The sequence below is a fragment of the Schistocerca cancellata genome, chromosome 9, assembly GCF_023864275.1.
Source record: "Schistocerca cancellata isolate TAMUIC-IGC-003103 chromosome 9, iqSchCanc2.1, whole genome shotgun sequence".
NCBI classification, from domain to species: domain Eukaryota; kingdom Metazoa; phylum Arthropoda; class Insecta; order Orthoptera; family Acrididae; genus Schistocerca; species Schistocerca cancellata.
Window position 1 is genome coordinate 126084327 of NC_064634.1, and position 498149 is coordinate 126582475.

A 498149-nucleotide genomic window follows, 5' to 3' on the forward strand; every position below is an offset into this window, starting at 1 on the left:
TCCGCTAGAACTTGGAACTACTTAAACCTAACTAACCTAAGGACATCACACACATCCGTGCCCGAGGCAGGATTCGAACCTGCGACCGTAGCGGTCGCGCGGTTCCAGACTGTAGCGCTTAGAACCGCTCGGCCACTCCGGCCGGCGACAAACATTATAGCATAGGCGAAATGGCCCCATACTTTTGCGAGCATGTCTGGTTTAACTACTGCTATGCACCGTCACAGAACACCCGGTTTGCTGAGGAGCAAAGTGCTCGTACATAGACGAAGTCATTTAGTAACCGAGAGCAAAACGAACTTACATACCGTGAGACTAGGCGACCTAGTAAGCCAGTGGTGGATTCGTGCGACGAACCAAAACCGCTGGTCTATTCAGCGCATATTTTCGACGAGTCCGACCCGAAGGTCAAAGACCAGTCGTTTCCCACTAATGTTCAGGCCCAGGTGGGAGGCTGGGTCCTTTCGAACGTGTAGTCAATCGGCGGATTTTTGTAATTTATTCACGGACGGTTGATGGCTGTGGAAGCTCGATAGGCCAAAGGTCACAGGTGAAGGACTTCAGCGGTTGTGACTGCGTCTCACCGAATGTGCGTTGTACCCTGCGGTGTTTGTAGCCATTGTATTACAGCACATTTTGCGACTTTTAAGCCGGCCGCGGTGGTCTCGCGGTTCTAGGCGCGCAGTCCGGAACCGCGCGACTGCTACGGTCGCAGGTTCGAATCCTGCCTCGGGCATGGACGTGTGTGATGTCCTTAGGTTAGTTAGGTTTAAGTAGTTCTAAGTTCTAGGGGACTGATAGCCACAACTGTTAAGTCCCATAGTGCTCAGAGCCATTTGAACCATTTGAACCGACTTTTAAATTCGCATCCTCGACATAAAGTAAGTATGGGCGATAGTAGGAAGAAAACTGAGGCAGTCGCTGCGGGTTTCTATGCTATGGACTTATTTCCCACGGTCCAGTCACATTAAAATATGACCATAGCCTATGCTGGACAGGAACGCGCAGTAACCACTCACAAACGGCAGTCGGCAGCACTGCATGTGGAAGGTATACAAAGCGTGTACGGTGGCCAGAAAACAGTGCAGTCGTTGTTATAATGCGGAAACGGAGCGTCCAAAAGGACGCAATCACTGGCTTTCGGGAGAAGAGCGGAATCAGTGCCGAAAGGGGTAAGTTAATAAACGGTTCGTGTGTTGCCTTGGTTGAAGTATACAGTGCGTGGCAAAATGGCGCACCTGAAAACAGCCGCTGAAGCAATTGTTGTGAACCATAGGCCTTAGATGACGGGGCTGGACGGCTGCTGAGATGTGTACGGGCGAGCAGGCGCGCAGCGGTTGAGGAACTGGCCGCCCGGATGAACCGAGACGCTACCTCAACAACCGTTCATCGAACGTTGTTGCGCATGCGCCTACGCAGCAGGCGCCTGGTTCATGCACCCATGCTGACTTCTGTTCATAGGTGACAATGCTGGAATTTGTATCCCACTACCGCAACTGGACAACCTCTGAGCGGCAATGCAGATGAATCATATTTTATGCTGCTGCCGACAGATGGTAAACATCCTGCGGCAATTGTTCGAAGGCTCCAGGCCGGAGGAGAGCGTTTCAGTCTGGAGAATGTTTTCGTGGCATTCCTTGTGTTATCTCGTCATTCTGCTAGGCTCAGTGGACCAGCACAAGTATGTGTTTGGCCTTGGGGACTAAGCAGTTTGTTTGTCCTCGGCGCGATTGCATCTACCATCTGGATAATGCAGCTCCACCTGGGCCCCACTTACCTGTATGCCAAGCAACACTTGAGGTAAAGGGCGACGCTAATGGACAGTGGATGACTGGAAACTAGTTAGTTGCAGTGGCAGACCATTCTATACCTTTGGCAAACAAATGGAAGGATTTGGATTTGGCGAATGCCTGGAGAACGTTACCTTGCGTCATGTGTAGTGCCAACAGTGATCTAGAGAGGTGATAGTGCAACGGTTGCGGGTGGTTTTGGTGGTTAGGGTACTTAAGAAACCGCTAAATTCGGAGGACTGTGCACAAACTTGAAGCACTGTGTACTGTATACAGCGGAGGAACAATGCGGAGACGATGAATGTATCAGTAGGACAATCTACCCTGTCATTAAAAAGAATCTGTGAGGCAACGGTTCGTGTGTAATAACATCCCTTAAATGGAGTGACACGCCTGGAATCCCGACCTGAATCCAACGGACACCTTTGTGATGCGTAACAATGTCGGCATCGCACCAAACTCCAGCGTCCAACATCATGACCTTTGGGTCTTCAGGAAAAATTGGCTGTCATTGCTCCACAGACATTGAGACACCACTTCAAAAGTGACCACAGCCAAAGTGAAGTCGTAATGAAGGCGAAGAATGGACACACGCATATCAGTGTGCACTAATGCGTCCGGATGCCTTTGATGAGATTGTGTACAGTAGTTCCAAAGACCCGCGGCGTGTTTGCCAAAGGTTGGTTTAGTAACTGTGAAAGCATCACCGAGATTCTCAGGAAATTGCAGAGCCAGACGGTAAGCACTGATTCGGTAATCGATGAAGAGAGGCTGAATGCTCGCCGGTATGTGACGTTAACGATAATACCAGTTGTATACCATTCACAAAGAGGGTGCCTAATGGCATATTCCAACAGGATATAGCAGTATCCTCGACCTGCAGTTCACTTCACAAAAGCCTAGAGGAGTTCACAAATCCACGACTGGCCTGCCTTGTTGTTGTTGCTGTCGTCTTCAGTCCTGAGACTGGTTTGATGCAGCTCTCCATGCTACTCTATCCTGTGCAAGCTTCTTCATCTCCCAGTACCTACTGCAACCTACATCCTTCTGAATCTGCTTAGTGTATTCATCTCTTGGTCTCCCTCTACGATTTTTACCCTCCACGCTGCCCTCCAATACTAAAATGGTGATCCCTTGATGCTTCATAACATGTCCTACCAACCGATCCCTTCTTCTAGTCAAGTTGTGCCACAAACTCCTCTTCTCCCCAATTCTATTCAATACCTCCTCATTAGTTATGTGATCTACCCATCTAATCTTCAGCATTCTTCTGTAGCACCACATTTCGAAAGCTTCTATTCTCTTCATGTCCAAACTATTTATCGTCCACTTTTCACTTCCATACATGGCTACACTCCCTACAAATACTTTCAGAAACGACTTCCTGACACTTAAATCTATACTCGATGTTAACAAATTTCTCTTCTTCAGAAACGCTTTCCTTGCCATTGCCAGTCTACATTTTATATCCTCTCTACATCGACCATCATCAGTTATTTTGCTCCCCAAATAGCAAAAGTCCTTTACTACTTTAAGTGTCTCATTTCCTAATCTAATTCCCTGAGCATCACCCGATTTAATTCGACTACATTCCATTATCCTCGTTTTGCTTTTTTTGATGTTCATCTTACATCCTCCTTTAAAGAAACTGTCCATTCCGTTCAACTGCACTTCCTAGTCCTTTGCTGTCGCTGACAGAATTACAATATCATCGGCGAACCTCAAAGTTTTTATTTCTTCTCCATGGATTTTAATACCTACTCCGAATTTTTCTTTTGTTTCCTTTACTGCTTGCTCAATATACAGATTGAGTAACATCGGGGAGAGGCTACAACCCTGTCTCACTCCCTTCTCAACCACTACTTCCCTTTCATGTCCCTCGACTCTTATAACTGCCATCTGCTTTCTGTACAATTTCTAAATAGCCTTTCGCTCCCTGTATTTTACACCTGCCACCTTCAGAATTAGAAAGAGATTATTCCAGTCAACATTGTCAAAAGCTTTCTCTAAGTCTACAAGTGCTAGAAACGTAGGTTTTCCTTTCCTTGATCTATCTTCTAAGATAAGCCGTAGGGTCATTACCGCCTCACGCGTTCCCATATTTCTACTGAATCCAAACTGATCTTCCCCCAAGTCGGCTTCTACTAGTTTTTCCACTCGTCTGTAAGGAATTCGTGTTAGCATTTTGCAGCTGTGACTTACTAAACTGATAGTTCGGTAATTCTCACATCTGTCAAAATCTGCTTTCTTTGGGATTGGAATTATTATATTCTTCTTGGAGTCTGAGGGTATTTCGCCTGCCTCATACATTTTGCTCACCAGATGGTAGAGTTTTGTCAGGACTGGCTCTCCCAAGGTTGTCAGTAGTTCTAATAGAATGTTGTCTACTCCCGGGGCCTTGTTTCGACTCAGGTCTTTCAGAGCTCTGTCAAACTCTTCACGCATTATCATATCTCCCATTTCATCTACATCTACATCCTCTTCCATTTCCATAAAATTGCCCTCAAGTACATTGTCCTTGTATAGACCCGCTATATACTCCTTCTACCTTTCTGCTTTCCCTTCTTTTCTTAGAACTGGGTTTCCACCTGAGCTTTTGATATTCATACAAGTGGTATTCTTTTCTCCAAAGGTCTCTTTAATTTTCGTGTAGACAGTATATATCTTACTCCTAGTGAGATAAGCCTCTACATCCTTACATTTGTCCTCTAGCCATCCCTGCTCAGCCATTTTTCACTTCCTGTCGAATTCATTTTTGAGACGTTTGTATTCCTTTTTGCCTGCTTCATTTACCGCAGTTTTATATTTTCTCCTTTCATCAATTAAATTCAATATTTCTTCTGTTACCCAAGGATTTCTACTAGCCCTCGTCTTTTTATCTACTTGATCCTCTGCTGCCTTCACTACTTCATCCCTCAAAGCTACCCATTCTTCATCTACTGTATTTCTTTCCCCCATTCTTGTCAATTGTTCCCTTATGATCTCCCTGAAACTCTGTACAACCTCTGGTTTAGTCAGTTTATCCAGGTCCCATCTACTTAAATTCCCACCTTTTTGCAGTTTCTTCAGTTTTAATCTGCAGTTCATAACTAATAGATTGTGGTCAGAGTCCATATTTGCCCCTGGAAACGTCTTCCAATTTTAAACCTGGTTCCTTTATCGCTGTCTTACCATTATATAATATATCTGAAACCTGTCAGCATCTCCAGGCTTCTTCCACGTATACAACCTTCTTTTAAGAGTCTTGACCCAAGTGTTAGCTATGATTAGGTTATGCTCTGTTCAAAATTCTACTAGGCGGCTTCCTCTTTCATTTCTTACCCCCAATCCATATTCACCTACTACGTTTCCTTCTCTTCCTTTTCCTACTATCGAATTCCAGTCACCCATGACTATTAAATTTTCGTCTTCCTTCACTATCTGAGTAATTTCTTTTATTTCATCATACATTTCTTCAATTTCTTCGTCATCTGCAGATCTAGTTGGCACATAAACTTGTACTACTCTAGTAGGCATGGGCTTCGTGTCTATCTTGGCCACAATAAGGAGTTCACTTTGCTGTTTGTAGTAGCTTACCCGCACATTTATTTTTTGTTCATTATTAAACCTACTCCTGCATTACCCCTATTTGATTTTGTATTTATAACCCTGTATTCACTTGACCAAAAGTCTTGTTCCTCCTGCCACCGAACTTCGCTAATTCCCACTATATCTAACTTTAACCCATCCATTTCCCTTTTTAAATTTTCTAACCTACCTGCCCGATTAAGGGATCTGACATTCCACGCTCCGATCCGTAGAACGCCAGTTTTCTTTCTCCTGATAACGACGTCCTCTTGAGTAGTTCCCGCCTGGAGATCCGAATGAGGGACTGTTTTACCTCCGGAATATTTTACCCAAGTGGACGCCATCATCATTTAACCATACAGTAAAGCTGCATGCCCTCGGGAAAAAATTACGGCTGTAGTTTCCCCTCGCTTTCAGCCGTTCGCAGTACCAGCACAGCAAGGCCGTTATGGTTAGTGTTACAAGGCCAGATCAGTCAATCATTCAGACTGTTGCCCCTGCAACTACTGAAAAGGCTGCTGCCCCTCTTCAGGAACCATACGTTTGTCTGGCCTCTCAACAGGTACCCCTCCGTTGTGGTTGCACCTACGGTACGGCTATCTGTATCGCTGAGGCATGCAAGCCTCCCCACCAACGGCAAGGTCCATGGTTCATGGGGGGTGTCATCAATATAGCAAGTCTCGGCTGCGTTGGGAAGACGTACACTTTCTTACCAGCCCCTAGCCAGCAATCTTCATAAACTGACACTGCGTGTGTTTGACATGGTAAGAAATTACCTTTCAAATAACTTCCGGGAATTCAGCCAGGTAACACTTTCAGCGACCGCCGATATTTCGGAGGGAGGACACCCCGCCATTTTCAAGGCAAACTGCAACGGACAGGCGACGTACATGCAAATTTAAAACCTCCGTTCTCGTACTGATGCAGGATAGATAACACACACACACTGAACACTAGTGCCACCAAAGATGACCAAATTCAGAGATATCGATAGTGAGACTACGAACTCGCAGGTGAGGTAGCATTGACTCTGACCCTCTGTTTTTTAACAAGGGAGAGAGCTGGATTCCAGACAGAGTTTAAACAAAAACCTGCAACCCTGTTAACTAAGTTGCTCGCTAATTTAACCTCAACTGCCATCTTAATGACACTGTCCCAATAGCTGGACATTGTATATGCCAGGAGACACTCAGGTATCATCATAAAATTGGTTAAGATGATATTCGGAGACTGACTGCTTCCACACCACAACGAATACAAGGATGTATTTGAGCCCTCCTCCTGACATCGATGATGAACATCATTTCCGAATAGAATGAAAGTTTGCCCATTTGATACGAGGTCATTTACACTACTGGCCGTTAAAATTGCTACACCAAGAAGAAATGCAGATGATAAACGGGTATTCATTGGAAAAATATATTATACTAGAACTAAAATGTGATTACATTTTCACCCAATTTGGGTGCATAGACCCTGAGAAATCAGTACCCAGAACAACCACCTCTGGTCGTAGTAACGGCCTTGATACGCCTGGGCATTGAGTCAAAACAGAGCTTGGATGGCGTGTACAGGTACAGCTGCCCATGCAGCTTCAATACGATACCACAGTTCCTCAAGAGTAGTCAGTGGCGTATTGTGACGACCCAGGTGCTCGGCCTCCATTGACCTGACGTTTTCAGTTGGTGAGAGATCTGGAGAATGTGGTGGCCAGGGCAGCAGTCGAACATTTTCTGTATGCAGAAAGGCCCGTACAGGACCTGCACCATGCGGTCGTGCATTATCCTGCTGAAATGTAAGATTTCATCCGAAACAATGACGTTTTGCCATTCGCGCATCCAGGTTCGTCGTTGAGTACACCATCGCAGGCGCTCCTGTCTGTGATGCAGCGTCAAGGGTAACCCCAGCCACGGTCTTCGAGCTGATAGTCCATGCTGCTGCAAACGTCGTCGATCTGTTCGTGCAGATGGTAGTTGTCTTGCAAACGTCCCCATCTGTTAACTCAGGGATCGAGACGTGGCTGCACGATCCGTTACAGCCATGCGGATAAGATGCCTGTCATCACGACTGTTAGTGATACGAGGCCGCTGGGATCCAGCACGGCGTTCCGTATTACCCTACTGAACCCACCGATTCCATATTCTGCTAAGAGTCATTGGATCTCGACCAACGCGAGCAGCAATGTCGCGATACGATAAACCGTAATCGCGATAGGCTACAATCCGACCTTTATCAAAGTCAGAAACGAGATGGTACGCATTTCTCCTCCTTACACGAGGCATCACGACAACCTTTCACCAGGCAACGCCGGCCAACTGCTGTTTGTATATGAGAAATCGGTTGGAAACTTTCCTCATGTCAGCACGTCGTAGGTGTCACCACCGGCGGCAACCTTGTGTGAATGTTCTGAAAAGCATCTTCTTCCTCTCGGATAAATTTCGTTTTTGTAGCATGTCATCTTCGTGGTGTAGCAATTTTAATGGTCAGTAGTGTATGAACACAAAATTTGGTAAATATTAGACTGACGGATTTCCGTCAATGTCTTTCGCCGTATCTAATACATGATATTGATACGTAACACGTGTCTATTTCTGTCATATTAGGTACACTTTAGGGGCAGGGAGGCAGGCCGGGTGGCGCCTCGTGAGCCTGTTAGGAAATTCCGCGGGTAGTGCCCTCTGGCGCCGTGACGTCACGAGGCCTTCCCCGAGACCAGTCCCCGGCGCCACAGGAGGGGAATTCCGGCCAGCTGGGCGCCGGCGCGGCTCGCTTTATTGGACTTTTTATCCGCGGAGTAGCGGCCGCGGCGCCGTGTTTGCGCGCCAGTCCCTGCTTACACACACACACACACGCTCGCCTGTAGCGGGCCTCGGCTGCTGTACGACCTCTCCACCTCGCGAAGTGGCCGTAGACCAAACAGCGGCATTTCCTGCTAAGTACCTCTTCACTTCCCGGGAATGGCACAGCACTTAGTTGCACCGCCCTGCTAATTTGGTGACATAATGCCAACAGACTTCGTTTCTTTCTTTATTGTTATCTCAAACGCTTGCAGCCGAAATAACTGATAAAAAGGACACACACTTTGAAGAATACATTTTTATTGACAACCGTGTTATGAGTCGCTTATCGGAAACCATCAGAACGTAATACTCATAAGGGCTGTAATAGAGCCACCAAATGCAACTCAGACAGCTGTTAACAAAAACGTATTTTTTGAAAATTCATCGCGTGCTCTTATCCGGCAATGTCACATTTCAGTAAACTTCCAATACTGGATTAATAAAAAACAGGGAAAAGTTAAGATGGTAGTTTCACGAGGGCTATTCGGAAAGTAAGGCCTGACTGGGCGCGAAGTGGAAACCACAGTGAAAATCCGATGAAGCTTTGGACAGATGTGTTCGGCAATGTCTCTGGTGCGCCCATCATCGCGTCACGTTAATCTTTCCACTTCTGAGCGCACAGTGAGCGCAATAAAAATGTCTAGCAAATAGTGTCTCCCGACAAGTTTGAGGGCCTAGTGACAGATTTCGTCTAATGTGTTGCAGCCCACATACAGTATGCGATCAAAAGTATCCGGACATCTAGCTAAAAATGACTTACAAGTTACACTCCTGGAAATGGAAAAAAGAACACATTGACACCGGTGTGTCAGACCCACCATACTTGCTCCGGACACTGCGAGAGGGCTGTACAACCAATGATCACACGCACGGCACAGCGGACACACCAGAAACCGCGGTGTTGGCCGTCGAATGGCGCTAGCTGCGCAGCATTTGTGCACCGCCGCCGTCAGTGTCAGCCAGTTTGCCGTGGCATACGGAGCTCCATCGCAGTCTTTAACACTGGTAGCATGCCGCGACAGCGTGGACGTGAACCGTATGTGCAGTTGACGGACTTTGAGCGAGGGCGTATAGTGGGCATGCGGGAGGCCGGGTGGACGTACCGCCGAATTTCTCAACACGTGGGGCGTGAGGTCTCCACAGTACATCGATGTTGTCGCCAGTGGTCGGCGGAAGGTGCACGTGCCCGTCGACCTGGGACCGGACCGCAGCGACGCACGGATGCACGCCAAGACCGTAGGATCCTACGCAGTGCCGTAGGGGACCGCACCGCCACTTCCCAGCAAATTAGGGACACTGTTGCTCCTGGGGTATCGGCGAGGACCATTCGCAACCGTCTCCATGAAGCTGGGCTACGGTCCCGCACACCGTTAGGCCGTCTTCCGCTCACGCCCCAACATCGTGCAGCCCGCCTCCAGTGGTGTCGCGACAGGCGTGAATGGAGGCCACAACAAATATTCAAATATGTTTGAAATCTTATGGGACTTACCTGCTAAGGTCATCAGTCCCTAAGCTTACACACTACTTAACCTAAATTATCCTACGGACAAACACACGCACCCATGCCCGAGGGAGGACTCGAACCTCCGCCGGGACCACTCAGCCACAGGTCGTGCATTATGAACAGGTGCTCGATCGTGATGAAAGATGCAATCGCCATCCCCGAATTGGTCTTCAACAGTGGGAAGCAAGAAAGTCCTTAACACATAAATGTAGGCTTGTGCTGTGATAGTGATACGCAAAACAACAATGGGTGCAAGACCCCTCCATGAAAAACACGACCATGCCATAATACTACCGCCTCCGAATTTTACTGTTGGCACTACACACGCTGGCACATGACGTTCACCGGGCATTCGCCATACTCACACCCTGCCATCGGAATGCCAAATTGTGTACAGTGATTCGTCACTCCACACAACGTTTCTCCACTGTTCAATCGTCCAATGTTTACGCTCCTTACACCAAGAGAGGCGTAGTTTGGCATTTACCGGCCTGATGTGTGGCTTATGAGCAGCCGCTCGACCATAAAATCCAAGTTTTCTCACCTCCCGCCTAACTGTCATATTATTTGTAGTGGATCCTGATGCAGTTTGGAATTCCAGTGTGATGGTCTGGATACATGTGTGCCTGTTACACATTGCGACCCTCTTCAACTGTCGGCGATCTCTGTCAGTGAACGGTCGAGGTGGGCCTGTACGCTTTTCCGCTGTACGTGTTCCTTCACGTTTCCACTTAACTATCACGCCCGAAACAGTGGACTTAGGGATGTTTAGGAGTGTGGAAACCTCGTATGACACCAGTGACACCCAACCGCCTGGCCACGTTCAAAGACCGTGAGTTGGCGGAGTTCCCCATTCTGCTCTCTCACGATGTGTAATGACCACTGAGGTCGCTGATTTGGAGTACCTGGCAGTAGGTGGCAGCACAATGCACCTAAAAAAACGTATGTTTTTTGGAGTGTCCGGATATATTTGATCAAATAGTGTAACTTTCAAGGGTTTTCTTCTTCATAACAATTCTCGGCCACATTCTGCAGGAGCAATGATGCTCCACCTCCTGCAGCGTTTTCGATGGAAACTATTTGATCACTCACAACGAAGCCCGTAACTGGCTCTCTCTTTCATCTCTGTTCGTATGAACCGCTGCCTTTGAAGACAACATTTTGGCACAGACAACAATCTGCAGACCAGCGTAGAGAATTGGCAGAAAGCACATGCGGCTGCCTTCCGTGACGAGGGTATTAGACACTTGGTACAACACTATGATAAATGTCTAAGACGGAGTGTAGATGGAAGTTGTAAGAACTGCCAAAAATAAAACACTTTTGCTTTTCACAGTGGTTTACATTTCGCGACCGATCGGAGCTTACTTTCCGAACATACTTCACTTAGTTCTTCAGGTGTTTGCATAGTCTCCTTTCAACGACTTGAAACTGTTTGAAAAGCCCTTCTTTGGGATATATTTCAACACATTGTCTTGGAGAACTATCAAAGATCCATTCTGCACTTTGCCGTTTTGTGGTAGTTTAGTATTGATAACACCAAGTCTTGTAGCCTGTGATGATATTTCCAGAAAAGAATTTCCGCAGTCTGCATTTCAATTAAGTCGCAGCATACATTCACGAACTGTTGTTTTTGTTAGAGAGTGTAGTTGTGCGGGTCAAACGTTGCACACACTTTTCTTTTCCTGTAAAAAAAAAAAAAACATTCTGGGGAATATCTCGAACGCTTCATTTGGCAGATCTGTTGTTTGTAGTTATTAGTGCATGCTATCATCGCAGTTACTGCGCTTCCGTCGCTTGTAAGGCAGAAATAAAATGACTTTCGGAACTTTTCTGATGGATGGTGTATGAATAGGCTTTCAAAATTATTAAAACACGGGGTGTATATGGAAGACTTTAAGTAAAACGTTATTTATAAAAAAAATAGCCAGGTGCCAACTGTCCTCGTGAAAACAGAGCAGTTCACTTTACTGGAATTATACAAAGTGAGAAGTAGATGAGGAGCATTTTTGGAGGGTGACTCGTTTTGAAAGTATGTGGATCCCAGAAAGCGTGTGGTAAAGGAGGTAGGAAAGAGAGATAGAGAGACTGGCAGATAGACAGAGACAGAGAGAAACTGTGTTGGGGGGGGAGGGGGAGGGGGAGGGGGAGGATGAGGAGAGGGAGGAGAGGTGAGGGATGAAGTGTGGGAAAAGCCGTGACGGAGAGGGAAAGAGGGATATTCTGTTAAAGCAGGAAGGGTGGGCAGATCGCTGTTAGTATTTCATGGTCAGCTAGGGGCGGAAGGATAAAGTTCCATTGAGACGGGGTGTGTCGGCGTAAAATTGGTGGGGCATGTGTTGGTAGGTACGCGGCAGAGTCCAAAGATTTCCATTAGAGAATTCTGGTTTCGAAAGAAGGGAAAATAATTACCTCATACCGGATGCTACAGTGCGTGCACATAAAATGGTTGCGTGATGCGTTCTGCGTAGCGAGGGAGACGGAGAATGCTTTGTGGCGTTGCCATTGTGCGCTCTGCGTCTGTCCCACGCCATACACTCCGACCATTGCCTACCTTAGTAACTGTCAATACCGCGGTAAGCGTTACATCGGGCCACTATTTCTATTTCTGAGTCACCTTAGTAGAATTTATATGTATCTCTATCGCTTCTTAAAGTAATACAGTGACTGACAAAAAGGTGAAAGACATAAGCGGATGTCAATGTAACTTCGTACATGCACACACCATAGGCAGGTATGTAAAACAGAGCTGCAGTTTTCTATGATAGGTGGAACGACAGTCACAGTGCATTAGTACTGTTCGTGTTTAGGGTTGTTACAAAGCTTGGTATGTTATACTGTGTGAATCCCCTAAAACATGCACCGAAACTATTTTGGAAATGGAAAGTGCTATTTATGTGCGGTTTTCACAGAATGGTTTGGTAGTCAAGAGCTCATATTGTTAACCAATAAACAGATTGTAATAACATTTATAAAGTGTATTTTTGTGCAGACATGCACTTTGTTAAATGTAACAATGCCTGTTGACATTAACAAACTGAAAGTCGTTTATGAGATTTGGTATTTTAAAAAGTTCTCACACCGACACTTGTGCCATTCAGCCTGCGTAGTTGCTAGGTGCGGCGTTCTTAAGTTTGCTTAAAGTGTGCTTGTGTGTTCCTTGAGTTCACTGTCACTTGCTGGTCAGTTACTGTGTGACAGTCCAAGCAATATGACGTCAGTGAACGATGAGATTTACCAATACAGAAAAATCCGACATTCTCATGGTGTATGGAGAGTGCAGGAAGAAAGCAGTTCGTTCTTGTACTGTGTGTGTGGCAAGATATCCCAATACACCTCAACCAACTGGGCAATTATCTATCAATCTCTTCAACCACTGAAAGTGGTTGGGTAACATCTCCACATCGTAACAGAAGGGAACAAGTGACGAGGCAGAAATTAATGTCCTTGCTGTTGTTGCAGTTTATCCACGCGTTAGCTCCCGCGCAATCACACGTGGAAGTGCCGTGGGTCAGGCAAATGCCCTACGCATTCTCAGTCGACATAGGTTCCATCCTTATCTCCATGAAGAGCTGCATGGACGTGATTATGAGATCCAGTTAACTTCTGTACATCATCATTAAGACAGGATACTCCAGATGTATCGTGTATCTTGTTTAGTGATGAAACCACATTTACAAATCACAGTCAGGTAAACCACCGAAACATACTCTATTGGTCTGTTGACAGTCCCCGTTGGCTTTGTCAGGTAGAGCGTCAACATCCAATGAGTGTAAATGTATGGTGTGGGATAGTAAACCATGATCTTATACGCCCGTTTTTCATATACCGAACAGTGAAAACGCTCAGGTATCGCAGCCTCCTAACAGACCATCTTTCAAGGATGCTAGGTAACATTCCTCTGTAGACTAGAAGGAATCTGTGCTACCAACATGATGGCTGTCCAGCCCATAGTGCACCAAGTAGTAAAGCATATCTGCATGAATTTTTTCCAAATCATTGGACTGGACAGAGGACCTGTACCTTGGCCAATCAATTGCCCAGATCTGACGCCTGTAGACCTTTTTTGTGGGGAAATCTGAAAGACGCTGTCTACAAGGAAATACCAACTACACTCGATGATATGCAATGACGTATTACTGCAGCCTGCTCGGACACCTCCGCTACTTTGCTATCAAGTGCGCAGCAGTCGTTCCATTGTTGTTGTTGTTGTTGTGGTCTTCAGTCCTGAGACTGGTTTGATGCAGCTCTCCATGCTACTCTATCCTGTGCAAGCTTCTTCATCTCCCAGTACCTACTGCAACCTACATCCTTCTGAATCTGCTTAGTGTATTGATCTCTTGGTCTCCCTCTACGATTTTTACCCTCCACGCTGCCCTCCAATGCTAAATTTGTGATCCCTCGATGCCTCAGAACATGTCCTACCAACCGATCCCTTCTTCTAGTCAAGTTGTGCCACAAACTTCTCTTCTCCCCAATCCTATTCAATACCTCCTCATTAGTTACGTGATCTACCCACTTTATCTTCAGCATTCTTCTGTAGCACCACATTTCGAAAGCTTCTATTCTCTTCTTGTCCAAACTAGTTATCGTCCATGTCTCACTTCCATACATGGCAACACTCCATACAAATACTTTCAGAAACGACTTCCTGACGCCTAAGTCTATATTCGATGTTAACAAATTTCTATTCTTGAGAAACGCTTTCCTTGCCATTGCCAGACTACATTTTATATCCTCTCTACTTCGACCATCATCGGTTATTTTACTCCCTAAATAGCAAAACTCCTTTACTACTTTAAGTGTCTCATTTCCTAATCTAATTCCCTCAGCATCACCCGACTTAATTTGACTACATTCCATTATCCTCGTTTTGCTTTTGTTGATGTTCATTTTATATCCTCCTTTCAAGACACTGTCCATTCCGTTCAACTGCTCTTCCAAGTCCTTTGCTGTCTCTGACAGAATTACAATGTCATCGGCGAACCTCAAAGTTTTTACTTCTTCTCCATGAATTTTAATACCTACTCCGAATTTTTCTTTTGTTTCCTTTACTGCTTGCTCAATATACAGATTGAATAACATCGGGGAGAGGCTACAACCCTGTCTTACTCCTTTCCCAACCACTGCTTCCCTTTCATGTCCCTCGACTCTTATAACTGCCATCTGGTTTCTGTACAAATTGTAAATAGCCTTTCGCTCCCTGTATTTTACCCCTGCCACCTTCAGAATTTGAAAGAGAGTATTCCAGTCAACATTGTCAAAAGCTTTCTCTAAGTCTACAAATGCTAGAAATGTAGGTTTGCCTTTTCTTAATCTTTCTTCCAAGATAAGTCGTAAGGTCAGTATTGCCTCACGTGTTCCAACATTTCTACGGAATCCAAACTGATCTTCCCCGAGGTCGGCTTCTACCAGTTTTTCCATTCGTCTGTAAAGAATTCGCGTTAGTATTTTGCAGCGGTGACTTATTAAACTGATAGTTCGGTAACTTTCACATCTGTCAACACCTGCTTTCTTTGGGATTGGAATTATTATATTCTTCTTAAAGTCTGAGGGTTTTTCGCCTGTCTCATACATCGTGCTCACCAGATGGTACAGTTTTGTCATGACTGGCTCTCCCGAGGCCATCAGTAGTTCTAATGGAATGTTGTCTACTCCCGGGGCCTTGTTTTGACTCAGGTCTTTCAGTGCTCTGTCAAACTCTTCACGCAGTATCTTATCTCCCATTTCATCTTCATCTACATCCTCTTCCATATCAGACCGGAATCGTGTATTGCCACTACGGGTTGTCATTTTGAGCACAACCTGTGATGGTCAATTGTCTCGTCACTGGCCAGACTACTCCTAACTAGTATATTCACTTGCGTTGTTTTTTAGTGTGTGTCTCCACAGGTATTGTACAGCTTTCTATGTGGGAACTTTTCAAAATACGATAACTCGTAAACATGCTGACATTCTAACTTGGCTCACTGTTGGTTTGTTAATGTCAATAGACATTGTTCCATTTGAAAAAGTGTATGTTTTCACAAAAAATACACATTCTAAGGGTTATTACAATCTGTTAGTTGACTAATAGTACGAACCCCTAACATTAGTTGAATCCATGCCACATCATGTTGCGGCACTTCTACTTGCTCGCGCGGGCCCTGCACGATATTAGGCAGGTGTGCCAGTTTCTCTGACTCTTCAATGTAGATCTACATTAACGGAGTTTAGAAATATTACACCATGAAGTGCCTGTCCGATATTTACCAAACTTGTAGACATCTTCATCACATAAATGATTAAACTTTCATTCCATCCGGACAGTTCGACCTTGAATATCAGTACGAGGTTTGACCCTTCTCTCTACCCCTCTCCCCCCCCCCTCCCTTCCCTATCTGTGAAAACCACACATCAATAGCACTTCCCACTGCTACAGTATTTTCGGCGCAAGTTTGTGATACACCTTGTACAAACAGCGTGAGCAACGTTAAATGTCGACTGATCATTGTGAAGGCCACGGAGATGCCGTGTACTCGTGATACAGCGTTAACCAACATTGGGCAGAGTTTCAAAGGGGCCTCCCTGTCGGTGTTCACGTGGTCGGTTGGTCGAATCTTGTAATATCCACATTTATGGGGCATTCGTATGTGACAGTGGCCTGATGTTGGAATCCACGCGAACATGAGAGCAGGCATACTCGCTGTCAAGAGTCCTGTCGACCATGTTTCACCATCACAGGGAAGGATCGCCATGCTGTGCATCTGCCGTCAGAGAAAAAGTAACGGACTCTCTGCAACATTGTTGCAGGGAATTATATAAGGTATCGTTACCACCACAAGACAAGAGGCTCCACTTGGAGTGCTACCACGGCCATGAAACTTGGAGTACTGATTAATGGCGTCTCTTAGTGTTCAGAAATGAAACGCAGATAACTATCGTCAGCGATTATGGCGGCGATCTCGGGAGAGGTCTCATTCTTCCAATTTTTTTGAGGGGCACGTCAGCGTCACTCTTGGCGACATTGTCTGGGAAGTCATCGGATATGACCTCACGTCATGGCTGGCAGTAACTGAGGGAAGCGCACGGCACAACGTTACGTCATGGCACATCCTGCGTCTTCAAGTGCTACCTCTCATGTTACAAATCGCGGTGTCATTTTGATTTAGGACAGTGCTCGTCCACTCACGGCATGCGCTCTATGAAATGTGTGGATGGTGTCAAGATACTCCCATGGCCAGGAAAATCCCCAGATCTGTCCCCAGTAGAACATATGTAGGACCAGCTTTGACATCCATCCCAGTGCCAGTATCCAGCATATCAAGTACTAATTAACAACCGCTGTAAGCCGCGGTAGAGAATGCAATATCAATGCATGGATCCAGGCTACAATGAATTCATTGTCATAACTGATTTGCCTTGATGGTCAGTGGATCCACCATATACAGTGCAGATTCCTGTGGGAATCTCTAAGTAGCTAGCATGGAGGACGGGGACGGGGACGTAAACGTGGACGTCTGTTCAAAATATATGAAATATCGTGAAGTTTACGACGACCGGTTGCAATCCCGTAAGCTCTTCTAACATTTAATTCGCAGGGGAAATTTTAAATTTCACAACGAAATAATTATTTTACCAAGGAGAAACCCAGTCCTACCACTCTCCCTAGTGGCACAATTTAAGTACTTATATTTTGGCTCAGTAAGAATCAATTAAAAAATAATTGTGGCAGTTTACTAAGAGTGTTTAACAGGGAAAAAATAATTCTAAAGATGAATCTTTGACATTTTCAATACATGGGCTTTGGAAAAGGAAAAAAAGAATTTAAAGATAATGTCTTTACACTCACCAAGTAGTAAGAGTTTGTGTGACAAGGTATTACTTTTTACAAAAGGCTTAAGAACAACTCGGGAATATTCTGGTACCCCTGTTTCTGATCGACACTGAGGTCTACGAGAAGACAATTATGACACTCCCTAATCAAGCGTGGAGAGCGTGGTACCCCAGAATTCAAATTGAATTTGCATAACAAGACTCCCTCAAAGAACAGGGGTTTTTACAAATCTGTCACACATATAGTAAATACGCATATGTATTAAATACTGGCTGTTCGGTATCCACAAACAAAGGCAGTAGAAATGGGAAATGTGCCGACTCTGAAGACATGAACCTGCGACCATGAGGGAAGAGGGAAGTCGTAAATATTCAAACGTTGTGTGCACGCTTTTCACAGTTATCGATCACCAACGATATTGTGACGAACCGGATCTGTCCTCAGTGAGCAATCCTGGATACCACGTGAAACAAGAAGCAAATGTTGAGACCTGGAGATAGTTCCCATGCGCTTACATCCCATTAGCGAGCGGCTGCGCCGCCTCTGGCACGACTCCAGGGAACCCGTCGCTGTGATACGAAGTACACAGAAGATTAATTAGCAACAGGAATCGGTACTAGTACACTCACATCACTATTAGTACTGAAACTTACATCTGTGAAGTTGATGCAAAAGTTCGTAGCGTTTTTCCATAAGTTTAATAAACACAACAAGTACACATAACAGAGACCAGTCATAAATAATATATTCTCCGTCACTGTTTACAATAATCCGCCAACCTCTGGGGTAAGTTTACGATTGCAGGGCTGTAGGAACCCATAGTTTTGGGGCAAAGAACTCGTCTAGCTATGTTCGGAGTGAATTTTCATCCGGAAAGAAAGTTCCTTGAAGGTTGTTCGATAAAGGGCGGAAAAGGTGAAAATCTGATGGCACAAGATACGGTGAATAAGGTGGGTACGGAATGACTTCTCAAGCCAGCTCCCACATGGTATTTTTTGTCAGTGTGGCAGAATGCGCACGGGAGTTATCGTGGAGTAGTGTCACTTCACGAGATCTTCCTTGTCGTTGTTCCTCGATTGCATCTGCAAGACGTTTCAGTCGTTGACAATAAATGTCAGCAGTGACGGTCACACCTCGGAAAAGCAATTCGTAGAACACTACACCGTCACTGTTCCATCAGATGCATAACATAATCTCATGTGAATGCGCGTAGGTCTACGTACGGGGAGTTGCTGCTTTGTGTGGTTTCAATCACTCCATTCTTTCCCTCTGTTAGCGTAAGGACACCATTTCTCGTCACCAGTAACGATGCAGGATAGGAATGGTCGGTGCTGTTCACCAGTCAGTCGGTGTACAAGCAGTGATGCACGTAGGGCCATTCGCTTGTGATTCTGGCTTCGAGCGGAACCCATACACCCGATGTTTGAACCTTCGCCGTCCCATGCAAATGCCGAAGGATGCTGAAATAATCACACTTCAACATATTTGCTAATTCTCGAGTACACTGAAGTGGAATATTGCGAATTAATGCGTTTAAACGATCTTCATCAAACTCTGGAGGTCTTCCTGAACGTGGAGAATCATTAACGCCAAAACGATCTTCCTCAAAACGAGATAAACTTTCTCTTGACGTACTGTAACGGTATTATCCTCAAACAGGGCGCAAATTTTTGTAACTGTCTCCGCTACCGTCACACGTCGGCTGAACTCAAACAGAAAAATATGTCGGAAATGTTCCGATTTCTCTACTTAGCACTCCATTTTCTAGCATCCAATACCACTATCTTCAGATAAAAAAATGACAACACATAAACTCAAAGAGAAAATGTGGACTGCATATAAAAAAAATAGCAATCCATAAATAAACCCTTAGCAATTGGAACACTAACACACGAAAAGATGCACCAACATAATAATTTGAACCTGCTTATTGTACTAAATCCTTCATCCTCTTCAATTTTTCTCTCCCACATTTCTTCCATTGTCAACTGATACCTTCTTTTTTGTCACAAATTTCTTTTCCGCTCAGTTCGATACAGTACCTCTTCATCAGTTATTCAAACTACGCATTTTGAACCATCTCCCGTAGCTCCACGTTTCGGAAGTTTCTGTTCTCTTCTTGTCTGAACTGTTTTATCGTCCGCCGGCCGATATGGCCGAGCGGTTCTAGGTGCTCCAGTCTGCAATCGTGCGACCGCTACGGTCGCAGGTTCGAATCCTGCCTCGGGCATGGATGTGTGTGATGTCCTTAGGTTCGTTTGGTTTAAATAGTTCTAAGCTCTAGGGGACTGATGACCTCAAATGTTAAGTCCCATAGTGCTCAGACCCATTTAGCCATCTGTTTTAACGTACACGTTTTACTTCAGTATGAAGTTCAACATTCTACATTTATTTACGTTCGGAGTTAACAGACTTCCGTGCATCAACCTATCCACTGTAGGTGTCGAATTTCTAACGTTGCAATTTCCTTTCCTATATCCATGATTAGTCTTACGGTGATTGTGAACCTAACATCAAGATCATTTATACACATTGTGTACAGTAATGGTTCTATAAAACTCCCTTGAGTTACTAGCGAATTTATTTCTACACCTGACGATTGCGCTCGTTTGGAACCAGACGTTGAGTTATAACTTATTGAAAGTCTTGAATTCACTCAAAAAGCTGTGTGATATACTTAAAACACGTATTTTGTTCGCGAAACCACAACGTGGAATTGTATCTAATGCCTTCCAGAAGTAAAGGCATTTGGCATCGACGTCACTCATGGACGAAAATAGCGAGCTCAGTATCATCAGTCACTTATTGCAATAACCCACACTGCCTTCAAGCTATTGATAAAAGTATACTGATTGTTTGCGAAATCAATGTTGCTTCCTATAAATGAGATTTCCCGTCTCGACGTTCACAACTGCTTTCACGTCCACGAAGTTGACGCCTCAGATACGTTACGACGCGTCCTCTGGTCTTGTGTCTTTATGTAGAGGTCCAACTGAACAAAATTAAATTGACATCAGAATGCAACAGCTTACTCGCTGTAGACCGTCGTATGTCACAGTTTTACTTGATAAATTGCATTATTCAATAAAGAACCCACACCCAAAGAAGAAAAAGGTTATAGTTTAAGTTCCTCTCCACACTGAGGTCACCAGACAGGCAACGCTAGCTGAATTACACAACCAGAAGGAATTCGGGTGTGGTCCTTTTAAAAGAATGTGTCCGTCACTCACCTAATGAAATGTAGGGAAGTGCACAAACCCTAAGAACGTGTAAGTGGGCAGAAATCTGTATACCACTGTCAAAAATACGAGTTATGTATCGTGCAAATTGCACCATACATCTGTGAAGCAAGTCAAATTTCTTTCGCCATGGCAGATATTACATATGTTGTGACTAGCATAAATCTAGGCTGATACTACTCAGAAACCCAATCTTTACCCCGGTTTTCCGTCGAAGACACCTATCGCAATAAACCACATTGTCTTCAAGCTACTGATAGATATATCCAGTTGAATATAGAAATTTTCTACCTCATTTTCGCGGTGGCTTGGCGTGGGTGTGCACATTTGAGTGACTGCAAATCGGTTGCTCCAAGGATAGCTGCGAGTCAGACAGCCTGTACCGTGCATTCTGTTGACTCCAACCATCGCCGTTTCTGACTTCAGTGGTGCAAAGCGAAAGCTCAGTGGAGGTCTGACTGGAGATCTGTTGTGCTTTCTGGTGAAACCTTGGCGTGCTTCGCCTCGGTGCCATCAATGACCATGTTTTGCTTAGGAGGAAGCCAGGTGAGCCCTGTAACCAATCTGTCTGGGGCCTTCACACATTGGACCTATACCTGCAGTTATGGCATGGGGTTTCATATTGTAAGGTGGCACAATAAATGGTCAGATTTGCACCTTACAAGAGAGCTTTATACATCGCAATGAGAAAGTGAATATGTCACCTAACGTAATTCGGTGTTTAGGAGAACATTTGCCTATCAGTATGTAATGCAAAAAGTGATGACAGTCAGTCGACAGTAATTAACACACCATTCCTATTCAATGCATGTCTTTGAGTCGAAGGTGGAACAGGCAACACGAGTCGTTTTTAGTTTGAAAAGCCAGGCAGACAATGGCGTAGCGAAGGCATGCTGTAGGGGTTACGACGGAAACCACTTAAAGGGGTGGCAGGTGGAAGGTCAGCGACCCCAACCAGGTGGTTCAGGAAGGAGAACCGTGTGTAGCAGCACATCTGAACATAGGACAGAGAAAAAGCTTTAGAAAGCTACGTTTTGGAATTCCAACGGGATACGAACAAAAACTAGTAGCACATCACGTGTCCACCAAGTGTGACACACAGAAAGGTCAATGTAGTTTAGACGTCTAGAACAGGCACAAAATGTTCGATTGGCGGAAACGCACTAGAAAGGAGAAAAATACTGAAGTTTCGACGCAGTTTGATAGAAGGGGCATTCTGATTGGTAGAGAGAGTTTCCACGAAATAAGAGGAACGCTCCTACTGGTCGAAAAAGACCGTGACATGAAAAATGAATGAATCCAAGTGGGGGAGGAAGTTCTGCCATGAGTAGGACAAGAGAGAAATTTTCGGGGACTCTTCTCTGAACTGGCATCAAGTGCAGAAGAGAGCGCTTAACGCTCTGTATGAGGCAGAGAGGAAATTTGTGTGGACACTGTGTTCACAGCGGCTGCTATCCAGCCAGAGATTAGCTGTAGCAACGTTTAGATCCAGCTGCGGAGAAACGAACCAGCCAAATTAGTTAACCGTTCTTGTGAGAACTGTGAGGGCATTGTAATATCCACGCTGCTCCAACCATGCGTGTGTATATCGCCACATACTATGACTAGGGCTGAGTAAATACACTCCTGGAAATGGAAAAAAGAACACATTGACACCGGTGTGTCAGACCCACCATACTTGCTCCGGACACTGCGAGAGGGCTGTACAAGCAATGATCACACGCACGGCACAGCGGACACACCAGGAACCGCGGTGTTGGCCGTCGAATGGCGCTAGCTGCGCAGCATTTGTGCACCGCCGCCGTCAGTGTCAGCCAGTTTGCCGTGGCATACGGAGCTCCATCGCAGTCTTTAACACTGGTAGCATGCCGCGACAGCGTGGACGTGAACCGTATGTGCAGTTGACGGACTTTGAGCGAGGGCGTATAGTGGGCATGCGGGAGGCCGGGTGGACGTACCGCCGAATTGCTCAACACGTGGGGCGTGAGGTCTCCACAGTACATCGATGTTGTCGCCAGTGGTCGGAGGAAGGTGCACGTGCCCGTCGACCTGGGACCGGACCGCAGCCACGCACGGATGCACGCCAAGACCGTAGGATCCTACGCAGTGCCGTAGGGGACCGCACCGCCACTTCCCAGCAAATTAGGGACACTGTTGCTCCTGGGGTATCGGCGAGGACCATTCGCAACCGTCTCCATGAAGCTGGGCTACGGTCCCGCACACCGTTAGGCCGTCTTCCGCTCACGCCCCAACATCGTGCAGCCCGCCTCCAGTGGTGTCGCGACAGGCGTGAATGGAGGGACGAATGGAGACGCGTCGTCTTCAGCGATGAGAGTCGCTTCTGCCTTGGTGCCAATGATGGTCGTATGCGTGTTTGGCGCCGTGCAGGTGAGCGCCACAATCAGGACTGCATACGACCGAGGCACACAGGGCCAACACCCAGCATCATGGTGTGGGGAGCGATCTCCTACACTGGCCGTACACCACTGGTGATCGTCGAGGGGACACTGAATAGTGCACGGTACATCCAAACCGTCATCGAACCCATCGTTCTACCATTCCTAGACCGGCAAGGGAACTTGCTGTTCCAACAGGACAATGCACGTCCGCATGTATCCCGTGCCACCCAACGTGCTCTAGAAGGTGTAAGTCAACTACCCTGGCCAGCAAGATCTGCGGATCTGTCCCCCATTGAGCATGTTTGGGACTGGATGAAGCGTCGTCTCACGCGGTCTGCACGTCCAGCACGAACGCTGGTCCAACTGAGGCGCCAGGTGGAAATGGCATGGCAAGCCGTTCCACAGGACTACATCCAGCATCTCTACGATCGTCTCCATGGGAGAATAGCAGCCTGCATTGCTGCGAAAGGTGGATATACACTGTACTAGTGCCGACATTGTGCATGCTCTGTTGCCTGTGTCTATGTGCCTGTGGTTCTGTCAGTGTGATCATGTGATGTATCTGACCCCAGGAATGTGTCAATAAAGTTTCCCCTTCCTGGGACAATGAATTCACGGTGTTCTTATTTCAATTTCCAGGAGTGTATTTTCTCGCATAACAAGAAACATAGGGAAGGTTTCTGCTGGAAAGTTTAGCAAAGGCCTGATTAGTTTTGTAGGAATTTCAATGGGAGAGAGCGGCCTTGGAGTCGGCAGCTCGTCGCAGCTTAAGGTAAATACCGCGTACAGAGGCGTAGTCTTTGTTAGTTCACCAGCTTGCGTCCACTGTAAACTCGAGCGGCCTTCCCTTATTTTATCGTCATGATCGTTTCTCCCTATGTAGGTCGGTGTCAACAAAATATTTTCGCATTCTGAGGAGAAAGTTGATTGGAATTTCGTGATAAGATTCCGTCGCAACGAAAAAAGCTGTTGTTTTAAAGATGTCCAGCCCAAATCCTGTATCATTTCAGTGAGACTATCTCCCATATTTCGCAATATTACAAAACGCGCTGCCCTTCTTTGAACTTTTTCGATGTACTCCGTCAGTCCTATCTGGTAAGAATCCCACACCGCGCAGCAGTATTCTAAAAGACGACGGACAAGCGTAGTGTAGGCAGTCTCCTTAGTAGATCTGCCACATTTTCTAAGTGTTGTGCCAGTAAAACGCAGCCTTTGGTTAGCTTTCCCCACAACATTTTCTATGTGTTCTTTCCAACTTAAGTTGTTCGTAATTGTAATACTTAGGTATTTAGTTGAATTTACGGCTTTCAGATTATACTGATTTATCGTGTAACCGAAGTTTAGCGAGTTCCCTTTAGCACTCGTGTGGATGACCTCACACTTTTCGTTATTTTAGGTCAACTGCCAATTTTTGCACCATTCAGCTATCTTTTCTAAATCGTTTTGCAATTTGTTTTGATCTTCTGATGACTTTATTAGTCGATAAACGACAGCGTAATCTGCAAACAGCCTATGATGGCTGTCCGGATTGTCTCCCAAACCGTTTATATACATAAGGAACAGCAAAGGGCATATAACACTACCATGGGGAACGCTAGAAATCATTTCTGTTTTACTCGATGACTTCCCGTCAATTACTACCAACTCTGACCTCTCTGACACGAAGTCACAAACCCAGTAACATAACTGAGACGATATTCCACAAGCACGCAATTTCACTACATGCCGTTTGTGTGGTACAGTGTCAAAAGCCTTCCGGAAATCCAGAAATACGGAATCGATCTGAAATCGCTTGTGAATAGCACTCAATACTTCATGCGAATAAAGATCTGGTTGTGTGTTTCATAAGGACGATGTTTCCCAAACCCATGTAGACTGCGTGTCAATAGATAGTTTTCTTCGAGGCAATTCTTTATGTTCGAACACAACATATGATCCAAAATCGTGCTGCCTATCGACGTTAATGTAATTAAGTGGATCACTCCTACTACCTTTCTTGAAGACTGGTGTGACCTGTGCAACTTTTCAGTCTTTAGGTACGGATCTTTCGTCGAGCGAACGGTTGTATATGATTGTTAAGTATGGAGCTAATGCATCAGCATACTCCGATAGGAACCTGAGTCTGGACCAGAAGACTTGCTTTTATTAAGTGATTTAAGTTGCTTCACTACCACGAGGATATTTACTTGTAGGTTACTCATGTTGACAGCTGTTCTCGATTCGAATTCTGGAATATTTACTTCGTCTTCTTTTGTGAAGGTATTTCGGAAGGCTGTGTTTAATAACTGTGCTTTGGCAGCACTGTCTTCGATAGTATCTCCATTGTTATCGCGCAGAGAAGGCATTGATTGTTTCTTGACGCTAACATACTTCACATACGACCAGAATATCTTTGGATTTTCTGCCAGGTTTAGAAACAAATTTTCATTGTGGAAACTGTTATAAGCATCTCGCATTGAAGTCCGCTTTATATTTAGACCTTCTGCAAAAGATCGCCAATCTTGGGGATGTTGCGTCTGTTAAAATTTGGCATGTTTGTTTTGTTATTTTTGCCACAGTCTTCTGGCCCGTTGTGTGTACCAAGCAGGATCAGCTCCGTCGTTTAACTTATTTGGTATAAATCTCTCAACTGCTGCCGATACTATTTCTTTGAATTCATGCCAAATCTAGTTTACACTTATAATATCAATTTGGAAGGAGTGGAGATTGTCTCGGAGATTGTCTCTCACTGGACTCGCATTCGGGAGGACTACGGTTCAATCCCGCGTCCGGCCGTCCTGATTTAGGTTTTCCGTGATTTCCCTAAATAGCTCCAGGCAAATGCCGCGATGGTTTCTTTGAAAGGACACGGCCGATTTCCTTTCCCGTCCTTCCCTAATCCGATGAGACCGATGACCTCGCTGTCTGGTCTCCTCCCCCAAACAACCAACCAACCATTGTCTCTCAGGAAGGCGTCAAGTGAATTTTTATCTGCTTCTTTTTTAAATAGTATATTTTTCGTTTATTTTTGGAGGATTTTGGTGTTACAATATTCAGTCTCGCTACGACAACCCTGTTTTCACGTATCCTTGTATCCGTTTTGATGCTCGTTATTAACTCACTATTGTTTGTTGCTAAGAGGTCAAGTGTGTTTTCACAACCGTTTACTATTCGCCTGGGCTCATGAAATAACTGCTCGAAATAATTTTCAGAGAATGGGTTTAGCACGATTTCGGATGATGTTTTATGCGTACCTCCGCAATTAAACATGTAGTTTCGCCAACATATCGAGGGCAAATTAAAGTCGCGACCAAGTATAGTAGCATGAGTCGGTAACATGTTTGAAATCAAACTCAAGTTTTTTTCTTAACCTTTCAGCAACTGTATCATCTGAACTGGGAGGTCGATAAAAGAATCCAATTATTATTTTATTCTGGTTGGCAACAACGACCTCAATGAAGTAACTCCTCAGAGGGCTTCACAAGGGCTGAGTTACCCCGCTTGTTAACAGCACTCAGCACACCCGGACGGTGACTGATCCAAGTACTAGAAAGCCCGACAGTGCTTAACTGCGGTGATCTGACGGGTCAGGTGTTAGAACCGCTGCAAGGCCGTTGCCCTAATTGCGCGATAGTAGTGTGTATTACAGACAGTCGCCAGACGAGCGTCTGAATACGTCAACGAATAGCGTGTCCGAACGTGACTCGTTCACAGACGGCTACCTCATCGGGCGTGACTAGCCATTACTCGTGAGACTGACACCCAGACGCCCGCATGAGTGTGCAGGTTGCGCGCAGACGTCCCTGAGAGGTCAAAGACTCACCCTGTTTGATGTCTGAGCTGCTACCGTGCAGCTGATCTGCAAGTTGCAGATCCCTCCTGAGTGTCCCAGGTCACTTAGGAAGCATGAAATCTTGATGCATTTTTAATCTATCAGGACATAGAGACCTACATCCATACTCTTTAAAGCATTGCGAAACGCATGGTAGAGAATACTTCCAACTGCTGCAAAGACGCTCCTGCAGCGTTTTCGAAGGGAAGTGATTGTCCGTCCATTATACAGCCCGGTCTTGTCTATCTCAGATCTAGCGTTTTCGAAGGGAAGTGATTGTCCGTCCATTATACAGCCCGGTCTTGTCTATCTCAGATCTTCATCTCTTTGCTCACACGAACTGCTGGCTATGAGGACAGTATTTTGGCACCGACTAAAATGAATGGCATATCAGGCTTTTTGACTTCAACGTCCACTAACAACGAAGGAATAAGTAGTGGACATTAAAACGTGTAATTAAGAAGCACAAACACCGTAAGTGAATTGTTTGCCAATTTTAAAAACAAATACTGTTTGAATATATATACACTAAAGTGTACGGACATGTTATGTACACCATATTTCTAAAATCACCACTGAAAATTCTTCATAAACAAAAGCGAAACCTGTAGAGTGAAAAATAATAAATTGCAGTAATCTTACACTGAAAAACGAATAATTTACACTGTAGAGCCAAAGGAACTGGTACACCTGCCTAATATCGTGTAAGACCCCCGCGAGCACGCCGAATTGCCGTAACACGACGTGGCATGGATTCGAATGTCTGAAGTAGTGTTGGAGGGAACTGACGCCATGAATCGTGCGGGACTGTCCATAGATTCGTAAGAGTATACGAGGGGACGGAGATCCCTTCTGAACAGCGCGTTGCAAGGCATCCCAAATATGCTCAATAATGTTCATGTCTTGGGATTTTAGTGGTCAGCGGAAGTGTTTAAACTCAGAAGACTGTTCCTGTAGCGACTGTGTAGAAATTCTCGACGTGCGGGGTGTCGCATTGCCTTGCTGGAATTGCCCAAGTCCGTCAGAATGCACAAGGGACATTAATAGATGCAGGTGATCAGACAGGAGGTTTAGGTACGTGTCACCTGTCATAATCGTATCTAGACGTATCAGGGATCCCATGTAACTCCAACTGCACACGCTCCACACCATTACAGAACCTCCACCAGCTTGAACAGTCCCCTGCTGATATGCAGGGCCATGGATTTGTGAGATTGTCTCCATACCCGTACATGTCCATCCGCTCGATACAGTTTGAAACGAGACTCGTCCGACCAGGCAATACGATCCCAGTCATCATCAGTCCAGTGTCGGTGTTGACGGACCCAGGCGAGGCGTAAAGCTTTGTGTCGTGCAGTGGCCCTTCGGCTTCGAAACCCCATATCGTTTGTGTTTCATTGAATGGTTCGGACGTTGACACTTGTTGATGGCCCAGCAGTGAAATCTGCAGCAGTTTGCCGAAGGGCTGCAATTCGATGAGGTTGAACGATTGTCTTCAGTCGTCGTTGGTTCCGTTCTTGCAGGATCTTTTTCAGGCCGCAGCGATGTCAGAGACTTGATGTTTCACCGGAATCCCGATATTCACGATACACTCCTGAAATGGTCGTACGGGAAAATCCCCACTTCATAGCTTCCTCGGAGATGAAACTGAAACTTCCTGGCCGGAGATGCTGTGTCCTCTCGCTCGTGCGCCGACTATAACACGACGTTCAAACTCACTTAAATCTTGATAACCTGCCATTGTAGCAGCAGGAACCGATGTAACAACTGCGCCAGACACTTGTCTTATACAGGGTGTAAATTTTAAGATGACAAACCAGAATAACTCGAAAAATAAGCTTCACACGAAAAAATGTGTAGAATGCAAAGTTGATTATCTTCGAGGGGAACATCTGCTAGTGCTAATATTAGCCCGCAGCCCCAGCCCCCTGGGGGTGGGGCGGGAGGCAACTTTAAAATTTCAAATGGGAACCCTCATTTTTTTTATTGCAGAATCAGATTCTATAGAAAAAGCTATGTGCATTTTGTCTTAAACATTTCTTTTGATTCTTGGTGGTTGGCGCTGTAATTCAAGAAAATCCATGTTCTCATTTTTGAGTGGAAAATGGTTACGTATAAATAAAAAATACTTACTTACTGCGTAAATTTTGATTCGCTAAAACTAAAATTCTCCCGCTTTCCCCATAGGGTGGTGTTTGAGAGAGAGGAATTACAGTTTTACAAATGTTGTCCTAAATATTAATTTTTTTCGCAGATTCGGATAAGTTTTGTTTGTTTCGTGGTCATGAGGCCACAAAACTTATAATTATCAAACAAATCATCTGACTAGCTAACTAACTAACGAAACATCCTACTTACTAACGCCGGCCGGGGTAGCCGAGCGGTTCTAGGCGCTACAGTATGGAACCGCGCGACCGCTACGGTCGCAGTTTCGAATCCTGTCTCGGGCATGGATGTGTGTGATGTCCTTAGGTTAGTTAGGTTTAAGTAGTTCTAAGTTCTAGAAAAATATAGTAATTCCAATCCCAAAGAAAGCAGGTGTTGACAGATGTGAAAATTGCCGAACTATCAGTTTAATAAGTCACAGCTGCAAAATACTAACGCGAATTCTTTACAGACGAATGGAAAAACTGATAGAAGCCGACCTCGGGGAAGATCAGTTTCGATTCCGTAGAAATGTTGGAACACGTGAGGCAATACTGACCCTACGACTTATCTCAGAAGAAAGATTAAGGAAAGGCAAACCTACTTTTTTAGCATTTGTAGACTTAGAGAAAGCTTTTGACAATGTTGATTGAATACTCTCTTTCAAATTCTGAAGGTGGCAGGGGTAAAATACAGGGAGCGAAAGGCTATTTACAGTTTGTACGGAAAGCAGATGGCAGTTATAAGAGTCGAGGGGTATGAAAGGGAAGCTGTGGTTGGGAAGGGAGTGAGACAGGTTTGTAGCCTATCCCCGATGTTATTCAATCTGTATATTGAGCAAGCAGTAAAGGAAACAAAAGAAAAGTTCGGAGTAGGTATTAAAATCCATGGAGAAGAAATAAAAACTCTGAGGTATGCCGATGACTTTGTAATTCTGTCAGTGATAGCAAAGGACTTGGAAGAGCAGTTGAACGGAAGGGACTGTGTCTTGAAAGGAGGGTATAAGATGAACTTCAACAAAAGCAAAACGAGGATCATGGAATGTAGTCGAATTAAGTCGGGTGATGGTCAGGGAAATATATTAGGAAATGAGACACTGAAAATAGTAGACGAGTGGTGCTACAGAATAATGCTGAAGATTAAATGGGTGGATCACATAACTAATGAGGAGGTATTGAATAGAATTCGGGAGAAGAGGAGCTTGTGGCACAACTTGACTAGAAGAAGGGATCGGTTGGTAGGACATGTTCTGAGACATCGAGGGATCACCAATTTAGTATTGGAGGGCTGCGTGGAGGGTAAAAATCGAAGAGGGAGACCAAGAGTTGAATACACTAAGCAGATTCAGAAGGATGTAGGCTGCAGTAGGTACTGGGAGATGAAGAAGCTTGCACAGGATAGTGTAGCATGGAGGGCTGCATCAAACCAGTCTCTGGACTGAAGACCACAACAACAACAAGTTCTAGGGGACTGATGACCTCAGAAGTTAAGTCCCATAGTGCTCAGAGCCATTTGAACCATTTTTTACTTACTAACGAATGAACTCATTAACTCTCAGAGTAAACAAAGTAAAAGACTAACTGAGGAAAAGACTAACCCACTCGCTAACTAAAGATGAACGTATTCGCGTTTAAGATTTGGTGCTCCTGAAAAGGGACGATTGGTTTCGTTTTATTGTTGATTATTTGCAAATACTTGGAAGTAAAAGAATTTCGGTGTGCTTGTTTCCAGTGAGTCCCTTCGCCTCCCACATTAAGCCTGCTTGTTGTCCGTAAATCCCTTTCATCTCACAGTTTTATAAAATCAAATGTTCAAACCTATAACTTCGATGCATTTCTTGACCCATGCTGTAAAACCCTGCACACATCTTGATAACATCTCTGGTGTAATTGCAGCTCAAGCCTCTCTTATTCTTTGCATCATGTTCTGGAGAGTGGTAGGTGTTCCCCGATAAACAACATCTTTTAGATAACCCCATAAGAAAAAATCTAAAGAGGAAAGGTCTGGCGATCTGGCTGGCCAATTCACAGAACCTGCCCTGCCGATCCAGCGACCATGGTAAAGTCGATCTAGTACATCGCGCGCTACTAATGAATAATGCGCTGGACAACCATCATTTTGAAACCAAGTTTTTTGTCGAATTTCGATGCTCAGGTCTGCTGGTAGATATGGCAGTTTATTTACAAGTAGGTTCCGATATTTGTTGCCGTTTAAATTACCGTCGATAAAACATGGACCGATCAATTTATCGCCAATTATACCACACCAAACATTAACTGACCGAGGTCGCTGATGGTTGACTTCTTAAATCCAGTGTGGGTTCTGTTCACTTCAGTAATGCATGTTATGGCGAATAACTTCGACGTGGTTTGTGAATGTTGCCTTACCGGAGAAAAGTACTCTGGCAAAAAAAGTTTTGCTTTGTTTGCATCCGCTGAACTGCCCAGTCACAAAAGTTAGACGGTTTTGGAGGTCATCGCCATGTAGTTCCTTATGCATGGATACATGGTATGGATGAAATTTGTGGAGCTTCAGGATTTTGCAACTCACGTGTGAAATTTCTGATTGCCTTGGTATTTCTCTTGTGCTCGCATGTGGATAATGAGCCAAAGCAGCTAGGACTGCCACTTGATTCTTTTCTCCACAACCAGTAGCCGCACGGATTCTTTTTTTCTGATTCACCCTACCTTCCGCAGTAAATTTTTTAATAACTCGAACAAAACAGGACCGTGATCGTACCTGGCCAGGAAAACGCTGCGCATAAAGCGCTACCGCATCGTCAAAATTTCTCCCACTTTCTCCATAAATGTACACCATCTCAATTTTTTCTTCCACATAAAGGTAGTTCATAATGACATAAGCCACCTATTAATCTCAAGAGAGGAAAGATAAGGGGCGACAAGAAAGGCAGGGTTAGTATGTCTATGAGCGAGAAGCGGCCCGCTCGGCTGAAATCCGCCTAGCAATACTAACTCCTTGTCAAACGCTACTGCTAGCGAGCAAAACCCGCGAACGCTGTCACACAAGGTAATCAAACATAAGTCGCCCAAAAGACAATCGTTACAAACGATGTATTGCTGTCTGAATGCTCAGATGGGTAAGAGATACAGTGCGTTTGTTACATTAGTACTTATAATTTCTAAAGCCCAGTCTTATTACGAGAAGGGGCGGATTTCTCGTCCCTGCGGTACCTATCGGCGGCAATCCGAACATTACGCCCCTAATCAGCAACGGCTAGATAAGAGCATAGATTATCGATCAGGCCTGTGTGGGATATGGATTATCGTACATGATTCTAAAAATGTAAATGACGTAACAGCCGCGATATTCCGAAATAAAATAACGGTGTGAACAATGTGATTTAAGTCAATAAATTTATGAATGTCGTTTTCTACGTTTTTCCACCCAAAACTAAAAGATTCAAACCAAGCAAGCACCCCAGCTGTGATACTTCTTGACATACAAGAGTGATTACTTCGAATGTAATAAAAAATTAGGTTCGTGTGTCAGTTAGATTTTTAGTTAATGAGGTCACTCGTTAGTAAGTAGGATGTTTGGTTAGTTAGCTAGTCAGATGATTTGTTTGATAATTAAAAGTTGTGTGGTCTCATGACCACGAAACAAACGAAACTTATCGAATCTGCGCAAAAAAATTATATTTGGGTCAACATTTGTGAAACTCTAATTCCGCTCTCTCAAACTCCACCCTATGGGGAGAGAGGGAGAGTTTTAGTTTTAGCCAATCAAAATTTATGAAGTAAATAAATATTTTTTATTTATCTGTAACCATTTTCTACTCAAAAATGAGAACATGGATTTTCTTGAATTACAGTGCCAATATCAAGAATCAAAACAAATGTTTAAGGCAAAATGCACGTAGTTTTTTCTGTAGACTCTGATTCTGCAATAAAAAATAGGGGTTCCCATTTGAAATTTGAAATTCGCCTCCCGCCCCACCCCCAGGGGCTAATATTAGCACCCCTCGAAAATAATCAACTTTGCATTCTACAATTTTTTTCGTGTGAAGCTTATTTTTCGAGTTATTCTGGTTTGTCAACTTATAATTTACACCCTGTATAGACGTTGCTGACCGTAGGGCCGTATTCTGCTGTTTACACTACTCTGTATTTGAATACGGATGCCTGTACCAGTTTCTTTGGCGCTTTAGTATACAGATGACATCTGCTGCGGAAGATGGTCATGGCCGGTCTGGCCTCAGAGGGGTCAATCGAGCCACCGTGTCGTCCTCAGCCAACGGCTTTATATGGGTGCGATATGGAGGAGCGTGTGGTCAGCACACCACTCACAAAATACAGAAAGGAAAGCAGAGGGCGGCTCCTGTGATTTCCTTGAAGCAGCGATCTTGATATTACCTGGATGTCGAACTCCAGTTGTCTGAACACTCCGGTCAAAGATGCTCGTATTTCTTTCGTTACCTAATTACAACATGGCTGCCACGAAATGTCAATAGAACGCAAAATGAAAATACTTCTCTAGTCTGCTCCCGCATCAGCCTACTCATCGCACATTGATATAAAGTTCAAAGCCCGAAATAATTAAAGATTTATTATTACTTAGAGACTGTTGAAGATTATTTTGCCTAATTGCAACATGGCGAACTAATCAGATGACAGGAATCTGCTGGCACGTCGAAGCTCCACGCTCTAAGGTCAGCGATGTACATCCAGCATAGAAATCTCAGGTACAAAGTGAAGCGTCGTGCTCGATGCCATATCGGAACCTGGTACATGCGAAACGACAACTGTTTTCACCTAGAACACGGAATGGACATTCTAACTAAATGGAAGTAATCTAACCCACTATATGAAAACATCTGCGAAAAGAAGCGCTAATGAAATAAGTTGTGATAAATCTTTAGCTAAAAACTTACTACGAAAACTTCTAAATTCGTTACAGTTCCCACGTGCAAGCTGTGAACAGTCGCTGTTCTTAGCTTCAGATGATAATAGTGCTGTTTTGTTTGGTAAATATCGGTTTGTTTCTTGCGGAAATTTTATTTAACTTCTTAGTTTTTCTTTTCTGAGGCTTTGACCTGATAAATGCATTTCCAACAGAAGGAGCTTTTTTGGGACACTAAGAGTTTCAGCGTTTGTAACAGAGGTAGAATTTTCATTCATATTTTCATTCTGAATGCAACAAATGGATACCACTTACTTGCATGTCTGGATGAACAGCTATTAACGACAAATGACAGCAATGCGAAAATAATTCGAAATAAACTGGCGTGCATGGGATAGGCGAGGTGATTAATGTGACCGCTTGAGATAGGCGGGACATCCGCTTTCGATTCCCAGTCCGGAACAAATTTGCAAGTGTCACTAATAGGTGGTATATCATTAACTAACGCAGCTGACGCCAAGATATTCGCAGTGAGAGAATTTATTTTTAATTAACGTAGGTATTACTCTAAATGAAGACAGTAGGCTGCATTAAAATTTAATCTACACGAATGTTTCGACTTATTCCCATACCTATATGTTCACTCTAACGCAATACGTAATCTTAACCATATACACTTAATAAATGACGATTGACAAGCACCGCAAAAAACTTTCGTCGAGCTTTGTCCTAAATATGAGATGTGTTTCATCTCTACATCTACATCTACATTTATACTCCGCAAGCCACCCAACGGTGTGTGGCGGAGGGCACTTTACGTGCCACTGTCATTAACTCCCTTTTCTGTATGTAACTGTTGGTGTGTGATTTCTTCTTCTTCTTCAGCAGTAACTGCAACAGTAAATCGCGATCACTGGTTTGCGAAGGGTGCATTTAGAGGCAGAAACTGTTCACGACTGAGCTGCAAGCTACAGCATGTGGTACCATCAGGCAACACACTCAAATAAAATTTAAAAATTCTGTTTTCTCCAGCTTAGTGAAATATTAATTTCCTTCAAATTTTAAAAGCAACTGCGATATGTTAGCTACATTTAGTACACACCAACGTATCACCTGCAACGATCGAAACGTGAAGTAGCCAGCTATCACATTATTCCTCTGAAAACCCTTATCATTTTATACCTCGGAGTACTAGGAAATTAGATCACAGTAACTGAAGAATAGCGAAAAAGTAGACATTCCATCCTCGAGCTGTGACCTGAAACTAGTATAAGATGCAAAAGAAATCAATGTTGTGGGCCAGTTAGTTTCCTCAAAATCGAATGCGAGGTATTACACAGAGTGGGCAGAAAAAAATTCGATACGTTGTGTCGTTTCCGAGTTATTTAGTATTGAAGTAAGCCAGTCAGGCCGTTAGATGCGCAAATTCAAGTGGCCCGCCAGAGACGATGTCGCCAAACATTTGGTTTTATTCTGTCTCCCTTACTCCTCCTCTCACTTTTTTACTACTCGAGTTAATTTTATTCGGCTTGTGGTTTTATTTATTTAGATATGATTATATACGTGTAGTAGCAAGTAAGTTGGTACACGGTAACTAGTAACTTTGCTTTACGATATTAAAGTTTGGATTTGCAATGTTCAGATTGATATAAAACTGAAACAGAGCTGATGGCAGTACACAAAATTATTTGTAACAAGTTGCCATGGTTTCGATTCAATGTTATTACACTCTCTTTACTTGGTAATTCTTTCTTCATAAAAGCAAGTAACTTTGAGTAATGTTGAGCAAATATTTCACTTTGGCTGTATGATTCACACTAGCACGCATATGTTAAGTTCAGACATGGGAGGGCGCTGATGACCTCGATGTTGAGCGCCCATAAACCCCAACACACACACTCAGACATGGAGTGGGAGAGGGAATAAACACTTTTATCATAAATTTGGCACACCGTGGATCAAATGATTGCATTACCACATCTGCTCTGGATAATCATGTAGGAAACATTCACTTGCTACTGTAACGTAATCAAGAAAGAAAGAAAACTGTATCTGAACTCACTACCTTGCATCGTATTCAGAAAATTCAGTAGTGAAATTCGAATGATCGTCACAGCACTGAATGTTGGTTACGTTATGCAGTGGATTTTTGAATACTATTAATTAGAACAGGCACGCGGCTATCCCGCGTTCTCTTAATCTCAGGGAAAAAATGTAAAATATTGCTTTAGTTTCACGGAGCAGACCTTGCCACAAAATGTGAAAATGATGAAGTCATAACACAGTTATTCGTTATATTTTTGTGATCGCATAGAACATGTCTCACAGTACCTTCCAAATCAATTTGAGAAATGCACTGAATAACATAATATAGTCTGCCGGCACCACTGGAAGCTGTAATAAAATGTTCAATATCATTATGTTACCTCGCTTTACCGGCGAGACGACTACGATGACTGAAATAAATATTTTTAAAATGTGCCGCGTCTGCGGCCGTTGACCTCGCAGATTGGTACAGCGGCTTCGGCTAAATTAAATGCTGAAAATGTCTAAATTATTTACGGGACGAATGGCTGGCAACTTTACAAATTATTTTAAAAACATATTTGCTCAAACTCTATATATTCAAACAAAAATGCATTAATTTTACACACCTTTTTACAACAACTCGCCTAATGGCGGAAAGCTTCATGAACAAACGACTGGCGGCCAGCAAGTACATTTGCTTAACACGCAAGTGTTACTCGTAACGAAACCCAAAGAGAACAGAGAAATTATTACAATGCTTTTTACTATTTATACATGTACTGAATTGTACTTTTTATCTGAGGCACAGATCATAATCACTAATTCATTTAACAAGAATACGATTGTCAAAGATAATAATATGTCATGCATTCAAAGTTAAAAAATGCATAAAACGCCAAGTAATTATCAATGTTCTACATACACACATAATATATTCGTGAAATGTTTACACAGTCTTGTTTTATTGCTTCACTTGGTCATGTTTATTCGTGTTTAAATTATTTCTCTTTCGCCGTGTGCGTGGCCCTATATCGATACATGTTAACTGGTCTTACACACACGGAAAAATTTCTGTCACACGCTATTTATGACGATTGGCCAGGAAACGCTACAGTTTCCTAAAACCGATGAAGAGAGCGATACAAAACCTGGACATGGGACAGCAGTAAGGAAAACTGAGCAGAAGGCTGATCAGTCTCGCGTTCGCTCATCTGCGTTATTACAACTGACAGTAACTTTATCTGGCAGGCAGTTTGAACCTGCGAGCTCAACAGCGTGATTCAATACTAATGAACTCGGGAACAGGGCAACATGTTGTTGTTGTTCTGGTCTTCAGTCCTGAGACTGGTTTGATGCAGCTCTCCATGCTACTCTACCCTGTGCAAGCTTCTTCATCTTCCAGTACCTACTGCAGCCTACATCCTTCTGAATCTGCTTAGTGTATTCATCTCTTGGTCTCCCTCTACGATTTTTACCCTCCACGCTGCCCTCCAGTACTAAATTGGTGATCCCTTGATGCCTCAGAACATGTCCTACCAACCGATCCCTTCTTCTAGTCAAGTTGTGCCACAAACTCCTCTTCTCCACAATTCTATTCAATACCTCCTCATTAGTTATGTGATCTACCCATCTTATCTTCAGCATTCTTCTGTAGCACCACATTTCGAAAGCTTCTATTCTCTTCTTGTCCAAACTATTTATCGTCCACGTTTCACTTCCATAAAGGGTACACTCCATACAAATACTTTCAGAAACGACTTCCTGACACTTAAACCTATACTCGATGTTAACAAATTTTTCCTCTTCAGAAACGCTTTTCTTGCCATTGCCAGTCTACATTTTATATCCTCTGTACTTCGACCATCATCAGTTATTTTGCTTCCCAAATAGCAAAACTCGTCTACTATTTTAAGTGTCTCATTTCCTAATCTAATTCCCTGATCATCACCCGACTTAATTCGACTACATTCCATTATCCCCGTTTTGCTTTTGTTGATATTTATCTTATACCCTCCTTTCAAGACACTGTCCATTCCGTTCAACTGCTCTTCCAAGTCCTTTGCTATCTCTGACAGGATTACAAAGTCATCGGCGAACCTCAGAGTTTTTATTTCTTCTCCATGGATTTTAATTCCTACTCCGAATTTTTCTTTTGTTTCCTTTACTGCTTGCTCAATATACAGATTGAATAACATTGGGGAGAGGCTACAACCCTGTCTCACTCACTTCCCAACCACTGCTTCCCTTTCATACCCCTCGACTCTTATAACTGCCATCTGCTTTCCGTACAGACTCTAAATAGCCTTTCGCTCCCTGTATTTTACCCCTGCCACCTTCAGAATTTGAAAGAGAGTATTGAATCAACATTGTCAAAAGCTTTCTCTAAGTCTACAAATGCTAGAAATGTAGGTTTGCCTTTCCTTAATCTATTTTCTAAGATAAGTCGTAGGGTCAGTATTGCCTCACGTGTTCCAACATTTCTGCGGAATCGAAACTCATCTTCGCCGAGGTCGGCTTCTACCAGTTTTTCCATTCGTCTGTAAAGAATTCGCGTTAGTATTTTGCAGCTGTGACTTATTAAAGTGATAGTTCGGTAATTTTCACATCTGTCAACACCTGCTTTCTTTGGGATTGGAATTATTATATTCTTCTTGAAGTCTGAGGGAATTTCGCCTGTCTCATACATCTTGCTCGCCAGATGGTAAAGTTTTGTCAGGACTGGCTCTCCCAAGGCTGTCAGTAGTTCTAATGGAATGTTGTCTACTCCCGAGGCCTTGCTTCGACTCAGGTTGTAACTGAACTGAAATAATGGTGGGCTGACAGTAATTTGGAGCCCGCGCGTCGGAAACGGGCGCGCTTGTGTGAGACTGCCAGGGAGTGCACCCTGATGCCATCTATTGGCGAAACTGGGAATTAGCGCTGCCTGTCAGACAATGCACTAAGCTCTCGGAGTCAAATGTATTCTTTTTCTTGGTAATTATAAGTTATTACTGTATAATTTAATGTTGTAAAGCGCTAGTAGTAAATTATTATGACTGGTATGGACTCCAGGGTAGTAAATATAAATATTCTTAAATACTAAATGATTTCGGTAAAAAGGTGGTAGGGGAACGCCCCCACTCTTGGTGATACGAGCGTAGCTAGGGGTAGCTGGAGACACAGGGACTGAACAATGGAATGGCCTGGGGAGTGTTGACGTGATCGGACGTGTGTAACTGTGCTCACGCAAAAGTGATTGTGCAACAGCGAAGAGGCGAATATCGTCGCCGTTTTTCGAGTAAAACGCGACGAATGGTTGTCGAAGCCGCCTCTATGCCACTGGGGCTGATTGTAAGAGTTCCTGTGCCCAGATTTTATGGCGGACGTGCAGTAGCTTATACGAGTGCTACAGCTCATAGTTCCAGCCGCCATTAAGGGCATGAGGCGTGAAGAGCTGCGTTAGCCACATGCATCTCACCACCAGCACACATACACGTCTACCCAAGGCAAGACTGCTTGCAATTGTTAAGTCGAACTTTGTATACATGTAATAGGAGAATACCAGTTTTCTTTTATGCAAGTGCAGAGGACAGAATATAGTAATGAGTAAAATTACGACGCATGTTGTTCATTGTAAAGTGTAGTAACCTCAAACATAGTATAGTGAAATCAGACTGAGGCCACCATCGCCTCTTTCATTTACAATTCTTTTGGTTGTAGAATACTTTAGCGTATAAGAATGTTGAAAAGAGCAATGGTCACACCAGAATGAGTCGCCTATTTATAGTTACTTAAATTTTTCTGAGCAACCTTTCAAGTAAAGTCACTTAACTAATTCTGTATCAATGGTCCAAAGAGTAATATCCAAAATCATTAAATAAGTTGAAGGATAGAATTTTGTTAACTGAAGTTGCATAAACTGTCTTGGTAGTAATTACCAAGCCAACTCACAGAAATTGAGAGAGTATTTGCTTTGTAGAATCATCTAGAATGATCAGAAATAGTAATATTCAGAATTAAGTTTAAATTCAACTCAAGTCATTTCACTTTGAAACGAGCCCAAAAATTGATTTATTCTTTTACTCCTTCAGAGCTGGCGACCGTAGTTATAAGTATTTTCAGGAGGATTCGACGGTAAGTCTGCTGCTCTCGTCGTGCTGATAGGATTATCCACTGCTGCTAGCAGTGGTGATTGGATACATAAGCTCACTACCAAGTTAAGTGGGTCAGGTAGGCAGTGTTACCGTGTGAACTGTAGGGCACTGTAGGCCGTGGATCGAACCCGTTCAATCGTCACAGCTCTTAGGGAAATAGTCCGGTTAGGAGTGTACTAATCATTAGGTAAATACTGGCGAGTAACGGTCAAAAATGTATACGCAAGTGAATTTAGCAAGGTCCACGTAGCACCTAGTTAATGTGGTGCAATGGCGAGGGTAGGAGTGGAGTAAAAGTGAGCTGAGCTTGTGGCAGCTGTGCTGGATTCAAATATTAACTACGTGAATTCACTACTGCCTCTTACCATTGGGACTGAGCTATTTACAGTTAAAATACGTAGCAGTAAGCGCAAAGGCGTGACAGCTACAAGTCCGTATTGGTTTTATACATACGGAATTGGGAAGTGGGTCATTCCGTCAGTGGAGGGGGTTAAAACAACCGAGTCAGTTGAGAACATACCCCATTTACTGATGGAAAGATTCAGCGGTTCGGTCGCAAGGTCTTTCAGTGCTATGTCAAACTCTTCACGCAGTATCATATCTCCCATTTCATCTTCATCTACATCCTCTTCCATTTCCATAATATTGTTCTCAAGAACATCGCCCCTGTATAGATCCACTATATACTCCTTCCAACATATCGAATTTCTTTCTTAACAGTTATTGCTCGGCAAAACCTACCCTGCAGCACTCTTACAAACTTTTCAGGCTGTTTCTGATCGTCATGTGTACAGTAGTTAAGAAAACGCGTCAATGCGAAACAATTCGTTCTTAATTTCATAAAGGGAGAGGAGCATCTTTATCAAGAAACTAGCTCGAAGACTTGGTGTGGGTTTTTTACAGTTTAACGAGCTTTTATTGTTAGCGGTAAGAAAATGGGAAAAGTGTTTTTCTCGTGCACTGCTACAGTCGCTGTGTGCTCATTGTACGTTTCTAACATCAACAGTAAATCAAACAACTGTTTACTTGTAGATAAGCCCAGCCGTTAAAATGCACTATTAATAAAATAAAATAAAACAAGCCTTTGGCTTCAGAAACAGCTGTTCACTCTGTCTCGAAATGACTGATTTCGCGCATGCGTACTAAATTTTGGTGCATCGATTGCAGGCGAGTTTTCATTCTGTACACACTCTGTTCTGTGCCACTATACCGACCGCTGTCGTCTCTGCAGACCTTGGAGCTGCTACGCCTCATTCGAGCAGCTCTTCAATTGGCGTCACCGGGCTGAGTGGACCTTGTTCCAGAACCCCCCCCCCCCCCCACCCTCCACCAAGGAAATTTCAGTGGCAGTACCACGAACTGAATCTGTATTGCAGTCGGCCGTGCTAACTACACAACTACCGAGGCGAATACATGCAAACGAAAATAATAGTAATTAAGAGTGACAATATTAAAAGAGGTGCCTTTCCTATTAAAATGGATCGGAAATGGCAGGGCCTCCCCTTTCACCACATAACGTGGATTTTGCTCACCCTTATCTAGAAGGGAGGACGGGGGTTGAATTTAATACAGATCACCACATACAAGAGTCGTCGGGGCATAAGAAAGGATTAGGGCCTGGCGCAAGGATCGTCTGACTGCATAAAAAATATCCACCACCATCAAACAAAAACTACTCATTTGATTTACAATCAATTTTATCATCTTAAGAGGAGCATTTTCAGTAGGGGGCCTTGAAATATTAGCGTTTCCTTATACCTCTACAGGGTGAAAAGTATTTAAACCGACAAACTCTGGGTGGTTGTAGGGGACATCTGAACAAATATTTTTCCCTAATGTCATTTTTTCCTATGAGGAGTATTTAAACCGGTAGAGGAAGATTTCTCTGGCGGCAATTTCATTAATCCAACAAACACTTTTCCCTTTTTTATGACCAAGAGACAACACATCTACACAGCCCAATTTCAATTACAGTAGATTTTCAAAAATGTCTCCATTGACACGTAAACAGAGGTTACACTGTCGGATCACGTTCTGTCTGACACGGGCAAAAACATCAAGAGTGTCCTGAATTGTTCCCCACACAAAAAAATAGGGATAGAGCGGGCCATGGTACAGGACCACCTTTGCTAATCCACGTTTCTGGGAACCGTCGGTCCAGGAATCGACGCACACGACGACTGAAATGTGCCGGCGCCCCGTCATGTTGGAACCACATGCGTCGTCTTGTAGGGAGCGGGACGTCTTCCAGCAATTCTGGCAATGCCCTGGCGAGAAAATTGTAATAGTGCCTGCCATTTAATGGCCTACGTAGCAGATACAGCCCATTAAACAGCTCCCAGCAACACCGACCCACACATTAACGAAGAACCGCACTTGATGAGCGCTAGTAACTGTGGCATGCGGGTTATCCTCACTCCAAACATGCGAACTGTGCATGTTGAAGATTCCATCAAGCCCAAACGTTGCTTCGTCGGTAAACAACACAGAGGATGGAAATGTAGGATGCATTTCACACTGTTCCAGGTACCACTGCGAAAACTGTGCTCTGGATGGATGATCAACTGGTTCCAGGTTGTGGACACGCTGTAAGTGAAGTGAACGTAACAATTGCTCTCGAAGAACTCTTCTTACACTCGTCTGATTCGTCCCCATTTTACGTGCAATTGCGCGAGAGCTGATTGAAGGATCCCGCTCGACATGCTGCAAGACAGCGTCCCTATCCAGGTAATCTGCTAAATGATCCAGTCTCACGTAGACATTAATAAACAGCAGCAAAGGTCGTATGATGCGGGATACAGCGATTAGGATATTGTTGCTGATAAACCCGCTGTGCAGCTCGTCCGCTGTGGTGCGCTACGTAGTACGCACCAACCATATCAGTGTACTCACTCCAGGTGTATCGCTCCATTAGTGAACCGAGACAATGCACTACTACACTGATGGACAGCAGTTTCCTAGAACTGAAGATCGTAATACGGCCTCTAACAACTGAAGAGCGTAATATGACCTCCACCGGTTTAAATAATCCTCACAGGAAAAAATGACATTAGGGAAAAATATGTCCCCTACAACGTCCCAAAGCTTGCCGGTTTAAATACTTTTCATCCTGAATAAACGGGTTAACACTTTTCATTGACAGTCGGGTTAAAAGCACCACATTTTATTATAAATCGAAATTACACTTGTACAAACGAAGTATAATTATTGAGTATACATACCTTGTTACCTATGGACGTTAATACAAGACTGGGGGGAGCGTAGGGGGATATGGCCTAAGTTCAGCAGTCACCCACAGTACTAGCGTTCGAAATGGGCAAGGAAAAATGGAAGCTGACCATTCAGAAAAGAATTTACTCTAATAACTAGTGAAAGGTAAGAGACGGGATCCAATAGCTAATATGTAAAGTCCTGGCGGAGGTTAGAGTCATCCCTCGGGCATGGGTGTGTGTGTTTGTCCTTAGGATAATTTAGGTTAAGCAGTGTGTAAGCTTAGGGACTGATGACCTTAGCAGTTAAGTCCCATAAGATTTCACACACATTTGAACATTTTAATACGTAAATATATGTAAAGGCAAACTATGAACTAGTTGTTGATGCACGTTATGAAAGGAGCCTCCCGTCCGTAAACTAAAAAAATTCATAAAACTCATTCTGCAACACCTTGATTTACGAATACGAATAACAAGAAACTCAGGCCATGCTACTTCTGGTTCAATTTAGATATCGTGTGCAGAACTACTCGCCACGTGTTTACCCTTGGCGACAAAGAAGGGAAAACCTAACACACAAAGGCCGTTATGAAATAATCACACGGAGTATTGAAGAAGTAAAGACATTCGTTGAAGGAGAAGTAGTTACAAGACAGGTTGAATTATACCGAACGTGGTGACAGAGTGTTCCACGCATGTTTTGCGTACTGCAACCGATCAGACTCTGACGCCAAGTCCAAAAACAAAATCGCAAAATAAGGATGAAATAAAATCAATGAGCCGTAAATCCTCCCGAAATTAAAAATCACCTAACACTTTAATATGTATTCGCGACTTAACCCACTTCTGAACCTAGCAAGAGCACGCATGCTTACCAGCTTGCAGCCGTCTTCTTCTGGATCTCGCCACCGACTCCTCATGACTGCTAACTGGCTAACCGCCTAACGGCCGTTGCTCCAGCGGAGCCGGGCCTTGTGGGGGTGAGAATTGGCGCACTTTTCGCCGGCCCAATCAGGGAGTACGGATCTGTCGCCGAACTAGCTGCCGTTCAAGCAGACATTCCTCACTTGGCGGAATGACTCGTGATTGGATAGAATTTAGTCAGGGAGTCGTCAGGGAGGCCTCTTTACATAGCCAAACGTGCAGGAGAAACTGAGTTTTAGGTTGGTTTTTTTTTTTTTTTTTTTTGGTTTGTTTGGTTTGTGGGGCGCTCAACTGCGCGGTTATCAGCGCCCGTACAAGTACCCAATCTTTTGCTCAGTCCAATTTCGCCACTTTCCTGGACGATGATGAAATGATGGGGACAACACAAACACCCAGTCATCTCGAGGCAGGTGAAAATCCCTGACCCCGCCGGGAATCGAACTCGGGACCCCGTGCTCGGGAAGCGAGAACGCTACCGCGAGACCACGAGCGGCGGACGTTTTAGGTTGGTACTACTACTTAAAAGAATAAGGAGGACTACTTTGGCTTCTCCAAGTAGTTCAAACTACCGGCCCATGCTTCCAAGCTAAAATGTCTCCGCAGGAAAAGTAAAGCCAAGATGGAGACTGATGAATATGGAAATACAATAAAAGTACCTTGCTCCAATCCTCCCTCCAGTTTCATTATGTTGTGATACTGAAAAAATCAGCAGAATAGCTGGCATGCTATTGCCGTATTAGTAATGCTAATAATACGAGTACAATATCGTAAATCGTAAATAAGTGAAAGAAGTGCAAGGTAGATGCACGTCTTTCAATATTGTCGTAATATTTATTGTTCCATAAGATACCCAATAATACACTGAGGTGACGAAAAAATGGGGGTAGCGATAAGCACATATATAGGTGGCGGTAGTATCGCGTATGCAAGTTATAAAAGCTGTCGTTTGTACTCTGTTGATTCAAGTGAAAAGGTGTCCGACTTGATTATGGCCGCACGATGGTAATTCGAGCTAGACGCATGGGACATTCCATTTCGGGAATAGTTAGGAAATTCAGTTTTCCGAGATCAACAGCGTCCAGAGCGAGCCACGAATACCAGAATTCAGGCATTAATTCACAACGTGCACAACGCAGTGGCCGACGGCCTTCACTTAACGACCGAGAGCATCTGCATTTGCGTAGAGTTGTCAGTGCTAACAGACAAGCAACACTGCGTTAAATAACCACAGAAATTAATGTGGGACGTACGGCGAACGTACCCCCTACCCCTAGGACAGTGGGGTGAAATTTGGCGTTAATGGGCTGTGGCAGCAGACGACCGACGCGTGTGCCTTTAGCAGCTGAAAGATATCACCTGCAGCGCCTCTCCTGGGCTCGTGACCATATAGGTTGGATCCTAGAGTGCTGGAAAACCTTGGCGTGATCAGATGAGTCCCATTTTCAGTTCGTAACAGCTGATGGTACGGTTAGAATGTGGTGCAGACCACACGAAGCAATGAACCCAAGTTATCAGCAAGGCTGTGCAAGCAATGGTGTGGGGGTCCGCTGGCCAATCTGAACCGATCATTGACTGCCAATGGAGACTATTTGCAGCCATTCTTGGACTTCATCTTCCCAGACAATTTTTCTGGACGACAGCACGCCATGCGACAAGGCCACAGTTGTTGGCGATTGGCTTGAAGAACGTTCGGGACAATTCGAACGAATGTGGCCACCCTGATCGCCCGATATGAAACCCATCGAAGATTTATGGGACGCGATCAAGAAGTCAGTTTATGCACAAAATCCTGCACCGGCAACACTTTCGCAATTGTGGACGGCTGTAGAGGCACATCGCTCAGTATTTCTGCAGTGGCTTACAACGACTTGTTGAGTACACGCCACGTCGAGCAAAAGAAGGTCCGACGGATATTGGGAGATATCCCGTGACTTTTGACCCCTCAGCAGGGTAAGTCCATGCAAAATGTCCTTCGTTCTTTTTTGTTAAAAGCAATCACGAAAGAACATGCGAAAGAAAATCTTAAAAATAAACAGCAAGGGCCTTACGCTCTTTCCCAATTCAGGCACCCTAATTATCAATGCGCGGCCACAGATTTAAAAGTTAATATGTATCACGTCTCATAAAAACCGATAAATTATACTAGAACATGAAAACCTACACACAAAATATCTCCTGTCTTTTCTCACGAACAGTAACACTAACAAAAACGCACAGATACTTGGTGGGCACGTAAACAGTAAGTTAACCAAAGATGAAGGCCTGCCTTCTATAACAAATCAGGTGTTTGAGTTACGAGAGATCGAAGGACATGATCGTGAGTTGCACACTCCCTCTCGCGGAATTTACGCTCCCGTTTCCATAACCCGTTTGTTAGCAGAGGTACTGGAAATTCCAGGTCGTCCGAAGATCGTTCAGCGTGTGGAACGGCGGGTTCAGTCGAGAGCCAACGGTGAGTCTTACAGCCGCTCTATATTCCTGCTCAGAACGAAGAACACCGAATACGAATAGCTCGTTTGTGGTATAAAGGAAAGAGGGGTGTAACGCAGCAGCGGTATAAAAAGAACGACCATCTCGTCTATTTGGGCCCAAACCCTGAAATATGTTCTGATTCCAAACGCTATAGCCTACGTGGAATAAAATAACTTCTCTACGGAATTCAACGAGGGCCCCAGAAACATTCATTGCACCAAAATCAAGTTGCGGTCTTGGCGCATTGTATCCTGATTACAGTGTCATCGATAATTACGAATATCCTTAGGTCAAAACAGTAAATTATTTGAAGACTTACATGCGGAAACTACGTATCCGGCGGTTCTGTATGTGCCTCATTATATCTTATAGCTGTACGCGTCTTCATGCCGTCCTTTACATTTTGCGGATTTTTTTTTTATGAAACCCGTGGGAAATTTTCAGGAGTTATGAATCCGATTTCTCACTGGTCATTTAGCTACGATGTGCTTCGTGGGATACCACTGTACTCAGGATACCAAGCGTGAAGACTACGACTTGAGGTGACTGCCTGGAGGCCATTTCAATGGGGCTGAAGATCTTACTGAACCCCACCCAATCCAGCGCCTTTGAAACTGTTCATGAAGAACCTTAAGGCACCTGAATAGCAAAGTGTGCTGGCGCTCCACAGTGCTGCAACCACACATGCTCCATGGCTCCCCCGTCTTTGAGTTGAGCTGTTGACCAAGTTTTCAACACGTTCAAATAAAAGTTTCCATGTATGTAAGTGCTTTAGAAAGCTTTAGAACGAGTTGTGAGGAAACACGAACTGGTACCTGCTGGGATCCCCCAAGAAAGCAAAATTAACGTGTTAGCATACGCAGATGACATAGTGCTCATTGGAAATAGTGAAACAGAGATCAGACAATTATTTGTGGAGCTTGCAACAGAAGCATCAAGACTTGTCCTGAAAGTAAATGAGGAGAAAACGAAATACATTATAGTTCAAAGACGTTGAGATCAATGGGATAACCAATCACATCTAATAGTTGGTGGACACAAATTCGAACGTGTTGAACAGTTCAGATTTTTTGGATCAGTGATAGATGAATAAAATCAAAGACAGATAGAAATAAAAGCGAGACTGCAAGATGCTAACAGAGCCTATTATGCAAGGAAAAATCTCTGGGTCCAAAATTCTGATTAGGAAAACTAAAATAAAGTTATATAATACAATCACCAGACCAGTTCTAATCTATGGGACACAAACATGGAGCCTCAGGAAAACAGAACACCACCATTTACAAGTGTTTGAGAATAAGGTTTACAGAAAAATGTTTGGTCCATATTATGACAATGAATTACAATGCTGGAAGAGAAGACACAACATAGAAATCCAGAGCTATTACAACAACCAACGACAGTAAACATAATAAATTCTAGAAGACTGAAGCAGGCTGGACATCTGATGAGAATGAAAGAAGACTAAATTGTGTTAAGAACACTCAGGTAGAAGCCATGTGGCAAAAGACCAAGAGGGAGACCCAGGAGTACTAGGCGCAATGAAATTGGTTGCATATGCGAAAGATTGGGAATAAATAACTGGCAAAAGGCAGCACAAGGCAGGGTCATCTGGAGGAATCATGTAAGATCGGCACGGGAGCTTCGAGTCCCTTAGAAACCTACTACTACTACTACTACTACATGTATGTAAGTAGTGGAGGTAGTTCTGCAACGAAAGCAGCTCCCCTTGTGTAAACAAACCAGCCACTAGACCTAGCTCCCCTTATATAAACAAATTGCTCATTTGGGCTTTTAGTTTTGTTTATTTACGTATTAATTAATGACCTATAACTGTCACTTTTAATTACAGTCGTAACAGCACGGAAGTGCTGTAACAAATATGTCTGAGAAGGCCGCGTCTTAAATTGCGTGTTTTTTTTTCTTTTTCTTCTGTCTTACTGTAGCTACATTCCAGTACATTAAGCAACGTCAAATCGGAGCTGATTCATTGGCAAATTGTTCGAATCTATTAATTACTTTTGCAAAAAATGTTAATGGGGCGGAAATTTAGGGACAGCTTATGGCACCATTTGTATTTGCACAGTTCGGATTTTAAGTGCATAAAACAAACTTCTCCGGGAAGTTTTCAGAATGCATTACTTCTACAGGTATACTTTAAACTTTTACGAATTGGTTCAAACTTTGCGCTGAGATAGACAAACGGATAGTCAAAACGTAATTTCTTATTGCACAGTATAGGGTATATCAAAAAGAACCATCCAGTTTTTAAAAAATCGTGACTATTACGTTACTTCAGATATGTGCGAGAGCAACGTAGTGTTGGAAATAGCAAACTCTCGAGTATTACATGTCCATAGGCACCATGCCACACTGGCATCTGGAAGTGCGGGAACTTTTAAATCAAAGGATTACTAAACGATGGCTCGGCCGAACTGGACCAAATGATTCAGCCTTACATTAGTGGCCTCCAAGGTCGCCGGACCTGACCGTACGCGAATATTTCTTGTGGAGGTTTATAAAAGACTCTGTTTATATACCTCCGCTAACAACAACAATTAATGAACTAAAACATCGCATAAGAGCAGCTATGAAAGCTATAACTCAAGACATGCACTCTGCAATGTGGCAACAATTTGAGTACCGCATTGACATATGCCGTCGATCTCAAGGGGGCATAGTGAACACTTATGAAAAGACATAAAAGAAAACTTTGAATTTCCCGCTCATCAACAGAACAAAATTCATTTTATATGTTCACTAGATTCAGAAATATAGACATGCCAAATCGGATGATTCTTTTTGATAGATCCGTACTTACGTTGTCCAACGACGATGGTTTAAAGTCGAGAAATGTAGAACGTAAAAATCATTCTACTGTGAATTGAATGTGCGTAAATGTTTAAAGTGTTTCAAGTAAATAAAAAACGCCTCCTTGCGATAAAAATGAAAACTTTCTTTCATTCGAATTTTCAGTGCAGAAAACACGTTTCTTGTAAGTTTTTCTTACACGCCCAACTTCTGTGCTTCGGACTTGTGCTAATCGGTTCGGATTTTGTAAGAAGGTAGACAAATACACATAATCAATCATAGTCCAGTTCTTTTGTAAGAGCTTTTTCTGTTGTCACGATACAAGCAACATGGTTCGAAAGACAATAAAAAAACTATACCGGATCAGTCGTCAGCCGAATGAACAAAAATCTAGATCGGCTGCCAAGCTATCGCGGGTTAACATCAGAATTGTGATAGGGTAATGAACCAGAAGGAAAAATGCTTCCATCATGGCACACAACAAGCGAATATGACCTGGGCAGAATTAGGGATGTAAAAGAAGGGAGCTACCTTTCCGGCTTATCTGGCAGCTTCAAAGACATTTAATTCAAATCATCTTAATTCAAATCATCTTAACCCTACTTCCCAGCGCAGTGAGCTCTGTTAGCTGCAAAATGTTGTCACATCAGTGTCTTGCAACTTATAAGTTAAAGTTCCTGATCTTGTGCCCAAAATCCAAAATATTCGCTAACAATGGTAAATAGTATACAGGGTGGTCTATTGATCGTGACCAAGCCAAATATCTCACGAAATTAGCATCAAACGAAAAAACTACAAAGAACGAAACTTGTCTAGCTTGAAGGGGGAAACTAGATGGCGCTATGGTTGGCCCGCTAGAAGGCGCTGTCATAGCTCAAACGGATATCAACTGCCTTTTTTTATAACAGGAACCCCCAATTTTATTACATATTCGTGTAGTACATAAAGAAATATGAATGTTTTAGTTGGACCACTTTTTTCGCTTTGTGATAGATGGCGCTGTAATAGTCACAAACATATGGTTCACAGTTTTAGACGAACAGTTTGTAACAGGTAGGTTTTTTAAATTAAAATACGGAACGTAGGTACGTTCGAACATTTTATTTCGGTTGTACCTTTGTGAACTTGTTATTTCTGAGAACGCATGCTGTTACAGCGTGATTGCCAGTAAATACCACATAAATGCTAAAAATGATGTCCGTCAACCTCAATGCACTTGGCAATACGTGTAACGACATTCCTCTCAACAGCGAGTAGTTCGCCTTCCGTAATGTTTGCACATACCTTGACAATGGGCTGACGCATGTTGTCAGGCGTTGTCGGTGGATCACGATAGCAAATATCCTTCAACTTTTCCCACAGAAAGAAATCCGGGGACGTCAGATCCGGTGAACGTGCTGGCAATGGTATGGTGCTTCGACGACCAATCCACCTGTCATGAAATATGCTATTCAATACCGCTTCAAACGCACGTGAGCTATGTGCCGGACATACATCATGTTGGAAGTACATCGCCATTCTGTCATGCAATGAAACATCTTGTAGTAACATCGGTAGAACATTACGTAGGAAGTCAGCATACATTGCACCATTTAGATCGCCATCGATAAAATGGGGGCCAATTATCCTTCCTCCCATAATGCCGCACCATAGACTAACCCGCCAAGGTGGCTGATGTTCCACCTGTCGCATCCATCGTGGGTTTTCCGTTGCCCAATAGTGCATATTATGCCGGTTTACGTTCCCGCTGTTGGTGAATGACGCTTCGTTGCTAAATCTGTCATCATCCCGTAATTCCTCTTGTGCCCAGTGGCAGAACTGTACACGACGTTCAAAGTCGTCGCCATGCAATTCCTGGTGCATAGAAATATGGTACTGGTGCAATCGATGTTGATGTAGCATTCTCAACACCGACGTTTTTGAGATTCCCGATTCTCGCGCAATTTGTCTGCTACTGATGTGCGAATTAGCCGCGACAGCAGCTAAAACACCTACTTGGGCATCATCATTGTTGCAGGTCGTGGTTGACGTTTTACATGTGGCTGAACACTTCCTGTTTCCTTAAATAACGTAACTATCCGGCGAACGATCCGGACACTTGGATGATGTCGTCCAGGATACCGAGCAGCATACATAGCACACGCCCGTTGGGCATTTTGATCACATTAGCCAAACATCAACACGATATCGACCTTTTCCGCAATTGGTAAACGGTCCATTTTAACACGGGTAATGTATCACGAAGCAAATACCGTGCGCACTGGCGGAATGTTACCTGATACCTCGTACTTACAGATTGATGGCTATTACAGCGTCATCTATCACAAAGCGAAAAAAGTGGTCCAACTAAAACATTCATATTTCTTTATGTACTACACGAATATGTAATAAAAATGGGGGTTCCTGTTTAAAAAAACGCAGTTAATATCTGTTTGACCTATGGCAGTGCCATCTAGCAGGCCAACCACAGCGCCATCTGGTTTCCCCCTTCAAGCTAGACGAGTTTCCGTTCTTTGTAGTTTCTTCGTTTGATGCTTATTTCGTGAGATATTTGGCCCGGTCACTATCAATGGACCACCCTAACTTTCCTACAGGATCGGGTATAAAGAGTGAAAGGCGTATTACTATATACAAAACTAGGTCTACTTGAGTTCTTAGAATCTATTCCACAATGCCAAGTCTTGTAAGCGATGACATCTCGATCGGCGAAGGATTCAAGTCCAGGAAGGGAAGCATTTTCATAGCGGACTACAGCAAGTGTAAACCACCCACTGCCAGCTGCTCCCGTGGCGGCGTCAAGTGAGAAATCTATTTGACAACCACGAAACAACATAGGTCCATTCAGAATAACAGACATTCCACATACACGCGCAGATCGATTCACTGCAAATACACCCTAACTCTATCACGCAGGTGAATAGTGTGAGTACAGGAGCATCCCAATCCCGTCCTCATAAATGAACCAGCTGTGACACAGTGAGTACCTCATACATTCGAATCCAAAATCTGCAATCCATTGACCTTGTCTTTCATCAGGCCAGTAACCTTCCTGTTTTCAGGTATAATGCCAGAGGATTTTCAACTGCATATCCAAAAAAAATGGCTCTGAGCACTATGGGACTTAACATCTGTGGTCATCAGTCCCCTAGAACTTAGAACTACTTAACCTAACTAACCTAAGGACATCACACACATCCATGCCCGAGGTAGGATTCGAACCTGCGACCGTAGCAGTCGCGCGGTTCCGGACTGCGCGCCTAGAACCGCTAGACCACCGCGGCCGGCCTGCATATCCAGACGTACCGAATACCTACGATGGTACCTTATTACTTCATATGGACCACAGCCATTCACCCTGTAGGTGAAACTGTCTGTATCCATATACATCAGCTTTGAGTCTACGAGACGAATTTTCTGAACCCATAATGAAACTAATCGATGTGGAGTTTGGAAAGGTGCAACATATACATACTGACATAAACAGGTTTTCTGACCTCAAGTGAAAACTTGTCCATTTCCTGAGCTACTAATGCTTGACTGAAGATAGCAATCTGTTTAAAATTTGGGCGTGTGATGCAACCCTGTGCACTGCAATGCCCCTTCCAGCAACAAAGCATATCGATTTTGTAACGGTCTCTCAAATTCTCCACTGTTTTCCAAAAAATACCATTATTCATTAATTCAAAAAAAGGATTTTCAGAGTCACATGTCGTGAGAACTCTCTGCTCGTTATTGACGTAAATATAAAGTCCCTCAACCAGTGAGTCTAATCAGTTCCATTCCCATATTGAGACATTGTGGAGGCGTCTACAGTGCACAAAGTATCTCCATTCCTGCTCCCTACAGTGTTGTCACGAGCTTCTGAATGGACCTGTTCCATGGAACTAGGCATGCCAGACATAGTGGTAAATCATTGGTCTGTCTCCATGATATATCTCCACCCAGAATTTCCCGCCACAGCCTTTAATTTATCTAATCTGACAATTTCCTCATTGAAAGAGCAACTAAACCCTCCAGCAGGCAGAGATTGTTGCATGGCTTGTCCATATAAATTGTTAACATCAAGATACATGACGTAACTCAAATCGTCAGATTTTTTGAACTGTCCAACCACCTGAGGATTATTTGGTTTGGCAAGTGTACGAACAAATTGACAGTTTCCCCAATGAACACTGTGTTCGAAAAAGAGCAGCATGCCAACAACAGTCAGTGAGACATACTGTTTTCAACATTTCGTCCGATGAATGCCTTGGTGCGGTGTAATAGAATACATGACCAATGTATATATGGTTACGCATACAGTGCAGAAGCTTTAGAGCTCTCTCTTCCCAGAGCAGGTACACACGCATGAAGGAGAATGGCTGGGACTTGGTAGTCTGGAGTACAGTTATGTATGTGGGCATACAAGACCCACTCCCCAAATGCCCCTGCAACCAGATTAAAGCTACTCGTATTTGTACAAATGACCTGTTGCAGTTCTAAACCAATAGGATGGATGAAGGAGCTGCTGCTAGCTGTCTGGTGACTATAACTAGCTATTTAAGGTCTTTGACTAAATGAAGGAGCCACTGACAACCCCAGATACGAGGAGTGCATCGTTCATGGCCCTGGACGAGGTAAAGGCACCGTTGACGACCTCAGATGTAGGGAGCGCATCGTTGGTGGTCCCTGGCGTGGTGAAGGTGCCAGGAGAGGCGAAGGCTCTTTTGTGGCCCCAGTTACGGTATTTATTGTTGTTGAGTCTGCCATAATGCTGCTTTGAACATCACCGTAGCGGCAGCTTTTGTACATAGGTTATCGCCTGTATTTGTCACACGTACGATACGGTTGGTTTGAAACCGGATACATGTGTTCGACAGTAGCCACCATCCATATATAACAAATGTTACTTCTCAATGCAACTTATGACACAGCTAGAACCATTTATTTCCATAAATTACCTTTGTCGCTGTCGTGTTGCTGTCTCAACAAGGTAACAAATCCACCATATAACAGGCAAATGAAGAACCAGCCTCAGCGCCAATATTGTTGTATCCGGTAGTGATACGTGGATTCCAAGGCAGAAAGCAGACAATGAGACACACAACATTTGGGTAAAAATCGTTTAGTTAACTCAATAGGTCGCTGAACACAAGTGCAATCAGACCCAATATCCAGAGTCTCAAGGTCCGAAGCCAAGTCGGTAATACACACCATTGAGGAAGGGGGGGGGGGGGGGGGGGGAGGCAGGCGGCTGATGATAGTTTGCTGCAGCCTCTAATACACTTTTACGGTGGCGCTGACTGATCGGTCGTGTAGGGCGTACCTGTAGAGCAACCTTACCGAGTGTCTGCCTATGGCGGCAGTATTCGTAATTTCTGGAGCCAACCTATGAATTACAAAATGACGCGCTGGGAGTGGTCTCAGTGGCGAACGATGCCATAGTCTATTTGAATTGGTTTTCTTTTCTCTAAAGATGTTTCATGTTATTCTCTTGTTGAGCCCTGACTCTAAGATCTGTTTTGGATTGTAAACTGAGTTACGATTGTTATCATTTCTCTATTGTCTAGAAGAATATTTATGTTTCACAAAATTGTTGAGGCTTTCGTGGCCACTTGTTGACAAACTGCCTATTGGCTTCTGTCTCGGGTTCTTCAGCCGACGTTCATCTAATGATTTTTCTGACGTTTCGCCAGCACGAGTGGCTGGCATTGTCAAAGCTTAAGCCTCCATTGCCGGTGGTGAACTGGAGCCGAGCTCGCGGGCGCAGACTATATGTACCTGGCGCGCCAACGTCCGAGGGCTTCTCCGCGGTCATTTCCGGTGCGGTTCTCCTCTTGTTACCTGCGACGGTCGTTCGCTGCAGTACGGGAAGCCAGGATCCGTTTACCTTAAGGCTTTCCTCTTTCTTGTTCAAACTGTTCGCGTGTTTTTGTATCTCTACAGCTTCTCTGAACAAGCGCGTGTGATAGTGCTTCTCTACAGCCAGAACTTCCGTGTCGGCGAATTTTATTACGTGGTCGGTCTCATTCAGTGCGTGCTCTGCCACGGCCGATTTCTCCACCTGCCCCAACCTGCAATGTCGCTTATGCTCTTTGATCCTGGTGTTAATGGATCGTCCAGTCATTTCGACATAAACTTTTCCGCATGTGCAAGGTATATACCCACTTGCAATGTCGGGAATATACCGCATACCATGCACATGCGGAAAAGTTTATGTCGGAATGACTGGACGATCCATTAACACCAGGATCAAAGAGCATAAACGACTTTGCAGGTTGGGGCAGGTGGAGAAATCGGCCGTGGCAGAGTATGCACTGAATGAGACCGACCACGTAATAAAATTCGCCGACACGGAAGTTCTGGCTGTAGAGAACCACTATCACACGCGCTTGTTCAGAGAAGCTGTAGAGATACAAAAACACGCGAACAGTTTGAACAAGAAAGAGGAAAGCCTTAAGGTAAACGGATCCTGGCTTCCCGTACTGCAGCGAACGACCGTCGCAGGTAGCAAGAGGAGAACCGCACCGGAAATGACCGCGGAGAAGCACTCGGACGTTGGCGCGCCAGGCACATATAGTCTGCGCCCGCGAGCTCGGCTCCAGTTCACCACCGGCAATGAAGGGTGAAGCTTTGACAATGCCAGCCACTCGTGCTGGCGAAACGTCAGAAAAATCATTAGATGAACGTCGGCCGAAGAACCCGAGACAGAAGCCAATAGGCAGTTTGTCATATTTATGTTTAACAAATTACACTCCTGGAAATGGAAAAAAGAACACATTGACACTGGTGTGTCAGACCCACCATACTTGCTCCGGGCACTGCGAGAGGGCTGTACAAGCAATGATCACACGCACGGCACAGCGGACACACCAGGAACCGCGGTGTTGGCCGTCGAATGGCGCTAGCTGCGCAGCATTTGTGCACCGCCGCCGTCAGTGTCAGCCAGTTTGCCGTGGCATACGGAGCTCCATCGCAGTCTTTAACACTGGTAGCATGCCGCGACAGCGTGGACGTGAACCGTATGTGCAGTTGACGGACTTTGAGCGAGGGCGTATAGTGGGCATGCGGGAGGCCGGGTGGACGTACCGCCGAATTGCTCAACACGTGGGGCGTGAGGTCTCCACAGTACATCGATGTTGTCGCCAGTGGTCGGCGGAAGGTCCACGTGCCCGTCGACCTGGGACCGGACCGCAGCGACGCACGGATGCACGCCAAGACCGTAGGATCGTACGCAGTGCCGTAGGGGACCGCACCGCCACTTCCCAGCAAATTAGGGACACTGTTGCTCCTGGGGTATCGGCGAGGACCATTCGCAACCGTCTCCATGAAGCTGGGCTACGGTCCCGCACACCGTTAGGCCGTCTTCCGCTCACGCCCCAACATCGTGCAGCCCGCCTCCAGTGGTGTCGCGACAGGCGTGAATGGAGGGACGAATGGAGACGTGTCGTCTTCAGCGATGAGAGTCGCTTCTGCCTTGGTGCCAATGATGGTCGTATGCGTGTTTGGCGCCGTGCAGGTGAGCGCCACAATCAGGACTGCATACGACCGAGGCACACAGGGCCAACACCCGGCATCATGGTGTGGGGAGCGATCTCCTACACTGGCCGTACACCACTGGTGATCGTCGAGGGGACACTGAATAGTGCACGGTACATCCAAACCGTCATCGAACCCATCGTTCTACCATTCCTAGACCGGCAAGGGAACTTGCTGTTCCAACAGGACAATGCACGTCCGCATGTATCCCGTGCCACCCAACGTGCTCTAGAAGGTGTAAGTCAACTACCCTGGCCAGCAAGATCTCCGGATCTGTCCCCCATTGAGCATGTTTGGGACTGGATGAAGCGTCGTCTCACGCGGTCTGCACGTCCAGCACGAACGCTGGTCCAACTGAGGCGCCAGGTGGAAATGGCATGGCAAGCCGTTCCACAGGACTACATTCAGCATCTCTACGATCGTCTCCATGGGAGAATAGCAGCCTGCATTGCTGCGAAAGGTGGATATACACTGTACTAGTGCCGACATTGTGCATGCTCTGTTGCCTGTGTCTATGTGCCTGTGGTTCTGTCAGTGTGATCATGTGATGTATCTGACCCCAGGAATGTGTCAATAAAGTTTCCCCTTCCTGGGACAATGAATTCACGGTGTTCTTATTTCAATTTCCAGGAGTGTATTTGTATAACTGAACCCACCCCTGTGCAACCTCTCCTCGAACTCCACTGCACCCAAATCCTACACTTCAACCTACCGATTTTACATTTCATTTACCTGTTAATGGGGGTGTTCCATGAGTCTTTTTCGAATTTGGATGCAATACTGCAACGAGTTACGAATTCTTTAAAACTGTCCAAATGAACTTGTAAAGCTTGATACGACTGTACGACTCGCTGCTCCAGTCCTTCAGTTATCCTCGGGAGTAACGTACACTTTTTAGATGACTCCAGACAGAAAATCCAGAGATCAGGCGATGTTGGAGGCCAAGGATCACGCCCAGCTCGACCATCCATTTTGGCGCTTAGGCCGATATTACACTATCATATTTTCTTGCCAAAGTTGATATGCCAAATATTTATGTAAGAAATTTGATGGTGTAATATCTCACCTGTCGACAAATATGATCAATTCCATGGCCTCGCCGTACATTTGATCATAAAAGTCATTCGTTGTCTGTTCACTGCAATGTGAAATGTAGCCGCTTGGAGCGCTGGCGTCGTTACAGCTATTTGATAGCTCTATAGTGTGTTTGTAAAGACGGCTTCAAAGTTGGTGTGTTCCTACTTGTTCGACTAGGATGGGGAGTGAGCAAGGGGCACAGTGCATACTTCTAATTGTGTCTTGATGGGCAGGTGGGATATGTTGCAGGCTACTACATGTCCAAAATCACAACTACAGTCATCCATCTGCACATCTGGAAATATCCAGGTACCTTTTCAGCAAGTCAGTATAGAGGATGTGGTCACGTTCTAAAATAAAAAATTCTTTCTTAGCTTTCGATTCTACTTTGGCTATTTTTGAGTTCTGTATGCCAGAAGTTACAAAGCGCTTCATCTGTTTCGTACTTTTTATTAACTTTGTAGTTGTTGAACGCCAATTCCATTAATTAAATTATTCAGAAATAGAAGTAGTTCTTATTGCCCATGTAGTGTACTAAATATTTACCTTCACATATTTCCGCTTCAGTGCTTTATAAATCGCTTCACACGTTTCTTGAATTATTTTGATTAATGTGCAATGTAGTATTCGAGAGCTGTGTTGTAAACTAGAGTAGCTGTCTCGTCTATCAAGAAATAGCAGTGTCACAGTTTGTCTGTCTTCTACACACATGGCATTTCTCAAGAAAGAGAGTATCCTGTTTGTAATATGAGAAGTCACTTTACTGAGCAAATACTGACATACATTCTCATCCATTAGTGAGTAATGTATATATTAAGACCTGACTTCCTCCACTTGCAGCTCTCGCAACAAATTTTGCTGAATGCTTTTTATTATCTCGACGTAATACCTAAAGCTTCAACCAAGTATGTTTCCTTTTTTTCCGCCGCTTTTCTTCCAAATACACAAACAATGCAACTGTGGTACTAGCAACTGCAGCGCATAATTACAGGTTGTTGTCAGTAGTCTTGAAATTTGACGAAAAATATGACAACAGTGTAATACTCCTTTTTAGCGCCACGTCTAAGATCTTTATAAAAGAAACGCTGCTGCTACGGTCGCAGGTTCGAATCCTGCCTTGGGCATGGATGTGTGTGACGTCCTGAGGTTAGTTAGGTTTAAGTAGTTCTAAGTCTAGGAGACTGATGACCTCAGATGTTAAGTCACATAGTCCTTAGAGTCATTTGAACCATTTTTGAACCAATATTCTCTTGTAGCACCACATTTCAAAACCATCTATTCTTTTCTTTTCTGAAGTGTTTGTTGCCCAATTTCACTTCTGTACTTCCAAACAAGTACATTTACGAAAGATTTAGTCATTTCAGTTTTCTAAAAACACTTTTCTTGTTGCATTGGAAGTATATATTAAAAAAAGCCTTCTGTCACAAATTTTTGTGTTTTATTAACTACACGATGCATTTCGGATCCTGTGCGTATATCTTCAGGTGCAAGGTGCCTTAATACAAGATTTATTTTTGTTCTTGAAGAATATGAAATGCATGTTCCTGTCATGAAAAGATTTGATGTTAGATCACGAATTCGGAAGTAAAATGCGGAAAATATGTGCGAAGCAGTGGGCAAAATTAACAGTGAAAACTTACCACATAATCCAATGAAAGCGTTTTTAACTTTTTAACACCATCATACATTGATTTCTCTGTCCCTTTCATGCATATCGCTTCACTCAAAAGGCACATTTGGTTGTACAATTTTTAAACGCTTCACTGTTGTTGTTGTAATGGTGTGATCAAAGACAGAGATATAATTATTAAACGATTAGCATATGCAGGGAATAACTTTATAATAGGTCTTTCACATACTGAAGTAACTGTGGCTTGCAAAATCTCTCTGTTCATTTAACACAGATTGTGCTTTTTTGTATTTATGGAGGTATATCTCCAGTTGTTCTAAAAGATTTAGGGTGTTGCCACTGGCAATGCCATTGGCTTACTGTTGATGATATGAAGCGTTTCCAACATGTGTTGCGCAGTAACTGATTTTTTGAAGTGGTTGAGCCTGAAAGCATTTGTGTGTCCTTGAAAACCAGTTTTGAAGTTTCTGTCTGTCTTCCCACAATAGTAGGCGGGACAATTGGGGCAAGATTTTGTACACTTCACTGCTGTTGAATTTTTGTGTATTTTATTTTATGGACGAGTAAGTTTCCTAACTTATTATTAGTTGAGAAGGCAACTGCTCCATTTGTTTTTTGAAGAGGTCATTAATTTTTTGTAATATTGGGTCAAAGTATGAGATACTGGCAAATACTTTTTTTTTTCTCTTTCATAGTGTGACAATTTTTGTCATGCCTTTGTGTATTTGTCAGTCTAAATTGTCAGTTGTTTTGGATGTATAGCCATTGTTTATGGCAATGCTCTTTACTGTGTCTAGCTCATTCCTGAGGCTGATTTCTTCTAAATCAATAGAGCTTTTCTTGCTGTTGCATTGTGCAGTTTATATCCTCTCTACTTCAACCACCATAGTTATTTTTCTGACCAAATAGCAAAATTCATTAACAAATTTTAGTGTCTCATTTCCTACTCTAATTCCTTGAACAATGCCAGATTTAATGCAAGAGCATTCCATTACTGCTGCTCCATTTTTGTTGATCTTCAGCTGATAACCTATTTTCAAAATGTTAGCCATTCAACTGCTCTTCGAAGTCATTTTCCGTCTATGACAGAACTACCATGTCAACGGCAAACATCAAATTTTTTTTTTTTTACTTCCTCATATTCGCCCTGTATATCATTTGAGTGAAGAAGGGCCTGTACCAGTGCCTTGCAAGCCTTATGAGAAAGGAAGATGGGTGTTAAATAATTTGAAGAATTGTTTATATTGTAAGTAGGCTGTTTATGTTTTATTATTGGCAACGTTACGTAGCGCTCTGTATGAAAATCACTGGCTGTGCTGTGTGCAATCTGTGGCTAGTTTGCATTGTTGTCTGCCATTGTAGTGTTGGGCAGCTGGATGTTAACAGCGCGTAGCGTTGCGCAGTTGGAGGTGAGCCGTTAGCAGTGGTGGATGTGGGGAGAGAGATGGCGGAGTTTTGAAATTTGTTATACTGCATATTATGAACTGCTTATGTGAGAAGTAGGGACTGTTAGTGTTTGCACGTGTGTTAATAATTCAACAAGGGACTGGATAACAGCATTGCTGGTTCTAAGGACAATTCCAAAAACTTTGTGAGTGCACAAGTGGTGTTTATGGACTTGCTGTATTATCCGCAAGACTCTTCAATGGTGATTGTGCACCTGCACAGTCACAACAGATGGCTGCTGGCCATCTCTACAAGGACTACAGTGGGTCTGCATCTTTGATGACCCACCAATACCATTATTTCTGCAGTGGGTCTGCACCTCTGGTGGCCCACCAATACCATAATCTCTATCAAGACTACAGTGGGTCTGCTCTGTAATGACCTACCTACCAATATTCTTAAAAACGTCGAATGACTCTGCTGTGGGTTTGCTCTGTTGTGGACCATTACCTGCCTGCATGTCAAGAGTCAGCACTGTCTTTCCGTTGGAAGGACAACACTACTTCTTCAAGACTGCATGGAAATCCACTACTTCCGTGTGCATTTTCTTTTACTGCTCAGACTTCGGGAAAAGCACTGCAATTTTACTGTGATGACCAATCTGGACTGTCTTTATGGACTGTGAGAAAATTTTAGCTTTTGAGCAACATTTTATCAATAAGTGTGTGCATTGGATATCTTTGTTATTGTATTATTATCAATAAGTGTGTGCATTGGATATCTTTGTTATTGTAATAATGAAAAATTTTATCAAATCATTATTGGCCACTGCCCAAAACAATTTGTAAATTTTTTTGTGGGGAGCATGGGGGCTATGTAAGTAGGCTGTTTATGTTTTATTATTGGCAACGTTACGTAGCGCTCTGTATGAAAATCACTGGCTGTGCTGTGTGCAATCTGTGGCTAGTTTGCATTGTTGTCTGCCATTGTAGTGTTGGGCAGCTGGATGTTAACAGCGCGTAGCGTTGCGCAGTTGGAGGTGAGCCGCCAGCAGTGGTGGATGTGGGAAGAGAGATGGCGGAGTTTTGAAATTTGTTATACTGGATATTATGAACTACTATATATATTATGACTATTAAGGTAAATACATTGTTTGTTCTCTATTAAAATCTTTCATTTGCTAACCATCCCTATCAGTAGTTAGTGACTTCCGTAGTTTGAATCTTTTATTTAGCTGGCAGTAGTGGCGCTCGCTGTATTGCAGTAGCTTGAGTAACGAAGATTTTTGTGAGGTAAGTGATTTGTGAAAGGGAATAGGTTAATGTTAGTCAGGGCAATTCTTTTGTAGGGATTTTTTAAAGTCAAATTGCGTTGCGCTAAAAATATTGTGTGTCAGTTTAAGCACAGTCTTATATAATTTTTCAAAGGGGACGTTTCAATATCACCTCAGTAACTGAACATTTAGTGTCAGTGGCTTTGCTGTTGAAGGACCAGAGTTCAATTCTCGGTACCTCCGCGGATTTTTCTAAGGTAGTGAGCTACAGATGGGGTCCGCTCAGGCTGGTGAAGCCAAATGTGGCCCTACTTGAATTATTCGTGTAGCTGCCTTTGGTGTGGAACGACCTCAGTTCGATTCCCAATGCCTCCTCTAATTGTTTTGAGTTATGGAGGTCCAGAATTGGTACCATTGAGTGTGTTGAGGTCACAGGACGACGTACTTTAATAAATAGGAAGTAGTATCATCACTACATCTATTGTCAATCACTGTTGGAGGGAATGGAAACAAGCTGCTCACATACAGAGTGATCACACTCTACTACTGCCTTGTAGGCAGCATTTGACTAGTCGCAATAGGCCTAGGGCCTAATCCCTGAGTGATATTTACGATTTATACAGAAAACAGTGTATGAAGCAGCAAATGAGTGGCTGTTCAATGTGGAGGTGAAGACTTCAATGGGACGACTTACGGGGCAGTGAGAATTTTAAGGATAAACCGAACGGAAGGTTCCAAATGATTGGAAAAGAGCACAGGTAGTCCCAGTCTTCAAGAAGGGTCGTCGAGCAGATGCGCAAAACTACAGACCTATATCTCTGACGTCGATCTGCTGTAGAATTTTAGAACATGTTTTTTGGTCGCGTATCATGTTTCTGGAAACCCAGAATCTACTCTGTAGGAATCAACATGGATTCCGGAAACAGCGATCGCATGAGACCCAACTCGCTTTATTTGTTCATGAGACATAGAAAATATTTCGCTTCCCGCGCCCGGGTTCCCGGGTTCGATTCCCGGCGGGGTGCCTCGTGATGACTGGGTGTTGTGTGATGTCCTTAGGTTAGTTAGGTTTAAGTAGTTCTAAGTTCTAGGGGACTGATGACCATAGATCTTAAGTCCCATAGTGCTCAGAGCCATTTGGACCATTTGAACCAGACAATATTAGATACAGGCTCCCAGGTAGATGCCATTTTCCTTGACTTCCGGAAGGCGTTCGATACAGTTCCGCACTGTCACCTGATAAACAAAGCAAGAGCCTACGGAATATCAGACCAGCTGTGTGGCTGGACTGAAGAGTTTTTAGCGAACAGAACACAGCATGTTGTTCTCAATGGTTAGACGTCTACAGACGTTAAAGTAACCTCTGGCGTGCCACAGGGGAGTATTATCGGACAATTGCTTTTCACAATATATATAAATGACCTAGTAGAGCACTTGCCCGCGAAAGGCAAAGGTCCCGAGTTCGAGTCTCGGTCGGGCACACAGTTTTAATCTGGCAGGAAGTTTCATATCAACGCACACTCCTCTGTAGAGTGAAAATCTCATTCTGGAAACATCCCCCAGGCTGTGGCTCAGCCATGTCTCCGCAGTATCCTTTCTTTCAGGAGTGCTAATTCTGCAAGGTTTGCAGGAGAGCTTCTGTGAAGTTTGGAAGGTAGGAGACGAGATACTGGCAGAAGTAAAGCTGTGAGGACCGGGTGTGAGTCGTGCTTCGGTAGCTCAGATGGTAGAGCACTTGCCCGTCAAAGGCAAAGGTCCCGAGTTCGAGTCTCGGTCTGGCACACAGTTTTAATCTGCTAGGAAGTTTCGACCTAGTAGATAGTGTCGGAAGTTCCGTGCGGCTTTTCGCGGATGATGCTTTAGTATACAGAGAAGTTTGAGCATTAGAAAATTGCAACGAAATGCAGGAAGATCTGCAGCGGATAGGCACTTAGTGCAAGGAGTGGCAACTGATCCTTAACATAGACAAATGTAATGTATTGCGAATACATAGAAAGAAGGATCCTTTACTGTATGATTATATGATAGCGGAACGAACACTGGTAGCAGTTACTTCTGTAAAATATCTGGGAGTATGCGTGCGGAACGATTTGAAGTGGAACGATCATATAAAATTAGTTGTTGGTAAGGCGGGTACCAGGTTGAGATTCATTGGCTCAAATGGCTCAAATGGCTCTGAGCACTATGGGACAACCTCTGTGGTCATCAGTCCCCTAGAACTTAGAACTACTTAAACCTAGCTAACCTAAGGACATCACACACATCCATGCCCGAGGCAGGATTCGAACCTGCGACCGTAGCGATCGCGCGGGACCAGACTGTAGCGCCTAGAACCGCTCGGCTACCCCGGCCGGCGAGATTCATTGGGAGAGTCCTTAGAAAATGTAGTCCATCAACAAAGGAGGTGGCTTACAAAACACACGTTCAACCTATACTTGCGTTTTGCTCATCAGTGTGGGATCCGTACCAGTTCGGGTTGACGGAGGAGATACAGAATATCCAAAGAAGAGCGGCGCGTTTCGTAACAGGGTTATTTGGTAAGCGTGATAGCGTTACGGAGATGTTTAGCAAACTCAAGTGGCAGACTCTGCAAGACAGGCGCTGTGCATCGCGGTGTAGTTTGCTGTCCAGGTTTCGAGAGGGTGCGTTTCTGTATGAGGTATCGAATGTACGGGGTGTTACAAAAAGGTACGGCCAAACTTTCAGAAAACATTCCTCACACACAAAGAAAGAAAATATGTTATGTGGACATATGTCCGGAAACGCTTACTTTCCATGTTAGAGCTCATTTTATTACTTCTCTTCAAATCACATTAATCATGGAATGGAAACACACAGCAACAGAACGTACCAGCGTGACTTCAAACACTTTGTTACAGGAAATGTTCAAAATGTCCTCCGTTAGCGAGTATAGATGCATCCACCCTCCGGCGCATCGAATCCCTGATGCGCTGATGCAGCCCTGGAGGATGGCGTATTGTATCACAGCCGTCCACAATACGAGCACGAAGAGTCTCTACATTTGGTACCGAGGTTGCGTAGACAAGAGCTTTCAAATGCCCCCATAAATTAAAGTCAAGAGAGTTGAGGTCAGGCGAGCGTGGAGGCCATGGAATTGGTCCGTCTCTACCAATCCATCGGTCACCGAATCATTTGTTGAGAAGCGTACGAACACTTCCACTGTAATGTGCAGGAGCTCCATCGTGCATGAACCACATGTTGTGTCGTACTTGTAAATGCACATGTTCTATCAGCACAGGTAGAGTATCCCGTATGAAATCATGATAACGTGCTCCATTGAGCGTAGGTGGAAGAACATGGGGCCCAATTAAGACATCACCAACAATGCCTGCCCAAACGTTCACAGAAAATCTGTGTTGATGACGTGATTGCACAATTGCGTGCGGATTCTCGTCAGCCCATACATGTTGATTGTGAAAATTTACAATTTGATCACGTTGGAATGAATCCTCATCAGTAAAGAGAACATTTGCATTGAAATGAGGATTGACACATTGTTGGATGAACCATTCGCAGAAGTGTACCCGTGGAGGCCAATCAGCTGCTGATAGTGCCTGCACGCGCTGAACATGGTACGGAAACAACTGGTTCTCCCGTAGCACTCTCCATACAGTGACGTGATCAACGTAACTTGTACAGCAGCAACTTATCTGACGCTGACATTAGGGTTATCGTCAACTGCACGAAGAATTGCCTCGTCCATTGCAGGTGTCCTCGTCGTTCTAGGTCTTCCCCAGTCGCGAGTTATAGGCTGGAATGTTCCGCGCTCCCTAAGACGCCGATCAATTGCTTCGGACGTCTTCCTGTCGGGACACCTTCGTTCTGGAAATCTGTCTCGATACGAACGTACCGCGCCACGGCTATTGGCCCGTGCTAATCCGTACATCAAATGGGCGTCTGCCAAGTTCGCATTTGTAAACATTGTACTGACTGAAAAACCACGTTCGTGATGAACACCAACCAGTTGATGCTACGTACTGATGTGCTTGATGCTAGTACTGTAGAGCAATGAGTCGCATGTCAACACAAGCACCGAAGTCAACATTATCTTCTTTCTATTGGGCCAACTGGCGGTGAATCGAGGAAGTACAGTACATACTGACGAAACTAAAATGAGCTCTAACATGGAAATTAAGCGCTTCCGTACACATGTCCACATAACATCTTTTCTTTATTTGTGTCTGAGGAATGTTTCCTGAAAGTTTGGCCGTACCTTTTTGTAACACCCTGTATAAATGACCTAGTAGATAGTGTCGGAAGTTCCATGCGGCTTTTCGCGGATGATGCTGTAGTATACAGAGAAGTTGCAGCATTAGAAAATTGCAACGAAATGCAGGAAGGTCTGCAGCGGATATGCACTTGGTGCAGGGAGTGGCAACTGACCCTTAACGTAGACAAATGTAATGTATTGCGAATACATAGAAAGAACGATCCTTTATTGTATGATTATATGATAGCGGAACAAACACTGGTAGCAGTTACTTCTGTAAAATATCTGGGAGTGTGCGTGCGGAACGATTTGAACTGGAATGATCATATAAAATTAATTGTTGGTAAGGCGGGTACCAGGTTGAGATTCATTGGGAGAGTCGTTAGAAAATGTAGTCCATCAACAAAGGTGGTGGCTTACAAAACACTCGTTCGACCTATACTTGAGTATTGCTCATCAGTGTGGGATCCGTACCAGGTCGGGTTGACGGAGGAGGTAGAGAAGGTCCAAAGAAGAGCGGCGCGTTTCGTCACAGGGTTATTTGGTAAGCGTGGTAGTCTTACGGAAATGTTTAGCAAACTCAAGTGGCAGACTCTGCAAGAGAGGCACTCTGCATCGCGGTGTAGCTTGCTGTCCAGGTTTCGAGAGGGTGCGTTTCCGGATGAGGTATCGTATATATTGCTTCCCCCTACTTATACCTCCCGAGGAGATCACGAATGTAAAATTAGAGAGATTCGAGAGCGCACGGAGGCTTTCCGGCAGTCGTTCTTCCCGCGAACCATAGGCGACTGGAACAGGAAATGGAGGTAATGACAGTGGCACGTGAAGTGCCCTCCGCCACACACCGCTGGTGGCTTGCGGAATATAAATGTAGATGTAGAGCGCCTTCTGTGGTGCCCGACATGTTTGAGATCACCAGTAGCGGCCCTCAGCTCTCCGGTTTTCCCAGAACCTCGCAGCAGCGCAAAGTAGCGGCCGCGCTCCGAAGGACGGCCACCGGGACGGGTTCAGGTTGAGGAAGCACGGCGTCCACGCCAGTTCTCGCCGCGGCCGCCAGGAGGGGGCAACCGCGCCGCAGTCGCGCTTGCAGTGTTGTGCAGGAATCGCGGCTGTCGACACGGGCCAACCATGGCGGGACACACACAGGTACGTGCGCGTCGCCCGTCGCTTCCCGTCTGCCAGCGTCCACTCAGCAGCGGAAAGGAAGCGCATCAGCAACACGGCAGTGGGCTCTATATAGTGTCGATGGGATACGTAAGACTGAGAGTGCGCTGTTTTGGCAGTGATCAACAGGTTGTCCAGCGCGATCACCCCAGTGGTTAGTTACGAATGACAGTATCAGAGCCGGCGTATTATAATCCTCTGGGCAGTGAACCAGGCAACGCATCAATCGACGAGGAAGAACCGGTAGTTTTACACGGATGCTGATACGTAGTTCCACATACAAGAAAAAGTGAAAGTTATTCCGTGAAAGTTATAGTAGAAAAACTTTATTTCATTCTAATTGCTCATGTCCCCTGTTACGTTTTTTGTGATACAGCTTTTGCTGAAGATGATGTAACCGTTGGACATCAAATACCGCCGTTACATAACAAATATGTAGCGTTTATCGGTCGAGAGTGAAAGGCGGGACGAAATACCCTCCCACACTACCCTGCCACCCCCGCCCCCTCCAACCCATGGAACATTCGCTCATATCTAATTAATTAACATGAATATTTGTTTCTTCGTCTTCTATACGTTCCTATTCAATTCATCAGATTACGTTGAAATCTCGCTGACTTGTGCTCACATCGTACCACCAAAAGGCGTGGGCGTGGAAACAGCGTGGTGAAGAAGCTTAAGAGGAACTTCTGGAGCAACCTCAGTTACATTTTGTGTATAAAGCACTCATTATTTGTATAACAATGTTGTGGGGGTAACATAGCATAACCTGTAGAGGTGGGTTGGGTGTGAGAAAACTTCATACGTAAGATAATTAGACGTAGAACGATAGTAGTATCAGTTTCACAGTTTTCGGGGTCTAGACTTGTTGGTGACGGTCACGTGTGAGGTTCCACTCGTAGCGTAAGGGGTAGGGAGGAGACTGCAAAGACAATGACATACCAAATTATCTCTGAAACGCCTGAATTTCTGTCAAAATTAGCTACACGTATCATTTGCTGTTCGGAAAAATTTACTGTGACTGTCATACCCCTAGCACCCCTAAAGCAGAGGCTTCAGAGTGAAAAGGTTTAACGTAAAATCATAAATCAAGAACACCAAGAGAAATTTCAACCACATTTGACATATACATGACTCATTATTTGTTTGAAAATACTGTGGGAGTGGAAACCCCTTGAAGTACCTAGGAATCCTGCCTACTCGATTTGCTAGACAAACAGTCAAACAACTCGTATTAATGAGTTTCATTACACAGAGACAACCAACGAATATTCCAAAAAGGAGTCGCAAAGTCTATGTGCACACGTTATCATGGTGATTGCTACTGAGACCAAGCAGACAATTTTTCTGGCGGAGTAGACTGATTTTCAGCACATGCGTGACATTGTGACGGTATCTGTTCTATTTCGGTGTCCATACCCTGTCAAGTACAGTGTCCACGTGATAACTGTTTCGTACGAACAATCCCCGAGTGTCCTTGGTGAAGTAACTGCAACACTTCTCTTTGACAAAAATGGGGGTCAACACACGTGACTGTCCACTGTTTTGAACAAGAATCACACCCTTGCTGTACAGCGAGGCTATGCCGACGTGCAAAGTATCGGCATGCTACAGACTTCTTTATGCTATGCAATGAGACGTGAAAGTGCTTCCACATTACCATGTTGAGCTGTCGGAAGATACACAATCTCGAACTGGTATTGAAACAACAGAAAAGCCCATCTTTGCAATTTTTGGGCAGTTCGTGCAGGAACAGACTTCATCGCATGAAAAAAGGACTGCAATGGCCTGTGATCCGTTACTAACAAGGGAACCTCCCCATCGCACCCCCCTCAGATTTAGTTATAAGTTGACACAGTGGATAGGCCTTGAAAAACTGAACACAGATCAATCGAGAAAACAGGAAGAAGTTGTGTGGAACTATGAAAAAAATAAGCAAAGTATACAAACTGAGTAGTCCATGTGCAAGATATGCAACATCAAGGATAATCTGAGCCAAGGAGCGCCGTGGTCCCGTGGTTAGCGTGAGCAGGTGCGGGACGAGAGGTCCTCGGTTCAAGTCTTCCTTCGGGTGAAAAGTTTACTTTATTTATTTTCGCAAAGTTATGATCTGTCCGTTCGTTCATTGACGTCTCTGTTTACTGTAATAAGTTTAGTGTCTGTGTTTTGCGACCGCACCGCAAAACAGTGTGATTAGTAGACGAAAGGACGTTCCTCTCCAATGGGAACCGAAAACATTTGATCACAAGGTCATAGGTCAACCGATTCCTCCGCAGGAAAACACGTCTGATATATTCTATACGACACTGGTGACGGCATGTGCGTCACATGACAGGAATATGTTGTCGACCCACCTAACTTGTACACTTGGCGAATGGGTAAAAAGATTCTTCTACCTTGCCCGATTTAGGTTTTCTTGTGGATGTGACAATTGTCTGAAAATAAAAAACTAAACTTTTCACTCGAGGGAAGGATTGAACCAATGACCTCTCGTTCCGCAGCTGCTCACGCTAACCACAAGACCACGGCGCTCCCTAGTTCAGACAACCCTTGATGTTGCCTATCTTTGGCATGGACTACTCACTTTGTATATTTTGCTTATTTTTTTCATAGTTCGACACAACTTCTGCCTGTTTTCTCGATTGATCTGTTTTCAGTTTTTCAAGGCCTATCCACTGTGCCAACTTATAACTAAATCTGAGGGGGGTGCTATGGGGAGGTTCCCTTGTAAGCAGAATTTTTCTGCCATATAAATAGTGGTGGAATTTGCTGACACCGTACACAATATCCAGTGTCTCTTTATCGATTTGTGAATAGTTACACTGGGCTTTACACAACACTTTTGAAGCGAAAGCAATAGGCCTGTCTTTATCGCCAAATCTGTGCGAAAGCACTGCATCGATTCCGTAAGAGGAAGTGTCAACTTGCAACACAACTAGTTTATCAGGATCAAAGTGAACCAAGCATCGATCAGTGAGCAGTGCGTCTAAGTTTTTGACAAGCTTCTTGGAACTCATCTGTCCAAACAAAGGGGACGTTCTTGCGACGCATGCGATGCAATGGAGCTGCGATTTGTGCAGCATTCGCTATGAACCGAATATAATAGTTCATTTTCCCTAAGACTGACTGCAATTCTGTGACACTGCAAGGAACTGGCAGATCGTGTATGGCTAACAAATGTGACTGAAGAGGATGTACACCTTGACTGTTTATGACATGACCAAGATACTGCAACTCAGGTTTAAAAAAATCACACTTGTCCAGTCTACACTTCAGTGCTGCACCAGATAACACACAAAACGAACATGCAAATTTGCAGTGTGTTCTTCAGGTGTACAACCTGCTACGACAATATCGTCCAGATAGTTTGAACAGTTTGGTACTTGAGCGGTCAGCTGTTCCAAATACCGTTGAAAAGGCGGGTGCGCAAGCACTGCCAAAGAGCAAACGGAGATATTTAAACAAGCCAAAATGAGTGTACAGAACACACGGTTTGAGATTCTTCATCTAGTGGCATTGGAAGATATGCATCGCTCAAATCAATTTTTGAAAAGTAACGACTAGCGCGTAATCTGTCGGTGAGATCCTCTGTTCGTGACAACGGATATCAATCTCAGTCTATGAATCTTATATAGACTTAAAGTCAACACAGAAACGAATGTGACCTGAAGGTTTCAGGAGCAAAACCAGTGGATTTGCCCATTGACTAGCTTGTATAGGCGCAATAGCTCCGCTATCTTGCAATTCTTTAAATTCAGCAGTCACTTTGTCCCGTAATGCAATGGGAACAGTTCTGGCCCGACAAAAGTTCTGCTGAGTATTGTCTTTCATAGTAACACGTGCAACAATATTGTTAGCCTTGCTTAAATCTTCAGAAAAGAGTTCAGGGAATTCTTCCAGCAAGCGAGCTACACTGTCGTTGGCATTGAATGCAATCAGTGGCAATACATTGTCCTGAATTAGAAAGTCAAGCAAATCAAGATCAAATGTGTTCTCACAATCACGTGACTGTAGCACAGTGAAAGTCATAGATCGTGCATGCGAGCGATACATGGCAGGCAAAGCACATTTTCAGAGAACAGGAATTTCTTGTCTATTATAAGCCGTCAGGTGCGTGCTAGTTTTAGACAGGCGTGGGGTGTGTAGCGGTCCATATGTGTTTTGATTCAGCAATGTAACAGAGGCACCCGTGTTCAACTGAAATTTCATACGTTTTCCACTGAGATGCAAAGGAATAAATAGTTTGTTGGACTGGTGTAGCACTGAAGAAACTGTTTGCTGGCTAGTTTTGCTAATGCCTGCAGCAGGCTTTGAATACACTGAGTTGATTACATGGGTTTTGTGACGAGATTTTTTGTGATTGGGCAGGATTCTTATGTTTGTTCCGTTGCAAACATATGGATTGTGCGTGACCTTTCTTGCCACAAGCGTTACACTCTACTTGTATGGAAGGGCTATCTTGGCGTTTGTGCCGTGAATAGCACCGAGGGCATGACTTAATTCTATTCACTGACGTAGCTGCCTGTTTAGAGAACTGTTTACGTGTCTTGGCGCACTCATGCTATTGCTACCTACTGGGCTGGTCGTGAGCAACAGACGACTCAACCCAACAAATCGGTGGCTGCTCAAATTTGTCAGCCGCTTTGGCACCTGAATCATACTGATCTAGAATTTGAACTATCCGATGAAATGACGGATCTGACTGTTTCAAAATCTGTTTTCTAAGTTTGACATCAGTTAAATGGTTCAAATGGCTCTGAGCACTATGGGACTTAACTACTGAGGTCATCAGTCCCCTAGAACTTAGAACTACTTAAACCTAACTAACCTAAGGACATCACACACATCCATGCCCGAGGCAGGATTCGAACCTGCGACCGTAGCGGTAACGCGGTTCCAAACTGACGCGCTTAGAACCGCACGGCCACACCGGCCGGCGACATCAGTTACATTGTACACGATCGCATCTCGCAACATAACGTGTGAATATCAAGCACCACAAGCACATTTGAATTTACATTTCCTCGTCATACCCTGCATATCTGTTACCCGCTCGCGATAAGTTTGTTCCTATCTTTTCGTGCAACGAAAGAATTGTTACCTAGCTGCCACCACATTCACTTGTTGGTCATAAATGGTAGTTACAGAACCTACAACCCGCACTCAGAGCGACGTTAGGGAACAATTTCTGAATGAGGCAAAAAACTGCACTTCCTACCGTTGACAAAAAGTAATTCAAAAAGTCTCTCCACAGTGTCGTACGATTGTTAGCCGCGCGCCGGCCAGTGTGGCCGAGCGGTTCTAGGCGCTACAGTCTGGAACAGCGCGACCGCTACTGTCGCAGGTTCGAATCCTGCCTCGGGCATGGATGTGCGAGATGTCCTTAGGTTAGTTAGGTTTCAGTAGTTCTAAGTCCTAGGGGAGTGATGACCTCAGATGTTAAGTCCCATAGTGCTCAGAGCCATTTTATTTTGTTAGCCGCGCGTGCCGTATAATTGTTCGCCTGCCTGGGTTACTTCCCTTCAAGTGGACTCTCCCCACATTCCTCTGTTTCGTTCATCTCAGCCAGCGTCAGTAGTATCGTTGGTGTGTGTCGTTACGTGTTGACCTGAACCTTTAAGTTTAGTTCCTCTGTTTGTTTCGTTTTTGTCACTGGTAAAATGCTAACCATTGAAGAACGTGTGTTTTTAGTCGAACAAGTGCTCAAAGCTGGCGGTAAATACACAGTTTCAGTTCGTCAAACATTTAATTCAGTTTTCCGGAAACAACACCCCCACACCGCGGTACTGTGCGAGATCTGATTAACAAATTTCGAAGTACGGGTTCAGCTACAAATGCACCGAGAAGTGGTCACCTAGCGTTTTGTCTGAGGATAAACTACTCGATATTTCCGATAAAACGTCCATGAGTCCGAACAAGTCAGTAAGAAAACTCGCCCAGGAAATCGATGTTAGTGTCCGGCCCACACAGCTATAACGAAAAAATTAGAACTTTTCCCATACAAAGTTACAATCGTGCAAGAACTGAAAAATACTGATCATGGCAAGAGGCGGCATTATTGTCAATGGTTCAAAAATGTCGTTCAACAAAATGGAGGGGAAATTCTTAATGAAACGTTTTTCACTGATGAGGCGTGGTTTCATTTATCCGGGTACATGAACTCGCAAAATTCTCGTATGTGGCGTACTGCAAATCCATTGTGCATTCATGAGGAACGACTTCATTCTGTGAAAATACGAGTTTGGATTGCAATTTCTAGACGTCGTATTGTGGGTCCTATATTTTTCAAGGAAACAATAAACGCACAATGATACTGCAGTGATATTCTGTACCCATTCATAGGAGAACTTGTGTTAAGTGAAATTCTGGAAGGTTATTTTCAACAAGATGGTGCCATCGCGCATGCAGCTCGCGTTTCAGTGTCACTGCTTGCTGATGTTTTTCGTGCTTCCCTGTCGTTCCCGGCTGGCATGCCGGCGCTGACTTGACGCCGTAACACCCCCCTACTGCCGTTAGGGCAATGTGTCGACCACACCGTGTTACGGACCCAAAGACCAAGTGGGGTAGAGCAGTGATTAGGGCGCTGGACGGTTCAGACCCGCGTCTAGTCATCCTAATTTAAGTTTTCCATGATTTTCCTAAATCGCTTAAGGTAAACGCCGGGATGGTTCCTTCGAAAAGGCATGGCCACTTTCCTTCCCCAATACGAGCTTGAGCTTGCGCTCTGTCTCTAATGACCTCGTTGTCGACGGGACGTTAATCTCCTCCTCCTTCTCCTCAGGGCTAAAGATCGTACCTCAAGGCTCAATACTATACATTTAACGGCATGTGTAGAGTCACATGTTTTAAAACAGAAGATAGTCAGACAGTTCCAAGCGACAGTCCTATTTTTTCTCGAAACGACAATCAGTTACTGGCAGAGTTACAAGGACAGTTCCTTCAGTTATCAATTGATATACTTTAACTTACATGATCTATTTCAAAGTTATACATACTCAGAAGCGAATAAAAAACTGTCACGGCTACAAATAAATATTTTGTGGCCAACATTCTTTTCTGTTCAATTTTAAAATATTTTATCAAGATCGCATATTCTACACGAGAAAATATCTCATAAATTAATTACACAATTTCATCCCCAGACGTGAATGTGCCACTTCTTCCAAAAAAATTTGGACATGAAGTGATTCATAACGTAACCACGTCCAAAATCAGTAGTGTAACTGTAATCATAGAAGATAATGGCACCTAGTACTGACTCTGCCAACTGAGATGTACTTAGGTCTTCCATCTCTAAAGTCTTTGACAAGACTAATTCTAACTTTCTTTCTTCCTGGTCATAGCCCATTATACCATCGACGACAATATGTTCTCAAATGGTGTTTCTTTGCACAAGTGAGGTTGCTATATCCAAAATGTTGCGAAAACTCAGATAAGGAAAGGTGCTTAGAACATCTAAATTTAGTCAAAATTAAATTTTGTGTACGTGTTTGTTAAGTCCATTGGACATACTGTACCGAAGTTTGTGGCAGTGATTTGATGCATGTATCAATCCTTACAGAGTGTTTTTTGAACCCTTTATGAAAGAAAGAGTTCCATGTGGTACTTTGGTGCGTTGCGCTCCTGTTTCTTCCCTGTGGTTAGTGTACTACGAAGGCCTGGTTGTATTCTAACAAGAAAATATGGCATTTACGGGGCTTGTCCCTATAACACATTGTCCCGAACGTCTGTCCATACATTTTTGTTGCACCGGTGTATACGGTTGTGTGCTGCAGTCGGAGCAACCTCATAATTTTAATGAACATACCATAGTAGCACCACATAATCATAACACATGTTTCAGAGCGTGAAATGCTCAAAAAAAATGGTTCAAATGGCTCTGAGCACTATGCGACTTAACTTCTGAGGTCATCAGTCGCCTAGAACTTAGAACTAATTAAACCTAACTAACATAAGGACATCACACACATCCATGCCCGAGGCAGGATTCGAACCTGCGACCGTAGCGGTCACGCGGTTCCAGACTGAAGCGCCTAGAACCGCTGGGCCACACCGGCTGGCCGTGAAATGCTTACAAGAAAGTTGATCCGCTGATGACATTGTAATTCGGCTTCAATTTTTCCGGAAAAAGAACCCATTCTTTGAAAACACATTCATCGCTCTTAGTTATAAATTAAACTTATCTGAAGTCTGGTTACTAAATTAACCACATGTCTCAGAACAGACCCACTTAACGGAGTTGAGTTTCTGAAGGAATGCTTCTACTCCCTTTCCCGCTATGCTGACTGGACAATTTTGGACTGTAACAATTGCGATGTCAAAAAAGATGTGATCTGTCCTTCTTTGAAAAAGTTATGGTAAGATAAATTTAGTATTACTGCTCATTTAGATCGTGTCGTTGATACTTCCCTGTTTTCTGAAATTAAAATGGTAGGCCTTCAGAAATATAACACTACTTTTTATTTGCGGTGTAGGAAAGTTAAATGTCTTCCCGCCATCATGTTTCCTGTTCAGTTTTCAACAGCTAAATGTATTTTTTTATGTACCAGAAAAAAATCTCTGCTTCAATTTTCTTACTGCGTCGGCGTAACTATTAACAAGTTGTCTTACAGAAAGATGAAATCTGATACGGTAGTAGATAGGGTACTTCCTTTCTCCCTAGTTTTTTGGCACCTTCTGAAATTTATGCCACATACTGAAAATCAAGTAGTAACTAAGAACGTTGTCTTAAACCGCGAATCGGAAGAACCGCGAGCCGTTACCAGTCTGCGCCCTAAACTTTTCAGTTACTTTTTTTGGTGAATATGCTATGCAAACCAGTGCTTATGTGATAAGTGGTACATTTGATGATTAAATAACATACAGAGCACATAACAGCTGATAAGAGATCATAAGAACACGTTATAAAACTGGTAATGAATATCATTATATTATATTATTGGAAGAAGAAAGCGAAGAAAATTGTACCAGTTATACGATGGTGTTGGCTAAAGGTTACACAAAACCTATGGTTAGCACTACATCCTTCCACTCGATGGCGTGGTACAGACGCTATCCGTGGGAATATGCTCATTTGTACGTGAGAGTGGCAATCTGTTGAATAGGCTATTAAGATCTTTTAATGTGCATATTCAGAAGTGGAGACAGTTGTGGTACTGGTGGACAAAGGGTGTTTCAACCCGTTTAAACTTGCTGGTCACCACACCGCTTACCCAAAAGGAATAGATTATTAGCTGCATGCGCTATGTGGCTTAACTATTCACGCTTTCTGGGAGAGTGTAATAGGCAAAATCCATTACATTAACTCCCATCAGCCCCCGCGCCAAATGCCAAGTCGCACGGTGCTTAAAGTGAATCTCATCTTCTGATGCTGCGCCGCCCGAACAAGTTCAAACTCTAGAAACAGCTTACCGAGAAACATTACATCACGATAATGTGATGCTGGAACTTTCCAAGTTAGCTAGATGCGCATTCTAGATTGCTAAATTCAAAGTCACAAATATCTAGAATGTTAAATGAGTACATACATATTCTTGGTATTACTTAGCGTTTTAAAAACGGACGAGATAGCAGTGGAGTTGCACATACATAATTTAAAAAATCAAGCCAACAACCTGACGAGGACGACGCTAAACACTCCTCGTCCCTCTAACTGCCTCCCCCTCATTCGCTTCCCCTCTTCCCCTCTTTCCCATCGTTACTACTGCCCCTCAGCGACGAGAGCTACATAATGAGCGCAGAATTCCTTCTCGTGTGTAAATACTTTCATAAAGTGCCCCCTAGATGGTCAATAGTATTGCGCAGTATTTTTGGGTCTCAGTAATATTGAACGTGTGGGGATGAGTTTGAGAAGATGCCCAATAATACTGAGCACATCAAAAATTTTTCAAATATATTGTGCTGCCTCGAAATACTGTGCCGCGTGTGGACAGTATAGACAACATCCTTACCAATTGTTGCTGCAGTCGTTGGATATCTTCATGTGTTTTGTTGTTGTTGTTGTTCCGCTGGAAAAGTGTTCAAAACAAGACAAAAGAGCGTTTTTATTAGAATGATCAAAATGTATACGTAATTGGCTCTGAGCACTATGGGACTTAACATCTAAGGTCATCAGTCTCCTAGAACCTAGAACTACTTAAACCTAACTAACCTAAGAACATCACACACATCCATGCCCGAGGCAGGATTCGAACATGCGACCGTAGCGTGTATAAGTCATTGCCGGCATTGTGGGTTGCTAGGAAAGATGACTACAAAAATAGAAACGTTAAGAATGAATAGTATGATGTGTTGTTCGAAAAAAAAAAACAAGTTACCGGACCATACAGCCGAGAAGGAAAATGTTTTAAAATATTTTAATAAATGCAAAGTTATGAATAAAAGTGAATACAGATATTTATGTGTGTGTGTCCCGGAATATACACCTTTAGAGCAAATATTATTGCATGACATTTTTCTATAACTATGAGGTGAACCTCCACTTGTAGATTTGAAATCTTCGAAAGAATTACCAGTAGCTAGGTAACGTAGCTTAACAGATAAGCGCTTTCCCTTTTCTTTTTTTACGCTTTCGGCTTATTTAACGACATTCTTTGCTGTATTTAACGCACGTCCCATCACGAACAGTAGGGCAAATTCAGAATATGTATATTAGATAATGGACATGTCTCCGAGTATTTTGATGCTGTTTATGTACGTATGTCCTAAATAAACACATATGTATTAAATAAACTGCGAAGAATTCAATGGGGGTCCACTACGTAACTTTTTACCCAAAAGCAAGTTATACTGCAGTAGCCAAAGCCATAGTATTGTCTCACTGTGATCAGCCACTTAGTGATACATAAGCCTAAACAAGAGGTTTAGCGATATCACGGGATATCACTTCTATAACTGTGTGAGAAATTTGAAATTGAGTAAAAACTCTGTACTCCAGATTCAACCGTCGGGGGAAAGGGGGAAGTGGCGATGTATGTGGCCACCTAAGTACAGAGCCAAACATTTCCAGTAGGGCTGATGTATCAAATATTGGACCATCAACACCTCTTCCCACTGCAATTCTCTCAACAAGTTTTCGTGAGTGACCTATGACGCTCTTTGAACAAGTTTTTCACCTACTTTGCATTCTGCTTGCAACAAAGAAGAGTAATTATCACAACAGTAGCGTCTTTATCGTCCAACATCCAGAACCACACCATGTTGTGCAATATTACTGAGCAGTCTAGGGAGAACTTCACTAATATTGTACAATATTATTCTGCATATTGTAGGCCGTCTAAGGGGAACGCTTAAGATAGTTCTGCGAGCATGCGACTAGGCTGCGTAAATTTACTTCGTTCTCAAAACACTGTAACTGTTCACAACGTGTCGAAGTGGGGTAGAGGAAGTCGTGACCTACAGTTTGCTATGGGATGTTTGTTGTCTATCAAGTCGGAAAACTCAACTGGCCTAGAAAAACCGGCCGAGCGGTTAAAGGCGCTACAGTCTGGAACCGCACGACCGCTACGGTCGCAGGTTCGAATCCTGCCTCGGGCATGGATGTGTGTGATGTCCTTAGGTTAGTTAGGTTTAAGTAGTTCTAAGTTCTAGGGGACTTATGACCACAGCAGTTGAGTCCCATAGTGCTCAGAGCCATTTGAACCTAGAAAAATCATCTAAGCTACAGCGTATGCACGTCGTGCGAGATGTTCAATATTTTCTGACAAACTATTAATGATAGAGGCAACGGCCTTGCAGCAGTGGATACACCGCTTTCCGTCAGATCACCGAAGTTAAGCGCTGTCGGGCGTGGTCGGCACTTGGGTAGGTGACCATCCAGGTCTCCATGCGCTGTTGCCGATTTTCGGGGTGCACTCAGCCTCGTAATGCCAATTGAGGAGCTACTCAACCGAACAGTAGCGGCTCCGCTCACAGAAAACCATCATAACGACCGGGAGAGGGGTGTGCTGATCACACACCCCTCCTATCCGCATCCTCAGTTGAGGATGACACGGCGGTCGGATGATCCCGATGAGCCACTTGTGGCCTGAAGACGGAGTGCTTATTAATCATAGAGAAAAAGGGACTATGACTTTTTTGTAGGAAACGCAATGTAGTTTAATTTGGTTCTAGAATACGTTTCAGACTTGTTCAAGGATAACGCACTAACGTAATCTTCAAATGCATCGCTACCCCAACACTCACTCCTCACCGGTCGGAGTTTGTGAAGACGGTATCTGTTCTTTCGGACATGTCCGAAAGAACAGATACCATCTTCGTATAGTTAAGGCTAACCGGCCATTGACCTCCTTCTTCTGTGCGGATGCATACGCATTGCCCGAAATCTTACAGGACTCGGTAAGATTGTCTGCCGCGAGTAATGAGTGTAGTTGACAGGGACACTACGAATGTAGTGTGTGGACATTAAGTTGGGAATGTGGGTTTCACGGGGAGCGTGCAAGGGATAAATCCCTGCAGTCGCACTATCCTCTGTGCCCTCGGGGCTCAGATGGATAGAGCGTCTGCCATGTAAACAGGAGATCCCGAGATCGAGTCCCGGTCGGGGCACATTTTCAACTGTCCCTGTTGATGTATATCAACGCCCTTCGACAGCTTAGGGTCCTGAGTTAATTATCATTTCGGTCGGAGTATGAGTTTCATAGTACTTTCTCACAAAATTACGACTACACAAATTATCTCTCATGTTCGACCTTTCTCGGTGTTCATTGACTGGGCTATTACGCTACCGACTTAGTCGTGCACTAACTGATCGTAAAACTGACGTTTTACCTCACAGTTTTGTGGATTTTACCAGCATTAAATTAACATATTGGTTTGTTCGACTGGTCTTCTTGCTACGAAACTACTGTGCTTGTAAGTTAAATTTGGATTAAATTGTAAACATAACTAGTTTTTGTATAATGTTCGCAGAAGTCTTTTTCTCATTTCATTAATCTCGCAGCCAGGTTTAAATTAATAGCCGGCCGCGATGGTCTAGCGGTTCTGGCGCTGCAGTCCGGAACCGCGGGACTGCTACGGTCGCAGGTTCGAATCCTGCCTCGGCCATGGGTGTGTGTGATGTCCTTAGGTTAGTTACGTTTAAGTAGTTCTAAGTTCTAGGGGACTTAAGACCTAAGATGTTGAGTCCCATAGTGCTCAGAGCCATTTGAACCATTTTAAATTAATAGTGTTAAGGAAATAGCCGACAAAGGCCTGCTGCCATGAAGACGACCACTCTGACTTCCAGGCAGCCACAGACTTGAAAGCGCTGGCTTACAGGCTTGTCCTTCCCTCTCGCTCGGTTACGGTCAAGATTAAAGAAGACTCACTCTCTCCTCATACATGGAATTATTCAGCAAGGTTTTACAATCCGGCTGAAATCTCGTCAAGCAGATACAACTATGAGCTTCGCGGTTTGCTACGACGGGCCCATTGGAGTCATTAAGGGTCACTTTGCTCTAATCGCCAGCAGGCGTTTCGAGCAGCTGCCGTGCCGCGGTCCAGCGTACGCGAACCGGGAGGGGACGGTGTCGTTACTACCATATCACGCGAGGCACCGCGTACTCAAAACATCACCTTGTCAGCTCTCATATCGTTGCTTTACTTTTTTATTTCTCCTCGATACCCTCATTTTAATGCCAACCTCTTTCGTTATTCCATTCCGCTTGTCCTTTCACCTGTGGCGAGTTTTTCTAGCCCTTCGCGAATTATTTATCGTTCCTGGACAATTGGACCTGTTAAGCTTTCGCATTTTGCTGCACCTAATCGCAGATGGAGGCCGGGCTGCGGCTGCTCGGAGGACCAGTGATATTCCACAGGAAGCGGTCCATCAAGGCGAAGCCGCGGAAACCTGTCCTCTGACGTCACGGACCGGCCCTGACCGGCACACCGCGTTTGTTTACGACCAGATCTCTCTGACGTCAACGTTCTGCGGGACAGGGCTCACTGTGTAATCAAAATACTCCATCTTCAAAGTTATTTGCAGCTCCTCTGTCATTAGAGCTAGGTTTTATTTTTAATTTCGTCGAACTGGCTACCAGAAAGAGAGACAAGCTATGCACGTTGCCTGTGGGTAGAGTTGGTTGTGCTAGACGCCAAATCTCGCCACTGACAAGTGAGAGCCAAGCTCGGGGAATAACACAAGATAAGTGATATATATAATTAATTCGAGTGCTGTTAGAATTTTACCAGCGCAACACCGTACAAGTAGTTACGGAAACGTAACAATTATTTCAAGAAATACAGCAATTAGTCACTTTTTAAAAAGTTGTATATCAGATGAAAGTATAAATTACTGTAACCAGTAACACTTTACTTTATTTGCACTATGTATTTCGGACGGTTGCACCTCCATTGGCCGATGAATTTACACAGGGAAAAGATTATAACACCGAGAAGGAGTTATTAATCATAAACGAAAGTTGGTACGCGTGTTTAGCCGGCGAGCAGTTCTAGGCGCTTCAGTCCGGAACCGTGCAGCTACTACGGTCGCAGGTTCGAATCCTGCCTCGGGTATGGGTGTGTGTGATGTCCGTAGGTTAGTTAGGTTTAAGTAGTTCTAAGTCTAGGGGACTGATGACTTCAGATGTTAAGTCCTATAGTGCATAGAGCCATTTGTACTATTTGGTAGTCGTGTTTACACATCTTAAAGAATATGTCTATTCAGATTTCTCACCAGTCGCATAGGAGTGACGCTAGTAGCGTAACTATGACAGTTCCCCTTGATACTGGACTTGGCGAGTTGTTGTTAGTCAATAATGCCTTTAAGTCGACAAAGACGCCATCGTCAACACCTCCTTGAGTTTGAACAAAGTCGTGTAATAGGTCTAGGAGGAGTTTGATGTTCCTTCTGCGGTACCCTGGGAAGACTTGGCAGGAATAGAGCCACTGTACCTAACTTGGCGGCGGTGGTCACGAGAACGTACGCTCGCAAGAAGCCGGGCTGTGGGCGGTCACGTGGTATTACCGAGAGGAAAGACCATCGACTTCGGCGCGCGCCTGTGGCGCACAGTACTTGGCGCATTGTACTTCATTTGCAGCAACGACCTGAGAAGCAGTTTGCCTCGATCTTATAGTCTCTGCCAGTTCAGTAAAACTGTGGTCATTACTGTTGCCCTTCCTCACTTGATCAATACTCCAGTATGGCTCACATCAGTGTTTTGTGAGCATTCTCCTTTGTAGACTGACTGCATTTCACTAATGATCTACCAGTGAACCGAAGTCTACCACATGCTTTACCTACGTCTGAGCCTAGGTAATCGTTTCATTTCACGTCACTACAAACTGTTACGTCCAAGCATCTCTATGAGAGTTGACCAATTCCAATAGTCATACCATACTACATTGTTTTCGTTTTGTGAAGTGCACAGTATTACATTTCTTAACATTTAAAGCAAGTTGCCAATCTTTTCAGCACTTTAAAATCTTATCAAAATCAATATTTGTGCAGCTTTTGTCAGATATTACTTTTTTATAGATAACTAAATCATCCGCAAAAAGTGTGTTACTAAATAATTGTCTCCAGGGTCATTAATATACAATATTAACAACATGGATGCGAAAACACTTCCCTGGACTACACACGAAGTTACTTCGACGTTTGTCGATTACTCTCCATCCAAGATAACTGTGTCCTTCCTACCAAGAAATTCTCATTCCGGTTACAATTTTCGCCTGATACTCCATACGACGGTACATTCGACAGTAAGCGTAGCTCTGGTATTGAGTCAAGAGGTTTTCGGAAATCAAGAAATACTGTATCTATCTGACTGCCTTGATTCGTGGCTTTAGAATGTCATATGAGAAGACTGCGAGTTGGGTTTCACGTGGACGATGCTTTCGAAATCCATGCTGTTTGGCATTGAGGAGATCATTCTGTTCCAGATACTTCAATACGTTCGAGCTCAGAATATGTTCGAAGATTCTACAGCTAACGTATCTTAGGGACATTGGACGCTAGTTTTGTACTTCGCTTCTGCAGATGCATGTGACCTCTGCTTTGTTTCAGCAATTCGGCAAGGGTTTTAATTCTAGTGATCTATGGTAAATTATGAGAAAAAGAGAGGCTAAGTTAGCCACGAATTTGGTATTCAGTCTATTAGTGATTCCATCGGGTCCTGTTGTCAGTGGCTCAGAAGGGAATTCAGTATGCAGCAACAAAAATCTTTTGCTCATTTACCCAACACCAATACGTGTCTGCCAGCTAGTAAAGCAAGTTTTCAATCACACATCTTTTAAACACGGCTGATACCAGGAACCGTACACAAACTTTCATTGAATGATACAGACAACCGGTTGAAAACAGTTTGCCAGCTGTTGTGACCGAGCAGTTCTAGGCGCTTCAGTCTGGAACCGCGCAACCGCTACGGTCGCAGGTTCGAATCCTGCCTCGTGCATGGATGTGTGTGATGTCCTTAGGTTAGTTAGGTTTAAGTAGTTCTAAGTTCTAGGGGACTGATGATCTCAGATGTAAAGCCTCATAGTGCTCAGAGCCATCTGAACCATTTGAAGGCACAATCAAAGAGCAACGACCAGGAAGGCTTCGTGAAGCGATGCTATTCCACGATAACACCCGCCCGCATTCTGCTAGCCACAAAAAACACTATACAGGAATTGATTTCGGAAGTTAGTCCGGACCTCGCTTATTCACCTGAACTTGTGGCCTCAGATTTTCTCTTTCTCCACTCTCTATCGAACAGTCTTTAAGGAATTTCCTTTCTGGATGAAAATGAGCTCCGAACATGACTCGACGAGTTCGCCGCCTCAGAACCACGTGTTTTCTACAGTGGCGCAATCGAACAGTTACCCCAGCGTTGGCAGACAGTTGTGAAGGATAATATATTATTGATGACTGAAATATCTGTTGTGTTTATTGAACTTAAGGAAAAACGCTGCGAAGTTATGCATCAGCCCAATCGTAGCAATAGTCCTCGATAATTGTGCACATCATTGTCTCTATTGCCAAGTCAAGAAAAATGAGCATTATAAAATGCCATAGTAAGTCAAGTAAGATGTATTCTAATAGGGCAGAGTCTTTCTTTCTTTCTTTTGCTTGTACCGTTTTCCCGCAACAACGCAGGGTCGGCATGGTTAATCGGATTTGGCAAGGTGGCCAGATGCCATTCCTGCCGCCACCCCGTACTCCCCGGGACGAAAGTAGTGTACCCCAATGTACCCCAACTGTCTGTGTCGACTGTAATCCATAGAATAGTGCGAATGTGGTCAGATGTCTGCGAGTCGTGTAACTGAGGCGGGACATGCGGACCAGCCCGGTATTCACATAGTGGGACGTGGAAAACCGCCTAAAAACCACATCCAGGCTGGCCGGCACATTGGCCTCAGTCGTTAAGCCGCTGGGCGGATGTATTCTAATAGGGCAGAGTATTCAACACAAAATAACGTACGTAAAAAGATAACAGAGGAGCTTAAGATGACAATGCGTAACAATTTTTTCATGTTAGGACAGAATAAGCACCATAAAAGGAGAAAAAGGAAGATTAAAACGTTAAAACAACTAGGACGAGTTCTGAGAAGGCATATCGTAGAACATTTATGTCGAGAACGGGTGGCGCTCTTGGTCTTCTCCTGCCCGCAGGATATTTTGTTTAAATCGCTGGTCACTTGGATGGCAGCACCGGCGCGACTCGGACACGGCGGCACAAAGCCACATTGCGGACAATGGGAGCGCGTCCTGCGTAGGATGATTCGGGGTGCAGGTGGGTCGTGAGGTAGTGAGCAGGTAGCTTCCAAGAGTACTGGGCACAGATTTCTGATTGGACACGAATTTCACTGGGTGCAGTTTCCGTAAGTCCTCTATAAACAGTGCTTAACAAGATCCATGGAGTCGTAGCAATGAAGATAAACAAACACAGCACAAGAGAATAGCCATTGCATTTGAACAAAGACGGAGACAGTAAGTGCAAAGCTCTAAAGAACGACTTCAGTATCTGTTTGTACTTTGATTAAATGTTTTTTCTATTGCCAATGTAGCCTGAAGATCAGATATGTGCACTAAAAAACGACTTCAGTATCTGTTTGTACTTTGATTAAATGTTTTTTCTATTGCCATTGTAGCCTGAAGATCAGATATGTGCGTCGAAGCATGTGTTGCTCTATTAAATAATTTAAGTAAGTCAATAAAGTTATGTTACCTCAAGAGAAACTATCGGTTTCTAACTTTTATACTTGTCTTATTGTTATAAGCCTTTAACGGGAGATTATGCTTCCTAGTAGATTATGACAGCGTTTTGATTTCTGTCAAAAATTACGCGAGACACTGAAAATCAAATTTTTGTTGGGCCTGTAAGGCGTTCGATAGGCTACCAGCAACTGGTATTGGGTTCCGGGATGGTCGCTTAGTAATATACACTACTGGCCATTAAAATTCCTACACCACGCAGATGACGTGCTACAGACGCGAAATTTAACCGACAGGAAGAAGATACTGTGATATGCAAATGATTAGCTTTTCAGAGCATTCACACAAGGTTGGCGCCGGTGGCGATACCTACAACGTGCAGACATGAGGAAACTTTCCAACCGATTTCTCATACACAAAGAGCAGTTGACCGGCGTTGCTGGTGAAACGTTGTTGTGATGCCTCGTGTAAGGAGGAGAAATGCGTACCATCACGTTTCCGGCTTTGATAAAGGTCGGATTGTAGCCTATCGCGATTGCGGTTTATCGTACAGCGACATTGCTGCTCGCGTTGGTCGAGATTCAATGACTGTTAGCAGAATATGGAATCGCTGGGTTCAGGAGGGTAATATGGAACGCTGTGCTGGATCCCAGTGGCCTAGTATCACTAGCAGTCGAGATGACAGGCATCTTATCCGCATGGCTGTAACGGATCGTGCAGCCACGTCTCTATCCCTGAGTCAACAGATGGGGACGTTTGCAAGACAAAAACCATCTGCACGAACAGTTCGACGACGTTTGCAGCACCATGAACTATCAGCTCGGAGACCAAGGCTGCGGGTACCCTTGACGCTGCATCACAGACAGGAGCGCCTGCGATGGTGTACTCAACGACGAACGTGGGTGCACGAATGGCAAAACGTCATTTTTTCGGATGAATCCAGGTTCTGTTTACAGCATCATGTGGTCGCATCCATGTTTGGCGACATAGCGGTGAACGCACATTGGAAGCGTGTATTCGTCATCGCCATACTGGCGTATCACCCGGCGTCATGGTATGGGGTGCCATTGGTTACACGTCTGGGTCACCTCTTGTTCGCATTGACGGCACTTTAAACAGTGGACGTTACATTTCAGATGTGTTACGACCCGTAGCTCTACCCTTCATTCGATCCCTGCGAAACCCTAAATTTCAGTAGGATAATGCACGACCGCATGTTGCAGGTCCTGTCCGGGCCTTTCTCGATACAGAAAATGCTCGACTGCTGCCCTGGCCAGCACATTCTCCAGATCTCTCACCAACTGAAAACGTCTGGTCAATGGTGACCGAGCAATTGCCTCGTCGCAATACGCTAGTCACTACTCTTGATGAACTGTGGTATCGTGTTGAAGCTGCATGGGCAGCTGTACCTGTGCATGCCATCCAAGCCCTGTTTGACTCAATGAAAAGGCGTATCAAGGCCGTTATTACGGCCAGAGGTGGTTGTTCTGTGTACTGATTTCTCAGGATCTATGCACCCAAATTGCTTGAAAAAGTAATCGCATGTCAGTTCTAGTATGATATATTTGTCCAATGAATACCCGTTTATCATCTACATTTCTTCTTGGTGTAGCAATTGTAATGGCCAGTAGTGTAGATATAGAAAATATCGAAGGAAATACCACCCACTTGTAGATAGTAGTTGCTCTTGGGTGATAAAACTGAAAGCAACGCCAAGTAGCCAAAGGTTGGCAAACCGGTCAAAAGCAAACGATTTACAAACATGTGCGCCACATCAAATCTGCTGTGAATTCCATTAACAGCCCGCATTTAATGAAAACTTGAGCACCCTTTCAGTATTACACTCTTTTAACATGCTAAGAAGTTGCAAACTTTGTATATAAAACCGTCAGTGTTTGGTTGGTTGAATTCGGCCCGCCACAGATTCCTCTCCTGTGCCAGCCTCTACACCTCAGAGTAGCAGTTGCTTTTCTTCTATTCCGGTTTTCCCACAGTCCATGTTTCACTACGAGACAATGCTGTGCTCCAAACATACATTTCAGAAATTTCTTCCTAAAATTAAGGCCTGTGTTTGATACTAGCAGACTTGTCTTGTCCAGAAATGCCCTTTTTGCCAGTCATCCTTGCTCCGTGCATCATCGATTATTTTGCAGTCCCTTAACTTCATCTATTTCGTGATCACCTATTCTGATATTAAGACACTTAGACTCCAAATACACTCCTGGAAATGGAAAAAAGAACACATTGACACTGGTGTGTCAGACCCACCATACTTGCTCCGGTCACTGCGAGAGGGCTGTACAAGCAATGATCACACGCACGGCACAGCGGACACACCAGGAACCGCTGTGTTGGCCGTCGAATGGCGCTAGCTGCGCAGCATTTGTGCACCGCCGCCGTCAGTGTCAGCCAGTTTGCCGTGGCATACGGAGCTCCATCGCAGTCTTTAACACTGGTAGCATGCCGCGACAGCGTGGACGTGAACCGTATGTGCAGTTGACGAACTTTGAGCGAGGGCGTATAGTGGGCATGCGGGAGGCCGGGTGGACGTACCGCCGAATTGCTCAACACGTGGGGCGTGAGGTCTCCACAGTACATCGATGTTGTCGCCAGTGGTCGGCGGAAGGTGCACGTGCCCGTCGACCTGGGACCGGACCGCAGCGACGCACGGATGCACGCCAAGACCGTAGGATCCTACGCAGTGCCGTAGGGGACCGCACCGCCACTTCCCAGCAAATTAGGGACACTGTTGCTCCTGGGGTATCGGCGAGGACCATTCGCAACCGTCTCCATGAAGCTGGGCTACGGTCCCGCACACCGTTAGGCCGTCTTCCGCTCACGCCCCAACATCGTGCAGCCCGCCTCCAGTGGTGTCGCGACAGGCGTGAATGGAGGGACGAATGGAGACGTGTCGTCTTCAGCGATGAGAGTCGCTTCTGCCTTGGTGCCAATGATGGTCGTATGCGTGTTTGGCGCCGTGCAGGTGAGCGCCACAATCAGGACTGCATACGACCGAGGCACACAGGGCCAACACCCGGCATCATGGTGTGGGGAGCGATCTCCTACACTGGCCGTACACCACTGGTGATCGTCGAGGGGACACTGAATAGTGCACGGTACATCCAAACCGTCATCGAACCCATCGTTCTACCATTCCTAGACCGGCAAGGGAACTTGCTGTTCCAACAGGACAATGCACGTCCGCATGTATCCCGTGCCACCCAACGTGCTCTAGAAGGTGTAAGTCAACTACCCTGGCCAGCAAGATCTCCGGTCCGTCCCCCATTGAGCATGTTTGGGACTGGATGAAGCGTCGTCTCACGCGGTCTGCACGTCCAGCACGAACGTTGGTCCAACTGAGGCGCCAAGTGGAAATGGCATGGCAAGCCGTTCCACAGGACTACATCCAGCATCTCTACGATCGTCTCCATGGGAGAATAGCAGCCTGCATTGCTGCGAAAGGTGGATATACACTGTACTAGTGCCGACATTGTGCATGCTCTGTTGCCTGTGTCTATGTGCCTGTGGTTCTGTCAGTGTGATCATGTGATGTATCTGACCCCAGGAATGTGTCAATAAAGTTTCCCCTTCCTGGGACAATGAATTCACGGTGTTCTTATTTCAATTTCCAGGAGTGTACAACGAAATAATGCTCAATATGTTGTATTCGTGAAAAATCAGAAATAAAATTATATACGTTTATTAGTTTGCAGTTGTTTATTAACACACATAAAATGACATACTCTTATTAGTTTGCAGCTGATGATTTACACGTACTGGGGCGATTATTTACAAATTCCTCATAGACGCTCTAAGTACAATGCTTTCCTGTAAATTTCCCTTTTCATACCTTTTCTGAAAATTGTCAGCATTGGTTCGGCTTATTTAAAGTGTAAATAACGTATAAATTGCCCGCCCGGTTAGCCGATCGGTCTAACGCACGGCTTTCCGGAGCAGGAAGGAGCGCCTGGTCCCCGGCACGAATGCGCCCGGCGGACTTGTGTCGAGGTCCGGTGCGCCGGCCAGTCTGTGGATGATTTTTAGGTGGTTTTCCATCTGCCTCGGCGAATACGGGCTGTTTCTCCTTATTCTCCCTCAGCTACGCTATGTCGGCGATTGCTGCGGAAACAAGTTCTCCACGTACGCGTACAGCACCATTACTCTACCATGCAAACAAAGGGGTTACACTCGTCTGGTGTGAGACGTTCCTGGGGGGGGGGGGGGGGGGGATTTCCACCGGGGGCCGAACCGCACAGTAACCCTGGGTTCGGTGTGGGACGGCGGAGGGGCTAATAGGACTGCGGCTGCGACGGGGACGGAGCCTCTCCGTCGTTTCTAGGTCCCCGGTTAACATAACATAACGTATGAATTGAAAATGGAAAAAAAAAATTTGCATAGGGCCTCGGCCACATGACCTTTGGAATACCGTTCTCTACCCTCTCCGCTGCCGAACTGCTGCCTAAAAGTAAAAAGAAAGTACCAGCTCCTCGCCAAGCTTTAAGGACCGTGGAATGTCTACCGGCCGCCATGTCATCCTCTGCCTTGCGGCGCCCAGCACACTGCAGACCGTGGGCCCGCTACTACTCGGTCAAGCAGCTCCTCGGTTGACGTCACGAGGCTGAGTGCGACCCATACCAGACCTTCTGTCAAGGAAAAACCCATGGCAGTACCGGGAATCAAGCTCGGGACCTCCTCGTGGCAGCCGTGTACATTGACCAATCAGTTACAGAGGCGGACTGTCTGGGAAGTACGCTATCATAAATGGCTCGTGCCTCACACGACCCTTGCCAACATTACAATTTTTCTCTGGCTGGAGCTTCCAGTTCCGTTAGTTCAATTTCTGGCGGATCTCTGCATGAACGCAGATTTGGACATCGGTAATGACGAGTAGGTGCGGTCCACTTCTTAGATACGACATAGTGTCCCAACTACGGATGCCTTAGCAGAGACTTTGTTTGTGGAAGTCTGCCATTTAGCTCTTCAGGACACGTCACACGTCGGAGGTCACCTCATCGTCGTTCTAGAAATGCCTAACACGCAGTGGTTTCTTAATCTGAAGAAAGACGTCATTGTTGGCCATCTCAGGAGAATACAGCGGTCAAGGCAAATTGCCGTACCCCACAAGAAGCAACATTTGTCACGCTCTCTGTGGCGTGGAGGACGAGCTGGGGCGTTGTCACGAAGCAAAAACACACCTTGGACAGCTTCCGAGACGCTTCCTTCTCGACCGCTTCCCTTAAATATCGTCAAGAGATCCCGGTAACATCCTTCTGTGGCGGTCTGCCCCTCACCAGTGGCCGATACATATCCCCCCCCCCCCTCCCCACCGCCATCCCTTGCATTATCACCCGCGCTGCCCTCGCCAGTCAGCCCGCACGCTACTCGTTCGTTTCTTTCGTCAGGCGACTCGAATGAATCGCGTTATCGAATAGTTGTACTTTCCTATGTAACACGCGCGTCCGCGTCATCGTATTTTATACATTTCTGTCTGTCAAATCGATAGCTAACACATACGTACGAGAAACGTCGCGGTCGTCCTAGTGATCTCGATACGTTATTCTGTCTGGCATTTGTTAGAGAAAAGTCGCGAATATTCTACTCTTTTCTTGTACACAGATTTTGTGATAGTGCACAACAAATCACAATGAGGTAAATAAGAAATTTCAGTTCCACAACTTACAGTTCGTGGTAAAATTTGTGTTCCACAGCTTAGAAGTTAAGCAGAGAGCAAAATGGAAATCAGAAACTGATAATTAAAACCACAGTAAAATATACTAATGATATTCAAAGTGAATCCTCCGAACAATAACACACGGAGAAAGTGGCGCAAGCCAGGCAGCTCGTTTTGAAGCGGACAACTCATGTATCGGACACACGCGATGCTCATCTTTAACAAACAGCAGCTTCGGTCAATAATTTCCACAAAAGACCGCCTCATCTGCGGCCACCATACTGCAGGAGTGTACCAGGTCACACCTCGTCCTGAGATGACCAAGTACGTTCGACGTCCAATAAATGCTTCACCTGTACCAAGACACCATTACATCTCGTAAATCACAAGGGATGCCGGTCACGAGGATACATAGGCTGCCGGTAGCTGAGTGAGAATGAGATTTGTCCCTCGCACGTAGCAAACGCGGACATCAGCGTTACCACGGCTGCGCCTATTCTCCTTAAACGGACTCTGCGCGCAGGTCATGCATAAACATTGATGTCGACAACACGTTGCAGCCATGGCGCAGCACTTCCCTGTTTCACTTCACAGGCCAGCTCCTCTCGCACGCCTCAACTCGCCGCTAGAAGAATCCTCGCCAAAACCCACGACGGCGCCGCCAGAGAAACCGCCGGCCAGTGTGGCCGAGCGGTTCTAGGCGCTTCAGTCCGGAACCACGCGGCTGTTACGGTCGCAGGTTCGAATCCTGCCTCGGCCATGGATGTGTGTGATGTCCTTAGGTTAGTTAAGTTTAAGTACTTCTAAGTCTAGGGGACTGGTGACCTCAGTTGTTAAGTCCCATAGTGCTAAGAGCCATTTTGAACCAGTGAAACCGCTGCCAACTTTAGGCGAATGACATCACACGTAAAATGAAATCGACTATCGCACTAGAGATCCACCCAGCACCAGAATGATTCAGAGAGACTTCGTGCTTCGTCATTTACACTCGATTGACCACAGCAGTACCGTTTGCACCACTAACCCCTGCGTCATACGATTGTGCTTTATTGCTCCACACCTCCCCTAACTGAGAAGATTTTTCCGAAAAACTAAGGGGACGACGCTTTGTTGGGATGCTCTCCTAAATATGGTTTGTCTTCGTCAAGTTTACCTCCTGAAGCACTGGGGAACGTTCACTCTGAGGACGACCTCGATAATATAATTAATCAAGTGAGTGTTAGCAGTGACAAAGGGACCGAAACTTTGCAGGAAAATCGTATAGCAAATCTCCGTAATTGCAGAGATATACCAACAGGAACAGAGGTTGATACGAGAGAGAAAGACTGTGTTCCAGACAGCAGTTAATACTGCCTGACTTATTCAGACGAGTCAACTCGTGCTATTAAAAAAATACAGAACTGAGGACTACAAGTACTTAGAAGAACAAGCCCAAAGAATGCAACAGTGCTCAGGTCGTCTTTTTGCTCCAGTGGAAAAGGGATGTACAGTGAGAATTATGGTTGAACCCCCAGGGTAGCTGAGAGCTCTAACGCGCTGCTTCCTGGACTCGGGTAGGCGCGCCGGTCCCGGATCGAATCCGCCTGGCGGACTAACGACGACGGCCAATGTGCTGGTCAGCGTGGATGTGGTTTTTAGGCGGTTTTCCACATCCCGCTACGTGTATTCCTGGCTGGTTCCCACGTTCCACCTCAGTTACACGACTCGCAGACATTTGAAACATTCCATGGCTTACACTAGACGCGGACAGCTGGAGTACACTGATTCCGTCCTTGGGGGGGGGGGGGGGGGGGGCGACAGGAAGGTTACCCGGCCACCCCTTAAAATTAACATGCCACATCCGTTTAACCATAGCAGCAGACTTCGCAAGTCGGGATTAATACTTGGAAAGAGAGAGAGAAAATTCCGGTTCCCGACTTCCATCGAGGAAGAGGAGATTCAAGGTTGATCCTCTTCCTCGAAACAACGGCTGATGATTTCTACATCTTTACGCAAGGTAATTAACTGATTGTTTTTAAACACTTCGGGAAGAGACGATACAACATGCGACTACGACAACATTTTGTCTCAGGACCTAGTTCAGAACTTGCCCACTTACACCCAGACCTCCAGATGTCAGACTCTCAGATCGGTAGCAAACACTGTGTGCCGATAGAGTATCAACCAAAACACCGATTTAGTTAGTGCTGTGTGCAGTTGTCCAGTAGAAGGTGCGTAAACGGTAATTAAAAGTAACACCAGAACAACGAATTATACGCATAGCGTATCTGTAATTTCTGAATGCGAAGTTCTCTTGAAGGTGAGTTGGTAGAGCGTTAGATGGACGTGCTATGTGTCATGAGTTCGAAACCCTCTGGTGGTGATTTTTCTAATTACATTACGCTTGAAATTGTTATATGGGAGAACCTTTTTCTGCAATGTAAAAGGACGTTTCGGAGTTTGTAGAACTGTTCTTTTGGCAGTCTGTTTTCGCTTCGTTCGTTGAAAGTAACAAACGTACAGTGTACATTTGTATACATAGTGTGGTGTTATCTATACAAATGTACGCTACATGTTTGCTACTTTCAACTAACGAAGTGAAAGCAGACTCCCAAAAGAACAGTGCCACAAACTCCGAAATGTCCTGTTACATGGCAGAAAAATGTGCTCCCATATAACAATTTCAAGCGTAATCTGATGAAAAAAATCACCAGCAGTGGGTTTCGAATTCGTGACCCATAGCACGTCCATGTGACGCTCTACCAACTCACCTACCAGAGATCTTCGCATGCTGCAATCACAGATACGGTCTGCGTATACTCCGTAGTTCTGTTGTTAGTAAATGTAAATGTCTTGTGGCTAGGGCCTGCCGTCGGGTAGACCGGTCACCGGGTGCAAGTCTTTCAATTTGACGCCACTTCGGTGACTTGCGCGTCGATGGGGATTAAATTATGATGGTTAGGACAACACAACACCCAGTCCCTAGGCGAAGAAAATCTCCGACCCATCCGGGAATCGAACCCGAGCCCTTAGGATTGACATTCTGTCGCGCTGACCACTCAGCTACCAGGGGGCGGACTCTGTTGTTACTACCGTCTAAGCACCTTCTACTGGACGACAGCACACAGTACAAACGAAATCGGTGTTTTGGTTGATACTCTATCGACACACAACGTTTGGTACCGATCTCAGCGTCTGACATCTGGAGGTCTGGGGTGTTAGAATAATATCAGAGGAGTAAGTTCCAGCAGTGAAAACTGTTGTTCTGAGGACAGTTGCAACGTCTCAGTCGATGGGATGCGACCAGAGATTCTTCAGACGCAACTGCCAGCTCAAATGCCAGACTCAGATACTTTCGCAAAACGAAAAATGTTTTTTGCAATTCTAAGTGCCATGGTGCGCGTCCTTACGGCAATAAATGAATTTTACACAATACGATTCCATTTTCACATTGCACGTCACAAAATGCCATTTTCGAAATATAACTATGTTTCGTTATTGCTACCATGGTTCACCCTCCTTACCTCTTGGCAGTGAAGGCAAACGTTCACTAGCGCTGGTACACTATCCCCAGTGAATGTGAATTGTTGGCAAAACTGGAGTGAATAATCCACTGTAAGGGTAGAGGAAGTCTGGGCTAGAGGTATACAAATACTTATGTATTTCAGTACCTATTAAAGTTTATAGGTTAAGTTGTCCAACTTTTGTACACAGGAGCTCAAACATTTTAATGTATGTGGATGCAGTTCATCCTGCGCACCGTTCGTAGCTCGACATATATCGAAACATTACTCCACTTCTCGCCGCATTTTCATAAGCATGACCGGTGTTACGGCCTCTACTGCGGCGTAGATCTGTTGTCTCAAATCTACCAGAACTCATACTCTTTTTCAGTAAACAATGTCCTTAATAGCCCAGATGCACAGAACTCCAGTGGAGTCAGATCGAAAGACTGAGAGGACCAGGCAATGGGACACGCCCCCCCTTCCGATCCAACGTTCAGGAAACGTGACTCGTGGTGAAAAGTGGTAACATCTCCTTGATAATGGGGAGGGGAGCGCCATCCTGGTGAAAAATGATGTCGGGAGACATCTGTTTTTTGGAAATTTGCGGTAAGTTCCTATGGGACCAAACTGCTGAAGTCGTCATCGGTCCCTAGACTTACACACTACATAATCTAACTTATTTATTTCAAGTTTCTGCTACCACTCACTTTTTATTTTATGCTTAATCTAACATAATGCAACGCGTTTCGAACATGTTCTGTTCATCTTCAAGCATTTATACATACATACATAGAAAAATGTTATTTAAAAATAAACAGTCTTAACCTAGATTAATCTAGAACACTTTGTGCATTGTTTTCTACTATAGCTGCTGGTGTGGCATTTGGAGGGAAGGAGGGGGGCAGTGTATATCTAGAAATCGAAATCAGTGATGTCTTCTGCTGGTTTTCTTCTTTCTTGTTGATTATGTATATCACAGCCTGTATCGGATGCAGATAGATTTGCATCAGTTATGTGTCACGAAAATAGTGTGAAAGGCTTTTATATGACAGTTGATCACTTACAATTTGATTATAACTCATAACTGATGCAAATCTATCTGCATCCGATATAGTCTGTGATATACACAGTCAACAAGAAAGAAGAAAACCAGCAGAAGACTTCACTGATTTCGATTTCTAGATATACACTGAACCCCTTCTTCTCCCCAAATGCCACACCAGCAGCTACAGTAAAAAACAAAGTGTTCTAGATTAGTCTAGTTTAAGACTGTTTATTTTTAAGTAACATTTCTCTGTGTATGTATGTACGTATAAATGCTTGAAGATGAACAGAACATGTTCGAAACGCGTTGCATTATGTTAGAGTAAGCATAAAATAAAAAGTGACTGGTAGCAGAAACTTGAAATAAATTATTATCCCACACAAAACGGTTTAAATGGCTCTGAGCACTATGGGACTCAACTGCTGTTGTCATAAGTCCCCTAGAACTTAGAACTACTTAAACCTAACTAACCTAAGGACATCACACACATCCATGCCCGAGGCGGGATTCGAACCTGCGACCGTAGCGGTCGTGCGGTTCCAGACTGTAGCGCCTTTAACCGCTCGGCCACTCCGGCCGGCTATCCCACACAGTCAAGGTTCACAAACATAGCCATTATGGCTGAAAATAATTCATCTAACAACTTATGCTAAGGACATCACACACACACACACGCGCACACACACACACACACACACACACACACACACAGCCGAGGGAGGACTCTCGAATCTCCGGCGGAGGGGGGTGGGAGGGGGGGGGAGGGGGGGCGGAGTCGATCGAACTGGCTCCTTAGACCGAGCGGCTACTCAGCGCGGTGGAGATATCTGTGAAACTCTATAGTTCGCCAACATTTCAAGATAAAATTCCCAACAAATTTGACAATTTGAGAAGAATAATGGCGTCCATATTTACAATCCTAGAAAAAAGCTTTATTACTCATTATTAAAGCTGTCAGTGGCTCAGAAAGCAGTCAACATTTCATCAACAAAAATGTTTGACCATTTGCCCAGTGTAACATGTATCACTGGTAGTAAAGCAAGTTTTAAATGTAATGTTGAATTATTTCTTCTGTAAAACTTCTTCTATTCCACAGACGAATTTTTATTCAAGAATTGTTAGCTCATAAAAATATCTAGTTTTCAGTGTAAGTTGCATGAGTTGAACTGAAAATTAGTTAACTTTAGGCTAGTATACCATTTAGGAACTTACAAATGGCCAGCACGTAGCCATTCAGTAACACCAATCATATATACGTATCCTGTAAACTGACGCGTCCCACATGGATTTTGTAATAAAATCGTTCAATTGTTCTAAGGAACATGTAACTGACTAACGATCTAAATTTACTGCTTAAGCAAAATCTTACAGCGACTGTAGTCTTTCGTCAATGTTTTCTTCAAACGCGTGCAGCAGAATATTGTAAAGCTTGTTCTGAGTCTTAGCGAGTTCTGAACCCAGGTGTCGCTTTCTTGTAGCTGGGAACGACGAAGGAGAAGATTCAGCTCACTCAAGCTGTCGCTGTGGTTTTTACATAACGGCTGCGGGCGCACAGGCACTCCAAGGCTGTGACGTGTTTCGTAAACATCACGGAGCACAGCCACGCTAATGCTTATTAGTCGTAAGTAAGAAGCTGCACAAAAAAGCTATCATTACTGCTGTTGGATACTTTTCTGGCTCTTAAATGTAATTGTTTCCTCACTGTCCGTCCTTGGGCGGGGAATTAGTCGCGTACTCGTATAAGACGAACTCCCTCAACAACCTAAGGTGCATTACGTACAAAACATTCACTTTAATGTCCTTAGTGGATGTTGTTTTATGGATATCAGGCCTTGATCCAAGACAAATTTCTGTGCGCAAAGTTTCGTCGCCTAATACAGGAGACATAGTCAGGGGCTATAAAGACTCAGATAGCAACTTCAAACTTACACAAGCTCAGAAGGTGACCATACGAGCTTCCTCTCGCCGATTTTATTTATATTGAAAAACTATTTAGGGCACGACTAGGACTTAATATGTAAATAGCAAGACGCATCTCTCAACCGTTTGAACATTTTACGCGTGTTTACACACTTCATATGGACACTAGTGCTCAAGGATTCTGCAGCCAAGCATGTAAGCAGTTACTTTCATTAAGTACGAGGTCTGTGGATCGAATATCGCTTCCGATACTTCTTTTATTTCAGTCCGAAGTAATTCCAACAATAGATATGTGTGCCACGCCGCAAAACTGTGTGATGACCGAGAACCACTTTCAAATGTAACCGAAGTTTGTTTTCTAATTGACTTATTGAAAAACCATGCACATGCGTGAGATTCGGTGTTCACTGCAAGTGCTGTATTCCGCAATGATTATAGTTTCCCGTGTTTCTGTGACCATTGTCATCCTGATTCGTACGGTGCTCCATAGGTTACACATCTCAGTGTCTGATATCTGGAGGTCTGAGGTGTTAGAATAATCTCAGAGGAGTAAGTTCCAGCAGAGAAAACTGTTGTTCTGAGGACAGTTGCAACGTCTCAGTCGATGGGATGCGGCCAGAGATTCTTCAAACGCAACTGCCAGCACAAATGTCAGACTCTGAGATACTTTCGCAAAACGAAAAATGTGTTTTGCAATTCTAAGTGCCATGGTGCACGTCCTTACTGCAATAAATGAATTTTACACAATATGATTCCATTTTCACATTGCACGTCATAAAATGCCATTTTCGAAATATAACTATGTTTCGTTATTGCTACCATGGTTCACCCTCCTTACCTCTTGGCAGTGAAGGCAAACGTTCACTAGCGCTGGTACACTATTACCAGTGAATGTAGATAAAATAATATCTGATTCAAAGCTCTTGTGTATCCATTTTTCCAGTGTCATCACGAATTTTTTTTCTCCTTTCTTCATGAAAAGCGTTATGGAAATATAAAAAGATGAATCATTCAACAATGAAAATTTGCACAATCATAACAATTACGTGGGAAAGAAAGTGTAAGTAGGCTGTTTAGGTTTTCTTATTGGTAACGCCACGTAGCGCTCTGTATGAAAATCACTGGCTGTGCTGTGTGCAGTCTGTGGCTAATTTTCATTGTTGTCTGCCATTGTAGTGTTGGGCAGCTGGATGTTAACAGCGCGTAGCGTTGTGCAATTGGAGGTGAGCCGCCAGCAGAGGTGGATGTGGGGAGTAAGATGGCGGAGTTTTGAGAGCGGATGATCTGGACAGAGACAGTAAATTTGTAAGACTGGATATCATGAACTGATATATATATATTATGACTTTTGAACACTATTAAGGTAAATACCTTGTTTGTTCTCTATCAAAATCTTTCATTTGCTAACTATGCCTATCAGTAGTTAGTGCCTTCAGTAGTTTGAGTCTTTTATTTAGCTGGCAGTAGTGGCGCTCGCTGTATTGCAGTAGCTTGAGTAACGAAGATTTTTGTGAGGTAAGTGATTTGTGAAAGGTATAGGTTAATGTTAGTCAGGGCCATTCTTTTGTAGGGATTATTGAAAGTCAGATTGCGTTGCGCTAAAAAATATTGTGTGTCAGTTGAAGCACAGCCATGTATAATTATTCTAAGGGGACGTTTCATAAAAGTAGTGCAGGCAGAGATACCACTTCGCGCTCTTGAAACTAACCGCTTTAACTACACGGCTGCGGACTTCTTGAGCCCTAGTTACCATGCCAAACATATAAATACGCGTAAAATTTTCAAACTCGAGTTTCTCGAAAACGATGGAGCGTTGGGTCTTCTTGTTTATTTACGTTGAAGCGGTAGTTGTGCCCTACACATCCTGTCAATGTGAATCAAATTCGGGAGGGTAAGTTCGTGCGTTCCCGTTGTCAACAAAATCGAACTGTATACTCGTAGACAAGCAGCGGTCGGGTCATCACGTCATCAGACAATTTCCTATGATAACCGAATAAAAAATGGTTCAAATGGCTCTGAGCACTATGGGACTTAACATCTGTGGTCATCAGTTCCCCAGAACTTAGAACTACTTAAACCTAACTAACCTAAGGACATCACACACATCCATGCCCGAGGCGGGATTCGAACCTGCGACCGTAGCGGTCGCGCGGTTCCAGATTGTAGTGCTAGAACCGCTCGGCCACCCCGGACGGCCATAACCGAATACGCCGACGTATGTTAACATAGTGTGTTAGCGTTGTCTGCTTCATTTACTACTAAAACCCACAACTTTTCTAATTTTAATTCTTTTTTTCTTTTTGTTAAGGTCGTTTTTGTACTTTTGAATTTCTACGGCCTCTCATTACATCCTAGCGTAGTAAATATTCGACCTTGATAAAAATACAGTCTTAGAGAAACGTATTTGGTCCCAATGCATCATCTGGCCCTGGCGTTTTGTCAGTGTTTCCCAAACGACTGTTATTCTTCTGATCCTCAAGACTGTATTCACATGACGAATACATGACGCGCGTTTTTGAATCGAGCATTTAGACATCTAAGATTCAACTTACAACCGAAGACATGAATCGTGTTACTCGCTTTAACGTTCACGTGCGTTTGGCAAGATAGCAGCCGTCTGCTGATCAGCAGACCACGCGTTTCCGTAGTGACCAGACGTATTTTGTTTGTGTTTCCGTCTTTTTTTTTTTTTTTTGTCGTTGCGAAAAAAGAGCTACTAATTGACGAAGTTCAAGAAAAGCCAGCAGTATGGAATATAGCGTCGGAATCATAAAATTTCGAGACGGCGAGCTGGGGATGAATTGGTTTTGATGTTCTGAAATCGAAAATACTCAAGAAAAAAATATAATTAAGAAAGATTCTTGAGTTTCTCCCGGCGTATTTGATAATCAAAATATCCACGGGTATGCTGCCGGTCTATAGTGTCCAACGGGCACAATATTTCGGCGATCAAACATGTCGCCATCATCAGGTGAACTGACGGACTGAGCTCCTGTGAACGTGCCGGCACGGAGATCCGTACGCTATGGCTGCTCAGAGGGAACTGGGTTTGGTCGCGGCGGCGGCCGATTTAAATACCCTCCGCCCGCGGCGCGCTCCCTCCGCCGTCCGCGCCCAGCGCCACGGTCGCGCGGGGGAACAGATTGCGACGGCGTCTGAGATGACGTCGGTGTGATGGCTCTGTCCGCCGTGGTCGTCACAACTATACGTCTGCTCGATTTACTCTTGATTAACCCGATCGCTGGTTCCCAAGCCTTGCTAAGATTATAGCCACAGTCCCGGTTTATGAGGTTGTCATTGGTGCGAATTTCGATGGCCTCTCTAACAACGCTGTCCCAGTATCTCGACGTCTGTACCAGAATCCTCGTGCGGTCATACTCCATGGCGTGATTTTCCGACAAACAATGTTCAGCGACCGCCGACTTGCTCGGATACATCAGTCGAGTGTGCCTTTGGTGTTCACGGCATCGATCCTCGACGGTACGCATCGTCTGACCAATATACGACTTGCCACATTGACACGGAATCTGGTACACGCCGGCCTTCCTCAAACCGAGGTCATCTTTGGCGCTCCCCACCAGTGCACGAGTTTTATTTGGAGGACAAAACACAGTTCCGACCCGGTGTTTCTTCAGAATGCGGGCGATTTTCCCCGAGAGTGCGCCTGTGTATGGAATAAATGCAATGCCTACCTCCTCCCTCGTGACTTCATCCATCTCAACAGGTTGTGCTGCAGTGGGTGGGCGGAGAGCACGTTGAATCTGCCACTCTGAGTACCCATTTTTTCGAAATACAGTTCTCAGATGTTCCAATTCCTGGGGTAGACTCTCTGCGTCAGAGATAGTGCGCCCCTATGTACTAGAGTTTTAAGTACCCCATTCCTCTGTGAAGGGTGGTGGCAGCTGTCTGCATGCAAATACAGATCAGTGTGCGTAGCCTTCCGATACACCCCATGACCTAGGGTGCCGTCAGCCCTTCTCTTGACCAAGACGTCAAGGAAAGGTAATTTACCCTCCGTTTCAGTCTCCATAGTGAATTTGATGTTGGGGTGTATGGAGTTTAGATGTCACATCTAAACTCCATACACCCCAACATCAAATTCACTATGGAGACTGAAACGGAGGGTAAATTACCTTTCCTTGACGTCTTGGTCAAGAGAAGGGCTGACGGCACCCTAGGTCATGGGGTGTATCGGAAGGCTACGCACACTGATCTGTATTTGCATGCAGACAGCTGCCACCACCCTTCACAGAGGAATGGGGTACTTAAAACTCTAGTACATAGGGGCGCACTATCTCTGACGCAGAGAGTCTACCCCAGGAATTGGAACATCTGAGAACTGTATTTCGAAAAAATGGGTACTCAGAGTGGCAGATTCAACGTGCTCTCCGCCCACCCACTGCAGCACAACCTGTTGAGATGGATGAAGTCACGAGGGAGGAGGTAGGCATTGCATTTATTCCATACACAGGCGCACTCTCGGGGAAAATCGCCCGCATTCTGAAGAAACACCGGGTCGGAACTGTGTTTTGTCCTCCAAATAAAACTCGTGCACTGGTGGGGAGCGCCAAAGATGACCTCGGTTTGAGGAAGGCCGGCGTGTACCAGATTCCGTGTCAATGTGGCAAGTCGTATATTGGTCAGACGATGCGTACCGTCGAGGATCGATGCCGTGAACACCAGAGGCACACTCGACTGATGTATCCGAGCAAGTCGGCGGTCGCTGAACATTGTTTGTCGGAAAATCACGCCATGGAGTATGACCGCACGAGGATTCTGGTACAGACGTCGAGATACTGGGACAGCGTTGTTAGAGAGGCCATCGAAATTCGCACCAATGACGACCTCATAAACCGGGACTGTGGCTATAATCTTAGCAAGGCTTGGGAACCAGCGATCGGGTTAATCAAGAGTAAATCGAGCAGACGTATAGTTGTGACGACCACGGCGGACAGAGCCATCACACCGACGTCATCTCAGACGCCGTCGCAATCTGTTCCCCCGCGCGACCGTGGCGCTGGGCGCGGACGGCGGAGGGAGCGCGCCGCGGGCGGAGGGTATTTAAATCGGCCGCCGCCGCGACCAAACCCAGTTCCCTCTGAGCAGCCATAGCGTACGGATCTCCGTGCCGGCACGTTCACAGGAGCTCAGTCCGTCAGTTCACCTGATGATGGCGACATGTTTGATCGCCGAAATATTGTGCCCGTTGGACACTATAGACCGGCAGCATACCCGTGGATATTTTGATTAATTAAGAAAGACTTTATCTTTAACAAAAGCAATTTCGTCCATATCACACGGTCTGCATTTTCAAGTGTACCTTTATTAATAAAGTAGTAAAGTTAGCCTGAACGGTATCTGGTGATGAAGTGGCTCGTCCCTAGCGGCAGCATTCGTACTTGTGACATTTCCTTGTGTTCGACACCGATATGTAATGGTGATGTAGTATTCTCCACTTATTACACGCTTTACCAAAACTACACTCAAAGTAGCTACGAGCTAAAGTACCTGATAGTTAAATAATAGTTCGTTCATAGGTCAGCTGTTATACGACGTGACGTAGAGTCTCATTAGATTTTCCATCAGACCAAATACTTCATCATCGACGATCACGTAGCGAAGTGCCATGTCAAGGTTTTGTGTTAAAAGGTTTTTATTTCGGTATGTCCTACGATTTTCCAGTGAATTTTTCGTGTAGAACGGAATATCTGAAAATTCTTGAGTGGCTGTCTTACCCATAATCGCAAATGTCGACTCATTAATGTGGTAGAATCAGCCAGCACCAAGAGCCCTTGGGAAAAATCTGTAAGTGAAGTATAAGAAAAATGTACCGCATTTTATATTCTGACATTTTAGCGTAGGGAGCTCCGATGTAGTGATGAGAAAACATTGCGCACTATTCATATCCTCGAGATATTTCAGTCCATTTTTCTTCATCTTATGTTAGCATCGCAATCTCTGTTAATTCTATCCAGATAACTTTGCATACATACTTGACGAATTATCCCAGGAATAATCGATTTCCCAATTTGATATGGGGGGTGTACCTCTGCCACTGAACAACAGCTTGCAAATTATCCGAAATCAAACACACTGCTAGACACTGCAGCTACTGGCACGATCTACCGTTCGTCACCTGAATTATCTTGAGATTCGATCGCGCGTTAACGTGCGACTAGCACTTCACATCTGAACTTCGCCTGATCAAAAAATTAACGCTTCTTTCTGTGGATCCTATGTACGAGGGCACATCAAAAAGAAGTTACACATGTCGCTCCACGCTAACGCCATAGCGCAACAACTGTGTGCATAGTCAGCAGTGAGTATAGACATATTTCTGCTACGGGACGGATAACAGGGCATCAATGTGAGAATGAAGTGGCGCAGCAAATGGAAACGTTAAGCTAAGTTCAAGTACGCAGACAGTACGAACCTTGTGTGCAAAACGTCTAAATTGCACACAAACTCTCCGTGAAATTACAGTCTAACGTAGCAGTGGCGACAATCTGTCTCGTTTTTGCTCCACTATGGCGATAGCAGCGCTCCAAGCGGCCATCATGGTACACTTCTGAATACTATATCGGATGAGTGCGACTAACATCTATATTAATTTGTATCATAGTTTTACAATAAAAACGTATGTAGTGCCATAAAAGTCGACAATAACTAAAAAATGACACCACATTTGTCATTATTTAGTTTCCTAAAGACCCTGGTGGTACGAAATTATACAGTACAGTACTGTTTTCTTACGGTTGTCTTCTACAGACATTTATTGAATAATGTCATTTTCCTTTAATACAAGGAATTGCTAATAAACTCCACAACACCTGATCTCTGACAGAAAGACGTTGTATGTCTACCCAACAACGCACGAGTTTTGTTCACTACACTTTCAGTCAACTCAGTGAATATGTAACGTAGGAAACCTACATGGAACTTAATAACTACATTTCTTTAAATTGCCAAATAAGCCATCATAGCCACAGCTTAAGGGAAAACCACCCAGACGTGTTAATGAATCATCAAAAGCAGTAAACTGTTTCCCAATACGGAAGAACCAAATTCCACAATTGTTGCTAAATCTGAGCAGTAAACGTCAAGTATCTTCAACACATTCACTTTTGAAGCGAAAGTACTTATATTTACAAAAACATTCGCGTGTTAGAAAGTCGAGTGAAGTGTAAGAATGGGCGAATTATTAGCCTCCATAAAAACAACAGAAATATATATGTCTCCTGCCTGAAATTTGTATCTATAGCTTTCAGTGGAATTAGCTGCAAATATATACATATTCGAAAGTTTTTGTCCATGAATCAGTTGTACCGCATATTATTTAATCAGTGTGATTTAGCTGTTTTTACATATATTTCACGATAATTCATGTACCTTTGGTAATTTAATAACGCATGGAACGCAGAAATGGGTAATTTCCAAGAATAATTGCCTTTCGAAGTCACGGGGCCCAAAAGATACGTATCGAACGCGCAATCGTAAATCGATCACGCGTCTCTGGTGGCGGGCGTTATGAGTATGTTTACGGTGGTCACTATAGCAACGACAAAAGAAGAGCGTCACAAAAATACTTGTAATTACAAAGGAGACGACTTACCTTACTCGTCGTCGGTGTTGTCGTCTTGTGAAAGTCCATTACGCTGGTCTGGATGGATAATTTGAAAGAGTCGAACCATGTATTATTCCTGATATTCGTTCGTTTTCCACACTGTCCGCAATGGAACTGTAACGGTATTTCAGCATGGAAACTGTTCTTACGGAGATTTACACACTTCGCACCACCACAGTCTACACAGTCTCTCCTTTCCTCGTCTTTATCTGCCTCGTGATGACTGGGTGTTGTGTGACGTCCTTAGGTTAGTTAGGTTTAAGTAGTTCTAAGTTCTAGGGGACTGATGACCATAGATGTTAAGTCCCATAGTGCTCAGAGCCATTTGTCCTATTCCTCGTCCGGTAGTACTCCATATTTGCGACAAAAGTCTAACAGTTTTCTACGCTGGATAAGCATGGAATTAGATTTTTCTATGTGAGAGAATTCGCCAAAGAAACGTCAAGAACACCAGTCATCCCATTCACTACTGACATAAATCGTCTAGGTTTCCCTAGCAACTCACAAATAATTCGCGGAGGTATGTAATTTAGAGCAAGTAAGGGAACGACCGAAAAAAATTACGATCACAAATAATCGATCATAACGCCCGTTACCAGAGTCGCATGATCGATTCACGATCGCACGTTTGATATGTATCGTTTGGACCCCGCGACTTCGAGAGGCAACTATCCAAGAATGCAATAAATATTTCGTTAATTAAGTCAAAATAATTAAATAGAAGCATTATCCCTACGACAACTTAATCATAGCAAACACTTGGTTTAAGAATCATAAAAGAAGGTTGTATACCTGGAAGAATCCTGGAGATACTAAAAGGTATCAGATAGATTACATAATGGTAAGACAGAGATTTAGGAACCAGGTTTTAAATTGTAAGACATTTCCAGGGGCAGATGTGGATTCTGACCACAATCTATTGGTTATGAACTGCAGATTGAAACTGAAGAAACTGCAAAAAGGTGGGAATTTAAGGAGATGGGACCTGGATAAACTGAAAGAACCAGAGGTTGTAGAGAGTTTCAGGGAGAGCATAAGGGAACAATTGACAGGAATGGGGGAAAGAAATACAGTAGAAGAAGAATGGGTAGCTCTGAGGGATGAAGTAGTGAAGGCAGCAGAGGATCAAGTAGGTAAAAAGACGAGGGCTAATAGAAATCCTTGGGTAACAGAAGAAATATTGAATTTAATTGATGAAAGGAGAAAATATAAAAATGCAGTAAATGAAGCAGGGAAAAAGGAATACAAACGTCTCAAAAATGATATCGACAGGAAGTGCAAAATGGCTAAGCAGGGATGGCTAGAGGACAAATGTAAGGATGTAGAGGCTTGTCTCACTAGGGGTAAGATAGATACTGCCTACAGGAAAATTAAAGAGACCTTTGGAGAGAAGAGAACCACTTGTATGAATATCAAGAGCTCAGATGGCAACCCAGTTCTAAGCAAAGAAGGGAAGGCAGAAAGGTGGAAGGAGTATATAGAGGGTTTATACAAGGGCGATGTACTTGAGGACAATATTATGGAAATGGAAGAGGATGTAGATGAAGACGAAGTGGGAGGTAAGATACTGCGTGAAGAGTTTGACAGAGCACTGAAAGACCTGAGTCGAAACAAGGCCCCGGGAGTAGACAACATTCCATTTGAACTACTGATGGCCCCGGGAGAGCCAGTCATGACAAAACTCTACCATCTGGTGAGCACGATGTATGAGACAGGCGAAATACCCTCAGACTTCAAGAAGAATATAATAATTCCAATCCCAAAGAAAGCAGGTGTTGACAGATGTGAAAATTACCGAACTATCAGTTTAGTAAGTCACAGCTGCAAAATACTAACGCGAATTCTTTACAGACGTATGGAAAAACTGGTAGAAGCCGACCTCGGGGAAGATCAGTTTGGATTCCGTAGAAATGTTGGAACACGAGAGGCAATACTAACCTTACGACTTATCTTAGAAGAAAGATTAAGAAAAGGCAAACCTACGTTTCTAGCATTTGTAGACTTAGAGAAAGCTTTTGACAATGTTAACTGGAATACTCTCTTTCAAATTCTGAAGGTGGCAGGGGTAAAATACAGGGAGGGAAAGGCTATTTACAGTTTGTACAGAAACCAGATGGCAGTTATAAGAGTCGAGGGGCATGAAAGGGAAGCAGTGGTTGGGAAAGGAGTAAGACAGGGTTGTAGCCTCTCCCCGATGTTATTCAATCTGTATATTGAGCAAGCAGTAAAGGAAACAAAAGAAAAATTCGGAGTAGGTATTAAAATTCATGGAGAAGAAGTAAAAACTTTGAGGTTCGCCGATGACATTGTAATTCTGTCAGAGACAGCAAAGGACTTGGAAGAGCAGTTGAACGGAATGGACAGTGTCTTGAAAGGAGGATATAAGATGAACATCAACAAACGCAAAACGAGGATAATGGAGTGTAGTCAAATTAAGTCGGGTGATGCTGAGGGAATTAGATTAGGAAATGAGACACTTAAAGTAGTAAAGGTGTTTTGCTATTTAGGGAGTAAAATAACCGATGATGGTCGAAGTAGAGAGGATATAAAATGTAGACTGGCAATGGCAAGGAAAGCGTTTCTCAAGAAGAGGAATTTGTTAACATCGAGTATAGATTTAAGTGTCAGGAAGTCGTTTCTGAAAGTATTTGTATGGAGTGTAGCCATGTATGGAAGTGAAACATGGACGATAACTAGTTTGGACAAGAAGAGAATAGAAGCTTTCGAAATGTGGTGCTACAGAAGAATTCTGAAGATAAGGTGGGTAGATCACGTAACTAATGAGGAGGTATTGAATAGGATTGGGGAGAAGAGAAGTTTGTGGCACAACTTGACTAGAAGAAGGGATCGGTTGGTAGGACATGTTTTGAGGCATCAAGGGATCACAAATTTAGCATTGGAGGGCAGTGTGGAGGGTAAAAATCGTAGAGGGAGACCAAGAGATGAATACACTAAGCAGATTCAGAAGGATGTAGGTTGCAGTAGATACTGGGAGATGAAGAAGCTTGCACAGGATAGAGTAGCATGGAGAGCTGCATCAAATCAGTCTCGGGACTGAAGACCACAACAACAACATCCCTACGACGCATATGAGTGTCTACTTCTCACCGCTTGGTGCGCTAGTGTGTCCAGCTGTTAAACGGTAAAAACTTTCCCACCAGAGAGTGTCGTGACTGCATGTATCGGACTGTGGTGAAATGGTTCACATGGCTCTGAGCACTATGCGACTTAACTTCTGAGGTCATCAGTCGCCTAGAACTTAGAACCAATTAAAACCTAACCAACCTAAGGACATCACACACATCCATGCCCGAGGCAGGATTCGAACCTGTGACGATAGCGGTCATGCGGTTCCAGACTCATTTATAACGGAGCTACTCGAAAACCTATGTATGACCGTCCTCGCACGGCCACACCGGCCGGCAAATTAAATGTGGTGAAATCCTGGCGATATGTGGACCAGATGGGATGTCGCGTCCGGCCGTAGTGAAAGGATGCCAATAATTTGGCAGAGGCTGCACAGACGTGGGTCACGCTGCGCCAGAAGGAAGGCCACCAACATCGACCGCAAACGACAATGTCCAGGCAATCGAAGCACTGATTCGCAGCAGTCGCAGATTTTCTGACGGCGAGGACGGTCATACAGAGGTTTTCGAGTAGCTCTGTTATAAATGAGCAGATTTCTATCGTGTCCACAATGGGATTTTGTAGGCGTCTCTATGGCAACGCCTCTACATAGCTCTATAGATGGCTACTGTTTTCGCCTACAGCCGTTTGCGCTCCGCAATTGAAAGCTGTCAAAAGTGCTGCCTGGTTTCCGTGATTTCTTTAAGCTGACTCGTCTGTGTAAGTGTCTTAGTAGTAAAGAATAAATGAATTAAAAAGTTATTGACGATGCGGCGTTTTATCACGCATCGAAGCGTGATGTCATGTCTCTTGAATTATGTGTCGTACAATGTAGCTGCATTTTAGGGTACTGTGTGTACAGCAGGCTGCGAATAAAGTTAGTAGCGAAGAAGTAATGAACTTAAATATCTTACATGATGAGCAGTTTTTCAGGCATATTAGTTCTTATGACACCATATCTCTTGAACTATGATAACTAGGCCGTTCGTAACCCCACGGCAGTGGTTGCCTGACAGTAAGAGATATATGTACCAAGTTTGGATGAACTTGGTCCAGTGACTTACGAGGAGATGTTAAACATACATATGCGTAAATACATACATACATCCATTTTTATAAAATGTATAATGTCCAGAATTTCCTTGAATCTATTTATACTTTCTTCTGTCGTCGAACAGTTGACGCATTTCCTGTTACCTTGAACTTTTTTTACTTCCTTCTTTCATCGGTCAACTGATCTATTTCTCCTGTTACCCATGGCTTCTTCTCAATTACCTTCATTTTGCCTACGTTTGTCTGTCTAATTTCTGGTATTGCCCTTTTTAGAGGTGTTCATTTCTCTTCAACAGAACTGCCTACTGTGGTGTTCATTATCGCAATATCTGCAGCATAATAAATCTCATTATCACTCAGTATTTCAGTATCCACCATCTTCCCACATCTCTTCTTCCGCACGTCACTCTTAAACTTCACACTACTTTCCAAGTTTACCCCACGCTCTTGTGATTTTTGAACAGTGTGTGCTCTATTACAGGCTGAAATTCATTGCAGAAATCAGTCTTTTTCCTCCCACTCCTACTTCCAGCCATATTCTACGGTGACTCTTTCTTCTACTCCTTCCCCTACTACCGCATTCCAGTCCCCCATGTGTATGCCTTTAAATACTGTATAACCGCTCAGTTTCCTGATAGATTTTTACTATCTCATCTTCTGCTCACTACTTCGGCTTGTATAGATGAACTACTGTTGTTGGCGTTGGTTTAGTGTCAATTCTGATGACAACTACCGCATCACTGAACTCTCCACAGTAATTCAGTCTCTGTTCTATTTTCCTCTTCATAACGAATCCTACTCCCGTTATATTATTTTCTACTACTGTAGATACTACCCTATATTCATCTGAGCAGGAATCCTTGTCTTCTTTCCATTTCACTACACTGACCCGCACTGTATCGAGATTGAGCCTGAATACAATTACGAAGAACCAAAACTGGAGCACCGCACAGAAAATGTTGTGAGAAGGCGAACCAAAGACTACATTTTATTGGGTTAACACGTAGAAGATACAACTCTACTAAAGGGACTTCCTACACTAAGTCTATCTGTCTTCGTCTGGAATATTGGTACTCGGTATGGGATCCTCTACCACATAGGAATGCCGGAGCAGAAAAAAAATCAAAGGAGGACATCTCGTTCTTTACTATCGCTAAATGGGGGGAGATGATACGCGAGTTGTTGTGGCAATGATTAAAACGCGTTTATCTTTGCAGCGAGATCTTGTCACAGAGTTTCAATCACCAATTTTCTTCTCCGAACGCTAAAATTTTCCATTCTTCAGGGACAAATGACCATCGTAATAAAGTAATGGAAATCAGAGTTCGCACGAAAAGATTTAGGTGTTCATTTTACCCGCACAATATTCGAGAGTGTACGGTCGGGGAACAGTGATGACGATGATGATGATGATGATGATGTTTAGTTTGTGGGGCGCTCAACTGCGCGGTCATCAGCGCCCGTACAAAGTCAAAATTTTTACACAGTCTAATTTTGCCACTGTCACGAATGATGATCATGATGGTGATGAAATGATGAGGACAACACAAACACCCAGTCCCCAGCCAGAGAAAATCCCCAACCCGGCCGGGAATCGAACCCGGGACCCCGTGATCCAGAGGCATCGGGGAACAGTTTCAAAATGGTTCTACGAACCCTATATCAAACTCTTAAGTGAATCCTTAAGTGTGAATTGCAGAGTAATCATGTAGATGTAATGTAGACTTCAGAGTCCGTAGCATCTGCTCACAGAGCTGTGTAAAAATTAAAATAAACCTGAAGTAACGGTATTAAAGTTGCTGTTGCTTCATGGCGCGCTGGGTAGCCCTGCGGTCTGGGCGCCTTGCCACGGTTCCCCCGTCGGAGGTTCGAATCCTGCTCCCTTGGAAATGGGTGTGTATGTTGTCCTTAGCGTAAGATAGTTTATGTGGTGTCACCGCCAGACACCACACCTGCTAGGTGGTAGCCTTTAAATCGGCCGCGGTCCGTTAGTATACGTCGGACCCGCGTGTCGCCACTATCAGTGATTGCAGACTGAGCGCCGCCACACGGCAGGTCTAGTCCAGAGAGACTCCCTAGCACTCGCCCCAGTTGTCCAGCCGACTTTGCTAGCGATGGTTCACTGTCTACATACGCTCTCATTTGCCGAGACGACAGTTTAGCATAGCCTTCAACTACCTCATTTGCTACGACCTAGCAAGGCGCCGTATTCAGTTACTATTCTGAATAGATAATATTGTGAATCATGTACCGTCAAGAGCGACGTTCATCATTAATGGATTAAAGTTAAGTATGAAACTAATGACGTCCGCTTTCTGAATGCTAATTCCTTGTCATGTTCCAGACCTCACGTCAGTATAGTTCTTCCCTCCTCACGCCAGCCTGCGTGAGCTAAAACGCGTGCATTTCGGCCTCCTCTAGTAACAAGGTGTTGGCTCTTCAGCCAACACACCAGTTTAAATTAGATTAAGTAGTGTGTAAGGCTAGGAACCGATGCAGCTTGGTCCCATAGTAACTTACCACAAATTTGCAAAAAAATGTTGCTTCACGTCAGTGGTTGCACAGAGGCTCTTGGCATAAATAATAAGGATTTTAAGAAATCTGACCCAATAAAATGCAAGCATGCTTCACTAGAAGCAAACAGTATTTCAGGATCCACCTCTGCATCACGTATTGACTGCAAGAACAGTAACTGTTACGTCATTTATCTGAATAAACGTGTCCTAACGATATAATTCGCACACTAAAATAGTCACTTTACTAAACAACAAAGAGAACTGTTGTCTCAAATTATCAAAGGCAATTAAATTTAATAATTTGATATGGTATGCAGATAATCCTTACGGTAATAGTTAAATGGTCAGCTCTCTTCGGTACACTCAAAATTACGCTACCTCGCAGTAACGTTTACATACACAGGTGAAACTCGTCAGCTTCATAGACAAAAGTTATGAGATTCCACTGTTTTATTGATTTGTAACACTATGTATGAAATTGAAAAAAATCAAATTCAGCGCAGGTGCAAAGTTGAAATACGAAGCACCAAGCAAACTACACAGACACTTTCGGAAAGCAAACCATGAAATAAAGAAAGTTCGGGAAAATTAGTTCTGGTTTACCAGTATTATTCCATTAGAAATCTTTTTCTGTTACATTAACAGCACTTTCATTGAAATTATATTTATTTTAACTGTCTCCCTTAGTTATAGTGAACAAAGTGACTGACGAGACGTTATTACTGGACAGTAGAGAAAGTAGCTGCAAGAAAGGAAATGACACTATTATTCAAAGATAGTAACTGCAGTGAAATCACCGCTATTCATGCTCGTCTCCTAGATGTTACAAAAGGCCGGACATCGTTCTTAGTAGTGTGTCTCATCACCTTTGAGGGCAATGTATGCTCCCATGCTGGCCACAAGTTTAGTAAGGAGTTCCCTCGGTAAAGCGTTCCATTCTGCCACCAGCCCCACTGATGACCGCTGATGGCCGTTGCTACTAGAGATGGGCAAAACTGTTCTTTTCAGAGATTGGATCAGAACTGTTCACTCCCTGAAATGAATTAGCTCTTTTTCATGACTCACCACTCATTTACAATAGAAAATAAATGGAAGGCACATTGCCCTTTAAACTTGGTTTATTCCAGTACTACACCTGTATTTTGATCTTATTTGATCCTATTTTGAAGTAACACAGATAATGAGTAAGAATTTTGTATTGTTTATTGAAATTTCCACGATATGACAAAGTTTTTGATTATTGATTTATTTTGCACTATCGTGGTCTTTTGGGTGATCGGAAAATGTTGTAATTTGAGATTTACATTAACAATATATTTGGCTATAATGTATTAAAATTTCATTAACCTCATACAAATACATCGCAAGCCATATATTTTTAAAGTGAACGTTTCCTTCCGAAGACGCCTAAAATCGCAAAATCCGTACCAGAATAAGAAAAAAAAATATAAATTTGACTGTAAAACGAAAGTGCTGCATATAGCCTTACGCAGAATAAAACAAGGAAAATATTGGTGTATCACATTTTGCGATACGTTTATCGGTTCGCTCGTAATTAAAGCGTAAATTCGAGTGTCCATAATAAAAATCCTATAGTAAGAGGAGTCATCAGGAACCTAATCTAATCAGTTTAAACAAATAAAAATAAAATAAAAACAATTGATGTATACATAACATAATAATGTAATATACATAGCGGTATTACTACGAAGAACAATATCCAGTAGAGACGAACTCCGATGCAGAGGCGCTGAGTCGAGCAGGTCGAGCCGCGAGCTGTATTACTGTGTGAGCTGAGACCGCAGAGACCACAGTGACACCTGAGTCGCTTTGCTCAATGCTCTGGCTAGAGACGAGACAGTGGGGTGAGCGTTGAGCGGGCGAGTTCCGAGGGTGGGGGGAGCGGTGAACTCACCCGCTCCGAGACAAATCGTCCGTTCCCTTGTGAGCAGGTTGTTGCAAGTAGTTCTATGTTATCCGCTAGGTGGCTCTCTGTCCTGTTGCTCGCATCAACTGCCCAGAGGGCAGGACGTGCGACTGAAACGATCGCTGACAGAGTGTGATGCGAAGTGAAGCTGCGCCAGACACTGCAGGCGGCAGACGACGCACAGAGACGGCACGGCATGTGTGAAACACAAAATCCAATGGGGCACTGCACAATGCAGGCAGCCAAGGTAGAAGCAGGGCAGAGGCCGGCGCTGGCTGTGTTGTGTGGCGTGCACTGTGCTCTGACCAGCAGAGGCGCTGCTGATATGCTCCGTCTCTCTCTCTCTCTCTCTCTCTCTCTCTCTCTGCCGTGGGAAACATTTGGAGCTACCGTTCTTTTTTTCCAAATCACTGCTTGTTCACTCCTTTGAAAGATTCAACTCTATGAATTAGTTCAAGAGCGGATCCCCCATCTCTAGTTGGTACAGGTAGACGTGCTGAAATAGACTTCCCCAATAAGTCAGCGGGACAGGGAGCCCAGTCCCAGTAGCCGAAATCCTCTCCTTCCAAGAGTTCCTCCACTTCCGCCGTTCAATGCAATAACTCATTTTCACCCATTAAATGAAAACACCTCTGAAAAGACGCCCATGGGGAAGGAACACAGTGTCACAATAACGATGGTCGGTGAATGTACCGTGTTCAACGATTTGGAGGTCAGTACGTCCATGCAACATTATGCCTGCCTACACCACAAAACCTGGACCACCGAAACAATCATGTTCGACAGTGTTCCTGGGTGCATTAACTGCTCTCATCTCTCGTCTTATGGGGATACCTCCGGAATCACTACTCATGCCGTATCTGCTCTCATTCGAGAAGTGCATCAAACCAATCCATAGACTAAAAATTTCATTGGGATGCTCTCAAGATTTTCGTTGATATCTTTTCTCGGCGGAAAGGAGAATATGCAGATTTCCGAGTTTTCAGTCTAATGAATGTTAGTACTCTCTCCCTCTCACAGTACTACGACAGCCTCCCTAGCAGCCTTACTCAAGTGCAGATATGGGTTCCTCCAACTAACTCCAAAAAAGAATGCTGTGAAGGACATCAACGTTAAGCTCTACAGCCAACCATTCTCCGAGCAATAAGATGAAATACATAGATCCCAGAGTTTCGGTGTATGCCCTTCAATATCTGCGGCGATGTAATAATGGATGCGATAGAGATTAGTGTGTCGGGTAATTTAACCCACAGTGACGGTGGCTTTAATTAAAGTGAAGCCCTGTGTCAGACCCTCAACCTTTTGCTATCTCGCAGGAAATCATGTAGATCCGACAGAGGCGCCTTGGGAACACAGTTGCAACACTGTTTCCCGGCACGGGCAATAGTCGTTGTTATAAAAGCCACCTCGCGCTTTGTCCTAGTTTTCCATCTCCGTGGCACGCATTTGGTGCTTATCCTTACTTCTCAATTTATTCAATTTCTCCAGAAAATGCACATCTCATCAATGGTTACTTGTCTTTTGTAAATAATTCCCCACTGCTGAATATCATTTAGATGTTCCTGTAGTTAGTGCGCCGTGAAGCAGATTTTTGCAATATTCAGCTATTTTATAAAGCTGTAGGTAGTTTTTTTCTACTGTCCTTATACTGAGGTAATAAAAGTCATGCGATAGCGATCTGCACATACACAGATGGCGTTAGTATCGCGCACACAAGGTACGAATGGGCAGTGCATTGGCGAAACTGTCATTTGTTCTCAGGTGATTCATGTGAAAAGGTTACCAGCGTGATTATGGCCGCACAAAGGGAATCAACAGACTTTGAACGCGGAATGGTAGTCTGAGCTAGACGCATCGGGCATTCGATTTCGGAATTCGTTAGGGAACTCAATATTCCGATATCCACGGTACCAAAAGTGTCCCGAGAATACTACATTTCAGCCATTACCTATCACCATGGGCAACGCAGTCATGGTTACTAAGGCTCAGTTAGTACAACGCTTGCTTGCGAAAGGCAAAGGTCCCGGGCTCGACTCCAAGCCTGGCACACAATTTTAATCTGTCAGGAAGTTTCATATGAGCTACATAGTGGAAAATTCTTCCTGCATTTCTTACAAAGTTAAAAATTGTTACTAAATTAGTTGTAGAATACCTGAACAACTTTAAAACTATTTTCTTGTGCCATGTTGTTTAATTTTTTGTCTAGCTTAATAAACATTAGATTTTTTTGCAACGCGATTTCTCTGATTCAAATATGCGATATTTTTTGTATGATTTACATATCGTTTTTCTTTTTTGAAACTTCTTACTTGAGACTTGTTAAATGTCCTTCTGCATTCAGTAATTATATTTAAGTAATTGTCAAACATACTTTGTTTTGTATCATTTGCATTATTTTTACATAAGAAATTGTGAATTTACATCCCTTAAAACAACGAAGTATCCGCCACTTTCATATGCTTGGTCAATTGCTATATTTAGATTGACAATGAAACAAAATACTCATATTCCACAAGATTTCGGGATTGCAGCCGGATCTCATCGACTTCTTTCCACGATATTTCGGCTGACAACCTTACAGCCATCTTCAGGAGGCGAGTGTTTGACACTGGAGATTGCTATTTTTTTTTTTTTTTGTTTATTGAATTTCAATTGCCCCCGAAGGGGGCGGGCTGGCAGCAGCTTAGTATGCCGCTCTTCAGCCTACAGACTTTGTGAGAAAGATGAAGAGAATAAATAATAAAAACAGGCGATAAAATCGGAGACTTAAAGAGTAACATGGCGAAAAGAAATCGTGAAACTTAAAACAAAGAACAGAGGGATGATGATGCAAATAAAATACATACGAAGCAGACAGGTAAAACAATGGACAGACAATTAAAAAACACGGCGACAGTCTGGATTCTGTTCGCAAAAGACATAAAATTCACACCTAGCGACAGCATGGTTTCTGTTCGCAACACGAGAAAGATGAACAACACTGAATAGTCTCTGGAACACTGCACTAAGAAGTTGGCAAATGTGACATACCACAGCCGAGGGCAGGTGGGGGGAAACTGGACAGATGATGGGAAAACAAAAAAGGGGGGAAAGGAGAGTAAAAGCGAAGGGGGGAACTGGGAAAGGAGCTGATGGAGGATGAGGACCCCTAAGAGGGGTGGGGGGTAGACGCGACAGGGAGTGGGGTAGGCAGAGGAGGGGAATACAAAAGGACTTGGGGGGGAGAAGGGAGACAGGGAGAGGTTTAGTGGGGAGAAAACAGGACGGAAGGGGGGAAGAGGGAGCCCAGGGAAAGGACAGAGGAAAGGAGGGGATCAGAGTTGATAGGAGGGATAAATGGAGGGAGAGAGGGCATCGTCCGGGAGGGGGAGTTGATGGAAGCCACCTTGGGAAAGGAGATATAGGGTGTAGAGATGGAGGGTAGGGGGGACACAATGGTGAAGACGTGGCAGGGGGCAGGGATGGGAGAGGAGAGGAGCAACCAGGGGGTGAGGGGGTTCAAGACGGCGGGAGGTGTAGAGGATGCGGATATGTTCGAGGAAAGGAGCAGATGGGGGAAAGGAATGAGATCATAGAGGATCCGCTTGGGGGACGGGAGGCGTATAAGGAAGGCGAGGCCGAGTGCATGACACTCAAGGATCTGGAGGGACTTATAGAATTTGGGGGGGGGGGGGCAGATATCCAGGCAGGACTGGCATAACAGAGGATGGGACGGATTAAGGATTTGTAGGTGTGGAGGATGGTAGAGGGGTGCAACCCCCACGTCCGGCCAGAGAGGAGTTTGAGGAGTCGGAAGCGGTTGTGGGCTTTGGATTGGATGGAGCGGAGATGAGGGATCCAGGTGAGGTGACGGTCAATGGTGAGGCCAAGGTAGGTGAGGGTGGGGGTGGGGGTGAGGCGGACAGGACGTGCGCAGACAGTAAGGGAGAAGGAGATTGCTAGTGCAAGTCGCTCTATTTATACGTAAAAGTGCCGCAGGCGCGCATGCGCAAGTTACCGTAGCATGCGCGCCACCTGTCGATTCCAAGGCCCTCTACAATATTACTGCATCTATGGAGCGCCAAAGAATGCGTGAAAAAAGTGAAACCTGCACGCAGACGTGTCCAAAACAATAAAATGCAAAATTTCAATATTAAAATTAAAATTACTTGTCGCTCGACAATTTTAATATTGAAATTACAGGGTATATAAGGAGGTTACATTTCAACCCTAATCCAACCTGTCCCGCAACCACTACCACCGAGGACGAGAATAACTACAATTTCTCGTTCATTGACATGTAGTACTTATAATAGTAAATATTTTCGTAACTGATCGACAATGGGAATTTTGTGCAGCATCGGAGCAGCCATTCCTAGCCCTTTAAGATGCATTTAGCTGTTCGCCGGGAAGGACGGCGTCGATCCGCAAACATGGAACTGGCGAATTTAGATGTCACGTCACTGGAGTGGATGCGCGCCTTAGTATGCGGGGCGGGTGCCAGACATTTGCCTTTCAGTGGAAGCAAGAGAACACGCCGCATTCCGCGAAGCTGCTGCAGTGGAAAACTACATAGCGGGAGCACAGCTGTGTGCACGCTTCTTTCTGAAGACTATATGCATTTAAATCTCTTTGTGTTTTCAAACCTAACCTCTTACGTCTAAAATTAGCATATCGATCAATCTGAAACAGCTATTATTTCTTAGGGTTTTCACAACACAATCATATTAGCATTTCACAATGCCGTAACCGGTTTCGATCAGCCAGTGGTCATCTTCAGACTAAAGGCACATGCTGCCCGTGGTCTCCACTGCATTGTCAATAGTGACAGTGCATTATTGTCGATTGGGCAACGGAAATCGCTCGCAGCATGTGCTTTTGTTTGTAGATGACGACTGACTGATCGAAACCGGTAACAGCATTGTGAAATGTTAATGTGATTGTGTTTGTCAACATCTATCAAATAAACGAACACAAGTCAACCACTTTATCTCCAACACATTGTTTTTTCTTTTTAATAGAGGAAATAGAGGAAATGTCGGTATCACATTCGCTCTTTCCAAATCATTAGGTGCATGGGACTCAAGAGGGATGACAGTCGGTGCACCTGTGCATAAGCACATTACTTTTTGTTTTACTGTAACAGGAAATATGTTGAAGGAGGTAATGTACTTGTTGGGTCGTATTGGAAAATGGTAAACAGAAACAATCTGAAACGATAATGGCGTGTATTGAACAAAACTCTTTTTTTGAGGAGACACCATTCTCTTTTGTTTAAGGTGGCGAAATAAAATTGGCACTTAAGATATTTCGTGCACCTTAAGATAGGAAACCTGACTTACATTCTCAGCCCTTATTAGCGATGATGTTGGGTTGCCTATCTTAAGGCGTATGAAATACACTGTGCAACAGAATTAAAGGAATACTTTTTCGAAACCCCGTACTTGTCTCCCAGTGCGACGCATAAGTTTGAAATTTCACTCAAAAGTGTCCACAATCCTCCTTTGCAACGGTGCAAAAGCATAGCGCTCTGTGACGTCACACTCGGGTTCGAAGACGTTTCAAATAGCAAGGTCTTCATGAAAGCGAAGAAAAAAGACCAGAGCCTAGATGGGTGGGTGGATGGCGTCGTGGACCTCTCAGTCATTTGTGTGTCGAGTTGGGAATGGACCCCAGAAAGGAAGAACACAAAAGGAAATTCCCAATTAACATAATCGTGCCCGAGAATCAAGAAAACCAAGAAAGAGAAGCAATAAGAATTAATAGAGGGTTAAAACAGTGAAGATGGGAGAGATGCTTCCCCAGAAAGTAGCTGGAAGCCCCCCAGGCACATTATGCGTCGGGTGACGCACCCTCTCCATCTGACCGGTGCATCCACACCTTTCATTACCACAAGGAAACTAATTACATGAACGAGTCGATAAACTCTCAGAAAGGAGAAAAATGGTTCAAATGGCTCTAAGCACTATGGGACTCAACATCTGTGGTCATAAGTCCCCTAGAACTTAGAACTACTTAAACCTAACTAACCTAAGGACATCACACACATCCATGCCCGAGGCAGGATTCGAACCTGCGACCGTAGCGGTCACGCGGTTCAGGACTGAAGCGCCTTTAACCGCACGGCCACACCGGCCGGCTCAGAAAGGAGAACTAAGACGACGAGACATCAAACTAACAACAGATGTAAAAGAATAACAAGAAGTAAAAAGATGGGAAAGGCAGCAGCCAGGCTGGACCACCGAGCAAGTACACGGGCTCACCTTCTGGCGCGATGATAGTGGTGCCGCTGGGTACACAACACAGACGCCTCTGATCCTCATAGCCGGTACTTTAGCCAGTAGGGGTTACGTTTCCCCCGTGTCCTCTCCACCCGTTTTCAACAAGCTGACGGTGATATCTTTTCCACCGACATATCGATATCTAATTGGAGGAGTGCCGATATTTTTATTTTACATTATATTTGTTCAAAATTGCGGTAAATATTTGAAGTTGTTCTTCACTGTGTGAAGGAGTTTCACTATTTTTTGAGCTGTCGTCACGTCCAACCTTTCTCTTTCACTATGTGAAACATGACTATATGGCACAAAAAGGTAGTCCGATTGCACTGGGCGGGGGGGGGGGGGGGGGGCAGGAGTTTGCGGAGTGAATAGAATAACACGATTTCCCATGTCCAGAAATAGCACACCAGATGCATTCTTCAGAAACAGTTGCTGAAAACTCAGAACAAAAATCTAAATGACAAGAGTGGTCTTTGCAGTGGTGGAGAAATGCTGTCGTTATCGGCGCTCGGCGCTACCAACAAAAACTGAAACACTTAACTTCACCATGCAATTTTGACGCTACAACTGCTGGTTCGCTGGGGTGACGTGTTCCGGACAAACCGATACGTGACGAAACCAAACTACGGACCCAACGGACACCTTTTATTGTGCCATTACATACAAGTACTACAAGTACCGTTGTTACAAAGTGGTTATCGCCAAGCTTCAATGTGCATTGTTTTTGTTTCAATTCTTGTTCTAAGGTGGATAGCCAGACTGCTAGCTTGTTGATGTAAAGAAAATATATAATAATAAATCATTGCTTGGATGTAAACCTCTAAAACCTGCAATGTACACTCCTGGAAATTGAAATAAGAACACCGTGAATTCATTGTCCCAGGAAGGGGAAACTTTATTGACACATTCCTGGGGTTAGATACATCACATGATCACACTGACAGAACCACAGACACATAGACACAGGCAACAGAGCATGCACAATGTCGGCACTAGTACAGTGTATATCCACCTTTCGCAGCAATGCAGGCTGCTATTCTCCCACGGAGACGATCGTAGAGATGCTGGATGTAGTCCTGTGGAACGGCTTGCCATGCCATTTCCACCTGGCGCCTCAGTTGGACCAGCGTTCGTGCTGGACGTGCAGACCACGTGAGACGACGCTTCATCCAGTCCCAAACATGCTCAATGGGGGACAGATCCGGAGATCTTGCTAGCCAGGGTAGTTGACTTACACCTTCTAGAGCACGTTGGGTGGCACGGGATACATGCGGACGTACATTGTCCTGTTGGAACAGCAAGTTCCCTTGCCGGTCGAGGAATGGTAGAACGATGGGTTCGATGACGGTTTGGATGTACCGTGCACTATTCAGTGTCCCCTCGACGATCACCAGTGGTGTACGGCCAGTGTAGGAGATCGCTCCCCACACCATGATGCCGGGTGTTGGCCCTGTGTGCCTCGGTCGTATGCAGTCCTGATTGTGGCGCTCACCTGCACGGCGCCAAACACGCATACGACCATCATTGGCACCAAGGCAGAAGCGACTCTCATCGCTGAAGACGACACGTCTCCATTCGTCCCTCCATTCACGCCTGTCGCGACACCACTGGAGGCGGGCGGACTGCGATGGAGCTCCGTATGCCACGGCAAACTGGCTGACACTGACGGCGGCGGTGCACAAATGCTGCGCAGCTAGCGCCATTCGACGGCCAACACCGTGGTTCCTGGTGTGTCCGCTGTGCCGTGCGTGTGATCATTGCTTGTACAGCCCTCTCGCAGTGTCCGGAGCAAGTATGGTGGATCTGACACACCGGTGTGAATGTGTTCTTTTTTCCATTTCCAGGAGTGTATTTACAATTTGCAGCCGATATATTTATAGGCAGGTACGTCGACATTTTTCTCGTCGATAGGTGGAGATACGATAATGATATTTTTTAAATATCGATATACCAGACTCCCGATATTTTTAAAAGTATCAACAGGCCTACTACGAACGACAGCGCTAGAAGCAGGAATGACGCGCAGGCATTTTAGATGAGTTCCAGTTCTATGTACAGCATCACGATAGACGTATTCCCGTCCGGGGGCTCCTACAAGAACGAACTTCGCCAGATTGTATCTTTGTTGTCATGCAGACACAGTTGCTACCGTGATAGTGTGTGGTACCACCGAGTGCGGGGGTTAGCCACTAATACTGATAGCAGCCACTATATTTCTCGCGAGTTAATGCCGGTGGCTGTGCCCTCTGTTTCAACAAGATAACGCAAGACTGCATGTTGCCAATGTGCTCCTGATCTATATTGACGCAGAAGAGACTGTTACCCTGGCCAGCGAGTTCTCCATATCTCTCACTTAGTGGAAACATGTGGTCATGGGCTGATGAGGGACTGGCACACCACCTCTACGATTGATCACTTCTGTCATAAAGTTGAAGCAGCATGGAATGGCATAGCCGTACTGTTGATCCAAGTTTATTTCGACTCGATGCCGATCCGGGTTAGAACAACATTGCCGCTCACCCTGTATCCCCGAAACAATCTACTAATTAAATTTATAGTCTCTTCTCCTTACTGTACTCCAGACCCGCCATAAGTAAAATACTATTTGCTATCCTTACTGATGTTGCTATTTTAATGCCAGCAGGGTATTACTTGAAGTCCAATACGTATAGTGGCGGAGTGAGTGACAGAATCGCATTCTTATAAAACTGCGAGATTGCAACGAAACCAAGGCTCAGTCGTACTGGTACAGTTAAACCTCGTATATCAGGACTAGGTGAGACCGTAGGTCGTTTGGACGATCGAAAATCCAGATAACGCATTATTCATAAAAAATGGAATGATGTGGGTTAAATGCGATAAAATACATGTTATATTTAGTTTCACATAATGGTACATATTACAAAACATCAAAAAAATTTTGCACCGCCTCGGTTCCCAGAGTTCCGGAAGCTGACATAAAATTGGAATAGAGATCAACATAAACATCATTTCCGCTCTTTTTATTGCTCACCAACACCACACACTGCATGTTGTACCACCACACAGCGAGACCTTCAGAGGGGTGTTCCAGATTGATGTACACACCGGTACCACTAATAACCAGTAGCACGACCTCTTACTTTGATGCACGCCTGTATTCGTCGTAACATACTATCCACAAGTTCATCAAGGCACTGTTGTCCAGATTGTCCCACTCCTCAACGGCGATCCTGCGTAGATCCCTCAGAGTGGTTTGCGGGTCACGTCGTCCATAAACAGCCCTTTTCAATCTAACCATGTTCGATAGGGTTCATGTCTGGAGAACATGCTGGTCATTCTAGTCGAGCGATGTCATTATGTTCAAATGTTCAAATGTGTGTGAAATCTTATGGGACTTAACTGCTAAGGTCATCAGTCCCTAAACGTACACACTATTTAACCTAAATTATTCTAAGGACAAACACACACACACCCATGCCCGTGGGAAGATTCGAACCTCCGCCGGGACCAGCAGCACAGTCCGTGACTGCAGCGCCTCAGACCGCTCGGCAAATCGCGCGCGGGGATGTCGTTATCCTGAAGGAAGTCAATCACAAGATGTGCACGATGGGGACGCGAATTGTCGTCCATGAAGACGAAGGCCTGGCCAATATGCTGCCGATATGGTTTCACTGTCTGTAGGAGGATGGCATTCATGTATCTTAAAGCCGTTCCGGCGCCTTCCATGGCCACCAGCGGCGTACGTCGATCTCACATAATGTCACCTCAAAACAGCAGGGAACCTCCATCTTGGTGTACTCGCTGGATAGTGTGTATAGGGCGTTCAGCCCGACAAGCTTGCTCCAAACACGTCTCCGACGATTGTCTGGTTGAAGGCATATGCGACACTCATCAGTGAAGAGAACGTGATGCCAGTCCTGAGCGGTCCATTCGACATGTTGTTGGGCCCATCTGTACCGCGCTGCATGGTGTCGTGGTTGCAAAGTTGGACGTCGCCACGGACGTCGGGAGTGAAGTTGCGCATCATGCAGCCTATTGCGCACAGTTGTAACACGACATCCTGTGGCATCACATTCAACATGGTGGCGTTGTTGTCAGGGTTCCTCCGAGCCATAATCCGTAGTTAGCGGCCGTCCACTGCAGTAGTAGCCCTTGGGCGGCCTGAGCGAGGCATGTCATCGACAGTTCCTGTCTCTCTGTATCTCCTCCATGTCCGAACAACATCGCTTCAGTTCACTCCGAGACGCCTGGATACTTCCCTTGTTGAGAGCCCTTCCTGGCACAAAGTAACAATGCGGACGCGATCGAACCGCGGTACTGACCGTCTAGGCATAGTTGAACTGTGCCGGCCGCGGTGGTCTAGCGGTTCTGGCGCTGCAGTCCGGAACCGCGGCACTGCTATGGTCGCAGGTTCGAATCCTGCCTCGGGCATGGGTGTGTGTGATGGCCTTAGGTTACTTAGGTTTAAGTAGTTCTAAGTTCTAGGGGACTTATGACCTAAGATGTTGAGTCCCATAGTGCTCAGAGCCATAGTTGAACTATAGACACACGAGCCATGTACCTCCTTCCTGGTGGAATGATTGGAACTGATCGGCTGTCGGAACCCCTCCATCTAATAGGCGCTGCTTATGCATGGTTGTGTACATTTTGGCTGGTTTAGTGACATCTCTGAACAGTCAAGGGGATTGTGTTTGTGATACAATACCACAGTCAATAACTCTCTTCAGGAGTTCTGGAAACCGGGGTGATGCAAACCTTTTTTTGATGTGTGTATATGTCGATCAAATAATCAATAAGAGACAGTTATTTTATACGCTAAAATAACCAAGAAGTGACTTTTGAGCCAGGTTCGTATGTTTTTTCTGTGCAGCACCACCACGTAGGCGTATCACCAGCAGCAGTTTGGCAGAAGTTGTTTCCGCCTATCGTTCCAAATTAATAATTGTTTTGCCCAGCTGCGTTTTAGTCTTCAGAATGAGTGCCAAATTTGTCAACTAATCTATCAGCACTATCGTCATTAGCCACGCAGAGTGGCCGCACAGTTAGAGGCGCCATATCACTGATTGTGCGGCCCCTCCCGATGGAGGTTCGAGTCCTCCCTCGGGCATGGGTGTTTGTGTTATTTTTTATCCATCATCTATCAGAGATCATTGGAACAGCGTTAAGTTCCACGGGACTGAAAGAAGGCCCAAGTCATTGCAATCTATACAAAGGGTAGAAAATCGGATGCACATAATTACTGGCCAATTTAACTGACATTGATGTGTTGTAGAATCATGGAACATATTTTGTGTTCAGACATAATGACATTTCTAGACTCTGAGAAGCTAATCTGCAGAAACCAGCACGGTTTTAGGAAACAGCGGTCATGCGAGACACAGGTGGCCCTCTTTGTGCATGATATACAACAGGCTCTAGATACCGCCTCCCAGGTTGATGCCATATTTCTCGACTTTCGAAAGACGTTCGACTCAGTTCCGCAATGTCGGTTGCTCCAAAAAGTGTGCGCTTACTGCCTATCCGATGACATATGCGTTTGGATAGACAGTTTTCTCACAGACAGGGAGCAGTATGTCGTCCTGAACGGGATGACTTCAACAGAAACAAGTGTAACTTCAGGTGTGCCCCAGGGCAGTGTAATAGGTCCACTGCTTTTTACGATTTACGTAACGATCTGGTTGATGGTATTGACAGCATCTTTAGACTGTTTGCCGATGATGCTGTAGTCTACAGGAAAGTAGTATAACACGAAAGTTGTGAACAAATCAATAAGTATTTGCAGAAAATAACTGCGTGGTGTAATGACTGGCAATTATCTCTCAATATTAATAAGTGTAACCTACGGCGTATAAAAAGGCGAAAATCCCCATTAATGTACGAGTACAAAATAAATGCCCAGTCTTTGGAAGCGGCAACATCTGTGAGGTATCTGGGTGTGACTATTCGAAATGATCTCAAATGGAAAGATCAGATTACACAAGTAACGGGTAAGGCGAACTCTAGATTGCGGTTTATTGGTAGAATCCTGGAGCGATGCAGTCCTTCAACAAGCTTACAACACGTTAGTTCGTCCAGTCTTAGAGTATTGTTCGTCTGTATGGGACCCTTACCAGTTGGGTCTGATTCAAGAGACTGAGAAGGTCCAAAGAAGAGCGTCGACATTCGTGGCTGGTACATTTAACCATCAGGAGAGCGTTACAAATCTCATAGAAAGTTTGAAATGGGACACACTTGCAGATAGACGGCGCGTTAAGCGGAAGGGGCTGCTCACTAAATTCTGAAATCCGACCTTCGCCGAGTATGTAGAGCGTATCTTATTACCACCAACTTCCAAATCGCGCAATGATCACCGTTCGAAGATAATGGAAATTAAAGCTCGTACTGAGGCGTTCAGACAGTCGTTTTTCCCTCGCGCGTCCGCAAGTGGAACAGACGGGGGGAAATATGACTTTGGCGCGGATTGTGTTCTCCGCCATACACCGCTTGGTGGCTAGCGGAGTATATATGTTGATGTAGATGTAGCATAAGTTAGTATAAGTAGTGTGTAAGTCTAGTGACCGATGACCTCAGCACTTTGGTCCCTTCGGAATTCACACAATCATTTGAATATCGTCACTGTCTGCAGACGAGCAAACAGCTATCATGTCATGAGAAATTATATTGCATGGAGGTGGCTCGCAGCCAGTCAATTACGTCATTAGCACCTCTGTCTGAGCATCCTCGGATTTCTGGAAATGTATCTACAGCAAATTTAACAGCAATGTTTTCCAACATTTAGACTTTGTCCATCTTGCGCAGCGCATCTAACTTTCTGTCCTTGGTAATTTCTCCCTTCTTCTCCTGCTCGCTTGCTACAGAATAGTGTGTTTTCTCAACGTTAGGGGTGAGTCCACTTTCAGAAAACTACAGGAATTCTTTGTAAAATATTAGCAATTTCTTCTGTTGCTTTCTTTCTAATGAGATTTATTGCGGCGCTAGTGTCGTCTGCAAAATGTACGAATTCCGCTTTATGAACTTTAAGTGCAAGGTCATATAGAGTGGACCCAAAATTGAACCCTGTGGGACTTTTTCTTTAATTCTCCTCAGTCCCTAGAATTTTATCTCCTTCCAACATTGAATTATTCAGCACAAAGTTCTGCTTTCCGTTTGTTAAGAAAGATTCAAACCGGTTGTTTTTCGAAGCCATCATAAAATTTCCATTTTTCTAAGAGTGTTGCATAATCTACACAATCAAAAGCCTCGAATATATCACAAAAAATACTAATTGGCGATATTTTATTTGCTAAGGCTTGTGAATGTGAATCACTCTCAGTCGAGGAACCCTTCTGGAATCCCGACTGTGATGTGTCAAGTCAACCATTCCTCCTTCCTCTGGGTTCTGACTAAAACTTGTTTTTATCCGTTAGACGTGCTGTGGGAAGGGTTTTCTGCACTAGCTGCTGTTTGCACGGCGCCTTCTCCTCTGGCGACCCCTTAGGACCCCATGATCTCGGTAGCTTGCTCAACCGGCCCGCGTCGCTTCACCTGCGCCTTACGCAATCGCAGCCGGCGTCCTTCACCGGCGGCCGACACGGGACAACGGTCACTGCGCGAAATTATGCCCATTGCCGCAGCCGGCGCTCTATTATAGTCCCGCCTCTTAGCCGGCTCTGGCATTTGGTTTCGTGCTCTATCAGAGGAATCAATTTATTTTGAACTCTAGGAAAATGAGCTCCTCATCAAGGCTTAATAACACGCTAACTCACTCAGTCACGATAATCTTGTTGTATATCTATAATTATAGGATTACTCCGCATTTCACAGTTAAGTGCCATGCAGAGTGTTCATCGAACCACCTTTATTCTTCTTCTCCACTCTCGAAGAGCGCGCAGGGAAAACGAACACTTAAATGTTTCCGTGCGAACTCTGGTTTCTCTTATTTTATTATAATCATCGTTTCTCCCGATGTAGGTGGGCACCAATAAAATATTTTCTCGCCTGAGGACAAGGTTTTTAATTGACTTTCAAGAGAAGGTGTTGCCTCAGAAAAAAACATTTTTTTTAATTCGTGTATCGTGTCCGTTGCACTTTCTCGCCTATTTCGCTACAATACAAAATGAGATACCCTCCGAAATTTTTCGTTGTCCTCCGTCAATCCTGTCTGGCCGGCCGGTGTGGCCGAGCGGTTCTAGGCGCTTCAGTCTGGAACCACACGACAGCAACGGTCGCAGGTTCGAATCCTGCCTCGGGCATGGATGTGTGTGATGTCCTTAGGTTAGTTAGGTTTAAGTAGTTCTAAGTTCTAGAGGACTGATGACCTCAGATGTTAAGTCCCATAGTACTCAGAGCCATTTGAACCAATCCTGTCTGATGTGGATGCCACACCGCACGGCAATACTCCAGAAAATGGCGGACAAGCGTAGTTTAAGCGGTCTCTCTAGTAGACCTGTTACATTTTCTGAATGTTCTCTCAGTAAACCGCAGTCTTCGGTTTACTTTCCCTACACCATTATCTATATGATCGTTTCAACTTAGATTATTCGTTTTTTGTTGCTCGTTGAAGACGGTACATACTTCGATTACCAATATTGCTCCCAATATGTGGTATAAATATTTATGTTCTGTCAATAAAACATGTCCTGGCAATTGTACTAAAAGTTTCTGTATCGGTGTTCCCGTGTGACACCAAAGTATGTATGTCTCCCACATAACTGTTAATATAAGACAGAGAGATACTCTAAAAACCGTGTCGGTAGTACAGTTAAAATCACTGTATTTTTATTCTCTGGCAGTTAAGATTTTCTCATGCAGTCATGCACGTGTAACAGTTAAACGAAGAAGTGTATGTAGTGTGATTTATACTAAATATTGCACGTTTGTCTCTTAGTTGCTTTTGGCAAGATGTGATACTCTCATAACGTATTAATTGCTTTCGAAACCACTTTCATGTCACACATCATACATTTTAGACGATGACCGTTGACGACTGTACTACGCACAAATATGCACGAACGCGATTTTTTAACGAATCGACAACGACGTATTCACATCTGTTACTGTAGAGGATTACTCTGTTTAACGCTACTTTCGGTATGGATGTAAGAGTTTCATGTTCTACAGTAGCTCTCTTTATTTAAGACGTGTTGTTAGGTTTTTTAGATGTACTTGGGAATGGACAGTCGCAAAACTATCAATAAAATATTTTAAAGACAGCCTGATGGAATACAGTCATTCTTCAAATTTCTTGAGACTGTGGGGCCCATCCAGAAGAAACTGTATCGGGAGACTTCTCGGCTGTCTCGGAAGTTCGTTCGCCAATGTTGCCAACGCTTACCTACATTTTTCAGAATCAGAGCAACGAATGATTGCAGTGTGAGTTGAAAACATGAGTGCACCTGATCATCTGTGAGCACCACGCTGCGGATCTAGAACGAAGTGTTCTCTTCCGGAACGTAAGTAGTAGTCTTTGCTGTGCATGCTCCTGCTGCAACCTCTCTTTTCTCCTAGCTTTCCCTCTTTTTGTCAGAGCATACTTTAGATCACCAAATGGAAGATCTTACGAGTGCCGACCAATTGGATCTGTCCTAGTGAGCCAGTAGTTCTCTTCCATACACAATTTATTTATCATTAACGAGATGATTGCTGTCCTCTTCTGTAGCTCAATGGTGGGCGGTCGCTTATCTCTTTCATGAGGGACCTAAATCCCGCCTCGACTTCTGGACCTATTTACGAACAGCCCATGCAGCTCTCGAAAACACGCCACGTTGCCGAACATTATTTGCTAACTATCTTCGAGCGGTCTTTGTTAGACCTCCACTGAGTTGGGGGGTGCCTGGCTCAGAGGACACCCACCCCTCCTCCCCCGGCGGTGTCTGAGTTTCAACCGCCTACGATCTATTCTACTTCTGACCTCCGCGGATGGGAGAGCGCGTCGCAGATTGCGCGGATTTTATTTCTTTTTGCTTTTCCTTTTTCCTTTCTTTTTCTTTAACCAGAATTTATATTTCTTTTCCATTTCGCATATGTTTTCCCATAATTTCATGATATTAGTGAATCTTACAAAAACACATGCAAATAAATAAATAACAACGCCTTCCACTACTGTCGATACCTGTGTCTCCCACTTCCCTAAGCACCACAGGCTCGGTGGTGGTGAGGGGGACACTGTGGCCAGGCCTCAGGTTTCGACCCCTGCCCACTTTGCCCCCCGAGCCCCCACCGGTCCACTACATAACAAAAAAAAGGTATTAAAAAAATAAAATAAAAAACAAAAAAACAAAAACAAAAAAACAAAAATACAAAAAAACAAAAAAGATGGATAGAGCGTAAAAAAAAGTGGTCAGCGTTAATGGCTGCCATGGGAAGGACCCGGGTTCGATTCCTATTTCTGCCAAGGTTTTTTCCTGGTGTAATAACTGGTACCGGCTGCATTCAGCCTTGTGATGCTAATTCAGGAGCTACCTGACGAGTAGTAGCGGTTTCACGGACTAGAGAGTCCAGGAGAGCCGAGTGTTCACCATGTGCCCCTCCATACCGCATCCGCATGACGCCACAAGGCATAGGATGACACGGCGGTCGGTCGACAACCTTGGACCTTCACGGCCTGACAAGGAGCACGCCTAAATGAGTGCTGGAGCAGAGAGATAGCAAGAAAATTGCTGCCATTCCTTGCTCCTTCTCATGTGTCTGCCAATGAAACTTCATGCGTGTGGGCACAAATAAATCTCGTTCTCCCACTGCTTGCTTGTTTTGGTAAACCAATAGTGTCTGCTCTTACAGAATTTTACGTATCAGTCGAATTCTTGGGGAGGCCTTGACACAAAAGGTGTCCTCAGAGCATGGAACGTCGCCTCCTCCCTTAGCAGAGCTTAGTTTTTGGAAAGCATCGCTTCTGCTGCTTTTCTGAATACAGTTCTACAACCCTACCCTCTGGTCTCCCACTATTCGTGTCATTCTGGTGTGGCACGTAACCGTAAAACATTCTACCATAGGCCCTGGCTTTCAGTGCTAACACTTTCTGATGTGCTTGCGTTCTGGCTCTGTGGCCCTCTGTGTTGCCTTCGTCATCAAGCAAACTCAACCTCAAGGAAAAATTACACATTTCCTCTCGCCACAGGAAGAAATGAAATAAAACGCACTAGTTGTTTTTGCAACCACTGGTATTTATTTTAGTTACCTACATACTCTTATGCGTTACTTGGACATAGCTATAATTTAATCCTCTTAAATAAATGAGTGGGTTGTTAATTGGGGGCACATGATGGTTGAGATTCACTCTAAGTCTAGAATAATGCAGAAATAGATAATTAAAGGGACTCTTTGCCTTCAACGACATATTCACCTGAATTTGCACACTGTGATCTACTTTTTAAAGAATGTAGCTAGTTCTAACATCACATCAGGGGAAACGTGACTGTTGGAGGGCAAAATTTACGCTAACTACGGAAAATGCAAAACCAGACAATTAATGGTAATTTCTGCCTCATGCAGATATCCATCTGAATCTACAAATTGTGATCTATGTTTACAACGGCGCAGCTGTATTATTCCAAGCAACCTATGAACGCGTGCTGAACTGCCGAGTGGTACCGCAATGATACACAGAGACAACTCATCAGAAATATTCGAAAATTACAATTCTCAAATTTGTAACTGAAGTTCAGGGGAAAACCAATGGATTATGAACAATTATACCATGGGTAGAACAACATCCTACAGCATAATACACACATCCAGTCGAGGCGCTAACAACACAAAAAATGGCTCTGAGCACTATGGAACTTAACATCTGAGGTCATCAGTCACCTAGAACTTAGAACAACTTAAACCTAACTAACTTAAGGACATCACACACATCCATGCCCGAGGCAGGATTCGAACCTGCGACCGTAGCGGTCGCGCGGTTCCAGACTGTAGCGCCTAGAACCGCTCGGCCGCCAAGGCCGGCGCTAACAAAACAAATTTACACCAACACACGGAATTAAACAAATATTTCGGCAAAATGCTAAATAGTACTAAGATGACGGAATATCTAACCTTACAGCACTGCCGAAAGAAAAGCGTAACGTTTCTCTAAGAAGTACCTTTGTTCCTCCCTACTAGTGGCTTCTGGCAGGCAGACGTGGACCATTCACCCAGACACACAGTGGCCTGGTGGACGGTGGGGGGGAGGACGAAGGGTGGCGATCTTCCGTTAGGCCGTTGGGGCAGAGGGTGAACTGGGCTACCTCTCGCCTTGCCACTGCTTTTTGCCAAACCCTCTGAATCCTAAGACTCGCTACTAGCCGGATAGCATGGCAATAAGAGCTTCAAAGCATTATCCTGTACCGAAGCTTTCACACACACACACACACACACACACACACACAGAGAGAGAGAGAGAGAGAGAGAGAGAGAGAGAGAGAGAGAGAGACAAGGAAAACTAGGTACAAAGTGGGCTGTGTAGGGGTATATAAATAAACAGATAGTTTCTCCAGAGACTCGGTGTGGTGGCGACAAAGCAAAAATGAAAGAGAAACAAGACACTGCTTGCGTGCTGAGACGCTAAATGCTCTTGACATGTGTGATACTGATTCAACTGCCCCATTTCACCCTTTTTAATTTTTTCGTCTTCCCTCTTACGCTTTTGTCCAGTTTGGTCCATTGATCAGAAGTAATATGTCTTTATGTTAATAATGGAAGCTGTTATTCCTAGTTTGAGATAGTTTCTTCCTTCAAGATTTTAGCGATCTCTTTACGTCAAAACATTTTGCTTAGGTTTCACCTGGGCATCTAAAGGAACATCCTAGGCGTTGTCCGTCAGTTTCCATGCGATATATACACTTAAGCGCCAAAGAAACTGGTGTAGGTATGCGTAAACAGGCAGAATACGGCGCTTCGGTTGGCAACGCCTATATAAAACAAGTGTCTGCCGCAGTTGTTACATCGGTTACTGCTGCTACAATGGCAGGTTATCGACATTTAACTGAGTGTGAATGTGGTGCTACAGTCCATGCGCATGAGCGATAGGACACAGCATCTCCGAGGTAGCGATGAAGTGGGACTTTCCCGTACGACCATTTCACGAGTGTACCGTGAATACGAAGAATCCCGTAAAACATCAAATCTCCGACAACGCTACAGCTGGAAATAGATCCTGCAAGAACAGGACCAACGACGACTGAAGATAATCGTTCAGCGTGACAGATGTGCAACCCTTGCGCAAATTGCTGCAGATTTCAGTGCTGGGCCATCAACAAGTTTCATCGTGCGAACCATCCAACGAAACATCATCGATATGGTCTTTCGGAGCCGAAGGCTCGCTCGTGTACCCTTGATGACTGCACGACACAAAGCTTTACGCCTCGCCTGGGCCCATCAACACCGTCACTGGACTCTTGATGACTGGAAACATGTTCCCTGATCGAACGAGTTTCATTTCAAACTGTATCGAGCAAATGGAGACAACCTCATGAATCTATGGACCCTGAATGTCAGAGGGAACTCATCAAGTAGGCGGAGACTCTGTAATGTGGGGCTTACGCATTTGAAGTGATATGGGACCCATGATACCTCTAGACACGACTTTGACAGGTGACACATACGTAAGAAACATGCCTGATTACCTCCGTCCATTCATTTCAACTGTGGATTCCGACAGACTTAGGCAATTCCAGTAGGACAATGCGACACCAGAAAGGAAGGACACAAAAACCAAATCCCAATTAACACAATAGTGTCCGAGAACCAAGAAAACCAAGAAACAGAACGAATAAGAATTAAGAGAGGGGTAAAACGGTGAAGCTGGGAGATTTACTTTCCCAGAATGCAGCTGGAGGCCCCCGAGGCACATTATGCGTCGGGTGACGCACCATCTTCATCTGACTGGTGCTTCCATACCTTTCATTACCAAAAGGAAACTAATTAAATGAACGAGTTGATAAACTCTCAGAAAGGAGAACTAAGACGACGAAACAGCAAACCAACAACAGATGTAAAAGAATGACATGAAGTAAAAAGATGGCAAGGGCAGCAGCTAGGCTGGACCACCGAGCAAGTGCAGCCATGACCATCTGGCTCCGAGCAGGCGACCGTGCACCCCCCCCCCCCCCCCCGATACCTCAAACGGCCGGCGATGCTAATGTGCGCTACGTCACAAAGAGAAGCAAAAACTACTTTCATGAATAAAACGTAAAACGTAAGCGTAGGCTTCCGCGGCCGTTGTCATCTTCAATAAAATTCTTCAGGGTATCAGACCGCATCGTCATAATTTAAAATGCGCCAACGTTTCGGCCAGCGTTGCAGCTAGCCTTCATCGTCCGTCTCCTCCAATGGGGTGGATTAATATAAAGACCAATAGAAAACAGCCATTTCAGCCAATGATAGATAATAAAGGAAACACCAATAAAGCATACCTTTCACCCCTCCTCCTTCCCCCTTCTACAGCCAATCAAGTAACGACACGGTTTTCTCGTGCAGCTATTTAAGGAGTCAAGCGTGTTTCATTTAGCAGTTTAACGTAAGGCCCTGATGAAGGCTAGCTGCAACGCTGGCCGAAACGTTGGCGCATTTTAAATTATGACGATGCGGTCTGATACCCTGAAGAATTTTATTGAAGAAAACGTAAAACCTAGATCAGTCGTTTTGCCATCACCCATGAGCACCAGAGGTAATGTGTCAGAAAGTTTAATAAGGTGGCGAAATTAGGGCAGTCCAGTAGGATTCGGGCCACTGTTAGATGGGCACCACACCTACAATGGTATGTATCTTCACACCGCAGGATGTGGCCGTGGGTCAGCCAGGTGTGGCCAGTAAGATTTCCTTTTGGCAGGAGGTCTTTGGGACGACGGCCATTTACTGTTGTGACACAAAAAACACCTACAGCCGTCCTTATGATTTTATTTCATTTTGTGGCAACCCGTACTGCATCAACAACAGCCTGAAGATGGCGCATTGAAGCGCTGAAACTGGTTGCAACAAAATAAAATAAAATCATAAGGACAGCTGTAGGTGTTTTATTTTATCGCAAGACTGACACATGGTCGTGGTCTTCTTTTATGGTTGGCAGTTTTTTTCGAAGAAATCAGGGCGCACCAATCACAGTTCCAAGCTTCCAACAACTGGGGGCGAGGAGTGGACTGAAGTTCCAGTTCCGGTACCTCCAACTTCAAAGTCGGCATCCTGGTAGCCAATTTGGCCAATCGGTCCTTCACTATGATCTTAATGTGACAAGGTGTCCATAGCAGCATACAAAGACGGTCATAGATGGTTCAAATGGCTCTGAGCACTATGGGACTTAACATCTATGGTCATCAGTCCCCTAGAACTTAGAACTACTTAAACCTAACTAACCTAAGGACAGCACACAACACCCAGCCATCACGAGGCAGAGAAAATCCCTGACCCCGCCGGGAATCGAACCCGGGAACCCGGGCGTGGGAAGCGAGAACGCTACCGCACGGTCATAGAGACGGTGGAGGTCGTAGAGGAGGTCCTGGGTAGTGACAACCAATTGGTTTCACGGGTAGCACTGGTCGATAGCCTGAGGACTGATAATGGAGTCAGTGCCGATTAACAAAGTTTCACCAGTGCAAGAACGAATGTGGCTGAAAGCTCGAGCAGTGGCCACCAATTCCGTAGTGAATACAGTGAATCCGTTCGCGCCGGCCGGAGTGGCCGATCGGTTCTAGGCGCTACAGTCTGGAACCGTGCGACCGCTACGGTCGCAGGTTCGAAACCTGCCTCTGGCATGGATGTATGTGATGGCCTTAGGTTAGTTAATTTTAAGTAGTTCTAAGTTCTAGGGGACTGATGACCTCAGAAATTAAGTGCCATAGTGCTCAGAGCCATTTGAACCATTTTTTGAATCCGTTCGCCAAGGAGAGTAGTTCACTGTAACTTGCATGTGTCTAGGAAAAAGCATTTCGCCCGTGAACCATAGAGCTATCAGAGTATACCGCTTCTGAGCCTGGAAATGCGTCACGGACGCCCAGAAATGATTGGCGAATAACCGCAATTCCAGTAGAACAATGCGACACCCCACAAGTCCAGAATTGCTTCAGAGTGGTTCCAGAAACACTGTTCTGAGTTTAAACACTTACGCTGGCTACCAAACTCCCCAGACATCAACATTATTGAGCATATCTGGGATGTCTCGCAACGTGCTGTTCAGAAGAGGTCTCCACTCCCTCATACGCTTACGGATTTATGGACAGCCCTGCAGGATCCATGGTGTCTGTTCCTTCCAGCACTACTTCAGACATTAGTCGAGTCCGTGCCATGACTTGTATCATTTCTCCGTGCTCGCGGGGGCCCTGCGCGATATTTTAGTTTATACTAGTTTCTTTAGCTCTTCAGTGTATATCCGGTTACAGGAAACTTAGGCTATATCTAGTATCATTAAGAGCAATATAACACTGCTGAGGCTATATATCACACTCAACAGCGGTTATCTAGTGCGTCTATATTTGTTCACGCTAGAAACAGTTTCAAGAGGATGAGAAGATGTTTGCGATTGCTGTTAGCTCCTGAAGCTTTGTACGTTCCTCAGGCAGGGTGCACTCAAAATACGAGTAACTTGGCCCGTACCTGGACAAGTATTTTTTATTTTTTTACTATCTTATCAACTAACATACTTAATTCAACCTAAGGTATTTCGAGTTAATTCCTAACAAGTCTTTAAATTCCATATTCAGGATCCTTGCCCATTCGTGTAGTTCGCAGACGGAAATTCTTTGTGCGTGGGTACTCCTAGGAAGTCAATTTAAAGTACTGTACTTCGAGTTAATTCATGAGAAATTCACGATCGTTGCCCATTCGTGTAAATCGCAAATGGAGATTCTTTGTGCCTGGGTATTCCTAGGAGACCAGTTCAACGTAATGTATTTCTAGTTAATTCATGACAAGTCTTTAAATTTCCATATTCATGATCCTTGCCCACTCGTTTAGTTCGCAGCTGGAGATTCTTTGCGCCAGGGTATTCCTAAGAAACCAACTCTGTGTAGAGGGCTGACTCGTTCATCTGCAGCTTTCTTCCTTCCCACGTCTTGAAACGCTGGGTTGCAATCTTTTTATGTTGATAGCTAAATAAACATGCTAACTAAATAAATTTAAAATAAGAAATATGGTGCTATTACAAATACGGTACTATTATTACCTCTTACGTATTTTACGTGGTAAGAGACTGTAGATATTTTATTTTGTTATAGCAACTTCCTGTGTGAAGCACAACATATTACTATGATCTCTGGATATTTTAAGACTCGATGGAGTAAACATATTTCTCATGTCTGAATACCATTAAATGCTCTGACATTATATTTTCTTACACTGCATTATGAAAGCTGAACACTGAATAAATTATCATCTCACTAGATGGCTAAACTATTTATTAATATAAATGACCGATTGTGTCAATTCTCTGTTGCCATCTTCGGATTTGCTAAAAGATGGAACCAGAAATGCTAGGACAGAGCAACTGACATAACAGCACACATAATTGCATTCAAGATTTGCATTACATGCAACAGCAACGTAACTCTGATTACATCATTACACAGTCTTCTCCTTCAGTACAGTAACCGGTGCCATACAGTGTATGCCCATGTTGGTAACGTGAGCTGTACTAGAATTCGGCATGTCAGTTCTAAAATAACAGGTATGTAAACAGAAATTAATTCATAAAAGATAATTAATTCATAAAACTTAATCCGTACATAACCTTTTTATATCATTTTAGAAAATTTTTAGAAAGATATGAAAATTCTTTGTAACCCTTTACCAAATTTTTCTTTATACAAAATCACAGCCAAAATGATAACGTACAACCACTTAAAACCTCTCTATGTACAGTAATGGTATCATATGTAGGTGGATTTTAATGCATTCCACAATAGTTCGATATCTACAAGCACAGATATGATATTTCATCAAGAATAGATTCAATATATATATACTATATTAGTGCTTTTATTGTTAATACCGATATTTACTTGAGCTTATCCATGATAATACGTCACTCGAGGTCTAAGTGGAATCTTGTCACTTGATGGTTATGTGCAATCTGATCTCCCTATGTCCAGGTGTGTTTAATATACAATTATTACACCATGTGGGATATCAGTAGCTCTTAAACTGAGCCCATGATCTAGCATTACCAGCTCACTCTCGCATAATTATGGCTGTGCTTGAACAAATATGTAGAATACTAACTTGGCTTATATTTTATGATAATAATTTAGAGATACATAATTATATGGAATAGCAGATCCATGCCTTAATCAAATGTGAGATCATAATATCGATGTGTACTACCACTGCGGCATCTGATGTACTTATCTGTCACTAAGACTCTTTACACTGCGATCTCTCAGGTGCAAAGTGTTGATGATGAATGTGAGCAGTTGTAATCAGCGCAGTAACATGTATGTACATAGCTGTCATTCTAACATTGACATGCCGACTTCTAATATAACTCACTATACCAACATGGACGTACATTGTACAATATATCACCACTTACTGAACTGAAGGAGACCGTGTAACGATGTAAACATAGGTATGTTTCTATTGCATGCGTTGGAGATCTTGAATATAATTATGTATGCTGTTAAGTTAGTAGCTGTATCTCAGCAATTTCGGTCCCATCTTTTTGCAGATCCGAAGATGGCAATAAGGAACTGCAGAAGCCGGTCATTTATATGCATAAATGATTTTAGCAATCTTGGCAGTTGAAAATTTATGCAATGTTCATAATACTACAGATCGCTCCCACGGTGACGATGTCAGAAGTACATGTTATGAAAGCTAATGCCTTTTGTGCCTAACAGGTCAACGCCAAGCCTAAATTTGAGTAATCGCGGCTTGTGAGATTCCTTTGAAATTACAAAATGCGTAATCACCGTATCGCGCGTAGAAAAACCATCTAACTTCTGTAATGTAATTTGGAAAAGGTGCAGATTCTGTTTAGCAGACAAAATTGACTCAGTAACTGTCCAGGAACTCGACCAAAAATTTCTCCCACGATAGCTTCAGTTACTGCAGTGCTGAAGACCACTGCTGCTGATTATCAAAAATTGAAATATGACTCAAGATATCTAAATAATTAATATGACAATGAGTAATACTTTTCTTTGAAATTATTTTTAAAACTTCAGTGGATTTACATGAATCATTATCGAACTGTTGTATGAATAGCAATCTCAATAGGAATCTCCAGTGAAGAAGTGAAGTGAATGATTTTGCATTATTTCGTCGTATTCATACTTTCACAAAAAAGAACAATTTAAGCGCGTTATGGCGTATTCTGAGTTATGTCTCTGGTTAACTTATAGTTCTTTGCTCTGGTACATTATAATCTTAGGCATCTCCACTCTTTATTAATTATAATTTAATACTCGTAAGAAAGGAAACATGAATAAAAATACAAAAATTTACTCAATTCTAGAAAAGAGGCACCACAAGGACCGTCGGTATGGTGTTATTCTTAGCGGCGATATTACACCATTATAATTCTTTGACAAAGAAATATGATCAAATATTCGTCAAATAACTTTGACAAAGATCTTTGACGTAGCGCTAAAAAGGTGTGTTACACTGTCGTCATAGTTTTCGTCAATTTCAAGATGGCGGACCACAACTTGTTATTATGCGCTGCAGTTGCTTGTACCACAATTGCATTGTGTGTGAATTTGGAAGAAAATCGGAGTAAAAAATGGAAACATACTTGGTTGAAGCCATAGGTATTACGTCGAGATAGTAAAAGTATTCAGCAAAATTTGTTACGAGAGCTGCAAGTGGACGACGTCAAGTCTTGTATATAAATTACTTACGAATGGATTAGAGCGTATTTCAGTTTTTGCTCTGTAAAGTGGCTTCTCATATTACAATGCATATATATGTACAGAACACAGGCAAATTGTGACACTGCGATTTCTTGATAGAGGCATGAGCTACTCTAGTTTACAACAAGTACTTGACTATCAAATTGCGTATTAACCAAAATAATTCCAAAAATGTGTGAAATGATTTATAAACCACTGAAGTGGATTATGTGAAGGTAAATAACCGTTTAGTACACTATATGGGCAATAAGAACTATTTTTATTTTTGAATAATTTAATGGAATTAGTGTTCTAAAACCTACAAAATTAATAATAAGTACCCCATAGATGAAGCGCTTTGTAACTTCTGCCATACAGAGTTCAAAAATATACAACGTAAAATGGAAAACTATAAAAGATTTTCTTTATTTAAGAGCGTGACCACGTCTTCTATTCCGGCATGCTGAAAAGCTGCCTGGATATTTCCAGATGCAGAAATGGATGGCTGCATCTGTGATTGTGGACATGAAGTCGCCTGCAGCATATTCCATCTGCTCTGCCCAGACAATTAATAGCATGCACTGCGCCCATCATTCATTCCCTCTCGCCCCGCTTTTATCGAAACAAGTTCAGCATAAAAACAAGAGTCTAAGGAACACACCAACTCTGAAGCCATATTTAGAAACACACTACAGAGATGCCAAATAGCTGAAATTGACATATCAACTTCGACAAAGAAATTTGATAATGTAATACCTGCCTAAGCAGTTCGTTAGCCCGCCTTATTGCTGACGTTTACCACAAGTTTTTAAAGGCTGTGCCAAATGCAAAAAAGGTGGCGCGGCATGGATGGGGACTATGGTAGTGGTGGGGACTATGCTGTGAATGGAGGCGGCGTAATAGTGTAGGTGCTGTTGTACAGATGAAGCCTCACATGTACACACACACACACACACACACACACACACACACACACACACCACACAAACGCATAAACGAAGGACCAGCGAAAGTAAAGCAAGTCCGGTTCCACACTACCAGATAACACAAGAAAGCGATGAAAAGTATAGCGGAGAGGATAATGTCGCTTAATACGGTACTGACAATTCACAATGAAGAAGCATGTGCCATGTGTAAATTATACGTCAGTCCGCTGACAACTTGTTCGTCACTATTACCTAAATACACACATTAAAGAAAGTTTTGCACCACCCCAGCTCCCAGAACTCCTGAAGATAGACGTTACTGTGGATATTGTATCACAGACACAGTCCCTTTCACTGTTCAGAGATGTCACTAAACCCGTTCAAAGATGTAAGGACCCATGCATGAGCAGGGCCTATTAGACGGAGGGGGTCCGACAGCCGATCAGTTCCAGTCATTTCATATGAAACGTCCCCTTAGAACAATTTATACAAGACTGTGCTTAACCTGACACACAATAATTTTAGCGCAACGCAATCTGACTATCAAAAATCCCTGCAAAAGAATGGCCCTGAGTAACATTAAACTATACCTTTCAGAAATCACTTACCTCACAAAAATCTTCGTTACTCGAACTACTGCAATACAGCGAGCGCCACTACTGCCAGCTAAATAAAAGATTCAAACTACTGAAGGCACTAACTACTGATAGGGATAGTTAGCAAATGAAAGATATTAATAGAGAACAAACAATGTATTTACCTTAATATTCATAATATATATACAGCAGTTCACAACAAATTACAAAACTTTGCCATCTCTCTCCCCACATCCACCACTGCTGGCGGCTCACCTCTAACTGTGCAACGCTACGCGCTGTTAACATCCAGCTGCCCCTCTACAATGGCAGACAACAATGCAAACTAGCCACAGACTGCACACAGCACAGCCAGTGATTTTCATATAGAGCGCTACGTAACGTTGCCAATAAGAAAACATAAACAGCCTACTTACATAAAGAAAACATAAACAGCCTACTTACAGCATGAGCAGGGCCTATTAGACGGAGGGGGTCCGACAGCCGATCAGTTCCAGTCATTTCACCAGGAAGGACGTACACGGCTCGTGTTTTCTGTAGTTCAGCCATGCCTATATAGACGGTCCAATACCACGGATCGATCGCGTCCGCATTGTTACTTTCTGCCAGGAAGGGCTCTCGACAAGGGAAGGGTCCAGGCGTCTCGGAATGAAACAAAGCGATGTTGATCGGAACGGAGGAGATACAGAGAGACAGGAAATGTCGATAACGTGCCTCGCTCAGGCCGCCCAAGGGCTACTACTGCAGTGGATGACCGCTACCTAAGGATTATGGCTCGGAGGAACCCTGACAGCAACGCCACCATGTTGAATAACGCTTTTCGTGCGGCCACAGGACGACGTGTTACGACTCAAACTGTGCGCAATAGGCTGCATGATGTGCAACTTCACTACTGACGTCCACCGCGAGGTCCATCTTTGCAACCACGACACCATGCAGCGCGGGGCAGATGAGCCCGAGCAACAAGCCGAATGGACCGCTCAGGATTGGCATCACGTTCTCTTCACAGACGAGTGTCACATTTGTCTTCAACCAGACAATCGTTGGACAATCGTGTTTGGAGGCAACCCGGTCAGGCTGAACGCCTTAGACCAGGGCTTAACAACTGGCCGGTTTTGAGCGCGAGTACTCGCGTCTGCTCAGGCACGTGCTGGCGAGCAGCTGCAAGGTCGTGGAGTTGGAAGGGAGGGGAGGGAGGAGAAATGCGCGCGCACGTTTGAATAGGGCTGCAGCGTGCCTATCGAATTCGCGCCGACTGTGTAACGTTTAAAGTACTACGATCAGCTCTTAACAGTCACTTCGCTGGTTAAGAATCATGTGAAGTCGCCGTTGTGTAACCCCAACCATGCTTTCGCAGTTCAACCCCCATTGGGAGGAATTGTATGTGTTTACTGAAAAAGATGTTGTTGCAAAATGTTTAGTATGTCACTAAACGCTGAATTCTTCTAGGAAATTTAATTTGCAGCGACATTATATGTCGTACCACGCGAAAGACTACGGACGTGGAAAATGTGATTGACCAGATCGTGCACAGGAAGTTATTAAACTTAAAAGGAAGCTATTCGAAGAAGATCTGGACGACGAAGAAAAATCAACTGAGGCAGCTCTCAGAGTGGGTTACAATATTGCTTTGCTTTTAGCAAAATCCCTGCGCCCCTTAACTGATGGCGATTTAATAAAAAAATGTTTGATGGTTGCAGCGGAACATTTGTGTCCATCTCAAGTTGAACAGTTTCGGATTGTGCCATTATCTAACATGACCATTATGCGTCACATACAGGACATGGCAGACGACGTCCAGAGCCAGCTTGCAAATATCTGTAAAGATTTTATGGCGTATTCTCTAGCTCTGGACGAAAGTGTTGATATCACTGGAACAGTGCAGCTTTATTAGAGGTGTTAATAGAGATCTTCAGGTGAGGGAGGAGCTCCTCGATGTAGTAGCCATGAAGAACACTACAACCGGAGGTGATATTTTAAGTAGTGTTGAAGAAAGTGTAGAAAATATAGGATTGTCGTGGAATTTTTTAGTTTCAGTGTCTACAGATGGTAGAGGCATACACTAAGCTAATAAAATTATGTGGCACGTGTACATTCTCCTTTATTTGTTTCATTTGTCGCAGTAATAATTCGTGAATGATATCCCTGCAGGTGGCCGCGGATTTACATCGACTTGCGGCAGCTGTTGTGTGCCCCACGTGACTCTCCCCACTCTCCGCTCTGGTCGGGTAGTGGGGGTAGCGTGCTCGCGCTGCTCCGTGCTTGCGCCTTGCTGCTCACAACTTGCTCCGCGAGCACGTATGTTGTGAAGCCCTGCTAAAGACCTACTGTCCAGCGGGTACAGCAAGGTGGAAGTTCCCTGCTGTTTTGGGGTGGCATTATGTGAGGTCGACGTACGCCGCTTGTGGTCATGGAATGCGCCATAACGGCTGTACGATACGTGAATGCCATCCTCCGACCGCTAGTGCAACCATATTGGCAGCATACCGGCAAGGTATTCGTTTTCATGGGCGGCAATTCGCGCCCCCATCGTGCACGTCTTGTGAATAACCTCTTTCAGGATAATTACATCGTTCGACTAGAGTGGCCAGCATGTTCTCCAGACATGAACCCTATCGGACATGCCTGGGATAAATTGAAAAGGGCTGTTTATAGACGACGTCATACATCAACCATTCTGAGGAATCTACGCCGAATCGCCGTTGAGGAGTGGGACAATCTGGACCAATAGTGCCTTGATAAACTTGTGGATACTATGCCATGAAGTATACAGGCATGCGTCAATGCAAGAGGACGTGCTACTGGGTATGAGAGGTACCGGTGTGTACATAAATCTGGACCACCACCACTAAAGGTCTCGCTGTATGGTGGTACAACATGCAATGTGTGGTTTTCATGAGCAATAAAAAGGGCATAAATTATGTTTATGTTGATATCTATTCGAATTTTCTGTAGAGGTTCCTGAACTCTCGGAACCGAGGTGATGCAAAACTTTTTTGATGTGTGTATATTGTTACATAGATTTATGGTATATACACGACTGTGTATGTGTATGTGTGTGTGAATTTTAATGTGAACTATTGTGCCACCTGATGCAGGCTCAAACATCTTGAGATATGTTGACAAGCTGTATGCCAGTCTTCCACCAGCAGGTAACATGGACCTGTAAGCTAACGTGGTACTGGCTAAATATAGTCTAAGGCGAAAAAAGAAACGACGCATTTCGAAGTAATTATCCGAAAGGGGAGTAAAACGGTAGATGTGATGCACGTGCACAGACGAACAAATGATTGTAACTTCAGAAGGAATTGGTTTATTCAGGAGAAATAACTTCAGAACTGAGCAAGTCAGTAACGCGTTGGACCACCTCTGGCCACTATCAGAGCAGCTATACGGCTTGGCATTGATTGACAGAGTTTCTGGATTACCTCCTGAGGGATGTCGTACCAAATTCTGTCCAATTGGTGCGTTAGATCGTCAAAATCCCGAGGTGGTTGGAGGTCCCTGCAAGGGTTCTCAACTGGGGAGAGGACTGGTGACCTTGCTGGCCAAAGCAGGATTAGGCAAGCACGAATACATGCAGTAGAAACTCTCGCCGTGTGCGGACAGGCGTTATCTTGCTGATATGTAAGCCAAGGCGGGCTTGCTAGGAAGGGGCGTTGAATATCCTCGACGTACCGCTCTGCTGTAAGGGTGCCGCGAATGACAATCAAAGGGGAACTGCTGTGAGATGAAATAGTATCTGGTTGCCAGATCGTATGATGGGCGACATTATGGTTGGTACCCCACCGCTGTGCAGGGGCGCGTCCAGACATGTCTTCGCTATTCATCGGGGCTCTGTTCTAAGCGGTACTCATCACTAAAGACAATGCTACGCTTGTCAATGAGATTCCAGGAGGTAGCTGCACCACTAACAAGGAATCCTTGAGTGCGAGGTCGCAAAAGACCAATGATGTTTACGGCATTCGACGCTGCACATATTGCCTAACAAGCAACTTCAATATTGGTTGCTAATAGCAACAGGGGGTTGATTAGATTAGATTAGTACTTGTTCCATAGAACATGAGTACGACACTTCGTAATGATGTGGAACGTGTCAGGTTAATAAAAGGTGTCTGCTGTGTACATAGTTCCGCGTAGTCAGCATGTACACAACTTTTCCACTAGAGCGTGCCCCGCTAGCACAACAGTGCAGGCGCAGCGCTCATCTGTCTCCGCACTGCGAGATGGCGCTGCCTTAGAGACAGACCAAATTCTGCTTCCGCCGATCCGCGCATTAATATGTAACACAGCCAATGAGATTGCTGCTAACATAGAACCTTTTCTCCTCGCGGATCACAGTGATACCTGAATGCGCGAGGTATTATAACGAGAGTACAGACGTCCGATTAGTCTGTCTTCATTAGTCTGTACCGGTCAATAGTCAAGTTTCAGCCTGCGCCTGAAAAGATTACCATATTCCTGTATTTAGCCATGAAGATAAATGAATAGACACTTTGTCAAGTATCAGAGATATGGGAGAATAAGATTAACGTACCAAGACTAAATGAACTTAGATTGTCAATTGTAAATAGCATCCAGAATCAAGTTAAGTAAGGTTTGTGCTTGTTATTATTTTAATAAATGTGTGTGAAAGTTAATCAAGTTCTGTTTAAAGTTCGTCACCGTCAATCGGGTACTCTAAGCGTGGAAGTGGCATTTCTATCATCTGACCTAACGGCAGAAGATAAACACGCCACGATAAGACCACGAGACATATTGCTGACACCCGCCTACTTCGTTAGAGCGACAAGTCAAATAATCTGATGGTGTGGGTACCAAATGTCTTACAGTACGCACACCACAGTGTCTAGACAAGATATTACATTACACAAAATATTACATGACGCTCAATTTTTTTGTGTGGGGGGGGGGGGGGTGGGAGGGTGGAAATTATCTACTTACTATATCCAAAAATTCATCTAATGCATAGAAGGAGTTGTGATTCAGAAATTCCTTTAATTTCCTTTTAAATGCTATATGACTATCTGTCAGACTTTTGATGCTGTTAGGTAAGTGACCAAAGACTTCTGTGGCAGAATAATTTACCCCCTTCTGAGCCAAAGTTAGATTTAACCTTGAGTAGTAAAGATCACCCTTTCTCCTAGTATTGTAGACATGTAAACTGTTATTCCTTTTGAATTCGTTCGGATTGTTAATAACAAATTTCATAAGTAAATATATATATTGTGAGGCTTCAGAGAAGATCCCTAGCTCTTTAAATAAGCGTCTGCAGGCTGATCTTGGATGAGCTCCAGCAATTACTCTGATTACACGCTTTTGCGCAATGAACACTCTTTTACTCAATGATGAGTTACCCCAGAATATGATGCCATAAGAAAGCAGAGAATGAAAATAGACGTGGTAAGCTAATTTACTGAGATGTATATCGCCAAAATTTTCAGTGACCCTAATAGCATAAGTAGCTGAACTCAAAGGTTTCAGCAGATCTTCAGTGTGTTTTTTCCAGTTCAACCCCTCATCAATGCATACACCTAGAAATTTTGAATATTCTGCATTAGCTACCGATTTCTGATCGAAGTCTATATTTATTAATGGTGTGATTCCATTTACTGTGTGGAACTGTATATACTATATTTTATCAAAGTTTAATGAGAGCCCATTTGCACAGAACCACTTAACGATTTTCTGAAAAACATCCTTTACAATTTCATCAGTTAATTCTTGTCTGTTGGGTGTGATAGCTATACTTGTATCATCGGAAAAAGTACCAGCTTTGCATCTTCGTGAATATAGAATGGCAAGCCATTAATATATATTAAGAACAGCAGAGGACCCAAGACCAAACATTGCGGCACCCCATTCTTGATTGTTCCCCAGTTTGAGAAATCACCAGTTTTTTGCATATTATGTGAACTGCTTATTTCAACAGCGGGACTGTAAGAATCCAATGGTGAGTAAAGCATGAGGCTGCGGAGCGTAGTTGAACTGCTTAATCGAGAGTAACTCACAACATAGGATGAACGTAAATACAGGAATCATCCGTGTAACAGTGGTAAATTGTCGTAGCTCTGTTGGGAAAGTACCAGAGCCCCAAGTGCTAATAGAAAGGACTGATACTGAAATCGTTATAGGCACTGAAGCCGGAGATAATTTCAGCTGAAATTTTTGCGAAGAACCTAATCATGTTCCGCAAGGATAGGCTAAACATATTTGGTGCTATCGTGTTTGTTGCTGTTAGAAGTAGTTTATCATGTATTGAAATTGAAGCAGATGGTTCCTGTTAGTACAGGCAGAGGTCATTCTTGGCAATCGGAATAAAATAATGATTGGATACAATTTACCAACCTGAAGCGTTGAAAGAAAACTTGAGTTTAATTTCAAACACGTATCCGACACATATAATTATAATTGGTGGTGACTAATTTACCCTCGATATGTTGGCGAAAATACGCGTAAAACCTCCGAAATTGTGCTACACACATTGTCTCAAAATTATTTCGAGCAGTTAGTTCATGGGCCCACACGAACAGCAAACGGTTGTGAAAACATACGTGACCTTTCAGCAACAACTAATCCTGAGCTAATAACGAGCATCAAAACGCATACAGGAAGTAGTGAACACAGGATGACGTAGCGAGACTGATGGTGATGGTGATGTTTGGTTTGTGGGGCGCTCAACTGCTCGGTCATCAGCGCAGTCGAATCTAGCCACTATCACGAATGATCATGAGGACAACACAACACCCAGTCCCCGGGCAGATAAAGTCCCAAACACGGCCGGTAATCTAACCCGGGACACCGTGATCCCGGGGGAGCGACGCTAGCCACTACACCACAAGCTGCGGACGTAGCGAGACTGAATATTGTAACCCCCAAATCCTCCAAAAACAAAGGAAAAATATACTTATTCAATAAATCAGATGAAAATTCATTTGACGCCTTCCTGTGAGACAATCTCCACTCCTTCCAAATTAACAATGTAGATGTACACCAGTGTGGCTTGAATTCAAAGAAATAGTGTCGACAGAAATTGAGAGCTTTATACCAAATAATATTAACAGACGACGGAGCTGATCCCCCTTGGTGCACAAAACGGGTAAGAACACTGTTGCAGAAACAACGAAAAAAGCATGACAAATTTAAAAGAACGCAAAATCTCCAAGATTGGCGATATTTTACAGAAGCTCGAAATTTAGCGCGGACATCAGTGCGAGATGCTTATAATAGTTTATACTTCATCTCGAAATCTGGCAGAAAATTCAAAGCGATTCTGGTCGTATGTAAAGTATGCTAGAGGCAGTACAAAGTCAATGCCTTCTCCGCGCGATAGCAAAGAAAATACCATCGACGACTGCGCTGCAAAAGCAGAGTTACTAAACACAGCTTTTCGAAATTCCTTCACCAAAGAAGACGAAATAAATATTCCAGAATCTGAACCAAGAACAGCTGCAACACGTGTAACTTAGAAGTAGACACCCTCGGAATAGTGAATCAACTTAAATCACTTAATAAAAGCAAGTCTTTTGGTCCAGGTTGTATACCAATTGGGTTTCTTTCAGAATATGCTGATGCATAAGCACCATACTTAACAATCGCACACAACAGCTCGCTCGACGGAAGATCCGCACCCAAAGATTAGAAAGTTGCACGGGTCACACCAATATTCAGGAAAGATAGTAGGAATAGTCCACTAAATTACAAGCCCGTATCATTACCGTCGATATGCAGCAGGAGTGGGGAACATATATTGTATTCGAACATTATGAATTACCTCGAAGAGTCTATTGACACACAGTCGACATGGACTTAGAAAACATCGTTCTTGTGAAACAAAATTAACTCTTTACACACACGAAGTGCTGAGTGCTATTGACAAGGGATTTCAAGTTGACCGTGTATTTCTAGATTTCCAAAAGGCTTTTTAACTGTACCACTCATGCGGCTTGTAGTGATATTGCGTGCTTATGGAATATCGTCTCAGCTATATTACTGGATTCGTGATTTCCGTCAGAGATACCACAATTCGTAGTAATTAACGGAAAGTCATCGAGTAAAACAGAAGTGATTTCTGGCGTTCCCCAAGGTAGTGTTATAGGCCCTTTGCTGTTCCTTCTCTATACAAACGATTTGGGAGACAATCTGAGCAGCCGTCTTAGTTTGTTTGCAGATGACGCTGTCGTTTATCGACTAATAAAGTCAGACGATCAAAGCAAATTTCAAGACGATTTAGGAATGGGGTGAAAATTGGCGATTGATCCTCAATAATGAAAAGTGTGAGGTCATCCACATGAGTGTTAACAGGAGTCCGTTAAACTTCGGTTACACGATACATCAGTCTAATCTAAACGCCATAAACTCAACTAAACACCTAGTAATTACAGTTACGAACAATTTAACTTGGAAAGAACATATAGAAAAAGTTGTGGGGAAGGCAAATCAATGACTGCGTTCTACTGCCAGATCACTTAGGAGATGCAACGGAGCTACTAAAGAGACTGCCTACACTATGCTTGTCCGTCCTCTTTTAGAATACTATTGCGCGGTGTGGGATCCTTACCAGGTAGGACTGACGGAGTACATCGAAAAAGTTCAAAGAAAGGCAGCACGTTTTGTATTATCGCGAAATAGGGAAGAGAGAATCACGGACATGATACAGGATTTGGGATGGACACCATTCAAATAAAGGCATTTTTCGTTGGGACGGAATCTTCTCACGAATTTTTTAACCAAACTACTCCTCCGAATGCGGAAATATTTTAAGGACAACTATCTGCACAGGGAGAAACGATCCCCATAATAAAATAAGGGAAATCAGTGCTGTCGCGCAAAGATATAGGTGTTAGTTTTTTCCGCGCGCTGTTCGAGAGTGGAATAATAGAGAATTATTGTGAAGGGGGTTCGATAAAGCCTTTGTCAGGCATTAATGTGTGATCTGCAGAGTATCCATGTAAATGTAGATGCAGAGAACAGTGTTACAGTGCTAGTGGTGTTGATACAGAGCAGACAAACAAAGCAAAGCGATAAACAAAGCAAACATTGCGTTATATCTGCAACAGTAGTTTCAGAAGCTGATACTTCGTCAGAAAGGAATCCAACGAATTTCACAGAATGAGAAAGAAGTGGTGGATGAAATATCAGCGTTTCTGCAAGATGACTCAGTGGAATGTGCGATCTGGTATACGCTCGACTGTGCGAACAATGTACATGATGATTACAATGATGACGATACGTGCTTAACAAGTGAAACTGATAGTGAAACAGGTGTCTAGCCAAGTATTCATCATCCTTGTCGGACAGGAAGCCACAATCTCTTGTCTCCAGCGCAACATAGTAAAGGACAATCGTTGTAGAAGGAGCGGGTAATAAACGTAATAACCTACGTGGAAGATCGTCCGCAGCACAGAAAAATGTCAGTTGTGAACAGATTTCGAATAAGTCTGCAACAACATGACCGTATGGTTCATAAGAAAAACTACGGTCAATCAGGGGAAAAATAGGAAAACTAGTGTTTGCACGTTTCAAAGATGCCTGACTCAGTTTGCAGGTGAGCATGTAGTGAGCTACTACGCTAAGCACATCAAACTGTGCGCGACATAGATTACAGTGATTTCAAGGCAAACAGTGGATGGTTGTATGACTTCAGACAGTGCTACAGAATTGGAAGGCCTAAGATAATGAAATTTTAAACAAAGCACCAAGTTGACGATGCACAGCGAACTGTGTAATCGGACTGAAAATTTGTAGACGGGATAAACAAACTTATCTCGTCGTTCAGCAAGGAATTTGTTTTCAACTCCGATCAGTCGGGATTTGAAGAGGAAATACAAATGAAGGGAACTCTTGAAATTACAGGTACCAAGAAAGGTGTATCGAGAGCAACGAACATAAAGGCCTTAATGCTTTCGCATACAATTATTCCGGATGGTAAATTGTCTGGAAAGTTATTTATTGTTCTGCGAGAAGTTGGAGGTGTTCGTAGTGAGCCCGTCAAAGAAAGTACTATCCCCTAAAATAGTTTTTCTCCATCAACTGGTGAGATGGAGGGATGCCAAGTACGTAGCAACGCTTCCTTAGAATGCTGTCATAACTGCTGACATTTATTGCCAACAGCACAGGTGCACTGCAGCTGCAAGTGAAGTAAAACAAACTAAAAGTCTGCATAAAATCCTGCTGCAACAAGATAATAAACACACACACACACACACACACAAAGCCAACACTTTCTCCTTTATTTTCTTTTTTTTTTTTTCGCGACCACTTTGCATCTGTTTTCTTTTCCTTCCTCTCTCGGAAACCCTCCGTTTTTAAACTACTCCTACCCCCTAAAAGTTTCTCATTCTATTACTATATCTCATATTACGTTGCCTCTTCCGGGTCTTTCTTCACTTCTTGAATCCATGTGATCGATGACCTTTATTTCCAAAAGGTATTTGACGATAATTTTGGATAGTCCGTCGTCATCCTTTCCGTAAATTTGCAAGAGTAGCAATCTCGTCGTCCTCATTGTATTTATTCTGGGCATTATTATTATTATTATTATTATTATTAAAGGTCGTTTTATTGATCATTGACATACTGCCATCCATCGCATTTACCTAATACCATTCTTAGCCAATATTTCATTATTTATCTCATTAATAAGCAATGATTAGTTCAAAAACCAACGAGAATGACGTCGACTACATCTGACATAATGAGATTTTCACACTGCAGCGGAGTCTGCGCTGATAAGAAACTTTTCTGGCAGATTAAAACTATGTGCCGGCCCGAGACTCGCACTCGGGAGCTTTTGGCTTTCGCGGGCAACTGCTTTACCAACTGAGCTACCCACGCACGACTCACGACTCGCCCTCACAGCTTCAATTCTGCCAGTACCTCGTCTCCTACGTTCCAGACTTCACAGAAGATCTTCTGCGAACCTTGCAGAACTAGCAAGAGCAGTTGCCCGCGAAAGGCAAAGGTCCAGAGTTCGAGTCTGGTTTCGGCACACAGTTTTAATCTGCCAGGAAAATTTCACATCTGACAGGTGTAGTAGATATTAGTTCCTGTGGGGATTCCATTACCGATTCTCTGTGAATTGCACAGAAACCTATAGGACGAACCAAATAGAACTGTGAGAAGCTCGAAAACCTGGTAATTACGTGTAAACTGTCCTTCAACGAAAGTTTGCGTGCTCGTCATTGGCAACAGTTTCATCCCGAACATTCGAATCAGAATCCTCTTCACTCATAGCATCTAAAATATTGTCTTTTTATTTCTGAATATATTCTCCGACAGGTACCGAAAGAAAATCAACGAGTAGCTTATCTCATGAAACTGTATCTAAAGCCATTCTCAATTCAGTCATTTGAAAGATATTGCTGACATCCAAGTTCTGGTCACGGCAGACAGTTTCATCCGTCGTGTTATTTGTGACGTACGTAATGTGTTCAAAGCAGAGCCCAATTCTGACGTATTCGCAGAAAGTTTAGTCTGAAGTCAACATCTGTTATTGAAAAACTAGACAAAAAAAATGGCTCTGAGCACTATGGGACTCAACTTCTGAGGTCATTAGTCCCCTAGAACTTAGAACTAGTTAAACCTAACTAACCTAAGGACATCACACACATCCATGCCCGAGGCAGGATTCGAACATGCGACCGTAGCGGTCTCGCGGTTCCAGACTGCAGCCCCTAGAACCGCACGGCCACTTCGGCCGGCGCAAAACTAGACAGTGTTTCACCTCCTGTACTTTGTGTGTACATCGTCAAGACCAGTTCACTGACTACCGAAGCATCGACTGAACTGGACCAGTTGGGAAGGCATCAGACTCCTGTTCAGAAGAAGTGCGTTTAGATTATTGTCCATCCGTGCTGTGGTTCGCCTAAGTCAATTCCGGGGAACTGAGGAGGGATGGATGGTTCCTAAAAAATGACACGGCAGATACCCTTATCCATCTTTCTTCAGCACAAAGGACTTTTTGTTTGTTTTCGAGAGCAAGTATGTTCCAGAATGGGTAGTGTTTAGTTGACTCAAGGATCAGTCTGTTCTGAGAACAACGTGCTGTCCAGTGGTGGTCAATATCATCATCCTCAGCGGCCAACATATATATTTCTTGTGTGTGCGGCAGGTGAAAAGAGCGCGTTTTTTCATTGGGAGAGGAGCCATACGCCATACGTGTTCACACACGACGGCCATCGATTTTTGCGTCTGAACAGGAGACTGCAGCAGTCGGAATGCCATTAACAAGTACACAGAGCGTTTCGGGAGGAACATTATGGACTAATGCGAACACAATATTCTGTACAAAATGTGTTCAGTTTTAATTGGATACGGAGATACAGCTGGTCACAGATAGTCCTTCAACAAACACACGTGTCGATATTCCACGTACAAGCGGATTCAACACCTTCAGGAAGGAGACGAAGGGAGACGATTGTAATTTTGTCGTTGGCTTACTGCAAGTCACTGAGTAATCTCATTAATACTCTTCAGTGATGAAGCCACTACCGCTCGTGACAGTGTAAATAATACTGGTAACTCTCATCGGTTGTGTTGCGAAATTCGACACGCGTTTGTGGAAACATATTTTCAAGAACGCTTTCCTGTGAATATGTGAGTGGTATGGTATGACGCCCACCCGGTTAGCCGAGCCGTTTATCGCACGGCTTTCCGGAGTTGGAAAGAGCGCCTGGTGCCCGGCACGAATCCACCCGGCGGACTTGTGTCGAGGTCCGGTTAACCGGCCAGTCTGTGGATGGTTTTTAGGCGGTTTTCCATATGCCTCGGCGAATGCTGGTTGGTTCACCTTATTCCGGCTCAGCTACACTATATCGGTGATTGCTGCGCAAACAAGTTCTCCCGTACACGTATACCACGATTACTCTACCACGCAAACATAGGGGTTACACTCGTCTGGTGTGAGACGTTCGCTGGGGGGGGGGGGGGAGGGGGGGCACGGGGTCCGAACCACACAATAACCCTGCGTTCGTTGTGGGGCGGCGGAGGGGTGAAGTGGACTGCGGTAGTCGTCGTGGGGTTGTGGACCACTGCGGTTGCGGCGGGGACGGAGCCTCTCCGTCGTCTCTAGGTCCCCAGTAAACATACAGCACAATACAACGGTATGATAATCAGATGACTGGGCCTATTGCGTTACCGTAGTTTTTTATGGGGCCGAGTTATACAGGGTGTTACAAAAAGGTACGGCCAAACTTTGAGGAAACATTCCTCACACACAAATAAAGAAAAGATGTTATGTGGAGATGTGTCCGGAAACGCTTAATTTCCTTGTTAGAGTTAATTTATTTTCGTTCTTCCACCTACGCTCAATGGAACACGTTATGATGATTTCATACGGGATACTCTACCTGTGCTGCTACATGTGCCTTTACAAGTACGACACAACACGTGGTTCATGCACGATGGAGCTCCTGCACATTTCAGTTGAAGTGTTCGTACGCTTCTCAACAACAGATTCGGTGACCGATGGATTGGTAGAGGCGGACCAATTCCATGGCTTCACGCTCTCCTGACCTCAACCCTCTTGACTTTCATTAATGGGGGCATTTGAAAGCTCTTGTCTACGCAACCACGGTACCAAATGTAGAAACTCTTCGTGCTCGTATTGTGGAGGGCTGTGATACAATACGCCGTTCTCCAGGGCTGCATCAGCGCATCAGGGATTCCATGCGACGGAGGGTGGATACATGTATCCTCGCTAGCGGAGGACATTTTGAACATTTCCTGTAACAAAGTGTTTGAAGTCACGCTGGTACGTTCTGTTGCTGTGTGTTTCCATTCCATGATTAATGTGATTTGAAGAGAATTAATAAAATGAGCTCTAACATGGAAAGTAAGCATTTCCGGGCACATGTCCACATAAGATATTTTCTTTCTTTGTGTGTGAGGAATGTTTCCTGAAAGTTTGGCCGTACCTTTTTGTAACACTCTGTATAGACTTTCTTGAATACCATTTGCATCTTTGGTTAGAAGAATGCGTATGCTCTTCCAGCATGACGGGGTCCCCGCATAGCCTAATCGCCAGGTGACACCTTCTAAACCTAACATTCCCCGTAAGATAGACTGGCTAAACTTGTCACGTTCCTTGACCACCAAGATCACCGGACCTCACGGTAGTGTTGCGAAAACCGACACGCCTGTGTAGAAACACATTTTCAAAAACGCTTCTCTGTAAATATGTGGGTGGTTTGGTATGATAATCAGGTGAGTGGGCCTGTTGAATTACCTCATCTCTTTATGGGCCCGCGTTGTCTAGACTTTCTTGAAAACCAGTTGCATCTTTGGATAGAAGAATGCGCATGTTCCTCCAGCATGACGGGGCCCGCGCATATTCTAGTCGCCAGGTGACAACTTCTAAACCTAACATTCCCCGGAAGACTGATTGGCTGAAATTGTCACGTTCCCTAACCACCGAGGTCACCAGGCCTTACGTCTTTAGATTTTTGGCCCTGGTAGCGGTTAAAATACGTAGTCTACAACGTAAAATAAACACGAAAGAACAACTGATCGGATTATGGACCGTGCTGCCTTCGTAAAAGAACGCCGAGGCATCTGAAGGGCTATTGGTGGTGTTGTTATGAGGTTTCAAAGGTACATTGATTCGGAGTTTCAATTTATCAAAATTTAATCATTTGCCTTTTTTAAGTACCTTCTGTGTACATTTATTTGCGACATGTTCTAAAGGTTGTATCTTTATAACCAGTAAAAACTAGACACATGTTGTATGGGAAGTTCTATTCTAACTGGTCTGTACTACTACCTCCTAAACTATTTACCATTCCTCCTGAATAGGACAGTATGTGAAATTAAATCGCGTTTGACAAAAATACCGTTTTCGCGTATCTCAATCGTCAGTATAATACTGCAACCTTAATTTCATTAAATTAAAGCTTGTACAAAAAACAAATGAAAGGAATGACCGAGTGTGGAAATAGTGCTCTCCGATTGGCCAATTTTCAGCAGCTCAAAGAGAGAGCCCTCAGGACGTATAATCTTTGCAATCTGGTTTCCATGCAATGGAGAATAAATTCGAGTGGTGATTTGTTTGTATAATTTGACTTAGAATTTTGCTATGAATACTTTTGATTTCAAGGAGTGCCAAATAGTTTAATTGATAGTTCTGCGTTTCTCTTAAACGAGATCTAATGAATGTACTTTTTTATTGTCATTACACTTCATCATGTTCTTATTCTGGATACGTCCCAATGTCAACCCGATAGTCCAAAGTTCCCTCATTTCACAGTTCTCTCTTCGGTGAGATTGTTGTTAGCAGCTAGAATACTGAAACCAACAAACACGTCCCTCGTATGCCCCGTCGCTGTTGACGTGGCTGTTGACAGAGCACAAGCAGAAGAACTTTCGCCTTGTCACAGGAGAGAGAACTTAGCAAAACTCAAGGAACGTTACACATAATGTCAATTCTTTACGAAACCTTTGCTGTCTGATAACCTCCATAAAATGATGAAAGGTAAAAAGTTTATTGCTTACTACATTTTCACTGTTCCTGCAGTAAAACTACAGCATCAGGTATGACGTTTTAATTTATTAGTCCCTTAACTTTGTTCGTAACACATTTAGCAAACAGTGACTTACCTTAGATGATAGGTTAATGAAAGGCAAACCTACATTTATAGCATTTGTAGACTTAGACTTTTGTCAGTGTTGACTGCAATACCCTCTTAGAAATTTTGAAGGTGGTAGGGGTAAAATGCAGGGAGCGAAATGCTATTTACGACTTGTACAAAAACCAGGGGGCAGTTATAAGAGTCGAGGTGCATGAAAAGGAAGCAGTGGCTGAGAAGGCTTGTAGCCTACCCCCGTTGTTATTCAAAATGTACACTGGACAAGCAGTAAAGGAAACCAAAAATAAATTTGCAGCAGGAATTAAAGTTCAGGGAGAAGAAATAGAAACTATAAGGTTTGCCGTTACGTTGTAGTTCTGTCAGAGACAACAGAGGATTTGAAAGAGCAGCTGAACGGAGTGGACAGTGTCTTGAAAGACTATAAGATGAACATCAACAAAAGACTAAAAAAGGTGTAATAATCCAAAATACACAGTTCTTAGGCTACCTGAATGACGGTATGACAATAATACGTAGATTACATGTTATTTTTTTGCAGATAAGACAGCAAAAATAAAGTAGAAGTTTTAAATTTTGCATTTAAGAAATCGTCACGTAGGAAAACCATACAAATATACCGTCGTTTGACCAGCGCACAGACACTCATATGGAGGACATTGTAATAAGCATTGATGGTGTAAGGAAACAACTCAAAGAATTGAAGGCAAATAAGCACTGCCGGCTTACTTATTTTCATTTACCTGTATCACGAACCTCTCGCCAAGTGCAAAGTCCCAAACGACTAGAAAAACGCGCAGGTGACTCCTGTAAATAAGTAGGGTAGAAGAACGGACCATAAGATTACGGACCAATATTTTTAACATCACCTTGCTGCAGAATCCTTGAACACATTCTGAGGTTCAATATAGTAAATTTCCACAAATCAGCACATTTTACTCACATACGATTCCATGAACAATGGAAGAAGGGCAACAGGTGGATTCCATATCCCTAAACTCCTGTAAAGCATTTGAAATGGTGCCACACTACTGACTGTTACCAAAGGTACAAGCGTACTGAATAGTTGTCCAAGTATGTGAATAGCTTGAAGACTTGTAAAGTAACAGAACGCAGTAAGTTGTCCTTGATGACAAGTGTTCATCAGGGACAATGGAATCATCAGGAGTGCCACACAGAAGAGTGATAGGTTCGCTTTTATTTTCTATATACACTACTGGCCATTAAAATTGCTGCACCACGAAGATGACGTGCTACAGACATGAAATTTAACCGACAGGAAGAAGATGATGTGATATGCAAATGATTAGCTTTTCAGAGCATTCACACAAGGTTGGCGCCGGTGGCGATACCTGCAACTTGCTGACATGAGGAAAGTTTCCAACCGATTTCTCATACACAAACAGCAGTTGACCGGCGTTGCCTGGTGAAACGTTGTTGTGATGCATCGTGTAAGCAGGAGAAATGCCTACCATCAGGTTTCCGACTTTGATAAAGGTCGGATTGTAGCCTATCGCGATTGCGGTTTATCATATCGCGACATTACTGCTCGCGTTGGTCGAGATCCAACGACTGTTAGCAGCATATGGAATCGGTGGGTTCAGGAGGGTAATACGGAACGCCGTGCTGGATCCGAACGGACTCGCATCACTAGCAGTCGAGATGACAGGCATCTTATCCACATGGCTGTAACGCAACGTGCAGCCACGTCTCTATCCCTGAGTCAACAGATGGGAACGTTTACAAGACAGCAACCATCTGCACAAGCAGTTCGACGACGTTTCCAGCAGCATGGACTATGAGCTCGGAGACCATGGCTGCGGTTACCCTTGACGCAGCATAATAGACAGGAGCGCCTGCGATGGTGTACTCAACGACGAATATGGGTGCACGAATGGCAAAACGTCATTTTTCGGATGAATCCAGGTTCTGTTTACAGCATCATGATGGTCGCATCCGTGTTTGGCGACGTCGCGGTGAACGTACATTGGAAGCGTGTATTCATCATCGCCATACTGGCGTATCAGCCGGCGTGATGGTATGGGGTGCCATTGGCTACACGTCTCGGTCTCCTCTTATTCGCATTGACGGAACTACACTCCTGGAAATGGAAAAAAGAACACATTGACACCGGTGTGTCAGACCCACCATACTTGCTCCGGACACTGCGAGAGGGCTGTACAAGCAATGATCACACGCACGGCACAGCGGACACACCAGGAACCGCGGTGTTGGCCGTCGAATGGCGCTAGCTGCGCAGCATTTGTGCACCACCGCCGTCAGTGTCAGCCAGTTTGCCGTGGCATACAGAGCTCCATCGCAGTCTTTGACACTGGTAGCATGCCGCGACAGTGTGGACATGAACCGTATGTGCAGTTGACTGACTTTGAGCGAGGGCGTATAGTGGGCATGCGGGAGGCCGGGTGGACGTACCGCCGAATTGCTCAACACGTGGGGCGTGAGGTCTCCACAGTACATCGATGTTGTCGCCAGTGGTCGGCGGAAGGTGCACGTGCCCGTCGACCTGGGACCGGACCGCAGCGACGCACGGATGCACGCCAAGACCGTAGGATCCTACGCAGTGCCATTGGGGACCGCACCGCCACTTCCCAGCAAATTAGGGACACTGTTGCTCCTGGGGTATCGGCGAGGACCATTCGCAACCGTCTCCATGAAGCTGGGCTACGGTCCCGCACACCGTTAGGCCGTCTTCCGCTCACGCCCCAACATTGTGCAGCCCGCCTACAGTGGTATCGCGACAGGCGTGAATGGAGGGACGAATGGAGACGTGTCGTCTTCAGCGATGAGAGTCGCTTCTGCCTTGGTGCCAATGATGGTCGTATGCGTGTTTGGCGCCGTGCAGGTGAGCGCCATAATTAGGACTGCATACGACCGAGGCACACAGGGCCAACACCCGGCATCATGGTGTGGGGAGCGATCTCCTACACTGGCCGTACACCACTGGTGATCGTCGAGGGGACACTGAATAGTGCACGGTACATCCAAACCGTCATCGAACCCATCGTTCTACCATTCCTAGACCGGCAAGGGAACTTGCTGTTCCAACAGGACAATGCACGTCCGCATGTATCCCGTGCCACCCAACGTGCTCTAGAAGGCGTTAAGTCAACTACCCTGGCCACCAAGATCTCCGGATCTGTCCCCCATTGAGCATGTTTGGGACTGGATGAAGCGTCGTCTCACGCGGTCTGCACGTCCAGCACGAACGCTGGTCCAACTGAGGCGCCAGGTGGAAATGGCATGGCAAGCCGTTCCACAGGACTACATCCAGCATCTCTACGATCGTCTCCATGGGAGAATAGCAGCCTGCATTGCTACGAAAGGTGGATATACACTGTACTAGTGCCGACATTGTGCATGCTCTGTTGCCTGTGTCTATGTGCCTGTGGTTCTGTCAGTGTGATCATGTGATGTATCTGACCCCAGGGATGTGTCAATAAAGTTTCCCCTTCCTGGGACAATGAATTCACGGTGTTCTTATTTCAATTTCCAGGAGTGTATAAACAGTGGACGTTACATTTCAGATGTGTTACGACCCGTGGCTCTACACTTTATTCGATCCCTACGAAACCCTACATTTCAGCAGGATAATGCACGACCGCGCGTTGCAGGTCCTGTACGGGCCTTTCTGGATACAGAAAATGTTCGACTGCTGCCCTGGCCAGCACATTCTCCAGATCTCTCACCAATTGAAAACGTCTGCTCAGTGATGGCCGAGCAACTGGCTCGTCACAATACGCCAGTCACTACTCTTGATGAACTGTGGTATCGTGTTGAAGCTGCATGGGCAGCTGTACCAGTACATTCCATCCAAGCTCTGTTTGACTCAATCTCCAGGAGTATCAAGGCCGTTATTACGGCCAGAGGTGGTTGTTCTGGGTACTGATTTCTCAGGATATATGCACTCAAATTGCGTGAAAATGTAATCACATGTCAGTTCTAGTATAATATATTTGTCCAATGAATACCAGTTTATCATCTGCATTTCTTCTTGGTGTAGCAATTTTAATGACCAGTAGTGTATGTAAGTGATCTGGCAAAAAGAGTGAGCAGCATTTTCGGCTATTTGCTGATGATGCTGTGGGGTATAGAAGGGCGTCGTCGTTGAGAGACTGTAGAAGGTTACAAGATGACTTAGACAAAATTTCTAACTGGTGGGATGAATGACAGCCGTCTCTGAATGTAGAAAAATGTAAGTTAATGCAGATGAGTAGGAAGAAAAACTCATGATGTTGAAATAGGGTGTTATTAGTGGGCTGCTTGACACAGTCATGCCGATTTAATATCTAGGCGTAATGTTTCAAAGCAGCATAAAATGGAATGAACATATAAGGATTGTAGTAGGGAAGGCGAATGGTCAAGTTTGATACATTGGTAAGTTTTAGGAAAGTGTGGTTCATCTCTAAAGGAGGCCACATATAGGACATAAGTGTGAACCATTGTTGAGTACTGTTTGAATATTTGGGATCCATACCAGGTTGGACTAAAGGAAAACATCAAAGCGGTTCAGAGGCGGGCTGCTAGATTTGCTATCGGTAGGTTCAATCAACACACAAGTATTACAGATATGCTTTGGAGAACTCAAATTGGAATAACTGTAGGGAAGACGATGTTCTTTTCGAGGAGCAGTACTGAGAGAATTTAGAGACCTGGCATTCGCGGCTGATTGCAGAATGATTCGTTTGGCCATCTTCTGTGCGGATGCATTCACATTGCCCGAACTCTTACGGGAATCAGCAAAGCCGCGAGTAATGAGTGTAATGGGCAGGGGCACTACGAATATAGAGCGGGACAATAAGTTGGGAATGTGGGTCTCACGGGAGCGTGCCAGAGATAAGTCCCTGCAGTCGCACTATCCTCTCTGTCCTCGGTGGTATAGATGGATAGAGCGTCTGCCACATAAGCAGGAGATCCCGGGTTCGAGTCCCGGTCGGGGCACACATTTTCGACTGTCCCCCGTTGACGTATATCAACGCCTGTATGCAGCTAAGGGTATTCATTTCATTGTATTGATTTAATTGTAATGACGATAAGATTAGAGAGATTAGTGCTTGTACGGAGGCATATAAACAGTCATTTTCGATTCGCTCTATTTGTGAGTGGAACAGAAAATTCAATGACGAGTAGTGATACAGGGTACCCTTTGCCATGCACCATACGGTGGCTTGCGGAGTATGTATGTAGATGTAGATGAAATCAAAATAAGGATAATGTAATGTAGTCCAATAAAATTAGGTGATGCTAAGGGAATCAAATTAGGAAACGAGAAACTTAAGAAGTAGGTGAGTCTCGCTGTTTGGGCAGTAAAATAACTGATGATAGCAGAAGTCGAGACGATATAAAATGTAGACTGGCAATGCCAAGAAAAGCATTTCTGAAAAAGAGGAACTTGTCAACATCGAATGTAGATTTAAGTGTTAGGAAATCTTTTGTGAAGGTGTTTGTCTGGAGTGTAGCCATGTATGGAAGTGAAACACGATGAACTGTTTACATAGAAAGAGAATAGAAGGGTTGGAAATGTAGTGCTGTAGCAGAATGCTGAAGATTAGGTGGGGAGATCACATAACGAATGAGAAGATACTGAATAGTATTGGGGAGACAACTTGACCAAAGGAAGGGGTTGATAGGACACATTCTAATGCGCCAGGAGGGAGGTGTGGGAGGTAAAAATCGTAGCAAGCAGATTCAGAAAGATGTCGGTTGCAGCAGTTATTCGCAGATGAAGAGGCTTGCACAGGATAGAGTAGCATGGTGAGCTGCAACAGACCGGTCTTCGGACTGAAGACCACCACCACAACAACAACAACAACAGCAACAACAACAGCAGAAACATCCACATATAACACTGAATGCACTTGCAAAATTGTATCACTGTACGACACGTACTTCAGGAGATATTACGTTTTATCCATGGGAATGAATCAGGGGTAAGGGTTTACTGGTGTCTACAGACCCAGTAGGCGGGAGCTGGACGTTCATGGAAAACAGGCACAAAATACTTAGGTTGACCATGGGTCACAGACTTTCTTTCCGTAAATACACTCCTGGAAATTGAATTAAGAACACCGTGAATTCATTGTCCCAGGAAGGGGAAACTTTATTGACACATTCCTGGGGTCAGATACATCACATGATCACACTGACAGAACCACAGGCACATAGACACAGGCAACAGAGCATGCACAATGTCGGCACTAGTACAGTGTATATCCACCTTTCGCAGCAATGCAGGCTGCTATTCTCCCATGGAGACGATCGTAGAGATGCTGGATGTAGTCCTGTGGAACGGCTTGCCATGCCATTTCCACCTGGCGCCTCAGTTGGACCAGCGTTCGTGCTGGACGTGCAGACCGCGTGAGACGACGCTTCATCCAGTCCCAAACATGCTCAATGGGGGACAGATCCGGAGATCTTGCTGGCCAGGGTAGTTGACTTACACCTTCTAGAGCACGTTGGGTGGCACGGGATACATGCGGACGTGCATTGTCCTGTTGGAACAGCATGTTCCCTCGCCGGTCTAGGAATGGTAGAACGATGGGTTCGATGATGGTTTGGATGTACCGTGCACTATTCAGTGTCCCCTCGACGATCACCAGTGGTGTACGGCCAGTGTAGGAGATCGCTCCCCACACCATGATGCCGGGTGTTGGCCCTGTGTGCCTCGGTCGTATGCAGTCCTGATTGTGGCGCACACCTGCACGGCGCCAAACACGCATACGACCATCATTGGCACCAAGGCAGAAGCGACTCTCATCGCTGAAGACGACACGTCTCCATTCGTCCCTCCATTCACGCCTGTCGCGACACCACTGGAGGCGGGCTGCACGATGTTGGGCCGTGAGCGGAAGACGGCATAAAGGTGTGCGGGACCGTAGCCCAGCTTCATGGAGACGGTTGCGAATGGTCCTCGCCGATACCCCAGGAGCAACAGTGTCCCTAATTTGCTGGGAAGTGGCGGTGCGGTCCCCTACGGCACTGCATAGGATCCTACGGTCTTGGCGTGCATCCGTGCGTCGCTGCGGTCCGGTCCCAGGTCGGCGGGCACGTGCACCTTCCGCCGACCACTGTCGACAACATCGATGTACTGTGGAGACCTCACGCCCCACGTGTTGAGCAATTCGGCGGTACGTCCACCCGGCCTCCCGCATGCCCACTATACGCCCTCGCTCAAAGTCCGTCAACTGGACATACGGTTCACGTCCACGCTGTCGCGTCATGCTACCAGTGTTAAAGACTGCGATGGAGCTCCGTATGCCACGGCAAACTGGCTGACACTGACGGCGGCGGTGCACAAATGCTGCGCAGCTAGCGCCATTCGACGGCCAACACCGCGGTTCCTGGTGTGTCCGCTGTGCCGTGCGTGTGATCATTGCTTGTACGGCCCTCTCGCAGTGTCCGGAGCAAGTATGGTGGGTCTGACACACCGGCGTCAATGTGTTCTTTTTTCCATTTCCAGGAGTGTATAATGAGAACGTCACACGAAAAGGGCTGATCCGGCCGCTGTGGTCGAGCGGTTCTCGACGCTTCAGTCCGGAACCGCGCTGCTGCTACGGTCGCAGGTCCGAATCCTGCCATGAGCATGCATGGATGTGATGTCCTTAGGTTAGGTTTAAGTAGTTTTAAGTCTAGGGGACTGACGACCTCAGATGGTTCAAATGGCTCTGAGCACTATGGGACTTAACATCTGAGGTCATCAGTCCCCTAGAACTTAGAACTACTTAAACCTAACTAACCTAAGGACATCACACACATCCATGCCCGAGGTTGGATTCGAACCTGCGACCGTAGCGGCCGCGCGGTTCCAGACTGATGCGCCTAGAACCGCTCGGCCACAACGGCCGGCCCTGACCTCAGATGTTAAGTCCCATAGTGCTCAGAGCCATTTGAACCTTTTTTTTTTTTTTTTTGAAAAGGTATGAATGTGACAAAAGCATTACACCCTTTCTTCATTAGGAAAGATTAATGGCCGGAAACAAAACTCCATCTCTTCAAACCGATCATACTGCCAGCACTTGTTTGTGGGTGCACCGTGTGGGCGGCAGGCAGCAGAAAGAGGATACAGGTTTTACAGTGAATACGGCATACAATTCTACGCCAGGGTTTACCGCCAGTAACCTGGCTTACGACATTGCATGAAGTAATGAACATATCTCTGCTGAAGAATAGCTCGCCAGCTGCATCAGAAAATCGATTCACTAAGAGATACCGTCAACAACTTACAAAGCATTGAAATAGCGAGACCTAGAGACAGGCACAGATTCTTAGAACGGCTAACCATACTAGAAAACTCGGACAAGTATCAGCGTTGAACAATACATTTAGTACGTTTTACAAGAAGCAAGAAGCAAAAAGCAAAACTATCGCTGAAAACGCGCGGCGAATAACTAAAAAGTTCCACAAGGCGTACCAACAAAATGCAGGAAATAAAGCAATGAATGACAACGGATACAGTCAGACCGGCCATGGTGTTGGTACCATACACAAATATAGACGGAGAGAAAAAAAAACTGCAGCCATATCGTCCGCCGAATGAAGAAAGTACACATTCCTACATATAAGGTTGTCAACCGAGAATTGTGTAAAGAAAATTATTTCCAATGTCAACAGATTCTGTGCACTCAGAAGAGTTAGTTGAAATTTTTAAAGATAATTTTAAACAAAAACTTTTAGATAGATAGCCCCTAAGTTCAAAAACACAATGCTGCACCAGTTGTGTAAACTATATACTGCGCTTGTGGACAGGTACTGACAGGCAGTTACAGAAATTTTTCCGACATTTAAATTCACACCACAGTAACGTTTGGCTGGGTGGAAACTCGGTCAGCTTCTTAGACCTTATCACTGACATTAGCAAGCAAAAACATTTATGTAAGATATACAGCAAAGTAACTTCTACACACACGGTAATAGCAGCCAATTCCCAGCTTTCTATAACCGTCAAACATGCGGCGTCCCAGTGTGTGGTGCCTGTCTGCTATTTGCTGAACAATTCGAATCAGATTTTTAAAATGAATTAAACGTAACTATAGAAGTTGTATGCAGTAATGGTTCTAGTCGCACTCTACTTAGTAACATAGAAGAAAGAAGAGACAGAGGATAACAGCAGAACTCCTTCATTTTAATCAGAAGACAGTAAATCACACTGAAAACTAATGGGTCCACATACCATATGTAGGTAGGACTTCACAGGTGCTTGCCAGAAAACTAAAATCCAGGAAATATACACCGGATTTGTATTAAAGGAAACTAAATAAAAAATTTGGAGTGGGGATTAAACGTCAGGGAGAAGCAAAAAAACCTTGAGGTTTGCTGTTGACATTGTAATTCTGTCAGAGACAGCAAAGGACTTGGAAGAGCAGTTGAACGGAATGGACAGTGTCTTGAAAGGAGATGAACATCAAAAAAGCAAAGCAAGGATAATGGAATTTAGTCGAATTAAATAAGGTGATGCTAAGGAAATCAGATTTGGAAACGAGACACTTAAAGTAGTAGATAAGTTCTGCTACTTAGGGCCTAGAATAACTGATAACGGCCGAAGTAGAGACGATATAAAAAGTAGACTGCCAACGGCAAGAAAACCATCTTTCAAGAAGAGAAATTTGTTAACACCGAATATACATTTAACTGTTAAAAAGTTGCCATGTACGAAGTGAAACACGGATGATAAACAGTTTCGATAAAAAGAAGATAGAAACGTTCGAAATGTGATGCTTCAGAAGAACACTGAAGATTAGATGTGTTGATAACGTAACTTATGAAGAGGTCCTGAATAGAATTGGGGAGACAAGAAAGTTGTGGCAGAATTTGACCAAAAGAAGGGATCGGTTGATTGGACACATTCTGAGACATCAAAGGATAACTAGTTTAATATTGGAGGGAAGTGTTTGTATGGGGGTGGGGGTAAAAATCGTAGAGGGGAACCAAGAGTTGAATACAGTAAGCAGATTCAGAAGGATGTAGGCTGCAGTAGTTATTCGGAGATGAAGAGGCTTGCACAGGATAGAGTACCATGGATATCTGCATCAAATCAGTCTTCGGACTGAGGATCACAGAAACAACAGTGCTATCAACACGCAAGTATTACGGAGATCGGGAAGTGAAATGGGAATCCCTGGAGGGAATACAACGTTATTTTCGAGAAATTCTATGGGTAAACTGTAATAGAACTGACATTTGAAGCTGACTGCAGAACGACCCTATTGCCGCCAACGTACATTTCCCGTAAGGAGCACAAAGGTAAAGTAATTAGGACTCGTACAGAGGAACGTAGACAGTCGTTTTTCCTTCGCTCTGTTTGCGAGTGGAACAGGAAGGTAAATGACCAGTAGTGACACAACGTACCCCCCACCATACAGCATACACTGGCTTGCGGAGTATGTATGTAAATGCAGATGTAGCCTTGTCTGAGGACGACCTATATTGATGTGTTGTTGTTGTGGTCTTCAGTCGTGAGACTGGTTTGATGCAGCTCTCCATGCTACTCTATCCTGTGCAAGCTTCTTCATCTCCCAGTACCTACTGCAACGTACATCCTTCTGAATCTGTTTAGTGTATTCATCTCTTGGTCTCCATCTACGATTTTTACCCTCCGCGCTGCCCTCCAAAACTAAACTGGTGATCTCTTGATGCATCAGAATATGTCCTACCAACCGATCCCTTCTTCTAGTCTAGTTGTGTCACAAATTTCTCTTCCCCACAATTCTATTCAATACTTCCTCATTAGTTATGTGATCTACCCATCTAATCTTCAGCATTCTTCTGTGGCACCACATTTGGAAAGCTTCTATTCTCTTCTTGTCCAAACTATTTATCGTCCACGTTTCACTTCCATACATGGAAACACACCATACAAATACTTTCAAAAAAACTTCCTGACACTTAAATCTATACTCGATGTTAACAAATTTCTGTTCTTCAGAAACGCTTTCCTTACCATTCCCAGTCTACATTTTATATGCTCTCTACTTCGACCATCATCAGTTATTTTGCTCCCCAAATAGCAAAACTCATTTACTACTAACCACCTCATTTCCTAATCTAATACCCTCAGCATCACCATCTGGTTTCTGTACAAATTGTAAATAGCCTTTCGCTCCCTGTATTTTACCCCTGCCACCTTCAGAACTTGAAAGAGAGTATTCCAGTCAACATTGTCAACAGCTTTCTCTAGGTCTACAAATGCTAGAAACGTAGGTTCGCCTGGTCTTAATCTATTTTCTAAGATACGTCGTAGGGTCAGTATTGCATCACGTGTTCCAACATTTCTACGGAATCAAAAATGATCTTCCCCGAGGTCGGTTTCTATCAGTTTTTCCATTCGTCTGTAAAGAATTCGTGTAAGTATTTTGCAGCCGTGGCTTATATTTTATTTTTCAGTTTTTAATAATTAAGAAAAATTGGGGCACTTACAGTGACATGTTTCCCTCGCTCAATACACGTATGGAATGGCAGAGAAAATCGATCGTATTTGAACAGAATATCCCCACTGTACAGTGGCATTGATTTAGAAATCTACTACATACCACAAAATTATCAACAAGTGTCTTCAGACGCCGAAATAAAAGCCAACAATGAGTTGCTCTAGGAATAGAAATGAGGGTCTTGTCTTATTGACTCTTCAGCTGTGGAACTGTGCTGTAATGTTTGTATGCGTACGGCGGAACCTGAACACAGTATCAACAGCAGGACTGCACGCACGCCCGCCGCCGCTGTGGTAGCTATTTCGTTCTTATGACGTTCATTTGTGGAATTTGAACAGAACAGCGCAAACAATAAAGGTATGGAATTTCGCCATTAACATGAGATACGCTAACACATAATTAGCCGGAGCGGGGCGTGCTGTTTGCGCTGTAAACGGGAATTGGATGCCATCTGTTTTGTGCGCGACCGCCAACGTCAATAAACTGCGCGCGCCCGGCAGGAGAGCTCTGAGCTGGTGGGATCACTGCGCTTCGTCCGGCTCTCTCTGTGGCTGGGTCGACGTTTCGAAAGAGCCGAATCCTTGGGTGAAATCACGTCTATCGATCGTGAAATGGCCATAAATATTTGTCAGTGCTCTTCACACACCAATACGACTACGTTTTTATGTCCGCTTCGTACAATCACTAGCAGTGGCTTGTTCTCGTCCAGCCACTTTTTTTCCTTCACCGTAGAGTTGGAGCATTACTGTACCCCTCCTTTGTACTTCCACCGTCGGAGGGTGGCACGGAACTTAAAGTTCCACCGCCACTCCTTCAAAGTGCTACGCTCGGCTGTTATTCAGCCGTTGCTTTGAGTCGCCTCTTTCCACCGAGACAGCGTGGACCGAATCTGAACCGGTGACGCTGTGTAATAGTAAACTGCCACAAAAAAATTCACACACTTACTTCGCCAACACACGTGATGTACTCTGGTACAATGCACCCTCCGCCATACGGCATGCAGTAGCTTTGGAAATGTAGTGGTGTAGCAGAATGCTGAAGATTAGGTGGGGAGATCACATAACGAATGAGAAGATACTGAATAGTATTCGGGAGACAACTTGACCAAAGGAAGGGGTTGATAGGACACATTCTAATGCACCAGGAGGGAGGTGTGGCAGGTAAAAGTCGTAGCAAGCAGATTCAGAAAGATGTAGGTTGCAGCAGTTATTCGCAGATGAAGACGCTTGCACAGGATAGAGTAGCATGGTGAGTTGCATCAGATCGGTCTTCGGACTGAAGACCACCACCACAATAACAACAGCAGCAGCAACAACAACAGCAGAAACATTCACATATAACACTTCATGTATTTGCAAAATTGTATCACTGTACGGCACACACTACAGGAGATATTACGTTTTATCCATGGGACTTCGATTCTTTAATGAATCAGGGGTAAGGGTTTACTGGTGTCTACAGACCCAGTAGCCGGGAGCTGCACGTTCGCGGAAAACAGGCACAAAATACTTAGAATTGACCCTGGGTCACAGACTTTCTTTCCGTAAACATAATGAGAACTTCGCACGAACGCTGAAGATTAGATGGGTCGATCACGTAGCTAATGAGTCTTCGGACTGAAGGCCACCACTACAATAACAACAGCACCAGCAACAACAACAGCAGAAACATTCCCATATAACACTTCATGTATTTGCAAAATTGCATCACTGTACGGCACACACTACAGGAAATATTACGTTTTATCCTTGGGACTTCGATTCTTTAATGAATCAGGGGTAAGGGTTTACTGGTGTCTAAAGACCCAGTAGCCGAGTGCTGCACGTTCGCGGAAAACAGGCACAAAATACTTAGGATTGACCCTGGGTCACAGACTTTCTTTCCGTAAACATAATGAGAACTTCGCACGAACGCTGAAGATTAGATGGGTCGATCACGTAGCTAATGAGGAGGTACAGAACGGAATTGAGGAGAGGGGGAATTTGTGGCACAGCTTGACTAGAAGAAGGGATGAGTTGGTAGGACACGTTCTGGAGCATCAAGTGATCACCAATTTTGTATTGAAGGTAAGCGTGCAGGGTAATAATCGTAGAGGGAGACCAAGGGATCAATGCACTAAGCAGATTCAGAAGGATGTAGGTTGCAGTAGTTATTCGGAGATGAAAAGACTTGCACAGGATAAAGTAACATGGAGAGCTGCATCAAACCAGTCTTGTATGCATGTAAATGTAGATGTGGCCTTGTCTGAGGACGACCTATACAGATATAAAATAAATTTTACTGTGGAACATTAGAAATCTACTCTGTGGGAATCAGCATGGGTTTCGAAAAAGACGATGGTGTGAAGCCCAGCTCGCGCTGTTCGTCCACGAGACTCAGAGGGCCATAGACACGGGTTCCCAGGTAGATACCGTGTTTCTTGACGTCCGCAAGGCGTTCGATACAGTTTCCCACAGTCGTTTAATAAACAAAGTAACAGCATATGAACTATTAGACCAATTGTGTGATTGGATTGAAGAGTTCCTAGATAACAGAACGCAGCATGTCATTCTCAACGGAGAGAAGTCTTCCGAAGTAAGAGTGATTTCAGGTGTGTCTCAGGGGAGTGTCGTAGGACCGTTGCTATTCACAATATACATAAATGACCTTGTGGATGACATCGTAAGTACACTGAGGCTTTTTGCGGATGATGCTGTGGTATATCGAGAGGTTGTAACATTGGAAAATTGTACTGAAATGCAGGAGGATTTGCAGCGAAATGACGCATGGTGCAGGGAATGGCAATTGAATCTCAATGTAGACAAGTGTAATGTGCTGCGAATACATAGAAAGGTAGATCCCTTATCATTTAGCTACAAAATAGCAGGTCAGCAACTGGAAGCAGTTAATTCCATAAATTATCTGGGAGTACGCATTAGGAGTGATTTAAAATGGAATGATCATATAAAGTTGATCGTCGGTAAAGCAGATGCCAGACTGAGATTAATTGGAAGAATCCTAAGGAAATGCAATCCGAAAACAAGGGAAGTAGGTTACAGTACACTTGTTCGCCCACTGCTTGAATACTGCTCAGCAGTGTGGGATCCGTACCAGATAGGTTTGATAGAAGAGATAGAGAAGATCCAACGGAGAGCAGCGAGCTTCGTTACAGGATCATTTAGTAATCGCGAAAGCGTTACGGAGATGATAGATAAGCTCCAGTGGAAGACTGTGCAGGAGAGACGCTCAGTAGCTCGGTACGGGCTTTTGTTAAAGTTTCGAGAACATACCTTCACCGAAGAGTCAAGCAGTATATTGCTCCCTCCTACGTATATCTCGCGAAGAGACCATGAGGATAAAATCAGAGAGATTAGAGCCCACACAGAGGCATACCGACAATCCTTCTTTCCACGAACAATACGAGACTTGAATAGAAGGGAGAACCGATAGAGGTACTCAAGGTACCCTCCGCCACACGCCGTCAGGTTGCTTGCGGAGTATGGATGTAGATGTAGATGTAGAATCGAACTTTTGAGTAGAGTTGCGCGCTACGAATCGGTAGTTTTGGTGCAGGACATAAATGAGCAGTAAGTGGTAGGATTATCGGCAGTATTGGTAGCATTGGGGAGAAAGAAACTTAAATTAATGTGTGAGAGAGCAAATGGGAGTCGACGACTTCTCCTTGTTTGTTTGTTTTGCGCATAATTAGAACTCTACCTCGTTCAGCGTCCGCCCCCGGTAGCTGAGTGGTCGGTGCGACAGAATGCCAATCCTAAGGGCGCGGGTTCGATTCGCGGCTGGGTCGGAGATTTCCTCCGCTCAGGGACTGGGTGTTGTGTTGTCCTGATCATCATCATTTCATCCCCATCGACACGCAGATCACCGAAGTGGCGTCAAATCGAAAGACTTGCATCCGGCGAACGGTCTACCCGACGCGAGGCCCTAGTCACACGACATTTACCTCGATCATTGTCTTGTACGTTCTTACAAAACATAAATTGCATTTTATAAGTAATAAAAACTAGTTGAGCGCCTAAAGTCTGCGGTTTTATATAACCAAAACAATTATTTTTCAAGAGTTTCCAGGTATTACTGATAAGTGCAGAAGTTGTTTATGAATAACAGGAACATGTTTTGTATAAGCTCGACGAAGCATTGAGGCAATGTTTTGACATCCTTTTGTTTTGAGCCTTTTTTTTTCTTTTTTTGTATGACCTTTTTTTGAGGAAATTGCATTTTCCGGCGCTTCACGATATATCTGCATTTTTAAAAAATTTTTACATCATTCATCCGTTTCATGTTACAAATCAACACTTTGCCAATAAAACCTGAATTAAAGACTGAAAATTTCTATTTTGTAATAAATGCTGTTTTCTTAAATAAGATACAAGAGGTTAACTAGGTAGAACGAAAATGTTTCGTAGGTTACGAGGCCCTTTATGTGTCGTCACTCAGTTTCTAGAGACTTCGTCGCTTCCGGTTTCTAGGGGAAACGACTAACACACTGATCGCATACACAAACACATCGATAAAGCCCGATTGATATGCAACAGACCTAACGTACAGGTAACGCGGCTACGATAGTAACTGACCAAGTCTACTAGGAAAACTGCTAGAGTCTACGCTTACTTATGATAATCTACGGTAGCGTACCGTAGTTTTACAATTCTACTCTTGAGTGAACTGTGTGTGAATAATTTCTCTTGTTTGGTCACTTCGGTCCTTACGCTACCCAAGGAGGGTGTATGTGATTTAATTTTCACACGCTCTGTGTTCTTCGTAGGCTTAGTAACAAAGCAAGCAATATTCCTGGATGAATCCACGATCATTGTGACTTTCTTTGTGAATAAATCACCCTCTATCGCTTAAGATATGTCAGCATTTATAAATGCGGCTTGACTAATGTCATCATCAGATCAAAACGTAAAACTTCTAAAAAAAAACGTTCAGTGCCTGGTGTCAGTAAAGCTACTCATTTGTTTGTCGGCATGGCCCAGAAGTCGAAAACCAGTTCTAAATAAAGAAATTAGTGGAACGAACGCCCAATTTGTTTTTCAACCTTAAATAAGAGTTTTTTCTGCGAATAACTGACGGAAGAATCCACAATTATGAGTCTGGGTACAGAATTATATGTTATGGCTTTCTTCAGACTGATACACATTGATATGTCAGTCTGTATGGCGAGGCAAGATAAGTATTTGGTTTTCGGGAGAACATGTAGTGAGTGGGGGGGGGGGGCATGGTTACTAACCCTCCCTCTTCCCTCGCTGGGTATGGCCTTGCAATAAATAACTACTTATTGTTCAAAAATGTTCAAATGTGTGTGAAATCTTAAGGGACTTAACTGCTAAGGTCATTAGTCCCTAAGCTTACACACTACTTAACCTAAATTATTCTAAGGACAAATACACACACCCATGCCCAAGGGAGGACTCGAACCTCAGCCGGGACCAGCCGCACAGTCCATGACTGCAGCGCCTTAGACCGCTCGAACCACTTATTACTCGCAATTATCGCAGGATTTACGAGGTACATTGGCACCACAATGGTTTGAAGATTAAATCTGTGTTTTAGAAATAATGCTACAAGATGTCTACAAAAGCAATCAAAACTGTCCATATATTCTGTCACACTGTCAAATATGGTTCTTGAGTATCAGCAACTCAGAAGATAACACCAGTAGAGGCATGGAACCTTTTTATGATAATGGTGCTGCATATAGCGAGTCACAACATCATAAAATTGTAGAGAAATGCAGGAAGGCTAACGAATGTATATTGTAACAGGTGGAAAATCCATTGGTTTTGATTATGTGATTGGCGACAAATCAATGAAGACAATCACAACCGTCAAATATATGTATGTTTGTGCTTCCGGGGTGGTTTTAAATTAAATTGGCTCGTTAAGTGACAGAGTGAGGAGGAGAGAAGGATTGCGACAGAGTGGGAGGTGGAAATCGACAGAGAGAGTGTGTGGTGGAGACTGACAGAGGAAGGGGGTGAGCTGGATAGAGAGAGGACCGAGGAGGAAATCGATAGATGAGAAGAGGAGATGGACAGAGAGATGTGGAGGAGAAGACTGACAGAGAGAAGGGAGAGAATGAGAAGGACAGAGGCAGGAGGAGGTAACGGACAGAGAAAGGCAGATGAAGAGAGACACAGAGAGAGGGAAGGAGGAGGACAGGAGCAGGAGATTAGTGTTTAACGTGCCGTCGACAACGAGGTCATTAGAGACGGAGAATAAGCTCAGGTTAGGGAAGGATGGGGAAGGAAATCAGCCGTGCCCTTTCAAAGGAACCATCCTGTCATTTACCTGAAGCGATCTAGGGAAATCACGGGAAACCTAAATCAAGATGGCTGGACGCGGGTTTGAACCGTCGTCCTCACGAATGCGAGTCCCGTGTGCTAACCACTGCACCACCTCGCTCGGTGGAGGAGGACAGAGAGAGGGTGGAGGAGGGGGACAGAGACAAGGGGAGCAGGAAATGGACAGAGAGAGCAGAAAGGAGGAAATGGACTGAGAGAAGATTGGAAGAAATACATACATTGGAAAAATACGTAAGTCAGGTACTCAGCTAGTACATAAACATTATAAAAATAGATGAACATACACTGTGTATGTATGTCTGTATATACGTTCCGCAACTCCTCCTAAACCAATCGACCGATTTCAACCAAAGTAGGTACGCATAATATTTACTTTGCGGAAAGATTCGCCGTCGGGATAAGGATGGGGTGAAGAAGTAGCGTAGCTGACTACACGTAAATAGCCAGACTATATTCAACCAGTACTTGAGAAGGAGAGCACTTAGCGACTTGCAACAAACCTTACACATAATTTGAAACGGTTACTAAATTTTTTCTCGCTGACAACCCCCAAATAATGATGAAATGAAAAAAAACTTTATCCCTTACTACATTTTCGCTGCTCATGTAGTAAAACTGCCGCATCAAGCATGTTTATTGTGTTATGGACATACGCAGCGTACACCGCGTAACAACAATGTAGCTCACTGTAATTGGTGAAACTGGTGACCGTCAGTCTCAATGCATGCATGACAGTGGCGCATGCCACATAGGCAGTTTGGACCCTAGAAACTAGGTCTTATCCGTTTCTGCGGGGATTTCATATACCGACGCCTTGTCATAAACCCAGAGGAAAAAATCCAAAGGTGTGAGATCCTCCAGTCACGCTGGATGGGACAGGACCACTGATGGGAGTACGTGTTGTTCTGGTCTTTGTGAACATTAACATCGAAGTTGGTTGATGCACCGTCGTATTGGAACTACATTCTGTCGTGGATAACAAGAGATACAAGCTTCAAGAACTTGGCAGCATCTAGCGGGAAACCAGGTAACATGGACCAGTCAAACATCGAGGTAGCAAATAAAGTAAAGAGCTACGAATTTGTTACACAATGTATGCTGTGTATGGCCATAGCACAATAAATATCCATTTCCGACCATTGGTTCCCTGTTGTATAATAGGTTGTGGGCCCACTATCATCTGTTTCAATTTTACCCAAAAGATTTACGACACTATATTTATGTGAAGTATATTTGGCATGTGTGTGCAGACAAAGCCATGGGAAAAAAGCTCCACCTACACCCTGGTGTCGATTTCAATCAAATTTGGTACACATATTACTTACTATCTGAAAAGAAATGCTGTGGAGGTAAGAAACATCAGCTTCTTTTGGGTGCAGGTGATAACTTCGAGAGAGTAGAGGGGTGGAGCAAATGAACAAACAGAGAAAGGGAAGGAGGGGATTGAAAAAGGTAGGGAGGAGGAGGGGATGGACAGGGAGAAAGGGGGAGAGGGTATGGACAGAGAAAGGGGAGGAGATGAACAGAGATGAGAGTTGAAGAAATTGGCAGACAGAGGGAGAGAAGGAGATATAGAGGTAAAGGGAAGAGGAGAAGATGAAAGTGGTAGAAGGAAGGAGGACATACACAATAGGAGAGGGGAAGAAGATATGGTCTGGGAGAGGTGGAGGAGGAGGTGGACAGAGAGAGGGGGACAGGAAAAGGACAGAGGGGGAATGAGCCGATGGGCAGAGGAGGAAGGAGTAAATGGACAGAGAGAAGGGAGAAGTAGATATGCAGAAAAAGAGTAAAGAGGAGAGCGAATGAGAGAGGCACAGGAGGAGATAGACATAGAAGAGGGAGAGAGGATGAGATGGACAGAGAAAGGCAAAAGGAGTGGAAGAGGGAGTAGGAAATGAACAGGAGGAGGGGGAGGAGATGAACAGGACGAGGGGAAAGATGAGAGCGACAGAGAGAGGAGAGGAGGAAATTAACATAGAGAGGGGAGAATGACAGAGAGAGGGGGAGGCGGAAACAGAGTAGGAGGAGATAGAAGAGGGGAGGAGGAGATGGGTGAGAGGGTGAGGAGCCGATGGACAGAGAGGGGCAGAAGGACAGAGGGGCAGAGAGAGCAGCAGGAGGAGATGAACAGGGAGCAAGTGGACAGGGAAAGAGAGGGAAGGAAAGAGGAGACGTACAGGGAGAGGGGGAAACAGGAGATGGATTAATAGAAGACTGGAATAAGTAGATACCCAGGCATGCTGGGTACTCAGCTAATTAGTATATAAAATGATCGCAATCTGTACTGCTATTGTTGTAGCAGTTCTGCATCTCCCTAAGATTTTTTAAATTTTCTTAAAGTATCATCACATCTGTTTTCGTGCTCGTAGGAAGTAACTTCCCACCTATCTTTTTTTTATTGCTGTCTTTGTAAACATTACTTTTCACTTCCCAGTAACTCTAGTCGTAGATGTATCAGATTTACGAAATTCACAGTTTCCTCACTATACTCGAGGACAGTAAAATATTAACATAGATATTTGATTGTTATTTGAAACTAGCGTAATAAATTCATTGAGCACTTCCACCAACACGTTGTAAATGTATGGAACCGCGAGACACATCGAGGAGAAGTGCACTTTAAAGAGCTACATCGAACTTCTGAATGAATCACCAATAACCAAAAACTGGAAAATGATTGTCAATCCGGTTGTGTCCGGTTTGCCATTTTTCATATTGATGTTGGTCTTGTTAATTCTCGGACGCATTTTCTTGTCGGCCCGATTCGCACTTTTCGTAACAAGTCCAGCAGCGGCTGCAGTGGTCGCTCGTGACCCCCTCCTACGCCAGACTTGTGTGGTACAGAATGCGCTTTTGCCGGCGACCCTTTCTTCGCTTCCTCGACCTGCTTCCCTGGCCCTTTAAATTTTGTATCGCTCCTCCGCCCTGCGGGCTGTGTGCAGAGCCCAGCGAACTCTAGACGTCTAGACTGCACAAAGCGGCGCTGCGTCTTCCAATTACGACCGCGACCCTCGGCGCACATTTAGCAGCGAATGAACCGGGCCATCTCCAGACATGGAATTATAAACCTCGGTTCTTTCTATTAACTCCCACTACTTATGCTCGCTTCGAAGTCTAAGCGCAAATAAAATTTATTTCTTCAATTTTTCCACGCTGAATTGAACTCGTAGAGGTCTCCAATTCTATTACGATATTTATAAATTAACTCTTTATCAGCAGTTACGTCTGCCAGAAAAGAATTTTTTAGTACTTCATATGAGTCTGTAATTAACAACTCACGCATACATGACGAAGTGATTGAAGTATACAGTACCTGTTTTCCAAATCTGTAGAGTCCAATAGCGTCTGTGATTGCAATTTTTGTCCTTTATGTTAATATCGGTTTCGATCCTTGGGATCATCATCAGGTATATCTGTCTTCCCAAACTAGTAATTTTGTTAGATCATAGAAGAGGAGGAGATTAGTGTTTAAAGTCCCGTCGACAACGAGGTCATTAGAGACGGAGCGCAAGCTCGGGTGAGGGAAGGATGGGGAAGGAAATCGGCCGTGCCCTTTCAAAGGAACCATCCCGGCATTTGCCTGAAGCGAAGATCGTAGATTAGGTTAGATTAGATGTACTTTTCTTTCCATTTGATCCATAGTGAGGAGTGTGGAACATTTCAGAAAATAAGAACACATAATAAATATTTACAAAATAAGAACAGACATGGTAATGTACTTTCCACAGATCCCAAATGAAATTGCCCTTGTGGATGTAGGCTGCGATTTTTTTTGTTTTGTTTTAGTTACTAGCTTAGAAAGAGAGAGGTAACTGATGATGATCACAAGTGTCGAAGCTGGTATCAAAATAAAGGAAAAAAAATGCTGACAATTTCAATTCGACAAATGACGTATAAATAAAGGAATATTATGTCAATATACTGCCGAAACGGGTTCCACCAATAAACACTGGAACATAAACGTGACTGAATCTCATAAAATGTTAATATACAAAAATTTATTTCGATTGGGTTTTTACATTTGGTTACACAGTCATTTGAAATTTCTTGAAACACAACGGCGTTGCCACCGAGGTTTTATGTTTCCATATATTAGTGTTGACGATGACTTTGATTACAATGATGTTAATGATGATGACGATGATATTGATGACGTCGATAGAGTTAATGACATTGACATTGGTGGTGGTGGTAGTGGTGGAGACTGATGACGATTGATCGTGACTCATGTGCTCTGTGCGACTGGTAGAACCAGTCAATGCCAAGTTCAGCATTGTTCAGTTCTCGTCACATTCCAGTACCCTCTGCGTACGGTGCATTTATTTTGATATCAATTATCTGTTATCTCCTCTGATTCTGATTCTCTTCCCAGTCACCATTCCTTCTATTGTGCCCTTTATGACACAGTCTGTTTTCAGCTAGTGCCCAGATCTATTTTTTTTTTCTCATTTGCCCTGTGCAACGCAACCTCATTCCCTATTTTATCTGTGCATTTCACAGCTTACATTATTGCCCAAAGCCACATCTCAAAAACCTCAAGGCATTTCAAATCACTCCACCGCAGTCTCCATGATTCGACACCATACAGGCAAATATTCCATGCAAAACACTTCACTAATAGTTTTCTTAATTGATTGTTTAATAGTATGCAGAAAATATTCATCCTTGTGTGATACATTTCTTATTTTTATTGCATGCTAAGTTATCGGCCATTTTCCATCATAGAAACATGAAGTTATCAAGTTATTCTACTGACTCATCACAAACGTTCATTTTTATCTTCTTTGATTAGTTTATTTCAACTTCTATCGTCTAGTTTCAGCAACATAACCCTTTTCAAGTAGACAAAATTGTGGGATCGCTGATAGTTAAAAGTGGAGCCATCCCCCTCTTTACAAGTGTAGTTTCTGTACGTGTAACGATCACCGAGACAAATATTTGCAGTTCAAAAGAGTCGTCACCGAGCACGTTCTGGAAAAAAAATTTATGATTAAGTGGCTTATTTTAAATACTACAGCTGAACATGGTTGAAATGAATCTCGAAGGGTATCATTCTTATAAACTTAATTTGTCATATTAATGCTAATGTAAATATAAATTTTCTCAATAAGTTAACTTGATCCCGAAAGGAAAGTTTATCGATTCTATCATACGGTAAACATGGTAAGACTTTCTGCTCAAATGTCCTTTCCATCCGCAAATGATTATCGCTCGACTCCTTGTGGTGTACGCAGGCACCAGTTGATCCAATCGTTAAGTTTCCTTGCGACTCTCGCCATTGCCAGACAAGTTTGACAGATCTCTTACTCGGACATCATAGTTAGTTAGCGACGATACTATGCTAACATATGGTAGACATGACAGAGCTTTATCTTTACAACAGTAATTTATTCACGACTTTTGAGTCCAAGAATTCTTAGTTGTAAACGGTAATGTAACGATAACTTCCGTGAGTATTTGTGACTTCCGGAACTTATTTGTAGAGCCTTTCAGATTGTCTTGTGTTTACGTGTGTTTATAGAGCGAGTAAAGATTCTACGACTGAAAGTAATCTCGACATTAAAGAATATATCCTAGCACCAATTTTTCGGCGGTTTGCAGTGACGTTAGTCAAAGTAACCCAGACAGTTTCCCGGGCTGGCTACTGCACGATTCGATTAGGGGTTCCAGCTCTCGGGTATGTACCCGCTGTTCTCGTCGTCAGCTAAGAAAGCGAGTGTGTCGCTATCTAAAATGAGATCCACTTGTCGGGCAATAAACCGCGCTCTCTTAAAATGTGGCGCTCGTAAATTCAACGTTAATTTAGAGGATGTTCTGCAGAAATGAATTAATCTTCAGAGCCATGAAAAGGAAATAGCCGTGCGCAGTCCTTTTGGTACTTTATCCTATATTTATATCAATAACAAAACTAGTACATTCGCTATACTGATGCTGTCGACAGTCAAACAATGAAAACATACAGAAGTGAGTGTATACGAAGAAATGTGGCTCTGATAGCCTTAGACGTGTTTGCGTAGCGAGAAACCATAGAGAAATGATGAAAAATATTCACCGGCTGACACTCTAAAAGCAATGCTTAATATCATTAGATTATATTGTGTTACGAGTCCTTTTCGTTACAGATCCCAAGTGAGGAGATCCTCCAGATTGTAGAGCATGTCAGAAAGCAAGTATAATTACTTACAAGGAAAAAAGATACGCTAATGTACTTTCCATACATCTCAAGTGAAGTGGTCCTTATGGATGTGGCATAAGTCAAAAACGTTTAAACATTTTTTTTTCATTCAAAATGTAATCACAAACTTTTCACAAAATATGTGAATATTCATTACACTGAGATGCATAGGATAACTCTTAGGTTATCTTACTTGTAGCCACACATCATCAAATACAAAAATCATTTTATAGCGCTTGCTTATTTGATCGCATTACTGCAGTGAATTTGTATAGAGCTCAGGCTTCGTATTATTAATAACACACACACATTAATCAGTTATGCCGAGGAATTCATCAGTAAAGTAGGTGGAGTTGGTCACCAATAAATCTTTTCGGCTCGTCTTGAAACTGAACCTTTATCGGTTGTTAGACTTTTTATGGATGCTGGCAAGTTATTGAAAATGTGTGTTCCTAAATATTGGACACCTCTGTGGACCAAAGTTACTTACTTTAAATCTTTGTGATTGCCCGGCCACATTAATGTGACCACGTGGCAGGGGCCTGAATAACAGTCTTTGGCAGCGCGGCCAGCTGCGAAACGTGCAGGGGGACAGTCAGTGAGGTCCTGGATAGTGCCGACAGGAATGTAGAGCCATTCCGCTCCAGTGGCGTGGTCAGTTGCGCTAGATTCCTCGGCTGGGAAGCCATGGCGCGAATAGCCGGACGGAAGTGGCCTCACAGGTTCTCGAATGTGTTTACATCCAGGGGAGTGTGGTGGCCAGGTGGTATGGTAAACTAATTCGGGTGCTGTCTCAACCACGCACGAGCACAGCAAATTGCGTGACCCATTGTATTGTCCTGCAAGTAGTTGCCATCGTGCCGAGGATAAACAAACTCCAAGTAGGGATCGACATGGTCCACAAATATAAAGGGTGGCGCACGAAATCTGTTACCAATTGTTTGTTTCACAATTTACGACGCACATTAGATACCCCGCTGGGATCTCTACAGCAGTACCAGCAGAGCTTGGAAAAACAAATGAGTTACGAAATGACGTGTTATTCACGATACTGTCGCTAGGAGACTAGTAAGCAGCAATGGCTGACAATGGAAGACTGACGACACAGCAACGATCGGCAATTGTGTTACTTTTTCATGAAACGAAAAGCCTTGTTGTGACTCAGAGGCGTTTTCGACAACTGTTTAACACACGATGGGTTCTTTGCAACAAGACCATCCACAGGTTGTACGACAAAATTTGTACAAGAAGGAACAGTATTGAAAGCGAAGCGAACTCGGCCTAAGCCTGTTTGTTCGCCGGAGAATATTGAAGCGGTACGAGTTGCTGTACAGAGAAGTCCCGGGAAATCGTGTAGAAAGGGAGTAGTGCAACTGGGAATATCTAGCCGGTTGGAGTGGCCGTGAGGTTCTAGGCGCTACAGTCTGGAACCGAGCGACCGCTACGGTCGCAGGTTCGAATCATGCCTGGGGCATGGATGTGTGTGATGTCCTTAGGTTAGTTAGGTTTAAGTAGTTCTAAGTTCTAGGGGACTGATGACCTCAGAAGTTAAGTAGCATAGTGCTCAGAGCCGTTTGAACCATTTGGGAATATCTAGACGCTCCGTTCAACGCATTCTTAAAAGTGACCTCCATATGTACCCATACAAGATGACCTGTGCACAGAAGCTCACTGAAGAACACAAACAGAAGAGATTACTGTTTGCTCAGTGGGCGGAGGATAGGGAAGAAACTCGCAACAACGTTTGGTTTTCAGACGAGGCGCATTTTCATTTAGACGGTGCGGTTAACAAACAAAATGTACGCTTTTGGGCCACTGAAAACCCACAAATGTTTCACGAACGACAACATTATGCTCTGAGGCTTACAGCGTGGGCAACAGTTTCCAGCCGCGGACTTATTGGACCCTTTTTCTTTGAAGAAACTGTCAGCAGCGAGCGTTATTTAAGCATACTTCGCTATAGCTTCATTCCACAGCATCTTGCTACTGCCTTGCCCTTCAACACGCAGTGGTTCATGCAAGATGGAGCAAGGCCACATACTGCAAACACTGTGCTGGAGGTTTTACACGAGCATTTCGACATGCGGATCATTTCAATCAGGTTTCCAGGTCGCTTCAACGGACAAAATTGGCCCCCCCAATAGTCCAGACCTCACTCCATGTGACTTTTTCCTTTGGGGGTACCTAAAGGAAAAAATTTTCCCGAAACGTCCACTTGATTTAATGGAGCTCAGAAGACTTATTCTTCAAGCTTGCAGTGAAATTACGGAAGACATGTGACGTAGGGTAATCACTAACTTCAGTGTTCGTTTGAAGAAAGTTAGGAAACGAAATGGTGGACATATTGAGCATGTACTGAGTTAGAACAAATCTCCATGGACGGCTTTTCATTGTAGTAATGTGCCTTTCAGATTGTATTGCCAATAAAGTTTATATTCAAAAACAAAATGGTAACACATTTAGTGCACCACCCTGTTGGTGCTTACTTGTGTTGGTCCATTGTGCCTTCCACAATGACGATATTACCCAGGGAAGGCCATAAAAACATTCCTCCGGGCTGGACCCTTCCTGTCACTGTTGTGATGTGTTTGTTTAAAGATGTTTGACGCCATACACATCATCGGGAATCAGTCAGATGTAGCCCAAAACGTTATTCAGCTGAAAAGGTCATCTGTCGCCACTCGGCGGACATTTAACTTTGGTACTGGTGTGCAAATTCCAACCTTTGTCGCCGGTGAACGGCAGTCAGCATGGGTGCATGAACCAGGCGCTTGTTGTAGGGGCCCATACGCAGCAACACTCGCTAGGCGGTTGTTCAGGAGACACTGAGTTAGCCGCTTGGTTGAGCTGGGCGGTCAGTTGTTCAACATTTGTTCATCTATTCTCCCGTACACATTTCTGCAGCCGTCGTTCACCCCTGTCATCTATGATCCGTGGCGCAACACAGTTGTCTCGGCGGCGGTTTTGGGCAGTTCCGTTTTGCCATCTACACCTACATCTCCCACCATGAACCATGGACCTTGCCGTTGGTGGGGAGGCTTGCGTGCCTCAGCGATATAGATAGCCGTACCGCAGGTGCAACCACAACCGAGGGATATCTGTTGAGAGGCCAGACAAACGTGTGGTTCCTGAAGAGGGCAGCAGTCTTTTCAGTAGTTGCAGGGGTAACAGTCTGGACGATTGACTGATCTGGCCTTTTAACACTAACCGAAACGGCCTTGCTGTGCTGGTACTGCGAATGGCTGAGAGCAACGGGAAACTACAGCCGTAATTTTTACCGAGGGCATGCAGCTTTACTGTATGGTTAAATGATGATGGCGTCCTCTTCGGTAAAATATTCCGGTAGCAGTTGAACGGAATGGACAGTGTCTTGAAAGGAGGATATAAGATCAACATCAACAAAAGCAAAACGAGGATGATGGAATGTAGTCGAATTAAGTCGGGTAATGCTGAGGGAATTAGATTAGCAAATGAGACACTTAAAGTAGTAAAGGAGTTCTGCTATCTGGGGAGCAAAATAACTGATGATCATCGAAGTAGAGAGGATATAAAGTGTAGACTGGCAATGGCAAGGAAAGCGTTTCTGAAGAAGAGAAATTTGTTAACATCGAGTATAGATTTAAGTGTCAGGAAGTCGTTTCTGAGAGTATTTGTATGGAGTGTAGCCATGTATGGAAGTGAAACATGGACGATAAATAGTTCGCACAAAAAGAGAATAGAAGCTTTCGAAATGTGGTGCTACAGAAGAATGATCAAGATTAGATGGGTAGATCACATAACTAATGAGGAGGTATTGAATAGAATTGGGGATAAGAGGAATTTGTGGCACAACTTGACAAGGAGGGGGGACCGGTTGGTAGAATATGTTCTGAGGCATCACGGGATCACAAATTTAGCATTGGATGGCAGCGTGGAAATTAAAAATTGTAGAGAGAGACCAAGAGATGAATACACTAAGCAGATTCAGAAGGATGTTGGTTTCAGTAGGTACTGGGAGATGAAGAAGCTTGCACAGGATAAAGTAGCATGGAGAGATGCATCAAACCAGTCTCAGGACTGAAGACCACAACAACAACAACCTACATCTACATGGATGCTCTGCGAATCATACTTACGTGCCTGGTAGAGGGTTCATCCAACCACCTTCACAGTAATTCTCTGTCATTCCACTCTCGAACAGCGTGTGGAAAAGAAACGAACACTTCTATCTAACCCTCCGAGCTTTGATCTCTCCTATTTTATTATGGTAATCGTTTCTCCATACATAGGACGGCGTCAACAAAATATTTGCGCATTCGCAGGATAAAGTTGGTGATTGAAATTTCGAGAGAACATCCCGCAGCATTCTTTAACCACTATCGTACTCTAATAGTTTACGAACCTGGCCGTTTTGGAAATGCTTCCACTCTTAGCCCGAAAGCTAACGATCGTGCTCTTTTGAACATCAGATAAATCGCTCTCTTTCCACATTACGACAACGATTATATTGTTTTCTGCGTCCCCCCAATGCGCTTTATGAATCCTCCACTGCCAGTGCTGCTGCCTTTCGTCTATGAGTGGTTGTTGCACGCCGACGTCGAACTTAGGCGATGGTCACGTTAATGTGACTGGACCGTGTATTTTTATAGACAGATTTCCTTAGGGAATAAATATATCGGGAAGTGGTAGCTGGCTTTCCTGATTCCTTATACGAGCCTCTGCAGGACTTTCCTGGCTTCACATCACAAGCAACTTGTATTACAAGTTTCTAGACTTGGAACATTTCAGCTTGGCTTGATGAATTACCCCCCAAAATGATCCTGTATTATATTATGGAATGGGAGCATGGCTTGGCTCTGAGCACTATGGGACTTAACATCTGAGGTCATCAGTCCCCTAGAACTTAGAACTACTTAAACCTAACTAACCTAAGAACATCACACACATCCATGCCCGAGGCAGGATTCGAACCTGCGACCGTAGCGGTCACGCGGTTCCAGACTGCAGCACCTAGAACCGCTCGACCACACCGGCCGGTGTGGAAGCATGCAAAGTATACTAGTTTTTCCTTATTTTTATAGCTCCAGTGTCTGACAACATCCATACTGGAAATAGATTTGTTTAGACGTTTCAGCAGTTCTGTGGTATGCTCATCTCAGCTCAATTTATTGTCACACTGTAATCCCAAGAATTTAACACTGTCAACTTCTGCTATCTGCTTGTCATATTTTAGACATGTGCAGTGGGAGGGAGGGGGGGATATTGTGAAGATAAAATCGTGCTGTCGAGACGGCACAGAGGCACATAAGCAATAATCCTTCACGCTGTGATAGCTGAACTTCTCCCGGTATTACGAATCTTCAGTTAACTTGTGGAACTGCAGCCAGGTAACATCATCGACAGCCGACGATATTTCGACAGGCGAACACGCCATCACCTTCAACCACAGTTGCAACGAGAGATTGCTGTCCAAGGATATTCAAACCTTCCGTAGGCGTGGCTATGCTGACAGAGCCGTAACACGGCGTCTGGAGAAAGACAGCACACACAGCGTAAAAAACCAGCTCCACTTCACAAGCAAAGACCATCAAAGCCAGAAATTGTCGTCAGACAATATTGATTACCCGAAGGTGAGCAAGCGACATTTTCTCTGTCACTGTGAGTAGGGAGTGAGCGCTCCAAGCACAATTTAAGCAAAAACCGCCGTTTCTATTTACTAGCGCACTAGCTAATTTTATCTGAGCTGCTAATGTAACGTACTCGTACTTCGTTACTCCACAAAGTCCTACGAAATATACACATTCTGTGAAGGAAACATAACACACCCCCATGTTAAGAAGATATGCGACCATTTATTTATTACAGAGACACGTCTACGTTGAGGTAATCAAGGGCGGTCAAGTAGCTTGGGTAGAAAAGAAGAAGGGATGGAATCAGTCACTGTCTTTTCGGATGAACCGACCCTGCATTCAAAGCTGTTTTGCGGAACAAGAAAACATCTAAATCAGCAAGCCATTATGTAGAAATAAATTGCACTTCTCCTATACATAAAGTTAAATGGTAATGTATAATTTCATTCTCTTCTTGCTGCGGATAGTTTCTTCTCCCATAGCACTGCTCGCCATCCACCTACATACCTTTTACCGAAGCCATCTTGCATACCTTGAAGTAATTCTCTTTTCCATCGGGAAATGTCACATTCGAGGAATGATACTGACTGGGTAGAGAGCGAGCAGCTGAGGGTGGAAGGGACAAGCCCAAAAAATATTTAGCTCAAGAAACAATTTTTTACTTCAGACTACGGCTCCACTAAAGCCCATAGAATGTCCACAATGTAGCTGCCATGAGGCTTCAGTCACAAAGACATACAAATGCGATGCGAATTAATCACGTACTCGAGCAGCAATTAAAGTTAACCAAATCGTGGACTAATGTACGGAATATACAAGGTGCGTTTGAAATGTTCGGCGAATAGTACCAGAAAATGAATGAAACAAAAGTTACTAACAGAATACCTTTAATGGCCTTCAAAGTAATCACCATTGGCTACAACACATATTTGACATCGGTTGTAAAGCTGTTGGAAGCTGTTAGCAAACGCTTCTAGTGCCATAGCTCGAAGCACCGAAGTCTCGCGCAACGTCTGCGAAGCGTAAGCCTTTCAGCCCTAGCTTTAGGCAGGAAACAAAAAGAAGTCTGGCGGCGCCAAATATGTACTGATAATAATTGTGTAAAACTGTCTGTCTGGACACGCTTCTCCAAAAGGTGTAGGCAAATTTTCATGGCGCTTTCATAGGTAATTTGAGCATAGGTTGGGGCACCGTATAGGCTTTAGTTCATCAAAATCGGGTCATGAGAAAGAAATGTTAGAGTTTTACTAAAACCGTCTTATCTGTCTCTTTGTCTGTCTGTTTGTTTGAACACCCTGATCTTCAAAATTACTAGACCAATTTTCGTGTTGTTTCCGCAGCTAACTTGGCAGGTAGCTTATGGTTCCATAAAGGCTTTATTTCATGAAAATCGAATCACGAAAAAAAATATATCCATACAGTTTATAAAAATATACTTATGTTCCACATCTCCGATAACGCTGGACGGATCCGAACCGAACTTGGTACACACATTACTGTCTAGAGAGACTGCTGTGTGAGTAATAACCACTTACTTATCTCTCATCATAACAAACCTGATATGAGAGTGGAGTCACGGGTAACAGCTAGTTATAAATAAAAGAGCCATTTACTTTATACGAAAACACTTTCCAAACTCCATTAACAACAAACAATGTTAAAACCACATGGTATAATAGCTTATGCACATGAAGCAGCTAAACCAATGATAACCTAAGACGTAAAAAAAAACATGTATTTTCTCTACGACAATGACAGAAGCTGAAAAAGTGAATTAAAATTTGTGCCATGGCCGCGACTTCAATTGGGGTCTCCTGGTTATTAGGTGGACGTGTTACCCATTACACCACCATAGCAGCAGAGGTAACACAGCTGCAATGCCCTTCCTAACACAAACTTCAATTGGCGCCTCCAGCCTATTTCCCCCTTCTTAAACCGTCAGTATTGCCGAGGCTGTCCGATATTGGGATAGCACCCCAGCTGTGTACGAAATGGGGCAATCCTGCCTGTAGCTCAGCCGTAGGCGATCTATAGACCTTATATAACTAAATTTTCCTTGCGACGCATGAGCCTCAACTTTACTACGACAATTTGTTCTAGTAAGGAGGCTATAACAATTTAATAAATTACGCTCTATATACTACACTCCTGGAAATGGAAAAAAGAACACATTGACACCGGTGTGTCAGACCCACCATACTTGCTCCGGACACTGCGAGAGGGCTGTACAAGCAATGATCACACGCACGGCACAGCGGACACACCAGGAACCGCGGTGTTGGCCGTCGAATGGCGCTAGCTGCGCAGCATTTGTGCACCGCCGCCGTCAGTGTCAGCCAGTTTGCCGTGGCATACGGAGCTCCATCGCAGTCTTTAACACTGGTAGCATGCCGCGACAGCGTGGACGTCAACCGTATGTGCAGTTGACGGACTTTGAGCGAGGGCGTATAGTGGGCATGCGGGAGGCCGGGTGGACGTACCGCCGAATTGCTCAACACGTGGGGCGTGAGGTCTCCACAGTACATCGATGTTGTCGCCAGTGGTCGGCGTAAGGTGCCCGTGCCCGTCGACCTGGGACCGGACCGCAGCGACGCACGGATGCACGCCAAGACCGTAGGATCCTTCGCAGTGCCGTAGGGGACCGCACCGCCACTTCCCAGCAAATTAGGGACACTGTTGCTCCTGGGGTATCGGCGAGGACCATTCGCAACCGTCTCCATGAAGCTGGGCTACGGTCCCGCACACCGTTAGGCCGTCTTCCGCTCACGCCCCAACTTCGTGCAGCCCGCCTCCAGTGGTGCCGCGACAGGCGTGAATGGAGGGACGAATGGAGACGTGTCGTCTTCAGCGATGAGAGTCGCTTCTGCCTTGGTGCCAATGATGGTCGTATGCGTGTTTGGCGCCGTGCAGGTGAGCGCCACAATCAGGACTGCATACGACCGAGGCACACAGGGCCAACACCCGGCATCATGGTGTGGGGAGCGATCTCCTACACTGGCCGTACACCACTGGTGATCGTCGAGGGGACACTGAATAGTGCACGGTACATCCAAACCGTCATCGAACCCATCGTTCTACCATTCCTAGACCGGCAAGGGAACCTGTTGTTCCAACAGGACAATGCACGTCCGCATGTATCCCGTGCCACCCAACGTGCTCTAGAAGGTGTAAGTCAACTACCCTGGCCAGCAAGATCTCCGGATCTGTCCCCCATTGAGCATGTTTGGGACTGGATGAAGCGTCGTCTCACGCGGTCTGCACGTCCAGCACGAACGCTGGTCCAACTGAGGCGCCAGGTGGAAATGGCATGGCAAGCCGTTCCACAGGACTACATCCAGCATCTCTACGATCGTCTCCATGGGAGAATAGCAGCCTGCATTGCTGCGAAAGGTGGATATACACTGTACTAGTGCCGACATTGTGCATGCTCTGTTGCCTGTGTCTATGTGCCTGTGGTTCTGTCAGTGTGATCATATGATGTATCTGACCCCAGGAATGTGTCAATAAAGTTTCCCCTTCGTGGGACAATGAATTCACGGTGTTCTTATTTCAATTTCCAGGAGTGTATAACTGAAAACACCACCAATAGGAGACAGTCCTGCAAGAACGCGGACAAATCAAATTATGCTTGGCAATTTAAACAACTTAGCTGAAGTCTACAAAGTTGAATACATTTGCTTCAAAATGTCACTCACCGGCTTCATTCTTCTTTGGTGCTCTTGTCGCTGTGCTGTGAACAAATGAAGCCCCAGCTAACGTTATACTGGCTGGACCTTTAGCCTGCGATTAGCACGAGTCTTCAGATGACAATATGTTCAGGCTGGGGTCTCCTTCAGCAGTGGCTCAACTTGACAGAAGACAGAACAAAATATTATCCATCGCCTCCAAACACAAGGCGAATACTACTCTGTCTCAAGGGCATTACTTGATTCAGGTGGCTAGTTAGAGTACACATCGCTCTGAGGAGGCGAGATTGCGGCCGTCGGGGCCTTCCGTGCGCTCATGAGAGATGCCACAGCATTCGTTGCCCGGCAACGAGGTTCAAAGATAGCATACAGGGAAGGCCTCTATGTATAATCTCTGGTAATCCATCAACAAAAGTGGGTCTGCAGTCGGACACGAAGTACTTGAACAATAATAACAAAACCAGCGGGTGTATTTGAATCTACGTCGTTTATTCCTTTTATGACAGGCTACCAGTTTCTACACCAAATGGTGCCGTCTTCAGGTCTCAAAGCGTGGTCAAACGACAATTGTAACTCCAAGGCACATGGGGTCAAGTCAAAAATCTTTGACTTGCCTCCATGTACCTTGGAGTTCCAGTTGTCGTCCGATCATGCTGGTCTTGTTATTGCCAAGAAAGGTACGAAATACTGTTAGTTTTGGCCACTGTATACGATTCTGTTCATTGCATATGAAGAGAGCTGTGTATGGCAGGTTACTCTTCGAGCCTGAAGATGACACCATTTGGTGTCGAAACTGGTAGCATGTTGTAAAAAGAGTAAACGATGTAGATTCAAAAACAGCCGCTGCTTTTGTTATCATTAACCAAGTACTATCTATAATCGTTCTATGAGGCGATAAACAGCTTAGATATAAAAAGAGATACATACTGAAATTCCATTTACTTTTCAAAAAAGCACAAATAAGTCACCACCAGGAGATGGCCTAATATTGCATAACACCGCTTCTAGCCTTGATAATAGCCCCAATTCAACTGGTAATTGTGTCCACAAGTATCTTTTGGATATACTCTATCCAGCTGAAACCACACTCTTTGATGGTTACTAGGGCGAGCTAAGAAATAATGCCTCCGATTTTTTTTTTAGGTGAAAACTCTTGAAGCTTTTTAAATGGAAAAAAGACTTATCAATGTGAGACCTGAGTTTCTCATAGCGTATACAACTTTCAAATAACTTCCGGGAATTCAGCCAGGTAACACTTTCAGCGACCACCGATATTTCGGCGGGAAAACACCCCGCCATTTTCAAGGCAAACTGCAACGGACAGGCGGCGTACATGCAAATTTAATACCTCGGTTCTCCGACTAATGCAGGAAAGATAACACACATACTGAACACTAGTGCCACCAAAGATGACCAAAGTCAGAGATATCGATAGTGGGACTACGAACTCGCAGGTGAGGTAGCATTGACTCTGTTTCTCGACAAGAGAGAAAGCCGGATTCCAAACAGAGTTTAAACAAAAACCTCCATCCCTGTTAACGAGGTTGCTCGCTAATTTAATCTCAACTGCCTCCTTAATAACACTGTCCCAATAGCTGGACGTGCAGTCCAATATCTCGGTGTTATTATATAACATGGGGTGACATGCAATGTTCGGCAGTAGCAGATCTACTTGGCTGCTGTAATCGCGTGTGCCGTTTATGCTCAGTACATCGGTCCTCCACGGTCCTGATAGTTTGACCAATATATGCCATGCCGCAGCTACAAGGAATGCGATATGCACCCGCGTTACGCAGACCAAGATCCTCCTTAACAGAACTCAAAAGCACTCTAATTTTCGATGGAGGTCGGAAAACACATTTCACATCGTATTTCCGTAAAATACGACCGATCGTCTTGGAAGTGGTTCCTACGTAAGGCAAAAAGGCAGTAGACTTAGGTGTCGACTCAGAATTATAGTCAATCACCCGACGTACAGTTGGTCGATAGCTCAACGCACGTTCAATCTGATTATCACTATAACCATTTTGACGAAACGGAACTTCAATATGGGACAGCTCAGCTGGCAAAGTCTCAGCGTCGGAAACGACATGTGCCCTGTGTACCAAGGTACGAAGTACCCGGCGGGCCGGGTGGCCGTGCGGTTCTAGGCGCTGCAGTTTGCAGCCGAGCGACCGCTACGGTCGCAGGTTCGAATCCTGCCTCGGGCATGGATGTGTGTGATGTCCTTAGGTTAGTTAGGTTTAATTAGTTCTAAGTTCTAGGCGACTGATGACCTCAGAAGTTAAGTCGCATAGTGCTCAGAGCCAATTGAACCATTTTTACGAAGTACCCCTTACGATGACCCGGACAGTTACAACTATTAGCTGTAAGTACAAGTCGGTGTGAGTACGTTTCCTGTAGACTGCACGTCCCAATGATCCATCATCCTTCCTCCTAGTCAACACGTCAAGAAATGTAAGGCAACCATCCTCTTCCACTTCCATCGTAAAAGGAATGTTCGGGAGTATCGAGTTCAGATGTTCCAGAAAGGCGTTCAAATTTTCCCTTGTCTTTGGTCATCTTTGGTGGCACTAGTGTTCAGTGTGCGCGTTATCTTTCCTACATTAGTCCGAGAACCGAAGTTTTAAATTGGCATGTACGTCGCCTGTCCGTTACAGTTTGCGTTGAAAATGGCGGGGTGTTCTCCCGCCGAAATACCGGCGGTCGCTGAAAGTGTCACTTGGCTGAATTCCCAGAAGTTATTTGAAAAACTTATCAACATTCTACATTTCTTTCGTCACGTCTACATTTATTTTATTTCTCAACATAGTGACCCCGGTGACGAACAAATTTCTCGCAACGAGAGACCACTTTGTTGATCTCGGCACTGTAGAATGTTTGACTTCGCTGACAGAGCCACAGTCTCACCTTCGCTTGTACCACCTCATCACTGTCACAGTGAAGTCCACGAAGCTGTTCTTTAAGTTTTGGAAACATGTGAAAATCATATGGGGCCAAGTTGTAACTGAAACGGAGGCTAATCGATGACAGTGAACGCTAGGCATCGGACTGTTGCAGATTTCCCATCGCCCGTGTGAGGTCTGCCAAAGTTATGCTGAAGGAGAGAGTGCTGCATGTATGGGCGAACTCTTGAAATTTGTGTGAAGTTTATGATGCTACCTTCATGCTTCAACTGCAAATGCCCCACACCTTGAACCTCCCAGAACACTACGAGCAAGACTTTGGCTGCTGATGGCATGGCCTTGAACATTTCTGGCATCGGTGATCCTTTGTGGCAGAACTCCATTGAAGCTCTCTTGTTTTCGGGATCAAAACGGACAACTCAGTTTTCATCACCTGTCGAAATGTTGTTAAGGAACTCATCGCCGTCACCCCCAAAGAGCAAAAGAAATTGTTGGCAAATGTCCAGTCTCCTCTGTTTCACGGCAAGTGTGAGGCTTCAGGGCACCCACCGTGCTCACACTTTTCTGTACTGTACTTCTGCAATGATAGCCTGCACACACTGCCGTGACATGCCACTCTTACACGAGAGCTGTGCCTGTTTATCAGACAGTTTCCTCTGATGACTGCACCGACCCGCTTCCAATGAGCCTTGTCGCCTGCTGTACGCTGCCACTCTATCTGAGCTCTGCGACACACGTTGAGGTCAGCACCACCGCTTCCTTCGTTACGATCATGAACAAACCAACGTCGCACGCTACTAACCTCAGTACAATTATCTCCGAACACAGCTATCACTCTTCGAAAGATTTCATTTGAAGATACGTTTTTTTGCGGTTAGAAACTCCAATACAGCATGCTGATCCTTAAGCACCGACATATGTTGTTATCTTACACACCTCCATGTTACACGCTACAATTCGAAGCCCTCTAAGGACAGAGGGCTTCAGCTTGCATCTGCGAAATAGGAAAGTCGACTGAGTGATGTGCATGACGTTTAATACCTCAACCGATATTGAGAACAGAATGAGACATTCGGAGGTATTAATTTGCAGCACGCCCTCGTAAATCCCATAGAGCTGCAAAAACTGTAGGAAAGTTGACTGCTACGTTTCAACTGCTGTTCCAGATAGCCCCAGATATTTTCTGTCGGGTAGAGAAGAGATGGGGCCCCTCCACGCCCGCACCAACGTGGTGACCAAACCAAAAGTTCTACTGTCACCTCCGTAAACATGTTAGTTATCTAGTAAGTGGATCACAGGATGCTGGGCTGTGATGTTGTCCGTGCGTCTGGGTAAGACTACGCATTAACACGGTCCATCAGGTGATAGATAGTGGACGAAACGCGGGTGAGGGTAGCGATTTGAAGAGCAGAGGGAAAAAAGTGCCATGGCTCGTGCCGTGGGAAAAAAACCTCTGCGACAGTGGGATGGGTAGTAAGAGCAATAGTGGCTTACTAGCTGCGATAGCTCATGCAAGGTTGGATTTGTTAGTATGGGTATCATGCATCATTACCGTGACAAGCCATGGCGATGTGTCCCAGTTGCTGCAGCTGCTACATTCCTGGAACAATCAAGATCGTTATACAGTAGTGGGAGATCGGCCATAGATCATCTCACTGTGTGGGGAATGTGTGGAGCTTGTTTGCATGCAGTGTACGGCACGGCTTCCCTGTGTGGTGCCAGTTATTCGGCAGTATATTTTAGCTGGATATCCAGTAATGCCGTCTGATTAACAGGGGCTCGCCTGTGCCGTTATGTTTGCGTATGCTTGGCCATAGTTGTTATGTCCTTACAAGTATGTCTTTTGGTCTTTTATGTTTCCATCTATAGTCGTGGTCGTAGTTCCCCAGATTCAGAATAAACGGGTTCTGCGAATCTCTGGAGTTTCTGTATAGTCTTGTGGTGAGTTTGTGGATTACCTCCGTGAGAGTCTCAAGTCGGGCGATTTACCGAGGACGAATGCGTGCACCCTTGTGAACACGACTGATCTCATCTTCGGAGGGGGGAGTGCCTGCATCGTAATCGTCATGAAGATGTAGATGAAAGGTCACTGACTTACGAAATAAGCATCCTGGCTCTTAGTAAAGGTAACTTGAATAAAGGATACCTTGTCACGATAACAATAAAACTCCCAACACATCGCAAAACCATCTCTAGCCTGAATTACATCCTCCCAAACAGAGGACTGAACGCCTTATTCGGCGGTCGCTGTCGACGCCTTGCATGGTTCTTAACAGAGGCGCAAATCGTGTGCTCGTGTTCATTACATATTTTTAGATTTCCAGAAGGCTTTCGACACCGTTCCTCACAAGCGTCTCCTAACCAAACTGCGTGCCTATGGAATATCGCCTCAGTTGTGCGACTAGATTCGTTATTTACTGTCAGAAAGGTCATAGTTCGTAGTAATAGACGGAAAGTCATCCAGTAAAACAGAAGTAATATCCGGCTTTCCCCAAGGAAGTGTTATAGTCCGCCTATTGTTCCTGATCTATATAAACGACATAGGAGACAATCTGAGTAGCCGTCTTAGATTGTTTGCAGATGATGCTGTCATTTACCGTCTTGTAAAGGCATCATATGATCAAAACGACTTAAAAAATGATTTAGATAAGATATCTGTGTGGTACGAAAAGTGTCAATTGACCCTGAATAATGAAAAGTGTGAAGTTATTCACATGAGTACGAAAAGAAATCAGCTAAATTTCGATTACGCGATAAGTCACACAAATCTGAAGGCTGTAAATTCAGGTAAATGGTTAGGAATTAGAATTACAAATAACCTAAATTAGAACGATCACATACATAACACTGTGGGTAGAGCAAACCAAAGGCTGCGATTCATTGTCAGAACACTTAGAAGGTTCAACAGGTCTACTAGAGAGACTGCTTACACCACGCTTGTCCGCCCTACTCTGGAGTACTGCTGTGGGGTGTGGGATCCGCATCAGGTGGGACTGACGGATGACATCGAAAAAGTACAAAGAAGGGCAGCTCGTTTTGTATTATCGCGAAATAGGGGAGACAGTGTTACAGACATGATACGTGAATTGAAGTGGCAATCATTAAAACAAATGCGTTTTTCGTTGCGACGGGATCTTCTCATGAAATTTCAATCACTTTTCTCCTCCGATTGCGAAAACATTCTGTTGGCACCCACCTACGTAGGGAGAAATGATCATCACGATAAAATAAGAGAAATCAGGGCTCGCACAGAAAAGTTTAAGTGCTCTTTTTTCCCGCGTGCCGTTCGAGAGTGGAACGGTAGAGAGACAGCTTGAAGGTGGTTCATTGAACCCTCTGCCAGGCAGAGTGTGAATAGCAGAGTAATCACGTAGATGTAGATGTAGAAGGGAGCCGCCAGGGTAACTCAACGTGTTCGGTCAGAGGGTTAGCTGCCGTCTGTAATTTAAAAAAAACTGAGTGTATGGATCCACAATGAACCTGACCGGGTGCCATGGGACGTCCGCAACGAACAAATGCAACGAACAAGAACGAACAAAACGAGATTTAAAAAATGATAGCATCGTCGGTTGGTAATAAGACCGTAGTCGGTCCTTGTTTCGAACCACGACACTGCTTAAATTTTGAATAAAAACTATCAGCAAAGGCGGCTGAAGACTTCCGGCGTAAGAAGTCGTCCTTGTTCTACCAACGGCCTTGTCAAAGGGGGTGGAGGAGCGCACACAGATTCAGAGCACTCTCTTGCCCTTGGGCTGGATAACAACTACCCCTGAAGGCGGAAGAATCAACAATGATCAACGGCATAACAGTGCAGAAGGCAATGGAAATGACTGCATTAAAGACACAATGTCTATCCACATGACAATTGGCGTGTAATTGAAAAAGTGTCGTGATGATTCCGGAATAGTCCCCCATTTGGATCTCCGGGAGGGGACTGTCAAGGGGGAAGTGACCACGAGAAAAAGAGTGAATAACCAACAAAAGGACAGCGTTGTACGAGTCGAGGCGTAGAATGTCAGAAGTTAGAACGTGGTAGGGCAGTTAGAAAATCTGAAAAGGAAAATGCTAAGGCTCAATCTAGATATGGTGAGGGTTGGTTGAGTGAAATGGAATGAAGACAATGATTCCTGCTCAGGCGAGTAGAGGGTACTATCGACAGCAGCAGAAAATGGTTTAATAGGATAAGGATGCGTACTGACTGGAAGGTAGGGGGCAGGGATGGAGTTACTATGAACAGTTTAGTGATAGGTTTGTTCTATCAGAATTGACAGCAAACCAAAGCAACTACTATTGTTCAAGTATGCTTGCTGACATAGCAAGTAGATCATGAACATCTAGAGAAAGATATGAGGATATTGAAAGTATAATTCAGTACGTAAAGGGAGTTAAAAATCTAATAGTTATGGGGATTTGGAATGCAGTTGCAGGACGGAGTGGAAGAATAGCTTACTCTGGAATGTGGGCTTGGTACTAGGAATCAGAGAGGATATAGACTAATCCAGTTCTGAAATAATTTTTAGTTGGTAATTCTATTCAAGAATTACAAGAGGAGGTGGTATATTCGGAAAAGGCCGGAAGATACGTGAAGATTACAGTTAGACTACATAATGGTCAGGCAAAGATTCCGAAATCAGATAAAGGATTGTAAGGCGCACCCAGGAGCAGATATAAACTCAGGTCACAATTTAGTAGCGATGAGGAGTAGGTTAAAGTTTAAGAATGCTGAACGGAATAAACAGTCTAATGAGTTCAGAAAATGGATTAAGGGTAAATCGAAGAAAGACGAAAGTAATGAGAAGTAGCAGAAATGAGAACAGTGAAGAACTTAACATCAGGAATGGGGATCATGAAGTAGGTGAAGTTAAAGAATGTTGCTATATGAACAGCAAAATAATCCATGACGGACGGAGCAAAGAGAACATCATAGACAGGCTAGCATTGGCAAAAATGGTGTTCCTGGCGAAGGGAAGTATCAGATATAGGCCTTAATTTGAGGAAGAAGTTTCTGAGAATGTACGTTTGGGGCACTGCATTGAATGCAAGTGGAACATGAGCGGTGAGAAAACCGGAACAGAAGAGAATTGAACTATTTGAAATGTGATGCTAGAGACGAACGTTGAGAATTAGGTGGACTGATAAGGTAAGGATTGAGGAGGTTCTCCGCAGAATCGGCGAGGAGAGCAATATATGTAAAACACTGACAAGAAGAAGGGACAGGTAATAGCTTCCATGGTACTAGAGGGAGCTGCAGAGTGTAAACACTGTTGAGGTAGATAGAGATTCGAATACATCCAGCAAATGATCGAAGAATTAGGTTGCAAGTGCTACTCTGGCATGAAGAAGTTGAAACAAGAGAGGAATTCTTGACGAGTAGCACCAAACGAGTCAGAAGACTGATGATTCAAAAGAAATCGCAACTCGTCGAATAACACGACACGACTCCAATCGGCTACAGTCCAGTTTCTGAGTTGTTTGTCCCATTGAAGTCGTGTAGCTTCATATAACGGTGTGAGAAATGGCCATGTCCAAATACTCAACTCCAAACGTCCATTGCAATTAGTTTCTTTCGAAAGATTCGCTCGGAAACAAGTAGAAATGGACATGTATTCGGTGACAGCAACATATCGTAACAGATTTACAACCCATTTTCATTGATAAGGCTGGAATTACACTATCAAATTTCTTTGTCAAAGATTTGATCAAAGATGTGATGAAGTATTCGTCAAATATATTTTACAAAGATCTTTGAAATGGCGCTAAGAAGGGGTATTACACCGTCATTATATTTTTCATCAAAGTTCAAGGTGGCTGACAACAACAATTTGTTATTAACAGCAGCAGTCGCATGTACCAACGGGGGAAAAAAAGGAAACGTGCCTGGGTGAATCCGTGGGTTTTACGACGACACGATAAAAGCTTTCAACAAAACTTGCTACGTGAGCTTATAGTGGAGGACGTCAAGTCATACATCAATTACATAAGAATGGATGAGCACACATTTCTGTATGTGCTCATTGAAGTGTATCCCATATCACAAAGCACAATATTCACTTACGAACTGCTACATCTGCAGAAGGCGGCCTCACTGTAACACTCCGATTCCTTGCTACAGGAAAGAGTTTGGTTAGGTTAGGTTAGGTTAGGTCTCCAATCTTCTTAATCTATTTTTGTATTTAGGGTGCCTCGTGTTGTAAAGCGCCTCATCAGCTTCACACATCTCTGTTAATTTTGTAGTTGTCGGTACACACCAATTGTATTTACCGATAATGTTCATAAAAACACTACAGATGACAGACTGCTGCAGCGATGCTAGCGCTCCACGTGGTAACATGTCACGATGTAGGGAACAAAAGACAAACGACTTCTTTGATCAAATCTACAGCGCGGCCCTAGATTTGATCAGATATTTGACGATATTTGACAAAGTTCCCTAATACATCATCAAATTTCTTTGACAAAGATATTGGACAAAGATAGTGGACAAAGAAATTTGATAGTGTAGTACCGGCCTAAGACGTGACAGTTGTTTCCAGTCTCTTTTGGTTAGGATCTTCTTACGATCACTTTTCTTACCCAGCGTGACATGGTTGTGAGTGGTGCACCATTCCTTGTAACCAGTTTGGACAGCTTCCGCTGATAAAGCAATAAATCAAGCAACTTCATTCGCATTTTGAATGAAAAGGTCCGCACTGGCTGTAAAATTCTTTTTATTAAAATTCACGACTGGTTTCGCGCCAATTGAAGAAGTATCCTCGCTTTATACAGATTCCTTTTAACTAGTCATTGAATGAATTAAAGCCACTCCTCGCCATTCATTTCAGGTCGTACAGTTCGGCTATGCCCTTCATTTTGACTATGGTTTAGCGCGCTATAACTTGATGTGAATTATGTACAGTGGCTCTAAGACAGTTACATTTCCGCCATGACCTGTTAAAAGGAATCTCTGTCACCTGAGCAAACGTCTTCAATTGACGCAAAAACGGCCGTGACTTTTAATAAAAAGTACTTTGGAGCCAGTGTGGATCATTTCATTCGAAATGTGGAAATTTGGCTGCGGTTGTCAGCAGTTTACCATTCATGGTGTAGTCATGGATACGTACAAAGAAGACCGTTCCTTTCTACAGCTCTACACGTCAAACCATCTTACTGCGCTGATTCCATACAACCGATTGGCATACATAATCGACTTTACTTCCATAACTTATGTCAGCAGTGGAGGATCGCGTGACCACTTTGTACAAATTTTGCTGCCCCTCAAAGCGACTAGTGTACTGTTTTAGGGGAGCTACTAATACATGTCCAGTGAGATTATGGTCTAGCACTCCAAGAAGAATTGCTCAGTTAGGGGCAGTTATTTGCTTCCTTGCCATTGCCAGTCTACATTTTATATCCTCTCTACTTCGACCATCATCAGTTATTTTGCTCCCCAAACAGCGAAACTCCTTTACTACTTGAAGTGTCTCATTTCCTAATCTAATTCCCTCAGAATCATCCGACTTAATTCGACTACATTCCATTATCCTCGTTTTGCTTTTGTTGATGTTCATCTTATATCCTCCTTTCAAGACACTGTCCATTCAGTTCAACTGCTCTTCCAAGTCCTTTGCTGTCTCTGACAGAATTACAACGTCATCGGCGAACCTCAAATTTTCTATTTCTCCTCCATGGATTTTAATACCTACTCCGAATTTTTCTTTTCTTTCCTTTACTGCTTGCTCAATATACAGATTGAATAACATTGGGAGAGGCTACAACCCTGTCTCACTCCCTTTCCAACCACTGCTTCCCTTTCATGCCCCTCGACTCTTATAACTGCCATCTGGTTTGCGTACAAATTGTAAATAGCATTTCGCTCCCCGTATTTTACCCCTGCCACCTTTAGAATTTGAAATAGAGTAATCCAGTCAACATTGTCAAAAGTTTCCTCTAAGTCTAAGAATGCTAGAAACGTAGGTTTGCCTTTCCTTAATCTTTCTTCTAAGATAAGTCGTAAGGTCAGTATTGCCTCACGTGTTCCAACATTTCTACGGAATCCAAACAGATCTTCCCCGAGGTCAGCTTCTACCAGTTTTTCCATTCGTCTGTAAAGGATTCGCGTTAGTATTTTGCAGCTGTGACTTATTAAAGTGATAGTTCGGTAATTTTCACATCTGTCAGCACCTGCTTTCTTTGGGATTGGAATTATTATATTCTTCTTGAGGTGCGAGAGTATTTCGGCTCTCTCATACATCTTGCTCACCAGATGGTAGAGTTTTGTCAGGACTGGCTCTCCCAAGGCCGTCAGTAGTTCTAATGGAATGTTGTCTACTCCCGGGGCCTTGCTTCGACTCAGGTCTTTCAGTGCCCTGTCAAACTCTTCACGCAGTATCGTATCTCCCTTTTCACATTCATCTACATCGTCTTCCATTTCCATAATATTGACCTCAAGTACATCGCCCTTGTATAGACCCTCTATATACTCCTTCCACCTTTCTGCTTTCCCTTCTTTGCTTAGAACTGGGTTTCCATCTGAGCTCTTGATATACATACAAGTGGTTCTCTTTTCTCCAAAGGTCTCTTTAATTTTCCTGTAGGCAGTATCTACACTCCTGGAAATTGAAATAAGAACACCGTGAATTCATTGTCCCAGGAAGGGGAAACTTTATTGACACATTCCTGGGGTCAGATACATCACATGATCACACTGACAGAACCACAGGCACATAGACACAGGCAACAGAGCATGCACAATGTCGGCACTAGTACAGTGTATATCCACCTTTCGCAGCAATGCAGTCTGCTATTCTCCCATGGAGACGATCGTAGAGATGCTGGATGTAGTCCTGTGGAACGGCTTGCCATGCCATTTCCACCTGGCGCCTCAGTTGGACCAGCGTTCGTGCTGGACGTGCAGACCGCGTGAGACGACGCTTCATCCAGTCCCAAACATGCTCAATGGGGGACAGATCCGGAGATCTTGCTGGCCAGGGTAGTTGACTTACACCTTCTAGAGCACGTTGGGTGGCACGGGATACATGCGGACGTGCATTGTCCTGTTGGAACAGCAAGTTCCCTTGCTGGTCTAGGAATGGTAGAACGGTGGGTTCGATGACGGTTTGGATGTACCGTGCACTATTCAGTGTCCCCTCGACGATCACCAGTGGTGTACGGCCAGTGTAGGAGATCGCTCCCCACACCATGATGCCGGGTGTTGGCCCTGTGTGCCTCGGTCGTATGCAGTCCTGATTGTGGCGCTCACCTGCACGGCGCCAAACACGCATACGACCATCATTGGCACCAAGGCAGAAGCGACTCTCATCGCTGAAGACGACACGTCACCATTCGTCCCTCCATTCACGCCTGTCGCGACACCACTGGAGGCGGGCTGCACGATGTTGGGGCGTGAGCGGAAGACGGCCTAACGGTGTGCGGGACCGTAGCCCAGCTTCATGGAGACGGTTGCGAATGGTCCTCGCCGATACCCCAGGAGCAACAGTGTCCCTAATTTGCTGGGAAGTGGCGGTGCGGTCCCCTACGGCACTGCGTAGGATCCTACGGTCTTGGCGTGCATCCGTGCGTCGCTGCGGTCCGGTCCCAGGTCGACGGGCACGTGCACCTTCCGCCGACCACTGGCGACAACATCGATGTACTGTGGAGACCTCACGCCCCACGTGTTGAGCAATTCGGCGGTACGTCCACCCGGCCTCCCGCATGCCCACTATACGCCCTCGCTCAAAGTCCGTCAACTGCACATACGGCTCACGTCCACGCTGTCGCGGCATGCTACCAGTGTTAAAGACTGCGATGGAGCTCCGTATGCCACGGCAAACTAGCTAACACTGACGGCGGCGGTGCACAAATGCTGCGCAGCTAGCGCCATTCGACGGCTAACACCGCGGTTCCTGGTGTGTCCGCTGTGCCGTGCGTGTGATCATTGCTTGTACAGCCCTCTCGCAGTGTCCGGAGCAAGTACGGTGGGTCTGACACACCGGTGTCAATGTGTTCTTTTTTCCATTTCCAGGAGTGTATCTTACCCCTAGTGAGATAAGCCTCTACATCCTTACATTTGTCCTCTAGCCATCCGAGGTTAGCCATTTTGCACTTCCTGTCGATCTCATTTTTGAGACGTTTGTATTTTTGCCTGCTTCATTTCCTGCATTTTTATATTTTCTCCTTTCATCAATTAAATTCAATATTTCTTCTGTTACTCAAAGATTTCTACTATCCCTCGTCTTTTTACCTACGTGATCCTCTGTTGCCTTCACTACTTCATCCCTCAAAGCTACCCATTCTTCTCCTACTGTATTTCTTTCCCCCATTCCTGTCAATTGTTCCCTTATGCTCTCCCTGAAACTCTGTACAACCTCTGGTTTAGTCAGTTTACCCAGTATAAAACTCTAATTTCGCTTCAGTAAAATACTTGTTGCTAACGACTTAATTAACATAGACACAGACTCTCAGCTCAGCAAAGGATGGGATCCAGTATAGCTGGACACAGACAAATGAAAAAAGGGATAACATTGATGGGGAATCGAAGCCAGGACAGTTGGTTCGGGCATCGATAGCCTACCTGCGTTCATGTGCGACTTGCGACAGGGTCTTCCGGCGCCGCGCATGAGGAGTCAGCGGTTCGTCTCTCCGGGAAGAGTTCTTGATGTCAAGATCTCATGTTATTACGTTATAGCCCCGTCTCTTGGCTCCTGAGCTAGTTGGGTAAGCAAACAGTGCAAACCATAGAGGAATAAATACCATAGAGGTGGCAGGCATGTGTGCTACCGCGATGCCCTCTGTGAGGGATGCTGAGTCGCAAATTTTGGCCCGCAGGGAACATTACCGGTGTCTATGAGACCTCCACTATGGTTTGTCGAGTACGCAGCTGAATTTCCACAATTTTACGGATCAAGTAATATGCCATGAGAACAGCAAAATTCGCAGTTTGTGACTTGTTACCTTGTCTATATTGTAAAATTGCGCTGTGACTTAACTAATGAAACTTTTACGAACAACTACCGTGTTAACAACTGAGTTATACGCGTCATTGATGTGGATCGCCGACTACGGTTGCGTGTGAAATCTATAGACATGTTTCACTGGTAAGCTCGTCATTCAATTAAAACCAGGAGTCAATCAGTGTCGTTTCAAAAATGAATCATCATGCAGCGGAGGTGCGCTATTTTGAAATTTCCTGGCAGATTAAAACAGTGTGTTGGACCGGACAGTCACCCGGAATTTTGCCATTAGTGTCATTTGGAAAGTAAGCGAAATGTATTGGCAGGTTTGAAGCTGTCAGAGTGGTCCGTGAATCGTGCTTGGATAGCCGTCGGTAGCAGCATTGACCACGACTGGCCAGATACCGTCTTCGAGTTCCGGTCCGGCACACAGATTTAAGCTGCCAAGATTTTTTTAAACAGTGTGTAACATCCCGCAAAGCGAAAAATTCGCTCAGGAACCACTCCTAGGCTTTGTTAAGTCATTTCCTTCCAACAATGCCGTTCCGGAGAGGTATACATCAAAGTTCCTGGAATGTTTGAAAAATGAGACAGAGGGACCGGCAGAACTGAAACTGCGAACTTACGGATCGTAAGACGAGCCTGAATGGCCCAATCAATAACAATACACCCCAGGAAGAAACGGCAACTTTTTCACGTCCTGGTCCAGCCCACAGTTTTGATCTGCAAGGATAATTCAGTCATTGTCGTGTCTACCAAAACAGTCCGGCAAAAACTCCAGCGTATTGGACTGTAAATCGTGGGCGGCCGCAGAAATTTCTCCAATACGGGACAAAATTCTGAAACGGGTATTTCTGATATAACTGCTTCGGCGAGTTTCAAAACATAGATAGGCAACCATCTCAAAAAATTATTATGATCCAATTGAGTTGGACTGACATTGAAATTAAAAACCTGAAATATTAAAATTCAGAACGTCTGAGAAAATCCTGTTGAATACCGACAAAAATAAACAGAAAAATATCACTTTAATGCTACACGAAGTGGAGAGACAGGGAATTAACTTTCAAAAACATTATACTTTGATGCCACCTATAACACTTAGTTTCTTTACGAAATTTCACACCTGACCACCTAATGGATTAATTACATTATTTTCTTGCTTTCTATCTTTAATCTGGAGAGGCGTAAATAAAGTTGAGTAAAATGTCTTTGAAAAGCTACATTTTCTAGGATAGCTGGAAAAAGCATAATCCGGGGCCACCATTCGATTGGATAAATGAGAGGAATCTCCCAAAAACTACACTCAGATAGGCCAACAGAATAGACTTTGGATAGCCTAGGCAGTCCTCGTGTCTCCAGGTTTCACACTACTGTGCAGTCAGGAGAAGCAGTTCTGTCGGTTACCGCCTGGTGGACGAGACGGACAAGAGGAAGGTCATCCTGCGTTTTTGACATATAGTGTGATACTGTACCGACTCGTCGCTGTGTACGAACCCCTTCTATCCACTGGTTCCACTCGCGCATCACTGCCATAGAAGTGTGCCCTGTACGAGCCGCAGTGCCACGAACCGACAAACCTTTTTCCTAGAGTGAAGTCGTTTACCTCATGCACATGCCAATATTGCTCTCGTTGACGTGACGAGGAATACCGGCACTCTCTTGTACATTTCCACCTCGTCTGACGGCTCTGTTCCGACTGACCGACGACTAATACAAACCCGTTCGGTCACACAAAAGACACCGCCGCTGGGCTTATGTGCGCCCCACCTCTATGCAGTTTTAATCACTTATTAGCGTTCTACGGTTCTACACATTCTCTGGCTTCGTTGAGGTTCCGACAATTCCTTCTGGTGCTGCAATTTTCACAAGCGGTAGTGCATTCTCCCAGGTATTCCATCTGTAGCATGGTGCCTTCTGGTGTTCTCTAATCCCCGATAGTATTCAGTGTCATTGTCTTGTGGTAGGCGATCCTAAGTCCTAGCCTTCTGACTATCTTCCTGAGCGTGTCCATTTGAGTCTTTGCGTCTTCTTCTGGTTCACTCACTATCGCCATATATTCTTCAAAGACTAGGCAGCTCACATGGGCCCTATTGCCATTTTGTCCGCCTCAGTTCGTATTTGATATTTCCATTTTCTCGCTTATTGCTCTCCACTGACCACTTCGTCCAGCGCAGTGCTGAACAAAATTGGTGACAATCCATCTCCCTGTTTGACACCCGTCTCGATCTAAAACTCTTCTGATAGCGCTCCTCTGAATCTCAAAATTTACTGTTCTCAGGTAGCGCTGTCTTTTCTTCTGTTCGTCAAGAGCCGGCGGTGTGGCCTCGCGGTTCCAGGCGCTTCAGTCTGGAACCGCCCGACCGCTACGGTCCCATGTTCGAACCCTGCCTGGGGCATGGATGTGTGTGATGTCCTTAGGTTAGTTAGGTTTAAGTAGTTCTAAGTTCTAGGGGACTGATGACCTCAGATGTTAAGTCCAATAGTGCTCAGAGCCATTTGAACCATTTGTTCGTCAAGATCCTTGCAGGATCGCCAATGGAGTCATATACCTTCGTGACGTCAACTAATGTGATTACAGTCTTTATTTTTCTTTAAGGCCCAATGCTCTACTATTGTTTCATGGAAAATAAACTGATTAGAAGTAACGTCTAAGTAGAGCGGAATTGTCTACAAGACGTCAAGGGAGGAGGACCCGCCAGTATAACATGAACTCTACTAAACTCCGTCCGAGCAGGCCTTGGGAAGGCCTAACTGTACCGACCGGCCGCCGTGTCATCCTCAGCCCACAGGCGTCACTGGATGCAGATGGGCATGTGGTCAGCACACCGCTCTCCAGGTCGTATGTCAGTTTCCGAGACCGGAGCCGCCACTTCTCAATCAAGTAGCTCCTCAGTTTGCCTCACAAGGGTTCAGAGCATCCCGATTGCCGACAGCACAGCACTCGGCAGACCGATGGTCATTCATCCAAATGCTAGGCCAGCTCGACAGTGCTTAACTTCGGTGATCTGACGGGAACCGGTGTTACCACTGCGGCAAGGCCGTTGGCCCAGCATAACAAGAGGTGGGGAGTATTGTGTTGGCAGCAGAGAAGCGGGAACAGCAGAATGGTTCGCTCAGGAAACCTCAGTGACTTCTAACGTGATCATCTGAGTAACAAATCCATCAAGTATTCAAAAAAACAGTCGTAGGTTGCAGAATGTTCTTTATTAAGAGCGACGCGTTTCGCCCGGATAGGGCATCATCAGGTTACGTTAAAAGATCAGAAATCCTGCCTTCTTGACACAAGCTTTTTGTCAGACAATTTCTGATCTCTTAACATAACTCGGTGATGCCCTGTCCGGGCGAAACGCGTCGCTCTTAAGTTAATAAAGAACATTCAGCAACTTACGACTGTTTTTTAAATAGTAGCAATAGAAGGATTCTGTACCATCGCTCCAAGATGGAACTGAATAATTTTAAGCCGTTCAAGGACGTTTCAACCCTTCCAAACCTGCCCAAGTCGACGGTGGTGTGATTGTGGAAATGCTAAGGACAACCAAAACTAAACAAAGGCAGGGCAGACCTCTTGTAGTGACAGACAGCGACAGTCGATTATAGCGGAGGATGGCTGTAAAAAAAAATCGCATGAAATCATCGTAAGAAATCACTCGTGAGATCCAAAGTGTTACCAGCAGTCCATCTGACACAATGACAGCGCGTAGTGAGTACAATAGTATAGGATACGGTGGTCGAGTAGCTCCTCGTAAGCCACAGATTTCTGAAACCAGAGGTAAGCAGCGCTTGATGTGATGTAAAGAGCGACATCACAGGACAATGAATGGCTGGAAACGAGTGATCTGGAGTCATGAATCACGCCATAAGCTGTGACAATCCTATGGAAGGGTTTGAATGTGAGGAATACCTGGAGAAAACTCCAACCATCATGCGTAGTGGTAACAGTGAACTACAGAGGAGACAGTGTTAAGGTGTGGGGGTGTCCTCGTGGTTCGGGTGTGATCCTCTTAATGTGGTTAAGACTACACTAAATGCAGAAGGACATAAACACGTTTTACACTATTGTATACTGTGTACAGTAGAGGAACAGTTTCAATCGGCACGACAGCGCTCTCTGTCATAAAGCAGCATTTGTGGGGTAAAGGATGTCAAATTAAGCATCTTTCAGCCGTCGATTTTCAACCTTATTTTATTAGGCAACCAGTTTCAGCGCACTGTTACGCCATTTTCAGGCCCCTGACCGACGTCTAGGAATAATCTCCCTCGCATGTTATCGAAGCAGGGGCCAGCAATAGTGGTATTAGTAGATCCTACTACTGGCCATTAAAATTGCTACACCACGAAGATGACGTGCTAAAGACGCGAAATTTAGCCGACAGGAAGCAGATGCTGTGATATGCAAATGATTAGCTTTTCAGAGCATTCACACAAGGTTGGCGCCGGTGGCGACACCTACAACGTGCTGACATGAGGAAAGTTTCCAACCGATTTCTCATACACAAACAGCAGTTGACCGGAGTTGCCTGGTGAAACGTTGTTGTGATGCCTCGTGTAAGGAGGAGAAATGCGTACCATCACGTTTTCGACTTTGATAAAGGTCGGATTGTAGCCTATCGCGATTGCGGTTTATGGTTCCGCGACATTGCTGCTCGCGTTGGTCGAGACCCAATGACTGTTAGCAGAATATGGAATCGGTGGGTTCAGGAGGGTAATACGGAACGCCGTGTTGGATCCCAACGGCCTCGTATCACTAGCAGTCGAGATGACAGGCATCTTATCCGCATGGCTGTAGCGGATCGTGCAGCCACGTCTCGATCTCTGAGTCAACAGATGTGAACGTTTGCAAGACAACAACCATCTGCACGAACAGTTCGACGACGTTTGCAGCAGCATGAACTATCAGCTCGGAGACCACGGCTGCGGTTACCCTTGACGCTGCATCGCAGACAGGAGCGCCTGCGATGGTGTACTCAACGAGGAACCTGGATGCACGAATGGCAAAACGTCATTTTTTCTGATCAAATCCTACATTTCAGCAGGATAATGCACGACCGCATGGTGCAGGTCCTGTACGGGCCTTTCTGCATACAGAAAATGTTCGACTGCTGCCCTGGCCATCACATTCTCCAGATCTCTCACCAAGTGAAAACGTCTGGTCAATGGTGGCCGGGCAACTGGCTCGTCACAATACGCCAGTCACTACTCTAGATGAACTGTGGTATCGTGTTGAAGCTGCGTGGGCAGCTGTACCTGTACACGCCATCCAAGCTCTGTTTGACTCAATGTCCAGGCGTATGAAGGCCGTTATTACGGCCAGAGGTGGTTGTTCTGGGTACTGATTTCTCAGGATCTTTACACCCAAATTGCGTGAAAATGTAGTCACATGTCAGTTCTAGTATAATATATTTGTCCAATGGATACCCGTTTATCATCTGCATTTCTTCTTAGTGTAGCAATTTTAATGGCCAGTAGTGTACTTGCTACAGTGACCACTTCAAACATCACCCGCCGTAATGGTGTAATATAGCGCTAAAATTGGTTGCCTAATAAAAGAAGGTTGAAAATTGACAGCTGAAAGGTGCTAAATGTGACGTCCTCTATCGAACAGCCGAGTCTAGCGACCATCGCTAAAATGGTGGGCATACAGACTTTGTGAGGTAACTTTTTGTGGACAGTAACATTCCCGAACCAGACTGGTGGACCCACAGTCCTGACCTCGACCCAATGAAAGACGTTTGGGACGTATTAGAATGTCCAAACCCCACCATCAAACATCACTATCTTCTGTGATTTCGGCTCTTGAGGGAGATGGGCTGACACTGCTCCACAGCGCCGGCACGCCAGTCGGGAACGACAGAGAAGAGAAGGCTGTGAGAAGAGGTCAGCCAATCGCACGCTAACCGACCTCCCTCCATGACGATAATGCGACAGCAGCGGTCCCCAGGTGAAGACAAGGTAAGCACCACGCCCGACTGGGGGCAGCCACTCCGATAGCAGCTTTAACGTTAGCCACTTCGTTAGCTGACGCATCATAGCCTCTTCATTAGCAATCTCTGCATAGCTCAGTTGCAGATCAGCAGTCACTACAGTTCAGTTGACTGACTGTTGTTAGTAGCAGTCGAGAGGACCAGAAGTGCTACTTGTTTTTGTCTATTTCAAGAAGACTGATTACTTTGTATGCTGCGACACATCTGTGTAATTGTGGATGATCATGTATAAAGGACAACAAGAATTCTGCTCCAACCTCACCCACTCACCATATTGTTGCCCGTCCGCCTCTGGGGCGCCTTTTTTCCAACTGCTCACGAGCCACGATGCCGGTAGGGATCCGTGTGCAACGTGTGCTGGAGTCCCTCGGTGTGGAGCCCGTACAGCCCCAAATCCAGGGTTTTAACCGCCTGCCACCCTGGTTACTGGAGAGGCCCAGAGTGATTTTAGATTTGGTGCATTACAAGAGAGATTGCACTCCTACCACCGTTTTTAATGCAACATTTTGTGCCATTTTATCCGAGCACCAAGACTAAGTAGCTTTTTTTACGGATGCGTCGAAACAAGAGGATTCTGTTAGTTGCTTTGTTGGTTGTCCTCAAGGTCCGACTGCCTCAAGCATTTACTGTCTTTGATGCAGAATTGTCTGCGATGTTGTGGGCACTGGAGCAGATGAGATGCTCTTCCCGTCCTAAATTTCTTGTCAATTCTAATTCACTATGTGCCCTTCACTCATTGCAATGTTTGTATCCAGTAGATAGAGCTGACAAGTGCAAGAATTATCGCACAATCAGCTTAACAGCTCATGCATCGAAGCTGCTTACAAGAATAATATACAGAAGAATGGAAAAGAAAATTGAGAATGCGCTAGGTGACGATCAGTTTGGCTTTAGGAAAAGTAAAGGGACGAGAGAGGCAATTTTGACGTTACGGCTAATAATGGAAGCAAGGCTAAAGAAAAATCAAGACACTTTCATAGGATTTGTCGACCTGGAAAAAGCGTTCGACAATATAAAATGGTGCAAGTTGTTCGAGATTCTGGAAAAAGTAGGGGTAAACTATAGGGAGAGACGGGTCAGATACAATATGTACAACAACCAAGAGGGAATTATAAGAGTGGACGATCAAGAACGAAGTGCTCGTATTAAGAAGGGTGTAAGACAAGGCTGTAGCCTTTCGCCCCTACTCTTCAATCTGTACATCGAGGAAGCAATGATGGAAATAAAAGAAAGGTTCAGGAGTGGAATTAAAATACAAGGTCAAAGGATATCAATGATACGATTCGCTGATGACATTGCTATCCTGAGTGAAAGTGAAGAAGAATTAAATGATCTGCTGAACGGAATGAACAGTCTAATGAGTACACAGTATGGTTTAAGAGTAAATCGGAGAAAGACGAAAGTAATGAGAAGTAGTAGAAATGAGAACAGCGAAAAACTTAACATCAGGATTGATGGTCACGAAGTCAATGAAGTTAAGGAATTCAGCTACCTAGGCAGTAAAATAACCAATGACGGACGGAGCAAAGAGGACATCAAAAGCAGACTCGCTATGGCAAAAAAGGCATTTCTGGCCAAGAGAAGTCTAATAATATCAAATACCGGCCTTAATTTGAGGAAGAATTTTCTGAGGACGTACGTCTGGAGTACAGCATTGTATGGTAGTGAAACATGGACTGTGGGAAAACCGGAACAGAAGAGAATCGAAGCATTTGAGATGTGGTGCTATAGACGAATGTTGAAAATTAGGTGGACTGATAAGGTAAGGAATGAGGAGGTTCTACGCAGAATCGGAGAGGAAAGGAATATGTGGAAAACACTGATAAGGAGAAGGGACAGGATGATAGGACATCTGCTACGACATGAGGGAATGACTTCCATGGTACTAGAGGTAGCTGTAGAGGGCAAAAACTGTAGAGGAAGACAGAGATTGGAATACGTCAAGCAAATAATTGAGGACGTAGGTTGCAAGTGCTACTCTGAGATGAAGAGGTTAGCACAGGAAAGGAATTCCTGGCGGGCCGCATCAAACCAGTCAGCAGACTGATGACCAAAAAAAAAAAAAGATAAAATAGTCCATATCATCCAGGATGCCCTCCTCTGACTACAAAGACTGGGGAAGGGGGTGACTTTCTGCTGGGTTCCAGGGCAAGTCGCCATTGCTGGGAACGAAAGGGCAGATCTCGCAGCCAAGGGGCATGTCTCGATCCGCAAGTATTTCAGTGTGCCATTCCCCTGCACTGATCTCGCTATTGAGCTCACGAGTCATGCGTCGGTGGGAGGATGAGTGACTGGAAATGACTGACAGTAAGCTTCGTTTAGTCAAGCCCACAACGCGTGTGTGGTGTACTTCTTTCCAGCCCCGTAGACGGGACGAGGTTCTCCTCTCTCGGCTTCTGATAGGACACAGTCCTATGACGCATGGCTTCCTGCTGCGGCGAGAGGACTCTCCAATGTGTGGTACTTGTGGCGTCCAGGCCACTGTGCGCCACGTTTTATTGGATTGCTTTTTATTTTCTGACCAACGGGCCGCGGCTGACTTGCCCGCAGATATGCCATCTCTTTTAGGAAATACTCGAACGAATGAGGTTAAATTTGTGACTTGTCTAATGTTTTTACCAAGATTTTATGGAGAGAGTCTTAATTTGTTCACAGGATGACTGGCTCGCCCATATTTTATGTAAATGGCCAGCCAGTGAGAATTCCCTGTGGCATCCTTGACGCTCCTTTCTCGTTTTCCTTACGTTCTATTTTCTTACACAGCATTTTGCATCTTTTCCCGCTTTCTTTGCGTGTATGCTTCCATTTTACTAAATTTGTCAACATTCGTTTCTTTTAATGTGTGTCAGGGCGCTGATGACCTCGACGTTGACCGCCTGTAAGCCCCAACACACACACATACACACACACAAGAATTCTCACACCAAAGTTAAGTATTTGTACTTGTCTTGTTGTAATAAAACTCATTAATACGAGTTGTTTGATTGATTGTCTAGCGAACCGAGTATGAAGGATTCCTAGACAAAACACAGACACATCATTGAAAGTATTCCAGGCAGATTTTGAGCCGTCATGAAAGCGAAGGTTTGGACACACATATTAATGTCCGCTAATAGATTCAAAATGGCTGAGCCCCATGGGACTTAACTCCTGAGGTCATCAGTTCCCTAGAACTTAGAACTACTTAAACCTAACTAACCTAAGGACGTCACACACATCCATGCCCGAGGCAGGATTCGAACCTGCGATCGTAGCGGTCGCGCGGTTCCAGACTGTAGCGCCTAGAACCGCTCGGCCAATATGGCCGGCCACCATTAGGTGTCGGGATACTTTTGATCAGGCAGTATCTCTGTTCTTCCCTGCCTAAATTCCGCTTCCTGAATCGTGACTTAAACACAGTTTATAGTTTTCTAGAACTGATTGCCATTTTCCAGAACATTAATTTTCGTACGACATTTTCAGAGTATTCGTTAAAAAATTTGAAAATTGATATATGTAAAAATAAAACAGCGGTTAGTAAACGTTCTTTCGTGACGCCCCGCCACTGCAACCGGTGCCTTCCCGCGGCGGACCGAACGCCTCTATTCTGTCCCACGAAGCTGCTCCGACCGCGACGCGTGAAAGATCAATGACTGGCGCCGAGGCGCGACTAAAAATAAAACCGCGGGCTCCATCCGTCAGCCGCGGGAGCTGCGGTCCTCATTCACGTCGACCGCACCGATAACGGAGTCACGTGACGTGTCAGCGTGAAAAGGCTCCTCTCGTCCCCCCCCCTCCCCCGCCTACCACGCCCTCCTATCCGCCCTACGGTCCCGCCGCCACAGGGCTGTCTCCCGGATCAGCCGCTGGTCGACAGGTCAATCCCTCAGCAAGACGGCGCCTCCTCCTCTGACGTTGGGGCTTTCCCAACGGCGGAGGAGTCGCTAACCGGGTCTCGCATCCTTCCATCCTGAAATGTTGGGTGGCTCACAAAACAAAATATACAATGATGGGGGATGTCAGCGTGCCACGTCGAGTATTTGCCTATCACATTTTTTGGTTAGGCGCTCTGTCCAAGTTAATCAGTTCTGTTTCAGTCTGCAGCCTATACCTGTATAAATTCGTTCCGCTTTTGCGTGAAGTTAAGTAATACCTTATTTAATCAGTTGTATATTGATTGTGTAGTCAAATGTAAATAAACTAGTGGTCACTAAAATTGCTACACCAAGAAGAAATGCGGATGATAAACGGGTATTCATTGGACAAATATATTATACTAGAACTTACATGTGATTATATTTTCACGCAATTTGGGTGCATGGATCCTGAGAAATCAGTACCCAGAACAACCACCTCTGGCCGTAATAACGGCCTTGATACGCTTGGGCATTGAGTCAAACAGAGCTGGGATGGCGAGTACAAGTACAGCTGCCCATGCAGCTTCAACACGATACCACAGTTCATCAAGAGTACTGACTGGCGTATTGTGACGAGCCAGTTGCTCGGCCACAATTGACCAGACGTTTTCAATTGGTGAGAGATCTGGAGAATGTGCTGGCCAGGGCAGCAGTCGAACATTTTCTGTACAGGACCTGCAACATGCGGTCGTGCATTATCCTGCTGAACTGTAGGGTTTCGCAGGGATCGAATGAAGGGTAGAGCCACGGGTCGTAACAAATGTGAAATGTAACGTCCACTGTTCAAAGTGCCGTCAATGCGAACAAGATGTGACCGAGACGTGTAACCAATGGCACCCCATACCATCACGCCGGGTGATATGCTAGTATGGCGATGACGAATACACGCTTCCAATGTGCGCTCACCGCGATGTCGCCAAACACGGATGCGACCATCATGATGCTGTAAACAGAACATGGATTCATCCGAAAAAAATGACCATATTTTCACTGCATGACTGACACTGTCATCATCTTTAAAGTGTGTAGAGAATCTTTAAGCTCCAACAGTACAGATGAAATGGTCTTTCTTTCAATCTTGTTCGCTGTGAGCATTCGTGAAACCCATCGTGAGCACCTCTTTGAGTATCCGGGAGTCTCGATCATTGCAGACGCACTTCCAATGCTGACGGACAACTGTAGAGCCAATTGTCGAGTTTTGATGCGCCGGTCGGCACAAATAACGGCATCCGCACGATTCTGGAGCAGTGGCTGTGAAAGGACGCCCCGAGCGTGGCTGATCATGGGGCTCTGTTTCTGGATCTCCTGAGGCCGTAACTTTCTCTACACATCGCCCAATTGTACTCCTATCAACCGCAGCATCGCCATACACTGCACACAAACGTTTATGAATGATCACCACGGTTTCTTTTTCTGCAAACAAGAATTCAAGCCGCGCGGAGTGGCCGAGCGGTTTAGGGCGCCATGTCACGGACTGCGCGGCCCCTCTCGCCGGAGGTTCGAGTCCTTCCTCCGGCATGGGTGTGTGTGTGTGTTGTTCTTAGCCTAAATTAGTTTAAGTAGTGTGTAACTGTAGGGACCGATGACGACAGTACTTTGGTCCCTTAAGAATTCACACACGTTTGAACGTATTTGAACAAGAACTCAGTAACAGCATGCTACTTGTAATGAGAGTCGTATGAAGACGCCATTTTGACGCTGTACTACGGCTCTGCCATCTGCCAGAAGAATTCGAAACTTCACCGGAGAACAGAACAAACATCAAATGTGAAGCACCCACAAGGACGTTTGTCTGTGTATATTAATGGCTTTTTAAAAAAATGTGGGACATTACTTATTGAACGACCCTCGTATATACAGAACAAAAAAAAGAAGCAGATGAAATGCAGCTCTGTCAAGGACAAGGTCATGTTATTGACAAATGAAGCGCGGGTAGATTATCATAGTAGGAGTATATAATAGCAAATTCAGATCTAATGAAACATACATTTCACAGTATATGGCGCCCAAGCAGTTGGGTTGGGTTGGGTTGTTTTGGGGAAAGAGACCAGACAGCGAGGTCATCGGTCTCATCGGATTAGGGAAGGACGGGGAAGGAAGTCGGCCGTGCCCTTTCAGAGGAACCATCCCGGCATTTGCCTGGACCGATTTAGGGAAATCACGGAAAACCTAAATCTGGATGGCCGGACGCGGGATTGAACCGTCGTCCCCCAAGCAGTTGCATCAACACATAGTCCACCCTTCTCTGGCGGAAAAACAGGTGTGTATTCTTTCATGCAAACGATCATACAGTTTGATAATGAGATTTTTCACTCTGCAGTGGAGTGTGTGCTGTTATGAAACTTCCTGGCAGATTAAAACTGTGTGCCGGACCGAGACTCGAACTCGGGACGTATGCCTTTCGCGGGCAAGTGCTGTACCAGACGAGGTACTGGCAGAATTGAAGCTGTGGGGACGGGTCGTGAGTCGTGCTTGGGTACCTCAGTGGTAGAGCACTTGCCCTCGAAAGGCAAAGGTCCCGAGTTCGAGTCTCGGTCCTGCACACAGTTCTAATCTGCCAGGATGTTTGATCATACAGTTGACGAACGACATTCTGTAATGGACTGTCTCAAGCATCTTGTGCCTTTTGCTGCAATTTGGCAATGGTCGTTGCAGGCCCTGGAGAAAAAGTAGTTCGCTCTTCAGCATGTCCCATACGTGATCAATGACGAGAAATCTAGTGATATTGCTGCCCAGAGCAGATGTATACACCACGAAAAAAAACACTGTACAGCAGCTGCGATGGTTCTTACAGGCCCTGGAGAAAAAGTATGTTCGCTCTTCAACACGTCCCATACGTGATCAATGACGAGAAATCTAGTGATCTTGCTGGCTAGCGCCGATGTATACACCACGAAAACACACTGAGTCGCAGCAGCTGTATGTGGGCGTGCAATGTCCTGTTGCGAAAGCACTCCACCTTCCTGTACAAGTGGGAGGAGCATAGTGTTAACAGCCTGTGCAACGTAGCACGCACTGGTCACTTTACCCTTCAAGGAGCCCGAGTTGTAACTGATAGCCCTGATTTTGCAAAAACAGACATAATGTCTTATGGGATAACAACAATCAGTGATTTTATAATGTTACTTAAAATCCGTCTTGATTGCAAATTTTTTTTAATTATTCATATGACCGGTTTCGGTTCATTCAGAACCATCTTCAGATCTGATATTTCAGTTACCCGTCCAAATCCAGCAACTTTCACATGCTACGTCACATAGCATGTGAAAGTTGCTGGATTTGGACGGGTTACTCCTGTAACTGAAATATCAGATCTGAAGATGGTTCTGAATGAACCGAAACCGGTCATATGAATAATAAAAAAAAATTTGCAATCAAGACGGATTTTAAGTAACATTATGATAGCCCTGACACCACGAAGCCTGGGGTGAGACCTGTGCGTCCTGAACAAATGCACTCCGGAATAGGCCGCTCACCATGTCTGTGCCATGCACGTGTACTTCCATCACTAACGTACTGTGAGATCCCACTCTCGTCACTGAAGACAATAAAGAACCATTCAACTCTCCATTCGGCTCTTTCAAGACTGGCCGGCCGCTGTGGCCGAGCGGTTCTAGGCGCTTCAGTCCGGAACCGCGCTGCTGCTACGGTCGCAGGTTCGAATCCTGCCGCGGGCATGGATGGGTGTGATAGGTTAGTTAGGTATAAGTAGTTCTAAGTCTATGGGACTGATGACCTCAGATGTTAAGTCCCATAGTGCTCAGAGGCATTTGAACCATCTTTCAAGACTTCAGAGCCCCTCTTGTCGCTGTAGTGGCGTCAGTAATACGCAGCCCAGTCACACGTGACTTTAGTCCTGCTAACGATCCTTCGTGACATAGCAGCAACCTTTACTCGGATTTCTTCCTCGGATGATGTTCGGTGAGCCGCCGCGTTCTCGCACAGTGCGTCGGCACTACGTGTAAGTCCAGAACCTGGGCTACGGGTGCGGAAACGTTCCACAGCCTACTGTCAAAATCAGCGACACGCCATTGATGCTTTGTCCCAACATGTGCAGAAATGCTTCGATAGATCGATTCAGCCGGCCGGAGTGGCCGAGCGGTTCTAGGCGCTACAGTCTGGAGCCGCGCGGCCGCTACGGTCGCTGGTTCGAATGCTGCCTCGGCCATGGATGTGTGTGATGTCCTTAGGTTAGTTAGGTTTAAGTAGTTCTAAGTTCTAGGGGACTGATGACCTCAGAAGTTAAGTCCCATAGTGCTCAGAGCCATTTTGATAGATCCATTCAGCTTTCCGCAGATCGTCAATGCGACAGCGTTTAAATGGTTGCAGTTGTTCAACAGCAGTGTATACCCGTCGTTGTAGCTTGGTTGTACCCTAGAATAAATGTTGAAACCGCTGTGCACCTCTAAACTCAACACAGTTACTGACAGCAGAGTCAAAATTGGTCTCCTGAGCTGCAAGACCATGATAAATGAATCACTAACACTACAACCTCTCAGCATGCACTTATATATACTCTGGTGCCACTGCACAGAGCCCTTGAGGGCCTTGAATTTTTTTTCCGGCAATGAACATCATATACTCCCCGCCACATTTACACTTTCATACTGTTGATTAATGTTACTACACAAAACAGGGTTCTACATGTGATCTCTACAATGAATAGCACCGAGCGAAGTGGTGAAGTGGTTAAGACACTGGACTCACGTTCGGGAGGACGACGATTCAAACCCACATCCGGCCATCTCGATTTAGTTTTTCCGTGATTTCCCTAAATCGCTTCCTTGGAAGGACACGGCCAACTTCATTTCCCATCCTTCCGTAAACCCATGGGTCCTATGACCTCGCTGTTTGTACCCCCCCCCCCCCCTCCCGACCAGCAATTCAACCAACGAATGGCTCTTCTGCTATGTCGTGTAATGTACTCTAGTAAATTACATTGCACACAGAATCAAGGTATCACTTTTGGAAACCCCATAATTGTTCCCATTGAGACGCATAAGTTTGAAATTTGGCTCAATGGTGCGTACAACATTTTTGTGTGATGGTGCAAAAGTGGGGCGCCTTAAGAGGTCACCCTCAGGCTCGGCGAAGCTTTAAACAGTAATTGTGTCACATTGTGACCAAATTGCACTACAGGTCTTATTTATATATTAATGGAAAAAATGATCGTATAGCATTGTTGGCTGGGAGGCCCCATTCCGGGGAGTTCGGCCGCCGTATTGCAAGTCCTCTTTAGTTGACGCCACATCGGCGACTTGCCAGTCTACATATTAATAAATTTGATATATTGCAGTGACATGTATAATGACTAAAAGTAAAACAGCTGACCTGCATGGTGCACAGATAGTACATTGGAAATAAATGGTCTTTTATATTTTATCAGTATTATTTTCCATTACTGCACTTACGCTGTGGTGTATAAGTACATTTCAGAAGTTGCTTAGCAACGTTTTGTTGTGTAGCTGGTTGGCTGTTTCATTTCGCGGTTTGCTATTCCACTTGCTATAGATTTATTGCCTGACTGGCATTTCTATTTTGATTTTTAATTATGAAGTAGTGCTTGACTTTAAATAACTGAATTGTTCAACTATCATCGTGATTTGTTGGCCAGTTCTACTGCATCGTTTAAGCATCTCTCACCTGTTTATAAATGTCGAGTGCGTGGGCAGGGTATGTTTTGTAATGGAAAATCTGCTGCTGCCTATAGATAACAAGGAAAACAATTTCCTAGCCGCAGAGTGCCATATTGAAGAGTGGTTATTCGTGTTTCCACTAAACTGCGTGAGTGCTCTCAGCAGTCATACATCATCCGAACGTGGAAACGAAGAAAGATTGGAAGTCGGTAAAACATAATCTATCAACATGAACATGTAGAATTCGTATTGGTGTTCCACATATAATACATTACATAGGCACAGCCTCTACCTTTATCATTTATAGTGGATTCAACACCTTCGAGAGGAAGACGAAGGTACTCGAGTGGAATTTTATTGTTGGCTAACTAGTAATACCCATACCTCTTCCACTCTAACTCACGCCGGTGGTCCGAATATAATTCGAATACTTTAGTGCAGAAAAAATGTTCAAAACGCTTCTTGACAAATGCCTCGTGCGATACGATAAGGCAATCATTTTGTTGTGACTGTTGTGACACCGCATCGTCTCACACGGCCCACTTGTCTCGGCTATCTTGAAAACGAACTCCCAGAATTTCTGGAAGAGGTGTGGCTGCAAGGACAACGTCAATCAATAATGAAATGTTGTTACAGTGATTAACGTTGTTCGTTTACATAACGAACTAAGATTTTAACTTTAGAATACTTTATTTAACTAGGACGACTTAGATACAAAAAATACGACGATGTGTAATGAGTGTCACACACTGGACAACGTTTTAGACAGCTCTGAAAGTGGCTCGGTAATGTGTCTAAAACGATAATCACTGAAGAAAATTTGTGATCTTGACTACGGATTTTTATCCACAAATGTTTCAACACTGTTGTTTCCAAAACTAATCGATAGCGACCTCAATACTACTATAAGAGCTTACTTTCGATTGTCCCCCTCTCCCCCCCCCCCCCCTCATGGCAGCAGCGGATCTTAACCCCATCATATAGGCATGTTCCAAATACACAACTGCTCAGTCAGACTTGTATAAGAAATTGATTGGGACAGGTTACTCCTTCCAAACCAGTGTTCCTGTTTTACGTCACCGTTTTGATAAATACAGGGTGAGACACTAACTATTTACACCAAGAATAACTCCGAAAGTATGACAGTAGCTGAAAAGTTCCTGGGACAAACGTTGCATGGGACAACGGGGACCATAATATGACACTGACGCGACCCCACCTAGCAACAAATAACCAGAGGTATGAAGGTCAACTTTGTTTTTTTTTTAAATGGGATGCTACAGTTTGGTCCTTATGTTCTCATAGCGGCTATCGAGACGAATCCAATGATGTGTAACAGTAAGGTCTTTGAAAATCAACGAAGGACAAAAAGATGGCATCAAAGTCCATTTACAGAAGGTGTTCGAACTGATGACCATTGGTATCAGTGCAGTGCTGCAATCAACTTATTGTGGATTGAGTGGTATTCCTTATCACTGCGGCAGTTACTGAAACACATGCTATGACAATTCTCTCTCGTATATCGTGAAAATAGTAAATATTCGCCGAATACGGCGTATCCATCAAACGTGCCATTGATATGTAAACACCAATCGACGGTTTCGCAATACAACACAAATAGGATCGGTAAGACTAGTATCGTCGAATCAAGCGAATGTGAATGATGTATTCCTTAGAAGAACAAGTCGATATGCTTCTCATTTACGGAAAAGCCAACGAAATTCAGTGAGAGCTAGAGACTTGTACGCTGAAAGATATCTTCAACGTACTCATCCTACACGTCGTACATTTAAATACATGTACAATAAACTGAGAACAACTGGACCTTGAACGCATCGGAAACATATCCGGCAAAGGAAAGTTACTAACGAGGAAACGGAAATTGGTACTCTTGCCACTGTGGTTCGAGAACCTTGTGTTAGTTCGCGTCATATCGCAAGGGAATCTGGCATGAGCCAAAGTAATGTTGTTCGTGTTCTGCATCGCCATAAATATCATCCTTACCATATCAGTCTGCACCAAGAATTAACTGGAACGGATTATATGCGTCACATTGAATTCTGAAGACGGGCTCAACTTCAGATTCAGAGGGATGACACATTTATTAATTTGATTTTATTTACTGACGAGGCTACATTCACGAACCATGGAAATGTTAATTTGCATATCATGCATTATTGGGCAACTGAAAATCCATGTTGGCTGCGGTCTGGGAATCTGGAGCGCAGAATTATAGGCCCCTATTTCAACGAAGGAAATCTTAATGGTAGGGAGTACGCCACATTCCTGCAAGAAACACTAGGTCTGTTATTGGAAGAAATATATTTAGGAACAAGGAACAGAATGTGGTATCAACACGATGGATGCCCGGCACATTTTTCGCTGATGACTAGAAATGAGTTGCAGAGACAGTTCTCAAATCGTTGGATTGGACAAGGAGGAGATGTATGAAGATGGTATCTGTTCTTTCGGACATGTACTGTGAATGTAGTGTGTGGGCATTAAGTTGGGAAGGTGGGTCTCACGGGGAGCGTGCAAAGGATAAATCCCTGCAGTCGCACCATCCTCTGTGTCTTCGGTGTCTCAGATGGATAGAGCGTCCGCCATGTAAGCAGGAGATCCCAGGTTCGAGTCCCGGTCGGGGCACACATTTTCAACTGTCCCCGTTGATGTATATCAACGCCTGTCGGCAGCTTAGGGTCTCGATTTAATTATCATTTCATTAGGAGGAGATGTGTCGTGTCCGGCTGGTTCACCACACTTTACGCATTTGGATTTTTTCTTGTGGGGATTCGTAAAAGACTGTTTATAAAGACATTCCAAGAACACCTGAAGATATATGAGAGAGAACTATCAGAGCATGTGCTTCTATAAGTGCCGATGTGATAAGGAATACCACTCAATCCATGATAAGAAGATTGCAGCACTGCATTGATACAAATGGTCATCGCTACGAACACCTTCTGTAAATGGACGTTCATGCCGGCTTTGTGACCTTCGTTGACCTTCAAAGCCTTTATTGTTATACATCATTGGATTCGTCTCGATAGCCGCTATCAGAAAATAAGTTTCAAACTGTAGCATCCCTCCTAAAAAAAAAGTGAGCTTCGTTTCTCTGAAGCGACCCCATTTAGCAACAAAAAACAAACGTCATATTATAGCCCCCGTTATCCCATACAGCTTTTGTCACACTAACTTTTCAGCTCCTGTCATACTTTCGGAGTTATTCTTGGCGGCAATAGTTAGTGACTCACCCTGTATAACTTGCTCAAAAACTATTTGAGAGCTACCAGCATCCTAATTTAGTTTATGAGTCGCCAAAGTCTTCACTGTCACGTGGCATCAATCCGTTTCGTAATCGGGTGCGTACTTTTGTGTTCTAATTGGCGTACAGACCTCAAGTTGTACATTAAATTTTCATCATTGCTCTCTTGTGCATTTTATGTCACTGTTCTACCGCCACTATTGTACATAACGTTCATTGTATTGTTTTTGTCATTTTGGGTTTTTCTTTTATTTTAATTACGTCTGTCTGCATGCTACACTTCTCATATTGTTGCATGATGATATTAGCAACTTTGTTCTTCACCTATTGTTGTACTTACTATATGATGTACGGTGTTTGCTCTTCTGTGTTTTGTCGTTTACTATAAGAATGGCTCAAATGGCTCTGAGCACTTGGGGACTTAAAATCTGAGGTCATCAGTTCCCTAGAACTTAGAACTACTTAAACCTAACTAACCTAAGGACAGCACACACATCAATGTGTGGGGTAGGATTCGAACCTGCGACCGTCTACGGTCGCGCTGTTCCAGACTTTACTATAAGAGCATCTGCACGTTTGTCATAACGTTACTGTATAGCACTGTTTGTAATTGTAATCACCATGCCCATTTAGCGGAGGGGAGCTGGGGGGGGGGGAGGGGGAGGGGTGAACGGGAGTATCTGTCCATCTGTCCTGGGCAGCATTTTAGGAGGCGCCAAGTTCTTATTCTTAAAGTAAAAAACCTTGCTTCACAGAGCACCTAGCATCCACTGTACGATGATCTATCCATTATTAATAGGATTTTGAAACGCATCCCAATTGGGTTTTCACCATTTTTGAACATTTTCTCATCGAATCAGTAGTTGAATTTTGAATGCGTTCATACTGTACGCGGTGTCTCTGCCAGGAGAAGCACCGTCGCATCTAGAAACATAAACTTTCCCACAGACAAAAGGGGACGGGGCTATACGAGCTGAGCTGAATAAACCCGAAGGGATGGATGCCAACTGCTGTTATAACCATTAGCGAAATCCTTAGATAAAGACTACCAGAGTGGAAATTACGAATCACAGGAATAACAGGGAAGAAGAAAGATTACATGTTGTCTTCTCGGTGTATCCAAGAAAATGAAATTTTGACAGGAAATTTTTCCCTGAGAGCTACACTACTAAGGGCATTTTTGCCGTCCCCCATTAGCAGTTGCTTAAGTTCTGTTCTCGGAGTAGCGCGAAAAACACGTTGTACGAATACGTTATGGCGCCTAACAGGAGAATAAACGCGGCATAATAGAACCGGTGGTTCTGGGAGGGTTAGTGAAGTTAACCGGAGAATAAGTTTGGCAACGTTTATAGAATTAGTGATAACAAGATTGTTTCTTAGAACTAGGAAGGAGAAGAAATGGGGACATCGCACAAATTATACGGAAGAATATGACGATTCCAGATTTATATAAGAATTTGGTACTACTGCTTTTCGATCCCTTGCTTGAGAAACTGGAGCGCATGAATGAAATGTGAAACTATTCCATGACATAAAACTTTTTGCTTGTAGTAGGCCTAATAGGCATTTGATATTATTTCTTCGTCAATTATATTGTGTCGTGTTATTTATGTAAGTAAAGTACATAAAAATGACCGTTTGTGCCAAAACAGATTCGCTTATTTGGCTACGTTAGAACTGCTGAAATATTGGAAAGACCTATTTCGTTTTACCTAGCAGACGGTGACAAAATAGACGTAATCAGATCGAGAAACCACACCAGTCTTGGGTACTGTTCGTATTAACAGTTTTTCCAGTATTAGACAACGACATTTTGATTTTCTCATCTAGGAAAACGTTTGACGAACTTTGATGAGGTAACAGATTTTCGTAGAAATGAAAGCACGCCATGTAAAGCTGTCGCAAGACTAGAGAAAAAAAAATGCTGGGACCTGACGATTGGAGTTATGTGTACTGCCTTGCTTGTGTCTTTTATGTCCGGTTTTATGTTTCCTACATTTAATTTTAAGTCATGTAAAACGGAAAGTTGTTGACTAATAGGCAATAGAGAGTGCATATTTTCTGTAGAGTTGTTATTGTCCCGGTCACAAGTAATCTCACCCAGTATTAACTGCAAGTTTTTTTAAGGGGGTAGGACGTAAAATGGGCCGACTGGGAGCAAGAGAAGCACCAAAGGGCACTTTAGTTTCCACTGTCCCGCATATAAGTTTGATGGCTTCCATTACAAAATATCACAGGCAGAGCAAAATACAATGACCTGCGATAGAAGAATGTTGTGTGAAGAGGGGTGGCACAGCACTCCGGCACACTTAAGACCAGATAACATGTCTTACATTTCATCGAAAATATATGTTTCATGTATCAAACTCTTTAGAAAGGTGTACGTTACAAAACGAACGTATGTTAATTTTTTTTAAATTTTCGACGTCTACATCTACATCTACATACATATTCCATGACATAAAACTTTTTGCTTGTAGTAGGCCTAATAGGCATTTGATATTATTTCTTCGTCAATTATATTGTGTGACGGAGGGTACCTCGAACCACAACTAGCATCTTCTCTGCCTGTTCCACTCCCAAATAGAACGAGGAAAAAATGACTGCCTATATGCCTCTGTACGAGCCCCAGTCTCCCTTATCTTATCTTTGTGGCCTTTCCGCGAAATATAAGTTGGCGGCAGTAAAATTGCACTGCAGTCAGCCACAAATGCTGGTTCTCTAAATTTCCTCAGTAGCGATTCACGAAACGAACGCCTCCTTTCCTCCAGAGTCTCCCACCCGAGTTCCTGAAGCATTTCCGTAACACTCACGTGATGATCAAACCTACCAGTAACAAATCTAGCAGCCCACCTGTGAATTGCTTCTATGTCCTCCCTCAATCCGACCTGATAGGGATCCCAAACGCTCGAGCAGTACTCAAGAATAGGTCGTATTAGTGTTTTATAAGCGGTCCCCTTTACAGATGAACCACATCTTCCCAAAATTCTGCCAATGAACCGAAGACGACTATCCGCCTTCCTCACAACTGCCAATACATGCTTGTCCCACTTCATATCGCTCTGCAATGTTACGCCCAAATATTTAATCGACGTGACTGTGTCAAGCGCTACACTACTAATGGAGTATTCAAACATTACGGGATTCTTTTTTCTATTCATCTGCATTAATTTACGTTTATCTATATTTAGAGTTAGCTGCCGTTCTGTACACCAATCACAAATCCTGTCCAAGTCATCTTGTATCCTCCTACAGTTACTCAGCGACGACACCTTCCCGTACACCACAGCATCATCAGCAAACAGCCGCACATTGCTGTCCACCCTATCCAAAAGATCATTCATGTAGCTAGAAAACAACAGCGGACCTACCACACTTCCCTGGGGCACTCCAGATGATACCCTGACCTCCGATGAACACTCACCATCGAGGACAACGTTCTGGGTTCTATTTCTTAAGAAGTCTTCGAGCCACTTACATATTTAGGAACCAATACCATATGCTCGTACCTTAGGAGCCTGCAGTGGGGCACCGAGTCAAACGCTTTTCGGAAATCAAGGAATATGGCATCCGTCTGATACCCTTCATCGATGGTTCGCAAGATATCATGTGAAAAAAGGGCGAGTTGCGTTTCGCAGGAGCGATGCTTCCTAAAGCCGTGCTGATGCATGGACAGCAACTTCTCTGTCTCATGGACATTCATTATATTCGAACTGAGAATATGTTCGAGAATCCTGCAACAAACCGATGTTAAGGATATTGGTCTGTGATTTTGAGGATCCGTCCTTCTACCCTTCTTATATACAGCCGTCACCTGCGCTTTTTTCCAGTCGCTCGGGACTTTACGTTGGGCAAGAGATTCGCGACAAATACAAACTAAGTAAGGGGCGAATGCAGTAGAGTACTCTCAGTAGAACGTCCATCTCAAACGCTAGAGGGAGGGGGTGGGATGGGGGGGGGGGGGGGAGAGGAGGGGTTGGCCCGGTTCGGAAATATCGTAATCCGGGGATGGTCATCATTATTGTTCGTCTAATTGCGCTTTAATTTCAGTTTAAGTATGTTTGTATGCGAACTTCGTAATTTTGTGTTGTGCTTTTTTGCGATTATGTTTCTTTGGCACTTTAATTATCGTTGATGGCTGTATGGTCCTTGCAACCCAAAGCCAGAATAAAGAATTTTTAAAAAAAGTTGAGAACTCGCCCCTAACTGGTATCCCGAAGCTCGTCGACACTGGTTTATTGCAGGGTCTGATCCCGCCATGTTGACCGAGGTGGAGGCGGCGTGCGTACTCTCACGCCGTTGAACAGCGTGAACTTGGACAGAGGGGCCGTTTGACCTTGACTGGCCCGCTCGAGTGGAGCGGTCGATATGATAACGAGGCGTCGGCCCGGTGCGCGGCCCGTGAACAGGTCATGGCGGGCCGTCTTCCGGAGTAGGCGGCGTGTGGGCGGCGCAACTCGGCCGCCCGCGGCGGCCGTCCCCAGGAAAGCGGCCTGAATTATTGAGGACCGGCCGCGGTACTCGACCCGCAAGCGAGGCGGGCCTCCGGCCGCACCGGAACACGCGTCGACAGCGTTCGCCTACTCGCGCGTCCGCTATCGAGCAGAGAAGTTCTCCTAACTGAAGTAATTTCTTTTCATAAATAGACAGACACCACCTAGATCACAGGTTCTTTTATTAACGACTACCAGTGTTAGTCTGCGCTTCAGACCACCTTCAGGTCTACGTTGGAATAGCATCAAATTCAAATGGCTCTCAGCACTGTGGGACTTAACATCTGAGGTCATCAGTCCCCTAGACTTAGAACTACTTAAACCTAACTAACCTAAGGACATCACACACTTCCATGCCCGAGGCAGGATTCGAACCTGCGACCCCTGATACGTTCCGGACTGAAGCGCCTAGAACCACTCGGCCACACCGGCCGGCGGAATAGCATCAAGGGGCAACAATAACACAAGAATTATAACAATCTTATTTAACAAACACTATCATCGAAGGTTGCGGAAATAACAACAAAATGTTATGAATCGACACGTACCTGGCACCTCAAACTGCAGTTTGTCAACTGTGGTGTAAGCACTCCGTCTTCAGACCACAAGTGGCCCATCGGTACCACCCGACCGCCGTGTCATCCTCAATAGGAGGGGCGTGTGGTCAGCACACTGCTCTCCCGGTCGTTACGATGCTTTTCTGTGACCGGAGCCGCTACTATTCGGTCGAGTAGCTCCTCAATAGGCATCAAGAGGCTGAGCGCACCCCGAAAAACGGCAACAGCGCATGACGCCCCTGAAGGTCACCCATACAAGTACCGGCCACACCCGACAGCGCTTAACTACGGTGATCTGACGGGAAAACTGTGGTGTAAGACTAACGTAAAAATGCAGTTACGTGCCGGCCGGTGTGGCCGAGCGGTTCTAGGCGCTTCAGTCTGGAACCGTGCGACAGCTACGGTCGCAGGTTCGAATCCTGCCTCGGGCACGGATGTGTGTGATGTCCTTAGTTTTGTGGCGGCGTTCGTAGCGACAAACACTTCGCTGTAGAAACGGCTTACGAAGTCACCGCCACACTTTAATAGCGGGCCGACCGGTCCGCTGGAACAGTGAACAGAAAGATGAAAACCCAAACACTCTGATTAAATAAAAGTCGGTACTTATCTTTATTTACGAAGATACAGAAACACAGTAGTGAACTCCGTGTCTACAGAAATCTGTCCCGTTCGAGTCGGAGCGGCTAGGTCAGCGTCGGCTGACGACAAACAACAACTCTGCTGCGATGAACACACAACTGACTAGCAAGTACACAAATCGGTGGCGAGTATACAACTGAGCGGCGAATCCAGAACTGTCCTAGCGCTCGCGACTCCAGCGCTTAAGAAGCCAGAAGCCAGCGGTGGCGAGCGCAGACTTGCGGCGATTTCCTGTCTCGCTGGCGCTGCTTATGCGGACGGCGTCCGGACTTTGATGCTGCCAACCTTCTGGCAGCGGGCTCGGTTGGCATTAATGGCTAGGATATAACACTTAGGTTAGTTAGGTTTAAGTAGTTCTAAGTTCTAGGGGACTGATCACCTCAGATGTTAAGTCCCATAGTCCTCAGAGCCATTTGAACCATACAGTTGTGTAGTCAGGAAACATTTATTTTTATAGTAACATGACGTATGCGTAAATCATGGGCTAGTACATCAAAACAGCTGAAGATCATTCTACCATCGTAAAATAAAATGAAAAAATTAAGACATGTTTAGTACAGTTTACTATGTATGAAGCGTTATGCACTGAAGAGCCAAAGAAACAGGTACACCTGCCTGATATCGTGTAGCTCCCCGGCGAGCACTCAGAAGTGCCGCAACAGTACCTGGCATGGAATCGACTAATGTATGAAGCAGTGCTGGAAGGAACTGACACCATGAATCCTGCAGTGTTGTCCATAAATCTGTAAGAGTACGAGGGGGTGGAGATCTCTTATGAACAGCACGTTGAAAGGCATCCCAGATATGCTCAATAATGTTCATTTCTGAGGAATTTGGTGACCAGCGGAAGTTTTTAAACTCAAAGCAGTGTTCCTGGAACCACAATTCTGAATGTGAGGGGTGTCGCATTATCCTTGTGCAATTGCTCAAGTCCGTCGGAGTGCACAATGGACATGAATGGGTGTAGGTGATCAGACAGGATGCTTACATACGTGGCACCTGTCAGGCTCGTATCTAAACGTATCAGGGGTCCCATATCCCTCCAACTGCACACGCCCCACACCATTACAGAGCCTCCACCGTATTGAACAGTCTCTTGCTCACTTGTAGGCTCCATGGATTCACGAGGTTGTCTCCATACCGGAACGCGTCCATCCGCTCGATACAATTTGAAACGAGACTCGTCCGACTAGGCAACATGTTTCCAGCAGCTCGTGGTCTCGCGGTAGCGTTCTCACTTCCCGAGCACGGGGTCCCGGGTTCGATTCCCGGCGGGGTCAGGGATTTTCTCTGCCTCGTGATGACTGGGTGTTGTGTGACGTCCTTAGGTTAGTTAGGTTTAAGTAGTTCTAAGTTCTAGGGGACTGATGACCATAGATGTTAAGTCCCATAGAGCTCAAAGCCTTTTGAACCATGTTTCCAGTAAACAACAGTCCAATGTCTGTGTTGACGGGCGCAGACGAGGCGTAAAGCTTCGTGTCGTGCAATCATCAATGGTACATGACTGGGTCTTCGGCTCCGAAAGTCCATATCGATGATGTTTCGTTGAATATTTCGCACGTTGACACTTGTTCATGACCCAGCACTGAAATCTGTAGCAGTTTACTGTCATGTTGAACGATTCTATTCAGTCGTTCTTAATCCCGTTCTTGCAGGATTCTGAGATCTGATGTTTTACCGCCGGCCGTGGTGGCCAAGCGGTTAAAGGCGCTGCAGTCTGGAACCGCGCGACCGCTACGGTCGCAGGTTCGAATCCTGCCTCGGGCATGGATGTGTGTGAAGTCCTTAGGTTAGTTAGGTTTAATTAGTTCTAAGTTCTAGGCAACTGATGACCTTAGAAGTTAAGTCGCGTAGTGCTCAGAGCCATTTGAACCATTTTTTGATGTTTTACCGGATTCCTGATATTCACCATACACTCGTGAAATGATCGTACGGGAAAATTCCTACTTCGTCGCTATCTCGGAGATGCTGTGTCCCGTCGCACGTGCGCCGCCTATAACACCACGTTCAAACTGAGTTAAATCCTGATAACCTGCCATTGTAGCAGCAGTAACCGATCTAACAACTGCGTCAGACACTTGTAATCTTATATAGGCGTTGCCGACCGCAGCGCCGTACTCAAAAATGGCTTTAAGTACTATGAGACTTCAGAGCTGTGGTCATCAGTCCCCTAAACTTAGACCTACTTCAACCTAACTAACCTAAGGACATAACACACATTCACGCCCGAGGCACGATTCGAACCTGCGACCGTAACAGCAGCTCGGTTCCGGACTGAAGCGCCCAGAATCGCTCGGCCACAGCGGCCGACAGCGATGTACTCTGCCTGTTTACATTGTATTTGAATAGGCTTGCCTATATCAGTTTCTTTGGCGCTTCAGTGTACAATAAAAGATAAAATATAATGAACCACACACTAAATTTTGAAGCTTACATTTAAGTTCTTGTTTACAACTTTTAAAAGACAGTGCGAAATTAGCAAATATATCTAATTCGCATAATTTGTCTCTTCCATCTGGTGAAATAAAAGCTGAAGATTTTGCCTTCCCAGTCATAAATAAAATATACTGAGGACTGTTATTCTAAATTAAAAAACGGGGGAAGACAAAGGAAAAAAGGGAAGAAAAAAGAAACATAGTTACAGAAATAACTATAGCTTTTAGCAAAGAATGAGTACGAATTAAGATAGGTGTTGAATGATAACTTTCTTATTTATGATAGAAAATCTTTTCTTGTGCTTGGGTAGACAGTCAACAAATATCAATTAAAAGAAGGCATAATCTAATTGAATCAACGACTTCAAAAATATCCCGTGTTCATCACTATTCACTTATTCTACTTTTGGCTGATCCAAGGTACAAGGAGTGGATCAAGATATGGAAACATAAAAAAAAACTCATTACCATGACTAATCTGGTACTGGAAAATCCTTGGTATTCGATGCAGGTTCCAGTCGTCTCTTAATGTGTAAGTACAGGTCCTGTACATGTTTTAACGGAGCTTTGGAGCATCCTTCTGCAAAGTAGTGGCAAATGCGGGTGACGATGATGGAGGTATATGGCGATCACACCGCCTACTCTACAAAGCAGACGACAAAGGTTCAATAATATTGAGGTCTGTCGACTGTGGTGGATGCGACAGTCCATCCTCGTGCTCACAAACCAGTGCTGGACGATGTGAGCTGTGTGAACAGGGCCCTGCAATCTTGGAACACACCGTCCCACATTGGGGTACAGACATTGTACACCTGACAAGACAAAATGTAAATGCAACCTTGCACAGTAACCACGGAGCCCATGGAACCCCATGGCATGGCTGCCCACTATGACTCTTGGGGCGTGAACTCTGCTATAAGTTCGAAACAGTGTGAAATAAACCTCATCCCATCCAATGGTGTTCTTCCAATACCCCATAGTCCAAGTTTTATGCCTTCGGGATCATGTTTTCATGTTACGGGTATGTGCATCACTGATGAATTGTTTCCGAATTGGAGCTCGCCCTGAGATTTATTGATTATTGAGCTCACTTCCTGTTCTTCCCCCCACTCCAAGGTTCGTGAGTGCGACATTCAGTTCAGATCAGTTCATTTCTGTCGTCCACTTATTTTTCGTCACAGCTCTCTTCATTGGTCGTCCGTCACGATCACTCGGCATTCACTTTCGTGCGCATTGTGAGTGTATGCGGCATGAATCATCGATACGGTGCCTCTTGAAACACCCAACATTTCGGCTACGGTGCTACAGGAACTCCCACCATACGAGCACTGAGCTCTGACATACTGCTTTCACTACACAGAACACTGCTCTAGCCACGGCTCATACTTGAAACTTATTTAGGACATTGCACAGTAGCCGTTCGTGGTCAAATGCTAGAGAGCAATCTCCGGGTTTGGTTAGCATCTGCATTTATGTCTAGGCATGCATTTATGGCTGTGTTTACGTACAGTCTCTTAAGTAAGAACATGGTCGGCAATATAAAGCAAGTGGTAAAAGATACCGCCTTAGTTCTTTCACATCCAATAGAGGCAACCTTTGTCCTTCATTCAGTGTCGATAAAGCATTAGTTGACTTTGAATTCTTGGCTGAGATACACAAGACTAGACATGAGTGCAGCTTACGTGTCTCGTTTATGAAATATGTTTGATTCATCTGCCAAACGTTGGTTTCTCGACAGAAATGAAGATTGGATACTGCAGGGGCACAATGATCCGAAGCACAGCAGCAGGCTTTGCAGCGACTGGCAAAAGGAAAAAGGTATGGCGGGTAATGGATTGACCTGACAGCCGCCTGACGCTAATCATATTGAAAATGTATGGCCTTGCATCAAAAAGAATTTGCAAGGAAACAAGATCTTAACTTTGCAACATATGTCAACGCAAATTCGACACATCTGGAGGTCTCTTCCTTGTGAATACTCGAAAAACTTGGCGTCGGAGATGCCAAGCAAATATCGATGCTGCCGGTGACTGTACGTTGTTATTATTTTCTTATTTACGTATGCCCATTAGGACCATGCGAACTACAATCCATCAATGTCACGTTTGATGGTTGGCCTTTCTTTGTGACCAAATTTGTTTCATCCTTTCAGAATGAAGTCTCTTTCTTTCATCAGACCACAATGCTCCTGTCCGTTCTATAATTTCCCTCTAACGAACTTTCCAATCAAATATCTTTTGTCTGAATGTTTTCCTATCTGTAAGGTCTGCCTGAGTTATACCGGCTGTTATTAACTGTAATTGTGTTTCTCTTTTGTTCATATATGATGTATGGATATGTTTTAGATTGATGTTAGACACATTTTTCCACTGATTAACCTGACCACGATCTTGCTTAACAGGCTGTAATTTTTTTATCTAACCACTGTAGCTTACCGCAAGTTGTTGAGGTTCACCGACAGTACCTCGCCTAATGACACACACTCTTGCGGCGGCTTCCGTATCCACGTGAAAATGGCGCGTATACTTATAGACCACACAGCTGCAGTGTGTGCAGACTCGATCCGCTTTCTGTACGTTCAAAATGGTTCAGATGGCTCTGAGCACTATAGGACTTCTGAGGTCATCAGTCCCCTAGAACTTAGAACTACTTAAAACTAACTAACCTAAGGACATCACACACATCCATGCCCGAGGCAGGATTCGAGCCTGCGAGCGTAGCGGTCACGCGGTCTTCCTCTACGTCTGACTTAGCAGTGTGACACAGCTAACCGCCATGCTTTCTTACAATCAACCTGTTGAGTCGCCACTCGACGTGTGCTGGCCCGATTGGAAGCAGTGAGACAGAGCGGCGTGACTAGCTGGTCATTGAGAGTCAGATGGTGTGTAAAGTATGCTGTGGGCAAGACACAATCAATGCCTTCTGTGCGTAATAGCAATGGAAATACTATCGATAAAAGAACTGCTTAAGCAGAGTTGCGAAAGACAGCCTTCCAAAATTCTTTCGCCAAAGAAGACGAAGTAAATATTCCAGAATTGGAATCGAGAACAACTGACAACATGAGTAAGTTAGGAGTAGATATCCTCGGAATAGTGAAGCAATTTAAATCGCTTAATAAATACAAATTTTCCGGTACAAACAGCATTCCAAATAGCTTCCTTTCAGAGTATGCGGATGCAATATGTGCGTACTTACTATCATATACAGGGTGTTACAAAAAGGTACGGCCAAACTTTCAGGAAACATTCCTCACACACAAATAAAGAAATGATGTTATGTGGACATGTGTCCGGAAACGCTTAATATCCATGTTAGAGCTCATTTCAGTTTCGTCAGTATGTACTATACTTCCTCGATTCACCGCCAGTTGGCCCAATTGAAGGAAGGTAATGTTGACTTCGGTGCTTGTGTTGACATGCGACTCATTGCTCTACAGTACTAGCATCAAGCACATCAGTACGTAGCATCAACAGGGGCCCCATGTTCTTCCACCTACGCTCAATGGAGCACGTTATCATGATTTCATACGGGATACTCTACCTGTGCTGCTAGAACATGTGCCTTTACAAGTACGACACAACATGTGGTTCATGCACGATGGAGCTCCTGCACATTTCAGTCGAAGTGTTCGTACGCTTCTCAACAACAGATTCGGTGACCGATGGATTGGTAGAGGCGGACCAATTCCATGGCCTCAACGCTCTCCTGACCTCAACCCTCTTGACTTTCATTTATGGGGCATTTGAAAGCTCTTGTCTACGCAACCTTGGTATCAAATGTAGAGACTCTTCGTGCTCGTATTGTGGGCGGCTGTGATACAATACGCCATTCTCCAGGGCTGCATCAGCACATCAGGGATTCCATGCGATGGAGGGTGGATGCATGTATCCTCGCTAACGGAGGACATTTTGAACATTTCCTGTAACAAAGTGTTCGAAGTCACGCTGGTACGTTTTGTTGCTGTGTGTTTCCATTCCATGATTAATGTGATTTGAAGAGAAGTAATAAAATTACCTGTAACATGAAAAGTAAGCGTTTCCGGACACATGTCCACATAACATATTTTCTTTCTTTGTGTGTGAGGAATGTTTCCTGAAAGTTTGGCCGTACCTTTTTGTAACACCCTGTATAACCGCTCGCTCGACGAAAGATCCGTATCAAAAGACTGGAATGTTTCACAAGTCACACCAACATTCAAGAAAGGTAGCAGAAGTAATCCGCGAAATTACTGGTGCATATCATTAACGTTGGTAAGCAGCAGGATTTTGGAACATTTATTGTGTTCGAACATGATGAATTACCACAAAGAGAACGGTTTACTGACACACAGTCAACACGGACTTAGAAAACTTCGTTCTGTGAAATACAACTAGCTCTTTACTCACACGAAGTGTTGAGTGAAATTGACAAGAGCTTTGAAATTGATTCCGTATTTCTAGATTCGCAGAAAGGGTTAAGACACTGTACCTCACAAGCCGCTTGCAACCAAATTTCAAGCTTGCCAAATATCGTCTCAGTTATTCGACTGGCTTAATGATATCCTGTCAGAGAAGTCACAGATCGTAGTAATTGATGGTAGGTCATCGAGTAAAACAGAAGTGATTTTTTGCGTTCCCCAAGGTAGTGCTATTGGCCCTCTGCTGCTCCTTATCTTTATAAACGATTTAGGAAACAATCTGAACAGCCGTCTCAGGTTGTTTGCAGACGATGCTGTCGTTTATCGTATAGTAAAGTCATCAGAATAGCAAAAGAAACTGCAAAACAATCTAAAAAAGATATATGAATGATGCGAAAACTGACAATTGACCGCAAATACTGAGAAGTCTGAGGTCATCTACATGAGTGCTAATAGGAGTCCGTTAAACTTTGGTTACATGATAAACCAATCAAATCTAACGACCGTAAAATCAACAAAGTACCTAGGAATTACAATTACGAACCACTTAAATGAAAATAATACATAGAAAATGTTGTGTGGAAAGCGAATCAGAGATCGATTTACTGGCAGAATACTCAAAAGTTGCAACAGATCTACTTAAGGGACTGCCTACATTACGCTTGTCCGTCCTCTTTCAGAGTACTGCTGCGCAGTGTGGTATTAACGGAGTATGTGGAGAAAGTTCAAAGAAAAGCAGCACGTTTTGTATTCAAATGGTTCAAATGGCTCTAAGCACTATGGGACTTAACATCTGAGGTCATCAGTCCCCTAGACTTAGAACTACTTAAACCTAACTAACCTAGGGACATCACACACATCCATGCCCGAGGCAGGATTCGAACCTGCGACCGTAGCAGCAGCGCGGTTCCGGACTGAAGTGCCTAGAACCGCTCGGCCACACCGGCCAGCCCGTTTTGTATTATCGCGAAATAGGGGAGAGTGTCACGGACATGATACAACAGGATATGGGGGGAACATCACTGAAACAAAGGCGTTTTTGGATGAAGGGGGATCTTCTCAAGAAAATCACTAACGTTCTCCTCCAAATGCGAAGATATTTTGTTGACGTCGGCCTTCATAGGGAGAAACGATCACAATAATAAAATAAGGGAAATCAGAGCCCGCACGGGAAAATATAGGTGTTGGTTTTTTCCGCTCGCTTTTCGAGAGTGGAGTAATAGAGAATTGTTGTGAAGGCGTTTCGATGCTCTACTAGGCACTGCAGTGTGATTTACAGATTATCGTTGTAGTTACAGATAGAGGGAACTACTGCCGCTGACTAGCGAGGTCGCCAGCTGCGCAACTGCGAGTCTCTTAGGCCGTGCCCTACGTCAGCGACAGAAGCGAGCAACAGCGGGCGACTTGTGGATGCGCGACGCTCCAGCGACAAGCAGCAACATCGGGCGACAACCTTGGGTGTCCTGCGTGCGAGCGACCATGTCGCGCTACAAGATGGCTGCTTAGAGCCAATCGTCTGTTTCTATAAAACGGCGTCCTTAATCTGTAGAATACTGTAGCTGGAGAGTAAGGCTACAGAATTAGGTTTACTTAAGAAAACAAAGCGAAAAGGAATGCTCCGCATGACATTTACAAATGGAGGAATCTGCATGGAAAATTTCATAAGTATCGTCAACTACTAAGATCACCAGACAAGTTCTTCGAATACACATGAATGAGCAGAGGAGCATTCGACTATCTCATCAATAAATTAAACACGAATGTTTTTTTTACACGATCAAGAACTTTTAACAGCCAATAAATGGGGAAGAAGGACTATTACATGACTAACTACGCTAAATATAAACATTAGTGCAAACAATGAGAGAAATGGTTAATAGGTTGCAGTGGTGTAGGTTTAGCGTATACAGTTCGTAATTATGGGCGAGGATAAGGTCTTGAGTTCGGTTCCCGGCAAATCCTATATTTTTACTGACTCAATTATGATTCTGGATGCTAAGCATATTTTTAAGGTAGTGCCAAAGAACTTGATCTTCACACCTATCCCAGTATATCAAACACATTTAATTGCTAATAAATTACAATGAACCATGAAATTGTACTGATATTTCATGTTGCGAACGTAATTCATCAGCAGCCAGTGTTAAGGGCAAGTGTTTCAATTACTCTAAATAGTCTGTAAAAGTAAAGCTTACAAATTTTTTTAAAAGAACGTTAAACGTATTGTGTAATGATTTGTCTAAAATTATGAAATAAAAAATATTAGGGAAACGTTTGGTGCACCTCAGTTTCTGTTCATGATTTCGAGCATTATTCAAAGGCAAGTAGAACGTTTCTCTGATCTACTTACTTCTTTTACACAAATAATTTCATATAATATATAAGTGATTTGTTCCATTTTTGAATTTCAGATTTTATTCAGAAAGCATGATCTTACTGACTCCTCGTTTGCCTTCCTAACATACTTGATTCGAAGGAAGCCTTTTTGACATTTAAATACCACACCAACGTATCTTTTTATCTGCAAAATAGCTAGGTCTTGAGCAGATGACATTTTTGACACTTGCTTTAAAACAGCTTTTCGTGAAATATTTCAATTTTTCATCTTATTAATTACGTTTTCGTTCATTACCCTGATTACTTTGAAGCAGTTAAATATTTTCATGCCAAACTATACCTCATGCTGGTCACTTTGACACCCCGTTTACCTGTGTCTCTCCCTTTGTTTGCCTATGAAAATTTGGACAAAACCTTATGGTGTAAGTTATAGGGAGTCTGGTTTTCGATCTGCTCACGCGTTTACAAAAACGTATTGAGTGTTCATCATATGATAAAATAGTCTTAAAAGACATCATAGTCGCTGTTGACTGTATAAAATATTTATTGTTACTATTGCAATTTCTCCCTTATGGCCATTTTCAAGTAATACTGCAAAGTTACCTAAACCAAAAAATGCAAACGTAAAGCACAGAGTGTATATACATAATTAAGCAAACATTTCATTAAGAAAGTAGCTCAATTATAAAAATTGGAGATAAATGTACATTACTTACATTCTGTCAGAATATAAAACTATCTGACATGAGTACATGTCGTCGTCAAAATGCAGTATTTTGACTGTGAGAGTCCCACTAGATCCGATGATTACGACACTTATTACATCGTAATATGTCGTTAAATATGTAATGAACTGTCGATGTTACCATCTTTCTAATAATCTATCCAACATACAAGTTCAGGTGCACTGACAACATATGGAGCTAAGTCAGTTGGCGCGAAAATACATTTACTAAAGATATTGCCTGTACACGTAGCAAAGTTAGTGCACACCAAGAATACAACTTATAAGCTTTATATCGTAAAGTCTTTTTATCTGTCGACATCATACAGCTTACTAAATAGTGCTATGATTGTAATGGGCAGTAGGGTAGGATAGAAATATTTATTTATAACATAATAGGGGATAATACTCGTGTTAGCTGTTAATAAGCTCTCACATTGACTTAAGGGCACGTAAATGAGATGAAGACAGAGTTCTGATTTATAATACTTTGTATGCGTATAAATTTTACGAATATAAATGTCGTAAAACGCTCGCCAGCAATCGAATTCACTATGCAGCACCACAAATTCTGACACAACATCACAATGCCTCCGCACAAATACTTGATGCATCCTTCAACCAGGCTCTATTATAGCAAACAGGACTAAGTAAATATGTATACTATTCCATCGAAATTGTTTAAAATGTTTTTCGATAAGTGTCTAAGATAACTGTACAATTCGATGAATTACTGTTGAAGTAGATTGATACAATAAATCACAAGCTTCGGAAACAATGAAATGTCGAGGCTACATTTCATTTATAAAACATACAAAAATAAAATACATTGGAGTATGCTTTTCTTCCCTCGTTATAGTCCATAAACTTTTCTTTACAGTAAAATACTCCAGATTATTGATAAAATTTGTTACTTATGATTTAAGACCAGACTGGTCAGATACATCACATAAAAACTGGCGATCTTAAAATGCATAAAATGAGAGAATAGATACATTGCGAGTGGTAGCGGATATGAGATTACACAGTTACTAATATAATTCTGAAGCATCTACGTATTTTTAAATTTTTTTTGTTAACCTCGTTTACTCGCTTGTCTATAAAAAATGTCAGGGTGGTAAACTCCCATCAGATGTCAAGGTATTTCGCCTGTAAGCCATTTTACAATCTATCATTTGTACATAAAACGGACTGAAAATTATCTAAAAATCTTTTATTTTTTTAAATCAGTTTGATCATTAAGTAGGTCATTGGGACGATTTTTAATGCAGTTGTAAATCTCTAATACTTCTAGAATATTCACGATTCTACTTTTAGGCACAGATTGCAGTATTTTAATGGATGAATCTATGTTGCTGACCGTATGTTTATTCTCAATTAAGTGTTTGCTAGAGGTAGAGGTATTGCTTTCTGTCTGCCTGACATGTTCTTTAAACCTGTCGTTAAATGCCCGCCCAGTTTGTCCAATATAACATTTTGTGCATGGGCCACATTCTATTCTGTAAACCCCCGATCTTGGAAGCTGGTTTCTTCTACCTGTTCCATGCCTGAATTTTTTATTTAATGTATTGTCTGTGTGAAAGCTGATCCCTACGTTGGTTTTCTTAAACATCTGTGCAACTTTGTCTGATACTATTCCTATCCTACTCCTACTCCTTTCCTACTGCCCATTACAACCATAGCACTGTTTAGTAAGCTGTATGATGTCGACAGATGAAAAGACTTCACGATATAAAGCGTATAAGTTGTATCCTTGGTGTGCACTATCTTTGCTACGTGCACAGGCAATATCTTTAGTAAATGTATTTTCGCGCCAGCTGACAGCTCCACATGTTGTCAGTGCACCTGAACTTGTATGTGTGATAGATTATTAGAACGATGGTAACATCGACAGTTCAGTACATATTTAACAACATATTATGATGTAATAAGTGTCGTACTCATCGGATCTAGTGGGACTCTCACAGTCAAAATGCTGCATTTTGACGACGAGATGTACTCATATCAGGTAGTTTTATATTCTGACAGAATGTAAGTAATGTACATTTACCTCCAATTTTTATAATTGAGCTACTTTCTTAATAAAATGTTTGCTTATTTATGTATATACACTCTGTGCTTCACGTTTGTATTTTTTTGTTTAGGTAACTCTGCAGTATTACTTGAAAATGGCGATAACGGTGAAATTGCAATAGTAACAATAAATATTTTATACAGTCAACGGCGACTATGATGCCTTTTAAGAAATATTATATGACTGCGAATCCCAACCATGAGAAGTTAATCAGATAAAATAGTCCTTTCTGCGTGGTCTGATTTCCAAAAATCGTCGTTTGAATATTTTGAACCTTTTACGAGGTACGACGATTTTTACGACCACTTGATTCCCGAAGTGCAGAAAAGGTTCGGACGCCACGCGAGCGACCCGTCCGCGGATATAACAACCAATATCTGAACTTTGAATACAATTTAGATATATTGGTTACATTTGTAAGTAGGGTGTTTAGGTTTTTATGGTGGCAACGCCACGTAGCGCTCTATATCAAAATCACTGACTGTTCTGTGTGAAGGCTGTGGTTGGTTTGCATTGTTGGAGCATATGCTATTGTAGTGTTGGGCAGTTGGCTGTTAACAGCGCGTAGCGTTGCGCAGTTGGAGGTGAGCCGCCAGCAGTGGTTGATGTGGGGAGAGAGATGGCAGAGTTTTGAGAGCGGACGATCTGGACGTGTGTCCATCAGAAAGAGTAAATTTGTAATACTGGATATCATGAACTGCTATATATATATTATGACTTCTGAACACTATTAAGGTAAATACATTTTTTTGTTCTCTATCAAAATCTTTCATTTGCTGATTATGCCTATCAGTAGTTAGTGCCTTCAGTAGTTTGAATCTTTTATTTAGCTGGCAGTAGTGGCGCTTGCTGTGTTGCAGTAGTCCGAGTAACGAAGATTTTTGTGAGGAAAGTGATTTGTGAAATGTATAGGTTAATGTTAGTCAGGGCCATTATCTTGTAGGGATTATTGAAAGTCAGGTTGCGTTGCGCTAAAATAATGTAAGAGGTTTATCAGCACAGTAATTCATTAATTTTTCTAAGGGGACGTTTCACATTTCATACGCAATAATGTATGGTCTTAAATGAACTATGCGGAAAGTCTGCACAATGTGATTTTACCTATGCAAATTCTTAAAAATTTCGTGCAGCCATGTGCTCAATTTCGTGCAGCACAGTAACTATGACGAATAACGAAAATAAATTCTGACCTTTATCATTTAAGGATATCAAGCTGTAGGTTGCGGAAGAATCAGATTTTTTCACCGAATAGTTTTCTTAAAATCAGATGTTCAGTAAATGATAGCTGCCGTCGCGTCCGCTCCGCTGCTTTGCCGAGAAGACAAGTGGCTGTCGCTCTGTGTCGCGCGTGCTACAGCGACGAGATTCAAACATGTTTGAATTCAAACGTCGCCGGTTGCAGCGGCAGACAGGCAGCGGCACAGGTGTCGCTCACTGAGGACACTTCCGTAACTACACCTGCGGTTGTGTTTTGTGGCCTGAAGCTGTCGCGCGCTGTCTCTCGCTTCTGTCGCCCACGCAGGAGACGGCCTTATAGCGGTGCGGTGCTCTGCTGCAGACGCCTCCGCCTACCTTTTACAAATCCCTTGAGATCCTGGAACGCCACCCTCTTCGCTTCGCCTATCGCATCCGTCTCCCCTCCACCCACGCGTATCCTGTACGACCTAATTCCCTTCGCCCAAGCCCGCATCTCGTGGTCGTGCCGTAGCGTTCTCGCTTCCCACGCCCGGGTTCCCGGGTTCGATTCCCCGCGGGGTCAGGGATTTTCTCTGCCTCGTGATGGCTGGGTGTTGTGTGCTGTCCTTAGGTTAGTTAGGTTTAAGTAGTTCTAAGTTCTAGGGGACTGATGACCATAGATGTTAAGTCGCATAGGGCTCAGAGCCATTTGAACCTTCACCCACCTCCTCCTTTTCCTCGAACGGATACGGCTCCTCTACACCTCCCGCAAAATCGATCCTCCTCACCCGCTGGCCTCTTGCCCATTATAATTATCCGGGCTGTTATGCCGTGGTCGGCTGATGAATTCTGTGGTGATTCCCAACGTTTCGTCTCCGACTGCGGGAGACATCTTCAAGGGGGTCCGTAGCTCGATGGAAGGTCCAACACACACACTGGCTCGCTACTGAGCAACCGACCACGGCATAACAGCCCAGATAGTTATAATGGACATGATATTTCCGGCCTAGAAAGTCTACATTTTAGTACCGCTGGTCTCTCCCATCCTCTCCCGGCCCCGTCCACTGCCGCGCCTGTACTTCCGTGTCCCACCTGCTCTCCATCTCTCCACTCTCCACGCCCTCTCCCAAGGTGGCTTCCGCCAGCTCCCCCTCCCTGATGATCCCTCCTCCCCTCCATCTACCCCTCCTACCAACTTTGATCCTCCCTGCCTCTTCCTGTGTTTGATTCCTTTGGGCACCCTTTCTCCCTTCTCTCCCCCTTCCTCCCCTCCTCCGTTTTTCACCAGTCCTCCCCCAGGCTTGCCCTACCCCCGTCCCTCTACTCCTCCTCCCCTCTCCCTCCCCCCCACCCTTCTACCCCTCTTGGCAGGTCATCGGACTCGCACACGTTGCGTGGACATACGCGCGCCGGAGATCATCGCCTATCAGTGTCTCGTGTGTGTGCCGTCGTGTTTTGCGTTCAGTGATCACCGTCACGCTCCGTCGTTCCCTTGTGTCACCGCAATCATCGATATTAGTGCGTCGTGTCAACAGCTTGTGGTGTGATTTCTCGCCGAGTGTGGACGGCTCCATGTTTTGTATTTTATGTCTACTGTTTTTCACCCACCATTCTGTCATTTCTGAGTGTTCTTTCTCTCTTTTATCACTGTCTCCTCTAAGGCTGTAGAGCGGCGTAGAATGCTGCTGCCAACCTACCTGTTTGTATGTGCAGGTATAAAATAACAATAAAGGGGAAAAAAATGTTGCAGACGCGGAGGCTGGCGCTGTGCGCGGCGCTGCTGGCGTGCCTGGCGGCGGCGGCGGCGCCCGCTGCCGGCCAGTCGCGCAGCCAGCGGCAGGAGCAGGCGGCCTCGCGCAGACACCCCGGCTCGCCGTGCCCGCGCGTCTTCACGTACGAGGGCGACGAGGCCGAGCCCGACCGCTGGTACGGCACCGTCATGCTGGCCACGGACGAGCCGCTCATCGGCATCCGGCTGGACGTGCAGCTCGACAAGCCGGCCAAGATCCTGGGCGTGAGTAGCCAGCGCGGCGCTCGCACAGCACGAAACAAACGTGCCCGCCATTCTGTCCACAAATCTAACGCAAATGGCATTAATGAAGGGTGAGGCAGAGCAAAAATGACAAATTGGGCAAGTGTGATTAGTTCTCACGCACTGAGCGCTCAACACAAACTTAATATATATACTCGTATATATATACAAGCTGTTACAAAAAGGTACGGCCAAACTTTCAGGAAACATTCCTCACACACAAATAAAGAAAAGATGTTATGTGGACATGTGTCCGGAGACGCTTAATTTCCATGTTACAGCGCATTTTAGTTTCGTCAGTACGTACTGTACTTCCTCGGTTCACCGCCAGTTGGCCCAATTGAAGGAAGGTAATGTTGACTTCGGCGCTTGTGTTGACATGCGACTCATTGCTCTACAGTACTAGCATCAAGCACATCAGTACGTAGCATCAACAGGTTAGTGTTCATCACGAATGTGGTTTTGCAAGTCAGTGCAATGTTTACAAATGCGGAATTGGCAAATGCCTATTTGATGTATGGATTAGCACGGGGCAATAGCCGTGGCGCGGTACGTTTGTATCGAGACAGATTTCCAGAACGAAGGTGTTCCGACAGGAAGACGTTCGAAGCAATTGATCGGCGTCTTAGGGAGCACGGAACATTCCAGCCTATGACTCGCGACTGGGGAAGACCTAGAACGACGAGGACACCTGCAATGGACGAGGCAATTCTTCGTGCACTTGACGATAACCCTAATGTCAGCGTCAGAGAAGTTGCTGCTGTACAAGATAACATTGACCACGTCACTGTATGGAGAGTGCTGCGGGAGAACCAGTTGTTTCCGTACCATGTACAGCGTGTGCAGGCACTATCAGCAGCTGATTGGCCTCCACGGGTACACTTCTGCGAACGGTTCATCCAACAATGTGTCAATCCTCATTTCAGTGCAAATGTTCTCTTTACGGATGAGGCTTCATTCCAACGTGATCAAATTGTAAATTTTCACAATCAACACGTGTAGGCTGACGAGAATACGCACACATTTGTACAATCACGTCATCAACACAGATTTTCTGTGAACGTTTGGGCAGGCATTGTTGGTGATGTCTTGATTGTTCTTCCACCTGCGCTCAATGGAGCACGTTACCATGATTTCATACGGGATACTCTACCTGTGCTGCTACAACATGTGCCTTTCTAAGTACGATACAACATGTGGTTCATGCACGATGGAGCTCCTGCACATTTCAGTTGAAGTGTTCGTACGCTTCTCAACAACAGATTCGGTGACCGATGGATTGGTAGAGACGGACCACTTCCATGGCCTCCACGCTCTCCTGACATCAACCCTCTTGACTTTCATTTATGGGGGCATTTGAAAGCTCTTGTCTACGCAACCCCAGTACCAAACGTAGAGACTCTTCGTGCTCGTATTGTGGACGGCTGTGATACAATACGCAATTCTCCAGGGCTGCATCAGCGCATCAGGGATTCCATGCGACGGAGGGTGGATGCATGTGTCCTCGCTAACGGAGGACATTTTGAACATTTCCTGTAACAAAGTGTTTGAAGTCACGCTGGTACGTTCTGTTGCTGTGTGTTTCCATTCCATGATTAATGTGATTTGAAGAGAAGTAATAAAATGAGCTCTAACATGGAAAGTAAGCGTTTCCCGACACAGGTCTACATCACATATTTTCTTTCTTTGTGTGTGAGAAATGTTTCCTGAAAGTTTGGCCGTACGTTTTTCTAACACCCTATATATATATATATATATATATATATATATATATATATATATATATATATATATATATATACCGTCAGTGAAGTGATAAGCAGAGCGAATGAATACCAACTGCCTCTCTGCATTGCCTTTGTTGACTTTGAAAAGGCATTTGACTCCGTTAGCCATGTAGCTGTCCTCCAAGCTTTGAGTGAGCAAGGAGTGGGAGCAGCATACATTGAAGTGCTCAGGAAAATCTACGAGAATTCTTCAGCTTATGTTAACATCGGCGAATCAACTCAAGAATTCCGCATCATGAGGGGTGTCAAGCAAGGCGATCCCATCTCCTCAAAACTGTTCTCTGCTGTATTGGAAATGGCTATGTCAACGCTGAGCTGGGAAGGTAAGGGAATTAGAATTAATGGAAGAAGGCTTACCAACTTGACATTTGCTGATGATATTGCCTTACTGGCCAAAGATTTCGCAAAGCTCCCAAACTTAGTTACAGAGCTTGCATCGGAATGTCAGCTAGTTCGCTTGAACATGAACCTTTCCAAAACAAAAGTAATATCCAACAAACGGGTCCCAGCTGGACATGTGAAAGTCAAGGACAGTCTACTAGAAGAGGTCAGTGAATATGTCTACCTTGGCCAGATTATAAATATGAAGGGAGACATAAGACCAGAAATCTATCGACGCATCAAGCTTGGCTGGCAAGCATTTGGGAAGAATTCAAAAGTATTCACATCAAAAATGCCAGTAAATCTGAAGAAAGCAGTATTTGATCAATGCATTCTTCCTGTGATGACGTATGGCTGCGAGACATGGACACTGAACTCATTCACAAAAGGCAAACTTAGGACAGCACAGAGAGCCATGGAGAGATCAATGCTGGGCTATACAAGAAAGGACAGGAAAAGGGCAGATGACATCCGGTCTGTGACGAAGGTTAATGACATCTTAGAGAGAGTAGGTTCCTTCAAATGGCAGTGGGCTGGCCACGTCGCAAGAAGAAAAGACAACAGATGGACGAAGCTAGTACTGGAGTGGAGTCCGAGAGAGCACCGGAGGCCTAGAGGAAGACCACCAGACAGATGGGACAAAGACATCAAGAAGATCGCTGGTAACGCCTGGCAGAGAACTGCCCAAGACCGTCCCACTTGGAGAAGACTTCTGAAAGCCTACCTGAATCCACGACTCGAAGAGGCCACATCATCTAATGATTGAATTGGCTGATGATGATGATGATATATATATATAAGGCAACGTCCTGATTGACTGACTGACTTACAATCGCCCAGCCCAAAACGCTAAGGGAAGAAACTTGAAATATGGAGGTGTATATCTTATACCCTCAGACTTCAAGAAGAATGTAATAATTCCAATCCCAAAGAAAGCAGGTGCTGACAGATGTGAAATTACCGAACAATCAGTTTAATAAGTCACGGATGCAAAATACTAACGCGAATTCTTTACAGACGAGTGGAAAAACTGGTAGAAGCCGACCTCGGGGAAGATCAGTTTGGATTCCGTAGAAATGTTGGAACACATGAGGCAATACTGACCCTACAACAGATCTTAGGACCTAGATTAAGGAAAGACAAACCTACGTTTCTAGCATTTGTAGACTTAGAGTAAGCTTTTGACAATGTTGACTGGAACACTCTCTTTCAAATTCTGAAGGTGTCAGGAGTAAAATACAGGGAGCGAAAGGATATTTACAATTTGTACAAAAAAATGGTTCAAATGGCTCTGAGCACTATGGGACTCAACTGCTGTGGTCATCAGTCCCCTAGAACTTAGAACTTAAACCTAACTAACCTAAGGACATCACATACACCCATGCCCGAGGCAGGATTCGAACCTGCGACCGTAGCAACAGCGGGGCTCCGGACTGGAGCGCCTAGAACCGCACGGCCACCGCGGCCGGCACAATTTGTACAGAAACCAGACGGCAGTTGTAAGAGTTGAGGGTTTTGAAAAGGGAAGCAGTGGTTGGCAAGGGACTGACACAGTGTTGTAGCCTATCCCCGATGTTATTCAATCTGTATACTGAGCAAGCAGTGAAGGAAACAAAAGAAAAATTCGGAGTAGGTATTAGAATCCGTGGAGAAGAAATAAAAAATTTGACGTTCGCCGATGACATTGTAATTCTGCCACAAACAGCAAAGGATTTGGAAGAGCAGTTGAACGGAATGGACAGTGTCATCAAAGGAGGATATAAGATGAACGTCAACAAAAGCAAAACGAGGATAATGGAATGTAGTCGAATTAAGTCGGGTGATGCTGACGGAATTAGGTTAGGAAATGAGACATTTAAAGTAGTCTCGAACAGAATAAAGAAATACATTTTTTAGCGTTTCGGACATTTACCTACATAAGGGTGAAACAGTGACTGAAAAGCGCCATAGAAATTAGTATAGGCATGCGTATTCAAATACAGAGATATGTAAACAAGCAGAATACGAAGCTGCGGTCGGAAAGGCCTATACAGGGTGTTACAAAAAGGTACGGCCAAACTTTCAGGAAACATTACTCTCACACAAATAAAGAAAAGATGTTATGTGGACATGTGTCCGGAAACGCCTAATTTCCATTTTAGAGGTCATTTTCGTTTCGCCAGTATGTACTATGCTTCCTCGATTCACCGCCAGTTGGCCCAATTGAAGGAAGGTAATGTTGACGTCGGTGCTTGTGTTGACATGCGACTCATTGCTCTACAGTACTAGCATCAAGCACATAAGTACGTAGCATCAACAGGTTAGTGTTCATCACGAACGCCGTTTTGCAGTCAGAGCAATGTTTACAAATGCGGAGTTGACAGATGCCCATTTGATGTACGGATTAGCAAGGGGCAATAGCCGTGGCGCGGTACGTTTGTATCGAGACAGATTTCCAGAACGAAGGTGTCCCGACAGGAAGACGTTCGAAGCAATTCATCGGCGTCTTAGGGAGCACGGAACATTCCAGCCTATCACTCGCGACTGGGGAAGACCCATAACGACGAGGACACCTGCAATGGACGAGGCAATTCTTCGTGCACTTGACGATAGCGTCAGAGAAGTTGTTGCTGTACAAGATAACGTTGACCACGTCACTGTATGGAGAGTGCTGCGGGAGAACCAGTTGTTTTCGTACCATGTACAGCGTGTGCAGGCACTATCAGCAGCTGATTGGCCTCCACGGGTACACTTCTGCGAACAGTTCATCCAACAATGTGTCAATCCTCATTTCAGTGCAAATGTTCTCTTTACGGATGAGGCTTCATTCCAACGTGATCAAATTGTAAATTTTCACAATCAACATGTGTAGGCTGAGGAGAATACGCACGCATTTGTGCAATCACGTCATCAACACAGATTTTCTGTGAACGTTTGGGCAGGCATTGTTGGTGATGTCTTGATTGTTCTTCCACCTACGCTCAATGGAGCACGTTATCATGATTTCATACGGGATACTCTACCTGTGCTGCTAGAACGTGTGCCTTTACAAGTACGACACAACATGTGGTTCATGCACGATGGAGCTCCTGCACATTTCAGTCGAAGTGTTCGTACGCTTCTCAACAACAGATTCGGTGACCGATGGATTGGTAGGGGCGGACCAATTCCATGGCCTCCACGCTCTCCTGACCTCAACCCTCTTGACTTTCATTTATGGGGGCATTTGAAAGCTCTTGTCTACGCAACCCCGGTACCAAACGTAGAGACTCTTCGTGCTCGTACTGTGGACGGCTGTGATACAATACGCCATTCTCCAGGTCTGCATCAGCGCATCAGGGATTCCATGCGACGGAGGGTGGTTGCATGTATCCTCGCTAACGGAGGACATTTTGAACATTTCCTGTAACAAAGTGTTTGAAGTCACGCTGGTACGTTCTGTTGCTGTGTGTTTCCATTCCATGATTAATGGGATTTGAAGAGAAGTAATAATATGAGCTCTAACATGGAAAGTAAGCGTTTCCGGACACATGTCCACATAACATATTTTCTTTCTTTGCGTGCGAGGAATGTTTCCTGAAAGTTTGGCCGTACGTTTTTGTAACACCCTGTATATGTAAATATATATACCGTTAGTGAAGTGATAAGCAGAGCGAATGAATACCTACTGCGTCCCTGCATTGCCTTTGTTGACTTTGAAAAGGCATTTGACTCCGTTAGCCATGTAGCTGTCCTCCAAGCTTTGAGTGAGCAAGGAGTGGGAGCAGCAAACATTGAAGTGCTCAGGAAAATCTACGAGAATTCTTCAGCTTATGTTAACATCGGCGAATCAACTCAGGAATTCCGCATTATGAGGGGTGTCAAGCAAGCCGATCCCATCTCCCCAAAACTATTCTCTGCTGTATTGGAAATGGCTATGTCAAAGCTGAGCTGGGAAGGTAAGGGAATTAGAATTAATGGAAAAAGGCTTACCAACTTGAGATTTGCTGATGATATTGCCTTACTAGCCAAAGATTTCGCAGAGCTCCAAAACTTAGTTACAGATCTTGCATCGGAATGTCAGCTGGTTGGCTTGAACATGAACCTTTCCAAAACAAAAGTAATATCCAACAAACGGGTCCCAGCTGGACATGTGAAAGTCAAGGACAGTCTACTAGAAGAGGTCAGTGAATATGTCTACCTTGGCCAGATTATAAATATGAAGGGAGACATAAGACCAGAAATCTATCGACGCATCAAGCTTGGCTGGCAAGCATTTGGGAAGAATTCAAAAGTATTCACATCAAAAATGCCAGTAAATCTGAAGAAAGCAGTATTTGATCAATGCCTTCTTCCCGTGATGACGTATGGCTGCGAGACATGGACACTGAACTCATTCACAAAAGGCAAACTTAGGACAGCACAGAGAGCCATGGAGAGATCAATGCTGGGCTATACAAGAAAGGACAGGAAAAGGGCAGATGACATCCGGTCTGTGACGAAGGTTAATGACATCTTAGAGAGAGTAGGTTCCTTCAAATGGCAGTGGGCTGGCCACGTTGCAAGAAGAAAAGACAACAGATGGACGAAGCTAGTACTGGAGTGGAGTCCGAGAGAGCACCAGAGGCCTAGAGGAAGACCACCAGACAGATGGGACAAAGACATCAAGAAGATCGCTGGTAACACCTGGCAGAGAACTGCCCAAGACCGTCCCACTTGGAGAAGACTTCTGAAAGCCTACCTGAATCCACGACTCGAAGAGGCCACATCATCTAATGATTGAATTGGCTGATGATGATGATGATATATATATATAAGGCAACGTCCTGATTGACTGACTGACTTACAATCGCCCAGCCCAAAACGCTAAGGAAAGAAACTTGAAATATGGAGGTGTATATCTTATACCCTCAGACTTCAAGAAGAATGTAATAATTCCAATCCCAAAGAAAGCAGGTGCTGACAGATGTGAAAATTACCGAACAATCAGTTCAATAAGTCACGGATGCAAAATACTAACGCGAATTCTTTACAGACGAATGGAAAAACTGGTAGAAGCCGACCTCGGGGAAGATCAGTTTGGATTCCGTAGAAATATTGGAACACGTGAGGCAATACTGACCCTACAACTTATCTTACAAGGGAACCTCCCCATCGCACCCCCCTCAGATTTAGTTATAAGTTGGCTCAGTGGTTAGGCCTTGACAAACTGAACACAGATCAATCGAGAAAACACGAAGAAGTTCTGTGGAACTATGAAAAAAATAAGCAAAATATTCAAACTGAGTAGTCCATGCGCAAGATAGCCAACATCAAGGACCACGGAAGCTCAGGTGCGCTGTGGTCCCGTGGTTAGCGTGAGCGGTTGCGGAACTAGAGGTCCTGGGATCAAGTCTTCCATCGCGGGAAAAGTTTAATTTATTTTATTTTATTTTATTTATGATTATCACATCAAAAGAAAACATAAATCTGGCAAAGTAGAAGAATCTTTTTACCCATTCGCACAGTGTACAAGTTAGGTGAGTCGACAACATATTGTTGTCATGTGACGCACATACCGTCACCAGTGTCGTATAGAATATATCAGACGTGTTTTCCTGTGGAGGAATCGGTTAACCTATGACCTTGCGATCAAATGTTTTCGGTTCGCATTGGAGAGGCACGTCCTTTCGTCTACTAATCGCGCGGTTTTGCGGTGCTGTCGCAAAACACATACACTAAACTTATTACAGTGAACAGAGACGTCAACGACGAACGGACAGATCATAACTTTGCGAAAATTAAAAAAAAAAATTTTCACTCGAGGGAAGACTTGAACCAGGAACCTCTCGTTCCGCAACTGCTCACGCTAACCACGGGACCACGGCGCACCTCAGTACGCGGATTCCTTGATGTAGCTTATGTTTCACATGGACTACTCAGTTTGTAAATTTTGCTTATTTTTTTCATAGTTCCACACAACTTCTTCCTGTTTTCTCGATTGATCTGTGTTAAGTTTTTCAAGGCCTATCCACTATGCCACATTACAACTAAATCTGAGGGGGTGCGATGGGGAGGTTCCCTTGTTAGAAGCTAGATTAAGGAAAGGCAAACCTACATTTCTAGCATTTGTAGACTTAGAGTAAGCTTTTGACAATGTTGACTGGAACACTCTCTTTCAAATTCTGAAGGTGTCAGGGGTAAAATAAAGGGAGCGAAAGGCTATTCACAATTCGTACAGAAACCAGACGGCAGTTATAAGAGTCGAGGGTTATGAAAAGGGAAGCAATGGTTGGGAAGGGACTGACACAGTGTTGTAGCCTATCCCCGATGTTATTCAATCTGTATATTGAGCAAGCAGTGAAGGAAACAAAAGAAAAATTCAGAGTAGGTATTAAAATCCAGGGAGAAGAAATAAAAACTTTGAGGTTCGCCGATGACATTGTAATTCTGTCAGAGACAGCAAAGGACTTGGAAGAGCAGTTGAATGGAATGGACAGTGTCTTGAAAGGAGGATATAAGATGAACATCAACAAAAGCAAAACGAGGATAATGCAATGTAGTCGAATTAAGTCGGGTGATGCTGACGGAATTAGATTAGGAAATGAGACACTTAAAGTAGTAAAGCAGTTTTGCTATTTGGGGAGCAAAATATCTGATGATGGTCGAAGTAGAGAAGATATCAAATGTAGACTGGCAATGTCAAGGAAAGCGTTTCAGAAGAAGAGAAATTTGTTAACATCGAGTACAGATTTAAATGTCAGGAAGTCGTTTCTGAAAGGATTTGTATGGAGCGTAGCCATCTATGGAAGTGAAACATGGACGATAACTAGTTTGGACAAGAGGTGAATAGAAGCTTTCGAAATGTGGTGCTACAGAAGAATGTTGAAGATTAGAGGGGTAGATCATATAACAAATGAGGAGGTATTGAATAGGATTGGGGACAAGAGAAGTTTGTGGCACAACTTGACTAGAAGAAGGGATCGGTTTGGTAGGACATGTTCTGAGGCATCAACGGATCACCAATTTAGTATTGGAGGGCAGCGTGGAGGGTAAAAATCGTAGAGGGAGACCAACAGATGAATACACTAGACAGATTCAGAAGGATGTAGGTTGCAGGAGGTACTGGGAGATGAAGAAGCTTGCACAGGATAGACTAGCGTGAGAGCTGCATCAAACCAGTCTCAGCACTGACGACCACAACAAACAACATATCTTATACTACAGGCGTCGTTTAAGAACAAATTTTTCGAAATGCGAACTCTAAGAGGATGAAATAGGGAATGAAGGTTTTTGGAAAAATGTCGCTATAAAGGTAATTCCGAGGCTGGATCTACGAAAATTGATATCTGGTTTCTCGGTCAGAATATAGAAATACATTTTTTAGCGTTTCGGACATTTACCTACATAAGGGTGAAACAGTGACTGAAAAGCGCCATAGAAATTAGTATAGGCATGCGTATTCAAATACAGAGATATGTAAACAAGCAGAATACGGAGCTGCGCCCGGAAACGCCTATACAGGGTGTTACAGACAGGTACGGCCAAACTTTCAGGAAACATTCCTCACACACAAATAAAGAAAAGATTTTTGTGGACATGTGTCCGGAAACGCTTAATTTCGATGTTAGAGCTCATTTTAGTTTCGTCAGTATGTACTGTGCTTCCTCGATTCACCGCCAGTTGGCCCAATTGAAGGAAGGTAATGTTGACTTCGGTGCTTGTGTTGACATGCGACTCATTACTCTACAGTACTAGCATCAAGCACATCAGTACGTAGCATCATCACGAACGTGGTTTTGCAGTCAGAGCAATGTTTACAAATGCGGAGTTGGCAGATGCTCATTTGATGTACGGATTAGCACGGGGCAATAGCCGTGGCGCGGTACGTTTGTATCGACACAGATTTCGAGAACGAAGGTGTCCCTACAGGAAGACGTTCAAAGCGTCTTAGGGAGCACGGAACATTCCAGCCTATGACACGCGACTGGGGAAGACCTAGAACGACGAGGACACCTGCAATGGACGAGGCAATTGTTCGTGCAGTTGACGATAACCCTAATGTCAGCGTCAGAGAAGTTGCTGCTGTACATACACTCCTGGAAATGGAAAAAAGAACACATTGACACCGGTGTGTCAGACCCACCATACTTGCTCCGGACACTGCGAGAGGGCTGTACAAGCAATGATCACACGCACGGCACAGCGGACACACCAGGAACCGCGGTGTTGGCTGTCGAATGGCGCTAGCTGCGCAGCATTTGTGCACCGCCGCCGTCAGTGTCAGCCAGTTTGCCGTGGCATACGGAGCTCCATCGCAGTCTTTAACACTGGTAGCATGCCGCGACAGCGTGGACGTGAACCGTATGTGCAGTTGACGGACTTTGAGCGAGGGCGTATAGTGGGCATGCGGGAGGCCGGGTGGACGTACCGCCGAATTGCTCAACACGTGGGGCGTGAGGTCTCCACAGTACATCGATGTTGTCGCCAGTGGTCAACGGAAGGTTCACGTGCCCGTCGACCTGGGACCGGACCGCAGCGACGCACGGATGCACGCCAAGACCGTAGGATCCTACGCAGTGCCGTAGGGGACCGCACCGCCACTTCCCAGCAAATTAGGGACACTGTTGCTCCTGGGGTATCGGCGAGGACCATTCGCAACCGTCTCCATGAAGCTGGGCTACGGTCCCGCACACCGTTAGGCCGTCTTCCGCTCACGCCCCAACATCGTGCAGCCCGCCTCCAGTGGTGTCGCGACAGGCGTGAATGGAGGGACGAATGGAGACGTGTCGTCTTCAGCGATGAGAGTCGCTTCTGCCTTGGTGCCAATGATGGTCGTATGCGTGTTTGGCGCCGTGCAGGTGAGCGCCACAATCAGGACTGCATACGACCGAGGCACACAGGGCCAACACCCGGCATCATGGTGTGGGGAGCGATCTCCTACACTGGCCGTACACCACTGGTGATCGTCGAGGGGACACTGAATAGTGCACGGTACATCCAAACCGTCATCGAACCCATCGTTCTACCATTCCTAGACCGGCAAGGGAACTTGCTGTTCCAACAGGACAATGCACGTCCGCATGTATCCCGTGCCACCCAACGTGCTCTAGAAGGTGTAAGTCAACTACCCTGGCCAGCAAGATCTCCGGATCTGTCCCCCATTGAGCATGTTTGGGACTGGATGAAGCGTCGCCTCACGCGGTCTGCACGTCCAGCACGAACGCTGGTCCAACTGAGGCGCCAGGTGGAAATGGCATGGCAAGCCGTTCCACAGGACTACATCCAGCATCTCTACGATCGTCTCGATGGGAGAATAGCAGCCTGCATTGCTGCGAAAGGTGGATATACACTGTACTAGTGCCGACATTGTGCATGCTCTGTTGCCTGTGTCTATGTGCCTGTGGTTCTGTCAGTGTGATCATGTGATGTATCTGACCACAGGAATGTGTCAATAAAGTTTCCCCTTCCTGGGACAATGAATTCACGGTGTTCTTATTTCAATTTCCAGGAGTGTAGTAACGTTGACCACGTCACTATATGGAGAGTGCTACGGGAGAACCAGTTGTTTCCGTACCATGTACAGCGTGTGCAGGCACTATCAGGGGTACACTTCTGCGAATGGTTCATCCAATAATGTGTCAATCCTCATTTCAATGCAAATGTTCTCTTTACGGATGAGGCTTCATTCCAACGTGATCAAATTGTAAATTTTCACAATCAACATGTGTGGGTTGACGAGAATCCGAACGCAATTGTGCAATCACGTCATCAACACAGATTTTCATCGAACGTTTTGGCAGGCATTGTTGGTGATGTCTTGATTGGGCTCCACTTTCTTCCACCTACGCTCAATGGAGCACGTTATCATGATTTCATACGGGATACTCTACCTGTGCTGCTAGAACATGTGCCTTTACAAGTACGACACAACATGTGGTTCATGCACGATGGAGCTCCTGCACATTTCAGTCGAAGTGTTCGTATGCTTCTCAACAACAGATTCGGTGACCGATGGATTGGTAGAGGCGGACCAATTCCATGGCCTCCACGCTCTCCTGACCTCAACCCTCTTGACTTTCATTTATGGGGGCATTTGAAAGCTCTTGTCTACGCTACCCCGATACCAAATGTAGAGACTCTTCGTGCTCGTATTGTGGACGGCTGTCATACAATACGCCAATCTCAAGGGCTGCATCAGCGCATCAGAGATTCCTTGCGACGGAGGGCGGATACATGTATCCTCGCTAACGGAGGACATTTTTAACATTTCCTGTAACAAAGTGTTGAAGTCACGCTGGTACGTTCTGTTGCTGTCTGTTTCTATTCCATGATTAATGTGATTTGAAGAGAAGTAATAAAATGAGCTCTAACATGGAAAGTAAGCGTTTCCGGACACATATCCACATAACATATTTTCTTTCTTTGTGTGTAAGGAATGTTTCCTGAAAGTTTGGCCGTACCGTTTTGTAACACCCTGTATAAAAGGCAACGCCCTGACAGACTGACTGACTTACAATTGCCCACCCCAAACCGCTAAGGGTTGTTGTTGTTGTGCTCTTCAGCCCTGAAACTGATTTGATGCAGCTCTCCATGCTACTCTATCCTCTGCAAGCTTCTTCATCTCCCAGTACCTACTACAACCTACATCCTTCTGAATCTGCTTAGTGTATTCATCTCTTGGTCTCCCTCTACGATTTTTACCCTCCACACTGCCCTCCAGTACTAAATTGGTCATCCCTTGATGCCTCAGAACATGTCCTACCAACCGATCCCTTCTTCTAGTCAAGTTGTGCCACAAACTCCTCTTCTCCCAAATTCTATTCAGTACCTCCTCATTAGTTATGTGATCTACCCATCTAATCTTCAGTATTCTTCTGTATCAGCAGATTTCGAAAGCTTCTCTTCTTGTCCAAACTATTTATTGTCCATGTTTCACTTCCATGGATGGCTACATTCCATACAAATCTTTTCAGAAACGACTTCCTGACCCTTATATCTATATTCGATGTCAATAAATTTCTCTTCTTCAGAAACGCTTTCCTTGCCATTGCCAGTCTACATTTTATATCCTCTCTGCTTCACTTATTTTGCTCCCCAAATAGCAAAACTCCTTTACTAAGTGTCTCATTTCCTAATCTGATTCCCTCAGCATCACCCGACTTAATTCGACTACATTCCGTTATCCTCGTTTTGCTTTTGTCGATGTTCATCTTATACCCTCCTTTATAGACGCTGTCCATTCCGTTCAATTGCTCTTCCAAGTCCTTAGCTGCCTCTGACGGAATTATAATGTCATCGGCGAACCTCAAAGTTTATATTTCTTCTCCATGGATTTTAATGCCTACTCCGAACTTTTCTTTTGTTTCCTTTACTGCTTGCTCAATATACAGATTGAATAGCACCGAGGAGAGGCTACAACCCTGTCTCACTCCCTTCCCAACCAATGCTTCCCTTTCGCTAAGGGTAGAAACTTAAAATATGGAGGTGTATATCTTATACTATAGGCGTCGTTTAAGAAGAGATTTTTCGAAATTCGAACTCTTAGAGGATGAAATAGGGGATGAAGGTTTTTTGAAAAATGTTTCTATTAAGGTAGTTCTGAGGCTAGACCTGCGAAAATTGATATCTGGTTTCTCGGACAAAACGAGGATACTGCAATGCAGTCGAATTAAGTCGGGTGATGCTGACGGGATTAGATTAGGAAATGAGAAACTTAAAGTAGTCTCGAACAGAATAAAGAAATACATTTTTTAGCATTTCAAATCGAACAGAATAAAGAAATACATTTTTTAGCATTTCAAATCGAACAGAATAAAGAAATACATTTTTTAGCATTTCAGATATTTAACTACATAAGGATGAAACAGTGACTGAAAACTTTTTTTTAATACACTGAAGCACCAAAGAAATTACCATAGGCATACCTATTGAAATACAGTGATATGTAAACAGGCAGAACATGGCGCTGCGGTCGGCAACACCTATATAAGATAACAAGTGCCTGACGCAGTTTTTACATCGGTTACTGCTGCTACAATGGCAGGTTATCAAGATTTGAGTGAGTTTTAACATAATGCTATAGTCCACGCACAAGCGAGGGACACTGCATCCCCGAGGTAGCGATGCAATGGGGATTTTCCCTTACGACCATTTCACGAGTCTACCGTGAAGATCAGGAGTCCGGTAAACATGTCGCTATTGAGGTAATTCTGAGGCTAGACCTACGAAACTTGATATTTGCTTTCTCGCACAGAATAAAGAAATACAGTTTTTAGTATCTCGGAAATTTAACTACGTAAGGGAGAAACAGTGACTGAAAACTTTTTTTTAAAAAATACACTGAAGCGCCAAAGAAATTAGTATACCCATGCGTATTGAAATACAGCGATATGTAAACAGGCAGAATACGGCGCGCCGGCCTGTGTGACCGAGCGGTTCTAGGCGCTTCAGTCTGGAACCGCGCGACCGCTACGGTTGCAGGTTCGAATCCTGCCTCAGGCATGGTTGTGTGTGATGTCCTTAGATTAGTTAGTTCTAGGGGACTGATGACCTCAGATGTTGAGCCCCATAGTGCTCAGAGCCACTTGAACTTGAGAATACCGCGCTGCAGTCGGAAACACCTATATAACACAACAAGCGTCTGGCGCACTCCTTACATTGGTTACTGCTGCTACGATGGCAGGGTATCAAGACTGAAGTGACATCACATAAAACTTCCGGGCTGATAAGCCGTGGTTGGTGTATAAAACTCTCCCCCTACGACAGCGGGAGACATCCTTCGAGGTAAAGCGCGAACTGCAAAGAGAAGTCGAGGAAGCACTGACTATATAGAATACAGAGAGCGCCACTGTCCATCGCGTGGCGTCGGCTATGATGTTGTCTCTGGTAATCCCAACATTCTCGATTGAAAGTAATCGATCGTCATGCTTCCGGTGCAACGCTCACATCCAAATGTTATCCACTTTAACACGTTCGTCTTTCCTGTTAAAATTGTTACTGCGTTTATCAATCTCGATAGCCTCTCTATACATGCACCCATAATAATGCGAAGTTTTAGATATGACGCTCGTCTCGCTCAATTTTATTTCATGATTACCTTCCTGGTAAACATGTTCTGCTACGGCCGATTTATCCGTGTGACCCAGGCGGCAATGCCTCTTATGTTCAACAAGACGGGTGTTCACGCTTCTCTCTGTGGCACCGATATACACCTGTCCACAACTACAAGGAATCTGATATACCTCCAGTGTAGCCAAAGGGTGTCGTGCATCTTTTGCGGATGTTAAGTATTCTTCTATTTTCCTTAAACTTTCCCTATGCGATCTGTGCTCTTGCTAATAAACGGAAGAAAAACCTTGCCGTTGGGCGACTGTTGCTGGTCGTTGCTCCTGATTCTCTGCCTAGAGCGAAGTGCTCGATCTATACCCTCGCTAGAATAGCTATTCTTCACGAAATGTGACCGTATATGTTGAATCTCATATTTTAAACGAACAGGTTCACAAATTTTGTGCGCCCTGTCTACCAAAGTTTTTATTACGACCCCTTTTTTTGTCTAGGGTGATGGTTTGAATATTTACGCAAATAACGATCAGTATGTGTGGCCTTTCTATACACCTTGTGGCACAACGTTCCGTCCCATCGTTTAATCACAGACACGTCCAGTAAATTCAGTTGCCCATCACTCTCCGTCTCCATAGTAAATTGAATTTTCGGATTAATGCTGTTGAGATGTGTCAGGAAGGCATCCAGCTCCTCTGCTCCGTGTGGCCATACTACGAACGTGTCATCGACACAGCGATACCATCTGGCTGGTCTCTTACTGGCAGTCTGCAACGGCCGTCGACCGATGCTGACATCGCACCTTTACCTCGGAGGATGGCTCCCGCAGTCGGAGACGAATCGAACACGGCCTATCAGCCCGTATGTTTTAAGTGAACACAATACCGGCCGTGAAAGGCTACATTATATGATCTAACGCCTCTACGGGGAGGAGCATCGGTTCGACCATTCGAAGGAATGCGCAAGAAGAAAGCACAACAACTGTGTGCCCTCACCTTCCTGTTACGCTGCAGGGACACCTCGACGCTTCCGAAATTTCTGAAGGTGAAGAGTACGTTTCGCTCGGCTCAGGCTCCTCGTATTTACAAACGTATGGAATCTGCAATGTTACGGGAGAGGATTCATCAGATGCCGCGAGCGCTGGCGGAAACCAGCAGTAAGCTTTTACATTTCCACTTTGTAATTAGTAGTGCTATGCAGTGTGGTGACTGCGGAGTTCGCCTAGCGACGGGAGCTTTTAGAACGAGTCCGGTGACCAGTGTCCTGGTGAAGGCCGGAGTCCCTCCCTTGCAGATCCGACGTGCACAACTGCTCGCCAGTTACGTTGCACACATTCGTTGTTCTCCTGAGCATCCGAATTACCGCCTCCTTTTTCCACCCGCGGCAGTTCATCTCCCGCATCGGAGGCCCAGGTCATCGCTGACGATTGCGGTTCGCGTGCGATCTCTTCTGTCTGAACTGGAGTCCTTCCCTTTACCACCTCTCCTCCAGTTCCGTCCGCATAGACAGAACACAGCATGTTGTTATCAACGGAGAGACGTCTACAGACGTTAAAGTAACCTCTGGCGTACCACAGGGGAGTGTTATGGGACCATTGCTTTTCACAATATATATAAATGACCTAGTAGATAGTGTCGGAAGTTCCATGCGGCTTTTCGCGGATGATGCTGTAATATACAGAGAAGTTGCAGCATTAGAAAATTGTAGCGAAATGCAGGAAGATCTGCAGCGAATAGGCAGTTGGTGCAGGGAGTAGCAACTGACCCTTAACATAGACAAATGTAATGTATTGCGAATACATAGAAAGAAGGATCCTTTATTGTATGATTATATGATAGCGGAACAAACACTGGTAGCAGTTACTTCTGTAAAATATCTGGGAGTATGCGTGCGGAACGATTTGAAGTGGAATGATCATATAAAATTAATTGTTGGTAAGGCGGGTACCAGATTGAGATTCATTGGGAGAGTCCTTAGAAAATGCAGTCCATCAACAAAGGAGGTGGCTTACAAAACACTCGTTCGACCTATACTTGAGTATTGCTCATCAGTGTGGGATCCGTACCAGATCGGGTTGACGGAGGAGATAGAGAAGATCCAAAGAAGAGCGGCGCGATTCGTCACAGGGTTATTTGGTAGCCTTGATAGCGTTACGGAGATGTTTAACAAACTCAAGTGGCAGACTCTGCAAGAGAGGCGCTCTGCATCGCGGTGTAGCTTGCTCGCCAGGTTTCGAGAGGGTGCGTTTCTGGATGAAGTATCGAATATATTGCTTCCCCCTACTTATACCTCCCGAGGAGATCACGAATGCAAAATTAGAGAGATTCGAGCGCGCACGGAGGCTTTCAGACAGTCGTTCTTCCCGCGAACCATACGCGACTGGAACAGGAAAGGGAGGTAATGACAGTGTCACGTAAAGTGCCCTCCGCCACACACCGTTGGGTGGCTTGAGGAGTATAAATGTAGATGTGGATATAGATGTAGACCTCCACGGTGTACACAGATTCGTCTGGACCTTTCGCATGACCCTAAGGACTCAGTTACTCCTGCCGCTGTCCGCTGTCACTTTCTCTCGATCCTTGACGTGTTCCGTGGCTCTGAAGTGGTTTACACCGACAGCTCGATGGATGATGGTCGTGTTGGCTTCGCCTATGTCCACAGAGACCATATTGAACAGCATTCCTTGCCCGATGGCTGCAGCGTATTCACTGCAGAGCTGGTGGCCACCTCTCGTGCGCTTCAGTATATCCGCTCATGCCCCGGGGTATCGTTTCTCCTCTGTACTGACTCCTTGAGCAGCCTACAAGCTATCGACCAGTGCTACCCTCGCCATCCTTTGGTAGCGTCCATCCGTGAGTCCATCTATGCCATGGACCGTGTAGCGGCCCTTTTTTCTATCCCGCCTTCCGTATCTTGTATGAAAGTAGGAATGTTAATTTATCTATACATTGACTGGTATTGAGGGGTTTTGTTGTATCCCGGCTAGTTCTTAAATTAACCCCAGTGAGTCACTACACGTATTGTCTTCCCAGTTCTGAAGGAGAAAACGATAAGTAAATTAATACTAGTGTTTTCAATATATTCTCGTTCACTTGTTTCAGTTACTAGTCTGCAGTTTATTCATGATGAAAATCACGTAACCTAATTATTTATGAACCTAAATCGAAGTAAAGTTCAAGACGAATAGTCAGTTTCTAATTAACACGTTATTTTATTTAACAATAATTATTAATAAATCAGTTCATTCACACGATCGCATTCAAAGGGGTTCTTTGAATAAGTTCAAATGGCTCTGAGCCCTATGGGACTTAACATCTATGGTCATCAATCCCCTAGAACTTAGAACTACTTAAACCTAACTAACCTAAAGACATCACACAACACCCAGTCATCACGAGGCAGAGAAAATCCCTGACCCCGCCGGGAATCGAAGCCGGAAACCTGGGCGTAGGAAGCGAGAACGCTACCGCACGACCACGAGCTGCGGACGTTGAATAAGTATCTAATCTGGAATCCCGTCAATATCAGATATACTAAACAATGTTCTGTCACTTTCGATAAAAAGATTGTTCCCGTTTAATATCCATAAACTGTTACGAACTACGATTACCAGTCGCGTGAAGTAAAGCTTTTCCACTATCACAATACAAAGTCCGAATCCGTTCAAAAATCGTTAATTCCGTAAAAATATTTAAATCTTGACACGAAGTGACGTTAAAGTCAGAGAGAATATTGATCACCTCCCCGTTCCTCTAATATGACAAAAGTTCTAATTCTGATCTGAAATTAATGCTTCCCAAAAAACAATCTCGTCGTGATTTATTCTTGCGCCCTGGTTTAATAAAGCTCCTATTGTTGATTCCTAAAGCTGTACGCCCCAATTCACTTCGAACAGACTAGAGGATAGAGACTGGAGTATCATAATTGCATTGTATGTCTGTTTATACTTTAGTAAACGCTATCTTTGGTGTTCAAGACCTACGTTCTGTGACTATAATATTGATTTTCTCATATATAAGAATAACTAATAATTTAACCATTTCTACCGTTTTTCCCCCCTCCTATCCTTCCAAAATTTATGATTAAAATTCTTTTCTTTTTCTATTATTTTTCTACTATAGATTTCCCTCTATTTGTCTCTTTATTTCTATTTCGTAAATTACTACTTGTGGAGGGGCTTGGGACATTTTCTGAATTTATATTTCGACGTCACGGGAGCTAATTTGGGAGCTATTTTGGTTTATTAACACCGAGAGGCGTTGTAGGTGTTACAACCGGTCCCGTCGTTCAGTGGGGTTTGTGTGGACCCCAGGACACGTCGGCATCCCAGGCAACGAACTTGCCGACAGGCTGGCCAAACAGGTTACGCGGAAACCGCTTCTGGAGGTGGGCATCTCTGAACCTGACCTGCGTTCTCGTTTACGCCGTGGGATTTTTCGGCTTTCGGAGACGGAATGGCATAACAGTACACACAACAAACTGCGTGTCATTAAGGAGTCCATGCGGGACTCTCGCAGGGAATCGGTTGTCCTCTGCCGGCTCCGCATTGGCCACGCTTGGTCGACCCACGGTTACTTCCTGCGCCGTGAAGACCCACCTGAAAGTCGGTGCTGCGCCCGGTGGACAGTGGCCCATATTCTGGTGCACTGTCCCACTTCGACTGCCCAGCGACGAAATCTTGGGTCACAGGACTCGTTGCCGCTAGTTTTATCTGACAACGTCTCATCGGCTGATTTAGTTTTACGTTTTATTCGTGAGGGTGGGTTTTATCATTTGATCTAAGGTTTAGCGCATGCCCTCTACATCTACATCTATATGACTACTCTGCAATTCACATTTAGTGCTTGGCAGAGGGTTCATCGAACCACAATCATACTATCTCTCTACCATTCCACTCCCGAACAGCGCGCGGGAGAAACGAACACCTAAACCTTTCTGTTCGAGCTCTGATTTCTCTTATTTTATTTTGATGATCATTGCTACCTATGTAGGTTGGGCTCAACAAAATATTTTCGCATTCGGAAGAGAAAGTTGGTGACTTAAATTTCGTAAATAGATCTCGCCGCGACGAAAAACGTCTTTGCTTTAATGACTTCCATCCCTCTGTGTCCTCCACCCTAGTACTTCTAGGGTGGGGGTTTTAACGTGTTGCAGAGTGGCTGGCTTCTCCTTTTTTATTCTCATGGGCAGCTACCCATGGTAATCTGCTTTGTTGTTTTAATCTCTTCATCCAGTTTCTTGCATTTCTGTGGTTTTCTTGGCCCCTTTTGTCCATTTACATGTTTGTTGCACTTCATCGTTCTTGTGATTTTTCCTTTCATTCCGTTTTGAGTTGTCAGTCTCTATTTTATTCTCACAAATGGTTCAAATAGCTCTGAGCACTATGCGACTTAACTTCTGAGGTCATCAGTCGCCTAGAACTTAGAACTAATTAAACCTAACCAACCTAAGGACATCACACGCATCCATGCCCGAGGCAGGACTCGAACCTGCGACCGTAGCGGCCGCTCGGCTCCAGACTGAATCGCCTAGAAACGCACGGCCACTCTGGCCGGCTTTATTCTCACACTTGTGGCATTGTTTTATTCGGAACAAAGGATTGATGACCTCGCTGTTTGGTCCCTTTCCCCCTCTTTTAATCCAACCAACCAATGTGGTGATTGGAATAAGATTGACTACCTAACATTCAGAACTATGGAAGTTAGTGCAGAAATATCAGTAAATAGACAGAAAACAATTTCGCTAACTTACAGAAGAACATTGCGGGGGTTCAGTTGAGGACAATTCTTAACTGTTATTTACCTGTCTGATAAAGATATGTCAAAAGTTGAAATTTCTGTACTAGCCAAAGGAGGCAATTTTGCTGTGACGCCCCAAAACGTACCCACAGAAGATATTGTAGCAAACATTGAGGCAGGTATCCGTCAGCTTCCACAGCAGTGCGCTGGTGTAATTAGGATGGAAACAGCTAGGATTTTACGTACATACAAGCCACCTAACAGTAATTTGTCGCAGGCACAAAGGAAGGCGCTGAGGGATATAAATTCATATATAAACATTATTGTTCTTAATGCAGATAAGGGTGACGCCACCGTCATATTGAACAGTGAGGACTATCATGGAAAGTCAATGACATTTTGGTTCCCACCAATTACAAAAAACTTCAGAAGGATCCGACTGCGTAGATTTTAAAAATGACCAAGCGACTAGTGAAAGCGTCTTCATTCTCCTCCGACGGTAAGAAACTGCTTTTTAAAACAGAAACGTACACATGTAGACTTTATGGATTACACAAAGCCGGCCGGGGTGGCCGAGTGGTTCTAGGCGCTACAGTCTGGAACCGCGCGACCGCTACGGTCGCAGGTTCGAATCCTGCCTCGGCCATGGATGTGTGTGACGTCCTTAGGTTAGGTTTAAGTAGTTCTAGGTTCTAGGGGACTGGTGATCTCAGAAGTTAAGTCCCATAGTGCCCAGAGCCATTTTTGATTACACAAAGTGCATAAACCTGCGCTATAGGCGGACCCACCCATGAGATAGCCAGACACCTTGCTTCATTTGCTGCAACCTTATCTTGGTAGGACGGACAGTCATATAGAAAATTCAGCTTATTTCATTGACAAGTTAAAGGAAATGAGCGTGGGTGCCTGGATGATATCCTCTTCAGTTCTGATGTTGTGTCGTTATTTACCACGATTCCGGTAAACGAAGCTATCTTATACATAGCGAATATATTTTCCTACCGACATTGTGGCATTATTCCGACGCTGCCTCTCCACAACTTACATTCAATACAATAGTGACTTTTATGAAAAGACGGACGGGGTTGCTATGGATTGTCCTCTTAGTCCTGCTGTGGCTAACTTGTTTATGCACACTTTTGAACAACAGGCGTTGAGACTGACAGTAAGAGACCAGCCAGATGGTATCGCTATGTCGATGGCACGTTCGTAGTATGGACACACTGAGCAGAGGAGCTGGATGCCTTCCTGACACATCTCAACAGCATTAATCCGAAAATCCAATTTACTATGGAGACGGTGAGTGATGGACAACTGAATTTCCTGAAAGTGTCTGTGATTAAACGACGGGATGGAACGTTGGGCCATAAGGTGGATAGAAAGGCCACACATACTGATCGATATTTGCATAAAGATTCAAATCATAACCCTAGACAAAAAGGGGTATAATAAAAACTTTGGTAAAGAGGGCGCACAAAATTTGTGAACCTGTTTATTTAAAAGATGAGATTCAACATCTACGGTCAGCTTTCGTGAAAAATGGCTATTGTAGCGAAGATATAGATCGAGCACTTCGCTCTAGTCAGAGTATCAGGAGCAACGACCAGCAACAGTCACCCAACTGCAACGTTTTTCTTCCGTTTATTAGCAAGGTCACAGATCGCATAGGGAAAATGTTAAGCAAGTATGGGGTGGAAACTACTTTCAGACCAACCAGGAAAATAAAAAAATACTTAAGATCTGCAAAATATGCACGACACCCTTTGGCTACACTGGAGGTATATCAAATTCCTTGTAGTTGTGGACAGGTGTATATCGGTGCCACAAAGAGAAGCGTGAACACCCGTCTTGTTGAACATAAGAGGAATTGCCGCCTGGGTCACACAGATAAATCGGCCGTAGCATAACATGTTTACCAGGAAGGTAACCATGAAATAAAATTCAGCGAGACGAGCGTCATATCTAAAAACTCGCATTATTATGAGACATGTATGGAGAGCCTATCGAGACTGATAAACGCCGTAATAAGTTTAACAGGAAAGACGAAGGTGTTAAACTGGATAAAATTTGGATGTCAGCGTTGCAACGGAAGCTTGAAGATCGATAACTTTCAATCGAGAATGTCGGCATTATCAGAGACAGTCACATAGCCGACGCCACGTGATGGGAAGTGGCGCCCTCTGCACTGCCTATATAATCAGAGCTTCCTCGACTTCTCTTTGTAGTTCGCCGCTTTACCGCGGAGGATGTCTCCCGCACTCTGAGACGAAACGTCAGGGGAGAGTTTTATACATCGACCACGGCCTGTCAGCCCGGAAGTTTTAAGTGAATATACCAGCCGTGAAAGGCTACATTGTATGATTAAGATTTAAGTAAGTTTGATCGTGGTGATGTAGTCGGCGCGGAGCAATGGTACACAGCATCTCCGAGTAGCAATGAAGTAGGGATTTTCCCGTACGACCATTTCACGAGTCTACCGTGAATATCAAGAATCCGGTAAAACATCAAATCTCCGACATCGCTGCGACTGGAAAAAGATCTTGCAAGAACGGGACCAATGACGGCTGAAGAGAATCTTTCATCGTGACAGAAGTGCAACGGTTTCGCAAGTTGCTGCAGATTTCAGTGCTGGACCATAAACATGTGTCAGCGTGCGAACCATTCAACGGAACACACTAGATATGGGGTTTCGGAGCGGAATACCTAATCGTGTACTCTTGATGACTGCACGACACAATGTTTTACGCCTCGCCTAGGCCCGTCAACATATACGTTGAATTGTTGATGACTGGAAACATGTCGCCCGGTCGGACGAGTCTCGTTTCAAATTGTATCAAGCGGTTGGGCGTGAACTGGTATGGAGACAACCGCACGATTCCGTGGACCCTGCAAGTCAGCAGGGGACTGTTCAAGCTAGTGGAGGCTCTGCAATGGTGTGGAGCGTGTGCAGTGGGAGTGATATGGCACCCCTGATACGAGTGGATATGACTGTGACAGGTGACACGTACGTAAGCATCCTGCCCGATCACTTGCATCCATTCGTGTGTGTTGTGCATTCCGACGGACTTGAGCAATTCCAGCAGGACAATACGACACCCCACCCGTCCAGAATTGCTATAGAGTGGCTCCAGGAACACTCTTCTGAGTTGAAACAGTTCGGCTAGCCACCAAACTCCTCAGACTTAAACATTATTGAGCGTATCTGGAGTCCCTTGCAACGTGCTGTTCAGAAGAGATCTCCAGCCCCCTTCGTAATCTTACGGATTCACGGACAGCTCTGCAGAATTCATGGTGTCCGTTCCTTGCAGAACTACTTCAGACATTAGAGTCCATGCCACGTCATGTTGGGACAGTTCTGTGTGCTCGCCAGGATCCTACACGATATTAGGCAGGTGTACCAGTTTCTTTGGCTCTTCAGTGTAGATTTCATTGCTCTCCCAGGCACATGTGGTGCTGGAATGCTATTTCGTAGGCGATTATGAATGTGTTTGAATAATCCACATCTGTAAAGTGTTGTTGTTTCTTCAGTCCAGAGACTGGTTTGATGCAGCTCTCCATGCTACTCTATCCTGTGCAAGCTTCTTCATCTCCCAGTACCTACTGCAACCTACATCCTTCTGAATCTGCTTAGTGTATTCATCTCTTGGTCTCCCTCTACGATTTTTACCCTCCACGCTGCCCTCCAATACTAAATTGGTGATCCCTTGATGCCTCAGAATATGTCCTACCAACCGATCCCTTCTTCTAGTCATGTTGTGCCACACACTCCTCTTCTCCCCAATTCTGTTCAATAACTCCTCATTAGTTACGTGATCTACCCATCTAATCTTCAGCATTCTTCTGTAGCACCACATTTCGAAAGCTTCTATTCCCTTCTTGTCTAAACTATTTATCGTCCATGTTTCACTTCCATACATGGCTACACTCCATACAAATACTTTCAGAAACGACTTCCTGACGTTTAAATCTATACTCGATGTTAACAAATTCCTCTTCTTCAGAAACGCTTTCCTCGCCAGTGCCGGTCTACATTTTATATCCTCTCTACTTCGACCATCATCAGTTATTTTGCTCCCCAAATAGCAAAATTCCTTTACTACTTTAAGCGTCTCATTTCCTACTCTAATACCCTCAGCATCACCCGATTTAATTCGACTACATTCCATTATCCGCAAAGTGTAAGGAACACATTTCACATAATTAAGTACATTAGAGTTGTGTGTCTGCTAGATGTCATCATCATCGATGGTGGAAAGAGTAAAAATTTGTGTAGTTTGGAAAGTAAACCTGTGAGGAGAGGTCGTAAGGTATGACAAGTAAGGTTCTTGGTTCGATTTACAGTCTGGCGCTCTTTTTTCATCTTCCGGGAAGTTCCGAAATATTGCTTTCCACTACAGTGGCGTTTTTCTCTTTCTCCACTGGATCCTTACGAAGTTTATTTTGCTCGAGTGGAGTGAGTGAAGAGAGCCTATGCTGTAGAGCTGAGCTGCTGTTGCCGGGCCGGCCGTTGTGACCGAGTGGTTCTAGGCGCTACAGTCTGGAACCCGCTACGGTCTCAGGTTCGAATCCTGCCTCGGGTATGGATGTGTGTGATGTCCTTAGGTTAGTTACGTTTAAGTAGTTCTAAGTTCTAGGGGACTGATGACCTCAGATGTTAAGTGCCATAGTGCTCAGAGCCGTCGAACAGATGTGCAGAACTGTAGACCTATATCTCTAACGTCGATCAGTTGTAGAATTTTAGAACACGTATTATGTTGGAGTATAATGACTTTTCTCGAGATTAGAAATCTACGCTGTAGGAATCAGCACGGGTTTCGAAAAAGACGATCGTGTGAAACCCAGCTCGCGCTATTGGTCCACGAGACTCACAGGGGCATGAACACGGGTTCCCAGTTAGATGCCGTGTTTCCTGACTTCCGCAAGGCGTTCGATACAGTTCCCCACATTCGTTTAATGAAGAAAGTAAGAGTATATGGACTATCAGACCAATTGTGTGATTGGATTGAAGAGTTCCTAGGTAACAGAACGCAGCATGTCATTCTCAATCAAGAGAAGTCTTCCGAAATAAGAGTGATTTCAGGTGTGCCGCAGGGGAGTGTCGTAGGACCGTTGCTATTCACAATATACATAAATGACCTTATGGATCACATCGGAAGTTCACTGAGGCTTTTTGCGGATGATTCTGTGGTATATCGAGAAGTTGTAACAATGGAAAATTGTACTGAAATGCAGGAGGATCTGCAGCGAATTAACGCATGCTGCAGGGAATGGAAATTGAATCTCAATGTAGACAAGTGTAATGTGCTGCGAATACATAGTGTAAGTAGGCTGTTTAGGTTCTTATATTGGTAACGCTTCCGCCACCTAGCGCTCTGTATGAAAATAACAGGCTGTGCTGTGTGCATTCTGTGGCTGGGTGGCATTCTTGGAATTTGCTATTGTAGTGTTGGGCAGCTGGATGTGAACAGCGCGTAGCGTTGCGCAGTTGGAGGTCAGCCGCCAGCAGTGGTGGATGTGGGGAGAGAGATGGCGGAGTTTTGAGAGCGGATGATCTGGACAGAGACAGTAAATTTGTAATATTGGATATCATGGACTGATATAGATATTATGACTTTTGAACACTGTTAAGGTAAATAGATTGTTTGTTCTCTATCAAAATCTTTCATTTGCTGACTATGCCTATAAGTAGTTAGTGCCTTCTGAAGTTTGAATCTTTTATTGAGCTGGCAGTATTGGCGCCCGCTGTATTGCAGTAGTTTGAGTAACGAAGATTTTTATGAGGTAAGTGATTTGTGAAAGGTATAGGTTATTGTTAGTCAGGGCCATTCTTTTGTAGGGATTATTAAAAGTCAGGCTGCGTTGCGCTAAAAATATTGTGTGTCGGTTTAGTGTTAATCAGAATAGGGAAAGAGCGAAAAGTCTGATTACGTTCAGTTTTGCTCAGCTGTTTAAAATCAAATAATGTAAGAGGTTTATCAGCACAATAATTCATTAATTTTTCTAAGGGGACGTTTCATAATAGAAAGAAAGATCTTTATCATTTAGCTACAATATAGCAGGTCAGCAACTGGAAGCAATTGTTCCATAGACTATCTGGGAGTAGGCATTAGGAGTGATTAAAAATGGAACGATCACATAAAATTAATCGTCAGTAAAGCAGATACCAGACTGAGATCCATTGGAAGAATCCTAAGGAAATGTAGTCCTAAAACAAAGGAAGTAGGTTACAGTACACTTGTTCGCCCACTGCTTGAATACTGCTCAACAGTGAGGGATCCGTCCCAGATTTGGTTGATAGAAGAGATAGAGAAGATCCAACGGAGAGAAGCGTGCTTCGTTACAGGATCATTTAGTAATCGCGAAAGCGTTACGGAGATGGTAGAAAAACTCCAGTGGAAGACTGTGCAGGAGAGACGCCCAGTAGCTCGGTACGGGCTTTTGTTGAAGTTTCGAGAGCATACCTTCACCGAGGAGTGAAGCAGTATAATGCTCCCTCCTACGTATATCTCGCGAAGATACCGTGAGGCTAAAATCAGAGAGATTAGAGCCCACACAGAGGCATACCGACAATCCTTCTTTCCACGAACAATACGAGACTGGAATAAAAGGGAGAACCGATAGAGGTACTCAGGGTGCCCGCCGCCACACACCGTCAGGTGGATTGCGGAGTACGGATGTAGATGTAGAGTTGAGCTGCTGCCGGCGCTGGCTCCTTCCGCCTAGCGCTCTGACGGCCGCCGCGGTGTCCGCAGAACTGGGAGGGCGAGGTGTCGACGCGGGACAACGTGCGCTACACCATCCTCAACCTGCAGACGCGGCTGCGCCCGGGCCCGCCGCGCGCCGTCCGCATCTTCGTGCGGTACGGCGAGCGAGACCCCGTGCCCCGGCTGCGCTCCATCGCGCTCAACGGCCGCCGCATCTGCCCCGAGGACAGCGCCACCGAGTCCGGTAAGTGCCCCGCGCCAACTTCCTCTCCATTCTCTTATTACACTACTGGCCATTAAAAGTGCTACACCGAGAAGAAATGCTGATGATAAACGGGTATTCACTGGACAAATATATTATACTAGAACTCACATGTGATTACATTTTCACGCAATTTGGGTGCATACATCCTGACAAATCAGTACCCAGAACAACCACCTCTGGCCGTAATAACGGCCTTGATACACCTGGGCATTGAGTCAGAGCTTCGATGGCGTGTACAGGTACAGCTGTCCATGCAGCTTCAACACGATACCACAGTTCATCAAGAGTAGTGACTGGCGTATTGTGACGAGCCAGTTGCTCGGCCACCATTGACCAGACGTTTTCAGTTGCTGAGAGATGTGGAGAGTGCTGGCCACAACTGCAGTCGAACATTTTCTCTATGCAGAAAGGCCCGTACAGGACCTGCAACATGCGGCCGTGCATTATCCCGCTGAAATGTAGGGTTTCGCCAGGATCGAATGAAGGGTAGAGCCACGGGTCGTAACACATCTGAAATGTAACGTCCACTGTTCAAAGTGCCGTCGGTGCGAACAAGAGGTGACCGAGAAGTGTAACCAATGGCACCCCATACCATCACGCTGGATGATACGCCAGTATGGCGATGACGAATACACGCTTCCAATGTGCGTTCATCGTGATGTCCCAAACACGGATGCGACCATCGTGATCCTGTAAACAGAACCTCGATCCATCCGAAAAAATGACGTTTTGCCATTCTTGCACCCAGGTTCGTCGTTGAGTACACCATCGTAGACGCTCCTGTCTGTGATGCAGCATTTAGGGTAACCGCAGCCATGGTCTCCGAGCTGATAGTCTATGCTGCTGCAAACGTCTTGGAACTCTTCGTGCAGATGGTTGCTGTCTTGCAAACGTCACCATCTGTTGACTCAGGGACCAAGGCGTGGCTGCACGATCCGTTACAGCCATGCGGATAAGATGCCTGTCATCTCGACTGCTAGTGATACGAGGCCGTTGGGATCCAGCACGGCGTTCCGTATTACCCTCCTGAAACCACCGATTCCATATTCTCCTAACACTCATTAGATCTCGATCAATGCGAGCAGCAATGTCGCGATACGATAAACCGCAATCACGATAGGCTACAATCCGACCTTTATCAAGGTCGGAAACATGATGGTACGCATTTCTCCTCCTTACACGAGGCATCACAAAAGCCAACGCCGGTCAACTGCTGTTTGGGCATGAGAAATCAGTTAGAAATTTTCCTCATGTCAGCACGTTGTAGGTGTCGCAACCGGCGCCAACCTTGTGTGAATGCTCTGAAAAGCTAATCATTTGCGTATTACAGCATCTTCTTCCTGTCGGTTAAATTTCGAGTCTGTAGCACGTCATCTTCGTGGTGTAGCAATTTTAATGGCCAGTAGTGTAGCTTTACCAGTAAACCCACGATACTTTAAAGAATCGAGCTTCCTTGGATACTGAGACGCCCGTACACGCTGGGGAGAACAGGTGGTTAGGACTGTGGGAAGGGCCAAGTAAGGTTGGGGTTAGTTTCACCTAAAAATTGTAATTTATTGTAACTTAATAACACATTTACAACCAGAGCGGCACATAGCCGAACTTTTACAACTATGACTTTTAAACTCCAAATCTTTCACGGCTGAAGGCCACCAAACAAGAAGTCTTAAAAATCAACAAGGTAAATTTTTCAAGTGACTGAAAACTCACAGTTACAATTACAAATAAAATACTTAAAATAATTTTCTCAACTGGGCTGAATGCCTCAAAGCAGGGGCGTGTAATGTCCCCACAGTAAATGCCCTCTACCACGCAACAATTAATCATTTTCAATCAAACCATCCACTTTCATTCACTTTGGAAAAGTTATCTGATCTGATTTTCTCATAATATATGCGGCGACAGCCGTCGACGCCAAAGTTGTTTTTTTTTTTTCCATCAGTCTACTGACTGGTTTGATGCAGCCCGCCACGAATTCCTTTCCTGTGCTAACCTCTTCATCTCAGAGTAGCACTTGCAACCTACGTCCTCAATTATTTGCTTGACGTATTCCAATCTCTGTCTTTTTCTACAGTTTTTGTCCTCTACAGCTCCCTCTAGTACCATGGAAGTCATTCCCTCATGTCTTAGCAGATGTCCTATCATCCTGTCCCTTCTCCTTATCATTGTTTTCCACATATTCCTTTCCTCTACGATTCTGCGTAGAACCTCCTCATTCCTTACCTTATCAGTCCACCTAATTTTCAACATTCATCTATAGCACCACATCTCAAATGCTTCGATTCTCTTCTGTTCCGGTTTTCCGACAGTCCATGTTTCACTACCATACAATGCTGTACTCCAGACGTACATCCTCAGAAATTTCTTCCTCAAATTAAGGCCAGTATTTGATATTAGTAGACTTCTCTTGGCCAGAAATGCCTTTTTTGCCATAGCGAGTCTGCTTTTGATGTCCTCCTTGCTCCGTCCGTCATTGGTTATTTTACTGCCTAGATAGCAGAATTCCTTAACTTCATTGACTTCGTGACCATCAGTCCTGATGTTAAGTTTCTCTCTGTTCTCATTTCTACTACTTCTCATTACCTTCATCTTTCTCCGATTTACTCTCAAACCATACTGTGTACTCATTAGACTGTTCATTCCGTTCAGCAGATCATTTAATTCTTCTTCACTTTCACTCAGGATAGCAATGTCATCAGCGAATCGTATCATTGATATCCTTTCACCTTGTATTTTAATTCCACTCCTGAACCTTTCTTTTATTCCCATCATTGCTTCCTCGATGTACAGATTGAAGAGTAGGGGCGAAAGGATACAGCTTTGTCTTACACCCTTCTTAATACGAGCACTTCGTTCTTGATCGTCCACTCTTATTATTCCCTCTTGGTTGTTGTACATATTGTTTATGACCCGTCTCTCCCTACAGCTGACCCCTACTTTTTTCAGAATCTCGAACAGCTTGCATTATTTTATATTGTCGAACGCTTTTTCCAGGTCGACAAATCTTATGAAAGTGTCTTGATTTTTCTTTAGCCTTGCTTCCATTATTAGCCGTAACGTCAGAATTGCCTCTCTCGTCCCTTTACTTTTCCTAAAGCCAAACTGATCGTCACCTAGCGCATTCTCAATTTTCTTTTCCATTCTTCTGTATATTATTCTTGTAAGCAGCTTCGATGCATGAGCTGTTAGGCTGATTGTGCGATAATTCTCGCACTTGTCAGCTCTTGCCGTCTTCGGAATTGTGTGGATGATGCTTTTCCGAAAGTTAGATGGTATATCGCCAGACTCATATATTCTACACACCAACGTGAATAGTCGTTTTGTTGCCACTTCCCCCATGATTTTAGAAATTCTGATGGAATGTTATCTATCCCTTCTGCCTTATTTGACCGTAAGTCCTCCAAAGCTCTTTTAAATTCCGATTCTAATACTGGATTCCCTATCTCTTCTAAATCGACTCCTGTTTCATCTTCTATCACATCAGACAAATCTTCACCCTCATAGGGGCTTTCAATGTATTCTTTCCACCTATCTGCTCTCTCCTCTGCATTTAACAGTGGAATTCCCGTTGCACTCTTAATGTTACCACCGTTGCTTTTAATGTCACCAAAGGTTGTTTTGACTTTCCTGTATGCTGAGTCTGTCCTTCCGACAATCATATCTTTTTCGATGTCTTCACATTTTTCTTGCAGCCATTTCGTCTTAGCTTCCCTGCACTTCCTATTTATTTCATTCCTCAGCGACTTGTATTGCTGTATTCCTGATTTTCCCGGAACATGTTTGTACTTCCTCCTTTCATCAATCAACTGAAGTATTTCATCTGTTACCCATGGTTTCTTCAAAAAAAATGGTTCAAATGGCTCTGAGCACTATGGGACTCAACTGCTGAGGTCATTAGTCCCCTAGAATTTAGAACTAGTTAAACCTAACTAACCTAAGGACATCACAAACATCCATGCCCGAGGCAGGATTCGAACCTGCGACCGTAGCGGTCTTGCGGTTCCAGACTGCAGCGCCTTTAACCGCACGGCCACCTCGGCCGGCCATGGTTTCTTCGCAGCTACCTTCTTTGTACCTATGTTTTCCTTCCCAACTTCTGTGATGGCCCTTTGTAGACATGTCCATTCCTCTTCAACTGTACTGCCTACTGCGCTATTCCTTATTGCTGTATCTATAGCGTTAGAGAACTTCAAACGTATCTCGTCATTCCTTAGTACTTCCGTATCCCACTTCTTTGCGTATTGATTCTTCCTGACTAATGTCTTGAACTTCAGCCTACTCTTCATCACTATTATATTGTGATCTGAGTCTATATCTGCTCCTGGGTACGTCTTACAATCCATTATCTGATTTCGGAATCTCTGTCTGACCATGATGTAATCTAATTGAAATCTTCGCGTATCTCCCGGCCTTTTCCAAGTATACCTCCTTCTCTTGTGATTCTTGAACAGGGTATTCGCTATTACTAGCTGAAACTTGTTACAGAACTCAATTAGTCTTTCTCCTCTTTCATTCCTTATCCCAAGCCCATGTTCTCCTGTAACCTTTTCTTCTACTCCTTCCCCTACAACTGCATCCCAGTCGCCCATGACTATTAGATTTTCGTCCCCCTTTACATACTGCATTACCCTTTCAATATCCTCATACACTTTCTCTATCTGTTCATCTTCAGCTTGCGACGTCGGCATGTATACCTGAACTGTCGTTGTCGGTGTTGGTCTGCTGTCGATTCTGATTAGAAAAACCCGGTCACTGAACTGTTCACAGTAACACATCCTCTGCCCTACCTTCCTATTCATAACGAATCCTACACCTGTTATACCATTTTCTGCTGCTGTTGATATTACCCGATACTCATCTGACCAGAAATCCTTGTCTTCCTTCCACTTCACTTCACTGACCCCTACTATATCTAGATTGAGCCTTTGCATTTCCCTTTTCAGATTTTCTAGTTTCCCTACCACGTTCAAGCTTCTGACATTCCACGCCCCGACTCGTAGAACGTTATCCTTTCGTAGATTATTCAATCTTTTTCTCATGGTAACCTCCCCCTTGGCAGTCCCCTCCCGGAGATCCGAATGGGGGACTATTCCGGAATCTTTTGCCAATGGAGAGATCATCATGACACTTCTTCAATTACAGGCCACATGTCCTGTGGATACACGTTACGTGTCTTTAATGCCGTGGTTTCCATTGCCTTCTGCATCCTCATGTCGTTGATCATTGCTGATTCTTCCGCCTTTAGGGGCAATTTCCCACCCCTAGGACAAGAGAGAGCCCTGAACTTCTATCCGCTCCTCCGCCCTCTTTTGACAAGGCCATTGGCAGAATGAGGCTGACTTCTTATGCCGGAAGTCTTCGGCCGCCAATGCTGATTATTTATCAAAATTTAGGCAGTGGCGGGGATCGAACCCGGGACCGAAGACGTTTTGATTATGAATCAAAGACGCTACCCCTTTTTTTTTTTAAATCTCATTTTGTTCGTTGAATCTGCTCGGGGCGGACGTCGTAAGACATCCTTTTAAGTTCGTTGTTGATCGATTAACTCAGTTTTTTTTTATTACAGATGGTTGCTAACCTTCTGACCGAACACGCTGAGCTACCGTGCCGGCACCCCTAGACCACGGGCGCTTATTCTTTGAAATAACAGAGATGCATGTATGCATTGTCCATGGTTGTTAGAGTGGTAACTAGGACAGCTTGTGGAGTATCTGTTGAGGGATTGACGTGTTTCTGAGAGATACATATTCTGCTTTTCTTCTCGCTAAAGCGAGCCAATTAACATTTGTTCCGTTGGCGGTTTGTTTTGGAGAGAAAGAGATTGTAAAAGGAAAATAATTAAGGCGTGGAATCACCGGAGATCTGGACATGTAATGGAGATGGATTTAATACACGATTTCCTCCAAAAATAAGGTTTGTGACTTTTTTGTTCTGGAGTGAATGAACGAATGAGTTTTTTTCTGAATCATTTGTTGATCACGTTGGCCCTGTAATGAGGGCGGGAAGTTTCAGCTGTGTCGAAGAGAGCCTGCAATCACTGAGTCTGTGTTAAAACGTCCAAAAAGGCTTCGTACACATCTGAAATTCGCGATCTTTCGTAAAAGGAACAAACTGTCCAAACGATTGATTCTCCCGAGTGACTGCAGTGTTTAACAGTAATAATAAATGTAAAGATCTCTTACAGCAAGCAAGCCGCTGATTACCAAGACGAAGGACTCCACAAAAGATTCTATTTGGCTGATTCTTTTTATCACGTAATGAAATCTTATATTAAAAACTATACATAGATAAAGGAGGGAAAGAGCGAATGAAAATAGAGATAATACTAATATTCCTCAATTAGTCTAATTTTTCGCCTGTCTTATCACGGATCAGCCAAGAACTGGGAGGGCCTTACTTTACTGTATAGACTTATGTGTGAAGGTGAAGGGATCTTAAAGACAACAGATACACGTGTATACAGACAAGACATTGCACAGAGATAGCGGTTAGCTGCATTGATCATCTATTCTTAGATTAAAGACGGCAAATTATTATCCGAACATTTAAAAATGTTGAAGGTGGATAGACAAACATAAAGAAGATGCAATACAAATGGCTGAAGGCCTGCAATAAAATTTTCAAGATTTTAAAATAAATTACCATAACCATTCAAAGTCAGAAGGCCACACTGTTTAAGCTTGAAAAGTTAATTTTAAGCATAAGGGTCCAACACTGAAGGCCCACAATTAATTTTCCAAAATTTAAAATATATATAACCACAAGCCTTAAGTTTAAAGTAGCTGAAACCGGACTAAAGAAAAGACAACACAACGGCAATAACCTTTCAGAAAATATCCACTTGTCGGAATTCAAACTTACTTACATGAAACCAGCAAACCAAGATTTTTTTATCATTGGCTGTGATAGACTATAAACAGACAATTAAACACCGGTGAGAAAGACAGTAAAGACAACAGCACTCAGAGGCCTCTAGGGGGTCGGTCTGCCCTCGTTCACTTAGGTGAGACAGGTGGTGAGCCCAACTACACTTGATCCGTCGGAACCCAACCAGGGGACAGCCGCGGACCGACCGACAAACAACTTGCTTGCCTCCAATCGGTACATGAGAATTCAAACACAAAATGTTACGGGCGTGATTATCCACAATCAGATATGTATATGTATTAAGCTGACAAAACTACACACTGTGTTGTACAGAAACAACAGGTGAGGAAAGGACACTGCCTGACATTACGTTAATGGCCAGGGCAGGTAAACGGAACACTAACGGCCACAAGGCAGAAAATTCCGTTGGCGCACTTTAACTGTAGTCAACCAATATAGTTAATTCCACCGCACGGCGGCGAAATTTCAGCAATACAAACACTCTGTGTTGCTCACAGGAAAACCTCCCCAAGAGCGAACCACTGAAACGAACCACAACATGAATGGACGTGGCTTGGGTACCTGAAACCACTACTGAACTTTGACGTATTGAGTCGGTGAACCACGAAGCTCGTAGCGATGGGACAGCTCCACACGCTCCGACACTGCGCAGGGATCGCCGGCGGACCCAGCCGACAGCAAACCTATTACCAAAATATCCACGGGTTGTGACGACGACGGCGGACAGAGCCATCACACCGACGTCATCTCAGACGCCGTCGCAATCTGTTCCACCGCGCGACCGTGGCGCGGGGCGCGGACGGCGGAGGGAGCGCGCCGCGGGCGGAGGGTATTTAAATCGGCCGCCGCCGCGACCGAACCCAGTTCCCTCTGAGCAGCCATAGCGTACGGATCTCCGTGCCGGCACGTTCACAGGAGCTCAGTCCGTCAGTTCACCTTATGATGGCGACATGTATGATCGCCGAAATATTGTGCCCGTTGGACACTATAGACCGGCAGCACACCCGTGGATATTTTGGTAATAGGTTTGTTTGGGCGAGCATCACACAGATGACGACACTTGGAGAAAAACGCAAACTGTCATGAGAAAGCCTGGTTAGTAGGCTCTATAACCAACTGTGAGTGATCAATCCTCTACGTATCGCTCCAGTAGGGATCGTGAAGACAAGATTAAACTAACTACAACCCACGCAGAGTGTCCTCCTTCCCGCACTCCATACGCGAATGGGACGGAAAGAAGCCCTTGTAAATGGTCCAATGGGAAGTACCCTCTCCCATGCACTTCACAGTGGTTTGCCGAGCGTGGATCTAGATGTAGATAAGCTAGAAAGACAGCGTTAGGGTGATCCTCAACAAACTCTGCGGCATAGGTTACAAGGTACGTGTTCAGCTCGCTACAAACGCACCAGTTTATCTGCCGACCGATCGACCGACCGACCGACCGATCAATTTAGTTGCAGCCTATAAACGCCCCAACGGACTGCACTGAGCGATAACAGCGCCGCCCTTGTTGTTGTGATTTGTTTATGTTAAAGTTCAACGAGTTTACGTTCTCCGAAATCGCTCTTGGTTTTGCATAGAAACATAAACTGGGATTTACCTTGGCTGTTTTAGAGATAACACGCCCAAAAACGGCCGAGACAAATCTGTAGGCAAAGAAATGGCTAATGCAGAGAAAGTAGTTCACCCACGCTCTGTTACTTAAGAAACTGGGAACAGATGATTTTCGTAATCATGTAAGGATGGATGAAAGATGCTTTTCGGAGCTGCTGAACATCAACAAATTATTTTTAACGAAATACAATACAGTCATGAGAGAGGCTATAAGCTGCGAAGAGAGGCTGTCAGCTACGTTACGGTCTCTAACCACTGACAGGAGTTACGAGAGCCAGCCGCGGTGGTCTAGCGGTTCTAGGCGCTCAGTCCGGAACCGCGCGACTGCTACGGTCGCAGGTTCGAATCCTGCCTCGGGCATGGATGTGTGTGATGTCCTTAGGTTAGTTAGGTTTAAGTAGTTCTAAGTTCTAGGGGACTGATGACCACAGATGTTAAGTCCCATAGTGATCAGAGCCATTTGAACCATTTTTGAGTTACGAGGATCTCAAATTTAGTGCAGTCGGTTCCCCACAATTATTATCCAAAATGATACCTGAAACCTGCAACGTGATTTATAGTTGCCTGAGAAAATACATCATGGCAAAACAAAATAAATAAAACTAAAGATATTCATGTATACTTTATTATGTTATTTATGTATGTAGCAAGAAAGATGCCCCTGTGAGTTAAAGAAACTCATTTCACATTAGAAGAAGAAAGACTGCAAATGGTGGTAGCGCTCGTCATCTCATAAATACTACAGATAGGTAAGAAATATAGGTTTTAGCAACTGTTAGAACTCTAAAGAAAGCACATTTTTTTATATGCAGGACAACCACAGCGAAATATTCCACGATTTGAATAAACAAGACCGCTGCAACTATCAGAATTCTTTATTGCAGAACACGACCGGTTTCTCAAACTAAATTTGCGTCTTCAGGTGCTTCGCTGTATACGAAGGAATAAGAGAACTTACCAGATATTTAGACGGACAAATAAAAGAGTTAAGGTCTGTGTCTACTTACAGCCAAAAGCTTAAAGGTCCTGTTTAAACCGGATAAAGCCATTCCCAACATTTATATCCAGGTATTTAAAATTCTGACTCACGATAGTCTATCATAAAAGGTATTGGGGGCTAAGGCCATCCCCAGCCTAAAAAAGAACTCAGCAATAGCGTCGGGGTAAGAACGTAGTAGTTCAAATGGTTCAAATAGCTCTGAGCACTATGGGAAACAGTCAAATGGCTGTGCGTTCCTTTTAAGAAATTCAAAAGGCCTCCTGATACTATCTACGGTCCTATATGCCAGCACTATCCAATACAGTGTCCTTACAACTAGTAAAATTGTTTCCACAAATGAAAAATCTTTTACATTAACAAAAAACAGTGGTAGGTCTGTAAACGTCATACACTTAACTAATCAAAATTGATTAGGACATTTATGTGACGTAAATCTGTCTGGGAGTTAAGGGTATTTCCTGGGGCTCTTTTCAATGCTCGAAAAATCTCCAGTTCTCCTAAAATATTCATAATATTGCACTTTTTCTCCCAGTGAAGTATTTGAAGATTGGTGGCATCGTCAGAAGCTGTGTCCCGTCTGTTGCAAGTGAGCACTCAAAGCTGACTTTGAACTGGAGTTAGCAGCATGCTCCCTAAATCTTACATTAAACTTCTCCCCGTTTGGCCTATGCATTTTGAAGGGCAGCTGTCACAAGAAATACTATACACCCCCGGAACTTTAAATAACTCCCTTTTTGATTCCTCTCTATGTCTAAATTTTTGGCCGTTATTTTTGGGAATAAAATAGGCTGGTGTTACACCCTTTGAGCCTGCTGTTTACCTATTCTCTTGGATATGTTTCCTTAGTAAAGAAACCTATGGTAATTCATATATTTTACAAAAAAAATGCTTCAAATGGCTCTGAGCATATGGGACTTAACTTCTGAGGTGATCAGTCCCCTAGAACTTAGAACTACTTAAACTTAACTAACCTAAGGACATCACACATATCCATGCCCGAGGCAGGATTCGAACCTGCGACCGTAGCGGTCGCGCGGTTCCAGACTGTAGCGCCTTGAACCGTTCGTCCACACCGGCCGGCCATATATTTTACAACACTGTCGCGTAGAGCGATCAGCTTAGTATACTCACCATGTAATGCCTGTGCTACATTTGAGGGAGATTCCTTTTTCTTTTTTATAATACTATTAATTTTATGGACGACGTCTGCTTCATAGCCACTGGAGTTGGTTATGTACCTAATTACGCGTAACTCACGCTCGAAAGCTACGCTGAACAGTGGGACACTACGTGACTTATGCAGCATGGAGCGAAATGCTGCCACTTTATGTTGCCATGAGTGTTTCGAAGAACTAGGAATTGCTATGTCTGAAGCTGCGTGTTTCCTATAAATATCATCTCTGGAAGATCCCCATTGTCACGAAATTTACAAATCCAGGAACGGCAATGTTTCGTTCACACTCCGTTCCATGGTGAACTGGATATTCACATTTTCGTTATTGCGCACCTGAAGAAAATCTTATAAATCTAGGTGCGACCCATTATCAGCAAGCAGATGTCGTCAAAACAGCGACACCATAATAAGAAGTTAATGGAAAACTGAGTAGGTCTTTCATAATACGGGTCTCTACGTCTGTCATGTAGCAGTAGGAGAGTCGTGAGCCCATAGCCAAACCCTGTCCTTGCACGTAATATCTATCTCCGTACCTAAAATAATTAAACTGTAGAAAACTTTCCAAAATCTCGAAAACGTGATCAATGTCGTTCTGTGGCCTGTCATTGAATCTCCCATTCAGTTTAACTGAATGGGATGTCTAAAATTCTTATTTAAGTAATCTGCTAGCATTTTCTCAGCCAAGTAACCTAGTCCACTCTTTGCACTTATAATCAGACGAATAGGAAGCTTATTTTTGTAGACCCAGACCTTGCCAATTTTATGTGTCCGTTTCTTAGCGTGGCTAAATATCTGATGAGTTCTTTTATTTCTTTGTATACAGTGAATCACCTGAAGATGCAAATTTAATTTGCGAAACCGCTCGTGTTCCCCATTGAAGAATTCCAACAGTCGTAGCGGTCTTGTTTATTGAAATCTTGCAAAAAAGGCCCACACATCGCACCGAATAGCAGAACGCTTGGATTTCAACACTTATAACAATGAAGCAAGAATAGCTTAGGAAAAAATGACCGTTGACTACGTTCATTTGGATTTTTAGGTTTCAGAAGTGAAATCTGAGATCTAATTTGTCTCAGTTTCGAAATTCAGATTTCATTCCAGTCAAGTATCGGAAATAATACCTAAAAATCGAAATGCATTTGTTGATAAAATATAAAGGGTGGTCCACTGGTCGTGACCGGGCCAAATATCACACGAAATAAGCATCAAACGAAAAAACTACAAAGAACGAAACTTGTCTAGCTTGAAGGGGAAACCAGATGGTGCTATGGTTGGCCCGCTAGATGGCACTGCCATAGGTCAAACGGATATCAACTGCGTTGTTTAAAATAGGAACCCCCATTTTTTAATTACATATTCGTGTAGTACGTAAAGAAATATCAATGTTTCAGTTGGACCACTTTTTTCGCTTTGTGATAGATGGCGCTGTAATAGTCACAAACGTATAAGTACGTGGTATCACGTAACATTCCGCCAGTGCGGACGGTATTTGCTTCCTGATACATTACCCGTGTTAAAATGGACCGTTTACCATTTGCGGAGAAGGTCGATATCGTGCTGATGTATGGCTGTTGTGATCAAAAAGCCCAACGGGCGTGTGCTATGTATGCTGCTCGGTATCCTGGACGACATCATCCAAGTGTCCAGACCGTTCGCCGGATTACGTTATTTAAGGAAACAGGAGGTGTTTAGCCACATGTGAAACGTCAACCACGACGTGCAACAAATGATGATGCCGAAGTAGGTGTTTTAGCTGCTGTCGCGGCTGATCCGCACATCAGTAGCAGACAAACTGCGCGAGAATCTGGAATCTCAAAAACGTCGGTGTTGAGAATTCTACATCAACATCGATTGCAACCGTACCATATTTCTATGCAGCAGAAATTGCATGGCGACGACTCTGAACGTCTTGTACAGTTCTGCCACTGAGCACAAGAGAAATTACGGGAACATAATTTAATAAATTCCATCAGCTATTGTAACACTTGACGCAGCTTATTTGCGCCATGGAAGCAGCCAGTATATTAAGACTTTGTCACTATGAGTAGTGAGATCATAGAAAGAATAATAAAAGGACCAGGAGCTCAACTAAACATTTAGCTGTTGCCTTGTTGTAGAGAGTAAGCCTCCACGAATTTTAGACAAGTTTTGACATCCATGAACTCTAAGGTCTAACGTAAGGAACGTGGGAGCAGTCTTACATACTGACTGCTAGGTTGAACCAAGATGGATTACGATATTATTTTTCCATAATTTGCTACCTTGGTTCATTCCACAGACCAACCACAACTTTAAAAGTAAATATCAGGATGTGCCTTTTAAACCACCGGAAAAGGGAACGTTGCTTCTTTTTCTGTTGGTGCAGTAGTTACTCAAGACAAACTAGACGTTTGTCTCCGCTTCCACTGGGGTTCCAACGAAAACAGAACACTACTCTAGATAACACGCTTTCGCTTCCTTAGCAAACATCGAGTCTGTCCTGATGCTGAACTAACCTTCTCTTTCGTTATGAAAACAGAACATGAAAAAGTGAAACTTGAATGTAAGCTATATACGAGGGCTGTCCAGAAAGTAAGTTACGATCGGTCGCGAAACGGAAACCACAGTGAAAACCAGAAACATTTTATTTGCAACAGTTAGGTACACCTTCCACCTACTTCTCTACATAGTCGACGCTCCAACTTCCAGTTTTGTCGTAGTGTTGTATCAACTTTCCAACATCCTCGTCATAGAAAGCAACCGCCTGTGCTTTCGGCCAGGTCTGCAGCTCGTTGTCTGTCGAAAAATTTTGTCTTCATGGCCAGCGGTTTTTGTGAGCAGAAATGAGACTCAGGGGGAGCCAATTACGGACTGTATTGTTGGTGATCAAACACTTCTCATCGGAAACGCTGCAAGAACGTCTTCATTGCCCCTGCAGTGTGCGGCCGAGAATTGGCTTGACGAAGGAACTGCTCGACAGTTGTGTTATATGGGCTGCATGACACAGGCGAAATCTCTAACCGGGCCCTCCTTCTTGGCGGGAGGCGCTATTCCCTACGCATCTTTACGTGCTCACTGTTCACTCAAAACTGAAAAGAGCGTCGCGACCCGATTGACGGGCATACTAGAGACACTGCCCAACACATCTGTGCGAAGCTTTACCGGATTTTCCCAGTGGTTTCCATTTTGCGACCGATCGGAACTGACTTTCTGGACAGCCCTCGTATGTACACTGCTGGCCACCGTAAATGCAACACCCTGAAGGAAGCATCCGAATCAAGTGAAATTTACACCATGAGTTTTCAGCGATGAGATATGCAACTGATTAGAATTTCAGCGCAGACGCACATCACGCGCGCCTGTGGCGCCACCTCATAGCGCCATTTAAGGCTTGGCGATTTCGACGAGTGTACGTTCGGCACGTGTGTTTACCTTGTGGTTGTTTCACAAGACGATCAGTTATGCCTCGTAGACAACAGCGAACATCTTTTGATCAAGTATCCGAGTTCGACAGAGGAAGGATAGTGGCTTACCGATATTGTGGATTATCATACAGAGAAATCGCTAGTCGTGTTGGACGAAACCAAACAACTGTAATGAGGATATGTGACTGTTGGATGCAGGAGGGTACGACGGGCCGACGTGGTCGATCGCATTCACCTCGGTGCACCACTGCACGTGATGATAGGCAAATTGTGCGCATGGCAGTGACGGATCGCTCAGTGACATCCCGAACCATGGCACAGCACATTGCGTCTGTAACGCATCATCCAGTGTCTGCGCGTACCATTCGACGCCGTTTACAGCAGAGTGGTCTGTCCGCAAGACGTCCATTGCTTCGTCTACCATTGACGCAGAAACACAGACGTTTCCGTCGCCAATGGTGTGATGACAGACGGATGTGGACGGCAGAATGGAATGACGTTGTGTTTACTGACGAGGCACGCTTCTGTCTGCAGCACCACGATGGTCGGATTCGAGTGTGGAGACACCGTGGAGAGAGGATGCTGGACAGCTGCATTATGCACCGCCACACTGGTCTTGCACCGGGTATTATGGTATGGGGCGGTATTGGATATTACTCTCGCACGCCTCTAGTACGCACTGCCGGTACTTTAAATAGCCGGTGCTACATATCCGAGGTGCTGGAGCCAGTTGTCCTTCCTTACCTTCAGGGCTCGGCCACAGCCATATTTCAACGGGATAATGCGCGACCACACGTGGCACGCATTGTCCAAAGGTTCTTCGTCAATAACCAGATTGAATTGCTTCCCTGTCCGGCTCGCTCTCCGGATCTTTCGCCGATAGAAAACATGTGGTCCATGGTTGCTCAACGAGTGACCCAGATTACATCCCCAGCTGCCACACCAGATGATCTTTGGCAACGTGTGGAAGCTGCTTGGGCTGCTGTACCCCAGGAACACATCCAACGTCTCTTTGACTCAATGCCGAGACGTGTGGCAGCGGTGTTCTCCAACAATGGCGGCTACTCTGGCTACTGATTCTGGCAGGAACCACATGTCACAGACGTCTGTAAACGTAATCATTTGATACTTGGTCAACATGTTATCTACAAAATAAATTTTGTTGTGCTACCTCTTGTCTTTCTTGGTGTTGCATTTACGGTGGCCAGCAGTGTATATAAATTTTGGATTAGATTTCAAACAAATGAAATACAGACCAAGTACATTCATGAACCCAGGGGAAAGGGCAGAATTACGCACGAACTCGGGATTGTTTAGGAATATAACCCATAGGCAACAATTTTGAATTCATAACACTTCATTACGATATTTTACATCAAATAAATAGCTGTAACCAAAAAACATTAATTACAAAGGCTGTTCAAACGGACACAAGAAACCCCCAGGCCCCACATTATGCCAACAGCGGCGGTCTCTCGTGTCATGAACACACTGATTGCAAGTTGGTAAAGAAAATTTCTAAAACAAAAAACGAGCATACAAGTAACTTCAAGAATAACGATTTCACAACACCACAACCCGCCACGACCTCGGATTGTGAAACACAATGGCAGTAACTATGACTAAATTATTACAAAATATTTTTTATAAAAAAGAAGATTTTAAAACCCAAATTTAAAATAAATATACACGGCATCAGTTGACAGCGTTGAAAAATTACTCAGCAGTTAACTTTACTGGAAAGAAGGCAGCACTCTATAGCAATAGCCGTCTAGTAACAAAGCTGATGGACCAATCATTGCAAATCTAAGTTAATTTAACAAGTGTTTCGATAAATTTTTCCTGCTTGAGATAATTGAATGCTGCTTGAGGTAATTAAATGGAAATCACACAGAATCTTTAAAAGGAGCTTTAAGAAACATACGAAAGCAAAAGATTTTTTTTTGCAACAAATAAACTGACATACCAAATTCAAATAAGACTAATAAAGCTCAGTGCTGTTAGGAGTAGGTCAAAATACAGTAAACAATTGAAGCACAGGCAATGAACAAAGCTTTGCAGGCTTGCAGATACTGACCCATATCACGCCGAAGCAAAGCTCAATTCTATTCAGCGACGCAGAACAACTTTACACCTGCGAACAATGCCTTCCGAATGTGGCAGCAAGTGAAGGCGCTTAGGACTGAGTGTATCCAGTTCAGCGAGCTGCCGTAAGCGGCCGCCCAGTACGGTTGCTGCGACCAACTCACCCCGCTGCAAAGAGGAACTTTCGTCATGTCGAATGTCTCTCCATTCAAGCCCGTACGCGGCGGCTTCACAACTCGTCCCAACACCGCTCGGCATCCACTGCTGTCTGCTACACATTTTAAAGTGTACTTCGACACCACATCCCCTCGTAACTGATGTAAACTCAGCTTCGACGAAGCGCTGCAATCCGCTCGGTGGTAAACCGCCAATTCACTTGCCCGTTCACAGCCCTCTCCAGAGGTCCGCGCTTTCCTCCTACACGTTGCGGCGCTGCATGTTCGCCACCGAGCAATGAGCAATACATCGCTGGCCGATAGAAAGAATCTCTCCAGTGGCCTGTGGATCGTCCCATTGTGAAACGCTGTGATAGTATGTTGTATATCATTACTAGCAGAAGTTTCATTCTATACTTCCGTAATATGTGACATGAAAGCTAACCTTTACATGTCATCAGTTGTTTTCCGAAGTCACTTTTAATTACTTATATAGCTGGATCCAGAAAAGTTAGCATTAACTAACTAGTGAAGTGTTCTCCTACTCGAATTAACTCTTCGCACATATCTGGTTGTCATAGGACGCTCTTTTCGTGACGACTCACAGGTAAGGGCAGATCGCAAATATCTGCTTATGGATTCACAGTGATACGCTATTAACGACCACAGAAACGTCACACTGAATATTCACGAAGCATACTTTTTTTGTTGTGTCATCAGTCTTCTGACTGGTTTGATGCAGCCAGCCACGAATGCCTCATACATACGTAATGCCTATGAATTTTAATTCGTGGGGGCATGTTCCGACTATGCAACTAAATGAAAGGCAGTTTGTTTATTTCCATACGCATTTCGCTTCTTTCATTTGGGAAGCATCTTCTGTAGCCTGTAATACATGTTTCTTTTTATATACACAGTAAATGTATCACGTAGTAGCTACAACACGTTACTACGTTACATTTTGTCATGACAATAAAAATCAGGAGAAAAACATGACAAAATGTAACATATTGTAACTACTAAGCAATACATTTACACTGAAGAGCCAAAGACACTAGTACACCTACTTTATATCGTGTAGGACCCTCGCGAACACGCTGTAGAGCTGGCGAAAAGACAGTCCTAATAGAAAAAATTAAACAACAACAAAAAATTAGTAAAATTAATATAAGTAAAAGATCGATATGGGAAGAGAGGGCAATTTGCGTAGTGGCCGAAAGTGTCTGTTATGCTACTTTAAATTCAAATTTTATTACGTAGAATTTAGGGTATGCCGAACACAGAATTTTCCTTATGAACCAATCGATTTCGAACAGATTGGTAGCAGTCGATCTCAGATTTATAAGAAGAGCGTAGGGTTGAACAGAATTCTTTCACATCACATCATTTCCACGAAGCAACTGCTAGATATCCCCATGGGGTGACAGTTTGTTACAGACAGCAGTCCCGAGATCAATATATGTTATTAACTATTCATGTTAACTGCTGATACAGTCCTACTAATTCCTTAAAAGAAACATCTGTAAAATAACGAAGGCAAACACATTACAGTGCATACATTGTGTATCAAGCAACTTTTAACTGTACAGAAGCACTTATCGAGTTTTAAGGTCAGCAGTATTAAGACAATAAACGTAAGCGACTTCAGAATTTTGGAATGTGCAAGAAAACTGTAATTTGATTTCATATAAAATTTCGAATGTAAACAAACCTGTTGGTCGGGCACATGACGAATGCTGCATTATATCACTGAACATTTGTGCTGTGCATATAAAAGCGAAAAAAATAAGCAACAAACTACAGAAAAAAGTGCATCTAACTATTAGACATAAGTACACAATTCGGGAAACGTAGCTAAACGAATTATTTTGCGCAGGGGAACTCCAGTGTTCAAAATGTAGCCAACAAAAATAATGACGAAGATATAAAAGTATCACGTAAACTGAAACTCCAAAATGCTTCTTGGCATAAAGCTATACAAAAAGTGGTTCGTTTGTTAAATTAATTAATTTTCGATGAAACGAATTTCTTTGTCTGTAAATCTACTGACAATTTTACATAGAGCTATTATTAGGAATTAAGGACGCAAATACTACATCATACTTCGACTACGACAAATCAGTTAGTTCCTGCTCACACTCAGACTTTGGTTCGAGTAAAACCGCTACATTCACAAAAAAAGTTGACTGGAGATGCCAAACGTTCTAAGTACCATATCTCAAATTTGTCATGAGAATCAATAAGCGATGTACGTGTTTTTGTCCTTAAATTGCATTCAAGAAAACTGGAAGTATTCTGATGCAAAAGAATTATGCTGCTCATCTCATCACTGGGAGAACCTACATAAATTAGAAATAATTTATTAAGAACGTTCTGTGTGCCATACCAGTGAAATGACTGATTATAAGTGTCAATAAGGAAGTTTTTGTTTTAACTTCCATTAACACTGTGGTAGTGTTTTATTTGTGATAATATAAGTAGAGAAATACTGCAGTAATGTTTGAACTAGAACTGCAGTCAGCAAACCTTTTTCGTATCTCTTTAGTTCTTTACAGTGTAATTAAATTTAAGAAAAATCTCAGTAGTGACTTCTATTTTTTACACTTGTCGTTTCTTGGAATCAGGTGTTACAAAGTATATAGTACACTTCCCTGCAGTGTTCAAGAAATGGCAACATTAACAGGTCTTTATGTTCTGCAGCTGCTAAACATGCCTGGTCTTTCACATTAAGTACGGCATGGCTTACATAAGCCACGGTCTTTCCTCTTTTGCATGTACTATTTCTTCATTCTTCTGTTTCAGAAAATGCATTTTTTTAATAGCCGTTTGAGATGGTTGAGTAATACACTGTGATCATACTACAGGGTTATTACAAATGATTGAAGCGATTTCACAGCTCTACAATAACTTTATTATTTGAGATATTTTCACAATGCTTTGCACACACATACAAAAACTCAAAAAGTTTTTTTAGGCATTCACAAATGTTTGATATGTGCCCCTTTAGTGATTTGGCGGACATCAAGCCGATAATCAAGTTCCTCCCACACTCGGCGCAGCATGTCCCCATCAATGAGTTCGAAAGCATCGTTGATGCGAGCTCGCAGTTCTGGCACGTTTCTTGGTAGAGGAGGTTTAAGCACTCAATCTTTCACATAACCCCACAGAAAGAAATCGCATGGGGTTAAGTCGGGAGAGCGTGGAGGCCATGACATGAATTGCTGATCATGATCTCCACCACGACCGATCCATCGGTTTTCCAATCTCCTGTTTAAGAAATGCCGAACATCATGATGGAAGTGCAGTGGAGCACCATCCTGTTGAAAGATGAAGTCGGCGCTGTCGGTCTCCAGTTGTGGCATGAGCCAATTTTCCAGCATGTCCAGATACACGTGTCCTGTAACGTTTTTTTCGCAGAAGAAAAAGGGGCCGTAAACTTTAAACCGTGAGATTGCACAAAACACGTTAACTTTTGGTGAATTGCGAATTTGCTGCACGAATGCGTGAGGATTCTCTACCGCCCAGATTCGCACATTGTGTCTGTTCACTTCACCATTAAGAAAAAATGTTGCTTCATCACTGAAAACAAGTTTCGCACTGAACGCATCCTCTTCCATGAGCTGTTGCAACCGCGCCGAAAATTCAAAGCGTTTGACTTTGTCATCGTGTGTCAGGGCTTGTAGCAATTGTAAACGGTAAGGCTTCTGCTTTAGCCTTTTCCGTAAGATTTTCCAAACCGTCGGCCGTGGTACGTTTAGCTCCCTGCTTGCTTTATTCGACTTCCGCGGGCTACGCGTGAAACTAGCCCGCACGCGTTCAACCGTTTCTTCGCTCACTGCAGGCCGACCCGTTGATTTCCCCTTACAGAGACATCCAGAAGCTTTAAACTGCGCATACCATCGCCGAATGGAGTTAGCAGTTGGTGGATCGTTGTTGAACTTCGTCCTGAAGTGTCGTTGCACTGTTATGACTGACTGATGTGAGTGCATTTCAAGCACGACATACGCTTTCTCGGCTCCTGTCGCCATTTTATCTCACTGCGCTCTCGAGCGCTCTGGTGGCAGAAACCTGAAGTGCGGCTTCAGCCGAACAAAACTTTATGAGTTTTTCTACGTATCTGTAGTGTTTCGTGACCATATGTCAATGAACGGAGCTACAGTGAATTTATGAAATCGCTTCAATCATTTGTAATAGCCCTGTACATTTGGAGATTTTACACGTCTGTACTGACGTCTTAGTAGTACGTTTATAATCAAAGAAGTCAGTTGTAGGCAGTGGAATTCCATGGAATGAGATCATACCCTTAGCTGACCCAGTCTTTTGTAGATCGTGTGGAATCACGGTCTTCTCTGCCTTTCCTTTTCTCTATAATTGCAAAATCTCTGTCGCAGCTCAAAAAGCTGTACTCGCTCACCAGAAGCTTGTGTTGTCTTGAAACCATCCCAGACCAAACGGGAGACGTAGGTGAATGGCATTTCGGACTCCAGAGGTAAGCGCTGCATGGCACAAAGATGATGGGCCTTCTAGTAATGATTGCGTAAAAAATTTTCTCCATCTACATCTACATACTTACTCTGCGATTCACAATTAAGTGCCTGGCAGAGGGTTCATCGAACCATTTTCATACTACTTCTCTACCATTCCACTCTCGAATGGCGTGTGGGAAAAAGGAACACCTAAATCTACCCGTTCGAGCTCTGAGTTCTCTTATTTTATTATGATGGTCATTTCTCCCTACGTAGGTGGGTGTCAACAAAATATTTACGCAAACGTGAGAGAAAGTTGGTGACTGAAATTTCGTAACCAGATCTCGCCGCAAAGAAAACCGCCTTTGTTTCAGTGACTACCACCCCAACTCGCGTATCATATCAGTGACGCTCTCACCCCTATTGCCCGATAACACGAAACGAGCTGCAATTCTTTGCACGTTTTCTATGTTCTCCGTCAATCCTACCTGATAAGAATCGCACACCGCGCAGCAATATTCCAGCAGAGGACGGACAAGTGTAATGTAGGCTGTCTCTTTAGTCGGTTTGTCGCATCTTCTAAGTGTTCTGCCAGCAAAGCGCAATCTTTGTTTCGCCTTCCTCACAATATTATCTATGTGGTCTTTCCAATTTAAGTTGCTCGTAATTGTAATTCCTAGATATTTAGTCGAATTGACAGCCCTTAGATTTGTGCAATTTATCGTATACCCAAAATTTATCGGATTTATTTTAGTACCCATGTGGATGACCTCGCACTATTATTTGTTTAATGCCAATTGCCACTTTTCACACCATAAAGAAATTCTCTCTAGATCATTTTGTGATTGGAATTGATCGTCTGATGATTTTACTAGACGGTAAATTACAGCGTCATCTGCTAACAATCTAAGAGGGCTACTCAGATTATCACCTAGACCATTTATGTAAATCAGGAACAGCAGAGGGTCTGTGACACTACCTTGCGGAACGCCAGATATCACTTCTCTTCTCCCCCATCATTTACCGTCTGTCACTACGAACTGTGACCATGATTTACCTTCTATCACTACGAACTGTGACCTCTCTGAGAGGAAATCACGAATCCAGTCACACAACTGAGACGATACTCCATATGCACGCAATTTGATTAATAGTTGCTTGTGAGGAACGGTATCAAAAGCCTTCTGGAAATCTAGGAATATGGAATCGATCTGACGTCCCCTGTCGACAGCACTCATTACTTCATGCGAATAAAGAGCTAGCTGTGTTGCAAAAGAGCAATATTTTCTGAATCCGTGTTGGTTATGTATCAGTAAGTCATTTTCTTCAAGATGATTCATAATGTTCGAGTACAGTATACGCTCCAAAATCCTACTGCAGCCGGCCGCGGTGGCCGTGCGGTTCTAGGCGCTGCAGTCCGGAACCGCGGGACTGCTACGGTCGCAAGTTCGAATCCCGCCTCGGGCATGGATGTGTGTGATGTCCTTAGGTTAGTTAGGTTTAAGTAGTTCTAAGTTCTAGGGGACTGATGACGTAAGATGTTAAGTCCCATAGTGCTCAGAGCCATTTGAACCTACTGCAAATTGAGGTCAGTGATATGGGTCTGTAATTCAATGGGTTACTCCTATTTCCCTTCTTGATTATTGGTGTGAGCTGTGCTACTTTCCAGTCTTTAGGAACAGACCTTTCGTCAAGTGAAGTGTTTTATAGATTGCTAAGAAAGCCACTATTGTGTCTGCATACTCTGAAAGAAACCTAATTGGTATACCATCATAACCGGAAGACTTGCCTTTCTTAAGTGATTTGAGTTGTTTCACAACACCTAAGATATCTGCTTTTATGTCACTCATGCTAACAGCTGTCCTGGTTTGGAATTCTGGAATATTTACATCGTCTTCTTTCGTGAAGTAATTACGGACAACTGTATTTAGTAACTCCGCTTTAGTGGCACCATCACCGGTAACATTTCCATTGCTATCACGCAGTGACCTAATTGACTGTTTTTGCCACTGGTGTACTTTACATACGACCAGAATCGCTATGGGTTTTCTACCGTATTTTTAGACAATGTTTCATTGTGGAAACTATTAAAAGCATCTCCCTTTGACGTCCGCACTAAATTTTGAGCATCCGTGAAACTTAGCCAGTCTTGGGGATTTTGCATTCTTCTGAATTTGGCATGCTTTTTTCGTTGCTTCTGGAACGGTGTTCTGACGTGTTTTTTGTATCATGGTGGATCAGTCCCGTCTATTATTAACTTACGCGGTATCAACCTATCTATTTCTGTCATTAATGTCTATGCTAAAGTTAAGTCTGCAGCCACAGAAAACACAAGGTCCGTCGACAAGTGCAGTAGCTGCAATGTTTTTGACAGCATTCTTCTTCTTGTCTGCAGCAGATGTGGAGAATTCTATGTTTTCAATTGTTTTGTAGACTGTTTTTCTGGCACCACCAGTCACCAACAAATTTTATACATTCACATACTCCTTTACCTTTAATCCAAATAAATACACACTCATTAACAGATACTTTTCTCTTACTACGTGTATACAAAAACAAAGAAGACATAGACATATAAGCTGATTTTCCAAAATCTTTATTAGCAAGTTCTGCTATATGGTACGTACGATAGGCAATAATGTCTCTATCAACAAAACTTTCAAGTCTTCGAATTTGAGCCATATCTGGTCTACATTTATATAATTAGCTTGGAAGAAATAGATACTCTCTCTTAGGAAGGCATCAAGCGAATTTTTATCTGCTGTTTTAAATAGATATATTTTGCATGATCTGACACTTGAAGGAAGTCTAGTAATATGCACCAGAGTTCAGAGAACACAGTAGCACTGAAAACGTGTTTTGTGAAAAAAATGGCACTTAAAACTATTAACATTTTCACCCTTAAGGTGTCTGACAATTCCAGATTTATCAGAAATGAAATTCACCACTCAGCGGCAAGATGATACGTGTCGCGGTGTTCGGAGGATGAAATGCGTCCGGAGCTTGTGAGACGTAGCTCAGATGCGAATGCGGCAGATGGCTCTGTGGGTGGAACGCGCTGCGCCGAGCCCGCGCCGCCTGTCGGCTTGCCTCCCTAAAGCCCCCCACCCAGCCGGCTCACAGGTAAAGCCGATCTGCTGAGGCGGCGGCATCGCCAGCAAGGCGACACTCACGTACTGGCACAGACAAGCAACACGACACCATCCCACCCAACACCCACTCCCCGCATAATTTGGAGCCCACGAGCTGTTCTGTAACATGGCGTGTGTAATTCAGATTTTCTTTATAGCAATACGAAAAGGAATGAAAGGTTATAAATCTTGCTTGTAATGTGCGTGGCAGATGGTTCTTCCCATTGTACCACTTTTTAGGACTCTTCCCCGTTCCTTTCGCATATGGAGGGCAGGAATATAGATTGCTTAAACGCATCTGTGCTCGATGTAATTACACTACTGGCCATTAAAATTGCTACACCAAGAAGACGACGTGCTGCAGACGCAATGTTTAACCGACAGGAATAAGATGCTGTGATATGCAAATGATTACCTTTTCAGAGCATTCACACAAGGTTGGCGCCGGTGGTGACACCTACAACGTGCTGGCATGAGGAAAGTTTCCAACCGATTTCTCGTACACAAACAGCAGTTGACTGGTGAAACGTTGTTGTGACGCCTCGTGTAAGGAGGAGAAATGCGTACCATCACGTTTCCGACTTCGATATCGGTCGGATTGTAGCCTATCGCGATTGCGGGTTATCGTGTCCCGACATTGCTGCTCGCGTTGTTCGAGATCCAATGACTGTTAGCAGAATATGGATTCGGTGGGTTCAGGAGGGTAATACGGAACGCCGTGCTGGATCCCAACGGCCTCGTATTTCTAGCAGTCGAGATTACAGGCATCTTATCCGCATGGCTGTAACGGATCGTGCAGCCACGTCTCGATCCTTCAGTGAACAGATGTGGACGTTTGCAAGGCAACAACCATCAGCACGAACAGCTCGACGACGTTTGCAGCAGCATGGACTATCAGCTCGTAGACTATGGCTGGGGTTACCCTTTACGCTGCATCACAGACAGGAGCGCCTGCGATGGTGTACTCAACGACGAACCTGGGAGCACGAAAGGCAAAACGTTATTTTTTCGGATGAATCCAAGTTCTGTTTACAACATCATGATGGTCCCATCAGTGTTTGGCAACATCGCGGTGAACGCACATTGGAAGCGTGTATTCGTCATCACCATACTGGCGTATCAGTCGGCGTGATGGTATGGGGTGCCATTGGTCACACGTCTCGGTCACCTCTTGTTCGCATTGACGGCACTTTGAACAGTGGACGTTTCATTTCAGATGTGTTACGACCCGTCGCTCTACCCTTCATTCGATCCCTGCGAAACCCTACATATCAGCAGGATAATGCACGGCCGCGTGTTGCAGGTTCTGTACGGGCGTTTCTGGATACAGAAAATGTTCGACTGCTGCCCTGGCCAGCACATTCTCCAGATCTCTCACCAATTGAAAACGTCTTGTCAATGGTGGCCGAGCAACTGGCCCGCCACAATACGCTAGTCACTACTCTTGATGAACTGAGGTATCGTGTTGAAGGTGCATGGGCAGCTGTACCTGTACACGCCATCCAAGCTGTGTTTGACTCGATGCCCAGGCGTATCAAGGCCGTTACTACGGCCAGAGGTGGTTGTTCTGGGTACTGATTTCTCAGGATCTATGCACCTAAATCGCGGGAAAATGTAATCACATGCCAGTTCTAGTATAATATATTTGTCCAATGAATATCCGTTTATCATCTGCATTTCTTCTTGGTGTACCAATTTTAATGGCCAGTAGTGTATTATAAGGTAGCTCTCTTAAAATTCGGACAGGAGAAATGAACAATAATAATTTTGGTGTTTCAGTATAATTGCAGTAGTCAGTTTTCCAATTGGTGTCCAGAAAGAATGTAGGACACTAATCGATAACACATTTATAGACAGTGCTCTGACCGAAACAACTCAATTGCGTATGGACTATGTAATCATGATGCACAGTTAATGGAAATAAACAGTGTGGCAAGTTACTGGAGGTACGTTCATACAAAGCAGTGAGGCTTATTAATGAAAACTGGATAGAATGTTTTAAAAGTAAGTTCTTTTTTTTTGTCATCAGCCTACTGACTGGTTTGATGCGGCCCGCCACGAATCCCTTTCCTGTGCTAACCTCTTCATCTCAGAGTAGCACTTGCAACCTACGTCCTCAATTATTTGCTTGACGTATTCCAATCTCTGTCTTCCTCTACAGTTTTTGCCCTCTACAGCTCCCTCTAGTACCATGGAAGTCATTCCCTCATGTCTTAGCAGATGTCCTATCATCCTGTCCCTTCTCCTTACCAGTGTTTTCCACATACTCCTTTCCTCTCCGATTCTGCATAGAACCTCCTCATTCCTTACCTTATCAGTCCACCTAATTTTCAACATTCGTCTATAGCACCACATCTCAAATGCTTCGATTCTCTTCTGTTCCGGTTTTCCCACAGTCCATGTTTCACTACCATACAATGCTGTACTCCAGACGTACATCCTCAGAAATTTCTTCCTCAAATTAAGGCCAGTATTTGATATTAGTAGACTTCTCTTGGCCAGAAATGCCTTTTTTGCCATAGCGAGTCCGCTTTTGATGTCCTCCTTGCTCCGTCCGTCATTGGTTATTTTACTGCCTAGATAACAGAATTCCTTAACTTCATTGATTTCGTGACCATCAATCCTGATGTTAAGTTTCTCGCTCTTCTCATTTCTACTACTTCTCATTACCTTTTCTTTCTCCGATTTACTCTCAAACCATACTGTGTACTCATTAGACTGTTCATTCCGTTCAGCAGATCATTTAATTCTTCTTCACTTTCACTCAGGATAGCAATGTCATCAGCGAATCGTATCATTGATATCCTTCCACCTTGTATTTTAATTTCACTCCTGAACCTTTCTTTTATTTCCATCATTGCTTCCTCGATGTACAGGTTGAAGAGTAGGGGCGAAAGGCTACAGCCTTGTCTTGCACCCTTCTTAATACGAGCACTTCGTTCTTGATCGTCCACTCTTATTATTCCCTCTTGATTGTTGTACATATTGTATATGACCCGTCTCTCCCTACAGCTTACCCCTACTTTTTTAAGAATCTCGAACAGCTTGCACCATTTTATATTGTCGAACGCTTTTTCCAGGTCGACAAATCCTATGAAAGTGTCTTGATTTTTCTTTAGCCTTGCTTCCATTATTAGCCGTAACGTCAGAATTGCCTCTCTCGTCCCTTTACTTTTCCTAAAGCCAAACTGGTCGTCACCTAGCGCATTGGCAATTTTTTTTCCATTCTTCTGTATATTATTCTTGTAAGCAGCTTCGATGCATGAGCTGTTAAACTGATTGTGCGATAATTCTCGCACTTGTCAGCTCTTGCCGTTTTCGGAATTGTGTGGATGATGCTTTTCCGAAAGTCAGATGGTATATCGCAGACTCATATATTCTACACACCAACGTGAATAGTCGTTTTGTTGCCACTTCCCCCAATGATTTTAGAAATTCTGATGGAATGTTATCTATCCCTTCTATCTTATTTGACCGTAAGTCCAAAGCTCTTTTAAATTCCGATTCTAATACTGGATCCCCTATCTCTTCTAAATCGACTCCTGTTTCTTCTTCTATCACATCAGACAAATCTTCACCCTCATAGAGGCTTTCAGAGTATTCTTTCCACCTATCTGCTCTCTCCTCTGCATTTAACAGTGGAATTCCCGCTGCACTCTTAATGTTACCACCGTTGCTTTTAATGTCACCAAAGGTTGTTTTGACTTTCCTGTATGCTGAGTCTGTCCTTCCGACAATCATATCTTTTTCGATGTCTTCACATTTTTCCTGCAACCATTTCGTCTTAGCTTCCCTGAACTTCCTATTTATTTCATTCCTCAGCGACTTGTATTTCTGTATTCCTGATTTTCCCGGAACATGTTTCTACTTCCTCCTTTCATCAATCAACTGAAGTATTTCTTCTGTTACCCATGGTTTCTTCGCAGCTACCTTCTTTGTACCTATGTTTTCCTTCCCAACTTCTGTGATGGCCCTTTTTAGAGATGTCCATTCCTCTTCAACTGTACTGCCTACTGCGCTATTCCTTATTGCTGTATCTATAGCGTTAGAGAACTTCAAACGTATCTCGTCATTCCTTAGTAAAAAGTAAGTTATGAAGGCTGTTATGTATGAGGTTCATGTAGAAAGAGATAGTGTCAAATTCTGTTTATTCTACGTTAAATTTGTGCCAGTATTTGACAGTTGCTTTCCTAAAACAACTATCCAGAAGATCTACTAAAAAACAAATAAGCCACAGTTTTCTCTTCGTATAACTGCTAATCTTAATAGCAATCAAATTTATCTCCTTACACAGTTCGCATACGTTCATTTGGTGTCTTCTGGAATAATTTTCTGTAGTAATTCATCACTTAGAAAGTATTGATTGCACCAAAGCGAACATTAAAAATGTGTGTTCATCCACGGACATAATGTAGATACCTCTTGAAGAGCTAGACATTTCAGCTGAGCTGTCACAATACTCACATTATCTGAAGAAATTGCTCATAAATAATCCACCATTATTTGAGAAAAATGGTGATGCTTGTGCCCCACACGCTAGCTGGAAATATGCAGTTTTAGTACCTATTATTACAGCCGTCAGTGGCCCAGAAAGGAGTTCAGTGTACAGTGACAAAAACTTTTTATGATTTGAGCAATATCATAAAATGTCTGACACATAGCAAAACAAGTTGTAACTTAAAATCCTTTCCCCCAGATAACACCGTCCATTTCATTGACCAATATCTACTTAAAAACTGGTATCCAGTAAAAACACTGGTTTTTAAGTAGAGTCGCATGAGTAGGACTAAAATAGTGTGTTCATTAATGTTAACACTAATCACGTATATCTATATCCTGCAAACTGATCGGTTGTGCATTATTTCGATAAAAGAATCGTTCAAATGATCTATGAAACATGTAGCTAATAAACTTGATTGGACTTACTGCGTTGTTGAAGACTAGTTAGCCTAATGTTTGCTGCTGCTGCTGCTACTACTACTACTACTACTACTACTACTACTACTATAATCTCCGCCACCACGTGATCGTTTCTGGAAGATTGAACCCTGATATCGCTTTCTAAAATTGGATGAAAGCTCGAAGAAATTATATGAATACCACGTTTTTGTAGCACACGCAAATGTTTAAAATAATTTCTTAGCTTGACGTAGGTTCCCAAACCCACTCACAGAGTCCTGAATATTTGTGATTGTGAATGAGTTCTTAATAGTCATGAAAATTCTTGCAAGATGTGGTGTCACCGCCAGACACCACACTTGCTAGGTGGTAGCTTTAAATCGGCCGCGGTCCATTAGTACATGTCGGACCCGCGTGTCGCCACTGTCAGTCATTGCAGACCTAGCGCCACCACATGGCAGGTCTAGAAAAACGGACTAGCACTCGCCCCAGTTGTACGACGACTTTGCCAGCGACTACACTGACGAATCCTTTCTCTCATTTGCCGAGAGACAGTTAGAATAGCCTTCAGCTAAGTCCATGACTACGACCTAGCAAGGCGCCATTAACCCTATCTGGAGAGAGTCTAATTTGTATCGTCAATAGCGATGTACCACAATGATGGAATAAAGATAAGTATTATACAAGCTACGTACTTTTCTTAATAGCATTCATTACTTATCCTGTTCCAGACTTCACGCCAGTCGGTGTGAGTTGACGCGTGCCCTTTCGGTAACCTCACCCTGTGTGTAGACTGTCTTGTCTAGACACAACACAAGATTCAGAACATAAACAAGGAGCGCATGCTATGCACTGTTTGGTTATAGTTAAACTTTCTCTACTTGAACCAGCGTAGATGGAAAACTATGTACGGTATATGTACCCAACTTTATTTGTATGATGTTCAGACTGTCCGCTGCAGAATTCGAGTTGTTGGTAGTGCTAGTGTCATGACTTGCCGTTAGGCGTCGGTACCGGTACGGCGACCTAGGGTGAAATACAAGCATCAGTGTGCATTACAGTTGCAGGCGGTCAGCATGGGTCTGCGTAAGGTGAGCAGGGCTTTACTCGTAAAGTGGTTTTATCGAAGGAACAGCAACAATGCTGCTGCTCTTGGCGAATATCGACGCATTAAAGGAATACGGAGGGGTCCTCTTTCATGACCATGCTTGAATAATGTGATTCGAAAGTTCGATTTAACTGGCGTTACTCCTGATACGTCTAGATACGACCCTGTCAGGTCTGTCACACGTACGTAAGCATCCTGTCTGATCACCTGCATCCATTCATAACCATTGCTCATTCCAACGGACTCGGGCAATTCCAGCAGGACAATGCGACACCCCACACGTCCAGAATTGCTACAGAGTGGCTCCAGGAACACTCTTCTGAGTTTGAACACTTCCGCTGGCCAACAAACTCCCCAGACATGAACATTACTGAGCATATGTGGTATGTCTTGCAACGTGCTGTTCAGAAGAGATCTGCACCGGCTCATACTCTTACGGATTTAAGGGCAGCGGTGCAGGATTCATGGTGTCAATTCCCTCCAGCACTACTTCAGACATTAGTCGAGTCCACGCGGCATCGTGCTGCGACACTTCCGCGTGCTCGAGGGGGCCCCACACGATATTATGCAGATGTACAAGTTTCTTTGGCTCTTCAGTATAAATTTGCTGAAACTAATAATAAATATAAGTATCAAGTGCGAACTGGGCAATAAAACTTCTGTTTTGGAAGCTTTTCTACAGTTATGTATTTCATGAGCCCCACGGCTTTAGTTACAAATCTTCCAAGTATTTTCACTGCTATTGAATCGATGCTAAAAGGACAGCACATTGTGAGGTAGCTAGTTTTGTCTACATGCCAGTAGACGCCATTGCTTTACTGTTGTAGAGCGCAACTTCCTTCCCTGCCAAATGGAGCTTGCGATCCTTGTATTGTATTGTATGTTAACCGGGGACCTAGAAACGACGGAGAGACTCCGTCCCCGCCGCAGCCGCAGTGGTCCACAACCCCACGACGTGTACCGCAGTCCACTTCACCCCCCGCCGCCCCACACCGAACCCAGGTTATTGTGCGGTTCGGCCCCCGGTGGACCCCCCAGGGAACGTCTCACACCAGACGAGTGTAACCCCTATGTTTGCGTGGTAGAGTAATGGTGGTGTACGCGTACGTGGAGAACTTGTTTGCGCAGCAATCGCCGACATAGTGTAACGGAGGCGGAATAAGGGGAACCAGCCCGCATTCGGCGAGGCAGATGGAAAACCGCCTAAAAGCCATCCACAGACTCGCCGGGTCACCGCCGGGGACCAGGCGCTCCTTCCCGCCCGGAAAACAGGGCGTGCTTTGCGATCCTTGCAACGCTCTTACGACGCCCCTCGACCGTGTTGTTGCAGGAACGAGCGGCAGCCGGCAGACTACTCGTCCGCCCTACGTGAGTTCCGGTGGCGGCGGCGGCGGCGGCACCAGCGGTGGTGGTAGCGGCGTCGGCGGCGGGGGTGGAGGCGGAGGAGGCGGCGGGAGCGGCGTGGTGTACGAGGAGCCGCGCCCTGTGCGGCCCTCCGCCGGCGCCGACCCGCTGAACAACGAGGGCGGCCGCTACACCACGCCGCGCAGGCCCACAGACCCGTACGGCAACCGGCGCCCAGTGGAGCCCGACCCGTGAGTCGCTCGCCCACTTATGCCCGTTTTACACCAGCGAGTACCTGATAGAAATTCACTGAAGGAAAAAAAGATCAAAAAAAAATTATCCCAGTGAAATGAATACCCTTAGCTGCATACAAGCGTTGATGTAAGTCAACGGGGACAGTTCAAAATATGTACCCCGACAGGGACTCGAACCCGGGACCTCCTGCTTACATGGAGGAAGTTCTATCCATCAATCTTTTTTTTTTTCCGTTGAGATTGGTCGTTGCCGGCTTCACGTGACATCCGTTAAAGTTCGTTTGTTGATCCTTCCACTCAGTTTTTTTATTACAGAGGCCAACCAACAACAATCAGAGCCACCGAGAACACAGAGGATAGTGCGACTGCAGGGACTTATCTCTGGTACGCCTCCCGTGAGATACACATTTGCAACTTATTGTCCCGCACTATATTCATAGTGCCCCTGCCCATCATACTCATTACTCGCGGCTTTACCGCCGATTCCCGTAAGAGTTCGGGCACTGTTTGTGTATCCGCACAGAAGGAGATGGTCAAACGGCCGGTGCGCCTTAACTATATAGCCTTAACTATACCGAGTGATCAAAAAGTCAGTATAAATTTGAAAACTGAATAAATCACGGAATAATGTAGATAGAGAGGTACAAATTGACACACATGCTTGAAATGACATGAGGTTTTATTAGAACCAAAAAAATACAAAAGTTCAAAAAATGTCCGACAGACGGCGCTTCATCTTATCAGAATAGCAATAATTAGCATAACAAAGTAAGACAAAGCAAAGATGATGTTCTTTACAGGAAATGCTCAATATGTCCACCATCATTCATCAACAATAGCTGTAGTCGAGGAATAATGTTGTGAACAGCATTGTGAAGCATGTGCGGAGTTATGGTGAGGCATTGGCGTCGCGTATTGTCTTTCAGCATCCCTAGAGATGTCGGTCTATCACGATACACTTGCGACTTCAGGTAACCCCAAAGCCAATAATCGCACGGACTGAGATCTGGGGACCTGGGAGGCCAAGCATGACGAAAGTGGCGGCTGAGCACACGATCATCACCAAACGACGCGCGAAAGAGATCTTTCACGCGTCTAACAATTTGGGGTGGAGCGCCATCCTGCATAAACATCGTACGTTCCAGCAGGTGTTTATCAGCCAGGCTGTGGATGATGCGATTCTGTAACATATCGGCGTACCTCTCACCCGTCACGGTAGCAGTTACAAAACCAGAATCACGCATTTCCTAGAAGAAAAGAGGCCCGATAACGGTAGATGTGGTAAATCCAAACCATACCGTGACATTCTCCTCGTGCAATGGAGTTTCCACGACAGTTCTAGGATTTTCGGTAGCCCAAATTCTGCAGCTGTGGGCGTTGACAGACCCTCGGAGCGTGAAATGAGTTTCGTCGGTCCACAACACGTTACTCAACCAATCGTCATCTTCCGCCATCTTTTGAAACGCCCACACCGCAAATGCCCTCCGCTTCACTAAATCGCCAGGTAACAGTTCATGATGTCGATGTACGGATAGCATCGGAGGGTACGCCCCAGTGCCAACCAAACAGTAGTGTATGGAATGCCGGTGCGACGTGCGACTGCACGAGCGCCGACTTCCCGGTGCATAGACGAACCCGCTACAGTCTCCATTTCTTCCTGAACTGTCTCAGCAGCATTATGCCTTGTGCTCGGTCGGCCACTACGGTGTCTGTCGTCAAAACAACCCGTGGCTTCGAACTTCGAAATCATTCTCGCCACAGCTGCATTTGTCAACGGACCTTTACCTGTTCGAATCCCCTTCCTATGACGATAGGATCGTAACGCTGAACTACCACATTCCCCATAATACAGCTTCACAAAAAGCGCTTTTTCAAGTAACGTCAACATGCTGCGACTGTGGGCAAATCTGATTCTCTCTCTCTCATTACAGCTCCTTTTATACAGGATTGTCACGCACATCACTGACGTTTTGCTGTCCAGCGTCATCTGTCGGACATTTTGTGAACTTTGTTTTTTTTTGTTCTAATTTTAACCCCATGTCATTCCAAGCATGTGCGTCAATTTTTACCTCTCTATCTACATTATTCCGTGGTTTATTAAGTTTTAAAATTTGTCCGACAATAAGTTGCGGGAGAATAAGTTGCGAATGTGGGTTTCACGGGAGGCGTGCGAGAGGTAAGTCACTGCAGTGGCACTATCCTCCGTGTCTTCGATGGCTCAGATGGATGCCGGCACGGTAGCTCAGCGTGTTCGGTCAAAGGGGTAGTTGCCCTCTGTAATAAAAAAAACTGAGTTAATGGATCAACGACGAACTGAAACGGATGTCTTGCGATATCCGCCCCTAGCAGATGAAACGAACAAAATGAGATTACAAAAAAAAAAAAAAAGATGGATAGAGCGTCTGCCATGTAAGCAGGAGATCCCCGGTTCGAGTTACGGTGGAGGCTCACATTTTGAACTGTCCCCGTTGACTTATATCAACGCCTGTATGCAGCTAAGGGTATTAGTTTCATTGTGATTTCATTCTAACGAGCTGCATATATAAAAAATAATTAATGTAAGTAATTAAATTTTGGGAATACATTGCAAAATTACAAGTTAATCTAAGGGCGAGATAAACCATAGCAGATGTGAAATGCTGGTAAATTAATAAACAGTGTAACCGCCAGAATGTTGAATGCAGGCATGCAACCGTGCATCCATTGTGTTGCACTGGTGTCGGATGTCTGTCAGTGCGATAGAGTTCCGTACCTGTTGCACTTGTCGGTAAATACAGGAACGGCCAATTCTGTTTGTGGATCACGCTGACGGCCGGGGTGGCCGAGCGCTTCTAGGCGCTACAGTCTGGAACCGCGCGACCGCTACGGTCGCAGGTTCGAATTCTGCCTCGGGTTTGGACGTGTTTGATGTCCTTAGGCTAGTTAGGTTTAAGTAGTTCTAAGTTCTAGGGGACTGATGACCTCAGATGTTAAGTCCCATAGTGCTCAGAGCCATTTGAAGCAATTTTTGAGAAATACGATATTGCAGTGCCTGTGTTATACTGATTACGATGCGAAGTTCATTTGTCCAAAGTGTAATATCGTCGTTCAAATTGAGTGAAGCATTCATAATGGCGTCTTTGTCGCCTTAAAGGCATTCTTAACTACCATTGATCGCGACATCCAATACAAAAGGTAACTAGCGCTCACGACCGCTACAGCGTGTATTTAAAGCAAACCTGATACACTTCCTCTTGAGATTGGCGCGAAATTTGAATAGACATCTTTCGTTTATGTCGCACAAATCCTTGGTGTTGCGATTATTTGTTCTTTTTTGCCTTCAATGAAGAATACAGTAATACTCCGACTAACATTTTACGTAAATCCGCAGTGAAGCGATTCCTCTGAGCCCCACACACGCCCTCTCCCCCCACTCCGCCCACACAGTGTTCGGCTAACGACGGGTTCTGCCGTGTTTCGTGCAGAATTTTTTTATCCACGGAGCTGGCCTGATTGATATATTCTATCTATTTCATCCAAAACTAACCACAACTGAATCATTTGCATCAAACAGGAACGAAAATAGTTATCGTTGGAATGCAAACATAAGAAATTTTTGCCGAAGCTGGACTCAAAACCGGATTTACGCGAGCGATCACTTTAACCGCTCTGCACGACGCATAACCAAACCCAAACTTCCATATGTCGTCGTTCCTGCGTCACAACCTGTACTTCTTCACGCATTTTGTAATTTCCTTATAGGAGAGGACACTTTAATTGGAAGTCGCTGCCCGGTACCGGGGGATAAATACGATAACCCAGAGTTCGTGTGTTGTTAAGAAGAACGATGCTACTTTCCTTCTTAACAACACAGGCACTGCAGTATCTTTAATACTTTCAAAGACTTTGATGGGAAAATTAAAATTTGTGAATTGGCATAGAAGTTTGATCTACTGGAATCAACAGTCACAACAATAAAAAAGGTAAAGAAAAAATCTCGAAGCTGTGGAAGGTGCTCGATCTTAGAATCCAAGTAATATTCATGGCCTTACCACTTGGATGGAAACAGTGTTAAAATAACGCCGTGATAATCAAGTAAGGGTGAAAAATTGTCCTGTTGATTAGGACACGATGTGCTCTCAAGTTAAGTTGCAATTCCAGATGCAGAAAGAAAAAGCTGGAAAGGCGGGCAAAGATTAAATGATTAACGCCAGTAACGGTTGGTTTGGCCGATTCAAAACCTGTTGTAATTGGCATAGTATCGCAGAAAGTAGAGAGGCAGCAAGCACTGCTAGAGACATCTTCTGAAAGAAGATTCCCAAAAGAACTTTTGTTGTGCGTGAAGAGAGAACTTTTCTATGTTTTAAAGCCGCCAAAAATCTTTTGATAGTGATGATTGACGCGAGTGCTACAGGTGATCGAAAATTAAAACCTCTCTTAGTTTACTGCTCACGAAGTCCAAGAGCTTGGGAAAAGAATCTATAGTTGGACTGCCCGTGATTTGGAAGCCGAATGCTAAAGCTTCTCTTTTTGACGACTGGTTTGCTCATCGCTTCATACCTGAAATCGAACGTTAATGCCAACAAGTACAAGCTAAACTGAAGTTATTAATCGACAACGCATCAGGTCATCCTCTATTTATACTAATTAATTTTGATCCACGTGAGAATGTTGTATTTTTGCCACCGAATACAACCAGCTTGCTTCAACCGATGGACCAGCGAGTCATTGAAATATTTAAAGCTTATTACACAAGGCGATCGTATGCACACGTACGTGAAGCTATGAGGCAAAACAACGAGCTCTCCGTTAAAGTCTGTTGGAAGCAGTTCAATGTTTCAGATGCTGTGAGAATGTAGAACAGTCTTGGAATGAAATTACACAAGTCCGGAAAAAAAACTGTGTCCTTTTTTTGCCACTGAAACCCAGGGTGGAATCAGCACCATATCATGATCGAATTGATAACGTGATTGAAGAACTTGTCGATCTTACCAAACAGTTAAACTTAAACATGCATGTTGATGACGTTCAAGAACTGCAGGATTTACACAATCAGGATCTGACGATTGATGTGCTTACAGAAATGAGTGAGCAAAAGCAAAACACTGAACAACCTGATCCTTTAGACCCAGTTCAATCAGAAGATCAAATGACGGTTACAAGACATAAGGCCTCAGTCTCATTGAAAAAGGGTAACAAATTTAGAAAAATTAGACACCAACGAAATTCACACTTCTGCTACAGAACGGGGAATAAAAGACTGATTAGCGTCCAACGGCGAAATTCTGCACGAGAAGAAAAAAAATTGATTCTTCAGACGACATTGCTAGATTTTATGAAGGCTTCGATGTAACAATAACTGCGATTTACATAGTTGAAATGCATGACACTGTACTGGTCTGTAATTCGATGTACTGTTGAACATTTTATTAAACATGTTTCTTCTAACTTACATTTTTCTCTGTAGTCTCTGGTCCCAATTGAACATAATTTGTACGTTTTTTATACACTCCTGGAAATTGAAATAAGAACACCGTGAATTCATTGTCCCAGGAAGGGGAAACTTTATTGACACATTCCTGGGGTCAGATACATCACATGATCACACTGACAGAATCACAGGCACATAGACACAGGCAACAGAGCATGCACAATGTCGGCGCTAGTACAGTGTATATCCACCTTTCGCAGCAATGCAGGCTGCTATTCTCCCATGGAGACGATCGTAGAGATGCTGGATGTAGTCCTGTGGAACGGCTTGCCACGCCATTTCCACCTGGCGCCTCAGTTGGACCAGCGTTCGTGCTGGACGTGCAGACCGCGTAAGACGACGCTTCATCCAGTCCCAAACATGCTCAATGGGGGACCGATCCGGAGATCTTGCTGGCCAGGGTAGTTGACTTACACCTTCTAGAGCACGTTGGGTGGCACGGGATACATGCGGACGTGCATTGTCCTGTTGGAACAGCAAGTTCCCTTGCCGGTCTAGGAATGGTAGAACGATGGGTTCGATGACGGTTTGGATGTACCGTGCACTACTCAGTGTCCCCTCGACGATCACCAGTGGTGTACGGCCAGTGTAGGAGATCGCTCCCCACACCATGATGCCGGGTGTTGGGCCTGTGTGCCTCGGTCGTATGCAGTCCTGATTGTGGCGCTCACCTGCACGGCGCCAAACACGCATACGACCATCATTGGCACCAAGGCAGAAGCGACTCTCATCGCTGAAGACGACACGTCTCCATTCGTCCCTCCATTCACGCCTGTCGCGACACCACTGGAGGCGGGCTGCACGATGTTGGGGCGTGAGCGGAAGACGGCCTAACGGTGTGCGGGACCGTAGCCCAGCTTCATGGAGACGGTTGCGAATGGTCCTCGCCGATACCCCAGGAGCAACAGTGTCCCTAATTTGCTGGGAAGTGGCGGTGCGGTCCCCTACGGCACTGCGTAGGATCCTACGGTCTTGGCGTGCATCCGTGCGTCGCTGCGGTCCGGTCCTAGGTCGACGGGCACGTGCACCTTCCGCCGACCACTGGCGACAACATCGATGTACTGTGGAGACCTCACGCCCCACGTGTTGAGCAGTTCGGCGGTACGTCCACCCGGCCTCCCGCATGCCCACTATACGCCCTCGCTCAAAGTCCGTCAACTGGACATACGGTTCACGTCCACGCTGTCGCGTCATGCTACCAGTGTTAAAGACTGCGATGGAGCTCCGTATGCCACGGCAAACTGGCTGACACTGACGGCGGCGGTGCACAAATGCTGCGCAGCTAGCGCCATTCGACGGCCAACACCGCGGTTCCTGGTGTGTCCGCTGTGCCGTGCGTGTGATCATTGCTTGTACAGCCCTCTCGCAGTGTCCGGAGCAAGTGTGGTGGGTCTGACACACCGGTGTCAATGTGTTCTTTTTTGCATTTCCAGGAGTGTATGTAAGTATGGACCCCAACCTAGCGAGAATTTGGTTTACACGGTTATCATTCGGCCCCACTTACTGCGTAAGTCCGGAGTATTACTGCACTCGTTGTGGGGGAGCGCCACGTGCTTGCGCGTAAACCAGGAGTCGACCACGACGTGAGTGGCTCTGTGGTGTCACTTATCAATGGCTGCGTCGAGAGTGGAGTTCTAAAATCTTAGCACGTTGACATCCGTACTGAGATTTGTTTCTCGCTGTGGGGCGTGCCCGCATATTCACGCTTTACCTCATCCGCCGGTGCTGCTTCTCCTGTTTCTCGCCGTCAGGCGATCGTATATAAGCGCCACAAAAATGGCTCTGAGCACTATGGGACTTAACGTCTGAGGTCATCAGTCCCCTAGAACTTAGAACTACTTTAACCTAACTAACCTAAGGACATCACACACCCATGCCCGAGACAGGATTCGAACCTGCGACAGTAGCGGTCACGCGGTTCCAGACTGTAGCGCCGAGAACCGCTCGACCACTTCGGCAGGCTAAGCGCCACAAGCGAATACTTTAATATACAGGGTGATTCAAAAAGAATACCACAACTTTAAAAATGTGTATTTAATGAAAGAAACATAATATAACCTTCTGTTATACATCATTACAAAGATTATTTAAAAAGGTTTTTTTTTCACTCAAAAACAAGTTCAGAGATGTTCAATATGGCCCCCTCCAGACACTCGAGCAATATCAACCCGATACTCCAACTCGTTCCACACTCTCTGTAGCATATCAGGCGTAACAGTTTGGATAGCTGCTGTTATTTCTCGTTTCAAATCATCAATGGTGTCTGGGAGAGGTGGCCGCAACACCATATCCTTAACATACCCCATAAGAAAAAATAGCAGGGGGTAAGATCAGGGCTTCTTGGAGGCCAGTGATGAAGTGCTTTCTGTTGAGCGGTCTCCATCTTAGCATCAACTGACGCTGACGCCTAGTCAACAGCGCCTCAAGCGAACAAATGTACAACTAAATGAAACTTTATAGCTCCCTTAATTCGCCGACAGATGGTGCTTAGCTCTCTCTCTGCCTTTTGTCGTTGCAGAGTTTTAAATTCCTAAAGTTGTGGTATTCCTTTTTAATCACCCTGTATTGTCCTATTCTGAAAGTGGCATTGGCACATTCTTTTGAAAGGACGAGAAATGACACAATAATTTTACACTAAATTAATCACGAGTTGTGTCATACCTCATTTGTTCAGAAAGCGCTTGTTTAAGGGCCACACGGAACTGTACTCACAGGTGTTCGTTGCGCCTAGCTCATAGGTAATACATCGTACGGTAGTGTATTGCTGGTAGCATAATTGGCGGAGTTGAGCGTAAGCCAGCGGTGGTGCGCGCCGCCCGATTGGAGGGTGTAGCGTGAGCTACCGGTGGTAGACGCCTGTGTGAACATGTTAAGAACTCGCAATGTTGCGTGTCGCACCTATGCAGAAATAGGAGACTACTGCGTCGTATGCTGTCGTCAACCTGTTATCGCCTAGCTCACTAATATAATAGTAATGGGCCAGCATCACCCTTTCGCAGTTCTTTAGCGAATCAAATGTCCGCCCCCGGTAGCAGAATGGTCAACGCGACGGATTGTCAATCCTCTGGACCGGGTTCGATTCCCGGCTAGGTCGGGGAATCTTTTCCTCCCAGGGACTGGGTGTTGTGCTATCATCATCCTGTCATCCCCATCGAAGAAGTGGCGTCAAGTTGAAAGACCGGCACTCGGCGAACGGTCTGCCCGACTGGGAGCCGTAGCCATACGACTAAATAAAATAAAATAAATCAAATTCAAATCGATAAAACAGCTTCAAACATCTGATTAAAAATTGTTTAACGTGTTCGGTATTTTACGTTAAACATCTGAAACTTTATGGTCGAATCTAAATTTGTTATTTTTCCTTTCATTATTTTGTGGGGAGAGTGTGTAATGCGCCGTGCTGATTAGATTGACACCTCGTGTAGCAGCGGACAGATTAGAAAAAATCCACCTTTCCAATCCTGGTTTATCCAGTCCAATGGAAAACGAACAATGGATGTTAGACCAGCCACTTTTGTAATATTCTGGCCCAAAGTGAACTGTGGTTATTTCGTTTACAACGATGAATTTACCAACGACGTAATTAATGACTGATCTCCGAAGGAAGCGTGCCGCTGACAAAACAATACCAATCTGAACCTCGACACGATACTAATTTCGGGCTAAATGGCCGATGTTAGATATCGTAGTTAAGGAAGTTTTAGGATAACGCACCTGATTTTAATTAACGAGAAGAATTCCAGACTTCTTACGATAACCAACATCTATGAGACTATAACTATTGTTCTTTGGGGCCCGCAGTGCAAAATATGTCTTTTTAATGACATGACTATTTATGAGTAATATCCAGCTACACTGCCATGTAAGCTGTCTATATTATAAATTTTCAGATCATAGTTACAAAACCATTATATTAAGACCACCGCTTGTCTATGTATTTACACAGCACCTGACGATGGGAGTTTGCCGAAATGGGCTCACTGTGACTGAGATAAAATAAACAACTTACATAGCAGTGTAGCTGGATATTATTCAAAAATAACCTATGAGACAAGTTTGGCAGGCATTAAATAAATACAACAACGCTGAAACATGAGTATGCTCTCTTCACTAGCATGAAGCTTTTCGTAGTCCACATAGTAACAACCCACGTCGACATGTAGACACCACCCATCAACGTCATTCTCAGAGTATTATGATGCAACACGCGCTAATAGCGATCGACTGATATAAAATCAACGAACAGCTCTATTCACTTCAAAAAAAGAAAAAAAATCCGTCAACACTGTCACAACGACGTAAAGTATAATCAATATTAGCAACAGCATTAACTAATATTCTATTATCTAACACTGCTGAGCTTTAGTATGCACCACTAGCTCTACTGGTGAACTGGTGATAACAAAATCTAACGTTCATTGTGGCTGATTCCACCACAATGCTGTCGTCTGCTTAAACGTACGTGTAGGATATGCACGCGCACAAATAAAACAACCACGTCCTTCCAGTACGAAACCAAATTGACGAACACCAATAGAGTACTATCCCGGTTCAATGTGAAGATGCACAACCTTGTTTAATAATCCTATAGGCGTATTATACTTTCATGAAATATTATGTATTTGTATGCCGTTAGTTTCAGATGAAGAAACGATATTATTATTACGTCTTACTTACATTCAATTACGAATCAGCGACTATATTACTCGCAGCCTGAGAATTCATCATTTTATTCCAATGTTCCAAACCTATTGCGAACCTATTCTTGCATAATGTTGCTTCTCTTTAAGTATTTGTACTATATTTTGCTTTCCATAGATTCCTTGTTTTGCCCAAGCCCGACTCAATACAGTTATTATTATGTGTTTCTCAAATAATGTATAGCTAAATCTTTGGTTTTTTATATTTACGTAATATTATATTCTTTGTCCTTGCCAAGACCAAGAAATGGGATTAACTTTGTTATAATTACCTTTCCTTAAAGCAACTCTGATAAAAATCACTTTTTCTCTCTTTCTTTCTTTATCTTAGTCTCCTTATCTCGTTCTTTCTCTTTACTAAAATAACGAAAACTTTCTTTAGTATTTTCTCTGTACTGCAAGTGACGTACGCAGAACACAGTTTTAAACGTTCACATAGTTAAATAACTTTATTTTTATCTTGAAAATCTGAATGGTCACAGTTTATAGTGGTTGGTTCAAGTGCTGTTTATAAACTATTCCCCTTCGAATCGGAAAACAAACAAAAAAAAACAAAAACAAGAATCCTAAGTGTCACTGCCACTTTGTATTCTATTTTAAGATTTTGTCAAAACCAAGACCTCTTCTGGCGTTGACATTTGCGTACTCACTACATCTTAAAGTTACTAAATCAATTACAGAACTTGAATTGATATCACCGTTCGTCCCTCCTTCAAATGGTTCTTGATTGGATCGTTTTCTGCCTTGACTCTATCAACATACACGAAGAGTATCTATTTCCACAGACAATCGCGATATCTGGTACAATATATTAACGTGCAATGACGTAAAGTTGAGCACTCCGAACCTCAAAACTGCAAGTCTCGCCCCAGTAGGTGTTCTCAATCGTTGATCAAATACCTCGGAACACGCCATAATAATAATCCTAATTGGCCGATACACCGTATACCTTTGTACCCACTATTACATCAGTTGCGTCACTGTCTATGGTGCACGCATCTAAAATATTGGATAGTTAACGGATGCGTTCTCCAACACTCACATAAACCCCTAACCAAAGAACAGAAACCTCCACAACATCTAATAGCCGATACGACCAACTACTCTTCAAAATTCATCAACAGATCTACCATATAATCGCGTACTGTATTTCCGTACTTACAATCCACAGTGCGTAGCGTTACACCGACGCCCACCTAGCTATATTCCGAATCTAAATTATCATGCGGTCATTTAGCAATCACGTTGGGCTGCCACGCAGACACCAACACTTCTCAGTACTAATCCAATCGATTAAACTGCCGACCTCAAGACTGGCTGTCGAGTCTTGAACCAATTAATTTCAATTAGCTTGTTAGAGTATATTATTGCTGATCACGAACGAGAATTCAGAATCAAACTATGACACGTCAGTGTCCTGTTATACACCACTACGACCAACTGTTACCCGTCTAGCAACTACTTACTCTTCCTTCATCGAGGCTCGAACTAAGAAGCATTTTTCGAACAATCTTAGAACGGTGATTATCCCTTGTAGATGTTAAGTTCATTCTTCGTGGCCTTCGGTAACGTTTCTGGTGGCCAGCTGCAGTAGTTTTAGTGTCGCTGACTCGCGCTGCTACCCACTCGCTCTGGTGATGGAGCATCTCGGACTGCGACTTGGTTTTCGTCATCTTTTTTCTAGATCTTTAGATACTATAACATGTCAAAGGAATACACATTAAAACATATCTTTTCCAAAGTTTAAACATCCATTTTCTTGTCGAGACTAAGTTGAGACGGCTCTATTACGTAACGCAAAACGATAAAATCGTAACAAAAATTTTTGGCGCATTACAAGTGGCTGAGGATGGTGTCAAAATGGAACCCGAAACCAAAGAAACTATAAATTTTTTGGACATGACAATCAGAAATAGTATTAACCAACATATATTTGAAATATGCAGAAAAGACACATCGTCAGACAACATTATGACCGCACCCGTAAACACACAAGTAAGCATGTTTTAAAACAATGATAACGGACTAATAAATCAGCCTACAGAACACACAACCACACAAAAGGAATTGCCAGTCCTTCCTTACCTACCCAGAAAAATGAATTCGATCCGAGCATAGCGAGAAAACTATACGAAAAAAACAGTAAACCTAAGCCTATTAACATCCATAACGACGTAAAACAAGAAAAAGAAATACTCATAGCGTAAAAGTTCAAACACATACCTCAAACCTACGTGGGAGATATATCCAACGAAGCAAACACATTACTAAAGAAGACGAGGCATATACCTATTGTAAAGACTATTATACACTACTGGCCATTAAAACCGCTGCACCACGAAGATGACGTGCCACAGACCCGAAATTCAACCGACAGGAAGAAGCTGCTGTGATACGCAAATGATTAGCTTTTCAAAGCATTCACACAAGGTTAGTGCCGGATGCGACACCTACAACGTGCTAACATGAGGAAAGTTTCCAACCGATTTCTCATACACAAACAGCAGTTGACCGGCACTAAGTGGTGAAACGTTGTTGTGATGCCTCGTGTAAGGAGGAGAAATGCGTACCATCACGTTTCCGACTTTGATAAAGGTCGGATTGTAGCCTATCGCGATTGCGGGTTATCGTGTCGTGACATTGCTGCTCGCATTGTTCGAAATCCAATGACTGTTAGCAGAATATGGAATCGGTGGGTTCAGGAGGGTAATACGGAACACCGTGCTGGATCCCAACGGCTCGTATCCCTAGCAGTCGAGATGACAGGCATCTTATCCGCATGGCTGTAACGGATCGTGCAGCCACGTCTCGATCCCTGAGTCAACAGATGGGGACGTTTGCAAGACAACAACCATCTGCACGAACAGTTCGACGTCGTTTGCAGCAGTATGGACTATCAGATCGGAGACCATGGCTGCGGTTACCCCTGACGCTACATCACAGACAGGAGCGCCTGTGATGGTGTAGTCAACTACGAACCTGGGTGCACGAATGGCAAAACGTCATTTTTTCGGATGAATCGAGGTTCTATTTACAGCATCATGATGGTCGCATCCGTGTTTGGCGACATCGCGGTGAACGCACATTGGAAGCGTGTATTCGTCATCGCCATACTAGCGTATCATCCGGCGTGATGGTATGCGGTGCCATTGGTTACACGTCTTGGTCACCTCTTGTTCGCATTGACAGCACTTTGAACAGTGGACGTTACAATTCAGATGTGTTACGACACGTGGCTGCATCCTTCATTCGATCCCTGCGAAACATTTCAGCAGGATAATGCACGACCGCATGTTGCAGGTCCTGTACGGGTCTTTCTGGATACAGAAAATGTCCGACTGCTGCCCAGGCCAGCACATTCTCCAGATTTCTCAAAAAAATTCTTCAAATGGCTCGGAGCACTATGGGACTTAACATCTATGGTCATCATTCCCCTAGAACTTAGAACCACTTAAACCTAACTATCCTAAGGACATCACACACATCCATGCCCGAGGCAGGATTCGAACCTGCGACCGTAGCAGTTGCTCGATTCCAGACTGTAGCCCCTAGAACCGCACGGCCACTCCGGCCGGCTGAAGGGTAGAGCCACGGGTCGTAACACATCTGAATTGTAACGTCCACTGTTCAAAGTGCCGTCAATGCGAACAAGAGGTGACCGAGACGTGTAACCAATGGCACCGCATACCATCACGCCGGATGATACGCTAGTATGGCGATGACGAATACACGCTTCCAATGTGCGTTCACCGCGATGTCGCCAAACACGGATGCGACCATCATGATGCTGTAAACGGAACCTCGATTCATCCGAAAAAATGACGTTTTGCCATTCGTGCACCCAGGTTCGTAGTTGACTACACCATCACAGGCGCCCCTGTCTGTGATGCTGCGTCAAGGGCAACCGCAGCCATGGTCTCCGATCTGATAGTCCATACTGCTGCAAACGACGTCGAACTGTTCCTGCTCATGGTTGTTGTCTTGCAAACGTCCCCATCTGTTGACTCAGGGATCGAGACGTGGCTGCACGAGCCGTTACAGCCATGCGGATAAGATGCCTGTCATCTCGACTGCTACTGATACGAGGCCGTTGGGATCCAGCACGGCGTTCCGTATTACCCTCCTGAACCCACCGATTCCATATTCTGCTAACAGTCATTGGATTTTGAACAACGCGAGCAGCAATGTCGCGACACGATAAACCGCAATCGCGATAGGCTACAATCCGACCTTTATCAAAGTCGGAAACGTGATGGTACGCATTCCTCCTCCTTACACGAGGCATCACAACAACTTTTCACCAGTCAATGCCGGTCAACTGCTGTTTGTGTATGAGAAATCGGTTGGAACCTCTCCTCATGTCGGCACGTCGTAGGTGTCGCTACCGGAGCCAACCTTGTGTGAATGCTCTGAAAAGCTAATCATTTGCATATCACAGCATCTTCTTCCTGTCGGTTAAATTTCGCGTCTGTGGCACGTCATCTTCGTGGTGTAGCAATTTTAATGGCCAGTAGTGTATGCAGAAGTATGGAAAAGAAAATTGAGGATGCGTTAGATGAAGATCAGTTTGGCCTTAGGAAAGGTAAAGGCACCAGAGAGACACTTCTGAAGGGTAATAATGGAAGCAAGACTACAGAAAAATCAAGACTCTTTCAGAGGATTTGTCGAACTAAAAAAAATCGTTCGACAACGTCAAATGGTGCAAGATGTTCGAAATTCTGAGGAATATGGGGAAATCTATAGGGGGAGACGGGTAATACACAACATGTACAAGAGCCAAGAGGGAATAATAAGAATAGAAACGAGGAACAAAGTGCTCGGATTAAAAAGGGAGTAAGACAGGGGTGCAATATTTCGCCCCTCCCGTTCAGTCTATAAATCGAAGAAGCGGTGATGAAATAAAACATTAGTACAAGATTGGAATTAAAATGCAGAGTAAAAGCATATCAATGATAAGATTAGCTGATGACATTGCTATCCTCAGCGGAAGTGTAGAAGTATTACATGGTCTGCTGAACGAAATGAACAGTTCAATGAGGACAGGGAGTAAATCGAAGAAAGACGAAAGCAATGTGAAGTATCAGAAATGACAACAGCGAGGATCTTAACATCAGGGTTGATGATCACACAGTAGATAAAGTTAAGGAATTCTATTATTTGGGGAGTAAAACTACCAATGACTGACGGAGCAAAGAAGAGGACGAAAGCAGATTAGCTCTGGTACAAGGAGCATTCCTGGCCAAGAGAAATCTACTAGTATCAAACATAGGGGTTAATCAGAGGAAGAAATTTTTGAGAATGTACGTTTGGAGCACAGAATTGTATGATAGTGAAACATTGACTTTGCGAAACAGGAACAGAAGAGAATCGAAACATTTGAGCTGTGGTGTTACAGGCGAATGTTAAAAATTAGGTGGACTGTTCAGGTAAGGAATGAGGAGATTCTGAGTAGAATCGGAGAAGAATGGATTATGTGGAAAACACTGACAAGGAGAAGGAACAGGATGATAGGACATATGTTAAAACATGAGGGAATGACTTACATGGTACTAAAGGGGGCTGTAGAGGGTGAAAACTGTAGAGTAGGACAGAGGTTGGAATACATCCAGCAAATAACTGAGGATCTAGGTTGCAAGTGGGACTCTGAGATGAAGAGGTTGGTACAGGAGAAGAATTCGTGACGGGTCGCATCAAACCAGTCAGAAAACTGATGAGAAATAAATAAAAAGCCCGATTCCAGATAATTCAAAAGAAAAAGAAGATAAAGATTGAAACGTTCTCTCATATATATATATATATATATATATATATATATATATATATATATATATATATATATATATACAGGGTTATTACAAATGATTGAAGCGATTTCACAGCTCTACAACAACTTTATTATTTGAGATATTTTCACAATGCTTTTCACACACATACAAAAACTCAAAACGTTTTTTTAGGCATTCACAAATGTTCGATATGTGCCCCTTTAGTGATTCGGCAGACATCAAGCCGATAATCAAGTTCCTCCCACACTCGGCGCAGCATGTCCCCATCAATGAGTTCGAAAGCATCGTTGATGCGAGCTCACAGTTCTGGCACGTTTCTTGGTAGAGGAGGTTTAAACACTCAATCTTTCACATAACCCCACAGAAAGAAATCGCATGGGGTTAAGTCGGGAGAGCGTGGAGGCCATGACACGAATTGCTGATCATGATCTCCACCACGACCGATCCATCGGTTTTCCAATCTCCTGTTTAAGAAATGCCGAACATCGTGATGGAAGTTGCGGTGGAGCACCATCCTGTTGAAAGATGAAGTCGGCGCTGTCGGTCTCCAGTTCTGGCATGAGCCAATTTTCCGCGGGCTACGCGTGAAACTTGCCCGCACGCGTTCAACCGTTTCTTCGCTCACTGCAGGCCGACCCGTTGATTTCCCCTTACAGAGGCATCCAGAAGCTTTAAACTGCGCATACCATCGCCGAATGGAGTTAGCAGTTGGTGCATCTTTGTTGAACTTCGTCCTGAAGTGTCGTTGCACTGTTATGACTGACATACGCTTTCTCGGCTCCTGTCGCCATTTTGTCTCACTGCGCTCTCGAGCGCTCTGACAGCAGAAACCTAAAGTGCGGCTTCAGACGAACAAAACTTTATGAGTTTTTCTACGTATCTGTAGTGTGTCGTGACCATATGTCAATGAATGGAGCTACAGTGAATTTATGAAATCGCTTCAATCATTTGTAATAGCCCTATATATATATATATATATATATATATATATATATATATATATATATATATATATATATATATATATATATCAACGCGATCTGACTTTCAATAATCCCTGACTAACAATAACCTATACCTTTCATAAATCACTTACCTCACAAAAATCTTCGTTACTCGAACTACTGCAATACAGCGAGCTCCAGTACTGCCAACTAAATAAAAGATTCTAACTACTGAAGGCACTAACTACCGAAGGCACCAACTACTGACAGGCATAGTTAGCAAATGAAAGATTTTGATAGAGAACAAACAATGTATTTACCTTAATAATATTCAATATTCATTATATCAATTCATGACATCCTTCTTTACAAATTTCCTTTTTCTGGAGGACACACGTCCAGATCGTCCGCTTATAGTGACCTCTCAAAACTCTGGCATCTCTCTCTCCACATCCACCACTGCTGACAGCTCACTTCCAACTGCCCAACGCTACGTGCTGTTAACATCCAACTGCCCAACACTACACAAGCGAATATTCCAACATTGAGTCCAGCCAACCACAGATTGCACACAGCACAGTCAGTGATTTTCATACAGAGCGCTACGTGGCGTTACCAACACAAAAACCTAAACAGCCTACTTACAAGATGTACATACTACGATAACATAACAAAGATTATACATAGGCAAATAAATAAACAAATTGTAACAACACTGTATTGCTGGGTTTGCTGTCAATCGTAGATGTCAACACTACAACAGTAATACCATCGATAAAAGAGTTAAGCTAACATTCCCAACAACCCACCCCATCAGTAAAGTATATGAATAACAAATAAATGGCCGACGGAGCGGCCGAGCGGTTCTAGGCGCTACAGTCTGGAACCGCGACCGCTACGGTCGCACGTTCGCATCCTGCCTCGGGCATGGATGTGTGTGATGTCCTTAGGTTAGTTAGGTTTAAGTAGTTCTAAGTTCTAGGGGACTGATGACCTCAGCAGTTAAGTCCCATAGTGCTCAGAGCCATTTGAACCATTTTTTGAATAACAAATATATTATTAGGCTGCAACTGCAGTTCCTTAGACAGCAAAAGGCAGCGACAGCACAACGATGCAGCGTGGATGTAAGTATCGTCAAACAATCAAAGAGTTGTTGTTGTTATTTGCAACTGTTAACAAATATTATTTGCATGCAAGTAGCGTTAAGTTAGCCGTAGAGCTGAAATAGGCTATTTGCTACCGCATAACGTACAGCAATAAAACATCATCCATCATTTTGATTTGCTGCTGTTTGTATTGGCCGTGTTTGCAGTTAAAATTGTTGGATGTGAGGTCCGCCAGTCATGCAAAACACCCTTTTTCTCAGTACCCAAACATGTTTCGGCACCACTGTGCCGTCATAAGTAGGTTTTCGTTTTTATTTATTCTGCAATGTGAATATTTTTGTTAAATGATTATAAAATTATGTGCATCTTTAGTTCAAACAACAGATCGTTTCTTTTTGTAAATACCTTTACATTTGGTGTGCATGAATTTTCATGATCACTTGTGTGTTAATTACTACAGGTAGGCCGGCCGCGGTGGCCGTGCGGTTCTGGCGCTGCAGTCCGGAACCGCGGGACTGTTCGGTCGGAGGTTCGAATCCTGCCTCGGGCATGGGTGTGTGTGATGTCCTTAGGTTAGTTAGGTTTAAGTAGTTCTATGTTCTAGGGGACTTATGACCTAAGATGTTAAGTCCCATAGTGCTCAGAGCCATTTGAACCATTTTTACTACAGGTAGCTTGTCATCTGCAACCAACCGATGTTCAAAATGGCTCAAATGGCTCTGAGCACTATGGGACTTAACATCTGACGTTATCAGTCCCCTAGAGCTTAGAACTACTTAAACCTAACTAACCTAAGGACATCACACACATCCATGCCCGAGGCAGGATTCGAACCTGCGACCGTAGCAGTCACGCGGTTCCGGACTGAAGCGCCTAGAACCGCGTGGCTACCACGGCCGGCCCAACCGATGTTGATCAGAAAGTTTTTTCCCGGGAATTAACCTATCTTCTAGAATGTATTTCAGTTTTTCACGATGTTTTCGCACCTATATTCGTTTTTACTTACGTTTTCGTGTGGCAAGCACTTCCATTCTCCGCATCATGCTGAGGTGTTGTGATGCACACGTAAGTTACATGGCGTACCACACATCCAACAATAAAACATAAGTTATAGCAGCATTCTGGTTCAGCACTGTTGTTGCAGTGTCATGACAACACAGATTTTAGGTGGCGCATCGTCAGTGTGTTGAGGCGCGGCAGCTGTAGCGGCCCCGTGCTGTGTTGTGTTGCGCAGGCTGTCGGAGAGCGGCTTCCAGCGGCCATCGTCTGTTGACAGGGACAGGACGACGAGGCGGCCCCAGGTTTCGGTGCTGCCCGTCGGAGGAGTCGGCAGCGGCGACCGCAGACAGCCGGCCAGGTGAGTGGCCGCCCAGCTCTTCCTGGTACCCACACCATCCCGCTGTGCAACCCTTTTCTCATCCTCGGCGTATTTCCAAACGACATACAGCTTGACATCCTGGGTTGTCCGGTGTTCTGCCAGATATCAGCGTCGTACTTGCACGATATTTCGGTAGCGTAGCTCGTTACCTTTATCAGGTGCGACCTGAGACTACTCCTATATATACAGGGTGTTACAAAAAGGTACGGCCAAAATTTCAGGAAACATTCCTCACACACAAATAGAGAAAAGATGTTATGTGGACATGTGTCCGGAAACGCTTAATTTCCATCTTAGAGCTCATTTTAGTTTCGTCAGTATGTACTGTACTTCCTCGATTCACCGCCAGTTGGCCCAATTGAAGGAAGGTAATGTTGACTTCGGTGCTTGTGTTGACATGCGACTCATTGCTCTACAGTACTAGCATCAAGCACATCAGTACGTAGCATCAACAGGTTAGTGTTCATCACGAACGTGGTTTTGCCGTCAGTGCAATGTTTACAAATGCGGAGTTGGCAGATGCCCATTTGATGTATGGATTAGCACGGGGCAATAGCCGTGGCGCGGTACGTTTGTATCGAGACAGATTTCCAGAACGAAGGTGTCCCGACAGGAAGACGTTCGAAGCAATTGATCGGCGTCTTAGGGAGCACGGAACATTCCAGCCTATTGCTCGCGACTGGGGAAGACCTAGAACGACGAGGACACCTACAATGGACGAGGCAATTCTTCGTGCAGTTGACGATGACCCTAAAGTCAGCGTCGGAGAAGTTGCTGCTGTACAAGGTAACGTTGACCACGTCACTGTATGGTGAGCGTTACGGGAGAACCAGTTGTTTCCGTACCATGTACAGCGTGTGCAGGCACTATCAGCAGCTGATTGGCCTCCACGGGTACACTTCTGCGAATGGTTCATGTGTCAATGTGTCAATGTGTCAATCCTCACTTCAGTGCAAATGTTCTCTTTACGGATGAGGCTTCATTCCAACGTGATCAAATTGTAAATTTTCACAATCAACATGTGTGGGCTGACGAGAATCCGCACGCAATTGTGCAATCACGTCATCAACACAGATTTTCTGTGAACGTTTTGGCAGGCATTCTTGGTGATGTCTTAATTGGGCCCCATGTTCTTCCACCTACGCTCAATGGAGCACGTTATCATGATTTTTTCATACGGGATACTCTACCTGTGCTGCTAGAACATGTGCCTTTCTAAGTACGATACAACACGTGGTTCATGCACGATGGAGCTCCTGCACATTTCAATCGAAGTGTTCGTACGCTTCTCAACAACAGATTCGGTGACCGATGGATTGGTAGAGGCGGACCAATTCCATGGCCTCCACGCTCTCCTGACCTCAACCCTCTTGACTTTCATTTATGGGGGCATTTGAAAGCTCTTGTCTACGCAACCCCGGTACCAAATGTAGAGACTCTTCGTGCTCGTATCGTGGACGCCTGTCATACAATACGCCATTCACAAGGGCTGCATCAGCGCATCAGGGATTCCATGCGACGGAGGGTGCATGCATGTATCCTCGCTAACGGAGGACATTTTGAACATTTCCTGTAACAAAGTGTTCGAAGTCACGCTGGTACGTTCTGTTGCTGTGTGTTTCCATTCCATGATTAGTGTGATTTGAAGAGAAGTAATAAAATGAGCGCTAACATGGAAAGTAAGCGTTTCTGGACACATGTCCACATAACATATTTTCTTTCTTTGTGTTCGAGGAGTGTTTCCTGAAAGTTTGACCGTACCTTTTTGTAACACCCTATATATATATATATATATATATATATATATATATATATATATATATATATATATATATATATATAAGAGGTGGAGCCCCTCCACGCCCACACCGGCATGATGGCCAACTCAATAGGTTTACTGCCATCTCTGCATAAGGGTTAGTATTCACTAATGTGAGGTGTCGCAGGATGTGGGTACTGCGACGTTTGCGTACGTCTGGTTAATGTTAACCATTAATACGCACTCATCTGGAGATAGATTGGGTCGAAGTCGAACGAAGGGTAGCGGTTTGAAGGGCAGAGAAAAAAAAGTGCGAAGGCAAGAGCCAAGGGAAAAAAACCTCTGGTGGCAAGAGCAGTAGCGGATGTCTTGCTGCCTGCGATAGTTCGTGCAAGGGTAGGCTTTGTTAGTAGTGGGTATCATGCATATCGATATCTTTGACGTTGTGCGGTTGTGTTGCCCGGAGGCTGGCGCTGGGTGCCGGTGTAGAGTCCTCGTTCAGCGTCAGCAACCTGCAACAATTAGGTTTATTATCGTTTTTGTGTCCGATAGGTCATATATCGGATGCAGAGTGTAAGGTAATGTTGGCGGTTTGTTTGTGCGTCAGTGGGCGAGCTCGTCGGTGTCCCTGCTGTGGCCTGTTGGTCGGCTCTAATAGCAGCTGGTAATTACCAGTCAGTGTTGCTGATATGCAGGGGCTTGTTTGCGGATGTTAGTTTACCATAGGTGGCTGCGCCCTAGCTAGCAGTGTCTTTGGCCGCTTGTGCTTCCACCTGTGGTTGTGATCGTAGTTTCCCAGAGTGAGGATGAAAGGATTGTTCGAGTGTCTCGAGTTCCTGTATAGTCGTGTGGCGTGTTTTTTGAATACTTCCTTGAGGGTATCAACGCAGTATTCATGGTGAAGATCCACGGTGCGCGTGTAGCGTTGCTAAGGATTCGTAGCACTTTGGTTCAAATGGCTCTGAGTAATATGGGACTTAACAGCTGAGGTCATCAGTCCCCTAGAACTTAGAACTACTTAAACCTAACTAACCTAAGGACATCACACACATCCATGCCCGAGGCAGGATTCGAACCTGCGACCGTAACGGTAACGCGGTTCCAGACTGAAGCGACTAGAACGGCTCGGTCACACTGGCCGGCTCGTAGCACTTTGTTCTGTGTGATCTGCAGGCGGCGCAGTCGAGTAGGAGCTGCATATCCCCCGGGGGGAGCTGCGTACGTCCTCCGAGGTCTAATCAGTGTCATGTATACGGACCTCGACACCCTCCTATTGAGTGTGCTTTCCCTGTTGAGCATTGGGTAGAGCTGTTTCAGCCTCGCGTGCGCTCGGTTGGCAATGTACTCGATGTGGCCCCCCCATGTAAGTTTCAAGTCCAGCCAGACACCTAGGTATCTGACTTTCTCTCGGAAACGTATTGGGCGTGTATGTAGTGTTATCGGTTTACAGTGTTGATGTTTGCGCAGTAGGTTCGGTCTACGTGTGAACAGAACTGCTTCGCACTTGTCGACGTTTATTTTAATACACCATCGCTCCAACCAAGGCTCAGCTGTTCTGAGCGCTGTCTGTATTCGTGAATTGATGTTCGACGGTTTCCAGTCTTGCGCAAGGATATCTGTGTCATCCGTGTAGACGGCTAACGTCGTGTTTTGCGTCGCTGGGAAGTCATTAATGTACAGGTTAAACAAGATGGGCCCTAGGATGCTCCCTTGGGGTACTCCAGCTTGGACACCATGTTGTGTTGATTCTTTATCCTGCACGTTAGTGTTGGAACACCTGTTCGTGAGATATGAGTGTATGAGACGTACGAGTCCGTCCGGGAAACTAGCTTCGCTTAGTCTGCATATGAGTCCGTTGTGCCAGAGTCGGACGAAAGCCTTTTCGATGCCAAGGAACACGGCCCCTGTGGCTTTGTTCATGTTGTGTGTTATATGTTCGACTACGCGGAGGAATGGACCTGGTCCAGTATTTATGCCTGTGGTCTTCCCCGCTTCACCAGGCGCTCCCTCTGCCGTCCGCGCCCGCTCGCTGCGAGCATTGCCGTTCCCTTTATCGTCCGCTGCACTCCTGCCTGTACTCTTTGCGGTCCGCGCCCGGCAGACACGCACTTGGGTGTTCCATCTTCGGTCTGGTGTGTTTGGAATCCCGTCTGTGGTACCAGGCATTCCCCCTGTGATCCTCTCCTGCTCACTGTGATCTGCTGGGGCGTTGCCGTTCCATTTTCGGTCCGCTGCGGTTCTAGATGTTCCCTCTGCGGTCCTCGCCCGTCAGACCCGACTCTGGGCATTCCATCTTCAGGCTGGTGCGCCTGGAACTCTGTATGGGGATCCTTCTCCATGTCCACGCCCTCAGTTCTATCTATTTGTTGAGTTCTGCAGCTGTCCCCGTTGCTTCTTCAACAATTCCAGAGCAGGATCCCATGCTCTACACAGCTGGTACCCCGCACATGCCTCTTCCGTGGGTATTTCGTCCCGATCTGTGTGTAGTATTAACCCATTGGAGGTTTCGCCTACTGATTCTTGGGCTTTGTCGCCAAGTGCTTCTAGTGTTTATGCGTCTTCACGATTGGCAGTTTCATGGGCAGTGTCCTCTTCTTGCGGACTCCTCTCTTCAAAGGTGGAGAAGTGCCACTGGCCGTTTGTGACGGTCCCGGTCGTCATTGGTTTGTCCGAGTTGGTTGAGAAGTGGGTTGTCAGAAACCCAAGTATAATTTCGCTGTTATGTGGCGAAATCTGTGGATGACGAGTGGAGCTGGTACCCCCGTGTCATGGTTCATGAGTTTATCGGTCACTTTCATCTCTATTGACTATCTTATAACACTGTCATTACGTCTACATACGTACTCTGCAAACCACTGAAATGCCTGGCAGGGGGTACTTACCATTGTACCATATCTTGCGTTTTCTTTCCGTTCCAGTCGCGTATGGACTGTGGGAAGAATGATTTCTGTGCGTTCTGTAATTAGACTAATCTCGATTCGTGATCTTTACTTGGACGATACGTAGGCAGATCAAAAATGTCTACAGATTCTTAACTCAATAGCGGTTCCTGATATTTTGTAGGTTTAGAAATTAGCGTCTACTTTAGAATGTCTGCCAATTCAAAATAAGGTATTATTCCACCGGGCTGCATTTTAAAATTGTACTTTATTCCGGGAGTCGTGTACATTGCGCATTTTCAGGTGTATCTGTAACAGACGTGGATGCGTCGTCCTCATCTCTTAAAAATTCGCGTGCCATGGGTAATTATTGTTCGGAAATTTAGGTGTCCACTTCCCTGTCCTGATATCACATTTTCCCAACCGTAATTGGCTCACTTGTACTGGCTGCAGAGAGAAATAACAAACAGTATTTATGAAATTACGAGTTTCAAAATAATGGGTGAGGCCAGTCTAAAATTCTGAAAGATAAATGAACGGCAGGGTGCATGGGACGAACTTAGGAAAGCTAGAAGAATTCGTTGATTCTGGCGTACGGATTGGTTTGGAGCAGTAGGTTTGTTGAATGGAAATGCGGTGTGGAGCCTATCGCTGTTTCCCTATCAGCAAATAAAACCAGTCTCACATGCTAATCTTCTGTTCCCCGGACTGTGCAGACAACAGCTTTCATCACTTACAGCGAGGGATTCGATTGCTTCTATAAGAGACTTAATTAATGAAAGGGGTAGAAGGGAAAATGTAGACCAGTAAAACAGTGAATTAAAATTAAATCAAATATGTTTACGATAAAACCACACAACTCGAGATAGTCTTCTCACAGAGAATGGTACTTAGCCAACCCACAATGTAGGCTGTATGTCGAGCTGCTAACGTGCTGTAGGATAAGATAAATACACGAGGGCAACTTTTTCCAGTTTCCTATTGGTTGCGAAATTAAAACCACATTGAAAATCCAATGCTTTGCACAGATGTTGGGTAGTGTCTGTAGTACGCCAATCGATCGCGTCACATCTCACTTTTGAGCGCACAGTGAGCACGAAGGATGCCTAAAACAATAGTCTCCCGTCAAGTCTGAAGTTCATGCTGTTACTCGATTTCTTCAGGCTGAGGAGTTCCGCCTAATTTCACGCAGCCCACATATCGTAACCGTCACTCGTCATAGAAAAGTGCGGCAATGGTGCAGGAACTTTGAAGCAAGACGTACAAATGTTCATAATGCTGGTGGTCAGAAAAGGAAGCGAGTGTGAACATATCTTGTTCAGCTAGTGCATCAGGTGATTCCAGAAATTCGTCTAGGAAGGGCAATGCAGAACAAGCGAAGAGGAATGTTGTCAGACGCTGTCCTTGGCCACGACAATGCTCGGCCGCACACTGCGGCTCCTGCACCGATTCTGATGCGAAGTGGTTGTCCGCCCATCATACAGCCCGGACATGGCTCCCTCTGAGATTTTCATCCCTTTGCTCACGTGAACCGCTGGCTGTGAGGGCAGTATTTTTGCGCAGACAATGAGCTGCAAGCCAGGGTAGAAAATTGGCGGTAAACACAGGCGGTTGCCTTCTACGGCAAGGATGTTGGAAAATTGGTACAACACTACGACATACGTCTAAGCCGGAGCGACGACTACGTAGAGAAGTAGTTAGAATGTGTAGCTAAGTGTTGCAGATAAAACGTTTTTGATTTTCACAACAGTTTCCATTCCGCAACCGACCAGACCTCGAAAAAAAGAAATAGCCTTCATGCATGAAATACAATGATGATCAAACGAGTGAAGATGTCCTCTCCAGTGTCTGTGGAGGGTGACAACAGAAAATTGGTGAATTTTGCGAACAGGAAAGCACGAACGAAAGTAGTTAGTCATGAGGAGTCATGTCATACGAACACATAAATGGACAGCGCGGCAACGATTACTGCCTTAGCGTTGATGGAATAGCAGTGAGTGAGCGGACAATTTGGATGGGATTCGGTTAATGAAAAGGGGACACACAATTCAAGGTTTATTTCCCCAAAACAATCAATTAATTGTAATAAATTACACTGTGACTTACAAATTACAGTGACACAAACAAATCAAGCTGCTTACAATATGAGGTAATGAACATTTTATATACCACAGGTAAACAGAGAAACTTCAAAACTGTTTACAATTTGATACATTAACAAATAATCGTTGTGCGTTAAGCTACATACTTTCACCTAATACAGTTAAATTTTTAAATGTGAAGCACAAACGTATAATTTACAATTAGATTTTGAGTTGAAGTTACTCCTCCCTATACCTTCTTTAAAAGAGTGATACAATTTTCAACAGGTATCTCAGTTAAAAATGCCCTAAAATCCTTAACACAACAACACGTACATGACTAAATATATGTACGGCAAGGCCCAACATCAACAGAGCAAAACACATGCAAACTTTCGCCAACATGGGCCGCTTGCCGGTCAAAACATGTTACGACTACAGCAGCGGGCAAACTTACATAGGTAATAACACAGGCCACCTAGCAATCTTGCCAAAATCAGTTTACACGAAGGAGTAAGAAGGGGGGAGGGGTCAACACAATAAATACCATACGCAAGTGCACTTGCCAAACCTACTACTAAAAACACAGTATAAAAAAGGCTCTCAATTAATGACAAATCCGGGATAGACCCGGCAATATTGCACCTGAGCGCTAGTAGCCAAAATGAGGTTGACAGATACCAAGGTCTGACATCATCTTAGGGCTAACTGGCACAACAAATAAATAAGAGTAAGGAACAAGCCAATGCCAATGCCTAAGAATTTAAATAGGAATAAGTACACACGAGGCTAGCACCTTGGACATCGTCTTAGGCTTAATTGACACTACAAATAAATAAAGGTAAAAGAACAGACAAATGACAATGCCCAGCAATTTAAATAAAATAAGTAAGCACAAGGCTAAAAGCAATTGCTAGCAACACATAAAAATATTAGACTGCTGCCACATCACAAACGGAACAGGCGCGCGCGCAGTCCGTAGCAAGCCAGAAAAGCAACAACAGCAACCGAGCCAGCCTGACCACAGTAATTTCAACTCAGAATCAGGGCGCGTGAGCACACCGGGTCCACGCAAAACACACACTGCCATATAATTCCAACCAACAGATACGGCTTCTCCCCGGGCGGGAAAACATGGGCGACGACCGGGTACACACCAACAGAAAACTCGACACCCAGACTCCGGCTAAAACGGAATCACGCAGAAAATATAAACAACAGCTGAAGTAAGGTGAAACGAACCCCGCCGCGCAGACCGGACAGAGCAAACACACAGAAAGCCTGCCCTGCAGTCCTTACAACTGTTGAGTGCGGAAACCCAAGCGATATCGTGGCACCCTTTTCAGGGGCTGAGAACCTCGAACGATCTCGTGCCGGAATCCATCGGTTGTCCACTACACCACATCATCAGCACGCCACACTGCCCAATTCCCAAATCAACGAGGCCCGCCAACAACGAGACCACACCTCCGTGCCGGGCGGAAGGCAAAATATCGCCAGCTCGGTGCGAATCCAACTGCCGAGCCGAGCGCGCGCGGCCCCCCGCGAAAAACGCTCCAGAGGGCAGCAGCCGCCTCAGCGCCTGCGCAGGCCGAACCAGACGGAAACAGAAATACAAGTCGCTATCGATAGTGCCGGATACGCAACGCGCCAGAGAAATGGCACAGTGAGGTTCTTGTGCGGCAACTAGCCTATTTCCATTTTAACACGGAGCATTCCATCGTCAAATGTCTCGACTAAAGCTGACTAAATCTACACATAGTTCGCCGGCCGCGGTGGTCTCGCGGTTCTAGGCGCGCAGTCCGGAACCGCGCGACTGCTACGGTCGCAGGTTCGAATCCTGCCTCGGGCATGGATGTGTGTGATGTCCTTAGGTTAGTTAGGTTTAAGTAGTTCTAAGTCCTAGGGGACTGACGACCACAGCTGTTAAGTCCCATAGTGCTCAGAGCCATTTGAACCATTTTTTTTCAACACATAGTTCCTTCCAAGGTGATGGGATCAACACATGGACAGTAACATGGCGTCGACTCCCGCACTAGTACTAATAACAAAGTGAAGTCGACCAAGAACTGCAACGATATGGGGCTGGGAGACCGCCCCTCCGTAGTTCTGTCACCTCGGATACAGAACAGCAGCGCGCCTCCTCCAAAAAGAAAAGGTCCGTGCAGCCAACTCGACTGGAGATAGCGTTGCAAATGGTTCCTGCTGCTTTCGGCCGGAGGGGCAGCTCCTCCTCCTGGCACTCAGGTTGGTGACCCCGCGGTGGAGCCAGTTCTCCAAATACGGGCAGGACTAGTATCCTTAAACGTCGTCGCTGCTGCTTAACTTCTACAGATTTTCGTCATCTTGTAAATTTTTTGAATTAATTGGTGAACGTGGAAACTGCTCTTCCCCCTGCATTCATAGATCCTCTACTCAGTGTACTGGGAAAAATTAAATTTAAAATCATAAATTGACTAATGCCATTTCCTTTTTAATTAATTGATTTATAGGCCCGTAACTGCTATAAATGAAATCGTGATTATCTGGTCAACACGAATCTACAAATGGAAGCGTGATTTTAATTTCTCTCTCATACTTTGTAAGGGGACTGGAATAGACTGGACAGCTACTGAGATTTTCTCACGTGCTTTTACGTTCCAGAAAAGTCTCCAGGTTGAAGTTCACAGCCGGCCGGGATGGCCGAGTGGTTCTAAGCGCTACAGTCTGGAACCGCGCGACCGCTACGGTCGCAGGTTCGAATCCTGCCTCGGGCATGGATGTGTGTGATGTCCTTAGGTTAGTTAGGTTTAAGTAGTTCTAAGTTCTAGGGGACTGATGACCTCAGAAGTTAAGTCCCATAGTGCTCAGAGCCATTTGAACCATTTGAAGTTCACAATATATTTTGCGCTATGAAGGGAAAATTACGGTCCAAACACATTGACCAAAGCAGAACATGGTACATCTAAATGGTTCCGCTCTTCAGTGTCAGTAGGCACTCACAAGGAAACACCACCAGCATGACCTCATATTTTAAAGAGAAAAAATACACAGTACCAAGATGTCAGCCCCAACAATAGATCCCACGCGAAAATTAGGGCCATGATTCTGACAGTGCACAGTTAAGACCTGTTGAATGTATAGCTTTTAAATCTTCAAGCACTTCGGTTATTTGTCACTCACTTCTCCCCACTGCAGCTGCCTAATGCCAGAGTGGGAGTACTGTACAGTAGTGTGAGTAATACATTTTTGAAATAAATACATCACCTCGGTTCCGAGACTTCCGGAACCTGAACAGAAAATTGGAATAGAGATCCGCCATTTTTACTGCTCATGAAAAACACACATTTCATGTTGTACCACTATACAGCGAGACCTTCAGAGGTGGTGAACCAGCTTGCTGTACACACCGTTACCTCTAATATCCTTAGCACGTCCTCTTGCATTGATGTATGCCTATATTCGTCGTGGCGTACTATCCACAAGTTCATCAAGGCACTGTTAGTCCAGATTGTCCCACTTCCCAACGGCGATTCGGCGTAGACCCCTCAGAGTGGTTGGTGGATCACGTCGTCCATAAACAGCCCTTTTCAATCTATCACAGGCATGTTCGATTGGGTTCATATTAGGAGAACATGCTGGCCACTCTAGTCGAGCGATGTCGTTATGCTGAAGGAAGTCATTCACAAAATGTGCACGATGGGGGTGCGAATTGTCGTCCATGAAGACGAATTCCTCGCCAATATGCTGCCGATATGGTTTCACTAGCGGTCGGAGGGTGGCATTCACGTTTCGTACAGCCGTTACGGCGCCTTCCATGACCACCAGCGGCGTATGTCGGCCCCACATAATGCCACCCCAAAACAGAAGGGAACCTCCACCTTGCTGCACTCGCTGGACAATGTGTCTAAGACGTTCAGGCTGACCGGCTTGCCGCCAAACACGTCTCCGACGATTGTCTGGTTGAAGGCATCGGTGAAGAGACCGTGATGCCAGTCCTGAGCGATCCATTCGGCATGTTGTTGGGCCCATCTGTACCGAGCTGCATTGTGTCGTGGTTGCGAAGATGGACCTCGCCATAGACGTCGGGAGTGAAGCTGCGCATCATGCAGCCTATTCCGCAAAATTTGAGTCGTAACACGTCCTGTGTGTGCACGAAAAGCATTATTCAACATGGTGGCATTGCTATCAGGATTCCTGCGAGCAATAATTCGTAGGTAGCGGTCATCCACTGCAGTAGTAGCTCTTGGGCGGCCTGAGCAAGCATGTCGTCCATAGTTCCTGTCTCTCTGTATCTCCTCCATCACCGAACAACATCGCTTTCTTTTTCTCTGAGACGCCTGGACACTTCCCCTGTTGAGAGCCCTTCCTGGCACAATGTAACAATGCGGACGCGATCAAACCGTGGCACTAACCGTCTAGGCACGATTGAATTACTGACAACACTAGTCGTGTACCTCTTTCCTGGTGGAATGACTGGAATTGATCGGCTGTCGGATCCCTTCTGTCTAATAGAGCGCTGCTCATGCATGGTTGTTTACATCTTTGGGCGGGTATAGTGACATCTCTGAACAGTCAAAGGGACTGTGTCTGTGATACAATATCCATAGCCAACGTCTATCTTCAGGAGTTCTGGGAACCGAGATGATGCAAAACTGTTTTTGATGTGTACTGTTTTGAGGCTGGTAACATGCTTTGTGCATTGTCAAAGTATGCGGTTCCTCACGTATAAGTGGTGAGAGAGGACACTTTGCTTTGAACATTTTGTTATTCATAAACGCGGTGTAAATGAGTGAAACAAATTATTATATAATTAAAGAATAGATCTACTTCATTATTAAATAACTGTTGTGCATTATTTTTAACCGATTTTAAAGCTGCCATTGTTTATATTTGCAATGGACGTGCTATTTTTCATGATTGGCAAAATTAAATTCTAAATTGAAAATCATTTTCATTTAACAGTAATTGTTCGGTTGCTTAGGTATATCTGCAGAATAGATATGTACGAGGGCAGTTCAATAAGTAATGCAACACATTTTTTTTCTCGGCCAATTTTGGTTGAAAAAACCGGAAATTTCTTGTGGAATATTTTCAAACATTCCCGCTTCGTCTCGTATAGTTTCATTGACTTCCGACAGGTGGCAGCGCTGTACGGAGCTGTTGAAATGGCGTCTGTAACGGATGTGCGTTGCAAACAACGGGCAGTGATCGAGTTTCTTTTGGCGGAAAACCAGGGCATCTCAGATATTCATAGGCGCTTGCAGAATGTCTACGGTGATCTGGCAGTGGACAAAAGCACGGTGAGTCGTTGGGCAAAGCGTGTGTCATCATCGCCGCAAGGTCAAGCAAGACTGTCTGATCTCCTGCGTGCGGGCCGGCCGTGCACAGCTGTGACTCCTGCAATGGCGGAGCGTGCGAACACACTCGTTCGAGATGATCGACGGATCACCATCAAACAACTCAGTGCTCAACTTGACATCTCTGTTGGTAGTGCTGTCACAATTGTTCACCAGTTGGGATATTCAAAGGTTTGTTCCCGCTGAGTCCCTCGTTGTCTAACCGAACACCATAAAGAGCAAAGGAGAACCATCTGTGCGGAATTGCTTGCTCGTCATGTGGCTGAGGGTGACAATTTCTTGTCAAAGATTGTTACAGGCGATGAAACATGGGTTCATCACTTCGAACCTGAAACAAAACGGCAATCAATGGAGTGGCGCCACACCCACTCCCCTACCAAGAAAGAGTTTAAAGCCATACCCTCAGCCAGTAAAGTCACGGTTACAGTCTTCTGGGAGGCTGAAGGGGTTATTCTGTTCGATGTCCTTCCCCATGGTCAAACGATCAACTCTGAAGTGTATTGTGCTACTCTTCAGAAATTGAAGAAACGACTTCAGCGTGTTCGTAGGCACAAAAATCTGAACGAACTTCTCCTTCTTCATGTCAACGCAAGATCTCACACAAGTCTTCGCACCCGAGAGGAGCTCACAAAACTTCAGTGGACTGTTCTTCCTCATGCACCCTACAGCCCCGATCTCGCACCGTCGGATTTCCATATGTTTGGCCCAATGAAGGACGCAATCCGTGGGAGACACTACGCGGATGATGAAGAAGTTATTGATGCAGTACGACGTTGGCTCCGACATCAACCAGTGGAATGATACCGTGCAGGCATACAGGCCCTCATTTCAAGGTGGCGTGAGGCCGTAGCATTGAATGGAGATTACGTTGAAAAATAGTGTTGTGTAGCTAAAAGATTGGGGAGTAACCTGGTGTATTTCAATGCTGAATAAAACAACCCCTGTTTCAGAAAAAAAATGTGTTGCATTACTTATTGAACTGCCCTCGTATATACATAGATAGATAAAGCAGAATGCATGTATGTACGTCTGGGGATCGATTTCAACCAAATTTGGCACAGAAACAGCAGGCCCCATGAGTAACAGCAGTGTGGGTTTAAGATCTCCTAGCTCCAATACCAACGAATACATGGGCAAAAACGTGTTCTTCCAGCCCCTGGCGTATAGACTGTTTTTCACAACAGGTATATAGTGTGCTAACAGTATCGGCCTGCTTTATCAACCTCCTTTGCATGACGGTCTATACGTCAGTCAAATAAATGATCTTTAAGCCTCTGATGTGTAGCTGGCTCTTCATGATAGTCGTGGTGTGGTAGTAGTATCTTCCTGCTTTATTGAGATATAGTGCAGAAGCTACATGTGCCTGTGAGTATGGCAGTAGAGGGAGAAGGTGATAGACAGAGCGTGAGAGAGTACGAAATGGTCATAGAGAGGTGAGATAGGGGAGAGGCATGAGGCATGTGGGAGGTGTGGAGGGCCAGAGGGCAGTTAGAAGAGGGGGAGGCATAGATGAAAAGAGGGGGAAGAAGTGGATATGATCAGATACAGGGAAGGTATATGGTCAGAAATGGGGTGAAGGAGATGGAGAGACAGAAGTGGAAGGAGGGATATAGGTGAGAAGAGGAAATATACAGAGGTGGGAGGAGGAGATAACACGGAGAGGGGGAAGGGGAGTTGTGTTCAACACGTATCGAATGCATGCACGAGCGAAGCTACGGGGAAAGGCTATTCGTTCAAACAATATTCAATGTGTATGGCCATGAGATTGACATTACATACTCACATAGTTTACCTATTTTTCGAGTAGAGTAAAATGTACTCTCGAACAGTATTTAGAAACTAGTTGGGCAGACGTGTCCACCTCCAACTCTCCACTCGTCTTCGAAATCCCGCAAATATGAGGGCTCCCGTTTTAATCCGCTCTACGTTAGTTCGCACTCTGGTATTGCGCGGTTGCAGTGCGGCATAGCAACTGACAATCGGAACGCGAGCAGATTTAAAAGCTGTAGTTTCAGAAGGCGATAACTGCCTACTATCCGGAGTATCTCCCAAATTTTTGCACTATAAGGATTTCTGGGGTGTCCACTGAGGCCAAACCGCACAAAAACCCTTGGTTCTGTGTGGGGCGGCGGTGGGGTGGGTGGAATGGTGCGTCCTGTTGTGGGGTTGTGAAACACTGAGGGCTACGGCTTGACGAAGCCTCTGCATCGTTTCTAGGTCCCCGGTTTAATACATACATACGAGGGTTGGAAGTTAAATAGTGGCAACTATTTATTCATAACCGATACAATAAAGTTACATGTTTGCCTCTGTCACTGTCCTTCAAAGTAGTCACCAGCGTTGTGTAGAACCCGTTGTCAGCGATGTGGAAGGCGTAGTATACGTTTAGCAGAGCCTGTTCTGTTGATGGTGGAATGGTGCGATCTACTGCCTGTCGAATCTCTGGAACAGTTCTGAAACGAATGCCACGAAGTGGTTCCTTCATCTTCGGAGCCAAATCAAAGTCACAAGGACTTAAGTCCGGGGAGTATGATGGATGGTACAGTACTTCTCAGTCGCATCGACCGAACAGAGCAGCCATAGCTTGCGCTGTATGCGCCCGCGCATAATCGTGCAAAATGATGGATGGATTGCGAAGAAAGTGTCGCCGCTTCTTTCGCAAAGCTGGTCGCAGGTGATGCTCCAAAAACGAACAGTAGTATTGTGCATTGATGGTCTGCCGTGGAGGAACATAATGCGTTAGGATAACACCATCACAGTCGTACACGACATCACCATAACTGTAGACCGCTCCATTCCCAATATCAACAGAACAGGCTCTGCTAACGGTATGCTACGCCTTACACATCGCTGGCAACGGGCTCTACACAACGCTGGTGACTACTTTGAAGGACAGTAACAGGTGCAAACATGTAACTCTTTAGTATCGGTTGTGAATAAGTAGTTGCCACTATTTAAGTTCCACATACAAGGATGTATGAACAAGACGTCTGCTGCAGAGGCACATACGGAGCAACGTTCGCTGAACGGTCGTTGAGGAGACATTACTGTTCGCCCCTTGATTCATCTGGTCGGTCAGCTGCTCAATAGCTGCACTTCTGTTCGACAGTACACAGCCGTCGTTCACACCTGTCGCCTATGGCCTGTTGTGCAGCACAGTTACCTCAGCGGCAGTTTTGAATAGCGTCATTTTGTTATGCACGGTATTCTTTAACCACAGCGGCAGGATAACAGTTTATAAACTTAGCCGTTTCGGAAATGCTCCCACCATTCTCGCGAAAGGTATGTGATAATGACACTTTTGGACGTCAGATAAATGGGTCCGTTTCCGCATTATGACAACAACTTACACTGTTTGCAACGCCCCCCCCCCCCCACGCACTATACCCTCCACTGCTATTGGTGCCACTGCCGTGAGTGAGAGATCATAGTACACGTTGGTCATGTTCTTGTGACTGTACCGTGCATTAAAGTCCAGTGGTTGTATCTTCCTGAAAGTAGCCAAATAGATACAGGACTTTTAATTATTGACTTTGGGTAGTGCCATGTTTAACCCTGCCTCTGGGGGGCTGACGATCCCTGTCTATTACGACTGTATGTCTGTAGCACTGCAGAGTATACGGGTCCGTTGAAAATCTCCGGAGCAGTACCTCACGTAATTTCTTGCGCACTGCATGTCGCTAAGGATGTGAGGACTCTGGCCACGGCCAATAGGATTTCGAGCGACGCTGGGGAAACTTAGGGCGGACAACATGGGCGTTTGAAAACTATCAAACACAAAACTGCACTTACTGGTTCAAGAATAGAGCTCCATAAGTCAAGTGCTTGACCTCTTTCCAGCGGCAAACAGTTTTAAGGGGGGTAGGACGTCAAACGTGCCGACTTGGAGCAGGAGAGGCACCACAGGACATTTTAATTTCCAGTGTCTATTCTTTTACAAATAAATTCATAAAACTTTGTCAGCACGACCAGGAAGGATTCACAATTCACACTCATAGCAGTGGAAGTTCTAAAACATAACGAAGTAATATTTTTACGTGTGAAATTTCATCATTTTTTTCACTTACTAATGGCAACATTTGTTGCTATAGGTACACTTTTCTTGATAAGTAAGAGAGATTCTTCGATGAATTTTGCACAGCATACAAACCATACTTAAAGGTGTATGAAACTCTAGAATTTTCCAAATCTGTTAAAAACTGTGGTAAACATTGAGGCAATTAACTATAAAATTTGTGTTTTTCTAAACATGAAGTTTAAAATACAACAAAAAGATGATTCATATGTTATTACCTTAAAAATTGTTTTATTGAAAACAATATTCGCTATTAATATATACGGTGAAATAATAACAGATGCACAATTGTTATAGGTAGAGGGCACTTTTTACTGTTACCAATCAGGTTACTCTTTAAAACTGCGATATAATATTTTTAACAGATTGAAATTTACTTTACTTATGACAGTGAACCGTGTGTTCTGTACGGAAAAGTTACTCTGTAACTACAACATATGGTATGTTGGCATTTAATACGTTCCAAAATTTCTTTTTGTAAACTAAGATATTTTTATCACTAACTGTATCTCTCTTATTAATTACATTTTTAACTTTGTCTAACAGATCTGAAGATGGGCAGCTAGCCCGAAACCGGTAACTGAAAATAAAGAATAGCGATCGAAGACTGAAACGCCATAAATTGAAACGCCATTTTATTGTTGCAGTCTATATTTTTGTTCTAGAGGTCTCTTACATTAAGGCAACTTCAGTGGTTTAATCTAGAATAATAGTTTTCACAAGTGATACTTACAGATAAATGCAGTACTTACAGATAGATTGCAGTTCAAGCCGTAGCTTTTAGATTAATAAATTATAATTCTCAGTTATTCCTTTGTCGAACCAAAATCTCCGGATTATCTAGTTATTGGTTAGAGGTCAAACTGTAACTTCACTTACAGAACATCGAACACCATTTCAAGCCACGATCTTTTGTTTTGTAGTTTTCAAATTTCTCAGGTCAATCACTGAGGAAAACCACTTCTGATCCAGTAAAAACTACGATTTTTTTCCAAGGACGAGAGAGAGAGAGAGAGAGAGAACGTGAACAAACAGTTGCGACGGAATTAACTCGTACTTTTCTTAAGAAAAATCTGAATTTCTTGCTAGTTCAGTCATGGTGTCCGACAGCAGTTACAAACGACAGATGAAAACTACATAAGTGAAGTTACAGTGCAACCTCTAACCTATGACCTGATGAAACGGAGTTTTCAGCTGGATAAACGAATAACTGTTACTGATTTGTTTGACTGGTGGGTCTGCTAAGTGCTATACCACCTACTGCGCTCCCCTGACTTAAGCCCTCTTGAGTTCAACTCGATTTCTAATCTGAAGGAAACACTTCGCGGCATTCGCTTCGGAAGTGTTACAAATTCGTCCGGCAACAGACCGCGCCGCTCGAACTGTCAACACAAATGGCACTGCTACGACTTCCACATCGCTGGCAACGGGTTATACGCAATTCTGGTGACTACTTTCAAGGTCAGTAAGACTTTGAGACACGTATCTATTTTGTACGAGCTGTAAATAAATAGTTGCCACTATTAAAGTTCCAACCCTCGTATCTACTTGCACACAGTTGCTTAAATCTCTCAAGACGATTATGTCCAACGAAGTGAAAAAATTGTATCTATTCTGTGTTTAAAACAAATGAAGATGCCTTAATGTGAAACTAATCTACGAGGTGCATTCAAGTTCTAAGGCCTCCGATTTTTTTTCTAATTAACTACTCACCCGAAATCGATGAAACTGGCGTTACTTCTCGACGTAATCGCCCTACAGACGTACACATTTTTCACAACGCTAACGCCATGATTCCATGGCAGCGGCGAAGGCTTCTTTAGAGTCTGTTTTGACCACTGGAAAATCGCTGAGGCAATAGCAGCACGGCTGGTGAATGTGCGGCCACAGAGAGTGTCTTTCATTGTTGGAAAAAGCCAAAAGTCACTAGGAGCCAGGTCAGGTGAGTAGGTAGCATGAGGAATCACTTCAAAGTTGTTATCACGAAGAAACTGTTGTGTAACGTTAGCTCGATGTGCGGTTGCGTTGTCTTGGTGAAACAGCACACGCGCAGCCCTTCCCGGACGTTTTTGTTGCATTGCAGGAAGGAATTTGTTCTTCAAAACATTTTCGTAGGATGCACCTGTTACCGTAGTGCCCTTTGGAACGCAATGGGTAAGGATTACGCCCTCGCTGTCCCAGAACATGGACACCATCATTTTTTCAGCACTGGCGGTTACCCGACATTTTTTTGGTGGCGGTGAATCTGTGTGCTTCCATTGAGCTGACTGGCGCTTTGTTTCTGGATTGAAAAATGGCATCCACGTCTCATCCATTGTCACAACCGACGAAAAGAAAGTCCCATTCATGCTGTCGTTGCGCGTCAACATTGCTCGGCAACATGCCACACGGGCAATCATGTGGTCGTCCGTCAGCATTCGTGGCACCCACTTCGATGACACTTTTCGCATTTTCAGGTCGTCATGCAGGATTGTGTGCACAGAACCCACAGAAATGCCAATTCTGGAGGCGATCTGTTCAACAGTCATTCGGCGGTCCCCCAAAACAATTCTCTCCACTTTCTCGATCATGTTGTCAGACCGGCTTGTGCGAGCCCGAGGTTGTTTCGGTTTGTTGTCACACGATGTTCTGCCTTCATTAAACTATCGCACCCACGAACGCACTTTCGACACATCCATAACTCCATCACCACATGTCTCCAACTGTCGATGAATTTCAATTGGTTTCACACCACGCAAATTCAGAAAACGAATGATTGCACGCTGTTCAAGTAAGGAAAACGTCACCATTTTAAGTATTTAAAACAGTTCTCATTCTCGCCGCTGGCGGTAAAATTCCATCTGCCGTACGGTGCTGCCATCTCTGGGGCGTATTAACAATGAACGCGGCCTATTTTAAAACAATTCGCATGTTTCTATCTCTTTCCAGTACGAAGAAAAAAAATCGGAGGCCTTAGAACTTGAATGCACCTCGTAGAACACAAAACTAAAGACTGCAGCAAGAAAAAGACGCCTACTTTTGTAAAATGTACAGTAATGGACCGTGATGTACGGCCACTTGTGCCAAACGACCTACAACGGAAGTCAAATAGGGGAATTCTTCATTATATAGAAAAAACATAGTTTTAATCTGTTTGTGTTTGTCAGGCCGACGGCAGACCCATTTGGCAGTGGGAACCGCGAGGATCGCACGACGCGCCGGCCCGATCCCTTCGACGAGGACCCCTACCTCAACCGCAGGTGAGTCCAGTCAACGCCTGTGAAGTCTGTCCAAGACTAAAGGCAAGCGAACTCTACATCTGAACAACAGTAGGCCAATGATGATAAAAAAATTAATGAAAGTTGGTTATTAAAGTCCACGGTGACAATTATTGAATTACACGAAATAAAATTGTCGTGACATCTGAACGGTTTGCATTAGGACGTTCAAACTGCACGGTTGGCCGCGGGGCATGATGGGAATTAGTATGGTTTGCCTTAGCGACGAATCCCACTTTCATTTAGATGGATTCGTCAGTAAACAAAACTGGTGTATTTGGGGGACTGAGAATTCGCATTTGGCGATCGAGAAGTCTCTTCACCCTCAACGGGTGACTGTAAGGCGTGCAATGTCCAGTGGCGGGAATAATCCTTGATGGCACGGTGACTGCCGAACGGTACGTGAAGGTCTGGAAGATGATTTCATCCCCATTGTCCAAGATGTGGCTCATGCAAGACGGAGCTCGACCCCATCGAAGCAGTAGAGTGTTTAATGTCCTCTAGGAGCACTTTGGGGATGGATTTTGGCTCTGTACTGGCATGGGCCTCAATTGGCTGGCATATTCTCCGGATATGAACACATGCGACACCCTTTTAGTGTACTGTATTAAACACAAGGTGTACATCAATAACCCCAAAATCTTTGCTGAGCTAAAAACAGACATTCAGAAGGTCATCGACAGCACTGATGTTCCGACACTTCAGCGGGTCATGCAGCTGCGGCACATCACCGCCAGTAATGGCAGGCATATCGAACATGTCATAACCTATATCCGAATATCTATAGTGACGGTTACATGATGAATAAAGAGTGTGCACGCCGTACTTCGTAACTAATTTACGTTTGTTTCCATATAGTTCAATAATTGTCATCCTGCCTACTTGAAAGGCTATACTTTTAGTTACTTCAACCTGGTTTCGTGTCCTGAAATGCTGTCCCATTATATCAAATCTTACGCATGTAAATTAACGCAATATGACTGAAATGATTAAAGTTTCGGAGTGGCCAGTACTTTCGCAGAATGCAGCTGAATAAAGAAAACAGAGTTGGTGTTTAACCAAAGTAAACTAAAACAAAACTGAAATTAGAATACTTACTGTATACGTTACATATCTATAAAAGACGTAGGCAACGACATTGCATCTTATAGAGGCAATGTCTGCAATGAAAATGGTTTTTGCCTCGGTGACCTACACCACCTAATCTGAAAAACACTGTAGTAGCAGAAATTACCAAAGGCGTTCAATAAGTAGTGCAACACTCTATTTTATTGGCCAAATTCGATTGAAAAAATACGAAATTTGCTGGTGGACATTGACGAATATTTCCGCTTCAGCCCCTATGTTTCATAAAGTTCCGATATGTGGTGGCACTATACGTGGTGTGCAACACGTGCAGAAATTATAGAGGATAATAAGTTCGTGAAACTCCCAATTACACTCAAACATAATACACTGAAGAGCCAAAGAAACTGGTACACCTGCCTAATATCGTGTAGGGACTCCGCGTGCAAGCAGAAGTGCCGCAATACGACGTGGCATGGACTCGACTAATATCTGAATTAGTGCTGGAGCGAACTGACACCATGAATCCTGCTGGGATGTACATATATCCGTAAGAGTACGACCGGGTGGAGACCTCTTCTAAACAGCACGTTGCAAGGCCCAATAATGTTCATGCCTGGGGAGTTTTGTGGCCAGCGGAAGTGTTTACAGTCATAAAAATTTTCCTGGAGCCACTCTGCAGCAATTCTAGACGTGCAGGGTGTCGCTTTGTCCTGCTGAAATTGCCCAAGTCCGTCGGAATGCACAATCGACATGAATGGATGCAGGTGATAAGACAGGACGCTTACGTACGTCTCACCTGTCAGAGTCGTATCTAGACCTATAAGGGGTCCCATATCACTCTAACTGCACACGCCCCACACCGCGACTAAGCCTCCACCAGCTTGACCAGTCCCCTGATGACATGCAGGGTCCATGGATTCATGAGGCTGTCTCTATACCCGTACACGTCCATCCTCTCGATACAATTTGAATAGAGACTCGTCCGAACAGGCAATGTTTCCAATCATCAATAGTCCAATGCCGGTCTTGACGCGCCCAGGTGAGGCATAAAGCTTTGTCTCGTGCAGTCATCAAGGGTACACGAGTGGACTTTGGCTCCGAAAGCCCATATCGATGATGTTTCGTTGAAGGGTTCGCACGATGACACTTTTTGATGGCGCAGCATTGAAATCTGCAGGAATTTGCGGAAAGGTTACACTTCTGTCGCATTGAACGATTCTCTTCAATCGTCGTTGGCCCCGTTCTTGCAGGATCATCTGCCGGCCGCAGCGATGTCGGAGATGCGATGTTTTACCGGATTCCTGATTTTCACGGTACACTAGTGAATTGGTCGTACGGGAAAATCCCCACTTCATCGCTACCTCGTAGATGCTGTGTCCCATCGCACGTGCGCCGAATTTAACACCTATGTTCAAACTCACTTAAATCTTGATAATCTGCCATTGTAGCAGCAGTAACTGATCTAACAACTTCGCCAGACACTCGTTGTCTTATATAGGCGTATTCTGCATTTCTACATATCTCTGTATTTGAATACGCACACCTATGGCAGTTTCTTTGGCGCTTCAGTGTAGTTTGAATAATTGTTTTATCTTCTCATGTATCCTCCCAGCATTTTATTATTTTCAGTTGTTGAACTCTTATACAACCGTAATTTAATTTTTCAGCTTTCTTTTCTGGTCTTTTTGTTGAACTTTGTTTCAGTATGATCAATTTTATTACGTAATTGAGCACACAGTGGTACCTTCTAGCAGATATACTTTTGCCTTCCTCTTAAATACAGCATTACGGAACACAATAGTTTTAATGATTCGGTACTTGATTACACACCATGTGACGTGTTACACTGCGTTACGATTCTTTATTGTATATTCTGCAGCTTTCTTGTCTTGAATTTTTATACTGCCTGTCTCAAACCTTTTGAGTCAATTTTGAACAGGTGACTGAGTCCACAACCGATTATATTGAGATAGGGAACCAATGGTTTGAAATGTATGTTTGTTTTGCTATGGACATTCTCAATGTACACCGTATAACAAAGTAGCTAATAGTAACAGTTTAAAGTGACGACCACGAGTCTCAATGCATGAATGATATTGGCGCATCAAGTTCTACCGTACTCTTTCAAAGATCCCTGGTGTCTGTTGTATCAGAAGACAGGCAGCTTGGGCTCTAGAAAACTAGTCTTCATCCATTGATATGGGCGTTTCATGCACCATCTTGACGTAAACCTCAGATGCAAAGTCCAGAGGTGCGAGATCCGGCGATCATGCTGGCCTTGGGACAGGACTTTTCCTTCCGATCTACCGATGAAGGTACGTGTTGTACAGGTGCTCGCTGACGTTAATATCGAAGTGGGCTTGTGCGCTGTGGTGCTGAAACCACATCCTTACGCAGACAACAGAGGAACAATCTCCAACAACTGTGGCAGCACGTCTCGCAGGAACACCGGGTAAAATGTACCAGTCGAATGGGGAAGCAGCAGATAAGGAACTATAAGGTGGTTTTGGTCAATAGCCGCCCGTGCTTTGACAGAAAATCGTTGCTGCTGGCCACGATACTGGTGGCGTGGGGATTGTCCTCACTCCAGACGCGGCTTTTGTAGCTGTTGAAAACACCTTCACTGGTGAGTGAGGCCTCATCCGTGAACAATACAAACTCTACGAAGTTCGGCAGTACAGCACTGTGGCGGATGTTACTTTAACAGAAGTGGACGCAGGGCTGAAAATCCGTTGGTTCCAGTGCTTGCACACTGTCTTATTGACAGGGATGTAATACCTGTTCCACCACTACTCCAGTCTCTCGTATGTTGGTACCAGCGGAGATAAACATCTTCCACTAAGAATGACGCCTGTTGGCATAAAAAAAATGGTTCAAATGGCTCTGAGCACTATGGGACTTAACTTCTAAGGTCATCAGTCCCCTAGAACTTAGAACTACTTAAACTTAACTAACCTAAGGACAACACACACATCCATGCCCGAGGCAGGATTCGAACCTGCGATCGTAGCGGTTACGCGGTTCCAGACTGTAGCGCCTAGAACCGCACGGCCACCACGGCCGGCCCCTGTTGGCATAGCGTTCTCCGTACATTATGTAATGCTTTACAGGCAGTACATCCTGCCGGTACAGTCTGGAACCGCGCGACCGCTACGGTCGCAGGTTCGAATCCTGCCTCGGGCATGGATGTGTGTGATGTCCTTAGGTTAGTTAGGTTTAAGTAGTTCTACGTTATAGGGGACTGATGACCTCAGAAGTTAAGCCCTATGGTGCTCAGAGTCAGACATCCAGCCGCACTGTACATGAAATGCATGTATGCCGAATCTCATGACGAGTAACGTTCCATCTTTGACATTGCGTCATGCACTATACACAGTAACACACCTCACCATGAACACATCACAAGCTGTCTGATGCAGTGAACGACTGACACCAGGGATATTGGTGTGCGGCAGCACAGGTTATCGTTCTGGTGCGATGCATGCAATCATCATATTACAGATGTGCTATGAGCTAAGTTGTGTACGGTATGTCTGTCTGGTGGTCAGTGGTGTACGCTGTTTATCACCCGCTTTCTCTTCCAATGTACAACAGATACCCGGAATCTTTGAGAGAGAATAGGACAACTGCCTGCGCCGTCGCCATGCATTTTGTTTGTTAAATTACATCGTAATTTACCGAGGAGCACATTCCATTATCAATTAGTTGCCTCCCCATTAATAATTGTTTTATTTTCTCAAGCACGCTCCCCGAATTTTATTATTTTCATTTGTTGAGCTCTTTTACAACTGTAAGTTAATTTGTCAACGTTCGTTTTCCGCTGTTTCTTGTTGAACTTTGTTTCAATATGATAAATTTTATTACGTAATTGTGCACACAGTGGTGCCATCTCGCAGATATACTTTTGCCTTCATCTTAAATACAGCATTACGAAACGCAATAGTTTTAATGATTCGGTACTTGATTACACAGCACGTGACACGTTACACTCCGCAGCGATGCTTTATTGTATGTCCTGCCGCTTTCTTGTCTTTAAATTTTATACAGGGTGTCTCAAACCTCTTGAGTTAGTTTTAAACAGGTGACTGTGGGTCCACAACCGATTATATTGAGGTAGCTAATCAATGGTTTGAAATGCATATTTATTGTTTGATGGACATACACAATGTACACCGTATAACAAAGTAGCTAAATAGTAACAGTTCAAGGTGACTGGCAGTGGTCGCTTTGAACAATTACTAAAAGCTATGTTCTTGTTAACTGGTATACAGTATATCTCCATAACCCTGAACTGAAGCCCATCCGAACAAGCCTCGGGAACTCCAACGGCTATCGACCGACCGCCGTGTCATCCTCAGACGACAGACGTCACTGTACACGGATTTCAACGGGCATCTGGTCAGCACACCGCTCGCCCGGCCGTTGCCAATTTTCGTGACCGGACAGCTACATCTCAATCAAGTAGCTTCTCAATTGGCCTCACTGAGTGCACTCCACTTGCCAACACCACTCCCAGACCCGACGGTAAGCCACCCAAGGGTTTGCCAATCCCGACAGTGCTCAACTTGGGTGAGCTCACGGGAACTGGTGTCACCGCCGTGGCAAGGCCATCGGCTCTATGTGCACAACACAATAAATATGCATTTCCAACCATTGGCGTCCTATCTCAATATAACTGTCCGCAGCTCGTGGTCTCGCGCTCGCTTTCTCGCTTCCCGAGCAAGGGGTCCCGAGTTCGATTCCCGGCGGGGTCAGGGATTTTTCACCTGCCTCGAGATGACTGGGTGTTTGTGTTGTCCTCATCATTTCATCATCATTCATGAATGTGGCGAGTTTGGACTGAGCAAAGGTTGGGAATTTGTACGGCCGCTGATAACCGCGCAGTTGAGCGCCCTACAAACCAAACATCAGAATCAGTACAACTGGTTGTGGACCTACTGTCCCTTGTTTCGATTTGACACAAACGGGTTAAGATAACCTGTATTGTACATATTCTTAAGTAGATAGGACTCCTTATGAATACCACTATTTTTTTAGGATAGATGATCATTCCTAAACAATGGAAACCGATCATATCATTTTATAAACTCTCAATGTAGACAAATATAGGTTATACTGAAAATTAAGATGTCATTTTCACATTCTTGACCATGTCATGCCATATAAAAATATATCGACGAAGGTTGTGCATTTGGGATTCACCATTATTTGTGGGCCATGGAACTCTTCAATCCCTGAAGTTTCGTCCAAAGCTAAGTTGGACATCTTCGCAGGTGCTCCTGGTTGTGCTGAGTCTTCCCAGTGATGAGTCGGACGTCGAAGAACGGCCTAAATAACGTGGAAAGTGGGCGTGGTCTGTATTTCACGAGATAGCAGAGATAAACCTCGTCAAGGGTAAAATATAACTATCGATCATAGTACGACAAAGATAAAAACTTCTCATAGATTCTGTAGCGCCACTGTGCATATATCGCTGAGTTTCATAGCTTCTTCTTTTCTGTTAAAATTATACCCAGAAGTGTGAATACATGGTTGAAGGAACATACACTACTGGCCATTAAAGTTGCTACACCAAGAAGAAATGCAGATGATAAACGGGTATTCATTGGACAAATATATTATACTAGAACTGACTTGTGACTACATTTTCAAACAATTTGGGTGCGTAGATTATGAGAAATCAGTACCCAGATGTTGATACGTGTGGGCATTGAGTCAAATAGAGCTTGGATGGCGTGTACAGGTACAGCTGCCCATGCAGCTTCAACACGATACCACAGTTCATCAAGAGTAGTGACTGGCGTATTGTAACGAGCCGAGTTGCTCGGACACCATTGACCAGACGTTTTCCATTGGTAAGAGATCTGGAGAATGTGCTGCAGCAGTCGAACATTTTCTGTATCCAGAAAAGCCCGTACAGGACCTGCAACATGCGCTCGTGCATTATGCTGCTGACATTTAGGGTTTCGCAGGGATCGAATGAAGGGTAGAGCCACGGGTCGTAACACATCTGAAATTTAGCGTCCACTGTTCAAAGCGCCGTCAATGCGAACAAGAGGTGACCGAGACGTATAACCAATTGCACCCTATACCATCACGCCGGATGATACGCCAGTATGGCGATGACGAATACATGCTTACAATGTGCGTTCACCGCGATGTCGCCAAACACGGATGCGACCATCATGATGCTGTAAACAGAACCTGGATTCATCCGAAAAAATGACGTTTTGCCATTCGTGCACACAAGTTCCTCGTCGTTGAGTACACCATCGCAGACGCTCCTGTCTGTGATGCAGCGTCAAGAGTAACCGCAGCCATGGTCTCTGAGCTAATAGTCCATGCTGCTGCAAACGTCGTCGAACTGTTCGTGCAGATGGCTGTTGACTTGCAAACGTCTCAGGGATCGAGACGTGACTGCACGATTCGTTACAGCCATGCGGATAAGATGCCTGTCATCTCGACTGCTAGTGATACGAGGCCATTGGCATCCAGCACGGCGTTCCGTATTATCCTCCTGAACCCACCGATTCCATATTCTGCTAACAGTCATTGGTTCTCGACCAACGCGAGCAGCAATGTCGCGATACGATAAACTACAATCGCGATAGGCTACAATCCGACCTTTATCAAAGTCGGAAACCTGATGGAACGCATTTCTTCTCCTTACACGAGGCGTCACAACAACGTTTCACCAGGCAACGCCGGTCAACTACTGTTTGTGTATGAGAAATCAGTTGGAAACTTCCTCATATCAGGACGTTGTAGGTGTCGCCACCGGCGCCAACCTTATGTGAATGCTCTGAAAAGCTAATCATTTGCATATCACAGCATCTTCTTCCTGTCGGTTAAATTACGCGTCTGTAGCACGTCATCTTCGTGGCGTAGCAATTTTAATGGCCAGTAGTGTAAAAATCTTTGCCGACTAGGGAAAACAGACAAGTCAGCCGTGGCGGAACATGCTCTTCAGTCGGAAGAAATTTTCGGAAACAAAAGTTTTATGTAGTATGACGAACTATTATCCACGGCTATATATAGAAGCCATTGAAATATATAAACATGGGCATAATTTTAACAGAAAAGAGGAAGACATGAAACTCAGTGATACATGGAAGTGGCGCTGCAGAATCGATGAGACGTTTTTATCTTCGACGTACTATGATCAATAGTTATATTTTACCCATTACAACTTTTTATGTGAACTTATCTTAGAAGCTAGATTAAGAAAAGGCAATCCTACGTTTCTAGCATTTGTAGACTTAGAGAAAGCTTTTGACAATGTAGACTGGAATACTCTGTTTCAAATTAAGAAGGTGGCAGGGGTAAAATACGGGGAGCAAAAGCCTATTTACAGTTTGTTCAGAAACAGATGGCAGTTATAGGAGTCGAGGGGCAGGAAAGGAAAGCAGTGGTTGGGAAGGGAGTGAGACAGGGTTGTAGCTTCTCCGCGATGTTATTCAATGTGTATATTGAGCAAGCCGTGAAGGAAACAAAAGAAAAATTCGGAGTAGGTATTAAAATTGATGGAAAAGAAATAAAAACTTTGAGGTTCGCCGATGACATTGTAATTCTGTCAGAGACAGCAAAGGACTTGGAAGAGCAGTTGAACGGAATGGACAGTGCATCAAAGGAGGGTACAAGATGAACATCAACAAAAACAAAACGAGGATAATGGAATGTAGTCGAATTAGATCGGGTGATGCTGAGGGAATTAGGTAAGGAAATGAGACACTTAAAGTAGTAAAAGAGTTTTGCTCTTAGGGGAACAAAATAACTGATGATGGTCGAAGTAGAGAGGATATGAAATGTAGACTGGCAATGGCAAGGAAAGCGTTTCTGAAGAAAAGAAATTTGTTTACATCGAGTATAGATTTAAGTGTCAGGAAGTCGTTTCTGAGAGTGTTTGTATGGAGTGTAGCCATGTATGGGAGTGAAACATGGACGATAAATAGTTTGGACAAGAAGAGAATAGAAGCTTTAGAAATGTGGTGCTACAGAAGAATGCTGAAGATTAGATGGGTAGATCACATAAATAATGAGTAGGTATTGAATAGAATTGGAGGGAAGAGGAGTTTGTGGCACAACTTGACTAGAGGAAGGGATCGGTTGGAAGGACATGTTCTGAGGCATCAAGGGATCACAAATTTAGTATTGGAGGTCAGCGTGGAGGGTAAAAATCGTACAGGGAGACCAAGAGATCAATACACTAAGCAGATTCAGAAGGATGTTGGTTGCAGCAGGTACTGGGAGATGAAGAAGCTTGCACAGGTTAGGGTAGCATGGAGAGCTGCATCAAACCAGTCTCAGGACTGAAGACTACATCAACAACAATGTGAAATCCATAACACGCCCACTTTCCACAGTATTTAGGCCGTTCTCTGGCGTCCGACTCGTCAGTCGGCAAGACTCAGCACAACCAGGAGAATCTCCGAAGATGTCGAACGTAGCTTTGGACGAAACGTGAGGGATACGAGAGTTCCAAGGACTACGGCCGTACAACCCGGAAGAATTCTCGGTAGCTGAAACATCCGGTCGTGAAAGCCTTCACTGTACGAACTGCAAGTGTTTGTGGGCGTGACGTGACGTGAAACGGTGCCGGGTGTGCGCCCGCAGGACGACGGCCGCCACGCCCCTGTCTTCGCGCCGGCCGGCCACCGCCGCCCCGCTGCCGTTCCACAACGTGTGGGAGGAGGGGGAGGAGGGCTCGCGGCAGCCCGCCGGCGAGGCGACGACCCGCCGCCCGGGGCCGGGCCAGAGGCCGCCGGACGCCGAGTGGATCACGCCCGACGTGGGCGCCGCGGCGCGGCCCAGGCCCACCACGCCCACCACCACGGAGGGCCGGCGCACCACGCGACAACCCCAGCACGATGACGGTTCGTATCATTACACTTCTAACATACACTGCTCGAAACAGCAAGCTGAACATGACTTTGGGTGTCTGCCATAGCCGGCCGGGGTGGCCGAGCGGTTCTAGAACGAGTATACAGAGTAAAAGGCATATTACTGTAAACAAAACTAGGTCTACTTTGCGTCTTCGGGTCGATTCCACAGTGCCAGGTTGAAACGTCCCCTTAGAAGAATTTATACAAGACTATGCTTAACCTGACACACAATATTTTTAGCGCAACGCAATCTGACTTTCAAAAATTCCTGCAAAGGAATGGCCCTGAGTAACATTAAACTATACCTTTCACAAATAACTTACCTCACAAATATCTTCATTACTCGAACTACTGCAATACAGCGAGCACCACTACTGCCAGCTAAATAAAAGATTCAAACTACGGAAGGCACTAACTACTGATAGGGATAGTTAGCAAATGAAAGATATTAATAGAGAACAAACAATGTATTTACCTTAATAGTCATAATATATATATAGCAGTTCATGACAAATTACAAAACTTCGCCATCTCTCTCCCCACATCCACCACTGCTGGCGGCTCACCTCCAACTGCGCAATGCTACGCGCTGTTAACATCCAGCTGCCCCTCTACAATGGCAGACAACAATGCAAACTAGCCACAGACTGCACACAGCACAGCCAGTGATTTTCATACAGAGAGCGCTACGTGCCGGCGGCGTTACCAATATAAGAACCTAAACAGCCTACTTACATAAAGAAAACATAAACAGCCTACTTACATAGCCCCCATGCTCCCCACAAAAAAATTTTTACAAATGGTGTTGGGCACTGGCCAATACAGATTTGAAAAAAAATTTTCACAATTACAGTAACAAAGATATAAAATGCACACACTTATTGATACAATGTTGGTCAAAAGCTAAAATTTTCTCACAGTCCATAAAGACAGTCCAGATCATTCATCATAATAGTAATTACAGATTTTTTTTCACAAAGTCTCATTAGTAAAAAAAATTGCACACAGAAGTAGTGGATTTCCATGCAGTCTTGAAGAAGTAGTGTTGTCCTTCCAACTGAAAGGCAGTGCTGACTCTTGACATGCTGACAGGTAATGGGCCACAACAGAGCAAACCCACAGCAGAGTCATTCGACGTTTTGAAGAATATTGGTAGGTAGGTCATCACAGAGCAGACCCACTGCAGTCCTGGTAGAGAGTATTGGTGGGCCACCAGAGGTGCAGACCCACTGTAGTCCTTGTAGAGATTGTGGACAGGCCCACTGTAGTCCTGGTAGAGATTGTGGTATTGGTTGGCCATCAAAGATGCAGACCCACTGTAGTCCTTGTAGAGATGGCCAGCAGCCATCTGTTGCAACTGTGCAGGTGCACAATCACCATTGAAGAGTCTTGCGGATAATATAGCAAGTCCATAAACCACCACTTGTGCACTCACAAAAAAATTTTTTGAATTGTCCTTAGAACCAGCAATGCTGTTATCCAGTCCCTTGCTGAATTCCAGCTGCCCCTCTACAATGGCAGACAACAATGCAAACTAGCCACAGACTGCACACAGCACAGCCAGTGATTTTCATACAGAGAGCGCTACGTGGCGGCGGCGTTACCAATATAAGAACCTAAACAGCCTACTTACATAAAGAAAACATAAACAGCCTACTTACAAGGTCTTGTAGGTGATGACATCTCGGTCGGCAAAAGATTCTAGTCCAGGTAACGATGCGTTCTCACAGCGGACAACTGCGAGTGTAAACCACCCACTGCCAGCTGCTCCAGTTGCTCAAGGATGCAACAATTTGAAAAAAATTAATAAAGCACTGCCCGCTGGGCGCCTAGACGGCCGGTTACGCAACCCGCTTGGCTCGGCGCTAGGCAGGCGCACCAGCAGACGCGCGCTCGTAGTACAGCCAGAGCGCGCGTACGCTACATTGCGCTCTCGCTGGTGCGCGCAGCGTCTAAGTCCGTTATCAGCGCGTTACGTAACGAAGGTCACGCGTTCTCTATATAAGCGGGCAGTGCACGCCAGCGGAAGCTGCCGCGCCTGTATTCCCACGTCCCACCCGGTCTCCATCTCTCCACCCTCCTTACCCTCTCCCAAGGTGGCTTCCGCCAGCTCCCCCTCCCTGATGATGTCCCGCTCCCCTCCATCTACCCCTCCTATCAACTGTGATCCTCCCCCCCCCAATTCCTGTGTCCTTTCCTTTAGGCACCTTCCCTCCCTTCTCTTTCCTTTTCCCCCGTCCCCTTCCTCCACCCCTCTTCCTCTGGGCTTCCCCTCCCCCTTCCTCCCTTCCCCCTATCTCCCCCACCCATGGCATCTCTGCTCTCCCCTCTCCCTCTCCCACCCCCCCCCTCCTTCTCTCTTGGCAGGTCCCCGGACTCGCACACGGTTAGTGAACATTCGCGCACCGGTGATCAACGCCTCGTGTTTCTGCGTGTGCCGCCGTTTTGTGCTTAAGTGGTTCAGTGTTATTCGTTTTGTGCACCTACATTCACGTGTGACAGTTTTCGTCTATGTATGTGTCCAAGTGCCTGAACAAATTTTATCTTGGACTCTACGCCCGTGAACGGTTCCATGTATTTTAAAAAGTGTTTGTCTCCGTTTATATGTCCACCATATTTTTTTCTCTAATTGTCTTCATTTGTATCTTTTGTGTTTCTCTGAGGCCAAAGAGCGGCGTAGTATGCTACTGGTGGCCTGCCTGTAAACAGGTTTAAAAATAACAATATGGAAAAAAAATAACAGCCAGCGAAATCATTCCGCTGTGAGCTCTATCTGCAACAGCATTGAAGCACTATGCCTCGTCGACGTGTGTATCGTCATCGCCGCCACCGCATGCCAGTTTACAAACACATAATTAGCCTGGAAAGTAAACTTGGAGGAAATGGCACTACACAGTCTGTTATTCTTAATGGACCTATTTTTTTTTCGTGGATGTCAACTTAATTCTTCACTCGAACTCGCAACTGGGGCAGCTGGCAGTGGGTGGTTTACACTCGCAATTGTCTGCTGTGAGAACGCATCGTTACCTGGACTAGAATCTTTTGCCGACCGAGATGTCATCGCCTATAAGACCTGGCACTGTGGAATCGACCCGAAGACGCAAAGTAGACCTAGTTTTGTTTATAGTAATATGCCTTTTACTCTGTATACTCGTTCTTGTAGGAAAGTTTCTAATGATGAGAAAATACATGTATGCATGAAAGGACTTGGTGTACTTGTTGAAAATGTTACTCTAACTGGTGATATTACTTTCTATTATAAATATTAATAAAGTGTTATCCTTGGCTCCTGTAATTGGGGGCGTCAGCCGAGAACCACTAGATGTACATCAGGTTCGAATCCTGCCTCGGGCATGGATGTGTGTGATGTCCATAGGTTAGTTAGGTTTAAGTAGTTCTAAGTTCTAGGGGACTGATGACCTCATAAGTTAAGTCCCATAGTGCTCAGAGCCATTTGAACCATTTTTGTCTCCATTGCGCAGTACATTGAGGGATCCTCCTAATCACATGGCGGACCTACTTTTGCCCGGCGTAGTGGAGCAGCATGACGTGGGATAGCGTCAAGAAGTCGTTGGAAGTCTCCTGCAGAAATACTGACCCATACTGCCTCTATAGCCGACAACGACTGCGAAACGCTCATGCACCATAAATGTTGGATCGGATTCATGTAGGGAGAACTGGATGGCCAACTCATTCACTCGACTTGTCCAGAATGTTCTTCACATCAATGGCGAACAACTGTGTCCCTGTCACATGGCTCACTAAAGTGAAGTCCATGTATGCCTACAAATGGTCTCAAAGTGGTCAGTCATAACCACTCCCACTCAGTCAGTTCTGTTGGTCCAGAGGACACAGTCCATTCCCTGTAAACGCAGCCCACACCATTATGAAGCCACCACCAGGCTGCACAGTACCTTGTCGACAGCCTAGGTCCATGGCTTCGTGTGGTCTGCGCCACACTCGAACCCTACCGTCAGCTCTTTGATATGGTCCTACTCAAGTCTGGATTTATCGTTAAGTAGGAGTTGGAGTGAGAGAGCTAGGCCAAATTCCGGAGGGTCGAACAGTACAGGCTCCAACAGAGATAGCCAGTGGCGCGTCTCAGAATGGGCAACCCAAATTCGCGCCCAAGTTACAGGGTACAGGATCACGGCTGGGTGCAGAACATCAGAAACCAATGTTGGCCCCGCAATGATCATAAATACGGATGTTTCTTGTCTTCCCAAACCTTAAGTCGGAAGAATGTATATAAAAGTATATAGTACCAAAACTATGGTCACTACGCAATGAAACCAACAACCGGGGCACAATTCTCAATAACGATAGGTTAATTCTCAGACCTGCTACTATATATATATATATATATATATATATATATATATATATATATATGATTCAAACAGTACATATGTACATAAAAATAGAAAAATGTAGTCAACCAAGCAACAAGCCCAGAACACTACAGCTGACCACCGTAAGCTACCACGTAAATCTGCTGTGGGTAAGACTACTAAATGCCCAGAATTATTTTACCTTTTAAATATTAACAGACATAGATAAAGGACTACAACAAGATAATCGCCGAAGACACAAGTAGCAGGTGTTACTGACAACAGTAATACTTAGTCGCCAGACCTGCTGCGACCCAGTATATACATACATTAAAAATAAGAAAGTTTAAACAGCAATATACATATACAACTAGAACTATGTTATCTTGCTGACAACGCTAATAATCAGTCGCCAGACCTGCTGCTACCCAACATACACATACATTGTTGTTGTTGTGGTCTTCAATCCTGAGACTGGTTTGATGCAGCTCTCCATGCTACTCTATCCTGTGCAAGCTTCATCTCCAAGTACCTACTGCAACCTACATCCTTCTGAATCGGCTTGGTGTATTCGTCTCTTGGTCTCACTCTACGATTTTTACCCTCCACGCTGGCCTCCAATACTAAATTCGTGATCCCTTGATGCCTCAGAACATGTCCTACCAACCGATCCCTTCTTCTGGTCAAGTTGTGCCAAAAACTTCTCTTCTCCCCAATCCTATTCAACACCTCCTCATTAGTTAAGTGATCTACCCATCTAATCTTCAGCATTCTTCTGCAGCACCACATTTCGAAAGCTTCTATTCTCTTCTTGTCTAAACTATTTATCGTCAATGTTTCACTTCCATACATGGCTACACTCCATACAAATACTTTCAGAAACGACTTCCTGACACTTAAATCTATACTCGATTTAACAAATTTCTCTTCTTCAGAAACGCTTTCCTTCCCATTGCCAGTCTACATTTTATATCCTCTCTACTTCGACCATCATCAGTTATTTCGCTCCCCAAATAGCAAAACTCCTTTACTACTTTAAGTGTCTCATTTCCTAATCTAATACCCACAACATCACCCGACTTAATTCGACTACATTCCATTATCCTCGTTTTGTTTTTGTTGATGTTCATCTTATATCCTCCCTTCAAGACACCATTCATTCCGTTCAACTGCTCTTCCAAGTCCTTTGCTGTCTCTGACAGAATTACAATGTCATCCGCGAACCTCAAAGTTTTTATTTCTTCTCCATGGATTTTAATACCTCCACCGAATTTTTCTTTTGTTTCCTTCACTGCTTGCTTAATATACAGATTGAATAACATCGGGTAGAGGCTACAACCCTGTCTCACTCCCTTCCAAACCACTGCTTCCCTTTCATGCCCCTCGACTCTTATAACTGCCATTTGGTTTCTATACAAATTGTAAATAGGCTTTCGCTCCCTATATTTTACCCCTGCCACATTCAGAATTTGAAAGAGCGTATTCCAGTCAACATTGTCAAAAGCTTTCTCTAAGACTACAAATGCTAGAAACGTAGGTTTGCCTTTCCTTAATCTAGCTTCTAAGATACGCCGTAGGTCAGTATTGCCTCACGTGTTCCAATATTTCTACGGAATCCAAACTGATCTTCCCCAAGGTCGGCTTCTACTAGATTTCCATTCGTTTGTAAAGAATTCGCGTTAGTATTTTGCAGCCGTGAGTTATTAAACTGATAGCTCCGTAATTTTCACATCTGTCAACACCTGCTTTCTTTGGGATTGGAATTATTATATTCTTCTTGAAGTCTGAGGGTATTTCGCCTGTCTCATACGTCTTGCTCACCATATGGTAGAGTTTTGTCAGGACTGGCTCTCCCAAGGCCGACAGTAGTTCTAATGGAATGTTGTCTACTCCCGGGGCCTTGTTTCGACTCAGGTCTTTCAGTGCTCTGTCAAGCTCTTCACGCAGTATCATATCTCCCATTTCATCTTCATCTACATCCTCTTCCATTTCCATAATATTGTCCTCAAGTACATCGCCCTTGTATAGACCCTCTATATACTCCTTCCACCTTTCGGCTTTCCCTTCTTTGCTTAGAACTGGGTTTCCCTCAAAGCTCTTGATATTCATGCAAGTGGTTCTCCTTTCTCCAAAGGTCTCTTTAATTTTTCTGTAGGCTGTATCTATCTTACCCCTAGTGAGATAAGCCTCTGCATCCTTACATTTTTCATCTAGCCATCCCTGCTTAGCCATTTTGCACTTCCTGTAGATTTCATTTTTGAGACGTTTGTATTCCTTTTTGCCTGCTTCACTTATTGCATTTTTATATTTTCTCCTTTCATCAATCAAATTCAATAGTTCTTCTGTTACCCAAGGGTTTCTACTAACCCTTGTCTTCTTACCTATTTGACTCTCTGCTGCCTTCACATTTCATCCCTCAAAGCTACCCATTCCTCTTCTACTGTATTTTTTCCCCCATTCCCGTCAATTGTTCCCTTATGCTCTCCCTGAAACTCCGTACAACCTCTGGTTGAGTCAGTTTATCCAGGTCCCATCTCCTTAAATTCCCACCTTTTTGCAGTTTCTTTTGTTTCAATCGACAGTTCATAACCAATAGATTGTGATCAGAGTCCACATCTGCCCCTGGAAATGTCTTACAATTTAAAACCTGGTTCCAAAACCTCTGTCTTACCATTATATAATCTATCTGAAACGTTCTACACTCCTGGAAATTGAAGTAAGAACACCGTGAATTCATTGTCCCAGGAAGGGGAAACTTTATTGACACATTCCTGGGGTCAGATACATCACATGATCACACTGACAGAACCACAGGCACATAGACACAGGCAACAGAGCATGCACAATGTCGGCACTAGTACAGTGTATATCCACCTTTCGCAGCAATACAGGCTGCTATTCTCCCATGGACACGATCGTAGAGATGCTGGATGTAGTCCTGTGGAACGGCTTGCCATGCCATTTCCACCTGGCGCCTCAGTTGGACCAGCGTTCGTGCTGGACGTGCAGACCGCGTGAGACGACGCTTCATCCAGTCCCAAACATGCTCAGTGGGGGACAGATCCGGAGATCTTGCTGGCCAGGGTAGTTGACTTACACCTTCTAGAGCACGTTGGGTGGCACGGGATACATGCGGACGTGCATTGTCCTGTTGGAACAGCAAGTTCCCTTGCCGGTCTAGGAATGGTAGAACGATGGGTTCGATGACGGTTTGGATGTACCGTGCACTATTCAGTGTCCCCTCGACGATCACCAGTGGTGTACGGCCAGTGTAGGAGATCGCTCCCCACACCATGATGCCGGGTGTTGGCCCTGTGTGCCTCGGTCGTATGCAGTCCTGATTGTGGCGCTCACCTGCACGGCGCCAAACACGCATACGACCATCATTGGCACCAAGGCAGAAGCGACTCTCATCGCTGAAGACGACACGTCTCCATTCGTCCCTCCATTCACGCCTGTCGCGACACCACTAGAGGCGGGCTGCACGATGTTGGGGCGTGAGCGGAAGACGGCCTAACGGTGTGCGGGACCGTAGCCCAGCTTCATGGAGACGGTTGCGAATGGTCCTCGCCGATACCCCAGGAGCAACAGTGTCCCTAATTTGCTGGGAAGTGGCGGTGCGGTCCCCTACGGCACTGCGTAGGATCCTGCGGTCTTGGCGTGCATCCGTGCGTCGCTGCGGTCCGGTCCCAGGTCGACGGGCACGTGCACCTTCCGCCGACCACTGGCGACAACATCGATGTACTGTGGAGACATCACGCCCCACATGTTGAGCAATTCGGCCGTACGTCCACCCGGCCTCCCGCATGCCCACTATACGCCCTCGCTCAAAGTCCGTCAACTGCACATACGGTTCACGTCCACGCTGTCGCGGCATGCTACCAGTGTTAAAGACTGCGATGGAGCTCCGTATTCCACGGCAAACTGGCTGACACTGACGGCGGCGGTGCACAAATGCTGCGCAGCTAGCGCCATTCGACGGCCAACACCGCGGTTCCTGGTGTGTCCGCTGAGCCGTGCGTGTGATCATTGCTTGTACAGCCCTCTCGCAGTGTCCGGAGCAAGTATGGTGGGTCTGACACACCGGTGTCAATGTGTTCTTTTTTCCATTTCCAGGAGTGTAGTATCTCCATGGTTCTGCCACGTATACAACCTTCTTTCATGATTCTTCATCCAACGAATCCTACTCCCGCTATACCACTTTCTGCTGCTGTTGATATTACCATATTTCTAGATTAAGGCCTTTCATTTTTCTTTTAAGATTTCTAGCTCCCCTATCACGTCCAGCCTTCTGACATTCCACGCTCCGATTCGTAGAACGTTATCCTTTCGTTGGTTATTCAATCAGGGAGCGAAAGGGTATTTACAATATGTACAGAAACCAGATGGCAGTTATAGGAGTCGAGGGGCACGAGAGGGAAGCAGTGACTGGTAAGGGAGTGAGACAGGGTTGTAGCATATCCCCGATATTATTCAATTTGTATATTAAGCAAGCAGTAAAGGAAACAAAAGAAAAATTCGGGGTAGGAGTTAAAATCCATGGAGAAGAAATAAAAACTCTGAGATTTGCCGATGACATTGTAATTCTGTGGAATTTAGTCGAATTAAATCAGGTGTTGCAGAGGGAATTAGATTAGTAATTGAGACAATTAAGGCCAGCCGGTGTGGCCGTGCGGTTCTAAGCGCTTCAGTTTGGAACCGCGTGACCGCTACGGTCGCAGGTTCGAATCCTGCCTCGGGCATGGATGTGTGTGATGTCCTTAGGTTAGTTAGGTTTAAGTAGTTCTAAGTCCTAGGGGGCTGATGACCTCAGAAGTTAAGTCCCAAAGTGCTCAGAGCCATTTGAAACATTTGAGACAATTAAAGTAGTAAATGAGTTTCGCTATTTGGGGATGAAAATAACTGATGATGGTCGAAGTAGAGAGGATATAAAATGCAGACTGGCAATGGCAAGGAAAGCGTTTCTGAAGAAGAGAAATTTGTTAACATCGAGTATAGATTTAAGTTTCCAGAAGTAGTTTCTGAGGGTATTTGTATGGAGTTTAGCCATGTATGGAAGTGAAACGTGGACGATAAACAGTTTACACAAGGAGAGAATAGAAGGTTTCAAATGTGGTCCTACAGAAGATTTCTGAATATTAGATGGGTAGATCATATAACTAATGAGGGGGTATTGAACAGAAATGAAGAGAAGGGAAATTTGTAGCACAACTTGACTGGAAGAAGGAATCGGTTGGTGGGACATGTTCTGGGGCGTCAAGGGATCACCAATTTAGTATTTGAGGGCAGTGTGAAGGGTAAAAATCGTAGAGGGAGACATATGAATACACTAAGGTTGTAGTAGGCACTGAGAGATGAAGAAGCTTGCACAGGATAGAGTAGCTTGGGGAACTGCAACAAACCAGTCTCTGGACTGAAGACCACAACAACAATAACAATTCTGAAGTCCTAAAATGCATTAATAATCGCTCAAAATCGTTTCTTATCTTGACTGGATGAACCTACTGCCTCTTATTTGTTCGACGTTTCCTTGGGCGTCTATAGAGGACCTGCCAAGCTAGCAATCATTGCACTCGTTTACTTAATTGTATGTCAAATGATGGACGAAGTTATGAAATTCTGCTACCTTTGAAGAAAAATAACACGTAAGACGTAAAAGCAGACTAGTATAGGCAGTGAGAGAATTCCTGGCCAAGAGAATTCTGCTAGTTTCAAACATCGGCCTTAATGTGAGAAAGAAATTTATGAGAATGCACGTTTGGAGCTCAGCATTGCAAGGTAGTGACGGATGGACTGTAGGAAATCGAGAAAAGAAAAAAAAGGAAAGAAACGAAGCATAGCGTTTGAGATGTAGCGCTATAGAAGAAATCTGAAAATTAATAGTACTGATAAAGAATGAGGAGGTTCTCCTTATAATCGGCGAAGAGAGGTGTTTTATGACGGCTCCCCAAACCCAAGGTCCTCGGCGGTACTTTTGGGGCAGTCTCCACAAATTGTATAAAGCGTGGGTAGTGACCAGGATGTCTGTTGGCCGAAAAATAATCAATGACAAGAATTGCGCCAGCTAGAATGGAGAGATACCTTATCTTTATTTCTGACGAAACGTGCACCAGCAGTACAAGTCCAAGTAATATCCAAGAGTAATCCGTGTACTGAGCCTAGTCGAATACAGTAGCAAATATCACACTGCAATGGCTCCGCTATAAACTCCACGAAAGGCTAGCAACAGACAATCGACAACAGACTGTCCGTCTCGGGGCCAGCGCTCCTCCTTATACGCAAAAGGCAGAGGGCGCTGCGGACCCGAGCTCAGCCATGGCGCGACCTCTTCCGTCGGCGGTAACGCCCCGAGACGCCGACGGCCGCGACAGGAACTGTGGACAGCGATGTCACGGTCACGGCGCGCGTGCGCGAGTTGGTTGGTTGGTTGGTTGGTTGGTTGGATCCGTGGATACAACAAGGAGGACACGGAAAGCACAGAAACGAACAGGGTGCAAGTGCTGCTTTGACAGGAAGAGATTGCGACCTGAGGGAACTCGTGGCCGTCTGCAGCAAACAAATCAGAGGCCTGATTACTTAAAAAATAATAATAATAATAATTAGTAAACTTTAAGAAAACGTGCAAATAAATGCGAAAGACTAACGTGCTCCTTTTGCGACAGCAGCGTCCGCCCGGCAGCCGAGTAAAGGCCTGTTTGAACGAGCAAACTTGTTTGTCAGATTCGTTGTTTCCTATCCACGTGTTTGGCCAAACAAGAGCGTGACGTACAAAATCTGTCAAATGTAACCTCACTTTTGAAGCAGCTGTCCGCTGTCGGGAAGTATTTTGCCACTGATGAGAACGACTACCAATGCATACAAAGCATTTACTGCATTGACTTGAGCACTGTGAAAAAAAAATAAAAATAAAAAACAAGCAAGACACTAGTCCAGGGAATGGTAATCATACTAATCTAATGAAAGTTCATCAAAGTACCATAACGTGGCAACATGTACAGTGTCCGTGGAAGAACTGGAGAGCTTCGTTCCTTTTTTATTTTTTATTTTTTTAATTGCACTCCTGCGTGCATGTTGTGTGTGGAACATTTATTCTGTTCTTTCGTCTTATTGCATAATATGTGGCTGAAGAAAACGCAACACCTCTGCCATTTTGATAATACATATAGGCCGATTCTTTTCATCGCAAATTCCAGAATTGTGGAAACTCATGGTGTAAGTAGGGTGTTAGGTTTTTGTGTTGGTAACGTCACGTAGCGCTCTGTATGAAAATGACTGACTGTGCTGTGTGCAGTCTGTGGCTGGTTTGGAATGTTGGAATATTTACCATTGTAGTGTTGGGCAGTTGGATGTGAACAGCGCGTAGCGCTGCGCAGTTGGAGGTGAGCCGCCAGCAGTGGTGGATGTCTGGAGAGAGATGGCAGAATTTTAAGAGCGGACGATCTGGACGTGTGTATGCCAGAAAGAGTAAATTTGTAATACTGGATATTATGACTTTTGAACACTATTAAGGTAAATAAATTGTTTGTTCTCTATCAAAATCTTTCATTTGCTGACTATGCCTATCAGTAGTTGGTGGCTTCAGTAGTTTGAATCTTTTATTTAGCTGCCAGTATAGCGCTCGCTGTATTGCAGTAGTTTGAGAACGAAGATTTTTGTGAGGTAAGTGATTCATGAAAAGTATAGGTTATTGTTAGTCAGGGCCATTCTTTTGTAGGGATTATTGAAAGTCAGATTGCGTTGCCCTAAAAAAGTATTGTGTGTCAGTTTAGTGATGATGAGAATAAGTAAAGAGAGATATGTCTGAGTACGTTCAGTTTTGCTCAGCTGTTTGAAAATCAAATAACGTAAGGGGTTTGTCAGCACAGTAATTAATTAATTTTTCTAAGAGGACTTTTCAATGGTACAGTGAGAAATACTCTTTCTAGCTAAACATACGCTCCTAAACATCAGCACTAGCAATGAGCATCATCTTGTGAAATTTTACATCAATCAGAGTTTCTCTGTGACATGTCAAACATCGACTGTTTGACAAACAGGTCAAACAAAGCCAAATATTTCACAGACCTAGTGAAGTTTGACAAACTGTTTGCCAATTTACACGGGCCTGCAGCGTGAAACAATCCTAAACAAAGTCCGCGCCTGCGTGGTAAACGTGGCTCGCTTCCGCCGTGTGGTGCAGGCTCGGTGCGCTGCGGCACGGTGACGACGCAGGCGACGCCGCTGGTGACGAACGGTCAGCGCACGACGCGCGGCCAGTGGCCGTGGCACGCGGCGCTCTACCAGTCCAAGAACATCGACCTCAGCTACAAGTGCGGCGGCTCCCTCATCAGCCGCAGCACCGTCGTCACAGGTACGCCAAACGTTTGTAGCAGAAACTCAGAAAAAAAATATTACATGCAGTATAACTGTTACAAACTTTCAAAATACTCTTCACAAGCACTTACACATTTTTCCACCTCTAAAACCACTTCAAAAATGTCAGTCCCCGCTTCTTTAGGAAAGTCACAGAGCACTAATGTATGCCGAGATACACTCTAACATTCTGCGTGGTGTCTGTTTGTTCTGCCGGCCGGTGTGGCCGTGCGGTTAAAGGCGCTTCAGTCTGGAACCGCGTGACCGCTACGGTCGCAGGTTCGAATCCTGCCCCGGGCATGGATGTGTGTGATATCCTTAGGTTAGTTAGGTTTAATTAGTTCTAAGTTCTAGGCGACTGATGACCTCAGAAGTTAAGTCGCATAGTGCTCAGAGCCATTTAAACCAATTTTTTTTTGTTTGTTCTAAGTCGTGTCTCCCTACCACTTTCGCGCAGCGACGCTCTGAGCGTGTTTTTTTTTTTTTTGGGGGGGGGGGGGGGGGGGGAATTGACTAGTTTGAACCTGGACCTGCTGCTGGTAAGGAGACGCCAGACCACACATGACATGTAGAGTTCAGAAGAGTTCAGTGAGACTAGCGATGATATAACCAAATACTTAATGATTTCAGCGTCAGTTCCACTGCACTCCCTATAAAAGAATCTTAATACTAACTACATTTACTGGAAGGGGTTCAAGGCTTTCCTATTTTTAGTTAGCTGGTAAAATAACGTCGAAAAAGCAGTTAAGTTTACCATTGGATATTTTATTCTACTCACAAAACATTGCTTATAAATTGCACTATTAATAAAAGCAAATATTTTAATACAGGATGATAAAAACCAACTGCGTTCAACAAAAATGTGAACAAATATTCCCTGAATGGGTTTCCAAGTTCTACAATGGATCGAAGGATGACCTATGACGTATCACATCTATAATCTACGTTACATTAAATTTCATAAAAGAGTACCCGTGGTCTAGGGAGCCGGCACGGTAGCTCAGCGTGTTCGGTCAGAGCGTTAGCTGCCCTCTGTAATAAAAAAAACTGAGTTACTCGATCAACAACGAACTTAAACGGATGTCTTACGACGTCCGCCCCGAGCAGATTCAACGAACAAAAGCGAACAAAATGAGAATAAAAAAATGGGGTAGCGTCTTTGATTCATAATCAAAACGTCTTCGGTCCCGGGTTCGATCCCCGCCACTGCCTAAATTTTGATAAATAATCAGCATTGGCGGCCGAAGACTTCCGGCATAAGAAGTCAGCCTCATTCTGCCAACGGCCTTGTCAAAGAGGGCGGAGGAGCGGATAGAGGTTCAGGGCACTCTCTTGTCCTAGGGGTGGGAAATTGCCCCTAAAGGCGGAAGAATCAGCAATGATAAACGACACGAGGATGCAGAAGGCAATGGAAACCACTGCATTAAAGACACTTAATGTGTATCCACAGGACATGTGGCCTGTATTTGAAGAAGTGTCATGATGATCTCTCCATTGGCAAAAGATTCCGGAATAGTCCCCCAATCGGATCTCCGGGAGGGGACTGCCAAGGGGGAGGTTACCATGAGAAAAAGATTGAATAATCAACGAAAGGATAACGTTCTACGAGTCGGGGCGTGGAATGTCAGAAGCTTGAACGTCGTAGGGAAACTAGAAAATCTGAAAAGGGAAATGCAAAGGCACCATCTAGATATAGTAGGGGTCAGTGAAGTGAAGTAGAAGGAAGACAAGGATTTCTGGTCAGATGAGTATCGGGTAATATCAACAGCAGCAGAAAATGGTATAACAGGTGTAGGATTCGTTATGAATAGGAAGGTAGGGCAGAGGGTGTGTTACTGTGAACAGTTCAGTGACCGGGTTGTTCTAATCACAATCGACAGCAGACCAACACCGACAACAATAGTTCAGGTATACATGCCGACGTCGCAAGCTGAAGATGAACAGATAGAGAAAGTGTATGAGGATATTGAAAGGGTAATGCAGTATGTAAAGGGGGACGAAAATCTAATAGTCATGGGCGACTGGATGCAGTTGTAGGGGAAGGAGTAGAAGAAAAGGTTACAGGAGAATATGGGCTTGGGACAAGGAATGAAAGAGGAGAAAGACTAACTGAGTTCTGTAACAAGTTTCAGCTAGTAATAGCGAATACCCTGTTCAAGAAGCACAAGAGGAGGAGGTATACTTGGAAAAGGCCGGGAGATACGGGAAGATTTCAATTAGATTACATCATGGTCAGACAGAGATTCCGAAATCAGATACTGGATTGTAAGGCGTACCCAGGAGCAGATATAGACTCAGATCACAATATACACTCCTGGAAATGGAAAAAAGAACACATTGACACCGGTGTGTCAGACCCACCATACTTGCTCCGGACACTGCGAGAGGGCTGTACAAGCAATGATCACACGCACGGCACAGCGGACACACCAGGAACCGCGGTGTTGGCCGTCGAATGGCGCTAGCTGCGCAGCATTTGTACACCGCCGCCGTCAGTGTCAGCCAGTTTGCCGTGGCATACGGAGCTCCATCGCAGTCTTTAACACTGGTACCATGCCGCGACAGCGTGGACGTGAACCTTATGTGCAGCTGACGGACTTTGAGCGAGGGCGTATAGTGGGCATGCGGGAGGCCGGGTGGACGTACCGCCGAATTGCTCAACACGTGGGGCGTGAGGTCTCCACAGTACATCGATGTTGTCGCCAGTGGTCGGCGGAAGGTGCACGTGCCCGTCGACCTGGGACCGGACCGCAGCGACGCACGGATGCACGCCAAGACCGTAGGATCCTACGCAGTGCCGTAGGGGACCGCACCGCCACTTCCCAGCAAATTAGGGACACTGTTGCTCCTGGGGTATCGGCGAGGACCATTCGCAACCGTCTCCATGAAGCTGGGCTACGGTCCCGCACACCGTTAGGCTGTCTTCCGCTCACGCCCCAACATCGTGCAGCCCGCCTCCAGTGGTGTCGCGACAGGCGTGAATGGAGGGACGAATGGAGACGTGTCGTCTTCAGCGATGAGAGTCGCTTCTGCCTTGGTGCCAATGATGGTCGTATGCGTGTTTGGCGCCGTGCAGGTGAGCGCCACAATCAGGACTGCATACGACCGAGGCACACAGGGCCAACACCCGGCATCATGGTGTGGGGAGCGATCTCCTACACTGGCCGTACACCACTGGTGATCGTCGAGGGGACACTGAATAGTGCACTGTACATCCAAACCGTCATCGAACCCATCGTTCTACCATTCCTAGACCGGCAAGGGAACTTGCTGTTCCAACAGGACAATGCACGTCCGCATGTATCCCGTGCCACCCAACGTGCTCTAGAAGGTGTAAGTCAACTACCCTGGCCAGCAAGATCTCCGGATCTGTCCCCCATTGAGCATGTTTGGGACTGGATGAAGCGTCGTCTCACGCGGTCTGCACGTCCAGCACGAACGCTGGTCCAACTGAGGCGCCAGGTGGAAATGGCATGACAAGCCGTTCCACAGGACTACATCCAGCATCTCTACGATCGTCTCCATGGGAGAATAGCAGCCTGCATTGCTGCGAAAGGTGGATATACACTGTACTAGTGCCGACATTGTGCATGCTCTGTTGCCTGTGTCTATGTGCCTGTGGTTCTGTCAGTGTGATCATGTGATGTATCTGACCCCAGGAATGTGTCAATAAAGTTTCCCCTTCCTGGGACAATGAATTCACGGTGTTCTTATTTCAATTTCCAGGAGTGTAGTAGTGATGAAGAGTAGGCTGAAGTTCAAGACGTTAGTCAGGAAGAATCAATACGCAAAGAAGTGGGATACCGAAGTACTAAGGAATGACGAGATACGTTTGAAGTTCTCTAACGCTATAGATACAGCAATAAGGAATAGCGCAGTAGGCAGTACAGTTGAAGAGGAATGGACATCTCTAAAAAGGGCCATCACAGAAGTTGGGAAGGAAAATATAGGTACAAAGAAGGTAGCTGCGAAGAAACCATGGGTAACAGAAGAAATACTTCAGTTGATTGATGAAAGGAGGAAGTACAAACATGTTCCGGGAAAATCAAGAATACAGAAATACAAGTCGCTGAGGAATGAAATAAATAAGAAGTTCAGGGAAGCTAAGACGAAATGGCTGCAGGAAAAAGATATGATTGTCGGAAGGACAGACTCAACATACAGGAAAGTCAAAACAACCTTTGGTGACATTAAAAGCAACGGTAGTAACATTAAGAGTGCAACGGGAATTCCACTGTTAAATGCAGAGGAGAGAGCAGATAGGTGGAAAGAATACATTGAAAGCCTCTATGAGGGTGAAGATTTGTCTGATGTGATAGAAGAAGAAACAGAGTCGATTTAGAAGAGATAGGGGATCCAGTATTAGAATCGGAATTTAAAAGAGCTTTGGAGGACTTACGGTCAAATAAGGCAGAAGGGATAGGTAACATTCCATCAGAATTTCTAAAATCATTGGGGGAAGTGGCAACAAAACGACTATTCAAGTTGGTGTGTAGAATATATGAGTCTGGCGATATACCATCTGACTTTCGGAAAAGCATCATCCACACAATTCCGAAGACGGCAAGAGCTGACAAGTGCGAGAATTATCGCACAATCAGCTTAACAGCTCATGCATCGAAGCTGCTTGCAAGAATAATATACAGAAGAATGGAAAAAAAATTGAGAATGCACTAGGTGACGATCAGTTTGGCTTTAGGAAAAGTAAAGGGACGAGAGAGGCAATTCTGACGTTACGGCTAATAATGGAAGCAAGGCTAAAGAAAAATCAAGACACTTTCATAGGATTTGTCGACCTGGAAAAAGCGTTCGACAAAATAAAATGGTGCAAGCTGTTCGAGATTCTGAAAAAAAGTAGAGGTAAGCTATAGGGAGAGACGGGTCATATACGATATGTACAACAACCAAGATGGAATAATAAGAGTGGACGATCAAGAACGAAGTGCTCGTATTAAGAAGGGTGCAAGACAAGGCTCTAGCCTTTCGCCCCTACTCTTCAATCTGTACATCGAGGAAGCAATGATGGGAATAAAAGAAAGGCTCAGGAGTGGAATTAAAGTACAAGGTGAAAGGATATCAATGATACGATTCTCTGATGACATTGCTATCCTGAGCGAAAGTGAAGAAGAATTAAATGATCTGCTGAACGGAATGAACAGTCTAATGCGTACACAGTATGGTTTGAGAGTAAATCGGAGAAAGACAAAGGTAATGAGAAGTGGTAGAAATGAGAACAGCGAGAAACTTAACATCAGGATTGATGGTCACGAAGTCAATGAAGTTAAGGAATTCTGCTACCTAGGCAGTAAAATGACCAATGACGGACGGAGCAAGGAGGACATCAAAAGCAGACTCGCTATGGCAAAAAAGGCATTTCTGGCCAAGAGAAGTCTACTAACATCAAATACCGGCCTTAATTTGAGGAAGAAATTTCTGAGGATGTACGTCTGGAGTACAGCATTGTATAGTAGTGAAACATGGACTGTGGGAAAACAGGAACAGAAGAGAATCGAAGCATTTGAGATGTGGTACTATAGACGAATGTTGAAAATTAGGTGGACTGATAAGGTAAGGAATGAGGAGGTTCTACGCAGAATCGGAGAGGAAAGGAATATGTGGAAAACACTGATAAGGAGAAGGGACAGGATGATAGGACATCTGCTAAGACATGTGGGAATGACTTCCATTGTACTAGAGGGAGCTGTAGAGGGCAAAAACTGTAGAGGAAGACAGAGATTGGAATACGTAAAGCAAATAATTGAGGACGTAGGTTGCTAGTGCTACTCTGAGATGAAGAGGTGGAAGAGGTTAGCACAGGAAAGGAATTCGTGGCGGGCCGCATCAAACCAGTCAGTAGACTGATGACCAAAAAAAAAAAAAAAAGAGAAAACTATCAAAAATGGTCTACAGTGACCCTCAATTATCTTTAATTACTTATTTAACTTGTCGTAAATTACAGTGGCTGATGTGGCTTCTCAATAATTATATAACAGAAAAATCAATGCGTTTCAGATTTTAACTCCTCGTATCAAAATGTGAATACCACGAAGGTTAATTTACGATCGACACTAGTGTTACGTAAAAAGGGGTGTAACAGATGAGGCTTCTGCAGTTCTGAGTAAAGCCTAATGCGCCCTTATGCGGCATCGCGTGCGTTCATTACCTTGTCGGTGGTTAGTCAGCGTCAGGGGGCGGCGAGCGGCGCAGCTCCACGCTCCTCGCTGTCTCGGAAGCAACTCCCCTCTAACCACTCATTACTACAATTTACCGAAGCTGGTTTAAGAAAAAGGTATCTGGTTGTGTTTGCAACTGACCAATCAGGGTCTCGATGTTAACCTTAAGCTCCGCCTACAAAAATTCTGTCTATCCAATGAGAAACGTTATACTTTTCGTGGTGGGGCAATGTTTTTAACGTTTGCAACGTAACAGAGACGCGTGTAGTCTCACGCTAAAACTTGCAGCTGGTGTGGCCCTTTTAGTGTTATCGTAAGATCTATACTGTTCTTCTGGATGACTCTATCTTTTAACATGGGCTGGGGGTGGTCTTGGCGGTCGGCTGGCGACCTGGGTGTCCGTCCCTTATCGTAGGGCCTTCTAGCTTAACACGGTTCTGCTCTAGGCTTCTGTTCCCGTTTCTCCTCTCTGAACTGCGTGTGTTTCACGGTGGGAAGGTATGGCATGCATTTAGACGTTCTTGTGTTAGTCTGTGGTATTCCATTTGCTCACTCGTTGATCGTATTACTTTAGTTACTTTAATGTCAGGATTTATTCGGAGCTATGTGACATACTGCCGGATTTCCTATCATGTCAGGGTTTTCATGGAAGGTGTTGGATTTGCCTGACACCTTACAACACTCTTCGTCGGATGGAAAACGTTCGCAGCCTACGAATTTTTATCCTTCTTTGGGATCAGGGAGAAGTCACACGGAGCCATGGCACGTGAATAGGGTTGGTGCAGTAGCACTCGCACTTTTTCCTTCTCCAAGAAATACACTATTCTGGCAGCCGTGTGCACTGAGGCATTGTAGCGAGGCAGAAGAAGGTGACCACTCTTCGACTTTGGGTGCTGTAGTCTCCATGTGGCGATCACTTTCGGCAGGAATTCAGTTATGCACCCATCAGCATTGACTGTGCAACGTGTTTCAGAGATCACAGAGGAGAGATGACCCATCTTCCTGAAGAAAATGGCCACCATCTTCTTTCCATGCTCCCACTTTTCCGAACTTTCACGGATGGCTCCTCACCAGGAAAGCCCCATACCGAAGACCGATTCTTCGTTTTGGTGTCGTAGTGGTACACCCTTTTTCGCCACCTGTGGTGATACGGCGTCTTTGGGCCACCCTTTGTCAAACTTTTCAGAATAAAATGACGTTAATCCATCGTTACGTAGTTTTCGGCTTGTCAGGGAACGTGGCACCCAGTGGTTATGCGTAAGAGATCGTGAATGATGATCTGCGTCACAGTTGAACTAATATTTAACAGAGAAGTTGCAGCATTAGAAAATTGCAGCGAAATGCAGGAAGATCTGCAACGGATGGGCACTTGGTGCAGGGAGTGGCAACTGACCCTTAACATATGCAAATGTAATGCATTGCGAATACATAGAAATAAGGATCCTTTATTGTATGATTATATGATAGCGGATCAAACACTGGCAGCAGTTACTTCTGTAAAATATCTGGGAGTATGCGTACGGAACGATTTGAACTGGAATTATCATATAACATTAATTGTTGGTAAGGCGGGTGCCAGGTTGAGATTCATTGGGAGAGTCCTTAGAAAATGTAGTCCATCAACAAAGGAGGTGGCTTACAAAACACTCGTTCGATCTATACTTGACTATTGCTCATCAGTGTCGGATCCATACCACGTCCGGTTGACGGAGGAGATAGAGAAGATCCAAAGAAGAGCGGCGCGTTTCGTCACAGGGTTATTTGGTAAGCGTGATAGCGTTATGGAGATGTTTAGCAAACCCAAGTGACAGACTGTGCAAGAGAGGCGCTCTGCGTCGCGGTGTAGCTTGCTCGCCAGGTTTCGAGAGGGTGCGTTTCTGGATGAGGTATCATATATTGCTTCCCCCTACTTATACCTCCCGAGGAGATCACGAATATAAAATTAGAGAGATTCGAGCGCGCACGGAGGCTTTCCGGCAGTCGTTCTTCCTGCGAACCATAGTCGACTGGAACAGGAAAGAGAGGTAATGACAGTGGCACGTAAAGTGCCCTCCGCCACACACCGTTGGGTGGTTTGCGGAATATAGATGTAGACGTAGATGCAGAATATTTAGCGTCCCTTAAATGTCACAAAATATGAGATGAGGACCATCTTCGTTGATATTCCTCACACTTTCTTAGGTCACTGCCGTTGCTGGGCGACCGGTATGAGACATGTCTTCAACAGACTCTCGACCCCTTGAAAATTCACGAAATAAATTTTCAGTGGTTGTCCTAGAAGTGGCAGACTCACTAAAAGTAAGTATTAGAGAAGAATGGCATTATTCTGCATTTAACTCGTTTTTGTAGTCATAATAAATCATTGCGCGAGAATCACGGCGCGACAGATCTATCTTGCTCTGTGTCAGACCAAGCACTACTTGCGTCTTCCCTCAACGTTCGCAGCGCTGTTTGAAATGCAGTAGTGGGAGAACCGCCGTGTGCGCTCTCCAAGGTCGAAAAACAACACTCTTTCAAACTCAAACAATCCCTTTGCCATCAGACTTCCGGTTTAAGATCTGCCAAAAGCTTTCGGCAATAGCCCTCGTCGTAGTGCAGCCAGCAGTCAGTAGCGTCTAGATTGCCTTCAGGTCCTTATTACCAAAGCGAAATGAACCTGGGCAGCGAGGCAGCAAAGTCATTTTCACGTCCGATAAACAAGAAAGGAGATGTACGACGTCTCCCGCGTCCGGCCATCCTGATTTAGGTTTTCCGTGACTTCCCCAAATCGCTCCAGGCAAATGCCGGGATGGTTCCTTTCAAAGGGCACGGCCGACTTTCTTCCCCGTCCTTCCCTAATCCGATGAGACCGATGACCTCGCCGTTTGGTCTCTTCCCTCAAACAATCCAATCCAATCCAACACGAAGTCAGAAAGCAATACCTCCTATTTTTTTTTTTATTTTCGTTGTGGAAGAAATACTTTGCGAATGCAGTTAGTAATAAAACAGCCATCAGTTAAAACGTCATGCATGGTGCCGAGTTTTTCGGCTTGTGTAACTTCAAGCGGGTTTTCATTGAGAAAAAGAATCAAAAAGGTCTGAAACTATGAGTAAAGTTTTTGGAAGTCGCTAAGTGCTTTAATTCTCAAATACTAGATGAATATAGTCTCAATAATTTCCGTGTCGTGAGTTATGCTGCCTCAAGGCACACAAAGTTTCTAACTTTAATACTTAATGAGTGTATTATAACATCATTTTTCAATTTTTTAATTCCGTGATATACGAAAATCAAATTTTTGTTGCTCCTAAATAGAATAGAATAGACAAAGCATAGAACAGACATCCTGAATAAACACACAGCACCTGGAATCAGGTGACCGTTTTAGCCATTTATTAATATTCATTCCATCTGAAAAAATTGGACTAGGCCAAAAATAATGAGAAATTAATGGAATTTTCAAAGCTGAATAAGCCAAAAACCCCTGCTGATCAAAGAAGCTATTGTGAACTTTATCCTACAGAACTGGCCTCAAGCAGTGATTCACACAAAGTGGGTAGCCGAAGAAATGTAGATCCGTTAAGGATTGAAATAGGAACAAATTGAAGAAACAGCGATTTGTCAGCACCACTTCAGAATCTGAGTAAGAGAATGGTGATGCTTCTTCCCATGAATTCGCACCATTTACACCATAATCGTTTTTCTAAAATAGTAGCCTTTTCCCTGTGGCTTCATCGTGTTTCCATTCGACACATATATTGAACACACCTCCTCCTCCCCTTTTCTTTGTCCATTTCCTCCACTCCCTCAGTCTGTCCATCTCACCCTCTATCCATCTCAAACTGTCTCCAGCCGTTCTCATTGGCACTTTTGCTGAATGATACTGCCTCGACACAACATGCCTGTCGTCCAGGGCAGCTTATTCACCAGGGGCTCAGAAAACACGTTTTGCCCTCTCTCTGTTCCTACTGGAGTTACAAACTTGTAAACACAACAATGCTGATACTTCTTAGGCCTGCTTTTTCTGTGACAGATTTGGTTGAAATCAATCAAGGGTTTGCGAGGTATCCTGGACACACAGTAAATTCTCCTTTATATACAGATCTATTGATGTCATTGCCGTGTTGAATGTAATCATTTGTTTATTACTTGTCTTCACTATCTATGTATCTATCGCCTGAGCCTTGTCCCGCAGTTACGCAGGGTCAGCCATCGTTAATCGGATTTGGCATGTTAATGTTTAAGGGGTGGCCGGATGCCCTTCCTGCCGCCACCCCGTACCCCCCGGGGCGGAATTAGTGTACCCCAACTGTCTGCAGCGAGTGTAATTTATGGATTAGAGCAAAAGAGTTCAGATGTCTGCGAACCGTGTAACTGATGCGGAACATGGGGACCAGCACGGTATTCACCTACTGGGATGTGGAAAACCGCCTAAAAACCACATCCAGGCTGGCCAGCACAGCGGCCCTCGTCGTTAATCCGCTGGGCGGATTCGATCCGCGGCCGGCGCGCCAATCCGAGTCCAGGAAGCAGCGCGTTAGCGCTCTCGGTTACCCTAGAGGGTACTTAACAGTTCTTCACTAACGAATGGTAAAAGACAGTGTGGCTAGAGACGCGGTATAACCCAGACATGACCAGCTCTGTGCAGTTGTGTGTGGCCAAATACATACAAGTTCGAGCTATGCAGCTTCTGTTAAGCTTCTTAGCAACAAAGTAGAGAATGTACAACTAAGTCCCATTGCAGGCTAATGACATAAGCATGAGGAATAAGAAGATATACCATAAGGATATGCCGACAGAGTTGCCAGTCTTATTCTTGCTACTGTGTCCTAAATTTCTCTTCGTAGGCTGAATGAGCCTAACATACAATGTCACACCCGCGCTATGTGGACAGCGAGCGAGGCAAAACAGAAGGTGCCGATCAGCCTATGCCATCCTGCCTCGCCCCCAACTCGCTCGAGTGGCGCTCCTGCCCATGTGCGAACGAAGTTAGTCTGCGTTGTGCCTTCGCGAGAAAAGCGTTTTCTGTGGATAAACCAGCTGATGTTCAAACCCGGGAGCAAGCAGCAGAAACTATAGGTGTTTTGCATAGAAAAAACGTGAAATTAGACGACAGTAATTTCTTTGATCAGTAATACATAAAACGTGGTCAGCTTGTTTCAGATCACACAATAATGAAGAATTTTATTCGGAGGAATTGATATTGCCGGAATATTGCTGTGTCATTCCAGGCTATAAGACCGACGTCTAAATGATGTCCAGTGGACAAAGGGATGCAATACATTCCAAACCAACACAGTCGCAAAAATGATGTTACTGTTGTGTAACTTAAAATTGTACTGTCAAGAGTTCTACGACATAATTTATAAGAACTATAACTTTCTTGATTAAAGTGAATTCAAATGAGAAATATTTACACTTAACTACAGATTAATATTTCTTTACAGGTCTAACTGAAATAACTGAAGTTAATGAATATATTTTCGTTTTCTGTCCCAGAAGAACAGATAATTGTTTCTTTTGAAATTTCCTGGCAGATTAAAACTCTGTGCGAAGGTCCCAAGTTCGAGTCTCGGTCCGGCACACAGTTTTAGTCTGCCAGGAAGTTTCATATCAGCGCACACTCCGTTGCGGAGTGAAAATTTCATTCTGGAAACATCCCCCAGGCTGTGGCAAAGCCATGTCTGCGCAGCATCCTTTCTTCCAGGAGTGCTAGTTCTGCAAGTTTCGCAGGAGAGCTTCTGTGAAGTTTGGAAGGTAGGAGACGAGGTACTGGCAGAAGTAAAGCTGTGGGGACGGGTCGTGAATCGTGCTTGGATAGCTCAGTCAGCCTTCAGCGGCGCAGCGGTTGGGACGGTGTTTACGTCCCTGCCGCGCGTGTGCGGTAGAAGTGTTTACGTTAAGTGTGTAGCGCTGTGCGATGAGATACATAGAACGAATCATGACCTTTGTCGTTTTGCAAATCGACACTAAAATTTAGTTTTGTTAACGAATATGCTCGATCGAAGGCTTACGAGATAGAACGTTATTTACGGGACGAAATAAAAAATCGAACTTGACGTTCTAGTTGGAATACACTTATCTATAGTCAGCAGCGTGGTCTATGTCAAGCCCATCAATCAAGCGGAATGTTACGAACTACTGCTCCGACACCGACAAGGACTTCGTTTCTGTCATTCGGACGGGAATGTTGGAGCGGTTACAGTTGAACACGCCGGCATGGGACTACGAAGAATCCTCGTCTTTGAGCTTCCATTCGAAGTGCCAGAAGAATTGGTGACAGACGCCTTACGTCCTTACGGAACGGTCCTATCCCATATGGCTGAAAAATGGGCGAGTTTCAAAACCTATCCTGTCCCCAGATACCTCAGACAAATACGGATAGAACTCCGAAAACATGTTGCATCATACTTGTACATTCCTGGTTGTAGGGCGATTGTCATCTACGACGGAAAACCAAGGACGTCCTCTGGGTGTGAGAAGGAGGGACACATACTTTCTGAGTGTATTCAACGAAGGTTGTTGCAGCTGCCAAGGGATGAGCCATCCCTCACACCGCATCCGACTGTGCTCCCCATGACCGACGTTGTAACATTACGCGATGACGTAGGCCGCGAGACAGAAACGTACCGGAACGTACAGACAGAGGCAGAACGTGGCGACCAACGGAAGGACGACGTTGCGCTGGATCGCCTGCAGCAGTCACAGAACGCCCTCTCTTCGGTGACGCTCGCGGCCCCTTCAGGTAAGCCACTTACAGACGTCGATAATTCGACGGCGCACGATTCCGACGTCCCCCACGACCAACCAGAGGCCATGCTGACCTCTGATTCCGAAGCTCGGCAACGGAAACAGCGATCACCAAAACGCTGGAAGACGCGCCGCCTCACGGTTGAGGACGACCAATCTGATCCAGCAAGCAATTGTGAGACGTTTTCAGGTACAGAGCAGACGACTATGGATACAGAACTGCCTTGCGTGGATGCAAGGGCGGCCAGCAGGACGGCGACACGACCCTCCGATAACGATGCTGCAGAAACAGCGGAGGAGTTCGATCGACGGCAACAAGCTACTGAGGAGGCTCCGGTGCCTATAACGCATGACAACGATGGAACGCTAGGGGACTGGTCAGGGGACCAACCCCCTAGGGGCACAGATGATACTGGATGAACTGGTCCCACACACTCTCCCGGTGTAAGACCGAAAGAGTGCACGGAGTAACGGCAGACAATATGAGGGGACGGCGGGGGACTTTAGAAAGAAAGCAGCTTTTGTACGGATGAATTAGCGACCGTAAGGTGCCTTATCTGACAGCCATGCAACAAGCTTATCGGATAGGGTCTCTTAACATCAATAGCATTGGGACGCCGGTCAAAACCAAGATGCTCAGTGACATGATAAAGACTGCAGAGTTAGACATAGCGCTATTACAGGAAGTTTGGGTGCTTCCCCCCTCGGACTTTTCCGGTTACGATATTTACTATTCCCCGTGCAACGGGAGAGACGTTGGCACTGCGATACTATTGAAGGAAGGAATACGTGCAGACGAAGTAGAGTATTTGCCTTCTGCCCGTGGTACGGCTGTGACCATAGGTGAAAAACGTTTGATCAATATATACGCAACGTCAGCCTCGGATAAGAGAAGGGACAGTGCCGATTTTTACGCCCATGAGGTTACACCGTTGTTCCGGGGACGATACGATGCTTGCATACTCGGTGGAGATTTTAATTGTGTGCTCGACAGAAAGGGCCAACATCCTAACTATACTCCCAGCCAAGAACTTCGGGAGCCGGTCAACGGTATGGAATTAGTTTGTACATGGGACCTGAAGTATGGCAACCAGCCAGGATATGCCTTTTTTTACGAGCCATTCCGCGAGCCGTTTGGGTCGGACCTACGTTTCAAGGCCGTTAGCGACGTCGACGGTGGACGCAGAAATCTGGCTGACCGCGTTTACAGACCATGAGGAATATATTTGCACGATTAAACTTTATAGACAGCAGGTATGGAGACGGAGCGGTAACTGGAAGATGAACGTCTCCCACCTGCGTGATGCAGAATGCCGACGCATGATGGAGGAGGCGTCGCATGGCTGCCTCCGTCGACGAAATTCTTACGGGTTCTGTACTACAGTAGGGGATCGAGTGCACGAAGCCAGCTTTACGGAGGACGTTAATAGGTTATGGGAAGGAGGTTTCTCAGTGGCAGCGCACAACTACTGACTTTTACTTCATGGCCCTCCGGGAACTGTTCGCTCAACCACCTGCACCAGAACATCAGACGGCCGTCCACCGAGTCAAGGCAAAGGTGGTACAACTTGCGACGCTAAGGATGGCGGATGAGATGATACCCGCGAGTTCGAAAGATTGCCTGCCCAACGAGTTTCCCTCAATGCATTATGTGATAAAGGAAAGAAAAAGGAGACGAAGGACGTTAATTCATAAGATCGATCCCGGCGATGGCCGTCGATTTTCAACACAAAGGGGAATAGCACAGTCCTTCACGGATCATTTGAGCTGATTCCATGACAGCGACGGGGAGGGTCAGTGGGAGCTGAAGAACGTCCTGGAAAAGATTCCAGACGCGAAGCGTGTGAACGGGGAAGCGGACGTGTTACCTGAAATTACGTCTGAACCTATTGAACGTACTGGATTGATGGCGATACTTGCAAGATGGACACACAAAACTGTTGCGGCTACGAAAGTACAAGGACTGGTATGGCAATTACCTGCGCACGGTTCTTGCGGACCCGCCACATACTTGGGGTGTGCTGGGTGCGCACAGATGAGCGGCTGTGCTGTCGCTGTGAAACCGACCAAATAAAGTGATCAGCTAAGGAAAACTACGCGAGTATGCAAACTAGGAAGAGCTAACACTCGCACAGTTAGCAATGGAATGTTTCTTAGAATTTTGTTTTAATATCTATAAATACTTTTTTTAAAAGGGTGCCGGAGGTGGCCCCAGTTTGACTTTGTTGTTATTTCATGCTGCACGATAGGACGTACTATGGTCTTGTGAATAATAAAGCTTTCTGTTTCTCCTACCTTCCTTTAAAAAAAATGGTAGAGCACTTGCCCGCGAAAGGCAAAGGTCACGAGTTCGAGTCTTATTCCGGCACACAGTATTAATCTGCCAGGAAGTTTCATACCAGCGCACACTCCGCTGCAGAATGAAAATTTCATTCTGGAAACATCCTCCAGGCTGTGGCAAAGCTATGTCTCCGCAATATCCTTTCTTCCAGGAGTGCTAGTTGCGCAGGTTTCGCAGGAAAGCTCCTGTGAAGTTTGGAAGGTAGGCGACGAGGTACTGGCGGAAGTAAGGGTGTGAGGGCGAGTTGTGTATCGTGCTTGGGTAGCTCACTGGTTGAAGGGACACGTAGTATTTTACCTATTGTCCAGTAAAGAAAGGAGCGAAAGAGAGTTTTGGTTGTACATCTCCGACCAGCGTCACAAGCTACTACGCATCAACAATTACTATGATACATACGCAAACTTTCTCAGAAGAACCGTCAGGTGAACTCCAATTTTCGATTATGCGATTCAGAACATGGAGAAACGAGAGACAATCTGATCGTTCAAAAACACGTACGATCAAATGACGAACAAAACTTTCTGGTCTACATTTCGGTTTCTTCTAAAATGTCAAGGAACATGTAATTAATTCAAGTTTGTTTTATTACTTTTAAATATCAGTTGAAAACTACACTACTGGTCATTAAAATTGCTACACCAAGAAGATGACGCGAAATTTAACCGACAAGAAGAAGATGCTGTGACATGCAAATTATTAGCTTTTCAGAGCATTCACACAAGGTTGGCGCCATTGGCGACACCTACAACGTGCTGACATGGGGAAAGTTTCCAACCGATTTCTCATACGCAAACAGCAGTAGACCGGCGTTGCCTGGTGAACCGTTGTTGTGATGCCTCGTGTAAGGAGAAAGTTTCCGACTTTGATAAAGGTCGGATTGAAGCCTATCGCGATTGCGGTTTATCGTATCGCGACATTGCTGCTCGCGTTGGTCGAGATCCAATGACCGTTAGCAGAATATGGAATCGGTGGGTTCAGAAGGGATGCTGGATGCCAACGGCCTCATATCACTTGCAGTCGAGATACAGGCATCTTATCCGCATGGCTGTAACCGATCGTGCAGCCAAGTTTCGGTCCCTGAGTCAACAGATGGGGACGTTTGCAAGACAACAACCATCTGCACGAACAGTTCGACGACGTTTGCAGCAGCATGGCCTATCAGCTCGGAGACCATGGCTGCGGTTACGCTTCACGCTGCATCACAGACAGGAGCGCCTGTGATGGTGTACTCGACGACGAACCTGGTTCACGAATGGCAAAACGTCATTTTTTCGGATGAATCCAGGTTCTGTTTACAGCATCATGACGGTCGCATACGTGTATGGCGACATCGCGGTGAACGCACATTGGAAGCGTATATTCGTCTTCGCCATACTGGCGTATCACCCGGCGTGATGGTATGGGGTGCCATGGTTACGCGTCTCGGTCACCTCTTGTTCGCATTGACGGCACTTTGAACATTGGACGTTACATTTCAGATGTGTTACGACCCGTGGCTCTACCCTTCATTCGATCCCTGCGAAACACTACATTTCTGCAGGATAATGCACGACCGCATGTTGCAGGTCCTGTATGGACCTTTCTGGATGCAGAAAATGTTCTACTGCTGCCCTGGTCAGCACATTCTCCAGATCTCTCACCAATTGAAAACGTCTGGTCAATGGTGGCCGAGCAACTGTCTCGTCACAATACGCCAGTCACTACTGTTGATGAACTGTGGTATCGTTTTGAAGCTGCGTGGGCGGCTGTACCTGTTCAAGCCATCCAAGCTCTGTTTGACTCAATGCCCACACGTATCAAGGCCGTTATTACGGCCAGAGGTGGTTGTTCTGGGTACTGATTTCTCATAATGTACGCACCCAAATTGTTTGAAAATGTAATCACAAGCCAGTTCTAGTATAATATATTTCTCCAATGAATACCCGTTTATCATCTGCATTTCTTCTTGGTGTAGCAATTTTAATGGCCAGAAGTGTATGTACTACTGCAGAATTTTATGACCAATAAATTGAACAGCTTTCTCAAAAAAAAAATATAAGAATAAAAAAATGGTAGATCACTTGCCTGCAGAGGCAAAGGTCCCGAGTTCAAGTCTCGGTCCGGCACACAGTTTTAATCTGCCAGGAAGTTTCATATCAGCGCACATTCCGCTGCAGAGTGAAAATTTCATTATGGAATTGTTTATTTTGTTTAATGAAGAAGTTGTAGTTTATATTGACGTCAGATTATCTTAGGAAGAGGACACTTAGTTGCTATCATAATTGCCAAATTAAAAGACTGTTTCCCGAGGTTTTTCTAGTTTAAGTTTGATCTCACAAAAAACTGATTGATTATTAACAGAGGAGAAGTTGTAAAAACGGGTACCCGTGGGTGCCAGCGCTCCTCGAAGCGGTGTGGGAGGTGCTGCAGGCTGATGGCCAGGACTATAAACGATAGCACTTGGTGATGAATGGAACCCGTTAGCAGCTGCAAGTCTTCTTTCAAGTAGCGTGGATGCAACGTCGGCTACTGCGAATTGTGTTTGTTCTAGATACAACTCCTTGGCACATGTGAAATCATATCAGTTTGATGTCCTTATTGTCAGTTTCAAATAAAGTCACAGCGATATCCAGAAAGCACAGTCCTAAGACACTTTTAGAAACACGTCTTCATACACACATCAAAAAAAGTTTTGCATCACCCCAGTTCCCAGGACTCCTGAAGATAGACGTTGACTGTGGATATTGTATCACAGACACAGTCCCTTTGACTGTTCAGAGATGTCACTAAACCCGGTCAAAGATGTAAACAACGATACATGAGCAGCGCCCATTAGACAGAAGGGTCCGACAGCCGATCAGTTCCAGTCATTCCACCAGGAAGGACGTGCACGGCTCGTGTTGTCTGTAGTTCAGCCGTGCCTAGACGGTCAATACCGCGCCCGCATTGTTACTTTGTGCCAGGAAGGGCTCTCAACGAGAGAAGTGTCCAGGCGTCTCGGAGTGAACCAAAGCGATGTTATTCGGCCATGGAGGAGATACAGAGAGACAGGAACTGTCGATTACATGCCTCCCTCAGGCCACCCAAGGGTTACAACCGCAGTGAATGACCGCTACCTACGCATTATGACTCGGAGGAGCCCTGACAGCAAGGCCACCATGTTGGATAATGCTTTTCGTGTAGCAACAGGACGTCGTGTTACAACTCAAATTGTGCGCAATAGGCTGCATGATACGCGACTTCACTCCCGACGTCCATGGCGAGGTCCAGCTTTGCAACCACGACAACATGCAACGCAGTACAGATGGGCCCAACAACATGCCGAATGGACCACTCAGGATTGGCATCACGTTCTCTTCACCGATGAGTGTCGCATATGCCTTCAACCAGACAATCGCCGGAGACGTGTTTGGAGGCAACGCGGTCAGGCTGAACGCCTTAGACACACTGTCCAGCGAGTGCAGCAAGGTGGAGGTTCCCTGCTGTTTTGTGGTGGCATTATGTGGGGCCGACTTACGCCGCTGGTGGTCATGGAAGGCGCCGTAACGGCTTTACGAAACGTGAATGCCATCCTCCGACCGATAGTGGAACCATATCTCCGCAGCATACTGGCAAAGCATTCGTCTTCATGGGCGACAATTCATCGTACACACCTTGTGAATCGCTTCCTTCAGGATAACGACATCGCTCGGCTAGAGTAGTCAGCATGTTCTCCAGACATGAACCGTATCGAACATGGCTGGGATGAATTGAAAATGGCTGTTTATGGACGACATGAACCACCAACTCCTCTAAGGGATCTACGCCGAATCGCCGTTGAGGAGTGGGACAATCTGGACCAGCAGTGCCTTGATGAACTTGTGGATAGTATGCCACGACGAATACAGGCATGCATCAACGCAAGAGGATGAGCTACTGGGCATTAGAGGTACCGGTGTGTCAGCAGTCTGGATCACCACCTCTGAAGGTCTCGGTGTATGTTGGTACAAGATGCAATGCGCGGTTCTCATGAGCAATAACAAGGGTGGAAATGATGTTCATGTTGATCTGTATTCCAATTTTCTGTACAAGTTCCGGAACTCTCGGAACCTTGCTTAGGTGGGGTCCCTCATTTAAACACCGCAGTACTGCCTGGGGACTTCATATGCATCTCTGTGTTAGACATACTTCCTGTCCACGCCATTAAGAAGAGAACCACCACACAGGGACGCAAAGCAGCAAGCACCAACCTCATCATTGGACGCCACGCAAGGATCAGTTGACCAAGTCGCTTGACAAAAGCGCTTTCAAGAAGTGGCCGTTGAGCTTTCCTGAGGTTGGAAACTGGCTAATGGGCGGCGGTGGGAAGAGCAAAGGCCTTCATAAAAAGAAAGTTCCACCCACGAAACTATCTGATTCTTCAATAGATTCCTCCGACCTCTCTTTGTGGACAGCGATAACTTGAAAATCGACGATTGGGATACACCAGACTTAGCGATGCAACCTGCAGCTTCGTTGATGAAGAAAAGTTCTTTGAAGAAACTTGTCTCATGAGCCAAATGTGGACACGGTTAGATTGCGCCTGGCTGAAGGTGCCATTAATGTTGGCGATTTCTGTAAATAATATTTGACTCAATTTTCATTTGAAATGCTTAAGTAAACAAGCTGTTCTTCTTAGACTACTATTTTGTAATATTTTCTCTAACTTTGTTCAAGCGTTTTCAAGTATTCCACCTGGGCTGTTCTTAGGGTTTAGTTTCCTCAGTCCGTAAAAGCGGTACCATTGTCCAATCATTTTGTTCTCTGTCTGTCTGTCTGTCTGTCTGATTATCAAAAACCTTTTTTCTCGGGAACGGTGAACGTATCAACTTGAAATTTATGCCCGTACTACGATGTACCGTCACTTGGCGGTGTAAAAAATTTGAATCTTCGTAGCCAATGCAGTCAAAAGATACTGCCATTTACGTCACGTATTTTAATACTCGCAAACTCATTCGTTAAAACCCGTTGACCTAGAATCATGAAATTTCGCAAGAAGCGAGGTTTTTCAATGCAAGTAAAGGAAAGAAATCCAAAAATTTTTAATTTGTAACTATATCACGTGAAAAATTTTTTTCATTTAGTATCCTATTTCAAGCTTATAATTAAAACATTATCGAAATTCCTGGGATTCCCAGGACTGATATCTTGCCAGTGTAACTGTCCGTAATAGGCAGAAATCGTATAGTTTCATTCCCTGCATACATGAACTGTCTACACGCATAATTTTGTACGGAATCCTCAGAGCGAGTCCAACTCACATCTGGCCAATATTTCACAAGTGTTCACTTATTTATACCTTGCACAACTGGCCAATTTCGGCCTTACAAGCAAAGAAACAGATCAAAGATACAATAAGTTTCACTTACTGACATATAAAAATAATATCTTACAACGGGTAGCCTAACTTTACTTACATGTGTCGTTGTGTCGTACAATTATCCTGTTAATAAACTGCTATATCGCCGTTTATTAATACGATATTATTTTTGTATGTCAGTAAGCGAAAATTATACTTGTTGTATCTTCGATCTGTGTATCTGCAGACTTCACCTCAAAATGGCTCGTAAGGCCAAAATTATCCAACCGTGCAACGTATAATAAATTGAGTACTTATAAAAAAAAAAGCCGTTCTGCAATACTCCAAACTGTCCTTTACAGCTGTAGTGCCTAACATGAAAAAAATGATTTTAAAAGATTTTGTGACTTTTTTGGTGAGGGGCCATATTTGCGCTATTTTACGAAATTTTTGTGAATCTTTGTTTTCGAATACAAATAAGTGATTTTAATCATATTTTTGTCTCTTACCATATAATAAAATGGTTATAATTGTTAGTGAAAGTGAAGTAAATAGAATTTCTCCAAAGGAAAAGTACCTTTACGTCAAAAACAAGAGAGTATCCAATTTACAACTTTTCCTCTGAACAACTGAAAATACCTAACTGAGTCTACTTCTATTACAATAGGTAGTCCTGCTTTTAGGGAAAATTCTCAGGCTAAACATCGCGCCAAATCTGACTTTTCTACGAGAGTTGGAACTTAAGTAGTGGCAACTATTTATTCACAACCGATACAAAAGAGATGTTTGCACCTGTTACTGTCCTTCAAAGCAGTCACCAGCGTTGTGCAGAACCCATTGCCAGCGACGTGGAAGGCGTAGTATATCGTTAGCAGAGCCTGTTCTGTTGATGGTGGGACTGGAGCGGTCTGAAGTTATGGTGATTCTCGTGTACGACTGTGATGGTGTTATACTAAAGCATTATGTTCCTCCACGGCAGACCATCAATGCACAGTACTACTGTTCGTTTTTAGAGCGTCACCTGCGACCAGCTTAGCGAAAGAAGTGGCGACACCTTCTGCGCAACCCATCCATCATTTTGCAGGACAATGCGCGGGCGCATACAGCGCAAGGTGTGGCTGCTCTGTTCGGTCGATGGGACTGGGAAGTACTGTACCATCCACCATACTCCCCGGACTTGTGACTTTGATTTGATTCCGAAGATGAAGGAACCACTTCGTGGCATTCGCTTCAGAACTGTTCCAGAGATTCGTCAGGCAGTAGACTGCTCCGTTCGAACCATCAACAGAACAGGCTCTGCTACCGGTATATACTACGCCTTCCACATCGCTGGCAACGGGTTCTACACAACGCTGGTGACTACTTTGAAGGACAGTAACAGGTGCAAACGAGTAACTCTTTTGTATCGGTTGTGAATAAATAGTTGCCACTATTTAAGTTCCAACCTTCGTATTTTTGCACCTAGCAACCCTACAGGCGCCCAAAGTAGGTGTGGTGTGCTGGGCGCCCCTTGTACAAACTCTGCGCAGAGCTATCAAAACTAGCGAGTTATTTCAGTTGTACTATAACAATAAAAGAAACCTTGTGACCTCGTTGCGATGATCTGTGTGTGTGTCTGTTTCGTCCACAGCGGCCCACTGCGTGACGACGCGTCCCACAGACCGGCCTGTGGAGGCTGACAGTCTGCTAATCTTCGTGGGCAAGTACCATCTCAAACTGTGGAGCGAGGGCGGAGTGCAGGACAAACAGGTGAGATCCCTCTCCAGGAAAACTTTTATTTCTTTTATTTATTTATTTATTTACTTTTCACTTGAACCATTTGCAGACATAGACAGACGGTTGCTTTCCTACTATATGCTGGTGTATTTCCGACAGTAAGAAGGATTTTTATAATACACTCCTGGAAATTGAAATAAGAACACCGTGAATTCATTGTCCCAGGAAGGGGAAACTTTATTGACACATTCCTGGGGTCAGATACATCACATGATCACACTGACAGAATCACAGGCACATAGACACAGGCAACAGAGCATGCACAATGTCGGCACTAGTACAGTGTATATCCACCTTTCGCAGCAATGCAGGCTGCTATTCTCCCATGGAGACGATCGTAGAGATGCTGGATGTAGTCCTGTGGAACGGCTTGCCATGCCATTTCCACCTGGCGCCTCAGTTGGACCAGCGTTCGTGCTGGACGTGCAGACCGCGTGAGACGACGCTTCATCCAGTCCCAAACATGCTCAATGGGGGACAGATCCGGAGACCTTGCTGGCCAGGGTAGTTGACTTACACCTTCTAGAGCACGTTGGGTGGCACGGGATACATGCGGACGTGCATTGTCCTGTTGGAACAGCAAGTTCCCTTGCCGGTCTAGGAATGGTAGAACGATGGGTTCGATGACGGTTTGGATGTACCGTGCACTATTCAGTGTCCCCTCGACGATCACCAGTGGTGTACGGCCAGTGTAGGAGATCGCTCCCCACACCATGATGCCGGGTGTTGGCCCTGTGTGCCTCGGTCGTATGCAGTCCTGATTGTGGCGCTCACCTGCACGGCGCCAAACACGCATACGACCATCATTGGCACCAAGGCAGAAGCGACTCTCATCGCTGAAGACGACACGTCTCCATTCGTCCCTCCATTCACGCCTGTCGCGACACCAGTGGAGGTGGGCTGCACGATGTTGGGGCGTGAGCGGAAGACGGCCTAACGGTGTGCGGGACCGTAGCCCAGCTTCATGGAGACGGTTGCGAATGGTCCTCGCCGATACCCCAGGAGCAACAGTGTCCCTAATTTGCTGGGAAGTGGCGGTGCGGTCCCCTACGGCACTGCGTAGGATCCTACGGTCTTGGCGTGCATCCGTGCGTCGCTGCGGTCCGGTCCCAGGTCGACGGGCACGTGCATCTTCCGCCGACCACTGGCGACAACATCGATGTACTGTGGAGACCTCACGCCCCACGTGTTGAGCAATTCGGCGGTACGTCCACCCGGCCTCCCGCATGCCCACTATACGCCCTCGCTCAAAGTCCGTCAACTGCACATACGGTTCACGTCCACGCTGTCGCGGCATGCTACCAGTGTTAAAGACTGCGATGGAGCTCCGTATGCCACGGCAAACTGGCTGACACTGACGGCGGCGGTGCACAAATGCTGCGCAGCTAGCGCCATTCGACGGCCAACACCGCGGTTCCTGGTGTGTCCGCTGTGCCGTGCGTGTGATCATTGCTTGTACACCCCTCTCGCAGTGTCCGGAGCAAGTATAGTGGGTCTGACACATCGGTGTCAATGTGTTCTTTTTTCCATTTCCAGGAGTGTATATAGTCTTAGAAGGATGTTTCATTCGCCAGCCGAGATTAGAACTCCCTTTGCCTCTGTTAAAGATTATGCAGGACTAAGAAAGTTCTGCGTTTACAGAATCCCTTGCCATTGTTGAAAAACCTATATTGTTCAGATGATTTGTACTGTTGACAAAAGATGTGCTGAGACGTCGTTGCCACTCGCAGTTACTACAACCAGAGAAATCTACAGTCGCGGAACACTGTCTAGCCGAGGGACGGAGTTAGGATGCGCATAGAAAGAAAGCGCGGGGAAATATCCCCTTGCTTTCCAGTGAGGCAGCATACAATGGCAAAGAAAGCGCGGGGAAATATCCCCTTGCTATCCAGTGAGGCAGCATACAATGGCACTCGGGTGGCGCCTGCTGGCGAGACGGAATGAACGAGACATTCTATGCCCGCTTTCTGCGCTCCGTCTGCTGGCGCGCTGCTCTGATAGAATCGAGGCGCACGCCCTGCAATATTTGTCGAACGATTTTACAGAAGCTAATAGGTTGAAAAAATTGATTATCACATTACTTATAGTTGTATATGGCAGCTTCATGGTGAAGTGCCCAAAATTTCGATAATGGCCATACTTGACGTGATATTCGCATCTAAGTACGATGCTGCGCGGAATTCGAAGAAGTTTGCAGTGAAAAATTGGCTCGCTATGATTTTGCGTTTGGTGCACATTACACCACATGTCACTGCCAATGAAATTTAGCTAAGATATTAAAATTTTCTTTACACTTGGGAGGAGGTCTCTATCTGTCTCCAGTTTCGAGAAAACTGAATTTATGTGACGCATTCACTTCGGACCGCACACGCACGGGAATGAAATATTCATAACATACAGTACATCATATCTCCTATGCCGTTCGAGGTATCGATACGAGATTTTGGCAAGCGATAGCTTGATAAGAGGACAGTGTTTTGCTATATGGTTAACATAGGTAACTTTCTTATCTATGGCGATATAGCAGAAGATACGCTTCTTACCATCCAATACTGTACTTTTTAAGAATCTTAGGCAACTCTTGAATAGAGGCTTTGCTGGTATGGAATTAAAAGTGAAATTTTTTATCTTATTTTACAGCAAACTGACACAATGAGATGTTCCGTAAGCTATTGTCTACCCTAGCCACCTATTGCATTTTAATAAGAAACTCTGTTTCACGATTCTGCCGCAATACGTATTGCAAGGTAAGTTTGTGTAGTTTATACTGCATTTTACCCCAAAGCAAAATTAAACCTGTCAACAAGAGAAATGTAGCCATTCCTCATAACTCATGATATTTCTTCAAATAAGAAATACTTAACAAGTTATACAAAAAAATAAAACGCCAATTCTGTTGCAATTTTGGCAGAATCCTGTAATCCATCGTATTTTTAATAGTGAACTACTGTAATGGAAGCTAACAAAAAAATTTTCTTCCAATTTTTCATCTGAGACATGTGAAAATAATTCGCAGCAAATAGTGTAGAATATTTCTGTTCCTCTCTCTATTCAGAGTGAAATGGTAAACTTTCCTCTCATAATTATATTTTAATGTGTTGTTCAAGATAGATTACATAAATTTAAAGATTATATATATAGCGTGGTCCATTGATCGTGATGGGACCAAATATCTCACGAAATAAGCGTCAAACGAAAAAATTACAAAGAACGAAACTTGTCTAGCTTGAAGGGGGAAACCAGATGGCGCTATGCCTGACCCGCTAAATGGCGCTGCCATAAAAAAAAATGTTCAAATGTGTGTGAAATCTTATTGGACTTAAGTGCTAAGGTCATCAGTCCCTAACCTTACACACTACTTAACCTAAATTATCCTAAGGAGAAACACACACACCCATGCCCGAGGGAGGACTCGAACCTCCGCCGGGACCAGCCGCACAGTCCATGACTGCAGCGCCCTAGACCGCTCGGCTAATCCCGCACGGCGCGCTACTATAGGTCAAACGGATATAAACTGCGTTTTTTTAGATAGGAACCTCATTTTTTTATTACATATTCGTGTAGTACGTAAAGAAATATGAATGATTTAACTGGACCACCTTTTTCGCTTTGTGATAGATGGCGCTGTAATAGTCACAAACATATGGCTCACAATTTTAGACGAACAGTTGGTAACAGGTAAGTTTTTTTTAATTAAAATACAGAACGTAGGTACATTTGAACATTTTATTTCGGTTGTTCCAATGTGATACAAGTACCTTTGTGAACTTATCATTTCTGAGAACGCATGCTGTTACAGCGTGATTACCTGCAAATACCACATTAATGCAATAAATGTTCTAAATGACGTACGTCAACCTCAATGCATTCGGCAATACGTGTAACGACATTCCTCTCAACAGCGAATAGTCCGCCTTCCGTAATGTTCGCACATGCATTGACAATTCGCTGACGCATGTTGTCAGGCGTTGTCGGTGGATCACGATGGCAAATATCCTTCAACTTTCCCCACAGAAAGAAATCCGGCGATGTCAGATCCGGTGAACGCGCGGGTCATGGTATGGTGCTTCGACGAGCAATCCACTTGTCATGAAATATGCTATTCAATACCGCTTCAACCGCACGCGAGCTATATGCCGGACATCCATCATGTTGGAAGTACATCGCCATTCTGTCATGCACTAAAACATCTTGTAGTAACATCGGTATAAAATTATGTAGGAAATCAGCATACATTGCACCATTTAGATTGCCATCGATAAAATGGGAGCCAATTATTCTTCCTCCCATAATGCCGCACCATACATTAACCCGCCAAGGTCGCTGATGTTCCACTTGTCGCAGCCATAGTGGATTTTTCTTTGCCCAATAGTGCATATTATGCCGGTTTACGCTACCGCTGTTGGTGAATGACGCTTCGTCGCTAAATAGAATGCGTGCAAAAAATCTGTCATCGTCCCGTAATTTCTCTTGTGCCCAGTGGCAGAATTGTACACGACGTTCAAAGTCGTCGCCATGCAATTCCTGGTGCATGGAAATATGGTACGGGTGCAATCGATGTTGATGTAGCATTCTCAACACCGACGTTTTTGAGATTCCCGTTTCTCGCGCAATTTGTCTGCTACTGATGTGAAGATTAGCCGCGACGGCAGATAAAAAACCTACTTGGGCATCATCAGTTGTTGCAGATGGTGGTTGACGTTTCACAAGTGGCTGAACACTTCCTGTTTCCTTAAATAACGTAACTATCCGGCGAACGGTCCGGACACTTGGATGATGTCGTCCAGGATACCGAGCAGCATACATAGCACACGCCCGTTGGCCATTTTGATCACAATAGCCATACATCAACACGATATCGACCTTTTCCGCAATTGATAAACGGTCCAATTTAACACGGGTAATGTATCACACTCCGTGCGAGAATAGGAGGAGGAGGAGGAGGATATTAGTGTTTAACGTCCCGTCGACAACGAGGTCATTAGAGACGGAGCGCATGCTCGGGTGAGGGAAGGATGGGGAAGGAAATCGGCCGTGCCCTTTCAAAGGAACCATCCCGGCATTTGCCTGAAGCGATTTAGGGAAATCACGGAAAACCTAAATCAGGATGGCCGGAGACGGCGAGAATAGGAACGGAAATATGGTACACTACTGATTGTATGTTTTCATATGTCAAATCTAAATGAGGTGTAGAAAGAAAAAGTCCTTCGGTAAGTTTCAGTCCCAGCTGTTCATTATTAAAGAAACACTACGTTACAGGACTCCCCTGAAATTGTAACAGAATTAGCGATTGAGTTGTTAAACTTTTTAGCAAAACATTGTCACTGATCACGCATTTCGGAAAGAGAGAAGGTTAACAAGTCAGGCCAAAATCATTCCTTTTGTTGCAATTTCAGAGTAACATTGTAACCCAGTGTGTTTTCAGTAACGAACGGGTGGTACTGAAATGTAGTAAATGACTCCTTCTGCATCACAAATCTCTAGAAACAGTAGTTTATTCTTGTTAAAATACAGTATAAATTGCGCAAACTTAACTTGCTATCCGTACTGCAACAAAATGATGAAACAGAGTGTCTTATTAAAATGCAGTAGGTGACCACGGTAGCCAATAGCTTATGGAAAGCATCATTGTGTCGATTATACGTAAAACAAGCTAAGAAATTTCACGTTTGGTTTCACACAAGCAAATTCCCTTTTCAATAGTTGTCTAAGACTCTTTAAAAAATTACAGCATTGAATTGAAAAAGTAAAAACCATAGCTTCCGCTGTATGGCCGTAGATAAGAAAGTTCCTCATGTTAACCATATAGAAAAATAATGTCCTCTTTGCATGCTATAGCTTGCCAAAATCTCGTATCGATATCTCTAAGGGTCTAAGGAGTATAAGGCACGTTATAAACGTTTCATTCCCTTGCGTGCGCGGTCGGAAGTCAACGCGTTACATAAACTCCATTTTCTCGAGACTGAAGACAGATAAAGACCTCCTCCCAAGTGTATAGGAAAATTCAGTATCTTAGCTAAATTTCATTTCCACCAATATATGGTGTCACGTGCACCGGACGCAAACTCATAGCTACCCATATTTTTCATTGCAAACTTTTTCGAATTCCGCGCAGCATCGTACTTAGATGCGAATATCACGTTAAGTATTACCATTATCGAAATTTTGGTCACTTCACAATGAAGCTAACATATAAAGCTATAAGTAATTTTAAAATCAATTTTTTACCGATTTATTTCTGCAAAATCGTGTGACAAAGACTACAGAACTAACGGAGTCCGCGTAACGTTCTATCCGTACTTGCATTACTATACCTTGACTAGCAGACTCGCCAGCGTTCTCGGTATGTCGTGCGGGGAGTCGGCAAGCAGGTTACCGGTTATCTTTCTGTCCTCAACCGTGTGCAGGATGAGACACAGGTTTGCGTATCACTGTTCGGATTGAAAGTGCACTGGTGGATATTATTATGGAAGAAACTGGGAACCCTCTTTCACCTGATACTAAAACCTAAGGTATTTGGCTCACCATCAGAGGCACATGGTATTTGAGCTAAATCCGAGTAGTGATTGTAAAATTACGTATTCACGTGAAATTCGAATTTGATTTAAGGAGTAATCGAGCTTAAATGAGACGTTAAACGAGAAATGAGCATATGGAGTATTTGAGCTAAATCCGAGTAGTGATGGTAAAATTACGTATTCACGTGAAATTCGAATTTGATTTAAGGAGTAATCGAGCTTAAATGAGACGTTTATAAATAATTTAGGAATCCGAGTAGTGATTGTAAAATTACGTATTCACGTGGAATTCGAATTTGATTTAAGGAGTAATCGAGCTTAAATGAGACTTTTATAAAGGATTTTAGGAGTGATTATAAAATGGAGTAGTCGACCTTAAAGTACGTATTCACTTGGAATCCGAAGAATGTCATTTCAATGGAGATTAAAGTGACTTCATAATAGAGTAGTCGAATTTAGGTGCAATTGAATGGAAAGCGACTTCGTAATGGAGTAGACGAATTTAAATAACATTTTCGCGTAGAATTCGAGGAACGTAGATTCAAACGAAATTGAACTACACACGAAACAGAGAATATGCATAATGGATACACGATTGCATTCCATGCACCAAAATTTAGTGCACCATATTGAAACCAAGTAAACAGCTGTGAATGAAAGCAAATAGCAACGGATATGTTTTGTTTACTTTCTTGACTGTGCATTTTAGCTGCCGGTTTCAGTTACAAGTGAACACTTGCTTGCTGTGTTGTAAAGTTAGAAATATACATATAATGGGTAGTAGTATGAAAAAAGACCACACGAGAAAGTAACGAACATTTCCTAAAAAGCAGCTGATAGCAGTACGAGAAAAAAAGTTCTTCGTGTAAACAATAAAAGCTCATTAAACAGTAAAAATATTCTGCATGCAAATGAAGCCAAGCTACATCAACATCCGGAGGTTTCCAGTGGAGGTTCTCCTTTTCCTTTACAAAATTAAAAACAACTAGTTTGGCTTTTTCTCCACTAATGTACAAGGGTAATCGCAAAAGTAAGGTCTCCTATTTTTTATAAGTACATAGACTTCTTCACTTCTACAATGGTTTACAGCTTGAACATTTAGCTATTTTTCGACATAATCACCATTTCTGTCGATGCATTTTTGTAGACGTTATGGCAGTTTTTGTATGCCCATGTCATACCAGCTCGCCACCATGCTGTTCAGAAAGTTATGAACCTCTTCTTTCACCTCGTCGTTGGAGCTGAATCGCTTTCTAGCCAAATGTTCTTTTAACCTAGAGAACAGGTGATAGTCACTGGGCGCCAAGTCAGGACTATAGGGTGGGTGAGTGATTATGTTCCACTGGAACTGTTTCAGGACAGCAACGGTTTACCGAGCGATGTGTGGGCGAGCGTTGTCATGGAGAATGTATACGCCCTTGCTCAACATTCCTCTTCTCCGGTTCTGAATTGCCCGTTTTTTCAGAATCTCACAGTACGTGTCAGCGTTAATTGTGGTCCCAGAGATTCAGCTCCGACAACGGGGTGAAAGAAGAGGTTCATAACATTCTGAACAGCATGGCGGCGAGCTGGTATGACCTGGGCATAAAAAACTGCCACAGCGTCTACAAAACTGCGACAGAAATGAAGATTATGTCGAAAAATAGTATGACCTCTTCTCTGACAAGATCCATCAAATGCTGCTACAATGTCTGTATTCTCAGACAAGGTTACTGCTTCTTCTGCTGCTCCTTTCATTGAATGAATACATAAAGCATTGTGTATTAATTTACTGTATCTGTCAAACCTCAGTGGCGGTGGAGGCAAACCCATCACTGCACAAAAAGTCTGGGCAGCTCTCCTTCCCCTTCCAATACATCACATTGCATAAGCAAGCTGAATTTTTACCCTGTAATGTTGACTATCAGTTGCTGGCGATGTCGTAGTATCACTGTGCATCGTACAAGAGTTACAGACAATCACTAACAGACTTTAAAGACCCTTCCTTGCTGAAATGTCAATACTATCTTCAAAATTGCAGTACTTACATTTCACAGCAGGTTCTGGAAGGTACCAACAGGGATATGGAGCCACGTGGACTCCAGTGCCCTTGCTTTCTTGGTTTAGGATCCATGGCGCGAACAGCCCGATCGATGTGGTCCCACAGGTTCTCAATCGGCTTTAAATCTAGAGAGTTTTGTGGCCACGGGCGTAGGATAAATTCATCCTGGCGCAAGTTGTGTGACACGTTGTATTGTTCTGCTGGTAGATGCCATCGTGCCAAGGAAAAACAAACTGCATATAGGAGTGAACATGACCCCCAAGGATAGATGCTTACTTGCGTTGATCCATTGTCCCTTCCATAATAATACCCAGGGAACGCCAGGAAAACATTCCACCGGCCCTAACACTCATTCCTCCAGCCTGGACCCTTCCACGTTTCACGCTGTGCACACCAACGACCATCTTTCCAATGCAGCATAAAACGTGATTCATCTGAAAAACCCACCTCCCGCCACTCAAGGGATGTCCCGTTGCGGTATTGGCGTGAAAATTCTAGCAATTGGTGCCGATAAACAGTACTTCAAAAATGACTCTGAGCACTATGCGACTTAACTTCTGAGGTCAACAGTCGCCTAGAACTTAGAACTACTTAAACCTAACTAACCTAAGGACATCACACACATCCATGCCCGAGGCAGGATTCGAACCTGCGACCGTAGCGGCCGCGCGGTTCCAGACTGTAGCGCCTTTAACCGCTTGGCCACCACGGCCGGCATAAACAGTACTCAGTATGGGTGCTGGAACCAGGCACAACACAGCAACGTTCACTGAGCGGCCGTTGAGGAGACACCATTAGTAGCTCCTTGTGTCACGTGGGCGGTCAGTTGCTCTACAGGTGCACGTCTATTCCTCCACACACATAACCGCAGCCGTCGTTCACCTGTCATCTATGACACGTGGAGCACCACGTTGCCTTGGCGACGATACCGGATGATCCCATTTTTCAATTCATGGTATAAACACGGCAGCGTCTGAACAGTTCGTTTCGCCGTTTCGGAAATGCTTCCACCCGTGCCCTTCTAGACATCGCGTAAATCCCTCGATTTCCGCACTGCAATAACGACTGTTTTCTGCATCCCCCGACACGTTTTATACAGGGTGAGTCACCTAACGTTACCGCTGGATATATTTCGTAAACCACATCAAATACTGACGAACCGATTCCACAGACCGAACGTGAGGAGAGGGGCTAGTGTAATTGTTTAATACAACCCATACAAAAATGCACGGAAGTATGTTTTTTAACACAAACCTACGTTTTTTAAAATGGAACCACGTTAGTTTTGTTAGCACATCTGAACATATAAACAAATATGTAATCAGTGCCGTTTGTTGCATTGTAAAATGTTAATTACATCCGGAGATATTGTAACCTAAAGTTGACGCTTGAAACCTCCGACATTCAGTTGCGCGTTGTAACAAACACGGGCCACGGTCGGCGAGCAGCATCTACAGAGACATGTTTACGATGACGACCGTGTTTACGAGTGTGGCTGTAGTGCACTGTTGTGGTTTGGTCTAGCTGTCGCAGTGTCCGCATGTAGCGCTTGCTGCTATTGTTATTCTGCATTCGTCTCCGCACGCAGACCAACTGTAGTACACCGTGTTACCAGACGTCTGTGATAGTGTAGTGTTGTAGGAACTGTGACCATGGTGTATTCGAACTCTGAAAAGGCGAAGATGATACTCATCTATGACGAGTGTCGACGAAATGCAGCTGAAGCCTGCAGGGTGTATGCAGAACGGTACCCGGACAGAGAGCATCCAACGTGCCGCACATTGCAAAACATCTACCGCCAATTGTATGCAACAGGAATGGTCGTAGCACGCAAACGGGTCCGTAACAGGCCCGTCACGGGAGAAGCGGGTGCAGTTGGTGTGTTAGCTGCTGTTGCCATGAACCCACACATGAGTACCCGGGACATTGCGAGAGCCGGTGGACTGAGTCAAAGTAGTGTCATGCGCATACTGCATCGTCACCGCTTTCACCCGTTTCATGTGTCGCTACATCAGCAATTACATGGTGATGACTTTAATCATCGAGTGCAATTCTGTCAATGGGCATTAACAGAGAATGCGTTGCAGTTCTACCTGTTTACCGATGAAGCGGGTTTCACAAACCACGGGACAGTGAATCTACGGAACATGCATTACTGGTCCGTGGACAATCCTCGCTGGCTCAGACAGGTAGAGCGACAGCGACCATGGACTGTAAAAGTATGGTGCGGAATCATTGGCGACCACCTCATTGCTCCTCACTTCATTTCAGGGGCCCAAACAGCTGCAACATACATCGCGTTTCTACAGAATGATCTGCCAACGTTGCTCGAAAATGTCCCACTGGAAACGCGTCGACGTATGTGGTATCAGCATGATGGTGCACCTGCACATTCCGCAATTAACACTAGGCTGACCCTTGACAGGATGTTCGACGGGCGTTTCATAGGACGTGGAGGACGCATAAATTGGCCAGCCCGTTCTCCTGATCTTACACCTCTGGACTTCTTTCTGTGGGGCACGTTAAAGGAGAATGTGTACCGTGATGTGCCTACAACCCCAGAGGATATGAAACAACGTATTGTGGCAGCCTGCGGCGACATTACACCAGTTGTACTGCGGCGTGTACGACATTCATTACGCCCGAGATTGCAATTGTGTGCAGCAAATGATGGCCACCACATTGAACATCTATTGGCCTGACATGTCGGGACACACTCTATTCCACTCCGTAATTGAAAATGGAAACCACGTGTAACTCACCCCTCATGGTAATGTACATGTGCGTCAGTGAAAAAGACCAATAAAAAGGTGTTAGCATGTGGACGTAATGTGCTGTTCCAGTCTCTTCTGTACCTAAGGTCCATCACCGTTCCCTTTGGATCCCTACCGTAATTCGGTGCTCTCCGATACACACGATCGAACAGCGGAGGAGTGGTACTCAAGCGTCAACTTTAGGTTACAATATCTCCGGATGTAATTAACATTTTACAATGCAACAAACGGCACTCATTACGTATTTGTTTATATGTTCAGATGTGCTAACCAAAGTAATGGGGTTCCATTTAAAAAAACGTAGATTTGTGTTAAAAATCATACTTCCGTGCATTTTTTTATGGTTTGTATTAACCAATTACACTAGCCCCTCTCCTCACGTTCGGTCTGTGGAATCGATTCGTCAGTATTTGATGTGGTTTACGAAATATATCCAGCGGTAATGTTAGGTGACTCAGCCTGTATACATTCCGCTACTACCAGTGCTCCCAGCTACCGTCTGTGAGTGGTTATTCCACACTGACGTCGAACGTGACAGTTGTCACATTGATGTAGCTGGACCATCTATATACAAACGTATGCATAAACACATGTTTGTACTTATTGTTGTTGTTGTGGTCTTCAGTCCTGAGACTGGTTTGATGCAGCCCTCCATGCTACTCTATCCTGTGCAAGCTTCTTCATCTCCCAGTACCTACTGCAACCTACATCCTTCTGAATCTGCTTAGTGTATTCATCTCTTGGTCTCCCCCTACGATTTTTACCCTCCACGCTGCCCTCCAATACTAAATTGGTGATCCCTTGATGCCTCAGAACATGTCCTACCAACCGATCCCTTCTTCTGGTCAAGTTGTGCCACAAACTTCTCTTCTCCCCAATCCTATTCAATACTTCCTCATTAGTTACGTGATCTACCCATCTAATCTTCAGCATCCTTCTGTAGCACCACACTTCGAAATCTTCTATTCTCTTCTTGTCCAAACTATTTACCGTCCATGTTTCACTTCCATACATGGCTACACTCCATACAAATACTTTCAGAAATGACTTCCTGACACTTAAATCTATACTCGAGGTTAACAAATTTCTCTTCTTCAGAAACGCTTTCCTTGCCATTGCCAGCCTACATTTTATATCCTCTCTACTTCGACCATCATCAGTTATTTTGCTCCCCAAATAGCAAAACTCCTTTACTACTTTAAGTGTCTCATTTCCTAATCTAATACCCTCAACATCACCCGACTTAATTCGACTACATTCCATTATCCTCGTTTTGCTTTGTTGATGTTCATCTTATATCCTCCCTTCAAGACACCATCCATTCCGTTCAACTGCTCTTCCAAGTCCTTTGCTGTCTCTGACAGAATTACAATGTCATCGGCGAACCTCAACGTTTTTATTTCTTCTCCATGGATTTTAATACCTACTCCGAATTTTTCTTTTGTTTCCTTTACTGCTTGCTCAATATACAGATTGAGAAACATCGGGGAGAGGCTACAACCCTGTCTCACTCCCTTCCCAACCACTGCTTCCCTTTCATGTCCCTCGACTCTTATAACTGCTATCTGATTTCTGCTCAAATTGTAAATAGTCTTTCGCTCCCTGTATTTTATCCCTGCCACCTTTAGAATTTGAAAGAGAGTATTCCAGTCAACATTGTCAAAAGCTTTCTCTAAGTCTACAAATGCTAGAAACGTAGGTTTGCCTTATATAAAGGGTGATTTTTTCCACCGCGTACAAACTGTAGGGATTGACCAATGAGAGGATACGGAACAAAAAAGATCTAATGTACTTATGTCCCGAAATGCATGATTTCCGTGCTAGAGACCGTTTATTCATTTAAACATTGGTACAGAGACTGTGGTCTAATACGCGCTGTACCATGCAGCCACAGTTACAGTATGTGTCGAAAATGGTTTCCATGTGTCTGAACCAATGTGTGTACGTGCCGTAGCATGTTCTGTCTCATACGTTCACATCGGCCGGGCTGCATCTGAACAGCGTCAAAGGCAGCATGAATACGCTGCTCCGGTGTCTCCGCATCTGGAACGTGCTCTGCAAACACGGTGATTCTGAGACAGCCCCATAACCGCAAATCGCACGGGCTGAGATCCAGTGATCGAGCAGGCCATGCAACTGGACCCCCTCGTCTGATCCATCGGCCAGCGAAGACACGACTGAGAAGCATGCAGACGTTAACGGCGAAGTGGTTGGAGCGCCATCATGCGGCAGCCACATAGCCCTTCGTATCATCAAAGCACTTCGAGCCAGGGAGGCAAAGTCACCGACAAGAAGCACCGGCAGTTCTGGTCCGTTGCACGACGTGGAAGGAAGACTGACTGGTTCCAAAATACGGTCACCAGTTATCCCGGCCCACACATTCCGGCTGCAACGATGCTGATTGAATTTTTGATAGATTTGGTGGACGGAACAGCAAGGTCATCAGTCTCATCGGATTGAGGAAGGAAGTCGGCCGTGCCCTTTCAAAGGAAACGATGCTGATGATTCGCTGTCATCATACCATGGGGGTTCTGCATACTATCCCAGACATGACTGTTATGAAAGGTGAAGCACTCTGTGTAAAGATGGCCCATCTGTAAATATTGTGGATGATACAATTCCCAGAATTGTGGTTGCCTGTTGCAGAGTCCAATGACAAAGCTGCTCCCAAGGTGGAAAGTCTGTCGCTAGCAAGCCATGTACATTCTCAAAGTGATAAGGGCAGTAAGAATTGTCATGCAGAATGTTCCACGCGGTCGTCTGGCTTACCCTGTACTGGCGGGCCAACTCCCTGGTACTGACACAGTGGTCTCCTTTCACAGTGTTAATCACGTTTTCCTCCAAGTCTGGTGCCCGAACATTTCCTGCAACCTGAAACGACCCACAACAGGACCCAAGTTTGACCAACGTCAGCGCGGTAAAGGCCATCATCAGATTGGGACATCACAAAGCACCTGATGTAGATAACGCGACCAACCAAAACTTGAAGCACCTACCACGTAAGCCACCGATTTTATTTACGAGAATATATAACAGCTGCCTTCATAATGCGTATTTCTTAGAAACGGTTGAGCATCACACAAAGTGTGTCAATGCCCTTGCCTAACAAGGATGCAACACAAGCCCAGTATTATTGGCTCCTTAGTTGCTTGGGCAAAATATTCGAAAGGGTCATCCAAAGCAGATTTGAGGAACCTCTGGCTAGAGATGACACAATGCGGCCGGAACAAATGCGTATTCAACGAAAGTTTTCTGCTGAAGAGCAGCTACTCCGAGTCACAGAGTACACAACTATATAATGTAACTCGACAAAACCCATGGCAACGATATTCTTGGATGTGGAAAAAGGAATATGACAAATTGTAGTGCCAAAACCTTGTGGTCCAAAATCCGACAACACACGATGCTCCCGGATTGCTGTATTAAAATAGTAGCTACATTCCTACACCGGTGATGAATAATGGTTAAAATCTAAGGACCTAAACGCAAACGGCATTCAAGGGTTAGGCGTTAGGCCTGCTTAGAAGGCAGTACGAGAAGCAATCTATGATCGCAGGACATGTGATCTCCAATCCCTTCATGAAGACTTCGGTTTAATACACTAATAACCATCAAAATTGTAAGTAAAAGAATAATCTTTTAGGTCTTGCCATTATTTCTAGTAGATGAATCCTGCTGAGGCCTTTGCTTCCTTTTTTTTAATCGCTTAACATTTGGCCACACGAGGCCGTGTAGACCCTGAGGTGCCGGGAATCCAATCTCGGTTGTTCCGCACTCAAGGCGGTGACGTTAGCCTCTTCTTTCGATCTGTTTATTCGTCGTTTTCTGTGGGGAGAAGAGTTCTGTGTGTTCATAGTACTTCGTCTTTCAGTTCTGTCATTGAAATCATGACTCATCTTATTTATTACAGAGGGGCCTACCGCAGTGGCAACTATTCGACTACGAAGGTAGTGCATATCAAAGTACAGATGATGATGGTGATGATGATGATGATGATGTTTGGTTTGTGGGGCGCTCAACTGTGCGGTCATCAGTTCCTGTACAAAGTCCCAATATTTACACACAGTCCAAATCTAGCTATTGTCACGAATATGATGATGGTGATGAAGTGATGAGAAACAACACAAAACAGGCCGGCCGGTGTGGCCGAGCGGTTGTAGGCGCTTCATTCTGGAACCGTGCGACCGCTACGGTAGCAGGTTCGAATCCTGCTTCGGGCATGGATGTGTATGATGTCCTTAGGTTAGTTAGGTTTAAGTAGTTCTAAGTTCTAGGGGACTGATAACCTCAGATGTTAAGTCCCATAGTGCTCAGAGCCATTTGAACCATTTTTGAACACAAAACACCCAGTCCCCACTGCAGCATCCTCCATGTAGCCAGGATATTTCGCTGGAATCGAACCTGGGACCCCCTGATCCAGAGGCAGCAACGCTAGCCACTAGTCACGAACTACGGACTAAAAAGTACAGAGGTCGGAAATGAAGACATCAGCAGCAATCCCTCAGGGATCAGTTTTGTCAGCGGCATTATTCACCATACACACGGTCCAGTCACTTTAATGTGACCACCGCCCATGTTCGACGTTAACATACGTATACCACTCAGAGATGGCAGGGCGACAGCTCTAAAAGTGGATAGTATGTAACACGCGTCTAGGGGACGCGGGGAAACAGTGCAGACATTATCGCAATGAGGAAATGGAGCGGTTTATCTGACGTCGAAAAGGGCATGATCATTGACTTTCGGGACAAGGGTGCAAGCATTTCCGGAACGGCAAAGTTTGTAGACTGTTTGTGTAACGCCATGGTTAATGTATACCGTGCATGGCAAAATAGTGCTAGCCAAAACCAGCAGCAAGGCAACTGTGGTACACCTCAGGCCATAGATGACAAGGGTGAATGACGCTACGGAGATATGTATGAACGAATAGACATGCAAATGTTGAGTTACTTCCCATAAAGATGAAACAAGGGGCTACCAGGAGTGTCTCCTCAACGACCATACATTGCACCGTGTGGGCCTCCACAGTAGAAGCCTGTTTCACACACCTAGACTGATCGCTGTTTGTCGGCAACGAAGCTGTAATTTTCATGTCGTTACCGCAACTGGACACGTACTGATTAGCGACAAGAGCCCATTTCAGTTGAATAACGGCTCATGCACCTTCAGACGGAAGGCTATTTACGTTTACGATCCTGCAACAATTGTCGGAAGGGTCCAGGCCAGATGAGGGAACGTTATGGTCTGTTGTATATTTTTGTGGCATTCCCTGAGTGATCTCGTCGTTCTCGAAGGCACAGTGGATCAGCGCAAGAATGCATCTATCCTTGGGGTCCATGTCCGCCTCTGCATGCAGTCTCAATTTTCTTTGGCACAATGGAATCTATCATCAGGACAACGCAAAGTGTGACACAGCTTTGTAGTGTACGTGTATGGTTCGAAGAACACCAGTAGTTTGTCGTATTGCCCTGGCCACCAAATTCTCGCATTTAAACCCAAACGAGAATCTGTGGGACCACCAAGATCGGGCTGTTCGCGTCATGGATCTTCAACCGACAAACCTGTCCAGCTGGAGACAGTGGACTCGGCATGGCTTCACATCTCTGTCGGTATTTTCTAGAACTTACGGAATCTCTTCCTGCATGTCCGAGCTGCCTAATATGGTTATTCAGGCTTGTGACAAGTGGTCACATTAATGTGACGATAATATGAAGGGCTTATTTCACTACTGGTACAAGTCCATGTTTGTTCATTTTGAGATACAGAGTCCTAAAGTTAAATGAGCGCTGAAAAATCTGCAGTTGAGATACCAGAAATATTCAAGCATTTGGCTTCTTGTTATAGAAGAACCTTTCTTTCTGTTTGTTTGGATCATTAATGTCAGAAGCATTATAAGCAGAAAAGTGGAGGCAAGGGGCTTGTACCACTATTAAAATAAGCACTTCATATGAACTAAGTATAATGTTATCTTCATGCAACTCGGTGACGATCACAAGAGAACGATATCTTATGATGAACATCAGGAGACTGCAAGACCAACTAACAGGAATGGAAAGACAGTGTAGAAACAATAAATTCAACACAAACTGTAAAAAAGCATAGCTATCTAATTCACCCTAAAACTGGGTTACCATGGTAAGACGTTTCCAGCTATATGGCCTTAAGCAAAATGAACAAGGACAGGCAAATACCTTGGCGTAATCTTCGACACAGATCTTACCTTCAGACACTATGTCCAAGAGAAGCGTCAAAAGTTGCGGACGTGGGGAAATCACTGCTAGCATTTTCCTTGATACGAGACTTAGACAGGAAGACTTAAAGTGACTTCAGGCGATCTGATGGACCACTGAAATATTGGGTGGTGATGACTGTACAGTCCGTGATGCCGACATGATAAGAATGTAATTCAGATTTCTACTAGCGTTATATGGAAGGTCGTCTCAGGGATTAACCAGATGCTGACATGATAAGAATGTAATTCCGATTTCTACTAGCGATCTTATATGGAAGGTCGTCAAGGGATTAACCAGAGTTTACTAAGTAAATCAGATCCACGTTGTACAAAATAAATGCCTCTAGTGGATAGTACAAGCAGCTACATTCACCAGGGATGACCATACACATTGCCAGCTGAATGTTGAGGTTACAGGACCAAACAAAGGAGAGGTCACGGCAGATCCATTTCACGTACCATGTCAGAGAAGTAGGCACAACATTCCCATATCCAAGCCAACGTTTCAAAGTGCCGAGGTCACTAACTGACTGAATTTTAAAAGTTTTCAAATGTTTTAAGTTTATCCTCACACAGAAACGTGAAGTTATCTTATAAGTTAAACTTAGATAGAGGTAAAAAGACCTCACGTGGCCTCTCAAGTGACCCAATAAATAAAGAAAATCCTCAATCCTCAACCATACACACTGAAGAAGTATATGGGGCAGTTAAATGGAAGTCGGACACCTGTCGTAAAGGGACCGTGGAATAGTTCCATTCAAAAGACATGTTAAGACATTTATTCCACTGGGAGACGAGACGATCAATTCCTGTTTTGTAGAACGTGGTCGGCCGCTGACGGATTCGCAACCACATCCACTCTTGCACATACTCGTCCAACTGAAACTGACGTCCACTCATGTCTTTCTTCAAGTCGCCAAAGATGTGAAAATCACACAGCGAAAGATCCTGGCTACATGGAGAATGCTGCAGTTTTTCCAAACCAAAGTGCTGAAGCATAATCTTCTTGCGATTGGCAGTATGGGGGTGGGCGTCATCGTGGAACAGGATGATTCCGTCCAACAACGTTCTTGGGTGTTTTGACTTTATGGCACATTGCAGTTTCTGCAAAGTATCGCCAAAGTACGGCGCATTAATTGTAATACCCAGCATGAGGAACTCCATGAACAGAGATCCCCTGCAGTCGAAGAAGGAGGTCGTCACAGGGTGACTGGAACTGAGGTAACAGGTGTGGACTTCTTTTGTGGGGGAGATCCGGAATGCTTCCACTGTTGGCTTAGCCGTTTGCCTCCAGGCTGTCAGACAGAACCATCCTGCTGCAGGATAACGCCCACACCCCATTTCCAATCTGACGACGGCTACACTTAAGCGAATTTGTTGGGAAACACTGCAACATCCTCCGTAAAACCCAGATCTTTCACCATGTAATTTTCAAGTCTTTGGTGACCTGGAGAAACTCAGACCTGGACGTCGGTTTCAGTCAGATGGGGATGTACAAGAGTGGATGCGGTTGTCAATTTGTCAGTGGCCGACCACTTAATACAAAACAGGAACTGATCGCCTCGTCTCCCAATGGGATAAATGCTTTAAAGTGTTTGATGATTACTTTTACATGAAACTGTTCCACCGTCCCGTTGTTGCCAGTGTTTGGTTTTCATTTGACTGCCCCGCACAGAACAGCAACAGAGCTGTGTGATTTGAACACCGTATGAAAAGAAAGGTATGAATCACTTCCGGCGAGATCTAGCGAACCGCCTTGTCACCTGAAGATAGCGGTTAGAAGGACCACTGAAACAGTGTCTAGATGACTCTACTATCCCGGATACAGGCCTGATAAAAATATAATGCAGAGTCCTTGTATTCACCGATTCGAAATACCTTGGTGTTACGACACTATAGTTCCTCGTTTACAGTAGACAGTGGTTTATCTTTGACATTTCTTAGTAACTCACTGCTGGACTCCCAGCTGATCTCATAAACATTGCCGAAAGTTTTATAAATTAATTATTTAAAAAACTTAGGTGTTTCTACTTGTAAAATTCTCTTTTTTCTTCTATTTGGCTTCTGAGGTATGATAATAACCAGACTCACATTTTGTTCGCATTTGTAAGAAAAGTAAATAAAACTTAGCAGTTTTCGGTCAGTTTCGATTGTTATTTGTGCGAGACAACCTTTAGAAAAGCGAGATCTCCAAACAGACTAGTGAAACTGCGGGAAACGATTCCGATCCACATGGAAATAGTTAGTAATCCGTTTATGAGACAAATCAGACATCCAAGGAAATACACTTGCAGTGCTATTTTTCCCCTGTTTATGTATCCGCTTTTCCATTCTGATTTCTTCTGTTTTAAAGTATCTTATCTTCATGAGAAACAAACTCTCATGCCGCCCGCGCCAGTCAGCCCGCACGCTATTCGTTCGTTTCTTTCGTCAGTCGACTCGACTAATCGAGTTATCGAGCAGTTCTACTTTCCTATGTAGAACGCGCGTCCGCGTCATCGTATTTTATACGTTTCTGTCTGGCACATAGACAGCTAACACATACCTACGAGAAAAGTCGCGGCCATTCTAGTGATCTCGATACGTTATTCTGTCTGGCATTTGTTCGAGAAAAGTCGCGAATCAGGAGAGCCGACTTATAAATAATATTGGGGGGAGGGGGCCATACTGGGAGTCTTGCCCGGGAAATTTTCTAAATTTTAGATGAAAAATTTTTAAGCATTTTAGAGTCATATGATCAACATTAGAACCATGAAAACTGGACTCTCGATAACTCGACACTCCGGAAAACTCGACAAGCCTGACACATTTCTTGGCTTTGAAAAAAGAAAAAAAAAACATAAACACGCACGGTATTTTCGTAAAAAAGGTAATTTAATTTACAGTAATAATCATGCTTATAGACTATTACAAAGCAGTGAATATATAGCTCTGAAAAGACTGAAATTACATTTAAATAAATCCTAAACTATCATTAAAAGACTAAAACATAAAATATTTATGTCGCACAGTATAGCACTTTGATTAATAAGTGAAATAGCTAATTCAAGCTTACATTGAATAAGACTCAGGGTTCATTAAATAAAAACAATATCTCAAAGTTAATGCTTTAATACAGTTAATAAAGTTGATACAGTATTACTAATACCTTCAGCCAAAAAGTATGTAAATAGCGGGTTTTAATTGTGTCTTACACCCTAAAAATATTTAAGTATTTCAAAATAACTAATACAGTACTATAGTAAAATAGTACTAAAATAGTAATATAGTACTAAACTCCTCCCCCCAAGAACCATGGACCTTGCCGTTGGTGGGGAGGCTTGCGTGCCTCAGCGATACAGATAGCCGTACCGTAGGTGCAACCACAACGGAGGGGTATCTGTTGAGAGGCCAGACAAACGTGTCGTTCCTGAAGAGGGGCAGCAGCCTTTTCAGTAGTTGCAGGGGCAACAGTCTGGATGATTGACTGATCTGGCCTTGTAACACTAACTAAAACGGCCTTGCTGTGCTGATATTGCTAACGGCTGAAAGCAAGGGGAAACTACAGCCGTACTTTTTCCCGATGGCATGCAGCTTTACTGTATGGTTAAATGATGACGGCGTCCTCTTGGGTAAAATATTCCGGATGTAAAATAATCCCCCATTCGGATCTCCGGGCGGGGACTACTCAGGAGGACGTCGTTATCAGGAGAAAGAAAACTGGCGTTCTACGGATCGGAGCGTGGAATGTCAGATCCCTTAATCGAGCAGGTAGGTTACAAAATTTAAAAAGGGAAATGGCTAGGTTAAAGTTAGATATAGTAGGAATTAGTGAAGTTCGGTGGCAGGAGGAACAAGACTTTTGGTCAGGCGAATACAGGGTTATAATTACAAAATCAAATAGGGGTAATGCAGGAGTTGGTTTAATAATGAATAAAAAATAGGAGTGCGGGTAAGCTACTACAAACAGCATAGTGAACGCATTATTGTGGCCAAGATAGACACGAAGCCCACGCCTACGACAGTGGTACAAGTTTATATGCCAACTAGCTCTGCAGATGACGAAGAAATTGAAGGAATGTATGATGAAATAAAAGAAATTATTCAGATAGTGAAGGGAGACGAAAATTTAATAGTCATGGGTGACTGGAATTCGGTAGTAGGAAATGGGAGAGAAGGAAATGTAGTAGGTGAATATGGATTGAGGCTAAGACATGAAAGAGGAAGCCGCCTGGTTGAATTTTGCACAGAGCATAACTTAATCATAGCTAACGCTTGGTTCAAGAATCATAAAAGAAGGTTGTATACATGGAAGAATCCCGGAGATACTGGAAGGTCTCAGATAGATTATATAATGGTAAGACAGAGATTTAGGAACCAGGTTTTAAATTGTAAGACATTTCCAGGGGCAGATGTGGACTCTGGTTGTGAACTGTAGATTAAAACTGAAGAAACTGCAAAAAGGTGGGAATTTGAGGAGATGGGACCTGGATAAACTGAAAGAACCAGAGGTTGTACAGAGTTTCAGGGAGAGCATAAGGGAACAATTGACAGGAATAGGTGAAAGAAATACAGTAGAAGAAGAATGGGTAGCTTTGAGAGATGAAGTAGTGAAGGCAGCAGAGGATCAAGTAGGTAAAAAGACGAGGGCTAGTAGAAATCTTGGGTAACAGAAAAATATTGAATTTAATTGATGAAAGGAGAAAATATAAAAATACAGTAAATGAAGCAGGCAAAAAGGAATACAAACGTCTCAAAAATGAGATCGACAGGAAGTGCAAAATGGCTAAGCAGGCATGGCTAGAGGACAAATGTAAGGATGTAGAGTCTTATCTCACTAGGGGTAAGATAGATACCGCCCACAGGAAAATCAAAGACACCTTTGGAGAAAAGAGAACCACTTGTATGAATATCAAGAGCTCAGATGGAAACCCAGTTCTAAGCAAAGAAGGGAAAGCAGAAAGGTGGAAGGAGAATATAGAGGGCCTATAGAAGGGCGATGTACTTGAGGGCAATATTATGGAAATACAAGAGGATGTAGATGAAGGTGAAGTGGGAGACACGATACTGCGTGAAGAGTTTGACAGAGCACTGAAAGACCTGAGTCGAAACAAGGTCCCGGGAGTAGACAACATTCCTTTAGAACTACTGACGGCCTTGGGAGAGCCATTCCGGACAAAACTCTACCATCTGGTGAGCAAGATGTATGAGACAGGCGAAATACCCTCAGACTTCAAGAAGAATATAATAATTCCAATCCCAAAGAAAACAGGTGCTGACAGATGTGAAAATTACCAATCAGTTTAATAAGTCACGGATGCAAAATACTAACGCGAATTCTTTAGAGACGAATGGAAAAACTGATAGAAGCCGACCTTGGGGAAGAGCTGTTTGGATTCCGTAGAAATATTGGAACACGTGAGGCAATACTGACCCTACGACTTATCTTAGAACCTAGATTAAGGAAAGGCAAACCTACGTTTCTAGCATTTGTAGACTTAGAGAAAGCTTTTGACAATGTTGACTGGAATACTCTCTTTCAAATTCTGAAGGTGGCAGGGGTAAAATACAGGGAGCGAAAGGCTATTTACAATTTGTACAGAAACCAGATGGCAGTTATAAGAGTCGAGGGACATGAAAGGGAAGCAGTGGATTGGAAGGGAGTGAGACAGGGTTGTAGCCTCTCCCCGATGTTACTCAATCTGTATATTGAGCAAGCAGTAAAGGAAACAAAAGAAAAATTCGGAGTAGGTATTAAAATCCACGGAGAATAAATAAAAACTTTAAGGTTCGCCGATGACATTGTAATTCTGTCAGAGACAGCAAAGGACTTGGAAGAGCAGTTGAACGGAATGGACAGTGTCTTGAAACGAGGATATAAGATGTACATCAACAAAAGCAAAACGAGGATAATGGAATGTAGTCGAATTAAGTCGGGTGATGCTGAGGGAATTAGATTAGGAAATGAGACACTTAAAGTAGTAAAGGAGTTTTGCTATTTGGAGAGCAAAATAACTGATGATGGTCGAAGTAGAGATGATATAAAATGTAGACTGGCAATGGCAAGGAAAGCGTTTCTGAGAAATTTAACATCGAGTATAGATTTAAAAGTCAGGAAGTCTTTTCTGAAAGTATTTGTATGGAGTGTTGCTATGTATGGAAGTGAAACATGGACGATAAATATTTTGGACAAGAAGAGAATAGAAGATTTCGAAATGTGGTGCTACAGAAGAATGCTGAAGATTAGATGGGTAGATCACATAACTAATGAGGAAGTATTGAATAGTTTTGGGGAGAAGAGAAGTTTGTGGCACAACTTGACTAGAAGAAGGGATCGGTTGGTATGGCATTTTCTGAGGCATCAAGGGATCACCAATTTAGCACTGGGGGCAGGGTGGAGGGTAAAAATCGTAGAGGGAGACCAAGAGATGATTACACTAAACAGATACAGAAGGATGTAGGTTCAGTAGATACTGGGAGATGAAGAAGCTTGCGAAGGATAGAGTAGCATGGAGAGCTGCATCAAACCAGTCTTAGGACTGAAGACCGCAACAACAGCAGTACTCAACTAGCACTAATATTTCGAAACTGAAAATTTAACATTATGTATGCATTTAATTCTCTATTTTACGAAGAGTTTTAATATTGCTTTAAATGCAATTATTAGGGCTAGAATGTCTTTATTAAGGTGCAAATGTCGACCGCCTGACAGGATTTCTGAATATGAAGTCGTTGATGACTGGTCGGATATCCAATTCATCCAAAACATCTCATTGTCAGTGGGCATGAGGAACAGCCAAGTTGTTCAATCGCTTCTGTCCCATTGTTGATCAGAGGTATGACTTCAAACGTCTAAGGGCGCTAAATGACCGTTCTGCTGATACTGTCGTGATTGGAACTACTTGGAGAAGCTTAATACACTTCATTACTTCACATAACATTTCTCCAACTACGGGCTCTTGTGTAATGTACTTTCTTACATCACGCATGTTTTTAAAGACCAGTTGTTTTTTATTAGCGATATCGGCTAACATATTCAAGTGTAAGTGCAATCTCTCAAAGTCTAGGTCATGTTTGAAGAACTCAGTTGATATTTCCAAATTTGTTTCTCCTCTGTTTACTAAAAGCAAGCACTCTTGTTCAACTGCAAAGGCCTGTGTGAGTCCAGTTTAAGCAAACCGCTCAGTAATGCAAGATTGCACCGTTTCACAAACATCAATGGAAATATCTTTGTAGTATTCCTTTGGCGTTTTGAAAGTGTGTGGTGAGCTGGCTTCGTTGTTTTTCTACTTCTTTGGTATACTTCGATTCCGAGGAAGCGAAGGATCATCAGCTTGTGAAGGTTTTTCTTTTAAACACAATTCCCGAAAGTGTTCAAAACTATCGCGCCTTCCCTTCAATATACAAATCAAGCCCTCATATATTTTTCCAGATCAGCAACACTTAGATGAGGGCATTGAATTTTTTTCATTTACATCCACTACTGGGTTCATTACATGGCAATAAAGACGTTAAAAAAATAAGTCTTGAATTGTAACATTGACTCAAGGTACCCTGCACATTTGTAATCTCCCCCTTTTTTGTCCCCTGCAGAAAATGTTTCAAAAAATTCTACAAGTTCTTCAATATTGTCAAGATACTAGAAGCTCGCATAGTCCATCAAGTCAGGCGAAGGGGTCGTAGACCAGCTTGGTCGTTGGAGTTCTCACAGCGTATGCCTCTGAAAAGTCCCAGCCTTTTGTTGGATTCCCTTACGGTGTTTATTAAGTCTTTGGCTAAAGCCATAACATCCCTCACAGACGTAAGATGGCAGAGACTGTCTAAAACTACCAAGTCTAAACTGTGACCAGTGCAGTGCACATAATGTGCCTTTGGTTGTATATCCGAAACTAACTTTTTTCAGTCCTTTGAACTTACCTCTCATATTAGAGGCACCATCACAGCACAGTCCTCTTAAGTTATCCACTGACAAACGAAGACGAGCAAAAACGTCTTTTGAAATTCTAAACAGAGTTTGTGTTTCAGTGTTGGGGGTCTCGTATAAACCAATAAAGTCTTCGTTGATGATAAAGGAATCACTGACAGTACGAATACAAAATGACACTTGTTTGTGAATCGAAGAATCACTTGTTTCATCAACCACAATAGAAAATGTTCAGTCTTCTTGACTGAAGCCAATACCTTTCTCAACACAGGCTTTCCAAGTAGATCAATGATCTCGTTTTGAATATCGTGGGACGTCCACTTATATCCCAAACACACTAACCAATCCTTAAACTCAGATATGTCATTCTTTCGGAGTTCCAACAATTTACATCTTCGTGTCCTCTAATTGCTAGTCCTTCACGGCATACAAATTGCGCGGTAGTAAAAATTGTCTCAAGAGCTAAGTGGCCTTTCTTCATATCACTATCTAACTGTTCATTCAATTGGGAAGTCACACATTGGTTAGTGATAGAATGTAGTTTCAGAACACCTTCTTTATGCGTAAATGTATTTTCATGAAGACGGAATTTTTCCAAGACCTTTTTCCAGTTAGAAAACCCTATAGAAGTAAATGCATCTTCTTTTTTTGAAGAAAATTGTAATAGATTTTTAGCATCTGCCTCTTTCCAGGTTTTGCAAAAATCTTTTTCGGTAGATGCTTCATATTCTAGCCATGTATATTTGATCAACCAAGACTTCTGAAATGATCTTCCCTTACCAGATTGTCCAGGTTTCGGCTGTGAACGGTTCTCGCCTGAAGACGACGAAGTATTTATAATTGTTGGAGGTTGACTTGCAGTATCAACATCTTCCAAGATCGCCTTTTTGGTAGCAAATTTATCCATTACAAGCTTAATTCACAATACACTAAGAGACTAAAGTAAACGAACAAAATATAGTCATATAAAATAGTCCACTACACTAAAGTCTGAACACTAAACACGTCTGTAGCATGCACTGAAGAAACTATCCACACTGAATGACTGCGACAGCAGGGTGGGCTTTATATAGCCGCGGCGTCATAATGTCTCGAAGCGTCAAGGTGACGCGAGGCGGAAGGTTTCAGGCGCTTCTGCTCCCGTCTTGATGTCACCCCGGCCGCAGCGCTGGCCCGCCGGCGCCAGACTTTTCCCGAAGGTTCGCGCACGGGGACAATTTCTAAGTGTGGCCGCAGCACCGTAACACTTAGATTAGATTAGATTAGATTTACTTTCATTCCAATTGATCCGTAGTGAGGAGGTCCTCCAGGATGTGGAACATGTCAGAAAAACAACAATACACGACAAATATTTACAACTAAAACAAGTAAGCTAATGTACCATTCCACAGGTCCCAAGTGGAATGATCGTCATTTTTTAATGAACACTAAGAGTCATTTTACAAATACTAATGCACTGAATTTAAAATAAAAAAGTTTTTTATTTATTTATAAGGTAATAAACATGTAATACAACTACTGTAATACTTATTTACAATGAACACATTACTGCACTGAAATGGTGCAGAAGTTAGATTATACTTACACACACACACACATAAATTTTCAGTGAACACATTACTGCACTGAAATTGTGTAGAAGTTATGTTGTACTTATATACAAATCAGTTGGTTTTACTAAGAAATTCATCAATGGAGTAGAAGGAGTTGGCCACCAATAAATCCTTTAGGCTTCTCTTAAATTGAATTTCATTGGTTGTTAAGCTTTTTATGGCTGCTGGCAAGTTATTGAAAATGTGTGTTCCTGAATAATGCACACCTTTTTGTACAAGACTAAGTGACTTTAAATCCTTGTGAAAATTATTCTTATTTCTAGTATTGATTCCATGAATTGAGCTGTTGGTTTGAAAAAGTGATATATTTTAATGACAAATTTCATTAAGGAATAAATATATTGGGAAGCAGTAGTTAGTGTCCCTAGTTTCCTAAACAGGCTTCTGCAGGATATTCTTGAGTTCACACCACATATAACTCTTACTGCACGTTTTTGTGCCCGGAAAACTTTAGCTTGGCTTGATGAATAACCCAAAAAAATAATCCCATATGACATTATGGAATTAAAGTAAGCATAGTATGCCAGCTTTTTCATTTTTATATCCCCTATGTCTGACAAAATTCGCATTGCAAACAGAGATTTGTTAAGACGCTTCAGCAGTTCTGTGGTGTGCTCCTCCCAGGTGAATTTATTATCAAGCTGTAATCCCAAGAATTTAATACTGTCCACTTCTTCTATCTTCTTGTCATCATATGTTAGACATATACTCTTGGGACACCCCTTACGAGTTCTGAACTGCATGTAGTGTGTTTTTTCAAAGTTTAGTGACAAAGAATTGGCTAGGAACCAGTGATTAATGTCCACAAATATTTTATTGGCTGATCTTTCTAAGACTACACTTGATTTGCTATTTATTGCAATGTTTGTATCATCGGCAAACTTAACAAACTTGGCATCTGGTAATGTTACTGATGAAAGGTCATTGATATACACAAGAAAAAGTAAGGGCCCCAAAATGGAACCTTGTGGGACCTCACATGTAATTAGTTCCCAGTTGGATGATGCCTGATAGTTTGATACATGTCTCTTTCCTAATAACACCCTTTGTATCCTGCCAGAGATATAAGATTTGAACCATTTTGCAGCATTTCCCGTTACACTATAATATTCTAGTTTACTTAAAAGGACATTGTGATTTACACAGTCAAATGCCTTTGACAGATCACAAAATATACCAGTTGCCTGCAACTTTTTGTGTAATGAATTAAGCACATTTTCACTGTAAGTGTAGATAGCCTTCTCGATATCAGAACCTTTTAGAAATCCAAACTGTGACTTTGACAGTATGTTATTTGAGATAAGATGGTTATAAAGACGACTGTACATTACTTTTTCGAAAATTTTTGAGAATGCTGGCAACAGTGAAATTGGACGGAAATTGATGCTATTTCTGTATCTCCCTTCTTAAACAGTGGATTAACTTCAGCATATTTCAGCCATTCAGGAAATATTCCACTGATAAACGACTGGTTACACAGATAGCTTAATATGTTACTTAGCTCAGAATCACATTCTTTAATTAACTTTGTTGATATTTCATCATAACCACTAGATGTTTTTGATTTTAAAGATTTTATGATGGACATTATTTCTGTTGGGGTAGTGAGGGTCAAATTCATATTATGGAAGTTACTTGATATGTCTTGTCTAAGGTAATCCATAGCAGCATCTATAGAACCTGACAACCCCATCTTTTCAGTAACAGTTATAAAATGTTTGTTAAAAAGTTCTGCAACACTATACACATCTGTCACCAATGTATCATTCACTCTTAATGCTATTTGTTCCTCTTCATGTCTGGTTCTACCGGTCTCCTCCTTCACTATATCCCATATTGTCTTTATTTTGTTATCTGATATGACTATCTTCTCCTTGTAATATATTTGCTTTGGCATCCGTATTACAGTCTTTAATATTTTGCAGTATTTCTTATAATGTGCTATAGCATCAACATTGGAAATGTTTCGGATTGACAGATACAGTTTTCTTTTTGTTTTACAAGATACCCCTATTCCTCAAGTAATCCATGGCTTCTTTGTAGACTTTGCTCTAACCTTGGCAAGTTTTGGGGGAAAGCAGTGTTCGAATAAGGTAAGCACTTTATTAGCAAAAATGTTATATTTTTCATTTATGCCATGAGCACTGTAAACATCAGTCCAGTGAATGTCTCTGAGGAGTGTCCTAAAATAATAAATTTTTGGCTTACTGATTACCCTCTTGAGCTCAGATTTAACAGATTTTATATCCTGTTCAGTATTAACATTTAACAGAAGGAACTGCATGTCATGGTCTGAGAGGCCATTGACTATTGGTTTTGTAATATAATTTTGTTCATTGGACTTTTCTATAAAGATATTATCAATGGCTATTTGTGAGCAAGTGGCTATCCTAGTGGGGAACTTTACAGTGGGAATTAAGTTGAATGATAGTGTTACTAACTCAAATAAGTTCTTATTGGGAGAGTCTTTAAGGAAATCTACATTGAAATCACCAGCAACCACTATTTCTTTGTTTTTGGTTGTTAAATGGGCCAGTACAGCTTCAAGGTGGTTTACAAACAGATTAAAGTTACCTGCAGGTGCTCGATATACACTTAATATTATGAAGGATTTTTTGTGAAATTCTAATTCTGTTGCACATACTTCCATATGCTGTTCTAGGCAAAATTTATGAATGTCTATGTTCTTAAATTTATGACAGTTCCTGATGAATGTGGCAACTCCTCCTTTCTCCATTTCTGATCTACAAAAGTGAGATGCTAACCTAAACCCTGTAACACTTAAAAGTTCTATACCAGTGGTCACATGATGTTCAGTGGTCACATGATGTCATCATAATTCACACAACTCGTTTTCAGTTAACCTGCTTACTACCATAATAATTATTTGTTTTAACTCATTACTGAATGTATTTTTAAAGGAAACTATAGTCAAACATGGAAAGTAAAATATTCCAACATAATTTAGTGATTTTACAAAGCATAATATAACTAATAATCTTCTTAAACTATTGGGGGTGCTCCGCCCCCACAAACGAATTTTTGAGGGGACTGGGGCCCCCTCAGGCCCCATGGAGTCAGCGTCTGTGTCGCGAATATGCTACTGTTTTCTTGCAAAGAGAACCTTCGATACGTAGCATTATAAATACGGACTATTCACCGAATAGGAAGCTAGTTTACATTCAGAAGCAGAAATAGTAAGAGTGAAGAATTTTATTCCAACATTGGACCATGTTACCACTGACATGAGAGAATGTTTTACTGAAGGAAATATTTGTCATTTAAAATTGAACATACTTTTACCCTCACAGCTGCTGAAAGATGGCAGTAATGACCTGGCACACAAATTGAATCAGTGCTTAACTGAACTACCGTTCTTTGAAAAAGAATAACTCTTTATGATCAAAAAAAGACTAATGGGAAAGATTCTTCAATACAAGCAAATGACAATAAACGTCCTTAATGACAGTGATTCCTTTATGCAAGCAATGTCCGTTTGTCCTAGATCTGACTATCATACTTTGGACACATTGTACAAAATATTTGCTTGTCTACCTGCATCTGTTGCTACAGTAGACAGAAATTTTTCAACACTGCAGAGTACAAAGACATGGCCGAGGTCGACAATGAAGGAGGATCGACTTAATGGCTTAGCTCTGTTGAACACTCACCTTGACATTGATTGTCCTATTGACGATGTAATTAACCAGTTTGCCAGGAAGAATAGGTGGGCAGAATTCATCATTTCAGTAAGACAACCACAATTGTAACTTCTTTATATCATAAGGTGGCATTGTCTTGTATATGTGTATAATTAGTTTAAATAAAATTTTCTTAAACTTTACATGTGACTTGATTATTTTTTATTACGGTAAAAGTAAAGGTAGCTCAAGATATCTTTGGTGCCTCCTCCTTGAGGTTTTTCTGCATCCGCCACTGCTCAGAAGTAACATTTACGAGTTCAGCCATCACTTCACAAGGTAATACTGAGCCATACTATGAAACATCTGCCCATCTGTGCTCAGCTTGCCACGTAGATTTTCCTGCACTGCACTGCACTGCCCTGCTCTGAGTTGCCTGCATCCCAGTCTGTGTCTGGCCCAAAGCATAAATGCCTTCAACTCACAAGGAACAAGCTCATCGATTTTTCTCATCTTTCACAAAGTTGTAGTAAAACTTAGATGCAAAGAAAGCAGACACAATAGATGAATTTCGTACTCCTTAGTTTTTTTATGAAACAGCTACAATAATAATAATAATAATAATAATAATAATAATACTGATACAGTTGTGTGAAGATATACTGTAGATATAATAGGGAATCATAATGAAATTATTGCTTATTTATAGGTACACTCAGTCGCATATCACCGTGAAGTCATGCCTGGCTGTAGATGCTTTTTCAACAAAAGTGGCACATTGTAAGAAGAGACTGCATGTTCTGGCATTCCTACAGACACAGTGCTGCTGTGGTATGGATAACAGATACCCCACAGTGCGGAAGTGAAATGCCGCAGTTGAAGAATGTTGGACGGTATGATTGTTATGGCCAAAACATCTAAGTTACACACAGGTTCACTATTACATTGTGGAGGTATATGAATCAAATGCAGTGTGCATCCAGCCGTAGTGATGTGATATCAACAACCTTACCAAAGCCAGACAGGCACGGATGATGTTGATTGGGAAGAAATCGGCCACAGACAACAATGGGTAGCCAGCCGATGAACTGATTCACAAATTTTCCGAGAGTAACGACGCTCACACAGAGGCTCTCAAATAGCTCTGTGATCAAAGAGTGGATTTTTTTTGTCGAGGAATTGAACAATTGGGAGAATACTCTGATCGTTATTTACAGAGACTTGTTGAAAAATAGTCTCTGCCTCAATTTGAAGTGCAGTGCAGTGTGCAGTATTCAAGATAACTTACTTCACCTGCTGCAACAATGTGTAACTTATTTTTAGAAGTACCTAAATTATACTTTTCCGTGAATGTACTGGAACAGTCATCATTGTTCTGCTCAGAAGAAACATGATTCTTTGTAACAATACAAGTGTTTGGTGGAAGCTCAGGGAAAAAGTAATGTTACTTGAATTCAGTACAGATAGACTTCTGGTATGCTGCCTCAGCCAGCTGTCCTAATGCCACTGCTTGGTGGCTGGCATTCTCATATTATAAACTGAGGTAACAAAAGTCATGGGATAGTGAGATGCACATAGACAGATAGCAGCAGCAGCACATACACAAGGTATAAAATGGTAGTGCATTAGCAAAGCTGTCATTTGTTCTCAGTTGATTCATGCCAAAAGGTTTCCGACGTGATTATGGCCACACGATGGAAGCTAACAGACTTTGAAAGCAGAATGGTAGTTGGAATACTAAATCACAGACAACACAGTGGCCAACAGCCATCACTTAACGATCGAGAGCAGCGGCATTTGCATAGAGTTGTCGGTGCTAACAGACAAGTAACACCGTGTGAAACAATCACAGGAAGCTATGGAACATGCAGTGAACATATCCATTAAGACAATGCAATTAAATATTGCATTAATGGCCTATGGCAGCAGACGACCAACGCAAGTGCCTTTGTTAACAGCACATCGCCTGCAGTGCCACTCCTGGGTTCATAACGATATCAGCTGGGCCCTAGATGACTAGAAAACCATGGACTGGTCAGATAAGTCCTGATTTCAGTTGGTAAGTCCTGATGGTAAGGTTCAAGTGTGGCACAGATCCCACACAGCCATGGACACAAGTTGTCAACAAGACACTGTGCAAGCTGGTGGTAGCTCTATAATGGCATGGGCTGTGTTTAAGTGGAATGGACTGTACTAATCATTGACTGGAAATGGTTATGTTCAGGTACATGGAGACTATTTGCAGCCATTCATAGACCTCATGTTCCCAAACAATGATGGAATTTGTATGAATGACAATGCGCTGTGTCACTGGGCAACAGTTGTTCATGATTGGTTTGAGGAACATTCTGGACAATTCAAGTGAATGATTTGGCCACTCAGATTGCCCGATATGAATCCCACCATATGTTTATGGGACATAATCGATAGGTCAGTTTGTGCATAAAATCCTGCATCTGAAACACTTTTACAATTATGGGCAGCTATAGAGGCAACATGGCTCAATATTCCTGCAAGTGGCTTCCAATGACTTTTTGGGGCCATACCATGTCGAGTTGCTACACCAGGCAAAAGGAGGTCCTATACAATATTAGGAGGTATACCATGACCTTGGTCACCTCAGTATACTTAAGTCTGATAAAATTGTGAACCTCGATTTCTTAAAAATGCTTGAGAGGTGCATCTACTAGAGCAGCATATGTTGCACCTCATTATGCATTATACGTATGTGAAAGGTGAGAAAAATTGGTGACCAATTAGGCGTATGCTCACCCTGTAAATTAGTTCTCTAAGAAAAACACATGACTGAATGGCAACTGGAACAGCCACTGGAGGTTATGGGAACAGCTTCTAATAGTGGACATAATATGCTCATTACCTCAGTGAAAAAGAAAAAAATTTCTGAGAGTGAGCTACTCACCTTATCTAAGCTTACAGAAACAAATAATGTTTTGAAAATGTTAATTCGATCTCAAAATAGTAAATCTTCTACATAACTGAAGACTGGAATACAGGGTGAATTTTAACTTACATGTGGGATTAAAAAGTTATTATTTTCAAAACAACTATACAATTTAACAAGAATATATCTTCTAGGTGCATTCACATACAACATTAAAGTTCTTTTACAATAATATATAGGATCAAAATTTTCATTACACCTTTCTCAAATGTTTTCAGTGTGACACAAGATAAACATCTACATGATAGTTAAATAGTCCTCCCATACCTTTTTTAGCTTCCCAAAAGTTAACTGCATTGCTGCTGAATGTATTTGGTGTCGCATTGTGCCCAAAGTTGTTGGAAAGGAAGGAACAGAGTCATGCCAGTGGATGGTGTTCCATCCTGTTGAAAAATGAAATTTTCTGAATTTTCAAATTGTGGAAACAGCCAGATGTTATTTCTAGTAATCGGTTTTCCCACAAAAAAAGGATGGGCTGAAAATATTTTCTACACAAACTGTGTAAAATGTGAGAGTCTCCATAGCTGCTATGTTCTCCATTTACTTATGTCATGGCAGGTCACTTTCCCATGCAAACAGAAAGTTCCCTCTTCATTTAAAAGTAAACATACAAGGAATCATATCTTCCTCACCCAGAATGAATTCACAAAACTATTGCTTATCACCATCACAAAGAACTTGTAGTAATTGGGACACACTGCAAAACAGGCCACACACACATTAGAAATAGCTACCTCTTGGCAGACATGACAAGTAGACTCCTGTGGCATGAATCCAAAACTGCTGAAAATGCTCTACATCTTGAACAAGCACACAGGGGTGGCCTGTGGATATCCCCTCACTTAAAAAAGTGTCTTGAGACCTTTGGCACTGTCGTAGAATGTTCTGAGCTGTAAGAGTTGCAGTGTCATACTCTCAGTGAAACTCATACACACAGTTATAACTGAACTGCACTTGTTGAAACAGAGAATACAAACTGCATTTTGTTGTGTTCTCACCATTGCTACTCAACATTGGGTGTCAGTAATGAACAAGCTACAAGCAGTGACATGAAATGGCATATTACAACTGGCACTATGGTAAACTTTAATTAGATACTAAAGTTAAAATCTATCCTAAGAATGTATAAATGTTGAAGATACTGTATTGTAAAATTGGATGGAACACTATAAACACAAAAAAGAACAGCACTAAATTCACTGTAAGGAACATGCGGAACAAAAATTAAAACTATTCATTATCACCATCACAAAGAACTTGTAGTAATTGGGACACACTGCAAAACAGGCCACACACACATCAGAAATAGCTACCTCTTGGCAGACATGACAAGTAGACTCCTGTGGCATGCATCCAAAACTGCTGAAAATGCTCTACATCAGCAACAAACTCAAATAATAGCATAAATATTATAATAATAAGACTGCTGTGTATTGTTAATTCCCACAGATTTCTTGGATGTGTCACACTGCCAGACTAGAAGTTAAACTTCTATTCTTTGTTCCAAAGCTCACCAACCTTGTGCTTAGCCTGGTACACATATAACAACTAATGTCTATTGTTTTTCAGGTGTCTTCTGTGTATGTCCATCCAATGTACAACAGCTCCACCTTCAATGCAGACATTGCACTGCTGATTCTGTCAAGTCCAGTGGACTTCACAACATTTGTGAGGCCTGTCTGCCTTTGGGGCTCTGCTAACACCGACATACAGTCTCTTGAGAACACAGAAGGATATGTGAGTGACAGTCACCCGTACTGTAATTAACATGCACAGCCTTGTAATAACTTTCTTACTTCATAGGTATTTGTAATTAGCTGGTTGGTCTTAAGCATAATTTTTTTGTAATGCTGAGGCTGTAGGTGACAAGCTTAAAGCAAGAACTGCACAATAATTCTGAGTTTTACAGAAGACATAAATTGTAGCATGTTTTCAGCAAGAAAGACTGTGTGGAAGAGTTTGGTGAACATCATACAATCTGTTAGTCATCTCAAATACTCTTTTTAAACTGTAGGTTAAATGTGTTGCACAAAAACTGGATAACAAGTCTCGTGTCCTGTGATAATCAAGTGAAATGTATGTAGTATAATACCAGTATCGTGTTGTTCCTTTTCTGTGTGCATGTCAGGTTCAGTTCTTAATCTACATAGTGTACCTAAATTCCTCTTATACCCCTTCAGGACTAAAAATGAGACAAAATGGGAACTTATATCCAGAAACATATTGCTTTTATGCCACAAGATCATAAATGTAAAACAATTTGTTCCCTCTCCTGCATCTGCTATGCGAATGGATGATAGTGTTCACTCCATTTATGGCAGTTGTAGTAATATCATGGAATGCACACCATCAGATACTATCAGAATAAAATCTGACAGTGAATTTGTATCTCAAGTTTGTCCCCTATTAGCATTGTGTATTATAACAACTTTACTCAGTTGTTTGCAAATGTAATAATTAAGAGAACTGCACTAAATCATTCACCCAGCATGTTCAGGAGAGTGGAATACATTATTTTAGATACATTTATTCATGTAACATAAACTGTCAAGTCCAGGCCGAAAGTTCTCATTGAAAGTGATACCTACTCATTTATCTCTATAAACCCTCAATGTATTTAATGGTGATTTTCACTCCTGCACCTTGCATGCAACAGATGGAACAGAAAAAATATTATCCAATGGATAAAGATTGACTTAATCTCTTAGTGAACACTTTTCCTTACCAATTGGTGCCATGCCATTACTCTCCTTGGTAACGAATGAAGAAGGTGAGTTACCTTCAAGATACGGTAACAGAAATCCATTCTTGGCACAACGATTTTAAATTATAATTTATCTGGTTTTTCAGAAGTAGTGTCAAACAACATAGTTCCTTCAGACAGATGGTAGGTAATCTGTTACACCATGCTTGACCAATAGAGTTACTGTAATTTCTATAATGATCTCAATTTTACTATAAATTTACAGCCTAACTTACTTGCCCACCTCCAGTTTCTTGGTAACACTAGGGTCATGTTATGATTTCTAGTTTAGGTATTATTTACAGATTACTGCAGACTGCTAACTGTTTCTTTATGTGAAGATTGACAACCAGTAAATAAGCTGTGGGATATTCTTAGATTTATCCAAAGCATTTCATCTAACCAGCTAAAATTTATTGCTGATGAAATTAGATTGTTATGGGGTTCTGGAAGTGACATTCAAATGGTTCAAATCTTATGTTTCTGATAGACAACAGAGAGTACAAATATGTCATGAAGACAAGGAATACCTTTCAGTTTACAAAAAAATTAGCTATGAAGTGCCCTCAGGTTCTGCATTAGAGCCTCTGTTGTTTCTGGTATATATAAAATATGTTTTTCCAAACCATCTGAGCACTGCAGACACAGTGAAGTTTGTCGGCAATACATGCATTTTTATAAAAGGATGCATGGAGGATGACCTACTGCAGAATGTCTCTAAGACAATAAATGAAGCACGAAAATGGTTTAGAGATAATGCGTTGGTCATTAATAAGGACAAAAATGATATTGATGACATTCAGTAATATTAGAAGTAAAGCTAGAAGCAGCACAAAAGCTGCATTTGGTAACTATTTTATTGCACAAGCTCCATCTGCAAAATTTCTAGAACTATGAGTGGATGAGCACTTGAGATGGGAGAAGCAGCTACAATTTTGAATAAAAAACTAAGTAAATGCTGTTATTTGCTGGGAATGCTTCAGGACTGCTGCAGCATAGAATCATTGTTGTGTGCCTATTATATGCACCACTTGTTTAGATATGGTGTGATGATCTGGGGAAATGCAGGTATGACAAAACAAACTTTAAAACTCCAAAAACTGTCAGAATAAGTGAAGGAGTTGGCTGCAGAGAGTCATGCAGGGATGCATTTAAGGAATTTAAAATAATGACATTTCCTGGCTTATACATTTGTGAATGTGTGTGCTTTCTCAAAATTCACCAGGAATTTTCAGTGTTGAACTGTCAGGTTCATAATTACAAAACAAAAACAGAGATGAATATCACAAAGATACCAACAAAAAAACCTTTGTCAAAGATGTGTACATTATCAACCAAAAATACTTTTTAGTAAATTGCCTGCTACAATAAAGTAAATTACAGAATTTTATTAAATTCAAAGTATAGCTAAAACAATTTTTTAATAATGCACAGCACTTATACATTGAAGAGTATCTGCATCTGAAAAAGTAAAATTATTATATATACTGATGTAACATGATTGTATTGCTACATAAGATTCTAAACAACTTAAACATACGAAATGTTATAGTAATGATGAAGGATAAGATGGATTGCTACTTACTGTAAAAAAGACACATTAAGTTGCAGATGGGCACAGTTAAAAGACATTTACATAAAGCTTTTGGCCACAGCCTTCATCAGTAAAAGAGAGGCACACACCATTCATACATACAAGCAAGCACACCACATGTGCCCATGACTGCCAACTGCAGCATCTCAGGACATAGTGCAACTATCACATGTGATGCAAGGAGGTGGGGAAGGGGAAGAGATAGTAGCACATAGGTGGGGTGAGAGACAACTGCTGCCTGGTGGAGTGTGCAGGAACTGGACTGCCATCTGGAGGTTGTGGGGCAGAGAGGTGGGGAAAAGAAGAGCAAAAGTGGAGAGGAGTGAGGAAAGGCAGGCAGATGTGTTAGCTGAGGACAGCAAATAAACCGGTTGGGTGATGAGAATGGGGAGGAGATGACAGGAAAGAGATACAGACACAGACTTTGTGACTGAGTGAATTGCTGATGCCGCATCTGATGCACCAGATTATTTCCTCTGATAGTTCCCCCTCTGTCCTATCATCCCCTCCCATCTTCAACTCCCACTCTGTTTATTTGCTGCCCTCTGCCAATGCATTCACCTGTCTTTTCCCACGCCTCTCTTTTTATGCTCCTTTTTTCCCCACCTCCCTGCCCTGTAAACTCCTGATGCTGCACTTGTTGGCATTCTAGTCCCTGCACACTCCACCAGACAGCACTCATCTCTCTCTCCAACCTTCCACTTCCATTGCTTCCCCTTCCCCGCCCCCTACAGATTAGATTACTGCATACATCGCACATGATAGTAGCATTCTGGCTCGAGATGCTGGAGTTGGTGGTCATGTTTGCACAGGGTGTGCTTGCTTGTGTGTATGAATGGTGTGTGTCTCTCTTGCACTGATGAAGGCTGTGGCCAAGAGCTTTATGTAAGCATCTTTTAATTTTGCCTGTCTGCAACGTAACATGTCTTCTTTACAGTAAGTAGCACTCTGTCTTTTCCTACAGTATTGATATTCCTACGTGGAGTTTCCATTGTCTAAATTTTACTGTTGCTAGCACTAGCTGTGAAGTGACAACATCCATACAATGCATGTCATTTAATAGATGAATAAAAATATTGAATTGACTTGAATGAACTGAATAACAAGCAGATACAATGGCTGGTCATTATTCACTTTCAGGAGGCAAAATTCCTCATGCTGTTGATAGAAACACTTCAAAGTAAAAAATACTATTCCTTGCTTTTGGATCTTGATGTGGAATACTCTGTTCTCAACATCCTTTGCGCCCCTGGTAAACAAATCTGCCTAACACCAGATCTGCTGACACCTGCAAGAAAAACTTCTCTCACGCTTTCCCCTCACACAACTATCCCACAAACCTTGTCCCCAATAAATTTCCCACAGTTCCTCCTCCAACCCCGAAATAAATATAGCTCATACATCAAAAAGAAAAAAAATCTCAGAAGTACACCTCTTGTCACCGATATGAACTGTACTTCAAATGCCTCAATACATTACTCCATCAAGGGCATGACTTTCTTAAATCATTGTTTGAAATGAGATCTTCTCTTGCTGATATCCTTCCAACAGCACCCGCTGCAACTTCCATCTCCCTTATAACCCCTGCAACATCCCTTCCAGCCACTTGGCATTTCCAAACCATTACTCCTACCTCAAGATTCCTACCCCTGTTGTCATCCTACCTGCCCCCCCCCCCCCCCCCCTGCAAAAACCTAACCCATTTGCCTTCTGACTGCCAGTTACTCTAGCCCACCTACAACATGACAGACAGAGCAACATATGAAACCACTTCTGTTGTTTATCAACTAACACGTATTCACTGTGTGACTTCTCTCTCTCTCTCTCTCTCTCTCTCTCTCTCTCTCTCTCTCTCTCACACACACACACACACACACACACACACACATGCACATACATACACTTTTTTTCACATTGTCCCCTTCTTCTCTTTTGTTGACTTAGTTGTGTTATTCATGCTGCTTCACACTTCTCTTCCTTTATAACTTAGCTTTACCTGTCAGTCAACCCTTTCTGTCCTCTCTGAACTGAAGCTGGAACAGCTCACCTGAAGATGGCTGGCAGTTGTCCAGCCGAAATATCATGCAATGAAGTTTACGGCGATCGGCTGCAAGCCAGAAATCTTTTTGAACAGTCGGTTTGCCAGGAAAATTTCAAATTTTACCGGTGTGCCTCTCTCAGCCCATGATCTGAGTGACTTGCCCCACCTTTCCAATCTATTCCTCTTCCTTCCCTGTGGAAGGCACACACAACAAATTCCAAAAGTCACCATTAGTGTTTTCTACTTTCAAATTTTCACATCGCCCACACTAGAAACTTCTGAAATAAAGTATTGGCCACCCATTCTGTCTCCTTGTAGTTTAATAGTTTTCTCAATTGAATTTTCCCAGTGATATGATTGTCTATAAATAACAGTAATGTGTCTTCACCTTTCTCATGTGATTTGGAGTTATTAAAATACATCTAGCAACAGATGTTGAAAATTACTTTCCAGGTTGTTGGATGGGGCTTCGATGAAAATGGTCGAGTAACAGAGGACCTCATGATGGCCAAGATGCCAGTTGTGTCACAGCAGACCTGCCTCTGGAGCCACCCACAATTTTTCTCTCACTTCACCTCCAACAGGACATACTGTGCAGGTTTCCGTAATGGTAAGACAATGTATTTTTTTTTTTTTTAATATCTCAGTAGGTGATGCACAATTCATATGAGTCCTTACTGTTGAGGACTGAGAGCTCTGGTGTGTGTTGACATGGCAATGGAACAAACACTAAGGGAGGGAGAACTGAAGGAATATATGATTTCGAAGCTTTGTTGACACTGGATGCAAAATCAGTGAACATATTGCATTTTTTCAAGTCACTAACAACAACATATTACTTGCCAGTACTATTTATTCTTGAATACTATACAGTCTTAAATTCTGAATAGTATGTCTAGCAAATTGCAATGTTAGCGTGACCTACTTAGTTCTGCAGCAAAGAGCATGCCAAGTGTCTGGCTTAGAGCAAAATAAAACTCAAAACTATTAAAATCCTGTTTCCTAACCACAAAGCACAATAATGTTTTTATTTCATAACAGGTTCCTACTATCAAAAATATACTTAACTGCGAGAATATAGTTTGTATGAAATTTGTACATATTACTGAGTTGGTGCATAAGTTTGCAGCATTTTTCCATAAGTTTAATAAACACAACAGATACACATAACAGAGGCTTTAGTCATCAATAATATATTCTCCTACAGTTTTTACAACACTCTCCCAACACTTGGGCAACTTTTCTGTTCCACAACTGTAGAACACAGGTGTATTTGAGGTGACGAACTCATTGAGCCATGTTTGGAGCACATTTTCATCAGGAAAGGAAGCTCTTTGAAGGTTGTTTGACAGATAGTGGAAAAGGTGAAAATCTGAGGGTGCAAGATCAGGTGAATAAGGTGCATATGGTACAACTCCCTAATCCAAATCATATACAGTGTTTTTGTGAGTCTAACAGCATGCAGGTGGGCTTTATCAGGTATTATCATCACTTCATGCAGTCTTTCTGGTTGTTGTTCTTGTGTTCTTGGATTGCATCCTGAAGACATCTCAGCCAGCAGTGATGGCTACCCATCAGCGGAACAGTTCCTAGTAAAACACACCATCACTATTCCACCAGATCCATAACATTATCTTTTGTGGTTACACCCAGGTCTTTGTACATGGAGTTGCTGCTTTGTTTGGACTCATCCTTTCCTTTCTTCTCCTTATGTTAGCATAAAGACACAGCTGTAAACCACTTGTTGGTCTGCTCAACTATAATGTGAGCTATATTTTCTATGGCTGAGTTTGGAGGCTCAATTAGTATGCTTGTGTCTTGTGCCATCAGCAAACATTATAGTTTTTGAACCGCCTTTTAAAGTTACTGGAAGATCATTTGTGTCAGTTAAGAATAGGGACGTTTCCTATGCAGATCCATGTAATACCTCACATGTTATGTTTCCCCGCCTTGAGTTTAGTTTCACACATGTCACATGATATGTCAATGAGACCCCCTGCTTTCTGTTGTGGAATAAGGTTCCATCCACACAAAAGAGATGATATTAATGCCACAGCACCTTAATTTACAAGTTGAATTTTGTTATCCACACAATAACAGGCTTTGGCAATGTCACACAATATACAAAACAGAATAATTTTTGTTCTTTAGTTCTGTTAGCACTTCATTTGTTAGGTCTCGTGTCACTTTTTCTGTAGAGAATTGTTTTTGAAAGCCAAACTGATAGGCAGCTAACAAGTCTTGCTCAGTTAAATGATCATAGCCCACTTTCTCATGTAGTTTAGAAAAGGCTGGAAGAAGTGAAACAGGTCTGTAATTAGAGGTAGTTTCCTTATGACCAATTTTGTAGCTGGATGTTACTATCTAAATACATGCCATGAGCCACTGACTGATTAAAAAATTAGGTGCTCTCCCCTGCCCCTACTCTGATATTCCCTCGTCTGTATTAGCCTACATACATACTAAATCTATCACTCTTGATATATGACATAACCTTTCCCTCACCTATACCCATACTTCACACTATTTCCTCCAAGTCACAGGCACTGATTTGTCAGATCAATTAAACCAACTGATATAGTGTGTCTACTCTGGTGATGATGCCTCATTTTCAGTCATTTCAAAAATTATAAGACAAAACATACAGGGCTATTACAAATGATTGAAGCGATTTCATAAATTCACTGTAGCTCCATTCATTGACATATGGTCACGACACACTACAGATACTTAGAAAAACTCATAAAGTTTTGTTCGGCTGAAGCCGCACTTCAGGTTTCTGCTGTCAGAGCGCTCGAGAGCGCAGTGAGACAAAATGGCGACAGGAGCCGAGAAAGCGTATGTCGTGCTTGAAATGCACTCACATCAGTCAGTCATAACAGTGCAACAACACTTCAGGATGAAGTTCAACAAAGATCCACCAACTGCTGACTCTATTCGGCGATGGTATGCACAGTTTAAAGCTTCTGGATGCCTCTGTAAGGGGAAATCAACGGGTCGGCCTGCAGTGAGCGAAGAAATGGTTGAACGCGTGCGGGCAAGTTTCACGCGTAGCCCGCGGAAAATTGTCTCATGCCAGAACTGGAGACCAACAGCGCCGACTACATCTTTCAACAGGATGGTGCTCCACCGCACTTCCATCATGATGTTCGGCATTTCTTAAACAGGAGACTGGAAAACCGATGGATCGATCGTGGTGGAGATCATGATCAGCAATTCGTGTCATGGCCTCCACACTCTCCCGACTTAACCCCATGCGATTTCTTTCTGTGGGGTTATGTGAAAGATTCAGTGTTTAAACCTCCTCTACCAAGAAACGTGCCAGAACTGCGAGCTCGCATCAACGATGCTTTCGAACTCATTGATGGGGACATGCTGCACTGAGTGTGGGAGGAACTTGATTATCAGCTTTACGTCTACCGAATCACTAAAGGGGCACATATCGAACATTTGTGAATGCCTAAAAAAACTTTTTGAGTTTTTGTATGTGTGTGCAAAGCATTGTGAAAATATCTCAAATAATAAAGTTATTGTAGAGCTTCAATCGCTTCAATCATTTGTAATAACCCTGTACTATTGTATTGTATACAGTGAAGTAAAAATTTGTTGTCTTTGATGAAAATTGAACTGCTTTCTAATCTATGTTTTTCTTGCAGGAACTAGTGTATGCAATGGAGACAGTGGTGGGGGCATGGTGTTCCCTATGACAACTCGTGATGGTGCACGAATCTGGCAGCTCCGTGGGATTGTAAGCATAAGTGTCAGCAAGGAAGATAGAGTGTGTGATACAAGTCACTATGTTGTGTTCACTGATGTAGCCAAGTACCTGGATTGGATCCGGAAATACATAAAATAAGAAATAAAAAATTCACTTCCATTGTTTGATATGTAACTGGACCTGTTTTCAGTCCAAAAGTCTCAGCCCATGAACAAACTCTAATAAATTCTTCATTAAAACAACCAGTTGCATTGATGATCATCACAGACGATAATCAGTGGTGGGATCTGTAAAGTGGAGACATCATTTGTGGTAAATACAATGTGTTCCTTCAAACATTTCACACATTTAAGAGGGCTCCTTTTCACTATCATAGAATTAAGTCCAACATACCAGACACAGACAGTCCATATGGATAACAGAGAGCTTGGAGTATCATATGTAAATGTGCCATCTGGGGGCGGATGGTCTTCTAGACTATATTTCAGTAGCTGGAGATCCTGATTGGTCAACTAAGTTATTTTTCCTGTACAAAAAGTCTATAGAACTGAAAGTGTGTTTTCCTGAACCTGTGTGGATTTCAGCTTGAGAATTTTCCTGTTTATAGATGATTGTTGCCATTAAGTGAATGTACCTGTTCTGGAAGGTAGCTGAATAGCATTGTTTCATTTAAAGAAACGGATCTGTGGAGGTCTAATTGAAGCAAATAAATTCTGTTTGTTTTTGTGGAAATTTGAGTGTCATGTTTTTGTGAAACTTTTTCCTTTGCTGCCATTGAACTGTGTTTATGCTTTGTTATATGGAGATTATCAGTAAAAGTTGTTAGGGGACAGATGGAGTTGATGTGAGTATCCTAAGTGGTGTACACATTCCAGTTGGGTGGCTAGGATCTCAGAATGTTTCTGTAAGTAGTTGATCACTGCAGAACACGGATTATTAATGTGAAAGTAATGAGATGTTTAACTCTGTCTCACAGGTCCTTGTGAGGCTGGTGACACTTATTTAGACTACAAATGTAAATGTCATGTGACTAGGGCCACCCGTTGGGTAGACCGTTTGCCGGGTGCAAGTCTTTCGATTTGACGCCACTTCAGTGACTTGCATGTCGATGGGGATGAAATCATGATGATTAGGGCAACACAACACCCAGTCCCTGAGTGTAGAAAATCTCCGACCCAGCCAGGAATTGAACCCGGGCCCTTAGGATTGACATTCTGTCATGCTGACCACTCAGCTACCAGGGACAGACACTTATTTAGACTGATTTGATAGTGTATCAGAACAGACAATCTATGTACACAAATAAATGTTTCCAATTTAATACATATAGCAGTACTATATGTAACTTTTCACACATCACATGTCATCAAGAGTACATAGATTCAGGCAGCAGCTGCAAGATTGACTTTGTGCAGTGCCATGTAAGATCCAAGATTAATGAAAGGAACATTTAAAGTTCAGGAACTGTGCACAGGGCTAGTGCAAGCCAAAATTAATTGTTTATAAAGAGAGCTGCCAAATCAGTCCAGTCCAGACAGTCACATACCACGCTGAGTGTGAGCAGATGCTGACACTATGGAGGCACAGGTGAAGTGTCCAGTCAGCAGTTCTCATCCACTCCAGAAAATTGGTATCTTCCAAATGTGGGGAGTCAGTTCTCAAAGAAGGAAAGAAAGATAAAACATTAACAAATAAAAATGGCCAGTGAAAATTATATTGCATTTTTATTAACTGAAAAATAAAAGACATGTACACTTTCCTATGATGCATTAAAACAGGCTGTCATGTATTTGAGAGGAGTTTTAGTGAGGGGGGAAAAATTTGCATAAAACACAAACCAGATCCTTTTCAGCTGAAATAAAGATCAAGATTGTATTTAAATTGTGATTTTCTTGTATCATACAACTGGCTCTCAACATCTGCAACTTTGCAAAATGGTTTCTTTATTTAATATTTATTTTCAGCCTCAAATGTCTTGTTTGCTGGAGGTGGTTTTAGATTTCTCTACTTGAAAAATCCAGCTAGGCAGAAACTGTAGTCAGTGATGATGGCTGAATATAGTGAGTGGCTGTTCTCTTGTGTAGCACTCACCTTTAAGGCTTCAGTATAGACACAACAGCAACTGAGGGACATTTGCAAAGACAGGTCTTCTAACATGCCACTGTTATGTTCTCAGATTGTTGGCATATAAAGCAGTGTAATTGTCAATCGATTCTTATGTCATTCCTCTGTACAGTAATATCACACACAGCCTTATGTAAAAATTGCAGTTTCATGAAGGAAACATCAGAAATGAATTGGTTTTAATCAACATGATCTGTAGTGGTACAAAGTATTAATTAATTGTGCAGTATATTAAAATAATACCATGTACTCTAATTCAGTATGTGACAAGTTTCTATCCCTTACAATAAGAATCTCTATACATCCTACTATAAAATCAGACAGGGTTTGATATACCCTGAGGCTTGTACTGTGTCCCACTTCCTATCCAGGGTTGGCTGTACATTTTGAAAATGACTTCATATGGTTTAACTTAGTCTAGCACACCTCATCAGGAGTGACACATCAGTTAAAAACAGATGCCCTGAGATCTCTGTGAGAGCTCATAATGTTCCTAATTGTAATATACTACAGCAATACCAATTATTTGTACTCACACCATGCACCAATAAAAGTAAGATTGGACATATCTAAGCTACACACTATCTGTTTATTCCACAAAAATATTTAATAGTATTAATTACAGATTAAACATTAATTACACATTTTTAAGCACAGGTGAAAGAGTTAACAACTTAAAATGGACATAATGGCAGTAGCAAAAGAATGAACATAACATATGTAGCTGGAGACATATGGCATTCATGGAAAACTTTCATTTCAACCTTAACAATTGTTCGTGTCATGTAAGAAGGCAGCCCAGTTTTCAACCATTCTGCACATCCCCCTGCACTAGCCACTAGCGGCCAATAATATTCATTCTCTTTCTAAGTGGCTAGTAGAGAGTTACAGCTGGAGAGTGAGAATTTTGCTCCTACATGCAGCACTGTTCCCGCACTTTGTGACAACTGAATTATTCATTCAACTATCAATTTTTTTGTTTCATTTTTTTTCTTGCAGCAATATAGCAGATTATTTACCGCATAAATGTTTAAATACAACTAAAAAAAAAAGTCAGGTGACTGCAATAAATGTGAAGTGCTTCACAAGCAGGCGAGGCAGATTATTTACCGCATTTATAACTTTTTCAAATGTGAATTTAAAAGCAGGTCTCCTACTGTTGACATTGTAAAACACAAGAATGGACTCTAGAACCATGTAGTGTTGGCAAGGGAATTGTAAAGGAAAGTGTCAGAGATGTAGGAACCGTAGGAGCAGTTGGTTTCATGTCGCTTGGAAAGCATCGAAATTGCGAGGAACCTGTAACACAAATGGATAGTTTTAACAACAATCTTTTAAAGTGCTCCATGTGAATTATGAATGCCCGATATAACAAAAACATGTTACAGTTATGCAGGATTCAATGGTAAGCACTTCATGAAGGTAAAGAATCTTAAAAGACGTTGGTTCCAGATATGTTAAGAAAAGAGTTTTTAGTTCAGAGAAGTGACCTAGGTGTAGCATGAACTATATCCCATATAAAAATTCATGATACAAGAGAAGGAGGTAGTTCAACAGTGTGTTAACTTGATGAAACCTGTGTCAATTAGAATCATTGCAAGAAGATCTGCTGGAAAATGAGCGATGGTACTGGCGGTTTTAAAGTTCTCATAGGGACTGGCTCTCGGATAATTATTCTGCATGCTGATGCTTCTTCTGGTTTTATTTCTGAGAATAAACTTGTATTTACATGCAAGAAAAACAGCAATGTTTATCATTCGGCAATGAACACTGTCATTTCATGGCGTGATTTACAATTCTTGTCATACCTTGCTTTGAAGTCAGTCATTGCCAGTTATAATTCAACTCTTATGGAGAAAAAATCAAGTACAAACCCCAGAAAAGTAGATATTTTTAACCGGCTTAAAAATAAAAATATTAAGCACTATATAAACCAGACTCATACTAATCTCCTGCAGCTCATTAATTTATACTGTACAAGTCGCATGACAGAAAGTACAAACTTGACTTCCTTGCACGTGAATGGGATCATTTGCATTTACACATGTGTCACTGTCATTGTAACCCCATGGAATTAATTTGGGGAAAGGGTTTTAAGGCTATGTGGGAGCAAAAGAAAACAAAACATTCAAGATAACATACAGTGAATCGGTTGTGCATGAGGCAATAGACAATGAGGCAACAGACAACATCCCACCTGTATCATGCGCACAGACTGTGTGGCATGCTGAAAAGCTTCAGAAAGAAGAATTTGACAGGGAAGTGATGATGGATATAAACCGTGAACCTATCATTGTAAATTTAAAATCAGATTGTTCGCAAACAGACTCAAATAGAAGTGAAGATGGTATTATGATGTAGACTTTGGAACAAAGAAATAATATTTCTTAGTTTTAAAGACTCATGGTTTAAAAAATGTGTTTGTCAACATATCAGCTGCATGCATAATAATGAGAACTTCCTAGCCTTTTTGATTAGGACTTTGTATCCTTATAATTATGGAGACTATAACGTTCAACATTTTGCCCAAGGAGAAGTTAAGCGTCTCCCACCATGTTGTAAACCTCTGTCATTTTCAAGGCACGATCTGGATAAGGCCCTAAAATGACAGTAACTATTACTTGTCGAGATATCAGTTGTTTTCGATGTTAGCGGACAGATTCCCAGGAGTTATTCGCAGGTGACAGTTAATTGTTTGCTTGTCAATGGATTATAAATGTGGTCTCTCACTGTAATATCAAACATGTTAGTTTTCACTCATAATGCCCATTAACAAACAAAAATATGACAACCTACTGATCATTTTTATGATAGTCTTTTTAGTCTTTTCTACCACTAATTCTTTTTTACATTAGTGATTACACTTAACTGTCATCAAACACACACACACACACACACACATTACACATTTTTTTTAAAATTCTATTGAGCAGAAGCAGTTGTCAAGCAAATATAACGATTTCGGTTTGTGCTTGAAGTTAATTTTGATGCGTATTAAATTTTTACTTATAATGCAGTTCAAATTGCAATAAATGTTAATTATTGCAATCAGTTTCAATGTTATTTTGAAAAAATTGTACTTCACATCTTCACAAAGCTGTGTCAGCTGTTCTTGCCTCCAGACGTCACGCAGAGTAAATTTGTGCAGCAGTGGACATGAATTAATATTTTTCTCATGACAAATGATCAAAATTGGTTTTAAAATTTATTATTCCCCTCATATATTTGAACATATTATACAATTTACCATAGGCAAATGAGCCTGACTGTTATCTGCAGCAATGCAGTTCAGCAACATGGGCTTTGTTTGGCTGCTCTGTGCTGCCGTGCATGCGCAGTTCTCATCCCCCCCTGCTTCCTTTCCGCTCCACTTCTATGCATGGGAGCACCTGTCCAGGTAGATAGTAAGTAATGGATCATCACAGAAGATTTAAAAGAGTTATACTCCTAGCAAACTTGGGAATGGAAAAGGGCCTATTCCCAACATGTCTGAAAAAGTATAAAGGGAGGTCCTAGAAACTATAGATCTAAAGTGCTTACATCCACCCTATCAAATATTGTAGAAACACATATATAAAATACAATTATAAAATTTAAAACAAAATAATCTTTATGAAATACAGCATGGATTAAGGAAAGGAAATCTACAAACACAGTAGTAGCTTGGTTCATCACACACGTTGTTGTGGCAGAGCCCTCTGTAATTTTTTGTGGGTCCTGGCCGGATGAAGAGAGGATCATATGATAGGTAGGTGGCCGGTTTCTTCCCACTACAACACAAAATGCACACATGGTTAAAATACACTTTATTACATGAACCAATTGAGTACTTAACTTCTCATTCTTGTCCGTGTCCATATCACAACTATATACAATGACTAATGTTTGCTCACAGCTAGCTAAGGTGCAAGGCAACAACTAGCACTGTGGAAGTCCAGAGCACAGTGCGATGTATTGAGGTGCAATGCAAACTGCGTCCTGGTGTGATTTAGTGGGGTACTGAGGCAGAGCGATAGAGACAGCTCGGTCGGCGGCAGCAGCCTGCTCAGGGGGCATTATCGGCACATAGTCTGGGGGGCGTGTCTTGGTCTTCTTTTGTCATAGGCACAACTATTGCTGACATAGAACCTCATATTTAGGCACACTAACCAGCACAATTCAATAGAAATTATTATCATGCATAAAATCCCTTTTTAAACAAATGTCTCTCCACAATTCAGTTACTCAGAAATATAAATCTTTAATTGTAATTTGTGAAAATCTAGTAAACAACAATAGGTAAATTTACTTTTAATTATAGTAAACTTACAAAAAAAGCTTGTTGGCAGTTGTCTGAAGTCAGTCTGTGGTGAATTTGGAAGGTGCAACCCCTATGTCCTCTGATTTGGGGGAATGTACTGCAGACAGCATAGAATAAATTACAAATCAGAAAATGTATCATGTTTTATCTAAATTTTATGTCCATTAATTTGCTATATGATTTATTGATTGTTTAAATGATTAATTGGACAGTGAAGATGTAATTATTACTGTGGAGGGTGTCAGATTCCAATAATGTTTATTTGTAATAGTAGTATCAGACTGTGATCTGTGTTTTTTTTTCCAAATGATAATCACTGTGCACACTGTTTTTGTACTGATATGACAGATTAAGTAATTTAAGAGTTTTATTCAGTGACTGTGTTAATTAAACAGTGTGTAATGGGTTTAAGTGCTGATATTTTTATATGTGGTACCTTAATATGTACATACATCAGTGTGTTGGTTGCTTTTTCTCTGTGTCTTCTGACAAGCTTTACGACCTGATGTTTTCTGCAGAGTTATGCTCCAAAACTAAGTGATGAATGCCTGTCAGTTCTGCATTCTTGCATTCACACTTCAACACCTGACCTTCTGCCCACAGGAAAATAAGCATTAACGGCTTGTTCTTGCCACATGTATGTCTAACCAACCTGAAAATATGAAACTTATGATGGCTATAATTATTAGTCAGTAAATGAGGTAAATACTGGTGTAATGTTATTCAGTACACAGTCCTCAGAAATATCTACACTTATACCTGTTACACCCTGTATATATATTTGCCACACATGAACTTTAGTGTCACGTCAATAGTAGATTACTACATGAGAACAGTTCCATTATAGGAACATCAAGTGATTGTAGTACATTGCTATTTATTTATTGGTGTATAATTTAAATAGATAAGACTCAATCTGACCACACTTGAACTTTTGTGTCACTTCAATAGTAGATTACTATATGAGAACAGTTCCATTATAGGAACATCAACTGATTGTAGTATGTTGCTGTTTATTTATCAGTGCATAATTTAAATAGATAAGACTCAATCTGGCCACAAACAGTAGTTTTTTCACATTTATGTGCAGGCAATGTGTTTCAACTAGAAATTTCTGGTGTTTATCACATTATTAGCAGTATGTTGTCTCCACCACCAAATTTTCAGACCACTTCGAAGGAGGCACAGCTACCAAGGGCATACATGTACAGGTAATGACTAGGCTACAATCCTCTCAAAATATATCTTATTAATATTATGTACTATCACCTGTAGTCTTCAAAATGGCCTCAGTGTGGTGAGGAAAAGGTCCACAAGTATCTTCAGTCAGGCTATATCTGAAGTCACTTTTCCATTGCTGATTAGGTCCTGTAGTCTGGGGAATTACTGAATTATGGGGATGTTGATGGTTGTTTAACTTGCTTTTCCAAACAGTCACACTAATTTTCTGTAGATTAAGACTGGTTGATTTAGTGGGTCAGTCAAGGTGCAGTATTGGGTTTAAGTGTCCCAGGAAAGTATGCATTAACATGGCTGTTGCCATCTTGCAAGGTGGGAATGTCTGCAGCATACTTAACATGAAGATGTAGAAAGAAGGACAGCATTTGGTCACCAAGGATGTTGAAACAAACATCCTGGTTCATGTTCACAGTAAGCCGAATAAGTGGGACCAAGTCATGGTTCAAAAAGCACCAACAAAATATTATAGAACCACCTCTGACCTGAACTACACTCTCCACACACTATGGATTAAATGCTTCATTGGACAGTGGACGCAAGATGCTTTGTAGCATTTTAAAAGAGAAAAGTCGTGTCCTGTTGACCTGCTAACAGTCAGCTACTGTCAGCTGTCTGTGTTGCCTTGCCTATTGAAGATGTGCAGCTCATTGCATTACTGTGAGCAAATGCATTTTGTGAGATGCTCAGCTCCAAATTTCCATTGCATGCAGTTCCTTCCACAATGACATGTTGCTCCGTCCACACTGATATACCAGGAAATCAGGAAACTTCATCCACAGTGAGGTCATGAGCATATCATTTCTTTCATTCTGCCATGTCTCCACACCGACCCATCTTACTGCACTGATTCTGTATACAATTGGTCATACACACCACTTCAGTGCTGTGTCTTGCATCAGCAGTGATGGGCTTGACATACCTTCCCATCAACAAGTTAATACAACATTGTAAAGATCTATTAATTATATACAATTATTCTAGTATATTATTTCACAACAGAAGGAGAATGTAAAACTGTAAAATACTTATCTTGATCATTTCCCTCATCATGATGTTTTTGTTCTTGCTTGGATAGAGGCAGTGGCAGATACAGAAAAACCTCAAGGAGGGGGCACTAAAGATATCTTGAGCTACCTTTACTTTTACCATAATAAAAAATAATCAAGTCACATGCAAAGTTTAAGAAAGTTTTATTGAAACTGATTATACACATATACAAGACAATGCCATCTTACAATATACAAAAGTTACAATTGTGGTTCTCTTCCTTAAATGATGAATTCTGTGTGCCTATTCTTCCTGGCAAATTGGTCAGTTACATTGTCAATAGGACAATCAATGTCAGGGTTTGTGTTCAACTGAGCTTAGCCATTAAGTTGATCCTCCTTCATTGTTGACCTCAGCCATGTCTTTGTACACTGCAATGTTGAAAAACTTCTTTCTACTGTAGCAATAAATGCAGGTAGACAAGCAAATATTTTGTACAGCAAATGCAAAGTAGGATAGTCAGATCTAGGACAAACAGACAACACTTGCATAACAGAATCACAATCATTAAAAGCATTTATGCTTGTATTGAAAGGGGGGGGGGGGGGGGGGGAGTGCCCTGTGCGCCCCTCGTATGTATCCGCCACTGGATAGAGGTCTAAATATGTTCACTGACTAAGCAATGAAACACCATGTTTCTTGTCACATGAACTTGTATTGTCATGTTATCAAAATGTAGTGCATATTGAGTGTCAAAATTGTGAAAAAGATTGCTATACAAATAAAAGTGGAGCACACAGAGACCATCACCATTCACATGGTGGGAGCATTGGGAGTAACATGGCTAATTATATGTACTGCAAAATGACTGAGATGCATTTGATTTATGGCAAGTCATGCTCAACTAAACCATTTGCCACTGGATGGTATGCTGCAGTCCTGATTTGCTTCACGCCAAGTAAGAGACAGAGGGCACTTTGAAGAGATAAGATTCAAACTGTCTCCCTGGGTCAATTGTGATCCACAGGGATACACCAAAATGGGCAATCCACCCATGAAAGAAAGTAGTCATGTCAGATTCAGTGGTTATATCAGTTACTGGGGATACATCAGCCCACCATGTATAATGGTCTACAGCTGTGAGACAGCAAGTGCATCCTTCCACTGGAAAGAGAGGTCCTATGAGATCCATGCAGGCATGTTCAGATCATAGATACAGAGGGATGAAGCTTCCCAGTGATAACATGATATGTCTGCTAATTTTACAGCATTTAACAGGCATTTGTTGTGCAAATTTCTTACAATTCCTGTCCACATGTGGCCAGATGAATGCTCGCTTCGTCATGTTTGTTGTGGTTTTAACCCCTGGGAGCAACATGTTGTGCAGTGAGGCAATTGCCTGTTGTTGGAACTTGCCAACCATCAATGGCCATGGTCTATTATTGGCAATGTCACAATATAGCTGGACAGCTGACAGTGGCAGCACAATGCGGTGGAGTTGCAAACTTGACGATTCTCATGTAGTTCACTGTCCAATTGTTGCTTCACTGTGAGAGCTTCAAAGTCAATTGTTTCATAAATAGATTATATATGCTAGAGTGCATCAGCTGTCATGATCAGTTTGCCTTCACGATGGATGATGTTAGTAGTAATTTGACCAGTGAAATCGAGATGTCGAAGCTGTCATAGTGAAGCTTTCTCAAAGCCAGTGGTTCCCAACCTTTCTGAAACCATTTCCCCTGAGTGTAGTCAGATATCAACGATTTCCTCCCCCCCCCCCCCCCCTTTCCTCCCACCACCACCAAAATTAGTGCCTAACTAAACTTTATAATGAAAAAGATTTTCTTTGAACACTTCCACTTTTAAAATAACTAAAGATAAATGAGATTTAGTTTTTAGAAGTTTTATGGAACCAGAAATTAATGAGGCAATGAGATAATTGGTAATGATTGTTTCTGATACCGTTTTTTAATAGAGTGATGAAGTAATTTTCAGTGCATCACAAGAGATACCTATAGCTCCTTCTCAGAAAGCAAAGTTAACTATCTCAATTGATGGTAGGCAGTTGTTAGAAAACGTTTCCTTTGCACCACTCATCTCCCTAGAAGCACTTGCTTCATCCGCACCCTGCACCCCCACTTGAAATCAACGAAATAGAAATGTGTGCACTGTACTTGACATACTGTGTGTTAATCACTTAACTGCTTGACCCTCAGTTCTTAACAAAAAGGAAGTACCACTGCCATTAATAATCAGAATAACAGTGATAATGATAATAATATTGCACAGGCAGTTTGAAAATGTGAATTGTGGAGAGTAGGGAATCTAGGATTATCTTTGAATTCCTAAAATAATACCAGGCTGTTAGCCTGGAATATTACTGATTCAGCCACCATTTACATGTGGAACAGACACTGTCAGGTTACCACCACCAACATGTGGAACCATCATGCCCTCTTTCCACTTTAGCCTTTGTCAGTTCCACCAAACTGAAGCCCATCTTCTCCATCTTCTCTACCATTGAGATCTTCCTCATAACCCTGACAAGGGGCCCTTATGTGGTACTATCAGCCAGGCCAGCTGAACTGGGTTTTTTTAAAGAGATGTTAGTCCTCTTTCACTCCTTCTTTATCCTGGCTTGTGATAGGCAAGCTTGGAATCTTTAGGACCCACGATGGCAGAGTTCTAGAAAGAAACAACATCAAATACCAGCCAGAAATATTTTTAAGAGTAAAATATGAACTGTAGAAGGCTTTCAATGCATTAGAAGTAATAAATCAGAAACAACATGGACAGAAAAAGGGAAAAAATAACATGGGGAGAAGATGAAGGAGTGCTGGAGAAGGAGAAAATAACAAGGAAAAAAGAGGAACTGAGGTTGTTACATGATCCTAGTTGGTCAATACGAAAATTAAAAAAACTGAATGGGCCCTACAGCAATGTAGTAGTCATCACATTGTTACTGTTGTCTTGAACTGTCAGTTAGTTTTTTTAATGGTGGAAAGTGAATAATGAAGCAAGTGTGGGATCTACAATATGGAGAAGGCATTTTCATGAGATGTTTAAGTGTATGTGATGTACATGGCTCACTTTCACCATCATGGTGTCAAGTGCAAAGTATGTGTATAGTAGATTGACTATGTGTGGAGGATGTTCACACATTTGTTTCATGAGCTGTAATCTCAACCACATTGTGTCACCCATTGAAAAAAAAATTATAATTACTGGTAAGTTATGTAATCAGTCTATCAGTCTTACAAAATAGTGATAATAGTAAAGATCTTTTAAAAATGTGGATTCTTGATCTGAATGCAAACAAAACCTTTTCTTTTTTTTAACGTTCAGAAAATTTCATTTTACTCCGCAGAATGTGATTACCCCAAGGCTGGGAACCACTGCTCTAGGCACTGTCAGAAAGTGTCTATTAATGGCTTTTATCCATTACCAAAACAAACTGCTGTCCCTCCAATATGTGTCAGAACTTTTGGATGGAGGCACAGACAGCACACAGCTCACAGTCATGTGTTGACTAACTTTGCTGTTAAGGTGACAACTTTTTGCTGAAGAAGACCACTGGTTGCCAATGTCCATCCATGCACTGTTGTAGTGCAGCACTGATTGTGGACACAGACTCCTCAACCATCAGTGCAAGTTGTGCCTGCAGTACTGGGTGTACCAAGAATGCTGCTTCAGCAATGGCAGTCTTCAAAACAGGAAACACCATTGCAGCTTCTGGATGTCATTGACGTTCATCCTTTGGTCTTGGTTTGCCTTGTTCAGTGCCACAGCTAGGAGCCCATGGCTATGGATGAAATGACAACATCCAGGAAGTGTCATAGTGCCTTGATTGTTGTAGGTCATGGAAAACCAAGTATTGCATCTACCTTCTCTTTTGATAGCCAAATTCCTTGAAAATTAATGGTATAACCAAGAAATTGAACATCTGCTGCCCCAAAGATGCATTTGGATGGATTACTAGTGAGACCATGATCACATACATGGGTAAAGAGTTGTCGTAAGCGTGACAGGAGCTCATCTTATGACTGTGAAATGACCAAAACATCATCTATATATATGAGTACATAGTGATAATCCAGTTTGTGTGTAATCTCATCCATTAGAATGTCTGAGCAGCGTTACATAGCCCAAAATGCATAGAGGTGTACTTGGACAATCCAAAAGGTGCGCATACAGCTGTCTTGGGAACATCGTCTGGTAACATGGGTATCTGGTAAAAAGCTCTAATGAGGTCCATTGTAGAGAATATGCTCTTACCATGGATGTTGGACGTGAAATCCTTGATGAGTAGTATAGGATACTAGTCTGGAATCATTCTTATCTTCAGCTTTTCATAGTCTCCACAAGGAGAGCATCCATTACTCTTTTGCAGCACCATATGGAGGGGAGATACCTGACTGCTATTTGACAGAGATTGCACATACTCTATGCATGCATGGATTCGAATTCCTGTTTAACCACTTTCAGTCTCGTCATTAAATGATGTGATCAAGCATGAAGAGGTGCCCAGGCATGGTCAAAATGTGGTGCACAGTGGGTTGCTGCAAGAGAGCTAATATGGGAGCTTAACACATGATTTTGGGGAACTGTTTCAAATGTTTGAAAAATGGAGAATCTCCAGTTATCACCCAGATACCAGCCTCCTCCACATGATGTACTAACCCTCTGATAGCTAAGTTACTGTTAGTGCTCAGTGGGCATCAGTGTTGGAGGTCAGGCCCAAGTTCATAAAGTGATAGAACACCTGCTTCCAGTATAGGATATGTGTTGCCTGTCATGACAAACTGCCACTCAAGCCCGCATTGTAGGCCTAGTTTTAACACTAACATAGTACCACAATATGTAGCTATTACAGTGCTGTCTGCAAAGAGGTGGTAACCCGATACATCTGCACCTGTGTCTACTAAAAACTCTAAATTTCATACCTTTGTCTTTGATCAACAATTGCCAGCTGTTGTCACTCATGTTCCATCAGTGACAGATCTGGGGATCTTTCTGGCTCACCTCAACATCATGCAGACAGTTCATAGAGGCATGTGCCACTTGTGGACAAGCATTGTTCTGTTAAATAATGGTGCCATGATACTGTCTCCTGAGAGGTAAGACTTGAGGATGCAGAATGTCCATGATGTACTGCTGTGCCTTCATAGTTCCCCCAGCCGCCACTGGTCGTGACCTGAAGTCATACCTGAAGGCTTCCCACACCATTTCATTCCCAAGCAGTCCATCATTGGGCTATTGTCACATCTGAATGTCTCACAAATATGGATATTGTATGATACAAATATAACAAAAAACATAACATTATTCTTAATAATCTGTATGGATTTAGGAAGGTCTGAAGCACTGTGCATGCTATTAATGAACTAATCACTAAAATAAGCAAATGCCTCAATAACAAGGAGAGCATATCCGGTATCTACTGTGACCTAAACAAGGCATTTGATATGGTAAACCATAAGAAGCTGCTCCTCAAATTAGCTTCTTGTGGCTTCAACGAAAAATCTTTAAATTGGTTCCAATTGTATCTCAAAAATAGGAAACATAGGGTAGTTATACAACATAATGGCGAGAAAGCTTGCTCTAGTTGGAAGGAAATACAAGCAAGTGTACCCCAGGGCTCCATACTAGGCCCATTACTATTTCTATGTTATATAAATGACATGCCAGGTGAGGTAATTTCTGATACAATTATGTATGCAGATGACTCAACAGCAGTAGTCTGCAGTAAAAACACTGAAGAATTAGCACAGAAAACAAAACAGACTCTTCAAGAACTAGAAAACTGGATAAATAATAATGCTATGAAACTAAACTTAACAAAAACACAAATTTTACACTTCAGAGCCAAACAAACTCTTGAATATATAACACAGTTAAGTTATGAAGGCAGAGAACTGCTAACTGCAGAATCTGTCAAATTTCTGGGGGTGACCATAAACAACAAATTTGCCACGGATGATCATGTGGATTGCTTACTGAAGCAGTTAAATAGTTCTGTTTATGCATTGAGGGTTCTGAATAAAGTAACTGACTTAGCTGTTTGAAAAATTGTGTATCATGCATATTTTATATCAGTTGTAAGATATGGCATATTTTTTTGGGGAGTTGAAAAAGGAAGCCTCCTCAGAGTGTTCAAGCTACAGAAAAAAATTATCAGAGCTATGATTGGAACAAACAATAGACAATCATGCAAACATTTATTTGAAAGCCTTGACTCACTGACAATTCCTTCCATGTTTATATATGAAACACTTCTCTTTGAGTTAAAAAAACCCACATCTTTTTGAGGGAGATACATTTACACATACTTATGAAACAAGGCACAAACAAGATTAAATGCTACATTGCCACAGACTAACATTATTTGAAAATACTCCATATTACATGGCTCTGAAGCTTAGCAATAAAATCTGTTCAAAGTTGAAGGACTGCAAGTTAGAATCCACCTGAACAAACATTGAAAAATATTTAAAAAGCAAATGCTACTACAGTGTGGATGATTTTATAAATGAGGAAGACAAGTAGGAGATATTACATCTGTTTTGTTTTCCTGTTTTTTCTACATTACGTTCCATGTGTATGCTTATGTTCCCTTTTAATGGAGGTGAACTATGTATCAGGTGATCTATGTATCTAAATATCTAGATGTAAATATATCTAAAAAGAAAGATGATGAGACTTACCAAACAAAAGTGCTGGCAGGTCGATAGACGCACAAACAAACACAAACATACACACAAAATTCAAGCTTTCACAACCAACGGTTGCCTCATCAGGAAAGAGGGAAAGAGAGGTAAAGATGAAAGGATTTGGGTTTTAAGGGAGAGGGTAAGGAGTCATTCCAATCCCGGGAGCGGAAAGACTTACCTTAGGGGGAAAAAAGGACGGGTATACACTCGCAAACACACACACATATCCATCCGCATATACACAGACACAAGCAGACATTTTTCTATTCTCTATTATATTCATATCTAGATGTAAACATAAATATTACTTTTATGAAAGTATATGGTCTTTGAAGTATGTCCATATTTATAAACTACAGAAACAAATATGAAAAATACTTTAAAAGAATGATTTCAAACCACTGTGGAAATTTTAAGAAAACGGAATAAATCTAACATGTAATTATCTTTTTATGTTGTAATGTGCTTCTGGGAGCATCCATATGCATTATTTTAATGTATCTTGTTTTAGATATACTTAGGTAGGCATAGAATTATTCATCGACGAGTCACCAATGTTTCAATCAAATGATTTTATATAACATGTCACGTGACAATAAATATTCTATTCTGTTCTACAACAAGCCAGCCAAATGGAGATCCACAATGAGACTCCTTTCAAACTCTCTAAGGTTCTGGCTATCCTATCTCACTTCCATCTCCTTCACAGTGATCACCCAATATCTGATCCTGTTCACATCCCTTATACACCCTACCAGACCTGCTTTAAATACTAAACACAAATAACATTAATGGCTGGTGACTGTTCTACCTTTCACAGAGCATTGCAACTCTAATCATTTACATACCCATCCAAGATGTGTAAACATATAAATTTTCATTTACATTCAATGATCTGTTCTGGGTGTTTCACTTTTTTTGTCAGGCAGTGTATATCAAGTGAATGCATTTTACTAATTTAAATTAATGTCTTCTTACAAAATTAACGGTTTTTCTTCAAGTGTTTACGGTACAAACCTATAGCTTTCAACTTCTCTAAATTTATGGCTTCACAACTTCACCACAATGGTGAAGCAGACAAGAGGTTGAAACTTAATCTGCCAGGAAAGTTTCATAACAGCACACACTCTGCTGCAGAGTGAAAATCTCATTCTAGACCAGAGGTTGTCCATGAAGTCATCGCAAGTGTTTGTGGTAGTCTCTCCTCCATCAAGTGTCCATTTCAGCTTTTCTTTTTTTCATATCTTCAGTTCATGCAGACTGTTCCTATGAAAGTAACACCTTAATCAGCTCTGTGATTAAATTTAATGTACAATTGTCATGTAAGTTAAATGAAATAAATATTTACCTGGGCTGGCTGTGGTTCAAAGTGGTCTCTCTCTTTTGTGTCTCATAAATGAAAGAAAATATTTAGTCATGAATCATATTTTAGAATACATAGATATACAAGTATTGTCACTCATGTTTCAATATCAAAAGATGTTTACAAAGTGTAAAACATTTATAACTTGCATGATGTATATAATAATGTTTTTTGTCCTCATTAAGCTTCTCAGCATGTATAGCAGAAGTCTCATAACACAGTGTGTACAACTATCACCTCACCTAGACATAGCTGAAAATGTACCATAAAAACTAATCTTGATCATTAATCATGTGTGTCTTAGCATAATTCCTTTGTAATGCTCTGAAGGCCCACCAAGAAGGAAACTCTTCAGGACCTGGAACAAGTTAAGTAGTAGTATGGTATTCTGCCTTACAGCAGGTCTTGTCATGGGTTAAGCCTCTTCCACTTTTGTCTGTCCACAGCCAGTCTTTTCATTTTTGTATATTTGCCTCCTTTGATATTGTCCAGCATTTGATATCTTCTTTTTCCTCTTCCCCTTATTCCCTCCACCATTCCTTCTATTCCTTCCTTCAATAAACAGTCCCTCCTCAAACAAGTTAAGGTATACATTAAAATAAGGCACTGAATTTACTCACCAAGCGGTGGCAAAACAAACACAGTGGCTCTGAAAGCTTGCCTAATTATAACCTTCTTTTATGTGTGTGTTCTGCCACCAACTGGTGAGTAGATTTTTTTATCTACCCAATTACAATATATTGTCAAAAATTGATTGTTTTTGTTGTTATAAAATGAGACTAAGGCATCACAGAAACATAATCTGTATACTGTAATAACAATCAACTATCACTACAATGCATATTGCTATATGCACTTAGACCATCAAAATGTAATCAAGAAAATTGGTAAGCGAGCAGCTATTTTGAAAAAAAGACTCGCTGCCTCGTCAGTTTCATAATATAGCTGCTATTTGTTGCTTAGTATTAACTTGACATTTTTTAAACAAAACATTTTTTTTACTTCCATAAAAGGTGGGTCCTATTTGTAATACATCAATATTTACATCTACATCTACAGGGTGTTTCAAAAATGACCGGTATATTTGAAACGGCAATAAAAACTAAATGAGCAGCGATAGAAATACACCGTTTGTTGCAATATGCTTGGGACAACAGTACATTTTCAGGCGGACAAACTTTCGAAATTACAGTAGTTACAATTTTCAACAACAGATGGCGCTGCAAGTGATGTGAACGATATAGAAGACAACGCAGTCTGTGGGTGCGCCATTCTGTACGTCGCCTTTCTGCTGTAAGCATGTGCTGTTCACAACGTGCAAGTGTGCTGTAGACAACATGGTTTATTCCTTAGAACAGAGGATTTTTCTGGTGTTGGAATTCCACCGCCTAGAACACAGTGTTGTTGCAACAAGACGAAGTTTTCAACGGAGGTTTAATGTAACCAAAGGACCGAAAAGTGATACAATAAAGGATCTGTTTGAAAAATTTCAACGGACTGGGAACGTGATGGATGAATGTGCTGGAAAGGTAGGGCGACCGCGTACGGCAACCACAGAGGGCAACGCACAGCTAGTGCAGCAGGTGATCCAACAGCAGCCTCGGGTTTCCGTTCACCGTGTTGCAGCTCCGGTCCAAATGACGCCAATGTCCACGTATCGTCTCATGCGCCAGAGTTTACACCTCTATCCATACAAAATTCAAACGCGGCAACCCCTCAGCGCCACTACCATTGCTGCAGGAGAGACATTCGCTAACGATATAGTGCAGAGGATTGATGACGGCGATATGCATGTGGGCAGCATTTGGTTTACTGATGAAGCTTATTTTTACCTGGACGGCTTCGTCAATAAACAGAACTGGCGCATATGGGGAACCGAAAAGCCCCATGTTGCAGTCCCATCGTCCCTGCATCCTCAAAAAGTACTGGTCTGGGCCACCATTTCTTCCAAAGGAATCATTGGCCCATTTTTCAGATCCGAAACGATTACTGCATCACGCTATCTGGACATTCTTCGTGAATTTGTGGCGGTACAAACTGCCTTAGACGACACTGCGAACACCTCGTGGTTTATGCAAGATGGTGCCCGGCCACATTGCACGGCCGACGTCTTTAATTTCCTGAATGAATATTTCGATGATCGTGTGATTGCTTTGGGCTATCCGAAACATACAGGAGGCGGTGTGGATTGGCCTCCCTATTCGCCAGACATGAACCCCTGTGACTTCTTTCTGTGGGGACACTTGAAAAACCAGGTGTACCACCAGAATCCAGAAACAATTGAACAGCTGAAGCAGTACATCTCATCTGCATGTGAAGCCATTCCGCCAGACACGTTGTCAAAGGTTTCGGGTAATTTCATTCAGAGACTACACCATATTATTGCTACGCATGGTAGATATGTGGAAAATATCGTACTATAGAGTTTCCCAGACCGCAGCGCCATCTGTTGTTGAAAATTGTAACTACTGTAATTTCGAAAGTTTGTCTGCCTGAAAATGTACTGTTGTCCCAAGCATATTGCAACAAACGGTGTATTTCTATCGCTGCTCGTTTAGTTTTTATTGCCGTTTCAAATATACCGGTCATTTTTGAAACACCCTGTATATTCTGTAAGCCACTGTGAAGTGCAGGGCAGAGAGTATGTCTCACTGTACCAGTTATTAGAGCTTTTTCCCATACCATTCATGCATTGAGTGGGGAAAGACACAGTCTATAAATACCTCTGTTGGCACTGTAATTAATCTAATCTTGTCCTCATAACATGTAGGGGGCTGTAGTATATTATTAGAGTCTTCATTTTAAGCTGGTACTTGAAACTACATTACTACACTTTCTGAGAGCAGTTTTTGCCAGTTCAGTTTCTTCATCATTTCTGTGACACTCTCACTGTATTAAACAAACATGTGACCGTTTGTGCTGCCCATCTCTGTATATGTTCAATATCCCCTTATGGTCCTATCTGGTACAGGTCCCACACATTTGAGCAGAACCTATGATGGTTCACACAATTGAGTTGCAAGCTGTCTCTTTTGGAGACCAATTGCACTTCCCCAGTATTCTACAAATAAATCAAAGTTAGCTACCATCTTTACCCATGAGTGAGCCTATGTGATCATTCCATTTTATGTCCCCACAAAGTGTTACACCAAGGTATTTGTATAAGTTTACAGATTCCAGCTACGACTCACTGATACTATATTCTTAGGATACGATGTTTCTTTTCATTTTGTAAATTGCATAATTTTACATTTCTGAACATTTCCATAAGTTTCCAATCTTTGCACCACTTTGAAATCTTATCCATGTCTGACTGAATATTTGTGCAAAAATATATCTAAAAACAAAGATGATGTGACTTACCAAACGAAATCTTTGGCATGTCGATAGACACACAAACAAACACAAACATACACACAAAATTCAAGCTTTCGCAACCAACAGTTGCTGCATCAGGAAAGAGGGAAGGAGAGGGAAAGACGAAAGGATGTGGGTTTTAAGGAAGAGGGTAAGGAGTCATTCTAATCCTGGGAACAGAAAGACTTACCTTAGGGGGAAAAAAGGACAGGTATACACTTGCACACATACACATACCCATCCGCACATACACAGACACAAGCAGACATATTTGTGCAGCTTCATTCAGACTGTATTTTGTTCTAGATAACTGCATCATCTGCAAAAAGACTGAGGTTACTATTAATATTGTCCACAATACCATTAATACACAACATGAACAGCAAGGGACCAAACACGCTCCCCTGGTGTACACCTGAAGGTACTTCCACATCTGTCAATGATACTCCATCTGAGATAACATGCTGTGTCCTCATTACCAAGAAATCCTCAGTCCACTCACAAACAATTTTCGTCTCATACCCCATACAACCATACTTTTGATAATAAACATTGGTGTGGTACTGAATCAAATGTTTCTTGGTAATCGAGAAATACAGCCAGCAACTATGTGACTGCATTGAATCATTGCTTCCAGCATATGATGTGAGGAAAATGTGAGTTGGGTTTCACATGATCTCTATTTTTGAAATCCATGCTGGCTCGCATAGAGAAGGTCATTCTCTTCAAGACATCTCATTATTTTGAGCTCAGAATATGTTCTAAGATTCTACAACAAATTGATGTCAAAGAAACTGGATGGTAGTTTTATGGGTCACTTCTGCTATCCTTCTTGTAGGCAGGTATGACCTGTGCTTTCTTTCAGTTCCTGGGCACAGTTTTCTGTTTGAGGGATCTACAATAGATTATAGTTAACAGAGAGGCTAACTCAGCCAAAAACTATGTGTAGAATCTGTTATGAATTCCACCAGGTCCTGGAGCTTTGTCCATTTTTCATGATTTTAGCCATTTTTCAATGCCACTGACACTAATCTCTATTTCATTCATCTTTTTGGAGGTATAAGAATTAAACTGGAGCAATGTTGCTGTATTTTCATTTGTAAATGAACATTTGAACACAGAGTTAAGCATTTCTGCTACTGCAGTTTTACTCTCAATTTCAGATGCTGCCTTGTCCATGAGTGAGTAGATGCTACCTTTGGTGCCACTAACAGCCTTTACAAAGACCAGAATTGCTTTGGGTTTTGTAAATGATCTTTGAACAATATTCTGCTACAGTAGTCACTGGAGGTTTCACGCATTGCTCTCTTGAGTGCCAAACATGTTTCACTCAGTATCTCTCTATTTACAGCCATACGCTTTGTTTTATACCTATTACGCTGTAGTCTCTGTTTCTTTAGAAGTTTCTTCACAGTGGCTGTATACGAAAGAGGATCCCTCCCATCTTGAACTCTTCTGCTGAGTACATATCAGTCCAGTACACTGTCAACTATTCTGTTAAACTTGAGCCATAACTTCTCTCAATGCTCCTGTCCTAAGTTAAAGTTTTAAGTTCCACATCGAGATCTGACACTACTGCTTCTCTGTCTAGTTTGCTGAACACATAAATCCTTATTATTTTGTTATAGTTTCAATACATATGCTGCTACTTGCCATGTAGCTAACAAAATGTTGCAATCTCTGAATCTAGATATCAAGATAAATTGTGGAAAGAGCAGCTAATGAAGTATGTTTTGAATGTTCTTGTGAACTGGTAGGAATTCCTAATTGCTTGTATTATGTCAGAAATGAACTTGTGGTACATCTTATCACCAGATTACAGTGCAACAGCCAAAAGGAAAGGCAGTTAACAGGTTCTGCTCACAATTTATTCAGTCTATGGTATGTAAAGTTCAGAACTCAAAAACTGCACTCAAAGCAGTTGTGACGGTTCACCTACTCTTCCCCCCACTCCGTGTCGATGTACTGTGTTGTGATACTGGCTGAAAAATGGGGTGTGGAAGTAAAACACTGACTACTTTAAATAACGTAGCTGACAGGTGCACAGTTGTGTTTCGTAGTAGTTAACTATTCATGACCCCCAATAATACACAGTTATATATGGCCAGTGCATTATTTGTTTAACTTTCCATAAGCCTCATTAACAGTTTGCAGGCAAACCTCCACATATTGCTACAATAGTTTACTATTGAACAACTATGAGCAGTAAAAACCTAACCACAAAGTTCACAGTTCTTGAAGAATAGAAAGGTATGTGTGGAGCAGACAGTGCCATCGTTTTAACACACAGCCCAATTGTGTTACACTTATTTCACGGATGCATTGTTGTTGATCTAACCAAGACAGCTTCCTCGTCTGAAACTCGGCCATGGACAGGCTGTCTTGGGACCAAAAATCAGGCCCTTATAATCCTCACAATCATAGCTACTGAAACTACACATTGTTTGAAGTTAAATTTACAGAAATTATGATTAAAACTTAACTCATTAAATTAACTGAATACATCGAAAAATTTGTTCCTTTTAACTGTTTCTTCTGCTGCAAGGGTTAGGTCGAATTATTTGTTTAAATCATGAAATTAACAAATATCATTACACAAACAATACTTTTGACAAAACTGTTAATTACTTTGGAGTTAATTAAGGGCTGTCTTTGCTAACATGTTTTTGAATAGAGGCAAACAGATCCTTTAAGAATACTATTAGTTGTTCCTCCAAATGTTTATAATTAGTACAGAATTTATATTTGTTTATACATCAACAACAGAATGTAAGTTATGATACAATTACTGATCTCGCCCTATCACAAAAGACATTAAATAGGAATAGTCAAAATAAATTAGAAAATCAATTACAGACATAAAACTAAGCACAAAATTAGATCTGGTGTTTGATTCTTTAAAATTGAGAGCCAATCTTTCTCTCTCATGAAAATGTAGATTATACTCATGTATGATAATAGTAATTAGTTAAAAGTTAAAAAATGAATTTTAAGGAGGCACATGACAAAACAAGAGAGGAAGTAAAAACATCCCAGCTTGCTTCGTCACTTGCAGCTCTCAAAATTTCTCAATAAAACTGTCTTTGAAGTTTTCCTAGCATCATTAACACCTTAAAGTAAGGTTGATTTTTTGACAGGCAGTGTGATTCTGTGATTACCATGTATTTATTATCATAGCTATATCATTAACAGGTCAAGACTGGATAGATTGCATCAGTGTTACAAGGTGAAGATTACACAAGCATTACAAGAACAGATTAGTATAAGTATGCGTAATAACACAGAACAAAGTGGCATAAGCACAGCATAACACTTAATAACACATAGAGTGAGAACTTTTTAACAAGTACATGTTCACTTCATTTCATATGGCTGTGCATTGTTATGCAGCCCAATTTGCTGTTTTGCTGTCAAAGAAATCATTTTAACTGTACAGTGCTTTTTAGCACATATTTTTTGACATCTTTTCCTCAGAATTCACCAAGTCCAAAAACTGTGTTAGCTGAACATTGTAATAGCTACTGTTTGAAAATTGGCCCATGTCATGGACACTCAACAGCTTTTCCTTACTGTGTATGTTATAATTGTGGACATCACTCCTGCTGGTGAATGTTTCATGGTTTTCTTTCACATATATGAGACAGGTGAAGACATGTTGACAGAAAATCATAATCACTCCCAAACATGTGAAGATGATATTGCAGTGGACCAGTTTCCTGCTTGATGTTTATGATCCTTATTGCATTTTTTGTAGTAGTAGAAGTTTCTTGCAGCCTAGAGAGTGATCTCATAGTAACAGGCTACAGCTGATATGGCTGTGGAACAGTGAACACTATACCATCAGCAGACACAAAATCAGTTACTACCTGCTTTAGTCTCAACAGAAGGTATATAAGTCATGACAATTTGCCAAACTGCCTGTTGGCTTCTGTCTCGGGTTCTTCGGCCAACATTCATCTGATGATTTTTCCAACATTTCACCAACATGAGTGGTTGGCATTGTCAAAGTTTCATCCTCCATTGCTGGTGGTGGACTGGAACTGAGCTAGCAGCTTCAGACTATGTACCTGGCGTGCCAACATCCGAGGGCTTCTCCGTGGTCATTTCCAGTGCGGTTCTCTTGCTACCTGCGACGGTCATTTGCTGCAGCACAGGAAGCCAGGATCCATTTACCTTGAGGCTTTCCTCTTTCTTGTTGCAGCTGTTCTCATGTTCGTGTATTTCTACAGCTTCTCTGAACAAGTGGGTGTGATAGTTCTTCTCTACAGCCAGAAATTCCGTGTTAGTGAATTTTACTATGTGGTCGGTCTCACACAGTGAGTGCTCTGCCACAGCCAGTTTCTGCCCCAACCTGCAATGTCATTTATGTTCTGTAATCCCAGTGTTGATCAATTGTCCAGTCATTCCAACATAAATTTTTCTGCGTGTGCATGGTATGCGGTATATTCCTGATATTGCAAGTGGATCCCTTTTCTCCTTTTCCGACCTGAGACACTCTTTGATTTTCTTTGTCGGCTTCTAAATAGTCTTTACTCCATGTTTGCACAATATATGGCCAATTCTGTCTGTCACTCTGGGAATTTATGGCAGAAAGGCCATACCCAACATTTCTTTTTCTGATTTCTCACTTTGCCAAGTATTTGGCTCTGTTGTACTTCTAATATCACTTGTTGAGTACCCATTGCTCCTCAAAACACCTTCCAAGTGTTGTATTTAGCATCTGAGGTGCTGTGGCTCACATATTTGTCTTGCCCATATTATAAGTCTCTTCATCACACCTCTTTTCTGGCTTGAGTGGCGATTTGATAGGTTCTGCAGGTTTTGGTCTGTGTGTCAGTTTTGGATACACACTGTGTCCCAGATTTTCATCATCCCTTGTGACCAGCAGGTCTAGAAAAGGTAGATTTTTGTCCTTCTCTACTTCCATAGTTAATTTTATGTTGGCATCAAGACTGTTCAAGTGTTTTAGGAAGTCACCGAGCTGTTCTTCTCTATGGCTCCACACAACAAAGGTATCATCAATGTATCTGTACCACACTTTAGGTTTACAAGGTGCCAAGTCCAGTGGTTGTGCTTCAAAGTGTTCCACCATTGGACTAAGAGACTACTCATGGTGACGCCTTCCAGCTGTTCGTAGAAGTTGCCATTCCACATGAAATATCTCATGGTGAGACATGCATGAAAGAGCTTTGTGATGTCTTGAGGGAAGATGGAACCGATGTGCTTCAGAGGGTCCCTGAGTGGCACTTTTGTAAACAAGAAACATCAAAGCTGATCAGGATGTTGTTTGGTCTAAGTTTTAGTTTCTTTAGCTTCTCAGTGAAATGTCCTGAGTGCTTAATGTATGTGTCAGTCTTCCCCACGTGTGGCTAGAGAAGAGAGGTCGAGTGTTTTGCCAGTTTATACGTCGGTGAGCCAGGAGTGCTAGCAGTTGGTCTTAGTGGAACTTTTTTCTTATGAATCTTAGGTAATCCATTCAGCCGAGGTGGTAGGGCTTCTGTGTTGTGCATGTTCCTCTATATGTCCATCAGCAGAGAAGACATCTTGATTAACCAATTCGTATTCCACATGAACCTTGCTAAGCAATTCATATTCCATGTGAGTTGGTTAATCAAGACATCTTCTCTGCCGATGGACATACAGAGGAACCTGCGCAACACAGAAGCCCTACCACCTCAGCTGTATGGATTACCTAATATCCGTAAGAAAAATGTTCCACTAAGACTGATTGTTAGTGCTCCTGGCTCACCAGTGTACAATCTGGTAAAACACTTGGCCTCTCTGCTCCAGCCACACATGGGGAAAACTGACACATACATTAAGGACTCAGAACATTTCATTGAGAAGCTGAAGAAACTAAAACTTGCACCAAAGAACATCCTAGTCAGCTTTGATGTTGTTTCTTGTTTACAAAAGTATCACTCAGGGACCCTCTGAAGCACATCAGTTCCATCTTCCCTCAAGACATCACAAAGCTCTTTCATTGCATGCCTCACCATGAGCTATTTCATGTGGAATGGCAACATCTACGAACAGCTGTAAGGCATCACCATGGGTAGTCTCTTAGTCCAATGGTGGATACTTCTTCATGGAACACTTTGAAGCACAACCACTGGACTTGGCACCTTGTAAACCTAAAGTGTGGTACAGATACATTGATGATACCTTTGTTGTGTGGAGCAATGGAGAAGAACAGCTCGGTGACTTCCTAAAACACTTGAACAGTCTTGATGCCAACATAAAATTAACTATGGAAGTAGAGAAGGACAAAAATCTACCTTTTCTAGGTCTGCTGGTCACAAGGGATGATGAAAACCTGGGACACAGTGTGTACCCAAAACTGACACACAGACCAAAACCTGCATAACCTACCAAATCACCATTCAAGCCAGAAAAGAGGCATGATGAAGACGCTTATAATATGGGCAAGACAAATATGTGAGCCACAGCACCTCAGATGCTAAATACAACACTTGGAAGGTGTTCTGAGGAGCAACAGGTACTCAACAAGTGATATTGGAAGTATAACAGAGCCAAATACTTGGCAAAGTGAGAAATCAGAAAAAGAAATGTTGGGTACGGCCTTTCTGCCATACAGTCCTAAGTTGACAGACAGAATTGGCCATATATTGCGCAAACATGGCATAAAGACTATTTAAAAACAGATCAAGAAAATTTAAGAGTGTCTCAGATTGGCAAAGGAGAAAAGGGACCCACTTGCAATGCCAGGAATATACCGCATACCATGCACATGTGGAAAAGTTTATGTTGGAATTACTGGACAATCGATCAGCACCAGTATTACAGAACATAAATGATATTGCAGGTTGGGGCAGATGGAGAAATTAGCTGTGGCAGAGCACTCACTGCGTGGCCACGTAGTAAAATTCACTGACACAGAATTTCTGGCTGTAGAGAAGAACTATCACACCTGCTTGTTCAGAGAAGCTATAGAAATACACAAACATGAGAACAGCTGCAACAAGAAAGAGGAAAGCCTCAAGGTAAATGGATCCTGGCTTCTTGTGGTGCAGCGAATGACTGTTGCAGGTAGCAAGAGAAACGCATTGGAAATGACTGTGGAGAAGCCCTCACACATTGGCACACCAGGTACATATAATCTGTGGCCATAATCTCAGGTCCAGTCCACCACCAGCAATGGAGAGTGAAACTTTGACAATGCCAGCCACTCATGCTGGTGAAATGTTGGAAAAATCATCAGATGAACTTTGGTTGAAGGACCCAAGACAGAAGCCAGCAGGCAGTTTGTCAACAAGTAGCCACGAAAGCCTTAACAATTTTGTCATGACAGTTTGTCACACACATGTGTCGCTTGTTCTTGCCAAGTGACTTTACTATACACCATGAACCCCTAGAAGCATCACAGTTTCTGTACTTTTCAGGTATCCTTTGTCATTGAGGCAAGTACTAATTTTTAGGTTTTTCTGCATTTATTTTCATTTTGTTTATAATGAATCATTCCTTCATAGCATAAGCCTTGCTATCATAAGTGCCTTTTGAGTACAGAGTTGTATCATCTGTGAATTGCAAGTACTGTCCATGAGAGTTTAAAGTATTTAAAAATACTAGGAGCAGGAGGGAGACCATTACAACTCCATGTGGCATGCCATACTTCAATTTCTATTTACATGATAGTGCTCTTTGGACTGATATAATTTGCCTTCTGTTGTCCAGGTAAGATTTGACGATTGCCAGAACACCCTCCAACTCCATATTCACTGAGCTTCTTTAGATGTACCTGTACCTTATAGAGAATGCAGTCAAATGCCTAGGTAAGGTTGCAAAATATCAGTACTACAGATTCTTTTTTTCCAAAACTCTGTGTTATCCTAGTAACCAAATGTAATGCTGCTGTTGTAGATTCCCTTTCTCGAAATAATGCTGTGCATCTGTGAAAAGTTTATTAATTTCAAAGTCTCTGCTGTGTCAATGACTTTACCAAAGACTGTAATGATTGAAGTTGGTCTGAAGCTTGCTACCATAGCTGGGTCACCCTCTTTATAAACTGGTATTGTCCGTGAAAGTTTCAGAAAGTCTGTAAATACATAAGCAGTGAAACACTTATTAATTTATTATTTAATTTCTTGTAATTCCCTCCAGTTCACCATGGTGCATCTTTTGTCAGTTATTACAGCATCTGCATGGTCTATATTGAGGTCTGGGATTGTACTTATACTGTTTTCTATAATGCCATTAAAATAACAACTAAAATCACCTGAACTACTCAAGCTTAAGGAAGAGGTGGTTTTTTCCCCGTGTTCAGTGATCAGGTCCCAGGATGCCTTCAATGAACCTGTCATTGCTTTTCTTTTTGGTTTTTTCTACGTACTTTCTGTCTTTTTGCTTGTTCTTTGTACCTGCTGTAGAACACTTTGTTTGCACTGGGACCAGATGCCGTTTTGTAGTGATCACGTTACAGCAGTACTATGCATTTTAATTTTTTCAGTTCATCAGTACCATGTTTTTTCTTTCACATTGTGGATATGTTATTACACACTCGCAGGACATTTTTTGGTCTTCTGTGAATAAAAACAGTCAAATCTGAGTTTGACGATTTGGAGAAACTCTTCAAATGCATCAGTTGCTGTAATTTCCTGAAATCGAGGCTGCCACTTTACTGCAGATACCACTCTCTGAAAAAAATTAATGTTTCCTTATTTATGACCCTTTTGGGGAATACATTAATTAGAATGTCAGGTGACAGTTGGTTGATTTTTATCTCTTTTTGTATATATCAAACAATGGAAAATCCAGATAGGAATATCAACAATGCAGGAAAAAGCAGAGTGCTACTTACCATAAAGAAGACATGTCAAGCTGCTTACAGGCACAATTAAAAGACACTTACATAAATTTTTTGGCCACAGCCTTCATCAATAAATGAGAGACACACACCATTCACACACACAAATCAGCACATCTCGTGCACACATGACTGCCAACTCCGGCATCTAGTTACATAACTAATGCATTGTGGTCAGAGATCATGGATCAACTATAGTCATCTCACAGTCCCAAGAATTTAAATTTGTGATCACAGTGTCAAGGTAGGCATCACCTCTAGTTGGTAGATGGTTTGCTACAAATAGCCCATAACTGGCTACCAGGTTCACAAATTCTCTTGTCTTAGTGTTCCCTTCACCAAAGTGTAGACTGAAATCACCACACAATCTTATTTTTGATTTCAAGGGCATTAAGTTGCCACCACACAATGTTATTTTTGATTTCAATGGCATTAAGTTGCACAAACATGATTCTATTTGGTTGAGAAAATTTTCTAAGTTGCCGTTTGGAGAATGGTATATTGAGACAACAGTTACATTAAGATCTAGCTTTCAGAATCTGAATTTTCTATTGGCATATACAGTGAAACCTCTATATAATGTTTTTCAAGGGACCACAAATTCTGAACACTGTATAGAGGAAAACACTATAAAGAGGAAGGCTTCCAAATAATAATTATAGGGCATTACTGAAGATGTGGATACCACTAATCAGCTTTGACAAATGGTGCCACAGATGACATTTTAAATTTTCACAATACCGTAATATGATATTCATTGCAAATGATCAATGTATCAAATGATAAGTTTTTTGTAATTAAAACATGGGGCCCAGTAGGTGGATGGGTGAAAGTAAATGGATCAGTTGGTACTGTAATAAGTTATAACAGATTCTTAAGATATGACATCATTGTCCAAAGCTGACAGGTGGTATCCCGTTCTTCAGTTGACCCAATTATAGAATATGAGCCAAATTTTGTTTATTATATACTGCACATATTACATAAAAACACAATAAGTGGTACAGATTAAAAAAGAATTAGTTACAAAAAAATTACTTTAATAATTAAATTATGAAATGGAACTTAAATTTGCACAAAACTCCAGGAACCTATAAAATCTGAAAATCACATACCTATGATTTTTTTTAAATATTCAAGCAAGCATGTCTGTTTTCTATTTCTCCTTGACTCTATGGCAATAATTTCTCTCGTTCTGTCCTCAAGTTGTGGGCCATCATATATCTTCAGCTGCCTTAGTATATGAGGGCACAAGGTCATCTTCCTTGTCACTGTCACTTTCACTACCACTATTATTCTCCAAGCTTCTCTCTGCAGTCAGCTCCTCAATACTTTGTACTCCTGTGGTTGCCACGTTGTCATCCACAGCCACAAAGTCCTCAAAAGTGACAGAATCACTGCCTATTAATATCTGAAACTCTTGCAAATCACTTGCAACATCTTCCACAGGAGCTGCTATCTCATTCTCACAAAATCCGCTTTTGTGAAACAGTTTTTAATAGTTTCAGCACTGACTTCCCTCCATGAGTACATAATTAAATTCATTGCCAGTAAAATATTCAGCTTCAGTTGTGAGCTCTGCTGGCTTCCTGGTTTTCTTTGGTCCATCGAATTCAAGGCCTTTTATACAAGGGCTGTCCTATATTTAACCTTAAGGGCGTGTATTATTCCCAAGTCCAAAGGTTGCAGGTGGCTGGTGCAGTTGGGTGGCAGGAAAATTACTTTCATATTTCTCAGAAAGGATACGTCTGGTTGATGAGCCGCACATCTATCCACAAACAGCAGCACTTTCCTTACAGCACTCACCATTTTGGCATCAAACTCTCTGAGAAAACGTAAAAATATATCACTCGTCATCCATGCCTTGGCATTGTTTGTATATTTGCACGGAAACATGGACATGTTTTTGAAGAACTTCAGATTTTTTGGCTTCCCGATAACCAAAGGTTTCAGTTTTTCACTGCCATCGGCCTTTGTACACAACAAAATGGTAAGATGTTCCTTGCTCTTCTTACCGCCATAGCAATTTTCCCCATGAAAAGTAAATGTCTTACCCAGCATTAAATTGAAAAACATGCCAGTTTCGTCAGCGTTATAAATGTCATGCAGTTTGTAGCCATGTATCAAATTAGGGAGAGTCTGCATCCACTGAATTACAGTTAGTTTGTCCACACTTTTACTTTCTCCAGATTCCGCTTTGTATACAATGCCGTGATGCTGTCAAAATTTATCAATCCATCCATTGGACACCTTAAAATTTTCCATTTCTAACTGCAGTGATATTTGAAGCACCTTCTCCTTCAGAATAATTCAGTTTATAGGAATGTTTGCAGCGTGTGCCTGCTGAAACCAAGTTAATAAAACTTCCTCCATTTCGTCGTAAGTCGATGGTTTCACACGCATACGTTTCGAATTTCCACAATTCTCAAACCCTTCCATTATTGACGATCTGTTTTTCATGGTAGTGTTGAGTGTTGAGGGGCCAGTTCAAATTGGTTCACTAGCTCCACGTGACCCACACCAGGAGATGCCTCCACTTTTTAATAACAGAAAACTTTTCTTCCAGAGAAATGTTCTTCCACTTTTCACTCATGTCCAGTGATGAAAGCTTAAAAAAAAAAAGTTATGATGCTAAGTTGCAGATGGGCACAACAAAAACACTATCAGAAAGTGAGCTTTCGGTCAACAAAGTCTTCATCAAAAATACACCCACACACACACAGGGTCTCTGGGGCACAGCCCACACCAAGCTCAGCAACCAGCAGCCAGCAGACTGCAGTCATGTGTGCGTGAGTTTCATTCACGTGTGTGTATGTTGTCTGTTTTCAACGAAGGCCTTGTAGGCCTAAAGCTCACTTTCTGACAGCAACTCAGCATCTCCGCTACATGATGAGTAGCAACTTTCTTTCCTTATGGTGTTTATAACATTTCTGTTTTTGCCAACTCTTCTCAACGCCTGCTCATTTTTCACATTGCCTTCCCAACTCACACAATTTTTTCCTCCATACCCATGTTACCAGTGCCTATAGCCTCCTTTCGTCATATTTTCAAAATGCCCCTGTCTCTGCATCATATAAAACTATACTCCACGTACAGCATTTCGCCAGTCTTTCCCTTGTGTTTTTATTCAGTGGCACATTTAGCAGTTTCCATTTTTTGTTGAACCCTTCCTTGGTGACCACTGTTGTTGATACTATTTGTGTTTCACATATTAAGTCTACCATTACAATATTTCCAAAGTACTTGAATTTTCATTCCATCCATGCACTCTCCTATGATCTCTTCCAGGCAGATGTTAAAAAGTACATGTAAAAGGCAACTTCCTTGCCTGAAACCTCTTTCTATTCCTGATCCCTCCAGTGTGTTGCAGTGCGAACAGGATATCAAGCTGCTAAAATTTTGATGAACATTGATACACTTACCATCCTGAGGGTAGTCAGCTGATGATACAGTGATCTGATACTGCCGCAGAAGTTACATCAATCTGTGGAAAGACTACACTAACGACTCATTGATGCAGCATTGCGTCAATTGGCAATGCATGCCACTGCAACCAGAGAGCCAAACCAACAGTAACACGGGTGTTATTTATGTACACCAGGTTAGCTACCAGGCAAGTTAGAATCAGTGACCATAACCAAATGGCTGCTATACTGCTGATTCCTTCAGCATCTGTTATACAGCCTAATCATTATAATCCCGCCACCCGTACGCCACAGTCCAGACTCTGGATCATGCTACACCACCTTCATGCTGCTGACTTCACTGAGACACTATCAGCTGTGCTAAGGGTAGTCACCCTGGCCTAAACTTCAACAACCATGCTGAAACCATCCTCATCTCTGACAGACTCCTGTCTCCCACACTAAACCTTTGAACCTGCAACACGCAGGTTGGAGAGCAGCTATTCTATCTTGACAACCAGAATAATGATTCCCTACACAAGCTGACAGCTACAAGTAGCTCTCCATCATCTTTGACTGGCCTTTTGCTTAAGATATAACTCCTTAATCAGTTTTCTTCCTTTCCTGCTGCTGCCGTGTTTTCTCATGATAAGTCTATTCCGTTCCACCCTTCAAAAGCTTTTTGCAAATGAAAAGGAATCTTACTATTCTTTTCAATATACCCATCCCACAGGATTCACAGTAAACTCGCAACATCTCTTGAGATTACCCCTTTACCAAAATCAAACCGCTCTTCTTTCATGATATTGTTCAATTTTATATATATATTTAGATGATGAGACTTACCAAACAAAAGCGCTGGCAGGTCGATAGACACACAAACAAACACAAACATACACACAAAATTCAAGCTTTCGCAACCAACGGTTGCCTCATCAGGAAAGAGGGAAGGAGGGAAAGATGAAAGGATTTGGGTTTTAAGGGAGAGGGTAAGGAGTCATCCCAATCCCGGGAGCGGAAAGACTTACCTTAGGGGGAAAAAGGACAGGTATACACTCGCACACACACACATATCCATCTGCATATGCACAGACACAAGCAGACATTTGTAAAGGCAAAAAGTTTGGGCAGAGATGTCAGTCGAGGCAAAGATGTTGTTGAAAGACAGGTGAGGTATGAGCGGCGGCAAATTGAAATTAGAAATTAGCGGAGATTGAGGCCTGGCGGATAGTGAGAAGAGAGGATATGCTGAAGGGCAAGTTCCCATCTCCGGAGTTCTGACAGGTTGGTGTTAGTGGGAAGTATCCAGATAACCCGGACGGTGTAACACTGTGCCGAGATGTGCTGGTCGTGCACCAAGGCATGTTTAGCCACAGGGTGATCCTCACTACCAACAAACACTGTCTGCCTGTGTCCATTCATGCGAATGGACAGCACGTGGAATGTTTCCCACTATTATATTTATATATATATATTCATATTCACCACTCTCAGGATAAGTCTATCCTATCTCACCCTTCAAAATCTTTTTGCAAATCAAAAAAAAATTTTATTATTTTTTCATTATATCCATTCTACAGCATTCATAGTAAACTTAACGTCGTCTCTTGAGTCTACCCCTTAACCAAAATCAAACTGCTCTTCTCCCATGATATTGTTCAATTCCACATACATGTTCCTATTCATCACCCTCAGTAAAACCTTGGCAGCATGTGGTATCGGATGTAAAGTTCTATGTACCTCACATTTTTTTGTGCTGTATTTCTTTGAAAACTATTAAGATTGATTCTGAGAAGTCTTTATGCCATTCACCTTTTAAGTACATTTCTCTGCGTATTCCCAATAGCTATTTCTTACCTTTCCCATCTAAGGTTATTTGATGTTTCTTTTGGCAATTCATCAACTCCTGTGGCCTTCCCATTTTTCATTTCTTTAAGTGCTATCCCCAATTCACTCTTTAAAATGTTTACAGTGCTCGTCTACAAATTAATGTTGGCGCTTCTTGCAGCATTTATTAATTTATTTGTGTGGACTTCTTGGAAACTCAATGGAACATCACATGTCTTGAACTATCTCACAGTTCCATCCAGGATGGAATAACAACAATATTACAGAAAGGATAGACTGCTACTTGTTGTTGTTGTTGTTGTTGTGGTCTTCAGTCCTGAGACTGGTTTGATGCAGCTCTCCATGCTACTCTACCCTGTGCAAGCTTCTTCATCGCCCAGTACCTACTGCAGCCTACATCCTTCTGAATCTGTTTAGTGTATTCATCTCTTGGTCTGCCTCTACGATTTTTACCCTCCACGCTGCCCTCCAATACTAAACTGGTGATCCCTTGATGCCTCAGAACATGTCCTATCAACTGATCCCTTCTTCTGGTCAAGATGTGCCACAAACTCCTCTTCTCCCCAATTCTATTCAATATCTCCTCATTAGTTATGTCATCTACCCATCTAATCTTCAGCATTCTTCTGTAACACCACATTTTGAAAACTTCTATTCTCTTCTTGTCCAAACTATTTATCGTCCATGTTTCACTTCCGTACATGGCTACACTCCATACAAATACTTTCAGAAATGACTTCCTGAAATTTAAATCTATACTCGAAGTTAACAAATTTTTCTTCTTCAGAAACATTTTTCTTGCCATTGCCAGTCTACATTTTATATCCTCTCTACTTCGACCATCATCAGTTATTTTGTTCCCCAAATAGCAAAACTCCTTTACTACTTTAAGTGCCTCATTTCCTAATCTAATTCCCTCAGCATCACACGACTTAATTCGACTACATTCCATTATCCTCGTTTTGCTTTTGTTGATGTTTATCTTATACCCTCCTTTCAAAACACTGTCCATTCCGTTCAGCTGCTCTTCTTCTTCTTCTTCTTCTGCATGGATTTTAATATCTACTCTGAACTTTTCTTTTGTTTCCATTACTGCTTGCTCAATATACAGATTGAATAACGTCAGGGAGAGGCTACAACCCTGTCTCACTCCACCTTCCCAACCACTGATTCCCTTTCATGTCCCTCAACTCTTATAACTGCCATCTGGTTTCTGCAAAAATTGTAAATAGCCTTTCGCTCCCTGTATTTTACCCCTGCCACCTTCAGAATTTTAAAGAGTGTATTCCAGTCAACATTGTCAAAAGCTTTCTCTAAGTCTACAAATGATAGAAATGTAGGTTTGCCTTTCCTTAACCTTTCTTCTAACAAGGGAACCTCCCCATCACACCCCCCTTAGATTTAGTTATAAGTTGGCACAGTGGATAGGCCTTGAAAAACTGAACACAGATCGATCGAGAAAACGGGAAGAAGTTGTGTGCAACTACGAAAAAATAAGCAAAATATACAAACTGAGTAGTCCATGTGCAAGATAGGCAATATCAAGGCTACTTTGAGCTCAGAAGCGCCATGGTCCCGTGGTTAGCATGAGCAGCTGCGGACCGAGAGGTCCTTGGTTCAAGTCTTCCCTCCAGTGAAAACTTTAATTTTTTTTCAGTTTATGTGACAAACTCTTATGTTTTCAACACTTTTTAGGGAGTGATTATCACATCCACAAGAAAACCAAAATCGGGTAAGGTAGAAGAATCTTTTTACCCATTCACCAAGTGTACAAGTTACGTGGGTCAGTAACATATTCCTGTCATGTGGCGCACATGCCGTCACCAGTGTCGTATAGAATATATCAGAAGCGTTTTGCTGTGGAGGAATTGGTTTACTTATGACCTTGCAATCAAATTTTTTCGGTTCCCATTGAAGAGGCATGTCCTTTCGTCTACTAATCGCACAGTTTACCGGTGCGGTCGCAAAACACAGACACTAAACTTATTACAGTGAACAGAGACGTCAATGAACGAACGGACAGATCATAACTTTGCGAAAATAAAGAAATTAAACTTTTCACTGGAGGGAAGACTTGAACCAAGGACCTCTCGCTCCGCAGCTGCTCACGCTAACCACGAGACCACGGCGCTCCTGGGCTCTAGTAACCTTGATGTTGCCTATCTTGTGCATGGACTATTCAGTTTGTATATTTTGCTTATTTTTTCATAGTTCCACACAACTTCTTCCTGTTTTTTGGATTGATCTGTGTTCAGTTTTTGAAGGCGTATCCAGTGTGCCAACTTATATCTAAATCTGAGGGGGGTGCGATGGGGAGGTTCCCTTGTAAGATAAGTCTTAGGGTCAGTATTGCTTCATGTGTTCCAACATTTCTACGGAATCCAAACAGATCTTCCCCGAGGTCGGCTTCTACCAGTTTTTCCATTCGTCTGTAAAGAACTCGCACTAGTATTTTGCAGCTGTGACCTATTATCAGAGGAAAAGTAAAGTTTCAGACAGGCACAACAAAAAAAACAAACACACACATGTTCACAAAAGCACAACTCACACACGCAAGACCACAGTCTCTGGTCATTGAGGCCATACTGTGTTTAGCAACTGTTCCCAATGGGAAAGCAATCTGTGTGTGGTGGGGTAAGGAACAGGATGGGATAGGTAAGGAGAGAGAGGAAAGTGCAGTTAGTGCTGCTTGTGGGAGCATGCATGGGTGTGGTGGGGCCAGGGAATGAGTGCAGCAGGGAGATTTGACACGGGGTGGGGAGGAGTAGAAAAGGAGAGAAGTATAGAAGGAGAAAGGAGACTAGTGGGTATGTTGATAGAATACAAGGCTAGAAGGCTGTGTAGTGCTGGAGTAGGAGCTCGGAAGAGGATAAATAAGTGAAAGACAAGGACAATGGAGATTGAGGCCTGAGGAGGTTATGGGAACATGTATGGATAGTTACAACTTGTGTAACTCAGAAAAACTGGTGTTGGTGTCACAACCTATGCCATCTGAATCCTTGCTACCAACAACAGCTTTTCTGAACAGCACAGGTGGGAACTCTCCCGGCAATACAGGGTACACATAAAATCCGGGAACACTTTCAATTATTTATTGCACAAGAACCAAACATTGTACAGATATACATATGTCATTTTTAAGAGAAACCCTGAAAGTATTTTTCTTTTCATGTATACCGCCACAGCATAGTTTGGTAAATTGCTGATAGCCAGCACTAGTCACAAACATGGTGAGTTCAGGTGCGGAGCGAGCTTTCTGTGTGTTGGAGTTCGACAAAAACAAGTGTGCTTCAGCTGTTCTATAGATGTTTAGAACTAAGTACAGCAAGAAGCCACCAACAAGAAAGGCCATTTATCACTGGCACAAGTCCGTTACGATAGGTTGCTTGTGTCCGGCAAAGAGAAGCAGACGTCCCAGTGTGAGTGAAGTAAATTTGGAGCACGTACGAGAGAAGGGTATGGCAACAATTTGATTATCATATTAACATCTGCCAGGTCACTCATGGTTCACATATCGAATGTTTGCATAAAAACTTTCAGAGTTTCTCTTCAAAATGCAATATGTATGACATTTGTGCAATGTTTAGTTCTTGTGCACTAAATAATTGAAAGTGTTCCTGGACTTCATGTACACCCTGTATAAACCTTCTCTAGTCTCTATCCCCTTCCCTGCTCCCACTCTGGCATTACACAGCCTTCTATTCCACCAGAGTACCTACTAATCTTTTTTCCCCTTCTCCACTTCTCTTTTTCTCTGCTCCCCCCCCCCCCCCCTTCCTCAAACCTCCAGACTGCACTCAGCACCAGGTCCCTGCATGCTTCCACATACCATCCCCTTTCCATCCCCCTCCTCAACCTGCTGCTCACAGACTGCTTTCCCATCATGTTCAGTTATTAAATAGAGCCTGGCCTCAGCTGATAGACACAGTGATTATGTGTGTGTGAGATGTGCTTCTGTTAGTGCATGTTTTACTTTGGAAGTAGGCCTTATAGCCAAAAGCTCAAATGTATAGCAGTCTTTTTGTTTTGCTCGTCTGCAACTCAGTGTCTCCTCCATAAGGTGAATAGCAATCTAGCCTTTCCATAACATTATCACAGTTATTTAATTTTTTCTTTGAAAAAACTGTTAGCTCTCCTATAATATAGAAATACTTCTCTCGTAAGTATGCAGGTTCAGCTGAAAATTCTAAGTAGAGAATGATAAACTGTTTCAAGATTGATTATTTTCACTTGTAGAACTAAACTTAGTAATTATCAACACAGAGATGGCAATTTATCATTGATAATGTATTCAAAGTTTGATCATATCAGAGAATAATATTATCATTTAACATATTAAATATTTTCACTTCCATGAAGTTCGAATAACATAGGTTCAGGGATGGATTTATTTTATGTTTTTGAAGTAAAAATACTGAATTCCTTTTTTTCTAATAATTCTTCTCACATCATAGTTTATTGAATGTTTGTTAAGCTGATAAATTCCAGTCTGGCTATACATAATACTTTACACTATATTAATTATATAGCCTATTTACAATGGTTTTCATTTAATTTATTTTATTATTACAACAAAGTGCGACAAGGCTCTTAACAATGTGGTACTATCTTCTCACAGTTGGTTAATACATTGCAGCAACTGGTACTGCATAACTCCACATCAACAGAGAAGCAGATGCCGTGTTGTCACAATCTTGTAAGCTCCACATGAAACAGAAAACAAACAACATTTTGTGATTATTTTGGAAAAAAAGTTAACACAAATAAACTCAAATAAAAACTTAGAAACAGTTACCCACTCTAGTGGGAAAGTCATCAGTGTTATCACCAATATTTGTAACTCTACATGTTGTAGCCCTTCTCTTCTTCATTAACTTTGCTTTCTACTTCCACCTCAAGTTGTTCTGTCTCATGTCTTCTTCCATCTTCATATAGCCACTCAAAATATTGTTCCCACCTTCCCTTTATTTCAGATGATTTATTCACCATAGCAGTCCACCACCTTTATCTCCACAACACTCTTTCATCCTTTCTTCTCACATATTAATCGAATCACTTCATTATACATTAAGTCATGACTGAAGTATCTCCCTAATTGTTCAATATTATTACGTTCTTCCTTCTTCAAATCCTTTCTGGCTTGACCTGTTGCCCTCCTCAGTTCTTAAACTCTTCTGGTCTCATCCTCTTTGAGGAAGTAACCCATCAGAACAGGAGCTTCTACAAGTTTAAAATATTCTTCTAACAAGCATTAGCTTTATGATCCATCCTGCTGTGCCAGAACATGGAATTTCTCCACATATATTTTTAATCAATTTAGGCCCAGCTGTATATGAAGCACATTTTATCAGGAATGTGTTCGGTGAGAGAAGTGTCAGTTGATTAATCGACAGAATTTCTGATTATGTAACAGAGTTATCCATCAGGGATGAAGGATTTTGTGGTTTAAATGTTTTGATTGATTTTCTTCTACTTTTCTATTCCCAATCCCAAGAATCTCTCATAACAAGACACTACTGAATTCCACTGACTACTTCTTAACATATAACAAGTGTTTGCCTCATTTTTCTCCTTTATGCACATGTTCTAGCCCAGATTTGTTCCATTATAAGAACTGTATTCATATCCATTTAAAAGGGCAGATTTTTTTTTTCACTGCGGCTATCTCCATCTGTGTTTACAGATTTACCTTCTGGGCTGAAAGGGAAACAGGAAAAGTTATGATAAAACATGGCTGATATCAGTACAAGCATTTTCATTCTCTTAGTGCAGCTCAAGCCACCAGCATTAATCTGTCATTCCACTTCTTGCACTGTGAAGTACTGGCAACCACACAATATACCTGAGAAATACACACATGTCCCTATGGGCAAAGAAGATACAATGGGCTTTTTTAAGACAGATTAAAAATTTATACTAGAACTCAAATCCAGCTCTAGATACATCATGCACAATGCTTATGTTTTATTCAAAAACTAGGCTCTAACTTTTCTATTATTTTGTCTGCGTTACTTCAGTGGCACTACTCTGCCGTGTCTACTGATTCTGAAAACACAAGGTAGTGGTTATGACAGAATGAAGCTCTGCATTGGTTTGCAATTAGTGTATATGTGAGATCAATGGATATAGCTCATTTCTTTTGTTTACATATATCAAACATCCACTGCATTCTTTCAAAAGCTTATACATGACTAAAAGTTGAAATAAAAACACCTTTTGGCACCAGGAGTTCCCCTAGAGAAGAAAAGAGGAACAAAAGCTTGGAGAAACTGTAACTATTCTAGGCTTACACATGAAACTCTCTCATGAAGACATAGTAGGACACAATGAGAGAGCAATCAACATGAAATGCCCACCACAGGTGATATCTGAAAATATGGGAAGTTACAAGCAGTGCAGAAGACACTTAACAAGTTTCAGAAAAGGGAAGGAGAGAGTGAGTGGAACCAGCACCAGCTCTGAGAACCACACTGAAACATGAGATCAGCAGTCACATGAACAGAACGTTCGTTGTCTGTCTGTGGAAGCACAAGAAGTATCAACTATCCTGAAACTGAAAATTATAGCAACAAAATACAAGGTGTTTTACACATTGCACAATGACATTGTTGTGCTGCCAGCAGACAAAGGCAATAGGATGGTATTATTATGTGCCTCCAATACCAACAGAAAATTTGCATGCCACTGGAGGATACAAACAACTCACAAAAAAGTGTCACTGGCTAGGAAAAAACCACTACGTAGAAGACCACTTTTCTTCAAAACAACTCAGACTTGTCACAGGAAATAATGAAACAATTACACTCTAAGATATATGCAACCACATGTTTCCGAAGATACTTAAGGAAGGAATTTTCCTATGACTGATAGTAAACACTATCAGCTCACCAACCTATGAGCTACCATTTTGTTTTCGTTCCTTTAGTGGCATGCTATGGAAATGTGGTGCAGCAAGTGTACCAGGAGTGCAGACATGCACCTGCAAAAAAATATAGTTATGTAACTTCACACAATGGGAACTTCAGGTAGGAATATCAACAAGCAGGAAAAAGACAGATTGCTACTTACCATAAAAAAAGACACGTCAACTTGCAGACAGCCACAATTAAAAGACACTTACATATAGCTTTCAGCCACAGCCTTCATCAGTAAAAGAGAGAAGAGAGACACTGACCATTCACGCGCGCACACACACACACACACACACACACACACACACACACACCTCATGCACACGACTGCCAACTCCAGCAGCTTCTTGGGCCAGCATTCCGTGTCTGTCTTATGCTGATGAAGCCTGTGGCCAAAAACTATAGGTAACAGTCTTCTAATTGTGCCTGTCTGCAGCTTGATGTGTCTTCTTTATGGTAAGTAACATGCATCCATCTTTTCCTACATTGTTAACTATGAAATTTAATTTTTAATTTTTTTTTTTTTGAGGGGATATCAAAAATTTCATGACACTTCTTTGTAGAATGTTCTTCCAACAAACACAAAGCAGCATGGGACATTATCAAACAAGAAAATTAACAATGCACACACAAGACAAACGACTGGCTTCAGAAGGAGAGAATGTTTACTTCCTAGCCTCAGTAAGTGAGCTAGAAACAAAATTAAACAAAGTGGTTCATGTGCATTAAACCTGCCTGGTGTTGAGCCACTTGGGAAGATGCTTACTATTGAAATGTTACCACTCCCAAGGATTTTACAAGAGCTGTGTCACAGTTCTACAACCCCAGAAACGTGATCTGTTATTGGGTTTTCAAATTATTTAATTTAAAAAAGCTACATATCTTATCTGCCAACCATTTACTTTCATTTTTAACATATGTTTAGAATCTGGAATTTTCCCTGATGTACTCAAAAAAGGCTTTAGTTTCAGTAACCTTCAGAAAGGGGATAAGCATCTGCCCCAGAACTACCAACAAGTTTCTATTGTTCTAGTTTTCTCCAAAACATACATATCTCTCATGTACAACCAGTTATAATATTTAAAAGCAAGACCCTCTCTGCAAGAGACAGCTTGATAAAAGTATTACTACTGTCTTTGAAGCTGTTAACATAAGTGCAGTTGAAAATAACAATGTAGTGTCTCCTATTATTTGTGATCTCAACAACCTTTTGATTGTATACCTATTAACAAGTTACTAGCAAAAATGGAATTTAATATTCATATAAAATATTCCACAGATGGCATAAAATATGCTTCATTATTACTGATTTCACTTAACAGGTGCAAACATCATCACATAATAAGTATTTCCCTGGTGGCAAAGTGTTTACGAGTTAAGAGGACCACTCAATGCCATAGTCAAACAATATTATCTGATAATGCTTGAATATGATAATTGTTAGTGGCAATAGTGAATCAAATTGTGTGCAACCTGCGGCTGTTGTATCTGTGTGCTTGGCAGGCATGCCTGTGTTTGCTCAGAAACCAGAATTTTATGGTATATGCAAACCAGCTTTAGCTGAAGTCTAGTCCTTTAATTAACAGGAGGCAGTCTGTCTCAGTTAAAAATGATACTCTTTGCTGAAGGAAGTTCAGACAGGGTGCCACAGAGCTCAGTTCTGGGACCATATCTTTTTACGGTTGCAATCACTAATTTAACTTCCATGTACGAGATAATTCAGTAGCACACTATACAGACAACACAACACTGCTTAATACACACCATGATGCCACGGAATTACATCAGGCAGCTCAGGAAAAATTAAAAATAGCAATGAATTGGTTTTCCTGTAAAAAAAAATCCTCTGCAATCCTGATAAAAAACAGGAACTAATTCTGGGATTAACTAAAGATTTAAGAGGGCAGAAAGATGCAGGAGCATAGCATGAATTTGCTATCTTTTGTGCTAACTGACAGAGGCAGTCAATAGTGTTTCTCGTTTCCAGTCTCACAATGCCTACAGCACACTAGTGTGATAACACTCTTTATAAATCTGTGAAATTCTGAAAATTCAACTAAGGAATCATAAGTGCCACTGCCATTCAGTCTAGTCAAGACTGACTGTTGTAAGCCTATATATCTACACAAAATTACTTTTCATCAAAAGAAGCTTAACTTAGTCTGACACCAGAGAGTAAGCAAACTGGACTTTGACATACTAAGACAAAGATGGCAAAGACCAGAAACTCACACAAAATAAGATGTCTAAAATTTTTAATAAACTTCCAATATCTGCTTGATCCTTGACCTACAACATTTTTAAAGTTAAGATTTATTACTGTTTATTGAAACATGCATTTGCAAAGTAACAGAACTTTGTTAAATAAACAGCGTTGATAAGATTTTTAAGAATATTAAATAAGTAAGTTTTTCTGTAAAAATACCCTACTTATCAATTGTGTATTTAATGAATAAACTTATTTCACTGTAAGTGATCTATGTTAAATGATAAATGGTGAGTTATTCTGCCAAGTGCCTCTGACACAGCATTTCAAGGCACACTTCCCTAATATGCTCTTGCCATCACTTATACGCCAAATCTGACACATAAATATCAATAGGAAATTATTAAATACAGTTTGAATAAAAATCGTATGCTCAGTTTTGAACTGACTGCAGTTCACAGACCTAGTGAATTCCAGGATGCAAACAAAAAAACAGACAAAACCAATAATACAAATGAAATGGAGCTGCCAGAAAATAGACCTGGCACAAACATGGACACTTTCAAATCATTCACCACCAAATTCAATGATTACTTTCTCACAATGGCTGCAAACACTGCTCCCAGTAACAAATAAACAAGTATAGATGTGGTATTCATATAAAGACACCGCACTCACCACCAACAGACATTATTTACAAAAATACAGCCTCTCAGGAGATAATAGATTTCATAAGATCGCTAAAATGCAGTAATTTTACTGGATATGATGGTGTTTTTGTTAATATCATTAGCAAAAGCTTGTATTTTATTACATGACATTAATAAAAACACTACCATTCTTCGTAAAACAGAAAAAGGCAGATTATTAAACATTCTAGAAGAAATTTAAATATAAACTCATATGACAAAACAATTGGACAACATAAGACATACATACAAAATTTCAAAAGTTTTTGAGCTAAACAAGTTTGGTTTGGATCCTCTTCATATCCTGCACTTAAAATTGTCTAATGTTATGTGATATGATGGATTATTTTGTAATTTTATACCTTTTGTATATTCTAGTTTCATACACTGATGGTCCAAACAATGTATTTTACACATATAAACACACATACCACAGGTGTATGTATATATGATCCTAGAAATAACAGAAAATAGCTAATATATAGACTCCTTAACATGTTAGTTCCATGTTTACACTATACAACAGTTATGTCAAATGTAATCAAGAATTATCACTACCAAGATTTAACGAAGACATGGCTGTAGTTGGGTTCTAGGTATCCACCTGGGGGTTTGCTTTCTACATGCACACTGAGCTGAACATCCTAAAGACTTCGTAATTGATACACGTCATTGCTATAGAGATTGGAAATGAAACATGGACGATAAATAGTTTGGATAAGAAGAGAATAGAAGTTTTAGAAATGTGGTGCTACAGAAGAATGCTGAAGATTAGATGGGTAGATGACATAACTAATGAGGAGGTATTGAATAGAATTGGGGAGAAGAGAAGTTTGTGGCACAACTTGACTAGAAGAAGGGATCGGTTGGTAGGACTTGTTCTGAGGCATGAAGGGATCACCAATTTAGCATTGGAGGGCAGTGTGGAGGGTAAAAATCATAGAGGGAGACCAAGAGATGAATACATTAAGCAGATTCAGAAGAAAGTACGTTGCAGTAAGCACTGGGAGATGAAGAAGCTTGCACAGGATAGGGTAGCATGGAGAGCTGCATCAAACCAGTCTCAGGACTGAAGACCACAACAACAACAATAACAAGATTTGACAGTAGTAACACACACAACCTGTGTACTATGAAATAGACTGGATTTCATATCATATCCTATTAACGAAGACATGGCTATAGTTGGGTTCTAGGTATCCACATGGGGGATTTGCTTTCTACATGCACACCACGCTGAACATCCTAAAGACTTTGTAATTGATACATTTCATTGCTATAGAGATATGAAATGCAAATAGATTTATATTTCTGCTACTATATATACAGTTATGCTGTAGAAATTTATCCGCATACACTTGTTCCTCTGTAACAGATGCCACTGATGATGGATTATAAATCTGAATTCTGGTCCAGCAAATAAACATTTAAAGTGCAGCCCATGGTGTTTAGAAGATATCCCTTAATAAATATGTTAAAGCCGTGGAGTGCCAAGCAGTAGAGATTTATTTTAAAAAAATACTATTACTCAGTACTCATATATATGAACTGACAACTTCTCCACTTTCTACCCCAAATAATAACTCTGTGCTATCTTCGGAGACTGTGGACATCATTTTTTCTGCAGGTCATTACCTCTTAAATACATTTTTATGGGGACTTTATATAGGATGACTTTTGGACAGCAGCTCATAATACTACAACCACATATCACCTCTGATGGCAATACTATTCAAAAGATTGTCACGTTCAGCCTCATACTGTTCAATCAAGTCTTGGCAGATTTCCTTCTGATGATTTCTCTGCTCCTGAAAGAGCTTCTGCAGAATTCATACTGTAAAAACTTTTATCCACTGCTTCCACAATTTTAAAACTGATTTTAAGTTCTCTGGATGTAGTCCATTTATCAGCATAGATAAGTTGACCAAGGAATTCTTTATTGTAACAAGCGATACTGATACATAGACTGTTGCATGCTGAGCACCACCTATCCACCCCTGCTTTACTTACACCCATTATATCATCACTGTATGTTTGTAATTTCTTTAATAAATATGATAATTAAGTATAAAAAATTCAAGTTGTTAGCTCATAACCTACCATATAGCTGAGGTACTGAGAACTTGACAGATACATAAACAAGACTGAAAATGTTGCTAAACTTTCAGTCAATGTCCTTTTCAGAGATCGCTAGAAGGGGGGGGTGTTTGTAATCCTCCTGTCTAGTTTACAGTAATTTTTCTTGTGTCGTAACATTATTACAAAATTTCTCTGCCCATGCTAATCAATATTAATTGAAACTTAAGGATATGAATGATTATTAAAAGGTTACTACTTGAATGGCGAACACAAAATTATCTCAGCCATGTCGATTTCATAGATGACGAGCTTCAAAACGTCAATAAAAAAATCACATTTTGGAGCACTCACTCTGTCAGTCAATTTTTGTGAGAGCGTACCCTGTACATCCAGCACTTTGGACTCTTCTAAATAGGAGCTACTGCTATGCAATGTTACTGGTGCATTTCTTTACTGTAATATCATGCCAGTGCAACAGCATCAGGCTTACAATACAGAAATAAATAAAATAATAAATAAATGCTATATTTGTGTGCCTGTCAATCAATCAAAATCACATTGTCTTGCTGTCTCTACTGGACTCATGACCATGAAGGAACTAACAACCAGTAACAAACAACCAAGTATAGATGTTTTTCAATGCCAATAAACTTTACTAACAGCCATACACTTTATGATATTTCATTTTATTTCATTTTATTTTATTCTGAAAGCAACCAGTTTCAGAAATTCATTTTGCCATCTTCTGGCCTCATACGCTTTTTTCAAATCAACGAACTTATCGTATAGCATCATAAAACTGTATATCGTGAAATCCAATCATTGTATCGATGCTTCATACGAAGACATTGGTGTCACGTCTTCACATGAAGCATCTATACAATAGGAATATCCAGTTTTATGGCTCTATACAATAAGTTAGTTGCTTTGAAAAAAGCGTATTGGGCCTGAAGTTGGCAAAATGAATTGTCAAAACTGGTTGCTTTCAGAATAAAATATCTTAAAGTGTATGACTGTTGGTAAAGTTTATTGACATTGAGAAGTATGTTCCAGCCAATGTCCCCTGGCTACGATGGACCAACAAAGCTTGAAGTATAGATGTGGTACATTTTCTTATGCAGACAGTGCACTCACCACCAACAGACATTAGTTTCAAAAACACAGCCCCTAAGGAGGTTATAGAACTCATCACGGCACTAAAAAGTAGTAATTTTGCTGGATATGATGGTGTTTTTATTTCTGTCACTAGCAGAATGTTAGTATTCTCTCAAACAGTATTAATAAAAACATTATCACTCTTCAGAAAGCAGGAAAAGTCAGATTATTAAACATTCCAGATGAAATTAAAATATATATCCATATGATGAAACAACTGCACAACTCACCTTCTGTTTTGGATATTATCAATGAACTAAAAAAAGATCAGACTTATTACTGTCATACAGATCCCAATAGCTTAGGTATCAGTCATGTGGACTGATAATTTTCATAAGCCTTTTCTAGAATTGGTTTTAGCAAGCAGCAATAGATTTATATATTCACAGAGTTTAATATTACCTCATTGCAATATGAAATGCATATTGCTCATAATGCAAGCTGTGGTAAAGAAATGTCTGCCTAATATTTACCAGAAATCTTAGAAAAGAACCACAAAAACTTGTTTTCATCTTTTTTGTTTTAATTCTTACATTTTCATGAACAAATCATCTTCACTGACAACAACACTTCTGCTGATTAGCAAAAATGCTTATGAAACAAGGCACACATCATTAAACATGCACCTTGACGACATAAAGGTTTTCTGAGTTTTCTTCTACATCTACATCTATACTCTGCAACCCACTGTGAAGTGGATGGATGAGAGTATTTCCCACTGCACCACAGTTTATTCATGTGAGGAGGACAGAAAAAATGACTGTTTAAATACCTCACAGTGCATGCTGCAATTAGTTCAATCCAGTCTTAGTACTTGCTTCGGGAGTGATATGTAGAAGGAAATTGTCTATTCCAAGAAATCCTCTCTTAATTCTGGTTCTTGTAAGATGGTTTCTATTGGACAGTTGGCATTTGTCTGTATCTTCAAGTGTCTGTCAGTTAAAGTTTTTGATCTTCTCAGTGACTCTCCTGTTGCTAAAACTTGTGATCACTTGGGCTACTAATCACTGTTCCATGTGGTTATAATTAAAGTGCAGCTACTCACAGAGGTCCAGAGTAGGCTGTACTTATTGTATGGTACCGAAACTTGGTAGACATGCTAACACGCTAACGTGGAACCGATTTATGCCCAAAAATAAATTACTTACAATTTTGGGCAAATTTGGCAATGTACACTGTTTGTATGACAGAATTATATCCATGCAGTTGTTGTTAGTGAAACTGTTTTATGTGAATGGCAACAATAACAAAGCTGAATTGAGAGAGTATTGCTGACAAAAAGGTCTGAGGAGAGGTCTAACATCATTAAATGGTTTAAAGAAGATGACAACAAAATTCTAAAACTGAGATGAGCTTGGTGTGGTACCTGGAAGAACAAGGCATCCTAACCCAGTGGAAGTTATTAACGAGGTTGTTGTTGCTGTAACTGACCATACAGCATATGCCTGGATAGTGCTAGTGCTCATGTGATGGGAATTGTCCATCCCATGGTCACCAGTACAAATGTTTTCTGGTCTATCTTACACTGGTACCCATATAAGATCCAGATGGCACAGTAACTAAACCTCGTAACCTCCAGCAATGTTCTGAATTTGCTCGTCAGTTTTTGGTATGGACAGAAGTTGATGACATGTGGCTGGGCAATATTCTATGGAGTGATGAAGCAAATTTTATGCTACATGGTGCAGTGAATAAACAAAAATGACAAATTTGGGCTACTATTAAACTGCGTGTGGTGCACAAAGAGCTATTGCACTAGCCATATGTGACTGTGTGGTGCAGATTCACAAGTATCTTTGTTCTCAGTCATCTTTGAAGAGATTACACCCACAGGGACTGTCAGGTGTACCATTACGTCTGTATGTTTTCGAGACCTGCTTAGACAGCATGTGATTCCAGCTTTGGAAGATTGCAACTGTGAGGAAACCACTGTTTTCATACAGGATGTGGCAACACCTTATGTTGCTTGTCCAGTGAAGGATCAGCTTAATGCAACCTTCCACAAATGTGTTACCTCCAGACATTATCCAGATGCATGGTCAGCAAGACCACCTGATCTGAATCCATGTGACATTTGGCGCCGGGGTTATCAAATGTTCAAATGTGTGTGAATTTCTAAGAGACCAAACTGCTGATGACATCGGTCCCTAGTCTTATACTCTACTTAAACTAACTTATGCTAAGAACAACACACACATCCATGCCCGAGGGAGGACTCGAACCTCTGGCGGGAGGGGCCGCACAGCCCGTGACATGGCGCCTCAGACCGCTTGGCCACTCCGCGCAGCCTGAGGTTATCAAAAAGAATGTTTTTTACCAACACATTCACTCTCTATCTGATATGAAAACCAATATACAGGAACACATCAATTAGATTCCATTGGAAAAGCTGCCAGCAACTGTTGATCACATTGTTTTTTAGATGCAGCATTTCATCAACGTCTCTGGTGCTCATTCTGAACAAATTGCAGTGTTTAATAATAAAATCAACTTTAAGCCTTTATCACTTGTTTGACCTTTTCTAGTCATGTCATGTTCTTAATCCATTACATGTTGAAACATTTTTATACATCATTCTTGCAGTCACAGTGCCAGATTTGCACCTGCTGTTCAAAATTGGAACCTTTTTTTTTCCAGCATAATTTGGCTCCACATTAATGCATCGACATATCTACCAAGTTTCACTGCCATATGATGATTACAGTCCACACTAGAACTTTGTGAGTAGTGGCACTTTTATTTTGTGTCCTCCATTAGTACTATCTGATAAGGCATTTCACACACCTAAGCTATATTTTTGAATGGGACATACAAGTATTTTGTAATCTGTCTCGTTTGAAGACTGACAGCATTTTCTCAATGTCCTAACAATGAGTCAAAGACTGCCACTGTCAATAATTCAGTCGATGTGATCATTCCATTTCAATCCCCACAAATTTTCACACCAATGTATTTGTAGGAATTGTCTTGTCTGTGAAGTGTGCAGCTTTATGTTTCTGAAAATTTAAAGCAAGTTACCAATCTCTGTACCCCTTTGAAATCTTATCATGCTATGATTGGACATTTTGCAGCTAGCTTCAGTTTGAGTTTGAACAGTGACAATGACATTGATAAATTAAGTGTATATCACACTTCTACAGTATGTATAACAAACACAAAATTCCTAGGAATGAATATTGATTCTCAGTTGATGTGGTGTGAATACACAAAGACACTTGGAAACAAAATATCATCAGTATGTTATGCCCTTTGAGTCCTGCCTTCACTAAGTAGGAGTCAGGGCCTTTTAACTAAACACTATTCACATGTACACTCAGTTCTTAGCTATGGAATTGTTTTATGGAGTACAAAGGCACTAAACATGAACACAGTTTTGAAACTGCAGAAAGGGGCCATAAGAATAATAACAAAATAATAATAATCAGACTCACTGTAAAGTTCTCTTCAAAACAGCAGGGATTTTAACTGCACTATTTAAGTACATTTACCAACCAGTTACACACATCTAAAATAACATTGACAATTACTACACAAACAGATCTGTCAGTGTTCTATGAGATTTCAGGTGAACTGCCACATGTTGGTTACTTCCTACCACACTATGTTGGTGCAGGGTCTTCTGATGATTTCAAAGTGTTTACAGATGAAAGTATTCTCATCTCATATATTTAAGACCCTACTGGTTATATCCACAGTAGGCAGATATCGATGCGCACATTGGTCAACGCAGAAATGTAGGGAGCCGCCAGTCACAAAAGCCACCTACACAAGAGTAACCCAACCCAATGGTATGGAGAACGAAATGTGATAGACTGACAACAGACAAGACAACAGACCAGGACAAAAACAAACAACATTACGAGAATGAGGTGCTACACAAAGCAGTCACCACAACAACGACAAGATCAAGAGCAGTAGAGAGACAAATCGGAGACGCAAACACAGAGAAAAACCAGGTGACATGCAAGATAGTTTGCCAACAGTTCTAGTACAGTGGAGATTGATCCGTAGGTATCAAGCATGAGCACTAAACTGACTGACTGTGCAGCTGCCTGAATACTAGCCACATGGAATGTAATTGCCAGTGCACTCACATGATGAGATGGTGGTGTGCTCACCGTGCAAGTGCAGCGCAACTGCAGTGACCTCTATTGGTTATCAAGGCCCATCTCACTTGTCAGGCGTTCAACCTCTGCAGTGCACAATACCACACTGCCAGTGCGTGTTTGATGTACTCAAATGATGCTGTACAAGTGTTATTTGAATTCATGCACTTCTTTTGGTGTGAGCCTGCTAAAAACAAAGATGCTTTAACTTACCTAACGAAAGCATTGGTATGTTGATAGAGACAATAAAAAACACACACACAAATATCAAGCTTTCGCAACCCAAGGTTGCTTCATCAGGAAAGAGGGAAAGACAAAAGGATGTGGGTTTTAAGGGAGAGGGTAAGGAGTCATTCCAATCCCAGGAGCGGAAAGACTTACCTTAGGGGGAAAAAAGGATAGGTATACACTCGTATACACATACATATCCATCCGCACATATACAGACACAGGCAGACATATGTAAATGCAAAGAGGTTGGGCAGAGATGTCAGTCGAGGCGGAAGTACAGAGGCAAAGATGTTGTTGAATGACAGGTGAGGTACGAGCGGCGGCAGCTTGAAATTGGCGGAGGTTGAGGCCTGGTGGGTAACGGGAAGAGAGAATATATTGAAGGGCAAGTTCCCATCTCCGGAGTTCTGATAGGTTCTGACACCAACCTATCAGAACTCCGGAGATGGGAACTTGCCCTTCAATATATTCTCTCTTCCCGTTACCCACCAGGCCTCAACCTCCACTAATTTCAAGCTGCCGCCACTCGTACCTCACCTGTCATTCAACAACATCTTTGCCTCTGTACTTCCGCCTCGACTGACATCTCTGCCCAACCTCTTTGCATTTACATATGTCTGCCTGTGTCTGCATATGTGCGGATGGATATGTATGTGTGTACGAGTGTATACCTATCCTTTTTTCCCCCTAAGGTAAGTCTTTCCGCTCCCGAGATTGAAATGACTCTTTACCCTCTCCCTTAAAACCCACACCCTTTCGTCTTTCCCTCTCCTTCCCTCTTTCTAGATGAAGCAGCCTTGGGTTGCGAAAGCTTGAAATTTGTGTGTGTGTTTGTGTGTTTTTTATTGTCTCTATCAACATACCAACACTTTCGTTTGGTAAGTTACAGAATCTTTGTTTTTAGGTATATTTTTCCCACGTGGAATGTTTCCCTCAAAGATTCTGTAACTTACCAAACGAAAGCATTGGTACATTGATAGAGACAATAACAAACACAAACACACACACACACACACCCTCTCCCTTAAAACCCACATCCTTTCGTCTTTCCCTCTCCTTCCCTCTTTCCTGATGAAGCAACCGTGGGTTGCGAAAGCTGAAATTTGTGTGTGTGTGTGTGTGTTTCTGTTTATTATTGTCTCTATCAATGTACCAGTGCTTTCATTTGGTAAGTTACAGAATCTTTGTTTTTAGGTATATTTTTCCCACGTGGAATGTTTCCCTCAAAGTTATCCAGTGACAGGATTCCATGCAGTATCAACCTGTATACCACCATCCTGACGACAAAGATCATCAGGCACTCATATTTCTACTGGTCCCTTAATAATGGTGTTCCCAAAGTTCGAAGTATGAACCGAAACTTTTGTTTTGTTGTATTTCATCAAGTCACCAGAAGAAATATAGTGTTCCACAACACTGAATTCGAAAGCTTGGAGATGGTGAATATTCTGCTTGTACTTCACAAAGCTTATAGTTTGCCATTGATAAGATTTGCTGCTGTTGAATACATCATGCATGCTGGCATGGTCTTAAATAGGGGAGTTCACTATATGTTTGCCATTATACACCTTAAGATAACCAAAAGACTCTGCATCAAAATATCATAGCAATAAGTTACTGACACCTACCTGAAATTTCACAGGACCATCTATGTCCTTAGAAAGTTTTAAGTCTCACAGTTCTGCCAATGACCGTGGAACAAGATCTACACTGAATACAAGACAACACTTCCTACCAATGAATATAATTGTACAATAAATTGCATAAGAAGATTAAAGAAATTAGAGAAACAAATTCATTAACGAAGACAGTTAAAACTTAACTGTTAACACAATGCATTCTATTCAGTTTAAGTAATGTAAAGATTTCATTAAAAAAAAAAAAAAAAAAAAGAGACGAAACAAATGTAAATGAAACAACTCTTATCATTACAAAGCACATTTCTGCTCTGTACTTGTCTTTTATCTGGCTGGAAAATGTTACCGCAAAGCTCCACATTGGATAATACTGACATCTTATCCTCTTTTTGAGCTCAATATCCAACTCATTATGGAATGATACTGATTCAATTTTCCACGCCAATAGATGGAATGTCACAGTACATAAAATGGAAACCAAACATCATCTTCCTGATTCTGATGTCAGCTGATATTGTGTTTAGTATGTGCAGTGATCAGTGTAGCGAAAGAAATGAACAGTGTAGCAGCAGCTTTTTGCATTGTTAAATAATGTGTGTATACTATGTGTAGCTTGTGTGATACCAGGTGTTGGACAGTGAACACTGTTTCCAATAGCTCTTTTAATTACTTCATTAAATAACTTCTTTGGAAGAATATATATACAAAACAGTCCTGTAAACTAGGTGTGAAGTTAATGAGGTTGCACTAGACTGTGTTAGAGAGGATGGATGCTCTAATCAGCATTCTATCACTCTGATTTAGTTCATTGTGGTTTCCCCATATTATATCAGACAAATTCTAGGATAGTTGCATTATAAGAGCACAGCCAATTACTTGTCCCATCCTCATCAAACTAGATCTGGAAATGCTTGAATATATGAATTATGTTTTTTGTTCTTAAACTGTTGTGTTATGATATGTCCAACAATCCATCATACAAAAATGCTCCATAGAGGAATAACCCACCGCTCCATAGAGAAATAACCCATCCACCACCATGACTACTTCTACCACCACCACCACCACCACCACCACCACCACTACTACTACTACTACTACTACTATTGATAACTCCATCATCTACAAAAACTACTGCTTTTCCTGGAAACACAACAGTCTAATGTAGCTGTAGTTCTTTTCTCTGCACAGCAGGGAAGTTCTATGGACACTTAATACCTGAAGGTTACTAAATTGCAAAACTGTGATATTACCAACATCTTCAGTTTTGCTGGATACTGATATATGCTACTATTTCTCTACACCTATCACTGAACTTGTTTGTCCACAATCAAAAACAGCCCCCAACAGAATGAGAACTACCCCTTGCGCCAAGCATTTTACAGTTTCTCTTGAGTTGTTGCACTTCTTGATCATTTGTTAAAATGTGCCTTCTGAATTTGCTCCATACGATTTAAATTAATTTTTGCAATTTCTGGCACTATCTTTTCTCATTCAGCCTGTGGGCAGTTAAGTAAAAGCTAATTTTCAAGTAACAGGTTGTTATTACACCAGAGACATTTTTTTCAGGTCCTCCTTTAACATATGGTGAGTGATACTGTATGCCTTATGGACTGTCTCCTATTACAATTGAATTTTCTTAAATAATGTGCCTTATACGAGGTCTGTTTGAAAAAATTCTGGAACTTTGTCCACAAAATTTTTCTACATATACTTTCTATTTATTGTGCATGGTCTCTGTTGAAATAGTCTCCTCCACAATTGATACACCACTCTCTATGCAGTTTCCACCTCCAGAAAGTCTTGGTACACCACTTGATGGATCGCGCAAAGCTTTATCTGTGAATTTTCTTTTACCTCATCTATCACTGCAGATCTTCATCCTTTCAAAGGAGATTTTCAACTTTGGAAATAAAAAAAAAGCTGCAGGGGCCAGGTCTGGAGAGTATGGAGGATGAGGTAGTACAGTTATTTTCAGTAGCAGCTCGTGAGTATAGATTCTGAGTGTTCACAGACTTTTAGACTCAAATAAATGTGAGAGTGTAACTGTATAACAGTTACACTTATCAACAAGTTTATATAACTAAAGCCACTGCTAATAAAAACAGTAATAATAATAATAATAAAAACAGTAATAATAATAATAATAATAATAAAAACAACAATAACATGCATACCTTACATGACAAAAAAGAATTGTTTTTGTCAAATTTTGTTGTTTTGTATGTAATTACGGACATTTTAGGGCAATAATGAAATAATGTGTATGCTTTCACAACTTTCCATTTTGTAATTTTGTGTTAAGTGGGAGTTTTCATGCTTTTCCATTTTTTTGGACAAATGTACAAGATCTCTCACAGATGTATTAGTTCACAAACTCTTCCAGGCTGAAAATCATATGTTGTGATGCTGCACCCACACAACAACTTGTGCTAACTGTACGTTTCCTTGTTAAATGTTCACTTGTAGTCACGCTTATTTGATTTCATTACTCTCCCACTCAAACAGTCTGTTGTCGAAGGCCCTACTTCCTTTGCTGCTAACTTTTCCTGGTAATTTATTTTTCTGTTCCCAGAATGAGATTTCCACTTTGCAGCAGATTGTCCACAGGTATAAACTTCCTGGCAGATTAAACTATGTGCTGGACCAAGACTTGAACTCGAGACCTTTACCTTTCGGGGGCAAGTGCTCTACAGACTGAGCTACCCAAGCACTATTCATGACCTGTTCTCACAGCTTTACTTTTCTGTTAGTATTTAAAATAGATTCAACATAGTTCATGTTTTCATTGCACACAAAAGACAATTCCTGCACAGTAAACAACCAATTCCAAACAAAAGTGCCATTTGCGAAAATTATTAAACTCGAGTAGTAATGTATACTAACATGGTCACTTGACTAGAATACCAATGAGGCATTGAAATCCATAAGGGCCTAAAGCATACTGCCATTGATCCCACATTTCAGTGAATATCAGAGAAACCAGTGATATAGTTTTATGTGAATTTTCATATACACAATGTGGGCTTACAGCACAGATAAACCTGACTCACCATAAGATCAACAGATTTCAGAAGCATGAGTAAATTCTACAATCTCACAATCAATACTGATGTGCTTTAGGCCCTTATGATTCTCAGCACCTCAAATGGAGTACTGGATGATGAAATTAAAAACTTAATACACTATAAATCATACCGAAACCCACAAAATATGTTTACTGACAGTACAGCTTTAACATATACCGACATCTTATCTAATTTTACTATAGTATATACTGAGTGAATAAGCATATCTGAGTAGTGTGCTATCATCTAGCAGGATTTATGCCAAGCGAACAGGGAGAAAAGTCAGCCGCAGTGTACTACCAATTGGTGGCACTGAATTAAACTTCAAGGGCTAGCTGTGCACATCATGAACCATGCAAGATGTGTATCAAATCATATGTATTTGGCTCATAAGGCAATTACATCAAGTGAGATGCGCATGTGCACAAGTTCCTTAAAATGTGCAGAACTGATGGTGAGCTCGCGATCCCGATGCCATGTTTCACGGGGTCCAGAAGTGAGGTAGATTTAAGTGCCATATCTTTCAAATTGCAGCATATGTATTACATATAACAACATATAAATAACCAATAAATCCACAAGGTTTAGAAAGTTCAAGTGTTCACGGGCTCTTGTGCTCTAACAAGGCAGCCGGCACTGGTGATTGTTTTTTGTGCAATAGTCATGTACCAACAGGAATGAATGTGAAGATGCGTTATCGTGATGCAAGAGCCACAAATTGCCTTGCCACATTTCAGGCCATTACCTTCTCACAGGCATTGCAACATGTACCGATAGTAGCATCTATCATTTGTCGCTATGGCATGAATTCATGATGAACTAATCCTTCAAAGTCAAAGAACACTTATCAGCCTGGATTTCATGTTTGACCAGACCCTATGAGCATTTTTGGTCTTTGTGAACCTTTCCTAACCCACTGTGAAGATTGAACCTCGGTCTCAATATGATAACCGTATACTCACATCTTACCACCAGTTATGAGTCCCTTAAGGGACATCTCGTTCTCACTTGCAGAGATTGTGCGGCAAAGGTCTTTATGGTCTTGACTCATGAACTGTGGGACGAACTTGGTGGAACACGATGCTGTGTCAGGATTTCATTACATGATTCAACTGAAACGTTACACTCTTCTTCAATCTCTCGGTCAGTCAGTCTTCAATTGGCATGCACAATTTTGTTGATGTTCCTCACATGAGTGTCATTGGTAAGACGACAAAGGGCATCCTGAACGAGGGTCACCTTTAACTTCTGTTCAGCCATTTTTAAACCTTGTAAACACTCATAACACTGAGTATGGCTCCCTGCATCATTTGGTGTGTCTCTGTAAAGGTTTTCTCCATTTCCATGCAAAATTTAATGCAGACACATTGCTCCTGTAATCTGCCATAGCGAAATTTTCAAACAGCGTGACACTATGTTCTACTCAATACAGCACTGAACAATAACTAACAAACATACAACACTGAAACTTCTGGCAGTTACTCATTAAACACCTGCATGTGCAGGTGTGCCAACCGCATTTCGCTACAACACACCATTGGTGCAAAATTATGAATGTTCTTGAATTTTTTTAACAGACCTCATATACATGCCATTCAGAAACAGGCTTCGATAGCTTACCACATGAACACTGGAAATACAAGGGCTGGACACTGAACCAAAGCCGGAAACCATATGAACCTATTCAAGTTAACTCACCTCCAACTCAGTTCACAGCAGCAGTAATAGTAGCACTTGACCCCACATATTCTGCACTCTTTAAATGATCACAATGAATATCCCATCACTTTGCATGGGAAGTGTGTGTAATTGCAAGTAATACAGTGAAAACTATAAAGTAAATGCAATTCTATGATTGCTTAAATGCGCTTGGATGTTACCCTTCATTCATCTACTGATGAGTGGTTGCCTTTTCTTATTATTGTTTCCATCCTAGAACTTCCATGATCACAAAATTAAATCTGAAGTAACCTTCACCATGTCAGTCACTAACATTGTGGTGCAGTTGGTACCAAAACAACTGTGCCAATCTTCTGAAATCTTTTATCATTTGCTGTCAGAAATTTTAAACATGTGCTACCCAATTTTGTAAACTTAACCATGGAGATGTATCATGTATCAGGTGCCATTTTGTCATGTTTTTCTCTTGTTGCTCAGATTAGAAACAACTTTTGTAGAACAAATTTTGTGAGGTTAAATTATCATTTGGTATTACTTATGATTTTCAGTGTTGTTAGCAGATAAGTGTGGTCCTGAAAATTTGTTCACTTTGTCCACATGTTCCAGCTGGCCGTGATCTGGCCCTTTTTCACTCACGTTTATCATAGCACATCGGCTGCAGTCTTCATTTTGTGATCAACGTCTGTGAGTTTATAGAGTGTAGTGTTGCCAGCTGCAGCTGTGTGTTTATCTTTTGTCTTTTGTGTGTGTGTGTGTGTGTGTGTGTGTGTGTGTGTGTGTGTGTGTTTGAGAGAGAGAGGGGGGGGGGGAGGAGGGAGATTCATTAATTATTCACTCTGGTTATCTGTTTGTTATTGTATTTGTGGCTAACATGATCAGGGAGTTATTGCTTATATTGATTTGGTCATTAATTACTTTCTTTTTCATTGCAAGGGCTCTCTGCATGTGAAAGAAACATATACTACAAGCCACTGAAAGAGTTTTGTAAATAAAAAAAGTGGAATACATACGGCAAAAAAACAAAAATGTGTTTGAAAAAAAATAGACTGACTTTCATTTAGCTGCATAGATGGAACACACCTCCATGAATTTTGAAGCAACTAAGGCACAGTGGAAATGAAAAAAATGATGATTAAAAATGTTTGCAAATGCACAAATTAAATGTTGGATATCATAATAATTGTCATTTTCACAGGCACTGATATCCCTATAAATGTCTGTTCAACATTATATTCACAAGTTCTGAGCTACAACAGTCAATTGTAGTGATAGAGATATAATTGTGCATTGTCTCCCCAGCCTCAATAATCTAATTTGAAGCTTTGGCAATAATGAGTTTTGATGTATAATCCACAAGTACCATATAGAACAGCTTCTTTTGCTCTTCAAAACCTTTTCACAACTGCCATGTGGGCTATAAAAACTGCAGGTAGTTATAATACACACAGGGAAGACAGTGTATTTATTTCAAAGTGTATAGATATTAGCTAAATTCACACTAAGAATAAATTAAGATTGTTTGAATATCTTGTAGCTTATTCAAGGTAGAATTGAGAAAATGGTCACAAAGCTGTTACTGTTATCTTAACAATGGAATTCAATTGCAGTAATCTGGGTAAGCCATGGAAAACTTATTTCGGAATTAATAATTCAGCCAAGGTGTTCAAGAGATAACTTCAGACAGCCAATAGCATTCACAGTTAAGTCATGCAGCCAAATAAACTGTTTTGTGATATCACTTAGATGGCTTATAATAGAAAGTAACATCTTCTGAAAAACTATTTTTTAATTGTTTGGATTGACCTATTCGATGCACAAAACCATAAATGGACATTGGCTTTCTTGAAATGAAGAAGCCTCAGATGTGCAGCCTCCTTGTTTCATGTTTCCTGTGCAGAAAATGTCTGTAGACCTTTCACAATTCCACAGCAACAGATATACAGAAATTCTGAGAGAATGTTCTCTCCCACCATTAACACACACATGCACACCAAAAAGCTAAACATTACAAAATTTTTCTATGGAGTAGGAGTAGTCATCAAGCAGGTATGATTTAAGTTTGTGGTTTAAATTATATTTATTATCTACTCAATTCTTTCCATTTGTGGTCAAAAAATTTTATGGTTGAATATGTCATTCTCTTCTGTACCACACTATAGTTAAGTAAAATCAAACAATGCAGAGTCCAGGATAGAATAACAACAAAACAAACACGATAGATTGCTACTCACGTCATATAGGAGGCATTGAGTCAGGGACAGAAAGAACGCTAGACATTTAAGCTTTCAGACGGGAAAGTCCTTCTTCCGAAAAAGAAAATACCCACACATTCTCACAAGCACAACTCTCTCTCTCTCTCTCTCTCTCTCTCTCTCTCTCTCTCTCTCACACACACACACACACACACACACACACACACACACACAGAGTTATACTCAAGAATGTTACTGCTGGCTCTGAACTATGATTAATTATTGACAGCAAACTTCATAAGGGATTAAATTTATTGTGAGGCTGTTATCAGTATGCCAAAATGCTTAAAGGCTCTAGAGTGGACACAACATACACATTTCTGTGCAGCACTTTAGTGCTCGATTAAGCATTACCTCAAAATATGATGCTGTAACAAACTGTGAATGAGAAAAGGAAGAGTAAGTAAACATTTTGAAATTTTCATCTCAAAAATCTGATACTGTCCATAAAGCAAAAGCTACGAAGCTTAGTTTCAGAAGATCTGTAACATGTGACATACAGTTCATATTCTTTCCGATATGAACCCCAAAGAATTTAGGACTTTTGTTTCATTTGTTGGCTTAACCTCAAGCATTACTCCGAATAGCGATGTGGTTAGGCCTTGTGCAGTGCAGAACTGCGCATTTTGTGCTTTATCTAATTTCAGGGATAATCCATTTAAAGAAAACCAGTAATTGATTTCTCAAATTTTAAAAATATATTTTCATGTATATATATATATATATATATATATATATATATATATATATATATATATATCTATACCAAATGAAAGTGCTGGCAGGTCGACAGACACACAAACGAACACAAACATACACACAAAATTCAAGCTTTCGCAACAAACTGTTGCCTCATCAGGAAAGAGGGAAGGAGAGGGAAAGACGAAAGGATGTGGGTTTTAAGGGAGAGGGTAAGGAGTCATTCCAGTCCCGGGAGCGGAAAGACTTACCTTAGGGGGAAAAAAGGACGGGTATACACTCGCACACACACACATATCCATCCACACATATACAGACACAAGCAGACATATTTAAAGACAAAGAGTTTGGGCAGAGATGTCAGTCGAGGCAGAAGTGCAGAGGCAAAGATGTTGATGAATGACAGGTGAGGTATGAGTGGCGGAAATTTGAAATTAGCGGAGATTGAGGCCTGGTGGATAACGGGAAGAGAGGATATATTGAAGAGCAAGTTCCCATCTCCGGAGTTCGGATAGGTTGGTGTTAGTAGGAAGTATCCAGATAACCCGGACGGTGTAACACTGCGCCAAGATGTGCTGGTCGTGCACCAAGGCATGTTTAGCCACAGGGTGATCCTCATTACCAACAAACACTGTCTGCCTGTGTCCATTCATGCGAATGGACAGTTTGTTGCTGGTCATTCCCACATAGAATGCATCACAGTGTAGGCAGGTCAGTTGGTAGATCACGTGGGTGCTTTCACACGTGGCTCTGCCTTTGATTGTGTACACCTTCCGGGTTACAGGACTGGAGTAGGTGGTGGTGGGAGGGTGCATGGGACAGGTTTTACACCGGGGGCGGTTACAAGGGTAGGAGCCAGAGGGTAGGGAAGGTGGTTTGGGGATTTCATAGGGATGAACTAAGAGGTTACGAAGGTTAGGTGGACGGCGGAAAGACACTCTTGGTGGAGTGGGGAGGATTTCATGAAGGATGGATCTCATTTCAGGGCAGGATTTGAGGAAGTCGTATCCCTGCTGGAGAGCCACATTCAGAATCTGATCCAGTCCCGGAAAGTATCCTGTCACAAGTGGGGCACTTTTGTGGTTCTTCTGTGGGAGGTTCTGGGTTTGAGAGGATGAGGAATATTTATATTTATATTTATATTTATATTTATATTTATATTTTTCCTTCGTGGAATGTTTCCTTCTATTATAATGATATATATATATATATATATATATATATATATATATATATATATGTGATGGTAGAGCTTTTATATATAACAAGAACAGGTGTGGGCCGAATACCTAACCTTGTAGTATACTTCCAGTCAGGGCTTAATTTCGTCCAGAATACGCCAGAACAGCGTTCTGGCACCTTCAAGGGAATTTCTCTGGAACTCGCTCCCTGGACCAAGACGGCAACAGAGATTTAAAATAGTACACATCTATTAATTCACAATATCACTATAATTTGCCACTGTGACAGCACCGGTGAATGTGACAACGGGTGAGTTTTTACTAAACATCTAACTCTGTGTCTCATGCCACATGGTGTTGTTGTTTTTCCTAATTCTTTGGGAAGTGGGAATCGTATGTGATCCCAATGGGCCATGAATGTCTTCATCATCATTCATTGCTGAAACCCTTCTCAAGTAATACTAAACACACATTGACTGAGCAGCTACAATGCAACTGTTTGAACTCTGCAGCTGGCAGTAGTTGAAAACACGAACGCTATCGACTGGAGCCAATACATATTGAGCAGAATTAGGGAGTAACATGACACTGCTATGGCGACACACAGAAACAACTGCTGTTTATATTAAATACTGTGGTTTTGACTATAAGAAAATACGTTTTACAAACTTGATTTTCAAAACAGTATTTTGAACATCTACCTCCATATGATTACTCTGCAATTCCCAATGAAGTGCTTGGCAGAGGGTTCATCTAACAACCTTCAAGCTATTTCTCTACCATTCCACTCTCGAACACCATGCAGGCAAAACAACAGTTAAATTTTCCCATGTGAGCTCATATTTCTTGTATTTTATTATGTGATCACTTTTCCCTGTACAGATGATCCCCAACAAAATATTTTCACACTCTGAGGAGAAAGTTGGTAAATGAAGTTCTATGACAAAATCCTGCTGTAATGAAAAACACTTTTGTTTTGCTGATTTCCACCCTAATTCGCAGTTTCATATCTCTGGCACTCTTTCCCCTATTTCACAATAATACAAAACAAGCTGCCCTTCTTTGAACTTTTCTGATGTCCTGTGTCAATCCTTCCTAATGTAGATCCCACATTGCACAGCTATATTCCAGAAGAGGTTGGACAAGTGTAGTATAAGCATTCTCTTTAGGAGACCTGTTGCATTTTCTAAGTATTCTCCCTACAGTTGAATTTACAGCCCTTAGATTTAAGTGATTTCTCATATAACAGAAATTTAGTGGACTTCTTTTAGTACTCACATAAATGACTTCATGCTTTTCATGATTTAGAGTCAATTGCCACTTTTTGCACCATACAGATATTTTGTCTAAATCATTTTACAATTATTTTTGATCAACTGATGACTTTACAAGGTGGTAAATGGCAGCATCATTTGCGAATAATCTAAGAGGGCTGCTCAGATTGTCTCCAAAATCGTTTTGTAGATCAGGAGCAGCAGATGGCCTGTAACACTTTCTTGGGAAGCACCAGATATTACTTCTGTTTACTCTATGACTTTCTGTCAGATCCACAACTGAGATGATAGTTCATATGCAGGCAATCTGATTAGAAGTTGCTTATGAGGAACGGTGTCAAAAGCCTTCTGAAACTCTAAAAATATGGAATTTCTCTTGTCAATAACACTCATTACTTCATGAGAATAAAGAGTTAGTCACGTTTCATGAGAATGATATTTTCTGAATCCACTGATTCAAATTCTGGAACGCTAACTTCATTTTCTTTCATGAAGAAATTTCAGAAAACTGTAAATTTTGCCATAAGTTTTCAAAAATTGAAGTTTCAAAAATTGAAATTTCTGATTTCTATGGTTGGGATGGGAGAGGGGAGGGGGGGGGGGGGGGTAGTTTTCAAAGAGGTGCAATCTGGCACCTAAAATTTTAGAAATTAAGCGCTGCTCGTAGTAATTATTCTCCATTCTGAAGACTCATTGTGCACACTCTCTGGGTTTCCTAATGCGACACTCTTCCTGCTTTTAGTTAGATATGTTGAAAATTAGTCAGGTCTCTGATACTGCAATATTTCAGTTACTCAAGGAGAAACTGTGTACTGAACAGTCAAATGTTGCTGACAAGTTACATAAAATATGACGGTAAATGTGTGTAACCTGTTTTGTGAATTAAAAAATTGCATGTTCTATGGAGAGATCCTTTTTCAATCCAAATTGAGACTAAATATTTTAGTTTGAGAGAGATGTTACTGTTCTTTAATATTCGTTACAATCATTTAAAATGAACAGAATTGGTAAGGTAAAGTATCCAACAAGAACCAATAAGTGCCACTTGGTCACAGAAGAAATATAAATTAATAACTTTTTGGACATATCTCACCATCACCCAAGTACAAATCAATGAATGAAAGTTAGGTAAAACAATTTATGATGGGCACGGGCTTTTCAATGTGATTACCTTTGACCAAATGTACAACCAATCAATACTAGATGAAATACCACAATCCAGCTCTTGACATTGCCTTTGCACCCACATATTCCTTTGTAGTACTACCTGGTAACACCAATTTCCAGCTACTCTGTTCTGATTTCAGTTCGCAAAACCCACATAGACAAAGACCTGGCCTATATGGAGTGTAAGCACCACATGCTCTTTTCAGCCACCCACTGGAGGACATTCATTATTTTCAACATGCCAATCAGATAAATGCTATTCATGTATATGTGTGTTAAATGATAACCCCAGAACTAATAAAATAAAATAAAAGTAAAATAACATACTCCACATTGTTACACTCTGGCAAATTTTTCTACATCACTAAAAGAAGAAAATTATAATTATTTTATGGAAATGTGGAAAGGCAATGTAATTTACATGCTTAGCTTTTAATGATACAACCAAATTAATAGCAATCTTGTTCACACCAGATTGCCACAACACCTAACTACAGCGACAATCTGCACTGGAGTCAAAGTATGCCGTTTGCAGGACCTAAACATTTAAATCATGTTTCTCTATTTCGTATTCTTCTGTGACTGAGTCCTGCAGGTGAAAGATTTCAAAGCTGTACAAGGCTGAATGGCATTTTCAATGGGGAAAACAATGACATATACAAAAGTGCACATTGTACTAGTTTATGGTACTGCTGTCATATGCAAGCATATAAGAGTTTGATTTTTTTTTTTTTATGCTAAGTATGTATTCTACACTGACTTGGTGACACACATAAAACCTCTCACATAAAAATAAAACTTCTGCAAATATAAAGCCATGTATTGTGTCTTCTTCATATGAAGCTTCCAAGAATAATAAGCCAACACCATATAAAGTTTCCAAAAATAATAATCTTCATAATTAAATTAATAATTATCAGTTAAATAAAAATCACGGTTTATACTTACCAAGCAGTGCTATTATTTTCTATCTCCTGGTAAACATATAACTGACATGCACACAGTTTTAATCTGCCAGGAAGTTTCATGTTTTCACTTGTCTCTCTCTTTTTCCTAACTCCCTCCTCCACATAATTACTGTTGTACTAGTCCACTTGGTCCAATTTATCCTTCCCTTTCCTACCCTTATTGCCACATCATCTAAGCCAACACTTGCATGTGTGCAAACAACTCTTAAGGCAATAATATTCATTTAACTGCTTAGCAGGCCTCATCTTTACTTCTTGTGTGGCTGTCTGCCACTCATAACTTCAACCTAAATGTGATTAGTGGTCTATCTCTCAGTCACTATCATAGATATATACATTAGTCAGTAAACAACAGCAGTTTATTGTAACTGTGGAAGAAGCAACATTTACTACGATGTTTATCTTCAATCATTTAAAGGACAAATATAGGTAAAAGCCTTCACAATGGAGCATTTTAGAATAAATATTTGGTGTAAATGAATGAAATGGCATAACACAATGCATCCGCAGTGGTTAGCACACTGAACTCGCGTTCAGGAGGACAATAGTTCAAAACCTGTGTCCGGCCATTCTGATTTAGGTTTTCTATGATTTCCATAGATCACTTCAGTCGAATGCTGGCATGGTTCCTTTGAAAGGGTACGGCCGACATCCTTCCCCAAATCATGGGACCAATGACCTAGCTGTTTGGTCCCCTCCCCCAAATCGACCAATCAACCACAATGCATCTATGGATTACAAGATGCTCACTTGAAATGGCATTCACAAAATCAACTGACACAAGACTGAAATAAAGATTTTTTTAGTCAGAAGAAGGCAATAACATTCTTTAAATTTTATCACAGCTGCACAACCAAATGTCAAGAGAATATTTGACTGATCATTTCACCTGCTGAAGTAACTTGCACCACATCTCCAAACATCTCTTTCATGTTATGATCTGCAGAAAGTGACAGGACAGTCAGTGACTGAGCCAACACACTAAAATGTGGAGCCTTACAAAATTTGACATCCCAAGTTCAGGCACTCTCTCCATGAAATAGTTTTTGCAGCCTATATTTGAGGAGTGAAATCATTTCAGTTAAACTAAAGACTGACTCTGATAATATACCTATTCACCATACAACATACGGCTTCTAATACCTGTATGAAAACCAATGATTACAATTTCTCTAGAGTCCTTGAATTGATAGCAGTAGAGTAAAAACAACACATTAACTGAACTAAGTCACTGAAAGCACTGTGTAGCTCACAAAAAATTATATTCTATTAATTGATCATCCTTTTTTTCTGTAAACACAAAAATTATTCTTGGAATGTTGATATAACACATACTGAAAACAAAGTTGCTTCCATGATGAACTGTCTCGGCAATTAAACATGAGAAGCTTGTGGATCCTACTCAATGCACCATGTTTTACGGACTATAAGACGTTATGGACTACTTGATGCACCTTAATTTTTTACAGTTTTTTTTTACAAATTTTTTACCATTTTTATTATTATAGTGTAAAGCCACACTAAAAACAATCTTCTTAGTTTATAAATCGAACTGATTGTTAAAATTCCTGAAAATCATCTGAAAACCATGACTGTTTTATCCAAGGACACACTTGTTTGATTGTAGGTCATTTTAAAGCTCCCTTCAGTGTGAATTCCTGTTGG

At 43.4% G+C, this 498149-nt stretch overlaps 1 protein-coding gene across 2 annotated transcripts; it reads left to right on the forward strand.

Moving 5' to 3' along the window:
• The first annotated feature begins 67677 nt into the window (after positions 1 to 67677).
• On the forward strand, positions 67678 to 431199 carry LOC126100850 (serine proteinase stubble-like). 2 transcript variants are annotated; one of them, XM_049911517.1, is made up of 12 exons: positions 67678 to 67812; positions 243848 to 244111; positions 271787 to 271982; positions 303258 to 303522; positions 322766 to 322888; positions 342189 to 342281; positions 351981 to 352240; positions 364760 to 364930; positions 387100 to 387218; positions 422499 to 422666; positions 427761 to 427917; positions 430964 to 431199. In XM_049911517.1, exons 1-12 carry the CDS (start codon positions 67795 to 67797, stop codon positions 431161 to 431163), a joined length of 2034 nt encoding a protein of 677 aa, XP_049767474.1. In that variant the 5' UTR covers positions 67678 to 67794; the 3' UTR covers positions 431164 to 431199. The 2 variants fall into 2 exon arrangements, with proteins under 2 accessions (XP_049767474.1, XP_049767475.1); XM_049911518.1 differs by having other exon boundaries at positions 322808 to 322888.
• The last annotated feature ends 66950 nt before the right edge of the window (positions 431200 to 498149 follow it).

What these genes read in the sequence shown, in the direction of transcription:
- LOC126100850 (XM_049911517.1), top strand. An exon ending in AGCCGGCCAAGATCCTGGGC is followed by an intron (nt 244,112 to 271,786) that starts GTGAGTAGCCAG and finishes CGGTGTCCGCAG; the next exon opens with AACTGGGAGGGCGAGGTGTC. An exon ending in GCGGAGTGCAGGACAAACAG is followed by an intron (nt 387,219 to 422,498) that starts GTGAGATCCCTC and finishes ATTGTTTTTCAG; the next exon opens with GTGTCTTCTGTGTATGTCCA.